The sequence below is a fragment of the Neoarius graeffei genome, chromosome 27, assembly GCF_027579695.1.
Source record: "Neoarius graeffei isolate fNeoGra1 chromosome 27, fNeoGra1.pri, whole genome shotgun sequence".
NCBI lineage: Eukaryota > Metazoa > Chordata > Actinopteri > Siluriformes > Ariidae > Neoarius > Neoarius graeffei.
This window is the reverse complement of record NC_083595.1, coordinates 37,858,901-38,435,616: the sequence shown is the minus strand read 5'-3', so window position 1 is coordinate 38,435,616 and position 576,716 is coordinate 37,858,901. Positions and strand designations below refer to the sequence as shown.

General features: G+C 41.6%; 1 protein-coding gene across 5 annotated transcripts; it reads left to right on the top strand.

The window, feature by feature from the left end:
• Positions 1-154,611: 154,611 nt before the first annotated feature.
• On the top strand, positions 154,612-381,377 carry znf536 (zinc finger protein 536). 5 transcript variants are annotated; one of them, XM_060911712.1, is made up of 7 exons: positions 154,612-154,781; positions 162,401-162,457; positions 245,658-245,767; positions 274,664-276,912; positions 310,981-311,139; positions 323,463-325,157; positions 380,665-381,377. In XM_060911712.1, exons 4-7 carry the CDS (start codon positions 274,665-274,667, stop codon positions 380,772-380,774), a joined length of 4,212 nt encoding a protein of 1,403 aa, XP_060767695.1. In that variant the 5' UTR covers positions 154,612-154,781; positions 162,401-162,457; positions 245,658-245,767; position 274,664; the 3' UTR covers positions 380,775-381,377. The 5 variants fall into 5 exon arrangements, with proteins under 5 accessions (XP_060767695.1, XP_060767697.1, XP_060767693.1 ...); XM_060911714.1 differs by lacking the exons at positions 154,612-154,781; positions 380,665-381,377 and adding exons at positions 155,174-155,549; positions 356,231-357,417; XM_060911710.1 differs by lacking the exon at positions 154,612-154,781 and adding an exon at positions 155,175-155,549.
• The last annotated feature ends 195,339 nt before the right edge of the window (positions 381,378-576,716 follow it).

Sequence of the window (576,716 nt, the reverse complement as noted above, 5' to 3'; positions counted from 1 at the left end):
CTGACCTATGATGACAAATATGAACCCACCAAAACTTAAATCACTTTCAGTAAATAATATGAGCATTTTTTTTTAACTCAGTGAGAAACGATGTAATCTGGTTTGATAAATATAATCTGACAAAGTGCATTCATTTTTCATAACTGATAAAATTAATACAATTCTTGGCAGACAGCTCATGGACTCATAGACTTTTGGACTGGTTTTGAAGCATTAAATGCATTCTGTTATACATATCATGTTACAAGTGTACTTTAGATTTGACAGCTGCTTTCCCAGTTCTGATGCAAACAGTCTCTGGCTGGTTTTCAGAGTTTTGCTTACTTCTGTGTAGGTAGGCAGTAGGGGTGGTTTTAGGAGGCAGAGATCTCTGAGAGATCACTGTCTGGTGGATTTGTGAGATCCAGAGGCAGCAATGGTAGTCAGTCCAGCTTAATTATGATTGATGAGCACGCCCAAAACACTTACTTCCTCTCTCTAGGGCTACAGAATTAGACAGGAGGTCTTCATCTAGCTGACCTCCAAAGACCCGGAGCACCACTGCAGTTTTAACATGAACAATGTGTACAGCATGCTTCTTTGTGTGTGGGTGGTTGAGTAAATTGAGAGAGTTGCATGGTATTACCTGTCATGATATTATGTTATGTTGACATTTTTGACTGAACATTACTAGCTCTATTGGATATATTCACCCCTTTCTTCTGTTCTTCTCTGTCTCTTTTTGCCCTCCATCTCCTTCTCCCTCACTTTCGAATCTGGCAGTAGTCCATAATTCCTTCTCATTTCTCCAATTTAGCCTGTCACCTGTCTATCACTCAGTTCACACTCCATATCAACTGCTTTCTTGCTTGGTTATGAGCTTTCCCAGCTTTGCCAGGTACAGAAAACTGCACTGCTGTTCTCCATCACGGCAGCACAGAAGATAAAGTCCTTGGTGCACGGTAAACCACTAAACTCCTCAGCAGAGACTCTGCTTAATGCAATCTCTTAGCTGATCCACGGGCTGCAACATTTACCATTCTGTCAACCTGCAAAGTAACATATCCGCCATGTTTGGGCAAACTTTGTCACCAAATTGCTGTTAAATTGCATCTTCAATGCTCTGTATTGCATTGGGTGTTGGTGTCATCAGCGTAGAGGGCTGTCTATCAGATGAGTGAGTCTTTATGAGGCTTAAACAGAGAAGTGGAAGGCCGTCGCGTGGGAGTAGAGACATGGGCGTGAGCGGCGAGAGCGACAGACTTGATGGGATTGCTGAGACCTACAAGGGCCATGATGAATGTCTGAAATTGGTTTGTCTGGAGCTTGATAAGCCATTTGTTTTCATTAGCCCAATGCTAGTTTAAGTCGAAGGAGTAGGACTGATTGGCGAGGCGCTTGAGGGGCCCCTGCATTGGAGACAAGGCTTCCATGGTGCCCCCTGGTCCTCCTCCGCCTCTAAAAGAATTAGCCGAGTCCGCCTAGCTCACGTCCCTGTGGCCAGCTGCTGATCAGATAGGCTGCTGACAGCAAAATATCATTCACTCGCTGTCGCCACCACGCTCTCGTTGGAGCATGTCCATTAAATATTGACGACCCGTTATCTCCAGGCACCAAGGGAACGTAAAAATAACGCAGAGGATGGAGAAAGGGTGGGTGGTGCGAGATAAGCTCGGATGTGAGAGGTTCACCTTACAGAAGCAATGCTGTTATTCTTTTCAGCAGTGGCCAGAGGAGTTGGCAATCCCTCACACAAAGGCTTTAGGATCAATCCTCCAATTCTCACATCTGCCTGAATGTACAGTGGTTATTAATTTCTTTCAATGTAGATTTCGAATGCCTTGAGTGAACTTATGGAGAGTTCTGCAAGTGGGATAAGCAAAGTGTGTGGTTTTAATAACCTTGCAGGTATCACTTGAGTGCCTGTGCATGTTAGTAAGAGGGATTGAGTTCTAAACACAGCACTATGGCCTTAGTCTTTTCAGGGGTGTTGAGCTTGACATTACCATATATGCAAGACTTATTCACTACTTTGTGTATACACACCCTGGAGTCATACCCTGGAGTCAAACCAGTGATGTAAATTCAGTGCCATCACCATACTAACATTCCTTACAGCAAGTGGAAATAATTCAACAGATAAGACACCCAAACTAAGCCTGTGGTGCTACAACAGGAACAGAAAGAACAAACACAGCTTTGGGTATGTGGGCATATGTGTAAGGTAGCATTAAATTGTGATTCCTTGTCTGTTATATATACTGTGTATAAATGCACACAAGGCAGACTAATGAGAGAAGAGAAGAGCCACATGGTGGTGTTGTTGGGGAGCCATGTGAGGCTTCCAGGCCTTGGCTAATTGGAAGCCTTCACTATTGATTAGGAGATCGGGCATGAGCACACATGGCTTCCATGTCAGAGCACACACGCAGCAGGGAAGAAAGGGTGTCGGAAATTGTGTTTATGTGCGGTGAGACATAATGGAGGTGCAATGCTATCTACTAATACACTTACGACGGTTAGCTCTTCTCTACTATACACACTTTCTGTTTGCCACCTCTTAACACACCTGCTCTGACCAATTGACCCGGTAAGATGGTTTATAATAGGGTAGAAGATAATTTGTTGTTGTCACCCGGATGTTCAGTAAGTGTTAGCGCAGAGTTAGTTAATTGGTTTACAAAGGACTTGACAAGTAGTTTTATGTGAAGCTGCTGCTTCGGCCAGGATTGAATGGGTTAACTGCTTCGGCCATAACAGAATAAAAGCAAGCAAAATCAATAGGAGGAAAAATAGGAAAATGACATGCCTCTCCAGTTGGGAGATCTAATCTCCAATATCCATTTACAACACTAGGACTGGCTTCAGCAATTACAGGCCATCTCTACTGGCAGCCTCTCCTCTGGAGCACTGTACAAATGCCTTTAAAAATGCATTCAATACAGAAACACTTTATTTTTTTTCATTAATAATATTCGACATTGTGAAATCAGTGCATCGACATGCAGCTCATTCTGCTTTGAATTTAAACTCCGCAATATTTATAATACAAGATTAAATGTCATATATACATATATATATATATATATATATATATATATATATATATATATATATATATAAACACAGTACCATCCATTATTATTATTATTATTATTATTATTATTATTATTATTGGCACCCCTTGTAAAGATTAGTAAAAAGGATGAGAAAAAAATCCAACTTTTGGTGAAGTAGCTTCATCTCACACTGAAAAAAATGAGAAAAATCCAACCTTTACTTGAAATATATTTCTTCACAGAAAAACAAATCCATCATCAATAAATAATTATTTTCAGCAGAAACACATGTTCCACAATTATTAGCACTCCTGCATTTACTACTTTGTATAACCTCCCTCTGCCAGTAAAACAGCACTGAGTCTTCTCCTATAACATTTTATAAGGTTGGAGATACAGAGCAGGGCATCTGAGACCATTCCTCTTTCACAATCTCTCCAGATCATCCAGGGTCCTTGGCCCTCTCTTGTGCTCTCTCCTCTTCAACTCACCCCACAGGTTTTCAGTGAGGTTCAGGTCAGGGGACTGGGATAGCCATGGCAGAAGCTTGATTCTGTGGTCAGCTAACCATTTTTGTGTTGATTTGGACATATGCTTCAGATTATTGTCCTGCTGGAAGATCCAAAGACAACCCAGTTTTAGTTTCCAGGCAAAGGCAGCCAGATTTTGATTTAAAATGTCCTGGTATTTCATGGAGTCCATGATTCCATGTACCCTAACAAGGTTTCCAGGGCCTTTGGAGGAAAAATAACCCCACACCATCACAGAACTTCCACCATCCTTCTCTTTACACCAAACCCACCTTGAGTGTTTACTGCCAGAAAGTTCCATTTTTTTTTTTTTTTTGTTACATCAGACCATTGAACATGGTTCCAGTTAAAGTTGTAGTCACATTTTGCAAACTTCTGGTGCGTATGTTTGTGGTTAACTAACAGAAAAAAGCATTTTTTTTTCTGGCACCTTCCAAATAACCTGTTGGCATGGAGATGGTGTCTGCTGGTGGTTTTGGAGACTTGGAAACCTCAAGATTTTACTTTATCTTGTAATTCACCAACAGTGATCCTTGGGGATTGTTTTTTGCCTCTCTTACCCTCTTCCTTACTGTACGTTGGAGCAAAATAAACTTCAGTCCTCTTTCAGGCAAGTTTGTAACAGTTCCAGTTGATGTCCACTTTTCTGTTATTGCCCTAACAGTAGAATTGCACATTTTCAGACGAGTAGCTGTTTTTTTTTTAGTTTTTTTTTTTATAGCCATTCCCTGACTTAAGAAGGTCAACACACTTCTCCTTCATTTGGTTTGTGTTCTCTTATCTTTCCCATATTGATGGATGACTAAGGGAATTTGGCCTCTGTGTCACCTCATATTTGTACCTCAGTTAATCAGGAAGTCATGGATTACAGCTTGAAAGTTTCTACACACTCCAGTCAACTCTAAAATGTACAGTTTAAATGGGAAACATGCTTCAGTTACATTTGAGTTCACTATAATTTCCAGGGGTGCCAATAATAGTGTCATGTGTTTTTGTTGAAAATAATTATTCCCTGATGAGGGATTTGTTTTTCTCTGAATTAATTAATTTCAAGGATGGATTTTTCCCATTGTTTCAGCGTGAGATGAAGCTACTTCACCAAAAGATGGAATTTTTTTCAAAGGATTTTTAATCATCTTTACAAGGGGTGCTAATAATAATGGATGGCATCATCATCACCATCATCATCATCCAGCACTGTTGCTGGGTCAGGGTCAATGTGGACCCTATTGATCCACATGCCATATTAACTGGAGCATAGTTTTTATACCGGATGCCCTTACTGCCACAGCCCTTCCATTTCTGGGCTTGGGAAGCAACCAAACAACCTATGGGTAATTTGGAGTAGCCAGTTAACCTAACTGCATGTGTTTGGACAGTGGGGGAAACCAGAGCACCCGGAGGAAACCCACACAGACACGGGAAGAACATACAAACTTCACATGGAAAGGCCCCCGTCAGCCATTGGACTCGAACCTAGACCCTTCTTGCTGTGAGGTGACAGTGTTTTATATATATTTATACAAACAAATAAATGCAAGTTAAATGATCCACTCTTTTTCCCAGATGTTAGCTCCTTTGCTGCTTGATATTAAATTCAAATATTGCTGTCTGCAAGGTTATGTGGTCACATTAATAAACATTGACATGGTGGTATTAAAGCTGTGGTGCATTTCAATATGAGAACTTGGACCCTCTTGTCTTCTTTTTCTCATCGCTCTCTCCTCTCCACATCCTCTTCTGCTTCCTCTGCCTCCTTTTTTGTTGCCTACTTAAGAAGTGCTTTTAAGCCCTGCTGTCTTTCTTATCAGGCCCGGCGTGGAGCACTTGCCTCTGTCACTGTCCTCATGTTCAGAGCGAGCTGCTGCTTTTGTGCTCTCTAATGAACTTTGACCAAAATTAGACATACACTTCAACTTTTAAAGCAGGGCCCCCCTCAATGGCTCCTTTGTTGCAGTGGCGACCCAGCACTGGGTGGATGAAGGAATGCTGAGCTTCTCTCTCTTCCTCCCCCTCTCTATCTCTGTCTCTCATTGACATGTGGAATTTGGGCCTCAGTCTGGCGAAGGGAGACAGAGAGAAAGCAAGAGAAAGGGATAGAGAGAAGGAGAAAAGGCCCAGAAGCCCCTCGGGCGCTCTGGAAAGCTGCTGAGCTCTCTCAGGCCAGAGACTGACACAAACCATTCCTTCTCTGCCTCTGTTTCTGTGACCTCGTCTACAGTCTTCTGCTCTCTGACTCACCACATTGTTCCTTTATTTTTGTGTCAATCTTCCTGTCATTTTCTTGTCTGTCTTGACTTGTCAGTCAATTTGGCTTTTTGTTCTATTGTCGGTTTCTGATGATGTCTTTTTCTTTCACTCTTTCTCTTCTATTCTTTCTTCGTGTTTCCACACTTTACACCCAGGGCATTATCAGTGTACATTTACCACCTTTGATTTTGTGTCATTCAGTTATTTTTTTATTACATTCTGACAAAAATGCATGCATTTCTGTGCTTTTTGCATCAAGTCTTATTTCACAGGATGTGAGATATTGAGTAAGGAATGTAAGAGGACGTGGCATGTTGTTATGGGAGATTAATCAATGAAGAGAAGAAGAAGAAAAAGCCTTTATTTGCCAGATGCACACTCAAGTACAGTGAAATTCGTCCTCTGCACTTAACCCATCTGAAATAGTGAACACACACACACACACATACCCAGAGCAGTGGGCAGCCATGCTACAGCGCCCGGGGAGCAGTCAGGGGTTAGGTGCATTGCTCAAGGGCACTTCAGCCCAAGGCTGCCCCATGTTAACCTAACCGCATGTCTTTGAACTGTGGGGGAAACTGGAGCACTCGGAGGAAACCCACGCAGTCATGGGGAGAACATGCAAACTCCACCCTGTCGGCCACTGGGCTCAAACCCAGAACCTTCTTGCTATGAGGCGACAGTGTTACCCACTACACCACCATGCCGAGGTGGTGTGATACACCCTGAACATGTCTTACAATGTTTTATCCCCCTTAGACCACTACACTTTGCCAACTCTAATGATATTTGTTTATTTAAGAACAGCATTTTATCGTTTTTTTTATCTGTTTAAAGTTACATTTAATGTTGTGGAACATACGTGAAACAAGTTATTTCCTGTTATCATGTACAGTATGGAGGGCGGCACGGTGGTGTAGTGGTTAGCACTGTCGCCTCACAGCAAGAAGGTCCTGGGTTCGAGCCCCGGGGCCGGCGAGGGCCTTTCTGTGTGGAGTTTGCATGTTCTCCCCGTGTCCGCGTGGGTTTCCTCCGGGTGCTCCGGTTTCCCCCACAGTCCAAAGACATGCAGGTTAGGTTAACTGGTGACTCTAAATTGACCGTAGGTGTGAATGTGAGTGTGAATGGTTGTCTGTGTCTATGTGTCAGCCCTGTGATGACCTGGCGACTTGTCCAGGGTGTACCCCGCCTTTCGCCCGTAGTCAGCTGGGATAGGCTCCAGCTTGCCTGCGACCCTGTAGAAGGATAAAGCGGCTAGGGATAATGAGATGAGACTTACAGTATGTTGTAGCATCCTTTTCCGATTAAGCTGTTCCCTTATTAGGCTCCTTTTTCTCTCTCTCGACGTTAATAAGACACAGAAATATACAGCTTATAATGGTGAAGAGAAACCATAAACTCTAATTTCCTTTGCTCTGAAGACTCTTCCATGGCGGAAAAATTATTGACACTGGAGACTCCTTCCATAAATATTAAATAAATGTGTCCTTACATAAAGCTTCAGCGTATCAGCCTTTTTTCTTTTTCTTTCTTAAATAATGCATTTTGTAATCCATTTATCATCTGACTTAGAGTAGATTATGTCGAGCATCTGCCATATAAGTCCCTGGGAATATGTTGATACTCTCTACAAATTAATACAAATGTATCCTTTTTCCTTGCAGCTGGAATTAATCTCAGAGCTGCTGTTATCGGAAATTAATCAATACCTACTGACCAGTCAGATATTAGTCAAGTCAAGTTTATTTGTATCGTGCTTTTAACAATAAACATTGTCGCAAAGCAGCTTTCCAGAATTTGAACGACTTAAAACATGAGCTAATTTTATCCCTAATCTATCCCCAATGAGCGAGCCTGTGGCGACGGTGGCAAGGAAAAACTCCCTCAGACGACATGAGGAAGAAACCTCGAGAGGAACCAGACTCAAAAGGGCAACAACAGACAACATGATTATAACATTAACAGTTTTAACTTGACTAAACAAATATGTTTCTTTATTAGAATTCTACAACCCCGATTCCAAAAAAGTTGGGACAAAGTACAAAAATTGTAAATAAAAACGGAATGCAATGATGTGGAAGTTTCAAAATTCCATATTTTATTCAGAATAGAACATAGATGACATATCAAATGTTTAAACTGAGAAAATGTATCATTTAAAGAGAAAAATTAGGTGATTTTAAATTTCATGACAACAACACATCTCAAAAAAGTTGAGACAAGGCCATGTTTACCACTGTGAGACATCCCCTTTTCTCTTTACAACAGTCTGTAAACGTCTGGGGACTGAGGAGACAAGCTGCTCAAGTTTAGGGATAGGAATGTTGACCCATTCTTGTCTAATGTAGGATTCTAGTTGCTCAACTGTCTTAGGTCTTTTTTGTCGTATCTTCCGTTTTATGATGTGCCAAATGTTTTCTATGGGTGAAAGATCTGGACTGCAGGCTGGCCCATTCAGTACCCGGACCCTTCTTCTACGCAGCCATGATGCTGTAATTGATGCAGTATGTGGTTTGGCATTGTCATGTTGGAAAATGCAAGGTCTTCCCTGGAAGAGACGTCGTCTGGATGGGAGCATATGTTGCTCTAGAACCTGGATATACCTTTCAGCATTGATGGTGTCTTTCCAGATGTGTAAGCTGCCCATGCCACACGCACTAATGCAACCCCATACCATCAGAGATGCAGGCTTCTGAACTGAGCGCTGATAACAACTTGGGTCGTCCTTCTCCTCTTTAGTCCGAATGACACGGCGTCCCTGATTTCCATAAAGAACTTCAAATTTTGATTCGTCTGACCACAGAACAGTTTTCCACTTTGCCACAGTCCATTTTAAATGAGCTTGGCCCAGAGAAGACATCTGCGCTTCTGGATCATGTTTAGATATGGCTTCTTCTTTGAACTATAGAGTTTTAGCTGGCAACGGCGGATGGCACGGTGAATTGTGTTCACAGATAATGTTCTCTGGAAATATTCCTGAGCCCATTTTGTGATTTCCAATACAGAAGCATGCCTGTATGTGATGCAGTGCCGTCTAAGGGCCTGAAGATCACGGGCACCCAGTATGGTTTTCCGGCCTTGACCCTTACGCACAGAGATTCTTCCAGATTCTCTGAATCTTTTGATGATATTAAGCACTGTAGATGATGATATTTTCAAACTCTTTGCAATTTTACACTGTCGAAACTCCTTTCTGATATTGCTCCACTATTTGTTGGCGCAGAATTAGGGGGATTGGTGATCCTCTTCCCATCTTTACTTCTGAGAGCCGCTGCCACTCCAAGATGCTCTTTTTATACCCAGTCATGTTAATGACCTATTGCCAATTGACCTAATGAGTTGCAATTTGGTCCTCCAGCTGTTCCTTTTTTGATTTGGTCCTCCAGCTGTTCCTTTTTTGTACCTTTAACTTTTCCAGCCTCTTATTGCCCCTGTCCCAACTTTTTTGAGACGTGTTGCTGTCATGAAATTTCAAATGAGCCAATATTTGGCATGAAATTTCAAAATGTCTCACTTTCGACATTTGATATGTTGTCTATGTTCTATTGTGAATACAATATCAGTTTCTGAGATTTGTAAATTATTGTATTCTGTTTTTATTTACAATTTGTACTTTGTCCTAATTTTTTTGGAATTGGGGTTGTATGGTGCTGTGGTATAAGTTGGTTCACTCAAACTTGGCCACATCCTGAACTGTGCCTTTTTTTTTTAACAAAGAATTTTGTCTGCTTCAAAATGAGCCATAATTTGCTTTGTTTTTGAACTGGTTCAGTTTCTTATTTTCCACTGATTTTAAGCTTTATGCTTTATGCACTTTCCTCTTGTTTTTGCTTTACCATTTTTCATCATTTGTTTCAAAAGCTGTAAGCTACGTAGGCACATCATCTTCTTTCCCAGTAATGTACTGGCTTCTATTCACACTAGCCCATTTCACAATGCCCCTCGTTCACACTTTACCCTTTAAAGGTTCTTTTTTAAAATTGAAACTCCCCATAAAAGTGAAACGGATGTGTTTCTTTTTTGTCCTCTCTCTCTCTCTCTCTCTCTCTCTCTCTCTCTCTCTCTTTGTGAGTGCATAGGATTATAAATAAAGGTAAACTGGGCCTGGTTAACCCCACTAAGAAGTCATCACTAGCTGTGTGCTCATGCTGTTTTACGTCGTACTCTCATTTGCCAGGCTTCATCACTATGCTGCTTTATTGCCCCTGATGCGATTCCTTCTGCCTTTGCTGTCACTGTTTCTGTTCTTCTCCCCACACAAAAGTCTACACACCTGACACAATACTGTTCTGAAAGGTGGCTAAGGAATGATGGCTTACAGCTTTCTTACACATACACACAACCAAATGTACCTTTTGGTTTCATATTTATGATAGGCCCGCCCACCAAAACCACCTGTGGGATGTCAGTAAGTGTAGCTGGCAGGGAATGATGGGTATCAGCCAACGGAATATGACACGTAGAAGAAACTTGTCCAATTTTACAACACAAACACACACATGTGACATCTAGCAGACTGGAGCAAAAGCCAGATGCACAAAGAAGCAGTCTATCCTGAAAGAGGAAAACTGTACATCCTGTGCTAAAAGTGCATCAAGATAGATGATGAATTTGGTGTGATTCATTAGTGTGATGAATGAAGGAGTGTTATCAGGCAGTGAGCAGTATCAGAACGTCTGACTGATGTGTGTGTGTGTGTGTGTGTGCGCGCGCGCGTTTGGAATGTCAGTGCAAGAACCGGGCCCTCAGGTCATTGACATTTAAAAACCCCAGACACCAGGCTGCCCTAGAGTCAGAATCTCTCACACACACACACACACACTGCTGTAATATAGAACAAAATTTACACAGCTACTGTCATATTATTGTGAGCTGTTTTTACGATGGCACCATGGTGGTACAGCAGGTGGTGGTTGGTGCCTCCCAGCTGAAATGTCCAGGGTTTGATCCTCAATGCCAGTTTCTATCTGTGCCTGTATCTGCATAGGTTTCCTCTGGGTTTTCCAGTTTCCTCCCACCTTCCAAAAAACTTCCAACAGGTTGATTGGCTGCTCTAGGTGTGAATGAGTGTATAAGTGGTTCCCCATAATGGACTGGCATCCCATCCAGGGAGTATTCCCCCCGACTCCCAGTGTTCCTGGGATAAGCTCCTGATCCACCACATCCTTAACCAAGAACATGACTAGATGAATGAGCAAATTGCAGTCCAAATCTCATACTACTGTTCCTGATAGTGTGTCAAAATAGTACACCACTTTGTATAGTGATGTGCTAATTGGAATAAATTGGATGTAGCCAGGCTTGTAGTACTCAAATCTGACTCGTGCCCTAATTGTAAGGACTCGTGACTTGATTTGGACTTGACCACTGATGACTCGGACTCGTAAATTGGAGACGAGGACTCTGATTTTTTTCTTTATTTTTTTGTAACATCTCATCTCATCTCATCTCATTATCTTTAGCCGCTTTATCCTGTTCTACAGGGTCGCAGGCAAGCTGGAGCCTATCCCAGCTGACTACAGGCGAAAGGCGGGGTACACCCTGGACAAGTCGCCAGGTCATCACAGGGCTGACACATAGACATAGACAACCATTCACACTCACATTCACACCTACAGTCAATTTAGAGTCACCAGTTAACCTAACGTGCATGTCTTTGGACTGTGGGGGAAACCGGAGCACCCGGAGGAAACCCACGCAGACACAGGGAGAACATGCAAACTCCGCACAGAAAGGCCCTCGCCGGCCACGGGGCTCGAACCCGGACCTTCTTGCTGTGAGGTGACAGTGCTAACCACTACACCACCATGCCGCCCCTAAGATATTTATATCTACATTAATTTTTATACTAATTTGTGCAAGAGGATGCATATTCACCTGTTCATATGTCATGTTCAGGAACAAACTAATGTTAATGGCGCTAAAATGCCTGGAGAGAACACCCCTAGGATTGTCCGCTTTGTTTAGACAGACTTCTCGTGAAGTGGGAAAAAGTGCACTGCTATGTGTTCCATATGTAGTAGAACTATCGAGGAGATGACTGGGACAACCTCGAACTTCAAGGTAAGACTCCACCCAGAGAAGGAAGTGATGCGCTATGTTCATTGCTCTGTTGATAGCAAGGCTTGCTTGCTGAGCGATGAACTAGCTAGTGTTAACACTCTCATGTTATTTGCCCTGTTGATAGTGGGCGGGGCTTGCTGAGCGATGAACAAGCTTTTTATCTGTAGCCTATTAACTAAAATAGTCGAGCAGTAACGTTAGTCCAACACAGCAGCAGAGACACTTTCACATAAAGGCAGCAACAGCCACCATGTGGATGGAGTCGTGTTCTCGGACTCGACTCGGACTTTTCTTTAATGACTTGGACTTGACTCGGACTTAAACACTGGGGACTTGAGACTGGACTCTGACTCAAGGATAAATGACTTGACTACAACACTGGATGTAGACTATCTAGCTGGAATTGTTCCTCTCCAGGACCATACTGTACAGTGATCTACAGTAGTAGTGTGTGATAACATTCCCATCAAGTACAATGGAAAACCTGGACAGTCAAGTCAAGTCAAGTTTATGTTTGTTTGTTTTATTTGTAACCGCTTATCCCATGTGGGGTCACGGGGGCAAGCTGGAGCCTATCCCAGCTGACCATGGGCACAAGGCAGGGTACACCCTGGACAGGTTGCCAGCTCATCGCAGGCCTGATGCACACATAGAGACACAAACAACCATTCACACTCATGGTCAATTTAGAGCCACCTACCGGTAACCTAACCTGTATATCTTTGGACTGTGGGAGGAAACCCACACAGACACGGGGAGAACATGCAAACTCCACACAGAAAGGCACTCGTCGGCCGCTGGGTTTGAACCCAGAACGTTCTTGCTGTGAGGCGACAGTGCTAACCGCTACACCACCGTGCCACCCCAAGTTTATGTGTCTTGCACTTTTAACAATAGACATCGTCGCAAAGCAGCTTTACAGAAAATTAAAGGCTTTAAACATGAGCTAATTTTATCCCTGATATAATTTTGTTTTATGTCTCTTCAGATTTGTTTTATGTATCTTCATATAAAACCAAACACAGAGTAAAAAAGTAAACCAGACATTAAAGCTTCTCTATTGTCATTGTAGTCTCATCTCATCTCCTCTAGCCGCTTTATCCTGTTCTACAGGGTCACAGGCGAGCTGGAGCCTATCCCAGCTGACTACGGGCGAAAGGCGGGGTACACCCTGGACAAGTCGCCAGGTCATCACAGGGCTGACACATAGACAAACAACCATTCACACTCACGGTCAATTTAGAGTCACCAGTTAACCTAACCTGCATGTCTTTGGACTGTGGGGGAAACCGGAGCACCCGGAGGAAACCCACATGGACACGGGGAGAACATGCAAACTCCACACAGAAAGGCACTCGTCGGCCGCTGGGTTTGAACCCAGAACGTTCTTGCTGTGAGGCGACAGTGCTAACCACTACACCACCGTGCCACCCCAAGTTTATGTGTCTTGCACTTTTAACAATAGACATCGTCGCAAAGCAGCTTTACAGAAAATTAAAGGCTATGAGCTAATTTTATCCCTGATATAATTTTGTTTTATGTCTCTTCAGATTTCTTTTATGTATCTTCATATAAAACCAAACACAGAGTAAAAAAGTAAACCAGACATTAATGCTTCTCTATTGTCATTGTAGTCGTTGGTGGAAATTATATCACCGCTGCACAATCTTCCTTGGGCGGCACGGTGGTGTAGTGGTTAGCGCTGTCGCCTCACAGCAAGAAGGTCCTGGGTTCGAGCCCCGGGGCCGGCGAGGGCCTTTCTGTGTGGAGTTTGCATGTTCTCCCCGTGTCCGCGTGGGTTTCCTCCGGGTGCTCCGGTTTCCCCCACAGTCCAAAGACATGCAGGTTAGGTTAACTGGTGACTCTAAATTGACCGTAGGTGTGAATGTGAGTGTGAATGGTTGTCTGTGTCTATGTGTCAGCCCTGTGATGACCTGGCGACTTGTCCAGGGTGTACCCCGCCTTTCACCCGTAGTCAGCTGGGATAGGCTCCAGCTTGCCTGCGACCCTGTAGAAGGATAAAGCGGCTAGAGATGATGAGATGAGATGACAATCTTCCTTTCACAGGTACTGTTATGCGATGGGAAATGGACGTTTGACGAAGGTGTGTATAGTTTAGCGTTTAGATTAGTCACTGTATTGCATTGTAATGTACTGTACCACTGCTGACTTTATGTGCTGCATTCAGGTAAAGGAATGCATTCGGCTACCATTCCAACCAAGCATTGCTGGCTGTGAAAGGAAAACACTTGTAGATGTGTGTGTGTGTGTTTTTTTTAACTTTCATTGAAAGCTGACACGCCCCCCTTCCTACACCTACAGATCAAGCTAAAAAAAAAAAAAAGTTTTGCAGTGAGGAGGCTAGATCATGACAAACAGGAAGCATTTTCCTTTTACCTCTGAAGAAAAGTTGTGTTGGGAAATACAAGGTTGTATTCTTGTGATAGCGATGTTACACAGGCACCATAGTAAAGTGCAAAAGGCTTCTGCCTACTGCACGTCAACTTTATCCCTAATTATATAGTGAGGTATGGAGATGCGCATCATTAGCATTGCTAATGATAGAGCCTCCTGAATCCGACACACCTGGTCTGGACAGAAACAGCTGTGGTTGCTATGAAACATGGACGCAGGTGCACTATTCATACGCGCGCACACACACACACACACACACACCAGTGGCAGTTTGACAAGCATATTGAGGTATATGTGTGCTTTGAACAAAGTTGCATTTCAGTTACCTCTATGTTGGTTGATGTGTGTTAAGGTCGTACGTAAAGTGTTGTATTTTGCTTTTAACATTCCATGTAGATGCGGATCAATGCCTAGTTATTTTCCAGGCCTTAAAATTTGCATAATGATACCAAACTGTGAATTTGAATCCCCTTGGGTTTCTTTTTCTTATTATTTCCTTTTAAAAAAGTGTGCTTTACCTTCATTCAAAGATGCACACATTCATTCGTTCTTAATCATGGATGAGAGGATACACAGACAGATCTCTCTCTCTCTCTCTCTCTCTCTCTCTCTCTCTCTCTCGTTTTGTGTGTAATGGCTCTTTCATGGTGGCAGAATGCTGGCTGCAGCCGCCAGGGCCAGGGGCACCACTCTCTTGCTCTCTCTTTCTTTTTCTCCTCATGATGAATGGTCCTATCGCTGGTTTAAATTATTTCCTACAGATCTCATTTAGGCCCTTGAAGAAGAGATCCAACCTGTTTATTCATTTCACATTTGCACCCGACTTCAATATCTTTGTCTATGCCTGCAAAAAAAATCCCCCCCACTCCAAACACACCCAACCCTAGCCAAAAAAAGGAGAAGAAGAAAAAAAAAGCAATTTGCACAATGTACATAAAATGATGCTCTCACAATTTTGATAACCTGCATAAATTATAAAGCGTAATTAAATATTATGCTATACCCTGTGAGTCACCAAGGAGAAAGAAGGATGAGGGGGAGAGAGAGGTAGAGAAAAGGGAAAAATAGAGAGAAGAGGAAGAATGAAACTAGCAGAGACGCAGAGCGAGTGAACCGTGTGCAATAGGTGGGCTCCTCTGGCTCTCATAATTGTTTTTATTGATTCTTTCTTAAGGTGAAATGGTTTAAAGATAACACCAGGCACGGGAGGTAAGAGCAGATATGAATGCTGGATGCCAGGCTTTTGTTTCGCTCTCATAAATCAGAGGAGCTTTTGGCATTGTGAGATTGCCAACAGGGTGGCCCATATATTTAAATGGAGTATGAAAAATTTAAATTGTTCTGCACTTGGAAGGCGTGGAAGTGTCTCTCTCGAGCGCACGATTGACCCAAAAATATATTCAAATTACCACAGCTAAACATCATCTGCTCCACCCTCAGTGTGTGTGTGGTTGGGAAAGAGAATAAGGATGTATGCAGCAGGACTATATTCAGAGCTGAGAAAAAAAAATCCTGTGATTGATTTAAAGGTGCTGTCTTGTTGGTGACATTTATTTAGGTCTGTCTGAGCTGTCTGATTTGCCATGCTGCACAGGTAAAAGCTACAACTCCTAAACTGCACCTGAAAGCTAGAATGATGAGTGACCTTGTGTTTTACACATAATCCAAATTACTCGCCATAAAGCCCACTGTTTACTCTCATAAGCATGTCATTGTAGTCCGTGGCGCATAGCGTTATAATATGTGGTGCCACACTAAAGTGCCAATACGGTGTGATACGGCACAGATTTACATCCTCACGTGTCACAACTCTTAGCACGACTCTTCTGCTAATGCTTATAAGCTGTTATGTCACGCATATGGCGACATCATTAGAAATATTAACGGGATCCGCAGCAGATGGCTCGGGCCGTGTTGTCCCTGCTCACCAGCCGCTGGGAGAAAGTGGCCATGCTGCTTTCTCACGGTTGCGAAGGGATGACGACGATGTTGCTTTCGCTCGTCTTGGCTCCATCATGGAGGTTCCTTTTCGTCCACTGGAGGTCTTCCGTCGTCAGGACTTCCCACATTTAACACTCCGCTCCCCTGCCAGGCTGTGTGGGTGTCCTGCCAGTCACTCTGTGTGTGTGTGTGTTTCAAGCCGTGACTCAACATGTGTTATGGTGTGATATATGTAATCATGCGTGTGGATGTGGGGGTGTGTGTGGACAGAAAATGTTTAGGATTTCATGTTTACAATGGAAGGACCATTTACAATTTTAATATTTAACAATTATTCGCAGAAGGTGAAGTGAATATCAGTGAATAATAACCGAGACGAACTCGAGGTTATTATTCACCGATATTCACTGAGCCTGAGGCGGATAATTGTTTTAGTATAAATACACAGGTGATTATTAAAAAAAAAATCATATTAAAAAAATCATTTATTTCAATCTTCAAAAGCAGCATGCAAATGTAATGCGTGCAGATTTGTGTCACTTATCTACGTCGAGTCACATAAAATACTTTGTTTTGAAATCGAGAACATAAATCACAATTCCACCTTATCTTTGAATAGTTTTAGACCAAACTTCGTAGCGTCTTTAGGGCTTTTAGGAACAACATTTTCTTTCATCATTTGTAATTTTTCCTCACTTACGGTGACAAAGTGATTGGCCGCCATTTTGCTGAGTCGCTCGAGGTGATTATCGAGAAATAGTCTGAATTTCTTGACCAATCAGCACATGCGATTTCCTATAATCATCTCTGTATCAATACTAAATACATTTACTGTATATTTATCATTTATATTCGGTAAAATTGGAATCGTGTCATTAGCTATATTCTAACTGATAGATTGAATGTGTGTACAAGAAGATTTAGCGTCTGGACTATTAGGTGTTTTTTTTTTTAAAATTTGGATTTTCCCCATTTGCTCCCATACACTAGCCAGTTCACCCTTATCATGTAACAGCTACCAACTGGGGAGGGTGAAGCTCCGTGAAGCTAGCCAGTCTTTTTTTATTATTATTTTCAAAATATTTTTATCTCCAATTGCCCAATTCTTGGGTTTCACGTGACGTCACATCTGTCTCATTAATTATTCAAAACTTTAGCTGGTGGTCTACCAAAGCTCAGTTGACAAAGCGTTTATATGGAGAATGTGCATCGCTCATCTGAAAAATGTCTTACACTTGTGTTGTTTTAGGTTGTTCGAATCAATCAAACTGTGAAACTGATAAAAGTTTCTTCAGGGTTCCCCGTGAACTAATAAAAAAGGTTGAACGAACACAGGATTTCACAAAAAGACGTGGAGAAAGGCGGCTTTTGAACCTCTCACTGAAATCGAAGGGAGCCGAGTTGAAGCCTGCTCGAGTTTGCAGTGATCACTTGGTGAAAGGTTTGTATTTCCCCCTCAGCTATGTCCTTAGTGTTTTCCAAGTACTTGTCTTGCTATGTGTTACTATTTTACGGTACTTTTTTTAGTCACAAAGCGCTAAAGTCCCCAGCTGTTTCTTTGTTTACTCCTCACAAAGTCCTTATGCATGAAGGTCGCGACAAAATTCTTCCCCAGCCGTACAGTTACAATGCGCCGTGATCACTTCTCCGTCTTGTTTAACTAAGATCCAGGTCTTTAAAGTGGTTTCTGATGATCTTTGTGAATGATTTACCTGAGAGATACAGTAAGAGCCAACACAAGTGAGAATCAAGCAAACTGTTGTTTGTTTACACTTCAACGTGCAGCGATTTTGTTGTAAAGACGTGAACAAAAAGCTTAAAAAAACATGCTTACAACCCCGATTCCAAAAAAGTTGAGACAAAGTACGAATTGTAAATAAAAACGGAATGCAATGATGTGGAAGTTTCAAAATTCAATATTTTATTCAGAATAGAACATAGATGACATATCAAATGTTTAAACTGAAAAAATGTATCATTTAAAGAGAAAAATTAGGTGATTTTAAATTTCATGACAATAACACATCTCAAAAAAGTTGGGCCAAGGCCATGTTTACCACTGTGAGACATCCCCTTTTCTCTTTACAACAGTCTGTAAACATCTGGGGACTGAGGAGACAAGTTGCTCAAGTTTAGGGATAGGAATGTTAACCCATTCTTGTCTAATGTAGGATTCTAGTTGCTCAACTATCTTAGGTCTTTTTTGTCGTATCTTCCATTTTATGATGCGCCAAATATTTTCTATGGGTGAAAGATCTGGACTGCAGGCTGGCGAGTTCAGTACCTGGACCCTTCTTCTACGCAGACATGATGCTGTAATTGATGCGGTATGTGGTTTGGCAATGTCACGTTGGAAAATGCAAGGTCTTCCCTGAAAGAGACGTCGTCTGGATGGGAGCATATGTTGCTCTAGAACCTGGATATACCTTTCAGCATTGATGGTGTCTTTCCAGATGTGTAAGCTGCCCATGCCACACGCACTAATGCAACCCCATACCATCAGAGATGCAGGCTTCTGAACTGAGCGCTGATAACAACTTGGGTCGTCCTTCTCCTCTTTAGTCCGAATGACACGGCGTCCCTGATTTCCATAAAGAACTTCAAATTTTGATTCGTCTGACCACAGAACAGTTTTCCACTTTGCCACAGTCCATTTTAAATGAGCCTTGTCCCAGAGAAGATGTCTGTGCTTCTGGATCATGTTTAGATACGGCTTCTTCTTTGAACTATAGAGTTTTAGCTGGCAACGGCGGATGGCACGGTGAATTGTGTTCACAGATAATGTTCTCTGGAAATATTCCTGAGCCCATTTTGTGATTTCCAATACAGAAGCATGCCTGTATGTGATGCAGTGCCGTCTAAGGGCCCGAAGATCACGGGCACCCAGTATGGTTTTCCGGCCTTGACCCTTACGCACAGAGATTCTTCCAGATTCTCTGAATCTTTTGATGATATTATGCACTGTAGATGATGATATGTTCAAACTCTTTGCAATTTTACACTGTCGAACTCCTTTCTGATATTGCTCCACTATTTGTCGGTGCAGAATTAGGGAGATTGGTGATACTCTTCCCATCTTTACTTCTGAGAGCCGCTGCCACTCCAAGATGCTCTTTTTATACCCAGTCATGTTAATGACCTATTGCTAATTGACCTAATGAGTTGCAGTTTGGTCCTCCAGCTGTTCCTTTTTTGTACCTTTAACTTTTCCAGCGGGGCGGCACGGTGGTGTAGTGGTTAGCGCTGTCGCCTCACAGCAAGAAGGTCCTGGGTTCGAGCCCCGGGGCCGGCGAGGGCCTTTCTGTGTGGAGTTTGCATGTTCTCCCCATGTCCGCGTGGGTTTCCTCCGGGTGCTCCGGTTTCCCCCACAGTCCAAAGACATGCAGGTTAGGTTAACTGGTGACTCTAAATTGACCGTAGGTGTGAATGTGAGTGTGAATGGTTGTCTGTGTCTATGTGTCAGCCCTGTGATGACCTGGCGACTTGTCCAGGGTGTACCCCGCCTTTCGCCTGTAGTCAGCTGGGATAGGCTCCAGCTTGCCTGCGACCCTGTAGAAGGATAAAGCGGCTAGAGGTAATGAATGAATGAATGAACTTTTCCAGCCTCTTATTGCCCCTGTCCCAACTTTTTTGAGATGTGTTGTGTCATGAAATTTCAAATGAGCCAATATTTGGCATGAAATTTCAAAATGTCTCACTTTTGACATTTGATATGTTGTCTATGTTCTATTGTGAATATGATATCAGTTTTTGAGATTTGTAAATTATTGCATTCTGTTTTTATTTACAATTTGTACTTTGTCCCAACTTTTTTGGAATCGGGGTTGTACATGGGCAAAAACAATACAGGATTCATTCGGCAGTGACTTGATACCAAGGTCCTTTACCCAGCCACATACAAAAAGGTTGTAAGTCTCCATACTCTTCCATGCTTTCATCTGTTTTGCGGTGTAGAAGGATGTCTGCAACACCAGATAGTTCGAGATGTCAGGGAACTTGACTGAAGAGTAGTTTTCGAGATCGTATGACAAATCTTTCTTTCCCAGACGGTAGGGGTCGATTCTATCGCACATAGCAATCTTCTGAATATATCTAAAGCAAGCAGCGGCTTTTAGATTATGAGCGTACTCTGATAAGTTAGCGCTAGTTGTTTCCATTACGGCAGCCTTTTGGTTTGCTTGACCACCAGCTGTTTTACCGAAAGTGAAATCGCTAAGAAAAGTCACATGACTGAAACCCAAGAATGGATTGTCCAGTGGGTTCACCAACTAGACACACCTTGATGCTATAACTATCATACAACCACATTGTTTTCAGATGATGTTTTCATCATCAGGAACGCACAGGTATGTGGAACTACTTCTGTTAGCACAATGTGTCACTTCACTGTTAAATGTATAAAGAGAAATGAAAGGCACTATCCAGATTCAAATATTATTACTTGTAACACAAGGAGTAATACGTCACCTTGCAGTTAAACATATCGGGAGAAAATAAAAACACTAACTCGACTTGAATAACGTTTTTACTTGTGAGACATGGAGCGAACGTCACAGCTCGTAGCCAAAAGCCAACAACCAGTTGACTTTATATTGACGTTCCAAACATGACGTGCTACATTAAAAACAATCAGGTGAGTGTAAGGCTAGTAGAAGGATTATGGATCCACAGTTGTTTCCTCCCAGGAATTAATATATTAATTTGTTTCCCTTAGTCTATATTGATACACGTAACTATAATTAGCCTATAATTAGCTGGCCATATGTTAACTGACACTTTTTAGTCAATCAGTTCCTAGGCAACTGAAACATGGGACTGGACAGCGAATAAATTTATCATTAATCTGCCACTTGCATATACACTTGGGCTGTCAGAACAATAAAAAAAATAATACCATATGAATTTTAATTAACTGGGCTAAACATTGATAGCTAGCATAATTTACTTAAAAGCCTTAACAAGCTAGTTAAGGGAAATAATATATATTAAGAAAAACGAGTGTGTTCTTGGATTGTCCTTGAAAGCATTGAGTTTAATCTCTCCACATAATGGCTCTGGGGCGGCACGGTGGTGTAGTGGTTAGCGCTATCGCCTCACAGCAAGAAGGTCCGGGTTCGAGCCCCGGGGCTGGCGAGGGCCTTTCTGTGTGGAGTTTGCATGTTCTCCCCGTGTCCGCGTGGGTTTCCTCCGGGTGCTCCGGTTTCCCCCACAGTCCAAAGACATGCAGGTTAGGTTAACTGGTGACTCTAAATTGACCGTAGGTGTGAATGTGAGTGTGAATGGTTGTCTGTGTCTATGTGTCAGCCCTGTGATGACCTGGCGACTTGTCCAGGGTGTACCCCGCCTTTCGCCCGTAGTCAGCTGGGATAGGCTCCAGCTTGCCTGCGACCCTGTAGAAGGATAAAGCGGCTAGAGATAATGAGATGAGATGAGTGTGTTCTTGGATTGTCCTTGAAAGCATTGAGTTTAATCTCTCCACATAATGGCTCTGGGGCGGCACGGTGGTGTAGTGGTTAGCGCTGTCGCCTCACAGCAAGAAGGTCCGGGTTCGAGCCCTGTGGCTGGCGAGGGCCTTTCTGTGTGGAGTTTGCATGTTCTCCCCGTGTCCGCGTGGGTTTCCTCCGGGTGCTCCGGTTTCCCCCACAGTCCAAAGACATGCAGGTTAGGTTAACTGGTGACTCTAAATTGACTGTAGGTGTGAATGGTTGTCTGTGTCTATGTGTCAACTCTGTGATAACCTGGCGACTTGTCCAGGGTGTACCCCGCCTTTCAGCTATAGTCAGCTGGGATAGGCTCCAGCTTGCCTGCGACCCTGTAGAACAGGATAAAGTGGCTAGAGATAATGAGATGAGATGAGATAATGTCTCTGATGTAGTATGTCACATTTTGTGCCATCAACAAACCCCCCCACAAATAAGCAGTAGGACTTTGATTTTATTTTAGCTATGAGCCATGGTGTTCTTAGGTAATTTAGTCATATTAGCATCTGCATTTTCGCTTGACCTGCTGTAAGTTATTCAACCGCGAGGTGGCTGTGTGCTGTACTGTATGTACTTCATTTGTACAGCCGTAATTATTAAGCGTGCATGTTATTATTAAGAATGTCTATAATTTGTGAAAATAAATTAATCCGTCTAGTAAAAATAGTTTTACTGACATTTAGATCATGCCATCCATCGATGTGTGTAGTGCCGCAGGGCTTCAGAAATGAGTAGTGATGCAAATCAAGCCACTGATAATTCTATGAATGGACTGGAAAACATTATATTTAAATGTGCATACCAAATTAAAATTGCTTTTGAAAGTAAATAGGAGCTGGCTGTAGGAAATAATTTAAAACTGGCGAGTGATTTGTTCACCCTTCCCTTGGTTTTTGGTTGGAAAAAAAAGAATGTTCCTCTTTTGTAAAGTTTAAATACAAAACAAGATTCCATGTTCATTTTTCTGTTAAGAAAAAAGAAAAACGGTTCCAACCTGACCTAAATATGACAGCAGTGGAGTCTACATCAGCACTTATCCTTTTTAGCAAGCTCAAAAGTTTGCATCCCTGTTGACTTGCTCTAATTTATTTGTATGTGCCTAATTATGGTGTGTAATGACTGAAAACAGTGGCATAATTAACTTTATTTAAGGCGTACAAAGTTGATTTTTCACAAATGCGTTCATACCAAACTCGAAAACTAGTAGTCAGACATGGGAGAAAGGGATAATCTACAAAAGAGAGTGGAAGAAAAAAATGGTCCTGCTGAAAAGATTCTTACAGGTGACTGTATAAGAAAAGTCCACATTTATTAATATAATTTGAAATAATTGTCTTGTTTTAACAAACACATTTTGGCCATTTTTGGTACTTGTGATCGAGAAGGAGCATTTCAGCTTCCATTATCTTTTATTAGTTTCAAAATAAAGGTATGCATGTACCATATGTAGGCATCAAATTCAGAATGAGGAAATATTTACAAAAAACAAAATATTTTATCAGTTTGAACATTAAATGTCTGCATTGGATTCAGTTGAATACAGGTGGAAAAGGATTTGCAAATCATTACTTTTATTTTTTTTGTATATTTTACGCAGTGGCTCAACTTTTTTGGAACTGGGGTTGTACAACTGTAGGTTTGTCCTTAAAGGAAAGTCCACATCACTGTGCCATGTACCTTTTTTTTTTTTTGGTCTCACCGTATTGAAACATGACTCAAATTTTTTTTTTCAAGGGAACTTGATATAGGAATACATACATGTCATTTATAGCATACTTTACTTTCACATGAATTTTTAAATCATGCATAACATTTTATATCATAGAAGAAGTGGTGTACAAACACGTATGGTGTACAATATTGCGTTTTGGACTACTCTGTTTGTCATGTTAGCGCCGAAACCGGCACCAGACTATGCTTTTAGATTACGCTTCGGTACTATGCTTCTGTACTACACTTTTGGACTACGCTTCTGGACTATGCTTTTGAATTACTCTTCCAGACTATGCTTCCAGACTACGCTTCCATACTACGCTTTTGGACTATGCTTCCGTACTACGCTTTTGGACTACGCTTCTAGACTATGCTTCCAGATTATGCTTTTGGACTATGCTTTTGGACTACGCTTCCGTGCTATGCTTCCAGACTACGCTTTTGGACCAGGCTTCCGGACTACGCTTTTGGACTACACTTCTAGACTACGCCTCCCAGAATACACCATGGCCTACAAACATGGCCAAAATGAAATACATTACCCATCAGTCCTTGCATGTCGCATGTCTCACATAACCAGCATCTGTGTCTTATCATACCCATTTTAGCACTATTTAAATTCAGTTTGTTTGTTTGTTTGTTTGTTTTGTGTGTTCTCTAACTTCACATAAAACTACTCTGCACTTCCATTTGCCTTCCACTCAAATTACATGACAAACAGCGAGAATTTCTGAGGAGCATAGCAGAGGAAGCCAAGCAGGGGAAACTGGACTGGACCAAGGCGAGGAGGAGGCAATTCCTCATCTGGCTCTCCATAAGGGATCTCATGGAGAAGGCTACTGATCCACTCCAGTGCTTTAAGCGGGCCGGTACGCACTGGTACACAGTACCGCCACTTCTAGAGTTTAACCCCTGGTGTACCGGGACTTTTTACAGTGTACTGGGACTTCTCACAAGCACACAGTACCCTTTTCTGTCCTCTCCATATCAGAGTGTCTCTTGGCAATTCATTATAATATTTAAACTACATTACCCAGGGTGGACTACATGACGCTCGCCTCTCTCAACACTCACGGGACTACGTGATGCTCACTTGCTTGTTCATGGAGAAGTCGGAAACAACAAACAGGAAAAACAAAGAAACAAAAACAGGACAGTAATGTTGGCATGGCTACAAAAGGGCACAAAGAGAATGAGAGTCGAAACGGAGTCAGATGATGACACAGCTCTTCGACAGTCAAATTCTACTACAGCAGAAAATACAGGTGGAGAGCAGCAAGCTAACATTAGCACATCTGCTAACAGTGAAGAGCCTGTTGCTATAGCAATGCCTGTTGCTACTGATACTCCAGCCAACTGCAACGTTAACAATAACCTCCTTCAATATGAATGGCCAGACTGTTGGTCAAAGGATCAAGTACAGTATTGTTGCTCACAGAACGACTGGCTTATTTGTAAAGACAAAAAGCTTGGGTGTAAGATATGTAGCTGCCCAACTCGTATGACAACAGGTGAATATGGGGAGTACTGGCACTTGTTTTTTTTTTTTTCACTTAAAGCACTGATCCACTCCTTCACCCTACATGCCCCACACAGGATGTCATTATGGCACACAGCCTTGCCATGGGTGTCACTCCATCTCCCTGCTCCACCTCAGATGATGCTACGCCACCTGGCTTGACTTTGGACGTTGCACCGTCTCCCTGCTCTGCTGAGGATGGTGCTCTGCCTCCTTGCTCCACCATGGACATTGCTCCACCTCCCTGCTCGGCTAAGGATTTTGCTACGTATCCTTGTGTTGCTAAGGACATCACTTTGTCTTCCTGTTTTGCTGAGGGTGTTGCTTCTCCCACTTGCTTTGCTGTGTACATCACTCCCCACTCTTGCTAAGTGGTTGATGTCATTCCCTATCTTGCTTTGCAGAGAGTGTCGTTCCCCTCTCTGACCTCATGATTGACATTGCTCTCCTTCTGACTCTGTGCAGAGTTTCGCTCCCCCTCTGGCTTCAAGGAAGATGTGGTCCTCCCTCAGGCTCTGTCTTGGGCTTCATTCCTGCCTTGAGCTGTTGTACCATTCTTACACTCCACCTTGGAGATGTCATGCCACCCCCACCACCTACATGGAGAAGATTGTTTTGCCCCACTGCAACATGGAAGATGTTGTGTCTCCTGCTGGCTGCTGGGGATATCACTCCCAGGGAGTCCTGTTGGCCCATGTGCCTGTATCAGCTGAAAGACGCCTCGCCAAGCAGTCCAGGACCCCTGTGTGACTCTGTTGTGCATGTTAAAGTGGGGTTCTGTCATGTCATCACTGAAACTGGCTCCAGACTACACTTCAGACTATGCTTTCAGACTATGCTTTCCAGAAGGTGTTTGTCTTTGCTTGTTTTGTTTTGCGTGTTTTACAACCCCGATTCCAAAAAAGTTGGGACAAGGTACAAATTGTAAATTAAAACAGAATGCAATAATTTACAAATCTCAAAAACTGATATTGTATTCACAATAGAAGATAGACAACATATCAAATGTTGAAAGTGAGACATTTTGAAATTTAATGCCAAATATTGGCTCATTTGAAATTTCATGACAGCAACACATCTCAAAAAAGTTGGGACAGGGGCAATAAGAGGCTGGAAAAGTTAAAGGTACAAAAAAGGAACAGCTGGAGGACCAAATTGCAACTCATTAGGTCAATTGGCAATAGGTCATTAACATGACTGGGTATAAAAAGAGCATCTTGGAGTGGCAGCGGCTCTCAGAAGTAAAGATGGGAAAAGGATCACCAATCCCCCTAATTCTGTGCCGACAAATAGTGGAGCAATATCAGGAGTTCGACAGTATAAAATTGCAAAGAGTTTGAACATATCATCATCTACAGTGCATAATATCATCAAAAGATTCAGAGAATCTGGAAGAATCTCTGTGCGTAAGGGTCAAGGCCGGAAAACCATACTGGGTGCCCGTGATCTTCGGGCCCTTAGATGGCACTGCATCACATACAGGCATGCTTCTGTATTGGAAATCACAAAATGGGCTCAGGAATATTTCCAGAGAACATTATCTGTGAACACAATTCACCGTGCCATCCGCCGTTGCCAACTAAAACTCTATAGTTCAAAGAAGAAGCCGTATCTAAACACGATCCAGAAGCGCAGACGTCTTCTCTGGGCCAAGGCTCATTTAAGCAACATTTAGAGCAACATATGCTCCCATCCAGACAACGTCTCTTTCAGGGAAGACCTTGCATTTTCCAACATGACAATGCCAAACCACATACTGCATCAATTACAGCACCATGGCTGTGTAGAAGAAGGGTCCGGGTACTGAACTGGCCAGCCTGCAGTCCAGATCTTTCACCCATAGAAAACATTTGGCGCATCATAAAATGGAAGATTCGACAAAAAAGACCTAAGACAGTTGAGCAACTAGAATCCTACATTAGACAAGAATGGATTAACATTCCTATCCCTAAACTTGAGCAACTTGTCTCCTCAGTCCCCAGACGTTTACAGACTGTTGTAAAGAGAAAAGGGGATGTCTCACAGTGGTAAACATGGCCTTGGCCCAACTTTTTTGAGATGTGTTGTTTTCATGAAATTTAAAATCACCTAATTTTTCTCTTTAAATGATACATTTTCTCACTTTAAACATTTGATATGTCATCTATGTTCTATTCTGAATAAAATATGTAATTCTGAAACTTCCACATCATTGCATTCCGTTTTTATTTACAATTTGTACTTTGTCCCAACTTTTTTGGAATCGGGGTTGTACAATTTCACCTTAAACTATTCTGCATTTGCATCCACCTTCACCTCTGATCTAGTGACAGTGTTGCACAGCACTCTCCATCACCATCATTAAAACACCAGCTAAACATTTAGGATGGCAGAGGTGTGTCATGTATTTACACTTCCGTTTATGTCTGTTTCACAATAATGCATACTTAAATCATCATTTCAGAAAATCACACCTAGCTAGAAAGATATATGACCTTTGCAGGCAGATGCCAAGGCAAGGTTAGGATGTGAACTATATTTCCATTTCTTCATGGTAAAATATATTAATCTTATCCTGAAGTAGCGATATCAAAGTATATATCAAGGTATATTACTGAGAGACTAACTTTAGGACTGCAGTTGTCATGAACAGTTTTGCACTCAAGTTTCCATCAATGAAGAGTTTATAACATCAACGAAACTGACTTCATGTTAAAACTGTTAATGTTATAGTCATGTTGTCTGTTATCACCCAAATGAGGATGGGTTCCCTTTTGAGTCTGATTCCTCTCGAGGTTTCTTCCTCATGTCGTCTGGGGGAGTTTTTCCTTGCCACCGTCGCCACAGGCTTGCTCATTGAGAATAGATTAGGGATAAAATTAGCTCATGTTTTAAGTTGTTCAAATTCTGTAAAGCTGCTTTGCGACAATGTTTATTGTTAAAAGCGCTATACAAATAAACTTGACTTGACTGAGAGAAAATTCAATAGAAGATTGTAAAAAGAACAGACAATGCTTGTTTGTTTGCTTTGTTTGTTTGTTTAGTCCCATTTGGTAAGCCTGTGTCCACTGTAATCTCAGATTCTGTTCTCAGCTGACAAGATTGTAACCCGATGTGGAACTGTATTCCATCTACCTCAAGGTTCGATGTGTTGTGCATTCTGAGATGCTTTTCTGCTCACTGTGGTTGTAAAGAGTGGTTCTTTAAGTTATTCCTGATAACTCAAACCAGTCTGGTTATTCTCTTCTGACCTCTCGAATCAACAACGTTTCTCTGAGCACATAACTGATGCATATATACTCTATAGCCTGAACAAAACCAAGACAATGGGACAGGGTACTGAAACCCTACCTTCCATCACCATCAACAACTACACACTGGAAGATGGAAGCAGTTTCACCTACCTTGGGTCTACCATCACCAACAATCTGTCATTCGATGCTGAAATCAGCAGCCAGAGCGGAAAAGCAGCCTCTACTTTTGGGAAACTTACATCCAGAGTATGGGACAACAGGAAACTTACCATTCATACAAAGGTACAGGTGTACAGAGCCTGTGTCATCAGCATACTCCTGTATGGCAGCGAAAGCTGGACCTCATACTCACACTAAGAGCGGAGGCTGAACTCCTTCCACCTGCGCTGCCTGAGATGCATACTGGGCATCACCTGGCGGGATAGGACCACACACACCGTAATCCTGGAGAGAGCACAGCTTCCCACCATATTATCTTTCCTGAGGCAGTGACATCTCCGCTGGCTGGGACATGTCCGCCGGATGGACAACGGTCGAATTCCAAAGGACATCCTATATGCAGGGCTATCATCTGGCATTGGCTGCCCTCTGCTCCATTATAAGGATGTCTGCAGGCAAGACCTCAAATCCTTTAACATCAATCCAGCCACCTGGGAAAATGCCACTCTAGATCGTCACTTATGGCAGCAGGCACTCTGCACTGGGCTGCAGACCTATGAAACCACCTTGGCTCAGCATCGAGAAATGAAAAGAAAGTTGAGGAAGCAGCAAGCCACCACTACCACTTCCTCAACATCACCGAATCTGGCCTACGCCTGCGACATCTGTGGCCGAGTCTGCCACTCCTAGATTGGCCTTCGCAGCCACAGAAGATGCTGTGTCAAAACCTAACTCCCAGGCACAAGAAATCTACGGTCTTATGAGACTGCACCGCCGAAGGAAGGATATAGACCAGGGGTTTTCAAAGCGTGGGAGAGTCAGCCCCCCCTCAGAGAGCAAATAAACAACATCGCCCCCCCCCCACAATTTTTGTTGTTGCTATACTTAATGTTCCATTCGTATTGAAAAAATGGTTGTTGTACATATTTTTATTTTTTTCTTTTACACATTTTAAACATCTGTGCTTTTCTTTTTAAAACGTCTTGTTTTACACATTTTAAACATCTCATAGCATCGTTAGCTAGCACCTCTTGGCAGACAACACACTGTGGCAGTGGAGCAGCTTCAGATCCAGTCCATGAAAATCCAAACTTTAAATAATCGTGGCCATACTTCCTTCTTTTTTCAGTACCCCCAGGATTTTGCGGGCCTTTTTTGTGATTGTTGCGGGCTAAAATGTCTGAAGTTGCGGGGGGTTTTCCAAAAAATTGTGATGAAAGTTGCGGTGTTTTTTAGGTTTTTGTTGTGATTACATCGCGGGAGGAAGTGAAAGTTGCGAGAAATTGTTGCGATTTTCTCTTTTTGTGATTAAAATTGAGTGATATGTTAAATATTAAGTTATTACTGAAAAACTATTGATTAAAAAAACAAAGACACTGAGAAATAGCCCTATAAACATCTTTACCAATATAAAAGATTACCAGGACTACAAAAATGCAGAAAAATAGGCTTTACTTATCCAAATGCACCTGTTGGTTCAAAAGTTAAAGTGCAGAGAACCTCACAGCACAACATGAAGTTACCTTAAAATATAATATAAATGCCTCAGCTTTCATGTAAGAAAAAAAAAAAACTATTAATACTAGTACTGTGTGCAGGCAGTCTCTCCTGAAGACTAAATTAAACAATAATTATAAACTAATAAAATAAATGGCTCAGGCTTCATAGAACAAAAAAAACAAAACAATTTGAACAGAATCTCACAGTATGATGCTGAAGCTGCCTAAACAATGGAAAATAAAATACCATTTTGGCAAAAATGTTGGCATCCATTAATTTCTTGTATTAAGTAAAAAAATAATGTAAAGTGCACACAGTCCTTCACTGTAAACATACACTTTCAGTAACAGAATTTAAGCCTACATAAACACTGACTCGCACATGCAGTGTTGCCAGATACTGCTGACGTTTTCCAGTCCAAAATATGTTCAAAACCCGCCAAAATGCACTTGAAACCGCCCAATCTGGCAACACTGCGCGCATGCTGCTTCTCTTGAACATATACACGGAAGTAAGGTGGAAGGTAGTTTGTCGACGTCACCTCAAGACGACACCAACGATTGGTCAAATTTGCGGGAAGGTTGCGGTGATTGGATATAATTGCAGCACCGCCCTGAATTCGCGGGGATTGGTTGAATTTGCGTTGAAGTTGCAAATCGCAACATCGCGAAATCCTGGAGGGTCTGTTTTTTGCTTGGCCCAGACTCTGTCTCCTCACTCACTGTAGCTTTAGGTACTAAAAATCGGTCCATTTTGTCTCTGGCAAAGGCTAGCTGAAGTTCGCTAAATGTCCGCAATAGTAACTTATTCTGGTTTATTTTTCCTCACGTTGCGCCCCCCCCGAAGAAGTCTGGCGCCCCCTAGGGGAGGCGCGCCCCACACTTTGAAAAGCCCTGATATAGACTATTGTGTGTAAAAATCAATACTCTGACACCAATCACCATGACACAAATCAAGAAGATCACATTTTTATCCATTCTGATGTTTGATGTGAACATTAAAGGGGACACGCTTGTGCATATGTATTTGGGTATCTGGAGTGCTTACCACCCCACAAACTCTGAAATAAGACACCCCATTCAGTTTCTTTTAGGCTGCCTATTTCAGAAAATATGTGTTTAACCAAGCTCTTCAGATTCAGCTCCTCTTTCTATGTCACAAGGGGAGCTCATTAGATTTAGACCGCCCCCTCATCTGAGTATCTCCACTCATGGCTAGAGCGGAGTAGCTTTGTATATAAATATTCATAAGGAAAGTGCTACCTGATTGGCCGGTGGTAGAAAGGGGTGGGGTGAGCAGTAGCTCATTATCATTTAAAGGAACAGGCACACAAATAGGCTGTTTCGAACAGCTGATTAGACAGGGTGAGAAGGTGCTGTGATGCTTTATCTCTGTGGTATTTTGATCAAAGTATGTCACAGACCTGTCACTAAGACCTCAGGGAACTGTGTCAACTTGTGGAAAAGGAGTATAATATGTCACCTTTAACTGTCCTGTATTTGCATGATTTTATGCATTGTGCTGCTGACACGTGATTGACTGATGAATGAGCAGGTGTACAAGTGTATATATACTTCTAATATGACGTGAAGACACCGGGTTGTTATATGGATTCTGGGTATATACACTTTCAGAGAGAGGAAGTGTCCAACAGAAAGAAGAATTGTGATCGAAGGAGAAATATGATGTCCTTGAAGTGCCAAGCCTGGGCTGTGGCTCATAAAATCTCAGCCACTAAGCTACTGCTGAAAACATACAAATTAGCTATTGGTGAGAAATAGTAGGACAAAACAGAGATGATTGATGGCTGATTATATTTAATGCCCTCGTCTGTATTTGAGCTCATGGCTTTCAGTCACACTCCTTTAAGATTGTTGTGCGTTCAAATCCATGGTTCTTGATTACTCTGAAGCTACAGCGCTGTTCGCTGGTGCTACTTTCTAGTCCACAGCTCTAACTGAATACGTTTCAGTCTGAGACATTACAGAATTGTCTGGAGAGAAAGACTGATGAATCAGTGGAAGCGTTTCATTAACAAGCGGCACCATCTCGTCTTTTCTGCCACAACAAACCCTACTGGAGCCGATGATATTCTCCTGTCTTCTGCTCGTGTTTATTCAAATTTTACAGACGGAGGACTTTTTCCAGTTCAGCACCTCAAAACACTGCAGCGCAAGAAAATGCATTATGCTGGTGTTATTATGCAATTCATCACCAATAATAGATTTGTTTATGGGGCCCCGACACACTGCGCTCTCAGCGCTGCTTTTCCAAAATAATAATAATAATAATAATAATAATAATAATAATCCTAATAATAATCCTGATGTTGAAGAGAGGCCTGGGAGTGGATGAGAGCATTGGGGGCTGATTGAAGAAAAGTTTTTTTTTTAGTGTGTGTGTGTGTGTGTGTGTGTGTGTGTAGATGGCTTGTGTGTGGGTGTTTGCATGTGTAGGTGGGTAGAAATTCTAGTATAGGAACAGCCAATGAGAAGGAGTGCTTAAAATACTGGTGGGTGTTTAGATCAATTGAAAAAAAAACCCACACACAATTGCTTATGTATAAAGCTCATTTGTCTTTAAGACTGTTCACATTGTGCACACTTTTTGCAAACACATCTTCCCCTAGAATATGTACTATATGCACAAAACATTCACACAATATATGCCTTAACCTCTCTCTCTCTCACACACATATGCACAGTCGTGCACGCGCGCACACACAGCTTTGCACACAGAGACTTTGCTGCTGATATGAATCTCTTCAAACCATCCACTACTCTTTTGTCTCCTCTGAATAAATCAGTGCATTAGCCTGACTTTAGCAGTTTAGTGATTGGCTAATTTCTGCATGTCTTTTCTCCTCCTGTGGTCCTCCGAGGCCTTAAACGAGTTCTCAAGCTGCCGTTGAACATAGCAAAGCGTGTTTAAGAGATCACAGGGCGATTAGCTTCTCTGCACTGCTTATTTCATTTAAACAGCCCCTGTTCATCCTTCAAATCCTGAAACAGAGTGCTGGCTGTGCACGAGTTGGCCCGAGCTTTTCTTCTTTGCAACGAAAACCCAGAATTTTCAGCGAGTTTCATTGTGTGTGTATGTGTGTGAGAGGTGGGTGGGGGGTGGGGGGGTGTAATCAACAAAAGTGGATGGCTCCTTTACCGCTCCTGTCACAAAGCTAGCTCTGGCGTGACATAATCAGGTATGACAAACTCATCAGTTCAGAGCTCCACCTGCCGCATACACACACATGCGCACGCACACACACGCGCACACATTCACAAAGGTACACGTGGATAGGCCATCAGTCTCGCCATGTGTGAAGTGCAGATATATAATTACACCCCCCCCCCCCCCCAAAAAAAAAGCTTTGCTTTGAGGTGAGAGTGGTTTGTGAATGCAAAGGAATTTTAGACTGAGTCGCTTTTTTTTTTCTCTTTTTCTTTTTCAAAAAAGGAAAAATATCCAACAAAAATCAGAAAATGAGAGCTCAGAATGACCTGGCTGTATTTTGTAAATAGCCCACAACAGCATGACCCAAAGTGTGTTATTTTGCTTATAGCACAGGAATTTGCCAACAACGACACATTTTAATTTATTAATGAACATCACATCGCACTTTTTATTAGCTGTTTACAGTTAATGTTGTAAAATGTCACTTATGTTGTTTAAAAACAAAAACAAAAAACAGCCCAAAGGTTGCCCTGTGACAGAGAAACCAGAAAATGCAAACTCCTTTTTCATGAAGACTTTCCTGTTTTGGAAACTTACTGACTATTACAAACCTCTGAAACTGGATAAAAAAAAAATCATCAAAGTTCTTCTCATGCCACGTGGTGCATAGGGCGGCGCTGATCTCCGTTTCCCTTGGCCTTTCGCCTAGTCTGGTTAACACCAGACCATATCACACCAGACCATATCACAAGTGAAATATGGTCTGGAATCCGCCTATTGAATTTCTCGTAGGGGAGGTGTGGTTTACGATTGTCAACGGCCGTTTATTGGACGTTGCGAATGTCTATCATTTGGTGCATACGTAGCCCATGGCCAATCATGGCAGTTGTACCCGGTGACGTAGTTAGAGTGACATGTCCTCCCACTTAGCGCTTAGCCAGGCCTCGGGACTGCTGAACAGAAGCTGGTACCGGCAACTCTTGATAGCATTTTCCTGCTCTGGACCAAGCTGTGCCGCAGAAATCCCGAGATCGCCTGCCTCCTTTACCTGGTCTTCCACCAAGGCAGTCAGTGGCGAGACTACTGCAACAACCAGGGTTTGGCTAAACCCCATCTGCTTAGCCACTAAGGGGGCTAGTTGGTAAATGAGACTTTTACCAAACCCTGTCGGGAGCAAGGCAAAGGCATCTGTCTTCGTGTCAACGAAAGACTGTAATGCCAAACGCTGTTCTTTTTTTAAAACAAACTTTCGCTCTAAACTATTCAGAACAGTGTCTAAAGCTTGATCGAAAGTTTGGTTCGTATCGCTCGCCGCCATGTTAAATGTAATCCGTAAACAGTCCCAAATAAACTACAAGCTTCCGTTTGTCGAGTAGTACGCGTCACCGTCTTTCCACCCCTCCCCACTCTCTGATTGGCTCCCTAACTCAGGCGAGCCTTTAGACCATAGTTTCCATGCTGTCTTTTCAGATCGGAACGATTGTGCAAAGCAGCATGGGATTTCCCAGGCTACCTTTCGCCTATTACATAGCTAGGGTTACAGTGGAGGGCTAGTCCTCTGGTAACCGCAAGAGTTTGACTCCCCACTCGCATCTGTATTGCAGCGTGCCTTGCCAGATGGTACCATTTTTATGATGGTCTTTGGTATGACCCGACCGCAAGTAGAATTCGCGATCTCCCGATCGAGAGGCGGACACGCTAACCACTAGGCCAACTCACGGTATTCTGACACTGGATACTCCTTCCAAAATTTTTGATTAAACTCCTTCTTACAGAAAACTTCACAACTTCAATGAATATACATCTTTTTTTTGTTAAACAACACATTTTTAATTCATTTATTATTAGCCATAGGATATGTAGAGTGTTCTCTGTATACTGTAAGTTACTGTGAATAAATGACCAGATTAATATACTGTATTATTCTAATGTAATCATTTATGTTAGTCAGAACTGCTGTCAGAGATGCTGTTACTGAAAATTAATTCACACCTTCTGATTCAAGTATTTATCCACACTCTGGTATAAACTTCTGACTGGGTCATTGCTGATTCACAGCTCCAGGGTCTTGGGTTTGATCCTGAAATTGGATTACTGTCTGTGCAGAGTTATTGTCTGGACTGTGCATGTAAATGATCATGTACAGTTGTGGCAAGAAATTTACATACACTCATCATGGATATGAATGTCATGGCAATATTGGGCTTTCAATGATTTCTTTGAACTGTTCTTTTTCTGTGCAGAATGACTGTACAACATACATCTTTAATAGAAAGAAACAACAGTTTGGTTATTTGGTTCTAAAAAAAAGTTTAAAGTCCTTGCCATGCTATGCCCTGGTCTTCCTAGGCAGTCTCCCGTCCCAGTACTAACCAGGGGTGGGGTTCCCAAAAGCCTCTTAACGCTAAGAGCATCTTAACTAGGAGAGAGAGTGTTCATTGTGATGCTCGGTCTACCATTTAACGATGATCTTTGTGCTATGATGCTTTTGGGAAACCCACCCCAGACTGTTAAGGCACATTGGGTGGCGCTGATCTCCATTTCCATAGCCCTCGGCCTCTCGCTTATAGAGGGTTCCTGCATGACATCACCGTGCCGCGAGATTTCGGTAGTCGCCATATTGGAAGACCAAGTACACATCTATGCAAGTACATACATACATAAAACAAACTACACCTGAAATGTAGCCAGGGCCGGTTCTGCCCTAATCTGGACCCGGGTGCAACATCGCGCAAACCCCCCCCCCCAAAAAAACCCCCACACCAGTCTAAATCAGGACAACCAGTGTTCGAACTACGGGGTACTCGGGGGATCCGAGATCCCTTGAAACAGACATGAGATCCCTTGAAAACATGATTTGGGAAATGCTGGATGGTCTCTAAAATATTGGCAAAATGATGTTTATTGACATAGCAATCGTGTGTAACGGGAAGCATTTGCATATCCGAAGTGTTGTGTTTACATCAAAGATAAAATAAACCGATATGACAACGACTGCTGCTGCCAGGTTGGTTGTTGAGTAGCCTGACTGTTTTTTTTTCTTGCGTGTGGTATCATTGTTGACGCGAGGTTGTTTTTTGAACATGCCAATGCGGACACGATTTCCCCTGATGAGTTATGACTTCAGACGCGATGCGTGTGTGGAGGTGTGGAGTCCGCGTGATATGTGCGTAAGATAGGCTTCTCATGTGTTTGGAGATCCGCGCTCCGAGACAAGCACAAGCACCCCCTCCCCCCCAAGGGAAAAAAAGGGACCTCCGAAAATATCGGCATAGTTCGAACACTGAGGACAACCATCACATAACTATAACTATAAACATTTTATATCAACTATTTTAACTAAATGGGCTATAATAAATAAGCCTGCAGGCAGCCACGGCGGGCTGCCTCAGAAAAGTAACCATTTGTCCTACCTTAACTCGTTTTGCATTTTCTGACTCCTTTTTTGTATTTTCGACCCTCCGTTTATTTTCTTTCCTTTTCTGAAAACCCGATTTGTGTCCAGTCATTTTGTTCTGCTACCAACGAACTAACTCGTCAGGTCTCTCGAGTCCGCGATGAAGGGCAACAATTGATACATTTTTACAAACAACCAATAAACAGCCAATAGGGAGGTTGCAACGTTCAGGCTCTCCTTTGCTCACAGACACTCAGTAATGCACTTATTCTCTGTCTCCTGGCAGAAAGCTCCTTGGTTTGCTTGTGTCTCAATCACAGCTGGTATTCTGTAGAAAGACTTCTTTTCTCCTTTCCCATCAGCTTTGTTGGAACACCCTAACACAGCACAAAAGTTTACCATTGTAGGTTTATGATGAATCAAGTGCCTCGTGGGTTTAAATTCCGCGTGCTGCCGTTATTTCCCCCAATCACGAGTTTGTTGGTCTTCCAATATGGCGCAGGGTCTGTTTACTTCTGGTTTCCGGTGACGTCAGTGGGAAGGGTCTATAGAGAGCGTGCACGTGATGTCACGAGGTCACGTGATATTTGTTTATCTGCCATCTTGGACGGCATGGCCGCGCATAGAACTTAGATGAACCCATTCTAATTATCAAGTGTGTGGGAGTAGATCTTTCGAGAATGGTTATATCTTGTTCAGCATTCGGTTGTACCAATAGACATGGCCAAAAGGAGGGCCTGTCATTTTATAGATTCCCCGCAGACGAGGAGAGACGCGCAAAATGGGTGTCCGCTGTGCAAAGAGAAAACTGGAACCCCAGCTCTACCAGCCGAATTTGTAGTGAACACTTCATATCAGGTAGGTGTAATCTTCTAATTCAATACTCCTAGTACATCTGTTAAGTTGATTTTCGGATTGAATGATAACTGCATACTTAGAAACTAGACAGAACAGTGTTTGTGGCCGTCAGTCCGCTTGATCTCTAACGTTTAAAATGGCTATGCCTAGGCCTACTACCCTGGCCTAGTCTATGACAATGTTTTATCTTTTTGGCTCTTATGCCTTTGAAAGGCCAATCCATAGTAGGGATAGCGAAAACTAAAAAAAATCTTGACCGACCACCGAGCCTCATTAGCCAGTTAAAGTCGGTTAACCTATGAGTTTAAACAGGAATGCAAACAGCGCGCCTTTTGGCTGATGCCGACTTTTTCACGGCTGAATTGTGCAGATCCGATTTTTTTTTAGGGGGGGCATTGGAGTGTCTGAATAATTTCATCAGAGTAAATTCTGTATTAAAATTACTAAATAAGCAAATGCCGTTACAGTCCATGAAACAGGAAGTATGAGAAGAAAACAGTAAATCAGAAAGCTGCACACGTTTTCGCGGAAGCTGCGCAAATGTGCGCAGCTTTCTGATTTACTGTTTTCTTCTCATATCTGGAACTGAGTTTCGATTTCGAACATTCTTACGATAAAACGTCCTGCATAGTCTCTTTATGATAAACATCTTAATGCCACTTACCCGTGAGGTTATCAAGTAGACATTCTTCTTCGGAACCTTCCAGAGGTATAGTTGGGATACCCATCCCACAACAAAATATTTATAAGCTTCCAGGCTCTTGTAAGCTTTGAGGGGCTTGCCAGTGTAACACAATTCACGATTAACAAGAAAATTGTAAATGTCGTGGTAGGCCAGATCGGGCAAATCGCCGGCACCGCAGCTCCGAATTTCCCTGAACAAGGATTGTTACAAGTTGTACGGATCTGCAATCCCCAACCTGGAACACTTTTCCATGTAACGCTGCCTCACGTCGCCTTCAAGATGCTGAACAAACTTAGACAAGTTATTGCGCGATGTAGATGGGGTATTTTCCGAATTTTCTTGGGGATTACTCCCTGGATCCATTACGCTCGTGCAAGGTAAACAATCCTGATGCCATCCAATATGGCGGAGTACACACGTGCGGGTCACGTGACTGTACATCCTCTATACAGCTAAGGTTACAGTGGGGGGCTAGTCCTCTGGTAACAGTGAGAGTTTAACTCCCCACTCTCATCTGTATTGCAGCGTGCCTTGCCAGACAGCAGTACGTACCATTTTTATGATGATCTTTGGTATGACCCAACTGCAAGTAGAACTCACAATCTCCTGATCGAGAGGCGGACATGCTAAACACTAGGCCAGTTCATTGGTGTTATTCGGTTTACAAGTTTTAATTTATTTTGGGGTTTCTGAACTCAACATATGGTCAAAATTATACATACAGGGTCGAAAATATGCATATAGTACACCTAATATTTGATTAAATGTCCCTTAGCAAGTCTGATCACCTTGACCAGACATTTTTGGTAGCCATCAAGAGGAGTATTTGACCAATCCTTTTGCCAGAATTGGTCGAGTTCAATGAATTTTGTTGGTTTCCTGGGACAGACCTGACTTTTAAGCACAGTTCATGCATTTTCAATAGGGTTCAGGTCCAAGAGCTTAATATTAGCTTGCTTTATTCATGCCACAACCAGCTTTGATGTGTTTGGTGTCATTGTCCTGTTGGAACACCCGATTGTGTCCAGGTTTCAGCCAGTTAACTGATGGGTTGAGGTTATACTGAGGAATTCTGTGGTAGTCCTCCTTCTTCATTATTCTAGCCACTTTGTTTAATCATGTTTCACTGTTTCTTAACAGTTGGTACAGCGTTCTTGGGGATGAATGCCTCACCTTTACTCCTCCAAACATACCTCTGGTCATTGTGGTCAAATAAGCCAATCTTTGTCTTATCTGACCTAAACTTTCCTCCAGCAGGCTTTTTCTTTGTCCATGTGGTCAGCTGTAAACTTTAGTCGAGTTTGAAGGTGTTGATTTTGGAGAAGGGGCTTCTTTCTTGAATGGCAACATCTCCGTCCATGGTGATGTAAAACTTGAGTGTTGTCAGTGACACTGGTGTTCCATCAGCTTCCAGTTCATGGCAGGCCTATGCCTTGGTGGTTCCTGGGTTGTTCCTGATCATCTGAACCAATTTCCTGAGGGTGACAGTTTGGGTCTTCTGGTGTTCCATCAGCTTCCAGTTCATGGCAGGCCTGTGCCTTGGTGGTTTCTGGGTTGTTCCTGATCATCCGAACCAATTTCCTGAGGGTGACAGTTTGGGTCTTCTTCCAGACCTTGGCTATACCTCCCAATAACTTGTTCTTGTCAAACAAACCCTTTTTATATTGGTACAGAGAAGTTCCCAGTTGTAGTTAACCATGATCACTAACAGGAAGTTAAGAGATAAAGTGTTTTGGAACTTTCAGCACCTTCTTCTTTTTCCCCATGCTATAAGGGCACCACTGATGACATTTTAACAGTCCATCACTGATGTGTCTAGGTCATTTAAACTTGGCGGAGCCCATCCCTCTCCAAGCTTGATCAATGGACGATTTAGAGTAGCCAGTTAGCCTAACTACATGTCTTTGGACTGTGGGGGAAAACCGAAGCACCTGGAAGAAACCCACGCAGACATGGGGAGAACATGCAGACTCCACACAGAAAGGGCCCCATCAGCTGTGAGGTTCAAACCCGGAACCTTCTTGCTGTGAGGCAACAGTGCTAACCACTGCAGCACCATGCCATCCACTTTCAGCACCACCGAATTAATAATCTAAGTGGGTGTATGTATATATTTGACAGTGCATGTATAATTTTGATCCTGTATTGATTTCAGAAACCCCAAAATAAGTTAAAACTGGTGCACCAAATTCTTTTTTTTCTATTAAAGATGTACAGTACCAGTCAAAAATTTGGACACACCTTCTAATTCAGTGGTTTTTCTTTATTTTTATTAACTAAGTCACTTCGTGTCTTAAAGTAATGATGGATGTTATTTCTCTTTACTTAGTTGAGCGGTTCTTGATATAATATGGATTACTACAGTTGTGGAATATGGCTGTTTACTGTATTTTTATTATTTACTGTTTGGTCTCAAATGCGTTAAGAAGGCAAGATATTCCACTAATTAACTTTTGACGAGGCACAGCTGTTAATTGAAAAGCACATAGTCCACAATTGTTCACAAGACAAGTCTATTAGTTAACTTGCTAATATGCTCAGTGTTTTTGATACATCGATCTTTACGTAGTGGAACCTGGACAGTACACCTGTAATCATGACTGCTGTGGAATGCAGTAAACAACACCTGGATGTCGCTATGATATGTAGAGCAATGCTTCTTGCAGAGATGCATACGGGATTCATCTAAAACTACGTTTCTTACAAAATACACAGTGGTGCCCCCCGTCTTTCAAAGGTAAAAGAAAAATCAAAATAAGGTTTTATATTTTGGGCTTTCACTGCATCTTATCTGCATTTAACAAGCATTTTAAAGAGGATTATTTGTGATTTTTCTTTGAAAGTGGAATAACAGCATGACTAGTGGTCTCACACACACACACACACACACACAAAAAGAAATAAAATAAACAAACAAACAAAAAAATATATATATATATGCGCGCGGCACGGTGGTGTAGTGGTTAGCGCTGTCGCCTCACAGCAAGAAGGTCCTGGGTTCGAGCCCCGGGGCCGGCGAGGGCCTTTCTGTGCGGAGTTTGCATGTTCTCCCCGTGGGTTTCCTCCGGGTGCTCCGGTTTCCCCCACAGTCCAAAGACATGCAGGTTAGGTTAACTGGTGACTCTAAATTGACCGTAGGTGTGAATGTGAGTGTGAATGGTTGTCTGTGTCTATGTGTCAGCCCTGTGATGACCTGGCGACTTGTCCAGGGTGTACCCCACCTTTCGCCCGTAGTCAGCTGGGATAGGCTCCAGCTTGCCTGCGACCCTGTAGAAGGATAAAGCGGCTAGAGATAATGAGATGAGATATATATATATATATATATATGGGCGGCACGGTGGTGTAGTGGTTAGCACTGGCGCCTCACAGCAAGAAGGTCCTGGGTTCGAGCCCCGTGGCTGGCGAGGGCCTTTCTGTGTGGAGTTTGCATGTTCTCCCCGTGTCCGCGTGGGTTTCCTCCAGGTGCTCTGGTTTCCCCCACAGTCCAAAGACATGCAGGTTAGGTTAACTGGTGACTCTAAATTGACCGTAGGTGTTAATGTGAGTGTGAATGGTTGTCTGTGTCTATGTGTCAGCCCTGTGATGACCTGGCGACTTGTCCAGGGTGTACCCCGCCTTTCGCCCGTAGTCAGCTGGGATAGGCTCCAGCTTGCCTGCGACCCTGTAGAACAGGATAAAGCAGCTAGAGATAATGAGATGAGATATATATATATATATATATATATAAGAATGATATAAAGCGTAAGGCTGTGGGCTAACTGAAACAAGCCCAGTGCTGTAGGTTCATGCAGCCAATCAGTGGCAGCTGTGTCATGTGACTACTAGTGTGACACACCCACCTAGTTTTCAGCTCCACTGGGATAATATTTTCTAGACAACTATGGTGATGTTTCCATAATCCATCACCAGTAGGCATGTTACAGACTCAGTCACAGGTGTAAGGAATGTGAACGAAGTGGACTATTTACTTTGTCATTTTTTTTTCCCCATGAAAATATGTTTGGAGGAGGAACTGAATGTTGATAGACAGAGCAAATAATATTTAATCAAAGTACAAATTACATAAAAGGACAGATGACAAAACCATAAGTTTAGTGGGGTTTTTTTTTAAAACAAAACTATTCTGTATACTCTGTTATTGAGATGAAACGCAGTTCAGATTCAAATGCCAAAAGTTATATACAAACTTCCATATTATATATTAGTGATGTACAGTACTGTGCAAGTCTTAGGTACCCTATTTTTTCATACAAACTTTGTTATAGATTTCTATTTTATGACTTCTACATTATTGAGTTGGTACAAAAACAATTTCTGAGTCCAAACGTTCGTTTTCCAGCACAAAATTAAATGTTACAGAAAAAAAAATTGTATCTGAGCAGTATATTCCATAAGAGAGCACTTTTCAGATTAAAAAAGAAAACATAATGAAGGCTACTGGATTTTGGTGCAAAATTAAGACGCAAGTGTGACAATCAAAGTGTCCAGAAGAACTGTGGCTGGTTCTGTAAGATGCTCAGTAAAACCTACAGCTCATTTCCTTATAAAATGGCACTCACTGTACCTCAGACTACTATTTTTTTAACCAAAGGGTCGTCTCACATCAAATATTGATTTTGTTTTATTTATTATGGCTTACTGCTGTTTATAGTATTTATTTTAATGTTGAACTGTTTCATTTCATTATTTTTAAGCCATTTTTGGTCTACAGCATTTCTTTACATGTGCCTAAGATTTTTGGACAGCACTGTTTATTATTCATTGTGCCCGCCAGCCGCCACTGCCGATACGTTTTATATGAAACTTTTGTATGTAATGCATTACATTAGAAATCCTGTCACACTGACTTCCTTTTTAATATGAGTGCAGCTTGGTATTGCTTTTTACTTCCAGGTCTTACTGGTATGGCTTTGAAGTAGGAGGGGTTTCCCTGTAGATTCCTCTATCAATACTGTACCACTTTCAAAATGTGAAAAGGGTCATTTGGAAAGTTTATCTCCTGCACATACAAATCAAACAAACTCAAATCCAAGCTCAAACTGCAATGCATGTGTGCACAAGAAATACATGTACACTGCAAAAAACTGAAAACTGAATTTGAGGAGAAAATTCCTTAACCCCTTCAATGCCCTTGGATGAGTCACGTACGTCATGAAATCTTTTACCGCTGTGCCTTATGACGTATGCTACTTGTCATAAACACCGCCTTTTATGTAGCTTACATGGCACACTACTTTTTCTTCACAGCAGCACATTACTGTGAGTTGGCCTAGTGGTTAGCGTGTCTGCCTCTCAATTAGGAAATCATGAGTTCTAGTCACAGTTGGGTCATACCAGGGCTTTTCAAAGTGTGGGGTGTGCCTCCCCTAGGGTGTGCCAGAGTTCTTCGGGGGGTGCAAAGTGAAGAAAAATAAATCAGAATAAGTTACTATTGTGGACATTTAGTGAACTTCAGCTAGCCTTTGCCAGAGACAAAATGGATTGATTTTTAGTACCTAAAGCTACAGTGAGTGAGGAGACAGAGTCTGGGCCAAGCAAAAAAAGAAGGAAGTATGACCACGATTATTTAAAGTTTGGATTTTCATGGACTGGATCTGAAGATGCTCCACTGCCACAGTGTGTTGTCTGCCAAGAGGTGCTAGCTAACAATGCTATGAGATGTTTTTTTAATCTTTATTGGATAGGACAGTGTAGAGACAGGAAATGAGTGAGAGAGAGGGAGGGATCGGGAAATGACCTCGGGTTGGAATCGAACCCAGGTCCCCAGATTTATGGTATGGCACCTTATCCACCTGAGCCACAACGCCCCCAAAGCAAGATGTTTTAAAAAAAAAAACAACAACACAGATGTTTAAAACATGTAAAAGAAAAAAAGGGGTTTCAAAAAGCACAGATGTTTAAAATGTGTAAAAAAAGATGTTTTCAAAAAGCACAGATGTTTAAAATGTGTAAAAGAAAAAAAAAATGTGTACAACAACCATTTTTTTAAATACGAATGGAACATTGTATGGAAAATTGTAAGGGGGGGGGCGCTGTTGTTTATTTGCTCTCTGGGGGGGGGCTGATTCTCCCACACTTTGAAAACCCCTGGGTCATACCAAAGACCATCATAAAAATGGTACCTACTTGGAATACATGGACATGGTGTACTTTGTGTTTTCAAGTACTAGTAATTCATGTTTATGGACAGGTTCTCATTGACAAGACCCAATGTTTTTGATTACTAAAGTTTTTTTTTACTCTAAAACAGTGTTTTTTTGTGATTTTTCTATACAAATTTTAAAAATATAAAGTTCTGAACAAGTTAGAGAAAGATTATCAAAATAACCCAATTTTGGCCTATTTTTGTTCTATATGCCCAGCACATTACAATTAATTATGGGTGGCAGCCAAGGGGTTAATGCTCGTGAAATTGTCTTGCTGCATGGACAGATAATTTTACTTGACAAGACATCTTAGAATAAGTTGGTTACAATCTAGAACTAGTTTTAATAATCTCAGATTTGGTGTCTTGTATTCTTCTACACTGCAAAAATGATATCTTAATAAGTTAGAATGTCTTGAATATAGTTGAAACGATCTAGCATTTCCTATTAGAAGAACACAAGACACCAACTCTGAGATTATTAAAACTAGTTCTAGATTGTAACCAATTTATTCCAAGATGTCTTGTCAAGTAAAATTATCTGTCCATGCAGCAAGATAATTTCAAGAGTATTCAGGAATTTTCTCCTCAAATTCAGTTTTCATTTTTTTGCAGTGCAAGGACAAGGAATCTTGCTCAGATTAAAGTATAGTTTTTAGGATGTTTTGCAGTAAAGTAACACCATAACTACAACCACGATTCCAAAAAAGTTGGGACAAAGTATAAATTGTCAATAAAAACGGAATGCAATAATTTACAAATCTCAAAAACTGATATTGTATTCACAATAGAACATAGACAACATATCAAATGTCAAAAGTGAGACATTTTGAAATTTCATGCCAAATATTGGCTTATTTGAAATTTCATGACAGCAACACATCTCAAAAAAGTTGGGACAGGGGCAATAAGAGGCTGGAAAAGTTAAAGGTACAAAAAAGGAACAGCTGGAGGACCAAATTGCAACTCATTAGGTCAATTGGCAATAGGTCATTAACATGACTGGGTATAAAAAGAGCATCTTGGAGTGGCAGCAGCTCTCAGAAGTAAAGATGGGAAGAGGATCACCAATCCCCCTAATTCTGCGCTGACAAATAGTGGAGCAATATCAGAAAGGAGTTCGAGAGTGTAAAATTGCAAAGAGTTTGAACATATCATCATCTACAGTGCATAATATCATCAAAAGATTCAGAGAATCTGGAAGAATCTCTGTGCGTAAGGGTCAAGGCCAGAAAACCATACTGGGTGCCCGTGATCTTCAGGTCCTTAGACGGCACTGCATCACATACAGGCATGCTTCTGTATTGGAAATCACAAAATGGGCTCAGGAATATTTCCAGAGAACATTATCTGTGAACACAATTCACCGTGCCATCTGCCGTTGCCAACTAAAACTCTATAGTTCAAAGAAGAAACTGTATCTAAACATGATCCAGAAGTGCAGACGTCTTCTCTGGGCCAAGGCTCATTTAAAATGGACTGTGGCAAAGTGGAAAACTGTTCTGTGGTCAGACAAATCAAAATTTGAAGTTCTTTATGGAAATCAGGGACGCCGTGTCATTCGGACTAAAGAGGAGAAGGACGACCCAAGTTGTTATCAGCGCTCAGTTCAGAAGCCTGCATCTCTGATGGTATGGGGTTGCATTAGTGCATGTGGCATGGGCAGCTTACACATCTGGAAAGACACCATCAATGCTGAAAGGTATATCCAGGTTCTAGAGCAACATATGCTCCCATCCAGACAACGTCTCTTCAGGGAAGACCTTGCATTTTCCAACATGACAATGCCAAACCACATACTGCATCAAGTACAGCATCATGACTGTGTAGAAGAAGGGTCCGGGTACTGAACTGGCCAGCCTGCAGTCCAGATCTTTCACCCATAGAAAACATTTGGCGCATCATAAAATGGAAGATACGACAAAAAAGACCTAAGACAGTTGAGCAACTAGAATCCTACATTAGACAAGAATGGGTTAACATTCCTATCCCTAAACTTGAGCAACTTGTCTCCTCAGTCCCCAGACATTTACAGACTGTTGTAAACAGAAAAGGGGATGTCTCACAGTGGTAAACATGGCCTTGTCCCAACTTTTTTGAGATGTGTTGTTGTCATGAAATTTAAAATCACCTAATTTTTCTCTTTAAATGATACATTTTCTCAGTTTAAACATTTGATATGTCATCTATGTTCTATTCTGAATAAAATATGGAATTTTGAAACTTCCATATCATTGCATTCTGTTTTTATTTACAGTTTGTACTTTGTCCCAACTTTTTTGGAATCGGGGTTGTATTTGCTTTGTTCATATGCTCTGGTGCCAGGGATTCTGTGTGATAAGGCCTACAGGGATCTTCTCCCTGGATGAGAGAGAGAGAGAGAGAGAGAGAGAGAGAGAGAGAGAGAATGAATGTGTCTACATATTTGATAGGCTGTAATGATTGGGAAGATGGTATGAACAGGTGTGTATGTGTGTGTATGTGTGTGTGAGAGAGAGAGAGAGAGAGAGCTTACACTTCTCCATATGTGGCCAGGTGCTGTTTCTGACCCCACCTGTCCCCATGGCACTACCATAATCAATTTAACAGGACAGATTAATATTCAAATGATGATTGCTTATGGATTAAAGCTAATCTCTTAATGCCAGTGACCTCATCATGCTGCTGGAGAATCATATTTTTGCAAGGTGTTGCTGGGTGCTGTGTATGTGCATGTGTATGTGTGATTGCATCATTCGCTGTGTACCTGCTGATTTCCTGTCATTTATTAATTGTACTTTTATTTTATCAGGGATTTTGGTTGTCACATCATCTATGTGTGTGTGCGTGTGTGTGTATGCAGTACATACATGCAGATGCAGTTTTCTTAGCATACCTCTATTGCTAAATCTATAGCAGGGGCCAAGCGTGATTCATTTGGATTTTAAGAGCGTGTGTGATTGAGAGTAAAAGCTGAAGGGGTGGTGGTGGTGGTGGTGGGGGTGTTTCTCTTCGAGGCATTATCAAATGTTTCTCTTCCACAAATCCAGCCCGCCTTTCAATATGGAGTGGAAAAATGGCTGTGTTCAAAATCTCACCCTGCCTTTTGGAATTAGTCAAAAGACCATTTTTAGTAATAAATTATGCATTGAAACAAAAGGCCTCTTTTTTTGTTCTCCTTACGCCGTGGAACGCCTTTAAAAATCTTTAAAATTGTCCATTCAACTCAAACTTACTGAGTGTAGCAAAAAATGTCAAAGGCATAAAGTCGGCGAAGATTGAATAAAATAATGCGAGGAGACAGATTAGTCATGCAGAGAGCCCACACGGTCTTTCAGCGAAGCACAATACCACTTTTTATAAGCGCTCTATCTGCACAAAGGCGCCGTTCAATATATCGAGGATGATACATGGTCCGACTTGTAATCTCCCTTTGATTCCTCGCACTCATTCATCCAGGAACCTTTTCAGGACTGGAACTGATGAGCTATGGGCTCCTCGGGTGCTTCGCACACATGGCACTGCTTTTAAGAGTTCATTACAGGGGGAAATAGAGGCCAGGTGAGGTGTGTGTCCCTTAGTGTGCGTGTCCCTTAGTGTCCCTTAAACTGATTGCGGGGTCAAATGGTTTGATGTTGACCTGGAAAATGAGGATGTATAAGTGGGATTCTGGAAAAAAAAATGTAGGCGTTCAGACAATTTGAATTTCCCTGTAATCAGAGGGAAGATAAATAGAATCTATAGAACAACCGTTTATGATACAGATCCTGAAATCCATCAAAGTCAATCCTACCTACTGTAAATGTATGTATTATATTTTATCAGTGTAATAGCTTTGTGATTAAAATATGTTTAATGTTCTCATATTGTTTTCATATAGTCCTTTATATCTGAAACATTACTGTCTTTGGTGTATTCTCATGATTTAAACCTCCTTTTAAACGAACAGTGAGATTAATTAATATTTAAGAATAAAACGTCTGATAACAATAGCGTGTCTCAGTTTCAGACAGTCGGTAACGGCTCGTTAGGAGTCGTATTGTTGATTTTAACCCTTAAAGTCCTGGCTTATTACACAGTTACAGTATTCATCTTAAAGCATATTATTCAGTAATTAGTATGAATTATTTAGTATCTACAGTCAAACTCATAGGAGGGATATGTAATTAAGGGAGTAAGGACTGTTAATCTGGATGGCTCTGAGAAGTTTAAGTGATTAACTGTAAGAATGTAGGTGGATTCTGTGACGATCTTCCACGAGCAACAGCTATCATGTAAATAAGTCATGAAAAATAAGTCCTGAAAAATGGTCTGTGGGACCCTGACGGTGATGGAACATTAGGTAGCATTAGCATTATGTCGGCTTGGTATTGATGCGTTGGTACATGCGATTGTGCAGGGGATTGTGAGTAGTCTTCATAGAGATATTTTTCATGGAGACACTGCTTTTGGTTAAAGGTGGAACGACTCGACATGACACTGAGGAGCTAAAAAATCAATCAACACAGTGTGTGTAGGACACTGGAGCACAGAGGGATTTCACACATGACCAGGTCTGATGTGAACATGTCAGAGAGGAGACTGACAGACAGACATATCGATTCATTCCATATGAGATGTGTGTGTGTGTGAGGCAGAGTGTATGATCCAGCTCTGTATATGAGTGCATGGTTTATGTATAGATGTGTGTGTGTGTGTGTGTGTGTGTGTGTGTGTGTGTGTGTGTGTGTGTGTGTGTGTGTCTCATGGCTGATAGAGTTGGGGGAGGAGTGAATCAGTTTCCCTGGGAGATAGTAGGCTGCATTACTGACGCGTTTGTGCACCACTTAACCTAATCTAGCATATGATTATGAGACTCAGTCAGGGGCGCCTCCCTCACACGCCTCAATGCCAGCCTCTCTGCCTGCCGGGTGTGGCACATACAGACTCTCTCTCTCTCTCTCTCTCTCTCTCACACACACACACACACACTTTTCCTAAAAATAAACAGTGCCTCCTTGGTAACTGCCGGTGTCTGTGAGCCTACCTGAGCGCAGTGAATGATGTGCACTAAATATTATGACTTCCTCGTGTCCTGGGATAATTGATTCTCCCTTCTTACACACACACACACACACACACACACACACACACACACACACACACACACACACACACACACATGTTCACACTGCCATTTACTGTCTCCGAGCTGTTCATTTTACAAATTCTATAACCTTTTAGAATTTCTTTCTGTGGAGAAGATTGCCGCCTGGCCTCAGATTCATTATGGTGATTGAATCCTCTTCAATAGAAAACTGTTTAAAGAGAGAGAGAGAGAGAGAGAGAGAGAGAGCGGTGTGTGTGTGTGTGTGTGTGTGTTAGAGAGAGACTAAAGGCAACATGGGTTAAAAGCTTGTCTGGTGACATAATTCACTGCCACTAAGGCAAACAATCACATCACATTGTGACCTTCATATGATACAAAAAAGAAGCTGCATTTCTTTCTTTCTTTCTTTCTTTCTTTCTTTCTTTCTTTCTTTCTTTCTTTCTTTCTTTCTTTCTCTCCTTTTCTGCCTTCCTCCTTCCATCATTTCCTGACCCTCCCCTTCATCTTGCACCATTTTTTGTCAGTTTTTTGCATCACAGGCAGTTTTGAATAACGAATTAAATCTCTAATTATTAACACTGAACAGAGAGGGAAGAATTGTTGAATAAGCCCCTGCATTAATCACAAGCCAGAGTTTAAAAGCAGCTTGTTTACAATGGGTGATGATATACATATATTATTCTCTCTCTCTCTCTCTCTCTCTCTCTCTCTCCTTTTTCACACTCATAGCACCTGGACCTACACTATTCATCATGCGGATGACTCGGAACATGAATTAGTTTTCTTTTTTTTATGTAGGAGATGAGAGGGCCAGATGGTATAAAATAAAAAAGGGGCAAAAAAAGCAAAAGAAAGAATCGAGGACAGTCTGAGCTGTATGTTATCATAGAAGCACATGCTAGTGTGGGATTAGCCTGGATTTTTAACGCTGTTTCACTCTGAATTATAGCTTTTCACATGCCCTCTATTGTCATTTCTTTATACTTCAAACAAGAAATTGTCCAACTCTAATTAGTCGATATAATTGCCCGCTGGATGAAGTGGTGCCAATCGGACCCGGGCTTGTGCAAGGTGGAGTGGTTTTGTTCTCTCCCCGTCTTTTCATCGACAGCCTCTGTTTTTTTTTCCCATTTGTCCTCGTCTTTCCTGTCTTCTTAGTGTCTCTCATGCACACTCTCTTTTAGTGCATTTTTTCTTTCCGTTTTTCTTTTTTTGACAACTAATGAAAGGGCCCTCTTGAGAGGTCTGAAGGTTACTTGCATGTTATTAGAGCATCACTTGTAGACAATTACAGACCTCTTCAATATCCTGGTACCTGCTGCATGCTTCACTGTATGAGAGACAAGTGCTGGCATGACTGAGACATTTTTTTTAACCATTGTACTGCTTTTGTGATTCGACAGACTTGTATTTGTTTGCTTCTTGTTCATCTCACACACACACACACACACACACACACACACACACACACACACACACACACACACACACACACACACACACATATTTTCTTCCCAGTTTGGTCCCACCCACCAGCCAGCTCTCCCCTATAATACAACTGGGGAGGGCGAAGGCTTACACATGCTTCCTCTGAGACATCCAAAGCCAGACAAACACATCTTTTCAAACAGCTGCTTGTGCTGCGTCACAGGGCAGCATAACACACTTGGAGGAATGCGTTCCTTCTTGCTTGCCTTCTTGCACATACATGAGCTCACTATTGCCCATTATTGGCTAGTGTCACTGTGATTGACTGGCCAATTTTGCTCTCAGATCTTGAACCTTTCTGTGCTCTTCTTTTCTGATGCACCAATCAAGAGCCTTTGTTTGCTTCTTAAATCTCTCTGTTTCCTATGTGACCTCTTTGTTGCAAAGATATTTACAGCAACATCACACTGAATAAATAAGCTTGTGAAATGTCGAGAATACTTCCTGAGCCTGTACATCTTTACCTTCAGAGAATTTCTCAACATTCCCAGACTCATCTGATGTGTGATATGAAGAGTTATATATCAGAGGTTTACATCTGTGGGTCAGATGTTAGAGGGGGATTTATGGGTAGACAGGAGTGACCTTGAACATTATTGTAGATGTGGCCCCTGCCCATTAGGGTGGTCCCGAAATGTATGGGAAATTTTTTTTTTTACCAAAACATTCTGACTACCCTACCATTTTTTTTTACATAGGTTAAAAGAAGGCAACAAGCAAAATTTCAGAAAAATTGGTTAATATTTAGAGGTGCCACACGAGGTTGCAAATCGGGTTAAGCCATTAACATTAGTTGGTGTGTAGACTGTTGCAGAGAAGATCTCAAACCCCCCCAAAAGTCACAGTTCTAGAGGGAATATGCCACTTCTATAAAAAAGAAGAGGCAGGAAGAGTTTATAGACTGATAGAAGGTTAACTTTCATGCACTAAGGGGTTCTTAAACAATGAGCACTGATCGTAATATGCTGATGAAGTTGTGAATGTTTTTCTTTCTATGTTTTTCAGATGGCTAGCAACAGTAATACAAGTAGTACCGGTGGTGCAAAGCACAAAACCAGAAAGGACAATTATGTTTGGTTAATTGGTCCCACTTCCAAGGAACTGTCTGGGAGAAAGCTTCCTTCTGCTAGGGAAGTCCTTAGTGTGTTCTTTTATCTCCACAAGATACCATAATACTGAAGGGTTTAGAAAATCACAGACAAGTAATAGCTATTGCTACTTTGAACACAGGAAGTTATATTACTGTATTGTTTGTATTAATATGAAACAGTTAATAAGCCACATTATTTTATATTGTGTCTTGAGTGAAAACTTTAATGGCTTTGTGGCACCTCTAAACATTGTTCAATCTTAACCAAATTTTGCACAATAACTTCTTTTAGGCAATGTAAACAAAAGGTAAGGTGGTCGTAACAAAATCCTAAAAAAAAAAAATTGGGGACCACCCTACTGCCCATCCACAGGTTCCAATCAACTGCCAGTCTACAACTGTCACACCGTCAATCATCATTAACAATTCTGCCATGTTCCTGCTACATTAGTCTTGATTTCACTGATCTGAATTTCTCCAAAATTGTCTGTGATTTGATGCAGTTTCACTGTGTATGAGTAAAAGATTCATGTCAAACTAAGTGAGACAATGGGCACGATAAAAACCTTTGGTGATAAATGAACAATGCTTCCAATGCAAAGCAAAGATGATGAGATTACAGCAAAATGACAAGTTTTTAGCCATGTCAAAATGAGCTGTCTTTGATTATATGCCTAGTGAATATAAACTCCTGTTTATATATTCAAAAATATAGACTTCCGGCTTGCGGAGAATTATAGCTGAATTTACAAACACAAAATCATTGGCAAGCGCATAATGGCTACAATTTGGAAATTTGCATTCAGATAGGGCAGCACGGTGGTGTAGTGGTTAGCACTGTCGCCTCACAGCAAGAAGGTCCTGGGTTTGAGCCCAGTGGCCGACGAGGGCCTTTCTGTATGGAGTTTGCATGTTCTCCCCATGTCTGCGTGGGTTTCCTCCAGGTGCTTTGGTTTCCCCCACAGTCCAAAGACATGCAGGTTAGGCTTATTGGTGGCTCTAAATTGACCGTGAGTGTGAATGGTTGTTTATGTCTCTGTGTCAAGCCCTGCGATGACCTGGCGACTTGTCCAGGGTGTACCCCGCCTCTTGCCCGTAGTCAGCTGAGATAGGCTCCAGCTTGCCCACGACCCTGTAGAACAGGATAAGCAGCTATTGAGGTTTTTCACCTGACATCACAGGGTCACGTGACGCCCCGGTGTCCACCATTTTGAAGGTCAAGCTACATACTAACACTGCAGACAGAGAGGGAGAACCAGCTTGAAAAAAAAAAACGTGTTACAGACACCGGATCCAGTGCAAATAGCTGCCGGAGCGCACTCCGGCTTGCTCCCCCTCAAATTAAGCAGCGCGCTTGCTCCCCCTCAAATTAAGCAGCGCGCTCCGGCTTGCTCCCGGAGTGCTCCAGCCGAAATTCCGGAGCGCGCTCCGGCTTGCTCCCCCTCAAATTAAGCAGCGCGTTCTGGCTTGCTCCCGGAGTGCTCCGGCCGAGGTTCCGGAGCGCGCTCTGGCTTGCTCCCCCTCAAATTAAGCAGTGAGCTCCGGCTTGCTCCCGGAGTGCTCCGGCCGAGGTTCCGGAGCGCGCTCCGGCTTGCTCCCCCTCAAATTAAGCAGCACGCTCCGGCTTGCTCCCGGAGTGCTCCGGCTGAGGTTCCGGAGCGCGCTCCGGCTTGCTCCCCCTCAAATTAAGCAGCACGCTCCGGCTTGCTCCCGGAGTGCTCCGGCCGAGGTTCCGGAGCGCGCTCCGGCTTGCTCCCCCTCAAATTAAGCAGCACGCTCCGGCTTGCTCCCGGAGTGCTCCGGCCGAGGTTCCGGAGTGCGCTCCAGCTTGCTCCCCCTCAAATTAAGCAGCGCGCTCCGGCTCAAATTAAGCCAGAGCGCGCTGCTTAATTTGAGGGGGAGCAAGCCGGAGCGCGCTCTGGCAGCTATTTACACTGGATCCAGTGTAAATAGCTGCCGGATCATAATTACAGTAAACTAGTAAATACAGTAAAGGAAAAACTTGAGACTGAAAGGTTTTAACAGTCATCCAAATGACTGAACGTAAACATTGCTACAGTAACATACTAGCTACTATGTTGTTGACATTAGCTAGTGCTAACACACTGCTAGTACACTGCTACAACACAGACACCAACCCTAATAATACAGTTCTTGGTCATTGCCTGGTAACAGCAAATTTATAACGGGCCATGTCTCAACAGACTAAGAAGTTATTTCAATGACATTTAATAACATTTTGTTTATCCTGAGGACCTAAAGTAAATGAAAATGTGAACAAACCTTAGCTGTAATAAGATGGCGACCACCGGCTCCAGGGACGACCCGCTGATGTAGGCATGTTACCCAGCCTGACACAAAATATTTGTAGGCATCCAAACTCTTATACGCTTTCAGATCAATACCTGTGTATGGTGATGGGTTTTTAACGACATAGGTATACAGATCATGTGGGCCGAAGTCAGGTAAAGACGAGGGCTTCGTGTACTTCCGTACGTCAGTGAACAATCCTGGTGGAAGCAGGTAAACGTCGTTCTCTAAGCCTGCTAACCTCAATTTTTGCAAATACCTCTCCCTCTGCTCGCCCTGTAAATGCCCTACATCGCTGGATAGTGAAGGTGTTTTCTGCATCTCGCTCCTTTTTCTTTTATGTTTTTCATTTGTCGCCTTCCTCGCATTCAAACTGATTCAAGCCGTGACGTCCAAAATGGCAGCCTCACATGACTTGGTCACGTGGGTGAAAAACCTCAATAGATGATGGATGGATGGATGGATGGATGCATTCAGATACAAAGGTGTCCCAAAAGCAAGCAGCCACACATTATCTAATCCTTGTGCAGAAGTTTTGAGACGAAAGTGTTAAGTACAGATACAGTGGTGCTTGAAAGTTTGTGAACCCTTTAGAATTTTCTAGATTTCTGCATAAATATGACCTAAAATATCATCAGATTTTCACACAAGTCCTAAAAGTAGATAAAGAGAACCCAGTTAAACAAATGAGACAAGAATATTATACTTGGTCATTTATTTATTGAGGAAAATGATCCAATATTACATATCTGTGAGTAGCAAAAGTATGTGAACCTTTGCTTTCAGTATCTGGTGTGATCCCCTTGTGCAGCAATAACTACACATAAACGTTTGCGGTAACTGTTGATCAGTCCTGCACACCGGCTTGGAGGAATTTTAGCCCATTCGTCCTTACAGAACAGCTTCAACTCTGGGATGTTGGTGGGTTTCCTCACATGAACTGCTCGCTTCAGGTCCTTCCACAACATTTCGATTGGATTAAGGTCAGGACTTTGACTTGGCCATTCCAAAACATTAACTTTATTCTTCTTTAACCATTCTTTCATAGAACGACTTTTGTGCTTAGGGTTGTTGTCTTGCTGCGTGACCCACCTTCTCTTGAGATTCAGTTCATGGACAGATGTCCTGACATTTTCCTTTAGAATTCACTGGTATAATTCAGAATTCATTGTTCCATCAATGATGGCAAGCTGTCCTGACCCAGATGCAGCAAAACAGGCCCAAACCATGATACTACCACCACCATGTTCCACAGATGGGATAAGGTTCTTACGCTGGAATGCAGTGTTTTCCTTTCTCCAAACATAACGCTTCTCATTTAAAACAAAAAGTTCTATTTTGGTCTCATCCATCCACAAAACATTTTTCCAATAACCTTCTGGCTTGTCCACGTGATCTTTAGCAAACTGCAGATGAACAACAATGTTCTTTTCGGAGAGCAGTGGCTTTCTCCTTGCAACCCTGCCATGCACACCATTGTTGTTCAGTGTTCTCCTGATAGTGGACTCATGAACATGAACATTAGCCAATGTGAGAGAGGCCTTCAGTTGCTTAGAAGTTACCCTGGGGTCCTTTGTGACCTCGCTGACTATTACATGCCTTGCTCTTAGAGTGATCTTTGTTGGTCGACCACTCCTGAGGAGGGTAACAATGGTCTTGAATTTCCTCCATTTGTACACAATCTGTCTGACTGTGGATTAGTGGAGTCCAAACTCTTTAGAGATGGTTTTGTAACCTTTTCCCGCCTGATGAGCATCAACAACGCTTTTTCTGAGGTCCTCAGAAATCTTCTTTGTTCATGCCATGATACACTTCCACAAACATGTGTTGTGAAGATCAGACTTTGATAGATCCCTGTTCTTTAAATAAAACAGGGTGCCCACTCACACCTGATTGTCATCCCATTGATTGAACACACCTGACTCTAATTTCACCTTCAAATTAACTGCTAATCCTAGAGGTTCACATACTTTTGCCACTCACAGATATGTAATATTGGATCCTTTTCCTCAATAAATAAATGACCAAGTATAATATTTTTGCCTCATCTGTTTAACTGGGTTCTCTTTATCTACTTTTAGGGCTTGTGTGAAAATCTGATGATGTTTTAGGTCATATTTATGCAGAAATATAGGCAATTCTAAAGGGTTCACAAACTTTCAAGCACCATTGTTCATGTCATGGCCTGGTATATGTGGCTGAGTTTGTAGATGTTTTCTGTCTGTCCTTCCATGGCATGCGAGCTTGCACTGATGATCATTCTTTTGCTGTGTGGGTTTTTTATATTGTTTACTTTTTAAAATGAATACATTGTTTGAAAACGTCCACTTTGCATATGGTTCAGATGTACAGACCAACATCCAGCTGTCAGTCAGCTCTTGACAATAACCCGCTTTTAGGTTTGGACCAGATGCAAATGACGACATTGGGATTTAAAGAAACACAGCTTCTTTCGCACTGATTACAAGCTAGAGGAAGTTAACTTTGGCACAGAAGGGGGTTAAAGCAGGGATTGGCAGGGAAAGAAAGGGCCAACAGAGACATGCAGTTCCAAATAAGAAAAGTTTTTGAAGCATTGTTTTTGAGGCTTAACAGAGGCTGAGACATGGAAAAATAATTAGCCCCCCCCCCTTTTTTTTTGCTTCCTGTATTACTAAGCACATAAATAGCTATTTTAACACTTGACGTTATTTTGAAAAGCGCTTGGTCCCTGAAGAGTTTCACTGAACGAGGCAATTTACTTATGAACAGGTGGATTTTAATGCTTTCATACAATTACAAAAGATTTCTGCCTTCAGACAGAGGCATTTTGCCTTTTCCTTTTTTGATTGCCCTCTTCCTTTTATGCTTATTTAGGACTGATGTAACTTTTCTAATTAAACTTGGAAGAAAATGTTAATTACCTAACAAGGTCACCTCCTTCTATCATCAAATTTACTATTGCTCCCCTATACTGTTTTCTCCCCTCTTTTCCACACTTTAAAGGAGAGTTGAAGAGCGGTGTTAATTGCCTACCCTCGATCCCATTTTAACTTTAACATCTTATTCTTCATGTCCCATATTTAGCTTGCAAGGCGGGATTATGGTGGCATTATGCTATTTTCAACTTCTCTGTCTCACACATGTCCAGTCATCTGGAAAAAAAAAAGCCCTTTGCTGAAAAGAGTGAGAAAGGGTAGAAAATTAAAAGCAGTGGAGCAGCCGGAGGAGTCTGTACTTTAAAGTGGAAAATAAAAAATGTATTTATGCATTTTCCTTTAGAGTGCACAACTGAACCTGTGTTCAGGGTCATGATCATGTTTCAAGTACATCTTAACTAATCAGTTGTTTTTCGAAAGGTTTAATATGATGAACCCAAACTTGTTTATACTTATCAGTATTCATAATTATACTGATTTTGACTGATGATGAACATCACATTTTGAAAATCCACTTTGGTGCTCTGGCAATATCTTTGTTAAACAAAACTGTTTGTATTGCAATAATTCATTCATGCATTCATATTCTGTAACCATTTTATATTAAGTCAGGGTCACATTGCCTCCAATAATACTAGGTTTGTTAAGCAGTGAAGTCAAATCTGGTGCTGGCGAACCACTGAGAATGGACAGTAAGTAAAATAAATGTGGATATGTCATGATACTAGTACTTCCTGACGAACCTTTAGGTTTAAGAACAGAGAAAATAGCCTTTACTATGCTGTTACAGTTTAATGGTTGTCAGGATCAAAACCTTCACTATGTAACAGCATTATACAGCAAGTTTCCATTCAGGAGGCACTACAGAACACCTTTTGGAAAAACTCAACTCGAACACTTTTTAAATCACTTCACTTGACAAGCTATGTCACAACATGACCATTATATTGTACAACTACGTGCCAGAAGTCAACTAAGCTGGGAAGTTGTCATAATGTTCTAATGTACAGTAAGTCAGCCCACGAAGTGTCATAAAAAAACCTGAGATCAACAAAAATCTTTCACCTGACTCAGGTTTTTGATTTAACACTTGATTTAACACTTCTATTTAAAGTAAATCCCTTGTCATGTGTTTTTTTCATGTTGTACTAACATCCTTCAGTGGGTTTTTAGCTTGATGGAGTTCTCAGCCTCTGAACTAACATGAAGATATGTTTTCGACAAAGCCTAAAAAGCACTTTTGTAAGTCACTCTGCATAAATGTGGCTGATAAATTCTCATCTCATCTCATTATCTCTAGCCGCTTTATCCTTCTACAGGGTCGCAGGCAAGCTGGAGCCTAACCCAGCTGACTACAGGCGAAAGGCGGGGCACACCCTGGACAAGTCGCCAGGTCATCACAGGGCTGACACATAGACACAGACAACCATTCACACCTACGGTCAATTTAGAGTCACCAGTTAACCTAACCTGCATGTCTTTGGACTGTGGGGGAAACCGGAGCACCCGGAGGAAACCCACGCGGACACGGGGAGAACATGCAAACTCCACACAGAAAGGCCCTCGCCGGCCCCGGGGCTCGAACCCAGGACCTTCTTGCTGTGAGGCGACAGCGCTAACCACTACACCACCGTGCCGCCCCTGATAAATTCTGTAAATTTAAATAACACTTGGCATCTAGAATTAGAGGTTGCATAGACTCATCAACATTCACCAGTCAGTGAGAAAGATGGTAAGGAAATTCCGGCAGGTAGTAAAGAAATCTGGATAAATGTAATGAAAGAGCACTTCGGAGCACCATATTACATGATCCAGTTTAAAATCTAATCCCACTCAGCTAGTTTTAAAGTCAGATCAGTCGTGCTTGCCAGCTCAAAGAGACCAATCCAGACTCGTTTTCAGATGCTATGAAGGTTAGAGTTTACAATTGTCCATCCATCCATTATCCGTAACCGCTTATCCTGTGCAAGGTTGCGGGCAAGCTGGAGCCTATCCCAGCTGACTATGGGCGAGAGGCGGGGTACACCCTGGACAAGTCGCCAGGTCATCGCAGGGCTGACACATAGAGACACACAACCATGCACACTTGCATTCACAATTTAGAGCCACCAATCAACCAAACCTGCATGTCTTTGGACTGTGAGGGAAACCGGAGCAACCGGAGGAAACCCACGCAGACACGGGGAGAACATGCAAACTCCACACAGAAAGGCTCCAGTCAGCCACTGGGCTCAAACCCAGAACCTTCTTGCTGTGAGGCGACAGTGCCTGACACTAGACCACTGTGCTGCCGTTTACAATTGTCAATTCCTTAAATAATAAAAAAAATGAGATATTGATTTATTACATTTATTGCACCAGTTTATTCACTTTGTTCTTTAACAACATAGTTGAAAAAAAAAAGAATTGAAACTGGAAATTTAACTTAGTGGCCATAGTAGTGCATATGGCTATTAATCAAAATGTAGTTAAAAACAGATTTAAAAAAAAAAAGTAAAATTAGAGCTGTCATGACAGTTTTGCCTTAATTACTGGAAAGTACAACCCCAATTCCCAAAAAGATGGGACACTGTGTAAACTGTAAATAAAAACAGAATATGATAATTTGCAAATCATGGCAACCCAATATTTCATTGAAAATAGTACAAAGACAACATATCAAATGTGGAAACTGAGATATTTTATGGTTTGTTTTTTAATATATGCTCATTTTGAAGTTGATGTCAGCAACGTTTCAAAAAAGTTGGGACGGGCATGTTTACCACTGTGTTGCATCACCTCTACTTTAAAAAACACTCTTTCAGTGTTTGGGAACTGAGGAGACCAAGTGCTGTAGTTTTGAAAGAGAAATGTTGTCCTATTCTTGCCTGATATACAATTTCAATTGCTCAACAGTTTGGGGTCTCCTTTGTTGTAATTTTTGTTTCATAATGCGCCAGATGTTTTCAACAGGTGACTGGTCTGTACTGCAGGCAGACCAGTTTAGCACCCAGACTCTTTTACTGCGGAGCCATGCAGTTTTAGTCTGTGCAGAAAGTGTTTTGGCATTGTCTTGCTGAAAGAAAGAAGGCCTTCCCTGAAAAAGGTTTTGTCTGGATGGCAGCATATTGCTCTGAAATATGTTTATATCATTCAGCATTAATGATGCCTTCCCAGATGTACAAGCTACCTATGTCATGTGCACTAATGCCCCCTCATACCATCACAGATGCTGGCTTTTGAACTGTGCATTGATAGCAAGCCAGATGGTCCCTCTCCTCTTTAGCCTGGAGGACATGGTGTCCATGATTTCTAAAAAGAATTTCTACTTTGGATTCGTCAGACCTCAGGACAATTTTCCCCTTCGCCTCAGTCCATTGTTAAAGAGCTCAGACCCAGAGAAGGCAGTGGTGTTTCTGGATATAGTGTATATACAGTGGTGCTTGAAAGTTTGTGAACCCTTTAGAATTTTCTATATTTCTGCATAAATATGACCTAAAACATCATCAGATTTTCACACAAGTCCTAAAAGTAGATAAAGAGAACCAAGTTAAACAAATGAGACAAAAATATTATACTTGGTCATTTATTTATTGAGGAAAATGATCCAATATTACATATCTGTGAGTGGCAAAAGTATATGAGCTTTCAGTATCTGGTGTGACCCCCTTGTGCAGCAACAACTGCAACTAAACATTTCCGGTAACTGTTGATCAGTCCTGCACACCGGCCTGGAGGAATTTTAGCCCATTCCTCCATACAGAACAGCTTCAGCTCTGGGATGTTGGTGGGTTTCTTCACATGAACTGATCGCTTCAGGTCCTTCCACAACATTTCGATTGGATTAAGGTCAGGACATTGACTTGGCCATTCCAAAACTTTAACTTTATTCTTCTTTAAACATTCTTTGGTAGAACGACTTGTGTGCTTAGGGTCGCTGTCTTGCTGCATGACCCACCTTCTCTTGAGATTCAGTTCATGGACAGATGTCCTGACATTTTCCTTTAGAATTCGCTGGTATAATTCAGAATTCATTGTTCCATCAATGATGGCAAGCCATCCTGACCCAGATGCAGCAAAACAGGCCCAAACTATGATACTACCACCACCATGTTTCACAGACGAGATAAGGTTCTTATGCTGGAATGCAGTGTTTTCCTTTCTCCAAACATAACACTTCTCATTTAAACCAAAAATTTCTACTTTGGTCTCATCCATCCACAAAACATTTTTCCAATAGTCTTCTGGCTTGTCCATGTGATCTTTAGCAAACTGCAGACGAGCAACAATGTTCTTTTTGGAGAGCAGTGGCTTTCTCCTTGCAACCCTGCCATGCACACCATTGTTGTTCAGTGTTCTCCTGATGGTGGACTCATGAACATTAACATTAGCCAATTTGAGAGAGGCCTTCAGTTGCTTAGAAGTTACCCTGGGGTCCTTTGTGACCTCGCCGACTATTACACGCCTTGCTCTTGGAGTGATCTTTGTTGGTCAACCACTCCTGGGGAGGGTAACAATAGTCTTGAATTTCCTCCATTTGTACACAATCTGTCTGACTGTGGATTGGTGGAGTCCAAACTCTTTAGAGATGGTTTTGTAACCTTTTCCAGCCTGACGAGCATCAACAACACTTTTTCTGAGGTCCTCAGAAATCTCCTTTGTTCATGCCATGATACACTTCCACAAACATGTGTTGTGAAGATCAGACTTTGATAGATCCCTGTTCTTTAAATAAAACAGGGTGCCCACTCACACCTGATTGTCATCCCATTGATTGAAAACACCTGACTCTAATTTCACCTTCAAATTAACTGCTAATCCTAAAGGTTCATGTACTTTTGCCACTCACAGATATGTAATATTGGATCATTTTCCTCAATAAATAAATGACCAAGTATAATATTTTTGTCTCATTTGTTTAACTGGGTTCTCTTTATCTACTTTTAGGACTTGTGTGAAAATCTGATGATGTTTTAGGTCATATTTATGCAGAAATATAGAAAATTCTAAAACTTTCAAGCACCACTGTATGTGTTTTTAACTTGCATTTGTGGATGCAGGAATGAACTGTTTTCACAGACAATGGTTTTCTGAAGTCTTCCTGAGCCCATACAGTGATTTCCATGACCGACACATGTCTGCTTTTAATGCAGGGTCTCCTGAGGGCCTGAAGATCAAAAGCATCCAGTGTCAGTTTTCAGCCTTGTCTCTTGCGTACAGAAATTTTTCCCAATTCTCTGAATCTTTTAATGATATTATGTACCATAGATGATGTGATCAACAAATTCTTTGCAGTTTTACATTGAGGAACGTTATTCTTACATTTTTGCACTGTTTGCCCACACAGTCTTTCACAGAGCGGTGAACCCCTCGCCATCTTTACTTCTGAGAGCCTCCGCCTCTCTGGAATGCTCTTTTTATACGCAATCATGTTTCTGACCTGTTGCCAATTAACCAAATTAGTTTTTTTTTAGCATTACACAACTTTTTCAGTCTTTTGTTGCCCCGTCCCAACTTTTCTGAAATGTGTTGCTGACATCAAGTTCAAAATGAGCATATATTTTTCAAAAAACCAATAACATTTCTCAGTTTCAACATCTCATTATCTCTAGCCACTTTATCCTGTTCTACAGGGTCACAGGCAAGCTGGAGCCTATCCCAGCTGACTACGGGCGAAAGGCGGGGTACACCCTGGACAAGTCGCCAGGTCATCACAGGGCTGACACATAGACACAGACAACCATTCACACTCACATTCACACCTACGGTCAATTTAGAGTCACCAGTTAACCTAACCTGCATGTCTTTGGACTGTGGGGGAAACCGGAGCACCCGGAGGAAACCCACGCGGACACGGGGAGAACATGCAAACTCCGCACAGAAAGGCCCTCGCCGGCCACGGGGCTCGAACCCGGACCTTCTTGCTGTGAGGCGACAGCGCTAACCACTACACCACCGTGCCGCCCCCAGTTTCAACATTTGATATGTTATCTTTGTACTATTTTCAGTGAAATATAGGGTTTCTATGATTTGCAGATCTTCACATTCTGTTTTTGTTCATGTTTTACACAGTGTCCCAACTTTTTTGGAATTGGGGTTGTCATTAAAATGACTAGTTTCGTAGGAGTGGTCATGAAACTCCTAATTGTAATTTAAGACTTTATAAATGTTTATGTAAGTTTATGTGAGTTGCTAAAATGAGGAATGGCTCATGTAGATCTCATGTAGCCATATGCTATTACACATATTACACATCTGAAGTATACTTTAGTATATACACTCACACACTCAGCTACCATGTAGGTGATAAAATACCAATGAATGTATATGGCTACTGACTGAAGCCCATCTGTTGATATACACAGTTTGTGAACTCCATGACTTCTCATCCCCCAGTCCTCAGGATCCACATAAGCATATCCAGATTAAGAAAAGCAGAATTGTTTATTTCCCAAATATCGGTGTACAAAGTACAAGTTGGATAAACATTCTGCACTATACAAGATGAATATATACAAAAAAATAGAGTATAATACACAGATACTGTATAAATCGACAAATAAAATAAAGACAGGCGATGAGTGCTCTGCACAGTTATTTCTTCGGATTTCTAACTTATTTCTAAGTAATCTTGTGCCATTAAAAGAGGTGTGTAATAAATTTGCATTGTAAATGAAAGACTGCATCCAGCCGCTTGTTAAAGAACTTTATTAGCATGTAATGTAACTCATGGAACTGTTTCCAGATTGACAGCTGGCTTTATTTCTTTTGTTCATAGTCTTTTTAGATGCTACAAATAGCTCAAGTGCACAGACCAAACAGAGCTAGTAAGCATAATTAGCGCACAGCAGCCTAGTATGTTATTTCTGTCCTTTCTCCCAATTAGGATATCCACAAAGCCAGCCTAATGTAACCAAAGCAAATTACATAACAGTCACTGACCTCATAGCTCAGATGACTCAGAAGATGTTTTTTTTCTTAAACATTATTGCAAATCTCAGCCCATTATATAGGTTTTGTCAGTATATTAGTCTAGTGCTATTGGAAGTAAAATATTCCTTTGAAAGAAGTTAAATTTGTATTATCAGCAACAATGACCAACATTAAGTTGCAGAGCTTATGTATGTGAAGCTTTGTAATGCAAAGTTGAGTGGAATACAGTGTCATTGTAAAAAGTATGACCTTCCCACTTACCTATATCTATATGCTTCTTGGACCTGCATTTGACTCTGTACACAATATCCAAGACAATTTGATTTGCATCAGAAAGGATTTTTTTTTTAAGGCAGTGGCCCATGTCAGACATCCGCATTGAATAGCAATATGCCTAATGCTATTGTGAGATGGACCTGGAGCCTAATAACGCCATTGATCGTTGTTGTCCAGACTGTAGCCATGATGTTTCCAGATGCGTGCTCTGACCTGTCTCCTGGACATGCCTGCTCCAGTGAGGCATGTTGGCATGAAGAATCCTGCCAGCATGAGCAGACGAGACTAGGGAGGTGAAATTAGGTGTGTAATGTGAAGCTGAGGTGATGAGATTATGTGGTGACCTTTTTCTTCAGGTTTTCTTTCTTCTAGTCATTTGGACCTTTGCTTCAAAACAGTCTATTTAAGCAGTTGCTCCCCCCCACCTCTCTCTCTTTCTCTCTGTTTCATGCACACATACTAACACTCATATTGTTCCTTCAATCTGTCTCTCGGCTCCCCACAAGCCTCCCTGCCCCCCTGGCTAAAGAGATGCAGAATGACAATTATTGAAAACACAATTAAAATCTGTTAATCAGATTATTTGTACTGGATAAAGCCTTTAGAATGACATTGAAAGCTTTTTCCCTCATGCTCTCATCACTGCAAAGATTAAAAATATGTTGAATATGATATATGGCCATACTAATACTCAGCTTTCAGTATTTAATCAAGATTATCTTCAAGAAAATACCAAAGAAAAGAACATCGAGAGAAATTGCATTTAATAGGACTTAGTATTGAACCTTGAGGTACAACTGCCATTAGCCAGGCTGCAATGTGATGTTGAAGGACCCTAGTGACCTCACCATGGCTATATTTCCTGCTTATATTTTTGAGCTTAAAGTACCTAAAGGGTTTTCTGATTTATTTAACCCTGGCATTCACTAAATCACCGACTTTTATTGTCATACACCAAGATGACAAAATGACTTATTCTACAGTTAGTTATGTATGTAGTGCCCTAGTACCTGCATGGTGTCAGTCATTTTCAGAGGAAGTGGAGAGAGAGAGAGAGAGAGAGAGAGAAAGAGAGAGAAAAAAATCCTAGACCGTAGCTGGATACTATTTGGGTTTAAATCCATGCTTTATTTGGAGCAGCTGGTAATTGCATATTATGGAACAATTAAGTTATTTAGCATCAGCGAGAATAAGCCAGGTCAGGTACACTCGCCCTCTCTCCTATTGCCATCAAATCAGCGCTCTCTCTCTCTCTCTCTCTCTCTCTCTCCTTTTGTATATTTATTGCTATATACATATTTCTGCTGAAAAGCCAGCCTAGTTCATTTGCTAGTCAGTTGGGCAGAAAGGTTGGCTTCCCTTATGCTTTTTATTAACATCATGGTCTGCACAACAACAGCCACTGAATCTATTATTCATTAAGTGTAACCAATATAAAATTTAAAACAGTGTGGGTTTTTTTTTCTGTCAAATTATGTACGATCAGCATAATTTTTTGCTTATTACTAATATCTATATCATCTTTGCCTTAGTCAGCTCTATTTAAATTTGCAATCATTTACAGCTTTTGACTATATGTGTGTGTGTGTGTGCACGCGCGCGCGTGCACCCAATTTCCAATATTCCTCTACCACACTTTTTATGCTGACATCAATGGCAAGCTATTAAAGACAGTATTTCATTATTGGTTCCTCGTCCCCAGTGGTTATTTACAATCCTATATATACTAAGCACTGATATTAAAGGAGACCATTTTAATGAGGTGCTATCTGCCTTAGCAATATGTCTTTCTCCGAATGAGATTGTGTTTAAAGATTTTATCAAGAAATGGCTGTTCGCTGGGGTTATGTTTTGTCCATGAAATATGCATTTCATATCTCTTTCATTTCATTAACATAATTTAATTTGTGCTTTGCATTCTGTGCATAATACATATTTGATTTACAAAACAAATATTTCCATTAGAAAATGAATTTCATGCAGGCAAAAGGCAGAACTGAATGATGTATTGTAAGGAAATAAGAAAAAAGGAATTGTATTATCCTCTGACGAGGAAAAAAGTGCCTTGGCAAGAAAAAAAAATACTCAGTAGACTTTTACTGTGTGTGAATGTGTGCATGCTGGGTGTGTGCATTCATGTTTGTGTGTTTAAGTGTGACTCTGTGTTTATAGATGTGTGTATGTCTAGGGATATGTAGTTATGCATGTGCAAGTGTGTGTCTATGTCCCCAATATGCAAATGAACATTAGAATGGCTATGGAGGCGCCTGGAACATTGCATTAAGTTTAAAGCAATATAACTCAGATTGATTTACTCGGCTTGCCGTGGCTGCCTGTTCTCTGTGTTAGCTAAGTGTTCCAGTGGAAATGTGGTGGGGTCTGCTTTTTATTATCGATAAAATATAGAGGATATTATAAAGATATATCTCTATGTTCAATAGCACAAAAGAAGAGTACACATCCATTTTAATTTGGTGTCACTTTTTAAGAGGAAGCTTGGTCACATCGGAAAATATGCTTTGATAAAAAAAAATACAGGATATAATATTTCACAGCTTAGTGCAAGCCATATATCACAGGGCATCGTCATCCAAATGATCCAGTGTTATTCTCCAGGCACATTTGGAAATGCTTCTCAAGCATCATTTTAAGGCGTATTAGTTTTAGTTGCTCAAATCTTTCCCCCTTTTCCTGTTTAATGCATACATGATAAATTACGCAGTCCGTCCCTCTCCATTTCCTTTCCTCATCTCCGAAGGGACTGCTACTAGTTTTAATTAAAGGACTGCACCTTGGTAGTTTAAAGGCTATCAGTGGCTGCTTGATAAGTTGCGAGAGCTCAGGGCTTTGGATAACAAGAAGCATTTAAACTGGCCCTAGTGAATTCGTATTAATTTGGCTTATCGCTCGTATTAAAAGAAAAAAAAATGTCAGGTACTGTTAAGACCGATCCCCGGCATTAATAAGCTCATAACGTAAAGTTGGTGTCAGAACACTCTGATTTTTTTTTTTTATTTCAAAGAGAGTGGGAAATAACTTGTCTGAGCTAAAAGCCAAACAGTAAGATCTATGTTTCAGAGGTAACTAGTATTAGAAGGGATTTGGGGCTTGTCTGACATGCCGTGTGCAAAGGAAGGCTTAAAATAGAAGCCCCAGGTATGTGGAAATGGGGCTTATACCTGCATTTAGAGTTTTGCTGCCTTACTTCACTGAAAGGAAAAAAAACGATGAGAGGATCTCAGAGCTTTCAAAAAAAATTCTTTTCTCCTTCCTCTTCCTATACTTCTGCCAAAGAAGTGATCGTTCGTCTGGCTACCAGCTCAGCATCAGCTTTGAATCCCTGACAGGTGTTTTTAAAGTTTGTGCTCTGAGACAGAGAGAGAGAGAGAGAGAGAGATGGAGATCTCGGCTCGGTGCTAAGGAGGTGATGAGAGTCTTAGGATGACTCTCTGTAAACTTAAGCCTCCTCTCATCTCCATTCTCACAGTTGTTCAAACTCTCGTCACACCAAATCCTGTTGGGATATTCAGATGAGCTAGATGTATTAAGTGAAGTCATTCCAGCAGGGCCATTTGGGTTCTGTTAAGTAGAAAGTTTAGTGGTTACTCAATTGAGTCAAACCGTACACAGTAGACATCATTTCCTGTTTGCATACTATAAGCCTTCCTCTGTTAGGGCGAGCGCCCATGAAGATGTTTAATAAGTACATGAATAAAACAGTTTTACATTGCATGCAGTTATATTTCTCAGTGACTTTTTTTTTAATCCATTATGGCATTGTACAAAAAAAGAAAAAACATCTGACCTCTTCCCCAGCAAAAGTATCATTGGTACAGTCGTTTCGAAACAGCACTGACTCTTGTGCTTTTTCAGGAGACATTGAGGGAGGTAACAAGCCTTGTTTGTTAACAATTGGAGGAAGGGAAAGAAAGCAAGGGGAGAGGAGAGAGAAAAATCAATCTAATACTGCAGAACTATCAGATCATATGAGATGATGGATTCTTAGTCGCAGCATTCAGCCCCTGTCTGCCGAGCTGTGCAAATCAATTCAAACAGACACAAAGAATAAACACACGTCGCGCCATACAATAGGAAATTGAAGCAGAGCCTCCTTTTTTTTTTTAAATGTGCTGCTATATATTTGTTTTGTAGATTACCATGCCGAAATGAAATTTGAACAGTTACTTAAAATAATATGCAAAAGATATTTCCTGTTTTTGCTACCCCTGCACCCCTCCTGCTCGCGTGTTTGTCAGAGACAGGGGCCAGTGCGGGCATTGGAGTCAGTGTAAACACTGCATGCATGTGTTGTCCCGGTGATTATTTTTTATAAACATTTTTGGGGGGCTTATCCTCATTGCAGGAGGTTTAGATTTCATATTCTATTTGCTTTCTCTCTGTCAAAATATATTTTTAGAAAATCGACGCTGTGTGGATGCTGTGCCAGTGACTGCTGTGTGGAAGGGAACAGATTTATGAGTGTTGATTTGCAGTGTGGTCATGCTTTAAAAATAATATTTAAACTTGAACAGCCATATGCTTTTGTTTAGCTAAATGACACTTTAAATACATACTGTACTAAAATACAAGTAATGTTGAATTTTTGTATAGATAATACATAGTCCATTATCAGTTATCCATGGATAATGGATGGATAGTACATCGTCCATACAGTATACGTGTTACAAAAGCAGTATAAAATGTGGCACGGCATAACTAACTATAGTGTACACTAGATCCTGAGTGTGCATTTGTCACTGGCAGGTCATTGATGTTTCCCAAGCTGATGGTGTCAGCAGCAGCAGCAGCAGGAGCAGCAGGGCTTTCTACAATCTGCAGCCCTCATAAAGCCTGTTTAGTGTGGCACATTCATTTTTGCCAGCCACTCCACCGGTCCTTCGTCTTCTGTGTAATTGAAGAGATTCTTATACTTGAGTGTGAAGGACAGGGAACAAAAACAGATGGGCGTTTTTGTCTTTTTGCTGTGAGCCTGAGGCCAGTGCTGACTCCGCGAGCCAGGCAGAGCAGGAGAGAAGCACTGGCCCTGTGTTTAGGTTGTGGAGGGCATGCAGGTGTTGGGGCTTAGGGCCTAATGAGCCTTAATTAGCCCATTGAGGTAATCAGAGGCTTGATTGGTCCTGTGTGCTTAAGTAAACCACCACATACTTAGAGTACTAGCAGGATTGGGGCGTTTCAAGAGCAGCAACTGACTGAATGTGATGTAGATTTATGGAAATTAAGGTCAAAAGAGGGCCTTGATTTAGTTCACAAAATATCTCAACAATGGCATTTCCTACAGGTGTTATTTATGTCATAATTATGCATTTGTCTAAAGCTCGTCACTTAGAATTTCTGACCTCCAATTATGAAAAATTAAAGAAAACACCCACTCAGCTCAGATTTCCTACTCAGAATATCAGGAAGGTCTCTTCAATCCCAAGTTCATATGTGATATCATATCAACATGGCTTTAAAGTGGCACTTCTTTACTTTTAAATGTATAAAAGCATGTTGCTGGCAATACAATAGTGTAGTGGTTAGTACTGTCGCCTCACGGCAAGAAGGGCCTGGGTTCGAGCCCAGTGGTCAATGGGGGCTTTTCTGTGTGGAGTTCGCATGTTCTACCCATGGGTTTCCTCCAGGTGCTCTGGTTTCCCCCCACAGTTCAAAGACATGCAGTTAGGTTAACTGGCTACTCTAAATTGTCCATAGGTGTGAATGTGTGCATGAATGGTTGTTTCCCAAGCCCAGAAATGGGAGGGTTGTGGCAGGAAGGGCATCTGGCATAAAACTATGTGCCAATTAATATGACATGGATCAATAGGGTTCACGTGGACCCCGACCTGGCAATAGTGCTGGACGAAGGAGAAGACGATGATGATGTATAAAAGCATGCTGCTATAATAGCTTGTTAAATCTATAAACCTACACAGTTTGGCGTTTTGAGGTGGTAGATATATCACTCATGATTATTGTTAGCTGGCTAGATGAACATTGAGGTGCCTGAGGTTTTTTCCCACTTTATAACTTCAGTGCATTGAGGTAAAAAATGCACTGAAGTTCCAATTTCTGAGTCCAATTTTTGAGTTCCAATTTCCCACTTCTGAGGTAAGTGAAACTTGGCATACGTGTACTGATTTTAATATTTGATTCTTAATTCTATGTCTCAATGACCCAATATTTACATTCATGCCATGCTTATGCCCATAGTTTACTCTAATTAGTCAGTTTCGCTTCTTTGTTGTGAAAGAACTTTGTTGCTACTTCTTCCTTTTACGTTACTAACAAGATGCCCATGTCCACCTCTTCTGTCCCCCTCGACACTCTGTTCTTCATTCAAGCACCACTTGTCAGCCCACAAACTTCACAATCCTGCATGACAGACATCACTAGGGATGGACACTCTGGACTTCATCCCCCATCGACACACGACAAAGACATCTGGACGATTGTCACAGACGTCACGGTCCTTGATAGTTGACGGCTCCCATGAGGCATCGGCAGAAAGAAAGTCAGTGTTGCGTGATTTTGAACATTAGGTGATAATCGACATGCATGATGTAGTTCTTTGAACGACTTCAGATTAATAGTGAAGTGGAAATATCCTTACTGTTCCTTTTTAAAGAATGCTGCTGCTGTTTTATTCAGGTGTTCCTCTCCTGCATTACACATATCAGATCACATCATGTTCTAACAGTATGGAAAGAGAAAGTTTACATGCACAGCTTCTTGATTGCCTTTGTGTAGCTCATACACTAAATATAATAAATCAATGAGCTAAAGGTTTGTAAAATAAGATTTACCATTATAGCCTTCTTTCAGTTAATGTAATTTTATGCTTATACACAAGAGCATGCACGACTTCTCGACCATATTTCAGTCTAATGGTACAGTATAGGGAACAGTCATTACACTCTTAAGCAGTGATTCATTCAACTGTGTGGTAATCATATTGCTATAATGACCTTTATTTGGGACTCCAGTTTATAGTTTTCCCAAAAAATCATTAGCCAATTTACTCATGAAATCAACTTTGAGTATGCACGTACACATTCTCACACTCACAGTGGTGTTACGGTGTATTATCTGAAGCCCCAGCTGGTTGAGATGGTGGTGGCTGTGGCAGGAGGACTCTTGTGAGAGCCATGGGTAAACAGTGAAGATCCTGGCTTGGCTCTTCTGGCTCTGGGCATTGCCCTGTTTGCCAGAGCCATGATAAAGCTGCTGGACTCAAGAATTACTGCTGTTATGAATCTAGTGATGCAGTCGTGTGTTTGTACTCAGGTCTGTAAAGTTTGCTTTCGAATGTCCTGCATAGCAGACTATGGCTAGAAGTGAGATGCCATTGTGATGGTTAAGTGAATTGAAATCAACTACTGGCTAGTAATTTTATTGCAGTTCTTTCTGCTCCTTTTGCCTTTCTGGCAATTCACTTCTTTAATCGTCATCTCTAACTGCTTTATCCTAGTCAGGGTTGTGGTGGAGCTGAAGCCTATCCCAGGAACATTGGACATGATATGGGAATAGATTGTGAATGGGATGCCAGTCTTTTGCAGGGCATCATGCACGTACACAGTCACACACCAATTCACACCTACAGGCAGTTTAGAATAGCCGGTCCACCATGTTTTTCAAGGTAGGTAGGAGGAAACCCATGCGAAGAACCTGAGCTCAGGATTGTCCCGGGGACCTTAGAGCAATGAGGTGGAAACACTACTCACTATGCAAATATGTCACTTTTGGTAAGTTAAAGGAGAACTGAAGTCATTTTTAAACTTGCTTTATTTTTTAATTAACATGTTATTCAATTACGTTTTCAGTTTTAGTAACTTTATATTGTGACTCGTACTGGCAACTAATTGCAATTAAATATTACACTTATCGGCCTATTCGGTTTTTAGCCATGTCGAATTTAGTTCATTTGGTCCACGGCAGGCGTCACTTATCCGCGCGATCTTCACGAGACTCGTGCGAGACTTCAAAACATGAAGTGTCGGCACCGCCATTCTGAAAACTGTTTTCCAAAAGAAATATTGCACAAAAACGAATTTAAATGACCATTACTGCCTACTTTTTTTCAAACTTTCCTGATTGCTATCAAAACAAACAAAACTTCCAGCTTGATTACATCAGCATTCGAAAGAGTGCGCGCGCATCTTTTGACAACGTTGGCAGATGTTGGTCACTTTGATTTCCGCTGTACGTTTTACTTCTGTCCTACAATGTCTCGCACAGGTCTCAACGAATCTCGTTTACAGACATTGCTTTGACATATGGACTGATGTATTACATAGCATATTTCAAACACTCATAACTTGCTATAGCAGTGACAAAATAGCTATCATAAATGCATTCCTATATTTAATAAAATGAGATAAATAGAATTTTGATAATAAAAAATTTGCCTTCAGTTCTCCTTTAATATTTATTTTTCTGTATTCCAGTTTACCTTTATTGGGTGGGGGATTTTTCTCCATTTTCTCCCAAATTTGATCATGTGCACCTTCCCACTCAATATCTAGCTGTCCAATATCACATGACGACTACCAATCCGGGAGGGGGAAGGCTAAAACGTACCGCCTCCAAGACATGAAGCCAGCTCCTCCATCTTTTCAAACTGTTGCTCATGCTGCATCACAGGGCAGCATAACAGTCTCAGTGGAAAAATGCTGTCTACCCTCTTCTGCATACATGAGTTCACAGACTCCCACCATTGGCTAATGTCGCTGTGATTGACAGGGGAGAGAGAGTATGGCACTCCCTCCTCCCATCCAGAGAGCACAGCCAGTTTTGTTCTTTAGGCTCTCAGCCATGGGTGGCTGTTGGGATCATGGGGAGAGTTTGAATATGGCAAAGTTTAAGTGCAGGGTAACTTTAAAGGTTCAAAGGTACAGATCTAAATTTAGATGCACATGACTCTCATAATGGCATATTTGTAAGAATTCACACAAGTTGTCTTGTATAAAAAGTTATGAATGGTTATGGTCAGGCTGAGTGAAGGAGCTTTTCTTATTCTGTCTTTATGAAATCCAACAAATTCGTTCTTCCTTCCTTACTGTGTGCTTTAACTCTACTTTTCTTATTCATCTGGTGGGAAAGCTCCTTAGGCATGGCTCATCCTTGTGCTTTCTTAAGAGCCTCTATGTACAGTTGAAGCTGCGAGACTGCTATCGCTCCAGGCTGTGTGGCATCCACTTAGGCGTCGACAGCTCCAGATAAAGCCGAGCTCCAGGGGATGTGCCACAGACCTGATCTAACGGGTCTGCAACAGCTCAGGGCTGGAGGACAAGCATCGGAGTGTGTCATGCTGTGTCTGAGTCTCTTTACACCAGTCTTCAGAGTGGCACTGCTGTGAGAAAGCTGGGGCTTTGCTGTGCATGGAATGGTGTGGAGTCTGTGTGCACATAAAAGAGGGACTCTGTGTGTGTGTAGGGGGGGTTGACTTTCTTTCTTTTTTTTTCCTTTTGATCCGAAGCTAGTGTCTGGATGAGGGTGACCATGGTGCCAGTGCTATGGGAGCTCCTGATTTCAGATTGTACTTCTCATGCTTGCTGATCAAGGGTCTCCGATCACTCAGATTGTTTAGTCCATGTCCTTTTTGGTGCTGATTGCTGTTCTCTTCACTGGGTGGGCTGCTACTTCCAGAGAAGTGTCTATAGTAGCCAGCTGGTGCTCATCCTGTACATGTGGCCGAATCCTCACGACCTTAATCTCTGGATTTCCTCCTCAATCACGGGTCTTAGACTGATGATCTTCTTTCAGAGACAATTGTGGAGGAACACCAAGATTTGTAATAGAATTTGGAAGACCACAAGCTTGTTTATGTCTGATTTAGGCAGTGTTCACATTTCTGATCCGTACAGCAGTACTGGCACAATTAGGTTTCAGAAGAGGTGCATCTTGATCTTCATGTATATGTTTGTTTTCTTCCTTGATGGTTATATGTGCAACTGACCGGATGACTGGGCAAATAAGAACTCTTGTATGATGTGTTCAGTGTAGAGGAAGGCTTCATGAGTCTTGTCTCTTCCATATGTAAAAGGTTAAATATGCAGAATGTTTATTTTTCATAAACATGCTCGTGCAAATTAATGTAACTGAAGAAAACACAAAGATCTAGAGTTCAAGTTTGGTTCAGTTTTGAGTTTCATTCCTTCACTCCTACAGTATGTCTGTTACTTCAACAGCATACAGTATATACACAACATTGTTCTCAAGGAAAAAAAAAAAGGGGAAGCTTCACACCTCTGGGATGGTGTATATGGCTGCTTCACTCTCTCTGCCTGATAGCCAGGCTTTAATGGAAAAGATACAGCTCAGCCAAAGAGCTGGAATCATTCTTCTGATAAAGTTATATGTTCAGCCTAGAACAACTGGGGGATAATGTTTGGTCTCATTATAATTCCCTGTGTGTTCAAACAGGCAGCCCAGAATGCAAACAAAAGCAGATGAAATTTGAAAACTATTATCAATATTGCAGATAGCAGATGCCCTTTCCAATCAGAAAAACCCTATCTCTCACAGCAATATTTATGGTTGACTAGTTCATTCGTTTCTATTAGCTGGTTGTATGTTTCTCTTTTTCTCATATGTATTTATGGAATTTATGGAAAGGCCAAACAGTGCGCCATTAGATACTGACTTAATTCACTAACATGGTCTGCAAAAGGTAGCCAGGTACATTTAAAAAGCATTACTTTCCTCTGATTGATCTTTTTCTGTGCTCTTTCCAAAAAGGATGATTTGTCACGTGCCCTCATTGAGCCGAAACACATTTGTTGTGCTGAGTTTTGTGCATGCGTGTGTATCTGAGTGAGTCTGTTTGCATGCAGTCCTCACAGTGCACTATAGTGGCCCCTCCACACACGTATACTCAACGTATTCTTCTGGTCTTTTAATAGCAAGCTGCTGGAGCAAAATAATTGTCATTTTCCAGCCAGTGGGTCTAAAGTCATACAACATAATGAAATGTCTAAAAAAGGAGAAGGGGAGGAGGTTGGGGTGTAGATGGTGGGGTGGTGGTGGTGGTTCGGTAGACAGGCAGCATGCTAAATCAAATACTGTGCCATCTGAATAATTTAGTGCAGGGGGGTGTGAGAACGCCAGCGAAGTGAAATGTTTAAGTGTCGTTTATGTCCGTGCCAATGTGCGTTTGTGCACGCCGAGGCATCTATCCAATTCCCCCTAATACGATAATCAATAAAAATCCAGCTGGACAGATTGGGCTGCGAGCAGAGGCTGCAGCCTGAGGTCTGTGCCCCTGCACTAAGTGTTCAGGGATGGAGTGAAAGGTTGATTTAAGCTCGGGTAGCTACAAGTAGAGATAAATGTCAGTGATGCTTCTCTCTCTTCCTACCACTCCTCTATTTTCTCTTTCCCTTACCTCTCCAGCAGATCCATCACTCGCTATTGAGGATAATGAGCAAGGCGTGGAGGTGAACACATTACAAAGGGTTGACCTTGCCCAGAGACAGTGAGAGAGAGAGAAAGAGAGTGTGAGAGAGAGAGAGAGAGAGCAGTGAATGAGAGTTGAGGTTCAGAGGCCGCATAGCCTAGAGGAATCCAGAAGTTGCTTACCTGTAGACAACAAAGGGCTTGTGAGGTATGGAGTTAAAAGAGCCCAATAAAAATGTTTTGGATCAAGAATGCTTACTCACACCATGCCATCTGTGCACTCTGTCACACATTCTCCACTGGGTATGAAAAGGGTTTGCACTATCATACAGCACAGACAGTACAGTGGGACCGCCATATCCCCTGACTCGGGAGCCATGGCTTCAGTTATTCATGGTTTACCCAGGGCCGAAAATATGAAGGGGAAATGTCAGAATGCTTGTTCATTTGAGAGAGAGAAAGAGAGAGAGAGAGAGAGACCATGTTAACATAACTTTTATTACTATATATTGTTATAATTGTATTATTTTATTATTAATTATTGCTGTTGATGCCATAATGTGTACTTTTTATAAATGAAAATTTTCATAGGTACAGTTGTGGTCAGACGTTTATATACAGTGGCATGAATGTCATCTTGGATATGAATGTCATGGCAATATTTGGGCAGTCAGTAATTTCTTTGAACTGTTCTTTTTCTGTGGCAGAATGTACAGCATACATGGGTCCGTCTCAGAAACTGCTCTCTCATTTGGGACATTATGGTCAAAAATTTTTTTCTAATTTTACTTTTTTTTTGCATTTACCTAACACTCAATGTTTCTTTTGTCATGTTTAATAAGAATAAAGATAGCATCTTGCTTTATCTGGCCTCCACTGTGGACATTTTTTTTTATTACAATTCAAATGCTTTTGTAAAATTGATTTACATATAAAATAATTCCATCATGAAGAATTAAAGCCCCTCCTTCACAGATGAGTGAAAATATTGAATAAATTTCCTCTTTTTGATTGCTTGGGTTAAAAATGCCAAGTTATGATGACTGAATTGATTATTCACTTAAATATGAATAATATGATACATTTTGGGTATTTGATATGGCGAAATAGGACACAATCGAAAAATCAAGAACACACCAGAAAGATGAGAATAACGGCGCTGGTAAAAGAACAGCGACTGTACCGGTTGAAGGTCGCGTGGGTCTCTGCTGCGGCTCGCGAGCAAAGGGATATCACTACCGTACTGGACGGCGCGTGAGGTGGGCGCGGGGCAAAATGACTGGCCGTAGATTCTATCAAAAGTTTGATTTAAATTGACCATGGCTGCAAAATATTGGCCAAAAACACGCAATCAGTACAAAATATGAAAGTAAGATGAAAAAGAAACATTCTATTGCCTTATACTGCAAGACTAAAACAAAATAAAACTGTCAAAACTCACCTTTTCAGTGATAACGTCCGAACAGATCACCCGCGTAACAGAAAGAGTGCAAATGGAAGCACGATCAACTTCTAACTGCTGGAGTGGAAAATTCCATTCTACACATGCAAATTGTTAACGTGTATCCTTCCCCACACACAAATAACACGCTACGGTAAAAAATAGACCACAACTCACTTTATAGCTCAGAAATTCATACAAGACCAGCTACCACCGTAACATATTCTGTAAGAAACATATTCTATACCTAATTTTCAGCTTTCGTTTTAAAAAACTAAATCGCAGATTTATAACTAAATTTTTATATGGTGTAGTGATTTTAACTTGCTACTTTTGGTGAGGTAGTGACCTCGACCCTGAGGCTTTCCGTTCAGATCAAAACACACGATCGTATTGGTTTTGGGTATGCGGAAAATGGAGTTACAATGGTGATCAAATATTTTGCATGATGTTTGTGGCAGCGGGGGCGTGGTCAAGCGCTGGTCTGTGACAGGAGGGCGGAGTCAGGGAAGGTAAGTGGCAGAATCACTACACCTGAGAGCAATTAACCTGTGTTTGTGTGTCTTCCCAGTGACCGCGCCCTATATCAGGAGGAGAGCGAGAGCGGAAGGAGCTCAGCCCTGAACAAGACGCCAGTTGTGTGTGTGTGTCTGTTTGAGTGAGTGAAGTTGTTAAACTGAAAAGTCTAGCAATAAACGCTATTTTGAACCTGATCTCTGTCCTGCCGTCCTCTGTGCTCCACCCACCAATACTGAACCGCTACAGTGGTGCCGAAACCCGGGAAAGTGGAGCACCAACCCAGCAGCCCCATGGAATCCTCCCCGTTTGCCGACCTGGTCCACGCCCTCGCCACGGCTCAGCAAAGCCAGCACCAGGCGCTCGTCACACTCCGAAAGGAACAAGAGCGGCGCTTTGAAGCCCTGGTGCTGGCCCAGCAGGAAGATCGCGAGGCGTTCCGGCATCTCCTCACGTCGGTGGGGTCCACCAGCGCTCCGGCCGCGGGCCCGTCTCCCCTCACTGTCACCAAGATGGGCCCGCAGGATGACCCCGAGGCGTTCCTCACGTTGTTTGAACAGGTCGCCGAAGCCTCGGGGTGGCCGATGGAGCAGCGCGCGGCGAGCCTCCTCCCCCTGCTAACAGGAGAGACACAGCTGGCCGCGCTACAGCTCCCCGCCGACCGCCGGCTGGCCTATGCGGACCTCCGCCGGGCCGTCCTCCAGTGCGTGGGGCGCACACCGGAACAACAGCGCCAGCGCTTCCGTGCGCTGCGATTAGAGGAAGTCGGCCGGCCGTTCGCGTTCGGCCAGCAGCTCCGGGACGCCTGCTGGCGGTGGTTGAGGGCCAACGATCGCGACGCCGAGGGAATCGTCGACCAGGTGGTACTGGAACAGTTCATTTCCCGCTTACCAGCAGGAACCGCGGAGTGGGTCCAGTGCCACCGCCCGACGTCGCTGGATCAGGCAGTCGAGCTGGCGGAGGATCATCTGGCGGCTGTCCCGGCGGCAGGACAGCAGATGGCATCATCTCTTCTCTCCTCTTCTCTCTCTCTCTCTCTCCCCCTCCTCCTGTGTCCCGTCCTCGCCCCATTCCCCCACTGCGGAGGCGGGGGCCGGCACCACCCCAGTTGGCCCGCCGCACCCGCGGTGCCCTCCCGTTTCTCCCTTCTGTGTCTGTCTCTCCCCCACCTCAGGTGAGTGAGCCCCAGATCACCGGTGCAGAGGGAAAGCCCGGGCCGGTTTGCTGGCGCTGCGGGGAGCCGGGCCACCTTCAACAGCAGTGCACAGCAATGGAAGTGGGCGCGGTGGTTCGGATCCCCGACGCGCCAGAGGCCGCCCTCGATCGGGCCGGAGCGTATCGCATACCGGTGAGTATCCAAGGGGCTACATATCAGGCGTTGGTGGATTCTGGTTGTAATCAGACCTCAGTTCGCCAAAGCCTGGTTCAAAACGAGACATTGGGGGGAGCACAAGGGGTGAAGGTGTTGTGTGTGCACGGGGATGTTCACCGCTACCCTTTGGTGTCAGTTCACATTATTTTCAGAGGGGAAAAATTTATAGTGAAGGCGGAAGTTAATCCTTGCCTTACCCACTCTTTTTAATTTTGGGGACTGATTGGCCAGGATTTCGGGGTTTAATGACGCGCCTAGTAGAGAGTGGGTCCTGCCATTTGACAGGGGGAGGTCCCGGTGTCGCTTTGGCGGGAGCAGCTGTCACAGAGCCGTCTACGTCATCTCCGCATCAGAGTGAGGAGCCGCCGGCTCCTCCTTTCTCTATTGGGGAATCCCTCGCGGATTTCCCATTAGAGCAGTCGCGAGACGAGACTCTGCGGCATGCGTTTGACCAAGTGAGAGTAATTGATGGTCAAACGCTCCCGCCGAACGCTACCCCGTCCTTCCCCTACTTCGCGATTATGAAGGATAGATTATACTGAGTGACGCAGGACACTCAAACTAAAGAGCAAATCATGCAGCTTTTAATTCCGAAGAGCTGCCGGGAATTGGTATTCCAGGCGGCTCACTTTAATCCCATGACTGGACACTTGGGGCAGGATAAAACACTAGCCCGAATAATGGCCCGATTCTATTGGCCGGGGATTCGCGGCGATGTCCGTAGGTGGTGTACGGCATGCCGCGAATGCCAGTTAGTAAACCCAACGGCCATTCCAAAAGCGCCTTTGCGCCCTCTACCGTTAATCGAGACCCCGTTTGAGAGAATTGGGATGGATCTCGTCGGGCCATTAGATCGGTCAGCACGAGGGTACCGCTTTATATTAGTTCTGGTGGACTATGCAACGCGATACCCGGAAGCAGTGCCTCTGCGCAATATCTCAGCATGCAGTATTGCAGAGGCACTCTTCCGCGTCATCTCCCGAGTTGGAATCCTGAAAGAGATTCTGACTGATCAAGGCACTACGTTTATGTCACGAACACTGCGCGAACTGTATGGGTTATTGGGGATTAAGCCGATCCGCACCAGCGTGTATCACCCACAAACGGACGGTTTAGTGGAACGGTTCAACCGCACCCTCAAAAATATTATTAAGAAATTCGTAAGTGAGGACGCACGTAATTGGGATAAGTGGCTCGAACCCTTGCTGTTCTCAGTGCGAGAGGTCCCCCAAGCCTCCACGGGGTTCTCCCCGTTCGAATTATTATATGGGCGTAAGCCGCGCGGCATCCTGGACGTGCTGCGGGAAAATTGGGAGGAGGGACCTTCACAAAGTAAGAACGAAATTCAGTACGTTATGGACCTGCACGCAAAACTCCACACGCTCACCCACCTAACTCAGGAGAATTTGCAGCAGGCCCAGGAACAGCAAGCCCGCCTGTACAACAAGGGTACGCGCCTTAGAGAGTTCACACCGGGAGATAAGGTACTCGTACTGTTGCCCACGTCGAGCTCCAAATTGATCGCCAAGTGGCAAGGACCCTTTGAGGTCACACGGCGAGTCGGGGATGTCGACTATGAGGTGAGGCGAACGGACAGGGGTGGGGCGCTACAGATTTACCACCTCAATCTGCTTAAACTCTGGAACGAGGAGGTCCCCGTGGCGTTGGTGTCGGTGGTTCCGGAGAAGGCGGAGCTGGGGCCGGAGGTTCAAAAAGGGACATTGGCATCACGTACCTCTCCGGTCCCCTGTGGAGACCACCTCTCCCTGACCCAACTCACGGAGGTCGCCCAGTTGCAGACCGAGTTTTCGGATGTGTTCTCGCCCCTGCCCGGTTGCACTAACCTCATAGAGCACCACATAGAGATGCCCCCGGGGATGGTAGTGCATAGCCGCCCTTACAGGCTACCCGAACACAAAAAAAAGGTGGTTCGGGAAGAACTTCAGACCATGCTTGAAATGGGCATCGTCGAGGAGTCCCACAGTGACTGGAGCAGCCCGGTGGTCTTGGTACCCAAGGCCAACGGGTCGGTCCGGTTCTGTGTGGACTATAGAAAAGTCAACGCGGTGTCTAAATTCGATGCGTACCCAATGCCTCGTATTGATGAGTTGCTCGATCGACTCGGCACTGCTCGCTTTTATTCGATGCTGGATTTGACGAAGGGATATTGGCAGATCCCCTTGACTCCACTATCCCGAGAAAAAATGACCTTTTCCACACCGTTTGGTTTACACCAATTCGTCACCCTTCCGTTTGGGCTGTTTGGGGCGCCCGCTACGTTTCAGCGGCTGATGGACAGAGTCCTCCGCCCTCACGCCACTTATGCGGCCGCGTATTTAGATGGCATCATCATCTATAGTAATGACTGGCAGCGGCACCTCGAACATCTGAGGGCCGTCCTTAGGTCGCTGAGGCGAGCGGGGCTCACAGCCAACCCAAAGAAGTGTGCGATTGGGCGGGTGGAAGTACGGTATCTGGGCTTCCACTTGGGCAACAGGCAGGTGTGTCCCCAAATTAATAAGACGGCAGCAATTGCGGCCTGCCCGAGGCCCAAGACCAAAAAGGGGGTGAGACAGTTCCTGGGGCTGGCTGGCTATTATCGTAGGTTTATACCTAATTATTCGGACGTCACCAGCCCGCTGACTGATCTCACTAAAAAGGGGGCACCAGATCCGGTCCAGTGGACGGAGCAGTGCCAGCGGGCTTTCTCAGAGGTAAAGGCTGCACTGTGTGGGGGGCCACTTCTACAATCCCCTGACTTTTCTCTCCCCTTTATGTTGCAGACCGATGCATCGGACAGAGGGCTGGGGGCGGTTTTGTCCCAGGAGGTGGAGGGGGAGGACCGCCCTGTCCTGTATATCAGCAGGAAGCTGTCGGTGCATGAGGGGCACTACAGCACCATAGAGAAAGAGTGTTTGGCCATCAAGTGGGTGGTTCTCGCCCTCCGGTACTACCTGCTGGGGCGCCCTTTCACCCTCTGTTCGGACCACGCGCCCCTCCAGTGGCTCCACCGCATGAAAGATGCCAACGCGCGGATCACCCGTTGGTATCTGGCGCTCCAACCCTTTAATTTCAAAGTGGTCCACAGGCCGGGGGCGCAGATGGTCGTGGCGGACTTCCTCTCCCGTCAAGGGGGGGGGGGGGGAGTCGGCTGCAGGCCGGATGGCCGCCCGGACTGAGTCGGGCGGTGGGGGTATGTGGCAGCGGGGGCGTGGTCAAGCGCCGGTCTGTGACAGGAGGGTGGAGTCAGGGAAGGTAAGTGGCAGAATCACTACACCTGAGAGCAATTAACCTGTGTTTGTGTGTCTTCCCAGTGACTGCGCCCTATATCAGGAGGGAGAGCGGAAGGAGCTCAGCCCTGAACAAGACGCCAGTTGTGTGTGTGTGTCTGTTTGAGTGAGTGAAGTTGTTAAACTGAAAAGTCTAGCAATAAACGCTATTTTGAACCTGATCTCTGTCCTGCCGTCCTCTGTGCTCCACCCACCAATACTGAACCGCTACAATGTTTTATTACGGTTATGATTATTCTGTGAGCGCACCAATCCGAAGGTGTATAAAGTTACAACTTAAAAATACAATTAGTGATAACTGTAGACTTTTCAGTGAACTACAACCTTTTTAAGGGAATGCGATGTAGTCGACCATTTATCATGTCCCAGATCAAGCCGCCATTTTTCCACAAATTTGCAGAATTTTTTGCCAGATTCTGAAAAGAGTATTCACGTCAAAGATTTAGTTTTATCTGTATTATTTCTTTCATCATTTTATTTCAAATTAAAACCAACATCACCATTCAAAACCGTATAGTTTATTGACTGTGAGTATATTTAGTGGGCAAGGCAAGGCAAGTTTATTTATATAGCACATTTCATACACAGTGGCAGTTCAATGTGCTTTACAGAAGTAAAAGCAGAACAGTAAACAATAGAAAATAAAATTACATAAAATAATTGGGGAAGAAAAATAATAAGAATTAAACAATAGTAGAAATAAAATAATAAAATGAAATAAAGTTAATCAGCCTCGAGATTAATTATTATTATTATGGGTTTAACTCATAAAGCGCTCTCTTCCCGTGGCTCTTCCACGAGGATCACCAAAAATCGTCCCGCAGACAAAATCTACGAGGATCACAAATATCACATAAAGCGCGCTCTTCCCGTGGCTCTTCCATGAGGATCACCAAAAATCATCCCGCAGACACAATCTACGAGGATCACCAAATAAAATCGTCCTGCAGACAAAATCTACGAGGATCACCAAAAATCATCCCGCAGACAAAAACTACGAGGATCACCAAAAATCATCCCACAGACAAAATCTACGAGGATCACCAAAAATCATCCCGCAGACAAAATCTACGAGGATCACCAAAAATCATCCCGCAGACACAATCTACGAGGATCACCAAATAAAATCGTCCCGCAGACAAAATCTACGAGGATCACCAAAAATCATCCCGCAGACAAAAACTACGAGGATCACCAAAAATCATCCCACAGACAAAATCTACGAGGATCACCAAAAATCATCCCGCAGACAAAATCTACGAGGATCACAATAACAAAGAATTAAAGTAAAAGTAAAATCATTAAAATCCAAGATTAAAAAGAAATTAAAATAAAGAAAGTAAAATCATTAAAGTCAAAATTAAAAGAAATTATGTTAAAAGAAATTAATCTCATCTCATTATCTCTAGCCGCTTTATCCTGTTCTACAGGGTCGCAGGCAAGCTGGAGCCTATCCCAGCTGACTACAGGCGAAAGGCGGGGTACACCCTGGACAAGTCGCCAGGTCATCACAGGGCTGACACATAGACGCAGACAACCATTCACACTCACATTCACACCTACGGTCAATTTAGAGTCACCAGTTAACCTAACCTGCATGTCTTTGGACTGTGGGGGAAACCGGAGCACCCGGAGGAAACCCACGCGGACACGGGGAGAACATGCAAACTCCGCACAGAAAGGCCCTCGCCGGCCACGGGGCTCGAACCCGGACCTTCTTGCTGTGAGGCGACAGCGCTAACCACTACACCACCGTGCCGCCCCAGGAAATTAATTACTTAGGTAAAAATTAATCAAGTGAAAGCATCTGAAAACAGCTTTGTCTTGAGCCTGGATTTAAAACTAACAACAGTAGGAGCATTTTTGATATCATCTGGAAGTTGGTTCCAAAGCTTAGCAGCATAGCAACTAAAGGCTGCTTCACCACACTTCGTTTTGACAGCTGGTATTACTTGCAAGTTTTTCTCTTGTGATCTTAGAGACCTAGTTGGTGCATATAATTGAAACATATCCAGTAGGTAGCTGGGTCCCATCCCATTTAATGTTTTAAATAGAAGAAGTAGTGCTTTAAAGTCAATTCTATAGCTCACTGGGAGCCAGCCCAGATAGCAGAGGGACATTGAAACGGCGCCGATTCTTGGTCAGAATGGTTGGTTTCCGTCGTAAGTCAGAAAATCAACGCTGAAACGGCGCCATGAAACGTCGATTTCTCCGCCGTCGGAGAAGGTCGATTTATCACTGTTGAATCACCGTGGGTAAAGGTTGATCTGTCGACCGTCAGAGAAGGTCGAATATACGATGTTGAACCATCGTCACTTTTGCCGGCCAGTTTTCAACATTGGTAGGGGATGTCCCACGCTGTCCCATAATGCAGTGCGATTACCACTGCTGTTTACTGGATGCACGTCATTTTCGTTATATACCTGGGTGCACGTGAAACTCCCACACCACTCGGTTGGATCGCGACTCTCTTGTGGATCGGCCTGCTGTTATGCTTGGACCATTGAAACAACATTGAGAAAAACACTGGACCATGCGACATTTTCATTCATCCCTGGACATCTGGTACGTACCATTATTCAGTCACTATTAATAAAGGGAATTTCGAATACAATTTCAAGCAGTTTAAGAAGTTATGATGAACTTCAGTCATATCACGCATTGGAGAAATTTCCCTCAACTAGTATCCATTTGAAACAACAACAATGCAGATGCATTATTCAATCGAAAAACGAGTCGAAGTACTTGTCTTGTTGGAGTGAAAACTTAGCGTTGGAGTGAAAACTTAGCGTTTAAATCGAGCATCTAGGTTGCATGTTGTTTTGAGCTGACCTGTTCTTTTGTGTAGCCATGGGTCGCGCCTCGCGGCCATGAACTTTAAAGATTATCATTTAGAATAGGCATTTAGAAACCCATAGCCTACTGCTGACTTTCTTTATCAATGCTGCATCAAATTAATTTTGGTTATGTTTTTCTGTTTCCATGTACAGGTCTGCACCGCAGGAGGAATAGGCCACAATTATAAATTATAAATAAATCATAAAATGTTTCTAAGAACTTGTTCAAGTGTGTTCTGTTCCTTATAAATGTTAAAAGTTATGCCTCATTAGATAGCTTGACAAACATTAGGAGAGGTGCATTGTTGCATGCATTTTTATATCCTGTTGTACATAAAACAGGACGTAGCCTACGCACATTGATATAAATTAAGTTTCACTTTCATGGTTGAAGTATGCACGTGTGTGTTCATCCTAGGCAAGAGCCCCGATGCTTTATTGTTAGCTAGTTTAATTTAGCCTGTTTTGCTTAATTTGTAGCCTTCCTGTTGTACATAAAACAGGAAGTAAAGTTGGATGAATCATCGCCGAAAATTAAACTATAAATCAACCGAAATCCGTAGTTGAATAAAGGGTGAAAGGGGGTCTATTCTCTGTCGGCCACCATCCACTTTTCAACGTCGTTTCAACGCAAACTCGTATGAGCAAAGCGGTGTTGAATCAACGCCGGTGATCCACGATGATTCGACGGCGTATGGTCGAAGAACATGCTGATGATTCCCCGTCGAATCAACGCCCTTTTGCTATCTGGGAGTGCAGAGACCTTAGGATTGGAGTGATATGGACTACCCTTTTTGTTCTTGTAAGAACCCTTGCTGCTGCATTTTGGATTAGTTGAAGCTCTTTGATGGTCTTTCTTGGAAGACCTGTGAAAAGGCTATTGCAGTAATCAACCCTACTGGAGATGAAAGCATGAATAAGTTTTTCTAGATCATGTTTTGACATGAGACCCCTGAGTTTAGAAATGTTTTTTAGGTGATAGAATGCAGACTTTTTTACCACTTTCATATGACTGTTGAAGTTAAGTTTGCTGTCAATAAGGACACCAAGGTTTTTGACAGTATCCTTTGCTTTAAGCCCCTTAGTTTCAAGAACAGTGGCATTCCTAAGCCTTTCCTCCTTTTTGCCAAATATAATTGCTTCAGTTTTATCTGCGTTCAGCTGAAGAAAATTGTGAGACATCCATTTGTTAATTTGGTCAATGCATCTATGAAGAGACTCAAGAGGGGCATAGTCATTAGGTGACATAGCTAAGTAAAGCTGAGTATCATCTGCATAGCTATGGAAGTTTATTGAGTTATTCTTAATAATTTGTCCAAGTGGGAGCATATAAAGGTTGAATAGTAATGGTCCCAGGATTGAGCCCTGGGGTACCCCCACAGGACCCAGTTTCTGAGACAGACCCACATCTTTAATTTAAAAAACCCACACACACTAGAATTTGGTGCACAAGTTTTAATTTTCTTTGGGTTTTCTGAAATCAACACGTGGTCAAAATTATACATACAGGGTCAAAAATTTACATACGCTCACTTAGATTATTAATTCATAGGTGCTGAAACTTCCAAAATGTCTTTTATCTTGCCACAGCCGAGGTCTCTTAACTTCCTGTTAGTGATCATGATTGACTACAGCTGGTAGCTTCTCTGTGCCTTCATTAAACGGGTGTGTTTACAGCACTCATTGGATTGACCAACAAACAATAAAATGGGAAAGTCCAAGGAGCTCAGTGCAGATCTGAGAAAGAGAATCGCAGATATACACAACTCCAGAATGTCTCTTGGAGCCATTTGTAAACAACTGCAAATGCCAAGATCAGTTCAAACAATTGTATCCAAGCTATTGTGACGTGTAGTCTCTTTGCCAAACCACTTTGCTTCAAGAAAACCCAAACTGTCACCCTCAGCTGAAAGGAAATTGGTTTGGATGGTCAGGAACAGCCTGGGAACCACCATGACATACCCCTGCCATGAACTGGAAGCTGATGGATCACTGTCTACAGTTCAGATCACCATGGACTAAGAGGCTGCTATCCAAGAAATAACCCCCTGCTCCAAAATTGACACCTTCAAGCTTAACTAAAGTTTGAAGCTGATCACATGGACAAAGAAAAAGCCTTCTGGAGGATAGCTGTATGGTCAGATGAGACAAAGATTGAGTTGTTTGGCCATAATGACCACCATGTACAGAGAAACACTGTACCAGCTGGTGGTGGTGGTAGGACCATCATGCTCTGGGGCTGTTTTGCTGCCAGTGGAACTGGTTCATTGCACAAACTGGATGGAATAATGAAGAAGGAGGACTACCTCAGAATTCTTCAGCATAAACCATTGGAAACTTGAACACGACTTGGGAGTTACAACAGGACAATGAACCCAAACACGCATCAGAGCTGGTTGTGGAGGATAAAGCAGGCTAACATTAAGCTTAAAACAAGTCCCGACTTCAACCCTATTGAAAATATATGGACCGTGCTTATAAGTCGAGTCCATGCCAAGAAAAAAACAAATTTAATTGAACTCTACCATGAAGACTTGTGAAATATCCAACCAGAATTCTGCCAGAAGCTTGTTCATGGTAAACAAAAATGTTTGGTCAAGGTGAATCTTGTGAAGAGACATTTTACCCAAATATTAGGTGTGCTGTATGCATATTTTTGACCCTGTGTTGATTTCAGAAAACCCAAAGAAAATTAAAACTTGTGCACCAAATTCTAGTGTTTCTTTTTTTATTAAAGATGTATGCTGTACATTCTGCCACAGAAAAAGAACAGTTCAAAGAAATTACTGAAAGCTCAAATATTGCCATGACATTCATATCCAAGATGACATTCATGCCACTGTATGTAAACTTCTGACCACAATTGTATGTATGTACACAAAAAACAAGCTTTATATATGGTTTGCTATCTGTGGTTTCATATATCCACGTTAGATCTTGGAACGTATCCCCAGTGAATACAGTGGTCCCAATGTGTTGAACATTAAACATATCATATACCTGTGTGAAAACGAATCATTCATTCATCTTCACTAACTGCTTTATCCTGGTCAGGGATGCGGAGGATCCGGAGCATATTTTAGGAACATTGGCTGCCAGTTAGGAATGCTCCCTGAATGGGACACCAGTCATTCACAGAGCATTATGCACACACCCATTCACATTTAGAGGCAGTTTAGAGGGTGGCACGGTGGTGTAGTGGTTAGCATGGTCGCCTCACAGCAAGAAGGTACCGAGTTCGAACCCAGCAGCTGGTGAGGACCTTTCTGTGTGGAGTTTGCATGTTCTCCCTGTGTCTGTGTGGTTTTCCTCTGGGTACTCTGGTTTCCCCCACAATCCAAAGACATGCAGTTAGGTTGACGTGGGGCGGCCTTGGGCTGAGGTGCCCTTGAGCAAGGTACCTGACCCCTGACTGCTCCCCGGGTGCTCTGGTGTGGCTGCCCACTGCTCTGAGTGTGTGTGCGTGTTCACTGCTTCAGATGGGTTAAATGCAGAGGATGAATTTCACTATGCTTGAAGTGTGCATGTGACGAATAAAGGTTTCTTCTTAGTTTAGACTCTCCAGTCTACCTTCTTATTCTTTAGTATTCTGCCTGATGGCAGGCCCACTTTGATGGCTTCAGCCATCAAAGTTTCCAGGGAAGAATCAGAGTAGTGGTTTTACGTTGCCTTCTACTGGATTATTATAGAGGTTTTCTCCTCTCAACCATTCACACACATACTCACATCTACAGTATGGACAATTTTAGAGTAGCCAGTTAACTTAACCGAATGTCTTTGAACTGTGGGGGAAACCAGAGCACCTGGTAAGGTGTTGATCCACAGACACAGGGAGCACATGCAAACTCCACACAGAAAGGCCTCCATCAACCACTGGGCTCAAACCGAGAACCTTCTTGCTGTGAGGCGACAATGCTAACATGCACCAAAACTCCACACAGACAGTAACTTGAACTCAGATTTGAACTGGGGACTCTGGAGCTTATGTTGACTTAAATATGTCACCAATAGAATGAAGACTGTTAACTAGGAAACAATCTAGTTACTATAACAACACAACATATAATGAGTTTTTTTGTTTTATACAGTTTATAATAATTGTGTTAGAAAACAGAATCCAGGGACACATGTCCGCCCGGGGGCATTTTGAGTTATTGACAGATTCAGAAGGTACAGTTTCTAAGCTTTCCAATGATGCCTTCCATGTGGAGATCTGACAATATTTGAAGAATGTGTGGCCTTTTGAAAGTGTATACCTCTTAAAACAGAAAAAGGAGAAAATCGCCCTCACGGCCGGTCTACATGCAAAAAACGCAAGAAACACATGGAGAGCGCGCATGAAACACACAAAAGCGCGCATGAAACGCACGAGAGCGCGCATGTGATGTGCTGATTTTCGAGCCGCAGACCAGCCGCAGAGGTTCTTTGTCATGTCAAACAAACTCTACGGGCGCTTATGTTTTTTTCAGGTTGCAAGACAAACTTACAGCCAACGCGCGTCTTTCTCCGTGAACAACAAAAAAAACCGCAGCGATTTGGGAAACGCCAAAAATCACATGGCCAAAAAATCGTACGTCTGGTTGTGACCTAGGCTTAACCAAACCACAACACTCTCCGTTACATGCAAAAATAACCGCACAGCCTTAGATTAATAAACTTACCCCATCAGAAAGAGAAACGGCGCCTTGCACACACCAATGCCTCCGATGGAATGTAATCCTAGAACAGTCCGTGTATCATCCGATCATTCAAGTATTCCATTCAATCTGGAAAACGAGGTTGCGTTTTTTTTTTGCTAGAAATGGTTATCTCCGATGTAACTACCGTGTGTCTGTTTGCTTCGCGGTGTTTCAGCTCCTCTGCGCTCTGTTTAGTAACTCATTCCATAGTGAAATTACATGCCTGTATGCAGGTTAAGTAGCCATGCGCTCAGCTCCTATCATACAGCTGATTCGCGAAAAAAACCCCCAAAAGACTTAAATCATCATGTGAATGGCCCATATGATAATTTACCCACACCCCCCAGCAGGCTACAGTCCTGACAAAAACGAGACAATTTGCAACAAAAAATGTATGCTTTTCCAACAAAACAATCTATTATCTGAAATACTGATTGCATTCTTCAAGATCTCAACTTGCACATGATGGAAAAAAACAAAAATCACAAATTTTGAAAAAAAAATGCTTCTTTTGCGATTATCTCTGATTCGTTTCGGCCGACATGTGTCCCTGGATTCGGTGAGGGGTCACAATTCTTAAATTAGTACAGCTAAATGTTTACCTTCTAAGGATTGTTTTACAATTCAGATGGGTGACCAATTTAAGGAAAAAAAAAACTACAAGCCAGCAGAGCAGCTTCAGCACACCTTAGTGTTGATTCTCCACTCATTAGAAATGCAGTGGAGGAAAGATCACCTTTCTTTCAAAAGAAATACGTAATGATTTAATATATTGGCCCCAAATCTCCCATAGCTGTTCAGTCGGGTTGAGTTCTGGTGATTGCAAAAGCCATAGCATTTAACTGACATCAGTTTTATCCTCATCAAACCATCTAGTGACCTATTTAAAGGACATCGTTTTTGTTTTTGACCCATATGCAGAAGCAAACGCATATACGTATATTTTGGTAAAAGGTGTTACCGGTTGATTGACCATTTAAATCAAGGTATCCTGTGAGAAACTTGTGAGAGGCTCATGCCCTAATGGCGACAGGTTTGTCTGGAATAAAATTGTTTCGGTGCAGCTGCAGTGAGCTGCCTGCTCAGGGTGATATACTGAAGCCAGTGCCTTGTCAAGGCTGACTTATACCATCCAGTGCTGACAGGAACAGAGAGAGAGAGAGAGAAAAGGAAGGAAGGACGGGGGGAGGAGGCGGGGGCAGTGGCCTGATGGTTTTGAACAGATCAATCCCGTTCATAATATCATCACTTCCAAAGTGAGTAATGGAAAATTCCATGTATGAAATAGTTTTTATAAAGTCTGTCTTTCAGTTTTAAAACACATCTGTCTACAATGCAGTATAATCTAAAATTAGCTAAAGCATAAAACCATAAACCATAATTAGTATCAGAAAAGGTAAAATGTGGTTATGATCAGGTCCGTGTACATATGGGTAGACTATGCACTGTGGATAAAGTTTATGCATTTTTTATTTTATTTTATACACACACATCTTAGCTTGCTATTTATATTGCTGCTGCCCACAGTAACAGTCATTAAAGTGCATATCACGGGTAAATTCAGGAGCAAGATCAATATAATTCTCCTATTTTATATTCAACTTTGGTCAAATATCTGTCACAGTTTGCATTTTGTGCAATTTTTTTTACCTTGCGCAATATCAGAAAAATTCAGTTGAAATCAAGCCATTTGAGGCGAATCGGTCCGCCTCTGAAAAAACTTGGCATTTGGATTTCCCGGGAAACATTGATTTTCATGACGTCACGTGTGGGACGCCTCCCTCTGAATCCTACGTCAGCGCTGGTTTGTTTATGAGAAAATGACCTGGTGGTTTTCTGCAAATTTCTTCAACGTTATCGCGTAATCATTAAAATGGTTAACAGATGTATCGTAGGAGGGTGTAGCAACACCAATCTTGATGGGATTAGTACTCATCGTTTCCCACATTCCGCTATGGTGACAATTCCATATTTCAATGCAAAATCGCGAGCTGCTAAACTTGGTCTACACAGGCTGTGCACTGAAACTGTGCAAAGCTCGCGCAGCCTGCTGGCGCTTCTGCAGGTGACATCACGAATCTGGCTCCAGACTCCCTTGGGATTTTTCCAGACGCGTTTTGTTATTTTATTTTTTTCTGCTGTAGACAGATGGCCTTGTGCAAAATTACCCTTCTGGATGAGCGTGTAAAGGGACATACTTTCATATAAAAAAAAATAATAATTGGTCCAGGATATGCACTTTAAATCAGACACAACAATTATACTTTCAAGTGCCTCATGACATGGCAGGGTCTGGCTAAGATAGCTCTGTTATAGTGGACTGTGTCTCTCAGAGCACTAATCTTTGGGCCTCACTTGATATTAATGTTTTAAGTGACTATGTGTATGTTTTTTAAGTTACCTTCGCGTTAGTTGAATGTAATTCTGACTTATTGAACAAGCTAAACTGTAACTACCTCCTGTATGTTAGACAGATGTCTGGGTTGTCAATAAACATTCTTATGTCATTATTTTCATTAATTCTTAAACCAAAGTTATTCATAAATCAATTTCTCAATCTGAATGATGTATTTTTCACAGTGAATAATTTGTGGTTTTGCTTTAACAAACTTGCCTGATTGTCCGTGTTTACCACATAACCTCAGGGAAAGTGGAGCCAGCCAGAATGGCTTTCTAGTGTATTGCTCCATTGTTCTCAAGTTAGCTGAAATGATCTAAGAACATGCTTGGTGAGGCATTTTTGCCTGTCTGTACCATTGGTTGTTATTGTTAGCCCACTAATTTCTCTATTTGTGAGCATAAACTATAGCAACTGCACTTAAATTTCCATTATAAGTGGGTTTTGTAAGTAAACAGGTTTCTTTTTTCAGTACAGGGCACCATTTTGAAACTAATATAGGAAAGTTTAAAACATGGTTTGAGTAATCTTTAAGGATTCATAACTCTTGGCACTAAATTTGGGGCTCATTCATTAACAGGATGGAAACTATGCAAACTATGTGAAGTATAGTGAGTACATTAACCCAAGGAGGTAATTGTTTATGGATAAAATAATGAACGAGACTGTCAATGACGGCGTAGCTCACTCTGGCCCCATCTAGTCCAGAAGGAACGATCTAAAGTGGGCCACCTTGCGCAATAAATGTTGCAAGCTATATACAAGCTATATACATAAGCTATATACACCCTAGGAATGCCAACCTATTTGCCAGAAAGAATCCAAAATGGCGAGGAATTGACCAAGAAGAAGCAATTTTTGTTGAACTGCTCATTAAGGCTTAATTAGTCCATAACTTCATTAATAATTGTAATTAAGCAACTCTGGGTAGAAGTTATATGCACCCTAGGTACCCCTACCTTCATGCCAGAAAGAATCAAAATCGGTGAAGAATTGGGGGAGAAGAAGCGATTTGTGTGGAAACTGCTCGTTAGGGCTTAATTACTCCATATCTTCATTATTAATTGCAATTATGAAAATTTGGGTAGAAGCTATATGCACCCCAGGCAGACCTACCTTCCTGCCAAAAAGAATAAAAATTGGTGAAGAATTGAGAGAGAAGAAGTGATTTTTGTGAAATGTGGACGACACCCAACGGATGACAGACGACAAACAGACGGCGGATAACACATGATGGCATAAGCTCATCGCCTGTCGACCAGATGAGCTAACAAGTAGTAGATAAGTGGTTGGCCAGTTTATCCTTCAAACTGTGTGGACATTTTTGTAAAGGAAAGCACAATAAATTGGTAAAAACAATTTGTCAAATCTAACTGTCTTTTTGGTATCTACATAAAGGTAAAAATGTAAATCTAATGCAGGTAGTTAACATGTCTGTGATCCCTCAGAACCATAATGATTTATTCCTGATATTACATTACTGGCATTTAGCCGACACTGTTATCCAAAGTGACGTACAACGTACACAGAGCAGCCCAGAGAGCAGTTGTGGGTTAGGTGCCTTACTCAAGGGCACTTCAACCATTCCTGCTGGTCCAGGGAATTGAACCAGCAACCTTTTGGTCCCAAAGCTGTTTTTCTAACCGTTAGGCCATGACTATTAAGATGTCCTTACTATTTCCTTTTCTACTTGCTAGCTATAGAAACAGTTCTGTCCATCTTATGGCTTCATGTTCATCCTGTGTTCCTTCTCTGTGCATTCTCTTTCCTAAATTAAAGAGGAAAGAAGTGCTTGCAAGAAGAATAAAGAACTACTTCCAAGAAGTATTAGTTCCTTTTTTTTTTACTTGAGCAATCCGAGGAAACTGGAATTTAAATGAAAGAATCGGTTTTCACCCAGCTAATGGTAATCCATAATCCAGTCAACGTGTCTTAACCACAATGTGGTTGGTCTGATTAACTTTAATGCTCTCCCCTCTCAATTTATTGGAACGTTGGGATGGGTTCAGCACCAAAAGGCCGTGTCCCTTTCACAGCGAGAGGAGGAGAAAGAAAGAGAGAGATGGGGAAAGTGGGGAAAAAGAAAAAGGATGGGTAGAGACTAGAGGGAGCTTTAGAGGAAGGAAAAAAAGTTTCAAGAGAAAGAGGGTGATTAATAAATGTTTTATTCCCCTTTGACAACAGGGGGTATATTGGCCTATTAAAGGATGTGTTTTAAGGATAGTGTGTGTGTGTGCGTGTGTGAAGGATAAAGGAGGGGGCTTTAATATTTTGACTGATTTGAAAGCCACTAGCAGAAAAAAGGGCAAAGAAAATAATTAAATGGGCGAGTTTCATTTTCTGCCACACTTCAAATGAATTTCTGCAACAATTCCAAAACCTTGCAAAGGCAAATCCAATCAAACAATATCTAGTGGGCCTCATTTTCTTCCTGCTCAGCAATGACCTCCTTTGTCAAAGGGTGAGTTGAGGAGACTGTGGGTCGCCATAGTCATACAAATCAAGGGGACAATTTAGTGTAGTTAAAGCTATTATCGTGTGTGTGTGTGTGTGTAGATGCTGTAGCTTTAACACTCCACAGCTATGATATGAGTCATTGTAAATGATGCCACAGAAGGTCAATTGCAGAGTTCCAAATGGCCGTTGATGGAGGCGGGCCGAGAATAATCACCTTGTTCAGATGTGCGGTGGTGTTTATTTCAAACCATATCCTGCGGCATTTTCCGTTTTGACTGGCAGAATCAAAATAAATCTCCACTCTCTTTATATCATAAGGATGCCGAGCCGTTGCTTTTTTACATGCCTTACCTTTAACCATTTGGGAAGTAATCATGCACGAGGAATGGGAATAAAGCATGACTGAATGAGCAGAGATGCTCCGCTGACCTTTTCTTGCACATTATTGGACATCTGGGGGAAAAAAAGACTCCCAAATCTTTAGGGAATCTTGACTCGGTGTGTGCAGTGACCATGAGCTTCTTTGATTTCCTTGAGCATCTCTTTCTTTTTTTCTAGAGACACACGCTGTAGTCATATGTATTATGTATAGCACAGAGAGGTGGAGAGCGGGTGCCATGTGTCCGGTGGAGGTTTGGCTCTCACAGGGAGGCCGTCTGCTGCGTTTGGCCTTTAGGCCTGCAGGTGTGCAGTCCTGTCCTCTCTGTTTCTCTTAACATGTGCGCGCACACACACACACACACACACACACACACTGAACAAGGTGTTGGGAAAGCTCCTCTGATATACGCACTCGAGCTCCTCTAACTAGATGATGACTACCTGATGACTAGACATGTCCACACACACACAACATGAAGCTACTTAAATCTGACATGTACACACACACACACACACACACCAAAATGTGCCAAACAAGCAGTACTCTAATCACTACTTTGAAACAGGGAGGCTATTTATATATTATGCATTATGTGCGATGTGCAGATCCTGGGAGAAAAGACAAAAGAAAAATGATCATTCGGTAGGAAAAAAAAAAGCACGAACACTTGCTAAACCACTTTAAGTGTGTTAGACTTCACGACTGCCAAGTGGGACACCCCTGTGGCAACTAAAATGGTCTCTTCCACAATTAATGTGGCGCACCTGTGATGCTTGATAAAGACCGCAGCACTGTGCACAGGTGTGGAACATTAATTCTGGGGGTGTTCCTTGAAAAGATGAACCCCGCAACCCCCCTCCGCCCTCCTCTCTCGTTCCAGCATCCCTTCCACCACTGGCATCATCATCACACCGCCATCTCCTCTTATCCTCCCCCCACCTTTGGAAGGTATGAAATAGGTGGAGGAATAAATCCACTGCCTTTCATTCACAGTGATCTGTGTGCAAAAGTATGCAAATGAATATGCAGCATGCTAATCAATCCTGTCCTTCACACAGATTGAAGGAAAGGCAGGAGAGCCATGCTGGAAGGAGAAGGAGAGCGAGTGTTGTGCAGGGGAAAGTGGGACAGGGAAACTTAGCGGGGCCCCTTATTTTTGCCTGCTGTCAAAGAGAGAGAAAGAAAGTGCGAGAGAGCGAGTAAATGAATGATGTGGGTGTGATTAGAGACAAAACGATGCACAGATATGGGAGGTGAGTGGGTAGATGGAAGAAAGAGAAGGAAAAGTGTGGGGTTGCATGTCAGAGGGTTTTTGTGCTCGGGCCAGTAGGTGTCCCCTTATATCAGGACACGGTAGCTTAAAACCTATCATAAAGGCCACAGCAGTCTGCTATCAGGCACACAGCAACAGGAACGTTTAGGCTTTTGCACTTGAGAAATATTGACTTTCTTTCATTTGATTGACGGAGAAAAAAATGTCTATTATTTGATGTAAAAGGGTGTCCATCATCCAAACAAAAAGCATACTGTTTATCTTGGCAAAAGAACAAAACTTTTGAGTCAAGTATCCTTGAAAAATTTACAGTGACATTTACAGCATTTAGCAGACACCCTTATCCAGAGTGACTTACAGAAGTTCAGTAGGTCACGATCTAAATATAATACCACCAAGCTAAATGCTCTGAGGGAGAAGTTACTACAGCAAGAAGACATGTCAAAAGATTAAAATTTTTTTTTTTTCGGTGAACAGTACTTCTAAACATACTGCACACTGTTGGTCTTTTTTTAATATTCTCAGATCAATAGCAGAGAAAACGTTATTACTGAAACTGCTATTTGGATGCACATTCTTGTCATTTTGTAGGTTTTTTTCAGACTTGGAAAAAGTACTAAACTGTACTGTTACTTGTCACTTGGTCAGTCAGTTTTAAAACTTTTAAAAAAGGGAAACTTATGCTGTGTCTGAAATCACCAGAGGTGGACAAAGTACCCAACTTCATGACTTAAGTCAAAGTACAGATCCCACTGGTCAACTGTTACTCCGATACAAGTGAAAGTTGTCCAGTCAAAATTTTACTTAAGTTAATGTACTAAAGTACTTGCTTTTAAAAATACTTAAGTATTAAAAGTACATTTTCTGTCAACGCATCGTTGTATTTTTGCCACAACGCTTACAAAACCTAACGCCGTTACCAAAGACAGGAATGTGAATTCACAAAATGAACACATGCTGTGCCATCATGGTGGTTTAACATTATGCTAGCTAGTCAGTGAAGCTCCACCTGACATGCTAGCAAACTCTCTTTTCAAACTCAAAATCATATTGGGTAGCAAACGTGACTAGAAAAGAAAGATTTCTACATTCTGTTTATTTGGCAAGATTATGTTAAAACATTTCTGAAAGGACTTCAGATAAGTTAATGTTATTCATGTTAGTGTAACTCTGTATTTACATGCTAACCAACAGCGTCCAAGTTAACTTGCTATGTGTTAACGTTAGCCGTGGACAAGGCGATGGCAACTTGGTGAGCAAATCTATAGAAAGTCTAGCTCTAAAAGCACAGACAACTTCACTGCAAGCTTTGTCTTGGAATAAAATGTTTACATCCCTCAATATGCTTCCGCAGGTCGGACAGCGAGTTTTTGAACGCCGTGATGTGGTTTGTTTTCGGCAGACATTTTAAACCAAACTAATCTTTAATCCTTTCAGAAAACTGAAATATGGGTTCTAGGTATGGCCCTGGGTGTGTGCATTCCCCAGAAGAACCTCCTCCTTCCATTCTGCCATCAACTGATCGTGTTAAATAATGCTGCTGAGAAACCATTGAACTTGATTTTATAGTCTATGGATGTGATGTGACCCTCATGATTACTGATAGACTCTCAGTGTCACCTGTGAAAAAATCAGTCACATTTTAGAAAAGAAAAGAAAAAAACATCCACTTTCAAAGCTGCTTCATAGTAACGAGTAACGAGGAGCTTGATAGAAATGTAGTGGAATGAAAAGTATGATATTTGCCTTTCAAATGTAGTGAAGTTAAAGAAAAAATAATACTCAAGTAAAGTACAGATACTCAAAAAGTGTACTTAAGTACAACCCCGGTTCCAAAAAAGTTGAGACAAAGTACAAATTATAAATAAAAATGGAATGCAATAATTTACAAATCTCAAAAACTGATATTGTATTCACAATAGAACACAGACAACATATCAAATGTCAAAAGTGAGACATTTTGAAATTTCATGCCAAATATTGGCTCATTTGAAATTTCATGACAGCAACACATCTCAAAAAAGTTGGGACAGAGGCAATAAGAGGCTGGAAAAGTTAAAGGTACAAAAAAGGAACAGCTGGAGGACCAAATTGCAACTCATTAGGTCAATTGGCAATAGGTCATTAACATGACTGGGTATAAAAAGAGCATCTTGGAGTGGCAGCAGCTCTCAGAAGTAAAGATGGGAAGAGGATCACCAATCCCCCTAATTCTGCGCCGACAAATAGTGGAGCAATATCAGAAAGGAGTTCGACAGTGTAAAATTGCAAAGAGTTTGAACATATCATCATCTACAGTGCATAATATCATCAAAAGATTCAGAGAATCTGGAAGAATCTCTGCGCGTACGGGTCAAGGCCGGAAAACCATACTGGGTGCCCGTGATCTTTGGGCACTTAGACGGCACTGCATCACATACAGGTATGCTTCTGTATTGGAAATCACAAAATGGGCTCAGGAATATTTCCAGAGAACATTATCTGTGAACACAATTCACCGTGCCATCCGCCGTTGCCAGTTAAAACTCTATAGTTCAAAGAAGAAGCCGTATCTAAACATGATCCAGAAGCGCAGACGTCTTCTCTGGGCCAAAGCTCATTTAAAATGGACTGTGGCAAAGTGGAAAACTGTTCTGTGGTCAGACGAATCAAAATTTGAAGTTCTTTATGGAAATCAGGGACGCCGTGTCATTCGGACTAAAGAGGAGAAGGACGACCCAAGTTGTTATCAGCGCTCAGTTCAGAAGCCTGCATCTCTGATGGTATGGGGTTGCATTAGTACGTGTGGCATGGGCAGCTTACACATCTGGAAAGACACCATCAATGCTGAAAGGTATATCCAGGTTCTAGAGCAACATATGCTCCCATCCAGACGACGTCTCTTTCAGGGAAGACCTTGCATTTTCCAACATGACAATGCCAAACCACAGACTGCATCAATTACAGCATCATGGCTGTGTAGAAGAAGGGTCCGGGTACTGAACTGGCCAGCCTGCAGTCCAGATCTTTCACTCATAGAAAACATTTGGCGCATCATAAAACGGAAGATACGACAAAAAAGACCTAAGACAGTTGAGCAACTAGAATCCTACATTAGACAAGAATGGGTTAACATTCCTATCCCTAAACTTGAGCAACTTGTCTCCTCAGTCCCCAGACGTTTACAGACTGTTGTAAAGAGAAAAGGGGATGTCTCACAGTGGTAAACATGGCCTTGTCCCAACTTTTTTGAGATGTGTTATTGTCATGAAATTTAAAATCACCTAATTTTTCTCTTTAAATGATACATTTTCTCAGTTTAAACATTTGATATGTCATCTATGTTCTATTCTGAATAAAATATGGAATTTTGAAACTTCCACATCATTGCATTCTGTTTTTATTTACAATTTGTACTTTGTCCCAACTTTTTTGGAATCGGGGTTGTACCGTACAGTACTCAAGTAAATGTACTTTGTTACTGTCCACCTCTGGAAATCACTCACTCATTCACTATTCCCTACTCACTATCTAGGGAATTCTATATAGAGGACTACAGTGGTGCTTGAAAGTTTGTGAACCCTTTAGAATTTTCTATATTTCTGCATAAATATGACCTAAAACATCATCGGATTTTCACACAAGTCCTAAAAGTAGAGAAAGAGAACCCAGTTAAACAAATGAGACAGAAATATTATACTTGCTCATTTATTTATTGAAGAAAATGATCCAATATTACATATCTGTGAGTGGCAAAAGTATGTGAACCTTTGCTTTCAGTATCTGGTGTGACCCCCTTGTGCAGCGATAACTGCAACTAAATGTTTGCGGTAACTGTTGATCAGTCCTGCACACCGGCTTGGAGGAATTTTAGCCCATTCCTCCATACAGAACATCTTCAACTCTGGGATGTTGGTGGGTTTCCTCACATGAACTACTCACTTCAGGTCCTTCCACAACATTTTGATTGGATTAAAATCAGGACTTTGACTTGGCCATTCCAAAACATTAACTTTATTCTTCTTTAACCATTCTTTGGTAGAACGACTTGTGTGCTTAGGGCCGTTGTCTTGCTGCATGGCCCACCTTCTCTTGAGATTCAGTTCATGGACAGATGTCCTGACATTTTCCTTTAGAATTCGCTGGTATAATTCAGAATTCATTGTTCCATCAATGATGGCAAGCCATCCTGGCCCAGATGCAGCAAAACAGGCCCAAACCATGATACTACCACCACCATGTTTCACAGATGGGATAAGGTTCTTATGCTGGAATGCAGTTTTTTCCTTTCTCCAAACATAACGCTTCTCATTTAAACCAAAAAGTTCTATTTTGGTCTCATCCGTCCACAAAACATTTGTCCAATAGCCTTCTGGCTTGTCCACATGATCTTTAGCAGACTGTAGACAAGCAGCAATGTTCTTTTTGGAGAGCAGTGGCTTTCTCCTTGCAGCCCTGCCATGCACACCATTGTTGTTCAGTGTTTTCCTGATGGTGGACTCATGAACATTAGCCAGTGTGAGAGAGGCCTTCAGTTGCTTAGAAGTTACCCTGGGGTCCTTTGTGACCTCGCCGAGTATTACACGCCTTGCTCTTGGAGTGATCTTTGTTGGTCGCCCACTCCTGGGGAGGGTAACAATGGTCTTGAGTTTCCTCCATTTGTACACAGTCTGTCTGTCTGTGGATTGGTGGAGTCCAAACTCTTTAGAGATGGTTTTGTAATGTTTTCCAGCCTGATGAGCATCAGCAACACTTTTTCTGAGGTCCTCAGAAATCTCCTTTGTTCGTGCCATGATACACTTCCACAAACATGTGTTGTGAAGATCAGACTTTGATAGATCCCTGTTCTTTAAATAAAACAGGGTGCCCACTCACACCTGATTGTCATCCCATTGATTGAAAACACCTGACTCTAATTTCACCTTCAAATTAACTGCTAATCCTAGAGGTTCACATATTTTTGCTACTCACAGATATGTAATATTGGATCATTTTCCTCAATAAATAAATGACCAAGTATAATATTTTTGTCTCATTTGTTTAACTGGGTTCTCTTTATCTACCTTTAGGACTTGTGTGAAAATCCGATGATGTTTTAGGTCATATTTATGCAGAAATATAGAAAATTCTAAAGGGTTCACAAACTTTCAAGCACCACTGTATATAGTGAGCTCAGTGGTAAAATGAAAAAACACTTTAGGACACTACTCCACCACGCCATTATTTATGTCTATCATGCCGTTATTTAGTCCACTATATAGTGAGTAGTGAGTAATTTCAGACACAGCATTAGCTTGACTTTAATATTGACACTTTTTTTTTGCAGACCTACATTTTAGTTGCCATAGTGTAGCACATTTATGTTTAAAATGTTTGCTGTGGGCGGCATGGTGGTGTAGTGGTTAGCGCTGTCGCCTCACAGCAAGAAGGTCTGGGTTCGAGCCCCGGGGCCGGCGAGGGCCTTTCTGTGTGGAGTTTGCATGTTCTCCCCGTGTCCGCGTGGGTTTCCTCCGGGTGCTCCGGTTTCCCCCACAGTCCAAAGACATGCAGGTTAGGTTAACTGGTGACTCTAAATTGACCGTAGGTGTGAATGTGAATGGTTGTCTGTGTCTATGTGTCAGCCCTCTGATGACCTGGCGACTTGTCCAGGGTGTACCCCGCCTTTCGCCCATAGTCAGTTGGGATTGGCTCCAGCTTGCCTGCGACCCTGTCGAACAGGATAAAGCGGCTAGAGATAATGAGATGAGATGAGATGTTTGCTGTGAGAAATTGTTGAAATTTTAACACAACCTGTACGCAATGAGAATTAGAAAGAGAGCAAGATCTTCAAAAAGAGTTGCAGGTGATGGAGCTTAAGATACATAGGTTTGATCATTCTGGATGGTTAAAGTGTAAACTCTGAACCAGCAGTATGTGAATTTGATCAGATGATCAGAATCTGAGTATCGACCCAACCCCAGTACTTTCCCATTACTGTATTGACTGAATGGTGTGAAAATGGTAATAAATTACCAGAGAGAGAGAGAGAGAGAGAGGGCAAAAACCATAGGTACAACAGTGATCTCAGATGTCACAGAGCAGCTAACCACAAGCCTACATTATTGCCTCTCAACCTCTGTGTGCTCATCTGCAATATTACAAATGCTAATATAACACTAAACTGATTAATAATTAAACAATTACGGTCATGAATCAATAAATCCCGCACATATTTTTTCATTTGTAAATTGCAGCAAATAAACAAGGACAGTGAATTACCAATTCTAATTTGCAAAGAAAAAAAGAAGTCATATCCATTTTATTTATTTGTAAAATACAAAAATACATTAAAAATGCTCTTTCAAAAAGTGATATTTCTCTTCAATTAGCAGAGGAAGAAAAGACCGTGTTATGTTTTGAACATGGCTGTGCTGGCTTGTAAACATCAGCTGGAAGTTCCACAATCTCAATGCTGCACTTACTGTTTCAAAGCCATAATGTGATTTTAAATGGATTAACTTCATTGGCTAATTCTGGATATATCAGTTGGTTTGATAACCCAGGATGTTATCACTAGGTAAATATAAATGAATGAATGAATGAATGAATGAATGAATCAGTCAATCAAACCACAGGCCTTTTGAAACTACCATGCCCTTTGGATGAACAATTTTATGTCTCATAATTTATTCTACCCACATTCACTGGATATGAGCAATCGTGCTCCGATTGGCTACTCTACTACTAGGATATCAGCTCATATACTGTGTCTGTGAAGATACTCAGTCATCCAGGTACATAGTAATCTGTGGTTGGTAGAAGAGAGCAACTGGACTTGCTTGAAAAGTCTCGAAACGTCTTCAAGACTTTTCAAGCAAGTCCAGTTGCTCTCTTCTACCAACCACAGATTACTATGTACCTGGATGACTGAGTACCTTCACAGATATGTTTCTACGCACTTTGGGATGAGTTCCCTTTGACTGGTGCGGGAGTATGAGAGGACTTCCAGAAAACTGGCAGACATCTTAGCCAGAGAGGATCGTTCATTTTTGTCAACCTGGAACGACCATCACTGAACAAAGGTGGGTGTCTATGACATCTATCAGCCACCTACAATGCAGCCATCAGCATTCTGATTCGGATTCTATGATGATCCATGAGAGGATAAATACTTGATACTCCCTATTAGTCAGACAGAACTGAGGATGCCTTTCGGATGAGAGGCGAAACGTCTTCAAGACTTTTCAAGCAAGTCCAGTTGCTCTCTTCTACCAACCACTCATATACTGTGAGTAGAGAAAAACAAAATGGCGGAGCGTGTTGCTGAACCAACTGAGGATGAAATAAAAACTACTCAAAGACAAAGCCCCAAAAACTACAAAAAAGCAAAAAAAAAATGGAATAATAGTATTTGATGGTAAGAACGTACCTTTTTTATTTTTCAAGAACTATTATAGCATTTTTCACAAATTGCTACTGTCATTTTGCCGATTTGTTTACATTCTAAGCGGGAATGATTTTGTTGGATATTTTGTATAAAGTTTTTATTTATCAAATTTGCAAAAAATAAAAATGCCCTGTTTCTCAAAATCCAGTGAATGTGGATAGAATAAACCAGTTATTCCACTCAATCTCATTGCACATTTCTTATAGCCAACTTGGTGCTACGCGCCTCGCCGGTAATCAGCTCATGTACAACTCGATTTCGTGGAATAACTGTTAAATATCCCTCCATATTATTCATATATCCCTCGATTTTTGACATTTATACCATGTCTTCAAGGACAAATTGGAAATTCTTTCAGTGAAGTTAGAATTAGTGTATAACCCCGATTCCAAAAAAGTTGAGACAAAGTACAAATTGTAAATAAAAACGGAATGCAATAATTTACAAATCTCAAAAACTGATATTGTATTCACAATAGAACATAGACAACATATCAAATGTCGAAAGTGAGACATTTTGAAATTTCATGCCAAATATTGGCTCATTTGAAATTTCATGACAGCAAAACATCTCAAAAAAGTTGGGACAGGGGCAATAAGAGGCTGGAAAAGTTAAAGGTACAAAAAAGGAACAGCTGGAGGACCAAATTGCAACTCATTAGGTCAATTGGCAATAGGTCATTAACATGACTGGGTATAAAAAGAGCATCTTGGAGTGGCAGCGGCTCTCAGAAGTAAAGATGGGAAGAGGATCACCAATCCCCCTAATTCTGCGCCGACAAATAGTGGAGCAATATCAGAAAGGAGTTCGATAGTGTAAAATTGCAGAGTTTGAACATATCATCATCTACAGTGCATAATATCATCAAAAGATTCAGAGAGTCTGGAAGAATCCCTGGAAAGACACCATCAGTGCTGAAAGGTATATCCAAGTTCTAGAGCAACATATGCTCCCATCCAGATGACGTCTCTTTCAGGGAAGACCTTGCATTTTCCAACATGACAATGCCAAACCACATACTGCATCAATTACAGCATCATGGCTGTGTAGAAGAAGGGTCCGGGTACTGAACTGGCCAGCCTGCAGTCCAGATCTTTCACCCATAGAAAACATTTGGTGCATCATAAAACGGAAGATACGACAAAAAAGACCTAAGACAGTTGAGCAACTAGAATCCTACATTAGACAAGAATGGGTTAACATTCCTATCCCTAAACTTGAGCAACTTGTCTCCTCAGTCCCCAGACGTTTACAGACTGTTGTAAAGAGAAAAGGGGATGTCTCACAGTGGTAAACATGGCCTCGTCCCAACTTTTTTGAGATGTGCTGTTGTCATGAAATTTAAAATCACCTAATTTTTCTCTTTAAATGATACATTTTCTCAGTTTAAACATTTGATATGTCATCTATGTTCTATTCTGAATAAAATATGGAATTTTGAAACTTCCACATCATTGCATTCTGTTTTTATTTACAATTTGTACTTTGTCCCAATTTTTTTGGAATCGGGGTTGTAAAATAGACTTTCAGATCAGGTGGTTCTGTAAAAAAACAGGGTTGAAAGGTCAGAAAGGCCCCCGTCGGCCACTGAGCTTGAACCCAGAACCTTCTTGCTGTGAGGTGACAGTGCTAACCACTACACCACCATGCCACCCAGTTCTGAGCTTATGGACGGCAAAAAAACAAAAAAACAAAGCACCATATGACCTGTGGACATTTTATGGACTTAAAGTTAATTATTGGCGGCACGGTGGTGTCGTGGTTAGCACTGTTGCCTCACAGCAAGAAGGTTCTGGGTTCGAGCCCAGTGGCCAGCGGAGGCCTTTCTGTGTGGAGTTTGCATGTTCTCCCCGTGTCTGCGTGGGTTTCCTCCGGGTGCTCCGGTTTCCCCCACAGTTCAAAGACATGCAGTAGGTTAACGTGGGGCGGCCTTGGGCTGAAGTGCCCTTGAGCAAGGTACCAAACCCCTGACTGCTCCCCGGGCACTCTAGTGTGGCTGCCCACTGCTCTGTGTGTGTGTGTGTGTGTTCACTGCTTCAGATGGGTTAAATGCAGAGGATGAATTTCACTGTGCTTGAAGTGTGCATATGACAAATAAAGGTTTCTTCTTCTTAATTAGTAAAAAAAAAAACAACAGTACATTTAAATGTTCAGTTACTCAGTGTCTGCATTCAGAATCTACCGTGTATCTTACTGTGACAAGTGCACCACAAAATGTGATCTCATCAAAGATATCTTGAATATGTAGGGGAATTTATCTAGTAATTCTCATTATGGAGTGGCAATAAACAAGTAAAAGAGTATTAAACCTGTTTATAGATGTCTGTTTTTTAATTTTCAAATAACTAAAATTATCTGGCAATAGAACAAAACAAATTCAAGCTTGAACAGGTTTAATGATATAATAATAATAATAATAATAATAATAATAATAATAATAATTATTATTATTATTATTATTATTATTATTCTACCATTGAAAACATATTCACTGATTTTCAACATGTATTAATTGGTTTTTAATATATTTTTATTTTATTTCTAGTTTTCCTTTTTCTTTATCATTGTTATTAGTGGGTACCTATTTGGGATGGCAGGAAGAGTTCCTGGAAAAGGTCCTCTGTTCCTCTTTAGTGGTTCCTTGAACGTTAAAAACATCTGGTATGACATGTTGAGACGATTATCAGACTGGACTAATTCCTTAACATTCTGTGAGTCATCACAGAGTGCTCATCATTTAATATGTCATGTGTATTCGAGACTTTGTGGATTATAGATGCGAATATTCATTTAACTTTCTGCACGACCTCTGATATTAAAGTTTACAGCGTTGCAAATGAGAGCAAGTTTGATATTACTGTGTAGGCTACTGAGTGTCGATAGGAATTATTATTATTAGATTATTAAACCAGTTTGGAGATAAAGCCCATAATCATGTATGAGCTTTCTGATGTGTTTACAGACTTCTTTCTTTATCTCGGCCCCTTTTTCTCTCTCCCACTTTGCTGCGCCGTCTCTCATTTGCCATCGCTGTAAGTGCACACACTGAGGACAAGGATAAAAGCATAAACAAATCTCTGATAAGAAATACGACATGGATATCAGCATGCGGGATAAGCTGAAACCTGGGAGTGCGGGCAGGCAGATTAATGATAAATTATGAGGACGGGGCTGTGTTTATTGCAGTAATCTTCCCTCAGCGCACCTGCTTGCTTGCTCCTGGCCTGAAGATGACACTCCTCTCCTCTCCTCTCTTCCTTTGCAGTTTCTGTCCCTCTATCACAACCGGTGACATCAAGTCGAAGTGGCACATGAGAAAACCTGGCTCGAAGACGGATAATTGAGGTAATCTCAAAATGTCTGAATCGCTACACACATCTCCGAACGAGCTAGCGAGTGAGGGAAGGAGCATGGCAGAGATTGCGAGTGTGTTTAAGCAGGCACATGTGAGCGCATGCACAAAGTCCTGTAATCTGTAAGCAATGCTTATAATAATAAACCACTAAGCATCAGTGAAATGCTTCATTTTAATACTAATTACATGTAGCTCGGTGCAACGTGCAAATAATGTGAACAATCACTTTGGCCTGGAGTACTGTATTAAATGCAAAGTGGGGCTAAGGGCAAGAGCAGTCAAAATGAAGTACCAGAGTCCAAACCCCCACACCTCATTATGCCAATTGTGAATGTTAATTCTAGTGGGTTTATTAGTTAGAATTAGAGAGAGAGAGAGAGAGAGAGAGAGAGAGAGGAGGGGTTTGTGCATTTCCATTGTTCATTACTATGGTTGGTTGTACCTGGTGACTCTCAGCCATGGAGTTTCACAAAGTGGAGAACAGAAGAGAAACAGGAGGAAAGCGGTCTCAGAGTGGCTATTGTCAAATTCACAATTATATTTTTATTATAAGTGAGCTCTAGGCCCTGCACCTTGTACAAAGCAATTTCCAGTAAAGAGCGCTACAAGGGGAAAGTGTTTACATACAAAATGGTAAGAATGCACTAACAGCGTTTGGTGTTAATAAGCTATAATCACTCAGCTAATTTAATCTGGTTGCCATGGAAAACAAATGCCACTTGAGGTCTAAAGAGTAGGTGGAAGAGGAGCGTAGGTGTGCCCCGGGCTTAAAACAACATGATGATGAAGAAGAATGAAAGAAAAGCGGCGCCTCGTGTTAACTTATGACTCCGAGACACCTGCCTCATCTTTCCCCTGTGTGTACGTGCATGTGCGTGTGTGTGTTTGTGTGTAAGAGAGAGAGAGAGAGAGAGAGAGAGAGTTGTATGTGTGTCCAGGACAGCCGCATGTGTAGTCAGCATGGCCGTGCTCCTCAGAAAGCAGAAAATTGAGCAGAAATTGGCCTAATTGTACGGAATGATTGATGTCAGTGGAAACCACATTAAAAACACAAAATGCACTTCCTGTTAGCCGCGCACGCTATTCTTGGAAACAAATTTACTCCCAAGAAGACAAGAGTCTCTGCTTTTAAGTACATAGAAGGGGGCAGGAGGGCGCTGTGTCCTACCACAGGCTTCCGCCTTTGAATAATAACACAAGAAAAGCTCTGGCCATGTTAGGATGGGTGCCCAGCTGTGTGTGTGTTTTTGTGTGTGTGTATGTCGGTGTCTGCGCGTGTATGCTTTCTTTTTTGATCATGTGATTGACAGGTGCAGGCAATAGTGGATGTCCATCCTTGTATCTGAGAGCAAAGAGCGTGGTGAAAGGTGTGGGATGATAATAAGAATCAAGTACACACACACACACACACACACACCACACACACACACAAAACAGCTTCTAATAAGCAGTGCTTTATTCCTAGCCCACAACACATGCAAAAGAGAATTAACTTACGAATTGAGGACACGTCCTGAGCATCTGTACATACACGCTGATGCTGTCCTCTTCTGTCGTGCAGTAAATATAGACTTTAATATTATTTTTATTGCTAAATGCCTTTGTCACTTTCTTCTACGCTACATTAACTCAGACGATATTATCTACGTCACCATGGTGGATGTGATTATTAGAAAGAGACCCCCCATGAACCTGAGTTTCTGACAGCGGTTAGTGCCAGTGTGCCTTCTCCCTGAGGGATCACTGTCTACATACCGTACAGTTAACGTTCAATATATATTTTGCTCAGGTATTGCAATAACTCCCCAGATCAATAGGATCAAGCGCACATATCTACCATATGTCGTCCGGCAATACATTGACTCTGGTTTTAGCTCCTTCTCTTTGGTGAAAACAACAAAGAGCAGCGTCAGGTTAATCCAATTCCTCTATTCATATCTGCATCTAGAGAGAGATATTAGATTCTCTAAGAAAAAAAATAGAGGAGAGGATGTGGGTGAAGAAAAAAAAGGTGAAGAAAAACATCAGCAGGCCTTTTGACCGCCATTTCGGTTCACTTCTTTCACCTTCCTCCCTCCTGATGCCTATCAGTACTGACGCTAATTCCTTACACGCTGTCTGCTGGCTATGCAATATACACTATGAGCATTTTCACATTTTCATAATTATTACTTCCACAAGAGACACCGGGCTCTTCTACAGGGAAATGTAAGTGATGGGCATTTAAAATGACTTCTAAATCATATGGGAGAGCAGGCCTCTTTCAGAAATAATTGTGTCAAACTGCTTTTCACCTTTTGCCAATCAATATGCACACTTATTCATAAACTGATGGCTATCCATCATAAAGCAGTGCTGCTTTTTAATATACATGCTTGCATTTTAATGGGCTATTTTAGCAACAATGCGACGGACAATAATATGACACCGTATTATTTTGTGCTCAAAATGATGATCGGGAACCTTTCGCAGGCCTGCATGTTTAGACTAGCAGCTCCTCATCTCTATTTGTCCTGCTTTTCTACTCTAGACACACACACACACACTTGCACAGTCATATACACACACTTATTTATCCTTCAGTCTGTCGGTAAGTGACTGTCTTATTGGGTGTGATCGCAGTCACACTGTTACATCTTTAACAAATGAATAAACTAGATTTCATGCATGCTTTCATACTAATTCAATCTTAAATACACAACCTCAGAGATTTACGTCTTTCTGCAATTAAGGCTTTAAACACGACCAAAGCACTTCACATCTAGTCTTTTCCTATTTTGATTAAAAACATAGCCACACATGTGGGATGTTGGGGTTTATATTAAATAATGCATTGTTTTATAATTATATAGAATATATAGATTTTAAATAGGATACTAGGCAAAATGGTGACTTTAATTAGATTGCCATGTAAAATATCTCCAGGGTATGATAAATCTCACAAAAGATGTAATATATGTTCAAACAGATAATGACACAAATAGGTTCTTATTTCATCAGGACCTTTTCTTCTCCTCTGGAAATGTTTCTTTTTATTTCTGATTGAATTTCGCAATTTATAAGTGAATCTCTGGGAGACCATATTCAAATGCTTTACAGCGCTAATACTTTTTAAAAAAATGTGTTTATTATTATTATTTTTTACACTTTATAACTATTAATTCTGTATAGCAAATCCTATTATCCACTTATTTTTGCAGCATCTGTGTTTGCTTAAGCTAACATGAAAGCTCATCTTAGCAGCATTGCATAACATATACAATGGCACAATTGCTGAATTAGAGGAAAGGATTTTAAATACAATACCGCTTAGAGTATGAACTCTACCAAATTTTATTCATAAGACTTTTACATTAATAAAGTTGACCTGATAATAAAGCTCTGGCATGCATACATACATACATACATACATACATACATACATACATACATACATACATACATACATACATACAGTATGATTTATGTATCTATGGAACAAATCGAAAAAGGTCCAAATCTCAAATCCATAGCACTGTGTTCATAAATAACACACACGCACACACACACACACACACACACACACACACACACACACACACACACACACACACACACACACGAAGCACAATTTCACTTAATAAACAGTGTAAGCAGATCATTGAGAGCTTGATATTCAGGCAGAGATGAGCTCAGAGCTAAGATTATTCACTAGCGTTTAAGAGCACTTGGCACGGCTGAAAACAGTGAAGGAGAGACGCTGCGTCTCCGGCAAGCGCAATAATAGGAGAATTAAAAATGCTCCAAAACACATGACTTTGCCAAGCAAACAATGCCTGCAGTCTTCTTGAAAATTACAGCGGCTAATTTGAAATGAAACACAAACAGTTGCATGTTTGTTTCGGCGCTCTATTATGATTCCGTGCATAGATCCGAACCCCCCCACCCTTTGCTATATATAAAGTATGTAAATGCTAGCTGCAGCAGTCAGATACATCAATGAAAGTTGACAGCTGAATTATTAGCATAGCTGAAAGCATCAGTCTTTTGTTTTAACCCAAGAATGGAGCATTTTTAAAACTCACAATGGCTCTAATCAAATTCTCAAGGTTGTTCAGTTTAGCATTGTATTAATTTAATAGTTTCTGGTTCGCCGTTGACGTTAATGACACATTCCTATGTAAATATAATGTGCCTCTGAAAAGCCATCAAAACATTTTAAGGTCCAATGAATGCAGTTTCATTTCAGTGTTCTTTTTTCCCCCCCTTCCCTTGAACGAGAAATCTCTTTTTATTTAGCAATCTCAGCTGCATTTACAGAAATAATAAGAAGACCGGATTGATTAATGAGGAGTTTTAAAGAGTGATGCAGTGCATTCGAACAAATAACTTGGGGAAAATGGCAGGCTGGTTGGGGGGAAAAGGTTGCTCTCTCTCTCTCTCTCTCTCTCTCTCTCTCTCTCTCGCTCTCTCTCTTTCCTCCATTGGCACTGATTGACTCCCTCCAACAAACCCCCCACCACCACCCACCCACCCACCCCTTCCCCTGTATGGCTTTGGAGGCCTTTGGCAAAGACCCAGCCTCCATTATGGAGAGATGATAAAATGGCACATATTCTCACTTTTCAAAGACTGATGAAACCATTTAGAGTAATATACTAGAATACATTAAGGAATCCTTCATTTTGGGGAGCCTGCTAGCACGGCTGTGTATAAAAAGAGCACTATATGGGGCAAAGACATTTAGAATCTGTGGTATCTCCAATGCTGACATCCTGTCTGAAATATCACACGGCTCGTTTTTGATCACTTGTTTCGTACAGTGTCATGCAGTAATGTTTCACAGTGACAGAGCGCCTCAGCTATAAAAATGTAAGTTTTTCTCCCAGTATAAATAATTCTCACCTTGCAGCGAGGCTTCCTGTGCAATCCCACTAAGGCTACAGAGAGTTAATAGTGAATTTCTCCTTCAGTGCAAGAGAAGGAGCGAGGGGAAAAAAAAATCTTTAGACAAGTCAATGAGGCGTCCCTTTATTTATCTTAAAGAATACAAAGATGTCTGTCGGCACAATGGTGCTCGATCTAGGAAGGCGGCTTTTAATGTTCACCTATGCAAAATATCAATTATGAATTACAGCAGGGGAAAATGACGCGTCAGATATTTGCTTTTCGGATTGTTTTGTACTCAACAGTGCAATATATGCAGCTTGAGTAGGACAGGATTGGGTTTAAAAAAAAAAAAGCCTGGATTCAGTGTAGAAATCTGCATTTGAACAACAGTTTCAGCTTTTCTTATACTGCTGTGTTGTCTCGCTGAGGGATGCTGGTTTGTGTGCAACCAAGTTGCATCTCTGGCATAATTTACTGTGCATGTAATTCAGCCCTCAAATCAAAGTGAGGGCTGAGGGTCGAATACATTCAGCATGCAGTCATTTATTCATATGAGAATCATTATTGATTTATTTTATTAGTTTCCTGACGTATGCTGATGGGGAGGGGAAGGAATGGGGACGGAATATGGATGTGACTTTAAGCAGGCGCGTTCACAATGAGCGAATCAAAGGTGTGACTCTTTAGAAAGAATGTTGATTAGATGATCTGACCTGATTTTGGTGCTTGCTGGCTCACCCTAAATGAGATGGTTGATTTTGAATGCACAATCACTGACTTCTCTTATTGGTCTGATACTTCTGATGTGAACCTGCTCAACTACAATTTACCATGCGCTTCTAGTTGAGATGCAGTTCAAGCCCCTGTAGACCCACAAATCCTATACGTTTACCCAAAGCATGCATGATGTGATGACCCTGTGATCCTGCATGTTAAACTTTAATAGGTCTGCTCTAATTCCTGTCTATTCTGTCCATCACTGGATCTTAACGTTACATGTTTACAAAAACTTCCTCTGAACTTTGACATTTCCTCTGATATCTTTTTAATGTCTGAACTATGCTTGCATTAATAGGAACAGATTGTACATCTACTCATTCATGCAATTATGCATTCGGAGAATCACATGAATCATGTTTGTTTACATCAAACATCAGGATGAGAAAAAGTGGAATCTCAGTGACTTTGTGGCATGCTTGTTGATGCGAAACAAGCTGGTTTGAGTGTCTTGTGGGATTTTCACACGCACAGTCTCCAGAGTTTATAGAGAGTGGTGTGAAAAGCAAAAAAACAACAACAACAAGCAAACAAAAATCATCTTGTAAGTGTCACTTCTGTGGACGGAAATGTCTTGCTGATGAGAGAGGTCAGAAGAGAATAACTAGAGTGGTATGAGCTGACAGGAATATCAGCTAACTCAAATAACAGGAACTCAAAAAAACAAACAAAAAAACAACAACAACCCAACACTCTTTACAACCATGGTGTGCAGAAAAGCATCTCAAAACACACAATACACCATACATTAGGGCAGAAGACAGTAGATTACATTGGGTTTCACTCCTTTAGCCAAAACTAGGAAACTGAGGCTACAGTTGGCAAATACTCAAAACTCAACTTGCATCGAAATTATTTTATACATTGCTCTGCTGTAGCGTGATTGGCGTATATCCTACTGTATATGGCGCTGTCATGTGTTGACCCTGAATTCCTTCACATCATAATATTCCCTTTTGGCATCCCAAACCTTTTTATATCATGCTGCATAGAGGATAACTTTTGTTTGGGTTTTTTTTCCCATTTTTTTTCTTATTTTGAGATTTCATTTTTTCTTGATGTTATCATTGTTGCGTTGCTCGCATTAAATTTCCTCTATGACAGTTTACTGTTTACTGTGCAAAGAATTATACATATAAAATTAAACTAAACAAAATACGCTATTGTTGAAATAAGACTCCTCGGTGTATGTGATTCCTATTAACAGACCCCAAGTTGTCTGTATATTTGTATCTGAAGCCATTTTTATCTTATCGTCGTCCTTCCTGCACTGAAAGCGTCACACTCCCTTGCGCAGAGAACAATCTGATTTGCGGGAACGGAGAGGAAGAAAATAATAAAACAATAATAATAAAACATGAAATAATACAAACAATACAATAAGATCAATTTCAACCATTTCAATTTATATACAAAGTATAAAACAAACAGTGAGGACTTAATTTAGTGTGCTTTTCAGGCGGAACACCTAATCCCCTCCTGTACTCGCCCAGTGCTCGGGGATGGGGATTTTCCACAGGGAAGCTGTGGCATCGTCTTGGGAGAGATAGGTGGGCAGAATGGAGGACCATTTTTACGCTGAGCATATCACCCCGAGGCCTCTCGGGAACCTGGGAAAAGCACACATACATACACACACACACACACAGGCAGCTCAGCACACACAGCAGCAGCAGCCACGCACTAATCGCCCAAACAAGCAGGCAGCACAAGTGCTTGGAGCAGTGGAAAAACAAGCAACTTAAGAGGCACAGCAAAGACAAAAACAAAGAAAAGAGTTTGTTAGACACGGATTGGGGTGTAGAAAAAGAACTTAAGGAACAAAGAAGGACATGAATAGGTGAGGAAGTAAACTGGGATGCTGTCGCTACCTTGCCCTGAAGTGATTTAGAGAGACTTAACCCCTTTTTTTTTTGCAAGACATGCCACTCCAATGATGTTAAAAGACTCTGCATAATGTTCCTTTCTCTCAAATGGCCTCCATAGTTTTAAATCAAGAGTGTAATCGGGTGACTATTCTGTTTATATTCACCTGTAAGTGGTTCAGACATCCTCTGAGGAGTCTTTGTTTACATTATGAGAACTAGAATTGAACTATATCCTTCATTTTGCATGTGTCGCAGAAGCAAGAAAGATAGAGAAGCGACGTTTGAGTACAGAAATATATAGATATGAGTACAATATACGGTATAATAACAGTTACAAAAAAAATTCAGGTCATAAAAAAAAAAAATTCCCACACTCACACCTGTCGGTTGATTTACTTCTAAAATAAACCCCATGTCCTCATATTTAATGTAGTTCAGCAGCAGTGGAGTTCTGGTAGCAGCCTCGAGCCCCATTCACTCACTGTTTAACATCCGCAGTCTCCTCGTTGTGGTGGATTTCAGCGCTGACATTTAAAGAACAAATACAGAGCTCAAGTAGGTGGCATACTTGCACATTGTTCTTCTTAGGTTCTTTTTAAGATAAAACTTCTGTTTGCATGGAAGTTAGGTAGCCTTTCTTTTCTGTGCATCTACACAAGCCACATTCCCAGAGCTGACACTTTAAGCACACTGCAACCAATTTGGTCCAGTTTGGTAGGTTGTACCTTGGAGAGCAGCCATTATGAGAACTCCACCAGTGTGGAGAATTAACACATATCTGTGGCCTGTACCCTTATCTGACAAGCCAGTGTGGTAAGCCAGGATTAGCATCTAGATCTTGCTAAATGGACTTCTGCATGGGCGCAATAACAAACGGCAGGCCTAACATACAGTATAAAAATATGAGTGGGTGTTTGGCAGAAATTACATATTGCAGATATTTAAATCTAGTCTTGATCAGATATTGCCATTCTTAATGCTCTTATTTCTCCAGCATGTTGCTTTTCCCCATTTCTTCTGGCTAGACACACCAAAGTGCATAGTGGCAATATGCTGCCTACTTGGATGAGCACTTTTTTTGGTGGTCTGTCATGTGTACGCCACTCCAGATCGTTGCTCCATCATGCTCATGGCCTGGTCTAAGTGGCCTTGTTTTTTTTTTTTTGAAGACTTTCTTTGAAATAAATGAGGCAATCCACATTGGCCCAGGGATCATATTCTATTTACGTTCTCTTTGCCAACGACATAGGCGATGCTGGCCAAATTCACAAAAGAAGATCCACATTGGAAAATCCGGCTAATCCCTGATTGAAAGTTCATGCGTTGGCTTGGATGTATAAGCTCTGGCAGATTTTCCCAGGAAAGAGGAATAAAGGGAAAAAAAGAGCATCTCTACATGAAAAACTAGGGATCTTTTTTGGTAAAAGGAAGCCACCCTTCGAGGCACACACAGGCTACGTCAGTGTCAGACAGCATGTCTGTGTTTCAAGTGCTTCCTTTCATGCACCAAAAAAAGAGAAAATGACAGAGAGACACTCCATTCTGCTTCATCATCTCGCCAAAAGCTAACAGAAGGGGAGGTCATCATCTTCAGTTTCACTGCCAAGAGGTCGCAGGGTGTTGAGATTCACATCAACAGGGAAGGTGTTTGACAATTTCAGGAGCATGTTTCTACCTTGTACCTAAGCGTCCACAAGTCTACCTTTCTTTCTTCCTTCCTTTCCTTATCATCACCCCGTCACTTCTAGTCATTTATCCTCCACCCTTTCCACCAGTTGTTCTCAGGGTTGAGGCCATGGCTGGAGAGACAATCTTCACAGATGGTGTGCCTGCTTGTCTTTAGGGGAGGCAGCTAAACAAGCTTAAACTTTCTCATTTTCCTTTTGCTCTTCTTTGGGTGAAAACTTTGGCCTCCAACTTTCGAGGCCTGGCACATTCTTTATCGCGGCCCACATGCAGGGGATATATGAGGGTCCTCTGAGGATCTCCATTTGGATGCTGGCTCTGTGTGTTCTCTCGGTCAGGCATCAAGCAGAGCATCAGTGATACATGAGCACTGCCCAAACCTCGCTGTCTCACGGAGTACAGCTGGTTGTCCTTGTGCTTTAGCCAGAAAAAGAAGACGCATGGTCTGGGATTTGATAAGGAAGTGTTCAGCTTGCTCCCGTTTTTTTCCCTCAACAGCCAGCCTATTGGATAGATGGATAAGGAGCTGTGTTACTAGAAGTGATGGATTGTGGCTGGTGCACTGAGCCTCTAAGAAGCTTCGGAGAAGTTAAGCGTGGGCTCTAATGGTGTAGACTTGTCAGAACCTCAGCATTTCCACCATCTCTCTTCACGCTGAGAATGAAGCATGTGTGAGATTTGGGGAGAAATGAAGCCATCCTTGTTTGACTCGTGGCCATTATGGACTGCTTTATAACTCTCCCCAAACGTTCAGAGAAAGATGACTGGCTTCAGTCAGCAATTGAGGAGGGAGACAGAAATATATTGCACAAAGTGAGGAGGCGTGCTATCTGTTTGCGTTAGGGAAAAGGTGGCAGAAAAGGCAACAGAGCAGGTTAACAGAGATGTATATGTGAGTAAGTGGTGTGTGTGTGTGTTTAAGTGATGACACTAAAAGAGAGATAAGAGACATCTACCTAGCGAGTGAGGTGGATGTATGAGTGGCCTCCGGCTCTTATATTATTATCCTCCTCTCTGCCGCTCTGTGGTGACCTGCTAATAGAGCTCTATTACCACTTACCCCAGTGTCTGTGTGCTGTTATTCAGCACTGTGTCAGCACTCGTTTCGAGTGGCTCATTGTACCGACTGCTATCCACTCCAGATTCGCCTGCCTCACCGACACCCTTCGCACTTTGGGGTCAGAGGGCGAGCAAGTTCGATTGCACCACCTGATACTCACCACCAGGCATTTTACAGCCATGTCTAGCTTCAGATTTACAGTGACACACACATCTCATTCTTTTTCTCACTCTTAAAAATTATATATATATATATATATCGCTGCATCAGAGAGTGAAAATCTACACATTTTCTGAAGGCGATCAATGTTTGTGCTTTTAAATGCCATTGCCTTCAGCATGGATAGCAATGCCTACAATAATATCTGTAGTTTTTAGACTTGACGGTTAGGTTAGATCTTTTACTGTACATCTTGAGTGCTTTCTTCCTATATTGTGCCAGTTGATTTGATCATTCAGTGCAGGCATGGCCAAAAATAGAAAATAGGCTGGTGAGTGAATTTTGTGGAGTGAGTCCCATTATGTTTTGTAATAGATATAGTGGTTTCGAGAGCTTTTATTATAGATTTACCATGCTGTCTGTCTTCAGGGTTATGTTCTTTGGGAATTAAGTTCACCTTCACCTCTGACACTCAAACGCAATTACTCACAGAATTGTAATTATATGGAGAGATTACGGTGTTTTTTTTTTTTTAATGACTGCAATATTTAATACACTTTAAAAGTTGTATGTGGTCGCGCAGGGCACAATTTTATAACATTATAATTAAGCTTAGTAAGGATTTATCGGCAGTGTGCTTCAAGCATAACCTAATTCTCATTTTCATAAAAACATGTTTAAAATAGTCTACATTAAAGTCATTTATCGGTCAGCTAGAGAGAGAGAAAGAGAGAGAGAGAGAGAGCGCATGTGTGTGTTTTTCTCTGTAGACACACTCATGCAGTGAACCTTTACTAACAGCTCAGCAAGAGTCAAGCAACCTTTTAAAATGTCCTTTGAAAAACTTGGAAATTATTTAACTGACTTTGTCACTTGAATCAATTCAGAACGTATCGACATCGGCTGCAAATTGGGCACCAGTGATAAGGCTCGACATCCTTTTTCTCTGTAACGAAGTGCAGCCGAGCATGAGCTGCCCCTCGGTAAATAATAGAGCCATCTCCTTTCTCTCTTTTTTCTTTCTTACATTTATGTCTTATTCTTCTGACTATATGTCTGCTTTGCTTCTCTTTTACTCAAATCATGTCGTTTATTAACTTTCTTTTCAATTCTCTATCTTTTTCTCCGAGTTCATTCCTTGCAAACGTACATGATTAAAAAGCAAACTTTCAAGGACGAAGCTGTGTAAGGTAAGTATGGACTTGTATAACTATAAAAGGAACAGTACTGTTGTGAGGAAGGCAGCAGACAACGAAGCACTGTCTGACTGGACTTGGAGGTGTTTTTGCAGGTGCTGTCGAAAAGGACCCTTCTGCAGCAGTGTGTCTTGGACAGATCCTGACAAAGCCTCCTCTTCGGGTGCCAGATGGACCCATGCTTTCCTCATACTCTTGCGCAGCTAAGACCTAGGCTTTTCTCTTCCTTTTTTTTCGCCACAAAAGAAAAGCGCTTTGGCTGAAAGAAAACCACAGCTGAATTTTATGGTGCCGCTTCTTTTGCCAAGCTGATTTTAGCAATTCAAAGGACGAAGCGCATGGAATGGCAGTTTTCGGCCGCATGGTCGATACGCTTTTGATGGAAGTTTGAATTGGCAGATATGTCTGCCATACCAATATTTCGCCACTCGGCGGGAAATCTTGATAAAATCCAGAACACGCGAGGTGTTATAAAGCGCATCTCAGAGTGCTGTCGATGTACGGCTTTCGCAATCGAATTTGAACGAGGCCAGAATTAGGTGATGTCAGTGTGCTTGTGTGGTGATCCAAATGATCACAAATATGCACGTTTAGTGGGCAAGGAGCAGCAATATGCACACACATGTACACATACACACAATACACATGCACATATGCACATACGGGAATACAGATTGTACGAACAATTGGACTGCTTTTTTCTGGGAATACAATCAAAGAAATCAGAGCACAACAGATCTTCTGGGAAAAAAAAAAGGAAACACATTAGATACATGTATTTGCAATTAGTGCATGATATTCATTATATTAAGGTTTGTAAGACAATAATTTGTACAGTTCCTCCTTCCATATGCCTTATCCATCTGTGATCATAAGTTTTAGTGGCACCTAGTAATGTTGCGTTTGCATTTGAGCTTGTGTCGCAGTGACAGGATAATGCCCATCCTGGTCAGCGCTCCTCTCTGCTGCCGGTCAGTGTGATGAGACTTATTGCATGTTTGAAAGGGCCACGGTGAATATTGATGCATATAAATGTTTTAGCTAAACTGGCTCCACATCGCTCACCTGCCTGCCACATTCATCACAGCTAATCCACTTTAGCCTGACGTGTGGAGACCAGCTAGCTGACAGGCTGGCTCGGATGCACACCGGAGCTTCAGACAGCACCCAGAGCTTGTATTCTGTTTGAGTGGGTTAGTTTTGGGAAAATAATTCCTCAGATAAAAAAGTGTGAATGGTTACTGTAATTTGGCCTTGAGCTACAAAAGGAGTGTGTAGAGATACGTTCGAGCTGAGATAAGGTCAGTGGAACGTCGTAATCTTTACAAGCTAAAAATTAAAGCCTCTCTTCTTACCATGAGGTGGCAGATATCTGATTAACACAGCAGTATTACCATTTTCAGAGTTGGAAGAAACAGTCATATAACTGTTATATAATTATAAACTATAATAAACTGTCATATAATTTGACTGAGTAATTCAAGACTTTGCAACTCAGGCATAAAAGGCAGCTTAAATTACACCATACAAACTCTCATTAATATTACAGGGACCATTCTTTGACTTCATTTCATTTCTCCATTTGAGCAAAGTCAATCATCATAAGAGTAAGGAATTATAAGGTGTGAAAATCATATTTTAAGGTTCAGTGTTCTGGGAGGCTTTTAGAAATCATATTAACACCCCCCCCCCCCCCCCCCTTTTTAATCAATGTCATCCTCAAATATTTGATTTAAGGAATTCCTCCACATCTATATCCAAACTGACAGTATCTGTCTAATACCAAGCTTTAATATCTACACAAGTCTATATTTTTAACACCCAAACTATAATATTGACTTTCTTTTAAAAATGAATACATATGAAGCATTATGAAAACTTTTTGATGTGTTAGCTCTGTCTTTAACAACACTGCCTCAAAAGCCCCTGAAGTAGTCCCGGATTGACTGTTATAAACGGTAAATACTGAATATTACCATTATGACTTAGTATAAAAATGCTCCTTCTGCTGGTGACTGTAAGTTATGCGATAAGCTAGCAATGATTTCACATTTGGTGTTGGGAAGTCGCTGGAGGAGATACTTTAGTGGCGCAGATCAACATAATGGAGATCTTAAGTGCACAAGGGCCAAGTGTTTTCGAGCTAATGCTGTCGACCTTGTTATTTTTCAAAGACAATCTCCACATAGTAGAAGGTCCTCTTTACGGTGCTCCATTATGCACAGAGAGATGACTAATGTGTGAGTGAAAGTGCAGAAACAAAGGAAGAAGAGAGAGAGAGAGAGAGAAATAAAGGGAGCAAGCAGATAACCCAGACAAAAGATTATCACAGTTAAAGTGCTGAATTTGTTCTTGTGTCAGAAAGCGAGAGAGAATGAGTGAGAGAGATAGTGCGAGACAGGAAATATAGGAGAGTAGGAGGCTGCAATAAGGTGAAATGACCTGTATATTGTGTTGTCTAATTGTTTAGTAAATGGAACTAATGGCTTCAGCTCTACCTGCCCTTCAGCTACTCTGCTTTTTCTCCTCCGATTTTTTTTTTCCCCATCGAGGGAAGCAAAGTGTCACAGTTAACAAATGCAAGAGCATCACTGTTATTGTGATGTTATACAGGTAGGCGTCTATGTTCATGTGTGTGTGCTGTGTGTGCACTTGTAAGTGAGAGAGAATATGTGTGTGTGCACAAAATTAATCAAAGTGGGGGGCGATGATGAACCGTTTCTGTAGGATTCTGTCAGAGGTTAAGAGCTAGTTATTTTTAAGAATGACATGAATCTGGGAGAGACAGTGATTGCCTAAATGACCACTGTAATTACCAATTACTTCTTGAAGCAGAGAATATATTCACGGCATGTAGCCTGCTAAATACAGACAGGCATTAGCCCATTTACGTACTAATGCACATAATTTAGATCCTGAAAAGGGCAGATGGGAACACAATGGAAGATATAATAGATACCGTCTAATATCATTCCAAAAAGAATATTGGATTCATTGGAGATGAATATTACTTTGTGTCAGATTGTTTTTCCATAAAACAGTCAAAATATATTTCATCTCTCTCTCTGCCTTTCTTCCTTTGTTAGCCACTCGGCCATTTAAGCCATCAACGAAGGGCAGGAAAAGACAGACAGTGAGGGAGATAGAGAAAGAGGCAGATAAAGAAAGATGGGTGGAAGGCTGTTGACTGGCTTTAGCCTGTCCACAACTATGAAAAATGAAGAGTATTTTGTATGACAGGAGAGTCATAATACTGTGTTACAGCCTTACATCCTTCACCATACACTGTGATAAGATGACTTTTCATATCTGAGAGAAGGGCATTTGGATCTAAATATCTTTATTTTGTGCCCCTTTTCCAACTAATGGCACGTAATAAACCGAACACAGCGGTGGAGGTGAAGAGTTGAGACGTTGACAGGCCCGGGATATTTACTAAATTAGACATAAACTGTTTTATGCTGTATATTCACTCTTCCTTTTCACGAATAAGTTAGTGAAAAAGCCAAAAAGGTGGCACATGTGGGGAAAAAAAAAGATAGGATAATGCATGACTTTAGCCTCTCCTTGCTCTTCTCGCCATCTCTTTCTGCATGTCTTTCCTTCTGTCTGTCATCTTCTCATGGATAATAATAAGGTTACATACATTTGCTCAGTGTAATCTCACCGTTCTGCCATGTGATAAATACTTTTAAAGGAAACTGCTTATTGTAATTGGCTTCAGCTTCAAAGAAAAAGGTCACAAAAATTCTAAGGGAGACCACAAAGTGGATGGAAGTGTGTTTAGAGTCCAAACTTTGAATAGGTGACATCATTTTAACACCCCCCACCCGTTACAAAGTCATGTCCGACTCATCTCGGTTAGAAGGGATTAGTTTATTCCACGTGGGGTTTTTCTGCCGCTAGAGCTGGCACAGTGCATAAAGCAAATCCACAGAGGCTAAGAGATTCATTTTTTAATATAGTAATAGTTTTTTTTAAAAGTATGCAATAGAGAGAGAAAGCAAGAATGCGCGTTTATGAAAACCCCCTCTTTCCATCCTGCAGCCCAGTTATCGAATGCTTTCGAATTGAACCAAAACAGGATATTTTTAAGTAGCAGAGACACACTGTGGAGTGTTTATTTCTTTGGAATGTGCCTGTCATCTTCTGCCAAAGCAGTTTAGCAGTACTGTCACTCCTCACTGTGCCACCAGCTTCCAAGTGACATCTTTTTCTTAAAATAATACCTGCACTTTTACAATGGAAGCACTTTTTTAAGGCTCTTACGTCAACAGCACTTTCTTTTTTTCCCCTCCACTTCTGGCTTTTTCATGTGATGGCAGGTTTTTTTTTTATGCTTAATACTTCAGTAAAACGAGGTGACTAAGAACTAATCCCACAGTAGAGAATTCCCCCTCTCTCTGAGATTTCTCTGAGGTCATGACCTGGTTTGTGAGAAAGAGCGCTCAAGGTTAATTCTGATAGAGACCATTAACCCCTGATAAGCTGAAGCAGAAATAACAACTGAAATAAGGATTTGTCTGTGATAAAAAAAAAAAAAAGTGTGAAAGATTATTATGGAGATGGGAGTAGTTCTGAAGATTGGGCCATCATGTGACACATCAGTGGCCATCATTTGAGTTGGAATGCCAAGAGTCCAGAAGATGGAACCAGTTTGGTTCAGCACGGGCCAAGAGCATAGCAGGGAGTCTGCAAACTGCTCAAAACTGACATTTGTGTCTCCAGGAGGTAGGAGAACAGGGGATCGGCCCACGTTCAGCTCTCCCTTCTCATCCTTAGATCCATCGATTGGATTTAATTGTCTTAATGTTGGTGATGTTGAAGCGCATACATTATTATCTTGTCTGTTCTAAGCAAAACATGTCTTCCCTCATGAAGCCCTTTCGAAAAGTGCTGATGTGCACTGCTGTTTTTGCACTGATGACTTTAGAGTTTATTTAATGGGAACAGATTCTTGTTAAGTCACAGCAACTGATTACTTTTTCATGTCCCACTGCTTCATTCTATTTCACCTTATATAAATAAAAAAGTGCTTAAATAAGCATCTGCTACAGAGAGGAAAGTTAATGATGACAGACAATTTTTATTCTAAGGGAAGTAACAGAATAATGATTTTGTTTCCCTTCTTCTAAGATACAGTGTGTGATATATATATATATATATATATATATATATATATATATATATATATATATATATATATATATGTGTGTGTATATGTATGTGTCTATGTGTCAGCCCTGTGATGACCTGGCAACTTGCCCAGGGTGTACCCCGCCTTTCGCCCGTAGTCAGCTGGGATAGGCTCCAGCTTGCCTGCGACCCTGTAGAACAGGATAAAGCGGCTAGAGATAATGAGATGAGATTATATATATATATATATATATATATATATATATATATATATATATATATATATATATATATATAAATGTATGTGTGTGTGTCTGTGTCTACGTGTCAGCCCTATGATGACCTGGCGACTTGTCCAGGGTGTACCCTGCCTTTCGCCCGTAGTCAGCTGGGATAGGCTCCAGCTTGCCTGCGACCCTGTAGAACAGGATAAAGCGGCTAGAGATAATGAGATGATATATATAAAATTGGCCAGTTTATTAGGAATACCAATAAATTGGGCATTTGAAGATTGGAAAAAGACCAAGCAATATTTTTCTGTGTAGTTTTGGTGAGCCTGTGCCCACTGTAGCATCAGATTTCTATTATTGGCTGATTAGCGAAGAAACCAACGTGATCGTTTGCTGTTGTAGCGCATCTGCCTCAAGATCCGGCATATTGTGTGTTGAGATGTTGTTAGTGTGGCTATCTGAGCTATCGTAGTCTTCCTGTAGCCTTCCAGCTTGAACTAATCTGGCTATTCTCCTCTGAACTCTTTCACAATCTGTGTACACTTTGTGTAGGGTACTGTTGTGTGTGAAAATCCCAGGAGATCAGCAGTTTTTAAAATATTCAAATCGGCTCATTTAGCACCAACAACCAAGCCACGGTCAAAGTATCACATTTTTTCCTCTCCTTTTTAATGTTTGATTAATGTTTTTAATGATGAACGTTGACTGACACTCTTGACCTATATCTGCTTGATTTTATGGTTGGTGACTGTATATGTGAAATATTTTCCACCATTTGAAAGAACGTCCTTGATTAAAGCCATATTTTGTATGTAATGAACGAGACCTAGAAAAATAGATTCAGTTCCATAACAGCAATACTTAGCAATCAGACATATGAAGCTAATGGACATTTTTGAAATACCATTTATTGCTATTACATAGCTTATTATTCTGCGAACAAAACTTCAGAAATATTTAACAGTTTCCTTCTCCTTGCACAATCCATGAGGAATATTCTCATCGCAAATTATGCAACACACCATGAATGTAATATGCACTTAACATGAAGTCTCTCTCTTTTTTTACTGGCACACTATCTCATATCATTGCCTTTAATACCCTATCAATCTAGTAAAATCATCAAAATCTGATATTACCCTGGCATGTAGAATAGTTTTAATGCCAGAATTATTGCTCTTTGTTATAAAAATTGACATAAAAAAGAGATTCTGCCAGAAATACGGCTTCTCTCACTCATTTTACACTAGGCTCCTTTTGTTTCGATGGCATACTGTGCATATGAGAGGCATGCAGCGCTTGGAATAATTGGTCTTTTCATACTAAGAAAGGGCATATCAATTAAAAATAAATAGTCTCTGTAGATATTATGCCACCACACAGTGGTTGGCCTGCCATTAAAGAGTCCTGTAAACCCCCCCCCCATACACACATTACCACTTTCTCTGTATTCTCATACAGGAAGTATGAAGCTATTTAGCACCCAACAATGTCTTTAGCATTAACTTTCACCAGAGTATGTAATAATTCATGAGTTCTTATGTAAAAGCAAAGGAGGCAAACAAAAAGTGAGTGGGGCAGCGGGTGAAAGGCGAGCTTCAAGCTTAAGCAATCTTTTATTTCCTTATTGTGTAGTGGTTACAGTTATGAAGTAAAAGCTGTTTTTCCCCCCCCTTCTTTGCTAGAGAGGAACAAAGGCCTGAAGCTGTATAAGAAGCTAAAGCCTTTTATAAATCTGTGTTAATAGAGCAGTTGGAGGATAGATGCGGTTGAAATCTTTAAGCGACATAACATTCCAATGCTTTGGCACTGAATATGAAGCAGCTGGCCGGCTTATAGAGCAACACAGGCCACACACAGATACAAGATCAGATACACTCGCTCCTACACTGATCTTTCTGTAGAGGCTATTTGTCACTATACAGCTCGGGTTATACGTACGTGTGTGTTGTTCCCAGAATGTAGACTTGCCATTCCATTTTTTCTTTCATATTTCTTCCATTTGGATTCAAGATATTCATGAATATTGCACTCATCCCCATTGCATTTATCCATTATCCTCATGGTATTATTCATCATTGTGATGTGCCCCTGTGGTATAGAGAGATCAGTGCCTGATCATTTAGAGCCAAGCATGTTCCTCATCATGTTTGCCGGCTCTTAGCTTGGCCAGACACACACACACACACACACATAGACACGTACCCTCCTCACCTCTGAGTGTGGATGCCTATGAAGATGAGTGAAGATGAGGCTGATCTCAGACAGTGGGTGGAGAGAGAGCAGGGAGATGGATAGATGGGGACTAAACAATGGACTCCTCTCCTTTCTGGGTGTTTGTGTATGTGGATATGTTTCTATATCTTGGTGGGGACCAAACATCTGCACAAAGAATAGGAATATCAAACAGTTTTGACCTTGTAGGAACATTTGGCTGGTCCCAATTTTTACAAAAAAACTGCAGCTTTTATTTCAAGCCTTCATTTAAAGCTCAAAAGGTTTCCCTTTTGTCACTGAGGTTAATGTTTAGGTTAGGTTTGAGTGATTGTGTGAATGTGTATATCACATTTACAGTGGTGCTTGAAAGTTTGTGAACCCTTTAGAATTTTCGATATTTCTGCATAAATATGACTTAAAACATCATCAGATTTTCACACAAGTCCTAAAAGTAGATAAAGAAAACCCAGTTCAACAAATGAGACAAAAATATTATACTTGGTCATTTATTTTTTGAGGGCGGCACGGTGGTGTAGTGGTTAGCGCTGTCGCCTTACAGCAAGAAGGTCCTGGGTTCGAGCCCCGGGGCCGGCGAGGGCCTTTCTGTGCGGAGTTTGCATATTCTCCCTGTGTCCGTGTGGGTTTCCTCCGGGTGCTCCGGTTTCCCCCACAGTCCAAAGACATGCAGGTTAGGTTAACTGGTGACTCTAAATTGACCGTGAGTGTGAATGGTTGTCTGTGTCTATGTGTCAGCCCTGTGATGACCTGGCGACTTGTCCAGGGTGTACCCTGCCTTTCGCCCGTAGTCAGCTGGGATAGGCTCCAGCTTGCCTGTGACCCTGTAGAAGGATAAAGCGGCTAGAGATAATGAGATGAGATTTATTTTTTGAGGAAAAGGATCCAATATTACATATCTGTGAGTTGGAAAAGTATGTGAACCTTTGCTTTCAGTATCTGGTGTGACCCCCTTGTGCAGCAATAACTGCAACTAAACATTTCCGGTAACTGTTGATCAGTCCTGCACACCGGCTTGGAGGAATTTTAGCCCATTCCTCCGTACAGAACAGCTTCAACTCTGGGATGTTGGTGGGTTTCCTCACATGAGTCTCAGCGTTTAAGTCTAGGCTGAAAACATATCTGTTTAGTCAAGTCTTTTGTTAATGGTGTTTATGAGATAAAGGAGTAGATCTGGAGGGTCCTCAGACATAGAGTGTTTTGGTAAACTGGGATGTACGGATGCTGTCAGTCCCCCACTCGCTTGCTCACTCGAGTTTGTTGACCATGTAGTGGCTGGCTGCTTTATGTCCCAGGGCTCTCTCATGCCTGTGTTACCTTCTGGCTCTCCCCTTTTAGTTATGCTGTCATGGTTAGTTTTGCCGGAGTCCCTGCTTGTACTCAGTGCAATATGTATACTGTTCCTACTTATTCAGGTGACATTGGGCATACCTAACAACCTGTGTTTTCTCCCCCCCAATCTGTCCCTCTGATTTACAGTACATGTCGGTCCTGGGATCGAGATGCTGATCTCTTCTGCTCCTCGGACCTGCCTGATCCATCCTGGTGCCCTGTGTCTGGTTGGAGTCTCATCACATCACTCCTGTGGAGGATGGCCCCATATGGACAGTTGAAAGTCACACTTGGAAGACGCTATGGACACTTACAGTAATGCTTTTATGGCTGAGGATTGCAGTTGACTTGCTAACTTTAGGACTGCGGTTGTCATGAACAGTTTTGCACTCAAGTTTCCATCAATGAAGAGTTTATAACATCAATGAAACTGACTTCATGTTAAAATTGTTAATGTTATAGTCATGTTGTCTGTTGTTGCCCAAATGAGGATGAGTTCCCTTTTGAGTCTGGTTCCTCTCGAGGTTTCTTCCTCATGTCGTCTGAGGGAGTTTTTCCTTGCCACCATCGCCACAGGCTTGCTCATAGGGGATAGGTTAGGGATAAAATTAGCTCATGTTTTAAGTCGTTCAAATTCTGTAAAGCTGCTTTGCAACAATGTTTATTGTTAAAAGCGCGATACAAATAAACTTGACTTGACTTGACATGAACTGCTCGCTTCAGGTCCTTCCACAACATTTTGATTGGCTTAAGGTCAGGACTTTGACTTGGCCATTCCAAAACACTATTCTTCTTTAACCATTCTTTAGTAGAACGACTTGTGTGCTTAGGGTCTTTGTCTTGCTGCATGACCCACCTTCTCTTGAGATTCAGTTCATGGACAGATATCCTGACATTTTCCTTTAGAATTTGCTGGTATAATTCAGAATTCATTGTTCCATCAATGATGGCAAGCCATCCTGGCCCAGATGCAGCAAAACAGGCCCAAACCATGATACTACCACCACCATGTTTCACAGATGGGATAAGGTTCTTATGCTGGAATGCAGTGTTTTCCTTTCTCCAAACATAGCACTTCTCATTTAAACAAAGTTTTATTTTGGTCTCATCCATCCACAAAACATTTTTCCAGTAGCCTTCTGGCTTGTCCATGTGATCTGTAACAAACTGCAGACAAGCAGCAATGTTCTTTTTGGAGAGCAGTGGCTTTCTCCTTGCAACCCTGCCATGCACTCCATTGTTGTTCAGTGTTCTTCTGATGGTGGACTCATGAACATTAGCCAATGTGAGAGAGGCCTTCAGTTACTTAGAAGTTACCCTGCGGTCCTTTGTGACCATGTTGACTATTACACACCTTGCTCTTGGAGTGATTTTTGTTGGTCAACCACTCCTGGGGAGGGTAAAAATGGTCTTGAATTTCCTCCATTTGTACACAATCTGTCTGACTGTGGATTGGTGGAGTCCAAACTCTTTAGAGATGGTTTTGTAACCTTTTCCAGCCTGATGAGCATCAACAATGCTTTTTCTTTGGTCCTCAGAAATCTCCTTTGTTCGTGCCATGATACACTTCCACAAACGTGTTGTGAAGATCAGACTTTGATAGATCCCTGTTCTTTAAATAAAACAGGGTGCCCACTCACACCTGATTGTCATCCCACTGATTGAAAACACCTGACTCTAATTTCACCTTCAAATTAACTGCTAATCCTAGAGGTTCACATACTTTTCCAACTCACAGATATATAATATTGGATCATTTTCCTCAATAAATAAATGACCAAGTATCATATTTTTGTCTCATTTGTTTAACTGGGTTCTCTTTATCTACTTTTAGGACTTGTGTGAAAATCTGATGATATTTTAGGTCATATTGATGCAGAAATATGGAAAATTCTAAAGGGTTCACAAACTTTCAAGCACCACTATACATGTGGGATCAAAACCCTTCTACCTCCCAAAATTAACGGCAACAACAAACCATGTTTGGTAATATTTGGTGGAGGTTGGTCTCAATAAAATATCTACAAAGCGACAAACTCCAGTCATTGTTTTGCCCCATGTTGTAAATAATTAAATAATATTGGCTGGCGTTGAGTGGTATATCAGATATATTCCATTCAGCTAGCATGATATTGAATGAGTCGAAGATGAGTTTAATGTCATGCTATTTGAAGGGAGTATATCTGATATACCATGAAAAAAAGCCAGCCAATATTATTATTATACATGCACATACGCGAAGCAAACCTGGTGGCCATGTTTGCTTACAAATTGTCACAGTCACTCGGTAACACGGACGTTTTACGTGTAATACATATCTTATGGCATTTTCAATTCACTGTGACAGTTTACTGTGGGTGCCGCTGGCGAACAAAGAAATGCTTCTGCACATGTGCAGCACAAAATTTTCTCATAAGGACATTCACATCTGCTCCGATGTGTGACGTCATGTTCTCTTGACAACCATGCAATATCATAAACCATATTCAATGCTCATTGGGTAGAGTGATGTAATACATGTAGGATAAGCGGTATGCTAACAATATTGCATGCTATCAAACCAAATGAATGAAACCCGCTGGAAGGGAATAGAAAACGTTTTTATTCCATTGAGAAAGTGTCCTGTATGTATAATAATGTGGATAATTAACAATGAACCAATTAGTACAAGAACACGGATTGATACTTCCTTGTTCATCATGTGGCCTGACAGTTCAGACATTTTACCCTCAAATTTGTAGATTTGCTTTGGGGGCATGGCTTTGGAAGGAATGTGTAGAGAGGTTGTATGTTTTCTAATTTTCAGTTGATTTTCTGTACAACCATGACCAAACCAGAATAGCTGAGGTTCATTATATACATATAGTTACGTATGCCACAGTGCTGTTGAATTCTCATATCTGGTCAGAATTTGTTGATTAATTTTCTATAACAGCACTCTTACAGGCTGCAATTCAAATCACAGGTTTATATTGATATATTGTCTTTTCTATAGTAACACCTTTAGGGTGGGCAAGGTACCTAAGCAGAGGTTGATAATAAACAGATAAAAAATGCATTATTATTTCATCAAAAATATACAAGACCTGTCAAGACTTGAAAGGAATGAGCGGGCTATGTTGAGGTGGATGTGTGGCCTGAACCCCAATGATGAAACCAGCCTAAGTATCTGGGACAAACTTGAAATTGTCCCCCTTGAAGCCGCACTTCGCCGTGGACGGCTTCGGTGGTTTGGCCACACCAACAGAGCATCTGGCCCAATATCAGCCATTGAGAAGTTGGAGGTCGCTGGCACCAGGAGAAGAGGCAGACCCAGGAAGACGTGGGCCAAGGTGGTCGCTGACGACCTGAAGACATTCCATCTGTTCCCGGAAGTGGCCACTGACTGGGTTGCCTGGAAGAAGGCTGTGAATACTCACATGCAACGTCATACCCGCCCCCAGGTGGAACATAATGACATAAACGGATAGTGAGTGAGTGAGTGAGTGAGTGAGTGAATCATTGACAGTGGAAAGGTTTTCTGTAACGATCCATTTATTTTACATTTATGGAAGGAGTCTCCAGTGTCAGTACTTTGTAACAGGGGTTTTTGGTTACTTGGTAACATGACAAGCTGCAATTCTTTTGTCTTATTTTATTTTATTTAAGAGAGGCTGGTGAGAAAACAATTGTTTATACACTATATGTCCAAAAGTTTATGGACACCTGACCACAAAGTTGAAAGCACATAATTGGCCAGAATTTCTTTCTGTGCTATAATATTACAAGTTCCCTTCCCTGGATCAAAGGGACCCAAACCTGTCCCAGCATAACAATGAGTCTGTGTCCAAAACAAACTCCATAAAACATTGTTTGCCAAGTTTGGAGTGGAAGAACTTGAGAGGTCTGCACCTCAACACCTTTGGGATGAACTGGACTGCACCCCAGGCCTCCTCACCCAACATCAGTGCCTGACCTGCCGAATGATATTTTGACTGAATGGGCACAAATTCCTACAGACACACTCCAAAATCTAGCAGAAAGTCTTTCCAGAAGAGCGGAGGCTGTTTCTTCTTCTTCGTCCAGCACTGTTGTCAGGTCAGGCTTCCATGTGGACACTACTGATCCGCACGTCATATTAATTGAAGCATAGTATTATTAATTGGAGCATTATGCCAGATGCCCTTCCTGCTGCAACCCTTCCATTTCTGTGCTTGGGAAACAACCATTCACACCTATGGGCAATTTTGAGTAGCCAATTAGCCTAACTGCATGTCTTTGGACTGTAGGGGAAACCAGAGCACCTGGAGGAAACCCACACAGACACGGGGAGAATATGCAAACTCCACACAGAAAGGCCCCCGTTGGCCACTGTGCTCGAACCCAGAATCTTCTTGCTGTGACGAGACAGTGCTAACCACTACACCACTGTGCCGCCCAAGAGTGAAGGCTGTTTAAACAGTGAAAAGAGGACAGTTTCTATATTAATGCCCATGGTTTTGGAATCAGATGTTCAACAATTACATAGGTGTCCACATTCTTTTGGTGCGATCAAAAAGTTCTGAAACTGTTCCTGTTGTGAACAAACAGAGCGCAGCACTTTCATGCATGTGCAGCAGGAGCAAGCAGTAACTTTCCTGAGTCAGTATGTCGTGTGACATCACACCGTCAACAACGGAACCTGTGTTACATGCGCTTTTGTGATTTTACTATGGACCACAAACTTGAGCAGAGAGCAAACGTTAAATTTTGTGTCAAACTCAGGAAATTGGTAACAGAGACCCGTGAAACGCTTCAGCAAGCCTAAGGTAATGAAACAATGAGCCAGGTGAGGTGTTTTGAGCAGCATTTGTGCTTCAAGAGTCTCGGAAAGTCAGAGCGATCTGACGATCCTGACGCACAGCGCGCTCAATTTCTTAGATGTTTTTGAGGGTTCTGCTTATGGAGCATTTCAAGGGTCTCCATTGCCGATTTCTTGAGTTTGATACAGAATTGAATGTTTGCTGTCTGTATAAATGTGAGGTCCATAGTAAAATCACAAAAACGCACATACACATTGTCACAAAAACGCATGTAACACAGGTCTTGGTGTTGACAGTGTGACATCACACAGTATACTGATGCATGAAAGTTATTGCTCGCTCTTGCTGCACATGCATGCCTGTGCCACACTCTGTTCATTGGCAACAGGAACAGTCTGGAAACTTTTCGATTGCACTTCGTAGTGCAGCTCTTAACGTAAGTGATAACAAGAATTAGCTTTTTCTTACAGACATTCCACAACATTTAAGCATAACTATAAATAGTTAAAAAGCACAATGTGCCATTCATTACTGAAAAGATTGCTGTGGTGTCGATAAACGATAACACCATAACATAAAGATGTAGCATTACAGTGGTGCTTGAAAGTTTGTGAAATCTTTAGAATTTTCTATATTTCTGCATAAATATGACCTAAAACATCATCAGATTTCCACACAAGTCCTAAAAGTAGATAAAGAGAACCCAGTTAAACAAATGAGACAAAAATAGTATACTTGGTCATTTATTTATTGAGGAAAATGATCCAATATTACATATCTGTGAGTGGCAAAAGTATGTGAACCTTTGCTTTCAGTATCTGGTGTGACCCCATTGTGCAGCAATAACTGCAACTAAACGTTTCCGGTAACTGTTGATCAGTCCTGCACACCGGCTTGGAGGAATTTTAGTCCATTCATCCGTACAGAACAGCTTCAACTCTGGGATGTTGGTGGGTTTCCTCACATGAACTGCTCGCTTCAGGTCCTTCCACAACATTTCGATTGGATTAAGGTCAGGACTTTGACTTGGCCATTCCAAAACATTAACTTTATTCTTCTTTAACTATTCTTTGTTAGAATGACTTGTGTGCTTAGGGTCATTGTCTTGCTGCATGACTCACCTTCTCTTGAGATTCAGTTCATGGACAGATGTCCGGACATTTTCCTTTAGAATTCACTGATATAATTCAGAATTCATTGTTCCATCAATGATGGCAAGCCGTCCTGACCCAGATGCAGCAAAACAGGCCCAAACCATGATACTACCACTGCCATGTTTCACAGATGGGATAAGGTTCTTATGCTGGAATGCAGTGTTTTCCTTTCTCCAAATATAATGCTTTACATTTAAACCAAAAATTTCTATTTTGGTCTCATCCGTCCACAAAACATTTTTCCAATAGCCTTCTGGCTTGTCCACGTGATCTTTAGCAAACTGCAGACAAGCAGCAATGTTCTTTTGGAGAGCAGGGGCTTTCTCTTTGCAACCCTGCCATGCACACCATTGTTATTAAGTGTTCTCGTGATGGTGGACTCATGAACATTAACATTAGCCAATGTGAGAGAGGCCTTCAGTTGCTTAGAAGTTACCCTGGGGTCCTTTGTGACCTCGCCAACTATTACGGTACACGCCTTGCTCTTGGAGTGATCTTTGTTGGTCGATCACTCCTGGAGAGGGTAACAACGGTCTTGCATTTCCTCCATTTGTACACAATCTGTCTGACTGTGGATTGGTGGAGTCCAAACTCTTTAGAGATGGTTTTGTAACCTTTTCCAGCCTGATGAGCATCAACAACGCTTTTTCTGAGGTCCTCAGAAATCTCCTTTGTTCATGCCATGATACACTTCCACAAACATGTGTTGTGAAGATCAGATTTTGATAGATCCCTGTTCTTTAAATAAAACAGGGTGCCCACTCACACCTGATTGTCATCCCATTGATTGAAAACACCTGACTCTAATTTCACCTTCAAATTAACTGCTAATCCTAAAGGTTCATGTACTTTTGCCACTCACAGATATGTAATATTGGATCATTTTCCTCAATAAATAAATGAGCAAGTATAATATTTTAGTCTCATTTGTTTAACTGGGCTCTCTTTATCTACTTTTAGGACTTGTGTGAAAATCTGATGATGTTTTAGGTCATATTTATACAGAAATATAGAAAATTCTAAAGGGTTCACAAACTTTCAAGCACCACTGTATGGGAAAAGTATCATCTTTGTGATAATAACAGTAATTCCACTTTTGCATTGGGCTGCATCATTCTACCTGTCGTGGATTATTTTCCCATAACTGCATACCTTGTCTTGTTTTATTCCTTACAGAATTATCCTTAACAGTCTCTTAATGTGATTTATTTCTAGACAAACTGTCAGGATGGTTATTATGGATCTGCTGCGCTGTACTAATCTCACTATTTGCTTGATAATCTAACTATCTGCCTAGCTATTTTACATTATTATGACATACGTAAAGAACACAAACGGAATTATATCTTCTTATTAAAAGCATCGGGTCTAGTTTGACTTCAGCATCTTGATGCTTTTGTTCAAGTTCAGTAGTAAGGCTAAGAGGTGTGTGATCCAAGAGCACCCTGGCAGTTAAGTTGAACATTATCTCACTGCCCAGCCTGTGCTGTGTGTCAGTCACCGTTCTCTCTTCAGCCTGACAACATCTCCAACAAACACTCTCATATTCACCTTCAAACATGGCATCATTCTCGTCTGATCACGAGAGGATGCTCCTTGCTCCAAAAGCATTTTAATTTCATCTGCACATGACAGGTATTTACAGATTCATGAGAATTCAAATATTCCAAATAAAATGTAGCAAACAGGGAGGGGGGCAGGCAGAACCATGAAAACACATCAGATTTATTCTCCCTGTCTTGTTTACTGGGCCACGGAACACTGGATGCAAACAGAATGCAAATTTATTTGATTGAATCAGGTGATGCAGAGGTAATTGTATTTGAAGAAATGTCCAAGACTTTTTTTTTCCCTGCTTTATCATTATCAGTGGGGGGTTTTCTTTATGAAATCTGTTTTAAACAAAAGCTATCATCGCTCGCAAGCCTTCTGATCCTCCTTTGTCATTTGCGGATGTGGATGCGTCTTTAATTTCCTTTCAATTAAAAGTAAATATGCGGTTTTCTTTTGTTTTCCCCCACTGTGAAATCTAAACAAGAGGAGTCAACACAAGCAGGCAGGTGAAGAATATTCATTTTGTTGCTGCCTGATTCAACAGGCTCTGATGTTCTTCGCCTTTTCCCCTGCCCATCACAGTAGGTGGCCTCAGACTGGAAGCTTCTTTTGAGCTATGAGAGAACCACTGTTTATGTTGAAAAAAAAAAAAGTCTGTCAGTGGGACAGATCTCATCTCATCTCATTATCTCTAGCCGCTTTATCCTTCTACAGGGTCGCAGGCAAGCTGGAGCCTATCCCAGCTGACTACGGGCGAAAGGCGGGGTACACCCTGGACAAGTCGCCAGGTCATCACAGGGCTGACACATAGACACAGACAACCATTCACACTCACATTCACACCTACGGTCAATTTAGAGTCACCAGTTAACCTAACCTGCATGTCTTTGGACTGTGGGGGAAACCGGAGCACCCGGAGGAAACCCACGCGGACACGGGGAGAACATGCAAACTCCGCACAGAAAGGCCCTCGCCGGCCCCGGGGCTCGAACCCAGGACCTTCTTGCTGTGAGGCGACAGCGCTAACCACTACACCACCGTGCCGAGTGGGACAGATATTAATCTAAATTGTGTATCTCACACTTCATAATTGTGTCCTCACCAACAAACATTCGGCCAAGTTTAACTTGAAAGTGAGTGATGAGTCTAGTCTTAGGGCCCGGTCCCACAACGCTAATAACTATAACTATATCTATAACTACAACTATGACTATACCTATACCTGAATTTAGTTCCATTCTGGAGCAGTCACACCACAACTATAATTCCGACTATAATATCAGTTGGTCCTGCCACTCAGGTAAATACTGTAAATGCATGCAAGTCAGGAATAGTCATGGAAGTTTTTTCCAAGTAGTAGCACATTATTCCGCGTCTTACTGTACAGCTTAGACTCCAAAACAACCCATGTACATACTCTGGTGGTTGACAAAATACGGATAGGTCACAGACTACGGAAATATCATAAAAAAGGATACAAAATACAGAGTGGTTACGGATTTTACTATGAATGCATCACGGATGCTAATAATTTACGGACGGCACGGTGGTGTAGTGGTTAGCGCTGTCGCCTCACAGCAAGAAGGTCCAGGTTCAAGCCCCGTGGCCGGCGAGGGCCTTTCTGTGCGGAGTTTGCATGTTCTCCCCGTGTCTGTGTGGGTTTCCTCCGGGTGCTCCGGTTTCCCCCACAGTCCAAAGACATGCAGGTTAGGTTAACTGGTGACTCTAAATTGACCGTCGGTGTGAATGTGAGTGTGAATGGTTGTCTGTGTCTATTAACCCTTTTCCACCAAATCAGTTCCAGGGCTGGTTCGGGGCCAGTGCTGGTACTGGTTCACAACTCGTTCAACTTGCGAGCCAGCTGAGAACCAGTTTGCTTTTCCATCGCTCGCGGTGCTAAGCGGAGCCACGTCATTACGTCGCTGTATACATCAGTTACGTCGCTGTATACGGAAGTTACGGCGCTACGTTTACATAAACCTTGGCGCGAATATCAAAGCAAAAACAACACAGAAGAAGCAGCAGCAGCAACAACAACAACAATAATAATAATGGATGACTTCGCGTTTGTACAGCTGCTGCTTCTCGTCGCTTAAAAATGGCGATCTTTCGCGGTCTTGTTATTGTTGTTGGTCTTAACAACTCTGCCCCCCCGCTGACATAAGTGGTTCTTTCCTCTGGCCCAGCAGAGAGTTGGTGCTAGCCTGGAACCAGTTTTTCTGGCCCCAGAGCCAGTTCTTTGTCAGTGGAAACAGAAAACCCGGTTCCAAACTAAGCACTGGCCCCAAACCAGCCCTGGAACTGCTTTGGTGGAAACGGGGCATATGTATCGGCCCTGTGATGACCTGGCGACTTGTCCAGGGTGTACCCCGCCTTTCGCCCGTAGTCAGCTGGGATAGGCTCCAGCTTGCCTGCGACCCTGTAGAACAGGATAAAGCGGCTAGAGATAATGAGATGAGATGAGATTATGAATCCATATTCTGTGACTTCATGATGCAGCAAGGATGTACAAAAATGCCCAGGGAACATAGCATATACTCAGACGACATCACATGTAAACAGTTATCTGATTGGTCAGATGTTTTATCAGATCAGGTCCAGGCCTGGAAAAATCGCTCCAGAAGCAATCTCACCACTCACTCACTCACTCACTATCCGTTTTGAGTCAGCTGACATGTCAGATGTGTGTATGACTAGCAGTCTTCAGCAGAGCTCTCCATTCAGCACGGCCTTGAGTTGCCTCCTCTGCGATATTCCATAGCCTCAAGTCAGCACAGACAGATTCTTTCCATCTTTTTCGAGGTTGGCCACGGTTGTTCACTCCTTCAACTTCCAAGGTAGTACATCTGTTGATCCAAGAATTACTGCGTTGGACGTGTCCAAACCAACAGAGACGATACCTATAATAACCCAGGCCTGGGTTATAGGTATCGTTATCGGTCTGGTGTGACCACCAACCACATAAACTGCAGGGGACTGACTGATTTATTCATAGTTATCATTATAGTTGTAGTTATAGTCATTGTTATTGTGGGACCAGACCTTTTATCGTAAACTTCCAGTTACAAATGTGTTTCTTTTCTTCACCTTGCCTAGTTGATGTTAAAGCACCCAGGACTGTTGAGTGTGTTGTTTCTGACTTTAGTGCTGGAGCAGATCACTCAAGTACGTAATAGAGGAATTATGAACGTGTCAATCATCCTCTGAGCCAGCATCTTTAAAGCCCTCTCAGTGTCAACAGCACAACAACTTCAGCGACAGCCTTCATACTCCCCTCCCCACTCCCTCAATGGCTTTTAAAAGTGCTTATTAGCTTAGTTGCTATATGATATCAGACACTTATGTTTGAATAGACACAAATATGAATAAATAATTCTTATGTAAACCTCGATCACTGTTGCTTTGCTCTAAAAGTACGCACTTTTCATGTTTCCAAATATATGTCCCATTCTAAATCCGGCTGCATCTTCGGTCCTCTCCAACCAAAACAGCAGCCGTATTCAATTTTCTAATTTTGCAGGAGGAAGGATACTAGTTCAACTTAAGTAATACCGAATCAAGGGCTTGATTAAATTTCAGTGATGTCATTACAGGGTCACATTTCAATGTGTAATATAATATAAATTCAGTTACAGCCTCTCCCCTCCTGTGCAGGGTCGTCTCTGCCTCTGCTTTTATGTTTCTATGTTTGCCCACACGAACTTGATGATGGATAGCCTCAGATCAGCCTGATGCTTCACTGCCCGTTTAACATAACCCTGTTGGCACTGTGATAAGAGGACAGCTAGCTAAATGGACCAGGTCTTTCTATACATACACCCTAAAAATAAGTGATACAGATATTGGGGCTGATTTGTCTTTTAGTAAAGTGGCATTCAGTATATTCTCATAGGCCCAAAAAAAAATAGGTACCCTTTGGGTACATGTGGCTACTGCTTATAAATAAAATTGTTTTCTGATCCCATGTCCATACAGTAAATATAGCATATATACTGTACATGTTATCAATTCTACTGACTTCATCTCTTGCAAGCATCACCAAGCTGTGAGCAGCATCAGGGCTTGGAGCATTTTGGTTACCAATTTTGTTTACTGTGTTTTGTTCAAAATACAGTGCTGTGAACTAGATCTATCTTCAAAATAGTAAGAAAGCACTTGTTGATGAATTGTCTTAGAAGCATTATTTAGTACGAATGAGCACATTTGGTTTCGCAAATGTAGTATAAAGACTCTAAAATGAAAAAATTTAAGCGAATAGCAGAAGTTTGACCAATTATACTTTTAAAGTGCCATTCCACCATTGGATGTATTCTTTGGCATAAAATACAATATATTTTATGACAACATGACTAGACAGAGAAATCTTTTAGCTTCAAAATGATATATCAAACATAATTTTTTGACAACGACAAGTATATTAATTTTGCGACCAAAGTCACCTACCCTTTTAATTTCCGCGCGGTAGTGAAACGTGATGTCATCGGCAGGTTCCCCTTCTTGTGTACCATGTGTCGGTCTATTTTTAGACCAGGAAACCCCCAAAGTGAGAGAGTCATTTCTCCTCGTATATGGGGGCCAAAAAAATTGCGAAAAATTTTGAGTTAATCTTTCAGTTAGCTAGATTTATTGGTATTAGCTAGATTTATTGGTATTATTTTTATCGCGTTCTATCTGCCATTGCTGATAATATGTGCCACATCACACGTCACGTGGTACACAAGAAGGGGAACCTGCCGATGACATCACGCGCGGAAATTAAAAGGGTAGGTGACTTTGGTCGCAAAATTAATATACTTGTCGTTGTCAAAAAATTATGTTTGATATATCATTTTGAAGCTAAAAGATTTCTCTATCTAGTGATACCATTTATATATGTTGTCAAAATATATTGTATTTTATGCCAAAGAATACATCCAATGGTGGAATGGCACTTTAACTTTTACTCTAAGTTTTCACAAAGGAGCTGATTTATTCCCACATGGGACTTTTATAATCGCAAACCGAGCGGATCGCTCAAAAGATTCTAATGTTGTCTTCGCTGCCTTCTCGAGTTTCTGTTGAATGGCTGGAATTCTTGGCATAAATATCTGCCAAAATGCTCAAAAAACCTGACAAAACCTTTCATTTGACCTTTCAAAAGCTGTGATAATCAAAAGGTAAATTTCCTTAAAATAAACACCACTTACTTGATCTCGAATCAGTAGCCTTGGTGAACCACAAGGTGAATTTCGTTTATCTTTTTATCTGGCTATTATCTTCCAATACTATGAAGTTATAACGAGGTTTCTCTTATTTCGTTTCTGGTTCTGATTGGTTCTGAAGTTTATCAAGAAGTAGAACAGGTAATCGAACTTGATCAGGATAAGTGCTGATCGGTTACGAAGTTTCACCATCGTTCCACTCATTCTTACATTCTTACAACATGATGACATCGTGGCTTCACCACTCGTTCTTGTGTACCTTTGATAACGCGAGATCAACTGTTTGATCTGTGACTGGTGATTGTAATGCACGTGTGCAGCGCATTATTGTTACACTCATTCTTACATTCTTACAACACGTTGACATAGTGGTTCCACCTCTATGAGGCAGTAACCACAAAAAGTGCTAAATTTCCACTGATTTTCTTTGTAATCGTGTACATATGTTGGTAAATCATCCATAAATTGCGACGTGTTAATGACAGCTAATTTCCCAGCAATGCAGCTCAGCCACAGTGCATCAGCAACCACACACCCATATGAACTCTTCCTCCTTTTATTTCCTTTGTCCTAATTGAATATCTAGTTATTTGTCTTAAATCTCACAGGTTTTTGCCTTTTTTTTGGCCATTTTTTTCTTCTATTTATTTATTTTTTTAAAAATGGCCCGTTTCATGTAAATATGTAGGGTTTTGTATGATTTTTAAGCACAGGGTGAAGACACACACAAACCTGCCGCTGAATGATATATGAGCGGTGTATGGTACAGATTCCCAGCCCTAATCCTAGAGACCCTCCTACCTGTCCTCCACATTTTACTGCTTGCCCTACTCTAACACCAGATTCAACTAATCAGCTTCCTGAGTTGAAGTAGTTTTGTTAGAGCAGGAGAAATAAAAATGATTTTGAGTGTCAAAGGGTCTTGTTTACAAGCTGTAGGCCTGCTGTGTTAGACCTTTGTGATAGAAAACCATTTTATTGCTAAACTGTGAATCTGCAAGTGGACTTGCAATAGAATGAGTTTTTCCCCTGCAAGTTTCTGCAACAAGAAACAACCTAAAGTAAGTCTGTATGCCAAGAAAACGGGTGGCAGGGTGGTGTAGTGGTTAGCACTGTCGTCTCACAGCAAGAAGGTCCTGGGTTCGAGCCCAGCGGCCGACGAGGGCCTTTCTGTGTGGAGTTTGCATGTTCTCCCCATGTCTGTGTGGGTTTCCTCCGGGTGCTCCGGTTTTCCCCACAGTCCAAAGACATGCAGGTTGGTGGCTCTAAATTGACCGTAGATGTGAATGGTTGTTTGTCTCTGTGTCAGCCCTGCAATGACCTGGCGACTTGTCCAGGGTGTACCCTGCCTCTCACCCATAGTCAGTTCCAGCTTGCCTGTGACCCTGTAGAACAGGATAAGCGGCTACAGATAATGGATGGATGGATGGATGGATGGAGGCAGCCATGGCCTGAAGGTTGGGCTGAAGTGCCCTTGAGCAAGGCACCTAACCTACAACTGCTCCCTGGGCACTGTACTGCTCTGGGTATATGTGTGTGCTCATTGCTCACTTGTGTGTACATGTGTGTGTTCACTGCTTCAGATGGGTTAAATGCAGAGGATGAATTTTACTCTGCTTGCGTGTGCATGTGACAAAGACTTCTTCTTCATTTCCATGAAACGACCCAGTTTCCCAAAGTTTTCCTTAAATCCATATGCACCAATTGAAATCTCATCTCATTATCTCTAGCCGCTTTATCCTGTTCTACAGGGTCGCAGGCAAGCTGGAGCCTATCCCAGCTGACTACGGGCGAAAGGCGGGGTACACCCTGGACAAGTCGCCAGGTCATCACAGGGCTGACACATAGACACAGACAACCATTCACCCTCACACCTACGGTCAATTTAGAGTCACCAGTTAACCTAACCTGCATGTCTTTGGTCTGTGGGGGAAACCGGAGCACCCGGAGGAAACCCACGCGGACACGGGGAGAACATGCAAACTCCGCACAGAAAGGCCCTCGCCGGCCACGGGGCTCGAACCCGGACCTTCTTGCTGTGAGGCGACAGCGCTAACCACTACACCACCGTGCCGCCCCACCAATTGAAATAAATAAACTATTTAACTTGACAGTGTATTCGTTAGTAAAACTCATGCCAATTATATGATTTCAAGCCTAACATTCGAGGTTTACATTACAGACTTTCCTTCAACATAAATGTACACACACTCACAAGCTCTCATGGTATACAAACATTTTTCCAAACACCTGGATTATTATGCATGTCACATTTCTTGTGTAAATGATTTACGAATAAATTTGTTTGTATCCAGTTTGATTACTGAGGTCCAGAATGCAGATTTTCTGTTCTGTCATGTTGATTGCTTACGGACTTTGCTCAAAGACAGTGATTTGAAACTCTGATCTGAGGTCAAAGGACAAACCTGAACTACTTTTTCCATCTATAACTTCTTCACCTCTGCATTCTGCCTCTGCCTCCCCCCACACACACACCTTCCATCTTTCGTAGCCCAAGCGTAGTGAAGTTCCTCCCTCTTGTGTGGTGTGGTTTTGTTTTTCTGACCCTGTGCTCTCGGAAGAATTTTAAACAACACACTCCTGAATCGGGCTTGTTTTCAGCTCGGCCTCATGTAAAATGGATAGAGGTGGCACATTTATTGAAGTTTGATTTAAAGCGAGGGGCAAAAAAAGGAGATCTTGTCATAAATTATTTTGCTCATACCCAGCCTTGCCAATGTATGTAGGATTGTTAAATAATGCATCAGCCATCTCGTAATTAGGACAACAATGGTCTTTTACCGCTTCAAGAAAACTCGGCTCGTGTTGTCTCCCCCCCCCCTTCTTTTTAAATGAATGCCAAAGACACCTGAGTGATCTTCACAACACATTTCCCCTTCTCTGTAAATGGTAGACAGTGTTTTAAATTCATATTTCAGTCTAAATGATATAGGTTATCATTCCAGTGCTCATTATCATTTAGATGCAAAATAAGCAACAGTAATGTGTCCTGGAATGCAAACCACCAGCCTAATGTTACTCCCAATAATGTACACGCATATTTGTCTCAGGCAGTGATTACTGTGGGCCATGTAGCACGCAGAGTGATTCTAATGCAATGTGACAAAGTATAAGGGCACAGTTAAAGAGAGGAAAAGAGAGCGAGTGAATTAATTATATATCAGTTCATTTTTTTGCCACAGATAACACCTTTAGAGGAAGTGCCCAGGTGCATTAATAACCTGACAGGACGAATGGGTGGTCTCCCGCATCGACCCATTATGGCACATTTATCAGCGACCCGCGCACTTCGTGTGACTAGAGCTAAAAGTCCAGGAAAGTGTGTTTAGACAAAGACAAAGGCATCTCCTGCCTACGGAAACCCCTCGTGCTGTCGAAAGCTACCAATGTGAACTGGATATTAAATATCCTTTATCTTAAATTTCCCTTTCAGCCCCGAGTAAGCTGATATCTCCCCGTGCCTCTCCTTCATATTGCTCTATTGCTGTAATAAATACATTGATATCAAGGAGCTAAGATTGTTCCAGCCTGGCAAGATCACACACACACCCGTTAATAATGTACAATCTTATATTTGTGTACGATATAAAGCAAGAGATGTGGAAGACGTTTGCCATTCATGGTCATTGTTGCAGCGAAGCAATGAAGTGCACGAGTCCAGAGGGTTGTGCAGGCCATCTGGTGTTCCCAAGAGAGTTGGATCACCTGTATTTGGTCTCTCTCTGTCTCTAGTCTCGCCACAGAGCTCTCATTTTTTCATAGGAGGCATAGTAAGAGCAAGATAGGAGCTCCCTTTGGCTTTAGAGCTCTCCTGGGTCCAGAGGCTTGAGTTGATGAATTTAGCCTGTGTGGAGTATGTTCATATTCCCTTCTTGCTTTTACACTGCTCTTCACATTTATAAGAAGGAGAAGAAGCAGAAACCTCAAAAACGTTACACCTTGTTTAAACACTTAGGGTCCACTGGGACAACAGATCTGTCTTCTTCCTTCAACTCATCATTCCTCATTACCCTGGAGTTTTCCCTTGTTATTGCTTGCTTGTTGGATTTTGCACTCCTTACAAGCTTGACTGGTGGTATAAAATATCAAGTTCTACCATTCCACCATCTTATTACCACACACTCTGTGATTAGTGTCAGTGTGAGGTCAGATGAGGTCATGTTAAAGGTCATCTTCAGCATTCAATTTGCTCCTAAACCGCATGAGACTCTGCTTCTGTTGCTAAAATGCCTTCTTATAGACTCAAAGCTTGGAAAGTTGTACAGACACTTACATAAGAATGAGACATTTTTAGTGCACCTGCCTAAACTGCATGGGAAAGAGAAGCATGGATGTACAGTATGTGATGACAGTCGCACCGGGTTTTTAACCACTCTAAGATAAAGGATGCAAATGCTACAGGATCCATAACAAAATGGCGGGGCGGGCTGGCTGGCGGAAATATGAGAAGCCAGCTCATAACTCTCTTATTATGAATAGCCCCAAACGAAAGGTCATGGCCATGACAACCGCATGATGGATGTCAGTGGTGCCCAATTAAATCTCTCTAAAAAAGGAGCCTCCTAGCGCTCCATTCCCTTATTAAATATGAAAGAGCTAAATCAAAAGTCAGGAGCATGGGTGTTGCTTCCTCATCTGCTTTTGGACAACCACCAAGCCAACAGTGAATTATTCATAATGTTGATAAAAGGGTCAGTAACAAAACAAATCCTCATTATTAATGTCCGTAGCTGAGCTCAAAGGTCACTGACCAACTTTGGCCGAAGTACCAACTTCTGACAGACACAGAAGCCAAGGCTACTGAGCGACTATACACTGAGCATCTGATTCGAGATATTTTTATTTCCTCCATGACAGTAAATCGGCAAAAGGATGAGGACCAAAGATTATTGGTCTTGTTTTAATGATGCCTTAAAAACATTGACACTTTAATACTGCAAACATGAAATATTAATTTCTGAGGCTTTTTGGAGTATTCGTCTGGTGGAATGCTGGAGCTGACATGACTTCAGGAGTGGACCTGGCTGTCTCACTTTAAGCTTGAGGGGACAGAAGAGCTTGTTAGTCTGGCAGCTTGACCACATTAAACTAAGATAAATGTTCGTCATCAGAGACTCTCTCTCTTTTTTTTTTTTAAGTCTACCTCTCGCTGAACTTATGCCGCTCTTTTTTTGCCTTGTATATGCAGTCTGAAATTATGGATGGTGATAATAATAATAATGTCATTTTGCACCGGAATCTCTGTCATTATCTGCTGTAGAGTGCTTCTAATTGATATCTCTGCAGAGATAATGATTACAATGCCCTCCAGGAAGGTATTATTGCAATATTAACCTTTGTATATACTTTTATGCAGAAGACTGTGGCACATTAAATGATCTGTAAATCTTACTTCTGCACTAATGCCATCACAAAAGAATGGCGTTTTGGAGGCGTTGCCCTTTAGCTGATTAAGTGCAGCCAGTGGTTTTGGTCAGCGGTGAGAAATTGATGATTGGACGATGCAATTTCTGAGGCTTCTTCCTTTTACTTGGGGGAAAGATCGCTAGTGAAAAGCGGCTGACTGGTTTTATCTTCAGTCGCTTTACAGAAGTGGACATCACATAGACAGGGCAGTCTGTTCTGGAAAAAAAAAGAGAAAGTTGCTATTTTCGGGTCGCAACATTGTCTAGGAGATAATTGGGGCCTGCCACGGTTACCATCCCCACGCCTTGGCACTGGAGGCTTGACATTGTTGTGACACTGGCTGGCAACGTTTGGACGATGCAGGACAAACGCCGGGGGATGTTGTGGACCGACCTACTGTGCAGAGGGAAGGCATGACACATGCAGCTGAGATGAAAGAGAAAGAGATGCAATGGTCTATTTATGTAGTTTAGTGTTATCTGTCTTGATATTTACTGTAAAAAAAACTGAGGAGAGCACGCAGATTCAACGATTAAGAGGTAGAAACAGACTTGCGCCCCAGAGATCTCAGTGCACAGCCAGTAAGAACAAGTACATATCTTCTGCTGACATACGGCAAATGAAAACAAATTAATTCAGGGAAGAATGCTGTGAATGTGTTTGAAAGCAAGAGAGATAGGGAGGGGGAAGAATGGGGATTGTGTTTCCATGTGCAGACAGAGAGAAAGGGAGTAGTGGCATGGTTAGTGACACAGAAAGCACATACAAGATTCAGGCTCAGGACTCGGGAAATGATAGTGACCTCAGAATGAATCACCTCTGCTCCTCTGGACAAGTCTCCTTTGATTACTATCGTGCAGTTCTCACTGCGGCCTCTATGTAGCGTCGTCCTAAACCCGAGCACACGATGCATGTTTTGGCCTTGCTCCTTTTCCTTGCCTATACAATAGGGGACATGCGTTCGTTTACCTTTCATATTCATGTGCAATTCTGAGATTTCTTTTTCTGTAAGAACTTTGTGATGTACAAAAAGAAAAACTCTCAAAAGAAGACTGAAGACTTACCTCTTCTCTAAATGCTTAAACGAATACTATATCCAGACAGCTTATTAGATTCTTTCACTTATTTGCGATTCATCTTGAGTAACTGCTTGGTCAGGACCATGGTAGATCTGGAGCCTATCCTGGGACCACTGGGAATGAGGCAGGATCGAACGCCGGGCCATCCCAGGGCTCCATGCACACACGTTCACACACTCAATCACACCAAGGGGCATTTTAATGTAACCAGTCCACTTGCTGGCTACTGGAATCCCATGTGAACAAGATGCACTAAGAAGATGGGTTGCAAAAGCATCTTGCCTCTACAGGGGAAAGGTGCAGAGCCGAACTGACACAGATCCTTGTATGCAAGGCAAACTCTGTACCGGCTCCTCCACGTGGAAATGACCGGGTTTCACTATGTGGAGCTGGAGCAACCTGGGCAACAGCACGGAGCTGGCCAACGCCTGACAGGACCATGGCTGGCGGTTATATAAATCCCACACAGTCCTGGCGCACAAGTGCCTAGCAAGTGGGCAGTCCACTTCTCTCTCTCTGGGAAACCATCATACGGGATGCAACCATCTCCACTCTTTTGTGTAGCCATGGAATAAGATCCTCCCAGGCCAAGCAGTGTGAATCAGTGTCGTGAACTGATCACCACTCTAAACAAATTGTTAGAGAAAGGCTCCAAGGTCATGGGCCATGTGCTTCTTCTGTCATCTCCGCTACAAGCACCCTGCACCTTGATCTTGGAATGGATACTCGACCTTGAGCTACGCCAACGACGATGACGACGACTAAGAAGATGCACAGAAAGTACCCCAAGCTCAGGATCAAATCAGGCACCCTCAAGATCTGAACAACCAACAATATCTGCTGTGCAGGACAGTGTCACTGCAATTGTTACAAAACATACTGTATATACAGGCTCCCCAAAAAGTGGACAGGTTTCCAATCTTCTATCTCATTTCAGTGAACCTGTGCCCACTGTAGCCTCAGGTTCCTGTTCTTGCTGGACAGAAGTGCACTCTGATGTGGGCTTCTGCTGTTGTAGCCCATCTTCCTCAAGGTTCAACAGTTTGTACATTCTGGGATGCTTTTTTTGTCCACCACGGTTATAAAGAGTGCTTATTTGAGTTCCTATAGACCCTTTTCAGTCACATGACCTTCGTAAATGCGACCGCCATTTTGGACATGTAGTGGACTTCGGCTCGAATCAGTTTGAATGCGAGGAAGGCGACAAACATAAAAGAAAAAGGAGCGAGATGCAGAAAACTCTATTTACTAGTTTACTGTAATTATGATCTGGCAGCTATTTACACCGGATCCAGTGTAAATAGCTGCCGGAGCCAAAGTCCGAGCTTGCCGGAGTGCGCTCCGGCCGGCCGCGAGCTAGCGCGCTCCGGAACCTCGGACGTTGGCTCCGGCAGCTATTTACACTGGATCCGGTGTAAATAGCTGCCAGATCATCTCATCTCATCTCATCTCATTATCTCTAGCCGCTTTATCCTTCTACAGGGTCGCAGGCAAGCTGGAGCCTATCCCAGCTGACTACGGGCGAAAGGCGGGGTACACCCTGGACAAGTCGCCAGGTCATCACAGGGCTGACACATAGACACAGACAACCATTCACACTCACATTCACACCTACGGTCAATTTAGAGTCACCAGTTAACCTAACCTGCATGTCTTTGGACTGTGGGGGAAACCGGAGCACCCGGAGGAAACCCACGCGGACACGGGGAGAACATGCAAACTCCACACAGAAAGGCCCTCGCCGGCCCCGGGGCTCGAACCCAGGACCTTCTTGCTGTGAGGCGACAGTGCTAACCACTACACCACCGTGCCGCCGCTGCCAGATCATAATTACAGTAAACTAGAATGGAATGTTAACAGCAATGTAATGCCTTTTCTGGCTAATTTTATTCGTCTTACCTCCAACAAAGTGGTCACTACACAAGCGTTGGTATGCCGCTATGCATCTTCTCCGTCGGTCAGCATCTACCGGGATCCGATAAAATGATAACCCTTGCCTTGTTTGTTGATGGTTACTACATCCAGGTGCACAACAATATAGTGGCATGATGGAAGTCTTGCTGAAAATAAACACTTTCTTTGCTGCCGTTCCTCAATGTTGGCTGTGGTAAACTACTGGTAGTACATGTCCAAAATGGCGGCCGCGTTTGTCGTGACGTCACGTGAAAAGGGTCCATAGCCTTCCTGTCAGCTTGAAACAGTCTGGCCATTCTCCTCTGCCCTCTCTCATCAACAAGGCATTTCCACACACAGATCTGCCACTCAATTGATGTCTTTTTTTCTTTTAACACCATTTTGTATAAACTCTAAAGACCACTGTGCATGAAAATCCCAGCAGATTAGCCATTTAAACCAACAAGCATTCCACTAACTCCTATGTAATGGAGTTTTAGCCTTATGGTATTCTTAGAGCATAGACTGTTTGCATTAGCATGAGGAAATATTTTTGGTCGAGACTTCAAATCACTTTAATTCTGTGCCTGAGTGTCTGTTAAATGTAAACGATCTGGGTTTATTTCTCCCTTCACACCAACATGGCTTCTTTTTTACAAAATTCCATTGTTTGTCCAAGGATGGGTGATGACCTAGAAAGATTCCTGCATGCACTTTGTATTAGTTGTTTCATACTTCTGCCACAAGGTCATAGTTTTGCTCAGATAACATACATAATTCTAAGGTGAGGGAAGACAGTGCTGCAAAAACTTAAAGCGCCGACACCATCTGCAGATGTACTGTGTTACATTTTCATCGCAAAACAAGACATTCTTCTTTTCATTCCTCTTCACGCATTGTTCGACGCAACTCCTGAGCTGACATTAACCTACTAAAGCAGGCCTTTGTTCTGGGTAACTGGAGAGCATTACTAAGTGTACACAGAGGTTAGTGTGACTGAGGAGCTTGTGCGGTGTGGCCGTGCCTTGCACTTTATGCGCTGCCTGATCCACAATAGAACATAACACTTAAAGTGGCTGTGACACATTGGCCTTTTGATTCATGTTGATTCACTCTTGGGATAGATCCCAGCTGGCTAAGCAAAAAGGCATTATTTATTATTTATCTTTTATTTTTTAAATGAATGTTAAAAAGCAGTCAGAATTTTTTTTTTTTTTTTCCAGATGTGTACTGATGTAATTGTTACTCTAGCAGTGAAGGGAAACTGAAACTGTGGTTGCTTAAATGCTTCTAAATGTGTTAGACACAATGCACAGGATACAGGAAGCCACAAATAACTTAATGCAGTGACTGAAGTCCTGCTCTGGTGTGTAAGTGTAGTTTGACCATTAAATAAAGATGGAGGGAGAGGCACGCATGTCCAGTGGAAGTCATCGATGGTCTGCAAGGTTCTAATTATGTGCTAATAGCCACTGAGGAGGTCATTTGGAGCCATTAGCAAGCGCCTGTAGGTAGTTAACGGCCCACAGCATAACCCAGGCTCCTTAATGCTCCCACAGAGGCCGTTAGCTCTCTGTCACCAAACGACAGACGCCTCATTACCGCGATTAGAAACCAATTGATAGGTAATAGTAAAATATGATGGCTCAGAAATAAGAACGGATATGGACACCACGTTGGTGTTTCAGAGAGTGTTTCGACAAGGCTTTTCGGTGGCTTTTGTGTCCCCTGAAAGTGGGTGTCAAGGAGACGAGGGAGAGTTGGAGTTTTAATGGATTGGGAGTGAGGGCCTTGTGTCAAAATGTACTATTTTTGAGTTCGGAGACAGATCAAGAGAAGCCAAAGTTCTAATGAAGCATACGAGACTCTGATTAGGCAGCAGAAGCCTTCCCATGCTAATTGTGGTGTTTGGTTTGTTTTTGTTTGTTTGCTCTCTTCTCGCTCATGTGGAGAGCATTTCCTTTAGTCACACACACACACACACACACACACACACACACACACACACACACACACACACACACACACACAGTGGCTTCTTTTACTAAGAGATATAAGCTTGATGGGCTTTTCAAAAAAGCCCGGATATTTTAAGCATGCAGTAATCGTTATTAAATGCCTTATGCTGAATGTTGTAAGTAATCAATTTGAGTCAGATGTTTTACATTTACGTTTTTTTCTCCCCCCCCCCCCCCCAAGCCAGACATTGATTCAGATGATTTAAATTAGCATTAGTCCAGTTATCAGTCATAGACATTATACAGTACACCTCCTTCCGTTCATCAAGGGTAGACACAGATGTGGTCTGAAGAATAAACTGAGAAACCGACTCTGACTCGTACGGTCACATCGCACCGAAATGATGAAAACCGAGAACCCGACTCTAAATATTTGCCTCTGCAGTATTTTGTTGAATCATCATTAGGCTGTTGTCCAAACATGTATCCATTCATAATCAGAAGTGAAGGATATTGGGGTTCGGATAACTTTATGGAAGGCATGCGTACGTAAGGGGCCGATGTATCAAATACTGATGAGAGTGTATGGAATAAATAGAGTGCGCCTTGTGTTTGTTATGGTAGTGCTCCTATTTAGTTGATGTCACACTTGAAAGGGTAATTGATGCAATTTTTAAGTGCAATTTTAAAAGTTTAGAGTCACATAGGGTTCAGAAAATCACATTGTTTGAAATTGTGCTCACGCCCTTCTCATTAAATCAGTCACTGTGATACTTTGAGAACATTTCTTCATCAAAGACCTGGAACAGATTATATGCAGAGCAACTCCATTTAAAAACGAATACATTTTTCTTTTTCTTTCTTTTATTTATGAGAAAGCCATTCTGGTGTGTTTGTATGAAGATATAAACTATGAGGATGGTTTTGAGCTGAAATGCTTATGCAGGAAGAAACAGACTCTAACACACACACACACACACACACACACACACACACACACACACACACACACACACACACACGTGTGCATGCACACAGTCTCTTCCTTTGAGAAGATATAAAAGGACTTGTTGCTTTGTTGGAAATGACATTTCTTTGAACGTGTAGTGTAAAAAAAAATATTTCTAAATGGCTGTATTGAAGGTGCCAAGTCCACAGAGAGAGGTCTGAAGTAATACCATCTTCATTTCTTTGAGAATTGAACAGTGGTGTGTCTGTTTTTGAGGCTTGCCATCTTGGACTTGTCCCAAGCACGTTGGAGAGATGAGCCCGTCATGACAGAGTTTTGAGGCTTTATGACAACCATGACCATTTTGTTAGACCCACAGTATGCCATCCTTCAATCAGTGTCATTAGCCTCAGTCAAAGCCAAAGAAGAGCGTGTTATTGCAATAGATATATGACAAAGTTAAGAGATAAAGTTTATGGCCATGTACATGAGGCATTACTGTGGACATAAAGAAGTGAAACTGATTTTCAAAATTTAGACTAAAAAATAACGTTAAATGTTGGAATGCTGTGCTTATTATGAGATGGTTTTGTGTAAAATTAGTCCACATTTTGACTGTGTTTGATTGTGCATGCAGATTAACTTTTCTTTTCACTTAGTCTATTTTCCTTCGTTGAATTTAATACTATATTTAGAAATAGACAAATTATAGTTTTTGAAGTTGTTTCTGATTAAAAAAGCATCTACTTCAAGTAATTTCTGAATGAATAGATGATAAAAATCAGTAGGCTGAAGAATCCCTTTCCCTCCTGCACCTGTTGCAGACGAGGAGGAATCATGTGTGCTGAACGCTTCTGCACACCCTTTTGATTCTTCATTCGTCCTGATATTTGCAGAGGCAAAAAGTGATCAATCTGAAATGCTGACCTTCCAAACACATGGGTCAACGTGACAAGTTTGCATTTATTTTTTATGTCTTTTTTTTTTTAAATATCTAAAATCTATAAGGCTGGCATTAGCTGAGCAAAGGCAATAAATCCAGATTTGTTTGTCTGCATGAACAAGACACAAAAGGAAACATGTTGCATATAACTGAATTAACAAACGTTACAGTAAGGGATTATTTTATTTCATTTGAGTGTTTTATAAAATTACAAAATACAAACAAAAACCTTGGTTAGCCCCCCCCCCCCCCCCCCCCCCTTTTATAGGACATATACCATGTCCTATATGGTTATAAATTTGCATGTTGAAGTCCATATGGCAACTTCCTTTTTGACCTGCTTTCCCATCGCAGGCGCTTTGTCTGGCCTGTCACCGATAAAGAATCACTTGACTTTGCTCTAACAAGTTCAAAAGAAGCCGAGAACGCGCTGCTGATCCATGGAGAATGGAGCAAAGGAGCACCCCTACTGCTCAAACTATCACTCCCATAGAGATAGTGATATTATTGATGGGATGGTTATGCTAATTTCTTTAGAGACAAACTTTTATTTTGGAATTTGTTCAAAAAAAGGAATTTCATACACATCAAACTGGAAAATGCAGGCAGGATTCTTAACCATTTAAGGGGGCAGCATGAGAATCTGATTTCATAGTGAATAATTAATGTGCTATCTTTTTTTTAAAAAAAGTATGTTTTGTGTGTAAAGAAACACAAGAATCAGCTTCTCCGGACTGCAGAAGCTGATTCCTCACTCAGGGGTGTTAATAATTATTAATGCTCCTTTTGAGAGAACTAGAGGTGTATATCCTGAGTTGCCAGTTTATTCATAATTGGATAAGTGTACTTAATAAACTGGCAATTTAGGATATAAATGGAGTATACAGTGTATGTGTACACAGTGAGTTACTTATTACAGGCATATAAGTGTGTGTGTGTGTGTGTGTGTGTGTGTGTGTGTGTGTGTGTGTGAGAGAGAGAGAGAGAGAGAAGATAAAATAAAACAGTCACTTAAAACAAATTTAAAACCCTGCAAATATATAAAAAAGCCCATAGATAATATAATTATTCATATGTGTAAAAAAAATCTCTGTAAGATGAGTGATAGGCCTCAGCAGATATAATGTGCTCCTTTTATATAAAATAGCCAGTTTGTCAGCAGGTTCATAATCAGTTCCATTGTTTTACCATGACATGATCAGTTGTGTAAGCACTGGATTTGAAACATCATACATACATAGACCAGGATATAAAGCGAAGGCTAAATTATAATGGAAAGTTAGTCCATGGGAGTGCATTGTGTGGGTGTTTTGGGGGCACTGAGGACAAGGAGGCCTCTATCTACATGCACGAATTATAAAGTTTTTCAGACTGAGTGTCTGTAGAAGTCAACTGTTTGCCCCCTTCCTCCTCCATAACCTATTCACCTCCTAAGCCTTTCCGATTGCAAGATATTTTGAATAATTAATCAATCACTGGCTGAAAATCGCCCATCACTATCCTTTTCCCCCCCATTGTCCTGCAGGTTTCTTTGTGCCCATGTCTGCTATCACCCTCACCAAGTCACATGCACTACAAAACCACCAGTCCACTGTAGCATGATACTTAAAAAAAAAAAAAAGCTATTCTTTTTTTTTTTCAAAACCTTTTCCCATAATTACACCATCATGATTATATAATCTTACAACAAAGACCCTGTTGATACAACAGCAGCTTTTGTCAACTCAGGGACACTGGACTGGATGTATTATTGTATGCCTTATAGAAGCACGATCTATTCTCATCCTCATCCCCATCCTCATCCTCATCCCCATCCTCATCCTCATCCTCCTGAGCGCTGCGTCTGAAGTTCAAGCCCCAAAAACTTTTCTGCTCTCATCCAAGTCCGTTTTCATGAAGTCAGTTTCCCTTCTCTGGTTGTACCTTTGGTCTGCGTGGAGCGTTTCGTTATTGTTAAAGCGCAGATGAGGCTTTGGTGCTTCTGCGCCCCGCCGAGTGCCAATTTCATATAACATTTACGCACAGACGCGCTTTTGATCCGTCTGGTTTTAAAACGCGCTCCTTAGCACCGTGTCAGAATATTAATTCTCATCGGGGAGGGGGGGAAAAGAGGGGGGGAACAAAAAAAAAAAAATCACATCACAACCCGCGCTGTGCGTCCGTAATGCTGCGACTGGCAACATAACTGCCTTATTTACATTAAACACGCCGCAAGGTTACAGTGCAGCCGAGCGCCGCGCTTTATCACTCCGGACTTCTCTGACTGATGCTCGCCTTTCCACTCCTTTACTCTCCTCTGGACTTTTTTCCTTTTGGACTTGGGACACTTCTCCGGAAAGGTAAAACAAACAAATAAACAAACAAACAAACCCATCTCTCTCTCTCCATCTATGCCTATATATGTATGCATATATATATATATTTTAATCGAGCTGATAATTTCCAGTCCAGGCTGGACGCACAATCTTATTTCTAACACGATGGAACCAATTAAGCGGTGTGTGAACAAACCAGAGCGCCGATGTGACGCGGGTTTAATCAGAGTCTTTCCAGCAGGACAGTCGGGGGCTGCGATCTAGCGAAGGTTCTGCTTCACGTTGGAGGGGATTAGATATTATTAGATATATTTATTATTATTATTATTATCCAGCGCACTGGTGTCGGGTTTGTCCGCAGGTTCGCCTTTTTTTTTTTAGAGCCGTCGGAGTCGAGAGAAGCGAATTACACGACAATGGAGAGCTGCTCTTGAACGGCACAGCGCGTTTCACCTTCCAGACAGGGGGAGCGCAAGGCGAGGGATGGAAATGTCTTGCGATGCCGGCTGACTGATAGGCTATCAATGATTAGAATAGCTCAAATAAAGGCTGATTAGTGGAGGGGGGAAAAAAACAACAACAACCCAAAAACAAAACCCCAACCGTGTGTGCTGGAGGAGAGGGATCCCAGAGGCGGACGCTCCTAACAGGTCCGGAGCGCACTTTTCTTTTCTGCCCCTGTCTTCGGCTCAGCAGAAGCGATCGCAGGTCAATCATGTGGGCTGGAGCGCATCAACATATTCACACAAGAGCGGCTTGATGCGGTGCACGAGTTTGTTTCAGATCTCAAAGGTAAGAAGTGAAGGAAATGTCGGGATGCGTTTTACGCATGTATGGATGAATGTACGGTACGTGTGGTGCAAAGTGTGCGTCCATGTCGCGGCTGTACCGTTATGTTTCTATACTCGTCTTGTTTATATGATGAAATAAGGCGCAGTAGGCTATAATTAAATAGCCTAATAGCAGGAGGCTTTAGTGCGCGGTGGTCACTCAGATCGAAAGCGAAAAGAAAAGAAGCAGGTCCGGACTTTTTCATGCTCATGAACTTGAACATGATCAAAGTGGTGTGTTTGTTGATTTTGTTTTTCGAGCCCGTAAGGTCTGATGCGCAATGGTGATGGAAAGCAGGCTGTGCGTAAAAGTAACGCGCCATGCACTTTACAAGCTCCTGCTGAAAGGCTGAGGAAAAGAAGAAGGAGGGGGGGAAAAAAACTTTTCTGTCCGAGTCTCTGCTCTAAACTTTCTCCTTGCTTCCCGTTTCCGTGTGGAGTTTGGGCGAAGCCTTGGACAGATCTCAGGGGAACTGGGGCTTGAAGTTGCCGTGTGTTCAAACTTTGTGCGCTGGATTTGCCGGTGAGACCTGCCATTTTGTGCTCAGATCGAGCCGCTCAGGAACATTATGCTCACAGGGACGTGATGATGATGATGGCATTCAACAACCGAGGGGTAAATGTCATAGGAGGCTTTAACAATCCCTTTTCTATCTAAAGAAAACCTGCACGTATTGGCATAAAATGGAGATTTTAACGACTGTCGAGGGCGTAGTCGCTTTGGGAAATAAGGCCTTTTTTTTACGAGAAAAACAGAAAATTACGAGGCTTGTGTGTGTGTGTGTGTGTGTGTGAGAGAGAGAGAGAGAGAGAGAGAGAGAGAGAGAGAGAGAGAGAGAGAGAGAGTACTGCCATGTGAACAGCATGAAATATGACATTTAAGTATACAGGGGCTGTAAAGGTTTTCTCACATCATAAATTTTCTAGACATTATTATATATTTAGAATAAGTTCTCTCCATGCTTTATTGAATTAACTTTTTAACTCCTAATTTTTTCCCCCAAAGGTTAAACTGTATTAGAATTAAGACAAGTAGAATAAAGTACATAACATGGGCTTGTTGTTTGATCAAATGCACAGCTTTAGGATTTTTTTCCCCCCAAACACAGCAAAGTCTTGACAAATTCCTAGAAAAGCAGCACTGGCCCATGTGATAGGGCCATCACTTGAACTGCAGGTGTCTCCTTCTGTCCTCACACTGTGACTTTTAAAGGAGACAGCAGACCATTGAAAAAGATACACAGAAAGGGATGTGACCCAAACAAGTGGAGAGCTTGAGTACATCAGAAATCATTTATAAACACCATTTCAGCACTTGTCACTGTGGACGACGATCATTTTCCTTCCCTTTATTTTTGCATTTGAAATTTGACGTTTGATTTTCTTACGGCATACCCCGATAAGTTGAAACAGGGTAACATATCGTCTTCCCCTCCAAACCAACCAACATTCTTTATTAAAGCTAAGGGTCAGGAACAGGTTGTACAGATCCACAGTGTAATTAAGAAACCATCATTGTTAAACTGTATTTGGGAAAGATATTATGTGTGTAACAGTGTCTGGGCGTAGACATTTTTTCTCAGCTCAGCTTTTCATTTTTTGATTTGACATGCAGTCTGCTCACACGCCTCGAACCTCTAGTATTACACCCTATACATATGTGGGGTCAGCTTTAATGTGCCCCTGAAATGTGTTGTTTTGGACTAAACATATTAATTAAAATTAGGAAAATTATACACTGTGTGTTATGATCATTTAGGTTGAGTTGCATAAAGGGAAAAAATATTCAAGAGAGCCGTGTGTGTGTGTGTGTGTGTGTGTGTGTAAGTCGATATGAATTGAATTATAGGCTGTAATTTGTGCAATTATTATAATTATTATAATGTATTCCTTAGCGAATAGTTAAGTTTTTAAAACTCAGAGATAAATTATATTTTAATGCATTTGTTCTCTTATCATTAAACTTTTTTAGAGAAAGCTATACGCTGTGATTAAAAATGCATACGTCTAATTAGAAAAAAATGTTTCAAAATATAGTTGACTAATTGACTTAAAAAAATATGAACATATTATTCACGAGCAACAACTGTATATTTTTTACTCAAATTTCACTAAGTTTATTGTCGATCATCCTGTCATCCTTCAAATAAGAGCTACATTGTTTTGAAAAAAAGAAATACTCAAGTCATTGAAATTCAGTGAAGGAGGAAGCGTTATGAAGACTCTTGTGAAAATGCTCTGCCAATAGATCCGATAGCAGTTCGACAGGGCTAAACAGCCCAAGCCAATCCTGTCAAAATGTCTCCTCCCTGGTGTCTCCGCTCTCATTTACATATGCGTCTTGTGCTCGTTCGGCAGGCAGAGTGCATGTTGCATGGTGGAACTTGGCAGCAGCCGGGAAAGCCAGTGTGTCCCCCGGTTTGCTCGGTATGTGGAGGTGTGCGCTCGTCTCTGCTTGGTGCCATGGTTCGTGGCTGAGCAGGGGGCAAGAGCAAGGCCGAATGACCTGCTCTCATCTCTCCCCCCACCTCTCTCTCTCTCTTCCCCTCTCTCTCTCGTTCTCTCCAGGGCTGTCAGTCTCCGGCTCAGCCGACTGGATCCAGGCTGGAGCCTTGGAGACGTGATCAAACAGCCATTCCACACTTAAATGCTTCTCTGCTCCTTTTAATTGGAGGAAATTGTCTTCCAGATGCCCGGGCCTTACTCAGGCTGCTCTGGGGTGGTGGTGGTGGTGGTAGTGGTGGTGTGGCAGCAAGGCCGGGACGATTAGGTATTAATTGATATGTGCTGTGGAGACCCCCCCCCTTCTGTGGCTCGGAACACTAAGGCCTTTCCCCTGAGTGGCAGCAGAATCCCTACACACCCGGAGAGCCGTGTTTATTTATTTGGGGTGCTTGCACGGTGCTCGCGGGCTAACAGGCTGGCATTAATGTTTGCTGAAGCTTGTTAATAACCTTGATGAGCAAGGTTAAGTTAAATATAGGGGAAAAGGGTAATATATTATCCTTAATCACAATAACAGTGTGAAATCAGCGTGGATAGGACAGTTTAATGGTAAGACTATTTAAACTTTATGGAGATAATGCTTGACATAAGTGCTCAAATTGATTGATTTTTGTAAACTGATTTTTACAGATAGATAGGTGGGTTGTTTATTATTATTATTATTATTATTATTATTATTGTGTTCAGTCAGGTTTTTTTTTTTTACTCACTGAATATTTGTCCTCTTCAAAGTTTCTTCTACTGCTGTCATGTTATAAGTCAGGGTGTGGCAACACAATAATCTGTACCAGAAATACTTGTAGCATTGTCCCACCATCACACATTTAAACTGCAGTGCCTTACTTTACTCTTTAGGCCCGTCTTTTTGAATTGATTAAGCTTGTAAGACCCATCATTCAATATCTGTCATGTGGTGCAGAAGACGCAGTTCATCATGTCATCGCACGCAACATACAAATGGGAGTTAGTTTGTGACTACTGACAGTTGTCAACTTTTGTCTTTAGCAAATAATTATAGATGAAAGAAGAACATTTAATGCTCTGCATGTCATTTATTGTCATTTATAGTTGAGTGCTGATTTGTTAGACATTCTGTATGTGAGAGAGAGAGAGAGAGAGAGAGAGAGAGAGAGAGAGAGAGAGAGTGTGTGTGTGTGTGTGTGTGTGTGTGTGTGTGTGTGTGTGTGTGTGTGTGTGTGTGAGAGAGAGAGAGAGAGGGCTAAAGAGTGGAAGTTTTTTTTTTGAACAGGCTAATCACAGACATCAGTGTGTGATCTAAGAATAAAGAGTGCCCTGACAGATGAGGTGGTGACGAACGAGCTTGTCTCTACTGCCTCGTGCCAGGGTGCCACCAGAAGGAGCGTCTGTCTGTCTGCCGGGGTAGAAAGAGAGAGAGAGGGAGAAAAAGAGAGAGATTCAAGGGGTCCAAGATAATACAGTGTTCTCTACCCCACCCTGAGGCACTTTCCATGAGAAAAATCTATCAAGTAATGCTGCATGAGAAGTGCAGAATAAGCAGGCATCACAGTAAAACCTAACATGAGTGCAGATGATAGAGCTGAACAGATGTGTGCAGATGCTTTTTATTCCACCAGTTTTTTTCCCCTCTCCTCTGGGACTTTTGTAGAGAGAATGATTGGGCATAAGTTTCTTGCTTTCTTTCTGTCTTTCTTTGAGATTCTCAGGAATAGGTTTATCCTAAAGACAATGCACATGTAATGCAGGTAAATAATGACCCTGCATACCATCTGAACCTCGTCTCTCAGTGAAGAACTCAGCAACTGGTTGTTGCTATGCTTGATTCTTTTTAAGTGCCACTTCTTGGGAGGGGAAAAAAAATCCAAGCATATAACACCCTTTGATCAAGCAATATTTTGAGGAATGTGAGCATTACGTTGAAAAGTCTTATGAACTCCATGAGAGGGGAATTCTTAAAGCGTGACCTATTGCTGTTTTTGGGGTGTGTGGGTGTGACTTTTATTTGATCTGGGAAAGTGACTTAAAATTAATGAAGTTCAATTGAAGCACTTCTGTATCTGGCCTGTTTATGAGGAGGTGTGGTTTGGAGGTGCGTCCTCATGGCCTGAGTGCAAACGCTCGGCCCCTCGGCTCAATAGTAGACTGTGTTGAGTTGCTCGGGTTTACACAGCCTTGAGAGAGACCGTCGGCGAGCCTCAGCTTTGGCCTTGCCCTTTAAGCCAATGATAGCCTTCTCATCACGCTACCATCTCTCTTTTTCTATCTGATTATTTATTTATTTATTTATTTTTGCTTTTATAATACGTGTGCTGATATCTGCTCTTAAATGTACACGACATTGTTGGGATGGTGAATAAAAATGTTGCTCTGTGTCAAGTGCAGGGTGAGGGGATGAGCTGCTGCTGAGCTGTCGAACAGTGCAAAATTACAGCCATGTCATCTCACCAGACAAGGGCTTTGTGCAACCAGGCAACTGTCTGTCAATCACAGGGTCTAAGCACATAGCGTCATCCTCGTTTGAATTCTTTTCAGAGCTTTTACAAAGCCGAGAAATACCAGCAAGGCCACAGATAGTGCTACATTCCTCCGATGGCTCAGTGGGATAGTTGAGACAAACAGATATCTATGGTACGAAGTGTCCCAAGATAATTAGAGGGTTTAATGATGCCTGTTCTCAAGCTGTTTCCGGGTCATGACCTTAGAGGGTCGGCCACTAGAGAGGAGTCCCCCTTGAGGGATCTGGGCAAGATGGCTGCCGGCAGAGAGTAAAGAGGGCCCCTGCACCTTTAATTATGATCAAGAGGTTTCCTCCAAAGGACGGCAGGGGTGCAGTTATGTTGCCTCGTAAATCTGCCCCTGATGCCGTATATTGTGTTGAACTATTACTGTACACTATTATACTGCATATTCAACTGGCTCTTCAGGACCTGATTTGCATAATTGGATCTTTAATGAAACTTGCCTTGTGGAACAAAAAAAAAAAGGAGAGGAGGGAAAGAAAAAAATGCATTTTGGAATGATAGACAAACCCTAGTGAGTATTTACCGGGAAGAAGTTTCCCACTGGTGTGAAAAAAAAACGAAAAAAAAAACAACAACAGCAGCAACACGAAGGAATACGGTGACCTGCTGTACCGATGCTCTTTTTTCACAGATGCGCACGCGCGCACACACACACACACACACACACACACACACACACACACACACACACACACATCAATGGCCGTGCTACAAATGGGATGAGAAGTGCTTCTGAAAGCTGTACATTCCCAGCCAGGTCTCGCGGGTTATTACTACAATAGCTGGATTTCTTTCGCCTGGGGGATTTTAGGTTTGCTGTCTCCACTCATTCTCTCGACTTGTTACTCGAGGAAGATGGGCCCTTTGTAGGGGAACACGTGTCGCTCGCCTGTTGGAATTCCACTGCCGCAAATATTTTGACAATTCCTAATCGTGAGCAGTCAGATTTTAAACGGGGCACCGACTGGATCTGGCCTGTTTGAATTAAATGTGTTAAGTCCAGCCTTTTTGATCTGACTTTGTTTCTCTCTGTACTCTTGTGTGTATATGTACATATATCTGCTTTAGCTATATTTTATTTATATTTCTCATATATGTATCCGGATGTATTTAAAGGTCAGTCGTTGCCTTGGGCTCACGTGTTCCATATGTTTCGTGTTCCATCACCTCTGATTTACTCTCCTTGCTGTTTAGAGCATGGGAGGGGAAATCTTTTATTAGTTCATTAAAAAGCATGCATTTTATTTATTTATGTTCTTTTTTTCCCTTGACTCATGCAGGTGAAGGTTAAAATGCTGATAGCAGCACTTTGAAACTGACGTGACAGCCATGGTTAATGAAATATTATTTGGGTTGCTGTTAAAGTACCTATCATTTAAAAGCGATGGCAAGGGGAAAAAGCGATATAAAAAACAGAGGAACGCTATTTAGCGGCAATGTAGCATGAGGAATTTGGATGAGGGGGTGCGGTGCTGTTAATCAGGGAGCAAGGTTATAAATGGATATTAGCAAAACGATGATGATTTATCCTTGAGGGAGGAGCAGGCCAGAGACTCAGGGGTGACACTGCTCCAGAAGACTGAGAGTGGATCATGTGGTCATGGAGGTTCACAGGTGGCTATTAGAGTGATATTATGAAGGGGCGAGAGAGTGAGTGAGCAGGAGGGATGGAAAAAGAAACTAAGAAAGTCCACAAGCATTGTCGCTGTCATTAACCCTGAATGGGAAAACAGCTCTATAATCCTCTTTATCCCCCCCCCCCCCCTCTCTCTCTCTCTCTCTCTCTCTCTCTCTCTCACTCTCTCAGGTTCGACATTTGGGAAACCTCCTCTGACAACCTTCTACATCTCTTGCTATCTCACAGGTAGGGCCCTGTTATTGTTCCACCCCCCCACCCCCAATTATATTTTATGTTGGCACACACACACACACACACACACACACACACACACACACACACACACACACACACACACATGGTCAGAGTGCTTGTGCTGTTGATTCTCCCGGTAATGATGTCACAGCGATAGTGGAGGAGAGCAAATGTCTCCTGATTCCACCATTTAACGGCTGGCTGAATTGGCTGATAATGATAGCATTGGCGTCTCCAGCCGCACAGACAGACCAGACCCTGTGAATTAGTGAAAGAGAGAGAGAGAGAGAGAGACAGAGAGAGAAAGGGGAGGAGAGATCGAGTGAGAAGTCTATAAAGGCAGAGAGAGAGAGATAGAGCGAGAAGGCTAGAGAGGCAGAGAGAGAGAGAGAGAGAGAGAGAGAGAAATGGTTTATAAAGGAAGAGAAGCCAGTGATGCCAGAAAGTGAAAGATAGAGATGTTGTCATAAAGAGAGGGTGATGTACTTAACATATCGGCGCCATGCACTTGAACAAGTCGCTAGAGATGTGTGTGTGTGTGTGTGTGTGTGTGTGTGTGTGGCAGTGGTGATAGCGAAATGACTGGCTATCTGGAGAGCCCTTTAGTGCTTCACCACATTTCTTCCTGAGCTTTGAAGTGAAAGATGAGGTCCATATCTTATCTCAAAATAGAACAGAGTAGAACATTTATTGAAGAAAATTCAATTAAATAGTATACCGTATGTATAGCAGTTTTAACAGTGGACATTGTCACAAAGCAGCTTTACAGAAATCCGGATGTAGATTGAGATCCTTAATGAACAAGCCAGAGGCGAGAGTGGCAAGGAAAAACTCCCTGAGAAATCATGAGGACGAAATCATTATTCTTTCCATAAGTGTATTTGGTAAAGTTAAAAACACTACTAAGTTTGTTGAGTGGATGATGAGTCTTGGGGTGAACATCAAGATAGTCTTCATGATCGCAGCAGCTCTTAGCTACAAGTATACACTATCCAGGTGAAATTATCCACTAAAGCATGTCAGAGTGGGATTTTTAAAAATAACTTAGCTGAAATCACACTCTCATGACTCAATATTATTAATAAAGTTATTTTATTGGTTATTGAGGTCTTATAATTATTATCCAGTTTGGTTTAATCCAAATGTGTCAACGTGGACCTATGGAATGTGTTCTGGGTGGAAAGTTCAGGAAAAAAAAAACAAGTTATATGGGCTGAATAAATAGACAAAATATTACTGTACATATTTAAATACCGGTCATGAAATAAATATGAATTGGGTGGTATGTGGAATTCTATTTATTTATTAATTATAGTTTAAGAGGTCTCTGGCGGAAAAAAAAAATTCTTGAGACCCTGTGCACTAAAGTAAGTGTTATGTAATTATACACAGAATTATGGGATTTAGAATTTTGGGTCTATGTAGGACAGAGAAGCATACATTCGATTCAGACATGGGTTGATACATAACTGCCTAAGTTTTTTTTTTTTGACAAATTCCAGACACACCTGTAGTAATATTTAGTGAAGGCTCACATACATGTCAACTTTTAGTTACCCATGTCCTTACAAAATCTGTACTTTTCCCTTACATACACCCATGAGCCTTTATACACGAGAAAAAATTCCAATATATAATCCAAAGCACCGATTGTTTTATTCCACATTATACACTCCTATTGTAATCGGCATATTTATCACACTGCATCAAGTTAAAGGGATCAAATAAGCATGTACTGAATAAAAAGAAATTTTAGATCTCAGAGAAAACAACTGAATTAAAAAGGACTACATGTAGTCAAGTAAACAATTATCTCATCTCATCTCATTATCTCTAGCCGCTTTATCCTGTTCTACAGGGTCGCAGGCAAGCTGGAGCCTATCCCAGCTGACTACGGGCGAAAGGCGGGGTACACCCTGGACAAGTCGCCAGGTCATCACAGGGCCGACACATAGACACAGACAACCATTCACACTCACATTCACACCTACGGTCAATTTAGAGTCACCAGTTAACCTAACCTGCATGTCTTTGGACTGTGGGGGAAACCGGAGCACCCGGAGGAAACCCACGCAGACACGAGGAGAACATGCAAACTCCGCACAGAAAGGCCCTCGCCGGCCACGGGGCTCGAACCCGGACCTTCTTGCTGTGAGGCGACAGCGCTAACCACTACACCACCGTGCCGCCCTGATGTAAATTTTGCAAATAAAATGTATTAATATTAAATAGGTCATACAAATTACACAAAGTTCTATTTGACAAGTGTTGGCATCACCTACAATATTACATTCCACCAAAGAAAATTACTTGAACTATAACAGCAGTACTAAGTAGGTCTGTTAATTAAAATAGTAAGTTACATGTAATAAATTATATATAATCATGTCAAACAGTAAATGAAGGTTAGTAAAAGTTCCATTTGAGAAAAAAGTGTTGACACCACAAGCAGTGTTCGATCCAACTAAAGATGACTGAACCACATCAAGTATATTATGTAAACAAGGATAAGTGAAAATATTAATACATTATGAAGTTAAACTGAAAATCTTCCCAGTAATTTATAACAAGAATTTAAATCTTATTCCTTTTCGGAGTGTTCTTTGTTGTACAAAGATGTTGCAGATTTGGCACTAGCTATAATATCACTGTTTGGGTCGCAGTTGTAGCTCCTCATGACAGTTCATTTTAATTTGCAGATATGCAGTTCATGTGTCTGCAGCCATATTTTTTCTGTCCTCAGTATGAATTTTCCTAACCAATGAAAAAGCCCTCTCACTATCTGCATTGCTCTGTGGGAGGCACAGCAAAGCAGTAAAAAGTTGTTTCAGCATTGGAAACCTGGCAACAGCCAGAGCAGTTTTTACATCAATGACCTTTCCCCAATATACGTTTATTATTTTCCTGGTCAATAAAAGAAAATCAGAGCACTGCAAACATGTAGATGGTGTTAAATTGCTTCCATCCCCTACTACACATTTTAGAGACAGGTTACCAATGGTCGTTACCACCATTACTCTTCATTCAATACTTTTCCAGTTTACTGACAACTGATGGTAGTAACGAGTATTGGTCATCTATGTCTACATATAATGTCTATCAGCAATTAAAATGTTTAGGGAAGCGAAACCAGAAATCGCCGGGTAACTACAGTTGCCGTTGTATAAACGGCGACTCCCAGTATCGCCTCCCTAAATTATCATCATAATGGAGGAAGCTTTCCTACATGCAAACAGTAAAAACTTTAAAAACAAAAAAACCCTAAATGCTTACCTGTGCAGTCTTTGAATCGAGAAACTTTTTTTTTTTTCGCTGGTTGCGAAAAATGGTCTGCCACAGTCGGGGGGATGTTGTGTTCCATGAGAAATTGGCAGAACATAACTTCTGCAACCATCACAGAAGTCTGGGCAGTCCGAGCCGATTTACTTAAATGACCGAGAAAACCCCGTGCAACTATAAAACCACATAAATCGAAAATAGTTCCGTTTCATTGGGCATGCATGCTAAGAAAATTTTCTCAGAGTAACGGAAAAAATCTCGGATACAAAACGTAATTTTCCTGTATGAAAATCAGTGTATGCCGTATTAGCCAAAAAATTGCATTTTCCCGTACAAAATACGGGGAAACCGTATAACTTGACATGTATGGGCTCACATTCTGTCAGCTGTCAAATTATGAACCTGTCTGATATAAAAGACTGGTCTCTGAGTACCCGTTGTATAAACGGTGACTCCCAGTATCGCCTCCCTAAATTATCATCATAATGGAGGAAGCTTTCCTACATGCAAACAGTAAAAACTTTAAAAACAAAAAAAAACCCCAAATGCTTACCTGTGCAGTCTTTGAATCAAGAAATATTTTTTTTCGCTGGTTGCGAAAAATGGTCTGCCACAGTCGGGGGGATGTTCTGTTCCACGAGAAATTGGCAGAACATAACTTCTGCAGCCGTCACAGAAGTCTGGGCAGTCCGAGCCGATTTACTTAAATGACCGAGAAACCATGTGCAACTATAAAACCACATAAATCGAAAATAGTTCCGTTTCATTGGGCACGCATGCTCAGAAAAATTTCTCAGAGTAATGGAAAAAATCTCGGATACAAAACGTAATTTTCCTGTATGAAAATCAGTGTATGCCGTATTAACCAAAAAATTGCATTTTCCCGTACAAAATACGGGGAAACCGTATAACTTGACATGTATGGGCTCACATTCTGTCAGCTGTCAAAAATTATGAACCTGTCTGATATAAAAGACTGGTCTCTGAGTACCCGTTGTATAAACGGTGACTCCCAGTATTGCCTCCCTAAATTATCATCATAATGGAGGAAGCTTTCCTACATGCAAACAGTAAAAACTTTAAAAACAAAAAAACCCAAATACTTACCTGTGCAGTCTTTGAATCGAGAAATATTTTTTTTCGCTGGTTGCGAAAAATGGTCTGCCACAGTCGGGGGGATGTTGTGTTCCACGAGAAATTGGCAGAACATAACTTCTGCAGCCGTCACAGAAGTCTGGGCAGTCCGAGCCGATTTACTTAAAGGATACGGGACATGGATTTTTTTCTGGGCATAATTATGTATAAAGGACATAAGAAATGCCATCTAAATCACTGCAGGGCGTCAAAAATGTGAAAATCATCGCATTATTCAAGTTTTTTTTATACATCAGCGTAAAACAAGGATTCGTTAATGAGCTAGGTGGTCACGTGACCCGTGACGTAACAAAAACTTTCCAAGGAGCCAGCGCTTGGGAATCTAATGTAAACAGGTTACCGAAATGGACACCATCGACAGTGATATTCCCGATGTTTCACAGAGATGTGAAGTTAGACCCTATCAATTCGAACCGATAGCTGGAAATTCACATGAACATGGATCTTGTCTTTACTCTGACGGGTCAGATGATTCTGAGAGTGAGAGTTCATTCAATCCCCATGAAACTGAAAGCGGTCGACTCGATAACACTTCCTGGCAAGTTAAAAACAATTCTGCTCAAAGGCTAATGATCTGTTGAAAGAAGTATTATTTTTGTATCATACATTGAAAGTTCATCATAGATCTAGCTAAAGTCTGTTGCAAGCTAGTTTTTTTTTGCTGATATTTTTCGAGATTGATTGAGATACAATGCTTCCAGAGTCCGAGATGAAAACATTCAAAATGGCGAAATGAGTCAGAATTATGATAATCAATAATTGATACACCCAAAATTATAATACTAATCCTTACCTCGGCTTTCAGTCGCTTAGCGAATGCACCTCGTAGTGGCCGTAGCACTCCGCCGTCTTGTTCCTGAATTGGGACGTTGGGAACGGCTCCATCTTTAAGTAGCCTCTTAAATTTGGCTTGGCAATTAATATCGCTCAGTACCTGAGTATTAATGTTGAAAGAATCCTCAGTGAAATGGTCCGAACACAGTTTGTGGGAAACAGTAGGTGCAAAGTTTTTTCAACAGGTGTTCTGTAAAGTTATCCTACCTCTTGGATTTGTCCTACCAAGCCTACTGCGCATGCGCGAAGCCTACTGCGCATGCGCAGGTGAGCCCACACTTTCCTCAGCTTCGGGTCCTTGGGGAATGCAAAAAAACTTACTCCAGGGCATTTCCCATTGGAATTATTGCAACCATAAGCAGCACAATACACCATGATGTTCAATGTACGTTAAAGACTATAAAAACAATTTTCTTGTCATCCACTTCTCCATTCATCTACCCGCTTGTGCTGTGCCCGAAAGTTTTTATGACGTATGATCACGTGACAGCGGCTCTTCCGGTTGTAGAAAATGCATATCGGAAGTCGAGCAGAAATGCCATATAATCATCACGAATATAACGATTTTGCTGAATTTAATAGATGATTTTGTATTTGTTGATGCAATTAATTCATATTTTTAATGGAAAGAAACTGATATAGCGTGCATTTATGTTTCATGTCCCATATCCTTTAAATGACCGAGAAACCATGTGCAACTATAAAACCACATAAATCGAAAATAGTTCCGTTTCATTAGGCATGCACGCTCAGAAAAATTTCTCAGAGTAACGGAAAAAATCTCGGATACAAAACGTAATTTTCCTGTATGAAAATCAGTGTATGCCGTATTAGCCAAAAAATTGTATTTTCCCGTACAAAATACGGGGAAACCGTATAACTTGACATGTATGGGCTCACATTCTGTCGGCTGTCAAAATATGAACCTGTCTCATATAAAAGACTGGTCTCTGAGTACCCCAGGAGAAAAAAAATATGGACCACCAACGTCAAACCAATCAGGACTGTCTAGCTGTCAATCACATCGCATGCCAGTTCAGCTATCTCTCCTTGTTATGCTAACATCCAAGCATTTTATAACATGACTGTTTGTTTGGGGGTGTGGTTTTGTAGAGAAAAAAAAACACACCCCCAAGGAACTGGATTTGTTTGAGTTTGAATTCTTAAAATGACGACCTTCAGGCAAAACACTTTAACACCTTTTCTGATTTATGTACTTTGTGTTCATGAAGATGAAGCGTTTTTTTATTCAAATATAAATGCGTCTTTATTTTTTATTTTTTTTCAAACTGACAGTCTTTTTTTTTCTCCCTAAAGGCAACATTTAACCATGCATCTTAAAACACGATTTTTGGCCCACTGATATTGCTGTTTTTCCTGGCAAAGCAAAAGTAAATAAGTAGATGTGAATGTTAAAGAATGTTCCAAGCTTTGAACACATACCCTTCTGTGAGCAGCTCTCTCCTCACACCACATTTCCAGGCTTGCAGCGTCGCTCAAGTACACCGAGACAACCGTTAAGTATATATGTACTGTATGTGTATCTTTGAGCTGCTTTAGCCATGGAGGTTTCAGCAAATGTGTTTTAGCATGGTGAAGGATATTGAGGAGGTTCAGTGCACGGAGACAGTTATCTACAGGACACTGTCACACAATCTCACTTTATGCATGTTACATTACACCCTGATTGATGTCTGAATGTTTTAAAACGTCTTTTTAACATCCTATTGTTAATGAATTAAATACGTTTTGAGTTTGTGTGAAAAGCTAAATTTTCAAATGAGAAATTGTATCAACATCTCATCATCTCATTATCTCTAGCCGCTTTATCCTGTTCTACAGGGTCGCAGGCAAGCTGGAGCCTATCCCAGCTGACTACGGGCAAAAGGCGGTGTACACCCTGGACAAGTCGCCAGGTCATCACAGGGCTGACACATAGACACAGACAACCATTCACACTCACATTCACACCTAAGGTCAATTTAGGCCAAGTTTACATTAGACCGTATCTGTCTCGTTTTCTTCGCGGATGCACTGTCCGTTTACATTAAAATGCCTGGAAACACCAGGAAATGGGAATCCGCCAGCGTCCACGTATTCAATCCAGATCGTGTCTGGTCCGGTGCTGTGTAAACATTGAGAATACGCGGATACGCGGATACGCTCTGCTGAGCTCGAGCTGGCGTCGTCATTGGACAACGTCACTGTGACATCCACCTTCCTGATTCGCTGGCGTTGGTCATGTGACGTGACTGCTGAAAAACGGCGCGGACTTCCGCCTTGTATCACCTTTCATTAAAGAGTATAAAAGTATGAAAATACTGCAAATACTGATGCAAATACTGCCCATTGTGTAGTTATGATTGTCTTTAGGCTTGCCATCCTTTCACTTGCAAGTGGTAAGTGATATGCGCTGGGATCACACACACAGCGGCTCAGTCCCGAATCACTGCTTGTGCACTCCACTCGCGCGCTCTGTGAGCTGCGCAGGGCCGGAGTGCGCAGCCTCCAGAGGGCACTCGCTGTTCAGGGCAGAGCGATTTGGAGCGCAGGATGCCTGCGGAGCCGAGCGTAACTGTGTATGGGTGTTGCTGTGTGCACGCGAATCGTGTATTGGTGTTGCTGTGTGCACACTAATCGTTTTAAAAACGTTAATCTGATGATCCGCTGATACGGTCTAATGTAAACCCCACCTTAGAGTCACCAGTTAACCTAACCTGCATGTCTTTGGACTGTGGGGGAAACCGGAGCACCCGGAGGAAACCCACGCGGACACGGGGAGAACATGCAAACTCCGCACAGAAAGGCCCTCGTCGGCCACGGGGCTCAAACCCGGACCTTCTTGCTGTGAGGCGACAGTGCTAACCACTACACCACCGTACCGCCGTGTATCATCATATTTTCAACAAATATGATCGTGAGCATAATAGTGATCATATTATATATATATATAAAAAGACTGCCTCACTATTTTCTTTCTCTCTTACACACGTTCTCTCCCCCACCTCACGCACACTCAGACACATTTAAACATTTGCACATCTCACCTGCCATCAGTATACGGTAGCAGTGCTTTTGTTTGTGGAGAGCTGTCATTCCTGTGAAGACTGTTTTAAAGTAACTGCTGCTGAAGGTGAGAGTTAAACAGTATTTACTTTAGGGAATTTGCCTTTATCTGCGTTATTGCCGAAGTGAATTTTAAAAGGCCTCTTGGAGAGAATTCCCTTGACGTGCGGCTTCCTTTACACCTTTTAAGTCTTAAGATGCTTCCTCCTCCTCCTCCTCCTCCTCCTCCTCCTCCTCCTCCTCCTCCTCACACTATACTGCAGCATTTACTCTTAATATATTTTATGCATTTTGAGAGCAATTTTCTCAAATTAGCCACCTCAATTTTTTTTTGATCACTTGACGTTGTTTGCTGTCTCTTTGCCCGTTTTGTCTGTTTTTTAAAGCTGTTGTGTCAATCAGTATAGCTGAGAGAAAGTGAAGTGAGGCCTGTTTGAGAAAATAAGTCTGTCAGTATGGATCAGCAAAGATGCACATGGACGATCCAGTCACCTCACTCTCGGCCTGGAGAGCAGGACATGGATGAAAGAAATCCGAGCCAGTTCAAGCTGAGAACTCGGGTTTCTCTTATACTTATAAATCCACTCAAAGTGTCAGAAAATGTGTCAAAAATAGACACGAAGCTAACCAAGGTCAAGTGGTTTTGTACAGGACGTATCAGTTCTCGTCCCTGCCCTCTCTGTGGGATACTGTACTTTGAAAAGTGCACTGAGCTTGAAGAAAGAGCACCAGGTTCAAGATGGTCTAATGGAATTACAGAATTACAGCGGTAGGTCATTCTGACTACAGGTCATGTCATATGACAGGGCACATTTTTATTAAATGAGAACTTAAATGAATGATCAGATCAAACACAAATAATATTCTCCAATTTGTGCAAATGGGAAATGGTGCAGGGACATGAAATAGAAATTAATTTGTAGTAAGAGTTAATTTTTCTTTGTGAGTACACCCAGAGAAGGTTCTGGCTTTGAGCCCAGTGGAGTTTGTATGTTCTCCCCGTTTCTGCGTGGGTTTCGTCCGGGTACTCCGGTTTCCCCCACAGTCCAAAGGCATGCAGGTTAGGCTAATTGGTGGCTCTAAATTGACCGTAGATGTGAATGTGAGTGTGAATGGTTGTTTGTCTCTATGTGTCAGCCCTGCGATAATCTGGTGACTTGTCCAGGGTGTACCCCGCCTCTCACCCATAGTCAGCTGGGATACAGTAGGATCCAGCTTTCCTGCGACCCTGTACAGGATAAGCAGTTATGGATAATGGATGAATATATAATAGAATAGAATGCCTTTATTGTCACTGCACAAATGCATAACGAAATTTTAGTTCATCATAGGAGAGCAAAGCCGCTGCGTATGTGCACGCCGCCACTCTTGGGCACTTCAGTCCAAGCCCGTCCCATGTTAACCTAACCTAACTGCATGTCTTTGGACTGTGGGGGAAACCGGAGCAAACCTATGCAGACACGGGGAGAACATGCAAACTCCACACAGAAAGGCCCTCGTCAGCCACTGGGCTCGAACCCAGAACCTTCTTGCTGTGAGGCAACATTGCTAACCAATGCTTATTTTCTCAACACCACCGTGCTGCCTTTTTTTTTTAAGAATAGAATTTTTTAAAGAATATATATAATATAAAAAACAGTTATTCCACGAAATTGAGTCGTACATGAGCTGATAGCCAATGAGGTGTGTAGCACTGAGTTGGCTATAAGCCATGTACGAGGAGATTGAGTGGAATAACTGTTTTGTTACACATTCACTGGATTTTGAGAAACAGAGCATTTTTATTTTCATTTTTTTGCAAATTTAGTAAATAAAAACTTTATACAAAACATCTGACAAAATCATTTCCACTTAGAGTGTAAACACACCGGCGAAATGACAGTAGCAATTTGTGAAAAATGCTATAATAATAATTCTTGAAAAAAAAGTTTTTACCATCAAATACTTTTATTCCATATTTTGTTGCTTTTTTGCTGTTTTTTGGGGTTTTGTTTTTGAGTAGAGTTTTTATTTTGTCCTCGATTGTTTCAGCAACACACTCCACCATTTTGTTTTTCTCCACTCATAGTATATGAGCTGATAGCCTAGTAGTAGAGTAGCCAATCAGAGCACGCGATTGCTCATATCCAGTGAATGTGGATAGGAAAAAAAAAAAAAATAAAAAAAAATTATATATATATATATATATATATATATATATATATATATATATATATTAGTGCTGTCAAAAATGTTGCGTTATTATCGCATTAACTTGACTCAATTTTAACGGTGATAATTTTTTTATCGCGAGATTAACGCTCTGTGACATGATGTAGGTTTTTCATAAGCTTTTGAAACTGCCAGGAACTTGGAACAGAACAGAGACTTTGCTTAGAAAAACGATAACAGCTAGACTGTAATGCCACGCCCCGCACAGCCAGAGTCCTCTGCCCTCCCCCCAAAGAACCAGCGCGGGCAGCTCGCGCTGCCGCGCCTCGGGACGAAGAGCCACGGTGCTCGGCTTAGGTTTCGTTTTCCCATCGGCGGCTCCAGCCCGACTTTGCAGTGGCTGTGACAAGACGTGTTATACGGAGCCGTAGTAACTCGTCCCCTCACTTTTAATTACCCGAGCGCACGCCTTAACGCAAAGCTTGCGCACGGGTTATAACTCATGCGTGCGCATTAATATCTCGTGCACACGCCTTATAAGTCGTTCCCATGCTTTGTTATTTTTTTATTCACCATGTCCCCTCTACGGCTCCGTAGTGTTATGCTCTGCAATAAAAAAAAAAACATTGGTACAAAGCAAGCCCATTCACTTTTTTATGCTGATAAGAGAATTACAATGGTTTTTCATGTGACAAAAATGTGCGATTAAATTGCGATTAATCACGAGTTAACTAAGACAGTTGCGACATTAATTGCGATTAAATATTTTAATCGCTTGACAGCACTAATATATATATATATATATATATATATATATATATATATATATATATATATATATTTTTTTTTTTTCAAACAGACACTCGTGCAGTGTAACAAATTTGGCAGAAAATGCTATCTGCTCTCTTCTGCATACATGACCATGATTTGCTAGTGTTATTGGCTTGAAAGCGGAGAGAAAATATACTGTCGTTCCCAGCCATAGAGCATGGATGGCTGTGACATCATTGGGGTTCAAATGCATGATCTCCTGATGATTGGGTGAACGCTTTTCCTTCTTGCCACTCAGGAGGAATTTTGAAACTTTAGAAACTAGTGCAAGTTCAAACTAGTGCAAACCTAATTGCATTACATTACATTAATAGCATTTAGCAGACGTTCTTATCCAGAGTGACGTACAGCATACCCAGAGCAGCCTGGGGAGCAGTTGGGGGTTAGGTGCCTTGCTCAAGGGCACTTCAGCCATTCCTGCTGGTCCAGGGAATCAAACCAGTGACCTTTTGCACACTGCATTGCCTAGCTAGCACACTACATTCTGCTCAATAATTGCTTGATTTCTGCTCTTCCCCACAGAGAAAAATTAGCAATGTGCTACTGTACATATTTTTTTTTCATATCAAAAACATGACCAATGACACTTCCGACACTTCTAACACTTCTGCTAACAGCAATGAATTTTTGTTAAAACTCCTTTCTTCACATCCATGAATCTGAATGTCATGTGTTTGTATTATATATGCAATTATAAAGAGACATTTATAACAAGTTTAGCTGGTGACTAGTGCGTGCGTATGTAGGGGGCTGCTCTGGTGTTGATAATTAACACTTTCCACTGTTCGTGTGGGCCGTCATTACGAGGGTAAAAGATTGTCTCTGTTTAAATTTGCATGATGATGGTACTGTGACCAGTCATCGCTAGATCAACCAGCTAGAAAAGGCCTAAGGTTGGGAAGGAAGATTCATGATCTTATCTCTCCCTCTCTCCGACTCTGTCTTTTCTTCATGGGAGGTCTCAGCACCCCCCAAACACACAAACCCAAACCCACACACACCCACGTCCTGCCGCTCGCCTCTCTCAGGACCGATGATCTGCTGTGATCTTGTTTCAGTGCGGCCCGAGCTGAGGAAGCTCTGGGAGACTTTTCTTTCGTTTATGTATTTATTTCTCTCTTGCCACTCCCTCCCTCTCTCCCTCCACGTCTTTCTTCCTCTCTCTCTCTCTCTCTCTCTCTCGCTCTCTCTCTGTGCCCTACTGATTGCCATAGCCTCAGGGCTCTCCGCCGCACGCTACATCCCTGTGATTATATTAATGGCCTCCTGCGCTGGGTCTGGAGGCAGATCAGGGTCTGGGTAATGCATAGCATGGTGATGGTGGTGGTGGTGTGGCTCCGCAGACTGACCTGTAACCTCAGAGGTTGCAGGCTCTCGGCCCAGGTGGACTGACGCCTCTCCGTGGGCTCCCTCTGGGCCAGCTACTTAATCCGCAATGCCTCACTGAGCACCCAGACAGAGGAGCAGCGCAGACAGAAAGAAAAAAAAGAGCAAAAGATATGGTGTTTCCTTGAGTCTCCTCTGAACTAGAGGAAGTTTATGAGAAAGACAGGCAAATCAGAGCTACAGGCTGTTGGCTAAAACTCACAAAGCTGGCTAATAATTCTCCCCTGAACAGTATTGATCTTTATTTGTTATTATGGCACTTCTAGCGTTCTTGCACGTTTATTTGTCTTCATTAGAGTCCCACAGCACCTGCAGCAGACTTGCATATGTAGTGTAGTGTGTGTGTGTGTGTGTGTGATATTGCAAACAAAAGCTTTATTGAGGACTATTATGCTGATCATCTATCTTTGTGCTTCTTTTTGTCTTGTTTGAAAAGTATACATACACGTGTGTTTGGTAAGTTGATGCATCACTGTCTTTATTGATTAATTCACTATTTGTGTACCTAAGTGTGTACGAGTGGATGACGGAGTTGTGAGTTATCGGAGTGGCCAATATGATGATATGATATCAATATTGTGATAAATTACATCATGAGACACTTATCTCGGAGTACGGTTCAGTCCACTGTTACATAGAATTTAAAATGCATTCTATATTTACGTTTTTCCTTGCCATATGCAATATGTTTTGTATTTTGTAAATGTTGAACACACTTTGGGACTTATTAAACCTTCAGAAAAGACTATCAAAGAAAGTATTGTATATGTAGTGCACTTCTCTGAGACACTGTGAGGCTCTGTGACTCTACTAAACCTAAGTGTGTGCAGAAGAGATGTCAAACTCGTCCACGCTCTCTTTTTCTCTCGCACTCATCTTCACTGTGCTTGCGCTCCTTCCTTTTCAGCTTCTGTTGTCAGGGGTAATCTTGAGAGTGATCTTAATTATGGAGGTTCAATATGATTTTTTTTTCTTAACACGCTCTTAATCAAACAGCGCAGTTAGTTAGTAATGAGAGGGAGGGGCTATGAGCTTGCTCACACGCGCGCGCGCACACACACACACTGCTGGCCTTCACAGGAGGAATGAGAGAGAGAGAGAGAGAGAGAGAGAGAGAGAGAGTGTATGACAGGAGGAGAGATGTAGGGACTGATTACGGTAATGTTATTTGTGTGTGATGGAATATGATGTGAAAATATGAATAATTTTTAAGGGTGGTTTTATTAGTATCAGCATTGAAAGATTTTTTTTTTTTATTTGGAAAGTTTATATGATTTTTCCCTGAATATACTTAATCATCCAATATATGTTTAGTGTCCAAAGTTTGCTTCAAGGAAAGAAAGGGGGGGGGGGGGAAGGGGGTATCTATCTATCTGTTTATTTTACCTTTCCTTTGTCACTAGTCTGATCCTAATTGTACCGTTCTCATTTCTGTATCCCTTTTTTTTCCTGGAAATATTAACATAGTGTACCTTTGAAATAATTTCAGGAACATGATTAAGCCTTAAGGATCACTGTTGTAGTTGAAATGAGATTTTCGAGTAAAGCTTCAAAGGCACGGTACATCTGGGGCTCAGGATTGAAGACTTTATTGTCATCGTTTTGGACAATGAAATGACTTTACTGCTCCAAACAGTGCCACCTTAAAATATGCATAAAATATGAACACGTGCGCTCACGTATAGAATAAGAAACATCTCATCTCATTATCTCTAGCCGCTTTATCCTGTTCTACAGGGTCGCAGGCAAGCTGGAGCCTATCCCAGCTGACTACGGGCGAAAGGCGGGGTACACCCTGGACAAGTCGCCAGATCATCACAGGGCTGACACATAGACACAGAGAACCATTCACACTCACATTCACACCTACGGTCAATTTAGAGTCACCAGTTAACCTAACCTGCATGTCTTTGGACTGTGGGGGAAACTGGAGCACCCGGAGGAAACCCATGCGGACAACATGCAAACTCCGCACAGAAAGGCCCTCGCCGGCCACGGGGCTCGAACCCAGACCTTCTTGCTGTGAGGCAACAGCGCTAACCACTACACCACCGTGCCGCCAATAATAAACATATATAGCATATAACGTATAGAAGAATAAACAAACCCAGTTTTTACTGATGTAATAAGGAGGATATCACCAACATCCTCAAAAAAAAAAAAAGAAAGAAAGGCAAATGTGACTTGGACTTGGTTGATCTGCTACATTTGGAAAAAGTGAAAAATATATCAAGGAAGGGCGGCACGGTGGTGTAGTGGTTAGCGCTGTCGCCTCACAGCAAGAAGGTCCTGGGTTCGAGCCCCGGGGCCGGCGAGGGCCTTTCTGTGTGGAGTTTGCATGTTCTCCTCGTGTCCGCGTGGGTTTCCTCCGGGTGCTCCGGTTTCCCCCACAGTCCAAAGACATGCAGGTTAGGTTAACTGGTGACTCTAAATTGACCGTAGGTGTGAATGTGAGTGTGAATGGTTGTCTGTGTCTATGTGTCAGCCCTGTGATGACCTGGCGACTTGTCCAGGGTGTACCCCGCCTTTCGCCCGTAGTCAGCTGGGATAGGCTCCAGCTTGCCTGCGACCCTGTAGAAGGATAAAGCGGCTAGAGATAATGAGATGAGATATATCAAGGAACAGGTCTGGAGGAATTTTAATGATTAAATCTTAAATCTTCCAGTTGCATTAAATATATTCACTCATACAAAACGTTGCACTGGAGTTATGAGGCGAGTTTACATCACAGATATAATCCACTCAGTAATCTGTTTTTTTGTCTCGCAGTCTTTGCTATATATATATATATATATATATATGGTTCTGTACATCATAGACAACACAATGCCTTTACTTACACTGTCCCTTTGTTTACCATTGCCTATGTTTGCAGAAATTGATTAGATTTATTTTCGCTTTAAAACAAGATCTTGATGATCGTGAACTGTTTTTAAAGTAGCTCATGCACCAAAGACTTTCAACTCACAATCTTGTTCCAAAACGAGCCCAATTTGGAGTAAAAAAAAACGACCTTGGCAACCCTGCATGCCAAACATGTCTTGGTGGATTGACGAGATTTGGGGTGAGTGGAAAATTTGTTTGCAATCGTTTAAAGTATTTTAATAGTAAAGCAAATTAAAGAAAATAATCTAGTTTCCACAATCATCCAGTTAGCTTAAATGTATACCTCAGTCACTCAAAACATTTCTTGTCAGATATTTGCTTTTTTAGTTTTGCATTGGAGCTGGAGTGATATTGGGTGAGATATTATTATTTATTAGTAACTGAATAATCTAGTACCAGATGCCTCACATTCTTTGGGTTAAATTTGGCTTGTCAAAAAAATAAAAAGTCAATATATCTCAATTAACTTTTTGCCAAATTATTCTTTTAAACAATTGTGATAATTAACCTAATTACACTACACATCATGCTCAATCCTGAAAACACAAGAGCTGAGTGTAGTGTAAAAAGGTGGCTCTGATTGATGGAACAGCGTAAGAAAAGTGAAACGCATTAATAATCAGTATGTGCGTGTGTGTTTGGGGGGGGGTGACAAGAGGAAGATGGAATCCATTACACGTAAACACCATTTAAGCAGTGATGGGATGATCCAGTGGGATTAAGTGGGAAATCCTGATGGACGTTGAAAAGGTGACCACACGCAAGAAGGGTGGCATAACACACACCCTGTTGCAAGCAGCACACTCTCTCAGACACACACATATTCACACATACTGATATAAACACATAGACAGAAAACTACAAGAGTTATATACACTCCATGCACAGACTCACAGATATAAGGTCTGTGAGGTTAATAAGAGAGGTCAAGGTAAAGGCCAAAGGGCAACTCAGAGGGTCAAGCTTTGTAGTTTTAGTGTGGATTAGGAAGCAAAGCAATTTTTATGTTGTTGGAATTTGTCATATGAAAAAAAGTATGAACCCTGACCCTTACTGTAACCTTGTTACTGTAGCTTTCATAACTGTTGATAACAAGTGAGTCATGCAAATTGATTAACACCATGTTTATTCAATTCATATATATATATAGTGGTGCTTGAAAGTTTGTGAACCCTTTAGAATGTTCTATATTTCTGCATAAATATGACCTAAAACATCATCAGATTTTCACACAGGTCCTAAAAGTAGATAAAGAGAACTCAGTTAAACAAATGAGGCAAAAATATTATACTTGGTCATTTATTTATTGAGGAAAATGATCCAATATTACATATCTGTGAGTGGCAAAAGTATGTGAACCTTTGCTTTCAGTATCTGGTGTGACCCCCTTGTGCAGCAATAACTGCAACTAAACATTTCCGGTAACTGTTGATCAGTCCTGCACACTGGCTTGGAGGAATTTTAGCCCATTCCTCCGTACAGAACAGCTTCAACTCTGGGATGTTGGTGGGTTTCCTCACATGAACTGATCGCTTCAGGTCCTTCCACAACATTTCCATTGGATTAAGGTCAGGACTTTGACTTGGCCATTCCAAAACATTAACTTTATTCTTCTTTAACCATTCTTTGGTAGAAGGACTTGTGTGCTTAGGGTCGTTGTCTTGCTACATGACCCACCTTCTCTTGAGATTCAGTTCATGGACAGACATCCTGACATTTTCCTTTAGAATTCGCTGGTATAATTCAGAATTCATTGTTTCATCAATGATGGCAAGCCGTCCTGGCCCAGATGCAGCAAAACAGGCCCAAACCATGATACTACCACCACCATGTTTCACAGATGGGATAAGGTTCTTATGCTGGAATGCAGTGTCTTCCTTTCTCCAAACATAACGCTTCTCATTTAAACCAAAAAGTTCTATTTTGGTCTCATCCGTAAACAAAACATTTTTCCAATAGCCTTTTGGCTTGTCCACATGATCTTTAGCAAACTCCAGATGAGCAGCAATGTTCTTTTTGGAGAGCAGCGGTTTTCTACTTGCAACCCTGCCATGCACACCATTTGTTGTTCGGTGTTCTCCTGATGGTGGACTCATGAACATTAACATTAGCCAATGTGAGAGAGACCTTCAGTTGCTTAGAAGTTACCCTAGGGCCTTTTGTGACCTTGCCAACTATTACACGCCTTGCTCTTGGAGTGATCTTTGTTGGTCGACCACTCCTGGGGAGGGAAACAATGGTCTTGAATTTCCTCCATTTGTACTCAATCTGTCTGACTGTGGATTGGTGGAGTCCAAACTCTTTATAGATGGTTTTGTAACCTTTTCCAGCCTGATGAGCATCAACAACACTTTTTCTGAGCTCCTCAGAAATCTCCTTTGTTCATGCCATGATACACTTCCACAAACATGTATTGTGAAGATCAGACTTTGATAGATCCCTGTTCTTTAAATAAAACAGGGTGCCCACTCACACCTGATTGTCATCCTATTGATTGAAAACACCTGACTCTAATTTCACCTTCAAATTAACTTCTAATCCCAGAGGTTCACATACTTTTGCCACTCACAGATATGTCATATTGGATCATTTTCCTCAGTAAATAAATGACCAAGTATCATATTTTTGTCTCATTTGTTTAAATGGGTTCTCTTTATCTACTTTTAGTACTTGTGTGAAAATCTATATTTACGCAGAAATACAGAAAATTCTAAAGGGTTCACAAACTTTCAAGCACCACTGTGTATATATATATATATATATATATATATATATATATATATATATATATATATATATACACACACACACCAGAGGTGGACAGTAATGAAGTACATTTACTTGAGTACTGTACTTAAGTACACTTTTTGAGTATCTGTACTTTACTTGAGTATTATTTTCTTTGGAACCTTATGACTTTAACTTCACTACATTTGAAAGACAAATGTCATACTTTTTATTCCACTACATTTCTATCAAGGTCCTCGTTACTCGTTACTATGAAGCAGCTTTGAAAGTGGATGTTTTCGCAGTTGATGGCAGAATGGAAGGAGGAGGTTCTTCTGGGGAATGCACGCACCCAGGATCATACCTAGAACCCATGTTTCAGTTTTCTGAAAGGATTAAAGAGTGGTTTTTTTTAATCATTTGCTTTGTTTGCCGAAAATGAACCACATCACGGCATTCAAAAACTTGCTGTCCGACCTGCGGAAGCATATTGAGAGATGTAAAAGTTTTATTCCAAGAGAAAGCTTGCAGTGAAGTTGTCTGTGCTTTTAGAGCTAGCGATAATGTTGCAATAGCTATGCAGTCTAGTTAGTCAAATGACTTTCTATGGATTTGCCCACCAAGTTGCCGTAGCCTTGTCCATGGCTAACGTTTACACATAGCTAGTTAACTTGGACACTGTTAGTTAGCATGCAAAAACAGAGTGACGCTAACATGAATAATGTTAACTTATCTGAAGTCCTCTCAGAAATATGTTTTAGCATAATCTTGCCAAATAAACAGAATACAGAAATCTTTCTTTTGTAATAACATTAGCTATCCAATATGATTTTGAGTTTGAAAAGAGTTTGCTAGCATGTCAGGTGGAGCTTCACTGACTAGCTAGCTTAAAGTTAAACCACCATGATGGTAGCCTAGTAAACTAGACCCACCCGCCTAGCGGCCAAAAATATTTTTGCCTATGAGTGGGTCTAGCCTCGCACCATATCAACAACACACCCCGGGCATCAAATCGTGCCCGCCAATCACAACGTAAGGTTTTTGTTTGGATTCTTTGGGCGGGCTTTTGCAGGAGTGACGACAAGGCTGCGCGACGCTGGAGAAAGCACAACAGGAAAGATGGCTATGGCTATTGAACAGCGCGCGTTTGACTCCGCTTTGGAATCAGTTTTAGAAGAATTAGACTTGGAGTTTTCGTTGAAACATGAGCAGGAAGAGGCTCTCCGCTCATTCCTTTTCAAGAAGGACGTTTTCGCTGTTTTGCCGACCGGCTATGGCAAAAGTCTGATCTACCAGCTGGCTCCCCCACTGCTTTCTGTCGCTCTGACTACGTCACAGTCACTGTTGCGCTGATTGGTCAGAGCGTTGGCCTATACGCACAGAGACAGTTTGAAAGACAACGGGTTGTTCCTACCCACACCCTTCGGAAATGTCTACGACCGAGACCAGACTAAATATTCACATTTAGTCTGGCTTGCCAGGCTACCATGATGGCACAACATGCATTCATTTTGTAAATTCACATTTCTGTCTTTGGTCACGGCATTAGGTTTTGTAAGTGTTGTGGCAATAATACAACGATGCATTGACAGAAAATGTACTTTTAATACTTAAAAAAAGTATTAAAAATTATTTTTAAAAGCAAGTACTTTAGTACTTTAACTTAAGTAAAAATTTGAAAGTAAAACTTTCACTTATATCGGAGTAACATTTGACCAGTGGGATCTGTACTCTGACTTAAATAATAACGTTGGGTACTTTGTCCACCTCTGACACACACACACACACACACACACACACACACACACACACACACACACACAGGCCACTTTAATAGGAACTTGTTCTTGATGCTAAGATTCCTGTTCTTGGCTGGCAGGAGTGGAATCCAATGTGCTCTTCTGCTCTTGAATGCTGAGATGCTTTTCTGCTCACGACATTTGTCAGGAGTTACTATGAGTTGCTATATCCTTCCTGGCAGCTTGAACCAATCTAGCCATTTTCCTCTGACCGCTCAAATCAACATGGCGTTTGTTTCCACCCACAGAACTGTCGCTCATCTCATCAGAACTTGAGCTTGTTCGCAGCCCAGCCCACACAATCCAATGTGGCAACAGAGGGTACAATGGATGGTCTATCACGCCATGTGAGCAGACCAGAACTGTCGCTCACTCGATGTTTTTTTTTTCCGCACCATTCTGTGTAAACCCTAGAGACTGTTGTGTGTGAAAACCCCAGGAGAGCAGAAGTTTCTGAAATACTCAAACCAGTCTATCTGCATCAAACCAACACCCATGCCACAATGAAAGTCAAAGGGATCACAATTTTTTCCCATTCTGATGTTTGAAGTGAACATGAATTGAAGCTCTTGATTTGTATCTGGGGGCGGCACGGTGGTGTAGTGGTTAGCGCTGTTGCCTCACAGCAAGAAGGTCCGGGTTCGAGCCCCGTGGCCGGCGAGGGCCTTTCTGTGTGGAGTTTGCATGTTCTCCCCGTGTCTGCGTGGGTTTCCTCCGGGTGCTCCGGTTTCCCCCACAGTCCAAAGACATGCAGGTTAGGTTAACTGGTGACTCTAAATTGGCCGTAGGTGTGAATGTGAGTGTGAATGGTTGTCTGTATCTGTGTGTCAGCCCTGTGATGACCTGGCGACTTGTCCAGGGTGTACCCCGCCTTTCGCCCGTAGTCAGCTGGGATAGGCTCCAGCTTGCCTGCGACCCTGTAGAAGGATAAAGCGGCTAGAGATAATGAGATGAGATGAGATGAGATGATTTAGAGAACTGCATAAAACAGCAGGTGTAGGGGTGTTCCTAATAAAGTGGCCAGTGAGTGTCTCATCTCATTATCTCTAGCTGCTTCATCCTGTTCTACAGGGTCGCAGGCAAGCTGGAGCCTATCCCAGCTGACTACGGGCGAAAGGCGGGGTACACCCTGGACAAGTCGCCAGGTCATCACAGGGCTGACACATAGACACAGACAACCATTCACACTCACATTCACACCTACGGTCAATTTAGAGTCACCAGTTAACCTAACCTGCATGTCTTTGGACTGTGGGGGAAACCGGAGCACCCGGAGGAAACCCATGCGAACACGGGGAGAACATGCAAACTCCGCACAGAAAGGCCCTCACCGGCCACGGGGCTCGAACCCGGACCTTCTTGCTCTGAGGCGACAGCGCTAACCAGTACACCACCATGCCGCCCTTTTTTAAGTGTATAATAATAATAATAATAATAATAGGCAAAATTTACAGCCATTAAATAGTTTGTCTTGGCACCTGCATAAACTAAAGACACAAAACTGCCATAGAACTTTGAAGAGTTTATGACATGGCTTTCAGGCAGTGTGTTTGCCTTTTTTTTTTTTTGAGTGGTGGTGGTGGGGGGTTACTTTATTAGAAAGCGGCAATCAGGGTGAGTTCCATATTCCCTGCATTAGGTATGCATGATGGCGTCTCCACATCTTGTCTCTATATTATTAAAAGTAGTTTGCCCATAGGCTGCTTCTGTGCTGAAGGAAGTTGGACAGATGGCCATGTTTTTTTAATAGATCACAGTCATAAGTAAAGCAAGGCAGCGGATGAGGTAGAGTGATAGCAGCAGCTTTCCTCGCTGTATTAAACGTGGCCGCACCGAGTGCAAACACACCACTCAGCCTGCACGCCGGGATAATTAGATGAAATACTTACTGAAATGCTTACATACTTTCCGCTTGCCGTCAAGTTAAACGCCGATGCTTGTTTGCCCTCTGTCTCGTGTGCGTCTCTCTGATTGGAGGTAAGACCAGCGTATGGAAAGTGCATTATTAAGCTTATGAAACATGAGTGCTCAAGTATTCTGAGTCACCTCAGGCCGCTTCTTCCTTTGCTGCGCACATCTTGTTTTCTGTGCTCCACTGAAAGTTGTTCATAACAGAATGTTAAATAAAAATCTCAGAGAGAGAGAGAGAGAAGAGAGAGATTATGTGTGCGTGGTTGCACTGTTCCTCTGTTCCTTGATGTATGCATCATGTCAGGCAGCCATTGTCTCCTGGGTAAAGAATGATAGTTCAAATACCTACCATCTCTCCCCTGGTGCTCCAAATGCTCGCCTTTGAAGTTTTTATAATCCATCTGTCATCTTCGAGTGGGGAGGGCACATGTTCTGTACTGCTCAATTACTGAATTTTCTTTTTGCCAGCTACAATGAGACAGGAAACGAATAATATGGGCAGAGAGAGACGGTGGAACATATGAGCTGGGCAACAAAATTCCCAGAATTCTCATGCACTTGATCACTTGTTCACCCCCCCTTCATTCTCTCTCTGTTTGTCAGCCTTCAAACGGTGTGTGTGCGAGCGTGCGAGAGAGAGAGAGAGAGAGAGAGAGAGAGTGTTGTGAGTGGAAATTGTAAAATGCTTCCTACTGTTACAATTATAAGGAATCTGATTGTATGTTTATTGTTTCAAGAATCTTGATCAAGAGGATGAAACTGTCTCTACCTCTCTGAGGGTGATCATATTTCAGACTAATCACGCAGTTTTATTCCCCCTAAATGTTTATTTGATCTAAGTATGTCATGGTATGAAATTAGGATTAGTATGCAGCAGAATTATATGCATTTAAATTTAATATTCTCTTTCCTCTTAAGGATGCGTGCAAAATGGAGCCCTTTTGATGTAGATGACGTATGTTGCAATACTTAGAGGTAAAAAAAAAATGTTTTAGTTCGAAAATGAGGCACAGCGTTATTTTAGAACTGAGAGAGAGAGAGAGAGAGAGAGAGAGAGAGAGAGGAACCTCAGTTGCTGAAAAAAAAATACTGGGAATGAAAAATGAAAGGCACAGCTCAGTTAAAGAGAAGAAAAAAGCAACTAATATCTTTACCTTTAATTTTTTAGATTCTTTTGTCTCATGTCTTATCTATAGTGACAAGCTACAAGAAGAAAAAGCAGACACTCATAGAAGATGATAGATTGCAGCAGGCAATGATGAAAAGAAATTTGACATTCTTTTGTTCCCTTTGAAACTTCAATATTTGGGGTGTAATTGTTTCATAGGCATTATATATCTTCATTTATGCCGGAATAACATGTTGGCTTTTTTTCTTCTTCTCCTTCTTCTTCTCCTCGTCTAAATAAAAGCAGCACCCATCTGCTTCTGGAGCCAGCCCGAGCCTCCTGCTCATCGCAAAAATAATACGCGTCCTAATGACTTCCACATATTTGGAAATCTCCCTTTTGAAATTGGTCTTGGCAGATTATTTGCAGGTACTTGAGTTGCATCTGTTTGCAATTTTGCAAATGTGGAAGACTTTAATGCGGCACTCTTGGTCTAGGGCGCGGGGGCTATTCTGATCTCTGCTGTCAAATAATAATCATAAATAAAACTAATAATCTGCAGGTTTTTTTTTTTTTGACCATCGAAGGTGGACGCATGCATGTGGAGCATTGAAAAAGGTCAGTCAATAATGAACTAAAGTAATAAATTAATTAATTGATAGATGGAATGCTATAGAAGATATTTGAATCCACTGCAAGAAATAAGAAATGTGCACTGGTCAGTTTCAAATCCGTGTTCAGACTTTGCATTTCTGGGATAAGACTTAGAGAGGAGGTGCATAACTGAGCATGTGGCTAGCAGCTGACCAACCTAAGCCATCGTCTCTCTCTCTCTCTCTCTCTCTCTCCTTCTTCATATAACCTGCTGTGGCTCTTCCGCTGTCCCAGGCAGAGTATCCAGCACACACTGTCTCTCACCCAGTACAGTGTAATTGTATAAGTGGTTACAATTACAGTCATTACAGATTCCATCAAGTCTGTTTAATCAGTTTGGAGAAAAAAAGGAAGAAAAAAAAACCCAACCGAACATAAAAAGATGAACTTTTAACTCTTTTGTTTTCTTTCTTTCTTTTTTTTTTTTGGAACGGTTGTGTTTTATTAGGACTGGAAACTGAGGGGAGGCGAGCTGATGCCAGGGAAGGCATTATATTAAAAAGTGTATGCCTTGCAACTTTCTCCCTGTTGGAAATGTTTATTTGAACAGTAAGCTCATGATTTGAATATTTGTAATCCATGCTTAAATTTACAGGCCAGATGAACTTTTTGGCACGCAATCGCAGCCATAAGTAGGATTTTCTCAAAAGCTTTAAAAAATTTAAGCCATTTGCATCGCTAATCTAATTTGGAAGGGGGTGGCTGAGCATGCTTCCCCTCCCCTCCTTTGTTATCTATGTACTTTTTGAAAAGAGGCATTGTTTGATTTTTAATGTATATGCATACCTTAGGTGGTTTTGTGTAGTTCCCAACACTGAACTTACTTAGAGGGGCAGAAAGGGAAAAAAAGTGGGAGTAAAAAAAAAACCCGAATGCATGAGTACATATGGGGGGGGGGGATGTGCGCCGGGGCCGTGGTACTGGAGTGGTTTTGCTCCATGTTCAATTCAAATGAGTTTACTGGGTATTGACTCGTAATGTGGCGAGAGGCCACCCAACTCGGAGGCCGGGCTCGGTGCTGTTCTGCACACTGCGCTTTCTTAAATGATGCTAATCAGTCCGAAGGGGCCTGGCCTCTATCGCTCATCTGGCTTTTCTGGAATTCAGATGTGCTGAGAACCTGAAACGAAACATGTCTCCGTGTACGGCATGGCTGCACCCGGGGCTGTGTGTGGACATGTCTTTGGGGGGGTTAAGTGGAAATTAGTAGGGAGAAAGGGAGAAGACAACATGATTTAACTGCTGTCTTGTTTCACAAAATGTTTTCATGTATCTGGATTGTGTGTGTGTGTGTTAAGATAGCAGTTGGCTAGACAGCTGATGGTGTCCTCTGGCCCTGTCTGAGCTCAACTCTGGTGTGAAAAAGCCCCCAGTTTGAGGGCATTATATAGATTATTGGTGTGGGCTTAAGGCTCCAGGGAGGCCGAGCACAGAGCCTGGGACTCGCCAGGGACGTGGGGGGCATCGAGGGAGTCGAGTTGGGGCCTGCTGAAAGCAAACACAGGCTTCTGCTCTGGATCTGGAGGGATGGAACGAGGGCTCTGGCTGCTCACACACGAGCATCATCTGGTCCAAACTGCTCATTATACCAGCACGACCGTGCTCTCCTCAGCCAACTGAGACAGTCCGCGCTAAACACCCACTGACACACAAGTTAGCACGCACACATGAGTGCACAGTACAGGCACACAAACACAATCTACACACACACTCACACACACACACACACACACACACACACACACACACTTAGTCACTCGTCAACATACGCAATCTACTAGCATATTTACACATATGCTGCTCAGACTTTAATATGTAGGCAGCTGTACGCACGCACACGCGCGCACACACACACACACACACACACACACACACACACACACACACACACACACACACAATGTAACATTAATATGCACTCTCATTTGCTCAGAACAAAGCTTGTCTGTCTAAACCTGCCTAGAGAATAGGTCACTCTGATATGTAATATCCAATGGAAATATCATTCAGGAGGAGGTGGAAGTATTAAGCATATTTTATTATAATTTTTTTTTTCACAAAGCAGTGTTGCGGATTCCTTTTAACTCCCTTCTGGGAAATAAGAACATGATGCAGTAGGTAAGAAAGCACACACACACACACACACACACACACACACACACACACACACACACACACACACACGTTTGTCTCACTATCCTTGTGAGGACCTTCCATTGACATCATTATTATTGCAGTTAATTAATGCTGTGCCTGCACCTCAACCTAACCTTAACCTCAGTTATGGAAAGGAAACTTTTTGGCTCGTTTGTTTGTTTGTTTGTTTGTTTGTTTGTTTGTTTGTTTAAAAACAACAGCAATTTCCTTGTGGAGATCATCCAAATGTCCCCACAAGGTTGAAATTGTCAGATTTTACTATCCTTGTGGGGACGTTTGGTCCTCAGTAGTATATAAACACACACACACACACACACACACACACACACACACACACATGCACACACACACACACACTAGTGGTAAGGTTTAAGGAGGTCAGATAATAAATGGAGAACAAGTAAAGCTAAAATAAAACCTCAGTGTGCTTGTGTTGCATATTATCACACAACTGCTGAATAGGAATAAATCACATAAGTTTAGCTTCAGTGTCCTGTCCTAGACAAGTTAGCAGTTAGTGAAGGACGGACAGGGACATTATATTCACGTTTGAAACAATGCACGCTGTTTATATTTGTATTTGTGGCCACGTGTAGTAAATCAGTCCTAAATATAAATATATGTCTTCTCCGGCATGTTCAGATGGTGTACCTGGCTACCTGTGCTGTTTGTCTGCCCGTGTGCACGTGTGTGCATTGTTAAAGTGAGGAGCGCTGCTTAAATAACCTACTTTTGTCTGACAACGGCATCAGTTGTAGAGGTGCACATATGCAGAAAGCTATTTGGAAAGGCATCCTCGTGCCTGTCAGCTTTTATTATGCGGGAAGGTGTCATGTTTGTAACGAAGCTGAGTGCAGATGGCAGAGTGGAAGAAATGGATCACTAATTTTAACAATGATTAATGAACAGAGATGGAAAATGAATTACGCTCCACTATTGGAGGGAAGGAATATTCTCTGTGAAAATGTTAACTTCGCCTGCCAGCCTGCTGGAAAGCCGGGCGAGAGTGGTGGAGGGAGGGGGGATGGTGGGGGGTGTTAGGAGAGAGGGAGGGTGTATCCCCCCCCCCCCCCACATCCTTTGTAAAGTCAACACTTCACTTCTTTCGCCTATTACTTTTAGAAATTTGCCTGGCAGACGCCTATTGTTGTATAATAGGACCTGTCTGCTCTGGGTTCTGCCCCTGTCTCCTAAAAAAGTGCAGGTCTTCAGAAGACAAATATTGGGAGCAGTTTACTTCTCACTTACTTTTCGGTTAAGGAACTGCAGAGCGTTTCATTAAAGTATTTCAGGCAGATGGACTGCCACGACGTTGAACATGAAATTTCACTAAACATCCCTGCTCGTAATAAAAGAATAACTGTGCTGTAGGTTGCGTCCTGAGAAAGATGTACTTCCAGTAAAACACACACACACACACACACACACCACACACACACACAAGAACAAAAATGAAACGAAAGAGCTATGAACCTTTTATCTGTCACTCATCAAGTTTAAAACAAAATGGCAGAGGAACTCATTTTAGGTAAACTCTTGGGAAAGTGGTGAAGCAAAAAAAAAAAAAATTAAATAAACACCTTCTTTTTTCTTTCTTTTTTTCTTTTTTTTAACAGACACCCCCTCCTCATGTCCTGTCTCTCAGCTTCCCTTGTTCTTGTTCCTGAAGTTCTGTGAAATTTCACAAATGTGTGTGTGTGTGTGTTGTTGTTTCCCTCCAAGTAGCAACATTATAGATATATGTGCAGTGTATTGAATCTAATTAAGCTCCTGATGGGAAATACCTTTAAAAAATAATAAAACACAGCAAGTTCTGGAAACAATGTAGGAGTGTGTGTGCCGTAAGAGAAGAGTGCTCAGGTTACCTGGCATATGCTAAGCAGTGAGAGAACATGCACAATGCCTTTGGTGAACAAGGTGGGGAAAATGCTCCTGGGATCTAATTTAGAATGTGACTTAAGGCAAGCATGCCTTTATGTGTGTGTGTGTGTGAGTGTGTGTGAGAGAGAGAGAGAGAGAGAGAGCATGTGCTCGTCATGGTGTTCTATTGAAATAGTACAGGGTGATTAGAATTCCCCTTGCAGGCTCTGGGGGTGGCCTGCTTAGAGCCCCACATCTGTGCCCCCGCCCCTACTCAGATGCCCCGTCTCTCTCTCTCTCTCTCTCTCTGGGAGGCCTGCCCTCTTAGGGTTACAAGCTACTTTAAAGCGAGGTTAAGCCATGTAGTTCACATAGTTTATGCCGACCAGATTATTTGTCTAGCGTTAAGCGGGAGCTTTTTAAAGCAGGATCGTGTAACACATAGCTTTCTGAGGCAGTGTGCGCGTTTGCTCTAGACTCCTCCCTCCATTTATCTTCTTTCTGTTTCAGTCTGTTAAAAGAAAAAAAAAAACAAGCCAGTGATTATTTAGTGTGTAAGTGTGTGTGAGTGAGTGAGTGAGCATGCTGTCTATAGTCGGCCATGTTATGTGTCTGTGCGAGTGCGTGTTGACATGCGTGTGTGTTGTATGTTATACGAGGAGATTGAGGAGTAAAAAACAAAACAATGACACCAATGTCAGAGCCATATACGCTGATGGAGCAGATGAAGGAAGAAAAGTGGTTTTGTTCCCAGGAATGTGGCACCTGGGGCAGGAGTCATATTTTCCCCAATCATCAAAATCCCGTCCACCACAAACGGAGCCTCTGGCTACCTCAGCGCTTGTCTTTATAACACCTGAACCAGTGTGGAGCAACATTATCAGGTTCAGTTACAGCCACCATATCCATACAGGCTTTTCTCATTCACCTTGCGTTTACGTGACAGTGCATTATTAAAAAAACAAAAAACAACAACAACAAAAAAACAGAGGATCACATTAAAAATTATGGCAATTATCAGACGCTTTCTCGCTTACTTTTATTCCCATCACAGTAGGATGTGCGGAGTAGCGCTCAACTTTTTGAAGCCGTAATTACAGGTATATCAAACACATGGGTGCTGCATCTCCTCCTTGGGCTGAGTTTGTTTACAGGCGCTTGTCTACCCCCTCGTGTGAACCTGTCTGTGTTCTTCCTGTGCCGCCCAGTTGCAGGTACGACTGGCTGGCATGCCGATTGATGGCGCCAAAAGAGGAGGATATTAAAGTTGTCTGTCACGCGGCCCCTCCTCAGTGAAAAACAAGTGCATGTGAACTTTTCAGCCGCGCTCTGTCACCTCACCTAATCAGGATGTGAAATCTGTATCCCCGGCACACTCATTTAACTTTCACCGCCGCCCTCCCCGTTGGAAAAGGAAAATAAAAACTGGTGGAGGCAAAAAAGAAAGAGGGGAGGAAAAAAAACAGCAAAAAGAACAATCACGCTGGAAGTAATGCGATTTCCAAATAAACGCCCGTCTGTCAGAGGCAGGAGACGCGCTCGCTTCCCCAATGTAGCTCAAGGAGACAATTAGCAAACAGAGGTGACACGGTAAACAGGTGCAGCCATTATTCCAAGAGCTGCTGGCGATACATCCCCATCTCCCCGACTGATGGGCGATCATGTGACAGGAGGGGTGAATTATCTGTCTGCATCAGGGCTCAACTGATTGGGTCTGCTTGCCGTTTTACTCCAACATCCTCTCTGAGCGACTGAAAAAAGAAAACGACGAGTGTTTGACAGAAAGATGGGAGGACGGCTCTCTAATAGACTCTCAGCGAACAAATGTACGCTGTAGCTGTAGCTGTGCTGTTCTACCCCACACCCCGTCTCTTTCACCACTTTGTTTCGCTCACTTCCCTTTTCCGTTATTTATGTTCTTGTGCGTCAACTCCTCTTTGGAACCGCGTCTGTCCTGCTGGCAGCCATACATCTCGTTTTTTTTCTGTTCATCTTTTCTTCCTACTTTTAGATGTCCCCATGTGTCATAGTCCCCGTCCACTTTTAATCCTTTCTCCATCTTTGCGGCAGTGAGCAATTATTAACACATTCTTCTCTCGGACTGCAACTTCTTAATTCATAATGTGAGACTGAGGTCAGGCCGGTTTGTAAGAATTGATTTCTTGTGAAGTGCTAATCAATGAGAACCTTTTCTCCATAAGCTACTAAAGGTAGAACGATATATTAGCAGTAAAGAGAAGTTGTCATAAGAGTAGATGAGGGTAAATGACAAATAGAGCAAAGTGGTAGAAACGCATATTAAAACAGAATTTTACTCAAATTATTTACTCAGTAATCTTTAAAATTAAGGCAAACTGTATTCGCTATATGTAATTCTATCTATCTATCTATCTATCTATCTATCTATCTATCTATCTATCTATCTATCTATCTATCTATCTATCTATCTATCTATCTATCTTTAACAGTTTTTCCATGAAATTGAGTTGTGCATAAGTCATGTACGACGAGACTGAGTGGACTAACTGTTTTATTCTATCCACATTCACTGGATTTTAAGAAACAGAGCATTTTTATTTTTTGCAAATTCGATAAATGAAAACGTTATGCAAAACGTCCGACAAGATCATTTCCGCTTAGAATGTAAACAAACCGGCGAAATAACAGGAGCAATTTGTGAAAAATGCGATAATAATTATTCTTGAAAAATAAAAAAAGACACATTCTTTTCATCAAATACTTTTATTTCATATTTTGTTGCTTTTTTTTGTATTTTTGGGGGTTTTGTTTTCGAGTAAAGTTTTTATTTCATCCTCGGTTGGTTCAGCAACATGCGCCGCCATTTTGTTTTTCTCTACTCACGGTATATGAGCTGATAGCCTAGTAGTAGAGTAGCCAATCAGAGCATGCGATTGCTCATATCCAGTGAATGTGGATAGAATAAAACTGAATACACCATTTACTTCATTTTTTTCACTGAAAAACTGTTGATTCATATGGTAACACACACTCTCTCCTATCACACTCTTAAATGCAGTTGAAGCTAAGAGAGCAGAGAAATATAATTTGATGAATTTGTATAGGACTCGATAAAGACCTTCGTATATGATCATGTGATATACAGCGCTGTATACTTCATCTGTTTATACTGTCGTTGTCCTTGGCTAATTTATGGGCACTCCAAAACAGCAAATTACTTCTTTTTGTATGCATTCCTCACAAAATATTCATCATATTCATCATTTGTTCATTGTATAATCCAAAGGAATCTCGAAAAATCTTCCCATTTGAGTGTAATCTCCAGTTGAGGCACATGTTATCCATCAGGGCTCCATCTCCATGGTGAGGCATTGTACAAGTCTTATGATTGACATGAAACACAGCCTCTCTGCCACTGACAGTTTAGACGGCATTAGTTGGAGTGGCAGCCGTCTTGCTAGGAGTTAATGATAATAATTATTTAGCATTTTTTATTGCAGGATAATTATTTAAGAGGTTCATGTAGTCAGCAGTGTAATCAGTAAAGAGCGATTACAGAAAATCCACAGGCAGGCAGATGGTAGCTGTTGTGTCCCCCCTCCCTCCATTCTCAAACTAGTACACATTATAGCAGCGGAAGGACGGGGACAATGGAAAGGGCAAATGATAAAATTAAAACCTTTTTCGCCATTAAAAAGTTATTTATATATAATCTCGATTGAACAGAATTATTTCCAATCAGCCAAATCTATGCAATAGAAATAAAACACACACACACACACACACATCTTCATTAGGCCTGACCCTTACAATTTTTGTACAATTGCTTCAGATTATGTCGTCGAGGCTGTTTGCATGTAATTAACATGAATCCGGTTAGAGTTTGTTTCCCGTTACTGTACCAACTCTCCAGTCTTACAGTAGACCCAAACATGGTCCTGTTTTTATCATACACAACTAGCGAGGAAGAAAACGTCTCGCTTTCCAGGGTCGTCGCTATCGGTACGCCAAGGCTCCTGCCCTACATTCCTGACTAATTGTATAATTGGAAAAAGCTCTTCAAATGAGCGGCCCCGTTTAGCAAGCCTGATCTTCCCAGAGTTGTCCCCCTGCCACCCTTCAAAGTAAATCACAAAAGAGCATTTTGGGAATAATAATAATTTCAAACAACGTCCATTATTAAACCAGGGCAGCACAACATCCCTGGCACCACCACTAAACATGACATTGTTTTTGATGCCTTATATACAGAGCAGACTTGATCTAACACCATTACCTTTACTACAGCAATCTACAGTACGCAGACTAATCAGACGAAAAATCTCCTGGTGAAAATGTCAGTTCATTAAAATGGGAAAGAACAAAAGATGCTTACAGTGTTTGCTTTCAGAACCATTAGCCAATAGAAAAGATGTTGATCATCATCATATTTTGCTTTTATCTTGATGAACCTCAGAAACTATGAATCTCAGAACTGTGAGCCAATAAAAAAATGGACTAAAAACTGGAGTATTAAAAAACAAACAAACCCAAAACTAAATAGAGAAATAACTTACTATGAGGAGCAGTCATACTTAAGGCAGATCTACAATTAATCAAGAATACATTCGTATGGAAATCGATGAGGCTCCTTCGGTGTGAGTGTTGATCTTTAATCCCGATGAAGTATGGTCCTGCTCTCTGCTTTACGAAAAGTTTGGATTGGATGAAACTTCAGAAACTGCTACATCTCTGACACAGCTCTGATGTACCTGAGTCCTGTCTGGCCGTTCATATTTTACATTTACGCCTGTGCTCATGGCCGAATTGGATTTCCAGATTTATTGCCCCATGCACGCTCTGCTGTTCCTTTCCACAGCTATGGCGGGTCGATGATTTCTAGGGTCGACGCCTCTAAAGGTGTTGCGGAGTGCGGTTAAAACGAATCTGTTAATTAACCCTATCGATCGCTTCAAAAATAGAGGCAAATGCGATTTGCATACAGCAGGCCTGATCAATGCATTAACTGATTTCTTTTTTCCCACCCAAATCTGATTTCCTCTGTTTTGAAGTGAAGGAGAGGGAGGGAGACCTGATGCCCATCGATCTGCCGCTGTGCAGACAAGAATGCAAAGCGTTTTATTATGCACTGAAGGGTAGAGCATTTTAGGAACACTTAGATCTCAAAGTTCATTATGTGTTTGGCTTGAATATGGCTCAATTTTGTCTGTCAGAAGCATTGTAGTCAGGTTTCCGGTGCATACTATGCGTTTCTATTTGTACTGTCCTTTAAAACAACAATAATTAAAATGCATTCACAGTTTTGCTCAGTGAACGTTGTACTTGGGCATTAAATAGTACTCTAATTGGTAGCTGAGTGGAACACGTAGCATTAATAAGGTGATATTTCTTCAGGCGAAACAAAATCTGTTCCCTTTTCCCTGATTGAGGCACAAACACCAAACACGAAAAACAACCACCTCTAAAGAAAAAAAAATGGGAGGGGGGAGAAAAAAACAATAGGTGTTAAAAAAGCAATATGCTGCGTTTTCTCAAGAGCGGCTTATTATAGAGTATTGATTTATAAGGCTTTAAACGTGATCCACCATGCGCCCATCAAGGGCAGAAAAAGAAAAAAGAGAGAGAGAGAGAGAGAGAGAGAGAGAGAGAAAGAAAGACAGAGCTACATAGGGGCTCGGTGGCAGCCGGCGGGTGCTGTAGAAAGCCCTGCTCTGAATAGTTTGGGAACACAAAAGGGTAATTGTTTTAGCCCAGATGTTGCTTTCGCACAACAAGCAGGATACAATGTTCCTACTGAGCTGATGAGCCCAATCAGTGAAATGATTAAAAATTGATTTTGTCCCTGTAATTACAGTATGTAAACTACTTAGCCAGGATTGCAAAGGAAGTGATTTTCTAATTACGTATATACTCTGGTGTCTAATGATTGGTTTTTTGAAGTAATGAAGAGAGGGTCCTAACGACTCCTCTGTGTTCTGTTGTTTAAGGAGAGGGGGAAAAAAGACAGAGGCAGAGAAAGAGACCATCGTTAGGGCGAAGGCAGCAGGCAGACAAAGAGCCTGAATTGAATTCTCGTGACAAGGCGCAGGGATTGTGTTTGTTAACATGTGAGCCGGACGCTAATGGTGGCCGTGACTTGTGCGGGGTCACCAGTCCGACAATCTGGACCCTCCAATTAAATCCCTCTGGAGTCATGATTACCGCAGGCACACACAAACACACACGGCACACATACACAATTCATTTTTTAATTAGATTTTAACAGAATTAGCAGCTTGCATAGCATAGCATATACTCCATATCCATATCAATACAGGAAACCATTTGTCTATGAAATGATCAGAACTCTATATTCAATCCGTTAAAGTTAGTTGGCAAGGACTTGTTTTCGTAAACTCGAGTTTTATACTTGTAATATTGCCTTCCAGTCCAGATTTCCAGATTTCTCCCTGATTGCATACAGTAGATATTGTATTTTAGAAAAATGACAGAAACAGTCCCATCTGAGAGTGTTGTTTATCAGCATTAGGTTCTGAAAATGGGACGGGTTCAGGTTTGCAGAACTCCAGGCAGAAGTACATCTCTCAGCGGTTGAAACCATATTACAAAGTCAGCCCTGCTTTTAAGTTCGTTACCAACAAATTAGAGTAATCTGATAACAGTTTGCATTCTGTGAAGCGAACAGGATGGAAAAAAGAAAGCAAACAAAACGAAATTCCACACAATCGGAAGCCATGCTCACGCAGCTTTGCATTGTGGGAGGATTTAGGATGAAGGGGAGTCGGTGAGGGTTAACATGAATCCAGATCTATTATGAGGGAGAAAAACTTTATTAAAAATGGAAAAAAGTAGTGTGTGTGTATGTGAGAGAGAGATAGATAGATAGATAGATAGATAGAGAGAGAGAGAGAGAGAGAGAGAGAATTTGTCACTGTAGCTTTGAAATGCTGCCAGTATCAAACTGTACTTTTCAGCCACAGTTGATTGGGAGAGAAGAAGTCTAGCCATGTTAATAATTCATTTAGTTAGGCTATGATCTATCATTTTGTACCTTTTGACATGTGATACTGAAATTTAATATTGCATCAATACAAATGATGCATTGCTACTCAGTGCAGGGGCTGTGGATGAAAAGAGATCTTTGGATATGTCTTTATGTCTTCGTTTTTTTCCCCCCGTCGTTCTCTTTTCAGAGCCACATTGTGCTCAAACACACAGGCTTTTTGCCAACTTCCTCACCACTTTGATATGTACTGTATGTTTAAAAATGATGTCTTTCAAAGCTCCTTTGCTGTGTGCGAAGGGTTTGGTGGCTAAAAGAAAGTATCAGAAACTGGGTGTGTTGTAGAGAAAAGCTGACAGGCTCCATTATGGCACATTTTGACATCTTTGCTGTCCCTTGAGATACCCGCGACACACAGCTCACTTAATTCTGCTGCACTTGAAGCCGTTTTTTCATGGCCAACTTTCACAAACACACACACACACACACACACACACACACACACACACACACACACACACACACACACACACACACACACACTACTTAACTAGGTGCTCAGATGCATAGCACGCCATATGTCCAGTGTATCATTTATCCTGACCGTGTGGACTCATTGCCCCCACTTTATCGAGCTTCAGTCTCAACATCTCCATCTAGTTGGTCTGATATTGATTGACTCTTTTAGAGAAGATACCTGACAGTGTACTGAACACTTTTTTAATGTGTAGGAGGAAGTTCAGCCTTACAGGCCAAGAACCTTGTTTTGTCGTCGTGTGCATGAGCTGTGATTCACAGTGCGTCACGCTCGCGCTAATGATATCCGATCTTTGCGATACCTCCCGTGCTCCTCTCTGAGGCGGTTATTAATGCGCCACTCGCCTCCGTTTCCCTCTCTCTCATGGCACACAGTGATTGGCGGATGTCAGTCAGGCTCCCTTTGGGGCTGCGCGGCAGGTGAGGCAGCAGGGAGACACTCAGCTTGCTACAGCAGATGGGTGAAAAGAAAATGAGGCAGGATGTAATCCAAAAGTCACCTTTAAGATGGAATAATTCTTTATAACGTGCTTTCTGAGGTCATCGTGTACGTATTAGTGGTCCGGGGTATCCTGAGATGCACAAATTAAAAAAAAAAACAACTTATTGACCAAAGTGCAAAGTGATGTTTTTGACGTTAAATGTTGCTTGTTGCAAAACTACGCTCAAAAATGATCAAAGTTCGAAGGCGCTAAAAATTTTTGTCCGCACTAGTGGCAGCTACAGCATCATAAAACAGAGCAGCTGTTGCTCCCTTAAATCCACGTGACGAATAAAATGAAGACGAAGGGCTGGTTAGGAAATAATTGGTTTGGAGTGATTTATAAGCATCTTTTAATAGGATATTAAGAACGTTAGCTATTTTTACACCGCCGCCGTACTGGTTTGCACCATCTTAATTGAAAGTCTTGTTTGGAAAATTCTAAATTCGCCATGTGTGATGTCTTAAATATGATTAAGAAAAGTTAAAAGTCAAAATAGTCTTTAATCCAGTGGATAATGTGTATCGTGTGATGCATAGTGACCAGAATTTTACTGATAATCATGATTACATTTTGGGCTGTATCAATCACGTATAATAGGTTTTTGGGGTTTTTTTTTTTGGTAGTGCCACCTCAGACTTGTGTGTGCACGTGTCAGTGTGTGTGTTTATTTGTCTAACTACAGGTGCCTGGCGTTGTTTTTGAAATATACCTGCAGAGGACAGCTTAGCGGGTGGGGGCATCTGTTCTTACAGACTTCATTAAATATTGCTATTGAATGATGGGTGATATAGTCTATGTGAAGAACAATTAGCCAACCTTATATCTCCTGAATAAGTGCGATAAGAATCTTATCTCGAGGTGCATATTGTTAACAGATGGGACTCTCAGTTCCGTGCCGTTGTATGTGCATGTGTGTGTGTGTGTGTGTGCTGTCACTCGGTGGATGGACTGCTAGAACACTTCATCTTTCATTTTAGATCAGAAGCTGCAAATGAAGATTGATTCAGTGCGAATGCTGAAAAAGCGGCTTATATACTGACATATATTATAATCTACTACCATGTGACACGTTTGCACGCACATATGCATAGGCATTATCAAGTATCGCCACATATTCATGGGGGGGCCATGTGTTATTAAAGCCATATGATATAATTGCATTTGATGTGAAATAACCACAGATTCGGTGTCGCTCCCATGCGAGGATGCCAGCGGAGATGGACGAGCGCATTAGCGGCAGGGACAACATTAGATTTGCTCAAAATTATTGATCTTTTGTTTGCCAGCCAAGTCGGCAATAAATAACCGAATAAGAGAGACGTGACTCATTATCACCGTGCCAGTTGACAGACCTCTATCAAAACAAGTCTCTTGCCTTCTGCCCTCTGTCGCTCTTTCCCCCCTTTCTCTTTCCTCTGTCTATTTCTCCACCTCTCTCTTACTACTCATCTCACACAGGCCCCGATTTAATCAGCTTTTAATTCCTATACTCTCACAGCCTCCTCTTTTAACTTAAGGCCTCTCTGTGTCACTATCTGATTCCCTTAAAATTTTAATCCGCCTGAGATAACCTGCATTAGTCCATATTTTAACACATGCACATTTGGGAGCTCTGTGTTTTATTCCTACCTTCTTAGTGGAAAAAATCCTTTTATCACACAATGGGTAATTTATATCCATTACCAACGTTTTCAATCCCTTTCAGGGCTGCTGTCAGTGCCTTTGGCACCCTCATGATTAATGTGATCTAATAATAGTGTGCCATTATATTTCCTTTAGTAAAACATGTACCAACATCCTATTCAGCTCCAACCAAATTCATAGCCTCTTAGAACGGCTCTCGCCTTTTCCTCGACTGAAAGACAAGATTGCTATTTTCGCGCAGGAGATGATTGTGGAGAGGGTTCTGTAAATACGGTTTCATATTTTGCATCATTTTGGAAGTGAGATGAGATGATGCGTTTTTGTGCTGGGCGCATACGTGTGTGTGTGTGTGTGTGTGTGTGTGTGTGTGTGTGCGCGTGCATACATGTGAGGTTGTGTGCGATGAGAGATTGGGAGGTGTGTCTGAGAATGAATTAGTGTCTGTATGTGTTAATGTTGACGCCTGTGGCTCAGGATGCTTCAGGATGTTCTGTGCGTAGCGTATGGAGGGGTGTGTGTTTGTCAGCGATGGTGCAACATATCAAGAACTATTATAGATTCCTTTCTTTGTAGATTATATCTATTTTTTTATCACACAGTCGGTGAATTTAGTGATAGACAGATACAGAAAGCATCGACATTGTGCTCCTGTGTGGGTTTAGACCTGTGATGGTGTGTGTGTGTGTGTACGAGGCATGGTTTTGTTTATTACCCATGTGGCTGGTGGTAAGGACCAGCTTGTGGAGGGTCCCACCGCTGTGTGAAATCGACATCAGATGGTCATGATAACTAGGACAATATCACATCCAGTCTTCATTTAGCAAGGGGCAGCTGACCAACAAGTCAGACCACACTGTGACCCTCGTACACACAGCAGTGATCACATCACTATAAAAATCACCTCACCCCTCCTTCCCTCTCACTCTTTCTCTCTCTCTCTCTCTCTCTCTCTCTCTCTCAGTATCTCTTTATCTCTTTCCGATTTCCTTGTTTCTCGATAACACAGTTCACAGTGTAAGTTTTTTTCCCCTCTATTTTGGGTCTGTAAAGGGAATCACATTTGTACAGGGAAGCAAACAACTCGACCCTGAGATATTGTGTTTCTGCACTATACACTGAACGCACGTGCCAGACCACTCATTTTCTGGTTATGATAGCTGTGCTCAGCCAGACCAAGACGAGATCAAACACATAGCGTGGAAGGAGACAAGGCGTGGATGAGGGGAATCTTACACTGAGGGGAAACTCGCTGAATAAACAGCGAAGAAACATATAAACAGGCACTGGAGGACTGTTTCCTTTCAGTCAGCAGAAAATAATTTTCATTCCATGTCAAAGAGGAAAGAAGGAGCAAAGAAAAAAAGGTATCGATGTGACACATGTGGAGCTGAACTTGTAACTTACTGCACTGGAGAAAAGTACGTAGAAGCTGAAGGTCAAAGCATGAATGCTATAGGGTTCGAATATATATATATATATATATATATATAAAATATATATATATATAAAATATATTTTTTTCAAAGGGTGAAAGGTGCACTGAGTTGTTAGACAGGTGAGTTATTTTCTCCACTTCTTTCTCCTTTTCTTCCTCTCTCTCTCTTAGCGTAACTGAGGGAAACCCTTTTGTAGTGAGGGGTATTTGTGCACTCAGCATTTTTCTTCCAATGCCCAGGCCACAGCGAGAGAGAGAGAGAGAGAGAGAGAGAGAGAGAGAGGTTGTGTGAAGGAGGGATGTTCCTGCTGAATAAGCCATGACTGTGTGTGAACTCGCCTGGTGGCACAAGCTTCATCTTGCTATTCCTCAGGTGCAATCTGTACAGGGTGATGATGATGGCCGTAATGATGAAGATGATTATGATGACTACCCGTGCAGCGCAGAGCACGATGACTACCTCTATTCTGAGTATCTGCGTCGAAGCTAATTCCCTTTTAATCTCATAAGTGCTCCACAGTGGCAAAGGACAGTCTGGTGCCTGTCGGCAGCTGCTTAAATAAGACTTTAAGAGTATGACAAAGGAGACGTATCCACGTGTATCTAACAAATATACTACACCTAGAGGGTGAATTATACAGTGTTTAAGGGGAAGGAGGTTGACTTTATTTCCTCACAGTGATTATGCAGGGATTTTAAATACATTATGTTACATAGAAATGTGTATTTTAGTGAACTAGCTTACACTCATGAGAGTCCTTACTTTTTTACTGTAGCATTGCTGAGTAGAGAATATGTTAACTAGCTAACATTTAACAATTATTCCATGAAATCGAGTCGTACATGAGCTGATAGCCGACAAGGCATGTCAGGCTGAGTTTGCTATAAGCCATGTACGATGAGATTGAGTGGAATAACTGTTTTATTCTATCCACATTCACTGGATTTTGAGAAACAGAGCATTTTTATTTTTTGCACATTCCATAAATAAAAACTTTATACATAACGTCCGACAAAATCATTTCCGCTGAGAATGTGGGTTCGAGTCCAGCGGCCGACGAGGGCTTTTCTGTGTGGAGTTTGCATGTTCTCCCCGTGTCTGTGTGGGTTTCCTCTGGGTGCTCCGGTTTCCCCCACAGTCCAAAGACATGCGGTTAGGTTAACATGGGGCAGCCTTGGGCTGAAGTGCCCTTGAGCAAGGTACCTAACTCCTGACTGCTCCCCGGGTGCTGTAGTATGGCTGCCTACTGCTCTGGGTGTGTGTTCGTGTGTTCACTGCTTCAGATGAGTTAAATGCAGAGGATGAATTTCACTGTGCTTGAGTGTGCATGTGACAAATAAAGGCTTCTTCTACCCCTTTTCCACCAAATCAGTTCCAGGGCTGGTTCGGGGCCAGTGCTGGTGCTGGTTCACAACTCGTTCAACTTGCGAGCCACCTGAGAACCAGTTTGCTTTTCCATAGCTCGCGGTGCTAAGCGGAGCCACGTCATTACGTCGCTGTATACGTCAGTTACGTCGTTACGTCGCTGTATATGTCAGTTACGTCGCTACGTTTGCATAAACCTTGGCGCGAATATCGAAGCAAAAACAACACGGAAGAAGTAGCAGCAGCAACAACAACAATAATAATAATGGATGACTTCGCGTTTGTACAGGTGCTGCCTCTCGTCGCTTAAAAATGGAGATCTTTCGCGGTCTTGTTATTGTTGTTGGTCTTAACAACTCCGCCCCTCGCTGACGTAAGCGGTTCTTTCCTCTGGCCCAGCAGAGAGTTGGTGCTAGCCTGGAACCGGTTTTTCTGGCCCCAGAGCCAGTTCTTTGTCAGTGGAAACAGAAAACCCGGTTCCAAACTAAGCACTGGCCCCGAACCAGCCCTGGAACTGCTTTGGTGGAAAAGGGGCATTCTTCTTCTTCTTCTAAGAGAATGTAAACAAACCGGTGAAATCACAGACGCAATTTGTGAAAAATGCTATAATAATAATTCTTTAAAAATAAAAAAAGATACGTTCTTAACATCAAATACTTTCATTCCATTTTTTGTTGCTTTTTTGTATTTTTTGGTGTTTTGTTTTCGAGTAGAGTTTTTATTTCATCCTTGGCTGATTCAGCAAAATGCTCCGCCATTTTGTTTTTCTCTACTCACAGTATATAAACTGATAGCCTAGTAGTAGACTAGCCAATCAGAGCACGCGACTGCTCATATCCAGTGAATGTGGATAGAATAATAGTAGATAACCAGCATTGGTCCAATCATGAAATATAAAAAGCTGGCACTATATTGTATTTTACATGTTTTCTGATCTGACCCACTGACATATTTTATGCTAGCTTGTAAATACAGGTCAGAGATTATACTTAGGGCGGCACAGTGGTGTAATGGTTAGCACTGTCGCCTCACAGCAACAAGGTTCTGGGTTCGAGCCCAGTGGCTGACGGGGGCCTTTCTGTGTGGAGTTTGCATGTTCTCCCTGTCTATGTGGGTTTCCACTGGGTGCTCCGGTTTCCCCCACAGTCTAAAGACATGCAGGTTAGGCTAATTGGTGGCTCTAAATTGACCATAGGTGTGAATGTGAGCGTGAATGGTTGTTTGTCTCTGTGTCAGCCCTGCGATGATCTGGCAACTTGTCCAGGGTGTACCCCGCCTCTCACCCATAGTCAGCTGGGATAGGCTCCAGCTTGCCCGCGGCCCTGCTCAGGATAAGCGGTTACAGATAATGGATGGATGGATCATACGGTACTTAGACATGTCATCATTTCAGCGAACACAGGCTATAATATTCAGTACAACAGATTCCTGACTGTAACATTTCCACAATAATGTTCAGGCAATGTTTCAAAAACATCAGCTATAATCATGATTTGCTTCACAATGTTATTTCCCTCAGAAGTTCCCTCACATGATGGTGTCTTTGACACAAAATAACATTATGGGAATGTTAGAAAGGAATTTCATGCATCTACAAATGTTGCAGTAATGTTGTAGGAATGTTTCTAAACGTTAAGTATTCGCAGAATACCCAGACAAATCAACTGATTATACCTTTTTAGAACCAAACATCCAGGAACTGTTATGTTCATAATATAATCTGTACTTATTAACATCACCAAGCAGCAGAAACTTGTAGCGGATTGCTTGGCTGCTTAGAGGAGATCAGTGTTGCATAGTAAATATTGGGCATTGATTGGTAACTCGAGCTCTGATATCAGTATCATAAAGAAAAAAGTGAAAGCAGTGCATCTAAACAAGCAACAGTTTATGTTTGTGACTGTTGTGGGAAATTAATTTTAGAAAATGGCAGTTAAACTAAATAACTTTTAATTACAGAACTGAGATAACTAAAAAAAAAGGGGGAAAAAAGTCCTACATACACCGATCAGCCATAACATTATAACCACTGTGAAGTGGTGAAGTGAATAACATTGCTTATCTCATTACAGTGACACCTGTCAAGGGGTGGGATACATTAGGCAGCAAGAGAACAGTCAGTTCTTGAAGTTGATGTGTCGGCAGTAGGAAAAATGGGCAAGTGTAAGGATCTGAGTGACTTTGGGAAGGGCCAAATTGTGATGCTAGATGACTGGGTCTAAGCATGTCCAAAATGGCACATCTTGTGGGGTGTTCCCAGTATGCAGTGGTTAATACCAACCAAAAGTTGTTCAAGGAAGGACAACCGGTGATCCGGAGACAGGGTCATGGGTGTCGAAGGCTCATTGAATGGCATGGGGCACGAAGGCTTGCCCATATGGTCCAATCCTACAGAAAAGCTACTGTAGCACAAACTGCTGAACAAGTTAATGCTGACACCTTTCTGTTTTAGCCACCATTAACTTTTCCATCAGTTTGTTCTACAGTAACTCTTCTGTGAGATTGGACCATATGGGCTAGCCTTCGTGCCCCATGCCATTCAGTGAGCCTTTGACGCCCATGAACCTGTCCCCGGTTCACCAGTTGTCCTTCCTTGGACCACTTTTGGTTGGTACCATGGGCGTTGCCACCATTGAATGTGAAGGGGACATGTCCCCTTCACATTTCATAATTCTTCGTTTGGACCCCCCCACATTTAACATAAAATATTAGTTCACCCAGCGCCGTTTCTATTGCTTCATGAAAGAATCCATTCCACTTGATCGATAAGAGAATACACATACGTACCACTGAAAATCCACTCCAGGTTTTCTGGGCATTACCTACAACAACTCACCACACGCGAGTGAAATGAATCTCAGCGCGAGCAGAGAAATGTTGGTGTAGCTGCTCGAAAGTTGAGGAGGTGACGTCAGCCCCATTGCCACCTCACAATGTGTAGCTTTTGCTAAAACCTTATTCTTTTGTTATATGCCCTCAAAATTAACCCTAGGCCACATTAAATTAATATTCAACTAAACAATGAAATAAGCTTAGCCTAATGGGGTATTCTTGGTTGATGATGAATTGTTTGCAGTATTTGCTCCCTCCCCAGACACAATGGACATAAGGAAATTCTTTACAAAGAAGTGGAAAGTCAGTCAGTCAAAATTTCCCACAGGACAGGTTTTTTTTTTTTTGTCCCAATGGAAATGTTAGTGCAGTTAGCTGGCTAGTCAATGTTAGATGTATCAGCTAGCTTAATGTTAGCTATCATTTAATTCAAACCCAGTAGGCCTGCCTTACTGTAATGCCAAGAATGAGGTCAAGTCTGCTCTGATGATATTTATTGATTCCCTGTTGTGATTTGAAGAACTTGTTTTGTCTGGTCTTTGCCAGTTTTCTGGAAAGTAACATGGGAAATCAGTGTATGGGGAAGGAATAGTAGAAAGGAAAGCAGTGGAGAGAGATGGATGTTATTCCAGGTGGATTGTGAAGGAAAGGGGGATAAAAGTTATGAAGTGGTAGAAATTGTGGTGGCACCAATGTAAGAAGGAGTTATATCTATAAATCTATTTTGTTATACTAATCTGTAAATGTTACTGTAGTACCACCATTGCATGTAGGTTGACAAAACTTCACTTGTTCATTGTGTGAAGTTCTCTTTTATGTGTCGTTGCTTGACACAGTGTGATTTTGTGTTATGAAGACTGCATGATGCCACGTCATTTTTGTTATGAGTATCACTAAATCGGAAAAAAGTAAAATGCACCCACTAAAGTCACTGCTGGTGGTTAACAAAATTGCACCTGTTCATTGTGTGAAGTTGTTTTTTATGTGACACTGTTGCTTGACACAGTGTGATTTTGTGTTATGAAGTTTGCATGATGCCATGTCATGCCTGTTCATTGTGTGAAATTATGAATATTCTTATTTTTAAACATACAGTTGAGTGTCACTGTTGCTTGGCACAGTGGCATGTTGTGTTACATCTAAAACTAAATAAAAAAGGAAACGCAAAATAAAAAGTAAAATGCACCTATAAAATCATTGTTGGTGATAAATTGTGTCACATTCATCTCATTATCTTAGGCGTAGCAGTGGGTTTAAAAACAGGCTGATGAATATATGGACTAGTTGAATGAGGACTTGTTGTTGAGTCTCTAAAATAGTCATTGAATTAAGTGACTTTTGTAGGTAAAATTAGGTGTTTAACAACCTGTTAAAAATGCACCAGAATGCAGGAAATGGCATCTAATTAATTAAAATTTTTCTGGGGGAGGACCCCCAGACCCCCCACCAGTGTGCCCCCCCCCCACACATTAAAAATGCTTCTGACACCCCTGGTTGGTACTAACCACTGCATACTGGGAACACCCCACAAAGATGTGCCATTTTGGAGATGCTCAGACCCAGTTATCTAGCCATCACGATTTGGCTCTTGCCAAAGTCGCTTGGCCATTTTTCCTGCTTCCAACACATCAACTTCAAGAACTGACTGTTCTCTTGCTGCCTAATGTATCCCACCCCTTGAAAGGTGTCACTGTGAGATAATGTTATTCACTTCACCTCTCAGTGGTCATAATGTTACAGCTGATTGGTGTATGTATAAACTCATCTCATCTGATTATCTGTAGCCACTTTGTTCTACAGGGTCGCAAGCAAGCTGGAGCCTATCCCAGCTGACTACAGGCGAAAGGCGGGGTACACCCTGGACAAGTCGCCAGGTCATCACAGGGCTGACAGATAGACACAGACAATCATTCACACTCTCCTTCACACCTACGGTCAATTTAGAGTCACCAGTTAACCTAACCTGCATGTCTTTGGACTGTGGGGGAAACCGGAGCACCCGAAGGAAACCCACGCGGACACGGGGAGAACATGCAAACTCCACACAGAAAGGCCCTCGCTGGCCACGGGGCTCGAACCCGGACCTTCTTGCTGTGAGGCGACAGAGCTAACAACTACACCACCGTGCCGCCCGTATGTATAAACTGATTAAGTCAAACTTGAGCCAGTGTTAGCAGTAAAGAACTTGTATGGTCCATTGTAGGGGTGTTCATTCATTCATGTAGTCATCTTCAGTAACCATTCTGATCATGGTCATGATGGATCCACAGCCAATCCTGGGGAATGCACTCTGGATGAGAAACCAGTCCATCGCAAGGCCTTGTAGATTTGTATTAAATGCAGTTTATACATCTTATGTGTGTTTACTCTAACCTTTTGTGTCTTTCGTTTTATTTGAGGGGTTATATGCATAATTAGAGCCCCCATAACAAACCCCTCCACCCCAATGCACACAAACTCATACTCACACCTTGACTACACTTGCCCATATTAATTATTGCTCATTATATCAATATCATAGCTAATAATTATAATTTCCATCCTAAGACAGGAATTCAGTAAGGCTTGGAGGAGGTGAGGTCTGGTGGAAGTGTGTTCTTACAAAGGTTAGTTCACCTAGCAGCTATTTGTAACACAGTCAGTGAAATGGGCTGCACAGCTCAGCGTGAATATGCTGAAGAGGTGTGGGTGAAAATGTAGCGCTTGTCTGTTGATAGCATGCTAAAAAAAAAGCAGCATGTTGATTTATATCTATTTATATTAAAGTCAAGATGGCCCGTTAGCTTGACACCTAAATCCAGTGGTGTGATTGTGTGGCCCCCCCCCCCCATCTCCCGCCAAACTCAGAAAGATGACGTGAAATGAATATGTGTCATAATTCTGGCAAGAGTGGGAAGATATTCAGATATTATTAAGAGAGAAAGTGTGTGTGCGTATATATGTGTGTGTGTGTGAGGGAGAGAGAAAGAGGGCTATGTGGTTATGAACTGGAGCATTATGGCACAGTAAAGCTTTGAATAATTGAGAGGCCACATTATTTTGAAATGCCATTCTCTGCAGTTGAGTCAGTGGCTTTATTTAAGGAGACATTTGAAACACTGAAATGTTAAGGAGCAATGCAAACAGGGACCTCCATCCCTCATCAGACGTTTGGCCACTCGCTGTCTGACATGAGGGCTGGAATTCTGTCGCTCACCTGCCACTGACGGAGAGGACAACCTGAGCGACGGCTTTTCCGCTCTTCCGTCTGTGCCTCGTGCACCCAAAGCACCGTCTTGCCAAAACAGCCCATTTTTTATTCATCCTTCAGAAATGTACTAGCCTGAAGTGTGCTCGCCACAGATCAATCTTGAGGCTGGTGAGAGGCGGGCGGTTAGCAGAGAGGGTGGCCTTATCGATTTATCAAAGAAATATAGCCGGGTGTTCATCTTAAACGGCCACACCAGAGCAAGCTGTCAGCGCCTGGACATGCTGACATTTACACACACATTCAGATACGTAAACACACACACACACACACAACCACGCACATATGCAGACACATACAGACCAGGCAGAAGGATTTACCTCTGCACACACACACACACACACACACACACACACACATATGCGCTGAGAAAGGCTTTTAAAAAGCTATCATATTGCTTTATTGTGAGAAGATGGCTGAGTCTCACTTATGGAAGGTATTTTTCAATTTTTAACCACATTGAGTTGTGCACTTTCTACACACACACACACACACACACACACACACACACACACACACACACACACACACCTGGCAGGCAGACAGGGAAAGATGGGGTGGTGGGGTCGTCGCACAGAGAAACGCAGCATCGCAGGCCATAAAAAGGATAGTTTAACAATTGATCGGAGGAGCAATGGTGGGAATGGCAGCTGTAAATCAATTTTATCTCCCAGCCTCTAAAGAGTGTTTTCTAATGAGGTTAATGCCACATAATGACCAAATTCTGCCATTTAAGAGATGCCCTCAAGGTGTGCGGCAGAGATAGATGTGGCCCCGTCGCACATTAATGCATCGTGACCCGGCACACTGTACGCGCAGGGAAAGGTTCCAGCATGAGTTGCTACAGCAATGAAAATGGAAAAGAAGAAAGAGAGAGAGAGAGAGAGAGAGAGAGAGAGAGATGGGTTTGCATAGCAGAACTGAGACAGGATGTGAATGGCAGCATGACCCAGCACTAATGTGCACTGAATCAGGCCTGGCCTGCGGGATGAGACATTGCATGTTATGAAATCACAAACTTCTGCCTTGAGAGGATATGGTCAGGGATAGTGCAAAGAATGCTGATGAGTATAGATTTGAATTGTATTGAGATTTCAATTATAATTACCTAAAAAAAAAAGTACTGGAAATCATTCCAGTTTTGATGAGTCAATAATTTCACACAGCAGAACAAAGACTAAACTATTCAGTGAATTGCATCAAACATAAGCAAAGGACGTCATCAGAATGATTTATTTTATTTATTCAAGGTCATTAAAGATACAGTTATACTGAATTCCAAATAACTTTCCTTTCACCATCGAAGCTAACTACATAGTGTATAGCATAATACACTCTTTGTCCAGGTTGAACTCAGCTGCATTTTCAGATTCAGCCACAGATAGTGATACGAATTTAGTAATATGATTATATATTTGTAATTTATATCGATATCTATTTATTCTATCCACATTCACTGGATATGAGCAACCGTGCGCTCTGATTGGCTACTCTACTACTACGATATCAGCTCATATACTGTGAGTAGAGAAAAGCAAAATGGCAGAACGTTTTGCTGAACCAGCCGAGGGTGAAATAAAAACTAGACTCAAAAACAAAACCCAAACTAAAAAAGCACTCGGAGAGCGCAGACCTCCGCCAAGAATCCTTTAAAAAAATCCGGGATCCAGAAGGTGATCCGGATCACCGCGAAAATTTAATGGATTGTTACTTGTGCCCAGACACACCTCTGGAAAAAATTTCAGAGCAATCCATTCATAACTTTTTCCGTAATGTTGCTAACAGACAAACCAACCAACAAACAAACCAATGCTACCGAAAACATAACCTCCTTGGCGGAGGTAAAAATACAAAAAAAGCAACAAATTATGGAATGAAAGTATCTGATGGTAAGAACTTATCTTTTTTATTTTTCAAGAATAAAGAATAATATTAAGAAGAAGAGTATTATAGCAATATAATTATAATATTCTAATATTATATTAGAATTATATAAAAATATAATAATAATAATAATAATAATAATAATAGGGCGGCACGGTGGTGTAGTGGTTAGCGCTGTCGCCTCACAGCAAGAAGGTCCTGGGTTCGAGCCCCGGGGCCGGCGAGGGCCTTTCTGTGTGGAGTTTGCATGTCCTCCCCGTGTCCGCGTGGGTTTCCTCCGGGTGCTCCGGTTTCCCCCACAGTCCAAAGACATGCAGGTTAGGTTAACTGGTGACTCTAAATTGACCGTAGGTGTGAATGTGAGTGTGAATGGTTGTCTGTGTCTATGTGTCAGCCCTGTGATGACCTGGCGACTTGTCCAGGGTGTACCCCGCCTTTCGCCCGTAGTCAGCTGGGATAGGCTCCAGCTTGCCTGCGACCCTGTAGAAGGATAAAGCGGTTTGAGATAATGAGATGAGATAATAATAATAGAATATTATAATAAGAAAAATATTATAGCATTTTTCACAAATTGCTACTGTCATTTCGCCATTTTGTTTACATTCTTCATCTTTAACCCTCTGGGGTCTGAGGGTATTTTCTGGCACTCTAATGATTTTGGCATGCTCTGATTTAGTTGTCAATTTCAACAAATCTAAGCAGTATTTTCAAAGTCATATGACTTTTTGTCTTCAGCAGAAGTTCAGCTACAGTAATATCTCTGTAGTATGTATGTCATGATTGTATTAAAAAAACAGATAAATGAATATATTGTAAAAAGCAGTTTGAGAACTGTGTTGGAATGTGTGGAAAAAAAACCCCATGACCTTACCCATTGTGTCGAACCGTTTTGGTCACTTGAGGTGATTCTGTTCAGTCTTAGGAATGGATCAGGCACAAAAACTTAAATCTGTGCCATTGATTTGGACAATTAACTGGCCATCAAAAAAATTTATGTCCTAATGTTTTGGGGTAAAGGGTTGACAGTGGGAGGAGTATTCAATGAGAAGGGTAAAAAATTCCATTTCATTCAATGAGAAGAGTGAAAACTCCTCCCACTGCCAACTATTAATCCCATCAGGTCAAGTGATCAAAATGGCTCGTCACAATGGGTAAGGTCATGTTTTTTCCACATGCTCTAACACAGCTCTAAAACTGCTTTCTACAACAGCTTCATTTATCTGGTATTTGACTTTATTTTGGTATTTGACTCTATTCAGTTTGTCTTGAAATTAACTCTTGTACTGTTTTACTCAGTTCAGAACCACAATGTACTCTGTTACTCTGTTATGCAATTACTCTGTCATTTTGCTCCAACTCCAAATTTTACTCTCTAAACTCAAAATAGAGCAAAATTAACCATTTTTGAGGAAAATACTTTTAACTCTGGAAAAATTGCTCAGTCACTACAGCACACACATATCAACCGATCTGCTCATAATAAATAGGAGAAATATTTACACTTACTCGAGTTGATCTTTGGCTGGATCGAGTGGAAGTAAAAAAAAAAAAAGCACCACTCATCATCAGCGCCGCAGTTCTCAAGATTGAATGGAATCGCTGTCCTGAATCATGAATTGAATCATGAATTGATTCGCTGTCCTGAATAATCCGAAGCGAATACAATCTGTGTGCCAGCTCGCAACAAGTTTTACCTCCAAATAACCTGAACTATGTCTGACAGATTTTATCCTGTTTATGGTGGGCATTCCCACTGCGAAAGAAAAACCAAAACCAAAAGAGTGAAAGTGATTATCATGCCGTTACCTTGTGAATAGTCTTTTATGAATGCGTAAGTGAGAACTCACTGCTCCGACTCCGGTGTGACTGAGTAAGGTGACAAGTTTTATGTTTCATCTAATTCAAGCAATTTAAAAAATATAATAATATTTGGCAGTAGGCACATAGGAAAGTGTAAAGTATAAAGTTTGTCTGTCAATATGTTTATCATGCTTGTTTGATGAAAAACTCATGAAGATATTTATCTAAATACATGACCTACTCATTCTAAACCTGCTGAGCTTCGCCAGCAAAGCTCTCGACTCCAAAGGGTTAAGTATTAAAATTTGTTGAATTTTTTTAGACTGGTTAAAAAGCTCAAAGAAGTTTGAAAATTACATATCTTAAATGTCCAAGGAAGAATTAAATAAATGTCTAAAGCTATTCTATACCTCGGCACGACAGCAAGATGACACTTTCTACAAAAATACAACACTCAAGTCAATTCGTGCAGCCATCGATAGGTTTTTAAGAAGTCTGCCTAAGCAGAAATGGTTTTGTTGGACATTTTGTATAAAGTTTTTATTTATCAAATTTGTAAAATATAAAAATAAAATGCTCTGTTTCTCAAAATCCAGTGAATATGGATAGAATAAAACGGTTATTCCACTCAATCTCATCGTACATGGTTTATAGCCAACTCGACACTACACACCTCATTGGCTATCAGCTCATGTACGACTCAATTTCATGGAATAATTGTTATATACTGTATACAATGAACAGAAATGAGTATTTGGACCCTTTTGTTTTTGTTATGTTATATACTGACATTGATTATATCCACTTCCAATTGACACCCATTTCAAATTTCGATACACAGCATCTTTTCAATACAGGAGTTTATTGTGTAATTATGGTTCATGCTGCTTTCAGATTGTCCTGCAACTCTTCAAGTGATGGCTGGCTTGTCTCTTACTTTAGAGTCTGAATCATTGGTCTGAGAGCATGCTGTGCAATCGTGCATGGCACACATGTCCAGGGATGATTAATTGGGGTTCTATGAACTTTCCACCTTTGTATTATCAAACCAACTGTACTGACAGGGATGTTTAAGGTCTGTGCTTTGTAGCTTTTTCCACTTGGGCATTGTTTAATAATGTTTGTTCCTGAGAGCTTTAGGAAGCTCCTTCAGCATGATTGCTACCGGTTACATGAAAGCTTTCCAACCAATAGCAGTGCCTTTTATAATATTGCACAAGAAAAACCAACTCTAACACACACACACACACACACACACACACACACACACACACACACACACACACACACTCGTGAATATACACACTAATCTCTCATGAGCATGCTGTAGGTCTGTAATAAACACACTGAATGCTTTTGCACAATAGTTGCACAACACGACACTTATGATTGCATTCCATGGTATACGTATGTGTTCTCTCTTTCCCCTCACACAGTTCATGTATCTTCCTTTGCCCTTCCCTTCTTAGGAGTGTCGAGGTCTTGTGTCACTTCCACAGGCTCATGTAAAAAGATGAATTTGCGCTCTGCACACAAGCTGAAATATTAAGAAAATGTACACTAAGGTCCAGAGGCTAGCATCTATCATAGGGGCCCTAAAGCTATTACTATGATCTAATTAGGTTTAATATAATACCCTATCAAAGCCCTGTCTAAAGAAGCCTTGCCCCAATTCTACAACTACATCTACTGCGGAAATGATGAGGCAGGTTACATAACAATTCTCTCTCTCTCTCTCTCTCTCTCTCTCTCTCTCATATGTGTGTGCAGTAACACTAAAAGAAAATTTGTTATTGTGCAATATATTTAGTATATTTAGTATAGTTGGTATATTCTATACCTATAGAGTATTATTTTATTTTGGGTTTTTTTAGGATTTACTTGTAAATTTGGTATTTTTGGTTACTGGATTATGTGCAATAATTATATGCGGCAGTTATATTGATGTAAGACAGTGGAAGGAAATTTTGCTCAAATGTGCATTTTGAATGTACAGGTGAATGGCCGTAAAGTTTATCTATCTATCTATCTATCTATCTATCTATCTATCTATCTATCTATCTATCTATCTATCTATCTATCTATCTATCTATCTATCAAGGTTACTGCACTATTGGTATTTGTTATTGACATAACATAGTATTTGGGAGGGGCTTTTCACAATGATTTGTCTTTTGATTTTCAGCCAAGCCAAGAAGCCTTTATTTGTCACATGTACACTCAGACAGACTTAAGCACACAGTGAAATTTAACCTCTGCATTTAACCCATCTGAAGCAGTGAACACACGCATGCACACACACTAGTGAGCAATGAGCACAAACACATACCCAGAGCAGTGGGCAGCTATGCTACAGCGCCTGAGGAGCAGTTGGGGGAAGGTGCCTTGCTCAAGGGCACTTCAGCCCAATCTTCAGGCCACGGCTGCCCCATGTTAACCTAACCGCATGTCTTTGGACTATGGGGGGAAACCCGAGCACCCAGAGGAAACCCACGCAGACACAGGGAGAACATGCAAACTCCATACTGTACAGAAAGGCCCCTGTCGGCTGCTGGGCTCGAACCCAGAACCTTCTTGCTGTGAGGCGACAGTGCTAACCACTACACTACCGTGCCGCCCAAAACTTGACACTGTGCATAAGGAAGGAAGACTGAACAACTAATCAGAAAATTAGAGAAAAGTCAGTAGGTAGGAATGCCATGCTTATTCCATCATTGCGTATTTATTCTGAAATTCACTCTGCTTTTGTCTTTTTCTTCCTCCTCCTCCTCCTTATATTTTGTTCTTTCTATCCCTTTTTCTCCTTCCATCTCTCTGTCTGCAGTATAATGAATAGAGCAGTAGATGAGATGATTTTTGGGGTATTAGACAGACCCGTGCAGCCACTGACCTATAAAGGAGGCCTTTCAGGAGCCTCATTAATCCACCTGTCTAAGAACACTATATTTATATGTGTCTCTCTCACTCTCTGATTCAGCCTGAGATGGTCAAATGCAATCTGGAATTACTGCCTTTCATACCCAATTCATCTCCAGTTTGATTAGCGATGGGGTGCTGGGTGGTATGACGCTGATGAACCTGTATGGGTATGCAGGTTGAGTGTGTGAGTGCAGTGCATTTAAGTGTGAAGCTGAAATTGAGTGGCATACTTTCTGGGTATTTTTTATTTTTTTTTTACTCTTTGAAATCAGAGCGGAACCTATGATCTGCTTCATGACATTCTTTTTCAGCTTTTAGACCTCTTTATATGCGCACACACACACACACACACACACACACACACACACACACACACACACACACACACACACACACACACTCAAGTACAGTCTATCAGATATGTGACGTTCTCATCTCAACCCAGATTAAATCACTCTTTTCATGCGCAGAAATCGTTCTTTCTTGCTCCATCTCTCTGCTCAAAACACCACTGAATGGCCCCTATAAACGCAGCATATACTCAGTTTTGATCTGTTCACTTCTTGAAGGACCACTTGCACTAGATGAGGGTCTTTCTTTTTTTTTTGCTCTTCTCTCACTCGTTTTTTTTCCCTTCTTTGATTGATATGTGAAATAAGTCCCTCTCCTGCAGTCTAAAGACAGTCCGTGTGTAGGGCCTGAAAGGTGCCCATTGTCAAGGCAGGAGCACTTTGTCAGGAAACAATTCTGTTCCCAAGGCCCTGAGGACATGTTAAAAAAGATACAGCCCCCATTGTGTACTTTAGGAACTTTAATTTTGCTTGTGAGGTCATTTTAATCCTGATGAATTTTTATAGTCGCTGTGCCGCTGAATGGGGAGCACAGCTAATGCTTGATTAAAAAAAAAAAAAAAAAAGAAAAGTTTGAGTGAGAAAAAAAAAAATCCACCACCCACAGACCACCTAAACTTAAAGCATTAAAAAAGCCTAGGAGAAAGGAAAGGGGGACGCTTTTGTTGAGGGACACATTGGGGTGTATTTAAATGTACAAAAGAGCTCTCCTCTATGGAGACTGGTTCCTACATGGAAGCTTAAAATTGTTAGGAGCTTAAAATTAGGAGTACCGTGAAGCAGCGGTCATCAGCAAAGCTTCCTGGGAAGGAATGAAAAGCGAGAGAAATTTTGAGTCTCCTCTTTACCTCAGTTCTTCTCTGTATGAGGATTTTTTTTTCAAATGTGCTGCTGCTGCTGTCTATGTACTAGAGGCAAGCGAAGAAGAGAGGGAAACCCAAGAGTGTCCGTAATTGAATTAACAGAATGAAGACGCGTGGAGAACTGCGATGCAGCAAATTTCATGCCTTTTCTACCTTGTTTTTATTTCCTCCCACATTAAGATTCAAAGTTGCTCAAACGTCGACAAAAGCAGCCTTGTTGAGGATCATACCTTTGCCCGAGAGAGTTCTATAACTTTAGGTTTACCCTCAGATTTAACTTAATCCTCTTTCACATAGCATGGGTTGAGACGTCTTTCTTTCTTTCTTTCTTTTCCCATTGTAGCTTGTGTTTCTTCTTTCTTTCGTTGTTTCATCTGTTTTTGTTGTCAGCTCAACTCTCCCTTGTTTGAAGCACATTCATGCAAATGAAGAAGACACCTACAACCAGTCGAACATGTGACAGCTGTAGATGAAAATTCAATTAAGCCACCCATGAGGTGTGGTAATTGATCCACAATTGATTTTGTTCTTATTTTTGTTCTTTTGCGCATTTTTTTTTCTGATGTTTTTTGATTTAAAAACAAAAAAATCCTGGTTTCGGAATAGCGGCCTGTGACTGCATGTCTGACTCATCTGTAGTTATTTATATAGTCTCTAGTCTTTCCAAACAGGAGCATGCTTTGCCTTCATGCTAAACGCATCATTCCCATCGCTCAGTGCTACATTTGAACTTTGCCTTGAGTACACTTGTCTTCTCTCAAAATCTACTAAATAGATATTATATTCTGAAGATTTTGCACTGAGGATCTTATTTGAAACGGAGTGCTTCATTATGTACAGTATATGTATATAAAAAAAAAAAGTGAAGTAATCGCACGTGGGCGTCATTGTTTGGAGAGATCCAAAAGCGAGGACATCTGTTGAAGTGAGTCATCCTAATGGAAAGTTATGATGTGGTGATACCCTGCCATCCTGGTAGCTTGTTTTCTTTTTAACCTAATCGAGGCACTTTTTCTCCCCCTGTTTTCTATCCAGCGTTGAAGGCATTCAAGAGTAACATTAATATGGACAACTGCTTTGTTTCCGGTGGCCTCTGATCCGTCGTGCTCACTTCCTTTCATCATCTTCTTGTTGCCTGTCTGTAAAGGACGAGCTGACGTTTCACTCCTCCTGTTAATCTTCAAGGGACAAGCTGCGTGTTCGGTGTCAGCAAGATCTTTACCTCCTTCCAAGTTGGTGTGGTGACAGTGATGGAGCTCAATAAACTCTCAATATTGTTGCTTTTCCCATTTGGGCTGTAATGGACACCTTTCCGTCGGCCACACTTTACGCGCTTTGTCTTGGCGGTGGAAATCAAATACAAAATCAAACTTCAATTCACTGTTTAATTAAATGCGACTGAACCTAAAAGAAAAGAGAGTGAAAAGAGAGAGAGGCAAAACAGAGGAGGGCACAATATGTTCTGTTACATTATACTTTCTTAGCTGGCCGAGAGGCAAAAGGGCAGTGGAAAGGAATACTTGCTATTTAATTACTGTCAGCTGAATGAGCTGTGTGCTCTGTGCTGTTCTCCTCGCCCCCTCCCTGATGTAAAAAAAAAAAAAAGAAAAAAAAATCTTATTCACTTAGTATGTAGGTCACATTACAGTGGTGTCGGGTTATTGGACATGGGCTTAGATAACTGTTTGTTGAGTATTAAATGCTTTTGCTGCCTCAGCACCCTTTTCCGACTGGTATTTTTCACACAGCTGTGCTACTGAAAGGAGGCAATGCTGCAGCAAAAATCATGTCACCCCCTCAAAACAAGACCCCATCCAAATTTGGTGCCATGCTATAAAAGAGCCTCAGCTCAGTGTGCACTATTTATCCTCGTATTTAGAGTATATGTTTATATTTAACAGCACACCCAGGAGTATAAGGGAAAGCGTTTTTTTTTGTATGTACTTGTAGAGTAAACCCGATGACCTGCTCAGTTTCATGGTGTTAGCCAAGCAGACAAATCGCTGCTTTCTTTTCTCTTATCTCTGTTTGCTTAGTGTGACCTTGCTGCGGCTAATGCGAGTCATTCTCACAACGCCTAATGGCCGACTGTGCGGACGGATGGACTTGTCGTACTACCATGACTCTGCCAAAGCACAGCTGCTTGGTTCTGCCCATCCACTGAGCCATTCCCTCCATTCCCCCCCCTCTCTCTCTTTCTTTCCTGGGAATAGAGGAGGCCAGATGGTGATTGATTTTTCGAGTGCTGACATCCCTGCTTGAGAAGGGATGCTCCCTCTGTGTTGCCTTTGTGCAGAGGAAGTCAGGCACACTAACATCATGATGCGATGAGCGGCTCTGGAGCGCCAACACCACCAACCAGCTCGACTGATTGACACGTCACGCGTTTGCACCAACAGGCTGGTGAACACCTTTAAACCAAAGTCAATTCCTAAATCATAAATCAGAAGAGTGACAAGAGGTGGGGTCACTTGGGAGAGCCGAGAGTCTGTCGGGTTCTGAGGGAACATCATAAAGCTGAGGCGTGCTGGTAGAACAACAGACGGAGCCCCAGCAAAACGCGACGCATGCTGATGTTGGAGCGAATACAGGCGGATCTGCTTGCTTAGCTGTGAAGGATGGATGTTTTGCAGTGGCGCAAATTTGCAGCGGGGCTATTGAGTCAACTCGGCAGCTCAAATGATGTCATTCACTAACTAGCCATTCTCAGGCCATTGCCTCTGTTTGCGTGACTAAATACATACAATTAAGGGCCCGGCACTTCTCAATCTCTATGAACTCATTGTTAGCTCGGGTTCAAGTGCACAGATAATGGGGGCCGGGGGAAAACAGGCGTATCATCGCGGTGCTGCACACACACAGGGCTGGTGGGTAAAAGAAATGTCTCATTATCCAACGCATTCTCGTTCACCCAACAGCTCACTCTCTCTCTCTGTGTCTGTCTCTGTCTCCCTCTGTCTCTCTCACTGTCTGTGTCTCTGTCACTCTGTATCTCTCTTCTTCTTCTGTCACTTGCCCTTTTGTTTACCGAGGGTAGTCCATTTTCATGGAGGTATGACGTAGCGTTAATGCAGCCACTCTCCTGCAGTCTCTCTCTCTCTCTCTCTGTCTTTCCCTCTATCTCTCCTTCGTTAATTCTCCAGTTAAATGCATCATTAGTCATTTAGGGTGGTGTGAAAGTGGCTGGACAGTGGACAAGAAGACCCAAATTTGCAACTTGATGAGGAAAAATAAAAGCCTCTTAGATCGATGATAATGAAAGTAATCAGGCCTGAATATGGATGCGGTGTGAAACTGTTCAGAGCTAATTCTGCGCTCATTATATTCCATGCAGATAGAATCTAACTCCCTGTACCAACAGCATCAGGACAGTCTGGAAACCTGCCGTAATGGATTTTAGGAGAGAAACACAGCACTGCAAATTTATCCCAAGCCTAATCCAAAAGGTCACGTTTTCTTACCTTGATAGCACCCCATCATGGCCACGGCCATCATTAGCCTACGATTTAAGTGCCGGCCATCCTTCATTCCTCCGAGATCCTCCCACAGAGAGAGAAAGAGAGAGAGAGAGAGAGAGAGAGAGAGAGAGAGGCTGCCACCAGAGATGGAGGGAGGACTAAGAGGATGGAGTAGGCTGCCTTCACCTGCGAGCTCAGTGGGGGTGTTTGAGGGGCACGGCAACAGGCGGAACGCCACGCAGAAGGTAAATGGATCTTATTTTGCGGAGCGTCAACACGTGTAAAGGGGTGCATGGCTCATTACTCGGCCCCGATCCCTCTGCAGATACACTGATGGATGAGGAGCAGGGTCCTTACCCTGGCCAGCGCTCTCCCTCTCTCTGTCTTTCTCACTCGCTCAATCTATATTCATCTTTCTGTTACTCTAAGAGTGCCTTCCTTCCCTCTACTCACTTCTCACCTTTTCACTTTGTTATGCTCTCTCTCCTTCCTTCCTTCCTTCCTTCCTTCCTTTTTAAATTCACTCTTTCAGTTTCTGTCTTGGGCGGCACGGTGGTGTAGTGGTTAGCGCTGTCGCCTCACAGCAAGAAGGTCCGGGTTCGAGCCCCGTGGCCGGCGAGGGCCTTTCTGTGCGGAGTTTGCATGTTCTCCCCGTGTCCGCGTGGGTTTCCTCCGGGTGCTCCGGTTTCTCCCACAGTCCAAAGACATGCAGGTTAGGTTAACTGGTGACTCTAAATTGACCGTAGGTGTGAATGTGAGTGTGAATGGTTGTCTGTGTCTATGTGTCAGCCCTGTGATGACCTGGCGACTTGTCCAGGGTGTACCCCGCCTTTCGCCCGTAGTCAGCTGGGATAGGCTCCAGCTTGCCTGCGACCCTGTAGAACAGCATAAAGCGGCTAGAGATGATGAGATGAGATGAGTTTCTGTCGCAAAAGTTTCATCTCATCTCATTATCTCTAGCCGCTTTATCCTTCTACAGGGTCACAGGCAAACTGGAGCCTATCCCAGCTGACTACGGGCGAAAGGCGGGGTACACCCTGGACAAGTCGCCAGGTCATCACAGGGCTGACACATAGACACAGACAACCATTCACACTCACATTCACACCTACGGTCAATTTAGAGTCACCAGTTAACCTAACCTGCATGTCTTTGGACTGTGGGGGAAACCGGAGCACCCGGAGGAAACCCACGCGGACACGGGGAGAACATGCAAACTCCGCACAGAAAGGCCCTCGCCGGCCATGGGGCTCGAACCCGGACCTTCTTGCTGTGAGGCGACAGCGCTAACCACTACACCACCGTGCCGCCACATCGCAAAAGTCCATTACCAAAAAAAAAAAAAAGTAGATTTTGCTAAATATTAGCATGAAAACTGACACATTTGTAGTACTTATTTGCATAGGAAATAAAAATGTTTGTAGTATATACAGTACTGTGCAAAAGTCTTAGGCACATGTAAAGAAATGTTGTAGACCAAAAATGCCTTAAAAAATAGTGAAATGAAATGTTTCAACATTTAAAAAAAATACTGTAGACAGCAGGAAGCCATAAGAAATGAAACAAAGTCAATATTTGGTGTGAGACGACCCTTTGCTTAAAAAAAAAAATCATTGTCTCAGATACAGTGAGTGCAGTTTTATGCGGAAATGAGCTGTAGGTTTTACTGAGCGTCTTACAGAACCAGCCCCAGTTCTTCTGGACACTTTGACTGTCACAGTCGCTTCTTAATTTTGCACCAAAACCCAGTAGCCTTCATTAGGTTTTCTTTTTTTAATCTGAAAAGTGCTCTCTTATGTAATATCCTGCTCAGATACAAACTTTTTTTTCTGTAGCATTTAATTTTATGCTGGAAAACGAACGTTTGGACTCTAAAATGTTTTTGAACCGACTCGATAACGTAGAAGTCATAAAATAGAAATCTATAAAGTTTGTATGGAAAAAAATAGGGTGCCTAAGACTTGCACAGTACTGTATATTAAATTATACAGCATTTTCACATTTTTCTCTAGACAGCTTGAAATAAATATCCTCTTTCTAGACAGTTTGTTTGATTCATTTCAAATTGTCATGATGCCGTGCCTTTTACTTAAATGCTAACACATGGTGTTCCTAAAAAACATCGTGCTAATTGTTGTTGACTAGCGACTCACACTTGATGTTGTCTTAATTAGCATGCATGCATGTGTTATCACCATTATCAGTCGATAAAACGTTAAATCTATTTTTGTGAACATCGGTGTAACCCTTTAAGGAATGCAGTTTCATTTTTTATCTGATGAAATGGGTGGAGTTTCAGGTCCAGGACTCAGTTTAAACTCTGCCGTAGTCATTGGAGTGTGGAAAAGAAAGATGTTCATGTTGTCTAGACCAGATCTGGTAATCATTATCTCTGGACCACACCAGGACGCCTGTGAGCAGCTCTGATGTTTGATGCCTCTGTGAGCAGGTTCTGCGGTCAAGACCTTACTAACCCTGGATCTAACCAGAGGAAGCCTGAATTTCCACCTGCCAAAAACACCCACCCTCCTCTCTGCCTGCATTCCCTCCGTTCAGGACGCAGCCTCGGCAGTCAAACGGCTAATTGGTTACAGATTGCTCTTTAACCCTGGGGTTACACACCCCCTCACAGCCCGTTAAAGTCTTATGGGAAATGGAGTGCGGTTTACCACGCAGTCGGGAGGGGAAAGGTCACCAGAGTTGTAACACCAGGGTGCTCCGTGTCTGCGTCTGTGCGTGTGGCTGGGGGTTTGGGGACAGCTGCTTTGTAGCTTTGGAAAATTCATGTAGACAATTCAGGAAAATGTGAAAATGTGATAATGTACAGCGTGTGGTATCAGACCACTATAGCCTCCTTCAATTACTCTTTCCTTCCCACACACATTGCTATAAACACTAGAAAGAGTTCACTCTGTGCTCTCTAGCAGTATATCACGTCCAAGTATCTGGTTCTTTTTTTACATTTTATTTCCTCTTAGTTTTTCTTTTCTCTGTTATTTTTCCCCCTAAATCAACATGGCAGCTGAGGCTGAAGCTTTTGGATATTGTACACATGCTACTTCTCTACATTAACCTCCTGTATTAAAACAACAACAACAACAAAAACAAAGGCAAAGACGGGACGCAGCACGTCGTCACACACCAAACGCCCCTGATGGTTTGTTGTTATGGCATGTCACACCCTTTTTTCTCCCTCTTGTTCTCACACTCATTCTCTCACTCTCTCGCTCTTGTCACCTTTTCTCTCCTCATGTCTCTCCGGTGTCAGTTTCTACGGTTTGGCTTCTGCGATACGTCTTTCTCGATAATGCGTTCACATTACAGGGCGAGGCTGAAATCAGAACAGGAACTTTATACAAGATTATATCAATGCACAGAATGGTTACAGCTTTTTGTTTGTCGAGTGCATGTTTAATGATATGTTTGAGCAATAACGTGTGTGTGTGTGCGTGTGCGTGTGTGTGTGTGTGTGTGTGTGTGTGTGTGTGTGTGCGTACAATCACAACTAATTCTGTGGAGGATTCTTTGATTTTCTGAATGCAGTAAAGCATGAATTAAAAAATACTTAGCTAGCTGTCAGGATATGTTAATGATAAATGCAACATTGGGTTACCATCGGACTGAAGGGGATCTTTTTTTTTGCTCACTTAAAAAAAAAAAATCCAATGATTGCAAATGCATGATGAGTCCTTTCACTGTAAACTAGTAGGGCTGTAAAAAAAAAAAAAAAAAATCCTCTAAAATTCCATTCAAATCTTAATTACTTAAAAAGATTCTTACGAGTTTTCAAATGCATTTAAATATAAATGAGCTAATAATTTTATATCGCCACACACTACACTGTATGTTTGTATCAAACAAACCATAGAAGGTGAAAATCATTTCTTTCCTGCGCAAAGGAAATCACAAAGAGGCAATATCTTAATTTGACAAGAAACTTTAATGTTTCACATTCATTTCCATTTATGTTGCTACAGGAATCATTTTGTGAAGATGATATTTCGTTTATGCTTAGGTTTTTTTATGTCATATTAAAGAGACGCATTAAAAAAAATCCAGCATTCTAGCACACAGTAAAGTCGAATCTCGTATATACGGTAAAATCGTTATATTCAATACATAACAATGCTTAAGATTCAGCACAGAAAAAAAAAAAGATCATTTTTCTTCCCCACTAATTTCATGTGATACTTTCAGGACATAAAGTTTACTTGCTTGTTATATTTAATTGGAAAATGGATCTGAAACGGAAAAAGAAAATATGTGAAAATAAAAAGCATGCTGTAAATTACAGACTTTTATTCTGTACCATTTCAATAAATCAAGGGACACTAAAACTTTTAGGAAACATGTTTCGATAGATATAAAAGCTGAATATTGTGTATTTTCTGGCCTTTGAATACGCGAACCCTCTGAACATTTGAGTCGCGTCTGAGCAGTGAAACATTTCGTTCCGACAGTCGCAGGAACTCGAGGGTCTGTAGTGAGATTACAGTATGTCCATGTAGCACATTCATGTGTGATGAGTGCTAGAAGGAGTTATGAGTGCAGAGTTTTACTGTTCTTTCACATGTGCTTTCAAAACTCTCACATATTGAATCTGATGAACATGAACCTCACTGTGACTCACATATTCCTGTTTGCTTTGTTTAGACCATGTGTGAGAGTGAGAGAGAGAGAGAGAGAGAGAGAGAGAGAGAGACATAAATTATCAGTTCGGCCATAAATGAAATCTGCAGTTCTGTGCTAATTAATCATTTAGTAACATGAAATAAATAATAACATGGATAACAATTGCACATCACCATTACTCAGGGAGTAACTGAAAGATGTATTAGTGTTTCCAAATCTGGATTAGATGAATTGAATTGTGGCTAATTCACAGAGTGGGTGATGAATCTTCCGAGTTTTTGTGTGTTTTTTGTTTGTATTGGTCCATATGCAGTTTGTTGACAGTTAATATCAGCCCTCGGTTTTGTAGGTCTCCTGTTTTACTACTCCTGGCCAGGAAGGCAATGTGACTGGCTTTGTTCAATCTTGCTGGCAGTCGAAATGCTGACATCTGTTCCATCCAGCCCGTCGAACCAATCTCAATCAGGAGATACACACACGTCTGAATTTGCTCTCTCTCTCTCTCTCTCTCTCTCTCTTTTGCACCCCCCCAACACACACACACACACACACACACACACACACACACACACACACACACAGAGTATTCACACAGGCATAGGCAGTATAATTTATTCAATACTCAACGACAGCTAATAAGAGCATATGCGCATGCACACACACACACACACAAACATGCACCAAACAAGTACACGCAGGTGCTGTTTAATATTTCAGTACAGAGCAGATTTCATATCACCCACCTCTAGTTTCACACATTACTAAGAGACTCTATGACAAGTGGTTAGTTAGTTGACATATTATTATAAGATCAAAGATTCTTATAAAGAAAGGCACAAGATCATACAGGCCTTCATATCATATCATATATCATATCATATCATATCATATCATATCATATCATATCATATATCATATCATACTGTTCTTCTTATTCAATTCTGTCTTCATATGTTGGCTATGTGTCTTCGATGTGTGGAATGTGAAGCATGTATACTGAAAAACGTGTCCCTCCTGAGCAAACAGCCCACCTGAATCCCTGCACTGCTCCCAGCAGAAGAGCGAGCGCATCCGTCCCAAGGCCTGTTTCAAATTAAACTCCGCTACGGCAAGAGAAATGAATGTGACGCGGCCAGTTCTGGTATTTTCGTTGCAATTACCCCAAAACTCGGAATTAATTCTTTGCAGACAGCACGTGAGTGTGAGCAGGTGGTTACCATATTTGAGCAGGACAGCTCGAGCCACTCCTCATGCCTCATCTGATAAAGGTCTCTTACAATGAAGCCCACATGACACCCTGTCCCCTTTCCCCAGAGTCCCGTCCTCTCACTTTCTTCCTTTCTTCACATTCTTCTCTTCTTCTTTCATTCGCTCGCCTCTAAATGATGTGATATGACATCATTTATCCCTGGCGCATACATATTCATGGCTCGCTCATGAGCAATGGGGAACGGCGGAGCAACATGCACTTCAGTGTACAGCCTACAATCAAAGTGACTCCATGCATATTGCAGTTCTGCTACCTTGAGGGGATTCAGAGTGCGAAGAGGCACGGGAGAGTTGAAGTGATCTAATGTTATTAACTGATCAAACTGACTTGAGGAGGAACAGGAAATTCCCCCAGCCAAGTGAACATTTACGGCCACACTGTCTGTAGCTGAAGCTTTATCACACTAAATAGGCTCTGATTTTCTTACCAACACACTCGTCTGATCTTTTACTTTGATATTGAATCACAGCTGAGGGTATTCTGCAGATGTGTTTTTTCCCCCCACACGCTTTTTAAAGCAAAGTTGTGCTTATGAATATTTTTTTCTTACTCTGATGCCTGTATTCCTCTCTGTTATTATAGTCTACACACACACACACACACACACACACACACACACACATATATATATATATATATATATATATATATATATATATATATATATATATATATATATATATATATACACTATATACAGTTAGGTCCATATATATTTGGACACTGACACAAATTTAATTTTTTTACCTGTTTACTGAAACATATTCAAGTTATAGTTATATAATGGGCATGGACAAAAAGTCCAGACTTGCAGCTTTCATTTGAGGGTATCCACATTAAAATTGGATGAAGCGTTTAGGAGTTTCAGCTCCTTAACATGTGTCACCCTGTTTTTAAAGGGACCAAAAGTAATTGGACAGTTGACTCAAAGGCTATTTCATGGGCAGGTGTGGGCAATTCCTTCGTTATGTCATTCTCAATTAAGCAGATAAAAGGCCTGGAGTTGATCTGAGGTGTGGTGCTTGCATTTGGAAGATTTTGCTGTGAAGAAAACATGAGGTCAAAGGAGCTCTCCATGCAGGTGAAACAAGCCATCCTTAAGCTGCGAAAACAAAAAAAAAAACATCCGAGAAATTGCTACAACATTAGGAGTGGCAAAATCTACAGTTTGGTACATCCTGAGAAAGAAAGAAAGCACTGGTGAACTCATCAATGCAAAAAGACCTGGACGCTCACAGAAGACAACAGTAGTGGATGATCGCAGAATAATTTCCATGGTGAAGAGAAACCCCTTCACAACAGCCAACCAAGTGAACAACACTCTCCAGGAGGTAGGCGTATCAATATCCAAATCTACTATAAAGAGAAGACTGCATGAAAGTAAATACAGAGGGTTCACAGCACGGTGCAAGCCACTCATAAGCCTCAAGAATAAAAAGGCTAGATTGGACCTTGCTAAAAAACATCTAAAAAAGCCAGCACAGTTCTGGAAGAACATTCTTTGGACAGATGAAACCAAGATCAACCTCTACCAGAATGATGGAAAGAAAAAAGTATGGCGAAGGCGTGGTACAGCTCATGATCCAAAGCATACCACATCATCTGTAAAACAGGGCGGAGGCAGTGTGATGGCTTGGGCATGCATGGCTGCCAGTGGCACTGGGTCACTAGTGTTTATTGATGATGTGACACAGGACAGAAGCAGCCGGATGAATTCTGAGGTATTCAGAGACATACTGTGTGCTCAAATCCAGCCAAATGCAGCCAAATAATAATCGGCGTTTCATAATACAGATGGACAATGACCCAAAACATAAAGCCAAAGCAACCCAGGAGTTTATTAAAGCAAAGAAGTGGAATATTCTTGAATGGCCAAGTCAGTCACCTGATCTCAACCCAATTGAGCATGCATTTCACTTGTTAAAGACTAAACTTCAGACAGAAAGGCCCACAAACAAACAGCAACTGAAAACCACTGCAGTAAAGGCCTGGCAGAGCATTAAAAAGGAGGAACCACAGCGTCTGGTGATGTCCATGAGTTCAAGACTTCAGGCAGTCATTGCCAACAAAGAGTTTTCAACCAAGTATTAGAAATGAACATTTTATTTACAATTATTTAATTTGTCCAATTACTTTTGAGCCCCTGAAATGAAGGGATTGTGTTTAAAAAATGCTTTTAATTCCTCACATTTTTATGCAATCATTTTGTTCAACCCACTGAATTAAAGCTGAAAGTCTGAACTTCAACTGCATCTGAATTGTTTTGTTCAAAATTCATTGTGGTAATGTACCGAACCAAAATTAGAAAAATGTTGTCTCTGTCCAAATGTTTATGGACCTAACTGTGTGTATATATATATATATATATATATATATATATATATATATATATATATATATATATATATATATAATTATCTACACACATACACTAGCAGGTTACCTGGCATTGCCCGGGTTTTGCAAAATTCTGGGTTACCCCCAGACTCCCATGTCAAATTTCGTGAAGATCCGTCGAGAAATGGTGATCTTAACCTAAGACAAACAAAAATCCAAACATCCACCACGCAGGGACCCACTGGGGACCCCCTGGGGCCCAAATATGGAATTTCTGAGTTCTGCTAAATTGTGGCTATCTCCTGTACCTATGTGCCAAGGTTAGAAGATCTGTCGAGAGTTTGTGTTGAAAATGTAATGTGAAAGGCACTGAGGGAGGGGGTGGGTGGATGTTGTGCCCCCCCCAGGGACCTCCCTGGGGCCCGTACATGAATTTTGTTTATATCTGCAAAATTCCCTGTCATCCCCGGACCTACTTGCCAAATTTGGGGAAAATCCATCAAGAAATGGCGATGTTAGCTCAAGACAAACAAACTTTGCCGCTTAAATGTGTGTGTGTGTGTGTGTTTGCGTTAACTAGCTAACATTTAACAGTTATTCCACGAAATTCAGTCATACATGACCTGATAACCGACGAGGCACGTAGCACCGAGCCGGCTATAAGCCATGTACGACGAGATTGCGTGGAATAACTGTTTTGTTCTATCCACATTCACTGGATTTTGAGAAACAGCATATTTATTTTTATTTTTTGCAAATTTGATAAATAACATCTTTATACAAAACGTCCAACAAAATCATTTCCGCTTAGAATGTAAACAAACCGGCAAAATGACAGTAGCAATTTATGAAAAATGCGATAATAATAATTGTTGAAAAATAAAAAAGATACGTGCTTACCATCAAATACTTTTATTCCATATTTTTTGTTGCATTTTTTGGGGATTTTCTTCCTCTTCTTTTTCTTCTTCATTAAGATTTTTTGGCGGTTGGCAAACCAACTCAAAGGTGCATTACCGCCACCGACTGGGCTGGAGTGTGGAACAGGAGCTATTGGGGGGAAAAACTATTTTCTTTTAGTTATTTCTGTTTCTCGTAAATACTTGATAATTTTTCGGGTTTTGTTTTCGAGTAGAGTTTTTATTTCATCCTCAGTTGTTTCAGCAACACGCTCTGCGATTTTGTTTTTCTCTACTCATGGTATATGAGGTGATAACCTAGTAGTAGAGTAGCCAATCAGAGCGCGCGATTGCTCATAACCAGTGAATGTGGATAGTACCCAAACTTTTCAACTATAATTTTCAGGCCGAATATGATTGTCCCCTATTTCCTTCTTTCTCTCCTCCTCTCTGTTTCTAACATTAGAAGTACAGGTTATTGCATAAAATGCCATTACTTTGGATACTATGTCATGAGCATTTATAGTAAACCTAACTGTGAGTGTACATGAGCTGAGATTTGTACATGGGTAGCGTAAGAAATGTAAATCCTACATATGATACGTATCAAGAAATGTACATATCAGCTACAGGAAAACATTAATCACTGTAAATGCGTAATACAGTGGGGCAAAAAAGTATTTAGTCAGTCACCAATTGTGCAAGTTCTCCCACTTAAAAAGATGAGAGAGGCCTGTAATTTTCATCATAGGTATACCTCAACTATGAGAGACAAAATGAGAAAAAAAATCCAGAAAATCACATTGTCTGATTTTTAAAGAATTTATTTGCAAATTATGGTGGAAAATAAGTATTTGGTCAATAACAAAAGTTCATCTCAATACTTTGTTATATATCCTTTGTTGGCAATGACAGAGGTCAAACATTTTCTGTAAGTCTTCACAAGGTTTTCACACACTGTTGCTGGTATTTTGGCCCATTCCTCCATGCAGATCTCCTCTAGAGCAGTGATGTTTTGGGGCTGTCGCTGGGCAACACGGACTTTCAACTCCCTCCAAAGATTTTCTATGGGGTTGAGATCTGGAGACTGGCTAGGCCACTCCAGGACCTTGAAATGCTTCTTACGAAGCCACTCCTTCATTGCCCGGGCGGTGTGTTTGGGATCATTGTCATGCTGAAAGACCCAGCCATGTTTCATCTTCAATGCCCTTGCTGATGGAAGGAGGTTTTCACTCAAAATCTCACGATACATGGCCCCATTCATTCTTTCCTTTACACGGATCAGTCATCCTGGTCCCTTTGCAGAAAAACAGCCCCAAAGCATGATGTTTCCACCCCCATGCTTCACAGTAGGTATGGTGTTCTTTGGATGCAACTCAGCATTCTTTCTCCTCCAAACACGACAAGTTGAGTTTTTACCAAAAAGTTCTATTTTGGTTTCATCTGACCATATGACATTCTCCCAATCCTCTTCTGGATCATCCAAATGCTCTCTAGCAAACTTCAGACGGGCCTGGACATGTACTGGCTTAAGCAGGGGGACACGTCTGGCACTGCAGGATTTGAGTCCCTGGCGGTGTAGTGTGTTACTGATGGTAGCCTTTGTTACTTTGGTCCCAGCTCTCTGCAGGTCATTCACTAAGTCCCCCCGTGTGGTTCTGGGATTTTTGCTCACCGTTCTTGTGATCATTTTGACCCCATGGGGTGAGATCTTGCGTGGAGCCCCAGATCGAGGGAGATTATCAGTGGTCTTGTATGTCTTTCATTTTCTAATAATTGCTCCCACAGTTGATTTCTTCACACTAAGCTGCTTATCTATTGCAGATTCAGTCTTCCCAGCCTGGTGCAGGTCTACAATTTTGTTTCTGGTGTCCTTTGACAGCTCTTTGGTCTTGGCCATAGTGGAGTTTGGAGTGTGACTGTTTGAGGTTGTGGACAGGTGTCTTTTATACTGATAATGAGTTCAAACAGGTGCCATTAATACAGGTAACGAGTGGAGGACAGAGGAGCCTCTTAAAGAAGAAGTTACAGGCCTGTGAGAGCCAGAAATCTTGCTTGTTTGTAGGTGACCAAATACTTATTTTACTGAGGAATTTACCAATTAATTCATTAAAAATCCTACAATGTGATTTCCTGGATTCTTTCCCCCCCCATTCTGTCTCTCATAGTTGAAGTGTACCTATGATGAAAATTACAGGCCTCTCTCATCTTTTTAAGTGGGAGAACTTGCACAGTTGGTGGCTGACTAAATACTTTTTTGCCCCACTGTACATACACATGAATCCAAATGAAATACGAATGCATAGGATAGCACTACGGCTAATGTTTGTTCCGTCTATAGCAGTATAACGTTATACACTCCTAGTTCATATTAGCAATAGGAAGATCTTACTCATGTGACCTTGCTTACTCATGTAGTTATCCAATTAGCCAGTCATGTGGCAGTAGTACAGTACAACGCATAAAACCGTGAAAATATACACATGACCTCAAGTAACCACTCGTAACAACCGTGGTAAGCAAAAAAGCATTACACGGTCAAAGTCACACTATGCATTACGCTGCTATGTGATTGGCTGATTTTATAAGAGCACAAATGAGCATGGGTTACAAGTGTCCTTTACAAACTGTGTAGATTTAAATTCATTTTAGTATTAACACCAGTGAAATTTGAATGCAGCTTTTGAATTTGACAGGCAGGACGTAACTGTGGTATCGAGTGGAGAAAAAAGTGTAGCAGTGTTCAGCTTGAGTCTGCAAACTTGAGTGAGCTCCCTGAAGGAAGAGCAGGATGGTAAGGGAGGGTGGAACGGCAGTGCGTGTGATAGTAATGCCGCACAGCAGACAACTATTTCACACAGGCTTAGTGGCTCGGCCGGATGATGTAGTCTGTCAGGGTTACACGGATCCATTCTGAACTCTGCCACAACTCTCAGATATTCGCTTGGATTATGTCCTGCAATGTGACTGAATGCTTCCGAGGAACGGAGAGAGGGGGTAATCCTTGGAGATGCTTTCACACACACTTCTGACTTGTCGTAGGTGAGGATAGCAAATGAGTACAAACACACACGCGTTGAGTTCCCTACCTGTTTTCACACCTGTTGGCTACAAGTTAACTTTAGGGCACACAAGAATAATCCAGGAACTAATACTTACTTTGACAGAAGCTGAACGGAATTTTTAAAAATGATGTGGCTTGATGAGGAGGAATGAAAACAAGACACACAGGGATCTGAAGGGACTCCAGTAATGTTCTGTTCTGCTGAGCAGAGTTCTGTGCATCGCCCATCACATGCGATGATCATCCAGGCTAAAAAAACGATTAGAGCAGCTCGTCAGAGAGGCAGCTGCTCAGAAAACACTCGCCTTACAAAATAATATCAGGCACACTGAGCAGCGTGTAGTGTGTGTGTTTGGAAGTGTGTGTTTAGGCTGCCTTCTTGTCAATTCTCATTTCTAGGGCACATTATCTTGCTCAAGCTTCAGTGCTTCATGCTTTTTTTTTTGTATAGGCTGAATTCAGCTTTACTTTTTTAAGTCTTTTTGTTAAAGAAATGTCTATTTATTCTTATACAAAAATGTCTTTATTTCAACTTTGATTTCTGATTCTTATTCAAAGATCAAGGCGAGTGATGTGCACTCAATTAGGTGTATGAATGTGGATTAAGAGGATTAATAATACAACAAAAACAAAAACAACCAACCAAAAAAAACAAACAAACCCAAAAGTAGGTGTCAGAAGTACCTCTGTGTGTGTGTGTGTGTGTGTGTGTGTGTGTGTGTGTGTGTGTGTGTACTACTGAGGACCAAACGTCCCCACAAGGATAGTAAAATCTGACAATTTCGACCTTGTGGGGACATGCGGATGGTCCCCACAAGGAAATTGCTGTTTTTTTTTTTACAAAAAAAAAGTTTCCTTTTCATTACTGAAGGTTAAGGCTAGGGTTAGGTGTAGGTGCAGGAACAGCATTAATTAACTGCAATAATACAGTGTGTTTAAAAAAATTTATATTATTTGAGATGTAAACATCCCAGAAACTACATAGTCGAGGCAAATGAAACTGAACAGGCTTAATGTTGAGCAATATATGATTTATTCCTCAAAATTTGAATGAGAAATTCAAAGGTATGTGGATTCCATGAACGATTTCACAAATTTTCAATATGCGCGCCGCCTGAGACGCAGACACATGTTAAGTCGGTAGTCCAGGTCCTGCCAAACACGCTGCAGCATATCTTTGGTAACAGAACAGTCTTTTCTGGTAACAGTGCATTTTTAGAGAATTCTTTCATAAATGCACGCTGCACAGTCTTGTTCGACTGTGTTCGAGCGCACTGTAACACACAAAACGCCTTTTCTTTTCCAGTAAATGGCATTTCGATACCTGAAAAGATAAAAACAAAAAACATTAAACATAAAATTTTGACGGGGCGGCACGGTGGTGTAGTTGTTAGTGCTGTCGCCTCACAGCAAGAAGGTCCGGGTTCAAGCCCCGTGGCCGACGAGGGCCTTTCTGTGTGGAGTTTGCATGTTCTCCTCGTGTCCGCGTGGGTTTCCTCCGGGTGCTCCGGTTTCCCCCACAGTCCAAAGACATGCAGGTTAGGTTAACTGGTGACTCTAAATTGACCGTAGGTGTGAATGTGAGTGTGAATGGTTGTCTGTGTCTATGTGTCAGCCCTGTGATGACCTGGTGACTTGTCCAGGGTGTACCCCGCCTTTTGCCCGTAGTCAGCTGGGATAGGCTCCAGCTTGCCTGCGACCCTGTAGAACAGGATAAAGCGGCTAGAGATGATGAGATGAGATACAATTTTGACCTGTTTCCAGACATGCTGTTAAAATTTGAGGTCAACTGAACGAGAATTGGCAAAGTTATTAGATTGTGAAATGATATCAAATTTTTTGAAACACCCTGTAATTATGTCAGTGGAAGGTCCTCATAAGGATAGTGAGACAAACAGTGTGTGTGTGTGCGCATGCATGTGCGCCTGTGTGTGTGTGTGTGTGTGTATACGAGTTGGTAACTGTAAGATATGTGTAATGTTCACATTCACCTGAGATGTATTTTATGTGGACACAGTCACAAGCCATGCCCTATAGAACCAAGCTCACAGGCCATTACCGGGCCCTCCATGTTGCCTCGTTCTCCTTCTTGCTGCCAGTCAAAGCCCCTTCTTGCAGGCCTGAAATGGTCTAATGTATGCTTTTCATGATGATATTACAGAAAGGGAGAGAGAGGGAGAGGGAAAAGGAGCGAGATTACCATTTATACGATAAACCCATTCCAGCCCTGCCCCAGTTTAAATTACACTGTGTTTTTCTTTTTTGATTTCCATTTTGCGCATAATGCTCTCTCTCAGCATGATTTAAGTTATATTATTAGCGTTCCTCCAGAGAATTCTCCCCCTTGCTTTTTGGGTGGGATTCCAGGCTCTGGATGCATTAGCTCGCTGTAATTGGCGAATGATCATGGGATGGTGTGTGGATTGAGAGGGAACTCATGCCACACACACACACTTTTTTGTGTAGTATGACTGTGGTACTGGAAGTCAATCAGGGTCCCTATCAGTCAAGCCTAATGCCTCTTCCTAACACACTTTAATAGCTTCCTCTGCTCGTCTCCTATTCTTCTTCCACCCTGATCTGAAATCTGGTACTCTTTCTAAAGCGAGACGGCTTTGAATATCAAATTTAGAAATTATTTCCATCACCTGCCTGCTGTCTGTGAACCAATTTGAGGCTTTTTTTCCCTCCATATTTTAAACTTGTGATGTGGCAGACAATCAGGAATCGAATACAGGCAACTAAAGGCTAGACACTTGGCCAAGCGGTGGTATTGAAGCGCAGCCCTGTTTGAGCCCAGGAGCCGACACATGAATGTGTAAAATATCCTGACGCCTGGGCAGGCTGTCGTACAAAGGGCTATCACCATATTATTCAAGAGATGCCATGGAGCCTGGCCAGAGTGGAGTGTTGGGGGGGTGGGGGCGGGTGTGGAGGAAAAAAATCGGCATGATTGTGATTTGCCATTTATAATTGGCCTACGATGCGAAATGGGCCGCAGCCAGACTTTTTTAAAAAGGCAATCTGTGGCGGTGGAGGGGCCGATGGCTCGCTAATGACAGCTAGCTTGCTATGCCCTGGGAACAGAATGGCGCTCTTGTAAGGGTAGAGCACACAAATATGTTTATCTACAGTCAGCGATGTTTGCGCAATGTAAATGGCATTGTCCATTGGTTTCTTTTTTAGGAATGGTTCTGGGTATAAATTATGGATATATACAGCACTGCCTGTTGCAATAAAAGCCATTTTAAAACCGTTTAACCTCAAAGCTTGTTCCATTGTGGTTTGAGGATATGCCGAGTTGACTGCCCGTGTTTATCAGTGTTTTAGCTAAATGATAGGAGTTTAGGGCAGATGCCTGTGCTAGCAATGATACACTGCTAGCTATTAGCGTAGATGGATAGGAGGAGGAGGAGGAGGAAGGGGGGATTTGGAATGCCTCTGCATTGTGTGCTTGACAAAAGATAGTATTTGATAAAGGCTGCCCCTCCCTACAATCCCCCATAAATAATGAAAAGTTAATGAAGAGGTAACCTAATGATGTAATGAATATGGCACAGCAAGGTCAAACAGAACCGGAGTGGGCCGGGCGAAGCCTTGCAATGCCACTCGTCGGTGTGTGTGTGTGTGTGTGTGTGTGTGTGTGTGTGTGTGTGTGTGTGTGTGTTTCAACAAACACTGTGACGTACCAACTTTAATTAGTTCCATGTTCGTATGTTTGTCATATTAACTGAATAATTTCTGTGTAGTTCTGTGTGGGTGTGTAAACATTAGTGTGTATGAGTGCACAGTGTAATTTATCCGTGTGTGTGTGTGTAGTATAAGCTTTTGTGCAGGAAGTTTTTGACATTCTGTTTGGGTGTTGTGGATGTATTTGTGTGCTGTGTGTGTGTGTGTGTGTGTGTGTGTGTGTGTGTGTGTGAGAGAGAGAGAGAGAGAGATTGAGGGATCTGGATCTGGTGTTGATGGTGATTAAAAATTGAGAGAGTTTAAATGATACCGGTGAGAGTGTGTTGGAGCCAGGTGCGATCGATAGGCTAGTCAAGCATGACATCTCTGACTCAGAGTACTTGAACGCACTGGTCCCACAAAATATTTTTCATGCCACACTGGGACTTTTATACTGGAAATATTCAAACCCTGTCTTTCCCATTAAGAATAATCACATACACATGACATCATTTCATTCGACACCATTGCAAAAATAAATAAATAAATAAATAAATAAATAGAAGAGGGTTTTCGGTAATTTATTCCACATGAATTAGTCAGATTATAGCTTTTAAAATGATGTGCTCCATATGACAGCTTAAATAAAATTACTGTTTAGCTCAGTGTCAAAAGTGCTTATTCGATAGTGGCCAGGTGAGCACTTCGATCTGTTTCCCTTGGCCTGAGGTTAAGCACTACATGAGCAGCTAAGCCACAGACAACACAAACAGAGTAAACGCCATCCACACAGCCGGTAAGAGAATTAGAGCTGTTCCAGGTCCGGTATTTTGCTCTAGCGTTATACATTCAAGTCTGATGCAATCTTATTCACTGCCAAGCCACTGATTTCTATAAGAACCTGCAAGACATAATGAGCACATGATAGGTAAATTCCCAGTAGTCTTAATGCCTACAGAGAGTGTTTAGAAAGCTCCTGTGCCCTTTCTTGGATGGCTCCTCAGTGAGGGAATTTAGTTTGGCAGTGAGTAGAGTATCCAGAGAGTACAGACCCTAGAAATATCTTGAAACAGTACCAAATTCTGTCAAACACGCGTTCTGCACCTAGCGCAGGGATATTGCAGGTTTTTATCTGCTTTTCCTGAACCATTTACAGCTCCCTCCGACACGTCCCCCTCCCGGTGCGGCCCCGGCCGTGATTTGTGGCACGTGTACAGATGTGTTGCTGAGAGATGGTTTAATGTGACAGGCGAGATGGGGCTCTGTCGGTCTCCGAGGCTTTATGGAGGAGCGGCACGTCTGCGTCTCGATCTCCTAGACCCCACAAACCCACCCTTTCTGTTCTCCCAAGCTCCTCGTCTCTCCACTTAACAAGCCCGAGGTCACAGAAAAATGGCACAGTGCTCCACTTAAGCTGAGGTCAGGTCCCAGAACAGACTCGGGCCGTGCTGCCGTCAAATTCTGGCACTCGTTTTGACTTTTTCCATAAAAACAGATGATCTCGGTTTCTTCTCTGCCTTCGAGTCTTGTCTGGTGATGCACGTTGCATGTTTCCTGTATTGAAATGCGACAGCAACAGGTAGTGCAGTGGTCCTGGGTACAGGAAAAAAAAAAATCAAGCATGGAAACAAAGGATTACAGCATGTTGAACGATTGAGAGTGACAGAGAGCAGCTGGGTGGCTGGGGCGGTCGTGAAAGGATGGGGGATGTCTTTAAAGTGAAATCATTTCCTTTTCTTAATCAAAAGATGACAAGCCTGAGACTCAGAGGTCCCATCTGCATACCACAGCAGATCATGCAGCTCTTATGAAGGGGCAAGATGATGGGATGATATCGGTCTCCGAGGTTATCAGCCTGGACAAGGCTTCTCTCAGACTAATGCCTGCAGGCTCCAGCTCTGATTTGTGCGTTCACCATAAGTAAAGCATCAAAGACAAAAAGGCTTCCACACAAACCATCGTCTCTACCACATGTAACCGACTTCTGTTACAGAGGGTAAAGAATACAGTCTGCTTGATTGGCAGGTTAAGTGAGGGCTATAGATCGTGTTTGAGTGTGGCTGGCTCACAGAGTGTCCTATCTTATCTCAGAACCCTGGAGATTCAGACATGTTGAGCATTAATCTGAAGACCGAACAGCCTCACTGGAGCAGCCTGGGGTGCACTCGCTTTCTCAGAGCTTTGTCCCTTGGCTTATTCCACTTCTGACACCTGTATAATCCTGAAAGTGAACTTTTAAAACGTGCGCAGTGGTACAAGGGAGCATCTTACAACAGAAAGCATCGTTAAAGGACATCTGCTCTCCCATCTGATCAGTCTCAAAGTCTTGCCTTCATGGACGTAATTCACTTTTACTCGTCTTTACAAGGAAACGAAGGAAAATATTTCCCAGGTGGATTCAGCAACTAGCTAAAAGCTAGCTTGCTTTAATTTAGTTCATAGATTTCTTCTGTAACAGCGTTATTCTTGTGTCTTTTCTGAAACACATTACATCAGAAATCTTCACTCTGTCTTGCAGTAAATATGCACTGACTTCGAACCCCAAAAAAGGAGAACCAGAAAAAAAGTGAAGGCCCCAAGCAGACAAGCAGAGAAATTAAACAACTCAAGCCGTTTTGACATAAATAGTTTAACCTTGGCTTCATAAATCAGGCAGTGAGCACAGACTTGGCCTAAGTTGGTCTTTCAGGTTCACACTCGGTCCTCCGTAAACATGTTTCCACCCTCCACACCCCACCCCCAAACTTGCGATTCATCCAAAAAGTCCTAATCAAAAACAATAACCAGTTGAAAGCATAAACGTTTCAAAACGTCCCAGAGAAGTATGAAATAATAATCTGTGTGTGGCCGAGCGATTGCCGAGAACGCAAACATTTCACAACATAGTTGTTTAAATAAAGGCCTTGGCATCGATGGCTGAGAGATAGGACATGCAGCGTTAATTACACTCGCCCATAAAAATAAACCAGCGTTATAAAATATGACTCTCCATGCTAGGGAGCTTAACCTATAAAATGGCAGTGAGGTGTGTTCCTCAGATGTGCAAGAGGATGTATTGTTTGGAGAAAAAACACAACAAGCTTAGAGAGAAAAGAGAGGATAAAAAACATGGGAAGGAGGGAGGGTGAAAATGCTTCGACAGTCAACAAAGAGTGCAGTGTTTACTCAGAATTTAAAGACTTGAATTTTTCCCTTCACCATTGTGTGGCATCAGCATATGAAAATAGGCCAGCTAAGCACACGTTTATTATTCTTAGAGCATGAGCAGAGTAAAGAGTAATATGCTCATGTAAAGCAAGGAGCCTCACAGATGTAGATGTACGGCCAGGGCTCTCACGTATGCAGATTTCAGTGAGTTAGGTTATTTTGTTCAGATGAAGAGAAATGGATTATCTTAATACGGGCATGATCTTCAGCTTTCATTGCTAGATGGCCCATTTTTCTAGCTGTAATAATAATAATAATAATAATAATAATAATCTACAACACAGCATTTACACTTCTGGTCTTGTTTTCTATCATCTTAACCCCAGGTCAACAATTTCCAGCCATCGAATATCAGTGATGTCACCTTTCCATGCTCTAGCCCAATCTGCCACATCACAACATGTTTCCATGAGGCGCACGTAAAACACACGTTTCCAACCCCAGTCTGTGTCCCGGAAAATCAGTCAGCCAGTCATTGCTCTGATCATGAACACCAGTCAGGTTACAGTACCTCTGCTTAACATTACACTTTGAAAAAAAGGAAAAAAGAGAAAAAGCATGGAAGTGGTTAGAGTCAAGGCAACCATGACAACCCCTTAAATATGAGTGGAGGCATGCAGTTTTGAATAAATGTTTGTATACATTTTTTTGTACATCTTGGAGTGCGCGCATGGTGGATGAACTGTGCTTAAAGACATCTGGATGCGATGAAATACCATTTGTCTAAACAAAAAGGAGCTCCACTCTCAGTGCGTGGAAAGCCACCCAAAGCGAGCGCTGTGTCTCGCTACATACTTGGGTGATGTTTTCGACTGTATGGGTAAATATACAAATATTTCACTACAACAGAGTTAAAATATATATTTTGAAAATATAATATGAGGGGGAAAAAAGCCTAAAAGGACAAGATCTTAAAGGTATGGTTTGAATATTTGTTAATTTTGTCAAAGATAGCACAAGGGCTCTTGACCCAAAATGATCATGTCATGTAACCATGGTAACCATGATGACAGTTGCAGATTCTTTCAAAACACGGGTGTGATCATGAGGTTGTAGTGAATGTAAACTTGAACATTTTATATATATGAGTGATTCCACGCTTATGGGTACTGAAATGGGGACATGAACTTCACCTAAAACCATTTCTTTTTTTACCATCAGGTCACAAAACATGTCATCTTTAATGAATGATATGTTAAAAGATAACTTTAATTTTCTGAGATGTAATAAAAACATATTTATATGCCAAAGTCAAGCCTATGAGTTCCAAAATGATGTCTGTTACATTACTTCTGTTACGATTGTCCATCTCGCGTCTGTTACAAATTAATTACAATCTAGCTATATACCATGTTAATCTTATTGAAAGAATGTGTATGTTTATTCTACTACACATGTTTATTAATTATATTTGCTAAAACATCACCTTCCTATGTTTCAAAAAGTAATTCTACATTGTTAAAATTGAGAATATATATGTCCACAACACTTCTGTTACATTCTGACTTTGGCATATAAATATGTTTTTATTACATCTCAGAAAATTAAAGTTATCTTTTAACATTTCATTCATTAAATATTACATGTTTTGTGACCTGATGGTAAAAAAAGAAATGGTTTTAGGTGAATTTTTAAAAATAAGTTCATGTCCCCATTTCAGTACCCATAAGCGTGGAATCACTCATATATATATATATATATATATATATATATATATATATATATATATATATATATATATATATATGTGTGTGTGTGTGTGTGTGTACACACACAGACAGCTGCTGGGGTTCCTCATGACTCACCCATAAGGAATAAAAAAGAAGGAAAAAATGTTGATGTTTATAGTCCTGAGATAATTGATATAATATGTTTCCCTTTTTTTGCACGGAGTTATAGTTTTAATGGTAGTGCATTTACGCACTTCCATTATTTAGCTGGCCACAGTGAATATATGTGTGTGAATAATAGACCATCTAAATGTAAACTACTTCTAGAGGCTTTATGGCATATTAATTAGCATTTTTAATCAGCAACTGTTGATGAAGGCTAGGACAAAAGGCGAAGAGGCAGAGGGAGAGACAGAATAGAGGGAGAAAGAAAAGTCTTTGTAGGAAAGAAAGAGAGATGTGGTGGGGGGGGGTTGTATGTGCATCTAAGAGACACCTATAGATTTATCAGTTTCTTAATTCCATTTAAACAAATAGTCCGGCAGCCTGAGAAAGGCGGCAAGGGGACATGACTAGGATAATAAGCATCATGGAAGATAATCAGATTTCTAAGAGGAATTGATTGTTGGTCTGGCTGAAGGAGCAGAAGAGCGGTTGACAATAAGCTGAAATTTAAGTGTTAATTTTTATGCTAATCCGCTGGCATCTCTGTGTGATGCAATTTGGTTGCCCGTGCCGCAGATATGAAATTGTCCCGCTCACAGAGAAAATGTCAGCTTGCCAGACCCTGAAAGCTTGTAATTTATTAGGTATGTTTCTATTAGTATGTGTCACAGTTGTTAGCGAAGCCACTCTTACGCTCTTTGCCTGTTGTATGCACTTGCACACGTGTATACACACACACACACACACACACACACACACACACACACACACATATGGACCCGAGAGTTTTTTTTACTGGGAAATACACCATTCGTATTTTTCATACAAACTACATCCGGGACATGGAGATCCAAAACTATGACATAAATCTCTATATGTCACTCGCTAGGAAATTGATTAATTGTTTTGATACATTTGGGTACTTTTTGTTTGTGAATGTGTCTGTATAATAAAAAGGAACATCATGTGTTGGCTTGAAATACACCACTAGCATTCTTCATCCAAAATACATCGCAGATATGAGTGAAATAATTAAATAATATTGGCTGGCATTGAGTGGTGTATCAGATATATTCCATTCAGCTAGCATGATATTGAACAAGTCGAAGACAAGTTCAGGATCATGCTAGCTGAATGGACTATATCTGATATACCATGAAAAAAAGCCAGCTAATATTATTATTATTATTATACATGCACATTCCTTTTGGGTGTTCAACGTGTCTTTCTCTTTCATAATTCTCTTAAAATCTTCTGTATTTAACAAAGCAAACCTGGCGGCTATATTTGTTTACAAATTGTCACAGTCACTTGCTAGCACGAAAGTTTTACATCTCCGACATGTCTTTTTTCCAGTTTTTCAATGTCCGTTGGTATGTTTTTCTCTTGAATATATGCGTGAAGGGTGGCACGGTGGTATAGTGGTTAGCACTGTCGCCTCACAGCAAGAAGGTCCGGGTTTGAGCCCCGTGGCCGGCGAGGGCCTTTCTGTGCTGAGTTTGCATATTCTCCCCGTGTCCGTGTGGGTTTCCTCCGGGTGCTCCGGTTTCCCCCAAAGACATGCAGGTTAGGTTAACTGGTGACTCTAAATTAACCGTAGGTGTGAATGGTTGTCTGTGTCTATGTGTCAGTCCTGTGATGACCTGGCGACTTGTCCAGGGTGTACCCCGCCTTTCGCCCGTAGTCAGCTGGGATAGGCTCCAGCTTGCCTGTGAACCTGTAGAACAGGATAAAGCGGCTAGAGATAATGAAATGAGATGAGATATGCGTGAAGAATAGCTAATGAAGTTTTGGTAGCCTTTCGGGTGTTCAACGCGTCTTTCTCTTTCCCGGCGGACAAAGAAATGCTTCTGTGCATGCACAGCAGAAAACTTTCTCATTGAATATTCGCATCAGCTCCGATGTTTGACGTCATGTTGTCTTGACAACCATGCAATATCTTAAACCATATTCAACGCTCATATATCATGCTATTTGAATGGAGTATATCTGATACACCATGAAAAAAAGCCAGCCAATATTATTATTATACACACACCTACGCGACGCAAACCTGGCGGCCATGTTTGTTTACAAATTGTCACAGTCACTCGCTAGCACGGAAGTTTTACATGTAATACGTATCTTATGGCATTTTCAATTCACTGTGAAAGTTTACTGCGGGTGGTGCCGGCGAACAAAGAAAGGCTTCTGCGCATGCGCAGCACAAAATTTTCTCATTAGGACATTCGCATCAGCTCCGATGTCTGACGTCATGTTCTCTTGACAATCATGCAATATCATAAACCGTATTCAATGCTCATTCTCCATTGGCTAGAGTGATATAATACACGTAGGATAAGCGATATGTTAACAATATTGCATGCTATCAAACCAAATGAATGAAACCTGCTAGAAGGGAATAGAACACATGTTTTTATTCCATCGAAAAAGTGTCCTGTATGTATAATAACTTCCGATATTTCACTCTGATGACATCACTCCCAGTGTTTTCCTGCTGACTTAACATGCATTGTCAATGTCGAACCGGTTCAAAATGAAAATTCTTTTGATTAACTTGTGTATTTTTTTTTTTGTGTATGGATGTGTCTAACATTACACGGCAGCACGAAGATATGAAATTTATCTTCTTGTGAAATATATCACTCAGTATGTTCACCACTCGAAGATAAACTTCATATATATATATATATATATATATATGATGTGTGTGTGTGTGCAAAGCAAACACACACATACATTTTCATATGCAATAGAATTCCTCAGCCCATGGCCTTAAAGAGCGTTTCAGCTCAGTGGCTAGAGCGCCAGGGCATTAATGCATTATCATATATCGGGCGGTCCTTGCCCTGTGGACAAAAGGCTATTTAATACAATTTAATGACATTCCCAAGCAGAAAGGGGGAAAATAATCAAGGGAGCGACAGGGGAGAAAAGAGGGCAGATTAAAATAGTGTGTGCTTGTCTTGGCTGTAGCGTGCACGCTTTGCTGTTAAAGAAGCAAGCAGTGAATAAAGTAGAAAGAGGAAGGAGGCTGAGCTATTGGGATTGAGAAAGAAGATGCAGCTGAGGCTGTGGCATGTAACCTGTCAGCGACGACCATGCTCCCTGAAGGCCATTAAGTGATCGATTTCCACTGTGACATAGTGATGTCATCCATAAGAGACGCACGGCGGGTGTCAGTGAGCAGAGGGGGGACAGGTCAGCACCATGTTTGGGTATTGCAGCGACTATGACAGACTGACACAACTATCAGCTGGAAGGTCTCTCTCTCTCTCTTTCACTGTAGCAGCTAAGAAAACCAGTGTGCCATGGCCACTGTAATAGGCGTGCATTCAGTTCACTGTGTCTAAAAGGTTTGGATGCAATTCACATATAGGTCAATTAAATGCACCAACATCTGCTCTCCTCGAACCATTTGCATATAGTATTCATATGTTAATGATGTTCCTTGTTTGGGGTGTGTGTGAGTGTGTGCTTGGGTTTGCGCGTGTACACGTTTTGTGTTTGGCACTTCCTTTCCCTCCTCCCTATCTCTTTGTATCGCAGAATATAAGAGAAAGCAAAATTTGGATTTCTTACTGCTTCTTGCGGCAACTCCAAACCGGATAGTGGCGTTCTATTTTTATTTCCTCTCGGCCGTGCGCTCTGTGTTGAGTCCTCTTCAACACGCAGGCTTGTTCAGCTGGCCCTGATTTGGACAAGAATCCTCCTACTCTAGCAGCAAAGGAAGGCCTGCCTTTGGAAAGCAGCTTAATGCCTTATAAATCAATGATGACACAGATGGACCAGCAATAATCTATTTAGAATGCCTCACAGCAAATATTGTCGTGCAGATGATTAGAGATCGAGCTATTTTAACTCAGCCTTCCTCCCTCTTAGCAAATCCTTCTGCTCCTCTGCATTTCTCAAAACTGGAGTGTCTAGTCTGTGCCTTTTTTCTTCTCCACAAACACATTGTTATTTTTGAAGGAATAAAGTGGTACAGTGTACATGGTTTACAGGGTCTTTTTTTTGGCAGACGTCGATGGTGTGGCATGAAACAAAAGGAGTGAGAGCGTGGGCCCGAGCCAACGGGCTAATGACAAAATGCACGCTTCTTTAACCCAGGCTTCAGAGGGGGGCAAGATGGCGCGTGTGGCTGTTCAAATTGGACCAAAGGCCCCTTCTATTCGCATTTACAGTCGATAGGGTCCCGGTTTAGTGTGAGGCCATGCTGGAGAGGGAGGAGGAATTGATAGAGAGCGAGGGAGGAGAGAGAGAAAGGGATGAGGAAGTGATAGAGAGAGAGAGAAAGAGGGAGGAGTGAGAAAATGAAGTGGAGGTTGTCAGATGTGGCAGCTGCTTGGAATCCTGATAAATATAAGCTCTTATTGATCGGCTGAAAATGAAAGATCCCAGAGTGGCGTGCAGTATTTAGCTTCTTGTCTGGTGCGCGCGTCAGCGGTGGCCTTGCCTTGCACGGATAGATTTTCAGCACTGCTCCGAGGCACGGCTTTGATTTCATCTTTAACCTTTTTCGACTGCTTTTCCTTGACCTCTGCGCCACTGCCGTGATTCAGTGAATTTGTTACATTTGGCTTGACATCAACCCTTCACTCTGTCTCTCTCTCTCTCTCTCTCTGTTCTCCACCTCCCTCCTCCTCCTCCTCCTCCTCTATCCTTCTCTCAGAGTAAAGACATCCCTCTGGTCTTCACACTGTACACACTCGGTGGCGTGGGGGGAGCCACGGTGTCTTCATCCTGACAGGCCCCAGACCAGTATGCAGTTAGAGTGATCAGGTAAAGGTTCACTTCATCTCACACAGTTCACCTCACCTCACCTCGCCCTCACCTCACCTCACCTCACCTCACCTCACCTCACCTCACCTCACATATTTACAGTTAACACAGAACAGCATCTCCATAACAAGACATGTCACATGATCATAGCAAGCAACGCATCTCTGAGCAGCGATCACTCCACGATGAACACTAACTCATCCCAAGCACTGATCCCTCACTCACATCACTTAGCCCATTTAGTTCGGGACATTCAGTGCTCACCAAATCATCTTTATCCATCACATGGTTACTAAAACAGTACATATAAGTGACATAAAATCTTGGAATAAATTACCAGCATCTCCATACACTCTTTAATCTTTCAACTAAGCCTTAGTGGTCCAGCTCGATCTTGCATTCGTGCGAATGTTTAACTATTATCTATTTATATATTTCTATCATTGATACACAGACATTTGTATGTAAAATAAAATGAAAGGAAGTGAAATTAGATTTAAAAATTCAATCTTTTGTTTCATTATGTCGGTGTCAAATTGTAATAAAAAAAATCCTCGAATGAAATTTCTCCCTCCTTTTTTTGGGGGGGAACAATACTCTCTTAGTCTTTTAGATGGATGATAAATTCCCAGAGAGGGAGGCTGCAACAGCTGTTGGCAGACAGGGGCAGATATGAGAATAGCAGCATAGGATGAGCGAGCATTAAAAATTAATACGCTATTTAGCCTAGGTGTATTTTAGGTATTTGACATTTTCATGTCCGGGACAGACTAAATTTATTCATAGTGAAAGGGTGGGTGAGAGAAATAAATAAATAAATAAATAAATAAATAAATAAAAATCAGGGTGGAAGATTCCAGCAGGGGTGGTGGGAGAGCAGTAACGTCGAGGCCATTCTTTTTTTATGGTCAGCCCTTCCTTCAGTAATGATACGTGTTAATGCTTGGAGACTGAAGCTCATTATGGCACGGTAATAATTAGCACTTGGCACAAAAGGATATGATTCACTGCATAAGCCTCTGGTTAATTTTTTTTTATATTTTTTCTTTTTAGTGTTTTTGTATAAGTAGGATAAAATGATGGTTTATTTCTGTGTGTGTATGTGTGTGTGTGTGCGTGTGTGTGTGGAGAGAGAGAGAGAGAGAGAGAGAGAACTACACTATGCCAGACAGTGTGAATGGAAATCCCAGCTTCTCCAGTGATTAATTACTAATGCTCCCTCAGAACATCTCCCTATCCCTCACTATCTAATCACACTGAAATCTAAGACATGTCCTGAGAGGAGACAACTCTCTCCGTCTCTCTCTCTTTTCTTCTTGAACACTTATCAACTACTTTATATATCAATCTCCTGAGCGCTCTTTCTCTTTCTCTCTGTCTTCCTTCCTTCCTCTCTCTGTCTCTCCATTCTCTGTCTCATCCTTCTCCCAGTACACCTCACACTGCCTCACTCTCCCCACCTCCCTCTCTCGACTTCTCGACTGTTATATATAAATATATATACATACACTGTTATCCCCTTGGGTAACGTTTAGCGATAGCATGTTTAACACCATAGCCTTCTAGTCACAGCTCTGCACATCATCCTTAAAGGCAGAAAGTAGAGATTCTCTAGTGAGCATGTGAGTATGCTTTACAATCTCCAAAGCAAGGGGAAAAAAGGCTTTTATTTAACAGTTACAGCTATTACCATGAAAAAAAATTACTCAAGGCATGGATAATTTCCACACATATCTCTAACTACAAAGGAAAATGGAAATCAAAGCACTATTGCCAAAAAGGCTAGAATAGAAAATAGAAAAGATGCGTCATTATTATTATTATTTTTTTTCCCATTGAGTTGCAAGGCTGAAGTTAGCAGTGCTTGTGTTTTCAACAGACAGGCAGATGGACAGAAGAAATGATGGGACTCAAAACTCTCATGAGACCTCTACAGACACGTAGGAGACCACAAGTATTCAAACACTGATAGCGTGTTTTCCATCAGCTCCCAATCACGGAGAACACTCTGTTTAGAAGCGTCGGCTTCTCATCTGGATTTGAGTGGCGAATTTGACAGCAAAGCCTCAATGTGTATGTGTATGCGTGTGTGTGTATGTACTGAGGTATGCTTGTCTGATGTGTTTTAATTCGGTATGCGTGATTACTGTCAATATGTTTGTACATGTGATAAAGTCCTCTGCTCTTTCTTTCTGCATGTGGAGGAACTTGAACATGGGATGCAGTTTCATGTTGCAGGATCGCTGAAGTGTCAGAGTGGATGTGCCTTTGAGGCCATATCTGAACATATTAACGTCTCGCCTTATCATTTAAATCAAGCCCTCACTCCCTTTGAAAAACATATTGTACACATACTCCCTCCCTCTCTCTCTCTCTCTCTCTCTCTCTTGCTCTCACTCTCATTCACATGTTTGCCTTTGAGGAGCTTCTAATGCTCCTGACAGGTACCAGGTTCGAGTGACAGAGAGAGAGCGAGAGAGAGAGAGAGAGAGAAAGAAAGAGAATGACAAAGAGATTGTTATGGGACCTAAGGGAGGACGTGTCCATCCCCAATCGTCTTCCCCATCATCTGTATGTGACAGCAGCTGTGTAATTGATATATATAAGGGCCCGGTTGTCTCTTCAGCCCATCCATGTTAAGGTCAACTTATCTACATATCACTGCCGATTTCTCCTCTCCTATTATTTTTCCTCTACAGATATTGACCAGCTAGTATGAAATAAGAATTGAGGAAAGTGAAGGGGGAAAAAAAAAACCCTGCAAAAGAAGCGCTTTTATTCCCAAGCCTAACCCTTGCCTGTTATCAAAGTAACTTCCAGCTTATTAGTGACAAAGGGCCTTTTTCTCCCACTCCCCCCTCCTTCCTCCTTTGTGCAGGCCATGTTCGCCAGCGCTTCCTGAATTAAACTGCTGGCTTCCTGTTCTTTTATATGCATGGCCACATCTGGGGGAGCTTGCTCGCAGCCCCGCTGCTTAATAACAATCACCTTCCCTTTCACTCGGCCCTGATTGTTTCTAATTCACTCTGACAGATAGTGGCTGACAAGCCGCCCGCGCCTCCTCCCTCCGTGACCCCAACTCAGTCACCGCACTTATACCGCCTGTCATTTTTAATATTTGATTTCGCTTTTAAAGTTATGTGTTTTAGCCCGATGATGAAATCAGTGCTTAAACCCAATGCAGAATGGAGCGCCACTCTGCTTTTTCGCACTCTTTCATATTCAGCCTTCTCCACTCGCTTGTGCTCTGCCTCGCCTTTCTGTTCTTTCTCCTTCACCAAGGCTTTTTCTCTGAGACAATGGAAAGCAAAGCGGTTGAAATGCCATGCACGATCATATTGTATTGTCGTTAGTATTTTTGTTTGTCCTGCTGAATTTTCTGACTGAAAACGACGTCTCTGGGGTTGCAGCAGACCCTCAACTTTGGCTCTTCCAGATGTTAGGATGCTGAGATGCAGACTGACCACAGTATGGAGCAAGCATTTTATTCAACATTTATTTAACACTGGGCCCCAGGCACACAGGTTTATGAGTTTCCACCGGTCTGCTCTTAATTGATCCTCCGTTACAGCCATGTATACGCAATATGTATATCCAGTATAGGCCCAGCACTGGATCGTTGAAGAAATGAATGGATACATCGACAGGTAGATGGATGGCATATTGCGAGAAATCCATCCACTTATTCAATAAAAGCACAACCTGAGTTTGACTGAAAATAAGCAATTTAGTTAGTCAATTCAATGACGGCTCCTCAAATGCAGTGTTAAGAGACTTGCTAATGCAATTTAATTTCTTTGTGATGTCTACAATGAATGGCAAGGAGAAACAGAGGCAGAAGAACAGAAACACAGGATAAAGAAAGTACAGTAGTAATGAATCATAAATTCTGTCTTGGCAGATTACATTTTTATTACATCTTAAGGCCTCATTTAAAAAAAATATAGCTGACATTTAATATAATGCTTAGTGTTTTCTTAACTCAATATCATGTTTTTGTCACAACAAATCTGAGGAATTTTCAAGATACGTATTGAACTTAATCTGGGATTAATTTAAACTCTCAATAAGGATAACACCATTAACATTCCCTTCACATGTAGCACTGATTATAATTGGTGCACATTCAGAAACAACAACAACAAAAAAATCAGTCTACAGTACAGAGTTGACTTTCATACCATTCTGTTTAACTCTTCAAATATACCGTCATACTCACACACACACACACACACACTAAAGGTTCATGTTGTTCAAACCCTGTCACCAAAGCAAATCAATAGAAATGTAGTTTTGACTCAGTCAAAACGCGCACACACTATGAGTTTGCAAGTGTGCCTTAGGTGTGCCTGAGTCCAATATTATTTTTCCCCTGCTTTTTTAAATGACAAAAACAGAACTAATTGGAGTACCGCTGCATGTTTTTACTAAAGGCACAATTTAATTACATTTGAACTGGGAACGAATATTTCGGGAGCATGGTATGTTCGTTCAAATAAATGGAGCGAATGAAAAGCAATATTTGTTTTGCTTTGATTAGCAAATCATCAGGCTAATTTGTTAAGAGAAGGACAGAAAATCTCTGGCCAGAACTCCAACTCCAGGTCTCCTTTAGTCCTACGAGTCCCAAAGGTACTGATGTCCCATAGCATGTTTATCCTGCCTCTTAAATCTTAATGAACTGTGGCCCGAGGGTCTGGGCCTACAGACCGTATTAGGCTGCCTGTAACCTCTTCAGGCTTTTGGTGGCACTGCTGACAAATACTTGATTAATAACTTTCTAAATAATGTAAAGAGTATTGCTGTCTCCGAGGTTGTATTAATAAACATGAATGAATTTATTTGACTTTAACAAAGCATGATTAATGCACATTAGCCTGCGTATTGCTCATTCTAGCGATCCTTTCCCCTCTTCTGCACCCTAAAAAAACAACCCATCACCATTAAATATTTATGGCATAATATTAATGGTTTTGTAAAGAAAATATCAAGTTAATAATCCTCTGATTAGCAACTGATTAACCTTTTTATTAAACACGTGATCCATGCATCGTTGACTCAGGATGTGTCGCCCAAGTGGGCTGCGGAATAATTATTTTTTGTGTATTTTCTAATTGCAAAAACTGCATGGTTGAACTGGTTTTCTGTTTTATTTCTCTTTTTATACATGCTCACATGCTCAGTCAGAGATCACATCACACAACCCCCAACCCCTTCCCCAACTACCCCCCCCCCATACACACACACACACATACATATATACATACAAACACAAGTACACAAGATTAAGATTTGTCTTAAGGGCTAAATATAGTGGCAAATTTTGAGGACAATAGGGTTTGATTCATTTTTCCATTTTTTTCTCCCCTGTGTTATTTCCACATGTAGAGAAAACATACAGAGCTGAAAGACAAGCTCTGCTCATCTCCGTGCTATTGTGTGTATTTTTAGGTTTCACCGGTGTCCGTTCAAACACAATTAAGCTTATGTTACACACATGCCAAGAATGACATCATCCTAGATAAAGACAGGAAAATATGGAGAAAAAAGATGTCATTTGTCCGACAGGTGGAAATGGTCATTGAATCAGAATATTTTATGCAGAATTTAATTATGTTTGCTTTATTGCTCATTCTTCAGATGCAATATTTAACCCTTACGGGTTGACTGTGGCATGAAAGATCATGTCTTACATATCGCTTAATAATTTAGTAGACAGAGATCCATGGCTTAACAGGAAGAAAAAAAAAATCATGATTACAAATCCATTTGTAGCTTCGCAGTTTAGAAGTTTTAAAACGTTTTGTTTAGATTGTACACCAGCAACCCATAAAGCTTGGCATTTTTATTTATTGGTTGTTCAATTGTCAAGCTAGATGTTGGTTGTGCTATAAACAACAGCCCCATAGCTTTCAAACAAGACCTTTCTACCAGTCATGCATCTTGTAATTCAGTCCCTAGACCAGTCAGATATCTGGGTTGTTCAAGAACAAGGTTTGTGCGTGTCATCAAATTTATCTACACTGGAAAGAGAAGATATCAAACACAACATTTATTTGAAATTGGGGCATAACCTTGGAATCAAATTTGGGCGATAATTGACACTCACCCCAGATGGTTTTGAAACTTAAACTCACTTTACTGCAGTACATGATGTGTACATCATCCACTTGAGGTCATTCTGACAAACTCAGGACTCAATATCTCATTATTAAAAAAGCATAATTCATAATGTATTTTATCCCATCCCCCCTGCAATGTATTGTGCTGCTTTTTCTTTAGCAAGCAGAATTTATCAAAGGCCAGAGTATTGGGAAAGACAGCAGCAACAATAGAGGCCTTTGTGAGGGGATAAGGGCGTTGTGGACACTTGTTGTTTTTTTCCACGCCTGGTCTTATGATGGATCGGTACACATTCAGTAGGGTGTCTTTGTCCTTTTCGCTGTACCTCTCTCTCTCTCCTCTCTCTCTCTCTCTTTTAAACGTTTTATTAATTTACTTTTTTAAGTCCAAAGAGTGATCTCACCTTCTCTGACTTTCTGCTCACCCCGTCTCTCAGGTCACAGTCCAGTAGAGTCTCTCTTCTTGTCTCTTTCAGCAAAACCCTTTAACTCTCTTATTCCTTTTCACTTCTTCATCTCTCTCTTTCTCTGTTTCTATACAAACTGGTCACCCTGGGAATCCTCTCATTGAAAGCACACACCCCTTCAAAAACAATTATCTTTCAACTTGCTTTTAGTGCTGTTTGTCCTAATTACAGATCATTTTCTCTGTCACATTTCTACTTTTATTGCCGTTTTGCCCTGAATGTTGATCCTATTGAGGTTCAACCTTATTTTACTTGCTGGAACACCCCTAAGACCTGGATTCATCTCATATCCCCCTGTGACTCTCTCTCTCTCTCTCTCTCTCTCTCTTGCTCAGCCTTTTCTTTCTTTCTTTCTTTCTTTCTTTCTTTCTTTCTTTCTTTCTTTCTTTCTTTCTTTCTTTCTTTCTTTCTTTAATATCATTTTTGCAATGGAATTAGACTGAAATCCCTTGTCCTAATGTTATGGTAATATAGTATGGCTTTATGTGTATGTTTGAGAAAGATAGAGAGACTACATGTTTGTGAGAGAGTGTATTCTTTCCTTTTCGCTGAGGTATGAGTTGCTTTAGGCCATGCTAACTACACAGCCACAGGGGAACGCTGATGTATTTATAGTGTGCTGCTACAGAGGTGGACTTTATGTAATTAAAACCCCATAAAGGTGCTTAATACCTTCCTTTTCCTGGCTCGGTCCAATCATAATCTACTCCACCTCTCTCTTTTAACTGTAACACAAATTTACACACACACACACACACACACACACACACACACACACACACACACACACACACACATGACAAGCATGCATGCTCCTAAGCCTCTTAGGAATCCGATTCAGCATGCACACACAACATGCGCTGGAGTTGCGAGGAGAGGTTTAGACATGGTGCAGGACTTTTTTCAATTAGAGGCAGTTTGCGTGCAGACTGATACCATCGCAGTGCAGCGGGACGGGTCACTGGCAGCCGATGGGATTAGAATCATGCACAGGTTCTGCCAGAGCAGAGACACACAAAACACCTAACCAGCCGACCCCACTCCCCGTTGTCGATCCCCACTCCCCGTCCCCTCTCCTTGTCCTCGCTCTCCTCTCCCAGTCCTCGCTCCCCTCTCCCCATCCCAGCTTCTCCTTCTCAGTACTCACTTCCCTCTCCCACTCCCCACTCCCCTCTCCTTGTCCTCGCTCTCCTCTCCCAGTCCTCGCTCCCCTCTCCCTGTCCCAGCTCCCCCCTCTCAGTACTCACTTCCCTCTCCCAGTCCCCTCTCCCTGTCCCCTCTTCCCTCTCCCTTCTTCCCTTTCCTTGTCCCCTCTTCCCTCTCCCTATCCCCACTCCCTTCTCCCGGTCCTTGCTCCCCTCTCCCAGTCCTCATTCCTCTCTCCCCGTCCCAGCTCCCCCTCTCAGTACTCACTTCCCTCTCCCAGTCCTCGCTAACCTCTCCCTGTCCCAGCTCCCCTCTCTCAGTACTCACTTCCCTCTCCCAGTCCTCACTCCCCTCTCCCTGTCCCCTCTTCCCTCTCCCTTCTTCCCTTTCCTTGTCCCCTCTTCCCTCTCCCTATCCCCACTCCCTTCTCCCGGTCCTTGCTCCCCTCTCCCAGTCCTCACTCCCCTCTCCCCGTCCCAGCTCCCCTCTCTCAGTACTCACTTCCCTCTCCCAGTCCTCGCTCCCCTCTCCCTGTCCCAGCTCCCCTCTCTCAGTACTCACTTCCCTCTCTCAGTCCTCACTCCCCTCTCTCTGTCCCAGCTCCCCTCTCTCAGTACTCACTTCTCTCTCTCAGTCCTCACTCCCCTCTCCCTGTCCCAGCTCCCCTCTCTCAGTACTCACTTCCCTCTCCCAGTCCTCGCTTCCCTCTCCCTGTCCCAGCTCCCCTCTCCCAGTCCTCACTTCCCTCTCCCAGTCCTCACTCCCCTCTCCCTGTCCCCTCTTCCCTCTCCCTTCTTCCCTCTCTCCACTCCCCTCTCCTTGTCCTTGCTCTCCTCTCCCAGTCCTTGCTCGCCTCTCCCTGTCCCAGCTCCCCTCTCTCAGTACTCACTTCCCTCTCCCAGTTCTCGCTCACCTCTCCTCGTCCTTGCTCCCCTCTCCCAGTCCTTGCTCCCCTCTCCCTGTCCCCTCTTCCCTCCCCCCTCCTCCTTCTTCCCTCTCCCTGTCCCCTCTTCCTGTCCCCACTCCCCTCTCCCTGTCCTTGCTCCCCTCTCCCAGTCCTCGCTCCCCTCTCCCAGTCCTCTCTCCCCATCCCAGCTCCCCTCTCTCAGTAGTACTCATGTCCCTCTCCCCATCCTCGCTTGCCTCTCCCCGTTCCAGCTCCCCCCCTCAGTACTCACTTCCCTCTCCCAGTCCTCGCTCCCCTCTCCCTGTTCCAGTGCCCCTCTCTCAGTACTCACTTCCCTCTCCCAGTCCTCACTCCCCTCTCCCAGTCCCAGCTCCCCTCTCTCAGTACTCACTTCCCTCTCCCAGTCCTCACCCCCTCTCCCTGTCCCAGCTCCCCTCTCTCAGTACTCACTTCCCTCTCCCAGTTCTCGCTCTCCTCTCCCAGTCCTCACTCCCCTCTCCCCGTCCCAGCTCCACCCTCTCAGTACTTGCTTCCCTCTCCCCGTCCCCACTCCCCTCTCTCCATCCCTGCTCCCCTCTCCCCTTCCCTGCTCCCCTCTCCCTGTCCCAGCTCCCCTCTCCCTGTCCCAGCTCCCCTCTCCCTGTCCCAGCTCCCCTCTCCTCACACCCATTCCCCTCTCCTGGTTCCCATTCCCCTCTCCCCATCCCAGCTCCCCTCTCCCTGTCCTCACTTCCCTTTCCCTGTCCTTGCTCCCCTCTCCCAGTCCTCACTCCCCTCTTCCCATCCCCTCTCCCAGTCCTCACTTCCCTCTCCCCATCCCTGCTCCCCTCTCCCTGTCCCCGTTTCCATCTTTCTGTCCTTGCTCCCCTCTCTCTATCCTCGCTCCCCTCTCCCAGTCCTCATTTCCCTCTCCCTGTCCCCCCTCCCTGTCCCTGCTCCCCTCTCTCCATCCCAGCTCCTCTCTCCCTGTCCCCACTCCCTGTTCCCACAGTAAACCTCACTTAGTTAGACACTGTCTTACAGCCAGCTGTACATGACCACCTGGGAAGGGATATACAGTACTGGTGGTTCAATAGTTTGTCTTTTTTTCCCCCCTGCATCTTACATTATTATTCAGTGCACTGCAGTAATACAGAGTGCCATATCGCTTGACCAAGTGTCATGCTGTTTTGAAAATGATTGACACATATTTATGAGTGCAAAATTTAGCACCCCCATTATTAGAAGATGAGAAAATTTTACAATTTCTGCCAAAATCAGTGTCAATACAACTTATACCATATGAGTCCATTATATGATATAACTGTATTTTCTTATACACTTGTAAGATGCACAGGCTGCAACCAGGCATGTGTTATTGCTTAACTGAACAAGGTAATTTAGCTCAAGTTATAAGTTAGATCATGATTATTTTACTAATATAATACATGCACTAACATTAGTTCTTTTTTAAACTCAAAGTGTTGAAATTAAACATTTACATAGATACTTACATATGAAATATCTCACTACAGTATTTGTATTGGGTTTTGTTGCAGGAAAACAAAAACGAGATGCACTTTTCATTTTTCTTGTACATGCATTTTTTGGGAATATATTAACATTTAGGATGGCACGTTGACACAACAGGTAGCGATGCCACCTTACAGCTTCAGGGTCCCTAGTTACCTCCGCCAAGGAGGTTATGTTTTCGGTAGCGTTGGTTTGTTTGTTTGTTTGTCTGTTTGTTGGTTTGTCTGTTAGTAACATTACGGAAAAAGTAATGAATGGATTGCTCTGAAATTTTTTCCAGAGGTGTGATTGGGCACAAGTAACAATCCATTAAATTTTGGCAGTGATCCGGATCACCTTCTGGATCCCAGATTTTTTAAAGGATTCTTGGTGGAGGTCTGCACTCTCCGAGTGCTTTTCTAGTTCAGTCCTGAGTCTGGGTTACTGTCTAAAGTTTTTCATGCTCTCCTTGTGTCCCTCTGGGTTTCCTATGGGTTCTTCGGTTTCCTTCCACTTCCCAGTAGCATCCCAGTGAGTGTTTATTCCTGCTTCATACCCATTGTTCCTGGGATAGACTCCAAATCCACCTCAACTCTGACCAGGATAAAATAGGTACTGAAGGCGAGTGAAATTTTATTTTCCTTCTATAGTCAATCACTCGCTTTACACACGATAGCAACCAGGTGCTTTATATCTGAGTATAATATATTAAACTGGATTTTACCATTGAAGTGACAAGAATTGACAGTGCTTCCTAGAGCACAACAAGTTCCAACTTAAACAATTGGATGATACACAGAAAAGATTTTGGATAGCAGCCCATATTTTGCAACCAAAGATGGACAAAAATAAAACATATAACAATGCATCTATTGTTGTATTCTCTGTATCTCCTCAAAAGATGAAACGCTGTTAACACACACACACAAGTATGTGACAGTCTTCCATCTATGCCCCTTCCACAGTGGCACACAGTAACGCTGATTTGACGTATGCTGTAAAAGCGGTTTGTAATACTTCAGGTGTGTTGCTTTGTTGTTTCTCTCTTTATTAGCTGAGTTGTTTGCTGACAGTCCTCAATAGGCTCTTTGTTGATACAAATCCCTGTCTTAATGAGTCATTATTGTGTATTTGCTTTCTTTCAGACCTATTTGTCAGTTTGACAGTGTGTCTTGTGATTATCCTTATGTTGATTCCAGAGATGCCTGGTTTTGCCAAGGAACTATTTGCAAAAATCAAAGTGCATGGAGTTTGGGGCAGGCAGCCCCTCGTTCCTCTTCTCCTCCTCTTCCCTGGAGCGTAGCGGCTTCTTCCTCAGCGGGGGGAAAGATGGAACGGCTGTGCAAAAAGACTAGTACCTGTCAGCAGTTACTCAAAATAATTGGTAAAGGACTGCAGCGGGATGGAGAGGCCTCTCTCTTCTCTTCCTCCATTTGATGAATATTTGAAATCACCAAGCAATCATGGAGCTGAGTGCAGAGAAACTGGACAGTCAGGGAGGAGACGAGCTCAGCGAGCAGCTTTGAGGGAACATGATCGTTTTAGTATTGTGTTGCAAGTACAGCAATAAGAAGATGAATGGATTGGGTATTGCTCATTACCAAATCTTCAGCATCTACACACGTGCCATGAGTATCCAGACATGAACAATATACAATGTACAGCTTTCTAATATATATATAAAACAAACAAAAAAACCTCTTAGCTTTCTATTTCTATCACATCCTCTGAGCAGCTTTGGGATCTTCTTACTTGTAATACACTTCCCCCAGTCTTGACATCTCTGTTCTGACTTGGCTGGACTCCTCATCCAGTCTTTTCCCATTATTTCAGAGATATCTGTTTGAACTCTGAGGTACCTTACACTTTTTTTTTCTTCACTCAGAACCCGAGGAGGATGCAAACTTTGATACACAATTTCACATCCTCATAAGTATCACCATAAACACACACTTGACACTCTTACGGATCACACTTCCATTACCACCCTTCCATTGTTCATACACATTAAGATCTCTCCGCCCTTTGTAATTTTGAAACAATGCCACGGAAAGTTCACTCAGATAATTACTCTGCGGACAAAATGTGCTTTAACTTTGGGGAATCTTCGTTTCCTGCCAATTTAAGGAGCGCCATCGGGCTCTGTTTGTCTCATAATGGATGATATTCATCTTCATCTTGCTCTTATGCTCGACTCCAACTCACTTTACACCATAGTCAATTAAACCCCTCTGGCCTCATCTGGGCATAAAGGGATATATAACTCCTCTGACATTTGGCCATAGCCATATTAGGCACACTCAGAGCACACACAGAGAGAATGGCTCCATTAGCACTTTAAAAGAGCCCAGAACTGATGTGAGTCGCAGAGGGGCTGGTGTTTTACATATGGACCCCTATTTTGTGACTAGGACCCCTGGTAATATAGGGATGTAATGGTAGCAGTGCAGTGCCAGTAGTTTTATAAATGTAGGTAGAAGGTCAATGCAACCATCTGTAGGACTTTTAGAGCTATCTTCTGTTGGTGTTTAGTAACGCTGTCCAAAATGGCAAAAGGCTCAAGTTGGTAAACTGTTCACAGACAAGTCTAAGAGGTCCTGATATTCTGAAAGCCTGGCACACTGTCTCTCTCTGTATCAGTGGTCTCTGGTGGAGAGATGGATTTACAAGGGTGAGGGAGTTTCAACTGGGCTATTTCCATCCTAATGCTGATGACTGGGGAACTCAGATAGGGAATGTGGAGTAATGAAGCATGAGAAGCACATCCTGTCCTCCCTTTCTAAAGCCACGCTCCTCCAGGACGGTGCGGATCGGACTCGCTGGGTTGCGTTTAGCCCGTGCCACCAAAGACTCAAGGTGTAAAAGTGTTCCCTCAGGCTCAGAGCAGCTTTGCACTGTAATGCTGAGTCACTAGAGGAACCGAGGAGCTCAATATGGGTGGTCAGACCCATGAACCCGAATGTCTGAACAGACTTTAGGAGAGGATCAGGAGAATATTTGGATGTTTGTTTGTTTTATCTGTAACCGCTTATCCTGTGTGGGGTCGTGGGGGGCAAGCTGGAGCCTATACCAGCTGACCATGGGCGAGAGGCAGGGTACAGCCTGGACAAGTCGCCAGCTCATCACAGGGCTGAATATTTGGATACTAGTGTAAAATTACTGTGACAGAAATTAACCTATTTAATCATGGTAAATTATTGACCTGTGTTGGTTTACAAGTACGAAATCTTTTGATTCATTCTGTTTAGTTTCTGTCTAGCTCTAAAGTCAATACCGGCTTTTTATAATATTCACACAAGTTTTTCACTGACACCATTTTGGAAAACTTTGAGGTCGGTTTTTATTGACACACACCTTTCCAGAAGGATTTTGCATAGATTTCCTTTCAAATGAGACACTCTGTGAGTTTTATGTGGACATTATTATCGCAATATTTGTAAAAAGCATGACTGTGGCATTCTGATTTATTTATCTCTTCCTGGGTTGTATGCGGAGATGCAGAAAAATCCTAGATCTTGTGCAGAATGGTGGATCTATAATTCATGAAAGCTAATGCATTGTTTCTGTTGCTTTATATCTCCTTTTTTCCCCGCTTCCTGCCAGCATATTACTTGGCAAAGGTTGGCAATAATACTAGTATTGAAATGAGAAGTTTGAAAGACGCATGACTCTCTTTTTATACGTGTGTGTAAACTGATTTGAATCACACATTGGGGGCTTACAGAACGGAGCTCTAAATGTTAAATGGGGGTTGAAGTCTGCCTGAACTAATTTGTAGAGCTTTGCACCATGTTGACATTTAAATGTGATAAGAATAGAAAACTGTATGTCGACCTATTTTGAAGATGCTTTCGGAATACATCCGCATCAGCCGCGGTCTATAATTAATAAAAAAAGACAGCGATTCCCCCCCTCCCCCCTCCTCTTCTTTTTGCAACCAGATTTGATTATAATATAACCCTTATACGACTCAGAAGGATGAAGGGAAAAAATAAAAGAGGAGTAAAATATGAGCGGGGAGGGAATTAAGGGGGAAGTGGATAGCGCGCACCTGGGTTTGAAGGGGGGAGAGATTGCATCGGCTGGCTGCTGTGCTATCACATTACCGCCATCCAGCCTGTGTGTTTGTGAGAGCAAGCGGCGAGGAGAGAGACCTCGCCAAATCAGCATGCAAATAACGCCACATTGTTAACTTAATCAGATGCAGGAGAGAAAATATGGGGAGGGAGGTGGGGAAGAGAGGGAGGGAAGAGAAGGAGAGAGAGAAAGATGGAGAGAAAGGAGGAGGGGTGCACAAACAAGAATCAGGGTCTTCTGAAATGGCGGAGGGTGAGACAGATTAAGCCTCTCTATGTACGTGGATGATGTAGGTAGGGTGGCAGTGTCAGCCCCTTGGGCTTGTAAATCGTGTGTGTGTGTGTGAGAGAGAGAGAGGTTTTCCTGCTTTTGTCAGAAGCTGGAGCTGATGAAGTCTCTTTTCAGAGATTCCTGAAGTGTCTCAGGCAGCAGTTTAGCGGCAATAACACTTTAACCCAGTCGTCCTGAATACCTCAGCTCTTCTCCACCTGTGCCCTCAGCCATGGACTTATCCAATGTTGTGAAAATGCCTTAGCAATTTGCTATCCTACAAATTCTTCAACATCATGCCATGAAATTTCCTAATCACAATTGCATTTAACGATAAACATTCTCATTTTTTTCCCTACTTCTCAGTCCACACCATTAGTGGATTTATGGTGACAGTACTGTAATTAATCTCAGCGTGTGCTGTATAAACAGCCTATAAAATCCTCCCATCTGTGGAGCTTCAGACAGTGGGAGTGTACACAGAGGTCACAACCTATCCAGCATTGCTCGTGCGCGGGGTTAGCGCTGTTAAACATGCTAGCAGGCGTGTGCAGCCATGGCAACACGTGCAACACCCTAACGCAGCAGTCACAATACACAACACAACTTCATACACGTTTACAGAAGTGAGACAGGTTCCTTTCTGAATGAAGTTGTACTGATGCACTCATGTTTCTTTCTTTCTTTCTTTCTTTCTTTCTTTCTTTCTTTCTTTCTTTCTTTCTTTCTTTCTTTCTTTCTCTCTCCACGCCTTCTATCTTGTATTTCTCCTTTGTACAGCAGCTGTGACAGTGGCCTTTGAAAGAGGATGAGTAAGTGATCATGTTCAAGGTCAAACAGGGCAGCAAGCAATGATAAAAATGTGGAGAGAGAATGCGCGAGAGAGAGAGAGAGAGGATGGAGTGAGGACAGATGTCTGGATTTCAAACCTGGCTGTTTCTCCCTGATCTCTCTCTTTCTCTCTCTCTCTCACACTCTCTCTCTCTGTATTGAGTGCAGACAATCTAAAGGCCAGTGCAGTGGGCATCGTGCGGCAGGATGGTATTTCTAGGTCAAACCGACTCCTGCTTTATCTGTCAGAAATGTTAGATACACTGAGTCTGAGCCAGAAACGTATCCATTTTTGAATGTTTATAGATCTTTGTGAAGCACCTGCTCACAGATAAAACTTCTGGAGTAGATTTCACATAACCATTCTCGACCAGCTCTATTTTAGACGTCAAACACTTACCTGTTTCTCAATACATAATGTAGTACAATATAGGACTGTCTCTTTTTCTTTCCCTTTCTTTCTTTTCACTTGTCCTGGAATAAGCAGCCACACCAAAGAGATGGCAAAGAGCGATAAATAAACATGGACCTTTCAAACCCTGCTCTCCCTTAGGTCCTCCACCCTCTTGGTTTCTCCAGAGACTCTTGGTTAGCTTACACTAAAACACAATTTACTCTTAACAAGAAGAGCACTTTCTTTGCATCCTCCACTCTTCTCTTTAACTGTTCAGTGGTGACCGACGGATATGAACATTATAACTAATGTTGAATTATACGGAGAGGAGAAAAACACTGCATTATCATTTGGCCTTAAGTGCAACTCGCAGCTGCAAACAATAGCGGTACAAAAATATAGTAACATATGCAAAGAATTGCTAGCATTTCCACTGAAGTCTGACTTCCTGATGGTTTTGATAAGATTACTGGCTTTTCTTAAACAGGATGTGCCTTTTAAAAAGCATGCTTTATGGACATACCCAGAACAGTTGCATAACGGGTATGACAGAGAGCTCCTCTTCGAAACGAAACTTTCAGATATGTTGGGGGGGGGGGGGGGGGGGGGAGTTTATTAAAGTTATGGCACAAAACAGATTTAACACCATGCATATTTAAAAAAAAAAAATTTTTTTAAAGTATGCAGCGGTTCAATATTTAAAAAGCACATTTGCCATGACAGAAGTGCTTTTTCAGTCAAGAGCATATGGCTCCTCTACCTGCTTATGGTCTTGTCTTTTCTTATTGTCTTTCATGTAAGGGGGAAAAAAGAACAAGACAAAAAAGAAGAGATTTTCAAAAGACACTGAAGAATCATTCAATTAATGGCGGCATGATGTAAAATAATTACTCGACTTGCCTTCCATAATGAGTACCTCTAATTAGCCATACATTTGTTTTGTTTTGTGACTTGACTTATGAAGAGCTAGTGAGTACATGGAAGTAGCAGCAGATCTTTTTTCTCTCTCTCTAACTTGCTCTCTTTCTTTTCTCTGTTTCAGTTGTGCATACATCTAACTGCCTGAAGACACAATTTAGAGCCCATGTATGCACACAAGCAGTGGTAAATAGTGTAGCGTGTTAAGGAGATTTGTTCTCTCTCTCTCTCTCTCTCTCTCTCTCTCTCTCTCTCTCTTTCCCACATGCTTTTATTTTAATTAGCCATGCAACAATTAAAAGATTCACAAACTAAATTGAACCTTGTCTCCCTCTCCTCCCGACTTGATTTCACCACCTGTCAAAACAACACCCCTTGTTGAAGTCATTATGCAAAACTCATACGAACAGAACCAGCATGGGCAAAAAGAAAGCAGCAATTATTTCTGATATTCAATAATTCAGGGGTTATACTGACATTTGAAGGTTTCGGGAAAGGTAAGCTATGTTTGCCACTACCTCCAAGGGAACACACATGCTACAAACAGGCTTGGAAAACAATAAAAAGGAATCAAATCCTTAGATTGTAATGGAACAAATATTGCAAAGGTAACAATTTAAGAGTTACACTTGTCCAAAATATTTCAGAATTTTGTTGAATATTAATTCTTACAACTGTATTTTAAAAAAAAAACGCAAGAAACCCACATTGATACCACATACAGTGTCTTGCAAAAAAGTATTCATCCCCCTTCATGTTTGTCCTGTTTAGTCGCATTACAAACTGGAATTAAAATGGATTTTTTTTTTTGGGGGGGGTTAGCACCATTTGATTTACACAACATGCCTACCACTTTAAAGGTGAAAATTGTTGTTTTATTGTGGAACAAACAATAATTAAGATGAAAAAAACAGAAATCTGGAGTGTGCATTGGTATTCATCCCATCCCAAAGTCAATACTTTGTAGAGCCACCTTTTGCTGCAATTACAGCTGCAAGTCTCTTGGGGTATGTCTCTATTAGCTTAGCACATCTAGCCACTGGGATTTTTGCCCATTCCTCAAGGCAAAACTGCTCCAACTCCTTCAAGTTAGATGGGTTGCGTTGGTGTACAGCAATCTTCAAGTTATGCCACAGGTTCTCAGTTGGATTGAGGTCTGGGCTTTGATGAGGCTATTCCAAGATATTTAAATGCTTCCCTTTAAACCACTCCAGTGTAGCTTTAGCAGTATGTTTAGGGTCATTGTCCTGCCAGAATGTGAACCTTTGTCCCAGTCTCAAACCTATGGCTGACTCAAACAGGTTTTCCTCCAGAATTGCCCTGTATTTAGTGCCATCCATCTTTCCTTCAGTCCTGACCAGCTTTCCTGTTCTTGCAGATGAAAAACATCCCCACAGTATGATGCTGCCACCACCATGCTTCACTGTAGGAATGGTGTTCTCAGGGTGTCAGGTTTGCGCCACACATGGCATTTCCCACGATGGCCAAAAAAATCAGTTTAAGTCTCATTTGACCAGAGAATCTTCCTCCATGTGTTTGGGGAGTCTGCCACATGCTGTTGGACAAACTCCAAATGTGTTTTCTGAAGCAGTGGCTTTTTTCTGACCACTCTTCCATAAAGCCCTGCTCTGCGGAGTGTATGGCTTAAAGTGGTCCTATGGACAGATACTCCCATCTCCACTGTGGATCTTTGCAGCTCCTTCAGTGTTTTCATTGGTGTCTTTGTTGCATCTCTGATTAATGCCCTGCTTACCGGGTCTGTGAGTTTTGGTGGGTGGCCTTCTCTTGCCAGGTTTGTAGTGGTGCCATATTCTTTCCATTTTGCTATAATGGATTTAATGGTGCTCCATGGGATATTCAAAGTTTGGGATATTTTTTATAACCCAACCCTGATCTACCATATACTTCTTCACATCTTTGTCTCTGACCTGTTTGGAGGCTCCTTGGTTTTCATGTTGCTTGCTCAGTCATGTTGCAGAATCAGGGTCCTTCCAGAACAGGTTGATTTATACAGACATCATGTGACAGATCATGTGACACTTTGATTGCACACAGGTGGATCTTAATCAACTAATTATGTGACTTATGAAGTGAATTGGTTGGACCAGCTCTTATTTAGGGGTTTCATACGAAAGGGGGTGAATACCTACGCACACTCTAGATTTCTGTTTTTTTTTCCATCTTAATTATTATTTGTGTCACAATAAAACAACAATTTGCACCTTTAAAGTGGTAGGCATGTTGTGTAAATCAAATGGTGCTAACCCTCCAAAAATCCATTTTAATTCCAGCTTGTAATGCAACAAAACAGGACAAACACCAAGGGGATGAATATTTTTGCAAGACACTGTAAATCACAAATATTTATTTTAAATGCAAATTTTTCATCAGATTTGTTTTGCTAATAGAGCCCTGCTTTTGTGGCATGTGCTAATCAGAAATTGTACATATTCGAACGATTAATTTTGATGTAGCTGTGTTTCATTTGATTTCAAACCAGCAAAGGCGATTTATACTTGACACATGACTTTGCATGCACATGCTGAAGCAGCAGCAATGCAAGCACCATTGTTCACATTATCATCTTCATACTTTATGTACATCTGGTGGACTAAAACCATCATCCACTCGGTGGTGTGTCAGAGCCAAAACATTCCTGCCCATTTGGTTTTTAGTCAAACTGTAAAATGCATTTCAGTGTGAAATATGCTAATGAGCTCTGTTAAATCTTGTCATGAACTCCATCTCAAATTGAAAACTATGACCTTATATTCAAAAGTATATATAATCTAGAAAATTCAGAAGACTGGTATGCAAATCAGGTATGCAGGTCTTTAGGTAGGTTTGAAAACTATGTGAGAGGTTTTTTTTTTCAGAATTAAAAAAGTAAGTTGTGGAAACGGGCGGCACGGTGGTGTAGTGGTTAGCATTGTCGCCTCACAGCAAGAAGGTCCAGGTTCGAGCCCCGTGGCCGACGAGGGCCTTTCTGTGCGGAGTTTGCATGTTCTCCCCGTGTCCACGTGGGTTTCCTCCGGGTGCTCCGGTTTCCCCCACAGTCCAAAGACATGCAGGTTAGGTTAACTGGTGACTCTAAATTGACCGTAGGTGTGAATGTGAGTGTGAATGGTTGTCTGTGTCTATGTGTCAGCCCTGTGATGACCTGGCGACTTGTCCAGGGTGTACCCCGCCTTTCACCCGTAGTCAGCTGGGATAGACTCCAGCTTGCCTGCAACCCTGTAGAACAGGATAAAGCGGCTAGAGATGATGAGATGAGATATATAATCTAGAAAATTCAGAAGACTGGTATGCAAATCAGGTATGCAGGTCTTTAGGTAGGTTTGAAAACTATGTGAGGTTTTTTTTTTTCAGAATTAAAAAAGTAAGTTGTGGAAACGGGCGGCACGGTGGTGTAGTGGTTAGCATTGTCGCCTCACAGCAAGAAGGTCCGGGTTCGAGCCCCATCGCCGACGAGGGCCTTTCTGTGTGGAGTTTGCATGTTCTCCCCGTGTCCGCATGGGTTTCCTCCGGGTGCTCCGGTTTCCCCCACAGTCCAAAGACATGCAGGTTAGGTTAACTGGTGACTCTAAATTGACCGTAGGTGTGAATGTGAGTGTGAATGGTTGTCTGTGTCTATGTGTCAGCCCTGTGATGACCTGGCGACTTGTCCAGGGTGTACCCCGCTTTTCACCCGTAGTCAGCTGGGATAGGCTCCAGCTTGCCTGCGACCCTGTAGAACAGGAAAAAGCGGCTAGAGATAATGAGATGAGATGAGATGAGATGAATGAAGTTGTGGAAACAGAGTCACATGGGGCGATACTGCCCTCACTGTTTACTCTGGTATTGCATGATGCCGATGCGTAGTAGTAATAATTTCTGATGACCTGCACAAGCGATGTTCCAAATGGGCCATCTTGTATACGCATAGGTATAATCCAGCGTGGTAGTCATAAGTAATTTGGCAAATACTAACCTGACTTCTAACCTTAACCTTTTATAACTTCTTATACAATTTTATCTGAGTGTATGGTTATGCATTTGTGAAACCATGTTTTATTTGCTATATCTGGTTTTACTGAGATAACTGAACGCAGCTTTAAGGACGAATGACCCCTGAGCTCAGTGTTCACAGGTTTTCCTATGCTTTCGGTGCATTACATCAGATTTGACTCGATATACCATAATTCTGAGAAAAAAAGCAGAGTAATATGATTTGCATCTTCCAAGCTTATTTAAATTTTCTGTTTCTGATCCTCTTAGCATCTAAAAGTATGCCTTATTAATGTTCAACAGGGTTAAGTTGCTTTTTTCCCCATTTTTGGACAAGAAAACTTGCAATCAAGCCCACTGTGTAACTATGACTCGTCTATTAATCAGAGAAAACAGAAAACACGTGTATTCATTACATGTTTGTATGTGAGATGAACACCTTTTGGAAGCACCCCACACGTCTTCATTTCAAGACCCCCACCAACACTTCTCTCCAGCCTGCTGTCTGCTTAACAAATGCTCAAAGTTATTAATCTTCCTCCCTACACACAGCGTAAAATCTACAGGCAGGAGTCCCCACACACTGCTGTGAATACCACTGCACAACACACACACACACACACACACACACGCACGCACGGACGCTCACGCACACACAGTACATCTGCTGTACTTCAGGATAACACTGTGAATAGATAGCATAAAGGGATGCTTTGAGCTTTTGACCAGCATAAGATGATGATGATGGTGATGATGCTGCGAAGCAGCACAATGAACTGTGGGAATTCTCTGGTCTCCCATTGATCTCGCCTCCCCTGGCATCCCAACAAGCCTGTCTGACATAGGGATGAAAAGAGCAGCATTTTTCTCTCTTTTCTTCCTCCTCTCCTTTTTTCATAGCCTCATACTGATCTGTAGAGATGAGCTGAAAGCTGAACTACCTGTTGAAAAGTTCTCTTAAGACCTCCTCAATGATATATTGTGTAAGAGAGAGAGAGAGAGAGTTATGAGAAATAAGGAGGGAGGGGGAAAACAAAAAGAGTAAGGTTACCCAAGCCAAATATATTCATGACTGTTACATAGTGCTTGTTGTAGAGTCTGCGATCGTACTCCTATAATTAGGCTGTACAAACTGTTTTCTGTTTTGACCACAAATACATGAACACCACCTCCATTTTGTGACGAGCTACAATGAAAATGGCTTTGTTCTCTCAGCCTGTGTGTCTTTGCGTTTGATTCAGTTTAGTTCTTGTGCTGGGAACCTTGCCTTAATGCCTCATTACAGCCACTAATAATCCAGTTCAGTCAAAGAGCATCGAGAGGAAGAAAAACAAGGCACGTTTTATTGGATTAATTAGATGCATTCTGAAGACCACCTGCAATAGACTAAACAGAGGGGGGAGAGAGAGAGAGAGAGAGAGAGAGAGTCAGGCCTGAGACACTAATATGCAGAAAGTGGGATTCGAGCCATGATCTGCTCATGATTTATCTATTCTGCATTTCTGCCCATACATCCATAAATACATAGCGTGCACATTGTATCCTCACATTAGATATGCACCATATGGTGACCGCTTTTGAATTCTTCACTTCATTTTTTATATCAAAGTCATTAATGACCATGTGGAACTTGGGCTGACTTTTAAACTGAGTAAATAATGATTGATTTATTAATGATGATGACCTCCATTATAATTAATTATTGTGGTACCTCATACTAATTAGTCAATGAATTTTGATCAATATAGACCCATGATTACAAAGTAACTAATCATGATCTGCATTACACTAATGATTGTTTCTTATTTCTTTTCTTTACATGAATATAGGTTTAAAAAAAAAACTGGAGCATGCATATAATTAAAATCTTGAAGTCAGTTTAGTGCACTACATCATGTTGTGCGTGTAGAAAAGATGTGTTTTATATCCTCAATGAGGTGAGACATACTTTAAAAGTTGCCTTTTACAGAGCCAGTTCAAGGCTCAGTTGTAGCGGTGTGTTTTATAGAGCTGTACTTACACACTTCAGCCTGATTTGTGAGATCCAGCAGGGGATCAGCTCAAGGACATGAGCACATAAAGTCATTGGATCACGATGCTCCATTTTTATTTTGCTGTTTTTAAACCAAGTCAGACGTGTTCTCTAAGACATATACATAAATAAAGCTATATTGTTGAAAAAAAAATTACTGAACGATACCTCTGTATTTATAACCTTATCTACTTATGGACAAACATCATGCAGAATTTTAAAGAATTATGACGACCTGACCGTAACTGTAGTACTTTCTATGAGTATGCGAGCAAGTAATAAGGACACAATTCGGGTGTACTTTACTGCCATCTTACCTGTCCTCTGAGCCAGATGTTAACAGTTATGACAAATATCCATGTATGGCGCAAAATAATAATAATTAAAAAAAAATCTGCAATGGCAGAAATATTTAAAACAATTCCTGATACATTTGTACATCGCTGCAACAACTGGCTTTGCTTCAGACAGCCATCTTCTTTCTATTTTTCCTGGGGAAATTCTTCTTCTTAGTGGTTAGTGCTGTCGCCTCACAGCAAGAAGATCCAGGTTCGAGCCCCGTGGCCGGCGAGGGCCTTTCTGTGTGGAGTTTGCATGTTCTCCCCGTGTCCGCGTGGGTTTCCTCTGGGTGCTCCGGTTTCCCCCACAGTCCAAAGACATGCAGGTTAGGTTAACTGGTGACTCTAAATTGACCGTAGGTGTGAATGTGAGTGTGAATGGTTGTCTGTGTCTATGTGTCAGCCCTGTGATGACCTGGCGACTTGTCCAGGGTGTACCCCGCCTTTCGCCTGTAGTCAGCTGGGATAGGCTCCAGCTTGCCTGCGACCCTGTAGAAGGATAAAGCGGCTAGAGATGATGAGATGAGATGAATTATTCTTCTTCGGTCATTCGAATTTTCCAGCTGAATTATGGGATCTCGTAGTGTAGCATAGAGTGGTACTTTTGCATTCTACGGATGTAGTAGATTATCCAGGTACCATTTAACTACTACTAAATACCTACTAACTATTTGTACACCCTGCATACTGTTTTTTTGTACACTAATAGTATAGAAGTATGCATATTCACATGGAGCCTCTGTTTCCTCACTTGAGGTCAAAGTCACTCTCAGCATTTAAACATGAGCCTCATTGTTGTCTCTTCACTTGACTGATCTCTGTTCACACCAACATAGATGATTAATTAAGGCAGTTTTGTCCTTCTGGCTAAATATCTTCTTATTAATGGCATTAGGTCATTGAAACCATTTAAACCTTAACTACTGTTATCTGTACAGTGTGTATGTGCTCCTCTGTGTTTTGATGATGATGGCACAGGAACATTGCAAACATTTTGATAACCACAATCTGATTGCAAACCAAAATGATCAGTTTTGTGTCTGTCGCTCTATGCAATATTGATAAGCAAAAACTAATGATAAAATTTAGACTTTCACTGTTTGACGATATCAGAAATACTTAGCTACTAATCTTTAAGACATCTTTTAGACCATTTGTTAAACTGGCTCCTTACCCAATATGAGCTTTGCAGATCTCATCTCATCTCATTATCTCTAGCTGCTTTATCCTGTTCTACAGGGTCGCAGGCGAGCTGGAGCCTATCCCAGCTGACTATAGGCGAAAGGCGGGGTACACCCTGGACAAGTCGCCAGGTCATCACAGGGCTGACACAGACAACCACTCACATTCACACCTACGGTCAATTTAGAGTCGCCAGTTAACCTAACCTGCATGTCTTTGGATTGTGGGGGAAACTGGAGCACCCGGAGGAAACCCACGCGGACACGGGGAGAACATGCAAACTCTGCACAGAAAAGCCCTCGCCGGCCACGGGGCTCGAACCCGGACCTTCTTGCTGTGAGGCGACAGCGCTAACCACTACACCACCGTGCCGCCCAGCTTTGCAGATCTTCAGTGAAATATGTTTACATTTTCTTAAAGTAGAGATGTCAAAGTAACCTAATGTCAAAACCCAATTTTTCCAGGTGTTTTTGTATTTGGCTGTTTCCAAGAATTTACCTGCAGTGAAATCTGGTTGGCTTTCCCATCAGAAGGATCCTCAGATGTGGGCAGTTGGGTATTACTATTTTCCCTGACTTAACACTATTTGAAGATCAATTTATCTAGTTATCAGGTGCTAATAAACAGAAATGGTGAGGAGAATGTGCACAACAGTTTCGTTTGCATTTAAAAGGTTAAAGCTGAAGTAACAAATATTCCTGCAGTTTTGTAAATGCAACCTGCTCATTTTGTGCAAAACCACAATCAGATCACAGATAGTTCGCACAATCCTCTTCATCAAGACAAAGGTAAAAGTTTAGGCGAGAGTGCCATCTAACTGAACGAAGATTGTACCCGAAAGTCTAATGTAAACAAACGACACCCATGATGCATAATCCACAAAAGTAATGGTATAGTTTAAGCACAGTAAGCGCAGATGCTGGCAGTCACTGGATGAGATAATATACGGTACAAACGACAAAATTCAGCCCTACAAGTATACACAGTATCAGGTTTTTACTTTCTAATTAAGGTGTGTGGTGCAGAGCAATTTGCAGTGCAAGACAGAAACTTAAGCATAAGATAAGACACAAATCCGGTTGTTTTGCCGTGTTGCTTGAAAGGCTGTGTATTAACCACAGACATGCATGCCACTGGCTCCTGTGTGAGAACGCACCAACAGAGGAAGTCTCGGTGGCTTTTAAAAAGCTTGGTGAGAAAGTTAGCATTAATTGGAGCGTGCGGCTGCTCTTAGACTATGTGTGGCAGGTACTAAAAAAAAAAAAAAAAAACCACACACACACACACACACACACACACACACACAGACCTTGTCTCAGCCTCACAGCTGCCGAGCGGCTGTCCCAGACCTGAACAGGGAAATTAAGGGTCCACAAGAAGGAAGGGCTAGGAAGTATGTCTGCTGTGGACCACCAACCAATGACACTCATGCAAATAGGTGAGGCGAGGCTAACAGCTGTAAGAGTCATAGATGTAGATACGCTTGAGTTATTTTAAAGATTAAAGCTCTGATATATGCTTATTCAAATTGTATCTGGGTCATATTGCATAGATATATAATGGAAGAAACCACTAGAAGTGCTATAGAGTTAAGACATCAAATCTGCCAAGCTGATGATATTATACATTTTCTTTTTTTTTGTTATAAATGAGATTTCAAAAGAGGCTAAATTAAATGGGTTAAAACACTAAGAATAAATGTAAGGATATCTGCAGTATTTTGAAAAACTGACCCTGATCCTGCAAATTCAGTCTGGGGCTGTTATTGTATATGGATTAACTACGCCAGTATTGTAGAATTTAAGAGCACTAATATGAAGTAGGTTTTAATTTCTATGTTTCTTTAGAGATAAGGCTCTTGGCATAGAGCTTTTAATGATTATACTGTGGAAAATATGCATGTTGTAGATAATTGCACCATAGTGATGCCTCTCACTGAGTATTCCCACAGAGATTTTTTTTTTTGGATGGCCTTTTAAAAGATTGCATAGTGTGTGTGTACATGGACGTGTGTGTGTGTGTGTGTGTGTGTGTGTGTGTGTGTGTGTGTGTGTGTGTGTGTGTGTTTATACGAGTGTAAAAGAAACAGTTTTTATGTCTCCGTGAGTATGTGTCACATTTTTAACCATACCAAATGCCCTTTTTTAATCAAAAAAAAAAAAAAAACTGGAATGACTTGGGAGCAAGAAAAGCATATTAATGCACTTCATTTGCATACACTCGTCAGTGAGGGTATGTTCAAAAACAAACTGGATTCGTCAGTTCATTTCACAATGTTCCTTTGTCTATCTGCCTTTGTTATATGGTAAAGATAAAGGAGGAAATCAAATTGAAGAAAAGGGCAAGCTGCTATCTCTCCAAATGAGCAACAGCTCATCAGGCCCTGCTGAAATCATACATTTCTATTGCGGAAAGCAGTGTGCATGGCAGCCACTTTCAAAGAGCCTTCATCTAATATCTGCAGGGACAGCAAAAAGCGAGTCAAACTAATTTTAACATCAATTTTAGCACTTCTCTGGCTGAAGAAACTCCAGGATCATGAGCACTGGCATAAAACTAAATATCAGCCTGGCATTATTGGCTTTGGCTGAATTTTTTGAATTTAGTTGATCAGCTAAATATGGACAAATTCATCCATCAGTAATTTATGTTTTTCTTAACCTCGTTCCCTAAATGATGTTTTGCTGAATATGAGAATACAGAAATGCTTAGCACCGTTGATTTGTGCAGCATTGCATGCCTACGTGTGTGAGTATGTTCATAACCAGTCATTAAATCCATAATACACCTACAGAGCATTGTTCCAATCCAATGCTTGTTTTTCTTTACATTCCTCAAAGATGTAGCAGGGGGACACAGTGAAATGGCATCCATCAGCAGCCCACAATACATTCAGCACAAACTGGAAGTGACCACAGTGTTTTATTCATGTCAGAGAGATAAGAGTTCACAACCAACACAGCGTAGGAAGAGTAAATAGCTAACAAACAGGCAGTCCTTATTAGAGCCCTTAAAGTCCGAGTGTCAGCGAATATGTGCTCTACACCCACTGCCTAACACAACGCCGACTGTGTGCAACTGATTTTTTAATGATCTGCTACTGTTTGTGCATAAATGTGGATAACGTCATTTCAAATATTGTAAAATAGTGCGCACTATAAAAATAATATGCTTGCAGAAAATGTGGGATTCTGAAGAGTCGGAGGACTCTCGCTGAGGAGACAGGATGCTGAGTCATTAGCTCTCCTTTGGAGAAAACTGGGTCAATCAGCTACATTTAAAAGGTTTATTAATGACCAAGATGTACAAATTCCCTGCCCTATCAGACTTGTGTATGTGTGTGTGTGTGTCGGAGTGCATCAATGAAATGCATTGTGTTTTAACTGAAGGTGCTTTATTTCCATCGCTGGTAATTGTTCCTGCCTTTGACTTTTAAAAAGGAATGTCTCTCCTGCTAAAACTTAGCAGTCAGCCTTGAAATTATTTTTTTAAAATTATAGTCATGTGTTGTTATAGCACATGGCCACTGTTACTAATCCGCATACTAATCAGCTTAATGAGATATTATACAATATTTTGTTGACCAAAGCAAATCTCACTTTATTGTTTTTGAAGCTTGACCCTGTTTGTCACAGGGGAATGTTGCAAAACCATTATCCCTCCTTAAGACAGTGCACAGCATCCTAAATTTGCACAACCATGCCAGATGACAACAGACTCTGCTTGTGTATTCATTTCATCCTGATGGTGCACTGAGCTACTCTGTGGCCATTTTAAATGCCTGGGAAGCCTCTGATACATTGGGAACCCTTTCAATAATGCCAACTGTTGTTTTCTACTCATCGGAAGCCATACAAGAGTGAGAGTGGAGCAAGAGGGAAAAAAAAACGAAGGCGAGAGCAAAGTGATTCGCATCAAACGTAATGTGCTTCTTAATGAAAAATTACGCCAAGACAAGTGTCGCAGCAGTGAGATAAGGGTGTGTTTACTGGAGTAACCCCTTGGTTTTAAGTGCTATTGTTAATATCATAATTGTAGTATTGCGACGGCTTCATGACAATGGCACTGCTCTGTTTCATTAAGGCGTGTAATTGGAGGAATTCTGATAGGATGGGCACAAGTAGTTTAATTATGCAGTGCCTTGCCATGTTTACTGGGTAATTATTGCCTCAAAAATTGTAACTGTTTGAGAAAAAGTTCTGAGAGTTACAGCTTTTCCCCCAAGTGTGAGTACATGTAGTACTTCATAAATCAGAAGGAGATAAACTCACTTTTTTTCTTCACACTCGTCACTGTAGTGCAGTCATCATTAATAACTATTCCCCCCCCACACACAGACTGCATAAAGCACCAATGAAATGTATGAGAAGAATTTGTTTTCTTGCTTTCAAATTCACATTTCAATTGTACCTCATCACTAAAGTGTTTTCCACTCCTACACGTTCTTTAGAGATCGATGAAATGGGCTTGTCTTTGTGCCAAAACCTGTTTGGCATATTGTTTACTTGGGAAACATGAGCCTTAGCACACCTCCCAGGATACTGTTCTTCAAATGAAGCACCTTTTTTTGTGGAATAAGTCTTCACAACTACATTAATTTTTTTTCATTTCAAATGGGAGTCCTAACTCCCATTTATAGCTTTCTGTTGATTGCAAACAATAGGCTTTGCCTAAAAGCTATCTAAAGGTGTGCACTGACTTCATGCCATCTCTCTTTCCTGTTTACAATTGCAGGATGGACGACTCTAGTTTGTGCCTTGGTGTGTCCTCAGCAGTCCCAGATGCTGACACCCATATCACCAGTGCCATGCTTAATGGCCGCTACCCAATCAGTCAGAAGCTGCATCAGCTAACTGCCCAACTTGGTCACGCCTTTCCTGATCTTCCAAGCCGCCAACAAATCCCAGAGGAAAAAGCTGCCACCCCATTGGATGAGAAAACACATGCTGCACTGGCAAGTCAGCCGATTAGCAGCCAGATGGCTCTGCTAGCCAATCAACTCAACCGTAACATGGATGCAGGTGCCCTAGGTGGTCTCAATGGCCGTGTTGACCTGCAGCAATTCCTCAATGGGCAAAATTTGGGAATCATGTCTCAGATGAATGATATAGAAGATGATGCCCGCAAGAATCGCAAGTATCCATGCCCACTGTGTGGAAAACGATTCCGCTTCAACAGCATCCTTTCCCTGCATATGCGCACCCACACTGGTGAGAAGCCCTTCAAGTGTCCCTACTGTGATCACCGAGCAGCCCAGAAAGGCAACCTCAAGATTCACCTCCGTACCCACAAGTTGGGTAGTCTGGGGAAGGGTCGTGGTCGTGTACGCGAAGAAAACCGACTTCTTCATGAGCTTGAAGAGCGTGCCATTCTTCGTGATAAGCAAATGAGAAACAGCTTGTTGCAGCCTTCACAATCGCTTCCACCCCACCTGGGTCTGCAGAACCAAAACCAGCAGCAGCCCAGCTCTGCATGTGGCCTCCTAACACCTACAAGTCTGGGAGGCATATCGGATGGGCTTGCACAGTCATCTGCCTCACCTAAGCCAGCAGGCACTAACCAACAAGATGAGCAAGCACTTAACCCAGCCATAGGCTTCCGCTGTACCTTTTGCAAAGGCAAGTTCAAAAAGCGTGAGGAGCTGGACCGTCATATCCGCATCCTTCATAAACCCTACAAGTGCACACTCTGTGAGTTTGCTGCTTCCCAAGAAGAAGACCTCATCAGCCACGTGGAGAAGGCACACATCACCGCTGAGTCATGCCAAGGGCAGGGTGCAGGAGCTGGCAGTGGAGAGAAGCCTGCCAATGAGTTTCGATGTGATGTCTGTGGCCAGATCTTCAGCCAGGCTTGGTTCCTGAAGGGTCACATGCGCAAGCACAAGGACTCCTTTGAGCACTGTTGTCAGATCTGTGGGCGTCGCTTCAAGGAGCCCTGGTTCCTAAAAAATCATATGAAAGTGCATCTCAACAAGCTTGCCATTAAGAGTAAGCCTCCAATTGGAGGTGGAGCTGAGCAAGATGGGCCCTCTGTCAACAGTATAAGCAGCTTAGCACAAGAAGCTCATGCCAACCTGTATTCCCGTTACATCTCCTGTCTGCAAGGTGGTTTCCTCAGTCCTGAAAAGCAGAGTTTGGCTGAACATCAACACCAAATGTTGGCCAAAGCTGGCATAGCTATGAAAGAGAAAGAAATGCTGGGAAAGCTGCTGGGACCAATGGCCGGCATGAGTCATGGTCTGGGGGAGAATGAGAAGCGCTCACTGTTAGGTTGCTTGAACCTGGTGCCTCCTCTAAAGTCAAGTTGTATGGAGCGCTTACAGGCAGCAGCAAAGGTGGCAGAAATGGATCCGCTTAATAGTTACCAGGCATGGCAGATCATGGCACGCAGCATGGCTATGGAGCGTTCTTTTATGCCAAAAGATCAGCACCATGGAGCTCCTGTGCAAGAGGAAGAAATGGCTAGTGCCGCTGGGATAGTGGCCTTTGGGAAGGACAAGCATGAGCACTCTACTCTTGATTCCAGTGATGGCCCCAAGCAGAAGAACCACCTTGATACCCTCCATGGGGTAAGGACTGGTGGAAGCATAATGTCCATGAAAGAAGAAGCTGGGAACTTTGATGGTCACCGTGAGTTCCTGTCTCATCACAGTGGTCTTGGCCTTGGCCAGGGGCTTGAGTATAGCCTGGCCAGCATGAAAGAGAAGCCCAGTGAGTGCCCTGACTGTGGTAGAGTATTCAGAACCTACCACCAAATGGTGGTCCACTCTCGGGTGCATAACAGGGACCGGCGCCCAGAAGAGGGTCTGCAGCATGGCCTAGATGAGAGGCGTGGCTCCGCCAGTGACCCTGAGTCTCAGTCCATTAGCCGTTCCACTACCCCAGGCTCATCTAATGTGACAGAGGAGAGTGGGGCCGGAGGAGGCCACTCCCAGACCGGAAGTGTGCAGGATGACAGCCCTCATCCTTCTTCCCCTTCCTCAGGTAAAACCATTTTATTCAGTCTATTTAATAATTGATAACATAGACTAAAGTGCAAATAGTTATCATATCGCGCCATTTTACACTACTTAAGCATGTTTTTGGAGTTGATTTTGCATGTGGTTTCCATATCTCCTGTGAGAAACAAAAGAAAAAAAACATTACAAACAAACAAACAAAAACATTACAAATCTTAGCTCCACATTTCACTCATGACCTGAAGACTTGATCTGTCTCTTCAAATACTCATCACTCATTTTACTTTAGACTAGATGCTTAGCTAAAGACACAAATTGACATGACACATTGCATCCAGTTCTCAGATATCACTGTACAAACTCATGAAAGCACTTTGAGGACATGACCAATTACTAGTGATTAAATCATTTCCATGTGAGAGAAGGAGACAGTGAATCTACCACCGTTGAGCGACACAAAGCTTGTTTTTTTTAGATAAAGTGTGTGTTTAGTGGGATTAAGAGAAGCTGCAGCTAATGATTACAGAAGTTTTAAAGGTAACTTTCTCATTCCTTGCGGTAGAATGTGGCAGCTAAGCAGCCTGTCTGATAATTAGGTCATGACTAAGAGATAATCAGTTGGTTTAAGCTAAACACGACACTAATTAAAGATATACATATAAAACAGGTCAAAAAATGTGAACTTGATTTGCATGGGAAAATGTGCTTTTAAGTTGTGGAGAAAAAAAGCAGGCTGTAGCTTAGCTTAAGGCTCTAAGCAACTTAATTTCGATAGTACAGGAGAAATTGTTTATTTATTCCCTTATCACACTCGTGTAGTGAGATGGGTTTGAACATGCAATGGGCTATGCTTATTTTAATCTAAGTAATAATAACAGACAACCCCAACCCCAATTAGGAATTAATGAAAATGAGAGGAAGATAAAGCCTTTTTTTTTTATAGAGATGGTTTAACCTAAACACATTTCACCAGAGAGGGGATGATATGAAAGTAATTATGCTATGAATTTTAATGCAGAAAGTTTGATGTCTTTTGCATCTCTTTTACAAGTACTTTAAAACAGTGATGTTTAACTCATGCCATTTTATAAACTCTTGTGAAATCTTTCTTTATTGTCAAACTGTCAGGATGAGCTACATTATCTGGTTGTAAGCAGAAACTATATACTTATACTAATTTTTTTCTGCATCAGGTTTTATGTTTTCCTGTAGTAAAACATAGTAATATATTTAATAATTCAACTCTCATAAAAACCCTCTTATAACATTTCTAAAAGCATGACTGATTAATTCAGAGATCATATGAGTAACGGTTGTTTTATGACAAGCTCTATTTCATTAAGGTATAAACAGTCCTCAAGCACTTTCCTTTTTTTTTCTGTCTTTCTCTCTTTGTCCTTGATAGTGTTAAAGTGTGATCACCATTTGAAATCCCCATGTTGGTACCCAGCTTAGGTGCTGAGGGCGTGATGCCAGTAACCTCCCCAGTCCCCATGCTTACACAGCTGTGCCTTAAGATTGACCTTGAGATCTCTGTGTAGGTGTGACAGATCAGAGAAGCTGATTATTTTCAGATGTGTAAATTCAAACATGTATAGTTGTGATGCACAAACATAATGCTGCTTCTGGGTGTAGCATATACTTTTCTAACCCACAACAAAGTTCCAGGTGAGAGATGCAAGGAAGGAAATGAAGCAGCGTTAGACTCACTGGCCGAGTTTATATAAAATTATATTAGCTTTATTAGTTGCATAAACCCAAAACAGCTGTATTTTTTTGTAATGTAAATAAAACAACCTTGTTTAATAGATAGAAGTGTGTCTTCATTTATATGGAAATAGAGAACATACTGTAATTTTACTGTATGCACTTGCCTGCAAACATAAGTGTTTGCACATTAGGCAACAGGATGTGGCATGCTATACCTCTGTTTTACTTTTAATATCTCACTTGTTGCTGTCACCCTTTGAGAACAGACTTCCTCTCTCAACCGTAGGTTTTTATATATTTTTTTAATTCTCTTCAATGCACAGCAGCTTCATCTGCCAGCCTCCATTCGACAAGCTCTGCCAACCTCTAAACCACCTACCCACTGCAATTTTGAGTTAAACTTGAATTACAGTAATCAACAATAACATCTCAACTGTGAAAGAAGGTCGACACAATTGCTTTTGTCTTTAACACTACACTTGTTTAGAGATAGGGAGAGAGAGTTGCCTCAGAAACGTCCTTTAAGGACCTTTCTCCTCTCCCTCTCAATAATCAACCCTAAATGTATGCTTCTCATTCAATGGAATCTCTAGCCCTTTTTACGTCTGCTCTATCTTTTCCTTTATTACATTTTTTTTCTCCCATCCCCTCTTTTATTTCTTATTACTATTACAAGATTGGCTTGACTGAGGAAGGAATCCATTGTTATTTCAGATTCTTCACTCGGAATTGGGCTCTATAAACAAGGGGGGGCTCCACTTTTGATAGTGTTTCTGAATTCATTATGATAGGCCTTTGAGCGACAGCATGGAGAGACAGAAGGAGCGAGGGGAAGATTGCCTTAAACAGCAGTTTATTCTGAATGCCCCAACAGGCACTATTGAAACCTGAAGTAATGCGATGTAAGGCAGGGGCATAAAAGCAGGATCTGCAAATGCATTCATACCATTTGAATGCACACAAAGGTTAAAAGGAAGAGGTCAGTGTTGGGAGGTGGGGTCAAGGGTCAACAAGACCTTCGTCTTTGATGACAAGCTGACATCCATCTGTACGTTTTAAAGTTTTATCAAAACTTCATCAGACACAATGATCTAAATTAAAAAGCTAATCACGCTGACAAAGGTCATTCAGTATTATTTGTATGTTTAATCCAGCGTCCCATTTTTACCTCTCCTTATCTTTTTTTTTAATAGCCATAAACCTCCCCTTACCATTTTTTTTCCTCCTGCTGAAAATCCCCCATGTCTAAATATTTTCAAGAGGAACACCATTTTAACATGGCAAGGATTACACACATATCCCTAAGTCCTCGACGCTGTCCAACATGTCGGTGAAACGCTCACTCCATACAAATCGAAATTGGATTTGCCAACTGATGCCTTAGGTTACAAAGCATGGATATTCATCTAATTACGCAGTTACAATGGGGGTAATTACACATGCAGAATTACTGTTACAATGTAATTGCTGTATAATTAATATCAAAATAAACCCAAACTGTTCTGGCTTTACTTTGTTCCGACTTTTACAGCAAATGTTTCATGCATTTTTGTGTGTGTGTTAATATGGAGAGTTTCATGTTTCCTGATTATTTGTATTGTAATTATAATTTACTGTTAATGATGTTATGAGTATAAATAAAGAAAGGTATACACACACACACACACACACACACACACACACACACACACAATTATAAGTGTTATAAGAGTTATTTCATATTATAGTTAAACAAACTGGTGGATAATTACTATATTTAACAGTTATTCCACGAAATCGAGTCATACATGAGCTGATAGCGGACGAGGCGCGTAGCACCGAGTCGGCTATAAGCCATGTATGACCAGATTGAGTGGAATAACTGTTTTATTCTATCCACATTCACTGGATTTTGAGAAACAGAGCATTTTTATTTTTTGCAAATTCGATGAATAAAACTTTGTACAAAATGTCCGACAAAATCATTTCCACTTAGAATGTAAACAAACCGGCGAAATGACGGTAGCAATTTATGAAAAATGATATAATAATAATAATGAGATGAGATAATAATAATTCTTGAAAAAAAGAGATGTTCTTACCATCAAATACTTTCATTACATATTTTGTTGCTTTTTTGTATTTTTTGGGGTTTTTGTTTTCGAGTAGAGTTTTTATTTCATCCTCGGTTGGTTCAGCAACATGCTCTGCCATTTTGTTCTTCTTTTGGGTTTTTTGGTGGTTGGCAAACCAACTTAAAGGTGCATTATGGCCACTGACTGGGCTGAAGTGTACAACAGGAGATAGTGGAGGGGGAAGAAAAACTATATTCTTTTAGCTATTTCTGTTTCTTTTAAATACTTGATAACAGTGATATGTCTGACTTGATGTGCTCTGCCATTTTGTTTTTCTCTACTCATGGTATATGAGCTGATAGACTAGTAGTAGAGTAGCCCATCAGAATGCACGATTGCCCATATCCAGTGAATGTGGATAAAACAATATGTGATATTACCGCACACTATTTATTTATTTATTTATTAAGTATTTAACCATTTACAGTATTTAACCAGGCAAGTCACTAAGAAAAAGATTTGTATTTACAGTGGTGGTCTGGCAAAATTATACTGTATTTTGTAATATTGTACCATATATTGATTGTAAAGGTATATAAAGGGAAATAAATTTATTATCACACATTAAAACCTGGCACTTTTTCTATTGCTTCCTATATATTTCTTTTTTTTACTGTTTATATTTAATATCTGCATTTTACTCTGTTGTGGTCTGCTCTTATTCTTCGTTTTATTTATTTATTTATCCCCCCCACCCACCCCAACACTTGAATTTGACTCTGTCTCTCAATCACACATTTTCTTTACCTGCTTAAATCTGTCTCATGGATGATGCCATTTCCCCCCTTTTTCCTTCTTTCTTTTTTCTTTCCTTTTTTTTTGATGGTGTGTTACAAAAAAGTGAAAAGATGTCATAATGTGTGAGGCGAGTTCATTATGCTGCTGTATTTCAGTACAGTAGGTCAGGGCTCTGGTGTCCTTAAATGATAAAAGCTCCATTCAGCGCATTAATTGTCTGAATGCTTGCCTGATTGACACGCCTTGGATAAATGTAGGCTTAGTATTTTTGTGCATGCTTGAACAATATAAAAGGCCAATTTATTTCCCCCTCAGTAGCTCATTTGGTTTCTATCTCTCATATCCCCGCTTTCCACTCGATATTTCTTTCTTATCCTTCCTTCTTCTCTTTTTTAGACTCAATTTGTAAATATTACCCGTAGTGGAAATTAGCATTCTTTTTTCCCCCAATATATTTAAATTTCCAATTGTATTCCAAAGTGTATATGAAAGCAAGGCTGAGAGTGTTGTCTCTCTGTACTGCCCGTACTCCTTTGAGGCTGTCACCGGGCAGTCCTTATGAAACATTTATCAGTCTGTTTTATGTCTTAATGATCCTGTTAGGATTCCCTGCTTGGTTATGGAGACAACACAGAGCAATGTAGTGGAGAGAGAGAGAAGAACAGGTTGGAGAAAGTAAACTGCATGTAGTATACCAACCAGATTTTAATTCCATGTCTTTGCCAAAACATTGCTTACCTTTCTCCCGTACAAGCCTCCTTGGCAAGGACAGGCTTTTTTCATCACTCTCTCCATTTCTGTTTTATGTTTTTATAATTAAAACATAATATTTATCTTTCCGTAACAGAAGGATGCTGTGCTGGGGTAGGCAGCCTGTTTGAATATTAATATTTTAAATGCATCAGTATGACATCTCTTCAGCAGGCTTGGAAGGTGTCATTGCTTTAATTGGGAAATTGTGTGTTGTGTGTTAACCCTGTGTGTTACAGGGAGCGGTGCTTGGCTCGGTCAAAGGGTTTATCCAAATCTTTTGGTCACTCAGTCCACTGTAGCACCAAAGCCTTGTTGTTGACACTGAGTTTCCTTTCACGAAAGTTGAAACTATTTGCCGAATGGCAGGATGGCATGCTGTTTTTTGTGCCTGTGATGGGAATGTTGACTGGAGAGCGGGAGGGTGACAGCTGTCTGACTCCATCAGAGCTGAATTCCTCTGGAATGAGTCTCTCTCTCTCTCTCCCTCTCTCTCTCTCTGCCTGTCGTTTTCCTCTCTCATAAAAACTAACGCATACAAATGGTGGATCCGGTAGGAGGGTGCTTTGTTTGAACAAGTTAACTTGGGCATGATTGGGGTGTCTTTCGTGTGAAAGAGCAAGTGAATACATTGACCTTTGCCTCATTAAAAATGGAGGACCAGGCATATGATACCATGACAGAAGAATCCTCCTTTAGCCTTTTCCCCTTCTCTTCACCCCCTCCTCTGGCTAAGTCTTTCCAAGTCTCTTCGTCTCTCTCACTTTCTCTCTGTATTTTCTGCGCATTAAAATAAATAAATAAATTAATAAAAAGACGAACGTCATAAGGATTAGTATTTAGAGAAAGATACACTTGTCACAGATTGCCTTTTCTCCCACAGCCATGCTGTGTTGGATAGGACAGGACAGGGTTTTGAGGGTGGGGGTTGGAGGGCATTCATCATGCACTGATGAGTATCTCTCTCCTTTTCCACCCTCTCATTCCCTCTCTCTGTCTTTCTCTCTCTCCTAACACCATTGACAGGCCACATAAAAAAGCCTTTTGTGTCAACATCACAACACTGACATGAGGCAGATAATGACATGAAAAGTTTGCCTCTTCTTTTTATTCCAGATTTTTAGTGATATTTATCTTTGAATCCAAGGCAAAATAAGAGAGATGGAGAGGGCTAAAGTGGTCAGAACAGGAGGGGAAAAAGAGTCCACGGATTAAGATCTTCATTTTTTGCGCCCGTGCATTCCAATTGTTCTTAAAATATTTGGCAATGTCAATTAGTAAGAGAGCAGAGCTAGCTGATGAACACAATTTTCCACTAGACTGAGCACCCTATTGTTGTGGAGCGAGGAGCAGATTTCTGAGGTCATTATCATTCCCCGTTAGCCTGGCCCAGCTGCTCCTCTCGACTCTAGCCAAACTCGACACCACGGCTCAGGGTAGCAGGCAGCAACAGGGGGCCTGGAGAGAGAGAGAGAGAGAGAGAGAGACGGAGGAAAGGAGGGAGGGAGGACTGGCAGCAGGGAGAGAGTGAGCGAGAGAGCAGAACTGTGCATGATAGAGTGAGATGGAAATTCAGGGATGGTTGGAGAGGGCATGATGGGTGATGATGAGTGAACGAGGGTCAGATCTCACAAACCACGGCCTAGGTGCTGCTTTGAAATGTGAGAGAAATGGCTGGTTGGGGGGGGGGGGGGGGGGGGGGGGGGCGATGGGCAGTGGAGAGAAGGGAAGGAGCATGGGGAGACAGAAGGAGACAAGTGCTGTGAAACAGAGTGCTGGGAGAGAATTAAAAAATCATTCATACGGTTCTTGGAGCCGAACGCTTAGATTATGAAGGCGAAAACTTTGGATGGTAATGTGACTGGGGGAAATAAAGAGCTAGGATGCCATAGCACTTTGCTTGGGCAAATTTTTCCCCCTGTAGATCCCTCCTCTGGCAGACGGGGGTAAGGCAGGGCAAACTCAGCACAGACACAAAGAGATAGATGAACACATGGTGGACGGGTGAAAATATATTCAGTTTTAATCACGAAACATGATACATGCTGAAGCAAGGAAGCTGACTGACAGTCGATCAGTGGGTGAAGCCTGTGTCTAGGGCAGAAACAATAGACACACTGGTGTACAGTAATTATCTGAGAAGTTAGAAAGCAATACTATTTTGCTTTTACTTTTGTTTTTTAAGTCATTATAATGTCTTCCTATTATTGTTAATGTATAAGGTGTAGTCGTGGAAATGATACAGAAAAGGATCTTCTACTTTCTGCTCACCTTCTCGAGCCTGCTGTGGCTGTTACAAGTGTTATCATGTGCGAGGATGTCACTTTATGACTGACTCATGAGAAAGAAGGAGTAAGTTCAATGTGCCAGGGGACGGCATAGAACCCAATTCCACTATCTGTATCTGTTTAGGGTCCCAAATATCTGTATCTGCATTTAAATTTTAGCATGATGTGGCTATGGTCTAAATCATGTTTCACTTTGCCCCATGAAACACTTTACACGGGGACGGCCTGAAACAAAAACGCAAAAGTCCGTTTTCGTTCTCACTTTTTTCCGCGTCTACACGACTGTTTTCAAGGAGGAAATCTGCGTCTATACGGTGACGCATAAATGTGTGGAATTCAATTGGATGTGCATGCCAGGCGGTTAGGTGGTGCTGTGAAAGACCTCCGCTATGTCTGCACGCATGCGCAACGTCTTCCGTCTTGTCTGATCTGCACATCTGCGCCGCGAAAACTTTGACTACTCTGGCTATGGTAAGTAAGAAAGTAAGTAAAAAAGTAAGAGCATACTATATCCGCCTCTGTTCATTAACGGTATATGTGCAGATTCAGTATAGATGTTCGAAGGACTCCTGGACGTTTATTAAAGCTGCCAGAGCAGCTTGAAGGTCCATTGGATCGACGTAATCAGACATGCTCTTACTTTTTTACTTACTTTCTTACTTCCCGGGCTGGCATGTACAGTATATGACATATGTATGACGTAAACGCGTACCCGACGTGAGCAGATCCGAGCAGAGTTTCGCGTATTGGGTAGTTTAGACGGATATGCAACGGGGGCTGTTTTTAACTTATCCACTCTGGAAGGCGTTTTCAATTTTTTCCGTTTTTCAGCCTCGGAAACGCCGTCGAAAGGCACTTCCGATAAAATACTTAGTCGTTTTTACCCGACAGCGTCCTCGTGTAAACGGGCCCTAGGATGCACCACCAGAGGTAGAAATGGCATCACTGTCTGCTGCCTGGTCTGTGTATTCTGGCTCTGACAGTTCCTCATCCTCAGCTACATCACTCAAGTTCATGATCAGTCCCAAATAGAGATACAGAACTGTTCCCCCCTGCTCACAATATTTTCCACTGTTACTCGGACCAGGCAATCACTAAGAATGAATGAATGAATGGTTTGCATTCTTGTTAACGAATGTCCCAAAAGCTTCATACCTGCTTGCTTGCTTTCACATGAAAGTAATAAACTTTTGCTTGTGCGAATTTTTGTGGGATTCCGGTCCCAGTGCACACCTTTAGCCCCATGAGGATAAACAAAGACATATAGAGAGCTTCCTATTTATGTATTTACTTGTAATCCTTTAGAACACATTGTCTTTTCATTCAAAATAATGTATTCATATTTGGTTACATCACTTCTGTGTACGCGTGAAAGAAAACAAATGTTACAGAAAGACGTACTCTGCGTTATGTAACCTTTAGCTCCCTGTCTTCTATCTCCTTCACCCTCCTTGATCTTTACCAGTCAGTTAGGAAGTTGCTTTACTCGTTATGTGTACTTTTGGCATTTATCATTTCCAAGGCAGACATTTTGGTTTGTGTAAAGCTCCAATAAGGATCTCTTGCCCTTTTCAGCAACTCAGGCGTACAGCAGCGTTGTTTACTGTTGCTGACAGTGATAGGAAGTGGCCATGTGAACATTACTACCTCCTGCGCTTTTGAGTGGCTGGTTTTTGATTAATAAGAGGTGAATTATTTGATCTGGAGTGTAGGACACTACAGTGTCTCTGGGCTTCTCCTCCTCCTCTCGCACAGAGGAGGGCTGATAAGCTGCCCCAATGGAAAGCAGTGGAGCTCATCAGCAGATGAGTTATTTACTCCCTATGCACAAGGCCACTTAAATCCAACAGGCAGTTTTTTTTCCCTTCTTTTTTCTACCTTTAAACTAAGTTTTTGAGATTTCTTTCTATGGCTCTATTGCCATGTGAAATGCCATATTCTGCCAGCTGCTGTCTCTTTTCTACACTGATTAAAACAACCAAAAAAGTGAGATGCACTGTTTTATTCACGCTCTACAAAACATCATCATACTTGCATCATTGTATCCAAAAGGAAGTTGTTTTTTTTTAGATGATGAAACGTTCTTTTGACTCAAAGAAAAAAATCGGAGAAGAAAAAAAAGCCCCCTCACTTTTGTACTCGCCAGCTGTATGTTTTAATGTGCTCCCAGAAGCATTTTCTCTCCTCCCCATTCTCTCCCTGTTCTTCTTCCCACTCACACCTTTCCCTGTTCACTGGCTATACGTCTCACCCTCCCCTTACCTACCTGTAGAAAGTTTGCATTGCTTCAAAGCTATGCTCTCAGCTCGCAGCTGCCAAGCTCCTCGTCCCCTGTTAGCAGGCATCCAGCTGTCAGGCTCAGATAGGAGGAAGAGAGGGAGGAAATCTCTCACCAGCCATATGGTACCGAGTTCTGCCGGAGCATCACCGCTCTGTGGGCAAATGGCAAACTCATATATCTCATCAACACTGTTAATATCCAGCTCAGAGATGGAGAATTTTAGCCTTTTCACCCTCCTCCATCCAAGGCTGGGATGTGGAAGACTGGGAGCCCAGCTGGATACAGATCACATGCTGTTTTGCCATGCTCTCAAGCTGCTTCAAATGGGCGAGTGTATTTCGTTTTGGGGTAAGGAGCTGCTCTGTGATTTCCAGGATCCTCTGTGATTCCATGGATACCTGCCATGTAGTACTAGGTACCATGTCCGTTTCCTCACCACAGCTGAATGTAAATCCCAGAACAGGTTGCAATGCTTAAAATATGGCGAGAAAAGCAGACACATTGAAGATTTGATATACCCAGCCCTTGAGAGTGAGGCTTCCATGTTTCGTCTATTAACAGGATGCTATTTTTCCCGAGCTAATCCTACCAGGCCTGTGCTATCAGCCTCTACTGCCTGACTGTAAGTGCTGCCTTATGGCATCACAAGCCTCGGTGAAGCAGTGGTATTATGGGTACATTACCATGTAATGCTGAAAACACTGTCAAACCCAGCGTGCGTGAATCCTCCTTCTTTTTTTTTTTCCATTACACCATCAGTGAGCATAGCCCTGAGCAGGAGGTATACTGGGTAATTGGTGAGAGAGAAAGAAATGAATGTATACCTCGCTATTCTATGTAAAAATGACTCGAAAAAAAATTCTGAACCCACAAATCTTTTTTTTTTTCTCAACCCAACCTGAAGCAGTAGCCATTAGAAGTAGGAGCTTGGGAGATTAATATGGTGGTTGCAGTGTTTTGGAGGGACGGTAGCGTTAATGGCCCCACTGGGTTTTTAATGAGTGTTGTGCCCCAAACAAAATGAGCTAATTAGTGTTATCATCCATATATCAGGACATACACATACACACTGATCCTTACTCTCTTCCTCTCTCACACAGAGACAGAAATCCTCAGCACCAGTGCCGCTCCGTCTGCACCCAGGCTTTTGATCCTCAGGGTGATTTGCTGTGAGTGAGAGAGAGAGAGAGAGAGAGAAAGAGAGAGGTCGCTCACCTGATATTTTTCACTCGTTTTGTTGATCAAATCAAAGATGACTGATGGTGAAATTGAGTCATTAATTGAAGAGATGGGGGATCATTTGAATATGTTCTACTTAATTTGAATTGTAGCTGATAGCAATGCAGATCTATGAATAAATGTGAAGTATAAATGTGAAATTTTGACTCTGCTCATGCTGGTAGAGCAGGTTAACAGCAACGTGATGACATACTGACCAGTTCAGTAGCTTTTACTCCCTTATTTTAAAACATTATGTCACAAAAGCACCACGTCAAATAGTGAGCAAACAACACAAACTGTATAGTGAATACATGAATGAGTAAGTAAGTAAATCTCATCTCATTATCTCTAGCCGCTTTATCCTTCTACAGGGTCGCAGGCAAGCTGGAGCCTATCCCAGCTGACTACGGGCGAAAGGCGGGGTACACCCTGGACAAGTCGCCAGGTCATCACAGGGCTGACACATAGACACAGACAACCATTCACACTCACATTCACACCTACGGTCAATTTAGAGTCACCAGTTAACCTAACCTGCATGTCTTTGGACTGTGGGGGAAACCGGAGCACCCGGAGGAAACCCACGCGGACACGGGGAGAACATGCAAACTCCACACAGAAAGGCCCTCGCCGGCCACGGGGCTCGAACCCGGACCTTCTTGCTGTGAGGCGACAGCGCTAACCACTACACCACCGTGCCGCCCCTAAGTAAGTAAATCTCATCTCATCTCATTATCTCTAGCCGCTTTATCCTTCTACAGGGTCGCAGGCAAGCTGGAGCCTATCCCAGCTGACTACGGGCGAAAGGCGGGGTACACCCTGGACAAGTCGCCAGGTTATCACAGGGCTGACACATAGACACAGACAACCATTCACACTCACATTCACACCTACGGTCAATTTAGAGTCACCGGTTAACCTAACCTGCATGTCTTTGGACTGTGGGGGAAACCGGAGCACCCGGAGGAAACCCACGCGGACACGGGGAGAACATGCAAACTCCACACAGAAAGGCCCTCGCCGGCCCTGGGGCTCGAACCCAGGACCTTCTTGCTGTGAGGCGACAGCGCTAACCACTACACCACCGTGCCGCCCCTAAGTAAGTAAATAAATAAATAAATATATTTGACTATAATATATAATATGCAGTACTGTGCAAAAGTCTTAGGCACACGTAAAGAAATGCTGAAATGCTGGAGACCGAAAACAGCTTTGAAATAATGAAATGAAATGTTTCAACATAAAAAAAAAAAATTTAAAAAAAAAGCAGCAGTAAGCCATAATGAATGAAACAAAGTCAATATTTGGTGTGAGTCGATCCTTTGCTTTAATAAAAAAATAAATAAATAGTAGTCTCATCTCGTAGAACCAGCCACAGTTCTTCTGGGCACTTTGACTGTCACACTCGCTTCTTAATTTTGCAGCAAACCCAGTAGCCTTAATTATGTTTTCTTTTGTAATCTAAAAAGTGGACTCTTATGTAATGTGCTGTTCAGATACAAACTTTTTTTCCCCTGTAACATTTAATTTTGTGCTGGAAAACGAACGTTTGGACTCTAAAATGTTTTTGTACCGACTCGATAATGTAGAAGTCATAAAATAGAAATCTATAACAAAGTTTATATGGAAAAAAACAGAGTGCCTAAGACTTTTGCACTGTATTGTATGCAACAACAACAACAACAATAATAATAATGGGTGGCACAGTGGTGTAGTGGTTAGCACTGTCACCTCACATTATCTCATCTCTAGCCGCTTTATCCTGTTCTACAGGGTCACAGGCAAGCTGGAGCCTATCCCAGCTGACTACGGGCGAAAGGCGGGGTACACCCTGGACAAGTCGCCAGGTCATCACAGGGCTGACACATAGACACAGACAACCATTCACACTCACATTCACACCTACGGTCAATTTAGAGACATCAGTTAACCTAACCTGCATGTCTTTGGACTGTGGGGGAAACCGGAGCACCCGGAGGAAACCCACGTGGACACGGGGAGAACATGCAAACTCCGCACAGAAAGGCCCTCGCCGGCCACGGGGCTCGAACCTGGACCTTCTTGCTGTGAGGCAACAGCGCTAACCACTACACCACCGTGCCACCCATCTCATATTATTATTATTATTATTAGGGCCCGAGCACCTTTTGGTGCGAAGACCCTATTGTTTTTCAAAGTATTATTATTATTATTATTTTTATTATTTTTTTTCTGTCGCATTTGGCTTATTTTGAGGCATTTCCCATGCACAAAAACTCATGAAATTTGATACACACATCAGTCATTGTAACCACTTCTCAGCCACAGACGTTTGGCCCCGGGCATGGCCCAGGGACTTCATAACGCCCCCTAATTGAAACAAAACTCTTTAGAACTTATGGCTAGAATTTTACTCAGAACCCTTAGATCAGTACAAAAATGACATGAATCATGATAGTTGTCCTAGCAACAGACACACGCACGCACGCACACACACACACACACACAAAATAATAGTGACCTACCATCATTGTGCATTTTGTTGCAGACATATGAAAACTCTGCATGTACACACACACACACACACACACACACACACACACTGCAGACACAGGAAAGCTAAAATGACTTAAGATTACAGCTTGAGATAGAGATAAGGAGGAAACACATGTATACTTTTGTACATATATAAATGTACATTTTCACACCACGGAAACACACACACACACACACACACACACACACACACACACACACACACTTACAGTCTTTGTCTGTCTATCTCAAATCCGTCAAGCAGTCATGGCATTTGCAACATGCACATCACCTTTGAACATTTGATGAATATATGACAGTGACTGTTTTGTTGGGTGGCGGAATGTCCTGGGTTGCAGAACCACACGTGCGAGGGCCTGTCAAGGCCGCTAGCGGCTTTAATTATTATTATTGTTGTTGTTGTTGTTTATGAATACATTAATGGCATACATAAATAATATACTGTATTACTATACAACAGCAGCAGCAGCAACAACAACAATAATTAAGTGAACAAAAAACAAATAAATAAATAAATAAATAAACATAAATAAATAATATTTAATATACTGTGGTACTGTACAGCAGCCACAACAAAAGCACCAGCAACAACTTTCATCATCATCATCATCATCATTATTATTATTATTATTATAACCCCTTTTGGCGGCACGGTGGTGTAGTGGTTAGCGCTGTCGCCTCACAGCAAAAAGGTCCTGGGTTCGAGCCCCGGGGCCGGCGAAGGCCTTTCTGTGTGGAGTTTGCATGTTCTCCCCGTGTCCGCGTGGGTTTCCTCCGGGTGCTCCGGTTTCCCCCACAGTCCAAAGACATGCAGGTTAGGTTCACTGGTGACTCTAAATTGACCATAGGTGTGAATGCGAGTGTGAATGGTTGTCTGTGTCTATGTGTCAGCCCTGTGATGACCTGGCGACTTGTCCAGGGTGTACCCCGCCTTTCGCCCGTAGTCAGCTGGGATAGGCTCCAGCTTGCCTGCGACCCTGTAGAACAGGATAAAGCGGCTAGAGATAATGAGATGAGATGAGATCATCTATGGTGCATAATATTCTTAAAACATTCCGAGAATCTGGAGAAATCTCTGTATGCAAGAGACAAGGCTGAAAACTGACACTGGATGCCTGTGACCTTCACGCCCTCAGGAGACACTGCATTAAAAACAGACATGTGTCTGTTGTGGAAATCACTGTATGGACTCAGGAGCACTTCAGAAAACCATCATCTGTGTAAACAGTTCATTACTGCATCCACAAATGCAAGTTAAAACCAGATATCCAGAATCACCGAGCTCTTTTATGATGGACTGAGGCAAAGTGGAAAATTGTCCCGAGGTCTGACGAATCAAAAGTAGAAATTATTTTTAGAAATCATGGACACCACGTCCTCCAGGCTAAAGAGGAGAGGGACCATCTGGCTTCTTATCAGTAGCACAGTCCAAAAGCCAGCAGCTGTGATGGTTTGAGGGGGCATTAGTGCACATGACATGGGTAGCTTGTACATCTGGGAAGGCATCAATGTTGAATGATATATACATGTTTCAGAACAATATGCTGTCATCCAGATGATGTCTTTTTCAGGGAAGGCCCTGCTTATTTCAGCAAGACAATGACAAACTGCATTTTGCATGTCTTACTACTGCATTGCTCCATAGTAAAAGAGTCCAGGTGCTAAACTGGCCTGCCCGCAGTCCAGACCTGTCTCCCATTTAAAACATGCGGTGCATTATGAAGTGCAAAATATGACAAAGGAGACCCTGAACTGTTGAGCAACTGAAATCCTATCATCAGGCAAGAATGGGACAACATTTCTCTTTCAAAACTACAGCAATTGGTCTCCTCAGTTCCCAAACGTTTACAGAGGGTTTGGTACGCAACACAGTTGTAAACATGCAAACAAACAAACAAGAAAAAAAAACTTTTTTGAAACATGTTACTGGAATCAAATTCAAAATGAGTATATATTTTTCAAACAACAATAAAAATTTCTCAGTTTCAACATTTGATATGTTGTCTTTGTACTATTTTCAATTAAATATAGAGTTTCCATGATTTGCAAATCTTCACATCCTGTTTCTGTTTATATTTCACACAGCATCCAAACTTTTTGGATATGGGTTAATAATAATAATAATAATAATATTAACTTCTTTGGTGTATCGTCCTGTCCTGTAAACTGCCTTGTTTCAAACAGAAAGTATGAAATGATTACTGTACATGGATGTAGCCAGTTAAACAGAATGAAACAGCAACTGCTTTTGTTCCATTTTGTGGTTTATAGTGGAGACAAGGCTCTTGTAATCTCAGCATTCTAACACTTGGCCTTGTTACCTGCATGTAAGCTCGTGTTTGTCACGCCATTGCTTCATGCTGGGGCTTGCTTGCTGACCTCCTCTTTATTTCCCTGGCACTAAGCCTATTATAAAATCAATAAACAATTGTGCTTTTTTTCTCCTCTAAATCTTTTTTCTCCTCTGTACATCCTCTCTCTCTCTCTCTCTCTCTCTCTCTCTCTCTCAGGTAGCAGTACTGTGGCCTGTCTGTGATTGCAGACTTAATTTAAATAAGAAGCCGTTGCCTTGTTATGTCCTGTGTCAGTCATAATGCACATTCACAGAGTTTCGTAGAGACCTGAGGCCATGCCTGAGACCTGTTGTTTTAATAATCATAATACATCACTTATGGTATCCTCAAAAACTAATTTTTTAAAGCACAGAGTGTCTTTTTTTACCCATCTCTATTTAGGATAATACAGTTTAAAGCCTAGTTTAGTTGCCAGGATATTGGAAATCAGTGCAGAGCTGTTGAACATGACTATGCATGACTGTTGCTCGCTCTCTAACAGACTGTACGTATGCTCTTTGTCTTCCCATTTCACATCCCATCATGCCGCATGGGCACCCTGAGGCAAAGTTATGGAATGATCGAGGGCTTTTGAATTGTCACTTTCTCAAAATGTAATAACCTGTCTGATAAAAATCAACAAGCACTGACTTTGACAGCTGATTCGTACTTTGTGTATAAAAAATAATAATAAAAAAACCTGTTACGGATTTTAATTCCCGCTGTCAGTTTCAACTAAAGTCCCAAGTGCAGATGTAGTCATGACGGTGTTAACCTCTTTCATTTCTACATCTTGAAAGAACTTGAACAATAAAGAATAAATGAAAAAAAAAACCTGTGATATATTACAGTTGTGTTAATTTTCAGTGTCTCTTCCCCTGTCTCTTTTTTCTCTTTTTTATTTTTGTTTCCTCTCCTTCCTCTTATGTTCTTTTTTCCCTCTTCTTAGGTCTCGTTCGAGTGCTGGTAATTATGGGTAATCATAAACAGCGGCGCTCTTGCTAATGAGACTGTGTGGTATGTTGGGTTCATACGGAGCCTCCACTTAGTGTGGGTAGAAGAGAGGCTCTTTGTTCTGTTTGTGGTGGTCTCGCTTTTTTGCCAATTTGAAACGCTGCCTTTACAGTATGTTCTGTCTTTTTTTCTTTTACCCCCGGTTTATGCTACTGTACATAGCGATAGATGGCAGATTTCTCCAAGCTGTTGAGTCGGCTTTGCCACACTCACCCTTCATACGCCTGTTGCCTGCCATTTGGAGTTTGAAATCTCATTGGCTGGCCTCGCTTTGTAGGAGGTCACCGATTCTTGGTTATTTCCTTGATCGTTCCCTCAGGCTTTGGTGAAGCCTCCAAGGGTCATCTAGCTCATCTCTCATCCATTGGCAAGGCTACACATGCAGCAGCGCAGCTACAGAGTGGGCTTGAGTGTGTTGTGTTAGAAAGATGACAAATCTATCACTGTCATCAATGTGTCACACCAGAGTTCTTAGCATCCAAGTTGTAGAAATCTGCCCTAGTGACGATTACCGTGGAAACAAGGATTCTGACAGGGGAGGTTACAAAGGTCTGTTCGTTGAGCAGTAACACTCATCCTTCATACCATTCTCTCTTTTCAGGTTCTCTTCCTAGTTCATGGTCCAGAGACTTGTTTCTCACTCCAGAGCAAAAAAAGTGGAGCAGATGTGAGCCAGCTCTACACCTTTAGCTCTATTTGCTTGTCCCGTGTCAACCTCTCCACCAGAAGTCCCACTGTATTCAAGAGGAAAATCTCTCTCTCCCTCTCTCTCTCTCTGTCCGTCTCTCAGTTGCACTGCTGTTCCCATATTTCCACTGGGAGAAACACTGACCTCATTTGTGAGGACAATAACCCCCTTGACTTTGGGGATTAAGACATGAAACCTTTGTGGATTAATTAGGTTTGGAGTTGAATTCATTTTGCTACACTGGAATGTAACAAGAACGAAAGAGAGAGAGAAAGAAAGAAAAAAATATGGGTGAGCTGAAAGTTCACTCATTCCCAGTTCATAGTAAAATATTTTGATTTTACTTGGGATTTTTTTTTTTTTTTTTTAATTTCAATGTACTACATCACTGTAGCAGCAATGAATTTTTGTTTTAAATCTCACACCATGCCTGTTATAGTTCTTCACACATCGGCGGCAAGAAGTGGCAGCGCCGACAGCGCCACGGGAATCGCATTGTTTCAGTTGTCTTGGTAACAAAGCTTGGTGTTTGTTTGTATAAGATCTAGCGCAATTGCAATTTAGTCGGTTAACACCTATTGTTGTTGTTAATAGCATATGTTATTTGACTTAAACTTTCATGTGAAAAGAGCTGTTAGCGAGTGTGTTTACAAAATAGCAAACAGACTTAATTCACAGCAGAACAACGAACAACAGTGCAAAATCTTACAGCTGTGCTCTGTCTTCCTCTTTACATGCCCTAACTGAACGTGTGGGCATCATTAAGCTAACACTTTCGTAATTATTTAAGCACGCTGTATGAACTGTGCCTCCTATGATCATTCTATGTGTTTTCCCCTTATTTATTCAAATACACAGGAAAAAATAGTTAGCGTACTTACCGCTACTAAGTAGTATAATAATCTCAAATCAAATGTGGATAAAAACAGCCAGCTTTAAGAGTGAGTCGTAATCGTTCTCTATTATGATCAGGAAACATCACTTTTTCCTATTTTTGATGCGATGAGCAGTAAACCAGAAACAGCGATACAGGAGCTGAGGTGACGAGGTTAACCTCTCCCTAGCTCTTTAAATGTCACACGTGTCTCATATGGGAGCAAGTCGTATAGGGTTGCCATGTGAGGAAAGAGGGTTGCAATACTGATTTATAATAACTCTGTTTTTCTAACCATCTCTTATTCTCATGTCCATTTGAAATGAACCTAACCCTCTTTATGTTACTCTGATATTCTCTTATGGTATCCTGCATGACCCTGAGCATCTATTTTATAGCAATAGTGTTGTGTACAACTTTATATAGTATATAACTAGTATATATGGCTTGAAAAATAATGAAATGGAATGTTTCAACGTTAAAAAATACTATAAACAGTAGCAGTAAGCCATAATAAATGAAACAAAGTCAGTATTTGGTGTGCGATGACCCTTTGCTTTAAAATAAAATAAAAAAAAAGGTAGTCTCAGATACAGTGAGTGCAGTTTTATGCGGAAATGAGCTGTAGGTTTTATTGAGCGTCTTACAGAACCAGCCCAAGTTCTTCTGGACACTTTGACTGTCACACTCGCTTCTTAATTTTGCACCAAAACCCAGTAGCCTTCATTATGTTTTCTTTTTCAATCGGAAAAGTCCTCTCTTGTGTAATATGTTGCTCAGATACAAACTTTTTTTTCTGTAACATTTAATTTTGTGCTGGAAAAACAATGAACGTTTGGAACTCTAAAATGTTTTTGTACCGACCCGTTAATGCAGAAGTCAGAAAATAGAAATCTATAACAAAGTTTGTATGAAAAAAATAGGGGGCCTAAGACTTTTGCACAGTATGTACAGTGGTGCTTGAAAGTTAGTGAACCCTTTAGAATTTTCTATATTTCTGCATAAATATGACCTAAAACATCATCAGATTTTCACACAAGTCCTAAAAGTAGATATAGATATCCCAGTTAAACAAATGAGACAAAAATATTCTACTTCATCATTTATTTATTGAGGAAAATGACCCAATATTACATAACTGTGAGTGGCAAAAGTATATGAACCTTTGCTTTCAGTATCTGGTGTGACCCCCTTGTGCAGCAATAACTGCAACTAAATGTTTCTGGTAACTGTTGATCAGTCCTGCACACTGGCTTGGAAGAATTTTAGCCCATTCCTCCGTACAGAACAGCTTCAACTCTGGGATGTTGGTGAGTTTCCTCACATGAACTGCTTGCTTCAGGTCCTTCCACAACATTTCCATTGGATTAAGGTCAGGACTTTGACTTGGCCATTCCAAAACATTAACTTTATTCTTCTTTAACCATTCTTTGGTAGAACGACTTGTGTGCTGAGGGTCGTTGTCTTGCTGCATGACCCACCTTCTTTTGAGATTCGGTTCATGGACAGATGTCCTGATATTTTCCTTTAGAATTCGCTGGTATAATTCAGAATACATTGTTCCATCAATGATGGCAAGCCATCCTGGCCCAGATGCAGCAAAACAGGCCCAAACCATGATACTACCACCACCATGTTTCACAGATGGGATAAGGTTCTTATGCTGGAATGCAGTGTTTTCCTTTCTCCAAACATAGCGCTTATCATTTAAGCCAAAAAGTTCTATTTTGGTCTCATTCATCCACAAAGCATTTCTCCAATAGCCTTCTGGCTTGTCCACATGATCTTTAGCAAACTGCAGACGAGCAGCAATGTTCTTTTTGGAGAGCAGTGGCTTTCTCCTTGCAACCCTGCCATGCACACCATTGTTGTTCAGTGTTCTGCTGATGGTGGACTCATGAACATTAACATTAGACAATGTGAGAGAGGCCTTCAGTTGCTTAGAAGTTACCCTGGGGTCCTTTGTGACCTCGCTGACTATTACACGCCTTGCTCTTGGAGTGATCTTTGTTGGTCGACCACTCCTGGGGAGGGTAACAATGGTCTTGAATTTCCTCCATTTGTACACAATCTGTCTGACTGTGGATTGGTGGAGTCCAAACTCTTTAGAGATTGTTTTGTAACCTTTTCCAGCCTGATGAGCATCATCAACGCTTTTTCTGAGGTCCTCAGAAATCTCCTTTGTTCGTGCCATGATACACTTCCACAAACATGTGTTGTGAAGATCAGACTTTGATAGATCCCTGTTCTTTAAATAAAACAGGGTGCCCACTCACACCTGATTGTCATCCCATTGATTGAACACACCTGACTCTAATTTCACCTTCAAATTAACTGCTAATCCTAGAGGTTCACATACTTTTGCCACTCACAGATATGTAATATTGGCTCATTTTCCTCAATAAATAAATGACCAAGTATAATATTTTTGTCTCATTTTTTTAACTGGGTTCTCTTTATCTACTTTTAGGACTTGTGTGAAAATCTGATGATGTTTTAGGTCATATTTATGCAGAAATATAGAAAATTCTAAAGGGTTCACAAACTTTCAAGCACCACTGTATGTGTGTGTGTGTGTGTGTGTGTGTGTGTGTGTGTGTGTGTGTGTGTGTGTGTGTGTGTGTTTGTGTGTGAGAATATATCTCAGTCACTAACAATACAACTATATTGAAACAAATTGAACAAAAGAAATATGACCGGGACTAAAACAATTCATTTTTTACCAAGGCTTGTCAAGAACATTTTCATTTGTCAAATGATAAGGGCCATGTTTCCAAATAGTATTATAAAGTTATGATTGTAACTGAGAGAGAGATTTACCATTAAACAGTCATATTTGTGCTACAGGTACAGTGCTTTTGAGAAATGCAGCCCTGAATAAAACAAATACAAATTTTATTAAAGGTTATAAAAGAAATCAGAAATTCAGACATATTTTAAATTTGGAAACTCATAATTAGTATTGTTTCAAATAAAAAAAATGGGTCATTTTAATCCTAATAAAGTATTAGGTTTAACTTATTAAATTATTCTCCCTAAGGCCTGTTGTACTTTAAGATATTACTGAGAGAAAAAAAAAATCAGATGCAACTTTTTTTCTGAAGGCCCTGACATTTTGTTGATTATACCCAAGGGCCGTTATTGTAGAGATTTGGGTGTTTTAGCAGCAGGTCTATGAGAAGTTTTTGCTCTCTTCCCTGGAGGCATTAGATTTAGTGGGGGTTTAGTACTGCGGCTCAGCCCGCTCCCTTAACGTGGTTAAAACCATGGCTGAGCTCTGTGAGCCCCTCACTGGGGACAGAGTGCCTAAATGCCACCTCTCTCCTGGCTCTGGCTGCAGGTGAGGTGTAATCATGCTGCTGAAGCACTTCCCCCTGCCAGGAACAGGTATTTCCCATTAGACACAGGGTTGAGGATTCATGAAAGATCATCAGAGCTGCTTTCCTCATGGACCTCGATATAGCCCTTGCTTCACAAAAGAATTGGTTGGGATTTTACTTTTATAGTTCTGGGACTTGTCTTTTTTTTTTTTCCTCATACTTGTCATAAAGAATGCAGGAGAAGTGGGGATGAAAAAGGAACAACTTGAACTTTCAAGAGAGGAGAAAAAAGTTTGGAGGACGTTTCTGAATTATGTTTATGAGACACAAGCTGCTCACAGCCTGAACATGGCACCATGTCAATGAGGATCTATTTCGATAAAGTTTATTTTTACTCCCCACAAGGCTCGGCATGGTTAGGCATGAGAAAAAAAAAAAGTTGGTGTAGGCACAGATCTTAAGTCAACACATCCTGATTCCAAATGTCTTTGACAGATCTTGAACTGAAATCCTGTTACAGTACATGAATGATGTAGAATAGGACAGTGCACATCTCATCACGGTAATCCAACACAAGACACAGTAATGATTCATTGGCAAAAGGTTACCATGTGTCTTCTGAAACATTGAAACATTCGCTGTGGTGACGGAAACGTGCGCTAACAGTCAGATTTTTCTTATCTCATGCTTACTGTAGCGGTAAGTGGAGCATCTGACGGCTCACTGTGACGCTGCCTGGTGGACAGGTGAGATGGGCGAGCAAGCGACACTTTGGAGACGTGTGTTCACACCATGGCATCGTTCTCCATCTGCAAGCTTTCAGAAAATCCTCCTTCAGCTTGTCTCTGACACACACAAACACCACACACACACCACACACACACACGAGCAGCAGCACAGGAGAGTATTCATTGGTTACTGTTTCCAACTTTGAAAAATTAAGCAAAGATTCTTACTTATGTACTTTCAACCAAGTCCTGTAGCTAAATCTGCATTCAAGATGCTTGCTTCCTACGTTTATGATTCGAGTGTGCATTTTGGAAAAGGTTCTCCTTCCTGCCTTGCAGTGTCCTCGTTCTCAACTCGAGGTGATGTTGGTTAAACAGAGAGCAGCACTTTGAGTCAGCCTTAGGGAGTTTCTTTATTTTTTAATTTTTTTTTATTCCTCTTTAAATGCTTGGCATGCTTGGTGGGCTTTTTGGAGGGGCTTTGCCTAAACAGACGGTCTCCCACTGCAGTGAGTGGGTCGAGGTCCAGGGAGCCGCATGAGTTTCTCGAGACGCATCGCTGTCTCTCTGGAAACCAGTGCACTAGAAAGCGGCATCTTCCCCCCCCATGGCTCTTCCAGAGAATCTCGAAGCAATCTTTTCCTCCAACTCCCAAGTGTTGGTCCAACCCTGCCCAAGTCCCTGATAGAAATCGTCCATAAAGTCCTCAGTCAGCCCTCACACACACACACACACACACACACACACACACACACACACATATCAAATCCTAACGCATCACATTTATTTTATTTATTTCTCTAAATTCATTTCATTTAAATTAAAAGAACAGCAGAACATGATCTGCAAATCATCACTTTTATTACTGCCTTTGGATTTCTGTAGCTGTATGTAGCATATTTGCAATCTCATCAATATAACACACTTTAGTTTGTTATCTGGTCTGAGCAGATTACATTGTGCTTTTTGTCACCTTTCCATTTGACACCTTTTGTACTTGCTCACTTCTTACGGATGCATCGGAAACTGTCACAGATTTGTTTTTTCTACAAACCCCTCCCCATGCTCTCTCGCTTTCTACCCTTCGTAAATTAAATCCACATAACAGAGATCGATGGCTGCCTCCTAATCGTGTTAGACGTATTGTTTTAAAATACCAGCGCCCAGCTGGTGAATCCTGGTGCTCTTCTGTTTGTCTCTGTTTAAGAAATCAGACCTCTTTGGCTCCTACCTTCCTCTCTCTCTCTCTCTCTCTCTCTCTCTCTCTCTCTCTCTCTCTCTCTCTGTTTGGCCCCACACCCCACATCTTCCTCTCTTCCCCAATCTCTCTGTTTTCTAAGCCCAAGGTGTTGGCTTAAATACTAGGTGTCACATATCTGACCATATTTCAAGCAGGGAATGAAGCATGTATAAACCCCTTTCCCTTTAAAGGTCAGACATTAGCGCTGGTAAAAATTGATCTGTGGGTTTTATGAATTTAGCCCCTGTATTGGAGCTGCTTTGTAATGGGAAGATTCAGCGGGGGAAGCTTAACACAGCATTGTTTTGCTTTGACAACGCAGCCACGAGAGCCACTGCAGCTGTTCCCTCTGCTCACAATGGCAGATTAATTAACACAATCATGCGCTTCTGGCTGGCGCTCAACACGCAGGTCTGCTCTGGGATAGATAGGTAAATCCTATACATGCGTTTCCAGACAGAGCGTATTCTTGATGGGGTTCACAACTAGATATATATTTGCAATGTGACTGGTCAGCCTTTTGGAAAAAAAAAGAAAAAAAAAGACAAAAAAACATATAAATGGGTAAAGAACAGAGAGAGGGAGGAAAAAGAACTACAAATGAGGAGGAGAGGCCTAAGCTAATTGGTCCAAAGTATTTCTGGGAAGTGTTGTGTATTTCAGAAGAGCACTTCCTTTCTCTAACCACTCTTTTTTTCCCTTTCTCTATCTCACTCTCTCTTTCCTCCCTCTTGAGCTGCCAGGACCATTAGCTGGCTTTCCTAATTAAGATTCTGCTGGCCGATCCGTCTCTCTTTCTTAGTTAGTTCCCTGACATTTTAAACTGTCTATTATTCCAGCCAGCTTTCAGGTGCAATGCTGTGTAAATGGCAAGTCAAAAATTATGTATCTTTTTCATACAGTTATCCATCAAGGACTATTAGAGGGAGCGGTCTGAGCGCTTAAATCATTACCGAATGCTGTGATCTTTCCTGATTGATCTTATCTCTCACTTCCACTGTCATTCTATTACCACATTATACACCCATTTTTCCCTTTCCTTCCTTCTTTTTAAGTCTTCCTTCTCCCTTTGATTCAGCGCTACAAATCCTGAGTTGCGTTTTGAGCACATGTCGATATTGTAACCTTGCTACCTTTGCTTCTTGATATAATGATCACTTAACAGTCAAGAGTAAGGGAAGGAGGAAATTAGGGTGTCGGTGGAGGTAACAACAACAGCCAAGCAATTATGTTTCCCTCAGCCCAAACGTTCTGCCGTTAATGAAATCCCTTATCATGGTGGTGAGGAAAGGATGCAAGGACAGGTGTGAGAATCGCACACGGTTCATTTATCACTCCTGAAAATGAAAAAGAAAGGAGGAATATACAGACACGGAGGCAACAAGTGTGAGCGAGTTTCCACGTCTGTGATAATGTGTTTCTCCGGTACATGTTTTGCGCTTTGATTGGCAGCAAGGACTCATTCTATTTTCAGTTGTATAAATATAGGGCCTCGTCAGAAAGCCTTGCCACACACACACACACACTTCCAAGAAGACTTTGTGTGTGGAAAGGTGAAGTAGGGAAAGAAGACTGATAGACAGTCTGAGAGAGAGAGAGAGAGATGAAGGACTGTCAAGTGAGTGTCTATCTGACAAGCCATGGTAACTCTTTGCCATGGACGGAATTTTTCTGAAGTATTTACCTTGATGAAAGATGCCTGCACTTTTCCTCCCCGCATCAAAAACTCCATCATTGCGATTCACAGTGCAACTTGCATTAGCAGGGGCAGCGGCCGGGAGACAGACAGAGAGAGAGAGAGAGAGAGAGAGAGAAGAGAGAGAGCATGTAGGGCCCTTTAATGACGCTAATGCTGTGTGAGACTTTGGCTCCTGCTAAAGGAAGCTATCTGATTGGAAACAGCTCTGGGAGTCTGGGAGGTTGGCCCTGGCTCGTTTCATTTAATGACCCATTTCCTTTGCTCGTGCCACAAGCAGTTAACAGCAGTCAAGGTGCCCAGAGGTTCACCGCAGTGTAAGAGCACGCCAGGCCCTGGGCGAAGCAGGGGGGTCGGAGACAGCAGACATGTACGGGCGATGGGGTATCACAGGTGCATGATCAGCTGACCTGGGAAAATAATTTCTTTTTTTTGAGTGTAGATGCCAGTTTGATCTGTGTTGCGGTGAATTAAATTTGCAGCGGCTACATTTATATTTTCAATCAAATAGAAAAGTCCACTAGACAGCTCTACTACTACAATTTACTACCGCTAGAGTAAGACTCTTGATTAAAAATCATGTCCATGATTACAGCTTTTAAAATTATTCTTAGATAATGTAAGTTATCCAGTGACCGAAGAGAGAAAGATAGAGAGTTGGTTATGACACATGTGACCTTCGCCTGCTGCTCCTCAGCCCTCAGGATCAGCCGTAATGGAATCAGCCAAAACTTGAGCTCACACACACTTATCGAGCTAATGATCAGTTATTAATATTCACAATCTCTGGCCTTGATGTCCCTGCATGGGTATAGACGAGAGGCAATTATGTCACGATCATCCCTTCCAATGCCGCCTAGTGAGGATATTTATAAATATATAAGAGATAGATCTTAGCGTGCTGAGCTATTGCCCTCTTAGTGTAGATATACAGATTCAGATTAATTTGTAATTAGTCTTGAGATGTTGAGGCTGTGTAGATAAAGGATTCAACTTGCGTGCTCTGTTCCATAAATGCTGATCATTTAGAATGAACAAATGCTGGGTGTCTGATAAAAATAGCTTCGGCCAGAATTATTTTGTTCGCCCGACAAATTCCGACACATATGTCTGTATGCGCTGGCAACAGCAAGGCCGGTGGTAAATGAGTTTTGAAATAAACTGTTATTGTTTAGTTGTAAACATTTCGCCGCATCGGATCCATATAATGGAATCTCGGATCGTGCTTAAGTGTCAGCATGTTGGTGGTATTGTACAAACACAGTCCTTTACAGAGCGACAGAGGGAGAGGAGGAGAGAAGGAGAGAAAGAGAGCAAGGAAGGGAGGGAGTAAAGAAAGGGAAAAAAAATGAGACAATAGGGCAGAAGTCAGACCCTTCTCTATGTAAAAATGTGATTTAATTTTCAATATCCTGTTATACAATGCTTTTCACCAGGCTTAGGTTCACGTTAATTTGCTCCAAATGTCAGATATCTCCACTCAGATAAAATAGACGATGAGAAATAAAGACACAAGGCTGCCTTTTCTGGCCTGTGGAATCATCAGAATAGTTTTTAGTCATATTAAGATTGGGGGGGGGGTGGTCTATTAATAGTTGAGTCATCTGTGCTGCAATGTTCAGAAATGGCAAATTGTTAGATCCCCAATGGTGATTATTACTCTCTGTCAATGACCTTCATAACAAATTAACATTCTGGCTGTGGAGGAAATACGGTAGGAGCGGGCTCTCTTCACAGACATGTGTTAGGGGTGACGCACGGCAAACTGGAAGGAATGGAAGCTGTGGGAGGAGGAGTGGTGGAAAGAGAAAGGTTGCGATAGAGAGGGGTTGAGCTACAACACACATAAATCATCACACTGATCTATTTTTTAGCTACGAGTGAGAAAGAGTGATCATGTATAAATGTGACATACACTATAGATGTGTTTTGTTTCAGTAGCAAAATTGAATGAACCTGCATTTCACACATACACAAACACACACGTGCTTGCTTTCACACGCGTGATTATGTAGCTGTTATCAGCTTTCGCACCGTGCGCTTCATTTTATTATCAATCATCACCGTTTTCAGAAATCCGCCTACCAGGCTGTTCTTAGCTACTTTACTCCTCGTCTACATTTCGCAAAACTTTCATTAGACACTTCACTCAGATTAATGTGGGTTAAATAAATGATGTCTAATATAGAGGATAAGGAAAAGAGGCAGTGTCGAGACAGGCTTATATCCCAGCCTGACTCTGAGCTGCTCATACCGCTGTGTTTGGCATGATAAATCGTTTTATTTCATTTTCTGAGGCACTGGACAAGCGCATATATGAGTAAAACAGCGGACGTCCTTGGCTGTAAAATTTATGGGCCCCATGGCTCAAGGGGAAAAAAAAAACCAGACACATACTAGATTTGCTGTAAGAAAAGCGATTTTAAGGCCACATATTAAAGGCTTGGAGGTTGTTACATTTTTTAAGGTGTTCATCAGATCAGTGTTACAGAAACAGTCTGTCTTGGTGTCTGGTTTTATAATTCTATTGTGCATCAGGTCATAACCCTTATGGTAATTTTCTCCAAGTACCACTGCATTCTTTTAATTCGCATTAAAGCAATGAAAGGAGAGGAGTGATGCTTTTTGAAAGCTAATGGCTTTACAGTGAAGGTAATGGATTCAGAAGGGTGCTGTAGCTGTGCCTTGGACATGGATCTGTAAGTCAGCTTTATGATTGCCTGTTGTACTTGTTGATTTGGCCAGCTAGAAAAATGAATAGGAAATCAATGTCAGGCGAGAATGTGTGTTTTTTTTTTTTGTCGACTCTTTAAAGAGTTTTAAAGGCACAGTAGCAGATGAGTCTGCTGTTCTATTTGTGTCATTTTAATGTTTATTAATATCGCTGTGGCCACGGATATGTACATAAGAAATGTAGCTTCTAATTTAGTAGAATTAAATCAGGAAGCCGATTTGCACGACTGATCCATAGAAATCATGTCGTCTCTATGCAGACCGAATCTATTCAGGCTTCACTAATGATAAACACTTCCTTCCTGCCAAAACCGTCAACACTCAATGAATATTTACCACTATTAAGAGCAGCCGGCCCTAGTGAAGCACAGCTCCTTATGAGATGCCCGCCCTCAGGGCCCGCTTGTGCCCACTCGTACCTAGGACGGTTCCTGATCTTGCGAAGCCCCTGGGTTCCTGCATTGGGCCAGAGGTAGTCTCCTGTTCCTCCCCTCTGTGCTTCATGCTTTGATCACCTTGCAGAATAATACAGTTAGTGAGACCTGACTGCCTCCTCAGCTTTTCACTTTTTTTTCCCCAGGACTTGTTTATTACTTTATTTTTTCTTTCCTTTTTCTTTTTTTTCCGTAAATTTGCTGCTCTTTGAAGCCTGAAAGCAACTCGAGAGGAGAAAACAAAGATGGGCGCGTGCCAGCCGGAAAGTTATGGCACCATTCCTGTTCCCCCAGCTCGGCAGAGGCTTCGCCTTTAAAGAGGGAGAGGCGCACCTTCTGTCACTAGCAGAGGGAGGGAGGGTGCACAGGAGAGAGAGAGAGAGAGAGAGAGAGAGAAGGAGAGAGAGGAAAGGAGGGGGTCCTCCATGGTCAGGAGCACTGTCAATGTGGCTCATTTGCACGGTTCTGCTACTTTCACCTCGCTGACCTCCTGAGACAATGTCATGTTGTTGTGCTGGTGTGTGGCTCATGCTGCTTGGACGGGGTGTGTTATGAAGACCTTGAGACATAGTGGTCAGGTTTTCAGCATAAGCAAGTAATTTCTGACTGCAGCGCAAAAGAGATAACAATTCATATCGAAGCATGGTGTTTTATGTGTCCTATTAAACTGCATCGAAAGCAGTGTTATTGATAGAGTGAATTCAGTCAAGCTTGTAAAGGCATGAATGATTTCTAATTCCTAGCAATCGAAGGCAGAATGCTTGAAGCTTAATTTCACCTGACCCCCTCCACTAGCAGGCAGAACAAATGTGCTCTAAAAAAGAGAAATGTGCTGTTCTGTTCAGCGAGCAGAAAAAGGACAGTCTTCCCTCCTCCTTTTATAATCCCACTTTCGCTCAGCCCGTCGCTAATAAATATAAATGTTTGTGATTAGCATCGCGGCGGCACAGGTGCATGTTTGTTGCGAGGGGAGGCATGTTCATTAATTTTCGGCGATGAAAAGTGCACTGCGCCATAAACGCACAGTCCAAAAAACGCATCGGCTGATAAATGAATGCACAGATTGTTAATGTACCATTGTATGGTTGAGCCTCACCGAGCTTTAAAAAAAAAAAATTGGCCTTCTTGCCAAATCAGTGCTAGCTGCAAGTAGCATGTGCAGCAGAGCCCTTATTTAAAGTCAGATTATATGTTGTAGAGCATTACAACTTTCTCTCTCTCTCTCTCTGTCTGTGTGTTAATGTCTATGTTTCTATTTAGACATAGGATAAGAATTATATAGACAGCTGAGCGTTTCCCTGCTGTGACCCCACTACCATGTGTTGAGTAATTAGTTTTTTAGGCTGATGTGCCATAGAGCAGTGTGCATGGTCCATGTGTATGGCATTTGGTGCCCGGATCATGCCGATTTGGCCATGAGTGTTATATTATACCCTAGAATTAAGCTGTCAAAATGATGTTGCACATACCCATGAGATTTAATCTGCAGTGAACACAAATAAACATCCTGATTTGATATTCTCCATAATTTCTGCCCATCAGGTCTATTTTTTTTTTTTTAAGAATCATCACATCATGTGAATCGGTGTTTAATGGCATACCTAGCACATAAAAACATGTCTGTTTTTTCAGGGCAAAACTGTTCATGACTAAAATGAAGCATTTTTTAAAATATGCTTGTGCTTGGAGCAAGAAAACACGACTCTCCTGCAGACAAAGAAAAGAAAATCTGCTGAAAATGGGTTGTTTTTCAGTCGCTGCGAAAATGTTTTATTAGGGGACCGCTGAACACCTGCCTTAAAATGTCGTTTCAACATCTCCCGAATGCCATTTTGCTTAATTGACTTGGAAATGGCCCAAATGTATTGCTGAATGCAGTCTAATTAATATTAATAATAAATGCCATTATTAACATCAAAGAACATCTGGTGCCCCTGTTTACCCACATGCCTTATATGTAACACATTTTGCGGCTGTTTCATCTCACAAACAGAGCAGGGATAAACACTTTTTTGAATTTAGGCTGTTTTTTATGATTTAAATTCTCATTATGTTTTATGAATTTATTTCCTCATTGACACTCTGGTCAGGGTTTGGTTTGCTCCTTTCACGGCCAGTGCTGGCAATGCGACTGCAGTGCTTTTTCTGGGCAAAAGACTTCGTTGTTGTGATACCAATGAAACATTTGCTGGCATACATCTAAAAAAATAAAATCTGCCTAAGCTGGGATCCATGCCGTGAGACTGCATTAGGAACTTCGGCCACCATAAATCAGCGAGCGAAATAACTTTAATCTAAAATTTCATTAAGTAGTCCTTGTCAGGTAGTAAAAGTAAGAGATAATGCAGTGGTATTTAATGATAATTGGTGTTTGGTTAATAAATTCTGCGAATTCCGATTACTTTTCAAGCAGCAGCTAGATTGCTAGCCTCAGCAGTGTAACTAAACCTCAAATTGATTAACTCGCCTGAACCAGCCCGTTCACAAAGATGGCACCGGTCCAAATCAAAAAAGAGCGTGTAGTGCGCGCATCAGCCGGATGGTGTTGTGTTGCTCCGGCGTAAGGAAATCAACTCCCCCCGGGTGCATTTTTAAAAGCCTAATGCCTTTCAAATGATGTCATCACATTTACCTCTCTCTCTCTCTCTCTCTCTCTCTCTCTCTGTGTATCTGTCTCTGTCTTAATTTTTTTTTTCTGTAACATTTTCTCTTCCTGCCTTACATAGGCTGCTGTAAGAGAGGGGTCAATGACTTTGACTGAGACACGTGACACATTATTGTAATGGAGATAAGAGACATCTTGTGTTTTTATGATTGCGTTTTTTTTTTATTTCCGGAAAGTGATATGAGAGCAATCAAAACCACATGACAACCTGATTCGGTGTGGCGAGTGTGATTGGGAAAGTACCATTAAGAGAGAGAGGGGGGCCTTTTGTTTTTGTTGTCTTTCTTTTCATTAATGGGAACAGGGTGTGGTCCATCTGGAGGGACTCCAGAGGATGCACACACACACACACACACACACACACACACACACACACACACACACACACACATACACACACACACACACACTGATGCAAATCCACATACAGCCCATATCCTCTCTTACAGTAAACACATACACACCCTGGTGGTAGCTGATGAGTAGCTTGAGTGTGTATGTGTGTGAGACATGAGACAGACAGCAGGGTGAGTGACTGATACTCCTCCTCCTCCCAGATGGCTCATGCCACTGGCCCTTGGTCTGATCCCAGCTCTTTGTTTCAGTTTGCTGTAGTGCATTAATGCAGGCCCAGTACTGAGCTGAATACACACTTCACACCTCATCACTGTCCAGATATCCCATTTGTAAAGAACAATACCACTTCTATAAGGCTAAACAGTTACTTATCAACTCCACCAAAGTTAGCAGCACATACCGGTATCATAACCACTCAGTTCTATTTCATTCTCATCAAGTTTCACGCAAACAACTTAATCATATATTATAAATCATTCATTTACATTTCCCCCAAGTACAATTGATTACATTGACAGTAAACGTCTCTAAAGCACAGTGCAAAATAAGCTTCTTGTGGTTCAGCATCTACAAAACCCACCCTTGAGACTTATTGTTTGTACATATTAGCAATTTAAAATATGAAGCCTATACTTGGCTTGTGACAATCATTTTAATATTGTGTGTCTCTTACCGATTTTTTCCCCTTTTGCATAAAAAGAGGATGTGAAATGGAAAATCAATACAGAGAAAATAGTTATAGGTGGGGGGTTATCGGGAAGCTGTGTGTTCCAGACACCCTGGGCAGAAAGATGGAGCGTAATATATGGGGTGACCTTCAAATGTCATAAATGTGTTGTGCAATAAACTGTCAATATTTGTGGTTATACGGCGCAGGATGAATTTTACAGTAATTGGAACGGCCATATTAAAAGCTGGGAAGCAGTCAGCTGATTAAAGACACCGCTGTTGGGCCGCTTGGATGTGTGTGTGTGTGTGTGTGTGTGTGCCTGTGTGTGTTGTGCAGTTTCTTTTAAGCCCATTTTAAATGAGTAAGGGAAAGTTTTTACTCAATTGTAGGGTTTTTAGTATATTTGTATGTTTGTGAATTGTCCTCCCTTCCTGTATCTTCCCAAAAAAGGCCTGTCACTAAAGCTAATTTATCAGGATACAAACTCAAACTAGGTCAGCGTAGGTGTTTGTATCATTGTGTGTATGTTTGGGTCAAAAAATGGGGCACGCAGTACAATGTAATGTGTGTAGGCAAAGCGAGGGAAGCAAATCACCGGCACGTGATCAGTCACAAGAGTGGAAGAGAATGCTGACTTCACCCTTTCTCTTTTAACTTCTTAAATCTACTTTGATTTTTAAAAAGGGATGGAAAGAATATAAAGAAATGGAAAGATTACTGGAAAAAGAAAAAAAGATTTCATGGAACGGTTGCCTAAGTGGGTTGCTCCATTTAGACCGTTTCCTTCCTCACATATATATCATATCAGGTAGCGCAGCGTAAAACTGGCCTTTTAAACTTTACTTTACTTCCATTAGTACTTTTGTAGTTCAAGTTACAACATGAAAACTGCAGCAGAAACACAAGTTTATGATTAGGAGTTATGCTACATTGTTTTATGTGGCTGGTCAGCTACAAAATCTGCCCTTTGCATGGATGGAGATGTCACAAGAGCATGAACTTGTGATCTAATGCTGCATAATAATTAAAGCATATGTGCAAATATATGTGCTAATACCTCAGCATAATGTACCATTCCAACATCCATGTCTCTTGTAATAACTCACTTCAGTATGGTTAATTATCTCCGAACTGGGGCTTGTTGGTCTTGACACGTTTAGAGTATTGTAGTGACAGCAGCTCAATCAGAATGAGGCCTTCGTTATCACCCTCTCCTATCAGCCACACCGCCAACGTCACCTGTCAAAACCAGGGCGCAACACGAAGGCACAGACCAACTGCTGACATAGCTGTTTCCTTTCCTGTATTGTTCGTTTTGACACAATCCGCCATATGCTACCCAGTAAAGATGATGATAGGAGGGATAAAATGGAAGAATTGGAGTGTGTACGTGGGGAGGGCGTCAGGACGACGTCTCTAAAGCAACCTGAAAAGCTTCTGAACTGTCAGCGTTCTGTCAGACCGAGGAGAGTGCGGCAGGGAAAAAAGAGTGGCGCGCGTGAACCCATTGATGTGTTTGACTTTGTGTGGTGTTAGCAGATTTGTGTGGTAAAAAGGCTGAAAGGAGAACGAAAGAGGGGAAAAAAATGAACAAGTGGAAGAAAAGCAGAGTGGCATGTGGCTGGTTTGAAGTGAAACTGAATACTCACTGAATTACATCTCTCTCGGTGTTTTTCTCTCTCTTTCTCGCTCTGACTCTCTCAGATGTTGGGGATGAGATGGCGAAGGCACCAGGAGCAGTTCCTCCTCCTGCTACCCCGCACCGAGAGAGGAGTGTGGGATCCGCCATGAAAGACTGCCCCTACTGTGGCAAGTCCTTCCGCACTTCCCATCATCTGAAGGTCCACCTGAGAATACATACGGGTAAGAAAAGACAGAGTCTAAATACTGAACAAATACTGAACCCTTCAGTGCGCCAAGTTCTTGTATTGTAGAACTCAGGGGTGGAAAATACTTTAGTAATTGTACTTAATTACTGTATTTAAGTATTTTTGGAGTTACACACTGTAAACTTTACTTGAGTGTTATGGAAACTGAACATTCATGCTTAATTACATTTCCAAGGGGGGAAAAACAACTTTGGACTCCTTACATTTTTATTTAAAGCTTTAAAATACTCATTATAAATGTCAATGGCCTCTTTTTCCATCATCCAGCCAATGACTGTGCGCTATACTATACTATACTATACTATACTATACTATACTATACTATACTATACTATACTATACAGTGCCTTGAAAAAGTATTCATACCCCTTGAACTTTTTCACATTTTTCCACCTTACAACCACAAACTTAAAAGTTTTTTATTGAGATTTTATGTGATAGACCAACACAGAGTAGCACATAATTGTGAAGTGAAACCAAAATGATAAATGGTCTTCAAAATTTTAAACAAATAAAAATCTAAAAAATGTGATGTGCATTAGTATTCAGCCCACCTGCGTCAATACTTTGTAGAGACACCTTCTGCTGCAATTACAGCTGCAAGTCTTTTGTGGTATGTCTCTACCAGCTTTGCACATCTAGACACTGAAATTTTTGCCTATTCTTCTTTGCAAAATAGCTCAAGCTCAGCCAGATTGGATGGAGAGACGTCTGTGAACAGCAATTTTCAAGTCTTGCCACAGATGCTCAATGGGATTTAGGTCTAGACTTTGACTGGCCCATTCTAACACATGACTATTCTTTGATCTAAACCATTCCATTGTAGCTCTGGCTGTATGTTTAGGGTCATTGTCTTGCTGGAAGGTGAATCTCCTTCCCAGTCTCAAGTCTCTTGCAGCCTCCAACAGGTTTTCTTCCAGGATTGCCCTGTATTTAGCTCCATCCATCTTCCCATCAACTCTGACCAGCTTCCCTGTCCCTGCTGAAGAAAAGCATCCCCATAGCATGATGCTGCCACCACCATGTTTCACAGTGGGGATGGTGTGTGCAGGGTGATGAGCAGTGTTAGTTTTCCGCCACACATAGCGCTTTGCATTTAGGCCAAAAAGTTCAACTTTGGTCTCATCTGACCAAAGCATCTTCTTCCACATGTTTGCTGTGTCCCCTACATGGCTTCTTATGCCTATCTTTCAACAATGGCTTTCTTCTTGCCACTCTTCCAAAAAGGCCAGATTTGTGGAGTGTACGACTTATAGTAGTCCTGTGCACAGATTCTCCCACCTGAGCTGTGGATTTCTGCAGCTCCTCCAGAGTGATCATGGGCCTCTTGGCTGCTTCTCTGACCAGTGCTCTCCTTGCTTGCTCTGTCAGTTTAGGTGGACAGCCATGTCTTGGTAGGTTTACAGTTGTGCCATACTTTTTCCATTTTTGAATGATGGATTGAACCATGCTTCTTGAGATGTTCAGAGCTTGGGATATTTTTTATAACCTAACCCTGCTTTAAACTTCTCCAGAACTTTATTCCCGACCTGTTTGGTGAGTTCTTTGGTCTTCATGATGCTGTTTGTTCTTCAGTGTTCTCTAACAAACCACTGAGGCCTTCACAGAACAAGTGTATTTATGATGAGAATAAATTACACACAGTAGGACTCTATTAACTAATTAGATGACTTCTGAAGGCAATTGATTGCACTGGATTGTATTTAGAGGTATCAGAGTACAGGGGGCTGAATACTAATGCACACCACATTTTTCAGATTTTTATTTGTTTAAAATTTTGAAGACCATTTATCATTTTCATTTCACTTCACAATTATGTGCTACTCTGTGTTGGTCTATCACATAAAATCTCAATAAAAAACTTTTAAGTTTGTGGTTGTAAGGTGGAAAAATGTGAAAAAGTTCAAGGGGTATGAATACTTTTGCAAGGCACTGTACTATACTATACTATACTATACTATACTATACTATACTATACTATACTATACTATGGTGGTGCTTGAAAGTTTGTGAATGTTCTATATTTCTGTATAAATATGACCTAAAACATTATCAGATTTTCACACAAGTCCTAAAAGTAGATACAGTAAAGAGAACCCAGCTAAACAGATGAGACAAACATATTATACTTGGTCATTTATTTATTGAGGAAAATGATCAAATATTACATATCTGTGAGTGGCAAAAATATGTGAACCTTTGCTTTCAGTATCTGGCATGACCCCCTTGTGCAGCAATAACTGCAACTAAACGTTTCCGGTAACTGTTGATCAGTTCTGCACACCAAATGGAGGAATTTTAGCCCATTCCTCTGTACACAACAGCTTCAACTCTGGAATGTTGGTGGGTTTCCTCACATGAACTGCTCGCTTCAGGTCCTTCCACAACATTTCCATTGGATTAAGGTCAGGACTTTGACTTGGCCATTCCAAAATGTTAACTTTATTCTTCTTTAACCATTCTTTGGTAGAACGACTTGTGTGCTTCGGGTCATTGTCTTGCTGCATGACCCACCTTCTCTTGAGATTCAGTTCATGGACAGATGTCCTGACATTTTCCTTTAGAATTCACTGGTATAATTCAGAATTCATCGTTCCATCAATGATGGCAAGCCATCCTGGCCCAAATGCAGCAAAACAGGCCCAAACCATGACACTACCACCACCATGTTTCACAGATGGGATAAGGTTCTTATGCTGGAATGCAGTGTTTTCCTTTCTCCAAACATAGCGCTTATCATTTAAGCCAAAAAGTTCTATTTTGGTCTAATTCATCCACAAAACATTTTTCCAGTAGCCTTCTGGCTTGTCCACATGATCTTTAGCAAACTGCAGACGAGCAGCAATGTTCTTTTTGGAGAGCAGTGGCTTTCTCCTTGCAACCGTGACATGCACACCATTATTGTTCAGTGTTCTTCTGATGGTGGACTCATGAACATTAACATTAGCCAATGTGAGAGAGGCCTTCAGTTGCTTAGAAGTTACCCTAGGGTCCTTTGTGACCTTGCCAACTATTACACGCCTTGCTTTTGGAGTGATCTTTGTTGGTCGACCACTCCTGGGGAGGGTAACAATGGTCTTGAATTTCCTCCATTTGTACACAATCTGTCTGACTGTGGATTGGTGGAGTCCAAACTCTTTAGAGATGGTTTTGTAACCTTTTCCAGCCTGATGAGCATCAACAACGCTTTTTCTGAAGTTCTCAGAAATCTCCTTTGTTCATGCCATGATACACTTCCATAAACATGGATTGTGAAGATCAGACTTTGATGGATCCCTGTTCTTTAAATAAAACAGGGTGTCCACTCACACCTGATTGTCATCCCACTGATTGAAAACACCTGACTCTAATTTCACTTTCAAATTAACTGCTAATCCTAGAGGTTCACATACTTTTGCCACTCACAGATATGTAATATTGGATCATTTTCCTCAATAAATAAATGACCAAATATAATATTTTTGTCTCGTTTGCTTAGCTGGGTTCTCTTTATCTACTTTTAGGACTTGTGTGAAAATCTGATGATGTTTTAGGTCATATTTATGCAGAAATATAAAGGGTTCACAAACTTTCAAGCACCACTGTATACTATACTATACTATACTATACTATACTATACTATACTATACTATATGACACTATACGATACTATACTATACTATACGATACTGTAGATCACTATACTACACTATACTATACGATACTATAATATACAATGCTGCACAGGGCGGCACGGTGGTGTAGTGGTTAGCGCTGTTGCCTCACAGCAAGAAGGTCCAGGTTCGAGCCCCATGGCCAGCGAGGGCCATTCTGTGCGGAGTTTGCATGTTCTCCCCGTGTCTGTGTGGGTTTCCTCCGGGTGCTCCGGTTTCCCCCACAGTCCAAAGACATGCAGGTTAGGTTAACTGGTGACTCTAAATTGACCGTAGGTGTGAATGTGAGTGTGAATGGTTGTCTGTGTCTATGTGTCAGCCCTGTGATGACCTGGCGACTTGTCCAGGGTGTACCCCGCCTTTCGCCCGTAGTCAGCTGGGATAGGCTCCAGCTTGCCTGCGACCCTGTAGAACAGGATAAAGTGGCTAGAGATAATGAGATGAGATGAGATTATACTATACCATGCTACATGATCTACTGTACATAACACATTTTATTTGCATTTTATTTCCATTTCATTTTAAAGCAAAACAATCAAATTTAGCAGTGTAGGAAAAAAAGCCCAATAATACTATTATACTTAAAGCTAGACAGCCTTTCGATTTCATAACATCGGTGAAATTTAGTTCCCTCAGAAATGTGGTCATTGTGATACATGTTTATTTCTGTAATATCTCAGAAAATATCAGGACATTCTGTGGCTGGGAAGTTCTTTACATGTAATTTGAGGGGATTCCATAGCAAATAATATGCATGAAATCACGCGCTTCACACTGTCAAGCAGACAGAGGAAGTCCGTGTGCGCATGGGCAGGTTTACCTTTGACCGTGCACTGACAGGTACATCATTCTCTCACTAAACGAGCAGCTGATCACATCGAGGTAAACAACATTTGTATCAAAGCTTCCATTCACAATTTTAAGACAGAAAATCTAACTTCTTTTCTTCTCACGCTCTATTACTGTAGTCGGTCTTCGATGTTTCTTTTGCACACTTGCGTCCTCCATTTTGCTCTTCTGTTTCAGATTTCTATCCCACAATGCTTTGCACAAAACGGGAAAAGCCCATCATGTGAGATATCTCATCTCATTATCTCTAGCCGCTTTATCCTGTTCTACAGGGTCGCAGGCAAGCTGGAGCCTATCCCAGCTGACTACGGGCGAAAGGCGGGGTACACCCTGGACAAGTCACCAGGTCATCACAGGGCTGACACATAGACACAGACAACCATTCACACTCACATTCACACCTACGGTCAATTTAGAGTCACCAGTGAACCTAACCTGCATGTCTTTGGACTGTGGGGGAAACCGGAGCACCCGGAGGAAACCCACGCGGACATGGGGAGAACATGCAAACTCCATACAGAAAGGCCCTTGCTGGCCCCGGGGTTCGAACCCGGACCTTCTTGCTGTGAGGCGACAGCGCTAACCACTACACCACTGTGCAGCCCCACGTGATTATGACATAGTTTTTTTAAATGGGTCATGTCGAAGCAGACAGGAATGGTGGAGAATTTAAGAGGCACGTGCCCCTAAATTCATTAATTGTTATTAAAAACAAAAAAGGGGCGGCACGGTGGTGTAGTGGTTAGCGCTGTCGCCTCACAGCAAGAAGGTCCGGGTTCAAGCCCCGTGGCCGGTGAGGGCCTTTCTGTGCGGAGTTTGCATGTTCTCCCCATGTCCGCGTGGGTTTCCTCCAGGTGCTCCGGTTTCCCCCACAGTCCAAAGACATGCAGGTTAGGTTAACTGGTGACTCTAAATTGACCGTAGGTGTGAATGTGAGTGTGAATGGTTGTCTGTGTCTATGTGTCAGCCCTGTGATGACCTGGCGACTTGTCCAGGGTGTACCCCGCCTTTCGCCCGTAGTCAGCTGGGATAGGCTCCAGCTTGCCTGCGACCCTGTAGAACAGGATAAAGCGGCTAGAGATAATGAGATGAGATGAGATGATCTATACTTTCACTTAAGTATAATTTCTCAAGGGGTGGCATGGTGGTGTAGTGGTTAGCGCTGTTGCCTCACAGCAAGAAGGTCCGGGTTCGAGCCCCGTGGCCGGCAAGGGCCTTTCTGTGTGGAGTTTGCATGTTCTCCCCGTGTCCGCGTGGGTTTCCTCCGGGTGCTCCGCTTTCCCCCACAGTCCAAAGACATGCAGGTTAGGTTAACTGGTGACTCTAAATTGACCGTAGGTGTGAATGTGAGTGTGAATGGTTGTCTGTATCTATGTGTCAGCCCTGTGATGACCTGGCAACTTGTCCAGGGTGTACCCCGCCTTTCGCCCGTAGTCAGCTGGGATAGGCCCCAGCTTGCCTGCGACCCTGTAGAACAGGATAAAGCGGCTAGAGATAATGAGATGAGATGATCTATACTTTCACTTAAGTATAATTTCTCAAGGGGTGGCATGGTGGTGTAGTGGTTAGCGCTGTTGCCTCACAGGAAGAAGGTCCGGGTTCGAGCCCCGGGGCCGGCAAGGGCCTTTCTGTGTGGAGTTTGCATGTTCTCCCTGTGTCCGCGTGGGTTTCCTCCGGGTGCTCCGGTTTCCCCCACAGTCCAAAGACATGCAGGTTAGGTTAACTGGTGACTCTAAAATTGACTGTAGGTGTGAATGTGAGTGTGAATGATTGTCTGTATCTATGTGTCAGCCCTGTGATGACCTGGCGACTTGTCCAGGGTGTACCCCGCCTTTCGCCCGTAGTCAGCTGGGATAGGCTCCAGCTTGCCTGCGACCCTGTAGAAGGATAAAGCGGCTAGAGATAATGAGATGAGATGAGATAATTTCTCACAAAAAAAAGTGCACCACCAAGATCCAGCCAATCAGGCCAAGGAGGTGTCTCTTGTTACCAGTCTATCATATTACCTATAAATCTTCAAGCTTCCTATTTTTGACTGGTATTCAAGCAAGACATGTGTTTTGTCTGAACAAACACACAGGATTTTATAGTTCAAATAACAATAAACGTGTTTAAAAAAAGTGAAACAAATAGTCTAAATGTATTTTTATCTCTCATCACATCGACATCAACTGAATACCATTTTTTTTTCCCCCTCAAAAGCACCACACCACAGCCATTTGCTTTCTTTCACTGCTGGCTCTCCATGACCTTTCCAATTTTGTTCTAATCCTGCTTGTCATAATACTCAGACTTGTAGCACAGCTCACACACACTGGAGTTCCTGCATGTGGCCCGGAGTTTCCCACTCGTACAGTAACGATGGCGAGAGTTCAGGTTGAATAGCTGCAGTGAAATTCTGCTGTGTAGCCCATAGCGAAGCTGAGGCTCACTCTCATGCACAGCTTGTCCTAGTTAGCACAGGGAAGCACTGCGAGGTCACTGCAAGTGTGAGTGTGTGTGATATAGCGAGATCATGAAACAGTGTAAATTGAAACTCTGTGAAACTATAGCATGACCACAATAAATGCCTTTTTCTTTCAGTGCAAGATAATCAACCATCTGGAGTCTCATAACTCATATATTCAGATTTTTCCCCTTTTAAATACTTTTTTAGTTATCTCATTACTTTGGCTTGCCTCACTACCTTTAAAACATCATCTGGAGAGGGACATATGAAAATAAAAGAGAAAACTATTCAACAAGTGCTTTGAGGGCAGCTTGCACTCTCGCTCTAACTTAAAATGGAAATCGCTCTCAGTTCAGGAAATTGATGGTTGTTATTTTTTTGGTATGCGCTTACAAGGAAGAAGGGAGACCACCCAAATAGTATTCGTCCCACTTAATAAGAAGCACATAGCTCTGCTGTTCTGAGGGAATTAAAGCCTGATTGTATGGCTCGTCTAGCCGTGGAGCTGATGATTACGCCTCAAAGCTTAAACATACACACACAGAGACCAAGGCCAGCCAACGTCGTACCGTTTCTTTGTACCCCTTTTTAAACCCGTCAGAAAGCCGTCAGCATGCAGCTGTGGACACATTGTTTAGTATAAAATATAAGAAAGTTTATAACAGAACCTCGGGCTAGTCTCAAATATCAAAAAGTAGCACTAGAACAGAGTCACGGAGAGAAATTGTATACTGATGAATTAGTCGTGTGAAGAAATGAGGAAACAGGCATCAGGCAGGTCCGTTGACAGGCAGGTCTGAGGAAAGTGTTAGAGTCAGCTGCTCCTGGGCTTGTGGAGACTGATTGCTTTAAGCCTTGGTGCAGCACAGTTATGTCCCCATAAGCAGGGGAGCAAGGGCACGGAGCTGGGAAATATGGTTCTAGCTCAGGGAGGTTGAGTTATGCATGCTTTGAGAAGAGGGTAAGGGTCCCCAGTAGGGCCATATTTCTCCAAAGAGGAAGCAGAGGCCCTCGTCCCGCAGCTCCGTTAACTCACTCACTCACTCACTCACTCACTCAACTCACTGGGCAGCCTGTTGCGTGTGTGTGTGTGCTTATACTGCTGAAGTCCTTACAGTCTGTCGATGCTGCAGTTTACACCAGCCTTGATTTGTTTGCAAGATGTGTGAGTCACGTTGGATATAAAATCGTCATAAAAGGTTTCACCCTTATGGTCCAAGTTTAGAATGAATCAATACCACAAAAAAGTTTTTTTTTTTAATTTAAATAGCTGCACATGTGATCTGATTAATGACATGCCACCCAAATGACATACTGTGAACTGAAGATCAAAATCATCCAATCTCTTGGTTATACAGCAACAGCTGAAATCTTTTAGAATGAACAAATCAGCAATGCCCGAACTTACACCATAAATCTGCTGGAAAAGCCTCAAAAAGAATTGATTCCCAAAACATCCTGACTTTAGGTTTAAATCATTTTCACTGCTTGGATAAGTGATGAATCTGATCTTTCGATCAGCAGGTAATAACCACCCTGCATCCTCCCGCAGCCCGAAATCCTCCCTCCTAATCAGGGTTGGGAACAAAGCTGCTGACATTAAACGAACATCCATCCTTGATTTAAAAGAATCAGACATGCAGATGACACAAAACGCAATGCAGATGACCCTCAATCCGCATGCTGTTTGCCCATCATAATGGCATTGCTTACTAAGAGGACCAGGGCATTGTGCAACACAATGTTAGATTAATGACTCTCTAACACTGGCTTGAAAGGAATGAAGTGAATTTAAATTTCTCCAAAAGTTAAAGAGCTAATGTTACAGTATTAATTTCCTCTCCAACAGTGAGTGGGAAAATATCCATTAGTGAAATTAAGCACAGTTTGCTAGGTAGCTAACATTGTGCGGCATACAGTGTGGGGCCACAGCTAATGAACACTGCAGTGGGTGATATTTCATTATACAAATTAATGCTCACATTTTAATGGGAAAGTCACATAATGAATCTAGGCTTCAGTGACAGCAATTAGAGACACAGATTGTCCCCTTCTGGACAAGGCACTATTTAGCAGTAAGCAGCTGTGGGTAAAAAATAAAAAGGTCCTCGCTCCTGACAACGGCTCCACATAACTTGAGGGCACAGGAGAACTCGTGCATCGACCAAATTACCTTTATTTAAAAAGGGACGGTGAAGTGACGGCCGTCGCCTGTGTCGAGTCACCTTGTCCTAGCTTGTACAAGACTCTGCAAGTCTTTTCAGAGAGTCAGAAAGAGGCAAAAAAGACTTGGCTCACACCCGTGGATGCAGTTTTGGAGTTTTATGGTCGTATCAAGTAGTATTTTGAAAGTTTACTCAGGAGAATGAGAGTGATTAAGTACTGGTATGTGGTCAGCTGCTACCGTTCCAAACCATAAGCACTGTAAATTACAAAGGTCAGACAGTCCAGAGATCCAAAGCAATGTCAAAGCAAGTTTATTTAGGGGTACACATCATCATAATCATAATTGCCATTATTATTATTATTATTATTATTATTATTATTATTATTATTATAATACTATATTTTTTCTTTTATGCTTTTGTTATACTGATTTATTTTTGCTTCCCTGGAGAATCTTTCTTTCTTTCTTTCTTTCTTTCTTTCTTTCTTTCTTTCTTTCTTTCTTTCTCCTCCAAAAGGCTTTAAAATGAATGCATGGACTACAGTAATGGCCCTTACAGTAAAGGACAATTTAGAAACCAAACAACACTTACTGACAGAGAACATGAGCACCTTGATATTTTTGGCTGCACGTCTTTAACTTAGATAAACAACCTGAACATAAAAGACAGTTATTTTTCCAGACCAGTCAATCTCTCCGTCTCTCCACTATACAGGCTGCTTTTCACCATTCTATAAAGCCATATGGAAATCCATCTTAAAGTATGTAATATCTATTAACTATTTTAATTGCCTTTCTGTAGAGGCTCTGGGTGTTTATTTGCGTGGTTACTATGGAGTCATGACAAATCGCCACAAATCCAGATGAAATCGGTTCGAGCCGGACTCCTTCAAGTGGAAAGAGCAAGCAGCAAAATGAACTTCTGAAATGATATGTACCACTCTCAGCAAGAGGCTTCTGTAATTTATATCAAGTCTGTCATACAGTACCAGATGGCAATTTGATGTGTGTTTTCCCCTATTTTTATTAAGACAGTCCATCAACAGTGAATGAAAGCCCTGGAAAGAAAACTTTAAATTTTTTTTTCATTTTTTTGCCTTTTTTCATCTTAAATGATGAAAAATAATCGTTCTGCTACCTCTGGGCCTTGGCGATCCATTATGTTTCTCAGAGGTTGTGCTGTTTGTGCGGATATCAATTAAAAGTGGATTAACGGGTACATAATGACCTTTAGCAGTAAATTGTGTGTAATGTTGCAAGGCAGGATACAGTATATTCCCCAGATGTCACACATGCCCCTGACGTATGATGGAGCAGATGTCTTACTGAGTCCAAATGGTGCACAAAGAACACGCCATGCGTGTGCACACACACATACACAGAGAGAGAGAGAGAGAGAGAGAGAGCATTTGCGTATTGTCTATATCAATGCTGATTATTTATCTAGTGTTCTTAATTGTAACATTGCATAAAAATATTCACATCTTTCTATTTTTCTCCCTTTATAATGCTGTTTAACAAGTGACAGCCTCAGCGCTGTCATGAATTAAAACACAAGCTTGGGGTGGAAGGAATAAAAGGGGAAAAGCAGATCACCCTAATTTGCCTCTAATTTTGGGCACAGAATATCATTTTGTCCAGTTAAAAGAATTGAAAATGATCATTTGCATCAGGGACATTTCCTTATTGAATCAGGCCAAGTCCCTGTTATCCTGCTCAGAGGATAAGCTCTTATTGGGTTAAAAGCTCATCTTGTATGGTTTATTTTAAATTTAAGCCTCACACGCACTCCAGTGTAAAGCAATAAATGAGTCTCTCTCTATCCCGTTCTTCTTCTTCTCCTCCTCCTCTCTCTCTCTCTCTCTCTCTCTCTCTCTCTCTTAACTCTTCTATCAATGAAGTATTGAGGTGGTATTTTGTGACCCTTTTTGGTAAGCTGTGTTCTGTAGGTCTGCAGATCTTTGAGTCTTTCTTTTTTTCTGGAATGGTGCCCTCCAAATAATGATAAATTACTTGAGCAGTATGCCATTTGCTAATTATATCCATGATTTACTACAGAGCCAGACTTAAATCATTCAGTTCAGTCTTGCGTAACAATGCAACATTTTTTCTCAGATAAAAATTGTTTCCATGTGTATAATCTAAACCTTTTATAGTTATATATACACACAGAGACATATGAACACAGTACTTGACAAACATCTTTTTATATTTGCCTTTTTTTCCATGGCTCTATATTCCTTTTCTTAACTGCAACACTGCAGCATGTCAATAAATAAATAAATAAATAAATAATAATCAAGCCCTGTATTCTGGGGTTTATTGCTTATTCAGTGAGAATATGGCTTTATTTTGGACTTTTTATACTGTAACTGCTGCCAGGATGTCAGGATGTATGTGACATTAAGATACTGAAGTAATTATCCCATTTTGAAATGTTCTATTGCATATTCTATTGTGTTTTGTACATACTTTATTTTACGGCACATCCCACCATCCACTTTCCTCAAATCTTGATCTAAAACCTTTTTAAGAGGGAGGTTCATATGCTACACATATGACTTTTGACTTCAGTTCAATTGCAGATGAAGGCAGTTTATAATATGCCCATGACATTTTGGTGCTAAACAGTCAAGCTTATACACCGTAGAAAATTGAGAGCTTCTGTAGAGCTTGATTTATCTGTATGATAAATTCCAAAAAGAAAATGTACACGGAATCACCACCTCACCCCCAAGGTTGCTGTCTGACAACGACCAAGGCCAAGTGAGATGTAGGAAACAAAAAAGAATAGTCACAAGCAGACCCCACTCACTTGTACTCGCCTATATGAACAGAGATAACATCCAGACAGTTGTGTTGTCACTTGAAAATATGATCTCTGTAGTGGACTGAAGGCACCATATGGTGAAATGTTTTTATGTTGCTGATATGAGTGATAGCTCACTCAGTGGAGCTGGATCGACCTGTATGAAAAAAAAGAAAAAAAAACCCTCTCTTCTTCCTTCTTCCTCCCAGAGAGAATGATTGGCTGGTGGCAACTGAGTGGCAGCTGGGATATGGGACACTTATGAGACATAATCTGTACTCTCTTTTTGGTGTTCACAACACTGATATTTCCTTCAGATTTGACTCTGTGCTACTCTTACTTGATCTCTGACCTGTCTTGTTATCTCTAGGTGAGAAGCCTTACAGATGCCCTCATTGTGACTATGCTGGCACTCAGTCTGCTTCCCTGAAGTACCACCTTGAGCGTCACCACCGTGAGCGTCAGAATGGCAATGCCTCCTCTGCCAACCACCCTCCATCCTCCGAGCACAAAGATGACCACAGCAAGACCAACAGTGGCAGCGGCATCTTTGCACGGCCTGATGTTCTACGTGGGGTCTTCAAAGGGATGATGCCCTCCAGCCTTGATTTTAGAGGAGGCCAGATGCTTACACAGTGGGCCACTCCTGCTATGGTCTCTCCCAGAGAGAGAGATCGTGAGAGAGAACGAGACCGCCATGGACTAGGGGCAGAGCCCAGCTCTGAGAGCATGAAGACCCCTGAAGGTCCAGCCACTGGGGGGGAAAGCCCAGCCAGTTTTTCAGACCTGGGAAGGGCTTACCAGAGTATGATGGGGAATGGAGTCAATTTTCAGGGCTCTCTCCAGGCCTTCATGGATAGTTTTGTGCCGAACTCCATGAAGAAGGAGAAGGAAATACGAGAGAACCAGGTACATGGGCAGCACTTTGGCTTGGAGGGCACAGAGCACAAGATCAAGAGGGCCAGTGATGCCAACCAGGAAGAAAACCCTTCTGAGACCAAGCCAACTGAAGGCATCCGCTCCCAGTATGAGCCTCTGGATCTGTCAGTTAGGCCTGATGCAGGAACTCTACCTGGGGCATCTATCACCATCCATGACAATGTAGCCTGGCATGGATGTCTGTTCTGTTCTTTTACCACTGCCTCTGTGGAGTTGATGGCTCTTCACCTGCAAGCCAACCACATGGGTAAAACCAAATCAGGCCAAGGCAAAGAAGTTAAAGAACACCTACTGGGTGAATCTTCCCACACTGGCAGCTCTGGTCTGGCACCTCCTCCAGGCCTTCTCCACCTGCATGAGGGCCTGAAAGAGCGAGAGGCTGAATCTGGAGACTTGAAGAACCAAGTTGGATGGTCCAACCACCTAGAGCCAAGCCCTCATGGAGCCTCTATGGGAACATTCGCAAGCGACTTTTACAAGCCCTTTAGCCCCATGTATGATGGCTCATCCAGGGGTCCTGCTGGATTCTTGGACCAGCAAGAAAATCCAGCCGGTCAAGTGGGTGGTCAGGATGAGCTCTCTGACAAGGCATCCTGTGTTGAAATGGAGGCATGTGAGGAGCGGGAAGGTCAGTCAGAAGATGATGAAGCAGGTAATGAAGACCAGTCATCCAATCCTGCTTCTGCAGAGCACCAGCTGCGCTCTGATGATGAAGAGCCAGAAGCAGAGGAGGAAGAAGATATGGAGGTGAGAGACATGGAAGATGAAGATCATGGGACCATTAGAATGCATCCTGACTCCCCCTTATCTAGGAAGGATGCTCAGAGAGCAAAGATACCCATGAGTGCCCAGGCACGTGGTCCATCTCCACCCCAGCCACCCACCCTCGAAAAGCAATGGCAGCAACAGCAGCAGCAGCCAGGTCTGAGTCTCATTTCTCCAGCCAATGGTCCCCCAGGCCTGCTGAAGCCTGAGCAGGCTCACCTGGAGCACCAGATGAACATGCTGTCAGTCCTACGGGCCTACAGTTCTGAGAGTCTAGCAGCATTCAACGGAGGCCTGTCCAGCAGCTCCAATGGAGGAGGTGGTGGAAGCAGCTCCAGCATGAAGAGAACTGACCCCTCTGGTAAGTGAGCCACCAGTTTTTATCGCCTTAGACCATTTTTTATTTTGACATGGACCACAGAAGTAAAAAGCACTACACATTCATTTGTCTCCTCGCAGTTGTTTTTAGCACAATTGAGCCTGAAAGCCACATTGCATTAATATGCTTTCACACTGTACAATTTCACAAACAGAATTCATGTGCAATAATACTTCTCTAACCCCAACACACCAATATATATCCTCTCAGTAGGAACACACAATTTGCTTTTGAGTGAATTCAACCTAATTTCAAGCACGTTTAGAGACCATCTAGTCGACAACCAGCAACAGATTAATCTTTATTACTATTTTATATTACCCAGTCCACAGCCCTTCTCTTTCCCTCCATACCTCTCATAACTGGGATTAAGGGTGTCTGTGTTAGAGCAGAGCAGGACCTCCGTTCCCTGTGTCATCCCTGGCACACAGCACTTAACTATCTTAGCTTTCATAAGACCTCTCCCCAAAGCCCATTACTTTATAAGAGCCAAAGATCTATGGCCCTGTGAAAAATGAACTGTCAGCTTTCATGACTCCGTGAACGTTACTAGAGCTCTTTGAGACTACCCTGTTTCACTGTGCCTCTTTTAGACATTTCAGTGATATAAAACTGCAAATGAAAAAAAAAAATATACTCAGAGAATTGAACTTGTAGTGCAGGTCAGTATGAAGTATTTTAAGGCAAGTGAGTGCTACACCTTGTTGAATTTTGCTTCTGGGTATTTCTTTTCCCTCTCAAATATCAGGAACATATTTCTAGCAGTTAATGCTATTCATTTTTCTGAAATAAAACTGTCTGCCAATATAATGTATGTATATTCCATTTTGCTCTCTGTCTTAATATATTATTTATCAAGAGCAGAGTCTAATTTTCAAACTGAGTGTTGAGACACATGCTTTTAGTTTAGAAGCTTTACATTAGTGTTATTGCCTCCAGTCTACAAACACAGAGGAGCAAGGCAGACATTTTATTTTTGCTCCAAGGAAAACAATCTTACTGCAAATAGATGTAAGATTAAGGAGAGGAAAAGAAAGCCAATCGCATTTTTAACAGACTTGTTTGATTAAGCGGCTTTATTTGAACAAATATGTCTTAATACTTTCTGTTCTTTTAATTCTGAACACTCGCATGGCTTGTTTAAGATACTGCACTTTGCTCAGGCATTGTGTATTATGCTTGATTAGTAAACAGGAATTAATCAACAGTGAGTATGATATAAGGCGGAACCAGAGTGATTATCCTGGTATTGTTCTTTATTAGCTGTGTTCTGATAGAGGGAATATATGTAAGTGAAGACCATACGTAGTTTGATTCTGCGACATTTGGGCCACTGTTTACCATTCATATCAAGCAAAAGTGAGTCACTCACTCTTACATCAGTGGAAGTGTCAGGAATTCTGAGTCAATAATAGAACTACATACAGGGCTAAAACGTCATTTTATACAAAAACACAGAAAAAAAAACGGTGATTGCAGAGATGTCATCTCTTCATTCATTCATAAAAGGGAAAGGAACTCTTTATTCAGCACAAGTTGCAGAATGTGGAAAGTATTGAGCCTCGGTAGGTCAGTATTGTCTCTCATGGCAAATGAGTCCCGTCAAAAGGGAAGCAGTGGCATGGAGTGGAGTGGTGTACGTTTCATTTTCTTCCGCCTAAACAGTTTACATTAACAATTAATGCTCCATTTGACCTTTCAATTGTGGAAAATATGTCTGTCATGAAGGAACCTGTTGCATTTTTAATATTCACAGGAGGTCATTCACTGGCCTGAAAATGAATGCTAGTTTTTTGTTTTGTTTTTTTGTCCGCATGGTGAATGTCTCATGTTGTAATATCCTTCTTTAATCAAAAGACATTTAAAAAACGCCCTCGTGACGCACTCTTCTCCTGCTGCAATGGCAAGAGACTGACCTTTCAAGATAAGGCTTTGTCTCTAAGACAAAAGTTTTTTTGTTAGGCGTTTTTCAAGCTTGACTCACCCTACTTGGTGCTTGTGGTTGGAAGCACGTGTGGTGGTGACGTGCAGTGAGATCCAGCGTAGGCATATGTGAGGGATATATACAGTATAAGCTTTGAAAGACAGGGAAAAAAAATAAACAACGCACTTTATTCAGTTCTAAAAGGCATGGAATTTTGTTAGCAATTGTGAAAGGAAGGAATAAAGAGGGAGTGTGCCATATCCACCTTCAGAAAGACTCACTTTTCTTACTATACTCTTTCATTCAGCTAACAAAACCCCTGACATAATTCTCTCCAGACCACAACAGTGTAAGTGTAGGCAATGCACTCAATAGCCATTTAATACTGACCAACAACCATTGCACTTACACAATCCACAAGCAGTAAAATAAATCAATATAAAGAGTAAGTATATATTTAATAAAGAGTACAAAAAAAGGAAAATGAACACGTCGGTTCTTTAGAGTGTATATTAATGGACTGCGTTCAGATACTATATATTGTAGACAAGATGTGCTACGAATACTGACCCATCTTTCCCCTGTCCAAAATTCAATTAAAATCAGCCAAAATGTGATTAGCTGAAGTGGGTTTGCATTACGTTTGCATGCAAATCAAGCAGAAACCATTAATATTGGAAATTCAGCATGTTTATTTTTGAACTCGATGGGACCCTGATAAAGGTTTTATTTATATTACTACATTTAAGAGCTGGTTACATTTTTATTAATGCATATGATGAACATTTGATTGCATTTTGTGACTCACGCATCCACACTGATACAGACACTGACACTGCTCTCTAATCCCCACACCAAATAGATTAGGTTACCTATTCTTCCATACGTCTTCAACAAAGCATAGTGTGTACTACACATCCAATAATCCACATAGATTTTATGTAAGTTGCTATTCAGATGATAGTATTTGTTAACACCATCTCGTATATACGTAGCATGAGGCACATTAATCAAAAGAATGTCTGCAGCTTGGCGCTGACTTCTCTCTGATCTTGGCCTATTTGTGGTCTAGTCGATTAGACATGTATTGTTGAGATCTCTTAATGGCTGTGTTCCATTGTGCTGGGGTGCTTGTGTAAGCCTATCATATAATCAATACCCAATTGTGTCAGTGCTATATCGTTATGTATACATTGTATATTGTACAGCTCCAAATGCGGAGACTAAAATAAGACACAGTGCATATTTGACATCAGCAATCTCAGATGGTACAGTATTTTCAAATGGTTTTCATATAGAGCCTTATTTATGATACAGCATATTATATGGTTGACATTGTAGGGGTAGCGTTAATGACACCATATTTGTCATATTTCCCAAACCAATAAATAGAGCTTTAGTGACGTCAAGTGTTAAATTAATTTGTAAAGGTGATGCAGAATCACAATATTTACGTTCCAACATAAAAAAAAATCTATCTATCTATCTATCTATCTATCTATCTATCTATCTATCTATCTATGATTATTACTCTTGTTTATGTTAATACATGATTTTATCTTGTATGCAATTTAAAACAAAATATAATGCATACCAGTAGTATGGAATTTATTATATATTTGTTTCTATTTACTAATTACTTCAACATATTTTAAGCATTAAACTTGGAGGCACATGTTACTATTCATAGTTATGGAATCGGTCTATTCATTAGAGTGCAACATTTTACACATTCAGTGTCATACTCTATGTGCTATCTGAAATATTCACAGTACATTTGATTAAATCAAGATTAAAAATATAAGTTCTAATTCCTTTCCGAACACTTGTCAAGCTGTTACACATCCCACACTGGCTATAGCAGGATAGAGCTCAGATTTAGCCCAGCTCTTTACTTAAACAGATTTCTAATGGGAACTCCATTGACTGTGAAATTTAGTCCGGGCCTAGGCTTAATTTGCGTTCGGAAAAAACCAACCCACGGTGGCTAAGAGAAAGGATCTCTTATAGTTATGGTGAAGTGGCACTCAGGGGCAAAGCAGAGTGGGAGTGAGAGAGGTAGAGATGAGATCATTGGTGTTCTCTCGTGTTTCTGTTTACTCTCTGTCACTCCATCCCTCTTGTGTCTCGAAGCTCTCCAGGCCACTCTGTCCTCAGGCCGCAACCGCTGTTGTTGTTGTCGTCGTTGTCATTGCTGCTGTTGATGTTGATTGCTAGGTAAATGGTTATCTCGATTCGCCCTCTGCGGCTCCATTAGGCATGGTGAAAAATGCCTCCACTTTGAGAGAGAGAGAGAGAGAGAGAGAGAGAGAGTGTAAAGCATATCGATACACAGGCTGTACATCAGGGCTAAGTGGAGGTGATAGGGCAGGAGGCTCACTGGGTTTTTAGGGTATTTACAGTGGCATAAGCACTGGCTACTTTTACAGAGTGTGATCTCTCCGTTCGTGCATCAGAGGGCCGCTTTCAGATGTTTACTGCTAGGAGCTGTGAGGCTGCCACCCTTCAGCCACTTTTACCACCCAGTCAAGACATTCCTCGAGCTTTAGCAGAAACAGAGAAAGACAGATAAAGAGGGCTCAGGTTGTGTCTGTGAGCCTTTCTTCTCCCATGTCATCCTAGTTCATAAGGCCATGACACCCCCTGGTGGAAAGGCGGTGAACCCTGTCCTCATTCTCTCCAGCTCGCTCAAGTAGAATGACAGATGAGCAGTGAACGCTCGAGAAAGATAGAGATGGAAGCAGAGGCAGCAAGTCATAAGAGAGGAAATAAGTCATGTAAAAAGAGAAAGGGTTAGCAGAGATGTAAGAGAAGACAGACATGCAGGAAGTGAGGGACACAGAGTAGGATACATTAATATACAGCAGGGAGAGCAGGAGAATGACAGAACGAGTTTAGAGGCGACACAAAGGATCCTTTTCTTTTCACTTGCCTTCTTTTTTTAAGGCAATAACCTCCCCACGGGTTGATCAATCTTCAGTGGCCTCTGAACACATCATTGCACACTTAGTAAGTTCAAGTGCAAAGCTCAAGCACTAGAAATGAGACAATAAATCCACAGCATTTGTCAAACCGACAAACGACTCTGAAGAGAAAAAAAAATAAAAAGGAAAAGCAGAAAACCACAGAAGCGTAAATGTACTGAAGGAATTTGTGGCATTTTGTTGCTTCCCAAATCTGCCAGTCTGCTTGCCAGGGCATTGTGTGTGTGTGTGTGTGTGTGTGTGTGTGTGTGTGTGTGTGTGTGTGTAGCAGAGGGGGTCGGTGGTTAGTTGTCTCCTTACTTGTAAGTGGTGTTCATGTCACTAGTGGCCAATTATCACTGTCAGGAGGCTGTAAGATCCAGGTCTCTCCCTGGGAGGGTCACGACCCCAGTCTGGTTCAGGTCAGAGACGGCGCTCTGTTTTCTGCATTCTGTCAGCCACCAACCCCCCCCTCTCTTTACACTATCCAGTTCACAGTACTAAGAGACTCGTGTGTGTGTGTGTGTGTGTGTGTGTGTGTGTGTGTGTGTGTGTGTGTCCCTCTGAACAGGTTCTTTAAAGTCATTATGATAATTAAAAACATATGGTGCCTGCACAGGCCTGAGTGTGTTCACGTATGCAAAGGATCAGAGGAGGCATTCGATTCTCCTGTATTCTGTCCTTGCACCTAGAAGTGAGAATAAAGAGGCACGTGGTGTGTACACACGTGGATGTACCCCCAACCCCCCATATACATGCAAACACATCCATAAGAGATACTAAATATCCCCATGTGCAGTTCACTAGAACAAATGTGCTGACTAGCTAAAGACACTCCTAAGACCATTTGAGAAATGCATGCATCATAATCACCTTATCCTATGTCACATGTTCATAAATTCAGTACATTTCCAGTATCTCAGTTCCAAATATCACATACCGCCCTATACAGCAAGTGTGTAAAGGGAAGAACCCCACAGGTATACAAATAGAGTTATACACACAAATACACAATTGCATTATTGCCTCTTGTCATCTTAATGGCTTTCTCAATTTGCTACCAAGTAATTACTACCATCTCCTAATTCACAGACTAGTAAAGCTGTTAGTGCGAGAGAAAGCAGAGTCAAAACAGATATCTTTTGATCCCTTTGTCGTTGTTGTTTTTATTTTCCTTTCGCTACTCGCTGTCATGTTCGCTCGCGGTGAAAAGAAATACGACGACTTTAAGCGCAGAGCTAGGATACAACTTGGTAATTGCTAGTAATAGTTTCCTCATCAGGTGGCTAATTAGCTGTAATATGGCTTGTGTTAGCATGCTAGCATCCGCACAGCCACTTCTCGGCCTACTGCAGAGACGCGGGACAGCCTGGCGCACACTGATGATGCGTGCAGCCTGAGGGCCAGTCAGTGTACAGCCACATAAATTGCTTTGTGTGTGTGTGTGCTATGAAGAGATGCCATGTTTATTTCTTTAAATCTTTTCCTATTAGAGGTCAGTACTGGGTCTGGGACAGAGAAATTGTAAAAGTGTTGTGTTGGCTGTGTTTGGGTGTAACGGAGGACAGTTGAAACATGGTGAACATCTTCAGAAGTGGGAGCTGCACGTACATTTCCACTCTGTCTAATAAAATATGACATTTTATTTTATGTAACTTCAGGATGCTGGATGAATATCCAAGGAGCAGACTTGTATACCTCACTCAGTACATTTACATGCACACTAATATTCCACTATTATGCTAAATATGACAGTATTCTGAATTTTGCATTTTCCGATCAAAACATATGGGATATGCTGTTATTATTCAGGGAAGCCAATTGTTAGAGATGCAGCTTTGGGACCAAAAGGTTGCTGGTTCAATTCCCTGAACCAACAGGAATGGCTGAAGTGCCCTTGAGCAAGGCACCTAACCCTGAGGCTGCTCTGGGTATGTTGTATGTATAAGAGCACCTGCTAAACATAAAGTGTTTTATGAACATTCTTTGGACATGCCTCATCTCATTATCTCTAGCCGCTTTATCTTGTTCTACAGGGTCGCAGGCAAGCTGGAGCCTATCCCAGCTGACTACGGGCGAAAGGCGGGGTACACCCTGGACAAGTCGCCAGGTCATCACAGGGCTGACACATAGACACAGACAACCATTCACACTCACATTCACACCTACAGTCAATTTAGAGTCACCAGTTAACCTAACCTGCATGTCTTTGGACTGTGGGGGAAACCGGAGTACCCGGAGGAAACCCACACGGACAACATGCAAACTCCGTACAAAAAGGCCCTCGCCAGCCACGGGGCTCAAACCTGGACCTTCTTGCTGTGAGGCGACAGCGCTAACCACTACACCACCGTGCCACCCTCTTTGGACATGTATACAACTCATTCAGAATATGTCTCAATTGGGTTTGTATTTTGAGGTAAAATTATGCATTATCGAGAAACTAACATGCTATTTATTTATTTATTTATTTTTGATCACAGCTCAGAAATGGTAACATGGATCATTACTCGTAGTCCATCCTATCCATGTTTATGTGAGCAGACTTTTGTGCTCCATACATCCATCCATTATCTGTAGGCGCTTATCCTGTTCTACAGAGTCGCAGGCAAACTGGATCTTATCCCAGTTAACTATGAGTGAGAGGTGGGGTACACCCTGGACAAGCCACCAGGTCATCACAGGGCTGACACATAGACACAGACAACCATTCACACTCACATTCACACCTACGGTCAATTTAGAGTCACCAGTTAACCTAACCTGCATGTCTTTGGACTGTGGGGGAAAACGGAGCACCCGGAGGAAACCCACGTGGACACGGAGAGAACATGCAAACTCCACACAGAAAGGCCCTCGCCAGCCACGGGGCTCGAACCTGGACCTTCTTGCTGTGAGGCGACAGCGCTAACCACTACACCACCGTGCCACCCTCTTTGGACATGTATACAACTCATTCAGAATATGTCTCAATTGGGTTTTTACAGCAGTTTGTGAAACACGGCCACTTGCCTGTTTACACTCAGCTCTGTGCGTAATACACAAACCAACAAGACACTCCAAGTATACATGCCTGCATGTAAACGGGATTATTAGTGGAATAATATGGAGTCATTTTCATTCGCCATGTAAACAGCTTAGTAGGAATATTGTGGGGGTTTTTTTTGAATAAGGGCAAAAATGGAGTATTTTGTGCATGTAAATATATAATGAGTGTTACAGTTGTTCCCAGGATAAAACTCAACCTTAATATGCATTTCATTTAACTTTTATATTTAATTAATAGACAGTTGACCTGGGCGGCACGGTGGTGTAGTGGTTAGCGCTGTCGCCTCACAGCAAGAAGGTCCTGGGTTCGAGCCCCGTGGCCGGCGAGGGCCTTTCTGTGCGGAGTTTGCATGTTCTCCCCGTGTCCGCATGGGTTTCCTCTGGGTGCTCCGGTTTCCCCCACAGTCCAAAGACATGCAGGTTAGGTTAACTGGTGACTCTAAATTGACCGTAGGTGTGAATGTGAGTGTGAATGGTTGTCTGTGTCTATGTGTCAGCCCTGTGATGACCTGGCGACTTGTCCAGGGTGTACCCTGCCTTTCGCCCGTAGTCAGCTGGGATAGGCTCCAGCTTGCCTGCGACCCCGTAGAAGGATAAAGCGGCTAGAGATAATGAGATGAGATGAGACAGTTGACCTTCTTTAATTCATGGAAATGTATAATATAGCTACAGAAATGTGACGAACAAAAGTGGAGAGCATTATATTCATTTGAATGTTTTTATTTCTTTTTTTTCCCTCCAAGGAATCTTTAGGTAAAAATCATTGAATAAAATAAAGTAAAATATGTATTGATAGAGGGCAGCATGGTGGCGTAGTGGTTAGCGCTGTCGCCTCACAGCAAGAAGGTCTGGGTTTGAGCCCCGTGGCTGGCGAGGGCCTTTTTGTACAGAGTTTGCATGTTGTCCGTGTGGGTTTCCTCCGGGTACCCCGGTTTCCCCCACAGTCCAAAGACATGCAGGTTAGTTTAGCTGGTGACTCTAAATTGACCGTGAGTGTGAATGGTTGTCTGTGTCTATGTGTCAACCCTGTGATGACCTGGCGACTTGTCCAGGGTGTACCCCGCCTTTCGCCCGTAGTCAGCTGGGATAGGCTCCAGCTTGCCTGCGACCCTGTAGAACAGGATAAATCGGCTAGAGATAATGAGATGAGATGTATTGATAGATAAAAACAAGTAAAAAAAAACGATTTATCTGCATTATACTGTACTAGTAAAATTGTGAGAGGGTATTTTGAGGAGGCAGCATTGGTGTAGTGGTTAGCGCTGTCACCTCACAGCAAGAAAGTCCTGGGTTCAAGCCCAGCTGCCGGCAAGGGCCTTTCTGTGTGGATGTTCTCCACGTGTCTGCGTGGGTTTCCTCCGGGTGCTCTGGTTTCCCCCACAGTCCAAAGACATGCAGGTTAGGCTAATTGGTGGCTCTAAATTGACCATAGATGTGAATGGTTGTATGTGTCAGCCCTGCGATAACCTGGCGACTTGTCCAGGGTGTAACCTGGCTCTCGCCCATAGTCAGCTGGGATAGGCTCCAGCTTGCCAGTAGAACAGGATAAGTGGCTACAGATAATGGATGGATGGATGGTATTTTGAGGTAAAATTATGCATTATCGAGAAACTAACATGCTATTTATTTATTTATTTATTTATTTTTGATCACAGCTCAGAAATGGTAACATGGATCATTACTCGTAGTCCATCCTATCCATGTTTATGTGAGCAGACTTTTGTGCTCCATACGTCCATCCATTATCTGTAGGCGCTTATCCTGTTCTACAGAGTCGCAGGCAAACTGGATCTTATCCCAGTTAACTATGAGTGAGAGGTGGGGTACACCCTGGACAAGTCGCCAGATCATCACAGGGCTGGCACAGAGAGACAAATAACCATTCACACTCACATTCACACCTACGGTCAATTTAGAACCACCAGTTAGCCTAACCTGCATGTCTTTGGATTGTGGGGGAAACCGGAGTAACCGGAGGAAACCCACGCAGACACGGGGAGAACATACCGTACAAACTCCACACAGAAAGACCCTCGCCGGCCGCTGGGCTCAAACCCAGAACCTTCTTGCTGTGAGGTGACAGCAAGACACTACACCATCGTGCCACCTGTGTGCTGTACGAAACTTGTCAGTTGTAGTCCAAAGCCAACGTGACAAGGCACATCAGGCTCCTCTCTGCATATCTCATGCCTCTACTTTCATACAGTGCTCTGCCAGAGGAAACACATATCCCCCCCCACACACACACTGGTTCTCCGACAGATAGTGTTTGGACCGTTCCTCTCCTCACTTTCTGCAGGATTGTTGGGTGAAGGCAAGGCGCTATTTCACATGTTCAATATTACTACTTTCACTAGCACCAAGGTGAATTAACACCTTGTCACTCAGTCGAGCAAATACTACTTCCAAAGAGCAATTAATTGTAATCGCTGTTGTCAAGCCCACTGGATGGTACCTGTTGCTCTCCCTGTGCAGCTGTGCAAGCTCTAAAAATATTTTCCCTTGCTAATTTCCCCTGATATCAGCTTCTGCTGGGGCGGTGAAAGCCTTTGAAAAGGCCTCATAATCTTCATCTCTCTCTCTCTCTCTCTCTCTCTCTCTCTCGCACACACACACACACACACACACACACACACACACACACACACACACACTGTATAATACCTTGATGATGTTGGCTTCATCATTTCTGTCAGGGACAAAAAAAGGGGATGAATAAAGTATCAGGTTCCACCCTGAAAAGAAAGGAAAAGGGGTATTCAGTGCTAATGACAGCAAAACAATTATGCTATTCATGATATTAGAGGAGAAAAAAAAAAGACATAGCTTTTCGGAAGCCTTGGGAGGTGGGAATGGAAAATTCACTGTGACTCTCATCATAGTATGCTGTGCATGTACTGTACAGTATGTATACAGTATACTTCAGTCTGAATGCATTAGAGCTAGTATTTACTAGACTGGCCTTCTGACCTAGCATGGTTTTGATTGTAAATTAGCTGCTCATATTTCCGAGTTTGTTTTTCCCCCACAGCTGGAACTGTACTTTTTTTTTTTCCGGTTTGAAATCTTCCTTTTTAGCTCTGCAGCTCCCTCCCCAGGCACCCTCAGATCTAAGGAAGCAGTCTCAGAGGGCTTGTTCTGATAAAATAACACTCGTTGGTGCACAGGTACACCTCGAACAAACACACACGATCATCATACTTGCACACCCCACATGCCAAACAGTAATGAGCGAATATGCCCCAACTTCAATGTGCAGAGGTGGCACGAGTGCAGGAGCATCGTCAAAAATAAATAAATAAATAAATAAATAAACAACACAACTACGTCAACTTTTATTTTGTCTTTTATTCCACATCAATGGCACACAACGCCGCAAAGTTAATAAAACAAAACAAACAGCGCGCTGAAGACACGGTAGCAGTGGCAGGGGTGTGTTTCGAGAGGTAGTGCAGCAATTACAGACAAATATGTCTTACGCTTCCATGTACAGGCTGCTGTGAAAAGGAAGAGCTGGTCCAATAAGCTGTGTTTGATTTAAACATCAAACGGAAAAGAGGGAATAAAAGTTCCTCCACAGAAACCGAATGGGGGAAAATGCATATAGAAATAAGCCAAAAAACATTATACCATTAGCTGTTAAAAATGCACTTAATTCCTCTGTAGAGATGGCAATAAATAGTACACACTCGCACATTGTTCCGTGCAAATCCTGTCGACTGGATTTAGAACGGTGCATTGTTTATTAGGGAAATATGCAGGGAGGTGGGGGAGCTCTCGTTCTAATTGCAGTAATTTAATCAGGATTAGAAAAGGTTACCTGGATGAGGCGACACTGCAAGGACACAGATGCTTTAAGATCCACACACGCATACATCATTTCTTGTAGAAATGATCAGATTTTTCATCAACGCTGTTCCTTCGGCTCCTTTCGTAAACAAAATGTTCTTGTTTCTCTCCTCTCTCTGTGCTCTTTCTCAATCTTTCTCTCAGGGCTTGTAAATAGGAAGCAAAGAAGATCCATTTTAATCTGATTAATAACTTAGTTGATCGCATATAACCTAATTTTCATTCAGCACTGCCCTTGTCCGTCGAGTCATGTACAAAATGACCTTTGAGTCGCCACGGCGACCATAAAAAACAATAAGCGCCATTGTGCTGTCAAAAAAGCTGAAGATGTTTTACATCATTGCAAAAATTTAATGTGCCTCTTTTTTTTTTTGATGTGATATGACAAAAGGCCACCTTCTAATTGAGGGCCATTAGGGCAAGAGTCGAGTTTCCTAAAGCTTCCTAGAGATGGGAACAACTTTCTCCTTGCTTTCACAGTAATATGAATCGTCCTTTTAAAACAGATATGGTTACATATTAGTTTTGAAAGGTACAGTAACTGCCTCCGCTTTAGCTGTCTCCAACAGTAGCCCTTTTGTATCCGCTCAAACCCAATAACTGGCTCGAAATTCAAAATCCCATTTTACTTCACACACACACACACACACACACACACACACACACACACACACACACACACACACACACACACACACAGAGAGAGAGAGAGAGAGAGAGAGAGAGAGATTCACAAACAAACACAACAAATCCAAACTTGCAGTGTAACTGAACACCGGCTCCTAAACACACACCGACTTCTGATCAATTTGAGTCTAAAAGATTGCTGATCTTGTTAATGGTTGTTAATGCTGAAATTTCTCCTTTTACCACTTTCACTTTACCACGCTTTTGAGTCCAGAGCTATTTTCTTATGTTATTTTTGCTTTTACTGGAAAAGACAAATCTGAGAGCAATTTACTGGTATGATTATCAGATTCATAGGAAATCTAATGAGATTTAATTATGAAGAGAAAACGGGAGAAAAACAGTGGACACACACACACACGCGCGCACACACATTCACAGCTCCACTCACACAAACAGGAAATATGAATGAAATATTTATGAAGAAATCTGACGACTGCATTTAGCCATATGTTTCATCACTGCTGCAATTTACAGGCAATGCTACTATGAAGAGCTGCCATTACAAATATAATAATAATAATGATGATAATAATAATAATAATAATAATAATAATAATAATAGTAATAATAATAAAGAACAAATGATTCCAGCTTGTTATTTGTCACATCCTTGTTCCATTTTGCTTGGAAAACTCCTCGCTATTTAATTATGTCTCCTGGAAAAGTGAGCTGCTGAGTGATGATGAATTTTCTGCAGGATTCAGTGGGCAGCACTTCTTGTAAAATCAGCCATACCACCCTACACTTTCCAGGGCTCTCTGGAACTTTATAGTTTATGGTGTTTATTGGACCTGGTTCGATTGAATAAAGGTTTGTGGGCTTCCAGGCAGTGGATTAACACTATAATTTCAGAGTAATCATTTTTAAGACACATCCACAGATACATTCTGTAAGGTCTGAAATAAACACATTAATCCTTTGGTAAATACAGAAATCCATCCACCGATCCTGTACCAAAATCCAAAGGAAAGACAAGGAAGCTGACAAAGTGTCTTCTGTCCATCAGTAGACAAACTGCGTCCTCAGCTGCCAGTCCCTAATTGACTGCACAAGGATTGGTCACACTTTTGACGTAGCTGCCTGTAATGGATTTCCATGTTTGTTGCACTTTTTAACTGGAAGGCAAATGGAAAGCAAAATGTCTCTTTATTAGTAAAAACAACAGCACTCTCTTTTCCCTCTTCCTAACCGTGAAGACGAGAAGCTGCCACCATGCTCCCTGTTTGTTTTTTGCAAGGTCAACCCAGGCTGACAGTTGACAAACGATCTCAAGATGGCCACATCATCTGTCCTGCATTTTTTTCCCCTTTTTTCATTGAGAGGAGGGGGATAAGATGAATGCCATGAATATTTGCCATGTATCTTTTTCAAGCCTGATTTTCTGCTTGAAGCTTTTATCTGTTTGGAAAGGGCTATGTGTGGGCAGGTAGCAGAACTGATTTGGCGTGGAAGAAAGTGGTGATCTCTTGCTCGCAGGCCTGAGACTGCCATCAGATCTTTCCGATCTGGACTTATCCTGTTCTCGCATCTTGGCACGGTGAAGGGATTCAGTATTATAGACAAGCTGGTCATCAGATGGGAGTTTGGTTTATTTCTGTCTTTCCCCACCACATTCCCCTCCCCTCTCATCAGCATCTCATCCAAGTTATGTCTCTCTCTTTTTTTTTTCCCTCTGCTGGACAGTTCCAGCAGTATGCCGAGAACTTGATGTCCTTGAGAACAGAATAACTTCTCGTTTCAATAATTTGATTGATTTTTCTTCCCTCATTGTTGTTTAGTTGGCTTTTTTTTCTCTTCCACAATCATTATTTGTATTCACGGTGAGGGAGGATGAAGAAAAAAGGGCAGAGACTTCAACAATTATGACCACTTTGACAAAACATGGAGTGCGTTTTTAATTACCTGACTTATTCCTTAACGGCATTGTCATCTCCTAGACAATGCTGCTCTGTTCTAATGCTCTTATTATGGTTTCATTTGGATGCCTGTACACTGCAGGTAGCGCCCACCCCCACCCCATCACTACCACCTTAGTCAAACAACGCCCACCCTTTCAACACTCTACCATGTCTTGTTTTTCATAATGTTTAATTGCATTAGGAGAGGTGTCATGGAGGGAAGAAGAAGAGAGAAAGGGAAGAGAGAAAGAGAGAAAGACGAGGTGTCGTCATTTTTTAAAACACAATTAGGTAACACCTCGTCAGGGCTTCTGTCTACTTGGGCTTGACAAGTGCGTGAATGTTAGTGGTAAAGCGTTGATGATGCGCAGGATGTTGCAGGTGCTTGACGAGACACTTGTTAAGCCAAGTGACAGGTGATTCTTGGGGAGAACCCTCACTTGTCCACACCATGTCTCGACCGGCTGAAATACACATCTCATTCAAATCGACAAGCTTTTGTGGTTATGCTCTGCGTGCGTGTGTGTGTGTATACAGTAGGTGTGTATCTATATCTAGGTGTAGGAGGGTGTCTCTGACGCTAATGAAGCATTTTTCACGTGAGTGCTTTTTTTCCCTATCATTCATGTCTTCTTCATGTGACAGAAAGCATCTCATTAATTTGGAAGAAAAATAAGATTCAGCAACTTTTTTATGAAGAGTGAGTGCACGGAGAGATGAAGGAGAAAAACAGCGGGTTGGGAGTTGCGCTTCTGTAGCTGTTTTTTGATGGAGACAATTTAACAAACTCTTATCTCCAAAACCACTGTCACTTCATCAATGAGGAGGATGACGATGACGGTGATGATGATGATGATGATGATGATGGTGATTGTCCTTATGCTGCTGCTGCTGATGAGGATGATGATGATGATGATGGTGATGAGACAGTGCAGGAGACACATTTTAGCTGCCCATCTGCCTGATTAAAATGCTCTTATCAGTATATTCACTTACACACCCGTCTAGACGGAAATAGACGAAATAGAAAAAAAGGGAGAAGTTAGATATTTGCTACGCCTTGATTTGGTTAGCGCAACATGATAATGTCCAAATAGACACTTTATGAAAAATGATGAGCTTGGCTCATTAAAAATCTGTCCAACCTAATGCCATAGATCGGCCTGTGGGACTGAGAGACTGGGGATTGGTGAAGGGGGGGCGGTGGAGGAGGGGGGCATCATAAGATTTTTTTTTTTTTAATGCAGAGACAGCAGTATTGGATAATATACCTTGGAGCTAATGCAAGGAGACAAAGCATGTAGAGGAAAAATACTGATCGTATACAAATATCGATATGAAAGCGGGTCAGTGCTAAAGAAGATGTATGGCTATTGATGTTTGAATAACAGCAAAGAGTGAGGCAGGATGAAATACACTGCATTCTCTTCTACAGAAGAGTTGCTTAATGAAAACGCCCAAGAGGCAACCACATCAAGTGGAGGGTAAGACAAAAAAAAACATAAGCACTCCTCATGCCTTGTGAACAAACCTGCAAATAAATATATAATCATTTAGCATTAAGCAGGTTTGCTTTGAGAGGCGTTATCTTCCCGCTATTGGCTTTCCAACGAAAAGAGCGTTTGACAGTGCAACTCCCCGCTGCAAAAACCTGAGCGAAAGTTATGACTTCAAAAGTGTTTACTCGCCCGGTTTTTTTTTTTTTAATTTGTCTGGGCATATGCAGTTTATTTGCATTTCAAATATGTGTATTTGAAGCAGGTGGTTTAAATGCCAAGATGCGAATTGATGACAATCACCTCTACCATAAGCGTCAAGGGAGCTGTACTTGCGGCTGACATTAAAACTAAACGAACAGCAGCTAAACAAACACATGGAAATAGAACTCTTTTAGCAATCACCCCTCCTCCTCTTCTGCACTTCCTCCTTCGTCTGCATTTTTCACTTTAATATTCATGTACGTTTAAATATCAGCAGATATCTGGAGTTGGAGAGACAGCTGTGTGTTTAAACAGAATTACACTTTGGCGGGGAAAGAAAAAGTCAAGGAAAATAAACTCCTCATGTTTGGGTGGTGATAAATCCATTCGGCCGTGAACGACGTTAAATACCCCCCCACACACACTACACACACGCACACGCACACATCCAACCCAGCTTGTTCCATCACTTCCATATTCATTTCTGTAATTTACAGTAAATCCAATAGCTGTCAATCATGAATTAAAAACTCCAAATTTACAACGGGAGGAAACAGCTGCTTCTACATTTACAGCAAGACCACTCTAAAATATTAAAGACATGTCACCAGGCTCGGCGCGGCCCTACATCTGTGGCCATCTGTTTTCTATTAAAGCATCACACACACACACACACACACACACACACACACACACACACACACACACACACACACACACACATACAAAAATCACTGCTATTTCCAGGCTTTTAGATCAGCCCAGGAAAGCAAGACTGACAGTGTAAAGCTTCATGACTAACTGTCATTAGCTCTTTTTCACGACCCCTCCCAAAGTGTTGGCACCAGAGGAAAAACGATAGATGTATTTACACAAGATGGCGAAAAAGAGAGAGGGTCACGTTTTAAGTGACCCAGTGTCTCGTCTGATGGAGGGAGAATAGGGAGAGGAGTGGGTGACCGTGTGTGTGACAGGCAAGCGGTGGGCGTCAAGATGGAACACATTCAGGCTTGACGACATTTCAGGCCTTGATGTGTTTGGGGGGGGGGGGGGGGGGGGAGAGAGAGAGAGAGAGAGAGAGAGAGGGATGTTGAAATATTCTGTTACAGAGAAGAATTATGGCCGATGTCAAAGGTAAACAATTACAACATCGTGAGTCACGTTCTGGACTGAGGGCAAAGAAAGATCATTTCTCCTTCTCTAATAGGTAATTTCCTTTGTCTTCTGAGCTCTATTTCACATGTTCCCCTTCTCAGGGTGGTCTCATTTTTTTCAGGAAAAGAAAAAAAAAAGAAAGAGGGAGGAAGAATAGAGTTGGCCTTGTGCTCAAAATCCAATGTTTTCCACGAACCGTGTTGTTCGTGTGTTTGAACTGCCAGCACAGCACACTTTGTTGCTGGTGTGTGAACGGAAACGTGTGTTTTGACAGATTTCTGAAAGGCAAAAAGTGACTTTCAGGACCGTCAGGCTGAAGAGCCGCTGTGTGTTGTAATAAAGTGCAAGGCTGTTGCGTTTGGAGTGGATGGTGCAGCGAGGCTCGTGCTCATCAGTAGACTCCGACGCAGGAGCCGCTGTGCGAATCATTAGGATATCAGTGTACTGCCAGTGACAGAGACGATCTGATTAACAAGCTCTCTGTTTTTTAATCTCTCTGATTCCTTTTTTTTTAAACGAGAACTCCCGCTGCTCCAGATGAGATCTATCCTTTTCCCTCTCTCTCTGTCACTCACACACACACACACACACACACACACACACACACGGTCGCTTCCTAACTACCCCCCACTCCCAATCCCCCTCCCACTACCTCCTTTCCCTCTGCCGAAGATGGCGGGAGTCACAGGTGTGTGACAATAATTACACATACACTCAGAAAAATAATGTCATTTCTCTCCATTTAATAAGTTAGCAGTAAAATGCAAAGGGAGGAGGGAGGCACGCAGGGAGCGCGGGCTTAAATCTTATCTGATACCGCGGCCCCCTAACTCAATCATATGGCTCTTAAGAACAGGACACTGGCAGCTGGGGCTCGCTAATATGCATGCAATATGTGTGTAAAATGATATGCTTTAATTTTGAGCCCACTTTAAGCAGCAACAAAATCTGTTTATACGGAAGACATTTAAAAAGAGGGAGAAAAATAAAGCCTGTTAACTCCCTCACTCCCGCCAAACTGCGACATCTGTTTACTCTTTCTCTCATCCTGTCACTCTAAAGCGTAGTCCTGCTCCTGCTTATTTACTCGTGTAGATAAAAAAACATCTTAATATGTTTTGCCTGATTCTCGATCTTACGTGGGAGTTTGTGATCGCCGACTTAGTTTGCTGTGAAAGAATTGAAGATGAAGCTCAACTGCTGGAATGTCACTGGTTTCTTGGACCAGCAGCATGTAGTGAAGTGTGTGTGTCGCCAATGGGTTCTCCTATTGAGCAGGAAAGAGGGAGAAGGCCTTTGGGGTAGGAACTAGGGAGGGGATGATGAGGAGGAGGGGGTGGTTTGAACTTCAAAAAGCCTCCGACACAAGCTGCCGCTGGCCCTGACCACTCCACAGATGCTTTTGTTCATCTCTCTCTCACTCGATCACTTGCCTCACTCCTTTTCTCTGACTCAGTGCTTACTTATAGTCACTCATCTCTCTCTCTCTCTCTCTCTCTCTCTCTCTCTCTCTCGCTCGCTCTGTTCCTTTGGTGATACACAGCCCTAGCAGATATCAAAGTTGTTCTGTCTGTTAAGACTTCAAACCGCCAGCTTCATCCGTCAGCCCCAATCATATCGGCACCCCCTGAACGGAAGGCACGCTCTCCGGCTGGAGTGGAATATTTGATCTGTCCTCTTCAGGAGGATCAACAGACAGAAAGCAGTGGGCAGAGAAACGTAGAGTTGGGGGAGGGTAACACTTGGGAGGGGGGGAGCATGAAAACACTCCGCTCTGCTTCAATCGCGCCACAAAAGCCTGGGCGACGGAGCCAGAAAGGAAGCTCTGCTCTTCGCTCTTCAGGAACTCACACAGCATGGGATTCATCAGCATTTGACTTTACACCCTCTCTGGTTATGGGAGCAGATACTGAAAAAATAACGCCTGGATGAAAATCTTGGCTTCTGGGCTATAAACATGTAAAGCTACAGCAACAGTGCTTTCTGAATGCAGCATGTGTGAACCTGTAGGGCTTCATTTATTAATATTGTGAAGAAAACACTCGAAATTTGGTCTTTCATCGTACATTATTTTTTGAATTGCCGTGGGTGAAGTAAAATCGGGTTTCATCAAATGTCCACCACTAGTCCGGGAGCCATGGGGTCGGACCCGGAATTTTTGGTTAAAGTTTTTTTTTTTTGCTTTATCTTATAGATTTGAGGTAGCTCTTCAAGATTTAAGAGGGTGCCCGGTGATATCCCTTGGGCAATTTAATATATTAACCCTTTAATGCCCTATATGCCCAAATAATGGAAGAAAATACAAAAAAAATAATATCAGTGTAAATACTGATATTAAATGCACCAAGTTGGCTGTATCTGATAGGTATTCACATTTTTCTCTATATTTGTCATTCAAATACATCAAATGTGGATTAATTAACCCTTTCATAACTTTTCCAAATTAGCGATTTTTATACAAGTATTACATAAACTCTACAGTTAATACAAAATAATGATCAATATCTATGTAAGAACTATACAGCATGCAAAAGAACTATATACAGCATGCACACACACACACACACTAATGACCAATAACTATGTAAAAGAACTATATACAGCATGCATACACTCACACCAGTGATCCACTATGTAAACGAACTATATACAGCATGTATACACTCACACCAGTGATCCACTATGTAAAAGAACTACAGCATGCAATAGAACTATATACAGCATGCATACACTCACACCAGTGATCCACTATGTAAAAGAACTACTGTATATACAGCATGAAATAGAAATATATACAGCATGCATATACATACACACCAGTGATCCACTATGTAAAAGAACTATATACAGCATGCAGTAGAACTATATACAGCATGCATATACACTCACACCAGTGATCCACTATGTAAAACTACAGTATGCAATATATCAAGCATGCAAAATGGCATATACAGCATGCGCGCACACACACAAGAATAGCAAAAGATACTGATTTTCAATTAACCAAATTGGCTGTACAGTATTCACGCTTTACTGTCATTCAAATTAGTCAAACGTGTAATTGACCCTTTCATAAATTTGCAAAATTAACAATTTTGATACAAGAACTACAGTACATAAAGCATGTACGTGCATGCATGCATGCACACGCACACACATACACATGCACACACACTAATGAGCATTAATTATGTAAAATAATTACATACAGTATGCAAACACACACACAAAACACAAAAACTATTTAAGGAAAGAACTAAGAGTTCAGATGAAAAAAAAAAACCTCTAAACCCTTTGGCATTTGCTTAGTGTCTGTAAAAATATGCTTATGTACTGGATGCCAGCTAGTACAGAGGAGAATGTTAAGTAAACCTTACTCCCCAACGTTTTAAAAGTCGTGCTAGTCAGTGGAAGAGCAGTGTGGTTTGGAGTGGGGGTGAATCGGGGACTAGTGCCCTGAATTTTACTAGGGAACCAGGAACATTACTATTTCAACAGTCAATATCGTAAAAATAAGCAATCTATTAGCTTAATGTATTAGCTTAAGGAAACCTTACTGCCCAACGTTTTAAAAGTCGTGCTAGTCAGTGGACTGGCTAGTGCACATGACTCTCAGTCCACAAGCAGTGTGGTTTGGAGTGGGGGTGAGGGTAAGGTTAACAGACTTTTGAGATGATAATCGGGGACAATGCCCTGAATTTTACTAGGGAACCAGGGACATTACTATTTCAACAGTCAATATCGTTAAAATAAGCAATCTATTAGCTTAATGTATTAGCTTAAAAAAATCAGTGACTAGCATTTACTAGGTGAGAGTTGGGTGTGCTAGCCAGTGTTGTGAAACTATGGGTCTAGTTCACTGGTGAGCAGTGAGTACATGTCACTGCTCTTTCATGATTACAGTCAAATAGTTTCTCTGCTTAGCTTATGCGTGCTGTGATCTTTTGGGGGCAGTGTGATTGACAGAGTTAGCAAGATAGCTACACAAGTTGGCTTGAATTAGCTAATTGTGTCCCTCATATGCCCCTGCAGAAGTAAACACAAGGATGACAATGGAGTGTATGCCTAATAATTTAAGGCTCGCATTAACAACCAAAGTAATAGAGTAATAAAGGGCTTTTTGGTATAAGCCCCGCCCCCAATTGCATGGCCACACCCCCAACCATGGCTGGAACCCCACCCCCAGGCCTTAAACTCATCCTATTATGTTAACAAACACAAAAATAAGTATGATATATAGACTTTGGGGGCGGCACGGTGGTGTAGTGGTTAGCGCTGTCGCCTCACAGCAAGAAGGTCCTGGGTTCGAGCCCCGGGGCCGGCGAGGGCCTTTCTGTGCGGAGTTTGCATGTTCTCCCCGTGTCCGCGTGGGTTTCCTCCGGGTGCTCCGGTTTCCCCCACAGTCCAAAGACATGCAGGTTAGGTTAACTGGTGACTCTAAATTGACCGTAGGTGTGAATGTGAGTGTGAATGGTTGTCTGTGTCTATGTGTCAGCCCTGTGATGACCTGGCGACTTGTCCAGGGTGTACCCCGCCTTTCGCCCGTAGTCAGCTGGGATAGGCTCCAGCTTGCCTGCGACCCTGTAGAAGGATAAAGCGGCTAGAGATAATGTGATGTGATGTGTGATATAGACTTTGGTGAACAGAAAGTGAAGAATGTCAAAATGTCAGAATTTAGGCTATGACTGCAGCACATCCAACAATAAAGGGCCAATATCCGGAATTGCCCAAGGGATATCACCGGGCACCCTCTCTTATCTTAATGAGTAGACCTTGGACAACAACAAACAGCAAAAAAAAAAAAACTTTAACCGACGAAGCCAGGTTCAGCCAAATTTGTGCCTTTGGCTCCCGGACTACACGATGCATGGCATGCATGTTCTTGAAATAAGTGCATGACCACAATTAACTGTATAGGATATGTCAAAATAATATCCCTTTAAAGGAGAACCGAAGGCAAATTTTTTATTATCAAAATTCTGTTTCTCTCATTTTATTAAATATAGGAATGCATTTTTGATCGCTATTTTGTCACTGCTATAGCAAGTCATGAGTGTTTGAAATACACTATGTAATATATCAGTCCATATGTCAAAGCAATGGCCGTAAATGAGATTCGTCGAGACCTGTGCGAGACATCGTAGGACGGAAGTAAAACGTACAGCGGAAATCAAAGTGACCAACATCTGCCAACGTTGTCAAAAGACGCACGCGTCCTCTTTCGGATGCTGATGTAATCAAGCCGGAAGTTTTGTTTGTTTTGATAGCAATCAGGAAAGTTTGAAAAAAGTAGGCAGTAATCGTCATTTAAACTCGTTTTTGTGCAATATTTCATTTGGAAAACAGTTTTCAAAATGGCGGCACTGACACCTGGCTGACACTTGACGTTTCGAAGTCTTGCACAAGTCTTGTGAAGATCGCGTGGATAAGTGACGCCTACTGTGGACCGAACTAACTAAATTCAACATGGCTAAAAACCAAACATGCTGATAAGTAGAATATTTAATTTGAATTAGTTGCCAATACGAGTCACGATATAAGGTTACTAAAACCGAAAACGTAATTGAATAACACGTTAATTAAGAAATAAAGCAAGTTTAAAAATGACTTCCGTTCTCCTTTAAAGTGTTTCTTATTGATTTATTTATTTTTTATTTATTTAGCTGACAGTACCATGCATTCATTAACATTGCTAGCTTTTTTTTTGTGTAACTACAAACAAAGAAAAAAAAAGCCATCATGGAGGTAATTCATTCGAATCTCAGACCGTTTTCCCCCCCGTTCTCTTAAGTCAGTTTATTCCACTTGCGACTTTATTGTCCACTGCACTGCTACTGCATATGCGTGACCGTATTTGTACTTTAATATACACACACTTTCATACAAATTGACTCACATATAATGACTCATACAGTAATGTCACACATCTTTGCATGCTGAATTGTATGTACATTGAACACGAGTGTGTACATGGCAGGTAAACGAAATCAAAACACTTTGCTCGTGTCAGAGAAGTAGGCCTCGAGTCTCATGAGCAGGTTGTTGTAGTAATTCTGCCATCTTCCCCTATAACAGCCTCACCTTAGTGTTTCATACTTATCTGTCCATCTGTTTGCTCATCACTCTTGGCTATTATTAGGTCCAGACATGTGTCACATCGTGAGGGCTATTACAGTATACTTAGCTCTTAAATCCCTCATCTGTGAGATCAGACTACATAATTACCTACCGCATTAAGCACAAATACGCATGCACATGCATACACACACACACACACACACACACACACACACACACACACACACACACACACCAGCATGCAGCAGCTGTGGGCATTAGTGCAATGCATAAAGTGCCAAGGGCAAGATGACCCAAACCCTCTTTGAGTGCATGAGTGTGTGTGTGTGTGTGTGTGCGCGCGTGCACATCTTCATGTGTGACACTGCCCAATCCTGAAGGCCGACATGGATGGACTCTACACAAGTGTGTATTTAATGATTCAAAAGCTTGAATCCCAACCTCAGTTCACAGATCTCTGAAATACAGTCCCTTTAAAGCCAATCGTGCCAAAGCCATCAGCCTGCCCACATTCTCTATGCATGAAGAGCAGGATCAAGGCGCTGCCGGGCCCTGAAGCACTGCCCAACGTCCTGGCATGACATGAGCGGGTGTATACTGCCTGGCCTTCACTGGCTCTTCACTGTTGTGTCGTCCAATGAAGGCATGAGGAAGTCGACACTAACTCTTTCATTGTAAATAACTCATGTTTACAGCCAGTGGTGTGAAGGCACAGGGTCACATCCACACTCATCCATGAAGAATCATTAAGTGCACTATGTGTTTTAGGATTTTTTTTAATGTATATTAGTGTGTTGGATGTGTTTTTGTTAGAGATAGAAAAACGGAAGACTTTGAGAATAATCAAAAGGCAGCCTTGGCCTTCGAAAGACTTATTATATTATTATATCATCCATTATTTACTGTATTCACATTACTAGTCATAAAGTTTGTTTGGACACACCTGCCCTTATGACGAGTTTCTTTATTGTTACTATTTTCTACCGTTTTTAGAATAATAATGAACACATTAAAGCTAGGCGGCCTTTTGATTTCATAAAATCAGTGAAATTTAATTCCCTCTGAAATTTAGTCATTGTGATGCATGTTTATTTCTGGAATATCTCACAAAATATCAGGCCATTCTGTGGCTGGGAAGTTATTTAATTTGAGGGGATTCCCGAGCAAATAATGTGCATGAAATTGCTCGCTTCGCGCAGTCAAGCAGACAGAGGAAGTCCGTGTGCGCATGCGCAGGTTTACCTTTGACCGTGCACTGAGAATTACATCATTTTGTCGCTAAACGAACAGCTGATCACACCGAGGTGCTCGCTAACCGCCGATATTTATTAGTTTGGTCCTGCGTTTCCTTTCCTTTGCAACATAACGTCTTCATGCTTTCCGTTACTGTAGTTGGTCTTTCACGTTTCATTCGCACACTCACGTCCTTCATTTTTCTTTCCTGTTTCAAATTTGTATCCCACAATGCCTTGCGTGAACGGAGAAAGCCCACCACGTGATGCTGGACGTATAACCCCGATTCCAAAAAAGTTGGGACAAAGTATAAATTGTAAATAAAAACGGAATACAATGATGTGGAAGTTTCAAAATTCCATATTTTATTCAGAATAGAACATAGATGACATATCAAATGTTTAAACTGAGAAAATGTATCATTTAAAGAGAAAAATTAGGTGATTTTAAATTTCATGACAACAGCACATCTCAAAAAAGTTGGGACAAGGCCATGTTTACCACTGTGAGACATCCCCTTTTCTCTTTACAACAGTCTGTAAACGTCTGGGGACTGAGGAGACAAGCTGCTCAAGTTTAGGGATAGGAATGTTAACCCATTTTTGTCTAATGTAGGATTCTAGTTGCTCAACTGTCTTAGGTCTTTTTTGTCGTATCTTCCGTTTTATGATGCACCAAATGTTTTCTATGGGTGAAAGATCTGGACTGCAGGCTGGCCAGTTCTAGCCTGGGCCCGCCCATCCTAAGTGTGACGCAACACGAGGACCTGTTGCGAACTTAGTCTGGCAAGGCAAGCTATCTACAGCTTTTCCAAGCTCCCGAAAAATCGGGAGCCAATCAACTTTGAGCATCTCCAACGGCCCTGGGTAGAGGCGTGTTCAAGGCACTGACGTAGTAGAACTGCGACCGGAAGCCATAGATTGTTTACAGAATCTATGCCGGAAGCGCTTCATTCAGGAATGCTGTATTGAAAGCATTCAACGGGAAGTTCTCATTGAAAATGGAGCAAAGAGCAGCCCTGGAGGTATTTATTGAAAGGAAGGACGTTTTCGCCTTGCTCCTGACCGGCTTCGGTAAGAGTTTAATAATAGGATGTCTATGGTTTAATCTACCAGTTAGCCCCGTCGCGTCACATACGTCAGAGGAAAGAGTGATGTGATTGGTTTAAGCTTCGTCACAGCCTTTTCTGGCTTCGACCAGTAGCAAACTGAGGCATTTCAGGGAGGCGGGTCAACCACACACTTTGGGAAACGGTTGGGCTTAATAGCTTTGCCAGACCAAATGCTCGCAGAGCTTTGAAGTCGCGTTAGCCAGACTAGGCCAGTTCAGTACCCGGACCCTTCTTCTACGCAGCCATGATGCTGGACTTGATGCAGTATGTGGTTTGGCATTGTCATGTTGGAAAATGCAAGGTCTTCCCTGAAAGAGACGCCGTCTGGAAAGGAGCATATGTTGCTCTTGAACCTGGATATACCTTTCAGCATTGATGCTGTCTTTCCAGATGTGTAAGCTGCCCATGCCACACGCACTAATGCAACCCCATACCATCAGAGATGCAGGCTTCTGAACTGAGCGCTGATAACAACTTGGGTCGTCCTTCTCCTCTTTAGTCCGAATGACATGGCGTCCCTGATTTCCATAAAGAACTTCAAATTTTGATTCGTCTGACCACAGAACAGTTTTCCACTTTGCCACAGTCCATTTTAAATGAGCCTTGGCCCAGAGAAGACGTCTGTGCTTCTGGATCATGTTTAGATATGGCTTCTTCTTTGAACTATAGAGTTTTAGTTGGCAATGGCGGAAGGCACGGTGAATTGTGTTCACAGATAATGTTCTCTGGAAATATTCCTGAGCCCATTTTGTGATTTCCAATACAGAAGCATGCCTGTATGTGATGCAGTGCCGTCTAAGGGCCCAAAGATCACGGGCACCCAGTATGGTTTTCCGGCCTTGACCCTTACACGCAGAGATTCTTCCACATTCTCTGAATCTTTTGATGATATTATGCACTGTAGATGATGATATGTTCAAACTCTTTGCAATTTTACACTGTCGAACTCCTTTCTGATATTGCTCCACTATTTGTCGGTGCAGAATTAGGGGGATTGGTGATCCTCTTCCCATCTTTACTTCTGAGAGCCGCTGCCACTCCAAGATGCTCTTTTTATACCCAGTCATGTTAATGACCTATTGCCAATTGACCTAATGAGTTGCAATTTGGTCCTCCAGCTGTTCCTTTTTTGTACCTTTAACTTTTCCAGCCTCTTATTGCCCCTGTCCCAACTTTTTTGAGATGTGTTGCTGTCATGAAATTTCAAATGAGCCAATATTTGGCATAAAATTTCGACATTTGATATGTTGTCTATGTTCTATTGTGAATACAATATCAGTTTTTGAGATTTGTAAATTATTGCATTCTGTTTTTATTTACAATTTGTACTTTGTCCCAACTTTTTTGGAATCGGGGTTGTAGTATCTTGAATTGGGTCATGGTGAAGCAGGAAAAAATAGTGGAGAGTTTAGGGCCACATGGCCCTAAATTCATTAATTGTTCTATTTAAAAAAAACCCCTCATAAAATTGGAAGTCTGTGATTTGAATTCAGTAGCTTTCGGTCCACTAAACAAAAAATAACTGGGTGTCGGGAAAATTCTTTTTTTAGGACCTAGACTTGAAAAATCTGAAAGGCAGTCTACCTTTACCACTTTGAAATGACACATATGGAATTGTTCAGTGACCAAGAGCAATGTTAACCCTTTCAATGCCCTTGGATGAGTCACGTGCGTCGTGAAACCTTTTACCGCTGTACCTTATGACGTACACTACTCGTCATAAACACCTTTTATGTACCTTACATGGCACATTACTTTTACTTCACAGCAGCACATATGAATTACAGTCAATGCCTAAAACATTCTTCCATCATAAGGTACAGCGGTAAAAGATTTCATGACGTACGTGACTCATCCAAGGGCATTGAAGGGGTTGAACAAATCAAAAGCAGTTTATTTTTAACTTTAACAGAAACACTGTTCCTGGTAAAAACTCTTTGCTATTCTCAGCATCTTCACAACCAGCTTCACCATGGAGGCTTTTCCTAAAATTCCCAAATAGGCCAAGCTCCTGCTCAATCTCAGTGAAAACATAGTTCTTAAAAAAACTAGCTGGTGATTCAGGAAAAACTGTATACATAATCTTCATAATTTATTTGTCTTAGAAACAAATTTCAACCATAAATAAGCCTGTATCAAAATGTCTTTAAGACAATACTATATTATTCTATCCACAGTCACTGGATATGAGCAATCACACGCTCTGATTGGCTACTCTACTACTAGGCTATCAGCTCATATACCATGAGTAGAGAAAAACAAAATGGCGGGGCATGTTGATGAACCGACTAAGCATGAAATAAAAATTTTACTCGAAAACAAAACCCCCGGGCGGCACGGTGGTGTAGTGGTTAGCGCTGTCGCCTCAGAGCAAGAAGGTCCGGGTTTGAGCCCTGTGGCCGGCGAGGGCCTTTCTGTGCGGAGTTTGCATGTTCTCCCCGTGTCCGCGTGGGTTTCCTCCGGGTGCTCCGGTTTCCCCCACAGTCCAAAGACATGCAGGTTAGGTTAACTGGTGACTCTAAATTGACCGTAGGTGTGAATGTGAGTGTGAATGGTTGTCTGTGTCTATGTGTCAGCCCTGTGATGACCTGGTGACTTGTCCAGGGTGTACCCCGCCTTTCGCCCGTAGTCAGCTGGGATAGGCTCCAGCTTGCCTGCGACCCTGTAGAACAGGATAAAGTGGCTACAGATAATGAGATGAGACAAAAAAAACCCCAAAAATACAAAAAAAAAAAAACAACAAAATGTGGAATACAAATCTTTTTTTAATTTTTCAAGAACTATTATTATAGCATTTTTTACAAATTGCTCCTGTCATTTCGCCGGTTTGTTTACATTCTAAGCAGGCATGATTTTGTCGGACGTTTTGTATAAAGTTTTTATTTATTTCTCAAATTTGCAAAAAATAAAAATGCTCTGTTTCTCAATATCCAGTGAATGTGGATAGAATAAAACAGTTATTCCACTCAATCTCATCATACACGGCTTATAACCGACTCAGTGCTACACGCCTCGTCGACTGTCAGCTCATGTACGACTTGATTTCGTGGAATAACTGTTAAATGTAATCTAGGAAATATAGTCTAATATAGTATATATTATGTGTGTAATTTTTAAGACATTTTTAAGAGTAAAAATACAGACACATTGGTGAGTCATTGTTTATAATGATAAAATTATACCATTTTTAATTTCTCATATAATATTTATACTGGCGGCACAGTGGTGTAGTGGTTAGTGCTGTCGCCTCACAGCAAGAAGGTCCGGGTTTGAGCCCTGTGGCTGGCGAGGGCCTTTCTGTGCGGAGTTTGGATGTTCTCCTCGTGTCCGCGTGGGTTTCCTCCGGGTGCTCCGGTTTCCCCCACAGTCCAAAGACATGCAGGTTAGGTTAACTGGTGGCTCTAAATTGACCGTAGGTGTGAATGTGAGTATGAATGGTTGTCTGTGTCTATGTGTCAGCCCTGTGATGACCTGGCGACTTGTCCAGGGTGTACCCCGCCTTTCGCCCGTAGTCAGCTGGGATAGGCTCCAGCTTGCCTGCGACCCTGTAGAACAGGATAAAGCGGCATGAGATGAGATGAGATGAGATATTTATGGTTTTTGTGTCGACAGCAAGAGTGTTACAGAATATTAAAGATGTCACCACGTCATATCATATCGATTCATATTAATACATGTCTACAAACCGGAACAGGTTTTGGATGAAAATAAGACAGAATGTTTGTTTCTATAACATGCGTTGATTTTACTGTTTCATATTTATGTGTGTGAGGTGATGTGGGTTGTAAGAGTATTTCTCTGGACCTGCTTACAGTAATGGAACAGCAAACAATAAAAGCAATAGAAACTTCAACAGAAATTGTTCATTCTCGTGTACAGACTTGTCTTTCCATCACTATATCAGTGCTGTCACTGAATAATCATTTAAATGAAGGCTGTGTGTGTGTGTGTGTGTGTGTGTGTGTGTGTGTGTGTGTGTGTGTGTGTGTGTGTGTGTGTGCGTGCTTCTAGCAACTATTGACACAAACAAAAACAAAGTAATTAAATTTCTTTTTGGGGCTTCGGTGGATAGGATTTGTATTTGAAACAGAGCTTTATACACTAAGTGACAGTGATGGACCACAGGCAGGGCGTTTAATAATTCACTATTTCCGAATCTTTTTTTTTTTTTTTTTTTGTACGAGGGGTGATCAGAGCATGCTCTGATTGCACAAAAAACTATTTTGCTAAGTGTGTACATTTAATCATTAGAACTGGATCACTAACCAAGTGATGGAGACATTCAGAAGCACGGTCAGGGAGGAAAAAAAGAACAGGATAAAAAATGAAATCAGAGACAGGAATTAAAGTGGCTCAAGCACACCCTGCTCATGCACATCTCATTTCGGAGTTGTTCTTCGCCTCGTCTTATTTTGGCTAAAATAACACTCTGAGTGCAAAGCTAGCATGAGGAAGGAGAAGGAGAAAGTAGGCCCTGTCATCTTCTCCATTTCTCCTCCAGCTCGGCGACGCGATGCGGCTAAGTGAGCCTCAACTGACCAGAAATGATTTGCCTCTGTCTGTTAGACACGTAATGGAGTCGTTTAACTAGTCAAATTAGGAGCTGCAGAGATGCAGCATGCTTCATTACTGGGTTCCAATGGGCACCATTTTACATTTACGTCAGGAGTGATTTCAGGGCAAATTAATGTTTTTATTGTCTCGCGCAAATACAAAACCCCTCAACATGTTAAAGAGCAGCTCCCCCTTCAGGTCACTGACCATAACTGACAGGGCAGGAGGGGAAATGGGACACTTGTGTGAGCCTTTATTAGCTCTCCACCAACCTCTCCGCTCTTTATTCATTATTTACTTGCAGCTCTTATAATCCCATGGCATCAAATCACAACTGCCTCTGTTCATCATGTGAATCAACTGTGATACAAATCTATACAGCACATGATCTTCCACACGGAGAGCCGCTGTGAAAGCGTATGTACTGTACTGTACAGCATACACATGCAACCGAAACATGCTTGGTGTGATCTGGAGCTCGTCAATGCAGCTCTGGGTACGTTTGATTACAGACGAGACGCAGGCCTGCTCAGTTCTACTACCCAGAGGCTAGGGAGCCTGTCATTAGGGATATGTGTTCCCCTGTGTGGGGGGCGACTGGTAGGAGTAACCACAGTCTCATTTATACACTGCTGACTCACTGTTTAGAGTCAGCTTTGAGAATTTGACTTTTCTTTAATGTTTTGATCTGGTTTCAATATCCGCTGTTGCAAAAACATAACCAATATACAACTTTTTTCCTAACATACTGCCTGACGTTTGAGGGATATTTTTCATCTGGTATGCTGGTATTTTTGCTAAATCTGTGTCCTTGTAGAAAGCTTTTTAATTTTATTCTCCCTCTCTACACAGATATTGAGACATGTAGTTGGGCGCCTTGACTGTCACTTTGAAAGAGAGAGGAAGAGAAAGAGAGAAAGCCCCTCCTTTTCAGGTCCGTGTTGTACTTGACATTCTGTCGAAGCGGTTTCACCCAAACGCCGACTGCGTTTGATCCTCTCTTTAGGCTGCCAGGCTTTGAGCAGAGAGCCGCTGTTTGCTCAGGAATGCACGGCCCTACAGAAGCTGTGTTTCTCCTTCTGTGCTCAAATGCGTGGCTGCATGCATGTGTGTGTGTGTGTGTGTGTGTGAGAGAGAGAGAAGACCTGAGCCCAGTTCCCCAGTTCTTGCTCCTGCCCGTCTGTTCTAACCTCACCATGAACCAGATGCTCCATCCTAACCCTTTTCACACTGATACAAAGCCTACACGTGAGACTGAACCTCATTTAACAGCTTATTTATAAGCCTGCAATTCATTTTTAAGCCATATATATTGTTTTATGCACTTAATATTGAAAAAGATGACGGCTGCAACATGGAAAATTTATTTCAGAGCTTTTCTCACCGAACTTCATCAAACATTTTTGAAAGGTTAAGTACATATCATGGGCTTTTAAAAAAAACTAAGGGTTTTCTCTCACTTTTGTAAAAAAGATGAAACCACAGGAGTCAAACAGTTGTCCTTCCATCTCCATTCTCTCCTCTTTGTCCCCTCCTCTTTTCTCTTTTTTATTCCTGCTGTTCGCTATTAATTTATCGATCATCAGGCTGCCTGGTTATCTTTGCATGCCGGGCAGTTATAGATGAATGCACAAAGCCCTTCCATCTGAACAAGAGATCATTGTGTACGACGGATCCTCCCACGTTCATTGGCAGAAGGGGGAGGTGAATGTGGGGATTCAGACAAACTCTGCCATTTCCTGTCATCCCTAAGCTCAGACCTTCAAGTAGATATGAAAACAAATGTGGGAGTGTTACCGATAACATAAAAATATTAGCCCGCTGCTGTTGTTGACCACGCTAGTACCTTGGAGAATAGCTATTACTGTGAGAGGAAGGCAGCATGATCGAGTGGGTTTCACTCCAGAGAAAATGATGCTGGGAAATAGAGAACGGAGTTAAGGCTGTACTGAGGCATCAAACCACATCATTGGGTCATGGCATAAAACTTTTTAGGTTTATGAAATGTAATTGCTGAGTAAATGTTTTCGCTCTGATGTTCTGCCACTTTGACATTTTTACTCAATGTGAAATAAAGTGATTTCACAATTTCTCTAATTTCTCTCGTCTTCTATTTCAATGAAATCATCTTGACCTGACGTGAACATTGTGATATGAATAAAGCTTGGTGGTAAAAGTGTTGCACATATGAAACACCAATGTTGAGCTTACTTCCTGTCACATGACCTCTGTCTTTAATTTGTATTCACACTTTTTTATGCCTGCACACACTTTATGAGGGGTTGAGGTTTCTTAACTTAAGAAAAAAAGTCTTCTGATTGGAAACGTCTGTGTCTCAGGCTTGCGCATAGAACACTTTAACGGCCTCTTCTTCTCTCACAGTGCAGATCAGACAGCTCAAACTGCATGACTGTAAGAAGTGCCCTTTGAATGTCTATTTCTATGGATATTGTTAGAAAAAAATATTTTTACATTCAAATATAACAGTCATAAATTGCGTCACATCCCTTCTTTTGGGTTGAATTGATCATGAAGTGTTCAACCCAGCGAGGTATACCACATATCACATGAAAGAGCATGACCTGACCTTTCCAATGATACTAGTTACTTGTCTATGCAATAAAGTGTTGGTGCAAAAAATAATGTTGAATTTACATCAAATTTAATCATAGTTACAATCTGCGTAATGTTCTGCGTCCATCTCCACACCCATTAGTCTTTTTCTTAATTACTCATGAACTCATCATTGCATATAAATGTTACAGATGATTTTTGAAATCAGGTGAATCTGGATTCACCTCAGTGATTCTAGATTTAATTCAGTGAATTAGGATTTTGGGTTAGGGTTAGGTGATCTAGTGGAATGTTTAATTTCTTTATTGGGACTGAATCTTATGTGGTAAAGTGGTGGACTTGAAAGCAGAAGGTCCTGAGTTTGATTCTCAGCAAGGATTGTAATAAGTTAAAAAAAAAAAAAAAAAGCAAATTAAATTAGACAGGTATACAAGTTTAATTCTGGGTAGAGAGGTATAAGAGGATAGAAGATATAAAGAAGGTGGGATGAGTGAGAAACAAGGGGGAAATATGGCTGCTGAAATGATCTCACCCTGTGTCCGAAATCGCTCACTCGTTCACTACTCCCTACTCACTATATAGGGAATTACTATATAGAGGACTATATAGTGAGCTCATTGGTAAAATGAAAAAACGCTTTCGGACACTACTCCGTCACACTGGTATTTATGTCATTACTGTCGCACAATTAAAACGTGCCAGATCAATCGGCTGATGGGTTTTCAAAATAATAAACACATGCATGTATTTTTGTGATAAATACATATTATATCAAATCAAATCAAGTTTATTTGTATAGCGCTTTTAACAATAAACATTGTCGCAAAGCAGCTTTACAGAATTTGAACGACTTAAAACATGAGCTAATTTTATCCCTAATCTATCCCCAATGATTTTTTATCCCTAATCTATCCCCAATGATATTATCCTAAGCGCATTTCCCACATTAATCAATACAAAGTACCTGCATCTTTCAGTTCTTTTAAATCAAGGCTGAATACTTTCTTCTTTGCCGCTGCCTTTTAGTCAATCAAATTTGAGACTTTTAATTTGATTTCTTTCAGTGCGACCACAATGCATGATGGGATATATTGCTTGGATAGTGACCATTGGTTGTACACTACTTTTCATGATGCATTGTGGGATACTTTGAGTGCACTATATAGGGTGTAATAATCCTCACTATCGTTCCGGATAGCACTACAAAATGCCGTCCTCACTATATAGTGCCCTATGTAGTGAGCAGGGGGCGATTTCGGACCCCCCCCCCAAAAAAAAAAAAAAAAAAAAGAAAAAAAACTCCAAAAAAACCTTTTGAGAGTGTCAACCTAATTCACCTAGGTAAATCTAGAATTCTGTGGTATAGAAAATGGTAATATATTAAAGAACAAAACCAAAAACATACAAATCATTTAATTTGCATTTTTGAAAATCTGCCTCTTCTCTTGGTTCATTGCTTGTGCACTGATGTCTTTGTCTATTGTCTTTGTTTTGTTTTGTTGTACTGTATAGCTTTTGTGTTGGTATAATAAAAAAAAAAAATAGAATCACCTAGGTGAATCCAGAGTCACCTGATTTCAAAAATCACCTGACACACACACAGACACACAAATATATAATGAAACACATATCGCAAGAACAAGCAGAACTAGAGCTTTGTAATGATAACAGTCCCATTTGTACAGTATTTGCACATACTGATGAATCACATTATGAAGACAGATCAAACTTCTGCAAAGTAATATCTTTACCAATTTCTACACCTTTTTTCACACTCCTGAAAAAGGTTGAATAAGTCACGAAATGCCTATCGCTTCACAGTGTACCACATATCAATCTTTCTGATTATCTTTGTTATTGCTCTTTGCAATAAAGCATTTTCAAGTAATCTGGTTTTGAAATCACAGCAAATAAAACTATGACATTTTTTTTCCTGTTAAGCACTAAGCACATATTTTGCAAACTGCTAAGTCACAGAGTATCTATCTCAGTGTCATCGTTCTGATATTGCCAGATTTCAGAAAATCTCCACGACAGAAATATGAAAAAATATCTGTACTGCCAGCATTAAGGTGCATCAGTTGCCCTCACTTTCATAAAATCTGATGCATTTTTGTTTGGGTGTTCCTTTTCACCAATAAAGACATCCTGTGAAATTTTTTGACCATATTCAAAAGTCTAATGGTGGCACCATGAGGTTCATTTTTTGCCAAAAAAACGCTTATTTTATGTTTTCGCGTAAGGTTTGAAACACAATGTTGGACTCCATTTATTGATTTCTTGTGACCCAGAGATCATGTTAAGAACCTTTGCAAGGGATTGAGAAGCATTAATGTGATTCATAATACATTTGTATTGTTTAAAAGTAGTTGAACAATGATTCAATGAACAGCTAAAACTCAAACTGTGCTTGATAATATATTTAGAATATGTACTAAAAATGTGGATCTAAGATATTCGGTATACTCTATAAGGTGCCATAATGTTTCATGAAAAGTGATCGAAATTTTGTCATAAAAGTCATAAAATAGCAGCTTTTTCCATAACTTTGAGCTCCTGGTGCCGCCATTAAACTTTTGAATTTTGTCAAAATATTTCACCCAGTGTGTTTTCTTACCAAAAGGAACATAAAAACAAAAATTCATCATGATCGGAGGAACTTTTCATTTTTAGGGGGCAACTGATGCACCCTAGCCAGCATTGTACGGTGAGGTACATGTAAAAACATAACAATTTCATATGACGCAACCTTTTTTTGTCCTTGACATATCAAAAGATGGAAGATATGGGTAGCCTAGACTCTTCTAAACAAACAAACAAACAAACAAACAAACAAACAAACAAACAAACAAACAAACAAGAACCCAATATACAGCATGTATGACTAGCCCTTATAATGACCAAGATAAATAACCCTGAAAATAGCCTCGGGTTCACACGGTTAAAAGTTTTAGGGCTCATACCAATATTTAGTGAAAAGCACACAATATGTTCCTTGCATTAATAATCCTAGTAGTGTCCTAGTATTGAATCCTCCACAATTTCTCTTATCACACACATTGACATACATATGTGACACACATTGGGCAGTATGAACTGATTCAAATACTCCATGTCTTTTTCAAGGATCTTATATTTAAGCATGGTTCAGGCTTAGGCAGGGATTTGGGTAGGTTCCCCAGCGTGAAGTGGTGTTAAGGTGCGGTCCCTGACAGATTGCGTGGCAGAGTTAGCGACGTCAGTGGCTAGGGTTATGGCCTGGACTCGCCGTCACTTCCAGAAGGTTCACTGTGGGGCTCCGACAGTGCTGAGAATGCTGGGATAGCTTTCCAGGGTTCCAACAGACCTCTGAGATCAAACGGAGCAGCAGGCGCGTGTGTGTGTGTGTGTGTGTGTGTGTGCATGCAAGAGAAAATAAAAAAAAGAGAGAAAGAACAACGACATTTCGGTGACAGGCTTGTAGATTGACATCCTGGGTTTTCTTCTGTCGTTCATTTGAGGGGATCTCACGATCCGGCTTTCTAAAATCATTCATAATTACTCTTAAGAAGGTAATAGTGTCAAATGAGCGCCCAGAGGAACAAAGGATCTTTATAAGATTTGCCTGTCAGTGTGTGTGTGTGTGTGTGTTCACTGATGTTCAATCATCTCTTTCAGCAGGATGAATTGCAAACAGTAGACAGAGGAGGGAAATAAAGAAAATAATGTTTGGAAGGTTTCATTTTCAGCCATCAGAAAAATCTCTCACACTATTTAGGTCATCTGTAATGTGGATGTGAATTTTGGGTTCACACTCATTGTGTTAGACACACACATGCACGCACACACACGCACGCACACACACACTCACAGAGACACACTCTTTCTTGTTGGAGAGTAGAGATACTCTTATTGGAAAATCTTTCAATAAATCAATGTGACTTTAAACACATTTCCCCGGCGACACTGCTGACCTGATAAGAACTCCGCTAATCTCTTTTGAGGCTGTCAGAGAGCTTTGAACAAAATCTAGTTCGCATCTATCAGCAAGGTTATTTGTCAATGACTTATAATCCCAGGTAAATTTCACTGATTTTATATTAGACTCCACTAATGGTTCTCATGTCTGAAGTTTCTCAGGCTTGGGAAAAAGGAGTAGAGTGAAGTGGAAAAAAAAAAAACCATTATGGATTTGCTTGTCTGAAATGGTGGGAGCTGAGAGACGACATGAAGCAACATAATACTGGGGTAGTTTCAAAATCTAAAAGTAGATAATAATCTCAAAAAGGAGAAATGTGATTTATTATTATTATTATTATTATTATTATTATTGTCATCCACACACAGCTAGTCTTTTAGAAGACTAATGAAGATACAATTTTTATTCCCTGTTCAATTAATTGTTGGTAATTAGGCAGTTTTTCGCTGGAGTGTAGTGACTCTCTTTGTGCCCCCCGTCTCATCTCTGTGTATTAAAAGAAAAAAAAAATCTCTCACTGCTCTGGAAAACACTCATGGTTCGTGTCTCTCAACCAAGGGCACAATGTGGGCCAAGACAGAGAGCAATCAGCAACCAGACCAAGCCTTCTGGGTAATTTATGAAGCCTCAATTAGAGGAGCACACAAAGTAATGATTCTCAGAAAAAAAAAAAAAGTAACAACGTTGGCCATCTCATGCCATATTCCACTCCATCCATGCTTATTAGGATCACGTCCCAAATGAACTGCGTCCCAAACACTCATAAACAGTGCTCTGAGATAAATTATTAATAAAGTACATTTGAGATAATAACTTCTCTTCTCTTTGACAACTGGTTCTGGTTGATACCGGGCTTGAACAGTTGATGAAACAGCTGATACTCATAAAGCTGTTGCGTTTAACAAGTTTCACTTTTTGGAAATTTGAAATGAAACGTGTTTTGCATTTGCATGGGAAAAACCAGTCATATCCGTCATCTCTTCACGGAGGATGGTCATAGTCAGAGAGGTTTGATCTTGCACTGTTTATGCTTGTGTCAAACCAAAAGAGTCGTAGCCCTAAGTGCTTATGCCGACGTGTAAATAGTTTGACGTTTCATATTCTAACAATGTCTTACCTCTCGCTGCGTAAATACAAAAAAGTAAACAGGTTCCGTGGGTGATGGGATATAAATCTCCTCGCTCTCTTTTAAGTTTGCACTTTTCGTTTCCTTACTTTTTTTTTCCCCTTTGAATCCAGATGTTTATTCTGTTTCTAGAAATCACAGGCCTCCTTTGTTGTGCTTTTTCTTTTGGTGTTGTTTGTGCAGACATGTGTTGGTGAGCCCACGAGTGCATAAGCGTGCTAACTGCTTACAAGAGGCACACGTGGACTATTAAATAAAACCCTGCCACATTCTGCGCACTTCATATGCTCGCATGTAGGTGTGTGTGGAGATACAAAGCTCTCCCTGTATCTAGCCGAGTGCATATTTTCACCACTGAGTAATGGTTGATACAATTCCATATGTATTTGCTTTCCCACTTTGAGCCTGTAAATTACACCGGACCTGAAGGAAGGAGGGAGGGAAGGTGGGTGTGTTGTGTCACTATGAAAGCTAGCTTTAAGTGTCCTGTACGGGTCTGTGGTTAGGACAGGCCCAAAGTTCAGCAAGCAAGAATCAAGAATGAAGAATCAAGTCTAAAGCCAAGCTGATTATTTATTTGATTATCGGCATACAGTGCAATCATTATCCTTCATATCAGTGATGCTCAGCTGGAAAATCAATACTTTCCTACACTGTCATGCTCTTTGGCAGACATCTCACCATATAAAGCTGAGACTGACCGTATAAAATCCATATATTAGAGACAATATGTCCATGTCAGGCTTTAGCTCGACTTTAAGAAGAGTATCATTTCCCCCCAGTGAACAGATGAATGGTAAAGCTATCTGTGTGCCTGGAAAGCACCATACAGATGTTTGAGTTAGAGAAGAAAAAAATTCCCAGTCAATTAAAACCGACCCCTTAAATCAGTTACTCTGACCTTATCCAGAGATCAGGAATCTGCTTTCGCCATTCCAGCAATCAGCCTGGCCACCCATCTCCTCCAGAAACTCAGGAGATCTGCAAATCTCCTTCTAACCTTAAATCACTCCCTCTTTAAGTTCTCCTGCAGCATCACGGCATGCACTCACCCTTTGGAGCTCCACTCTGGAAACATCTGTGAGACGGGTATGCAGGGGGAGCCTGTTTTTTTGGCTTCCTCTCCTGGCACATACGTACAAAAAATAAATAAAATCGAAACGTAAATAAGGAATGGGGGATGTTCATAAATAGTGGTGTCTTAATTGAGACCCAGTAAGAGTAAGTAGCAGATGTTGAAGCAGGAAATCTTGAATCATCAGAGAGCAGCAGGGGAACGGGCAAAGTTGCATTGAAAGAAACTCAGCCAAGTGCTTGTGATTTTCCATCATGGCAGCCTGCGCTGACGACGGCAGGCGTTTGGTATGGCTCAGAGTGCGACAACATGAACTGAAGGTTTTACAGGTAAGCACCAACAGGCATACAAACGTTTCTCTATAGGAGCTTTAAGAGCCGCCGGGGAAACCGCGATCTCTACACAAGACATGTCACTCACTCAATCACTCACTCTCACACAAATCTGTCCAAATGTTTAAAAAAGAAAACCATGAAGCTTTTTATTTTTCTTCTCAGCCTGTCAGAGTGTCAAAGCAAAAAGTCTACAAAGGCCAACCTACTTTTTTGGCATTTAAACATCTCTTGCGTTTTATTTCTCTGTCGCTTCTGTAGGTTGTGATCTTAGGGTTGTTGTGTAGTAGCTGCTCTCCTGTGCAGGGCTGCTCTGCTCTGCTCCTCTCTCATGATTCCTCCCTCCTGGAAATGAAGAACACGGATATCAGGTTGCCTGTGATAGCTGCTGTGTTCGTGCTAGTGGGAGACCTGTGAGAAGGTGGCATTGACAGGTCCCACCGTGCAGGATAAAAGGCACTCCTCCGTTCCCTGTCTGTCTGTCTGTCTGTCTGCCTGTCTCGCTGTGTATCAGTGCAGTGAATGACGGTGTCACTCTAAGGGGAACTCGCTAACTCGAGAGCAAGTGGATGCCGTGCAGAATTAGTGAGTGAGAGCTGCATGCAGTGTGATGCTCCTGCAAAACATTAACAGCTCTGACTCCTGGGACTTTGAGTCTTCTAGATTAGAGCTCCCAAATACCACGATATATACTAGAGACGGAGAGACCAACTAAATGTGACCTTTGTTGCTATGGGAACACGTTTGACACAGGCTGTCTATTTACGATATTTCTTAAAAGCTTAGATTGGTGATTTCCTTTACGTTCGTGCTCACTCCAGATGTAACAGGTTGTTTTGTTTTTTTAAATTTATGTTTTCTATCAAACACAGGACACGCTTATTTTTCCTAAAGTATGACATATTGTTACCATCACAGCCATCTGTGTGTGTGTGTGTGTGTGTGTGTGTGTGTTTGGCCTATTTAAGCAGAGCCCAGCTCACCCCATGTCAAGTCCTGCAAAACAGCATGATTCATACTCAAATGAGTCCTGATGAATAAAAGTGATCTCATCCCTTCCTGTTGTCAAACAAAAGGTTCTTTAAAAAAAAAAAAAACACCGAGAGGTGACAAGCGGACATGAGAAGAAGAATCTGGTGCACTGTACGGACCAAATCTCATCAGGGTGAAATCTAAAGCGTCAGCGTTTAAGCAAAAACAGACAATAGCAACTTTTACCATGAACCCTGCTCTGACCTTGTTAGCAGTGGGGCACTCTGATAATCTGCGCTTAATGATTTTTCTCCTCCCTCACGCTTTTTTTTTCTTTTACATTAGACCACAGAGTGTCACAGTCATTTAAGATGTGGCCTCTCTGCGCCTCCGCACCCTCCACCCCAACCCGCACATTCCGACGCCATTATGTTACATTGTTGAAGAATAAAGCCTGGTATTATGTTCCCTCGGTAAAGGGCACAAGTGGACTGAGTTTTTATCTGCTGAACGAATCAATCAGGATTATGTCAGTTGAAAAGAATCACAGACAGCAGTCGCCAGCAGACCAAGAGGCCTGTGTGTGTGTGTGTGTGTGTGTGTGTGTGTGTGTGTGTGTGTGTGTGTGTGTGTGTGTGTGTGTGAGTGCATGAGAGTGCGAGAGAGAAAAGGAAAGAGAAGCCCAGTATTTATCTGTGCGATATGTATTTGTTGTCCAGGATTATGGCATGTTGACGGACGTGTACAGATCTAGAAAGATCAGTTTTATTTTACACCGTTGTCTCTCGCTGGGAGGATTCGGAGGATGGTAATTATCGTTTCAGTAGAAATTATTAGGAGATAAAATGGAGATCGAGTGCCATTTCCTTCCATTAATGTCAGGGGTTTAGAGCGTCTGTCATGCACCGGTCATCACCAGGCCTGTGGGAAACACAGAGTGAATAGAGCAGGGTGGAGCTTGGGCTGGGGCTCTGACATAACCTCATGTCAGAACAAGAGAAAAACAAAGAACAAGACAGAGAAAGGGGGAAATGCCATGACTTTTGAAGACACTTCACGAAAACTCCTTAGAAATAATATAACTTGATAGCCAAGACAATTTAATTTGAATCTCACTTTTAACGATATATATTGTTGAAAAGTAGCTTTACAGAAAAAATATTGATTTTAAATGTATGGATTTATCAATTTTTCCCTAATGAGCAAGCAGGAGGTGAAGTTTGTGAGGAAAAAAAATCCCTGAGATGACATGAGGAAGAACCAGACTCAAAAGGGAACCCATCCTCATCTGGGTGATAACAGATAGTGTAATTATATATAACTCGCGTCTATGTGTCCTATATGGTCAAATAGAGCAATTGTGTAACCAGGAAATTCATTAATGGGAGAAGCCATGGCCAAATAGTTAGAGAAACAGCTTTGGGACCAAACGGTCACTGGTTTGATTCCCTGAACCAGCAGGGCTGGCTGAAGTGCCCCTGAGCAAGGCACCTAACTCCCAACTGCTCCAGCAAGTGTGGTGGTGTACCTTGTGTCTGGTTAGCCAAAGAAAAACTGATGATGCTATTATCAGGCCTGAGTTTCCCGAAAGCATCGTAACACAAAGATCATCGTTAGATGGTAGAGCGAACAGCACGATGAAGACTCTCTCTCCTAGTTAAGATGCTCTTCGTGTTAAGAGGCTTTTGGGAAGCCCACCACAGTTCAGTCAAGAGCACGGCCATAAAAAAAGAAATTCATTACAGCTTTGACTTGAGGTCTATTTTATTGGTTATCAGCTGTTCATTGATGGATACTTGAGTACAAGACTGTTGATAATAAACGCAGTGCTAAAGTTATCGTGACAACTATCGTCCTAAACCATCATAGCAAAACTGTTTGTAGTAACTGTCCAAAGCCAAATAGTCCAAATAGATAATTGACGAGTGAATCTGGCTTGATGTCTGTATTGAATCCATCCAGTAAGCATTATATGATCAGGATTATCCAAAAGGCATGCAAATTTCCTAAGAAATCATCCATCACTAGTTTTTAAAGGAGAACTGAAGTCATTTTTAAACTTACTTTATTTCTTAATTAACGTGTTATTCAATTACGTTTTCGGTTTTAGTAACCTTATATCGTGACGCGTATTGGCAACTAATTGAAATTAAATATTATATTTATCTATCGGCCTATTGGGTTTTTAGCCATGTTGAATTTAGTTCGTTTGGTCCACGGCAGGCGTCACTTATCCGCGTGATCTTCACGAGACTTGTGCGAGACTTTGAAACATCAAGTGTCAGCCAGGTGTCAGTGCCACCATTTTGAAAACTGTTCTTCAAATGAAGTATTGCACAAAAACGAGTTTAAATGACGATTACTGCCTACTTTTTTCAAACTTTCCTGATTGCTATCAAAACAAACAAAACTTCCGGCTTGATTACATCAGCATTCGAAACAGGAGGCGGCCGTCTTTTGACAACATTGGCAGATGCTGGTCACTTTGATTTCTGCTGTACGTTTTACTTCCGTCCTACGATGTCTCGCACAGGTCTTGGCGAATCTCGTTTACAGCCATTGCTTTGACATATGGACTGACATATTACATAGCATATTTCAAACACTTATAACTTGCTATAGCAGTGACAAAATCCCATCTCATCTCATTATTTCTAGCCGCTTTATCCTTCTACAGGGTCACAGGCAAGCTGGAGCCTATCCCAGCTGACTACGGGCGAAAGGCGGGGTACACCCTGGACAAGTCGCCAGGTCATCACAGGGCTGACACATAGACACAGACAACCATTCACACTCACATTCACACCTACGGTCAATTTAGAGTCACCAGTTAACCTAACCTGCATGTCTTTGGACTGTGGGGGAAACCGGAGCACCCGGAGGAAACCCACGCGGACACGGGGAGAACATGCAAACTCCGCACAGAAAGGCCCTCGCCGGCCACGGGGCTCGAACCCAGGACCTTCTTGCTGTGAGGCGACAGCGCTAACCACTACACCACCGTGCCACCCGGTGACAAAATAGCAATCAAAAATGCATTCCTATATTTAATAAAATGAGATAAATGGAATTTTGATAATAAAAAATTTGCCTTCAGCTCCCCATTAAGGTTCATATGTCAGGGTTAAGGTCATGCCCATGTAGGTCAGCTCAACCCCATGTGAAGCTTCTCAACATTATTAAAGTCAGAGATCTTTGCACTTAAAAATCCTCTCATTATCATAATCTATCATTTCATTTCAGCATTGTTTATAACGCAGATATTTATGTTATAATAGCACATTTCTGAGATGAGCTACCCTCCGCTCCTCTACTTCCCCTGAACTGTAAAGAAAAAAAAAAAACCCTCCAAATGCTGCAATGCCATTTGTATTGTATTTATGTGTGGCAAAAAAAGGTAATAGATCAAGCACATTCCATTATTCCCTTATAAGATCATTAGCAAATATAATTAGATATGAAAGAAAGTAATTTGGGCGAGAGAGGGGAGAAAGCGCTATCAGGCACAGAAGACAGATAGCAGCGTCAGTGTTTGGGCTTAAATTGCTCTGTGGAGGTATTATCAGGATGACGATCTCTGCCCCAGAAATGGAGGAAAAGTCAGACGCATCCGGACTCTTTTTTTTTTCCTTCCTCCATTTCGTTTTTCTCTGTAGGCCACATCAACCTGCCAGCCACAGCTCCAACACACACTGTTTCACCCAAGTTTCACTCAAGTGTGGTTTAGTGACAGGAACCGAAGGTGTTTGGGATCTAGGTGTGATCTATGTGTTATCCACCAAGATCTTTGGACGGGATTTAAGTGTTGGATTGCCAGTTGGAACGGAGAATAAAATAAATTGTTTCACATTATAATTATTCCATGTTGTTTTCTCTAATTCTGATTCTTTATACCTTTCGTAAGTTTATCTTATTTTTCTTTATTTTCATCACACGTCCTCAGGTTTTATTATATTGTATTGTGCGCTAAACCTGTCATCTGCTGTGGCTTATGGTTGCTCTGGATCAGGAGAATAACAAATGTGCTATTTGTTTTACCTGTGCGTATTTCCTTTACAAAAACGAAACACAAATCTCTCAGTTAAAGCAGCAAGCAGAAGCCCTTTTTAAGTGCCACATGTACTGGTTTTGTCTGTTCCTTTTGTGTTGTTCGGAACTGCAGCATGCTTATCTGAGGGCAATCTCAACCCACACAACCGCCAAGGCACAACAGTGCTGTTTCCCTCCAGAAACACTGGATTTCTTTGACGCTGTGAGGGAGGGGTGGCGGTGGCGCAGGCTGATCCCTCTACTCTTTGTGAATCACTGCAAATGGTATTCATAAACATCCTGTGTTCATTAAAACCTTCTAAAAATATGATTTGGGTGCACTTCCTAGTGCTCAGCTTGCTCTTCTGTGTGTGTGTGTGTGTGTGTGTGTGTGTGTGTGTGCGCACTCATATTTACATATTTATAAATAATGGTCTGTACAATGAGGTGTACCTTTGCCAAAAACAACACTTTTCCAACAGTGCCGGATGCCTGCGAGAGAACAAAGACGCCCTTCGTTACCGTATGTGTGGAGTGTGTTCAATATGGCCAGTGTGTGTTCAGTGTTTAGCAGGAGACTTAAAACCACATGTAGTCCCCATTTGGATGGGGCAGGAAGCTTTCAAATGAAGACGAGTCAAATATGTATTCAAATGAAAACAGGTCAAAGTATTTGATCAGGACAAATACAAGCGAAGATATACGACCATTAATAATACACAGTCGTGCATAAAGAAGCCATATTATGTTATTAGGAGCGTTCTAAATATATATTACGAGAGAAATGTGTTTAGTAGCCAGATTATATGGTGCATGTTGCAGCACTGTAGCTGTGTCTCATCAAAGAGCTACATCTCTGTCAGAAATAATGGTATTACTGTATACAGGTACATTTTGGCTCTCAAGAGCATGTGTCCTCAGGGGTGCAACAGTCATTCTGTAGGTCCTTATTGTGTAACTAAATAATGTTCCTCTACAATTATATTTCTTAGACTAAAATCGCAAATCAGCACGCATTTGAAATGTAACTCATAACTATTCCCAGTTACGAGAGTGGATTAGAGTGCATTTTACATGGACTACAATGGACAATGGACAGTGTGTCTGTTCCAAATCGGTAAAGAATATAATTAAAAAAAAAAAAAAAAAAATATATATATATATATATATATATATATATATATATATATATATATATATATATATATATATATATATATATATATATATATATACACACACAAACTTTGTTATACACTTTTATTGTCAGACCTCTACATTATAGAGTCTGTGCAAAAAACGTTTTAGATTTTCATTAGTTTTTCCAGCACAAAATTAAATGTCACAGAAAAATGTTTGGATTTCATAAAGAAAGCAGCATATTACTGTATGTAAGAGACACTTTTCAGACAATAACATATCGAAGGCTGCTGGGTTTTGCTGAAAAATTAAGAAGCAAGTGTGACAGTCCAAGTGTCCAGAAGAACTGTGGCTGGTTCTGTAAGATGCTCAGAAAAACCTACAGCTCATTTCCTTATCAAACTGCACTCACTGTATCTGAGACTTATTTACTTGAAGCAATGGGCCCTAACACCAACTACTGACTTTGTTTCATTTATTACTGTTTACTGCTGTTTATAGTATTTTTTTATGTAGAAACATTTAATTTAATTTAATTATTTTAAGCTAATACTTCAATAACAGCTTTAAATTTTTTTTTTATTATTATTTGTGCAATACGGATATAACAGTGAATCTTGTATTTAAGATGAGATGCTGGGTTTCCCATAAGTTATTAGATGTTAGATATGAGTTATAAACATGTATCAGTGCGGTCTTAAAATATCCATCAAGACCAAATACATGTACCAAATACAGTACAGTATTATATTATATTATATTATATTATATTATATTATATTATATTATATTATATTATATTATATTATATTATATTATATTATATTAATAGAACTTGCTTACTTCCTTTTATAAAGCTCAGGGATGTAGGTTAGGGTGCATCAGTTGCCCTCACTTTCATAAAATCTGATGCATTTTTGTTTGGGTGTTCCTTTTCACCAATAAAGACATCCTGTAAAATTTTTTGACCATATTCAAAAGTCTAATGGTGGCACCATGAGGTTCATTTTTTGCCAAAAAACGCTTATTTTATGTTTTCGCGTAAGGTTTGAAACACAATGTTGGACTCCATTTATTGATTTCTTGTGAGCCAGAGATCATGTTAAGAACCTTTGCAAGGGATTGAGAAGCATTAATGTGATTCATAATACATTTGTATTGTTTAAAAGTAGTTGAACAATGATTCAATGAACAGCTAAAACTCAAACTGTGCTTGATAATATATTTAGAATATGTACTAAAAATGTGTATCTAAGATATTTGGTATACTCTATAAGGTGCCATAATCTTTCATGAAAAGTGATCAAAATTTTGTCATAAAAGTCATAAAATAGCAGCCTTTTCCATAACTTTGAGCTCCTGGTGCCACCATTAAACTTTTGAATTTTGTCAAAATATTTCACCCAGTGTGTTTTCTTACCAAAAGGAACATAGAAACAAAAATGCATCATGCTCGGAGGAACTTTTCATTTTTAGGGGGCAACTGATGCACCCTAATGTAGGTATGTCTTACAGTAGGTGCATGCTAAAAGGAAATGTGACACTACCTACATGAAAATGTTCATATAAAATCAACACAAGCTATACTTCAACTTGAAATAATTATATTATATTTGTATACTATTATAATAATTAATTTAATTTGTATAGCTGATATATACTCACAGTTGTAACTTTTTTAAATGATTAAATGGATTAAACCCCCAGTACTCTTTTTCAGAGTGATGTTTGTGGTTCACTTGTGAATCTGAATAATAATGTTAAGTAATGTTACCAAAAAAATGTTGTAAGATTAGATTTTTTTTTTTTACAGTTTTTAATATATATATATATATATATATATATATATATATATATATATATATATATATATATATGCACACACACACACACACACACACCAAGCACCAGCACATAAAGCAAGGTTAGGTATGACCTTGAGGTGGTTTTGCCATAGATGTGAGTGAAGGTGTGATTCTTTTTTTTTTCTTCGTTGTAGTTGTGTGGTGTGGTGATAAGAAGAGGCAGTTGTGAAATGTCAGGTCTCAGAGCTGCGACAGCAGGGACGGCTCCCTGAGCGGCCTGGCCCTTGTTAACAGAGCTCGCTCCCAGCCTTGTGCTCGGCTATTGTTCCATCCGCCTCTTCATTTAGCCATTCTGTTAAGCATGACACATGTATTAACATAAGATGGATCCTGGAGCTATGAGTCCTCTTACCATATGTCTTGTATTACTTTCCAGGGCCCCCGATCTGCCTCACGCGCACCCGAGATGTGTTAATGTAGCGAAACAGAAGAGGGTGCTAGATTGCACACGTTCATACAGAAAGAACATGAAAGAGACCAAGTCTAAAGTCTGATAATAGATCATAAATAATCTGGCCTAAAAAATTATATTATATATTCACATGTATGAATTTGAACCCAGACTTTGACAGGTTTATAAATGTGTGAAAAAAAATGTATTATTAGCCTGCTGTATCGTTGTATGATGTTAACGAACACACAAACACTTTACCAGACTGAAAAGTTGTGTGTAACTATAAAGTTGATGTGTGGGTCTCCAGGTCACAGTGGCAGTTGTTTGGGGAGAAAGAATGGCGTCCTTAAATAATACCATTCCAGGTGGCTTAGTTAATGAAGAGTGAAAATCAAATATGGGGCCCTAATCTGTAACTCATTACTGAAACTTTCTTTAAAGGGAAGTCACAGAGAGCAGGTGCCCTTGGGAGAGCAGGCATTTAAAAAAAAGGGAGAAAGAGAGAGCTGGAAAATATGATTTATTATCACTGCATTTATGACTATCTTAATTTCCTCTCTGACCTAAAAGCGTGTGTTCAGACAGCTGTGAAAACATGACTGCGGTATTTTCTTTAAAGCGCTGCCAAATCAATTCATGTTCTTAAAATCACAACCACGTCATCTCCACTGTGGAAATGTGTGCAAGCTGGAAGAAGATGACATTGAAGATCATGATCTGGTTATGATGAACTTGAGGGTTCGAATGACGCTCAGTCTCATACCGCCATCTAGTGGATAAAATGCTGTATTGCAATGAGATAAGCTTCATGTATTCAGAGAGCTTTCTTGCCAGTTTGATGCAACATTAGAGATCAGAAAGAAAATAGAAATACTACTCTTAATAACTACTAAGAATGAGCTCCAGAACTTTTTTAATGTCGAAGATGTTTCTTTGATTTTGAGAAGTTCATTTCGAGCATGAAGCATTGACATGAGGTTTTCTTTAATTATAAAGCATTTTGCATTCTCTCAGACTCTAATATTATCTCATCTCTAGCCGCTTTATCCTGTTCTACAGGGTCGCAGGCAAGCTGGAGCCTATCCCAGCTGACTACGGGCGAAAGGCGGGGTACACCCTGGACAAGTCGCCAGGTCATCACAGGGCTGACACATAGACACAGACAACCATTCACACTCACATGCACACCTACGGTCAATTTAGAGTCACCAGTTAACCTAACCTGCATGTCTTTGGACTGTCGGGGAAACCGGAGCACCCGGAGGAAACCCATGCGGACACGGGGAGAACATGCAAACTCCGCACAGAAAGGCCCTCGCCGGCCACGGGGCTTGAACCCGGACCTTATTGCTGTGAGGCGACAGCGCTAACCACTACACCACCGTGCCGCCCCCTTATATTATAATATAATATAATATAATATTAGAGTGGGGCGGCACGGTGGTGTAGTGGTTAGCGCTGTCGCCTCACAGCAAGAAGGTCCTGGGTTCGAGCCCCGGGGCCGGCGAGGGCCTTTCTGTGCGGAGTTTGCATGTTCTCCCCGTGTCCGCGTGGGTTTCCTCCGGGTGCTCCGGTTTCCCCCACAGTCCAAAGACATGCAGGTTAGGTTAACTGGTGACTCTAAATTGACCGTAGGTGTGAGTGTGAGTGTGAATGGTTGTCTGTGTCTATGTGTCAGCCCTGTGATGACCTGGCGACTTGTCCAGGGTGTACCCCGCCTTTCGCCCGTAGTCAGCTGGGATAGGCTCCAGCTTGCCTGCGACCCTGTAGAACAGGATAAAGTGGCTACAGATAATGAGATGAGATGAGATATTATAAGGGTGGCACGATGGTGTAGTGGTTAGCACTGTCGCCTCACAGCAAGAAGGTTCTGGGTTCGAGCCCAGCAGCCGGCGAGGAAGGGCCTTTCTGTGCGGAGTTTGCATGTTCTTCCCGTGTCTGCATGGGTTTCCTCCAGGTGCTCCGGTTTCCCCCACAGCCTAAAGACATGCGGTTAGGCTAACTGGTGGCTCTAAATTGACCGTAGGTGTGAATGGTTGTCTGTCTATGTGTCAGCCCTGTGATGACCTGGAGACTTGTCCAGGGTGTATCCTGCCTTTCGCCCGTAGTCAGCTGGGATAGGCTCCAGCTTGCCTGCGACCCTGTAGAACAGGATAAGCGTCTACAGATAATGGATGGATGGATATTATATATAATATAAGAACAACAATTAAAGCTATGCTTGTTCTATGTACATATGTAAACTATTATTTTATTTACATTATAGTTATACTGTGTGTTGATAAGTTCATCAAACTCTATTAAACAAAGTCGCAATTTCTGATTTATATGAACTAATGGACCAAATTTCTGCTAAATGTATTATTTACTTGATGTCCATTATTTAGTCAATGTACAGCACAAACTGAGTCAAAGAATATGTTTTCAGTACTGTTTGTGCATAATCACTGTACATTATGCTAAATCTGTGTAACAACAACAAAAAGTGTCAAAAAAGCTTGTTTGTTTCACATTAAAACAACAACAACAACAAAGAATGCAACTGACATCTATTTTATTAGCTCAGGCCGATTCATTTAGTGCCGATGATTTAACTATTTAATTGTTTAATCAAAAAATGGACAATGATTTAAGAAATAATTGAGATTAAACTAAAAATAAGAGACATATTCATGTAGCTCACATTTTGGAGGAGGAACCAGTGAAAACATGAAAGTTTAGCGTTGTTAGTGTTATGCACATGTACAAATTACATGTACATACAATACCAGTCAAAAGTTTGGACACCCCTACTCATTCATAGGTTTTTCTGTATTTTGACTACATTGTAGAACAACACTGAAGACATCAGAGCTATGAAATAACATCTCATCTCATTATCTCTAGCCGCTTTATCCTGTTCTACAGGGTCGCAGGCAAGCTGGAGCCTATCCCAGCTGACTACGGGCGAAAGGCGGGGTACACCCTGGACAAGTTGCCGGGTCATCACAGGGCAGTAGCCAGTGTTTACCTTCTTAATGAGTTTGAGATCAAACAATAAATAATAAAAATACAGTAAATAGTCCTATTCCACAACTGTAGTAATCCATATTACGTCAAGAACCACTCAACTAAGTAAAGAGAAATGACATCCATCATTACTTTAAGACATGAAGTTGATTTTAATTAATAAAAATAAAGAAAAAAACCCCCTTTGAATTAGAAGGTGTGTCTAACTTTTGACTGGTACTGTGTGTGCACATGGACATGGCTTATATGTTATAGCTTAGACTCTTATAAGCAGTAGACACCCCCCCCCACACACACACACTATATATATATATATATATATATATATATATATATATATATATATATATATATATCAGACAAACATGAATATTCCTGTTTATGTGACAGGGTTGACAACCATCATGGCTCTCACAACCACCTCCATAAGGGCAGGAATCATGCTAAAATAAACTTGAGCAAAGTGGAAAAGACATAGTGATACTCTGCCATTTTTTTTGTGGTTTCAGCTTACAGTAATTTCACTTTAATAACATGAAGAAAAAAATCCTAATTTAAATATTTAAATTTATTTAAATAATCAACAGATTTTTTTTTTTTTTTTTGCTGCTTAGATCAAATCTGGCGGCATGGTGGTGTAGTGGTTAGCGCTGTCGCCTCACAGCAAGAAGGTCCTGGGTTCGAGCCCAGCGGCCAGCAGGGGCCTTTCTATGTGGAGTTTGCATGTTCTCCCCATGTCCGTGTGGGTTTCCTCCGGGTGCTCCGGTTTTCCCCACAGTCCAAAGACATGCAGGTTAGGTTAACTGGTGACTCTAAATTGACCGTAGGTGTGAATGTGAGTGTGAATGGTTGTCTGTGTCTATGTGTCAGCCCTGTGATGACCTGGCGACTTGTCCAGGGTGTACCCCGCCTCTCGCCCATAGTCAGCTGGGATAGGCTCCAGCTTGCCTGCGACCCTGTAGGACAGGATAAGCGGCTACAGATAATGGATGGACGGATAGATCAAATCCTGCTCAACACTTTTGTAAGAACTGTTTTCAGCGCCCCCTGGTGTACAGTGCTGTTAGTGCTGTGATACCCCCAGGCATCCTAATTCTGCTATTGATATTGAAAGAGTGTTCTTATTGCCCTTCATTTTAACAACAGAAATATTTTACTTGACTGCTTATCTATCTATCAAATGGCCGAAAGTGATTGGACACAAAATTCCTAACAAACAGAGCCAAAGCGAGATCCATAAATATATAACTTCCCAAAGTTGAAGTGAAATAACTCGAGTGAACTGCACAAAGCCCTGACTTCAACCCCACCAAACACATTTGGACAGAATTGAAAACCTGACTACAGCCCAGGCTCCCTCACCCGACATCAGTGCCTGACCTCACTAATGCTGTTATGGCTGAATGAGCAAATCCCCACAACCACATTCAGAACTGTTGTGGAAAACCTACCTTGAAGTTTGGAGGTTGTTACTGTAGCAAAGCACCCTATTAATCTCCATTGTTTTTGGAAAGCACATTGTGTTTGATGTTCAGGGGCCCACATACTTTTGGCACATAGTATACCTACAGTATACTGTATGGCCAATAGTTTGTGGACACTTGACTATCACACCCATATATGCTTGTTGAACTTCCCATTCCAGCCCTTTGCTGTTATAATATCTTCCACACTTCTGGGAAGATGTTGGAGTGTAGTTGTGGGGATTAATTCATCCGTTCAGCTATAAGAGAATTAGTGATGTCATGTAAGGAGGCCTGGGACACAATCTGTGTTCCAATTCATCCCAAAGATGTTCAGTGGGTTTGAGGTTAGTGTTCTGTGCAGGTTCCTTGAGATCTTCCATTCCAACCCTGGCGAACCACATCTTCATGGTCGGCGCTGGCTGTGTGTCCAGGATCTTGGTGAGACATATTTGGGCCTCTTAATTCCAGTGAAGGGAAATTGTAATCCTGAAGCATACAGTTGATAATAATAATAATAATAATAATAATAATAATAAGTTATATTTATATAGTGCCTTTCTCTAACTCAAGGTCACTTTACATAGGTCAAGAAAACAAAACAAAGAAAACAGAACACACACACACACACAAAAGGTTGGTAAAGATTGGTAAGTTTATGCAGTGGTGGAGGAGGAGAAGTGTTCCTGAAACAGAAAGGTTTTGAGATGAGATTTGAAGAAAGGAAGAGAAGAGCAGTCACGGAGGGGTTGAGGGAGGGAATTCCAGAGCTGGGGGGGGGGGGGGGGGGGGTGCATGGTGCTGAAGAACCTGCCACCCAGGGTAGAGAGTCTGGTGCGGGGGCCAGCAAGGAGATTATGGCTAGAGGATCTGAGAGAGCAAGCTGGTGTGTAAGGGGTCAGAAGGTCATACACGTAAGGAGGAGCAAGGTTATAGAGAGCTTTGAAGGTGAGTAGGAGGATTTTATATTTAATTCTGGAAAGAACAGGTAGCCAGTGAAGCTGAGAAAGAATGGGGGATGATATGAGCAGATGGTTTGGTATGGGTGATGAGTCTCACTGCAGAGTTCTGAATGTATTGTAGTCTTTGAAGGGATTTACTAGGGAGGCCAATGAAAAGGGAGTTGCAATCATGTAGGTGGGACATAATGAAGGAGTGGACCAATGTTTGAGCATCACTAGTGGAAAGAAAGGGGCAAAGGCGGGCAATGTTCCGGAGGTGGAAGAAAGCAGTCTTGGTGAGGGATTTAATGTGGGGATTAAAGCTGAGTGAGGGATTGAGTAATATTCCAAGGTTTCTAACAACAGGTGAAGATTTAACAAATGCACCGTCCATGTTAAGACTGAAACTGGAGGATTTGGACAATGGAGATTTGGGGCCGATAAGCATGATTTCTGTTTTATCTGTGTATACATTTGCATGAGTTGAATATTTGTAGTAACAGTTGGGGAAAGGGCGACACGGTGGTGTAGTGGTTAGCACTGTTGCCTCACAGCAAGAAGGTTCTGGGTTCGAGCCCAGTGGCTGACGGGGGCCTTTCTGTGTGGAGTTTGCATGTTCTCGCCATATTTGCGTGGGTTTCCTCCGGGTGCTCCGGTTTCCCCAACAGTCCAAAGGCATGCAGGTTAGGCTAATTGGTGGCTCTAAATGGACCGTAGGTGTGAATGGTTGTTTGTCTCTATGTGTCAGCCCTGTGATGACCTGGCGACTTGTCCAGGGTGTACCCCACCTCTCGCCCATAGTCAGCTGGGATAGGCTCCAGCTTGCCCGTGACCCTGCACAGGATAAGCGGCTACAGATAATGGATGGATGGAAGTCAGGGAAGGCCCACATATGAGTGTAATGGTCAGGTATCCACAAACATTTAGCCATATAGTATATTTATGCTTGGCATTCACATAGAACCACTTGACTTACGGCAAAGCTGTTAGTGAGGATGGAGGGGAAAGGACTTTACTCCTCTCTTAATCTCCATCATCTTTTCCTGGGTGTTAAAGTGCAGATTGTATAAGACACAGTCTGATAAGTTGCTGGTGAGCGGTAAGGGCTGAGTGAGCTCGCGCTGCAGAATGAGTAGGTGTGTCGCCGTTATTGCTCTAATGGGCGGCTCTAAATGGCGTGCGCGCTCGCGGTTATTAAAGCCGTGCGCTGACTCCTTTACTGGTTTCAATTCCCATTAATGTCGCCGCTTATTGCACGAACACCCGCAAAACAGACGCATGTTTTAATTCCGTTTTGTCATTTTCGCAGAGGCATCTTAGAAGAACACGACACGCCGGCGCTCTTTTATTGGCAAATCATTTTCTCCGGGCTTGTACAGAGAATGAAATCGCATATTATTCATATTATTTACTTGGCACTGACTGCAACGGCAAATAATTAGAAATACGGTGTGCATTTTTTTTTTTAACAGGGATTCAGACTTCAGCAATAACTGCATCCCTGAAAGTTATTATCCTGCACATGCACTTGGACAGAAAAAAGAGCCTGAAAAAAAAGAATGGAAAAGAAGAAATGTTCAAATAACTCAATTTGTAATCTTAAAGTCACATTTATCGAAGTAAAAATCTCATAAGCTGTTATCAATTGTTTCCTTAATATTAATACATTTAATTAGCCTATGCATGTCCTCATGCAGGTGTCTGAATGATACTTAAGCGTTCTTTTTTTTTGTTTTTATTGTAAATGATAATATTCGTATAGGTTATTTTGTATGAGAAGTTCATTCTGACCTGCATTAATAGGAGCAGGAAGGTACGGTAAATAATAGTTCATTATGAGAGTCATGATGGCAGACTTGTGTTATGTCATGTTATAGTCACAACCATGTTATAGTCTGCATCAAGAGTATATATACATTTTGGTAACACTTCAGCGATGTGTGTTTTAGGCTTCAACGTGTAAAGATTTATGCCAGTTTGTTATAAACGGCATACACAGCTTTGATACTGAAGATTTCTCGAGCTGACATGCTAAAGTTGTGGCAGTGGGTTTTAAAGCTGCAGCTAAACCAAACCTGGGTCAGCTGTGACTCTCATTTTTATTTTTTTTTTCAATCCCCACTTTGAGACTTTTTTTTCTGGATTATAGGTATAATGTGTCAGTAATAGTAATTTAATGCTTGTGTAGCATTTGAGAACGGTGTTACCAAAATGTCTGATTTTCAATAAAGCAAAATAATTGCAGCTGCTTTTTGTCTTTTTGTCTTTTTTTTGTCCTTTTTTTTCTTGTCAATTGTGTTGAGTCTGTGAATATCCTCAGTCATCATTGTGTGCATCAGTGTATCAGTGTGTGAGTCTCTAGTGAGCGGCCCGTGGGTGTTAATCTTCATTTGTTCTCTCAACCATAGTTCATCTGTGGGCGGATGAAGAAGCTTCCAGAAGGTTTGGACCCGCTCTTGCCTCCGAGCCTAAGCTAACTGACTCTGAGATGCAGGACGCACCACTAATCAGAGAATAACTCACGAGCAAGAGCAAGGGGAGGAGGAGGAGATGGAGGATGGCGAGGATGATGAGGAAGAGGAGGAGGTGGAGGACAGACATGAAGATGCTGATCATGACACTGACAGGCAATGTGATGTTTATGACTCTACATTTGAGTTATGGAAAGAGAACGCAAACTGATGCTCCCTGAAGGACCAAGTGAAGAAAAAAAAGAGATGTTGATGTTTAACAAGATGGATAAAGTAACTTTGGTTCCTGTGTGTTTTGTCTGTTCAATTCTGCCGTGTGTAGCTGATATACATACATACATACATACAATACTCTATTTTTTCTTTTCTAGTTATTTCATTTGCTTACTCACACATTCCTTGCACCAAATGTCAGCCTGACAGAATTTCCACTTTCACCTGAGAGATTTTCTCTCTTTTTTGGGGGACAAACTGAGCTCTCCATATTTCTCACTGCTACTGAAACAATGCTCCATGAGTGTGACTCGTACCTGGCTCATCTCTCTAAGCTTTCGGACGGTGTATTTGGAGACCAAGCACACTTGCAGCAGTTCTTTTTAAAAACCTCTTATACAAACAGCCAGTGTGGGGATGTGTGGAACAGCATGTGCTTTCTGAAGCAGGAAAAAGACTACACAGATGTACAGTATCCCCTTCCAAAATAAGGGACGCATTGAAGGACTGTGGAGTTTTTTTTTTCCTTGTTTTTTTTTTTTCTTGGACCTTGGACCTTTTTAGCTATGTTTTCTTTCGTGATGTGTTTCAGAGCATATCCAGGACATGTGTTCAGAGCTGCTCTCTGGGAAAACAGAGCGAGCTTAGGCACAAACGTCTGAGACATTCCCGAAACCCCAGCAGTGGTGATAGCTGGACTAGTTGGCACAGATCTTTAAAAAAAAAAAAAGAAAAAAAAAGAGAGAGCGAGGGAAAAAAATGACCTAGAATCTTGAACTCTGTAAAAGGAGAACACAATCCAGGTGGACTTTCATCTCAGTCATTGAGAATCTATTTGTAATATACTGCCACCAATCAGTGTTGCAAAGTGTTACTGACTACTGAAATGGTTTGATGTATTTACTTGTTAAAAATGATTTAAAAAGAAGAAAAAGCAAACATACAAGCGAGAAACACAAATATTGTCTAGCCTTAGATACAGTCATGCGTTGTTGCATCTACAAAGCTATCTGTTTTTTGATTGTAGGCCTTAGATTGGGACTTTTTTCTTTTCTAGTACTGTACTTTTTGCCTTCAACATTGTAAAGATAACATTACAAAAGAAAAAAAAAGACTGACAATCTTCTCATGTTGCTGCAAGTGTATGTCCATACAGTATATAACCCACGTCTCTCAGAGGCATAGAGAGGCTATCGACCTTTCCCCCCCCCACACATATTTTTCACTGTGATAGTATCTAAGAATCCAGTCTATACGGTACACAGCTAACTAAACTAAAATGAAGGTGTGTATGTGTGTGTCTGTGTGTCCCTTGACATTGTGAAATTTTTTCTCTCCGTCACTTTGTGAACTCCGGTGACCTTATTCGGTCCCTTCAGGCACACTGATCTCATTAGTGAAGGTCATCTCAAGTTCCATATTGCTCTGAGCAAAATGTATTTTTTACCACAACTAACCGACTAACCGTGTACAGACATGATAAAAGTGGCACAGCGAGGAGAACAGATCGAGTTCAGTTCAGTTCATTCAAATATCGATATGGTGTCTTTATTTCTTAGATAAATATCAGTGCAAAAGAAAAAAAAAACTTGATTAGTTTTTGGGCTCCATAAATTTTGGAAACAAATGTCTAGTGTATAACGAGTGGCGGAAACTAGTAAATGGTCGTTTAAGATTGGATCTATCTATCTATATATAAATATATAAATATATATAAATGACAGGTTCAGTGGTCAGTGGGATTAGACAGATATTGACCAAACAGAGATCCATATGTATGTAAACTGTTAGTAGGAGATCTGGGCTCCTATGTGTGGTACTATATAGAGCTAAAGCACAGCGTGTTTTCAATCTGGGTCTTACTGAACTGAGCATTCCACCTCTGAACTGTCTTGTGAGCTGTATAATTTTCTTTGTTTGCTGTACCTTCATGGCAGATGCTTTGTTTTGTAACTACTGATCTGTACTTATAATAAAAAAAAAATAAAATTGTATTCCAACTATTATACAATGATCTGTTCAGCATCATGCATTAAATACGCCTGGTATAATGGATACATGAGCAACTACCTGTCAGCTATCAAGCCTACTACAGTAATGAATTAGCCTAATTACAGTGGCTTGCAAAGTATTTATCCATCCCCCCTTGGTGTTTGTCCTGTTTTGTCGCATCAAAAAGCTGGAATTAAAATGGATTTTTGGAGGGTTAGCACCATTGATTTAAGCAACATGCCTACCACTTTCAAGGTGAAAATTGTTGTTTTTATTGTGACACAAACAATAATTAAGATGAAAAAAAAAAACAGAAATATGGAGTGTGCATAGGTATTCACCCCCCAAGTCAATACTTTGTAGAGCCACCTTTTGCTGCCATTACAGCTGCAAATCTCTTGGGGTATGTCTCTATTAGCTTAGCACACTGGGATTTTTGCCCATTTCTTAAGGCAAACTGCTCCAACTCCCTTCAAGTTAGATGGGTTGCGTTGTGTACAGCAATCTTCATGTTATGCCACAGATTCTCAATTGGATCGAGGTCTGGGCTTTGATCAGGCCATTCCAAGACATTTAAATGTTTCCCTTTAAACCACTCCAGTGTAGCTTTAGCAGTTATGTTTAGGGTCATTGTCCTGCTGGAACGTGAACCTTTGTCCCAGTCTCAAACCTCTGGCTGACTCAAACAGGTTTTCCTCTGGAATTGCCCTGTATTTAGTGCCATCCATCTTTCCTTCAATCCTGACCAGCTTTCCTGTCCCTGCAGATGAAAAACATCCCCACAGCATGATGCTGCCACCGCCATGCTTCACTGTAGGAATGGTGTTCTCAGGGGTGTTGGATTTGCATGACATATGGCATTTCCCATGATGGCAAAAAGTTCAATGTGGTCTCATTTGACCAGAGAATCTTCCTCCATGTGTTTGGGGGAGTCTGCCACATGCTGTTGGGCAAACTCCAAACATGTTTTCTGAAGTAATGGCTTTTTTCCTGGGCCACTCTTCCATAAAGCCCTGCTCTGTGGAGTGTATGGCTTAAAAGTGGTCCCTATGGACAGATACTCCCATCTCCACTGTGGATCTTTGCGGCTCCTTCAGTGTTATCTTTGGTGTCTTTGTTGCATCTCTGATTAATGCCCCTCTCCCTTCCCGGTCTGTGAGTTTTGGTCCCGTGGCCTTCTCTTGTCAGGTTTGTAGTGGTGACATCTTTCCATTTTGCTATAATGGATTTAATGGTGCTCCGTGGGATATTCAAAGTTTGGGATATTTTTATAACCCGACCCTGATCCATACTTATCCACAACTTTGTCTCTGACCTGTTTGGAGGCTCTTTGGTTTTCAGGTTACTTGCTTAGTAGTGTTGCAGAATCAGGGTCCTTCCAGAACAGGTTGATTTATACAGACATTTTGTGACAGATCATGTGACACTTTGATTGCACACAAGTGGATCTTAATCAACTAAATATGTGACTTATGAAGTGAATTGGTTGGACCAGCTCTTATTTAGGGGTTTCATACGAAAAGGGGGGGAATACCTATGTACATTCCAGATTTCTGGTTTTTCATCTTATTATTGTTTGTGTCACAATAAAACAACAATTTTCACCTTTAACGTGGTCGGCATGTTGTGTAAATCAAATGGTGCTAACCCTCCAAAAATCCATTTTAATTCCACCCTTGTAATGCGACAAAACAGGACAAACACGAAGGGGGATGAATACTTTTGCAAGACACTGTATGTGACACAGTATACTTAAATATAAAATGCTGTAATTCCTCCTTCTCTGTGATGGACTGGTGCATTCCCATTTCAGTGTTCCCGTGATCGGATCCAGATCCACTGCGATCCTGACCAGGATAACCATCCATCCATCCATCCATCCATTATCTCTAGCCGCTTATCCTGTGCAGGGTCGTGGGCCAAACTGGAGCCTATCCAGCTGACTATGGGTGAGAGGCGGGGTACACCCTGGACAAGTCGCCAGATCATCACAGGGGCTGACACCATAGAGACAAACAACAATTCACACTCACATTCACACCTACGGTCAATTTAGAGCCACCAATTAGCCTAACCTGCATGTCTTTGGACTGTGGGGGAAACCAGAGCACCCGAAGGAAACCCACGCAGACACGGGGAGAACATGCAAACTCCACACAGAAAGGCCTTCATCGGGTGCTGGGCTCGAACCCAGAACCTTCTTGCTGTGAGGCGACATCTTTCACTGGATGAATGTTGGTTAATGTTGTTCATCATATATGTTAATAACATTGCTTATATATCTGCCTACAGCAAATCTCAACATCGATGAAACTTTATGCACTTTATTCGGAACACTTGTACTCATGTTCATACATGGCATACAGGTCCGAAAACACAATAATAATAATAATTAAAAAAAAATCTAATTCTGGAAATTCCGTGTTGATGAGAGAGGACAGAATGCCTGACCATGTGTACAGGTGTTCCTAATAAATTGGACAGCAAGCGTATATAATTATAAGGCAACAGCAGACCTAAACATACAGTCGTGTGTGTGTGTGTGTGTGTGTGAGAGAGAGAGAGTGGGAGGCACAAAAGCAGTGTGGCCCATGACAGCTCATATTACCATTAGTGCCCCAGGCCTGCTGTAGTGTTAATTCTTAGACCTGTGAAAGGCAGACAGGCAGCATGGCTTTTCTCCTGCTGTGAGCAAATACGGTATGCAGTGCTCACACTCCTGTCCTCCTACTACGCTTCTAAACTTGCATCTCTGTTATTCTGTAGTCAAACGTGTGTGTGTGCGCAAGTGTGTGACTCAGCATTCCATGAAAAGTCAATTACTGCTATTTGTTTGCTTATTTATTTGCAATTCGATATCTCTAACTCAAATGTCACAGAAGAGTGATGCTGTCAGGTTTAATACTATTCATACAGGAGGAACACAATATACACTGTTTGTTAATACTGTGGATTTATATCTATGGTGGACAGAAGACACCCAAAATAATAATCTTAATGCCTTTATTTGGTAAGAAATCCTGTGTTCTACTGTGTGCTTGTTCTAACCGAGGTGTACACTACAGATAAGGAATATGGCTAACTAACTGACCCGATATCAGAAAATACTGGACAAGGTCCATGAATAGATAACAGAAGTCTGTTTATTTATTTAGCTAACTTTCCATTTGCTCCCCCGCCCATAGTACCGTCTATCAGGATTCTTTAGCACTAGCGTTAGTGCCATTACTTAAACAGTTTTTGAGCTTAAACCATTTAAATCCAATGTTAAAGCTCTACTGCCTTTCCTGATTTTTTAAGTGTAGGTCATAAAAAGAACTTTCCTTCACACCCAATTATTTTTGTTTAGTGGACCAAAAGCCACTGAATTCGAATCACAGATTTCCAATTTTATTTATTTTAATAGAACAAATAATGGGGCGGCACGGTGGGTGTAGTGGTTAGTGCTGTCGCCTCACAGCAAGGAAGGTCCTGGGTTCGAGCCCTGGGGCCGGCGAGGGCCTTTCTGTGTGGAGTTTGCATGTTCTGTCCGTGTGGGCACCCTCCGGGTGCTCCGGTTTCCCCCACAGTCCAAAGACATGCAGGTTAGGTTAACTGGTGACTCTAAAGTGAGTGTGAATGGTTGTCTGTGTCTATGTGTCAGCCCTGTGATGACCTGGCGACTTGTCCCAGGGTGTACCCCGCCTTTTGCCCATAGTCAGCTGGGATAGGCTCCAGCTTGCCTGCGACCCTGGTAGAAGGATAAAGCGGCTAGAGATAATGAGATGAGATGAGAACAAATAATGAATTTAGGGCCACATGGCCCTAACTTTTCTGCTATGTTTTCTTGTTTCACCATGACCCAATTCAAGATGCTACATCATGCATCACGTGGTGGGCTTTCCCCGTTCGCGCAGGCATTGTGGGATACAAATTTGAAACAGGAGAGGAAAAATGGAGGATGTGAGTGTGTGAATGACCATCTCAGACCCCTTTCAGAAGAACCTTTATTTGTCACATGCAAACGTCAAGCACAGTGAGATTCATTCTCTGCAACTTAAGCCATCTGAAGCAGTGAACACACCGCACACACACCCCAGAGCAGTGGGCAGCCATACTACAGGCACCTGGGGAGCAGTTAGGAGTTAGGTACCTTGCTCAAGGGCACTTCAGCCCAAGGCTGCCCCATGTTAACCTAACTGTATGTCTTTGGACTGTGAGGGAAACCCACGCAGACATGGAAGAACATGCAAATTCCACACAGAAGGGCCCCGCCAGCCACTGGGCTCGAACCTAGAACCTTCTTGCTGTGAGGCCGACAGTGCTAACCACTACAGAACCATGCTGCCCATGCAATGAAACGTGAAAGAGCTGACTACAGTAATGGAAAACAAAGAAGAAAAAGATGTTATGTTGCGAAGGAAAGGAAATGCAGGACCAAGCTAATAAATATCAGCAGTCAGCGAGCACCTCGGTGTGATCAGCTGTTCGTTTAGCGACAGAATGATGTAACTGTCAGTGCCACGGTCAAAGGTAAACCTGTAGATGGCAGTAATGCAACACTGGATGCCAGCTGCCGTAAAGCCCAAAAGAAGAAGAAAAAGAAGGTAAACCTGCGCATGTGCACACCGGACTTCCTCTGTCTGCTTGACTGCACCAAGCGAGTGATTTCATGCACATTACTTGCTATAATCCCCTCAAATTAAATAACTTCCCAGCCAGATATTCCAGGAATAAACATATATCACAATGACCAAAATTTCAGAGGGAACTAAATTTCACTGATTTTATGAAATCAAAAGGCCGTATAGCTTTAACATCCACTGAAATCTTTTTTTTTTACCAAAACAATAGCTTGTGCCATAGTATAGCATGAATGTAGCCCTTGCCGAATCAATATTTATACTGGTTATGTTAAAAACATAGGGGCGGCACGTTGGTGTAGTGGTTAGCGCTGTCCACCTTACAGCAAGATGGTCCGGGTTCGAGCCCCGTGGCCGGCGAGGGCCTTTCTGTGCGGAGTTTGCATGTTCTCCCCGTGTCCGCATGGGTTTCCTCCGGTGCTCCGGTTTCCCCCACAGTCCAAAGACATGCAGGTTAGGTTAACTGGTGACTCTAAATTGACCGTAGGTGTGAGTGTGAATGGTTGTCTGTGTCTATTGCCGCTTTTCCACTACAAATGCGGCTGAGCCGTGCCGTGCCGAGTCGAGCTGAGTCGAGCTGAGCGGGGCTGTTGGAGTTGCATTTCGACTACAACCGCGCTGAACCGTGCTGGCTGGAAGTGGGTGGACACATTGGGTGGAGTTAGCGAAAGTGGGTGGACGTCACGTGATGTCGTTAAGCAGCGCAAACAGTGACATCAGTGACAGTGGCGGAACAAGTCAGAGCCGGGCCGGGGGCGGGGCAAATGACCGGGCCCTTTATTAAAGCTTATCATAACATCATTTTAGGCTACAAAATGTCCGCAACTGCGGTGTTTACCAATTTCAACACTACCGGGTGCAACTATGTTATTTAGTACATCAAGTCCTTCAAACGAACATGTAACTCAGAAACAAAAAACATTAGGATACTGTACATGGCTCATAATAAAACATCAATAGCCTATACTGCGCACATTATTTGAAGGGCATACGAATGAGCGCTCAGAGGTTGCAACGGTGACAGGAAGAGTCAGAAATAAAAGGAGGGCGGTGCAAACCCCACTGAATGCACTGTGTTTACCAATTTCAACACTACGGGGTGCAACTATGTTATTTTGTACATTAAGTCCTTCAAACGAACATGTAACTCAGAAACAAAAAAACATTAGGCGACATACTGTACATGGCTCATAATAAAACATCAATAGCCTACTGCGCACATTATTTGAAGGGCATACGACGAGCCTTGCGCTCCGCGAACTCGTCCACGATGCTCTGTATGTCACTGATTCAGTGAGCTTTTAAGCGGTAGTCTCACGACCCGGATAGTAAACAATAAACATGGAGGACATGGAGTCGTTAGTGTTGCTGGTCTTGGTTCTGTGGCTTGTTGTCACCGACAACGCGAACAGATACTGGCAAGAGCGTATAGATGAGGCGAGGCACATAAGGCTTCAGAAATTCTCGTAATTCGTAATTCTTCTCCTTCCGGGTTTGCGGTGTTTACAGATCCCAGCGCGCTCGCGGGGCGTGTGTGGGCATGTGAGGACACGCCTCCTCACCAATCAGTGCACAGGGGAGTGTCTGCTCACGCCCCCAACCTCACTCGGCACGGCTTGGCTCGCTTCAGCCCCACTCCAAAACGGTGCGAGTTTTAGGGGCTAAGCAGGGCTGAAGCGAGCTGAGTCGTGCTGGTTTTTGGTAGTCGAAACGCGAGCCGTGTCGGACTGAAGTGAGCTGAAGCGAGCTGAAGTGAGCTGAAGCGAGCTGAAGTGAGCTGAAAAAGGGTAGTGGAAAAGGGCCATATGTGTCAGCCCTGTGATGACCTGGCGACTTGTCCAGGGTGTACTCTGCCTTTCGCCCGTAGTCAGCTGGGATAGGCTCCAGCTTGCCTGTGACCCTGTAGAACAGGATAAAGCGGCTAGAGATGATATGTTAAAACATGCTTACATCAAGTCAAGTCAAGTCAACTTTATTGTCAAATATGCTATACATGCTCGACATACAGCACAGATGAAATATCAGTCCTCTCTGACCCACGGTGCAAACTGGCAATGCAATAAATAAAAATAGAATAATTGAAAAAACAAACAAACAATATAAACAGTATAAACACTCTAGATAGGAACTAGACAGACTAAACACTCAAACAATATAAACAGAATAAATAAACAGTATAAACACTAGATAAGAACAAGACAGACTAAACACTCAGACAATATAAACAGTATAAAACACTCTAGATATGAACTAGACTAAACACTCAAACAATATAAACAGTATAAATAAACAGTATAAACACTAGATAACAACAAGACAGACTAAACACTCAACAGACAATATAAACACTCTAGATATTAACTAGACTAAACACTCATACACACACACACAAATCGGTACAAATAACCAAGCAGTCAAGGGCACTTGAGGTATAGCAGGTAAACATGAAATAAGCAGAATAAACAAACTAGCAGCTGTTAAGGTGAGGTAGTGCAGAATAGTGCAAATGGGTGAGGTAAAGTGAGATGTGCGGACCCTGAGTTCAGTGTGTTAATGAATGATGAGATATATGTATATGTGTGTGTGTGTGTGTGTGTGTGTTGGGGGGGGGCTGTGAGGATGACATGTCAGATGCTGAAGGGGGGTGTGCGAGCAGAATCTGTGGCAGGGGGCAGAGGGGGGAGGAGGGGCAGAACAGGGAGGGAGTTGAGCCTCCTGACCGCCTGGTGAAAGAAACTGTTCTTGAGCCTGCTGGTTTTGGCCCAGAGACTCCACAGTCTCCTCCCCGACGGCAGCAGGCTGAAGAGGCTGTGAGATGGGTGGGTGGGGTCACCTGCAATCCTGAAGGCTTTGCGGGTGAGGCGGGAGTTATAGATATCCATAAGAGAAGGGAGAGAGACACCAATGATCTTCTCAGCTGCTCTCACAATGCGCTGCAGAGTCTTGCAGCAGGACACGGTGCAGGCGCCGTACCACATGGTGATGCAGCTGGTCAGGATGTTCTCGATGGTGCCTCTGTAGAATGTGTGCATGATGGGGGCCGGGACTCTTGCTCTTCTCAGTTTGCGGAGGAAGTACAGACGCTGTTGGGCTTTTCTGGCCAGTGATGCGGTGTTGTTGTTCCAGGACAGGTCTTCAGAGATGTGCACACCCAGAAACTTGGTGCTGCTCACCCTCTCCACTGCAGCACCGTCGATAGATAGTGGAGCATGCTGGGTGTGCTCTCTCCTGAAGTCCACAACAATCTCCTTCGTCTTCTCCATGTTCAGACGGAGATTGTTGTCCTTGCACCACATGGCCAAGTGGCTCACCTCACTCCTGTAGATTGTCTCATAGCCGTTGTTGATGAGACCCACCACAGTCGTGTCATCCGCAAACTTAATGAAGATATTTGAGCTGGATGTTGGTGTGCAGTCGTGGGTCAGCAAAGTGAAGAGGAGGGGGCTTAACACACATCCTTGGGGGGCCCCCGTGTCTAGTGTGATGGTGCTGGAGGAGTTGCTGCCGACCTGTACAGTCTGTGGTCTTCCCGCCAGGAAGTCCAGCAGCCAGTTGTACAGGGAGGTGTTGAGATGATGTATAGAAGCAGGGTCATGGTTATAGTGTTTAAAAGATTCCGACTAAACAGTGAACTCTTCTCAGTTCATCCTCATGAGCTGTGATTGTTGATGTTTCCCAGTCCGAAGAATCCATGGCAGCTCAGTTAGTAGGCTATGCTAAGAGTAAAAACAGTGCAATTTTGTTTGAGTAAACTCATTTTGTAATAGTCTACTAGCAAATCTGAGGGAAATATTGTTATTCCTGACAGTTCTGTCTTGTTTCCATGGCATCTATGCCTTTATATTGTTGTATGAAAGACTCAACGGCTATGTGCTGCTGATCTAAATTGTTAGCCTGAGTGATTAAATAGTTTTCATGCTCTGTGTCCATATTTCTCTAAGATTTTTATAATTTAAACAGTGAAACCTCAGTTTGGGGGTGTGCACATGGACAGCTGCTGACACCACAGATGCGTATTTGTTCCTACAGTATTATTCTACCTTCTAGTCTGCTTGGAGGATACACTCATGAATTATTGCACATTTTATTGTCTTTATATTGTTTTAAAGATGAATTGAACAGATGTGAGTAGCAACAGACCCTGCAGTGCATGCGCCCTAGTAAAGTAGTGGGAAAAAATTGGAGAGTATGTGGGCATCTGCAAGGAGCCTCAGGTACGCCACGTGATGACGATATTTACATCATGTGGACCCTAGAAGACCGTCGTGTACTCGTGGATGTGGAAAGTATAAAACACTCGTCATGTTGAAAATGCAGATTCATGAGTTCCATTTGGGTGCACCAATAGTACACTGTCAGAAACAGGGGCACAGTAGGAGTCTATGTCTATCTTCCAAGGTACAATCTACACTAATGTACCCCCAAAGGCTCATTATTGGACCTCAAGGTAACTATGTGTACTAGGGTGCGTCAGTTGCCCTCACTTTCATAAAATCTGATGCATTTTTGTTTGGGTGCTCCTTTTCACCAATAAAGACATCCTGTAAAATTTTTTTGACCATATTCAAAAGTATAATGGTGGCACCATGAGGTTCATTTTTTGCCAAAAAATGCTTATTTTATGTTTTCGCGTAAGGTTTGAATCACAATGTTGGACCCCATTTATTGATTTCTTGTAACCCAGAGATCATGTTAAGAACCTTTGCAAGGGATTGAGAAGCATTAATGTGATTCATAATACATTTGTATTGTTTAAAAGTAGTTGAAAAATGATTCAATGAACAGCTAAAATTCAAACTGTGCTTGATAATATATTTAGAATATGTACTAAAAATGTGTATTTAAGATATTTGGTATACTTTATAAGGTGCCATAATGTTTCATGAAAAGTGATCGAAATTTTGTCATAAAAGTCATAAAATAGCAGCTTTTTCCATAACTTTGAGCTCCTGGTGCCACCATTAAACTTTTGAATTTTGTCAAAAATATTTCACCCAGTGTGTTTTCTTACCAAAAGGAACATAAAAACAAAAATGCATCATGCTTGGAGGAACTTTTCATTTCTAGGGCCAAAAAGGTACATATATGTTCCCAATCAGTATATAAATGGTACAAATAAGTACCTTAGAGGGTACTGCTTCAGTGATAAGCCATTATACCCCTAAAAGTACAATAATGTACTTTGTTTTCTGAGCGTGTATCCAGAGTATTGAGTTTTGAGACTATAAGAAAATAACCAACAAAGGGATGGTGTGATATATGGTCAAATGCAAAGTGGATAATTTTGAAGTTTTTATCTGTTTATAGTTGCATTTAAGGTTGTGGGACATCCATGAAACTAGTTAGTTCCTCATATCACTTCCATTATAGATTAGATCAGGGCTTTTCAAAGTGTGGGGCGGGGCTCCTCTGGGGGGCACCAGAGTTCTTCAGGGGGGCGCAACGTGAGAAAAAATAAACCAGAATAAGTTACTATTGCGGATATTTAGCGAACTTCAGCTAGCCTTTGCCAGAGACAAAATGGACCGATTTTTAGTACCTAAAGCTACAGTGAGTGAGGAGACAGAGTGGGCCAAGCAAAAAATCGGACCCTCCAGGATTTCACGAGGTTGCGATTTGCAACTTCAACGCAAATTCAACCAATCCCCACGAATTCAGGGCGGTGTTGCAATTATATCCAATCACCGCAACTTTCCTGCAAATTTGACCAATCGTTGGCGTCGTCTTGAGGTGACGTCGACAAACTACCTTCCGCCTTACTTCCGTGTATACGTTCAAGAGAAGCAGCATACGCGCAGTGTTGCCAGATTGGGTGGTTTCAAGTGCATTTTGGCGGGTTTTGAACATATTTTGGACTGGAAAACGTCAGCAGTATCTGGCAATACTGCATGTGCGAGTCAGTGTTTATATAGGCTTAAATTCTGTTACTGAAAGTGTGTTATGTTTACAGTGAAGGACTGTGTGCACTTTACATTATTTTTTACTTAATACAAGAAATTAATGGATGCCAACATTTTTGCCAAAATGCTATTTTATTTTCCATTGTTTAGGCAGCTTCAGCATCATACTGTGAGATTCTGTTCAAATTGCTTTTTTTTTTTTTGTTCTATGAAGCCTGAGCCATTTATTTTATTAGTTTATAATTATTGTTTAATTTAGTCTTCAGGAGAGACTGCCTGCACACAGTACTAGTATTAATAGTTTTTTTTTTCTTACATGAAAGCTGAGGCATTTATATTATATTTTAAGGTAACTTCATGTTGTGCTGTGAGGTTCTCTGCACTTTAACTTTTGAACCAACAGGTGCATTTGGATAAGTAAAGCCTATTTTTCTGCATTTTTGTAGTCTTAGTAATCTTTTATATTGGTAAAGTTGTTTATAGGACCATTTCTCAGTGTCTTTGTTTTTTTTAATCAATAGTTTTTCAGTAATAACTTAATATTTAACATATCACTCAATTTTAATCACAAAAAGAGAAAATCGCAACAATTTCTCGCAACTTTCACTTCCTCCCGCAATGTAATCGCAACAAAAACCTAAAAAACACCGCAACATTCATCGCAATTTTTTGGAAAACCCCCCGCAACATCAGACATTTTAGCCCACAACAATCACAAAAAAGGCCCGTGAAATACTGGGGGGACTGAAAAAAGAAGGAAGTATGACCACGATTATTTAAAGTTTGGATTTTCATGGACTGGATCTGAAGATGCTCCACTGCCACAGTGTGTTGTCTGCCAAGAGGTGCTAGCTAATGATGCTATGAGATGTTTAAAATGTGTAAAAAAAAAAAAGATGTTTTAAAAAGCACAGATGTTTAAAATGTGTAAAAGAAAAAAATAAAAATGTGTACAACAACCATTTTTTAAAAATACGAATGGAACATTAAGTATAGCAACAACAAAAATTGTGTGTGTGTGTGGGGGGGGGGGGGGGGGGGGGCTGTTGTTTATTTGCTCTCTGAGGGGGGGCTGACTCTCCCACACTTTGAAAACCCCTGGATTAGATTAGATTAGATTAGATTAGATTAGATTAGATTAGATTAGATTCACTTTATTGATCCCACATCGGGGAAATTCACGTGTTACAGTAGCAAGAAAATGTCATACAGATAACAAAATAAAACTGAAATAAAAATTAGACAAATAAAATATTAAATACAGAGGGCTATTTGCATTATCTACCATGAAAAAGTATAGAAATATTGCCTTATTGAGAGGTTCGGAAAAAATTGCACATTACAGCTAGACTCTGTATAATATATATATATGAGTGATTCCACGCTTATGGGTACTGAAATGGGGACATGAACTTATTTTTAAAAATTCACCTAAAACCATTTCTTTTTTTACCATCAGGTCACAAAACATGTAATCTTTAATGAATGAAATGTGAAAAGATAACTTTAATTTTCTGAGATGTAATAAAAACATATTTATATGCCAAAGTCAGAACGTAACAGAAGTGTTGTGGACATATATATTCTCAATTTTAACAATGTAGAATTACTTTTTGAAACATAGGAAGGTGATGTTTTAGCAAATATAATTAATAAACATGTGTAGTAGAATAAACATACACATTCTTTCAATAAGATTAACATGGTATAGAGCTAGATTGTAATTAATTTGTAACAGACGCGAGATGGACAATCGTAACAGAAGTAATGTAACAGACATCATTTTGGAACTCATAGGCTTGACTTTGGCATATAAATATGTTTTTATTACATTTCAGAAAATTAAAGTTATCTTTTAACATATCATTCATTAAAGATTACATGTTTTGTGACCTGATGGTTCAGTACCCATAAGCGTGGAATCACTCATATATATATATATATATATATATATATATATATATATATATATATATATATATATATATAAATAGTTTCAGACCTATATTATTGCACATAATAATTGCATTGATGAGAGATGCCAGAGGTAGTAGTGGTGAAGTAGTGCAAATATAACGACAAACAGGTTATTGGTGCTACATTACAAGTTGTGGGTGTTATACAGTCTGACAGCAGTAGGTACTGTACGAATGACCTGCGGTATCATTTATAAACAGTTGCTTCGGCACCAGGTTCACTATTTATTTCTCTTGAAGTTAATTAATTATAAAATTACAGCTTGTCACATTACAGAGAAACTGCAAACCATGTCAAACACAAGTCCTGAAGGCGTTCCAAGGAAGGAAAAATTTAAAGGAGTTTTACTTCTGACTGTTACAAAGCTGGGCGGCACGGTGGTGTAGTGGTTAGCACTGTCGTCTCACAGCAAGAAGGTTCTGGGTTTGATCCCAGCAGCTGATAAGGGCCTTTCTGTGTGGAGTTTGCATGTTCTCCCTGTGTCTGTGTGGGTTTCCTCCGGGTGCTCCGATTTCCGCCACAGTCCAAAGACATGCAGGTTAGGCTAATTGGTGACTCTAAATTGACCGTAGGTGTGAATGTGAGTGTGAATGGTTGTTTGTCTCTATGTGCAGCCCTGTGAAGATCTGGCGACTTGTCCAGGGTGTACCCCGCCTCTCACCCATAGTCAGCTGGCATAGGCTCCAGCTTGCCTGTGACCCTGTAGAACAGGATAAGCAGCTACAGATAATGGATGGATGTTACAAAGATGGGTGGCACGGTGGTGTAGTGGTTAGCACTGTCGTCTCACAGCAAGAAGGTTCTGGGTTTGAGCCCAGCAGCCAGCGAGGGCCTTTCTGTGTGGAGTTTGCATGTTCTCCTTGTGTCTGCATGGGTTTCCTCCGGGTGCTCCGGTTTCCCCCACAGTACAAAGACATGCAGGTTAGGCTAATTGGTGACTCTAAATTGACTGTAGGTGTGAATGTGAGCGTGAATGGTTGTTTGTCTCTATGTGAAGCCCTGCGATGATCTGGCGACTTGTCCATGGTGTACCCTGCCTGTCGTCCATAGTCAGCTGGGATAGGCTCCAGCTTGCCTGCGATCCTGCACAAGATAAGTGATTACAGATAATGGATAAATGGATGTTACAAAGCCCACTGTTGACAGTGGAGACCCCATCCAAAAATGCCAAAGAAAAAACTGCTTACAGAAAAGTTCACCTTGTGAATTACAATTACACATATTTATGTATAGCATCAGCCATACAAGTCGGTGTGTAATCTGGTAATATAACAATAATGTGAGAGAACAAGCACAATGATATCAACCTGTGATATAATTAAAAGTCAGAGCTGCTGTTCTAGAAAATTATAGAAAATTAAAATTAATCGCCACGCTCTGATCAAACAGATTCCACAATTCAGCTGCACTGTGATATAATTTAATGCTTATAATTATTTAAAACAGGTAGCTTTGTTATACATGAGATGTGATTTCTAGCCACAGTGATGAGTTGTTACAGCTGTGTAGCAGCATGTGATAAAGTGTTCAATCTTTGCCCTTGTCAAGTTATTTTCTATCACACAAGACTAATATTTCTATGATGTCATTTACTGTATGTAGGTGAGAAGGCACTTCTCAAGGACAGTGCACCTCGTTCCATCTGTTTCACAGGCATGGATTTACACACTCATCCTGTTACATACTTGTGACAGACTATTGTGTCAATAAGTCTGAGACATACAGTACACTAACATACTGTCTGCTGTCTTACTGTAATGCGAGGAAGCAATTCTCTACACACAGCGGTGTAGCATGTAGCAGCATTTCCCTAACGCAGGGCCCTGTTTTACTGTTTTCATCCGCTCTGAGTTACTGAGGTCTCAGAGGTAGGAAACCCGATCTCCTTTAGTCTGATGGGATCCATATTTGAGTTAACCCTACATCAGGACCCTCACGAGGGGAGCCGTCCAAGGTCAATGCCTGACTAATTTTTAAACGGATGAACTACATTAGACCAGATGTAGAGGGGTCTGGTCCCAATAAAACTCACATCCTGCAGAAAAAAAAAAAGTAACCGTTTCACTCTCCGCTCTTGTTTTGGCCCCCTTACCTTAGCCTTTTTTTTTTACAGAACAACTCTTATGAATGTGATGTACTGTCATTGAGTATGGAGCTAAAACTCCACTGAAATAACATGGGCATTGGATCTGTCTCCACGAGACGGTGAGAAATGGACAGAGAGAGTGTCAGTATGTGCATCTCTTCTATAGAAGTCACATATGGAAGCAGTTACCGAGTGTTTAGGAGACACTAAAGGCATTTGGTACTCATTGAACCTCTAATGGTTCTCATTGGCCAGGTGGAGTGTATGAATCTCAGTCGTCGGTGTGTGTGCAGTTTAGCACATTCCCGTCAGCATTTCATTTCTTTGTACTTTCCCTGTCTTTATTCTTCATTCAGCAACTCCGGCCCATCTTTCACCTCACCTCATTCTCCATTTCGTCCTCTTGCACTGGCGCCATATTGTGCAGCTGTGTGCGCGGGTGTGCGCATGCGACTGATGTGTTTAAGATGACTGCGCGGCTGGGTTGCAGTGTGCCAGCACTTGTAGGCAGGCAGATGGTGACCTACGCTTGAACCTGTCTTCATGCTCATTTGTTCAGCTGGCGTTCATTTCGCTCACATTTTCAAGGGGCAGCATCCTGCAACACTGCTTTGCATTACACAGGTCGTGCCAGCAGAGGGAGAGAGAGACCAGCTTATTGTGTCCAGAAATTTGTTTTATACCCAGGGCTTTGTTTTTCCATTATACTCTCAGTAACAGAATAAGGTGACTGTTTAAGAAGAGATTGTATGTTTGTACCAACAGCTGTGCATCCTGTTAGAGCATTAAATCAGATTACATCTGAACATTACCAACCCCCAAAACATCTTAAACCTTTCATATCAGTATTACTGAACATTTCCAAAAAGATTGTATTTCTTAACTAGAAATCTAAAATGAAATTATCCATAAAGCTTTGGCTTATTGTCACAGAATGGATTATGAAAAAAAAAAAAACCCTTACAAAAACAACAACAGCATTTACACCCAAGAACAAATCTGGTCTTGCCTGTTTTATTATTATTATTATTATTATTATTATTATTATTATTAAATAATGACAATACAACCCCAATTCCAAAAATGTTGGGACACTGTGTAAACGGTAAATAAAAACAGAATACAATAATTTGCAAATCATGACAACCCTATAGTTCATTGAAAATAGTACAAAGACGACATATCAAGTGTTGAAACTGAGAAATGTTATTGTTTTTTGAAAAATATATGCTCATTTTGAATTTGATGTCAGCAACACATTTCAGAAAAGTTGGGACAGGGGTGTGTTTACCACTGTGTTGCATCACCTCTACTTTTAACAACACTCTGTAAACGTTTGGGAACTGAGGAGACCAATTGCTGTAGATCTGAAAGGGAAATGTTGTCCCGTTCTTTTCTGATACACAATTTCAGCTGCTCAACAGTTCGGGGTCTCCTTTGTTGTATTTTGCACTTCATAATGCGCCAAATGTTTTAAATGGGAGACAGGTCTGGGCTGCAGCAGGCCAGTTTAGCACCCAGACTCTTTTACTACGGAGCCATGAAGTTGTATTATGTGCAGAAAGCGGTTTGTCGTTATCTTGTTGAAAGAAGGAAGGCCTTGCCTGAAAAAGATTTAGTCTGGATGGCAGCATATTGCTCTGAAACGTGTATATATCATTCAGCATTAATGATGCCTTCCCAGATGTACAAGCTACCCATGTCATGTGCACTAATGCACCCTCGTACCATCACAGATGCTGCTTTTGAACTGTACACTTATAACAAGCCGGATGGTCCCTCTCCTCTTTAGCCTGGAGGATGTGGTGTCCGTGATTTCTAAAAAGAATTTCTACTTTTGATTCGTCAGACCTCGGGACAGTTTTCCACTTCGCCTCAGTCCATCATAAAAGAGCTCTGGCACAGAGGCGGTGGCACTGTTTCTGGATATTGTTTATATCTGGTTTTAACTTGCATTTGTGGATGCAGTAATGAAGTGTTTTCACAGACGATAGTTTTCTGAAGTGTTCCTGAGCCCATACAGTGATTTCCACTACAGATACGTGTCTGTTTTTAATGCAGTGTCTCCTGAGGGCCTGAAGATCACAGGCATCTAGTGTCAGTTTTCAGCCTTGTCTCTTGCATACAGAGATTTCTCCAAATTCTCTGAATTTTTTCATGATATTATGGACCATAGATGATGTAATCCACAAATTCTTTGTGGTTTTACATTGAGGAACGTTATTCTTAAATTGTTGTGCTGTTTGTCCATGCAGTTTTTCACAGAGCGGTAAACCCCACCCCATCTTTACTTCTGAGAGACTCCGCCTCTCTGGGATGCTCTTCTTATGCCCAATCATTTTACTGACCTGTTGCCAATTAACCAAATTATTATTATTATTATTATTATTATTATTAATTAATTAATTTATTTTTACTATTATGCAACTTTTTCAGTCTTTTGTTGCCCCTGTCCCAACTTTTTTGAAACTTGTTGCTGACATCAAATTCAAAATGAGCATATATTTTTTTCAAAAAACAATAAAATTTCTCAGTTTCAACATTTGATATGTTGTCTTTGTACTATTTTCAAAGAAATATCGAGTTTCCATGATTTGCAGATGATCTCATTCTGTTTTTATTTATGCTTTACACAGCGTCCCAACTTTTTTGGAATTGGGGTTGTATATATTGTCGACAAAAAACAATTATTTTATTCTCCTTTTGTTGGAATAATTTTGTGTGTGTGTACACACACACACAGAGCATTAATGTCCTATATATATATATATATATATATATATATATATATATATATATATATATATATAAAATTAACACACAATAAAATGGTTTCTCTGCAGGAAGACATTTCATCTGTAGAATTGCTCTCTCATCTCTTTTCATTTGAAATCAGCATTCGATCTTTTCAGACTGCACAGTATTACACACACACACACACACACACACACACACACACACACACACACACACACACACACACAACTGGTCATCCATCACCACACTGGAGAGCTCTTGGTGAAGACCCTGGAATCTTGTGTAACCACATGCATTATGAAGGCATGCACATGACCATCCACAGGAGTAGCACAAGTCTTCCTCTCCCTTATTGTGTGTGTGTATGTGTGTGTTAAATCGAGAGAGAGAGTGCGTGTTTGCTTTCAGGCAGGGGCTTATGAATCGATGATCATGTGGTGTAAGGGAGATAGATGGTGGCGAGCTCCGTCTTGTCTCCTCTAATTGTAAAATATTAGTTACATTAGAGTGAGTGCAGTGATTAATGGAACTTATTTGGAGGTGGCCCTCTCCTCGTCTGCCTCTTCCAAAGTCCTCTCCTCTGACTTCTCCTCTGAATTGAGTGATTTCACTTACAGCAGACAAATAGGACTCAGCCGGGAAGAAGGAGGAAGAGGAGAAATGGAGGAGAAAAGGAAAGTGAAGAAAGAGGAATAAAAGAGTGAGGAAAGGGTTGTGGAGAAGAAGGAAAGGAGAACACATGAGGTTTATTAGAACTCACCAGTCAAATTGTTTTGTTTTAGCATTTGCATTTTTTTAGCTGTTTGTTTTTACAGATATGACATTGTTTTCTGTGCATGTACCATATATGCCCTTTCACTCACTCACTCACTCACTCACTCACTCACTCACTCACTCACGCACACACACACACACACACACACACACACACACACACACACACACACACACACATAACTGTTTCCAGTTTCCGGTTGAGAGTACGTCGTGCGCATTCTGGCTGCCGCTTCTCACTGGAGCTTTTTTATTTTATTTTCTCTCCTTTTTTTATTTCAATTTTTATTTTCTGTGTTTGATGTTTGTTTGAGTGTTTTTGTCCGCCGGTTGTGGTGTGGCTCCGGACCCAGTTTTGAGCGTCGGTTTCCTCCAGGCCTTGGATCGCTGTGGGTGATGCCTGTGCTCCCAGCTATGAACTGCAGTGAGCTCGTTGCTCATTTTAACATCGTGGTTGTCCAGCGCTCTGTGCTCTAATGCTTGGCGTGATGTTCCGAGCAATGTTGCTCGGTGGCGTCGTGCCAGCTGTGCAGGCGGTTTGGGACATATCAGCTCTCTGCATGGCGGTGCTTCTGTGCTCGCTTTGTGGATCCATGGTGTGGTGTTCGAGCGATGTTGCTGGCGGCATCACAGCGGCTGTGCTGGAGATGTGGGACTTGTTTTCGTGCGCCTTTTGGTGGGACTGTGGCTGCTACACCACTGGAATGATATCCTGACCTCTATTTGGTGGACTTTTTTTTCTTTCTTTTTTCTGCCAATTATTGTAAAGCGACCTTGGGTTTTGAGAAAGGCGCTATATAAATTGAACATATTATTATTTTATATATATATATATATATATATATATATATATATATATATATATATATATATATATATAATATTCTACCCACATTCACTGGATATGAGCAATCATGCGCTCTGATTGGCTACTCTACTACTAGGCTATCAGCTCACATACCGTGAGTAGAGAAAAACAAAATGGCGGAGCATGTTGCTGAACCAACTGAGGACGAAATAAAAACTCTACTCGAAAACAAAACCCTGAAAAATACAAAAAAACCCAACACAATATGGAATAAAAGTATATGATGGTAAAACGTTTCTTTTTTATTTTTCAAGAATTATTATTATAGCATTTTTCACAAATTGCTCCTATCATTTTGCTGGTTTGTTTACATTCTAAGCAGGAATGATTTTGTTGGACATTTTGTATAAAGTTTTTATTTATCACATTTGCAAAAAATAAAAATGCTTTGTTTCTCAACATCCAGTGAATGTGGATAGAATAAAACTGTTATTCCACTCAATATCGCCATACGTGGCTTACAGTTGACTCGGTGCTACGTGTCTCATTGGCTATCAGCTCATGTACGACTTGATTTTGTGGGATAACTGTTAAATAAATATATATGTGTAAGCCATCTGAAAGAAAATGAGAAATATTGCCACCAGAAATTACTTAAAATAAATATATTTTACATCACACAATCTACAGCACTTGTTATGCGTTGTGTCTGTCTAAAGATCAGAAAAACTACGGTATATAAAGAAACATTTGTATTAAAAGACAACACTTTTTTAAAATTGAGTTTTTAATAGTTTACTCAACTGAAGCTCCACTGAAGTGACTTTCATTTCATTTAAAGATGAATAGAACATAAAAACAACCTAATTAACAGAAAATGAGTAAATTAGAAATTAAAACAAAGCTTTATTAACACTAATAAAGGAGAGTGTGAGCAGAGCATAGGCTGTGTGTGTGTGTGTGTGTGTGTGTTGCCAGTGAGAACAGAGCCTCTGATCATATTATAGCAACACAAGCAGTTCATGCTGACCTGACTAGAAATGTGAGCACACACACATGCGCGCGCGCATACACACACACACACACACACACACACACACACACACACACACACACACACTCCTCTCACGCTCTCTGATCTGTGTTTACATCTTCATATCATCCTCCTGTGCCCATTGGAAGGGAGGCTGTGTGGACTGGCGGGTTTTAATTGGCCTGGAGACCTTGAGGAGCACCTGGTATCTATAGAGGGTCACACTGACTCTCTCTCTCACTCTCTCTCTCTCTCGCTCTCTCTCTCAACTGTGAAGGGTAGCATTTGCAAATTTCTTCTTTTATGTCTTGGCATATTTGTTTAGAATTTTCACTTTCCGTAGCCATGACCTCTTTTTTTTTGCCTCTTGTGCTTTTCTTTCTACTCATTGTCGAGGGCAAGGTTGTGTCCTTCACTATTTCCCAGTACACACACACACACACACACACACACACACACACACACACACACACACACACACACAGACATGCGGACACCCATCATGCATCTGCAGTGATAGGTCAGCAGTAGAATGTGCAGCTCTGAGCTCTGTTGGGATCGGACAAGGGAGGAAAGTAGGGCTGAAGATGAGTGCTCATGAACTCTGCATCCCCAGGCCACACACACACACACACACACACACACACACACACACACACACACACAGAGTCTGACATCCTACGCTCATCAAATGATGAATATACTGCCCTTTACCCATGAGCCTGAGTAACTCTCAGCCAATCACAGTGGTGAATTCAGGTTCACTATGGAGAAACTTGTTTGTGTGCATGTGTGTGTGTGTGTGTGTGTGTGTGTGTGTGTGTGTGTGTGTGTGTGTGTGTGTGTGAGAAGCTGGTCCTGCTGTAATAGTGAAAGAGCTGATTTGAAAAAAAAATCACTTTGATGACGACTTCAACAAACTTCACCAAACTTTAAATAAATGAATGAATAAATAAATGAATACTGTACATAAACACATTGTTGGTGTATACTCTATAGATTCTACTTTTCTATATCAAAGATTCTGTTATATCTGTATTACAAAAACCTGCGCAAGTGTTTCAAAAATAGAAGAAGAGCACGTCAAGCAGGAAAAAAAAAAAAAAAACAGGCAAAAAAACCCAGAGAAAATACAGAGACTATTTCCGAGCTCTTGTTAACAGGTCCTTCTGGTGCAGCAATTAATGATCTAGTTCAGTGTTTAGCATGGGAGCCGATTCCCCAGTGAGGCTTTTGGAGATTTCTTTTGATACAACCGTTACTCCCCCTCCCTCCCTGTGTGTATTCCTATGAGTTATTTGCGTGTTGGTTTTCTAGTTAAGCAGCGTGCAAGACCAGTTCGCCAATTCCCCGATCCGCAGGGCCGCTTTCCCTCTGAGCGGTGTTCGGCACAACAGCTCCTAATAATGAAATGAAATCCGAATAAAAGGAAATCAATTCCCAAAGGAGTCTGGAATGCTCAGTGAGGATTTTTCAGAAAACACCATGTCCCTTTGCGGGGAATTTATGATATGTTTGTAAATAAAGAGGCAATGAAATAATTCCTTATATAATGAACCCATGAAACAAACAAACAAACAAACAAAACCCATTAAACAATAAGTATATAATATGCATAAATATTATATATTTTTTTGTAAAATTGGTTAACAAAAAACCTATCAGTAATTCTTTAGCAAGGTTCCCCTTTAATTGTAAAAATAAATAAATAAATAAATAAATAATATTAAATAAAAAAAAAAATCAGATGACTTCAGTCTTCAGTACAGATTTATTTTATGAAATCTATTTAAATATTAGATACATTATTTAAATGTGATCAATAATATTTATCAGCACCACAGTGCTTTTATTCCTTGGCTTTTACTCACAGAACATTTTTATGAAAAATTCTTATGAGATTCAAGCTGACATTATTTATATTTGACTTTTTTTTTTTTTGAGTTATCAAGCTTTGGCTTAAACCCATTCATTCCTAAGTGACCAGTCACACCAGCTAATAAGTCTAATATCTCAATAATAAATATAATATCATATCATATAATGTAATATGATAACTCTGATAAAGACAGGTTGTGTTTTTCATCACTTGAACAAAATGTAATACATCGTCAACCCTCTTACTTTGAGAACAGAAAAGAACATTTCTACAATCCAACGTGTAATTTATTCTAATCACGACAGCACACGGATTACTGACAGATATTAGACTGAACATCAGATTGAATCTTACTGTAAGTTTCCCTGTAAAATGAGCCTTTGGGTCCAAAACTAGATCCAGATATTAAATATAAAGCACATAATTGGCAAAATAAAGTGACAAAACTTCTGCCTCTTAAAATATACATTTAGATTTTAATTTGTATCTGAGTATATACCTCTCATACTGTAAATAGGCTAAATTCTACATACTTTATATAAAATAGAATTACTGTATACTATACAGAATTATACTACTTCTGAAATAACTGTGTGTCTATTTTTTTCTCTAAGTATTTCTTCAAGTGTAAATCTATGCACTTAATGAGCATTAGCGGTTGAGCCGTGTTTAGCCATGTGTGTGTGTGTGTGTTACAGCATATACACTGACACACAGCGAGGTCAGACTTAAAGGAGTGTAATGCAGGGTTTTAACGCAGCCCCTTATTCGGCCTGCTTCTGCGAGCAGGTGGGAAGAGATAGTGCGTGGAGCGCTAGCGTTGCAGGGGGATTTGGATGTTTGTGAGCGTGCTTTGCTGAGTAATCTCCCAGCCTTTATAACATACAGGTTATTATTGGCCGACAGATGGTGCATCACATTTTACTGCTCACACCTTCTGTGGCTCATGCTCTCCCCAGACAGCCTCTCGCTCACAGTTTTTCTCTCTCTTTTCACTCACTTCAGAGAGAGGAGCCTGACACACACACACACACACACACACACACACATACAGAGAGAGAGAGCGAGAGAGAGAGAGGAGAAGCATGCACTTACAAACAGGATAAATCCTCACAAAGAAAAAAAAACCTTCTTTTACAGGGTCTTTTAGATTGAGTCTGAAAGTTTGAAGCACAGTAACTGGCGCACACACACACACACACACACACACACACACACACACACACACACACACACACTTTATTAGCACAAACAAATAAATCCTCTGCTGTATAAGTTAATTATGGAGTACTTGAAATGCAGTGGCTTAACTCTAGTTTCTCGGTCCTGGAAACGTTCCTAGTGCTAACGGAATCCATGTACCTGCCATTTAAATTGCACAATCGTACAGAGTTGCCAGGTTACACTTTTATTTTTTAAATTTTTTTATTTATTTATTTTAGATTTGTGTACAAATAAAATAACAAACTGATAAATCACTGTATGTATACATGTATGTACATGCACAAAGTGCTTTTCCAACATATACTATATTAGTCTATCCACATTCACTGGATATGAGCAATTGCATGCTCTGATTGGCTACTCTACTACTAGAATATGAGCTCATATACTGTGAGTAGAGAAAAACAAAATGGCGGAACGTGTTGCTGAACCAACCGAGGATGAAATAAAAACTCTACTCAAAAACAAAATCCCCTCAAAATAAAAAAGCAACAAAATATGTAATAAAAGTATTTGATGGTAAGAACATATCTTTTTTTATTTTTCAAGAGTTATTATTATTATTATCATCATCAGATTTTTCACAAATTGCTCCTGTCATTTTACCAGTTTGTTTACATTCTAAGACCCACTTTACACGGGGACGGTCTGAAACAAAAACGCAAAAGTCCGTTTTCGTTCTCACTTTTTTCCGCGTCTACACGACCGTTTTCAAGGAGGAAATCTGCGTCTATACGGTGACGCATAAATGTGTGGAATTCAATTGGATGTGCATGCCGGGCGGCTAGGTGGTGCTGTGAAAGACCTCCGCTATGTCTGCACGCATGCGCAACGTCTTCCGTCTTGTCTGATCTGCACATTTGCGTCGCGAAAACTTTGACTACTCTGGCTATGGTAAGTAAAAAAGTAAGAGCATACTATACCCGCCTCTGTTCATTAACGGTATATGTGCAGATTCGGTATAGATGTTCGAAGGACTCCTGGACGTTTATTAAAGCTGCCAGAGCAGCTTGAAGGTCCGTTGGATCGATGTAATCAGACATTCTCATTCTCATTATCTCTAGCCGCTTTATCCTGTTCTACAGGGTCGCAGGCAAGCTGGAGCCTATCCCAGCTGACTACGGGCGAAAGGCGGGGTACACCCTGGACAAGTCGCCAGGTCATCACAGGGCTGACACATAGACACAGACAACCATTCACACTCACATCTACGGTCAATTTAGAGTCACCGGTTAACCTAACCTGCATGTCTTTGGACTGTGGGAGAAACCGGAGCACCCAGAAGAAACCCACGCGGACACGGGGAGAACATGCAAACTCCGCACAGAAAAGCCCTCGCCGGCCCCAGGGCTCGAACCCAGGACCTTCTTGCTGTGAGGCGACAGCGCTAACCACTACACCATCGTGCCGCCCGTAATCAGACATGCTCTTACTTTTTTACTTACTTTCTTACTTCCCGGGCTGGCATGTACAGTATATGACATATGTATGACGTAAACGCGTACCCGACGTGAGCAGATCCGAGCAGAGTTTCGCGTATTGGGTAGTTTCGGATATGCAACGGGGGCTGTTTTTAACTTATCCACTCTGGAAGGCGTTTTCAATTTTTTCCGTTTTTCAGCCTCGGAAACGCTGTCCCCGTGTAGACGAAAGGCACTTCCGATAAAATATTTAGTCGTTTTTACCCGACAGCGTCCTCGTGTAAACGGGCCCTAAGTGGAAATGATTTTGTTGGACATTTTGTATAAAGTCCGCGTGGGTTTCCTCCGGGTGCTCCGGTTTCCCCCACAGTCCAAAGACATGCAGGTTAGGTTAACTGGTGACTCTAAATTGACCGTAGGTGTGAATGTGAATGGTTGTCTGTGTCTATGTGTCAGCCCTGTGATGACCTGGCGACTTGTCCAGGGTGTACCCCACCTTTCGCCCGTAGTCAGCTGGGATAGGCTCCAGCTTGCCTGCGACCCTGTAGAACAGGATAAAGCGGCTAGAGATAATGAGATGAGATGAGATTTTGTATAAAGTTTTTATCGAATTTGCAAAAAATAAAAATGCTCGGTTTCTCAAAATCCAGTGAATGTGGATAGAATAAAACAGTTATTCCACTCAATCATGTTGTACATGGCTTATAGCTCAACTCATGTACTGTATGACTCGAGTTCGTGGAATAACTTAAATAGATGACAGTTCTCATCTCATCTCATTATCTCTAGCCGCTTTATCCTTCTACAGGGTCGCAGGCAAGCTGGAGCCTATCCCAGCTGACTACGGGCGAAAGGCGGGGTACACCCTGGACAAGTCGCCAGGTCATCACAGGGCTGACACATAGACACAGACAACCATTCATACTCACATTCACACCTACGGTCAATTTAGAGTCACCAGTTAACCTAACCTGCATGTCTTTGGACTGTGGGGGAAACCGGAGCACCCGGAGGAAACCCACGCGGACACGGGGAGAACATGCAAACTCCACACAGAAAGGCCCTCGCCGGCCCCGGGGCTCGAACCCAGGACCTTCTTGCTGTGAGGCGACAGCGCTAACCACTACACCACCGTGCCGCCCTAGATGACAGTTATATATCAGAATTCAGAAAAGGTCTCGAGAGCAGTGAGGTCTAGCATCCCCAGGGATCTGTGAAACATAGCAAGTGGGTCTGTGATTTTTTTTTTTTTTTTTAATTTTGTTGCAGTGGTGGAAATCACAACCCGCATTTTGAAAGTTATTATATTTGGGGCCCAAGCACCGAATGTGGTCTATCTGTGGAAAGTTCAGGAACAGAAAGCTCCATGGCTCCAAAAATTATATGAACAATGTAAATAATGTTCATCAAAAACTGAGTCTGTCTGTGTCATTTATTTTATAAATATGTCCCCAGCTACAGGAAGTAAAGCTACAGAGAGCCACTGTTCCATAGGTTGTGAAATGGTCACTACCATTTTGAAAACAAGACTTGGGCTGTGTTCTAAATCACACTCTAATGTACTCAATATTAGCTCAAGACAGTGCACACTGATTTGTTAGTTCATATAGTAGAGAGTTTATGGAGCCCAAGTTATTGTCTTTATGGATGTTTCATGTTCTTCCAGTGTCTGTGTGGGTTTCTTCTGGGTTCTCCGGTTTCCTTCAACCTCCCAAAAACATGCAGAAGTGGATTGGCTCCTCTAAATTGCCCCGAGATGGGAATGTGTGTGTGTGTTTTGTGCCCTGCAATGTACTGGACTCCCATTCCTGTCTTGTTCACAGGATGAGCTCTGGATCCAGCGTGACTCTGAGCAGGATAAAGCTGTTATTGAGAACTCCCCCTACTTTTACGAGCAGTGTTACACAATAGGAAATGGACACACAATTCTGAGAAGAGTTCGAATAGTCTCTGATAGTGATTAGTACCATGTTGTAGTGAAAATGAGTTGTATTATTACATATTCTAATGTAGTAACTGAATCAAATTTGCACTCTCACAGGACTCGTTCTTCAGATTCAAGGTTTCCTCCAACTAAAGCATGTAAATGGTGATTACATTTGATCCCTTGCTTAAGAGCGATGAGAAAATTATTTGGCACAGCGTGTGCTGCGACGGGAATACACACACACACGCACACACAAACACAGCTAACGGAAGTCTCACTTTTTCTTTCCTTCGGCTTTTTCATTCAATCTCAAGCTAGAGTTACTGTTTCTGAGCATGTGAAAGTCATTAGAGGTTCTGCAGTCTGTCAGGTGCCAGTTTATGCGTACACACACACACACACACACACACACACACACACACAAACACACACAGGCCCACCTTTAGAAAGCCACACTGCAGAATTACAGACACGCTTGACATGCTCATATGCTATTATTTTTCAAACAGAGGTATCATACAGAGCTCAAATGTGCACACACACACACACACACACACACACACACACACACACACACACACACACACACAGTAAAAGTGCTGAAGCCCTGCAGGTTCTTTCTGCTGCGCAGGGCTGGGGATTCGTCATGTGCTGATGAGCTGCTATAATAATGTATGAGCAAATCACAAGCATTCTGCAAATTAATCATTTTTCTTCCCCCATCTTTCTCTATCTGTCTCTCATTCTCTCTCACTCCTCTGTCAGTCTCTCTCTCTCCACACACACACACACACACACACACACACATACACAGAGCCTTTGTTGCGCAGCTCGTGGAGGGAGGTTTCTTGCAGGCAGGCAGGCGGAGGTGAGAGTCTCTCTCTCTCTCTCTCTCTCTCTCTCTCACAGATGGTAACTCTGGCATCAGATGGAATTTATATAAGAGTGGTTCTGATTACATGCCAAACCACCACCGTGTGTGCCTGCGTGCATATGTGTGTGTGTGTGTGTGTGTGTGTGTGTGTGCGCATGCCTGCACGCTGGCATGCATACCACTAGATACAGTAAATCCCTACCTCTGTGATGCATCATATTTATCATGTGCATCATGTTTACATGTTTGTGTGTTGTCTCATTATCAATGTGTGTGTGTGTGTGTGTGTGTGTTTACAAGACTGAGCAAAAGACTAGACTGCAGTCATCACAATGACCACAAGAGGGAGCATTAGAGGGTTGGACCAAAAAAATGGAGTTTGGATGGATACGAGTTTAACTTCTAAGAAAGGTTAAGATACCGTAATGATCACAACTCAGTCATTTATAAATAACAAGAAGGAGTGAAGGAGTGGGGGAGGGAGAAATGAAGTGATATGGAGGAAGTGGGTGTTATCGTTCATTTCCCCTCCTCCTCCTCCCCCCTCTTCCTCCTCCTGCGTCTGATCTCCCCACACAAGGCCTTCAGGGGTTAATTAGGCAATCTCGATAATAGCACACTCATGAAAACGAGAGCACACTGCTTCTCTTTCCTTCTCACTCTCATCTTATTCAGTAACTTATTTTTCAATAAATAAATAAATAAATAAAGAAAGAAAGAAAGAAAGAAAGAAAGAAAGAAAGAAAGAAAGAAAGAAAGAAAAAGGCAGGCAGTGAAATCCAGTTCTTGATTTGTGTTTGTAACTTGTTTAGTTTTTGTGAACACGTGCTACTGGAGAAAGTGTGTCATATTTGAGAGTCCTGATGGTGATGGTGTGGAATTTGCCATTCTGCTTCATGTCACTTAGCACCTCATAATACACTCAGGAAAAAAAAACAAAACAAATAGTACCAAATTGTAAAGTTGAGTGCAAAAGTTTGTACACCCCATAACAAAATAAAGTAGATGAAAGCCTTTAGAGTTTTCCACAAGGGTAGGCAGACATATTGCTAAAGCTAGCAAAGCAAGCTAGTTGACAGCTGTGAGTCCTAACAATAGCCATGTTCTTTGTTTACACTAGTATTTTGATAATCTCATCTCATTATCTCTAGCCGCTTTATCCTGTTCTACAGGGTCGCAGGCAAGCTGGAGCCTATCCCAGCTGACTACGGGCGAAAGGCAGGGTACACCCTGGACAAGTCGCCAGGTCATCACAGGGCTGACACATAGACACAGACAACCATTCACACTCACATTTCACACCTACGGTCAATTTAGAGTCACCAGTTAACCTAACCTGCATGTCTTTGGACTGTGGGGGAAACCGGAGCACCCGGAGGAAACCCACGCGGACACGGGGAGAACATGCAAACTCCGCACAGAAAGGCCCTCGCCGGCCACAGGGCTCGAACCCGGACCTTCTTGCTGTGAGGCGACAGCGCTAACCACTACACCACCGTGCTGCCCCTATTTTGATAATATTACGTCTTTTTTACATGTGAATGTGACATGAAGTAGTTGGATATGAAAATGATGCGCTATGCTCCACCTCCTAATGGTCTCTCTCTCTCTCTCTCTCTCTCTCTCTCTCTCATGGACTCATCCTCCAGCAGTAATCAGGCAGTGTGCATTCATATGTTTTGGAGGAATGGCTTTGGAGAGAGGGCTGAAGGGAGGGGGTGGGATTTTTGGGTGGATATTTTCAAAATCTAGCTTACAGACGTAGAGAAATTTGTTGGTACCCTTACAGCTCATTGAAACAATGCTTTATTCCTCCTGAAAAGGAGTGACATTAAACCCAGCTTTCTCATGTGCATGCCTTTGGCATGTCATAGAGTAAAGCAAAAAAAAAAAGGTGTGAAAAGAAACAAAGATATTCTATAATAGCCTGGACAGATTTGTTTGTACCCCGAGAAAAGATTATAAATAACTGGATTATAGTGATATTTCAAACCTTGATTAGTATCACAGGTGTCTTCAATCTTGCAATCATTCATTCGGTCTCTTTAAATGGAGAAAAGTTGTCACTCTGCCATTTGGTATCGCCGTCGTGTGCACTACATTGAACATGGACCAGAGAAAGCAAAGGAGAGGGTTGTTTGCGGAGATCAGAAAGAAAATTATAGACAAGCATGTTAAAGGCAAAGACTATAAGACCATCTCCAAGCAGCTTGATGTTCCTGTGACGACAGTTGCAAATATAATTAAGGAGTTTAAGTTCTATGGGACTGTAGCCAACCTTCCTGGATGTGACTGTAAGAGGAAAATCAACCACAGATTGGACAGAAGTATAGTGCCAATGGTAGAAAAAGAGCCAAGGACAACTTCCAAAGATATAAAAGTTGAATTCCAAGGTCAAGGTACATCAATGTCTGGTCGCACCATCCATCACTTTTTGAATGACAGTGGGCTCAATGGAGGAAGACCTAGGAGGACTCCATTGTTGAAAGAAAGACCAAAGGCTTGGTTATGATTTGGGGCTGCTTTGCTGCGTCTGGCACAGGGTGTCTTGAACCTGTGCAGGGCACAATGAAATCTCAAATCTATCAAGGCATTCTGGAGAAAAAATGTACTACCCAGTGTCAGAAAGCTCTGTTTCAGTAGCCAGGGCATGGGTCCTCCAACAGGATAAAGACCCAAAACACAGCGCTGAAAGCACCCAACAATGGCGAAGAACAAAACATTGGACTATTCTGAAGTGGCCTTCGATGAGCCCTGATCTGAATTCTATCAAATAAGATCGTGGAGGCAACCCCAGCAAGTCTTCTGTCCACTGCTCCTCCCCCAAGCATGGGGCAGCATGAGTCTTGCCCCACTAGGCTTCTACTGGCAGTTCCCTTTTTTGATCAATAGGTGCTAAATGGGGTAGTGTGCACACTGTACTGTGATTGAGCATGGTAACCAAATCAAATAACAAACAGACTTACATCTGTCAATTTTTTTTTTTTAATTGTTGGTCACTCAAAAGTGGTAACTGGTATTTCAGTGGAATTTAAAATGCATGAAGTTGTGAATGAGGACTTTATGAAGATTGGATCCTCTCAGTTAACATATCCTGGATTATTCATCTCATCTCATTATCTCTAGCCGCTTTATCCTGTTCTACAGGGTCACAAGCAAGCTGGAGCCTATCCCAGCTGACTACAGGCAAGAGGCGGGGTACACCCTGGACAAGTCTCCAGGTCATCACAGGGCTGACACATAGACACAGACAACCATTCACACTCACATTCACACCTACAGTCAATTTAGAGTCACCAGTTAACCTAACCTGCATGTCTTTGGGGGAAACCGGAGCACCCGGAGGAAACCCACACAGACATGGGGAGAACATGCAAACTCTGCACAGAAAGGCCCTCACTGGCCACGGGGCTCGAACCCTGACCTTCTTGCTGTGAGGCGACAGCGCTATCCACTACACCACCGTGCCGCCCCCTCCTGGATTATTATTATTATTACGACATAATATGTATTATCTGCACCTGTAGCATACATGTAATGAATACAATGGAATTAATGTAATATAATGGAAGTCTGAGGGCAGTTGTTGGGGCAGTTAGAATGTGTTTGTTGGTCAAATGTATCTGTAAATTAAGCTCTAAATCTATTTAATTTGTCCCTTTTGGGAACTATTGAGGGTTACTGAGGAAGACACTTAAACATGAGCGGACGTGACTCAATTTCCACCAGATCATACATAGATACATAAATTTCATTCATTCATTCATTCATTCATTCATTCATTCATACATTGTTGCAGTGTTGAAACGTTAGATTCAGGTTAGAGAACAGTTTCATTAAAACTTTGTCTTTATATCTGTCTCATCATATTTGTTAGAGCATAATGGATGTAATTTTGAATTTGCATTTCTGACAGTGCATTGGTGTGTGAGGGTGTGTGTGTGTGTGTGTGTAACCCAGCTGTTTGTGCAGAAGTAGAATTTGACCTTTACATAATAATAATAATAATAATAATAATAATTATTATTATTATTATTATTATTAATACAAACTACACACACACACACACACACACACACACACACACACACACACACACACAGCCAGAGAGAGAGAGAGAGAGAGAGAGAGAAGAAAGCCTACAGTGTGTGGATCTTTTATTCATACAAGATTAAAAATGGATGCGCCCTTTACCTTAGACGGACCCTGCTTTGACAATAACAGAGAGCTCAATCGGTGTTTTGCCAGCACGTCGGCAGAGGAGGGAAGAGATGAACTGGGGGGGTCAGGGTGTGTAGAGAGGATGGAGGGGGGAACTTGTTGGGCCAACATTGGCTTTTTCTTTAAGTGTAAAATCGGATGAGGAAATTCTGCCTCTCGGACTTGGCGTAATGTAAGGGAGTGTGAAATTAAAGGGCGCATGAATAAGAGTGGGCCAGCATTGTGTGGCGCCAGCTCTCTTATCGAAAAATTCAGACAACTGGAACATCGAAAGCCCCAAAACTTGTAGCAATCCCCTTTGTGCTGCAGCCTGAGCAGACATTGTAGTATTTGAAAGCCGCTGAGACTCCAAAGCCAAATTCAAAACGCTTATAAATCCTGTCTATTTCAGCCACACACAGTGAAAGTGTGTGTGTGTGTGTGTGTGTGTGTGTGTGTAGATGGCTGATATCCACAATGCATTCCTGCCACACCTTTAATGCAGCCTCTTTACATGCAGCGGATCTCGCCGGCTGCTATTTTAAACCCCATGTTAATTTGATTTAGTGCTTTTCAAATTGAATTGAGAAAAATGGAGAGCAAATGTACTGTTATTAATGTCCTAAAGTAGTGCGCAGCTGAGAGTGTCTGGCTTTGCTTTAAGTGGACAGAGCCGATAAGAGTGCACCGATATGATAGGCACGTAATCTGCATCTCTCATACGAGCTCGTGTGGCCTAATAGCGGCCTTTGTGTACAACTCAGCGGTGATCGGATCCAATATGCAGTGCAGTAAAGAACTTCTGGACTGTGAGACAAATTAAATATCTTTATTTGAATGTCTGAGAATGTTTCCTTTAAAAATGAATATCCAAAATGAATCCAAAAACTGGGACTAGATCTGCTGCATTAGGGATCACTAACACAGATCCAGTGTGCCACTGTCCTAGCGTTAACTTATAATTTCATAACTGATTTGCATTCATCTGTCTGCATTTGGATTTTTAAAATCTGTAAACCCAGTGATTCATGGGCAAAGCAGTTGCAAAAAACAACAGTAAAAAGACAGCAACTGAGAAGCTTACTGTTCCCTGAGTTTCTTTCTGGAAAGTTTGGCATCTCAGACCTCACAAAGCTCTAAAAGTTAGACTTCCAGGTCACTTAGCTGCTTTTCTCAGTCAGATGAGAAACAAGTCAGATGTTTTTGACAGTAACTTCCTGCGAAAGTACTGTAAATTTACAATCCTGCATTATAAGACGTTCATTGTACAACCCCGATTCCAAAAAAAGTTGGGACAAAGTACAAATTGTAAATAAAAACGGAATGCAATGATGTGGAAGTTTCAAAATTCCATATTTTATTCAGAATAGAACATAGATGACATATCAAATGTTTAAACTGAGAAAATGTATCATTTAAAGAGAAAAATTAGGTGATTTTAAATTTCATGACAACAACACATCTCAAAAAAGTTGGGACAAGGCCATGTTTACCACTGTGAGACATCCCCTTTTCTCTTTACAACAGTCTGTAAACATCTGGGGACTGAGGAGACAAGTTGCTCAAGTTTAGGGATAGGAATGTTAACCCATTCTTGTCTAATGTAGGATTCCAGTTGGTCAACTGTCTTAGGTCTTTTTTGTCATATCTTCCGTTTTATGATGCGCCAAATGTTTTCTATGGGTGAAAGATCTGGACTGCAGGCTGGCCAGTTCAGTACCCGGACCCTTCTTCTACGCAGCCATGATGCTGTAATTGATGCAGTATGTGGTTTGGCATTGTCATGTTGGAAAATGCAAGGTCTTCCCTGAAAGAGACGTCATCTGGATGGGAGCATATGTTGCTCTAGAACCTGGATATACCTTTCAGCATTGATGGTGTCTTTCCAGATGTGTAAGCTGCCCGTGCCACATGCACTAATGCAACCCCATACCATCAGAGATGCAGGCTTCTGAACTGAGCGCTGATAACAACTTGGGTCATCCTTCTCCTCTTTAGTCCGAATGACACAGCGTCCCTGATTTCCATAAAGAACTTCAAATTTTGATTCGTCTGACCACAGAACAGTTTTCCACTTTGCCACAGTCCATTTTAAATGAGCCTTGGCCCAGAGAAGACGTCTGCGCTTCTGGATCATGTTTAGATACGGCTTCTTCTTTGAACTATAGAGTTTTAGCTGGCAGCGGCGGATGGCACGGTGAATTGTGTTCACAGATAATGTTCTCTGGAAATATTCCTGAGCCCATTTTGTGATTTCCAAGACAGAAGCATGCCTGTATGTGATGCAGTGCCATCTAAGGGCCCAAAGATCACGGGCACCCAGTATGGTTTTCCGGCCTTGACCCTTGCGCGCAGAGATTCTTCCAGATTCTCTGAATCTTTTGATGATATTATTCACTGTAGATGATATGTTCAAACTCTTTGCAATTTTACACTGTTGAACTCCTTTCTGATATTGCTCCACTATTTGTCGGCACAGAATTAGGGGGATTGGTGATCCTCTTCCCATCTTTACTTCTGAGAGCCGCTGCCACGCCAAGGTGCTCTTTTAATACCCAGTCATGTTAATGACCTATTGCCAGTTGACCTAATGAGTTGCAATTTGGTCCTCCAGCTGTTCCTTTTTTGTACCTTTAAGTTTTCCAGCCTCTTATTGCCCTTGTCCCAACTTTTTGAGATGTGTTGCTGTCATGAAATTTCAAATGAGCCAATATTTGGCATAAAATTTCAAAATGTCTCACTTTCGACATTTGATATGTTGTCTATGTTCTATTGTGAATACAATATCAGTTTTTGAGATTTGTAAATTATTGCATTCCGTTTTTATTGACAATTTGTACTTTGTCCCAACTTTTTTGGAATCGGGGTTGTATTTTACTGTATTTTTGCTGTTGTAAAATATTATTTAAGCAACATCACACTCAAGGTCATGCTGTTGAACTGAATATCAGCACAGCTGTAATTCGGCCATAGACACGAGGCTGTAGCTAATCACAGCTGTGCTGATATTCAGTACAACAGCACAATCTCATCTCATCTCATCGTCTCTAGCCGCTTTATCCTTCTACAGGGTCGCAGGCAAGCTGGAGCCTATCCCAGCTGACTACGGGCGAAAGGCGGGGTACACCCTGGACAAGTCGCCAGGTCATCACAGGGCTGACACATAGACACAGACAACCATTCACATTCACACCCACGGTCAATTTAGAGTCACCAGTTAACCTAACCTGCATGTCTTTGGACTGTGGGGGAAAGCGGAGCACCCGGAGGAAACCCACGCGGACACGGGGAGTACATGCAAACTCCACACAGAAAGGCCCTCGCCGGCCCCGGGGCTCGAACCCAGGACCTTCTTGCTGTGAGGCGACAGCGCTAACCACTACACCACCGTGCCGCCCCAGCACAATCTCAAGTGTGATATTGCTTTTATGTAACAGTTCTATAAACAAGAAATTAATATTGAGTAAGTGACATTTTGGACACAGTATGGCCAAATGTTCTGTTTATTTTTGCTCCGCTAGCAGAAATAAATCCTGAAGAAGGCACATTCACTTTTCAGTGTGTTCACTGCTTCAGATGGGTTAAATGCAGAGGATGAATTTACTGTGCTTGAAGTGTGCATGTGACAAATAAAGGTTTCTTCTTCTTCTTTTTAGCATGTCAGTTAGCTGGCTAGCTACCTCACACTGATTTCTACAGTCCCATTAAATGTGTTTGGTGTAAAATTGGCATCCCTACTTCTTTTCATCTTCACTGCTGAGCTTTCAGATTGTAAGTCAAAAGCAATATTCTTGAAAAGTGAAAAGTATCATTTGCCATGTCTCCTGACGATATCACTAACACTACTCTAGTACAGTGGTGCTTGAAAGTTTGTGAACCCTTTAGAATTTTCTATATTTCTGCATAAATATGACCTAAAACATCATCAGATTTTCACACAAGTCCTAAAAGTAGATAAAGAGAACCCAGTTAAACAAATGAGACAAAAATATTATACTTGGTCATTTATTTATTGAGGAAAATGATCCAGTATTACATATTTGTGAGTGGCAAAAGTATGTGAACCTTTGCTTTCAGTATCTGGTGTGACCCCCTTGTGCAGCAATAACTGCAACTAAACGTTTGCGGTAACTGTTGATCAGTCCTGCACACCGGCTTGGGGGAATTTTAGCCCATTCCTCCGTACAGAACAGCTTCAACTCTGGGATGTTGGCGGGTTTCCTCACATGAACTGCTTGCTTCAGGTCCTTCCACAACATTTCGATTGGATTAAGGTCAGGACTTTGACTTGGCCATTCCAAAATATTAACTTTATTCTTCTTTAACCATTCTTTGGTTGAATGACTTGTGTGCTTAGGGTCGTTGTCTTGCTGCCTGACCCACCTTCTCTTGAGATTCAGTTCATGGACAGATGTCCTGGCATTTTCCTTTAGAATTCGCTGGTATAATTCAGAATTCATTGTTCCATCAATGATGGCAAGCCATCCTGGCCCAGATGCAGCAAAATAGGCCCAAACCATGATACTACCACCACCACGTTTCACAGATGGGATAAGGTTCTTATGCTGAGATGCAGCGTTTTCCTTTCTCCAAACAGAATGCTTCTCATTTAAATCAAAAAGTTCTATTTTGGTCTCATCTTTCCACAAAACATTTTTCCAACAGTCTTCTGGCTTGTCCACATGATCTTTAGCAAACTGCGGACAAGCAGCAATGTTCTTTTTAGAGAGCAGTGGCTTTCTCTTTGCAACCCTGCCATGCACACCATTGTTGTTCAGTGTTTTCCTGATGGTGGACTCATGAACATTAACATTAGCCAGTGTGAGAGAGGCCTTCAGTCGCTCAGGAGTTACCCTGGGGTCCTTTGTGACCTCACCGACTATTACACACCTTGCTCTTGGAGTGATCTTTGTTGGTCGACCACTCCTGGGGAGGGTAACAATGGTCTTGAATTTCCTCCATTTGTACACAATCTGTCTGACTGTGGATTGGTGGAGTCCAAACTCTTTAGTGATGGTTTTGTAACCTTTTCCAACCTGATAAGCATCAACTACTCTTTTTCTGAGGTCCTCAGAAATCTCCTTTGTTCATGCCATGATACACTTCCACAAACATGCGTTGTGAAGATCAGACTTTGATAGATCCCTGTTCTTTAAATAAAACAGGGTGCCCACTCACACCTGATTGTCATCCCATTGATTGAAAACACCTGACTCTAATTTCACCTTCAAATTAACTGCTAATCCTAGAGGTTCACATACTTTTGCCACTCACAGATATGTAATATTGGATCATTTTCCTCAATAAATAAATGACCAAGTAGAATATTTTTGTCTCATTTGTTTAACTGGGTTCTCTTTATCTACTTTTAGGACTTGTGTGAAAATCTGATGATGTTTTAGGTCATATTTATGCAGAAATATAGAAAATTCTAAAGGGTTCACAAACTTTCAAGCACCACTGTAACTAGTTAGAACTAGGAAGTGAAGTTTTATTTGACAAGCAAAGTGATACACACACTGCAACGTCCCAGTGTTGTTTTCGAGAAATATCAGCACTCTTGGAACACCACTCAACTATCCAAATTAGTGGACTGGAACTAACTGTTGTATAATTTGCTTTATTCTATCCACATTCACTGGATATGAGCAATCGCATGCTCTGATTCGCTACTCTACTACTAGGCTATCAGTGGTGTTTGAAAGTTTATAACCCCTTTAGAATTGTCTATATTTCTGCATAAACATGACCTAAAACATCATCAGATTTTCACACAAGTCCTAAAAGTAGATAAAGAGAACCCAGTTAAAAAAAATGAGGCAAAATATTCTATTTGGTCATTTATTTATTGAGGAAAATGATCCAATATTACATATCCATGAGTGGCAAAAGTATGTGAACCTTTGCTTTCAGTATCTGGTGTGACCCCCTTGTGCAGCAATAACTGCAACTAAATGTTTCCGGTAACTGTTGATCAGTCCTGCACACCGGCTTGGAGGAATTTTAGCCCATTCCTCCATACAGAACGACTTCAACTCTGGGATGTTGGTGGGTTTCCTCACATGAACTGCTCGCTTCAGGTCCTTCCACAACATTCCGATTGGATTAAGGTCAGGACTTTGACTTGGCCATTCTAAAACATTAACTTTATTCTTCTTTAACCTTTCTTTGGTAGAACGACTTGTGTGCTTAGGGTCGTTGTCTTGCTGTATGACCCACCTTCTCTCGAGATTCAGTTCATGGACAGGTATCCTGACATTTTCCTTTAGAATTCGCTGGTATATTTCAGAATTCATTGTTCCATGAATGATGGCAAGCCATCCTGGCCCAGATGCAGCAAAACAGGCCCAAACCATGATACTACCACCACCATGTTTCACAGATGGGATAAGGTTCTTATGCCGGAATGCAGTGTTTTCCTTTCTCCAAACATAACACTTCTCATTTAAACCAAAAAGTTCTATTTTGGTCTCATCCGTCCACAAAACATTTTTCCAATAGCCTTCAGGCTTGTCCACCTGATCTTTAGCAAACTGCAGACGAGCAACAATGTTCTTTTTGGAGAGCAGTGGCTTTCTCCTTGCAATGCTGCCATGCACACCATTGTTGTTCAGTGTTCTCCTGAGGGTGGACTCATGAACATTACCATTAGCCAATGTGAGGGAGGCCTTCAGTTGCTTAAAAGTTACCCTGGGGTCCTTTGTGACCTTGCCGACTATTATACGCCTTGCTCTTGGGGTGATCTTTGTTGGTCGACCACTCCTGGGGAGGGTAACAATGGTCATAAATTTCCTCCATTTATACACAGTCTGTCTGACTGTGGATTGGTGGAGTCCAAACTCTTTAGAGATGGTTTTGTAACCTTTTCCAGCCTGATGAACATCAACAACGCTTTTTCTGAGGTCCTCAGAAATCTCCTTTGTTCGTGCCATGATACACTTCCACAAACATGTGTTGTGAAGATCAGACTTTGATAGATCCCTGTTCTTTAAATAAAACAGGGTGCCCACTCACACCTGATTGTCATCCCATTGATTGAAAACACCTGACTCTAATTTCTCCTTCAAATTAACTGCTAATCCTAGAGGTTCACATAGTTTTGCCACTCACAGATATGTAATATTGGATCATTTTCCTCAATAAATAAATGACCAAGTATAATATTTTTGTCTTGTTTGTTTAACTGGGTTCTCTTTATCTACTTTTAGGACTTGTGTGAAAATCTGATGATGTTTTAGGTCATATTTATGCAGAAATATAGAAAATTCTAAAGGGTTCACAAACTTTCAAGCACCACTGTATACCATAAGTAGGAAAAACAAAATGGCGGAGCATGTTGCTGAATCAACTGAGGATGAAATAAAAACTCTACTCGAAAACAAAACCCCAAAAATACAAAAAAGCAACAAAATATGGAATAAAACTATTTGATGGTAAGAACATATCTTTTTCATTTTTCAAGAATTATTATTATAGCGGGCGGCACGGTGGCGTAGTGGTTAGCGCTGTCGCCTCACAGCAAGAAGGTCCTGGGTTCGAGCCCCGGGGCCGGCGAGGGCCTTTCTGTGTGGAGTTTGCATGTTCTCCCCGTGTCCGCGTGGGTTTCCTCCGGGTGCTCCGGTTATCCCCTCAGTCCAAAGACATGCAGGTTAGGTTAACTGGTGACTCTAAATTGACCGTAGGTGTGAATGTGAGTGTGAATGGTTGTCTGTGTCTATGTGTCAGCCCTGCGATGACCTGGTGACTTGTCCAGGGTGTACCCCGCCTTTCGCCCGTAGTCAGCTGGGATAGGCTCCAGCTTGCCTGCGACCCTGTAGAACAGGATAAAGCGGCTACAGATAATGAGATGAGATGAGATTATTATAGCATTTTTTACAAATTGCTACTTTTATTTCACCAGTTTGTTAACGTTCTAAGTAGAAATTATTTTGTTGGACATTTTGTATAAAGTTTTTGTTTATTGGATTTGCAAAAAATAAAAATAAAAATAAAAATGCTCTGTTTCTCAAAATCCAATGAATGTGGGTAGAATAAAACAGTTATTCCACTCAGTCTTGTTGTACACGGCTTATAGCCAACTCGGTGCTCTGTGCATCGTTGGCTATCAGCTCATGTACAACTCAATTTCATGGAATAACTGTTCATTAATTTTATTGTAACTTTTCTGTAATGTTAAGCCTTTACATTGTTCCTGTAATTTTACAGTTTTCAAATATTTTAATATGCAAATTAGCCACTAACTTGCTGTATACTTTACAGTAAGTTATTTACAGCTTATCCACCTGAATTTGACTTTGGCACAGTTGATAAATTGATTAAAAAAAGCAAGCAATATACATCCATCCATTACCTGCAGCCACTTATCCTGTGCAGGGTCACGGGCAAGCTGGAGCCTATCCCAGCTGACTATGGATGAGAGCCAGGGTACACCACTGACAAGTCACCAGATCATCACAGGGCAGATACATAGAGACAAACAACCATTCATACTCACATTCACATCTACGGTCAATTTAGAGCCACCAGTTAACCTAACCTGCATGTCTTTGGACTGTGGGGGAAACCGGAGCACCCGGAGGAAACCCACACAGACACGGGGAGAACATGCAAACTCCACACAGAAAGGCCCTCACCTGCTGCTGGGCTCAAACCCAGAACCTTCTTGCTGTGAGGCGACAGTGCTAACCACTACACCACCGTGCCACCAGCAATATACATAAATCAATAGATTAAAGAATGATATTATCAGTGCATTTGATCAAGCTCTTGGTTGGAATGATGCCAAACAATATTTTCAGTTGCCTTGCGAGTCCATATAAAGTATTTTTTAAAAATCTTTCATTATTTTAGGGAATTATAATGAATTAATATATCTATTGATTTGTCTATTTATCTTCTGATGTATATATTGATTATTGATTTGCGAGTTGATTAGCAGTTGATAATGAGTTGATTACTGAATGGCACAAACAGACCTCGGTAGCCTGAATACTCAGCTGTGAATATTACAGCAACTTGGCAACTTTACAAGTATTTTGATAAACTCTGTCTCTCTCTCTCTCCTGCAGGTCAAAGGCCGTTCCAGTGTCAGTACTGCCCATATAGCGCCTCACAGAAGGGTAACCTCAAGACCCATGTACTGTGTGTCCACCGCATGCCCTTTGACAACAGCCAGTATCCAGATCGACGCTTCAAACGCTCACGGATCGAGTCTGATTCATCTGGCAACCCTGAGGATGGAAATTCTGCCTTGTCTGGCCAGGGAGGTACAGGAGAAGGACTTGCTTTTGCGTGTGACACGGTCTAAACTTCATCCAGGGATTCTGAGAAGCTGTCGGGCCTGATCACGTCATTATTACCCATCGAGTAGCATCAGTCGGTGAACAGTTATTTCTTTTTCACAATGGAGAGAGAAGCAGAAAGGTGGACTGCTACAAATCTACTGACTAAACCTGATTTCAGCCACAGCAGGCATTGTAGTGATCAGGTGTGCTATGAATATGAAGCATGCTCATAAAGAGTGAACAGGCTGTCTTACGAAGATTATAAATCATAGAAATCATTACCTGATCAGTGTGAAACACAATCTGTAGCATTACTGTCGTTACCTGAAATGATATTTCAAGGAATTAGTCAAGAAGAAGAAAAAAAGGAGTCACTGAATCCAGTCACTTAAAATGACTTTTGTCCCAAAAATAATGCTTTTATCAGAAAAATGATCCGTGTGAACGATTTGGTGATAGTCAAAGAGGGAGGAGAGAGGGAAGAGGGCTGCTGCACACACCCTTCATGAACATGACACCACCGGTGGCCATTTGCCCAGTGCCACTGACGAGGGCGGATGGAGGCAGTGGACGGAAAGAGCAGGGGGTGGATGAGGAGATGAGGGGAGGAGATGACGGGAGGTGGGGGCCTTGGTGCCAGTCTGACTGGAGCTGTCATTGCAGAGGAAATCAATTCACCTCCTCCACTATTGCCCCAACACACACACACACACACACACACACACACACACACACACACACACACACACACACACTGTACTCGTCATTTAGGGTCGGCCCCCAGAACTGCCCAGCAACCCTCCCTGCTCCCTCCCTCCGTCCGTCTCTCCCTCCTTCACACTAAAATCAAGATGACCACCAACAGGAGAAAAAAAAAATCAATGAAATGTATTTACAGGCCCCATTAGAGTCAGAGGTGTGTTATTTGTGCAGTTACAGTGTGTCATTTGTTCAAGTATCACTTTTGAGTCAAGGGCAAAATGTTGAATGTGCTTTTCTTAACTTTGTTCTTTGTTCGATGACAAAATGCATCAGTTTAATCAGCTTCACTACAGAAGCGATGAAGTGCATATCGAAAGTGAAGCAGCCTTCACATAACACACTCGGTGTAGTGTAGCTTTAGCCAGAAGTTGGATGTCACTTAATTTTTTTATCCTGTATTTTGAGTTTGACTCAGAAATCTGATGGAGTGATCCCACTCTAAAACATCTGAAGACTTCCTAGCTTGTGAAGCAGTCAGGAGGAAGTGATAATGTAGATATGAAGGTGTATAAATATTGATATTTCCTTGTTTAAGTGATCGAGGTTTTTTTTTCTTCATTTTTCAAAAATGAATGTTTTGTACATTTTCGAAGATCAATTTCTGTCCCTCCGAAAACAAAACAGGCCAGTTTTCTTCATGTTTTTGTGCATTTTATGTTTTGAATGTTCCTCTGTGAAAAAAAAGATTAATGATATATGGACGGAGTAAAATAAAGTGGATCAACTCTCATCTTTCTTTTGTTCGAGCCAAGTCGGGGTAAGGAGGTAAATAGAACGTGGGGCGTTTTTTATTGCTTGGGCACAAACTGGCAGGATGGAAGGGAGGGATATTAATGTTTTGTGATAAAGAGAAATGATCCCGACTTTAAGAAAGTCGATATCTTCCCGCTCTGAGAGGGAACTCTCGACACTTAAACCCCTGGGTCTTAAGGCTGCTTCACATCTGCTGAAAGGAGTTTACTAAACTCGCAAATACCCAACACACTCTGTGCTAATCAGCAGACAAAACTGAAACCCAGACCAAACGCCAGAGGAGCTTCATCATGGGGCTATGATGGAGGGAAAAAAGCAAGAAAAAAAAGAGGGACAGTAAAGAAAAGGAAGAGTAAGCAGTTCTGTAATGACAGAGTAAAGATTGAGTGAATCTATCTGTAACTGTTCCCTGCAGAGATTCTCTAATTAACATTTTTTGGCCATTAAGGAAAACATACTTTTTTTCATTTCTTTTCTGTTTTTAGGATAGTTCTCACTGCCTTACTTAAATCAAGTTGATCAATTAAATGCAATTGTTTATATAAGCTCTATTCAGGGCAATGTGTTTTCCATAAAATAAATACTTTATCAACGTAGTGAGCTTTAGAAAGTTTAGTGCACTATTGTTTTTTTTTTTGGTGATTGTCTCTCTCTCTCTCTCTCTCTCTCTCTCTCTCTTTCTCTCTCTCTGTGTGTGTGTGTGTGTGTGTGTGTGTGTTTACATCTGTGCAATTGCCATATATTGCAGGAAAAAAAGCCGGGAAAAAAAGAAACGTAAAAACAAAGTTAAAAAAAAAAAACATTCCATTCCCAGCACCCGTTTTTCTCTGCTTTGTGTCTTCTGGATTATCATTGTCAACCTTAGAGACAGGCAATAATATTATTTGTGACACTGGAAGATCATTTTCTCTGTATAGTGTTTGTCCACTGTGTATAGTCAGGTGCTAACATTTCCCCCCATCCCCTCAGGCCTTCTTTCCCATCATCCCTGAGACTATATATAACTGGTTTTCAGCAAATCACCAATACATCCATGTGCATATTTAAAAAAAAAAAAAACTATAAAAAAATATTGTGCTTCTTGAGATGTCATTTTCTTTCTCTATACCATTCTATAGTATGTGCTTCTGGTCATTATGCTGTCCAACATTCCTCAATGAAGAATATTTCTATATCGGAGATGGACATGTAGAGTGTAGAGGATTTTGTTGCTGTTATACACTCCTAACACATAGATGAGTTTGTATTTAAGGATTATGCTTGGTTATTATTTATTATAACGGATCATGGATCTGAACGGAGAAGAAGCAAGTGATGATGAAGTACCGGGTTTTTATTTCAGCTATGACTTGTTTTCTTTCTGTTGTTCTTTAGCGGTTTTAATGTCTTTGAAGCAGTATAGTTTTATCCAGTGTTTTACGCAATAAAACCTCTACCTCTGAAAATACAGCCTCGCTTGATTTTTATATCTTGTCTTATTGGCTCTTTATGAGAAAACACACACACACACCACCACCACCACCACCACCATCACTACCACCAAGCATCCAAATAATATAGTGCTTACGGTGGAGAAAGTGAATTTGTATGTTGCTGCAATATGCAGCCATTATATGTGCCAAAACCTTTAATTATCATTCCATTCTCATACCGTGCAATTACGAAAGAACATGTGCCCATACACTTTATGAGAATAATCCGCATTCTCCTGAGTGAATTAAACATTACCTATGCACAGGAGCACACACACTTAGTAACTTTGCTCAAATACCTTTGAAACCCCAGAAGTTCTTTGGCGACTGCCACCGACGCCCATAGGGTTCACAAGCACTGAAACTGAAAAATAGTCTGGTGACGTGTGGCACCAAAGTGGGCCGTGAACACGACTAAATGAAATCAAATGACTTTCATAAACAGTAACGAGCGCCACCTGTAACACTAAGCCCTGCAAAGTCATCAGCGCACGGCTGCATGCAAAATTATGATCGTTAAACTTTAAAGCTCATATACAGCTAATACATAACCCCTCTACCACCCTACACCTCTCTCTGTCTCTCTCTCACACACACACATACACACACACACAGGCACATTCTGTCTACTCAGTTCTGTATTCCACCCTCACGGAAATCAGTAGGACAAAGAAACTGAGAGAAGGAAAAAAAAGAACAGATGGAAGAGGAGGAATAAAAAAGGCCTGAAAGTCTCCAGTGCAAGCTCTTTCTACTATTAATGGAGAAATACAGTGTGTGGCATCTTTAATGGCCTTTATTTCTATTATACAACACTGAATAATTAACTCAGAGGCAGAGTGTCACCTAGATTTATCTTTTAATTAAAATAGTGCGGTTCACACATATTTGAGTGGTGGTCCAAATAAACGCAATATCCAAATTTATGTTTTGTTTATCTTCCTGTTAATTATCAAGAGATTGTTCGCTGCATAACCCTTCATATTTTTCTCCACTCCCTTTCCAAAGTTGGGAGGTCTGCATCAGAGCTAATAAAGCCGTGCAGTCAGATTTTATTAATTTATGGGCAATTATGATAACAGGGGGAAAATAAGATCCCTATTGTGATCTCAATTCCTTTATAAACACTGAAGTATATACATTAATCATTGCATTTCCACAGGTGATGGTTTCCTCCTGTCTTTATGAATCTTTATAAAACAATTTCGTTCTGAATTCTCATTTTGTGGCTCAAACCAGCTAATAGAAAGAGACATCATTTTCAAGCCATTATTTAAAAAAGGACTTTTAAATGCTGTGAAAATGAAAACACGCTTTTCAGAGATTTTCCAGTACAGATGCTTTTTGTTCAGATACACACCATATGTGGAACTGAAAACACGCTGAAGGTCACTTGTGAAGTATAATTAAGAATAAAGCAAAAAATGCATTGAAGTACAAACATGATTACAAGCATTAATGCAACATAAAATATTAAACATGCACATCCACTTTTCACACATTTTAGCAGTGATTTTTTTATTTTGTTGAAATTATAAACAGATTCTTATTTGTTCTTTATTCGTTGTTCAATTTTCAAGACAGAAGTGAGTTGTACTGTAACTAGTACAACCCTAACTCTCATTCAAAACTCCACATATCTATTCTAAATGGGAGCATTAAAAAAACAAAACAAAAAAAACAACCTAAACAAACCCTAAAGTAGACGTGAGATTTAAAGAAAATATTGAAATTAACGTGTGCCATTCCTTCTTTTTTATTTTTACAGCACAATATTTTGTGAAAAACATGGTTTACATAATCATAATTACACTTTGCCATTATTTCAGTGCTTGATGCAGTTTCACAAAGGGATAAATCTCTTTATCAGGATTTGATTCAGGTTACTTGACTGCTCTGATTCAGACAACAGTTCAGCGTCGTCTCCTGCGGAGGCCACACACTACTAATTATGCCTATTTTGTCACGACTTGGCAAAGGCCATCATTTGAGCCTGTGGTTGCCCAATTATATTCTCTTTTTTTTTTAAAATCACAAACATAGACGGCCATTTTCTGTAGCCGTATTTCCTCGTCATTATTGAAAGTCCCTCGGCAGGAGAGGGTTCTGTTAGCACCGTGCTTAATTACCGCTAGCATTCATTAAAAACCCGAAGTCTTAAAGGTAGATTTTCAGCAGCACTGCCTTAATTAGTGCCAGTGTGGCTGTGAGTGGTATGAGGGGGTTTGTTTTAGTAACAGTAGCTCACATCACATATACAGTAAGCCTGCTGCTGGGGTAATGCTGGAGTTTGTCAAATCACGATAAAGTCATTTTGGCATTCATTAACTACAGGATTTTGAGAAAAGTGTCTGCTGAAGCATGCCAAAATCAGTGTGTGTGTGTGTGTGTGTGTGTGTGTCGGTCGAGAGGGATGCTCTGCAAATATAAGGATGCATTCAAATATTTCCATAACAGCAGGGTAAAAGAAGCCTGTTACTATTTTATTCCCACATATAACACCTGTATGTGTTTTAGAGAAATCCACAGAGACCCAGGGCTGATTTTCTGTGTGGTGAAGAGCAGAGATGAACGGCTCCTCACTAAAACATTCAGCAATATAAACACCTAGACATGTTTGCATCGCTCTCTCTCTGTCTCTCTCTCTCTGTATTTTAATGAATGGTTTGTAGGTTACAGAGCTTAAGCTGAGGAAGGATACAAGAGGATGTCATACTCCCTGATTGAAAAAAAAATGAACCATTGCCCTTTTCAGTTCTCTTTGAAATAATGGTTAATGTGATTAAAGTTAAGCTTGGGGTGCAACAACTAAGTATTACAGATAAGACAATTAGCTCGCTAGCTAAAGAACTAGTCCTCATGGGTTGGGGGAAGCCATCACTTAAATTTTAGAGAAGCAGCTTAGGGACCAAAAGGTCGCTGGTTCGATTCCCTGGACCAGCAGGAATGGCTGAAGTGCCCTTGAGCAAGGCACCTAACCCCCATCTGCTCCTCAGGCTGCTCTGGGTATGTTGTAGATCACTCTGGATAAGAGTGTCTGCTAAATGCCATTAATGGAATGTAATGTTGTATTGTAAGGAATTTGTCCTGGTGTTAGAATCAACAACAGAGAACACAGTTCACACAATATGCAACAATTTACACAATATATACCAATTTCCATCAAATATCAGTAAGTATCACATATCATTACTGTTAAATGTCAGTCCAGTTGTCAGAGAAGACAGGCAAATGCAGAATGAAGTTTATTTCACAGCACAGGCAAGGTCCAAAATCATGAAACAATGATGTGGTCAAACTCAGGCAAGGGTCAGGCGATCTGCAAACAACATGAGCTCGGGCAAAAATCCAAGAATGCAAAAACTAGGAAACAAGAACTATGGTAAAGACACTAAAGAGACTAGCAAAAGGCTTATAGTCAGGCACGCAACACTGAACAAATACGTCACAATGTGTGTGTGTGTGTGTGTGTGTGTGTGAATCAAGAGTCCTTTAATACTGTGAGCTGTGATTGTGGGAAACGTAGAACAGGTGTGCAAGATCAGGAGCCATGTGATTGTGTGCGGTGATGAACATGGTACATGAGTGGACACATAATCTTAGTAGTGCATTAGATTAGATTAGATTAGATTAGATTAGATTAGATTAGATTAGATAAAACTTTATTGATCCCTTTGGGAGGGTTCCCTCAGGGAAATTAAGATTCCAGCAGCATCATTACAGATAAACAGAGAAAAGAAATGGAGAAAAACTTCTAGATAAATTAAAATAAATTAAGTATTTACATACACAAATATAAAAGAATAAAATATGGGGAAGAGAAGAAGAGGGGAGGGGGAAAGGGGGAAGAAGTGGGGTTAGGGTAAGTGTGTGTGTGGGAGCAGGAAAGATATTGCACTTTATATTGCACATTATATTGCACATTGTCCGGTATTGCTTATTGTTAGGCTAGGCTAGGCTACTGCTCCTTCCCGTCTTCTGTCCTCCTGTTACCCCCCCCCCCCCCCCCCCCCCAAAGAGGAGTTGTACAGTCTGATGGCATGAGGGACAAAGGAGTTTTTGAGTCTGTTTGTCCTGCACTTGGGAAGGAGCATTATGTCACTGAACAGGCTCCTCTGGTTGCTGATGATGGTGTGCAGAGGGTGACTGGCATCGTCCAAGATGTTCAGTAGTTTGTCCATAGACCTCTTCTCTGCCACCATCACCAGAGAGTCCAGCTTCATGCCGACCACAGAGCTGGCCCGCCTGATCAGTTTGTCCAGCATGGATGCGTCCTTCTTGGATGTGCTGCCCCCCAGCACACCACGGTGTAAAACAGGACACTGGCGACCACAGACTGATAGAACATCCACAGGAGTTTCCTGCAGATGTTAAAGGACCGCAGCCTCCTAAGGAAGTATAGCCTGCTCTGTCCCTTCCTGTATAAGTGATTGGTGTTACAAGTCCAGTCCAGCTTGCTGTTCAGCCACAGCCCAAGGTACTTGTAGGAATCCACAGCCTTCACCTCGACTTCCTTGATCAGAACTGGTCATGACCTTGGTCTGGACCTCCCAAAGTCAATGACCAGCTTCTTGGTCTTTGAGGTGTTGAGCTGCAGATGGTTCCTGTTGCACCACACAGCAAAGTCCCTCACCAGGCTCCTATACTCCTCCTCTCTGTCATCACTGATACACCCAATGATGGCTGTGTCATCGGCAAACTTCTGAATGTGGCACAGCTCTGAGTTGTAGCAGAAGTCCGCGGTGTACAGGGTGAAGAGAAGAGGGGCCAGCACTGTGCCCTGGGGTGCTCCAGTGCTGCTAATTACAGTGTCAGATGTGATGTCCTTCAGCCTGACGTACTGCGGCCTGTCAGTGAGGTAGCTGGAGATCCAGTTGACCAGGCAGGGGTCCACTCGCATCCTGTTCAGTTTGTCCTGAGGCAGTAGGGGCTGGATGGTGTTGAAGGCACTCGAGAAGTCCAAGAAGAGGATCCTCACTGTGCCATTTCCCTTATCCAGATGCGAGTGGGCTCGGTGTAGCAGGTAGAGGATGGCGTCTTCCACACCAACACCTGCCCGGTACACAAACTGCAGACAGTCCTGGGCATGTTGTACCTGGGGTCTGAGGAGGCTGAGGAAGAGCCGCTCCAACGTCTTCATCAGATGTGAAGTGAGCGCCACCGGTTGGAAGTCGTTCAGCTTGCTGGGCCGATTCTTTTTGGGAACTGGAATGATACATGATGTCTTCCAGAGGGTTGGCACTCTCCCCAGCTTCAGGCTGTCCATGTATAAACATATTTATGACTCAAACAGTATTTTTATTTTACGAAGTAGTTTTTACTTAAGACAAGTCATTTTGTCCTTTTAATTAAAATGTAATTATTGTTGTAAAATTAAATTATTTCCCCAAACAAACAAGTATTATGCTTTTAGACCAGCCAGGAGCTCGACGCATTTGGGAAGTTTAAAGAAAGAAAGCTTCCTTGGTGAATAGTTTTGATTTGTTTAGCAAAAATGATCAAATAGTCTATATTGGTATCTTATTAACAGAAAAAGGAACAATAAGATCAGTTCAGACGTGCATTTCATTTGCTGAATGTCCTCTAATGTCCATGCATGTTCTCTAATCACTTGTATAAGCATTTTCACTGTTGTAGATGTTTTGGATTCTTGTCTTTTTGTACTTTGCACCCACATTTAACTTGCAACTTGATTCTGTTTAAGCATATTCCTTCCCCCCACTTTCAAATACAAGGGATGCAAACTTTTGCACTGAACCATACCTTTGGCAGAAGCCTACCATTTAAAACAAATTACCTTATAGTCTAATATAGTCTTATATTACCTGTACACATCTTTATTACTCCTGCCCAAGTGCTAAAGCAGCAGTAAAACATCAGGAGTCACTGGTGTGACAAATCTGAAGTAGGAAGTCTTTTTCTCTTCCACAGCCCATTGGCTGGTGCATATAGAGTTAAATCTGCCAGATGAAATATCAGATCCGTTTGGCCCGCAGATATCCATTAAAGTGCAGAATGCTGCTTTCTCTTGCAGCTTCGATGCCAGATGTTCCTCCCCCCATCTCTAATCATTGCAGATGTAATGGGGTAGAATGCTGCAGTTTGTGACTTTGCTGGCATGCACACTGTATATTGCACAGGGGAACAGCACAGTCTGAGCTATATAATTATACTCCATTAATACGCCAGCATTCCACGCTAGCTGAAGAAACAAAGCTCAATAAAGACAGCATCCATCCAATCCCATGTGTGTAGCTGTCCCAGCGCCGGTGACAAGCACACATCAGGGTGGATGTCTGGATTATGAACTAACTATTGTTGTCAGAATATCAAGCAGAAAGTGAAGGAAGTATGCTGATAGTGTGGCTGTATTGTTAACACTCTGCTCATTTTTTTTCTCTTCCCTCCATCGACCAGCGTGCCTGAGACTGTGCAGGTGTCCATCGTTAAGGCTCTGCTCAGTGTGTGTGGACAACGCTGAAGGGCTGCAATCACTTTAAGAGTCAACAGACAATTCCACCTGTCATCTGTCTGATGGGATATTGACCAGAGAGCGAGTGCGAGAGGGAGAACGAGAGAGAGAATTGGAAAGATGAAGGTATTTTTTCAGCCATTTGACAAACACTGGCTGATGGTTTGTATAAAGATCAATTACTCCTGTTCTGTCACGTAAGTTTGATTTCCTTTTATGTATGGATATTTTTATAGAGTATGCATTTGCATTTATTTAACCAGATGAGGACTTGGAACATATAATATTAATAAATACATTATATACGATGTCTTTAAAACCCAGACTTTGAGGATGCACACACACCTTGGTTTGATATCTTTGTTGGAAACCTCTACTGACTTAATTATTCTATGCCGACATGCAAATCTCTCTCTCTCTCTGTATATATAAGGCTAAATCCTAAGGAAAATAAAACAAGACGTGCTGTTATAGGAAAACAATCAACGCTGATGTACTGCCATGTAGCCCAACACAAAGCAGAGCAGCTCTTACTACCCCTGAAGTTGATTTTTCTCTTATAAAAACATGTCCCGAAGTGTTTCATTCCTCTTATACAACATTGGTTTGTCTGTTAATAATGAACTGAAGACAAGCGTACTTTTTTACATTTATAGTTACACTACTGGATAGTGTGGACTGTCCATGACACAAGTTGGTTCCTGTGATCACTTACATTATAGCAGTGATTCACAGTTGTTTGCTCACAGACTCTCGCTCTATCCAAAATCACTCACTACTCACTACATAGTGGACGATGTTGTAGTGCTGTCTGAATGTATAGTCAGAATTATTACACCCTATATAGTGGACTCATAGTATCCCACAATACATCGTGAAAAGGAGTGTCCAACTGATGGTCACTAACCAAACAATATATACCATCATGCATTGCGGTCATGCTGAAAGAAAAATAGCAGGTGACAGAGAGGAGCACAAATTTATAAGTTGTGGTGCGAAAATGGCAATAATATTGTAGTGTGTTGGGGTGAATGGACGGAAGAAGAAAAACATTATAAATGGACATTCAAGTACAATTAAAAATAGGAAGATCATAGAAAATAAGATAAAATATAATAAACCATAAAATACAAGAATAAAAGTTACAGTACAGAGCGAGGAATTAATCAAAAGCATCAAATTTGATTTAATAAAAGGCAGCGACAAAGAAGAAAGTATTCAGCCTTGATTTAAAAGAACTGAAAGATGCAGTAGACACAAAGTACTTTGTATTTATTAATGTGGAAAATGCACTCAGTATAATATGAATTTATCACAAAAACACATGCATCTATTTATTATTCTGAAAACCCACCAGCCGACTGATCTGGCACATTTTAATTGTGCGACAGTAATGACGTAAATAATGGTGTGGTAGAGAAGTGTCTGAAAGTGTTTTTTTTTTTCATTTTACCAATGAGCTTACTATATAGTCCTCTATATAGAATTCCCTAGATAGTGAGTAGGGAGTAGTGAATGAGTGAGTGATTTCAGACACAGAATCTATTTTTTCCCTCTATTTTGAAGTTTATTTGTTTATTTATGTATGTATTTATTTGTTTTTTATGTACAGTGGTGCTTGAAAGTTTGTGAACCCTTTAGAATTTTCTATATTTCTGCATAAATACGACCTAAAACAACATCAGATTTTCACACAAGTCTTAAAAGTAGATAAAGAGAACCCAGTTAAACAAATGAGACAAAAATATTATACTTGGTCATTTATTTATTGAGGAAAATGATTCAATATTACATATCTGTGAGTGGCAAAAGTATGTGAACCTCAAGGATTAGCAGTTAATTTGAAGGAGAAATTAGAGTCAGGTGTTTTCAATCAATGGGATGACAATCAGATGAGAGTGGGCACCCTGTTTTCTTTAAAGAACAGGGACCTACCTGTATCAAAGTCTGACCTTCACAACACATGTTTGTGGAAGTGTATCATGGCACGAACAAAGGAGATTTCTGAGGACCTCAGAAAAAGCGTTGTTGATGCTTATCAGGCTGGAAAAGGTTACAAAACCATCTCTAAAGAGTTTGGACTCCACCAATCCACAGTCAGACAGATTGTGTACAAATGGAGGAAATTCAAGACCATTGTTACCCTCCCCAGGAGCAAGGTGTGTAATAGTCGGCGAGGTCACAAAGAACCCCAGGGTAATGTCTAAGCAACTGAAGGCCTCTCTCACATTGACTAATGTTAATGTTCATGAGTCCACCATCAGGAGAACACTAAACAATAATAATGGTGTGCATAGCAGGGCTGCAAGGAGAAAGCCACTGCTCTCCAAAAAGAACATTGCTGCTCGTCTGCAGTTTGCTAAAGATCACATGGACAAGCCAGAAGGCTATTGGAAAAATGTTTTGTGGACGGATAAGACCAAATAGAACTTTTTAGTTTAAATGAGAAGCGTTATGTTTGGAGAAAGGAAAATACTGCATTCCAGCATAAAAACCTTATCCTATCTGTGAAACATGGTGGTTGTAGTATCATGGTTTGGGCCAGTTTTGATGCATCTGGGCCAGGACGGCTTGCCATCATTGATGGAACAATGAAATCTGAATTATACCAGTGAATTCTAAAGGAAAATGTCAGGACATCTGTCCATGAACTGAATCTCAAGAGAAGGTGGGTCACGCAGCAAGACAACAACCCTAAGCACACAAGTCATTCTACCAAAGAATGGTTAAAGAAGAATAAAGTTAATGTTTTGGAATGGCCAAGTCAAAGTCCTGACCTTAATCCAATCCAAATGTTGTGGAAGGACCTGAAGCGAGCACTTCATGTGAGGAAACCCACCAACATCCCAGAGTTGAAGCTGTTCTGTACAGAGGAATGGGCTAAAGTTCCTCCAAGCTGTTGTGCAGGACTGATCAACAGTTACCGGAAACATTTAGTTGCATTTATTGCTGCACAAGGGGGTCACACCAGATACTGAAAGCAAAGGTTCACATACTTTTGCCACTCACAGATATGTAATATTGGATCATTTTCCTCAATAAATAAATGACCAAGTATAATATTTTTGTCTCATTTGTTTAACTGGGTTCTCTTTATCTACTTTTAGGACTTGTGTGAAAATCTGATGATGTTTTAGGTCATATTTATGTAGAAATATAGAAAATTCTAAAGGGTTCACAAACTTTCAAGCACCACTGTAGATTTTCAGGTTACAGAGAAACCAGAAAGTGCAAAATCTTCTGTCTGAAGACTCTAGTGTGGTGGAAAACTTGCTACAAAGCACTGACACAGGATGCTCCTTTCAAAAATGTTAAATCTCCTTACAGAAAGCTCCCCATAGCAACAATTACATCTTTTTGCATGTAGCATTAAAATTATTATATATATATATATATATATATATATATATGTATATATATATATATATATATATATATATATATGTATATGTATGTTAGGACTAGGACTGTTTTGGCCTCTAGAGGCCGCTGTTATTTCCTTTTCGTGTCATGTTTGTTTTGGCCTCTAGACGCCGCCACTGTTCCTGTGTTTTGTGTTTGTGTTAATTGCCTGTTTAGTCCTGATTATTTTCACCTGTGTTCAATTTAGTTTGTGTATTTATACCCCCTTAGTTCAGTCCTCTTGTCACGGAGTCTTTGTGCTGTTATGTTTATCTCCAGTTTCCTCTGTACCGTGTTCTTTGTTTTGCACATTGCTTTTCTTTTGGACCTAGTAGTTACTGTGTTTTTGGATCTTCTGAGCTTTGGTATTTTTGCCTTTTCTTTTCTGTTTTTTTGGCTTTTGTTTTGTACTTTGGGATTTTTTATTTTTCCCCTTATATCTTCTGAGCATTTTTGGATTATTACTTTTTGGATTTTTTTTGTGTATATATTGTAAATAAACCTTTTGATACTTTTTTCTACTTCTGCCTCACACCTCTGCATTTGAGTCATCCCCCTGGTGGCCTAGTGGGGGTTTGCTGGATTATCACACCAACGAACCAGGTTCGAATCCCAGCAAAACCCTAACAGAAAGACTCCGTCATGACCGATTCAGCAGAGGCTGCTTCAACTGTCTACCCGGCCAACCTTCAGGGAATTATGGCAGCTTTGACACGCTTTGGGACGACCATGGACGCTCATGGACGTACGCTCACCAGCCAATGTGAGGCCCTTGCTTGCCACGAGGAACTGCTTCAGCAAATTGGGAAAAAACCCTGGCACAGCTGACATCTCTGCCTGCATCTCCTCATCCTGATCCAGCTCCTGCTCCAGTGCCTCCTGCCATGCTGCCTTCTTCAACTTGCGAACCCAGCCTTCCTGCACCACAGAGGTATGATGGCAAGCACAGTGAGTGCCGAGAGTTCCTTACCCAGTGTCAACTCACCTTTGAGCTTCAGCCTCCCACCTACACTACGGATCACCGCAAGATTGCCTTTGTGATAACCTTATTAGCTGGTAAGGCGCGAGCCTGGGCTACTGCTATCTGGCAGAGACAGGGACCTGAGTGCCTTGATTTCCAGCTGTTTTCTGAAGAGATGCTTCGGGTCTTCGATCAGGCAGACATCAGTACCGACGCAGCCCGAAAGCTCATGTCCATCCGGCAAGGAGGAAGCGTCGCAGATTACGCCATCTCGTTCCAGACGCTCGCAGCAGTAAGTGGATGAAACGAGACTGCCCTGGTGTCAGCCTTCCACCATGGTCTGTCTGACCCCATCAAGGACGGTCTGGCCTCTATTGGATGCCCAAGTGACCTCGAAACTCTCATCTCACATGCTATTCGTCTGGACAACAGGATTAGAGAATGCCGCCAAGTCTTGAGCCCCCCCCAGCCTCCCTACCTCTACCTGGAGCCCGTCTACCTCCTTCAGTGACTGTCCAGAACCCATGCAAGTGGGTCGTACTCGCCTCTCCGCATCTGAGAGGGAGCGCAGAAGGAGGGACAAGTGCTGCATCTACTGTGGCAAGCCTGGTCACTTCCGAGCATCATGTCCCGAACTCTCGGGAAAAGGACCGCCCCGTCCAGCCGAGGGAGGGTTGTGACGGGGCCTACCCTCTCTCCCGGACTCCCTGGCCAAGGAATCTACATCCCGGTCTCCATCTCCTGGGGTGAGTCTGTCCATTCTTGTCAAGCTTTGTTAGACTCAGGGGTGGCTGGGAACTTTATGGATATTCACTTTGCCCAAAGTATCAATGTTCCGACTGCACCTCTTGAAGTCCCACTGTCTGTGTCTGCCCTCGATGGCCAAGCGTTAGGTGATGGAAGAGTCACCCAAGTTACTTCTCCAGTCTTCCTCCAGTCTCAAGGTCACAAGAAAGAAATATCCCTGCACCTGATTCCTTCACCTGAGTTCCCAGTTATTCTAGGCCTTCCTTGGCTTACTCGCCACAACCCTCGCATAGACTGGGTAACAAGCCAGGTTGTGGAATGGGGCCCTGCATGCCATGCCTCTTGTTTGCTCTCTAGCTCTCCTGTGTCTCCTGCCGAGCCCCCTGATCTCACCGAGTTATCTCAAGTTCCCACAGAGTACTGGGATCTCAAAGAGGTCTTCAGCAAGAGCAGGGCCGCCGTTCTTCCTCCGCACCGGGCCTACGACTGTGCCATCGACTTGCTCCCTGGGACTACCCCTCCTCGTGGCAGACTGTTTTCCCTCTCTCAGCCAGAACGCAAGGCCATGGAAGAATACCTCAAAGATGCCCTGGTCTCTGGGTTCATTCGGCCCTCCACCTCACCTGCTGGTGCCAGCTTCTTCTTTGTCGGCAAGAAGGATTGGGGGCTCCGACCATGTATTGACTACAGGGGCCTGAACAAGATCACTGTGTGCAACCGATATCCCCTTCCGCTGATGTCCACAGCTTTCGACCTGCTCCAAGGCGCCATCGTCTTCATCAAGTTGGACCTACGGAACGCATACCACCTCATCCGTATCCGACAGGGAGACGAGTGGAAGACTGCCTTTAACACCCCGTCTGGGCACTACGAATACCAGGTGATGCCCTTCGGACTCACCAACGCACCAGCTGTTTTTCAGGCCCTAATCAACGACGTCTTAAGGGACATGATTAACCTGTACGTTTTTGTCTACCTCGACGACATCCTTATCTTTTCCAAGACCGTGCAGGAGCACCGCCACCATGTCCACCAGGTTCTCCAGAGGCTGCTACAGAACAATCTGTTCGCCAAGGCCCAGAAATGCGAATTTCATGTTCCCGAGGTCTCCTTTCTGGGATTTATTGTACGGACAGGCCAACTCCAAATGGACCCTGCCAAGACCCTGGCCGTCCGGGACTGGCCTACTCCCAAGTCTGTTAAGGAGGTTCAGCGGTTCTTAGGATTCGCTAACTTCTACCGCAAGTTCATCAGGAACTTCAGTTCTGTAGCAGCACCCATGTCGGACCTCACCAAAGGGACAGGTGGATCTTATGTCTGGTCTCCTCAGGTGGAAAAGGCGTTCAAAGACCTCAAGGACCGCTTCTGCACGGCACCCATTCTGGTCCTCCCGGACACCTCCCAACCATTCATTGTGGAGGTGGACGCCTCGGACAGTGGTGTCAGCGCGGTGCTCTCTCAACGTTCGGAAGGAAAGCTGCACCCCTGCGCTTACTTCTCCCACCGCCTGAGTCCTGTGGAGTCCCGGTACGATGTGGGGGATCGAGAACTGCTAGCGGTCAAACTGGCCCTTGAGGAGTGGAGGCACTGGCTAGAGGGAGTGCAACATCCATTCCTGGTTTGGACTGACCACAAGAACCTGGAGTACCTCCAGCAAGCCAAGAGACTGAACCCTCGACAGGCTAGGTGGGCCCTGTTTTTCAGTCGGTTTGACTTCACCCTCTCGTACCGCCCTGGCTCCAAGAACACCAAACCTGACGCACTGTCCAGGCTGTTCTCTGCCACTAACAGGGAGAGTGAAGTCGGGCCTATTATCCCTGTGTCCCGGATTGTGGCCCCTGTCCGCTGGGGTATTGAGGAGGCTGTCCGACGAGCCCAACGCCAGGACCCTGGTCCTGGGATGGGGCCACCGGGCCTCTTGTACGTCCCACATCAAGCCCGGGCCAAGGTTCTCCAGTGGGGTCACTCTTCCCCTCTCACCGCCCACCCAGGAGCTCGGAGGACCCTGGACTTCCTGAAAAGACGCTTCTGGTGGCCTAACATGGAGAAGGAAGTAAGGTCATTTGTCCTGTCCTGTGAGGTTTGCACCAGAACCAAGAACCCGCGACAGCGTCCCCAGGGTCTCCTGCATCCTCTGACCATTCCCCGGCATCCCTGGTCCCACGTGGCAGTCGACTTCATCACGGGTCTCCCTGAGTCACAAGGTAACATGGTCATTTTGGTCATAGTTGACAGATTCTCCAAGGCCTGCTGCTTCATACCACTGTGCAAACTCCCCTCTGCTCTTGAAACAGCTAAACTTATGTTTAATCATGTCTTCCGAGTCTTTGGTCTCCCACAGGACATCGTCTCAGACCGAGGGCCCCAGTTCTCCTCCCGAGTGTGGCACGGGTTCTGCAAGGTCATCGGAGCCACTGCCAGCCTCTCCTCTGGGTTTCACCCACAGTCCAATGGTCAGACGGAGAGGCTCAACCAGGACCTGGAAACCACCCTGTGAGGCCTGGCTATGGATAACCCGACATCGTGGAGCACCTGGCTGCCATGGGCAGAGTACGCCCACAACACCCTGCAGTCATCGGCCACCAAGCTGTCGCCATTCCAGTGCCAATTCGGGTTCCAGCCACCTCTGTTCCCGGACCAGGAGGAGGACGCGGGGGTGCCCTCGGTCAACCAATATGTGAGACGGTGTCGCAAGACCTGGAGCAAGGTCAGGAAGACCCTCATACAGACCTCCAGAACCAACCAGACTCAGGCCAACCGCCATAGAAGACCTGCACACGCTTTCCGCCCTGGGCAGCAGGTTTGGCTGTCCACTAAGGACCTTCCGCTGTGGGTGGAGAACCGCAAGCTTGCTCCTCGCTACATTGGCCCCTTCAAGGTGGTGTGCAGGGTGAACCCTGTCTCCTACTGGCTCCAGTTGCCCCGGACTCTGAGGATCAACCCCACTTTCCATGTTTCCCTGTTGCGGCCCGTACTGACGTCTACGTATGCCCCTGCTCCTAGGAACCCCCCATCTCCCCGCATCTTCCAGGGTCAGACTGTGTTCACTGTGCATCGCCTGCTTGACTCCCGCCGGGTCCGCGGCGGGTTGCAATATCTGGTGGACTGGGAGGGCTATGGTCCTGAGGAGCGCTGCTGGGTTCCTGCTCGGGATGTCCTAGATAAAGAACTGTGTCGGGACTTCCATTCGGCCCATCCGGATCACCCTGGGAACGTCAGGAGACGCTCCTGGGGGGGGTCCTGTTAGGACTAGGACTGTTTTGGCCTCTAGAGGCCGCTGTTATTTCCTTTTTGTGTCATGTTTGTTTTGGCCTCTAGAGGCCGCCACTGTTCCTGTGTTTTGTGTTTGTGTTAATTGCCTGTTTAGTCCTGATTATTTTCACCTGTGTTCAATTTAGTTTGTGTATTTATACCCCCTTAGTTCAGTCCTCTTGTCACGGAGTCTTTGTGCTGTTATGTTTATCTCCAGTTTCCTCTGTACCGTGTTCTTTGTTTTGCACATTGCTTTTCTTTTGGACCTAGTAGTTACTGTGTTTTTGGATCTTCTGAGCTTTGGTATTTTTGCCTTTTCTTTTCTGTTTTTTTGGCTTTTGTTTTGTACTTTTGGATTTTTTATTTTTCCCCTTATATCTTCTGAGCGTTTTTGGATTATTACTTTTTGGATTTTTTTTTTGTGTATATATTGTAAATAAACCTTTTGATACTTTTTTCTACTTCTGCCTCACGCCTCTGCATTTGAGTCATCCCCCTGGTGGCCTAGTGGGGGTTTGCTGGATTATCACACCAACGAACCAGGTTCGAATCCCAGCAGAACCCTAACAATATATATATATATATATATATATATATATAGTTAAGCTGAAGGTGGCTGCAGACTGCCCAGGCAAAGGCCGACCAACTCCCACCAACACCAACTGTTGGATCGGTGTGTGCTGTCAGTCCATCTTATTCTGTATTTGTTGGATGGAGTTTTTCGAGTTGGACATGTCCATTCAGGTTTGGTGGAGTTGTGGAAAGTCTGACCAATGTTCACCATTTCCCAACAAACTGCAACATTCTGAGAGTGTGTTCCTGTGACAACCGAGCCTATACTCACACGCAAAACACCAGCATGCATCATTTTCTTTCATCTCAGGTTAACTCACTGTCCATTACTCACTTTGGTCATACTGTCAGTTTTATGTTTAAAATGGTTGGTTTCTGGACCCAGGAACACAAAAAGTGCCTGATAGAGTTGTGAGAAAAGAAACCTCAAATCTACGCTATAAGGACTCAGGCATTTTCCAACCACAATAAATGTGACGAAATGTGTAAACACGGATAAATGTGGTGAAATACATTGTGGAGAAAATGGAGACAGTTCACTGCTACCTGAATATGATTTAACATTATGAATGTCTCAGGTTTAATGTTACGAATCATGAGCAACGTCAACTTAACATAACGTTTTCAATTAAGTTTCAGGAGGGGGAGGGGCCACTGTGAGATGTAATGATAGTAACTTTATCAATCCTAAGTTACTTAAATGTTTTTGGTGATGAATAACTGCCACTTTGAGAATGTTGGGGTAAGTTGGGCATTGTCTGGGCAGTGTGCAGCCACCTTTAGATTATCGATAGATATCAAGCACAATCAGCACACACATGTAAGGACACAGAGGCTTTGCATAGTGTTATCATTATCATGGTCACGTTTGTTTCTAGCCATGTTTATGGCTCTGCTTTCAGATTCATTTGTGTTTTGTTTTTGTAAATATAAAAATTGTGAAATTAAGCAGTTGTGAAATTTATTTTCGGATGTAGACTCATCTGTGTTGGTAAATGACATTATAGAGACTAAACTTTTGTTCCAACACATAAGGACTCGGACTTGCCTGAATTTTCAACTGGCTTACTCCAGTCCTTGTCAAGGAATGACCCTCTGGGTAAGTCTGAATCCTTATGTGTTGGAACAAAAGTTTAGTCTCTATAAAGTGAAATTTATTTAATTTAATTTTTTTGAATAAGGAAATGAAGTGAGCGTGCGAGTGAGTACCTGGGAGAGGTACTGAGGGGTGCTCAGACTGGGGACTCCATTGTGCTACTGGGGGACTTCAATGCTCATGTGGGCGACGACAGTGACACCTGGAGGGGCGTGGTTGGGAGGAACGGCCTCCCCGATCTGAACCCGAGTGGTGTTTTGTTATTGGACTTCTGTGCTAGTCACGGTTTGTCCATAACGAACACCATGTTCGAGCATAGGGGTGTCCATAAGTGCATGTGGCACCAGGACACCTTAGGTCGGAGGTCGATGATCGACTTTGTAGTCGTTTCATCTGATCTCCGGCCCTATGTCTTGGACACTCGGGTGAAGAGAGGGGCTGAGCTGTCAACTGATCACCACCTGGTGGTGAGTTGGATCCGCTGGCGGAGGAGGAAGCTGGACAGACCTGGCAGGCCCAAACGTATGGTGAGGGTCTGCTGGGAATGTCTGGCCGAGCACTCTGTTGGGGAGGTCTTTAACTCCCACCTCCGGGAGAGCTTTTCCCAGCTTCCGAGGGAGGCGGGGGACATTGAGTCTGAGTGGACCATGTTCTCTACCTCCATTGTGGATGTAGCTGTTCGGAGCTGTTACTCTGCCAACACTGTTTACAGTGCGGGTGGGGAGCTGTTGACCTCGACTGGGGACATTGTCGGGCGGTGGAAGGAATACTTTGAGGATCTCCTCAATCCCACCGTCATGTCTTCCACTGAGGAGACTGAGGCTGGTGGACTTGTCCATTACCCAAGCCGAAGTCACTGAGGTGGTTTGCAAGCTCCTCGGTGGCAAGGCACCGGGGGTGGATGAGATCCGCCCTGAGTATCTCAAGTCTCTGGATGTTGTGGGGCTGTCTTGGTTGACACGCCTCTGCAACATCACGTGGCAGTCGGGGACAGTGCCTCTGGAGTGGCAGACTGGGGTGGTGGTCCCTCTTTTTAAGAAAGGGGACCGGAGAGTGTGCTCCAATTATAGGGGAATCACACTTCTCAGCCTCCCAGGGAAGGTTTACTCCAGGGTACTGGAGAGGAGAATTCGGCCAATAGTCGAACCTCAGATCCAGGAGGAACAATGTGGTTTTCGTCCTGGTCGTGGAACACTGGACCAGCTCTATACCCTTCGTAGGGTGCTCGAGGGTTCATGGGAGTTTGCCCAACCAGTCCACATGTGCTTTGTGGATCTGGAGAAGGCATTCGACTGTGTCCCCCGTGGTATTCTGTGGGGGGTGCTTCGGGAGTATGGGGTTCGGGGCTCTTTGCTAAGGGCTGTCCAGTCCCTGTACGAACGGAGCAGGAGTCTGGTTCGCATTGCTGGCAGTAAGTCAGACCTGTTCCCAGTGCATGTTGGACTCCGGCAGGGCTGCCCTTTGTCACCGGTTCTGTTCATAATTTTTATGGACAGAATTTCTAGGCGCAGCCAGGGGCCGGAAGGAATCCTGTTTGGGAACCACAGGATTTCATCTCTGCTTTTTGTGGATGATGTTGTCCTGTTGGCTTCTTCAAACCAGGACCTTCAGCATGCACTGGGGCGGTTTGCAGTCGAGTGTGAAGCAGCTGGGATGAGAATCAGCACCTCCAAGTCCGAGGCCATGGTTCTTGACCGGAAAAGGGTGGCTTGCCCTCTCCAGGTTGGTGGAGAAGTCCTGCCTCAAGTGGAGGAGTTTAAGTATCTCGGGATCTTGTTCACGAGTGAGGGAAGGATGGAGCGTGAGATCGACAGGCGGATCGGTGCAGCCTCCGCAGTGATGCGGTCGCTTTACCAGTCTGTCGTGGTGAAGAAGGAGCTGAGCCAAAAGGCGAAGCTCTCAATTTACCGGTCGATCTACGTTCCGACTCTCACCTATGGTCATGAGCTTTGGGTAATGACCGAAAGAACAAGATCGCGGATACAAGCGGGCGAAATGAGTTTCCTTCGCAGGGTGGCTGGGCGCTCCCTTAGAGATAGGGTGAGAAGCACAGTCACTCAGGAGGAGCTCGGAGTAGAGCCGCTGCTCCTCCACATCGAGAGGAATCAGCTGAGGTAGCTTGGGCATCTTTTTCGGATGCCTCCTGGACGCCTCCCTGGGGAGGTGTTCCAGGCATGTCCCCCCGGGAGGAGGCCCCGGGGAAGACCCAGGACACGCTGGAGGGACTATGTCTCTCGGCTGGCCTGGGAACGCCTCGGTGTTCTTCCCGAGGAGCTGGCCGAGGTGTCTGGGGAAAGGGAAGTTTGGGCTTCCATGCTTAGACTGCTGCCTCCGCGACCCGGTCCCGGATAAGCAGCAGAAGACGAGATGAGATGAGACGAGACGAGTGAGCGTGCCATAGGGTTTTTGACTTCTCCATTTGACACAGAGTCCCGCTGAATGTTTGTTACACCCCTATTTTCTTTTCTATGTTTAGAAATTTCTCTATTTTTTCTCCCGATGATGAGTTACTTTTGGTAAATTAAAAAAAAAATCTGATGTCTTTGTTTCATTCAAAACAATTTGCACATCCAAAAACGCAGCAAAACAGTCCCAAACCGATCAATAACAACTAACTTGTCTGAATGAAGCACTATAAGCATGCCTCCTGTCATGGCGATGTCATTGCCGTTGCTATAGGAGTCAAGTGACGGTGCAAAGCCTCTATTAGAATGAGAGCATTAACCAAACTGTGATTTCAATTACAGTTGAAAATACAGTACAGTGAAAGCCTTCATCCTGTAAAATTATTGGTCAACCTTCTGACCAATCAGATCTGAGAATTCATCAGTGTTGTAGTGTAATAACCAGTAATACCAAACAGAACTCAGGTTATGAGTATGGATTGACTAAACATTTAAAAATGTGTTCAGGTTGCTCGAGCATCTCACAGTTTACTGGGCCTGTGGGTGAACACGCAGCGGCACTGATTTATACAAGGCTGACTTTAACAGTGTGGTCTTGACTTTCTCCAGCGAGACCCCACACTGCTAAGAATTTCAAATGTGCTTTTAGTACATCCTCTTTTTATTGATGTGTAGCTGCAAAGCTGTCTTTTAAGTGTACATATGGGTGTAGATGCTGGAGATTTTATTTATTTGTTTTTTTTTTTTTGCTTATATGGGAATTTTCTCATCATTTATCCAGAGCTAGAAATGTCAATGGAAATGATGTTATTTTATTTATTTATTTTTTTAGGTTCTGGTGAATTGTGAGTAAGCGTCGGTGGTGGTTAGATTGATCCAAGTCCTGCTATAGATTGTGCTAAGGGCCCGCTCTTGTCCTCTCACACTAATCCTGAATTTGATTAATGTCCCAAATGTGTAAATAAAAATATCAAACAGCCTCTTTGAGAAAGCGGGAGATGGCATTTCAGCTCAGGGAGAAAACTACATGAGTAATGAGTTTCAAACTCTTACAAACTTACAAACTGCTCTTTTCTCTAAATGTTAAATGTTTCCAAGATGACATGAGATTTCCATTTTAATTTGTACAGAGAGGAGACAAGACCAATTTATTTCTTCTTTTCAGATTTTCAGACTTTTTGTTTTATAATGAGCCAGTTTAATCTGATGATCTAAATCATTTTCACATGTATTTCTTTCAGATGTGATTTTTATACATAACTCATTTGTTTTCATTGGTGATTTTTTCCCCCAAACACGAGTTGTTTATTTTTATGTGATTCTGACAGGATTCATTTTTCTCCCTTGTATGATTTTTTTTTTTACCAGTGATTCATTTGTCAGTTTTGTACAGGATTCGTTCATTTTCACATGCGATTCTCACACACAGTTCATATGTTTTACTTTCACATGTAATTCTGGAAATTCTTATTTTTGACAGGTCATTTAAAAATTATTTATGCCATTTTTACACATTATTTCTTTCTGTGTGTTAGTTTTGGACATGATTTGCTTATATTTTCAGGTCATTTCAACACGATTTATTTGTTTTCACATGCGATTCTTACACGATCATTTTTCACGTCATTTTTGCGATGCACGATTTCGTGATGTATTTATATTTACATGCGATTTTACACATTTAATTTTTTTCACATGTATTTATTTTCAAACATGATTCATTTTCATACATGATGTAACTGATCACATAGTCATGAGGTCACATGTTTACTTGAGTTCACTTACTTCCATAATCATGGGTGAAAAACATATGATCGTATATGAAATGTATGTGTTGTTTTTTCCCCTGGAAGGAATGTGAGTGTTCGTTACTGTGCAGGGTGACAAAGCAGCGAAGAGCATTTTCAGATCTCGAGGTATGAGAGTTGAAAAATGTGCCATGGCCAGAGCAACTTCCTGTAAGACAGAGCTGGCCTCTAATTGACATGACCTTTTATGGTGTGAGATCAGCAAAACTAGAAAAAGTAGAGGGATCTGAATATGAGCAGAATGCACAAGAAAACCACAGGGAAAAAAATCAGACAACCTTTATCATGTTATGAATGAAACAACTTTGAAGTCTGTGTTGGAATTGCAGTCCTCACGCTCACAATGCTATAAGAAAAAGCAATACATGAAAATGTGTTAGTTGTGTGGATTTAAAGATTTTGCTTTGGGGTCTTGGGAGGCAGCTCGCTTTATTCTGCTGCCTTAAGACTCTCTTATAATGTTGGAAAAAACATATTGCATATGGTTGGATGTTAGCTAGGAGCAAACCACTCTGGAATGAGATTTCTTGTGAATTTCAGTTATCACAGACTCCATTTAACTTCACATTAAACACTCACTTAAAAAAAAAAAGACTCTGGTTTCCAATTTGCATACAGTGTGAAGCAAGTGCGCTATCATGTGATTACCCAGGGTAATTAAAACAGATGTAACATGAACACTTCCTTAAGTACCGATAATTAATATGTAATTATGCACTCATTTATACACAAGTTAACACATCTAGTAGAGGCAGACGTTTCCGGTTCAAATTACTGTCATTAACAGAAAAACCACTTCTCATCCGAGGTATCAAAACAAAGATTCCCAGAAAAGATAAAAGAAAAATAAATAAATAAATAAATCAAACCCAGTTGTTGTTTGGTTAGTGTTTAATGAATCTTTAAGCTAAAGCGTGCCAGAAGAACGGTTTAACAGTGCAATTTTTTACTCAAAGGACCGATTCAAAACCCTTCCTTCGTTCTAAACCTCTCATCATCCTGATTTGGTGCAATCCATGCAGGGAGATTGCACACGTCATGATGCAAGAGGAAGGGAAAAGGGAATGAGAGTTGAGGCTTACGTTGGTTTGATTTGCAGCATTCATCACTCTTTCATTAGAATGTGGTATCAAGAAGGCAATTAAACCTAAAAACCTCAGGAATTAGCAACCAATAACTCAATTAACAAATTCTAAGCACTGGTAATCTTCTTACCAATAAGCAAAGAGGCTATCCTTCACTCTCGGTACTCTTTACTCCCTCCTGCTCGTTCTGACAATACGGTCTGATTTTGCGTGGCGTAACAAGATCACCTGGGTAATCGTCTCTCTTCTCAAGAACCAAACAACTCTCCATGTGCTCCTGCTCTCCTTTTCTTTCTCTCCTTATTGCCCTCATATAGGAATGGTATTGTTAACCCAAACCCCCATGGTGCAGCTGGATACATAGAGGCTCTGATGCTAGCGCCTCAGCGGGCGTATTTCACTCATAAAACAAGAGATCACCTTGGGTAGCCGCATCAGCGTGCTCTTTCATCGTTAGCGTCAACGTGAGTGTGATCAGCAGCCGGGCTGATGTCTCCATTCAGCTGCCACCTGCTAGCTGTCAATCAGAGCCAGGCAGCTGGGCGTCCTGGGGCTATTGACAAAACTGTCGGCGCAGAGCTGAACCGTGTCCATCACATCACTGACGTGTTTCCTTTCTCCTTCTTTTCTTTCACTCTGTCTTGCTGTTTATCTGGGCTTGTGCCATCCCTCCATCATCACAGTCACCTGCCAGGGTACAAACTTCTTCAGAGCTGGAGTGGCAGCTGGGAACATTTCTTTCAGATTTTCACTGTAACCTTTTTGTGTGCATGTTTTTTTTTCTTTTTTAGAAGGCCTTATGGTTTGTGTATCAACATCCATCAATATGGCTGAATGCATACTCCCATGTCAGTCAAACAAAAAGAATGTCAATGCGAGTGAATGTTTATGACAGGTTTCCCATGAGGCAGCACTGAATAAAGAGAATGTTTGCTTTCTTGGAGGTGTACAGTAATCCATATGTCAAACTGATTTTTGATGAGTTATTTGGAGTAGTATCGCTTGAATGCTATAGAATAAACAAGATGGCTGTTTGCTCAGATACAGTTCTTCTTTTCGCATTTTGGCTTTCATTCAAAGAATTCACAAGTTAGGCAGAATACGAGCTGCTGAAAACAGTATAAGTACATGGTCAGGGAAAAAATGACTATGAAACTACAGTGTCTTGCAAAAGTATTCATCCCCCTTGGTGTTTGTCCTCTTTTGTTGCATTACAAGCTGGAATTAAAGTGAATTTTTTGGGTGGTTAGCGCCATTTGAGTGACACAACATGCCTACGACTTTAAAGGTGAAAATCGTTGTTTTATTGTGACACAAAAAATAATTTAAAAAAACAGAACTCTGGAGTGTGCATAGGTATTCACCCCCTTTTGTAAGAACCCCCTAAATAAGAGCTGGTCCAACCACTACATAAGTCACATAATTAGTTGATTAAGATCCACCTTTGTGCAATCAAAGTGTCACATGATCTGTCACATGATGTCTGTATAAATCAACCTGTTCTGGAAGGACCCTGACTCTGCAACACTACTAAGCAAGCAACATGAAAACCAAGGAGCACTCCAAACAGGTCAGAGACAAAGTTGTGAAGAAGTATGGATCAGGGTTGGGTTATAAAAAAAATCCCAAACTTTGAATATCCCATGGAGCACCATTAAATCCATTATAGCAAAATGGAAAGAATATGGCACCACTACAAATCTGACAAGAGAAGGCCGCACACCAAAACTCACAGACCGGGCAAGGAGGGCATTAATCAGAGATGCAACAAAGACACCAAGATAACACTGAAGGAGCTGCAAAGATCTGCAGCCAAGATGGGAGTATCTGTCCATAGTCAAGTCAAGTTTATTTGTATATCGCTTTTAACAATAAACATTGTCGCAAAGCAGCTTTACAGAATTTGAACGACTTAAAACATGAGCTAATTTTATCCCTAATCTATCCCCAATGAGCAAACCTGTGGCGATGGTGGCAAGGAAAAACTCCCTCAGACGACATGAGGAAGAAACCTCAGGAGGAACCAGACTCAAAAGGGAACCCATCCTCATTTGGGCAACAACAGACAACATGACTATAACATTAACAGTTTTAACATGAAGTCAGTTTTCTTGATGTTATAAACTCTTCATTGATGGAAACTTGAGTGCGAAACTGTTCATGACAACTGCAGTCCTAAAGTTAGCAAGTCAACTGTAGCCCTCAGCCATAAAAGCATTACTGTAAGTGTCCAGAGCGTCCTCCAGGTGTGACTTTCAACTGTCCACATGGGGCCGTCCTCCACAGGAGCGATGCGATGAGACTCCAACTAGCCACAGGGCACCAGGATGGATCAGGCAAGTCCGAGGAGCAGAAGAGGTCAGCATCTTGATCCCAGGACTGACATGTAACTCAGAGGGACAGATTTGGGGGGGAGAAAACACAGGTTGATAGGTATGCCCAATGTCACCTGAATAAGTAGGAACAGTATACATATTGCACTGAGTACAAGCAGGGACTCCGGCAACTAACTATGACAGCATAACTAAAAGGGGAGAGCCAGAAGGTAACACAGGCATGAGGGAGCCCCGGGACATAAAGCAGCAGCCACTACACCATCAACAAACTCGAGTGAGCAAGCAAGTGGGGGACTGACAGCATCCATACATCCAAGTTTACCAAAACACTCTATGTCTGAGGACCCTCCAGATCTACACCTTTACCTCAAACACCATTAACAAAAGGCTTGACTAAACAGATATGTTTTCAGCCTAGACTTAAACACTGAGATTGTGTCTGATTCTTGAACATTACTTGGAAGGCTGTTCCATAACTGTGGGGCTTTGTCAGAAAAGGCTTTGCCCCCTGATGTAGCCTTCACGATACGAGGTACCAGTAGATAGCCTGCACCTTTTGATCTAAGTAGGCGTGGCGGGTCATAGAGGACCAGAAGTTCACTCAGGTACTGTGGTGTGAGACCATTCAGTGCTTTAAAGGTCAATAGTAGTATTTTATAATCAATACAAAATTTGATTGGGAGCCAATGCAGTGTGGATAAGACAGGGGTGATGTGGTCATATTTTTTAGTTCTAGTAAGGACTATTGCTGCTGCATTTTGAACTAACTGGAGCTTGTTTATGCACTTATTGGAACATCCAGACAGTAAGGCATTACAATAATCCAACCTGGAGGTAACGAAAGCATGAACTAGTTTTTCCGCGTCACGTAGTGACATTAAATTTCTTATCTTAGCAATATTTCTGAGATGAAAAAAAAAACTATCCGGGTGATGTTATCAATGTGAGTTTCGAATGAAAGACTGGGGTCAATAATCACCCCGAGGTCTTTTACTGCTGCATGTGAAGAAACAGAAAGGCCATCCAGAGTTACTGTGTAATCAGAAAACTTATTTCTAGCTGCATGTGGTCCTAGTACAAATACTACTTCAGTCTTGTCAGAGTTAAGCAGAAGGAAGTTAATAATCATCCAGTGTCTAATGTCCTTCACACATTCTTCAATTCTATTAAGCTGGCTGACTGATACATTTCATGGATGTTATTCCTATGTAAATATAAGCATAACTGCTGTGCCACAGCTTTTTCAAGGACCTTGAAGATAAAGGGGAGGTTTGATATTGGCCGATAATTGGACAGCTGACAGGGATCAAGATCAGGTTTTTTATTCAGGGGGTTGATAACTGCTAGTTTAAAGGATTTGGGTACATAGCCAATCGTAAGAGAATAATTTATTATTTTTAGAAGCGGTTCAATTACTTCAGGTATTATCTGTTTGAATAGACGTGTAGGTAAGGGATCTAGTTAGTACACAACTTGAGACTTTTGATGCCGAGATTGATGAAAGTAATTCAGTTTCTCTAAGGGGAGTAAAACATTCTAATTGCTGATCTGATACAGCTATATTGTTAACTACAGGGTCACTTACATTGTCTGACCTTAAATTAGTAGTTTGAATTTTTTGTCGGATATTCTCAATTTTGTCATTAACTCTTTGATGCAAAACATATGCACACCCCTTCTAATGCACAACATGGGTCAAAAATGACCCGCATTCACTTTCCAGGTTATTTCATGCTGACTGAGTTTTTCTTTGCTCTATCTTTTAAAATCAATTTATTTTATGATTGAATATTCCAAGTATTCTTTAAATATCTTGTTTTTAATTACCACAAATCATTAATTTATTTTTTTCTTTCCTACTTTATGAACAAAAATACTTTTTATATTACTACACATGGGTCATCCAAGTGTGATTTAAAATTAAATGTCTTAATACTATAATAATAATTTGTTTCAAGTAATTACTTTAGCAGTGAATGGGGCAAGTTATTTATTTATTAACTATGTAGTTAGCTAAGCCAACTACAATAAAATTAGCTAACTAATGTAGAATGTCGACAGCTAGGCAGCTAATAGTAATTACTTGTAACTTTCTGACAAGTAATCTACTCACTCTCAAGGTAACCTAAAGATAATAATTTTTTTCCTCAGGTAATGTTAGAACAATTAAAAAACATTACTTACATGTATTAGATGAGCAAAGGGCGCTGTGCTGAGCTGTGAAATGTCTGACACAAGCACAATTCACAGTTCCCACCGAACGCTGTAGTAAATGCATGCGGGTCGTTTCTGACCCATGTGTGTAAACTTGATGTAGAATTACAAAAGCTGTGCTTGTTCATAACTTAAGAAAGGAAAAATAAAAATGATGATTTGTGCTAAACAAAAACAAGATATTTACTGCATATTTGGAAAAGTAAATGACAAAATGAATTTATTTCAAAAGTATATCATAGAAACACTCAGCCATACATGAAATAACCTGGAAAATGAATGCAGGTTGTTTTTGACCCATGTTGTGCATTAGAAGGGTAGTGATACAAAAAGGGTTTTTATTCAAAAAGTAAGAAAGGAAAAAATAAAATAAGGATGTATGATGATCAAAAACAAGTTAATTGAGGAATACCTTGAATACTGAATGATGGAATTAATTTATTGCAAAGATATAGAAGATAAAAACTCAGCCGGGTCACTTTTGACCCATGTTTTGCATCAAAGGGTTAAAAAAAATCATGAAGTCGTTGCTACTACATAATGCAGGTGTGCATGTGTCTATAGTGGATTTATTCCTAGTTAATTTTGCTATAGTATTAAATAGGAATCTAGGATTATTTTTGTTATCTTCTATTAGGGAGGAGAGATATGTTGATCTAGCAGCACTAAGAGCTTTTCTATACTTCAGGAAGCTCTCCTTCCACGCTAATTTGAACACTACCAATTTTGTTTGACACCATTTATGTTCCAATTTTTGAGTAGTCTGTTTTAAAGTGTGAATGTCATCATTATACCAGGGTGCTAATTTTTTTTGTCTCTGACCATTTTCCATTTAAGAGGAGCTACATTATCTAAAGTATGGCAGAATGTTGACTCTAAGCATTCAGTTGCCTGATCAAGTTCTGCAGGGGCTGACAGTGACCCAATCAAAGTTGATAACTCTGGGAGATCATTTATAAAGCTCTGTGCAGTAGTTGATGTGAATGTACATTTAATACAGTAGTGTGGCGAGGTGCATATATTATTACTCAGACATATTTTCAATGAGATGAGATAATGATCTGAGATAACTTCAGACTGTGGAAGTATGACTATATTTTCTATGTTTAACCCGAATGTTAGTATTAGATCATTAGTATTAGTGGACTATAGGACCACTTTAAGCCATACACTCCACAGAGCAGAGTGTACGGAAGAGTGGCCAGAAAAAAGGCATTGCTTGAGAACACACATTTGGAGTTTGCCCAACAGCATGTGGCAGACTCCCCAAACACATGGAAGAAATTTCTCTGGTCAAATGAGACTAAAATTGATCTTTTTGACCATCATGGTAAATGCCATGTGTGACATAAACCCAACACCCTGAGAACACCATTCCTTCAGTGAAGCATGGTGGTGGTAGCATCATAGCATCATGCTGTGGAGATGTTTTTCATTGCAGGGACAGGAAAGTTGGTCAGGACTGAAGGAAAGATGGATGGCACTAAATACAGGGCAGTTCCAGAGAAAAACCTGTTTGAGTCAGCCATAGGTTTGAGACTGGGACAAAGGTTAATGTTTCAGCAGGACAATAACCCTAAACATACTGCTTAAACTACACTGGAGTGGACATTTAAATGTCTTGGAATAGCCTAGTCAAAGCCCAGACCTCAATCCAGTTGAGAATCTGTGGCATAACTTGAAGATTGCTGTACACCAACGCAACCCATCTAGCTTGAAGGAGTTGGAGCAGTTTTGCCTTGAGGAATGGGCAAAAATCCCAGTGGCTAGATGCGGTAAGCTAATAGAGACATACCCCAAGAGACTTACATCTGTAACTGCAGCAAAAGGTGGCTGTACAAAGCATTGACTTTGGTGGGGTGAATACCTATGCACACTCCATATTTCTGTTTTTCCATCTTAATTATTGTTTGTATCACAATAAAACAACAATTTTCTGCTTTAATGTTGTAGGCGTGTTGTGTAAATCAAATGGTGCTAACCCCCCAAAAATCAATTTTAATTCCAGCTTGTAATGCAACAAAACAGGACAAACACCAAAGGGATGAATACTTTTGCAAGACACTGTATATTATCTTCATTGCTGCAACTTTTGCACCTTTAATATTTCACTTACAGTCTACTTTAATAGGAAAACCTGCACACATTTACATTCATGCAATTATCCATCAGAGAATTATGTGGCAGCATAAAAGTGCAGAAAATCATTCAGATATAGGTCAAGAGCTTCAGTCAATGTAAAGTTGGTAAAAAGTCAATCAATCAATCAATCAATCAATCAATCAATCAATCAATCAATCAATCAATCAATCAAAACCTCAGTAATTTTCACCATTGTACATTTCCTGGTGCCATATTGGTGTTTTGAATATTTCAGAAACTGCTAATCTGGGATTTCATTCACAACAACCTCTCGACTTTACACAGAATTGTGTGGAAAACAAAAACATCCATTTTGTGAGTGGAAACAAGTTCATCATGAGAATGGTTAGATTGATTGACCAGGAAGGCTATAGTAACTCAAATATCCACTCTTTACAACCATGGTGAGCAGAAAAGCACCTCAAAATACATAATACACCAAATCATGAGGCATGTGAGCTAAAAGAGCAGAGGACCACATCAAGTTCTGTCCTGTCAGCCATGAACAGGACTCTGAAGCTACAGTGGACGCAGGCTCACCAAAACTGCACAGCTGAAGACTGGAAACAGAATATTGTTGTTTTTCAGGTAATGCTTCTGAAAATCCCAGGAGCTCAGTAGTTATTGAAAAACTCAAACCAGTCTGGGGTGGGTTTCCCAGAAGCATCGTAGCACAAAGATCATTGACAATCGTAGAGCAAGCATCACAATTAACACTCTCTCTCCTAGTTAAGATGCTCTTAGCATTAAGAGGCTTTTGGGAAACCCACCCCTGTCTGGTACCAGCAACCATGCCATGATCAAAGTCAGCTGAGATCACATTTATGTGTCATCTGTTAACTTGGATATCATGTAGGGAAGACCAGGGATGGATGTAACACTTTTTGTCTTAGCACCTACAACTTGCAGAATTGTTGTGAGAGAGCGCTCAAATTTTGACACAAAGTCCCCTCGTTTGTCTACTACAAATAGCAATGTTTTCACCTTCTCTAATTATATTACAGAAGTCATTATTTCATATCAAATGCAAGGATTGCCATTATTACAACCTACCCCACAACTTGGGGTAAACTCATCTCATCTCATTATCTCTAGCCGCTTTATCCTTCTACAGGGTCGCAGGCAAGCTGGAGCCTATCCCAGCTGACTACAGGCGAAAGGCAGGGTACACCCTGGACAAGTCGCCAAGTCATCACAGGGCTGACACATAGACACAGACAACCATTCACACTCACATTCACACCTACGGTCAATTTAGAGTCACCAGTTAACCTAACCTGCATGTCTTTGGACTGTGGGGGAAACCGGAGCACCTGGAGGAAACCCACGCGGACACGAGGAGAACATGCAAACTCCACACAGAAAGGCCCTTGCCGGCCCCAGGGCTCGAACCCAGGACCTTCTTGCTGTGAGGCGACAGCGCTAACCACTACACCACCGTGCCGCCCTTGGGGTAAACTGTAACAGTAAAATTGAAGAATTAAAAATTGAGACCACACCACAAAATATGCATCTCTATAAGTTTATTGTGCATGTGCCAACACTTGAGCATCTTCCTGTGGTTCATTAAGAACAAAAGGAACTCATCACTGATGGCTAAATGAAGAACAGCATCAGTGGTGTGCATCCTAACATAAGAAGAACTTTCTTGAAGAACATCTGATAATACCTACTGAAAGATATGAATGGAACACATAACACACATGAACATAAACCTTCAGCAGGGGGTCAGATGTCTCATTCATCTCATCTCATTATCTCTAGCCGCTTTATCCTTCTACAGGGTCGCAGGCAAGCTGGAGCCTATCCCAGCTGACTACAGGCGAAAGGCAGGGTACACCCTGGACAAGTCGCCAAGTCATCACAGGGCTGACACATAGACACAGACAACCATTCACACTCACATTCACACCTACGGTCAATTTAGAGTCACCAGTTAACCTAACCTGCATGTCTTTGGACTGTGGGGGAAACCGGAGCACCTGGAGGAAACCCACGCGGACACGAGGAGAACATGCAAACTCCACACAGAAAGGCCCTTGCCGGCCCCAGGGCTCGAACCCAGGACCTTCTTGCTGTGAGGCGACAGCGCTAACCACTACACCACCGTGCCGCCCTTGGGGTAAACTGTAACAGTAAAATTGAAGAATTAAAAATTGAGACCACACCACAAAATATGCATCTCTATAAGTTTATTGTGCATGTGCCAACACTTGAGCATCTTCCTGTGGTTCATTAAGAACAAAAGGAACTCATCACTGATGGCTAAATGAAGAACAGCATCAGTGGTGTGCATCCTAACATAAGAAGAACTTTCTTGAAGAACATCTGATAATACCTACTGAAAGATATGAATGGAACACATAACACACATGAACATAAACCTTCAGCAGGGGGTCAGATGTAGCTCATCATAATCAATGTAAAATTCCAGGAAGACTTTTGGCAATTAATAAACCAACAAACATGCACACTGTGTGCATCTGTGTGTGTGTTGTCCATCTAATCAGAGCCGCAATGATGACAGATCTACCAGGGGTCTACCAGGGATGCAGTTTTTGTGGGCCCAGAAGTTGCAATTTACACATCTGATCCACTTTTCTTTGGGTTTGGAATTTCCAAAGGGCGCCATGCACACAATGCAAAAATCTTCTATGTGAGTCGTAATTACAGGGATGGTTGTAACACTTTCTTATGAGGTGTTATAACCATCTCCACCCCGTCAGTAATTGTTTAGCTAGCTGTACCAGCATGGTGGGTTGAAATTAGCATAGATTAAATGCCTCACATTTTACCAAAGAACCTACTCTTTAATCTAATACAAGTTACTTAATTCAACCCCTACAGTATCAGTACTAATCAAAATATAGACTTGGTCCAAAAAAATTACTTTCTAGCATGAAAATTAATATTTTGGCTGTAAAATCTGTACACTTCTTCACATAGCCATGCAAATTCACATGCAAGGTTGGGGGGGGGGGGGGGGGGGAGTGATTATAAATTAAATTGATCACATGACTCTTATGTTATCCCTGATTGGTGAAAGTGATGCTGTTACAACTATCCCTTTGTTACAACCATCCCTGGTCTTCTGTACTATTAAAATGATTTAAGGTATATAAATAGAGCATAATAAAGTTTTCGGGTAAATATTTAAAGGTACACTACATGCACCGCGAGTTGCCCTAGTGGTTAGCGTGTCTGTCTCTTGACCAAGAGATTATGAGTTCTACTCATGGTTGGGTCATACCAAAGACCATCATAAAAATGGTACCTACTACCATCTGGCAAGGCATGCTGCAATATGGATGTGAGTGGGGAACTCAAACTCTCACGGTTACCAGAGGACTAGCCCCCACTGTAACCCTAGCTGTATCAGCAAACGGAGATCGGCGCCACACCCATACGCCTTAAAGAGCTGGTTAGTACTGGGACAGGAGACTGCCTGGGAAGACCAGATTCCGGTATGAGAGGGACTTTGACTTGACTTGACACTACATGCTCCTTTCTCTTCTCATCTCATCTCATTATCTCTAGTCCCTTTATCCTGTTCTACAGGGTCGCAGGCAAGCTGGAGCCTATCCCAGCTGACTATGGGCGAAAGGCGGGGTACACCCTGGACAAGTCGCCAGGTCATCACAGGGCTGACACATAGACACAGACAACCATTCACACTCACATTCACACCTACGGTCAATTTAGAGTCACCAGTTGACCTAACCTGCATGTCTTTGGACTGTGGGGGAAACCGGAGCACCCGGAGGAAACCCACGCGGACACGGGGAGAACATGCAAACTCCGCACAGAAAGGCCCTCGTTGGCCACGGGGCTCGAACCCGGACCTTCTTGCTGTGAGGCGACAGCGCTAACCACTACACCACCGTGCCGCCCCTGCTCCTTTCTCAGGAAAAGATAAATACTAAAAGTACAAAAGATGTACTCTTGGGGGGGGTACCACTAAAGTGTGGAAAAATACAGTTTATTACCCTTTGTTTCTGAGAGTGTGCATAAAATTGAAGAAACAAGAAAGCACTGTTGGTGAAAGGAGTTGTCATTTTTGCTCACCTGCCCTTAAATCCATGTGAACTGATTGGCTCTACCTGAAAACTGTGAGGAAACAATGACAAATAACACTGATGGAGGTTGTATTATATCCTGTTTGAAATTTCTGTAAACTGGGGTGACAGAATGCCTTCTTGCTATAGAGGATGTGCAGTTACGTGACCAGTCCGTGTATACGCCGCCATATTGGACAGCTTCAGGATTGTTTACCTTGCGCGAGCGTAATGGATCCAGGGAGTAATCCCCAAGAAAATTTGGAAAATACCCCATCTACATCGCGTGATAACTTGTCTAAGTTTGTTCAGCATCTTGAAGGTGACGTGAGGCAGCATTACATGGAAAAGCGTTCCAGATTGGGGATTGCAGATCCGTACAACTTGCCGCAATCCTTGTTCAGGGAAATTCGGAGCTACGGTGCTGGCGATTTGCCCGATCTGGCCTACCACGACATTTACAATTTTCTTGTTAATCGTGAATTGTGTTACACTGGCAAAGCCCTCAAAGCTTACAAGAGCCTGGAAGCTTATAAATATTTTGTTGCGGGATGGGTATCCCAACTATACCTCTGGAAGGTTCCGAAGAAGAATGTCTACTTGATAACCTCACGGGTAAGTGGCATTAAGACGTTTATCATAAAGAGACTATGCAGGATGTTTTATCGTAGGAATGTTCGAAATCTAAAACTCAGTTCCAGATATGAGAAGAAAACAGTAAATCAGAAAGCTGCGCACATTTGCACAGCTTCCGCGAAAACGTGCGCAGCTTTCTGATTTACTGTTTTCTTCTCATACTTCCTATGTTTCATGGACTGTAACGGCATTTGCTTATTTAGTAATTTTAATACAGAATTTACTCTGATGAAATTATTCAGACACTCCAACGCCCCCCCCCCAAAAAAAATCGGATCTGCACGATTCAGCCGTGAAAAAGGCGGCATCCGCCAAAAGGCGCGCCGTTTGCATCCCTGTTTAAACTCATAGGTTAACCGACTTTAACTGGCTAATGAGGCTCAGTGGTCGGTCAAGATTTTTTTTAGTTTTCACCATCCCTACTATGGATTGGCCTTTCAAAGGCATATATGAGCCAAAAAGATAAAACATTGTCATAGACTAGGCCAGGGTAGTAGGGCTAGGCATAGCCATTTTAAACGTTAGAGATCAAGCGGACTGATGGCCACAAACACTGTTCTGTCTAATTTCTAAGTATGCAGTTATCATTCAATCCGAAAATCAACTTAACAGATGTACTAGGAGTATTGAATTAGAAGATTACACCTACCTGATATGAAGTGTTCACTACAAATTCGGCTGGTAGAACTGGGGTTCCAGTTTTCTCTTCACACAGCGGACACCCATTTTGCGCGTCTCTCCTTGTCTGCGGGGAATCTATAAAATGACAGGCCCTCCTTTTGGCCCTGTCTATTGGTACAACCAAATGCTGAACAAGATATAACCATTCTCGAAAGATCTACTCCCACACACTTGATAATTAGAACGGGTTTGTCTAAGTTCTATGCGCGGCCATGCTGTCCAAGATGGCAGATAAACAAATATCACGTGACCTCGTGACGTCACGTGCACGCTCTCTATATGGAGCACAAAGGGTATTTAAAGACAAGTGACTACATGTCATAAACACACTGAATGATATCTGTACATAAACAAACAGTCTTATGAAAGACTTCGTGGAAAGTATCAACCAGTGTTACCTGGTAACATTAATTAATTCTGTATCTTACAACCCACTACATTTACCAATACAGTGGATTAATAAATAACAACAACAAAGAGATATTCTTGTTATTTCCTCCCCAAAATATGTCCTCTCTGAAATATCCCATGTTTTGATTATTCCATTGGAACCAAGTGAAATGCTCCAGCATCAGCCCTAACAGCAAGGATTTTATTCCTCTTATACTACAGCAATTTGGCAGTAATTCTTTAATTTATTAATTGATATGTCATAAAATATATTTTTAAATAACACCTAATCGTCGTTACATGTAACAGTTATTCCATGAAATTGAGTCGTACATGAGCTGATAGCAAGTTGGCTATAAGCCATGTACGACGAGATTGAGTGGAATAACTGTTTTATTCTATGCACATTCACTGGATTTTGAGAAACAGCATTTTTATTTTTTGCACATTCGATAAATAAAAACTTTATACAAAATGTCCGACAAAACAATTTCCGCTTAGAATGTAAACAAATCGGCGAAATGACAGGAGCAATTTTGTGAAAAATGGTATAATAATAACTCTTGAAAAATAAAAAAGATACGTACTTACCATCAAATACTTTTATTCCATATTTTGTTACTATTTTTTTTTTGCATTTTTTGGGGTTTTGTTTTCGAGTGAGTTTGTATTTTATCCTTGGTTGGCTCAGCAACATGCTTTTTCTCTACTCATGGTATTGAGGTTTTTCACCCACGTGACCAAGTCATGTGAGGCTGCCATTTTGGACGTCACGGCTCGAATCAGTTTGAATGCGAGGAAGGCGACAAACGAAAAACATAAAAGAAAAAGGAGCGAGATGCAGAAAACACCTTCACTATCCAGCGACGTAGGGCATTTACAGGGCGAGCAGAGGGAGAGGTATTTGCAAAAATTGAGGTTAGCAGGCTTAGAGAACGACGTTTACCTGCTTCCACCAGGATTGTTCACTGACGTACGGAAGTACACGAAGCCCTCGTCTTTACCTGACTTCGGTCCACATGATCTGTATACCTATGTCGTTAAAAACCCATCGCCATACACAGGTATTGATCTGAAAGCATATAAGAGTTTGGATGCCTACAAATATTTTGTGTCAGGCTGGGTAACATGCCTACATCAGCGGGTCGTCCCTGGAGCCGGTGGTCGCCATCTTATTACAGCTAAGGTTTGTTCACATTTTCATTTACTTTCGGTCCTCAGGATAAACAAAATGTTATTAAATGTCATTGAAATAACTTCTTAGTCTGTTGAGACATGGCCCGTTATAAATTTGCTGTCATCAGGCAATGACCAAGATCTGTATTATTAGGGTCGGTGTCTGTGTTGTAGCAGTGTACTAGCAGCTAGCTGTTAGCACTAGCTAATGTCAACAACATCATAGCTGGTATGTTACTGTAGCAATGTTTACGTTCAGTCATTTGGATGACTGTTAAAACCTTTCAGTCTCAAGTTTTTCCTTTAGTGTATTTACTAGTTTACTGTAATTATGATCCGGCAGCTATTTACACCGGATCCAGTGTAAATAGCTGCCGGAGCGCGCTCCGGCTTGCTCCCCCTCAAATTAAGCAGCACGCTCCGGCTTGCTCCCCCTCAAATTAAGCAGAGCGCTCCGGAACCTCGGCCGGAGTGCTCCGGGAGCAAGCCGGAGCGCGCTGCTTAATTTGAGGGGGAGCAAGCCGGAGCGCGCTCCGGCAGCTATTTACACTGGATCCGGTGTAAATAGCTGCCGGATCATAATTACAGTAAACTAGTAAATACAGTAAAGGAAAAACTTGAGACTGAAAGGTTTTAACAGTCATCCAAATGACTGAATGTAAACATTGCTACAGTAACATACCAGCTACTATGTTGTTGACATTAGCTAGCTTGACCTTCAAAATGGCGGACACCAGGGCGTCACGTGACCCTGTGACGTCAGGTGAAAAACCTCAATATGAGCTGATAGCCTCGTAGTGGAGTAGCCAATCAGAGCACATGCTTGCTCATATCCAGTAAATGTGGATAGAATAATAAGTGTTATACAACATATATGAGGCAATTTCCTGTTAGTGCTTATGTTATAGCAGCTATAAACAGTTGTTCACTCACCAGTCCTCTTTTTTCCTCTCTCTTGAATGTGAAGAAGCCAAAACACACAGATTGTCATGTCATTAAGACTCTCGTGTGTTGGAAAACTCACTGACTATTTCAAAGTACCAACATAGTAGACTCATAACATGAATGTTAAATAAACGCCTACTTCCAGAAAAGTTCACCATATCAACAATTATACATTTTTATTTGTTAATTAAAAACACATTTTTGAATCTGTTTATTATTAGGCTTAGATTATATGGAGTGTCTGCCATGCAAGTTACCATGAATGTTACTACATTACTACAGAAGTTACTACAGAAGTGATTAGATATTAGGATGAGTGCATTAATATCATATACTGTAGGCGCTACTGACAGAGCTGCAGTTAGAGAAAAAAATTAATCAACACAAATTAATCAGATTCTGACCAAAACAGTTCAAGAGTTCAACATTGTTGCAGTAATAATAATAATAATAATAATAATAATAATAATAATAACTACATTTTATAGTGCCTTAATATTCCTATAAATTTCTACAACATTGAGTCTATATTGTGATGCTGCCATTGTGTTTGTATCTCTATGAGACCACTGGGATGAAGCTAAAGAAACAAAATATTTTTAAAAAATATAGCTTTTCTTGCTTTCGCCATTATGATTTGACACACAAGCAGAGACATGGCCACCTTAATCACCCACTGTTTTAATAGCCCTTTAATAATGCAGGGGCTCAAAACAGAACACCTGTTGCTAAGATGTGCTGATGCAAATATCAAGGGGATTAATTAAAAGTCAATTATATTAATTTGGCTTTTGAAGGGTGATGGTGCGAGATAACGTGTGATTCTGTGAACACTGATACCCGAGCTCTCGATTTTTAATGTGGTTTTATCAGAGTCCATTAAAACGCCTCACACGCACACCCCACACTGTTTAGATGCCATTCTATGTAAATTTTATGAGCATTTGAGTTTCATCTTTTTAATGTGCATATCTGTGTCTTATGCATAATTGAAAAAATGCAAATAACTAAATTGTTTGTGTTCTCTGGCTCCTGTTCGTGACAGGCTATTGTATAAACCTGAAACACAATTTTGTGTGTTAAAAGTCTGTTTTTTAGCCATGACTTTTATGATCTTGGGTAACTGCATACACCTCTAAGTGCTTGTTTCCTGAACACAGATTAAGTTTGGTCACATACTGTAAATAAGAACAGTTTTCATAGCATGAGGGTTGTTTCTCAGCTTTAAGCCTTTAACTTTTCGGCAATTCTTCTTCAACTGAACGCACTATCAGAATAATACTAACCATACACTAGAATCTGAAAAGATTTTTCAAAGACTAAAGTCTGTCACCCTCTTACATTTGGACAATGTATCATGAGTCACAGAGTCTTTAGTCACAGACTATGATTTTCCAAAGACTGGGAATCTTGCAGGGTCACTCTTTGCAAGAGTGCAACTAGACTCCTTTTGAGAGATGTTCCTATACCTGCTTTGCTACTTCCTGTTTAGTGCTGCAAGTGAGCTCACCTATAGAGGACTTTCACTGAAGTCACAGATTTTTGTTTATCATGTAGTGTCTGCCATATTGCTGTGCAAACAAAGAACCATAGTCACGACAGGTAAGGAAGAAAATCGACAGGACTGCAGTCAGTACAATCTCTCTGAAATGAATAAAAATCTATGTTATACCAATTGCATGACATCCAAAAGCTGAATCATACAGGCATCACAGATCCATAAAATTTACCCACAAATGTATTTGTTCTGCCCACTGTGCTCTCTCTCTCTCTCTGTGTCTCCGTGTGTGTGAGTGGGTTAAATGCAGAGGAGGAATGTGACAAAAATAAAGGCTTGTTCTTCTTAATTTACCCACAAAGGTGTTCATTCCATTTGAAAAGTGTTCAGAAAACCAGCTACCCGATTTGGGATACTACAACATCCTGAACTATTTAGTATTTGGGATTTCTAAATACACCAGAGATGCTAAAAGCTTACAAAAGTACAGATGTCTACTGATATTTTGAGGCAGGTTTCATGCATGCTGGAATGTTATTGGAACTTCCCAAGAAAGGAAAAACACCTTATTATGACAAAGGTAAGCTCAAACATAGACTTCTAAAAGTAATAAACAAGCCAGGGCTGAGATCTAGTGTATTTTATGGTGTTTAGCCAAGTCGATGTTAACAGTACATAACAAACATGCTGCTAGTCGAGCCAAGCATTAGGTCTAATAAAATATATTGCATCCAAAGCCCACATCCAGATATACCTTTTAATGTTACACAGAGCTTTCACACTAACCTGAAATAAAATGTTATTCACACACTCAGAAATGTTTTTATTATCCAGTCTTCTTGTTTAACTGCAGTTCTCCATTTTTTCTCGTCTTTCTGAGTTCACCAGGAAGTGGTGAAACATTAAACCAGGCTTATCTCCACGTCTGTTATTACATCCAAAAGCACTACAGGTGTCTGGCATTGTTCTTTTTAGATGGAACTTCTACAAGTTTATCTGTAGAGATACTGAATTGGGCTTACAATCACTCGTGTATGCTTGTGCTAGTCATTGTCAGACACAAAGCTTGCCAGGCAATATGGCCATGTAAACAAATCCACAGTTGCAATGACGTCACATGAAATTCCTCTATAGGTGTTTGGCAACGTCTACATCACTATTTCCACAAGCTAAGACTAAAACCTTATGATAATATTAAACACAGTTGATTTTATTCATTGGAAAGACAAGAAAAAGACTGACATAAGACAGCTATCCTGACCACCTTACACCAAACAATTGAGATGATGGGAGCGCACCACAACTCCAGCAAAACTCTCATGATTTCATTCTGACAGTGGAAATTTGTCTGCAACAATGAAATTGCTTGTCATTTGATGTAAGATTGGCATAAGATGACCTTAATAGGACAGGAGTTATAAAGAAAAGCTCAAGATAATAATAGAAAATCCGAGCAATGAAGTTACATGTAGACCCAATTAAAGTAGACTCAATTTTATACGTATGTAAATTCTATATAGTCATTTTGGTTCTCTAGTTCTACCCAGCATGGCTGCATAATACTATTCATGCATTTGACTGGCAGATCATAAAAAGCAATTTTCTATTTAGCAGTACCATGTACTTGTCCTTTAAATAGTCTGCTCTAATTACAGGCGCTTTTGGCAAAAATCCTGCTTGACTGAGAAAGGTAAAATTATCTATAATCTTGAAATAAATGGACATCAAAGGAGTATTTAGTCATTTCAAGTACATAATTTATATTCAGGAATCCAATTTGCTGTTCACCATGAAGTTTGAGCCAGGTATTTGCTCAAAAGGTGTACTGGTACAGAGACAGGCACTATTACAGATTGAGTTTACCAAAAATTTTGATACTGTCAAAAGTGTAAGGAACATGAAGATTTGCATCTGCACAGCTTGTATGTACTGTATGAGTAAAAGGAAAAGAGTAAATCTCAAACCATCTCACATAAAAATGTGACACTCCATTCTCCTCACAGTGTACTCTGTGGAGTCATGTCCTGCTATGTCTTGCAGAAGCTACATCCAGAACTGATGATAATTAATTTGTGCTAGCAGAGGTAGCACAAACTGTTACTCTCACTCAGGAGCTTTTTACTTTCTTCTTCTTCTTCTTGTAATGTTTTTAGGATGGTATTTCTCCCTCAGTTTTCAAGCAATCATCATCAAATTTCACATGTACAACCCCGATTCCAAAAAAGTTGGGACAAAGTACAAATTACAAATAAAAATGAAATGCAATAATTTACAAATCTCAAAAACTGATATTGTATTCACAATAGAACGCAGACAACATATCAAATGTCGAAAGTGAGACATTTTGAAATTTCATGCCAAATATTGGCTCATTTGAAATTTCATGACAGCAACACATCTCAAAAACGTTGGGACGGGGCAATAAGAGGCTGGAAAAGTTAAAGGTACAAAAAAGGAACAGCTGGAGGACCAAATTGCAACTCATTAGGTCAATTGGCAATAGGTCATTAACATGACTGGGTATAAAAAGAGCATCTTGGAGTGGCAGCAGCTCTCAGAAGTAAAGATGGGAAGAGGATCACCAATCCCCCTAATTCTGTGCCGACAAATAGTGGAGCAATATCAGAAAGGAGTTCGACAGTGTAAAATTGCAAAGAGTTTGAACATATCATCATCTACAGTGCATAATATCATTAAAAGATTCAGAGAATCTGGAAGAATCTCTGTGCGTAAGGGTCAAGGCCGGAAAACCATACTGGGTGCCCGTGATCTTTGGGCCCTTAGACGGCACTGCATCACATACAGGAATGCTTCTGTATTGGAAATCACAAAATGGGCTCAGGAATATTTCCAGAGAACATTATCTGTGAACACAATTCACCGTGCCATCCGCCGTTGCCAGCTAAAACTCTATAGTTCAAAGAAGAAGCCGTATCTAAACATGATCCAGAAGTGCAGACGTCTTCTCTGGGCCAAGGTTCATTTAAAATGGACTGTGGCAAAGTGGAAAACTGTTCTGTGGTCAGACGAATCAAAATTTGAAGTTCTTTATGGAAATCAGAGACGCTGTGTCATTCGGACTAAAGAGGAGAAGGACGACCCAAGTTGTTATCAGCGCTCAGTTCAGAAGCCTGCATCTCTGATGGTATGGGGTTGCATTAGTGCATGTGTCATGGGCAGCTTACACATCTGGAAAGACACCATCAATGCTGAAAGGTACACTATATTGCCAAAAGTATTTGCTCACCCATCCAAATTATCGGAATCAGGCGTTCCAATCACTTCCATGGCCACAGGTGTATAAAATCAAGCACCTAGGCATGCAGACTGTTTTTACAGTTTGGAGCTGGCCCCTTCCTCTTCCAACATGACTGTGCACCAGTGCACAAAGCAAGGTCCATAAAGCCATGGATGACAGAGTCTGGTGTGGATGAACTTGACTGGCCTGCACAGAGTCCTGACCTCAACCCGATAGACCACCTTTGGGATGAATTAGAGCGGAGACTGAGAGCCAGGCCTTCTTGTCCAACATCAGTGTGTGACCTCACAAATGCGCTTCTGGAAGAATGGTCAAAAATTCCCATAAATACACTCCTAAACCTTGTGGACAGCCTTCCCAGAAGAGTTGAAGCTGTTCTAGTTGCAAAGGGTGGACCGACGTCATATTGAACCCTATGGATTAGGAATGGGATGTCACTTACCCTAAGCTCATATGTGAGTCAAGGCAAGTGAGCAAATACTTTTGGCAATATAGTGTATGTTCTATTCTGAATAAAATATGGAATTTTGAAACTTCCACATCATTGCATTCTGTTTTTATTTATAATTTGTACTTTGTCCCAACTTTTTTGGAATCGGGGTTGTAGAGTACCTTTGGGCTGAATTATATTTGGGCCTGGCTCTAATGCCGCTTTTCCACTACAAACGCGGCTGAGCCGTGCCGTGCCGAGTCGAGCTGAGCGGGGCTGTTGGAGTTGCATTTCGACTACAACCGCGCTGAACCGTGCTGGCTGGAAGTGGGTGGACACATTGGGTGGAGTTAGCGAAAGTGGGTGGACGTCATGTGATGTCGTTAAGCAGCGCAAACAGTGACATCAGTGACAGTGGCGGAACAAGTCAGAGCCGGGCCGGGGGCGGGGCAAATGACCGGGCCCTTTATTAAAGCTTATCATAACATCATTTTAGGCTACAAAATGTCCGCAACTGCGGTGTTTACCAATTTCAACACTACCGGGTGCAACTATGTTATTTAGTACATCAAGTCCTTCAAACGAACATGTAACTCAGAAACAAAAAACATTAGGATACTGTACATGGCTCATAATAAAACATCAATAGCCTATACTGCGCACATTATTTGAAGGGCATACGAATGAGCGCTCAGAGTGGTGACAGGAAGAGTCAGAAATAAAAGGAGGGCGGTGCAAACCTCACTGAATGCACTGTGTTTACCAATTTCAACACTACGGGGTGCAACTATGTTATTTTGTACATTAAGTCCTTCAAACGAACATGTAACTCAGAAACAAAAAAAACATTAGGCGACATACTGTACATGGCTCATAATAAAACATCAATAGCCTACTGCGCGCATTATTTGAAGGGCATACGACGAGCCTTGCGCTCCGCGAACTCGTCCACGATGCTCTGTATGTCACTGATTCAGTGAGCTTTTAAGCGGTAGTCTCACAACCCGGATGGTAAACAATAAACATGGAGGACATGGAGTTGTTAGTGTTGCTGGTCTTGGTGCTGTGGCTTGTTGTCACCGACAACGCCAACAGATACTGGCAAGAGCGTATAGATGAGGCGAGGCGCATAAGGCTTCAGAAATTCTCGTAATTCGTAATTATTCTCCTTCCGGGTTTGCGGTGTTTACAGATCCCAGCGCGCTCGCGGGGCGTGTGTGGGCATGTGAGGACACTCCTCCTCACCAATCAGTGCACAGGGGAGTGTCTGCTCACGCCCCCAACCTCACTCGGCACGGCTTGGCTCGCTTCAGCCCCACTCCAAAACGGTGCGAGTTTTAGGGGCTAAGCAGGGCTGAAACGAGCTGAGTCGTGCTGGTTTTTGGTAGTCGAAACGCGAGCCGTGTCGGGCTGAAGTGAGCTGAAGCGAGCTGAAGTGAGCTGAAAAAGGGTAGTGGAAAAGGGCCATAAGAGGGGTAGGGGGTGGGTGGGGGATTTGGTGGTGGACCTGGCCCACCCAATCCCAAGGCAGAGAGAGAAAAGTCATATATAAAATATTGCCCCCCCCCCAAAAAAAATCTTCCTGGCCCATCCTCTTAGTGAGAGCTGGATCTGGCCCTGATTACATTTATCTGACTTTTGGTGCTGATCCGGATCACCGAACCACAATGATCCATGAAAAATGGAAAAATGGGCGCTTTTTTTTCCCAATCAGTTATAACTCTGTTAATTTTCATGATTTTTTCAATCTTTTTTTTGTCGTTGTTCAGCAAAATGACCTTCACCTTGACCTTCAATTGACAAAGGTCAGCTAGTGCAAATTACTGTGACTTTAGTCACAGTCTCTATCTAGTTAATAATATATATATATTTTTTTTTTTAATTTTTTTTTTTTTAATTAAGCTGCCTGGCAAGCAATTTGCTCTTGGAAACCTCAATATCCTCCTCCATCTTGTTTCCTACACTGCTACTCAGTAATTATTAGTTAAATTAGATAGCGGACAGGTTTGCTAGTGATTCTCCTGCCTCAATATGGACACTTTTAGAACCCTAAATAATTCCTTAGCTTCCCTTTAGGGAAGGATGTAAATAGAGGGTTCCAGGTAGAACGTTTTTAAAAAGCCGACTTGGCTAAATTTTGTCGACTGAAAACTTTTTAAAAATTGATGGTTTTAAATATGACAAGTTGATCCTGTGTGAATCAGTTTGAGAAGAGACAGCGAGACATGTGTGGATGGTGGAGCATGGTTTGGGGTGGAGTTGGAGGTAGCAGAGTCTGGCTGTGAAAGAGTATTTAAGGAGAACTTTGCCCTCTGTGAAACAGCCTCAGTGGGACGTTTGACCTCAGAACTTCCAAAGGAGAGCTGGCACATTTGCTGTTCAATCCCACAAGGCTCTGCAGCAAGCCTCCTTCTGCCAGCTCAATCCTCCATGGGCCTGGAGTCCTGCTCAGCTACAATGCTTCTCTCTCTCTCGCTCTCTCTCTCTCTCTCTCTCTCCCTCCCCCTCCTTCCCAAACTGACCTGCTTCTTCTTCCAGTGGTGACCTGCTCTCTGTAGCAGTAGTATGTCTAAGAGCTACATCTGTACATACTGTGAGCACTTCTGCTTGGATCACACTAAAACATTCGCACACATACAATAACACATCAAATCAAACTACATGAGATGAGTTTTACTGGTATATCAGAAAATCAAACTAACAAACTTAATAATAATAATAATAATAATAATAATAATAATAATAATAATAATAATAAGTGAAAGTTATACATGAATTCACATACACTTTTATAAGCAGTGACAATAATCACATGTAAAATAAAACCACATGTGCTGCATGGGACAAATCACGTGAAAATAAATGAATGAGATATAAAAAAAAAAAGAATGGGAAAATTGAGTCATGTGTAAACGCGATGCAAAAAATCAGAAGTGAAAATAAATGAATCATTTTGAAAATGTGAAAAAAAAATTACATGAACTTAAATGAATCACTGGAAATCATATGTGGGTAAACAACTCATGCTCGATATGCATATGAAAAGTCCACATGTGAAGTGTGTAAAAATCACTCGTATAAAATTCACATGCAGATCACGTGACTATTTATTTTTCTGCCTTTTCTGTAAGCATAGGCTGGAAAACTACAGGCTATTTAGCAAACTAAAGAAGACAAAATCAGGCTGGCTTCAAATAAAATTGCCTAATCAACTAGTTCCCCTTCATTTTGTTCTATGGCATTTGTGATGTCGACTGATGGGCTTTAATACCGGATACACCTGGATATTAACATCTGTGGAAGCCAGTCGTACAGCTGTGAAGCTTGTTGATTAGTGCACAGCTCCTTGCCAAACACCTCCTGTAACCTTTTGTTTGTTAGATGACAAATGATCGGATTACTGACAAAACTTCTGGTAGTAATTTCATTTCATTGTGACGTCTGATTGTTGTTTACTGTGTTGTGCTACCAGTGCTACAGGTTTAAACTCAGTCCTCAGCAGTATTACAATTAATCCCCAAAGGAATTCCAACACAGCAACATATAATCACACAAAATCTGACTATTCACCATTAATTAGTAGTTAGTACAACAGGAAACAAACTGTTATCTTTATTATTATTTATTAAACATTACACCTACAATGCTGTATGTGAGAATATTCTTAAATGCTCACTTATTTTCCTCAGAAGGGCCGAAGGCCCTTATAGCAGCATATAATCATAAATACAGTACGTACAACATGTGCTTCTTTTTATATATGCTTCACATATACTAGTGTGACTCACAAACCTTTATGTATCATTTAATATATATTTATATCACAACACTGATGAGTGCTGAAATTCTGATTGGTCAGAAGAAGAAGAAGCCTTTATTTGTCACATGTACACTCAAGCACAGTGAAATTCATCCTCTGCATTTAACCCATCTGAAGCAATGAACACACACATGCAAGCAATGAGTGCACACACACACACACACACACACACACACACACACACACACACACACACACACACACAGAGCAGTGGGCAGCTATGCTACAGTGCCTGGGGAGCAGTTGGAAGTTAGGTGCCTTGTTCAAGGGTATTTCAGGCCATAGCTGCTCCATGTTAACCTAACCGTGTGTCTTTGGGCTGTGGGGGACACTGGAGCACCCGGAGGAAACTCACGCAGATACGGGGAGAACATGCAACCTCCACACAGAAAGGCCCCCATCAGCCGCTGGGCTTGAACCCAGAACCTTCTTGCTGTGAGACAACAGTGCTAACCGCTCCACCACCATGCTGCCCTTTATTATTATTATTACAACCCCGATTCCAAAAAAGTTGGGACAAAGTACAAATTGTAAATAAAAATGGAATGCAATAATTTACAAATCTCAAAAAACTGGTATTGTATTCACAATAGAACATAGACAACATATCAAATGTCGAAAGTGAGACATTTTGAAATTTCATGCCAAATATTGGCTCATTTGAAATTTCATGACAGCAACACATCTCAGAAAAGTTGGGACAGGGGCAATAAGAGGCTGGAAAAGTTAAAGGTACAAAAAAGGAACAGCTGGAGGACCAAATTGCAACTCATTAGGTCAATTGGCAATAGGTCATTAATATGACTGGGTATAAAAAGAGCATCTTGGAGTGGCAGCGGCTCTCAGAAGTAAAGATGGGAAGAGGATCACCAGTCCCCCTAATTCTGCGCCGACAAATAGTGGAGCAATATCAGAAAGGAGTTCGACAGTGTAAAATTGCAAAGAGTTTGAACATATCATCATCTACAGTGCTTAATAGCATCAAAAGATTCAGAGAATCTGGAAGAATCTCTGTGCATAAGGGTCAAGGCCGGAAAACCATACTGGGTGCCCGTGATCTTCGGGCCCTTAGACGGCACTGCATCACATACAGGCATGCTTCTGTATTGGAAATCACAAAATGGGCTCAGGAATATTTCCAGAGAACATTATCTGTGAACACAATTCACCGTGCCATCTGCCATTGCCAGCTAAAACTCTATAGTTCAAAGAAGAAGCCATATCTAAACATGATCCAGAAGCGCAGACGTCTTCTCTGGGCCAAGGCTCATTTAAAATGGACTGTGGCAAAGTGGAAAACTGTTCTGTGGTCAGACGAATCAAAATTTGAAGTTCTTTATGGAAATCAGGGACGCCGTGTCATTCGTACTAAAGAGGAGAAGGACGACCCAAGTTGTTATCAGTGCTCAGTTCAGAAGCCTGCATCTCTGATGGTATGGGGTTGCATTAGTGCGTGTGGCATGGGCAGCTTACACATCTGGAAAGACACCATCAATGCTGAAAGGTACTGTATATCCAGGTTCTAGAGCAACATATGCTCCCATCCAGATGATGTTTCTTTCAGGGAAGACCTTGCATTTTCCAACATGACAATGCCAAACCACATACTGCATCAATTACAGCATCATGGCTGCGTAGAAGAAGGGTCCGGGTACTGAACTGGCCAGCTTGCAGTCCAGATCTTTCACCCATAGAAAACATTTGGCGCATCATAAAACGGAAGATACGACAAAAAAGACCTAAGACAGTTGAGCAACTAGAATCCTACATTAGACAAGAATGGGTTAACATTCCTATCCCTAAACTTGAGCAACTTGTCTCCTCAGTCCCCAGACGTTTACAGACTGTTGTAAAGAGAAAAGGGGATGTCTCACAGTGGTAAACATGGCCTTGTCCCAACTTTTTTGAGATGTGTTGTTGTCATGAAATTTAAAATCACCTAATTTTTCTCTTTAAATGATACATTTTCTCAGTTTAAACATTTGATATGTCATCTATGTTCTATTCTAAATAAAATATGGAATTTTGAAACTTCCACATCATTGCATTCCGTTTCTATTTACAATTTGTACTTTGTCCCAACTTTTTTGGAATCGGGGTTGTATTATTATTATTATTATTATTTATAACAGCAGCTACTGTATAAAAATGGCTATAATTCAAATTACATCTTTATATTAGCATTGTCATTATTATAGTCTCATTGTTTTCATCCACATAGTTACAACTAATTCACAAAGATTTGTATGACCAACATTGTTGCTATTTAACAAATAAAATATGAATCTTTGACAGTTAAGCTTTCTGTTAGGAGATGTTTATCTAACATTTATATAAATAGTCTCCAGTGTCAGTGCTTTGTAACCATTGGTAATTTTTTTTTTTTACCTTCTCAAAGTCTTCAGGACTTTCTGTTCTCTCTTTTTTCCGGTAAAATGTTGTTTTATTTGTGCATCTTAAGTCATTTCAAGAGAAAGAGCCCCACAGCAAAGGAATGACTGTTTATATGTAGGCGTAATTAGGAACGTTAACAACAGGAACCACTGTTTCATTATGTGGTTCATGATGTGCCTTTCATTAATGTATTAAAAACACAATCATTGGCAAATTATTGTGGTATAAAAGAAATAAAACAGATACATCTATAATCGCTTTCATCTGGTAAACAGTAACTCTGCTTGAGTTGTTTCCTATAACGGCATATTTTCATAGTTGTTTTATTCCTTTTCTATAACATAAACTCCATTTCACAAGATCCTCAGCCAGCTCACAAACTACAGAGCACCTGATTATCACATGACCAATATCCGTTTTAAAGTAACTAATTATTACTAAATTACGAATCATGCACATATGTTTCCAATCACTTTAATTAATCCAGATGTTGTCTTGTTCAGTACAGAAGGCCTGCTTTTTGCCAGTGATTCTTGTTTTGACTTAGTTCTGTACAGTTTGCAGGTTTGCTATAGCTTCATGTACTGTCTTTGCTGACCTCCTGACCTTCCCTGCTTTTCACTTTGAATTTGGTGAACTATCTGGATTGTCTGCATTTTATAGTTGCTTTTGCATCCAAACCCTGCATGATTTCTGGACAAAAAAACAAAACAAACAAACAAAAAAAAACATATGCTGATGTTGATTCTGATGCTAATATTGATTACTTCTACTACTTAATATAGACAAATCATAAAATATCAGTTTTCTTCATCCGGCCATAAAGCAGTAACAGTGCATGTCATACTGCAAGTAATGTGTTACAATGCAACACTCCAAAGTCCTACATATTTGCTGCATAGCATGTGGTGCTCTGTTCTCTCTAGCAGTGGTGGTGACCGAAATAATGGGCTGAGGGAGGGTTGTGATTATGACAGGGGAGGGGCCAGGAAAACACTTCCTCCAGCAGCGACATTATTTTTATTATCGCCGCCCATCAGAGGTCCTTGAGAAACATGTACTTTCAGCCCAGGCAATCACTCATCTGGAGTCCCTGCTCATGGATAGAGAGAGAGAGAGAGAGAGAGAGAGAGAGAGAGAGAATATCGACTGATACCCTTCAGCAGTAAGAGGGGGTTGAAGAAGGAGTGAGGCTCAGGGATTGAGACTAACATACATGCAGGGATAAAGAGAGAGAGAGAGAGAGAGAGAGAGAGAGAAAGATAAGCTGTTTAAGACAATTCCACGTCGTTTGGCCCCACCCTCCTCTTTAAAAGCAGTCAATCATCATTTTACACCAAACACTTCTATTTATTAAAATCTGTTCAAATCCACCACACGTTTGTGAAAGTAAATATACAAATATACAATATTTTAAAATATATAGAAGAAAAACATATACTAAATGAAACAGATGGCCCACAGCCTACATGATGGCTGCTCGTTTTCTTCTCAGTCATCTCAGAGACCATCTGAGAGCACTCAAGCTTCTCTGTCTCTCTTCTCTGGCCCACTCCGTCACTCCCAGCGCTTAATGAACACATTGTGGTAAAGCACACAGCTCTGGTTTTCTCGCAGGTGATCATCAGCTCAGCACTGAATCGCCACAGCAACAGACACACTCTGATTGAGAGCGATGCTATTAGCGCCACTGATTTAGCAGGTGTAGAAGTGGTCAGGTGAAGAACAGGGGAAAAAAAAGAAATAGAAGAGTATTGCATTCGTTTGACATTAGGTTTAAATGATATTTTTAGGATATACAAAGGCATCTTTTTTTTCAATCATTGCCCTGCAGTGGAATGCTTAAAATGGAGCTCTAAAATGTAATGACATAATTAACATAAAATGAGGCCTGAAGATGTGTCATTATTGCTAAGGGCCTGATGTGAACCGTGCTCTATATAATGATGTGGGTTCTCAGTGTGATGGGTATCAGTGAGCTCGGTGCCAGTTGAAGCCCTGCTGGAGGTCAGTGTGATTGTTAATCTGATCCTGATCCCAGACCTGCCTGTCTCTTTCACACCAGACAGTTTATTGTCATGATCTTGATGGCCATGACAACCCTTAACCTCCCTTCTCTCTCTCTCTCTCTCTCTCTCTCAGGATAGTCTCATCACTCTAAGGGGAGAGTCGTCTCTCACACACACCTGATGGCCGACAGGCTTGCACTTCCTGTGGGTCTGATAATCAACATGCTGTCAAGGCTGTCAATACCCAACAGACAAAGAGGGGACCAGGGATATCACACACACACACACACACACACACACACACACACACACACACACACACACATATGCTGATGGATACACACTCAGATACAAAATTAACAGACAGAGACCTCATATCACACTGGCCTGTCCATACACAGGGTGAGAATCTGTCGTAGATGTCAGGATGGGTGAGACTGAGCTCTTTGCTGGGTTTTTTTTCTTGATGAGTGCTGCAGGCTTTATTAATTAAGTTTAATGTTGATGAATGCAGGAGCTGTCATCTCCTCCAGCACGCTGAAGCTGTGTGAATGAGCGAAGGCAGCTTTAAACAAGAAGCTGAGCAATACCCCTTCACCCATCTACTGGACATATACACTGAGCACATCACAGCTCATCAGTCATTAAGGCTGAAGTTCATGTGCTAAACCAACAGAGAAATAGTTTCAGACGCAGATCCTCTGTCTGATGGATATTATGTGGAAATAGTCACAATTCGCAATCACAGATTTTTATCTTTATTTCCATTACAATACCTACATACCTATGCAAAATTCATTAAAATTTTACTTTTAATTTTAACTTGATTTGCTTTTAATTTTAGCTTAATTTCTTAACAAGTAAAATCTGTCATATTGAAGCCGAGAAGAAGAGGAAGAAGAAGTCTTTGTCACACGTACACTCAAGCGTAAGCACACAGTGAAATTTAACCTCTACATTTAACCCATCTGAAGCAGTGAACACACCCATGCACACACAAGTGAGCGATGAGCACACACACATACCCAGAGCAATGGGCAGCTATGCTACAGCACCCGGGGAGCAGTTGGGGGTTAGGTGCCTTGCCCAAGGGTACTTCAGCCCAACGTCAGGCTACGGCTGCCCCATTTTAACCTAACCGCATCTTTGAACTGTGGGGGAAACTGGAGCACCTGGAGGAAACCCATGCAGATACAGGGAGGAGAACATGCAAACTCCATACAGAAAGGCCTCCATCGGCTGCTGGGCTCGAACCCAGAACCTTCTTGCTGTGAGGCAACAGTGCTAACTGCTACACCCCCGTGCTGCCTAAAGTCAGACCAATGACATCCTATTCCCTATACGGTATAACACGCTTGGGTATTAGTACCTATTTAATGCACAATATATTCTCATAGAAAGTTATTTCAAGTTCATACAAGCATATTTTTAACTCTGCCTCACAAAGATTACACTGAGTTATAATCCTGGCACTCTTGGCTTTGTTTGGGTTGCTTTGTTCCATTCTCACAAGAAGCAATATGACATATGAAGTCACACATATGAAGCTTTTCATTATTTTCCATCTTTTATGTTCCTCACAAAAAATCTGGAGGAACTCAGATTATGGTTTTTGTGGAGTTTTGCATATCCACATGGGCTTCCTCCCAGTTCTCTGGTTTCATGGCTACTCTGGATTGCCTGTAGGTGTGAATGTGCATGTGTGTGTATGTAGACTTCAGGGTGTTTTTTTTTATTTTGTATCCAACATCTGGTCCGAGAGTCTGCTCTAAGATCCAGCAAAGGCATAATTTTACACTATGAAAACTATGAAAACTTTTCTGTATTTAGAAAATATTCTGATTCAAATCAAATTTAAATACCATTTTATATTTCAAATTGTCAGTCCTGTGCGCTGTGGCGCGTGTACCTGAAGGCGTGCCTCGGGCTGCGCGCACGCCAAGTGGACTCCAGCAAGCGTGCTATGAACAAGGCACACCTGAGCTCAATTAAGGAACTATGTGTTTACCTATTTAAGGACTGTGCTGATGCATTTGCATTGCGAAGTATTACACTATGTTAGTACGCATTACCGAGCCTTTCTTCCTGTGTTCTTAATTTCCTGTTTCTCGATTCTTGTGCCTGTTTCTCAGTCCCGTTCTAGATTTACCTCTGATATACTGTTTGTGCCTCGACTGACCCTTTTGCCTGTTATCACGTTTCTGATCTAGCCTGTCATTTTTGGATTGTTTGCCTGGGTGTATATTGCTTCATGTTGTGTTGTAACACAGCTGTGACAAACCAGACGCTCGCGGATTATAAATGAACTCAAGGTTTTAATGAGAAAAGGGGAATCCAAAATCAGAGTACAAAAGCTAGGCCAGGTCAAAACTGGGAAATCTAAAACAGTAACAAGGGCTAGACAAATCGTAGTCAGAAAAACAGGCAATAATTGAGAAACCACGAATCAAGAGAGATGGGCAATCAAAACACAAGGGCTAGGCAAAAAGGGTCATACACAGAGAAACAATCAATATAATAACGTTCAGTAGGCTTACAAGAAGTGAAGACAATACTGTGAAAAGGACAAGACAGACAAAAGGGTATAAATACAAAGAAAAACAAAAGGGTACAGGTGATTGTGATCAGAACTCAGGTGAACCACTCCTACGAAGTGGTTCCAGATTGGTTGACGGAGTGTACATGGTAGTAACTGGTGTGTGAGGGGGATTATGGGAAATGGAGTCCTGAGGGTTGAGGCAGACAGAGGGTGAGCCCGGAAGTGTGACATGTGTATTTATATTCAGCACTTTATTAAACTGATATTTCTGCACATACATCTGCCTCCCTCGCATACCTGACACAAATATGCCTTTTTGATTAGATGATTAGATGTATCAGAAATTCTGACTGGACAGGATCCAGTGATTTGGTATTTCTTTTCAAACTGGACTCATCTGCCGGATGTGAGTTGTGAATCGAAATGTCAGTTCTGCATGTTCCACAACTGTCTCACAGGATCAGCTCTCTCTGCTCCAGTCTTTCAACTCTCATTGGTGCTGACATTTGGTATGTTTCTGAGCCACCTTATAACCGCTGGCATTGCTACTGTATGTGTCTGTACTTGCTTTGATTAGTATATCAGGAGCCTCTGGGGCACGACAGAACGAAGATAGTGGCACTGCTCCCTGGTCTCATTTATCTTGGTCAGGGTTGTGGTGGACCCAAAGCCTGTCCTGGAAAGATAGAGAACAAGGCAGCGATACATCCTGAATAGGATGCCAGTCCATTGCAGACCATAGCACCATGCCATCACACATTCTCACACACACACACACACACACACATTCAAACCTAGGTGAAACTCAGAGGACTTGCTTCATGAATTAAAATGTTTTTAGGAGGTAGGAGAAAACTGAAGAACCAGGATGAAGAACCTGTAAAACTCCACACATTTCCCCTTTTGACCATTTCACTTTATGGTTCTTGAATTGGCTCATGTTTTCACTGGTTTTGAGTGGCACCATTGTAATCAAGGATGCATCATGAATGGAGAACGTTGCACAATGCACAACGTTAGTAAACAGTAGTAGCAAGACTGTGGAGCACATTGATTACCTGCAAGCTTTTGTTCTGTTATTGCAGATATTTGTTTGTTTTCCTTCCTTTTTTTCTGAAAATATATTCTTTTCCATTGTATTCTTTATTGCTGTGCTCTGCTTCCTCTCCAAACTAATGACATGCCCACTGATGTCATCACAGTTAACAAACAACAGTTAAAAACAGCTATATATCTCATCTCATCTCATTATCTCTAGCCGCTTTATCCTTCTACAGGGTCGCAGGCAAGCTGGAGCCTATCCCAGCTGACTACGGGCGAAAGGCGGGGTACACCCTGGACAGTCGACAATATATATATATATATTGTCCAGGGTGTACCCCGCCTTTCGCCTGTAGTCAGCTGGGATAGGCTCCAGTTTGCCTGCGACCCTGTAGAACAGGATAAAGCAGCTAGAGATAATGAGATGAGATGAGACAATGCAGTTGAAGTTCAGACTTTCAGCTTTAATTCAGTGGGTTGAACAAAATGATTGCATAAAAATGTGAGGAACTAAAGGATTTTTTAAACACAATCCCTTCATTTCAGGGGCTCAAAAGTAATTGGACAAATTAAATAATTGTAAATAAAATGTTCATTTCTAATACTTGGTTGAAAACCCTTTGTTGGCAATGACTGCCTGAAGTCTTGAACTCATGGACATCAGATGCTGTGTTTCCTCCTTTTTAATGCTCTGCCAGGCCTTTACTGCAGCAGTTTTCAGTTGCTGTTTGTTTGTGGGCCTTTCTGTCTGAAGTTTAGTCTTTAACAAGTGAAATGCATGCTCAATTGGGTTGAGATCAGGTGACTGACTTGGCCATTCAAGAATATTCCATTTCTTTGCTTTAATAAACTCCTGGGTTGCTTTGGCTTTATGTTTTGGGTCATTGTCCATCTGTATTATGAAACGCCGACCAATCAGTTTGGCTGGATTTGAGCACACAGTATGTCTCTGAATACCTCAGAATTCATCCGGCTGCTTCTGTCCTGTGTCACATCATCAATAAACACTAGTGACCCAGTCCCACTGGCAGCCATGCATGCCCAAGCCATCACACTGCCTCCGCCATATTTTACAGATGATGTGGTATGCTTTGGATCATGAGCTGTACCACGCCTTCACCATACTTTTTTCTTTCCATCATTCTGGTAGAGGTTGATCTTGGTTTCGTCTGTCCAAAGAATGTTCTTCCAGAACTGTGCTGGCTTTTTTTAGATGTTTTTTTAGCAAAGTCCAATCTAGCCTTTTTATTCTTGAGGCTTATGAGTGGCTTGCACCGTGCAGTGAACCCTCTGTATTTACTTTCATGCAGTCTTCTCTTTATGGTAGATTTGGATATTCATACGCCTACCTCCTGGAGAGTGTTGTTCACTTGGTTGGCTCTTGTGAAGGGGTTTCTCTTCACCATGGAAATTATTCTGCGATCATCCACTACTGTTGTCTTCTGTGGGCGTCCAGGTCTTTTTGCATTGATGAGTTCACCAGTGCTTTCTTTCTTTCTTTCTTTCTTTCTTTCTTTCTTTCTTTCTTTCTTTCTTTCTCAGGATGTACCAAACTGTAGATTTTGCCACTCCTAATATTGTAGCAATTTCTTGGATTTTTTTTTCTGTTTTCGCAGCTTAAGGATGGCTTGTTTCACCTGCATGGAGAGCTCCTTTGACCGCATGTTTTCTTCACAGCAAAATCTTCCAAATGCAAGCACCACACCTCAAATCAACTCCAGGCCTTTTATCTGCTTAATTGAGAATGACATAATGAAGGAATTGCCCACACCTGCCCATGAAATAGCCTTTGAGTCAATTGTCCAATTACTTTTGGTCCCTTTAAAAACAGGGTGGCACATGTTAAGGAGCTGAAACTCCTAAACCCTTCATCCAATTTTAATGTGGATCCCCTCAAATGAAAGCTGAAAGTCTGGACTTTATGTCCATGCCCATTATATAACTATAACTTGAATATGTTTCAGTAAACAGGTAAAAAAACAAAATTTGTGTCAGTGTCCAAATATATATGGACCTAACTGTATGTATATACAGTTATATATATACACACACACACTATATATATACATATATACTGTATATGTATATTATATTATATATAAAACAGCTGTATATTGAAAGGCTCGTACATGCTTCCATCACATCAAAACTCGATTCTTGCAACAGCCTATTTGGACTACCATTGTCTGAAATTGACAAACTCCAGCACGTGCAAAATTCTGCCACAAAATGGTCATCATCATCATCAGTCCTCTTCATCCCATGTGGGGCAAAAGGCCACCACTAATTGCTTCCATTTTTGCCTATCCTTAGCAATATGTTGTGCTTCACCCCAGGTTAGGTTTAACTCATCCAGCTCTGATATTATTGTTCTCCTCCATGTTGTTTTTGGACATCCCTTCTTTCTCTTACCGGGTGGGGTCCACCTTAGAGCAACCTTTGGAATGCGGTCCTGGTCCATTCTCAAGACATGGCCAAGCCAGTGAATGCTGCAAGAATGGCGGTTAGAGCTCAGAAGAATGATCACATTTCTTCCATTTTAAAACGTCTACACTGTTTACCTGTCAGAGTGAGAACTGATTTCAAGACCCTTCTCTTAACATACAAATGTCTCAACGATCAAGCACAAGAATACATTAAATAACTCTTGATAAGTTACAAGCCTCAATGTAACTTAAGATCATCTAACCAAGGTCTGCTCACACTACCATCATCAAACTCAAAGAGCTACAGAGACACAGCATTTATGGTTTGTGCCCCAAGACTTTGGAATTCAATTCCAATGAACATTCACTCTGCAGAGAGTTTAAACAACTTTAAATCTCTGCTCAAAACATTTCTGTTTATAAAAGATGGTTGATTTGAGTTCCTTTTATTTTCTAAGTTTGTAAGAGTGTTGAGACTTATGGTGGCACTCCTAAAGCTATAAATAATAATAATAATAATAATAATAATAATAATAATAATCCCACTGGGAACCAACTTTTCAGGTTGTGAACCAATTTATTTTCCATTGAAATGCTCTGAACAGTTCAAAATTTGGTGCATGGACCACAACGGAACCCACTCCCTGTTGGTGGAAAAGAAGAGCCCTCTGAGCCCAGTGCTCAGGCTGAAACCACACAAGCTCATATCTACAGCATCTGTAGCTCAAACACTGTTAAAAGATTTCCAACTAAATATAAATTAATTTTAGAATATTATTTAGAAATACTTTAGAACAATATCGTTTGCTGTATTTTAGTTTTCTTTAAGATTTTTACAAACAATAGTGGGCGGCACGGTGGTGTAGTGGTTAGCGCTGTCGCCTCACAGCAAGAAGGTCTGGGTTCGAGCCCCGTGGCCGGCGAGGGCCTTTCTGTGCGGAGTTTGCATGTTCTCCCCATGTCCGCGTGGGTTTCCTCCGGGTGCTCCGGTTTCCCCCACAGTCCAAAGACATGCAGTGACTCAGGTTAACTGGTGACTCTAAATTGACCGTAGGTGTGAATGTGAGTGTGAATGGTTGTCTATGTGTCAGCCCTGTGATGACCTGGCGACTTGTCCAGGGTGTACCCCGCCTTTCGCCCGTGGTCAGCTGGGATAGGCTCCAGCTTGCCTGCGACCCTGTAGAACAGGATAAAGCGGCTAGAGATAATGAGATGAGATGAGACAAACAATAGTTTGAGTTTGTAGAAGTGTAATAATAACGACATTAGGTTTGGCAGACATGCTATTGGATAAAAGTTGGGCTTATGAACAGATTAAATGCATGCATCTATCCCTGAAGATTATGATGTTAGGTAATGGCTGGAATTTTGCCATCTACATATCTTCTAGGGAAAGCATTTCCACTTACTTTTATCCCTCTGTTTCTCTTTTTTTTCCTTTGTGCAGCGTGTAGTCCACCTCCATCTCATTACCTCTACTCAGGATTATACATCTTTAACGATAGAGGCATATTGAATATTCGTGTGTGTGTGTGTGTGTGTGTGTGTGTGTGTGTGTGTGTAAAAGACAGAGAAGCTGGGCCTGTTCAGCCACTGACCCTGAATCTGTTAAGGAAACAAACTGACAGCAACTATAATGAGAATAAATGAAATAATTGGGAATCATCAACCAATACATACACCTCTCTCTCTCTCTCTCTCTCTCTCTCTATCTCTATCTCTCATTTCCTTCTCTCCTTACATGCTCACGCAGCCTCATCAATGAAAAATTAGGCATAATTAGAGCTATAGTTGAAGGGGCCCAGCATGGTGAGCTTTATGTGTAGTACTAGTGTATAAGAATTACATATTTATGAAAATACTCCAGGAAAAGCAGTTGAAATAATTGGCTATCAGGTGGGTTTTATAAAAGGCAGAAAGACTGCTGATATGTGACAGACGATTCACAAATTCCTACAAATAATGAGGGTTTTCATCTCTCTCTCTCTCTCTCTCTCTCCAAGAGTGACAGAATATTCAATCAGGGAAGTTAGTATTAAATATTACAGCAGTAAAATAGAGACTATACCTGATGCATCCTTTCTGTTTGGAACACATCCTTTCACATTTGGAACACATCCTCTGTTTATGTCTGGACACAATTGTATTATTCTTATGTGTGCTAAGTTCTCCTTTGAATGAAATGAGCAGTCGATTTCCTCAGCTTCGAGAATATACTTGTCACAAATCACATTAATAAAACTGTGACTTTCTCTACACACAAAAGCAAACAGATATAACCCAGACATGCTTCGTCACAAATCATGATATGGCTAAAGTGACTAAAGACTAGACTGAAGTTAACAGTGTAACCATGCATCTATAATTAAACCCACAAACACAAATTACTCTATGGTGATTCCATTAATACAGTGGTGCTTGAAAGTTTGTGAACCCTTTAGAATTTTCTATATTTCTACATAAATGACTTAAAACATCATCAGATTTTCACACAAGTCCTAAAAGTAGATAAAGAGAACCCAGTTAAACAAATGAGACAAAAATATTATACTTGGTCATTTATTTATTGAGGAAAATGATCCCATATTACATATCTGTGAGTGGCAAAAGTATGTGAACCTTTGCTTTCAGTATCTGGTGTGACCCCCTTGTGCAGCAATAACTGCAACTAAACATTTCCAGTAACTGTTGATCAGTCCTGCACACCGGCTCGGAGGAATTTTAGCCCATTCCTCCATACAGAACAGTTTCAACTCTGGGATGTCGGTGGGCTTCCTCACATGAACTGCTCGCTTCAGGTCCTTCCACAACATTTTGATTGGATTAAGGTCAGGACTTTGACTTGGCCATTCCAAAACATTAGGGTCGTTGTATTGCTGCATGACCCACCTTCTCTTGAGATTCAGTTCATGGACAGATGTCCTGATATTTTCCTTTAGAATTCGCTGGTATAATTCAGAATTCATTGTTCCATCAATGATGGCAAGCCGTCCTGGCCCAGATGCAGCAAAACAGGCCCAAACTATGATACTACCACCACCATGTTTCACAGATGGGATAAGGTCCTTATGCTGGAATGCAGTGTTTTCCTTTCTCCAAACATAACGCTTCTCATTTAAACCAAAATGTTCTATTTTGGTCTCATCCATCCACAAAACATTTTCCCAATAGTCTTCTGGCTTTTCCACGTGATCTTTAGCAAACTGCAGATAAGCAGCAATGTTCTTTTTGGGGAGCAGTGGCTTTCTCCTTGCAATCCTGCCATGCACACCACTGTTGTTCAGTGTTCTCCTGATGGTGGACTCATGAACATTAACATTAGCCAATGTGAGAGAGGCCTTCAGTTGGTTAGAAGTTACCCGGGGGTCCTTTGTGACCTTCCTGCCTATTACACGCCTTGCTCTTGGAGTGATCTTTGTTGGTCAACCACTCCTGGGGAGGGTAACAATGGTCTTGAATTTCCTCCATTTGTACACAATCTGTCTGACTGTGGATTGGTGGAGTCCAAACTCTTTAGAGATGATTTTGTAACCTTTTCCAGCTTGATGACCATCTACAATGCTTTTTCTGAGGTCCTCAGAAATCTCCTTTGTTCGTGCCATGATACACTTCCACAAACGTGTGTTGTGAAGATCAGACTTTGATAGATCCCTGTTCTTTAAATAAAACAGGGTGCCCACTCACACCTGATTGTCATCCCATTGATTGAAAACACCTGACTCTAATTTCACCTTCAAATTAACTGATAATCCTAGAGGTTCACATACTTTTGCCACTCACAGATATGTAATATTGGATCATTTTTCTCAATAAATAAATGACCAAGTCTCATATTTTTGTCTCATTTGTTTAACTGGGTTCTCTTTATCTACTTTTAAGGCTTGTGTGAAAATCTGATGATGTTTTAGGTCATATTTATGCAGAAACATAGAAAATTCTAAAGGTTTCACAAACTTTCAAGCACCACTGTTACTGCTTTAAACAACATGATCAAAGCTCAGAACTGAAATGATAAATTCGGATACTAACTGCAGTCCCAAGTCACACTGTGTTCCCTACTGAAAGTAAAAAAAAAAAAAAAGTCATAAAAAAGTCTGTTATACACTACACTATACGTATGACCACATGACCAATCACAATCATGTTTACCTGTTGAACATCCTATTCCATATTTTGTCCCCCTTTGCTGTTATAATAACCTCCACTTTTCTGGGAAGGCTTCCCACCAAGTTTTGAAACGTGGCTGTGGGGATTTGTCTATTCAGCCACAAAAGCATTAGTGAGGCTCAGGCACTGCTTTTGGGCAAGAACGTCTGAGGTGAATTCAACTTTCTAATTCATCCCAAAGGTGCTCAGTGGGGTTGAGGTCAGGGCTCTGATGTGACATGTGCTATCAGTCCAACCTTGCTAAACCATGTCTTTATAAACCTCACTTTGTGCACAGGGGCGTTGTCATACTGGAACAGGTTTGGGCTCCTTAGTTGCAGTGAAGGGAATCTACAGCATACAAAGACATTCTAGACAATTCTGTGTATCCAACTTTATGGTAACAATTTGGGGAGAAAAAAAAACACATGGGTGTGAAGGTCATCTGCTCACATACTTTTGGTCATAAGTGTCTCATGCACAATAGATTAACATCAACAACTTTTAGGCGTAGCATCCATTTGCCAGCATCTGTTTTCTTCCTCAGCAATGTCCGTGTCACTTTTTGGCATCTGTTGTTGTACTCCTAAAAGAAAGATCATGACAAACTGACTGGAGTCTTTAGGAAGGTAAAGCACAAAGCTCCAACCAGACAAGCTGTTGATCATACTCACATTCAACCAACATTAAATGCCAAGTACCAATGCTGGATACACAGTCTGGTGCAAAAACTATCCATCCATCCATTATCTGTAGCCACTTATCCTGTTCTACAGGGTTGCAGGCAAGCTGGAGCCTATCCCAGCTAACTATGGGTGAGAGGCGGTGTACACCCTGGACAAGTCGCCAGGTTATTGCAAAAACTATGTTATGTTAAAATTATGATTATTTCTGCATCTGTATTAAAACAGTGCTATTGTCTTCCACCAGAAAAGAGTGCAGTAGTTTCGCAGTGGTGGCTCATTGGTTAAAGCTTCGTGGTAAACTACTCATCAGAAGCTTTCATTTTTGCCATTGATATCAGATTATTTGCTGTTAACAACTGTCTTAAGTCATTCATTACACTTTTGTGGAATCAAGCACAACAGCATTTCCAGTGGTTGTAAGAACAGTACACAGAATGGTATGAAAAAGTGAGGCTGAGGCTGATTTCTTTCTAGCCCAGACTGTAGATTCAGTGAAAAACATGTCAGCTGATTATACAGAGTGAAAAATAGATTTGGTCTTCATTTGGGTTTCAGGCTGCTGAATATCTCAGCAATGAATGAGAAGGTGCATGTGAAATACAATCATGGGTTTAATGAAAGCAAATAACATGGATTATTCACTCTATCATTTGATTTTGCCCTAAATGCCTTTGGCAGGGAAACTAAAAGTAGACAGACTGAGTGTACACTGTTACCATCAGAGTGCCAATTACGCTAAAGGCCAGATGACAGAACTGTAAGACTCTCTGCTGGGTTGGTCAGTGCTGAGGGTTATGTTGGTAAAAAAAAAGAGTCAAATTAAATATTGTATACATTGGGAAACAGGCAGGACACATTCATAAACAAGACAAAACAGGCAAACCCAGAAAATATTATGAAAGCAGGTTCACACCAAGGATCTAGAGAACCAAATTAAAGTAAAGTAATGAAAGGAAAACAAGGGACAGGTATCCACAACATGGAAGTTAAGCAAGGACAGGATAAAGGATGACACCAAACCAGAAACCAAACCATGTTTCATGTAATCATTGTCTCTGTGCTGTGTGTTGATACCAAAACATGTAAAAACCTTTCACAATTATTGTAATTTATTCAATTCAGGATTAAATCCCCACATCTGATTACATAATCGTTTAGCTCCCAAATTAGTGAAAATAAGAATCACTGTTTTAAAAGATTTACTGCACAGGGACAGACACTGATCCAAGGTGATACAGATGTAATTCCCATGGCGACTAATACAAGAGCCATTGTGAAATGGTAACACATGAAGGTTTTGGGAAACTGGGCAAATTACATTTTATAAAACACAAATTATTACTTTTCCATTTTTAGGCAATGTAGAGTTTGGATGATTATGAGTGCATCTCAAACAATTAGAATGTCTTGAAAAACTTCAATATTTTCCATCGGTTATTTAAGAAAGTGAAAATATAATATATTCTAAACTAATTACTCAAACTAAAAGGTTTCATACATTTTTCTATTTTAATTCTGATCATTATTATGGCCTACAGCACACGCAACCACAATCATGGGGAAAACTGCTGACTTGATAGTTGCCCATATGATAGATGAACAGTTATAATTTTCATTTTTACATGATTGTATTCTTATTTTCCATTTTCACATCTCATCTCATCATCTCTAGCCGCTTTATCCTTCTACAGGGTCACAGGCAAGCTGGAGCCTATCCCAGCTGACTACGGGCGAAAGGCGGGGTACACCCTGGACAAGTCGCCAGGTCATCACAGGGCTGACACATAGACACAGACAACCATTCACACTCACATTCACACCTACGGTCAATTTAGAGTCACCAGTTAACCTAACCTGCATGTCTTTGGACTGTGGGGGAAACCGGAGCACCCGGAGGAAACCCACGCGGACACGGGGAGAACATGCAAACTCCACACAGAAAGGCCCTCGCCGGCCCCGGGGCTCGAACCCAGGACCTTCTTGCTGTGAGGCGACAGCGCTAACCACTACACCACCGTGCCGCCCCATTTTCATATGATTGTACATTTTATTTTGGCATAATATTGTTTATGTGTAACATTAAGAACATTGGAATAGCAAAAATTGCATACATGTCAACCTTTGGTCAATCAAACCTGTATAACCAACCTCCAAAATCCGTATTTCCCTTATAAAATCCGTATAAGATGCAAATTAAAATAATTTACCTAAAATTTGAATGATAATTAACAATGATATATCCAAGTTACTTTTTATTCAATATTAATAACAATAAACCTTCAGAATAATACAAAGCTCCAATGTTTGACAAAAACACAAAGTGTCACTCTAATGTTCTGAATTGTACTCCATGACAGCTTTTTTAGCAGTCTGCACCAATACCTCACGAGGCTGCATGTCACAGCAAGTGTCTGTGTTGATCTTGCCGGAGTGCCCATTCAGAATCCTTTCAGTCGCTAGTGAAAGTCGCTCAGGTGGAAATACACGTTTCAGACAAAATGTTACTTCCAGGTTGGCGGGATTCTCGCAATGCGGTGTGCGCATGATCAAAAGTGGAACGAAGTCTCGCTACCACAAGATAACGCGCGATTTCATAAGACTCTTTACTGGCTGTTTGTGCTGTCTGTGGTGTACAGTACGTTTGTAAATGTTATGCGCTCTTTTATCATTGTGGGAATTGATTATAGCTCTAAATTAATATTGAAGTTTTTTTAAAGAATCCATATAACTTTATTTGTACGCCCGTATACTACGTTTATTGAATCAAATCCGTATAAAATACGGACATTCCGTATAGGTTGACATGTATGAAATTGTAAAGTTACAATGTCAGTTTTATTCTCTCCTGCTTTGCCTGTGCAGAGTATGGGCCAAGGCGGAATTTAGAATTTAGAAGGAAGTTCGTCAGTAGGTCAAGAGTTCAGCCAAAGTTTAATTGAGTGTAATCAGAACTACTTGAGAATGCAGCGTCACAATTGGCCTATTCTTGATTACCCGCAAATGCTCGTGAATTGAATCACGAGAAGATTCCCGGGAGGAACATTTTCTTGCTCACTTGCTCTCCTTGGATACTTTTGGATGCATCGGAACACACGTTACCTTGTTGGATTGCTACAGAAAGCATTGGAGCACTTTGTTAAGGCGATGGACTCTCTTGGAGCTGCTGTTTGTACAAGAGTGGACTTCTACATTTGGATTTACCTCATGGACTGTGATAGGGATATTTGCCGAACCGTGTGGATCACCTTGGACACTACTACACCACGGTCGGACATTTGGGACCATGCCAAAGACACTCTCGCATGCGTGGTGCACCTGATTGCAATGCCTAAAGGACAGTAAGATGTTTTACCATGGTATTGTGAATTTTGAGTTGGTATGAATGTGAAATCTTTGTTTGGGGACCTAGGTCAAGGTGAAGTGATTGTGTAGTGAATTGTAAATGGGTTGCATTTCAAGTCAAGATAAAAGACTGAAAATTTAACCATAACTCTCTGTGTCCTGCATTTGCTGCTGCCTTAACATGTAACACCCAGAACACAATCACTGACAACCTCCACAAGGAGGGTAAGCCACAGAAGGTCATTGCTGAAAAGCCTGTCTGGAAAAGATGCACAAGCCACAGGGATGACTGCAGACTTGTGAGGATTGTCAAGAAAAGTCGATTCAAGAACTTGGGAGAGCTTCACAAGGAGTGGACTGAGGCTTGCGTCAGTGCAACAAGAGCCACCACACACAGACGTCTTCAGGAAAGGGGCTACAACTGTCTCATTCCTAATATCAAGCCACTCCTGAACCAGAGACAATGTCAGAAGTGTCTTCCCTGGGCTAAGGAGAGAAAGAACTAAACTGTTGCTCAGTCATCCAACGTCCTCTTTTCAGATGAAAGTAAAATTTGCATTTCATTTGGAAATCAAGGTCCTAGAAGCTAGAGGAAGAGTGGAGAGGCACGAAATTCAAAGTGTTTGAAGTCCAGTGTGACGTTTCTGCAGTCTGTGATGATCTGGGGTGCCATGTCATCTGCTTGTGTTGGTCCACTGTGTTTTATCAAGTCCAAAGTCAACACAGGCATCTACCAGGAGATTTTAGAGCACTTCATGTTTCCATCTGCTGATAAGCTTTATGGAGATGCCGATTTCCTTTTCCAGCAGGACTTAGCACCTGCCCACAGTGCCAAAACTACTACCAAATGGTTTGCTGACCATGCTATTACTGTGCTTGATTGGCCAGCCAGCACACCTGACCTGAACCCAATAGAGAATCTATGGGCTATTGTCAAGAGGAAGAGGAGAAACATCTGACCCAAAAACACAGATGAGCTGAAGGTCGCTATCAGAGCAACCTGGGCTTCAATAACACCTCAGCAGTGCCACAGGCTGATCGCCTCCATGCCACACCATATTGATACAGTAATTCATGGTAAAGAAGCCACAAACAAGTATTGAGTGTATAAATGAACGTACTTTTCATAAGTTGGACATGTCTGTATTGTAAATCCTTTTTTGATTGACCTTAGGAAATATTCTAATACTTTGAGATACTGGATTTCTGATTTTCATGAGCTATAAGCCTTAATCATCAAAATTAAAAGAAAAAAAAGCTTGGAATATTGCACTTTACATGTAATGAATATACAGTATATGAAAGTTTACCATTTTTAATTAAATTATGAAAAAAGAGAACTTTTCACTATATATTAATTGTTTGAGATGCACTAGTATAGTGCAAATGATAACAAGGGATTAATAAGCAGCTCTTTTCAACAGGAGAAAAGACAAATACACTCCATCTGACCCCACTGTTGTTCTGGGGAGTAATGTGGTCCATGGGAAGCAGATGCATAAACACTGTACACTCTTAGATCTCTCTCTCTCTCTCTCTCTCCGAGGGCTCCTTATCTTTGGGATACATCTTGTCTAGGCCTGCAGAATGTGTGTTGTGTAGGAGAACAAAATGAGCATTTTTGGACCCTACACCACTCCCCCCATACACACACACACACACACACACACACACACACACACACACACACACACACACCATCAGTGTTAATTAAAGCGGGAGCACGCGTGCGACTCCACTTCAGTCTGGGAGTGCAGCAGGCTAATTAACCTCGCCTGTCCCTCAGCCCCACAACTGCCATTATGGCTTTAATATGCCAAATTAGAAACTGATTTTGAACTGCCTCTGCCCTGAAGAGAGATATTGATCCCTCCTCTCTCTCTCTCTCGCTCTCTCCGTCTGGCCCGAGCCAGTCTTGGTCGCCTACTTCCCACTGGGTCTTATGGTTCAGTTCTATTGTTTGAATTAGTTATCCGATTGGTCCCTTTGATTAATGATAGGACCCCCCTGCTTCATTACACTTGACAACATGGTCGGAATAATCAGGGGGCGAGACGGCCATGATCATCTGAATGCACACCCACAAGAACACCCACACTCACACTGCAATTCTGATACACACCATCCCTCAGCCAGTAGCCCCTGAAGTTAATTTATAAAATTATTTAACATATAGCTAGTCATAATTTATGTGGATGACACGTTTCTCGATCATGAGCAGTTGTAGAGTGCCACAAACGGATAGTGAAACAAGGTAGACTAGATGTGTGGATCAATGGGTGGAACCCCAGGGAGTATCAACAGTGTAATCAAGATGCAGGACTTGACCCTGCACACATTCCCTCTTGTCATTGACAGCAGGGGGAGAAAAAAAAGTGATGATGCCTTCTTTGGAGCAGGAGAGCACTGCAACTGGGTACACACACACACACACACACACACACACACACACACTCTTGTACTTCTATCTTTGTGGGCACACTCATTGGCATTCCCTAGCCCCTTACCCTAACCCATCCATCCATCCACTATCAGTAGCCGCTTTATCCTGTCCTACAGGATCGCAGGCAAGCTGGAGCCTATCCCAGCTGAGTATGGGTGAGAGGTGGGGTACACCCTGGACAAGTCGTCAGGTCATCACAGGGCCGGCACACAGAGACAAACTCACATTCACACCTACGGTCAATTTACAGCCACCAATTAGCCTAACCTGCATGTCTTTGGACTGTGGGGGAAACCGGAGCACCCGGAGGAAACCCACAGGGAGAACATGCAAACTCCACACAGAAAGGCCCTCGTCGGCCACTGGGCTCGAACCCAGAACCTTTTTGCTGTGAGGCAATAGTGCTAACCACTACACCACCGTGCTGCCCCTAACCGTAACTATCGCAACTTAATGCCAAACCCCAACTCTAATCCGAACCTAAACCTAATTCTAACCTCAACCCTAAAACTCAGTCTTAACCCTCAAACAGTCCTTTGAAAAAGTGAGGACCAGCCAAAATGTCCTGATTTCCCAAAAATATCCCAATTCTGTTGGTGGGTAAACAAACAAACAAATAAAACAAACAAACAAATAATTTGGCAGCATCTTTCAGCAACTTTTTCTGTTTCTTTTCCTTTCATGACATTTTTCTAGATATAATTTAATTATCTGGCCTCATAGGATACCACACTTTTTTATCTGGATAGCCATGATATGCGTGTGTGTGTCTCATCTCATTATCTCTAGCCGCTTTATCCTTCTACAGGGTTGCAGGCAAGCTGGAGCCTATCCCAACTGACTACGGGCGAAAGGCAGGGTACACCCTGGACAAGTCGCCAGGTCATCACAGGGCTGACACATAGACACAGACAACCATTCACACTCACATTCACACCTACGGTCAATTTAGAGTCACCAGTTAATCTAACCTGCATACCGTATCTTTGGACTGTGGGGGAAACCGGAACACCCAGAGGAAACCCACGTGGACACGGGGAGAACATGCAAACTCCACACAGAAAGGCCCTTGCCGGCCACGGGGCTCGAACCCGGACCTTCTTGCTGTGAGGCGACAGCGCTAACCACCACACCACCGTGCCACCCGTGTGTGTGTGAAGTGTAAAGTATTAATGCAATTAATTAAACACAGCTAATTCAATCTGTACTTATTGGGTATTAAGACAGAGGTTAATTTTTATATCTCACTGTGGTGTTTCAATTTACAGACAATTAATCTTATGAAGCTTTATTGTAAGTATCATTTTAAAACCTTGATTTTCTTTCCCATTACTCTACCACTAACAGAAGCATAGCAAATACATTTATAAACATAATTAAGTTAGTATTTTAACTGGTAAACAGTAACTGAAGATTGGGAGTTGGAATACAAATGAGTTGTATTTAAAAACAAGATTTGATACTGTAGTACCTGGTACTAAATTTGGACATGTTTAATGCAACAATAAATAAAAAGTTAACAGTGTGGAAGCAAAATGAAACATCAACTGATACTTGTTTAAATGGGTTAAACTTTGGATATGACAGTGTTGATCCATTCAGTATTAGGGATCTCATCTCATCTCATTATTTCTAGCCGCTTTATCCTGTTCTACAGGGTCGCAGGCAAGCTGGAGCCTATCCCAGCTGACTACGGGCGAAAGGCGGGGTACACCCTGGACAAGTCGCCAGGTCATCACAGGGCCGACACATAGACACAGACAACCATTCACACTCACATTCACACCTACGGTCAATTTAGAGTCACCAGTTAACCGAACCTGCATGTCTTTGGACTGTGGGGGAAACCGGAGCACCCGGAGGAAACCCACAGGGAGAAAATGCAAACTCCGCAAAGAAAGGCCCTTGTCGGCCACGGGGCTCAAACCCGGACCTTCTTGCTGTGAGGCGACAGCGCTAACCACTACACCACCGTGCCACCCAGTATTAGGGATAAAATATTTATTAGGGATAAAATCAGTTCACATGTTTAAAGCCTTTATTTTTCTGTCAAGCTGGCCTCCCACAAATGATAGACAGGCTATAAAAGAACTGAGTTAGATGTATTAACATCAGAGGTGGGGAATCCTGTTCGTGGGGTCTCGTGACTCAAGTCAGGCTTGAACTTCACTTGTGACTTGGATAAAAACATGAACAAATGTAAATAAAATGTACAATTTCTAAAACTTTTTTTAATGATCTTTATTGAGGATGACAACATCACAGAGGTGATTTACAGAAGGCTCCTCAAAAAAAAAAATATATATATATCATTCTCATCTCATTATCTCTAGCCGCTTTATCCTGTTCTACAGGGTCGCAGGCAAGCTGGAGCCTATCCCAGCTGACTACGGGCGAAAGGCGGGGTACACCCTGGACAAGTCGCCAGGTCATCACAGGGCTGACACATAGACACAGACAACCATTCACACTCACATTCACACCTACGGTCAATTTAGAGTCACCAGTTAACCTAACCTGCATGTCTTTGGACTGTGGGGGAAACTGGAGCACCCGGAGGAAACCCACGTGGACACGGGGAGAACATGCAAACTCCACACAGAAAGGCCCTCGCCAGCCATGGGGCTTGAACCCGGACCTTCTTGCTGTGAGGCGACAGCGCTAACCACTACACCACCGTGCCGCCCATATATATATATATATATATATATATATATATATAAATTAAAAACTATAAAAACAATCAAGGTGAAATTGTGCAGTTATGAAATTGTGCATTTTAAATATAAAATAATTTTTCTGACTAGAAAACTACTTTGCAGAGGCAGGGCCTTTTTTTAAATTTTCTTAATAATGTCACTTCCCTCAAGGACTTATCTAACTTGTTCCAATCATCTACAGCAAAAATTGTAGATGCCCACAAGCCCCAGTTTCTATTGGCTGCTATTTTTCGAATATTACTGTTAAATCTAGTGTTATAGTTGTGATTAAGCCTTACTGAAATTAATTTCAAACTTATGAGTGAACAGCTGAGGCGGCACAGTGGTGTAGTGGTTAGCACTGTCATCTCACAGCAAAAAGGTTCTGGGTTCGAACCCAGCGGCCGGCGAGGGCCTTTCTGTGTGGAGTTTGCATGTTCTCCCCGTGTCTGCGTGGGTTTCCTCCGGGTGCTCCGGTTTCTCCCAAAGACATGCAGGTTAGGTTAACTGGTGGCTCTAAATTGACCGTAGGTGTGAATGGTTGTTTGTTTCTGTGTCAGCCCTGTGATGACCTGGCGACTTGTCCAGGGTGTACCTCGCCTCTCACCCATAGTCAGCTGGGATAGGCTCCAGCTTGCGTGCGACCCTGTAGGACAGGATAAGTGGCTACCAATAATGGATGGATGGAGTAAACAGCTGATTAAAACACTTGTAAATGAAAGTAGCTTGACGTTCAGCACTTCTGTGGCTGAGTGGCTTCCACTTAAGCTTTTTAAAGGCTTCCATTCCTAATGAAAAAAAAAGGTAAATCCAAAATTATTTGTGCTGCTTTATTGGATAAAACTTATCCACATACCATATATTGTTATAAATCTGACATTAATACAGCTTCTGAAGTATTGGTCACTATCTTTCTGGCTACATACTACAAGTTGGAACTTGTGCTGTTATATCTCCTCCTGTGACAGAGACACATGGGATAGAAATGAATAATTTCTTAATCATTAAGGCACCCCTCATATTTTATCCTTAATTTAGTTAAGGACAATTCCCACCCACTACACAGCTCTCCCCAGTCACACCACAGCTACCAACCAGGGAGGATGAAGGCCATCACGTGCTTCCTCTAAGGCATCTATTCAACTGCTTGCTCATGCAAGCATCAGGGGCAGCATCGCACACTCAGAGGAAAGCACTATCCACCCACCTCCATATGCATGAGCACACAGACGCCCATGATTATCTAGCATGACTGTAATTGACACAGGAGAGAGATCTCTCCCTGAGAGAACGACTTGAACTTGAAATCTCTGGATGATAGTTTCAACATCATGGCATTATTGACATTCACAATAAATGGTATCCATTTTAAACTATACAAAATATCTTTCACTTTAATCTGATGAAAAACTTTAAATATAAAGTAGTGCTGTCAAGCGATTAAAATATTTAATCGCGATTAATGTCGCGACTGTCATAGTTAACTCGCAATTAATCGCAATTTAATTGCACATTTTTGTCACATGAAAAACCATTGTAATTCTCTTACCAGTATAAAAAAGTGAATGGGCTTGCTCACCGTTCGAACTACGGGGGTACACGGGGGATCTGAGATCCCCTGAAACAGACATGAGATCCCTTGAAAACATGATTTGGGAAATGTTGGGGGGTCTCTAAAATATTGGCAAAATGATGTTTATTGACATAGCAATCGTGTGTAACGGGAAGCATTTGCATATCCGAAGTGAGCGCGCGATGGAGAGCCGCACTTTGAGACAAGCGCAAGCACCCCCCCAAGGGAAAAAAAGGGACCCCCCGAAAATATCGGCATGGTTCGAACACTGGTTGTACCAATGTTTTTTTTTTTTTATTGCAGAGCATAACAAGTCTTATCACAGCCACTGCAAAGTCGGGCTGGAGCCGCCGATGGGAAAACGAAACCTAAGCCGAGCACCGTGGCTCTTCGGGGGAGGGCAGAGGACTCTGGCTGTGCGGGGCGTGGCATTACAGTCTAGCTGCTATCGTTTTTCTAAGCAAAGTCTCTGTTCCAAGTTCCTGGCAGTTTCAAAAGCTTATGAAAAACCTACATCATGTCACAGAGCATTAATCTCGCAATAAAAAAATTATCGCCGTTAAAATTGAGTCAAGTTAACGCGTTAATAACACGACATTTTTGACAGCACTAATTTAAAGGGAAACAAACAATGTCCAAAATATGCCGTTTCATTAGGCAGAGTATATTCTTTTAATGGTTAATTCAACTTTGCGATCACAGAAGTTGTCCCGGATCCAGGTTTGGGGAGCCGCGAGGTTTTATGCTTCCAATACATGCATGCGAATAAGTGTAATTTTGTTACACTTCCTAGCAGTAACACATTGTAGTGCAGTATTTTGCCTAGAAATGCTATAATAGCGGGGGCGTCGTGGCTCAGGTGGTTAAGGCGCCATACCATGAATGCGGGCGACCTGGGTTCGATTCCGGCCCGAGGTCATTTCCCGATCCCTTCCCGTCTCTCTCTCCCGCTCATTTCCTGTCTCTACACTGTCCTATCCAATAAAGGTGCAAAAAGCCCAAAAAAAATCTTAAAAAAAAAGAAATGCTATAATAGCGTTTTACCTATGTGCAATAAAAACATATTGCAAGATTTTCTGAAATTTTCATTAAATAGCAAGGAAAGTCTTAATTAAAGAGTAAAGAATTCAAATTGGAACTAAATTATTATTCACAACACATCTAACATTAGCTTCATAGCTCCAGTATAAAAATGAAGACGTAAACACGTCATGTCTTGGCTGATCATTTAGAGAAAGGAGGGAATTATGTAAATTAGGATTTTTAAACAAACTATCACTTCATGCCTAAAACAGATAACTTCAGTTTTATTAGCGAATCATTATCCATCCATCCATCCATTATCTGTAGCCACTTATCCTGTACAGGGTCGCAGGCAAGCTGGAGCCTATCCCAGCTGACTATGGGTGAGAGGCGGGGTACACCCTGGACAAGTTGCCAGGTCATCACAGGGCTGACACACAGAAACAAACAACCATTCACATTCACAATTACAGTCAATTTAGAGCCATCAGTTAGCCTAACCTGCATGTCTTTGGACTGTGGGGGAAACCGGAGCACTCGGAGGAAACCCATGCAAACACGGGGAGAACATGCAAACTCCGCACAGAAAGGCCCTCACCGGCCACAGGGCTTGAATCCAGAACGTTCTTGCTGTGAGGCGACAGTGCTAACCACTACACCACCGTGCCACCCCGCAAATCGTTATGTAATTTATTACATAGTATCATTATTCCCAAGCATTAGTACATTTCATGTTTGAAACATTGGACACAATTTACCAAATATGCAACCCTTATACCGTAGTTATGTGATAATGAAACAGCATGTATATGGGACATGAGTGTATATAAATGCACCAAAAAGAGAGGTGAGAATGAGGTCATATAAATACAGAAAAAGGTGAAAGAAAAGCAAATCTAAGTGACATTGCAAAGTCCAAGAGAGGAAGGATTAAGATATTCTTTTTAATAATGTTTACAAGTGTCTCCAGGCCTTTTGGAGTGAGTGAATAATGGCAGCCTTGGACGTGTGTGGCAGCACTACTTTTCACCAGTGACGCTCTCCTCATCCTCTCTCTGATAGCAATCATTAGTTTTGGTTTTTAACCCTCTGCTCAAATGAAGACAGATGATGGAGCACAAACTATAAATGCATACTGTGGATAGGACGAGTATGGGAAAGAGCTGTGCATGCATGAGTGTGTATGTACAGTATATATATATATATATATATATATATATATATATATATATATATATATATATATATATAAAATCTCATCTCATTATCTGTAGCCGCTTTATCCTGTTCTACAGGGTCGCAGGCAAGCTGGAGCCTATCCCAGCTGACTACGGGCAAAAGGCGGGGTACACCCTGGACAAGTCGCCAGGTCATCACAGGGCTGACACATAGACACAGACAACCATTCACACTCACATTCACACCTACGGTCAATTTAGAGTCACCAGTTAACCTAACCTGCATGTCTTTGGACTGTGGGGGAAACCGGAGCACCCGGAGCACACCCACACGGACACGGGGAGAACATGCAAACTCCACACAGAAAGGCCCTCGCCGGCCATGGGGCTCAAACCCGGACCTTCTTGCTGTGAGGCAATATATATATTATATATAATTAATCTTAAAATATTTTGGGGTTAGGTGTAGGACAGTAGGGGACAGCAGGGAGACTTGGGACAGGTTTTCAGCTTTTACAGATTGTGTGAAATTCTTTGCAAGTAGCATCACATTCATATTACTGTACATTAGAGAGTATTTACTGTACCCTCTTACCACAATGTTAGTTTCTCTGGCCTTCAGACCACTTTTTCTGTCATTATTCTTTTTTTTGGAGAAGATATGATACATTGAAGGGAGACATGGGACATTATGTTGGGAGACTTGGGACATAGTGGGGAGACATGGAACAAAAATAAAACACCTTTAAGATGTTAAGTTTAAGATGTTTAATTTTTATTTATTATCAAAACTTGTAACATATGGACTGTATGAACACACAATGCTGGTACAGCGAAAGAAAAATGTCAGTTTACTCAAAACCTGACGATACAAAACAGTTTCATTCTCAAGAAGGAATGAAATAAGTTTCGTCCTCATGCAGGACCATGCCTACATTTCTAAGAAACATCTTTAAACAATTTTATATTTGTAAACTACTTGGAATAAGAAAAAAAAACTAACATCATGAACTTTCCCAACTCTCCCCATCTGGCCATTATTTATTTATTTATTTTTTTGGTGTGTGTGTGTGTGTGTGTGTGTGTGTGTAACAAAACATTCATTTAACCATACAAAAATTTAACTAGCTTCAGAACATTAAGGACATTTTAAAGATTTACTGAAAATTCATAATTTAAAAAATGATCTAATTCTTTCATTTGGGTTACATGGCTTTACTTTCTAAATGACCTCAGAATGTCATTGTAAAGAAGAAACAATGATAGGATTGACTTTTCTTTACATGATCTTCAGGAAATTTTGATGATGAGCCTTCTGTTGAACATGTGTATTGTGGAATATACCAATTATTTTGTCAGTGTCACATAACAGGGTTGAGTATGTACATTTTCATAACTCATATCTCCTCATGCCTCAAAAGTGGACCTTTCTAATTAGTCCATTTTCCCATAATTTTGATTGTTAACAAATATGCCTTATCCATCAATGTACAGACTATCATGCTCATCAGTCAAAGTCAGTGGTGTTGTTGCTGTGAGAAGTGTAAAAGAAAAGCAAGTTTAGGAGTAGTATTAGCAATGTTCAGACTGTGCAGACTGAAGCTTTCATTAATTTTGAAACAGGTACTGTACATGTCTGAAATTAGTGCAAAATCATCAGCATCACTGGATACCAATACTACCAACCTAGCTGTAATAGTTATCCCTAACCAAAACTAGTTAGCTAACTAGGTTCTATCAACATATTTAATCTGCAAGTACAGTGGTGCTTGAAAGTTTGTGAACCCTTCAGAATTTTCTATATTTCTGCATAAATATGACCTAAAAACAACATCAGATTTTCACACAAGTCCTAAAAGTAGATAAAGAGAACCCAATTAAACAAATGAGAAAAAAATATTATACTTGGTCACTTATTTACTGAGGAAAATGATCCAATATTATATACCTGTGAGTGGCAAAAGAATGTGAACCTTTGGTTTCAGTATCTGGTGTGACCCCCTTGTGTAGCAATAACTGCAACTAAACATTTCCGGTAACTGTTGATCAGTCCTGCACACCGGCTTGGAGGAATTTTAGCCCATTCCTCCATACAGAACAGCTTCAACTCTGGGATGTTGGTGGGTTTCCTCACATGAACTGTTCACTTCAGGTCCTTCCACAGCATTTCGATTGGATTAAGGTCAGGACTTTGACTTGGCCATTCCAAAACATTAACTTTATTGTTCTTTAACCATTCTTTGGTAGAATGACTTGTGTGCTTAGGGTCGTTGTCTTGCTGCATGACCCACCTTCTCTTGAAATTCAGTTCATGGACAGATGTCCTGACATTTTCCTTTAGAATTCGCTGGTATAATTCAGAATTCATTGTTCCATCAATGATGGCAAGCCGTCCTGGCTCAGATGCAGCAAAACAGGCCCAAACCATGATACTACCACTACCATGTTTCACAGATGGGATCAGGTTCTTATGCTGGAATGCAGTGGTTTCCTTTCTCCAAATATAACGCTTCTCATTTAAATCAAAAAGTTCTATTCTGGTCTCAACCGTCCACAAAAAATTTTTCCCGTAGCCTTCTGGCTTGTCCATGTGATCTTTAGCAAACTGCAGATGAGCAGCAATGTTCTTTTGGAGAGCAGTGGCTTTCTCCTTGCAACCCTGCCATGAACACCATTGTTGTTCAGTGTTCTCCTGATGGTGGACTCATGAACATTAACATTAGCCAATGTGAGAGAGGCCTTCAGTTGCTTAGAAGTTACCCTGGGGTCCTTTGTGACCTCGCCGACTATTACACGCCTTGCTCTTGGAGTGATCTTTGTTGGTCGACCACTCCTGGGGAGGGTAACAATGGTCTTGAATTTCCTCCATTTGTACACAATCTGTCTGACTGTGGATTGGTGGAGTCCAAACTCTTTAGAGATGGTTTTGTAACCTTTTCCAGCCTGATGAGCATCAACAACGCTTTTTCTGAGGTCCTCAGAAATCTCCTTCGTTCATGCCATGATACACTTCCACAAACATGTGTTGTGCAGATCAGATTTTGATAGATCCCTGTTCTTTAAATAAAACAGGGTGCCCACTCACACCTGATTGTCATCCCATTGATTGAAAACACCTGACTCTAATTTCACCTTCAAATTAACTGCTAATCCTAGAGGTTCATATACTTTTGCCACTCACAGATATGTAATATTGGATCATTTTCCTCAGTAAATAAGTGACCAAGTATAATATTTTTGTCTCATTTGCTTAACTGGGTTCTCTTTATCTACTTTTAGGACTTGTGTGAAAATCTGATGATGTTTTAGGTCATATTTATGCAGAAATATAGAAAATTATAAAGGGTTCACAAACTTTCAAGCACCACTGTACATTATGTTTGGGTGTGACCCATTCATGTAGCTAGAGATACTGGAGGAACTGAGAGAATGGGTGAATCAGTTACTTGGTTAGGGCACAGCTGAATAAGCAAGTCTGTCTGTCTATCTATTGATATATTTAGGGTTGAGAATCTCCTTTTAGCATACAATATATGGAATTATTAATCATACAGGCCACTTTTTCCATGGAATTAAAACATGTATTCTATTCCCTTCTAGTGGGTTTATTGATGGCATGCAATATTGTTATCATATCGCTTATCCTCCATGTATTACGCCACTCTCCCCAATGCAGAATGATCATGCAATATTGTTATAATATTGCACATTGTCAAGACAACATGACGTCACACGCGAAGATCCAATGACAAAACTTTTCTGTTGCGCATGTGCACAATCATTTCTTTGTTGGCCGGGAGAGAGAGAAAACAGGGTTAATTCAGTGCTCGGTTTAAGCAATAAATAAATAAACAAATGAAAAATGCACTGAACACCCAAAAGGCTACCAAAACTTCATTATATATTCTTTACACATATTTAGAAGAGAAAAACATACCAACAGACATAAAAAAACTGGAAAAGAGACACGTCAGAGATGTAAAACTTCCGTGCTAGTGAGCGACTGTGACAGTTTGTTCACAAACATGGCTGTGAGGTTTGCTTCATTAAAAGCCAAAGATTTAAAGAGAAAGACATGCTGAACACTCAAAAGGCTACCAAAACTTCCCTTGATATTCTTCACGCAGTTAATCTCATCTCATCTCATTATCTCTAGCCGCTTTATCCTTCTACAGGGTCACAGGCAAGCTGGAGCCTATCCAAGTTGACTATGGGCGAAAGGCGGGGTACACCCTGGACAAGTCGCCAGGTCATCACAGGGCTGACACATAGACACAGACAACCATTCACACTCACATTCACACCTACGGCCAATTTAGAGCCACCAGTTAACCTAACCTGCATGTCTTTGGACTGTGGGGGAAACCGGAGCACCCAGAGGAAACCCACGTGGACACGGGGAGAACATGCAAACTCCGCACAGAAAGGCCCTCGCCGGCCACGGGGCTCGAACCCGGACCTTCTTGCTGTGAAGCAACAGCGCTAAGCACTACACCACCGTACCGCCACGCAGTTAATCTTCTGCATTAAATATATGGAAAAACTGGAAAAGAGAACAATAGTGGAAATATAAAGTGGTGGAGGTGAGGAAACGTGACGGAGACTTTTACAAGAGGACTTCACTCATGGACTTCACTCAGCAAAGCGCTTTTGTTTTGAACAACTGCAATGTACCAATTAACTACAACCAAAATAACGTTGAACTTTAACTGTCAACCTGTATATAGCTTGTACATAAGTTGGGTTGTTGTTCAGGCTTTTTGGACTTGTACCATTTTTATTGTTAGAACTTTGACTTTGTACAGTACATTGGATTGACAGAAGCTTGAATTACATTCGATCAGAATCAGCATTCAATATTGGTAAGTTCTTAACTTTTTGTAAACTCTATAATTGTTCCATTGAATGTGTATGTCATCTCATTATCTCTAGCCGCTTTATCCTGTTCTACAGGGTCGCAGGCAAGCTGGAGCCTATCCCAGCTGACTATGGGCGAAAGGCGGGGTACACCCTGGACAAGTCGCCAGGTCATCACAGGGCTGACACATAGACACAGACAACCATTCACACTCACATTCACATCTACAGTCAATTTAGAGTCACCAGTTAACCTAACCTGCATGTCTTTGGACTGTGGGGGAAACCGGAGCACCCGGAGGAAACCCACGGGGATAACATGCAAACTCCACACAGAAAGGCCCTCACCGGCCACGGGGCTCGAACCCGGACCTTCTTGCTGTGAGGAGACAGTGCTAACCACTACACCACCGTGCCGCCCTGAATGTATAATAATAATAATAATAATAATAATAATAATAATAATGGCTGGCTTTGAGTGGTCTATCAGATATATTCCATTCAGCTACTCATCTTCAACTCATTCAATATCATGCTAGCTGAATGGAATATATCTGATATACCACTCAAAGCCAACCAATGTTATTTAAATATATAATATTGGTTTAAATGTTGCACCCCAGCCTTAATTGTAGTACAAATATGGTGTCTTCAACATGCCAAATTTCATCACTCACTATCATACAGCTAGCAGTTAAATAAATAAATAATGAAAGAAAAAAAAAGAAAAAAGAAAACCCTCCAATTATAGTACATTCCCATGGGTGGTGAGGAAGTTGGATTTAGCAGAGGAAATAATCTCCAAGAAAGACAGTTGGCAAATTACAAATTGGTTGCAGGTTAGAGTATCAGTGAGGTATTTGGAAAGCTTGCATCTCTCATCAAACCACAAGCATATGCATCTGGAGTTTGCTAAACACTGTTGGACCTTTCATGGTCATGAAAGTAGCTAATCCCCTTCTATGAAGTATGTGATGTGAGGGAGTTTTGCTTCCAAAAGCTTTGAGAGCTTCATTATAAAAAAAATGGGCATCACAGAGTGTCAGCTGCCGAGCTGTTTTCAAAATCTGTCTGAGTCAAGGGGACGTCACTGGGTAAATTAGCAGGAAAAATTCCAGATCCTGCTCAGATCTGATAGAGCTGCATGGTAGACTGTGTCTACAAAATTAAATGGGTGAGTGCTGATTTGAGTCATTACCTTTGTCCAGTAGCATTTGGTTAAATTTTAACACATAAAATAATCTCATGAAGTGTCTTCAAAGTAAGAAGAGGATTCTAGATGTGAGGTATACTTTTTTGAAAGGCTGATAAATAAGAAATAATATATAATGACAGGATGTGCTGTAATATATAGAGTGGGAAGCCATTATCATTCCACAGTTGATTGGAAAACAATCACAGCACATATTGCAATGTTTTATTTCAGTTCTACCCCAGCAATTTGCCGATGATGATGATGATGATTATCATCATCATCGTCATCATCAGATTTTGATGAAATTCTGAGGAAAGGTGGACCATGGGTCAAAAAACAATTGATTAGATTTTGATACAAATCTGGATATGTATGTGGATCCAGGATTTTATTTATTTTTTGTCTGTTCCCAACATAACTCAAAAAGTAGTGAACATATTTTGATGAAATTTGGTGTACAGCTTTAGTATGATCCTGGGTTCAAGTGATTTGATTTTGATAACATGTGGCTTGGCAGAAATATGTCTTCTACCGAGTGCAAGTTAGAAATGTTAGTTTCTGTTGTCATTCCAAATATACAGCTTGCCATGTCAAAGTATTGGAGTGTTTTTCCAAGCATGCTAAATAACCATTTCCTCACAGAAAACTTAAGACATCTTTGAATCAGTTTATGTGGCGTAACCACCGTATCCGATGTAAATTAGATGGTACTACAGAAACTGTAACATATTAGAACTAGCACATTAATATGAGCCCATGATTTGCCTGTAGCTGGAGCTACTGTTGCTGTCATAGAAAATTATTTAAAACCTACTGACCAATCAGATTTGAAAATTTATCAGCTTGATATAGCCATTTCATGGTTTTTCATATGAAATTAATATTACATTGCATTAATGGGGTTTAGCAAAGGGTATATTTGACATAGGTCTTAGATTTTAGTTAGGCCAATGGAAAATGGTAGTGGAGAGAAATGTACTGTTTTGACCATGCTTCTTATACCTGTTTAACAAGCTTTTGTTAGCAGTTTTTCATTGAATATAAATCTCATCTCATCTCATTATCTCTAGCCGCTTTATCCTGTTCTACAGGGTCGCGGGCAAGCTGGAGCCTATTTACAACAACTTTTTAATTCAACTTTTGTTGCTGCAAATGGACCAAATAAATTATTTTTGCAACCGGACCAAGGAGTGTGTGTTCTAATCCATCCAGGCTTTAACATTTTTCATGGCTCTTGGAATGATGGAACAAATGGTCACTACACAGCTTACCTTCTAGCTTACAAAAAGAGCCAAAACCTTAAACATTTCACAATGAATATTTCTCATCAAGTTGTCCAAACAGTAAATTATGCTCCAAAAATTGTAGCAAATAAATAAATTATACATAATATATATATATATATATATATATATATATATATATATATATATATATATATATATAAACTATTACTGTCCTCCCAAAGTAGGTGGAAATAATCACAAAATCAAGAATAAAACATGGATTAGATTTTTAGTCAGAAAATAGATTTTTTCATGACAGAGAACATTTAAGATGTCGTTAAGATTGGCTTTATTAAGAGTAAGAGAGATTGTGAGCAACTGATATTTTAATAGTACACTCTTAAAGGGAGGGGGCAAATCAAACTGTGGAAAATCTGAGACTATAGGACATTAAAAGAAAAAAAAGAACACACATGCACAATGAGACTGGAGGAAATCTGAAAGAGCCTGAAGGGCAGGATGGTGGAGACACGGTGTCTACACCCTAAAGACGGCTTAATAAAGTAGGAAATGTTTAACCGATGTGAGCTCTCTGTGAAAGGCCAGGTGCAGGAGCTCTGGCAGGACCACGCTCTCCTCCTCATTATTTTGAAAGGTTCTCAACATTCAACATTATTTATAAACCTATTAGTCTGATAAATCTCTTTTGGAAAGCACAAAAAAAGTTCAAGGAATACAGGAGGGAGAAAAATGGATAAAAATTGGATCATATCCTGTTTTTGCTCTTTCCTCACTACTTGGTTGAGTTATGTGAAAATTAAAGCAGAAGCAGACCACCAGAGACGTGTTCAGATGCTTCATGTATCGTACAAGGTGCAATAATCTGGAAATGCCCTCGTGCCACTGAGCTAGTGCCAGCAGTCTGACCTCTTGCTCTCTAGTCATGTTGCCTTTGTAGGACACAATCTCTCAATATGCGCATTTCCCTCTACATAGCCCATCCTTGAGTAATAGAGATCACTGGCTGAAGGTTGAACTGAAAGTAAAGAGTGTGTGTCTGCTTCCCTTCAGGGTTCGAGCAGCCATTGCAGCAGGAAAGGAAGACTGCCAACAAAACAAATCTGAGAGCAATAGTACCATGTCCTGATTATCTATTCAATCATTCGTAACCTATTTCCTGGGAAAACTGGAAGTGTCACCACTCAAGCTTAAATCATCCGCTCCTCTAATCAACGCCAGTGTTCTGATGCCCCTCCGCTCTGCTTTCTGTCTCTTCCATCACTCTCTCTCTCTCTCTCCCTCTCTCTCTCAGTTGATTGGAGAGCCGGTTGATTCCGTGGTGAGCCATGCCAGATGTTGTCATGGCCAGAGTTCTCAGATTTACAGCTGTGTTCTAACAGACATAATTAAAGTGAACCGTTAAGCTGAAATTGGGGCAGAGACAGGGTTGTTTTTTTCTGCTTTTCAAAGTCCTGTTCCAGAAAAGGCAAAAATATGTGCCCTCATTCAGCTGCTAACGTCTTCATTTGTGATATACGTTACTTTGACAACTTGTTATCTACTACTCCCATCTGAGTGTTAATTTTAGCATCTTGGTTCTTTAATGGTACCAAACAACTGTGTCTGAATGCACTTTAAATTTTTTTACATTATCACAGTTATGCACAATGAGCAATATGGTGGTCTGATATGGATGCTGTGATGCATCTGAAAAGTACATCTTTGTGTAAGTATTATGGGTATTATGGGTAAGGGTAAGTATTATCTCTAGCACTTACAGTATATACTTTATTAGATTGTTTTTAAACAAATATAAAAGTAATAAAAATATTTGTAGATTTATTTTCTCATTTCAAGCCTGAAATTATCTTATTCTATTATCTGCCAATATAACACTGTAAAACAAATTTAATCTTGTAAATATGTCTAGAAATAGGCTATAACAGTCTTGCATTTGTTATGTAATCATTGGATAATCATATTAGGGTAAATAAGTTTTCCTTTAATGGGTGGCACGGTGGTGTAGTGGTTAGCGCTGTCGCCTCACAGCAATAAGGTCCGGGTTCAAGCCGCCGGCGAGGGCCTTTCTGTGTGGAGTTTGCATGTTCTCCCCGTGTCCGCGTGGGGTTCCTCCGGGTGCTCCGGTTTCCCCCACAGTCCAAAGACATGCAGGTTAGGTTAACTGGTGACTCTAAATTGAGCGTAGGTGTGAATGTGAGTGTGAATGGTTGTCTGTGTCTATGTGTCAGCCCTGTGATGACCTGGCGACTTGTCCAGGGTGTACCCCGCCTTTCGCCCGTAGTCAGCTGGGATAGGCTCCAGCTTGCCTGCGACCCTGTAGAACAGGATAAAGCGGCTGGAGATAATGAGATGAGAAGTTTTCTTTTATTCAAGATATCATCAGGTGATATCTGTGAATGATATCGAATAGTTATTCCACGAAATCGAGTTGTACATGAGCTGATAGCCAACGAGGCACGTAGCACCGAGTTGGCTATAAGCCATGTACAACAAGATTGAGCAAAATAACTTTTATTCAATCGAGATTCACTGGATTTTGAGAACTGGAGCATTTTTATTTTTACAAAATGCCTGAGAAAATTATTTCCGCTTAGAATGTAAACAAACTGGTGAAATGACAGCAGCAATTTGGGAAAAATGCGACAATAATAATTCTTGAAATATATATGTTCTTACCATCAAATGCTTTCATTCCATATTTTGTTGCTTTTTTTTTTGCATTTTGGGGGGTTTTGTTGTCGAGTAGAGTTTTTATTTCGTCCTTGGTTGGTTCAGCAACACACACTGCCATTTTGTTTTTCTCTACTCGCGTTATATGAGCTGATATCCTAGTAGTAGAGTAACCAATCAGAGTGCACAATTACTCATATCCAGTGAATGTGGATAGAACAAAGTATAATGTATGAAGAGTTAAGGAAAATCCTACACAAAGTTTCTGTCCACTTTATTAGCATAATGCAAACAATAAAATAAAATATATTGGGAAACATATTTTATATATTTTTTTTTCTGCCAGCAGGTTGATTTAAATCAATAACTGTTTTGTACTAAAATGACGTCACTTCCTGCAGCAGCAAAGGTGTTGCTTTGTCAGTAAAAACATTTTACACATTTTATACTCTTAATGGGAGAGGGCAAATCAAATAGTGGGAAATCTGAGACGATAGGACATTAAAAGAATACTACATTCTTGCATTACATTAGGACATCAAAAGAAGGGATAAATAAATTTATTAGGGATAAAATTAGTTCATATGTCTAAAGTGTTTATTTTTCTGTAAAGCTGCTTTGCGACAATGTCTGTTGTAAAAATGGCTATACAAATGCACTGATTTGACTTGAATACTTGAATTGAAATGACACATGTTCACATAATAGGGCACAAATACAAAAAGTTTTGTCTTGTTGCATTACTAAAAACTAAATCTCATGGTTCATGTCATTTATTGTGAAAACGTTTGAAAGTATCATGGCATAATATTTTTCCATATTATAAAGCAATTTGGTAACACTTTATCTGGTCAAGCCTATGAGCTAATGCTAACATTGTATAACAGCTTACTGTTGTTGAAGTTAAGGCAGGTAATACTGTATATCGACTTGCCTCTTTTGCTTTCACTTTTTCTGCTGCTCTTCCATGCTAGACTGAGGGTGAGTCGTGTATAGAACAGCTGGTTGAACGCAGGTGTGGGTGCAGGGTGAGATACTAACATGCTAACACCTGTCTGCCGGACCTCCTGCCAGCTCAGCCTGACAGCTCTGTCTGCTTTGACTAATGATGTGATTGATGGACAAAATAAGACAGTCCATGAGCAGAGCACACACACATATGCTCACACTTACACTCCGATATGAGATCATGTGCTAGCTGTTCGAGTGTGTGAGTGCACACTCAGCCTCATCTTGGTGTCTGGTAAAGGGGAGAGTCAGTAAGGTGTCAGTAAGGCATCATCATGTAGCGACTGAAAGTGTATCCTCCTGCATGGCTCATTAGCCTGTAATGACAGAAAAGCCCCTTCAGTACAGCCCCAAATGAGAGAGAGGCAGGAATGATAGACATGATCCATGACACTGGACAGCAGGGTGGTGTATGGATCCACATCATGTCGCAGCCAGACTGTGATGCTCATGTGCAAGTGAGCATTTATCCACTGACCAATGGTCACTGCTTCTCATCAGAAAGTTTATCTGTGCATTTGACAATAATATGATTTTTCCTCAAATCCTAATATATAACAATTATTCCACAAAACTGAGTCATACATGAGCTGACAGCTGATAAGGCGCATAGCACGGAGTTGTCTATAAGCCGTGTACGACGAGATTGAGTGGAATAACTGTTTTATTCTATCCACATTCACCGGATTTTGAGAAATCCATTTTTATTTTTTGCAAAGTTGATAAATAAAAACTTTATACAAAACGTCAGACGAAATCATTTCCACTTACGTGGACTTCTAATAAACCTATCGAAGGCTGCATGAACTGACTTTAGTGTTGTTTTTTGTAGAAAGTGCCGTCTCGCTGTTGTGCCGAGGTATAGAACAGCTTTAGACATTTATTTAAAGGAGAACTGAAGGCAAATTTTTTTTATTATCAAAATTCTATTTATCTCATTTTATTAAATATAGGAATGCATTTTTGATCGCTATTTTGTCACTGCTATAGCAAGTTATGAGTGTTTGAAATACGCTGTGTAATATATCAGTCCATATGTCAAAGCAATGGCGTAAACGAGATTCGTTGAGACCTGTGCGAGACATCGTAGGACGGAAGTAAAACGTACAGCGGAAATCAAAGTGACCAACATCTGCCAACGTTGTCAAAAGACATGTGCGCCCTCTTTCGAATGCTGACGTAATCAAGCCGGAAGTTTTGTTTGTTTTGATAGCAATCAGGAAAGTTTGAAAAAAAGTAGGCAGTAATCGTCATTTAAACTCGTTTTTGTGCAATATTTCGTTTGGAAAATAGTTTTCAAAATAGCAGCACTGACACCTGGCTGACACTTCACGTTTCGAAGTCTCGCACAAGTCTCGTGAAGATTGCACAGATAAGTGACGCTTGCCGTGGACCAAACGAACTAAATTCAACCAAATAGACTGATAAGTAGAATATTTAATTGCAATTAGTTGCCAATACGAGTCACGATATAAGATTACTAAAACCGAAAACTTAATTGAATAACATGTTAATTAAGAAATAAAGCAAGTTTAAATATGACTTCAGTTCTCCTTTAATTCTTCCTTGAACATCTCAGTTTTGTAATTTTCAAATTTCTTTGAGCTTCTGAACCAGTCTAAAAAAATTCAATAAATTTTAATGCTTAAAGATGTAGAATGTAAACAAACCAGCAAAATGAAAGTAGCAATTTGTTAAAAATGCTATAATAATAATTCTGGAAAAAGAAAAGATACTTTCTGACCACCAAATACTTTCATCCCATATTTTGTTGCATATTTTGTAATTTTTTGGGTTTTGTTTTCAAGTAAAGTTTTTATTTCATCCTCGGTTGGTTCAGCAACATGCTCTGCCATTTTGTTTTTCTCTACTCATGGTATATGAGCTGATAGCCTAGTAGTAGAGTAGCCAATCAGAGCATGCAATTGCTCATAACCAATGATGGGAAATACCATAACTCTCACCAATGCTACATCAGATTGTATGTATGCTTTTTCTCTGAAATTTTTCCTACACGCTGTGATGTTTGGGGCACTAATCCAGAGCCTTCCAACCACTGGGTCTTGCATTGATACCAGGCTGTGGGTCATTTGTTACCGGCCTGCGGCAATGCAGCAGTGAGGGCATTAGGTTTTCTGCTGGGGAAAGAGAAAAGACTGGCATTTAACATGAAGCTGTGAAATAAAACTGAGAAATGAGCTTTGTGAACAACACTTACACACACACACACACACACACACACACACACACACACACTAACTTGTCTCAATGCTCACTTGCATAGTCTTACACACACACACACACACACACACACACACACACATTAGCTGTATACTAACTGCATGCCTTTGCTTAGACCATCACAGCCACTGCAACTTGAGATTTTTTTTTGTGTGTGTTTGAGCCAAGATCAATCAACAAATTTGAAGAGGGAAGGAACAGACACACACAAACTCCAGCTATGTTTTCAACACATGAGAAAGAGAATTAATGGGCAGGAAGCTGGATGACCAAAATACACGAACAACCCATATTTGCTAAGTAGCTGCTGCTCTAGAGGAACACCTTCAGATTGTTTATGGGGCTGGACATGAGTTTTAGAAAACGTTTGATTGGACAAAAATTAGGTACATTAAGTACAGGATGAGTCAAATGAACAAATAAAAAAATAAAATTATAATTTTTTTTATAAAATTATAAAATTTATAATGTACCATTTCCCTAGAAAATAAAATAGAATAAGAACACTTTCAAAGCATTAGTGTCATTTTTAAACAAAAATATACTATCCTGGAAATACTATACTGGTTTATTTATGCCTGCAATGTCATTGGTCCCATCATGAAATGGCAGTAGACCGATGCAATTGCTGGAAGATTGTTTATTTAAAAAACAAACATAAAAAACATGCTGGCAAACAGATGCAAACCAGTGATCAAATGCAGAGTCATTAAACAAGCAAAATCAAAATATACAAAACAAGGTCAGATCAGAATAGTAACACAATAACACAAAGGCTTGGTAATGTGAGACACAAGGTACTGTGCATAGACTTTGCAAAATCTGTGTTTAGAGAGTCCTTAGAAGTGCATGCTGTGATTGCACTCTAATCCGGAACAGGTGCATGGCATTTAGCTGTGTGCGAGTTGCAGAGTGCAACGAGTGCTCCAATCACTTTTGCACATAGACGTGACCGGTCCATGCAAATAAAAGCATATCCACTTGGTCTGTGTAAATAAAAGCATTTGATTTTTGTTTCCATTTCCAGTTGAGAGTACGCTGCACACATTTTGGCTGTCGCTTTTCACCGGAGCTTTTTATTTTTCTTTTTTCCCCCTTTGCTTTTCCTTTTGTGTTCGTATAGTTTGATGCATGTTCTTTGTTTGAATGTTTCGTCCACTGGTTGTGGTGTAGCGCCAGACCCAGTTTTGGGCGTCAGTTCTCTTCGGGCCTTGGGCCACCATGGGTGATGCCTGTTCTCCTTGTGATGGACTACAGTGAGCTCATTGCTCTTTTAACATCGGCATTGTACAGCACTCTGTGCATTGGTGCTTCTGTGCTTGGTGCAGTGTTCCAAACGATGTTGCCTGGTGGCGTCACGACGGCTGTGCAGGCGGTGTGGGACATACCTTTGTGTGCCTTTTGGTGGACTGTGGGTAGCTATGCCATTGGAATTACATCCTGGCCCTCTTTTGATGGACTTTTTTTTTTTGTAATTGTAAAGTGATCTTGGGTGTGAGAAACAGAGGTGGACAAAGTACCCAATTTCATTACTTAAGTCAGAGTACAGATCCCACTGGTCAAATGTTACGCTGATACAAGTGAAAGTTGTCAAATTTTTACTTAAATACTGAAGTACTTGCTTTTAAAAATACTTAAGTATTAACAGTACATTTTCTGTCAACACATTGTTGTATTATTGGCACAACGCTTACAATACCTCATGCCTCTGAAGCAACCTACTGGATTATTTTGTGAATTCACAAAATGAACACATGCTGTGCCATCATGGTGGTTTATTGTTAAGCTAGCTCATCAGTGAAGCTCCACCTGACATGCTAGCAAACTTTTTTAAAAGTCAAAATCATATTGGGTAGCTAACATGACTAGAAAATAAAGATTTCTACATTGTTTATTTGGCAAGATTATTCTAAAACATTTCTGAAATGACTTCAGATAAGTTAACGTTATTCATGTTAGTGTAACTCCATTTTTACATGCTAACTAACAGTGTCCAAGTTAACTAGCTATGTGTTAACGGTAGTCGTAGACAAGACTACAGCAACTTGGTGGGCAAATCCATAGAAAGTCATTTGACTAACCAGACTGCATAGCTATTGCAATGTTATTGCTAGCTCTAAAAGTGCAGACAGCTTCATTGCAAGCTTTCTCTTGGAATAAAACGTTTATATACCTCAATATGCTTCTGCAGGTTGGACGGCAAGTTTTTGTTGGTCGTGATGTGGTTCATTTTAGGCAAACAAAGCAAACATTTAAAACAAAAAGACTATTTAATCCTTTCAGAAAACTGAAACATGGGTTCTAGGTATGGCCCTGGGTGCATGCATTCCCCAGAAGAACTGCCTCCTTCCATTCTACCATCAACTGATCAAGTTCAAATAATGCTGCTGAGAAATCATTGAACTTGATTTTATACAGTCTATGGATGTAATGTGACTCTAGTGATTACTGATCAGCTGTCTCAGTGTCACCTGCAAAAAAAACAATCCACTGATTCTTGAAACTCTGGCAAAAACATGTCCCACTAAGAAAAGTGCTAAGTCTGTTGGAAATTAATAACATTTTCATAAATTAAAAAAAATTAAAGTTATAATCAGGGGGTCCTTTGCACATATGTATGGTTCTTTTATAGGATTGTGTTTATTTTTTATTAATTTAATGATTATATGCTGGTCACTGCCTACAAAATCAGTTGTCCTTGGATAGGAGCTAATCATTTCAACTTGAGATTAAAAAAACAAAAAGTAATAATTTAATTGAATAATACCTTTACTACACGAAAGAATACATTGTTATATGTATTTAAAACTGCAAACAGTGAGTTTTGAATGATGCTTACTATTATTTTGTGGTTGCTCAAAATGTGTCCCACATATTCGTCACCACCGTCAGATATTTACAAAAAGCAATAAAATCAGGCAACTACAAGGTCAACTATATTCCTGAGGACCCTCTTTTCAAACCTTCAGCTGTACTGCATGCTTCCAGATTACTCAAGCTCCTGTAAGTTTGGTATTTTCTCTTAAACTTGTTCATATTTTTGGACACTGCTACAGTCACAACCATAGCATGTCAACACCATCACTTTTGTCTAAAAAATATTAAATTAGATTATGACATAAATGTATACTTTTTAAGAAGAGGTCTGAAGTAGCTAGCAACAGAGGGAAAACAAGATGGCTAATGTGAACAACTCCTGCATATCATGTGAAAGAGTAGGTTTTTGTCACCACTGTCAGACGTCACCACCGTCAGGTTTTCTGTTTGACGGTGGTGACGCACAGTCTGACGGTGGTGACAAAAACCTCCAAATGGACCTCAACAGTGGCTAGAACATAATTGTTGATCACAATAAATACCAATAGGACATGTGATGTTTCATTAACCTCTTTTATATTTATATTTATGTAATTCCTCCTAGGCGGCACGGTGGTGTAGTGGTTAGCGCTGTCGCCTCACAGCAAGAAGGTCCTGGGTTCGAGCCCCGGGGCCGGCGAGGGCCTTTCTGTGCGGAGTTTGCATGTTCTCCCCGTGTCCGCGTGGGTTTCCTCCGGGTGCTCCGGTTTCCCCCACAGTCCAAAGACATGCAGGTTAGGTTAACTGGTGACTCTAAATTGACCGTAGGTGTGAATGTGAGTGTGAATGGTTGTCTGTGTCTATGTGTCAGCCCTGTGATGACCTGGCGACTTGTCCAGGGTGTACCCCGCCTTTCGCCCATAGTCAGCTGGGATAGGCTCCAGCTTGCCTGCGACCCTGTAGAAGGATAAAGCGGCTAGAGATAATGAATGAATGAATGAATAATTCCTCCTATATTTCTTCCCTATTGTCCAACCCTTAGGGGATGTAGTGCCTTTCCTCTCTCTCTCTCTCAATTCACTATTATGCCATGTTCATTTGGCTTATGTCTTTTGGGATGCACATAGGGCACCTACTACCTACCTATATAGCACATAGTATACAGTGTCCCTTCTCCAATGACTAAAGCCAAATGGAAATGGAATGACCTTTAACCAAATCCAACATTCATAACATCTCCCTCAATTTCATAGTTATTACACTCAACTTTGACTTTATATGTATTTTAGGAAGTTATGGCTAGGCAGCAGCTATCAGTGGAGGAGAGAAGGAGAAGAAACAGGGAATATCAAAAAAGTGCAGAGAGAAAATAAACAGTGATGCAGAGCTAAAGAAGGAATACCTCAGTACGGAAAGGCAAAGATGGAAGAAGAGAGTGGAGGAAGGGAAGATTAAAAATATCAATGACTTGAATGAAAGGGAAAAGAGAAGTCAGAGAAAGGCTTGGAAACGTAGGCACCAAGTATCAAGAGAACGTACAGTAAGAGAAAGGTCTCAGATCACCCAGAAACTCCCTCAGACAGCCCAGTGTTTTGTGGTATTTACACAGAATTTCTTATTGAATGTTTGCTCACAATAATTTAGTTATTTTTTAGTTTTTAGTTAATAACATATATAGTTTTTGTTCTTGTTTTTGTTGTTTTGTTATCTGTTCACATCCAATACAGTTTACAGTCCAGTTTACAGAAGAATCTAATGTATTATTTTATGAGTAGGGGGCACTAGATGACAGTTTAAGATGTTAGTGATGCATTGTACGTTATTCCCACTGGTAATAACATTATTTCTTACTATGATGATTTGATATTTGATGATATGGGGATGGAGTACTTTTAAAAATGATATTGCTTAATTGTACCTTAGGCCTATATTCCTTGAAAAAAAATGTTATTACATTGCTCAGGATTGTTATTTTTTTGGACCAAATAGTTAAATAAAGTTGTTAAGCAAAAAGCCATTGACTTTGGAATTGAAATTTGGAATTGTATGTTGTAATGAGGCCACTGTCACCACTGTCAGTTCTAAAGTCACCATCGTCACAGGGAGTTTTATTTGCTTTAAATGAATATGCTTACAACATGTTTCTTCAGTGCTGTTGAGTTATGAAAGTAATAGTCTCTTTTAATGCAAAAATAAGTTTGCTAAATAAAAAAACGTTACTTTGTCTCCTGAGGCTGAAAGAAAATATTGTATAATATTAGATCTTTAAAGGAGTCCACGTGAAACTATAAAAATTTAATAAAAGTGAATATTCAACTTTTAACAGTGTATATGTGTGCTAAGAATGCCAGATAATTATTTAAAAACTCTAAATACATATTAGACCAAATATATACAAAATAATTTGCTTTTTTATTGTGTCTGACGGTGTTGACAAAAACAAAGTAATAGCTGAAAAAATGCCTATTTTATGAAAAAAATACAAAATAAGGAGCTTGTACCGGTACATTGCTGAACAGCCAAGGCCTTGTCCTATAATGATATACCTTTAGATTTTGTAATTTAAGTAACTTTTTATTTTCAAAATTAAAACCTGTTTTATCCAGAATCCCAAGAATCAGTGAATCACGTTTTATAAAAGAAAAAAAAAAATCACTTCCAAAGCTGCTTCATAGTAACAAGTAATGAGGACCTTGATAGAAATGTAGTGGAATAAAAAGTACAATATTTGTCTTTCAAATGTAGTGAAGTTAAAGTCATAAAAAAAATGATACAGGTATGGTACTCAAAAAGTGTACTTAAGTACAGCACTCAAGTAAATGTACTTTGCTACTGTCCACCTCTGGTGAGAAAGGTGCTATATAAATTGAAATTATTATTATTATTATTATTATTATTATTATTAGCAGTTTTGAATTCATGGACACTTTAACTTTCTAATCCTTCTAAATAACTAGTGCATTATTAGGTTATACCTTCATGAGACATAAAAATCTGAAGCAAATAAAAAAAAACCTACATGAATTGATGAAAAATATGAGGTTAAACTGATAACAGCCAAAACCAAAACCTCCATAATGATATGTTTGCTACCAAGTGACATGACAGTAAACTGTTCACACTTTCATCAAAAGAGTGTATAGTTCGAATTGCCAGGATGGCACAGCTTTCTTTGGGCTGAAAGCAGAAAAAGTGGTTGTGCTGTTTGTGTGGGAGGGATGATGTTACTCTCTCCCCTGTCAATCAGAGCAATATTAATCAATCATGGACATCTATGAGCAGTATGTGGAAGAAGATAGTGGGCATGAGCAGCAAGTTTAGATGTATTTGTTGGCTTCCTGTGTCTGGGAGGACAGCTGTTAGTAGCTCTTGTATGATGGCAAGAGCTAGCTAGGGATGGTAATTAGCAAATGTCTAAATTGGGGGAAAAAATGGGGTAAAATTCAAAAACAATCCAACAACAGCAACATTAAAACACAATATTTTCCTCCTTGACTCAGTGTGGGAACAGTACTATTCATTTAATGTTTTATTATATGGAGTTCTCATCAACATTCAAACCATGCAAATGTAAATAAATTAAAGACTAATGAATAATATCATCAAAATAATATCAAAATATCTTCTGATTCTTTTGTGCAGTTTCCATCAGTAAAGTAAAGCTGATAAATGATCAAATTGCTTTGCTTATCAACACAGCAGTTAGCAATTGCTTTACATAAAGGAAAATATTTTTGCCATTTTTAAATGAGAGCGTTTCTTCATAAAGCAGCATGAAACTGTATTACATAATCATTATTATTATCATCATCATCATTCTGCCACATAATGATTTACATTTCCATTAATTTGTAGTACTACAGTTCAACCCCGTGCGCTGTTCATGTAAACCAAACGTGCCAGACGTCCTACAGTCATGAATAATACTGTGCTTTGCAATGAAAAATGCACAAAGAAAAACAGCCTTTCTGTCTTACAGATCATGCGTATGATTACGACTATCCTGTTACATAATGATGGATCAAGGGTCAAATATCCACAACGTTGGGGGTGTCGTGGCTCAGGTGGTTAAGGCGCCATACCATGAATGCGGGCGACCCGGGTTCGATTCCGGCCCGAGGTCATTTCCCGATCCCTTCCCGTCTCTCTCTCTCCCGCTCATTTCCTGTCTCTACACTGTCCTATCCAATAAAGGTGCAAAAAGCCCAAAAAAATATCTTTAAAAAAAAAAAAATATCCACAACGTAACCTATAACTAAATAGAGCAAATTACAAAGAAAAAAAAGTGATTGAGGCCCTGGAGTTATACAAGTGCTGTGATGACTGATATTGATGCTCAGGATGCACAGTGTTCACTTTAGGAACAGAAGAAGAAAAACAGTGCGGTAAATTCTAATCAGAAGACATTGGCAATTCAGAATTTGCAAAATATCACTCAAGAAGAAATCACTTTTGCAGGAAATGCGGGAGAAAGATTTAATTTGTGAAAGTGGTCAAATATTTTTGGACACAAAATACACACTGCTTCTTTAAAAGTCTCTGAATAGTGTTTTTCAAATACCCAAATACACACACACACACACACACACACACACACACACACACACACACACACACACATATGTTTGTCTCACTATCCTTGTGAGGACCTTCCACTGACATGATTATTAATGCAGTTAATTAATGCTGTGCCTGCACCTAAACATATATATAAGACTGTCGCCTCAGAGCAAGAAGGTTCTGGGTTCGGGCCCAGTAGCCAATGAGGGCCTTTCTCTGTGGAGTTTGCATGTTCTCCCCGTGTCCGCGTGGGTTTCCTCCGGGTGCTCCGGTTTCCCCCACAGTCCAAAGACATGCAGGTTAGGTTAACTGGTGACTCTAAATTGACCGTAGGTGTGAATGTGAGTATGAATGGTTGTTTGTCTCTATGTGTCAGCCCTGTGATGATCTGGTGACTTGTCCAGGGTGTACCCCGTCTTTCACCCATAGTCAGCTGGGATAGGCTCCAGCTTGCCCGCGACCCTGCACAGGATAAGCGGTTATGGATAATGGATGGATGGATGGATGGATGGATATATGTATAAAAGAGCAAAAAAGTTTCCTTTTTATTACTGAGGTTAGGTTTAGGTGCAAGCACATGGTCCCCACAAGAGAAAATTATATATATATATATATATACACAGTGGTGCTTGAAAGTTTGTGAACCCTTTAGAATTTTCTATATTTCTGCATAAATATGACCTAAAACATCATCAGATTTTCACACAAGTCCTAAAAGTAGATAAAGAGAACCCAGTTAAACAAATGAGACAAAAATATTCTACTTGGTCATTTATTTATTGAGGAAAATGATCCAATATTACATATCTGTGAGTGGCAAAAGTATATGAACCTCTAGGATTAGCAGTAAATTTAAAGGTGAAATTAGAGTCAGGTGTTTTCAATCAATGGGATGACAATCAGGTGTGAGTGGGCACCCTGTTTTATTTAAAGAACAGGGATCTATCAAAGTCTGATCTTCACAACACATGTTTGTGGAAGTGTATCATGGCATGAACAAAGGAGATTTCTGAGGACCTCAGAAAAAGCGTTGTTGATGCACATCAGGCTGGAAAAGGTTACAGAACCATCTTTAAAGAGTTTGGACTCCACCAATCCACAGTCAGACAGAGTGTGTACAAATGGAGGAAATACAAGACCATTGTTACCCTCCCCAGGAGTGGTCGACCAGCAAAGATCACTCCAAGAGCAAGGCGTATAACAGTCATCGAGGTCACAAAAGACCCCAGGGTAACTTCTAAGCAACTGAAGGCCTCTCTCACATTGGCTAATGTTAAGGTTCATGAGTCCACCATCAGGAGAACACTGAACAACAATGGTGTGCATGGCAGGGTTGCAAGGAGAAAGCCACTGCTCTCCAAAAAGAACATTGCTGCTCGTCTGCAGTTTGCAAAAGATCAAGTGGACAAGCCAGAAGGTTATTGGAAAAATGTTTTGTGGACGGATGAGACCAAAATAGAACTTTTTGGTTTAAATGAGAAGTGTTATGTTTGGAGAAAGGAAAGCACTGCATTCCAGCATCAGAACCTTATCCCATCTGTGAAACATGGTGGTGGCAGTATCATGGTTTGGGCCTGTTTTACTGCATCTGGGCCAGGACGGCTTGCCATCATTGATGGAACAATGAATTCTGAATTATACCAGCGAATTCTAAAGGAAAATGTCATGACATCTGTCCATGAAGTGAATCTCAAGAGAAGGTGGATCATGCAGCAAGACAGCAACCCTAAGCACACAAGTCGTTCTACCAAAGAATGGTTAAAGAGGGATAAAGTTAATGTTTTGGAATGGCCAAGTCAAAGTCCTGACCTTAATCCAATGGAAATGTTGTGGAAGGACCTGAAGCGAGCAGTTCATGTGAGGAAACCCACCAACATCCCAGAGTTGAAGCTGTTCTGTACGGAGGAATGGGCTAAAATTCCTCCAAGCCAGTGTGCAGGACTGATCAACAGTTACCGCAAACGTTTAGTTGCAGTTATTGCTGCACAAGGGGGTCACACCATATACTGAAAGCAAAGGTTCACATACTTTTGCCACTCACAGATGTGTAATATTGGATCATTTTCCTCAATAAATAAATGACCAAGTATAATATTTTTGTCTCATTTGTTTAACTGGGTTCTCTTTATCAACTTTTAGGTCTTGTGTGAAAATCTGATGTTGTTTTAGGTCATATTTATGCAGAAATATAGAAAATTCTAAAGGGTTCACAAACTTTCAAGCACCACTGTATATCTCAAGTCAAGGTCCCTCTCATGCCAGAATCTGGTCAACCCAGGCAGTCTCCTGTCCCAGTACTAACCAGCTCTTTAAGGCATATGGGTGCAGCACCAATCTTCGTTTTGATAACCCTCGGCCTATACAGCTAGGGTTACAGTGGGGGGCTAGTCCTCTGGTAACCACGAGAGTTTGACTTCCCCACTCACATCTGTATTGCAGTGTGCCTTGCCAGACAGCAGTAGGTACCATTTTTATGATGGTCTTTGGTATGACCCGACCTCAAGAGAAAATCGCGACTCGCGATCTCCCGGTCAAGAGGTAGACATGCTAACCACTAGGCCAACTCACGCCAAACATAATATATAATGTGTTTGTTTGTTACAAAAAAAAAACAATAGCAATTTTCTTGTGGGGACCATCCAAATGTCCCTACAAGGTTGAAATTGTCAGATTTTACAATCCTTGTGGGGACATTTGTTCCTCAGCAGTATATAAAAACATGCACGTGCGTGCGCACACACACACACACACACACACACACACACACACACACACACACACACACAGGATGTAGATTTTATGGAAATTCTATCATACTGAGAAGGCAGATTATATCACATTGTTTAAGATGATGTGTAATTGGACATTGTACAGTCTTTTTTTTTTCAAGAGATAGTCTGCACTTTTCACATTTGTTCTCATGTCTTTGAGGAAAAAGCATGCCAGATTAATATCATGGGCCTCATTTTCCATAAAAATCAAAGAGGCACGTCTCACTGATGACAAATGAAGGAGGGGGAGGTTGAAGGAGAGGATAGCACATCCTTGTAAGCAACCCTGATGAAGACCAACAGCACTATCATTAAGAAATCCCCAAAAGAGGAGGGGAAAAGACAAAAAAAAGAAAAAAAAAATGATGGAGCCGTAATTTGATTAAGGAGTTGTCTCTCAAAAATCTTTGGGGCAGAGCGAAAACAAGATGTTTTTCATTTGAGCTTAAGATTTATGCCTTTGAAAAATGTGGAAGTGGAAGTTGAATAATGGCTTATTGGCATGCTTTGCTTTCTTAATAGCTGTAATTGCTCATTTTTTCTTTCTTTTCTTTTTTTCTTTTCTTTTTTTTTTTGCAAAGGCCTTGCTCCTGTTTCCTTCCAGTACGATGAAGGATACGTCTGTTGTGTGTTAATACATGATTTAACAGAAAAGCTTCTCCCCCAAGATAGCAGTACACTCTGGAGAGAACATAATTTATTCTGACTGAACACAAAATGTGGTAACTTACTGTTGAGAAAGTTGGACATAACTCTTATCTACCTGCAACTATAGATAAGCTCTATCTCAGCTCAGAGTGGTTTAGACAAGCATACTGTATAGTTGTTTAATGGAATTGTCCGAGCTGAGACAGAATAAGATATAATGTAAAGGTTCAGACATAATTTAAACAGATTTAATAAGGATTTAATGCAAGTGTGAATGCATTTACCCAAATCCACTGTGATCATAAATGGACCTTATATATGTTAGTTGTGATTATGTGATTATATCTGATTATAAATGACTATGGGATGGATATCTGATTATATTTTGAAAACATGTGAAAGTGTTTTATGCCTGAAAATCACAAACATTACACATGGTATAATTCAGAATTCATTGTTCCATCAATGATGGCAAGCCATCCTGGCCCAGATGGAGCAAAACAGGCCCAAACCATGATACTACCACCACCATGTTTCACAGATGGGATAAGGTTCTTATGCTAGAATGCAGTGTTTTCCTTTCTCCAAACATAACGCTTCTCATTTAAACCAAAAACTTCTATTTTGGTCTCATCTGTCCATAAAACATTTTTCCAGTAGTCTTCTGGCTTGTCCACGTGATCTTTAGCAAACTACAGATGAGCAGCAATGTTCTTTTTGGAGAGCAGTGGCTTTCTCCTTGCAACCCTGCCATGCACACCATTGTTGTTCAGTGTTCTCCTGATGGTGGACTCATGAACATTAACATTAGCCAATGTGAGAAAGGCCTTCAGTTGCTTAGAAGTTACCCTGGGGTCCTTTGTGACCTCACCAACTATTACACGCCTTGCTCTTGGAGTGATCTTTGTTGGTCGACCACTCCTGGGGAGGGTAACAATGGTCTTGAATTTCCTCCATTTGTACACAATCTGTCTGACTGTGGATTGGTGGAGTCCAGACTCTTTAGAGATGGTTTTGTAACCTTTTCCAGCCTGATGAGCATCAACAATGCTTTTTCTGAGGTCTTCAGAAATCTCCTTTGTTCGTTCCATGATACACTTCCACAAACATGTGTTGTGAAGATCAGACTTTGATAGATCCCTGTTCTTTAAATAAAACAGGGTGCCCACTCACACCTGATTGTCATCCTATTGATTGAAAACATCTGACTCTAATTTCACCTTCAAATTAACTGCTAATCCTAGAGGTTCACATACTTTTGCCACTCACAGATATGTAATATTAGATCATTTTCCTCAATAAATAAATGACCAAGTATAATATTTTTGTCTCATTTGTTCTTTGTATCTACTTTTAGGACTTGTGTGACTATCTGATGATGTTTTAGGTCATATTTATGCAGAAATACAGAAAATTCTCAAGGGTTCGCAAACTTTCAAGCACCACTATAGACAGACCAAACATATCAGCATTTCGAATGTTATATTTTATTTCTTTCACTCTTTAATTGCTTTCATTCTTTCATAATGTCATCATAATTATTCTCTTCTAATTCTAATTTGGCCTCATTTTCTATCAAATTGCTTCAGAAATGAAAGGCTTACTGTCCTGAAAACTTTAAAATAGAGTTATCCAATGAGGGGTTTATTTATTTATTTATTTATTTTATTGTTGTCTCTAGGTTGAGAAGAGTTTAGAGCTGGCTCACTCATTGGTTAGGACTTTATTGCTGGGACAGAAGGCCATGGCACTGTATATTTATGTAGGAAGTGACAGATGAATTAACCAATCAGATTTTGAGGTATAGTGGGAGGGACCAAAAATGTATCACCCTCAGCCCTCTCGAAGGCCAACTCGAGCTTAACCACGAGTCGGCACCGTCAGCGCAGCAGTGACGTAACCTTCCAGCTGGTGTAGTGTTCATCAGTAGTGTTAGCGAATGCTAATCAAGTGGTCAAGCCAGTGCGATCGAGAGCAGGTAGCACAGGCTAACGACTGAAAAACTAAGATTTTTGTCTCCAGACTCTTCTTCCACGCACGCTCGCCACAGTATTTTTCACTCAGACTTAAGTATTCATTTCCCTGTATAATTTACTCAGTTACTTTTAAAATCAACATTGACAACTACACAAAGCAGAGCTAACTAGCACTCTGCCACTAATCCCTTGCAAAATCCTTTGCTCTGTTGCTTTTTTGGAGTGTCTGGCTAAGTTTTGGCTGAGCTGAAGTTCCAGCTCTAATAGTAATGGTTCGCCACAGGTGAAAATAAATTAATCATTTAAAAAAAAATCACGTACAAAAAGAATCATGGGAAAAAATGTGAAAACAAATGAATTATCTATCTATTATTTACATCACTTATCCGTCAGGGTCGCAGGAGAAGCTGGAGCCAATCCAAGTGGATTTTGGGTGAGAGGTGGGGTTCAACTCTGGGCAGGTTGCCAATCTACCACAGGGTAACAGAGAGTACACACTCACATTCACACCTATGGGAAATTTAGAGTAGCTAGTTGACCTAATCCACATGTCTTTGGACTGTGGGGAGAAACCAGAGCACCAGGAGGAAACCCACATAGGAACGAAGAGAACACGCAAACTCTACACAGAAACGCCTCAGTCGGTCGCAAGGCTAGAACCAAGAACCATTTTGCTGTGAGACAACAGTGCTAACCACTGCACCACCTTACTGCCCAAATTAATTATAATGTGATGACCTGGCGACTTGTCCAGGGTGTACACCGCCTTTCGCCCGTAGTCAGCTGGGATAGGCTCCAGCTTGCCTGCGACCCTGTAGAACAGGATAAAGCGGCTAGAGATAATGAGATGAGATGAGATGAAAAGCATGAAAGTAAATGAATCATTTGAAAAAATTACGTTTGAAAATTTATTACTCACTTGTAAATAATCATATATGAAATGACGGAATAACATGAATATACACCAATCACCCATAACATTAAAACCACTGACAGGTAAAGTGAATAAAATTGATTCTCTCATTACAGTGGCACCTGTCAAGGGGTGAGATACATTAGGCAGCAAATGAATGGTCAGTTCTCAAAGTTGATGTGTTGGTAGCAGGAGAAAATGGTTAAGCGTAAAAATCTGAATGACTCTGACAAGAGCCAAATCATGATGGCAAGACGACTGGATCAGAACCTCTCTAAAATGGCAGGTCTTGTGGGGTGTTCCCGGTATGCATTCCACACACTGTATCCTGGTTAGTATCCCAAAAGCAGTCCAAGGAAGGACAATACAGTAGGTGAACCAGCAACAGGGTCATGGGCTCTCAAGGCTCATTGATACACATGGGGAATGAAGGCTCGGCTGTATGTTCCAATCCCACAGAAAAGCTTCTGTAGCACAAATTGTTGAATAAATGAATGCTGGGGGCGGCACGGTGGTGTAATGGTTAGCGCTGTTGCCTCACAGCAAGAAGGTCCGGGTTCGAGCCCTGTGGCCGGCGAGGGCCTTTCTGTGTGGAATTTGCATGTTCTCCCCGTGTCCGCGTGGGTTTCCTCCGGGTGCTCCGGTTTTCCCCACAGTCCAACGACATGCAGGTTAGGTTAACTGGTGACTCTAAATTGACCATAGGTGTGAATGTGAATGGTTGTCTGTGTCTATGTGTCAGCCCTGTGATGACCTGGTGACTTGTCCAGGGTGTACCCTGCCTTTCACCCGTAGTCAGCTGGGATAGGCTCCAGCTTGCTTGCGACCCTGTAGAACAAGATAAAGTGGCTAGAGATAATGAGATGAGATGAGAAGTGAATGCTGGCTATGATAGAAAGGTGTCCGTGCACACAGTGTATTGCAGGTTTCTGTATATGGGGCTGTGTAGCTGCAGACCGGTCAGAGTGCCCATACTGTGCACCACCAAAAGTACCTACAATGAGTATCTGAGCATCAGAACTGTCCCATGGGGGCAATGGAAGAAGGTGGCCTGGTCTGATGAATCACATTTTCTTTTACATCATGTAGATGGTTGGGTGCATGTATGTCACTTACCTGGGGAAAAAATGGCACCAGGATGCACTATGGGAAAAAGACAATTTGGCAGAGTCAGTGTGATGCTCTGGGCAATATTCTGCTAGGAAACCTTGGGTCCTGGCATTCATGTGGATATTACTTTGACACATACCACCTACTTAAACATAGTTGCAGACCAAGTACACCACTTCATGGCAACAGTATTCCCTAATGGCAGTGGCCTCTTTCAGCAGGGTAATGGTCCCTGCCACACTGCACAGATTGTTCAGGAATAGGTTGAGGAACATGACAAAATTCAAGGTGTTGACTTGGCTTCTGAATTCCCCAGATCTCAATCTGATCAAGCATCTGTATGATGTACTGGAAAAAACATGTACAAACAAATGTCAATGTAAATTTTTTGTAAACAATCAAATGTAAATAATCAAATTCAATAATATGAATTTGTCAATGTATACTTTTGTTAATCAAGGGCTGTAACTCTGGTAAAATGTTACCGAATTTAACAAAATTACAATATGCGTATTGCCGACATACAGTATAACAAAGAATCCTACCAATTTTCTTGAAAGTCCTCCAAAAATTGTGAGAGGAGTTGATTTCAGAAGGTGAGTACCCTTCCCGGGACAGACAGACATACATCGCCATGACGTAATCCCCCTTCGGGCCTTTCGGCCAGTGGGGGATAAAAAAAATCAAAGGTCAAAAGTTATTGTAGTATTGCATGCAATTTAGGATAGTCACATGCTAAGCTAATGTAACCTTAAAAGTGATAACACTGATATATCTAATGCTGGGAGATGCTAATGTACAAACAACAGCTAGTCAACTAAATTAACTTTACAAACCTTGGATGCCCCTGACCTAAAATAATGCAAACTTGGGTGGCAAGCTACCCAATTTATCACTAGTGCAAGTTTGCTAACATCACCTCGAGATGTAGCTAGTAGCTAAACCTCCGTTATAAATGGACTGACTTGGCTTATGATCAAAGGCTAGTGAATCGACAACTTTGCCAACATAGCCAAAACATCAATCAAGTACAACAACATAAGACAGAACAAGACAGCTAACATAATATTTACTAGTTCAGCAGGAAAAAAAAAAAAAACTTGGTATCTGTCTTGCAGCCTTTTATCGCTCTTAGCTCTCACCAACAAGTAAAAACCAGTCCAAGATTTTCTCTTGTCCGGTCTCTTTTTTTTCTTCCTGGGTTCCTCTGACAGCATCTTCTTTGGTCTCTTCACCTTCGCCATGATGTCTGTACTGAGAATACTGAGTTGTTTATGGGTGACATGGTGCCGTAAAGTGTTACACAGTTCTTGTGGTGCTGTAAAGTGTTACACAGTTTTCACAACAGGTCTCCAGGACGTGCTACCAAAGTTACATTCTGCTCTAGCTGGCAAACCAGGTGTACACTCTGAATGGAAGACAAGCCATTCTCCCTATTATAAGTCAACGTACCTTTAAAAATGATTTTGAAGCTGATATTTTAAGGTTGGGGGAAGCCACAGCCTAATGGTTAGAGAAACAGCTTTGGGACCAAAATGTTGCTGGTTTGATTCCCTGGACCATTAGGACTGGCTGAAGTGCCCTTAAGCAAGGCACCTAACCCCCAACTGCTCTGGTAAGAGTGGTGGAATACCTTGTGTCTGATTAGCCAAAGAAAAACTGATAATGTGATTATCAGGTCAGGTGTTGCCCTGCCTAAAATAAACTATTTTAAGGTAAAATCCATACATAATTTTGCTTTAAGGCAAGGACACAAAGCAAGACTAAAACATATCTTTGATTGCTAGTGTTTACATTCTGTGGTCCTGCATTCATAGTCTCCGTTGACTGTGTTTGCTTGTGTTTCTCCCATGTTCAGCCAGTGCAGGACCTCTGGCTATACGGTTAAGGTGATCTGAGTTCTCACCCTGCGGCAGAAAGTTTGCTTGGCCCGCTGATCCAGCTCCGACAGCCTGCCTCCTCACACCACTCCCTCAGCGACTGATTTAAAACGTAGCCCAGAACATGTTCTACCACTGTCAACTCTCTCCTTCCCCTATTCCCGGCAGACTCAATGTCCCTACCACTGCCAATCCTAAAGCAGACTAAAGCAAACAATTCCTAGCACTTTCCTTCGAGAACTCAGTCATCTCTTCCTATCCTAAATACAGGATATAATAAAGTGAGAAGGAGGAACGATACAAGAGTGTAAGAGTGAACAGGAAAAGAGGAGAGACAGATGGGATGATGCTCCACATGGCAACACCATCATCGTCCTCATCAGCGCTCCAAATCCATCCAACACCACGGGGGAATGTGCACCGAGTATCGCTCCACCGAGAACTAGGCGACTGGGACTCTCTTCCCCGCCTCAGTGCTCCAATCTGCTGCCCATAAACATCTCCATTTAGCACGCATCTGGATCTGCAGCTAATACAGAGTGCTTCATATTTTATCTATGCAGCCTTTTCCCCAAGCAACTGTATGATGTGTGTGTGTCTAAAGCTACACATATATATTTGTTTGTTTTCATTAATGTGCAAAGTGCACACAAATTTCAACAAAATTTCTTTAATGCTCACACTGCTTATAATTATATATATTCTCCTGCATTTTGCACCACAGTTATTAATTACTAAATCTGTACATCTAATAAATTGACAGCTCAGTGTATGTGTAATGATGGCATGAGAATGAAAAACAATTCAAAGACAATTTGGTGCAGCTCCTTGACTTGTATGCAGTTGGAACACGAGGGACATTCGTGTATAATTTATGAAAGTTACTATCTAGACACCTCGTCCTAATGAAAAGCTACAGAAGTGTCTTCCATGTCATAAACTATGGGTGATGTTTATATATTCACAAATATCTACTTTTACCTTCCTTTTTATTTCATTGCTCTCAAAGGGACATTTTCTGATCTGGTGGCAGAATAAAATGAAATAATAAAATTAACGATCACACCGGAAGTGTAAAGCCACCTGATGGAAATCATAAAATTGGTGCAGCTGGGAAACTCTGGGAAATTTTTGCAGCATTAAGCAGACTTTAGTAGTTATAAGTAGCAGATCTGATGCTGGTAAAGTGTTTAAGTTTTAGCTTTTTCTATAATCATATACAGGTTTTTTTCTAGAAAAATTTAGTATGAGGGCGCTCACCATGGTGAGGGAGCGAAGCGGGGGGGGGGGGGGGGGGGGGGGGGGGTGCCGGTTGTCTCCCCCCGCCGTGCAAAGCCTTTGAAAAATGCTCCAATGGGACATTCTGAGGCTATCTGAGAGGGAAATTGTAACAAATTGTCTGTCAACATTGAAAAAGAAAGAAGTAATCTTCTTCTGCCCTGGACAGTCTTTGGCTTTCTTCTGCTTCGTGCCGCGGGATGACATCTTTAAATGCCCAAGTGTCAACAAAAACAACTCGCGAACTACTTGTCAAAAGCCCCCGGTGGGTGAAAGGTCATTCAGTCTCGAGAAATCTCGCTCTACAAGTCAGCTGACCTTGTATGTAACCCATGTCAAATCTCGTGAGAGCAGCCGCGACAAGTAAACAACTAAACAACATGGCGCCTCAGTCTGGAAAACGCCAATTCGGATTGTTTTTGCACCGTCTGGCGGTGTATCTACTATGATTGGAATATTTTTGGAGCAATTATAACGTATTTGATGATCAGACACATTGTCACGTAGTGTTGCTGGGATGTTTTCACGGAGTCGGTAAGGGGGCGCACGCCGAGAGTAAGAGGGCGCAGCGCCCCTGTTCCCCCGTTTAGACGAAAGCCTGATATACACAGTCACTCATCTCATTCACTGTACAATATACACTTATATAGTCAAAAGTTTGTGAATATCTAACCATCACACCCATATGTAAGCCTTCATATGGATTGCCACAAATTTGGAAGCACAAGCACACAATTGTATAAATTGTCTTTATATGCTGTAGCATTACAATGTCTCTTCACTGAAATTAAGGGGCTCAAACATGTTGCAGCATTACAATGCTGCTGTACAATAAAAACGATGTCCCTGAAAACATGATTTGCCAAGTTTGGAGTGGAAGAACTTGAGCAGCCAGTACAAAGCCCTGACCTCAACCCTTCTGAACACCTTTGGGATAAATTGGAATACTGACTGCACACCACGCCTCCTCATCTGATCTCCTCATCAGTACCTGACTTCACTAATGTTTTTGTGTCTAAATGAACAAATCCCCACTGCCATGTTCCAAAATATTGTGGAAAACCTTCCCAGAAGAGTGTAGGTTATTTCAACAGCAAAAGGGGACTAAATCTGGAATGGGATGTTCAACAAGCGCCTATGGGTGTGATGGTCAGGGGTCCACAAACTTTTGGCTATATTAATTCATTCATTCTTCAGTAACTGTTCTATACTGGTCAGGCTCACGTGAATGATGGAACACTGCATGTGAGCTGGAAATATATCTAGGATGGGATTCCAGTCCATCACAGAACACTGTGCACATGTTCACATGCTTACACACACCCAAATCTCCTAGTATGCTTTGAGAGGTGGGAGGAAACTGGAGAACCCAGAGGAACCCTACACCAATAGGGAGACCAAATGAAACTCCAGACAATAAACTGAGCTCAGGATTGATGCAAAAATAGCTAGTTCTACATAGAAAACTACATGGCACAGCAAAAAAGGGTGATTTCAGACAACGTTGAAACACATTATTGCCATCTCACAGACAATCAGAATGTTGACAGTATTACAAAGGTTAAAGCTGCCATGATGTGATATATCACAGTTTTTAACAAGTGTTGCCAGGCAAAACAAACCTTGCCCAGCAGTACTTATTTTATACCTAAATGTTGATAACGGTAATATTTCTCAATCATCAGCTGTCAAGTTATGAAAATCCATGGCCTTGAGTTTGACATTTCAAAGTCATTCAAGGTCAAAGGTCATGGTGCCAAATAAAAGCTCATATGGCACTTCCTATAAGTTGATAATGGTAAATATCGGTCTACCATCAACCATTTTCAAGTTACAGCCCTCTGAAACTTCCTGACCTTGAGTTTGACCTTTCAAGGTCACTCAAGGTCAAAGATCATGGTGCCAAATGAAAGACCATATTGGAGTTCCTATATGCTCATACTAGTAAACATTTGTCTATCGGCAACCATTTTTGAGTTATAATGGAAAATATGTTATTTTGACCGAAAGGTTGACCTTTCCAGTGACCTTGACCTTCACCTTGACCTGATTACCCCCAAAATTTAATCAGGTAATTTACGGACCATTGCCGACCTACCCTGAATATTTGAAGTCAATCAGTGCAACCGTCTAGACGCTGGATTGTTAACAAGACACACACACACACACACAAACAAACAAACTGATTACAATACCTCGCCCCACTTACTCCATCATGGATGAGGTAAAAATGTGAATTGAGACTACAAAAACCATGTTAAAAGTTCTTTAATAAATGCACTACTAAGACCCCTTTCTCCGTGTTTTTATATATATATATATATATATATATATATATATATATATATATATATATATAGGGCGGCACGGTGGTGTAGTGGTTAGTGCTGCGGCCTCACAGCAAGAAGGTCTGGGTTCGAGCCCCGTGGCCGGCGAGGGCCTTTCTGTGTGGAGTTTGCATGTTCTCCCCGTGTCCGCGTGGGTTTCCTCCGGGTGCTCCGGTTTCCCCCACAGTCCAAAGACATGCAGGTTAGGTTAACTGGTGACTCTAAATTGACCATAGGTGTGAATGTGAGTGTGGATGGTTGTCTGTGTCTATGTGTCAGCCCTGTGATGACCTGGCGACTTGTCCAGGGTGTACCCCGCCTTTCGCCCGTAGTCAGCTGGGATAGGCTCCAGCTTGCCTGCGACCCTGTAGAAGGATAAAGCGGCGAGAGATAATGAGATGAGATTATATATATATATTTTTTTTTTTTTGAACTGAACACAGCTTAAAAAAAATCCAGCTTAGTCTAACCAGGTACTAGCTGCCAAAACACAGACCAAGCTGGTAGAAAACAAAACGTTTCTAATTTCCAGATTCTAAGGCATCATCATAGACAAGTTGTTTGTAAGAAATTAACACAACAGTAATTAAGGCACTTAGAAAATCTCAAAGAATTATTGAATAATTGAGTCAAGTATTAAGGAAGCCTGGAAATAACTTATTATCTGGGAAACATGGTCTACAAATTTGATGACCAGCTGTTAACTAATCTGAGCAAACAATTTTTTTTTTTTTTTTAAGCAGGAAAGTTGGCAGTGGTGGTAAATTTCAAACAAAAGAAAAACTGTATTGTATTTTTTCTTCTATACTGTGTATCAAGTGTATGCAGGGAAACTGGTGTCTTCGTTGTGTGAACAAAATTGTTGACACTCAAAATTAAATGAATTCAGACAAGGCTTAATATTTTTTTAGCCCTCTGCCTTGTGAAAACAAACAGGATGTTACCAGGCATGTTTTGTCTGTTAAAATGCCTGGTATTAGTTTATGTGATGTAAATTCATTTTTAACAATTTAGTTTTCAGATATCCATCCATCCATTATCCACAACTGCTTATCCTGTGCAGGGTCACAGGAAAGCTGGACCTTATCCCAGCTGACTATGAATGAGAGGCGGGGTTCACCTTGGACAAGTCACCAGATCATCACAGGGCTGACACACATTAGAGACAAACAACCATTCACACCTACAGTCAATTTAGAGCCACCAATTAGCCTAACCTGCATGTCTTTGGACTGTGGGGGAAACCAGAGCACCCAGAGAAACCCATACAGACATGGGGAGAACATGCAAACTCCACACAGAAAGGCCCCTGTCAGGCACTGGGCTCGAACCCAGAACCTTCTTGCTGTGAGGCAACAGTGCTAACCATTACTTCACCATGCCGCCCTTAGTTTTCAGCTAGTATTAGCTCATATAGTACCAGCAATAAAATCGTACTCCACCATTTAAAAATACACAATTAACAGGATCCATGTTGATTATTAGTGACTCTTGAATAGCTGAGTAATGTTTCACTGTTTACCTTACTGTTCGCTCATGTGCATAGGATTGCTCCGATTTGTGGGTTTTTATACTCACTCATGATTGGTCAGTAGGGCGGCACGGTGGTGTAGTAGTTAGCGCTGTCGCCTCATAGCAAGAAGGTCCAGGTTCAAGCCCTGTGGCTGACGAGGACCTTTCTGTGCGGAGTTTGCATGTTCTCCCCGTGTCCGTGTGGATTTCCTCCGGGTGCTCCGGTTTCCCCCACAGTCCAAAGACATGCAGGTTAGGTTAACTGGTGACTCTAAATTGACCGTAGGTGTGAATGTGAGTGTGAATGGTTGTCTGTGTCTATGTGTCAGCCCTGTGATGACCTGGCGACTTGTCCAGGGTGTACCCCGCCTTTCGCCCGTAGTCAGCTGGGATAGGCTCCAGCTTGCCTGCGACCCTGTAGAACAGGATAAAGCGGCTAGAGATGATGAGATGAGATGAGATGAGATGAGATGAGATGAGATGAGATGATTGGTCAGTTTAAAAAACAAAACAAAAAACAAGACAACCCTACAATTTCCTCATTACTGTAACTCCCATCTGATTCACAGAAAGAGCTTTTCCCATTGTTTGTATTTATAAAGCTGTTAAATCATCCTTAAATTCAAGCTTAATTGAAAGTGTAAACAGTATTTAAAGCTGTTTGCGTGCAAACTGATGACAAATGGCAACCAGACAACTGCTGTTTGAAACACTCTGTTAGTAAATTACTGCTAAAAGGGTCACACTACATTTTGGCTCTTTCTAAGAGGAGTTTAAAAAAAAAGTATGTAAACATATTTAACACATCACGTTTGTAGCAGTCTCAGTCTGTGTTTGGCATAAACACCTAAAATGAGGATTCTTTGTGGTCTGCACTAATGCTTGCAGATACAGTGCTGCGCTGTACTTGCTGTTCTTCAATATGCAAAGCTCTTGTCAAACAAGCCTGGATTGAGAGGCTACCAATTACAGCGACAGGATGAGAGAGATACTTATCTGTCTTCCAGACTTAGTTCATCGCCACAGTCATGGAAGTGCTTTATTGATTGACCATCAGGAAGCTAATAACATGGGTTATCTACATGCAGCACGAGACAAGACCTTGTTCCAGTGGTCTGGCTGTATCAGGATTTGAACTTCACTTGACTGGGGAATGAGGTTGCAGAACCAGGACCAGTGATCAAGACTGGATGTTTTAAACTAGGGATGCATCAGACTTGTAAAAAAAAAAAAGTTCTGATACCAACATCCAATACCACATGATACAATGAGATCATAGTAGGTCTAGTTCCTTTCATGGTACTGAACACTAGACACAAAATGACAATCTAGACATATTATACAATTACTGGTGGCAGAGAAGACAAGAAGAGGTATGATGGCATCTTTCCATAGTACAAGTAACCTGTTAAAACATCTTATAGTACAGTAAGATACACCAGAGTGTCTTTAATACAGCATGTGAAGAAGGCTGATCTGAGTGCACAGTGAGTCTGATCATTAAAAATGAGCTCAAGGTGCCATGAATAGCTCCTACAGAAAGATATTCATTTGTAAATATGAAGCAGTGAAGCAAAACATACAAATAAGCCATTACACATCTCATTCATCTCATTATCTCTAGCCGCTTTATCCTGTTCTACAGGGTCGCAGGCAAGCTGGAGCCTATCCCAGCTGACTACGGGCGAAAGGCGGGGTACACCCTGGACAAGTCACCAGGTCATCACAGGGCTGACACATAGACACAGACAACCATTCACACTCACATTCACACCTACGGTCAATTTAGAGTCACCAGTTAACCTAACCTGCATGTCTTTGGACTGTGGGGGAAACCGGAGCACCCGGAGGAAACCCATGCGGACACGGGGAGAACATGCAAACTCCACACAGAAAGGCCCTCGCCAGCCACGGGGCTCGAACCCGGACATTCTTGCTGTGAGGCGACAGCGCTAACCACTACACCACTGTGCCGCCCTGCCATTACACATATGAGCAGTTAAATTCTGCAAGCACTGAGCACTGAGGTTTTTCTTTTCCTCTGTTCTTTGCTTGTGAGTCAGTTGCTCAGTTCAGGTTGTGCCCTCTATTAAAGATACTTTTTAAACATCTCAGAGTTTAAACATAAAACTCTGCATTGATTAATTCATTGCAGTCTGGATGTCACTGCTGCTGAATTATGGCCAATCATTTTTTTCCAGAGCTTTATAGAATAGAATATATCAAAATTTCACCACGTGAAGACTTGTCAAGCCAAGTCAAGTTTATTTTTATAGCGCTTTTAACAATAGACATTGTCGCAAAGCAGCTTTACAGAATTTTAATGACTTTAAACATGAGCTAATTTTATCCCTAATCTATCCCCAGTGAGCAAGCCTGTGGTGATGGTGGCAAGGAAAAGCTCCCTCAGACGACATGAGGAAGAAACCTCAAGAGGAACCAGACTCAAAAGGGAACCCATCCTCACTTGGGTGATAACAGATAGCGTGATTATAAATAACTCACTTCTATAACAATGTCCTACCGTATATAGTCACAAAGTATAACTGTGAAACCATGAAATTCATTATAGTTTTAACATGAAGTCTGTTTTGTTGAAGTTATAAACTGTTCATTGATGGAAACTTGAGTGCAAAATGGCAACTGCAGTTCGAAAGTTAGCAAGTCAACTGTCGTCCTCAGCCATAAAAGCAACTTGTCCCATCCTGCCACACACATTTGTTTAAACAATCACATTTAGTATAGTGTTTAAGGTGCACAAGGAGAAAACAGTACTAAACTGTAACTTTTGTTGCTGGGGCTGTACCCTCAAGGGTACATCTTTTCTATCTTTAAAATGGATCTTTTACCTGGAAATGTGGATATAGTGTAAAATGATAAAAGGTTCACTCTATCGGAGCGAATGAGTGAAATATTTTTCAAAATGAGAAGAGAAACTTTATATCTTCATACCACCGTGTATTCTTTTTATTATATAGATACATCCCCCCCCCCCCAAAAAAAAAAAACAACAACAAAAAACTACAAGTTAATCAAAAGAATTTAAAATTTTTAACTGGTTTGCCATTTTGACTCTGTGTGTCAAGTCAGCAGGAAAACACTGGGAGTGACATCTCATCTCATTATCTCTAGCCGCTTTATCCTGTTCTACAGGGTCACAGGCAAGCTGGAGCCTATCCCAGCTGACTACGGGCGAAAGGCGGGGTACACCCTGGACAAGTCACCAGGTCATCACAGGGCTGACACATAGACACAGACAACCATTCACACTCACACCTACGGTCAGTTTAGAGCCACCAGTTAACCTAACCTGCATGTCTTTGGACGGTGGGGGAAACCGGAGCAAACCCACATGGACAACATGCAAACTCCGCACAGAAAGGCCCTCGCTGCCCATGGGGCTCGAACCCGGACCTTCTTGCTGTGAGGCGACAGCACTAACCACTACACCACCATGTCACCTGGGAGTGACATCATCGGAGTGAAATATTAATAGGAAATATGTCACTCAGTTCCACGATATATTATGTATGAAAAATGCAAGCTTTTCAACATGAGAAGATAAACTTCATATCTTCAAGCCAACATGCGATCTCATCTCATCTCATTATCTGTAGCCGCTTTATCCTGTTCTACAGGGTCGCAGGCAAGCTGGAGCCTATCCCAGCTGACTACGGGCGAAAGGCGGGGTACACCCTGGACAAGTCGCCAAGTCATCACAGGGCCGACACATAGACACAGACAACCATTCACACTCACATTCACACCTATGGTCAATTTAGAGTCACCAGTTAACCTAACCTGCATGTCTTTGGACTGTGGGGGAAACCGGAGCACCCGGAGGAAACCCACGCGGACACACGGAGAACATGCAAACTCCGCACAGAAAGGCCCTCGCCGGCCATGGGGCTTGAACCCAGACCTTCTTGCTGTGAGGCGACAGTGCTAACCACTACACCACCGTGCCGCCCCAACATGTGATTTTCTTTTTATTATATAGACACATTCACAAACAAAAAGTACCCAAATTTATCAAAACAATTCATCAGTTTCCTCACAAGTGAGGATTTTGCAAAATATGTCACAGTTTTTGTTCTTGATGTCCTGGATGTAGTTCAAATAAAAAATACCAGTAGTGTATTTCCCAGTAAAACACGTACTTTGACTTAGATGCGGAAGCGTCTTGAGATGCATTGGGCAGTTACTGTACGCTTGTCCAGCACTTTCGGTCCACAGCCAGTGTTATTGTGTCTTTCCATCCTCTACCAACTAGTTGCAAGTCTCTGTCAATTGTTTTTGGCACCAGTTCATTTTTGGATGTCCCTTCCGACGTTGCCCCTGGGGATTCCATCGTAGAACTTGGTTGGCAAGTCTTGTTGGCGGGACTCTAGCAACATGTCCCAGCCAGCTCAGTCATCGTTTACAGATGATTGTAGACACTGGCTGCTGGTTGGTCCAAGATCTGACTCTCTCATTTGTGATGAAGTCGCTCCATCTGATGGCCAGGATTTTTTGGATGCACTTGCTGTCAAAGGCATCCAGTTTCTTTTCTTGACTGATCTTCATGTGCTAAGTCTCACGGCCATACAGTAGTGTAGATAACACATTGCTGTTGTAGAATTGCATCTTAGTTTTGAGTGAGAGTTTCTTACTCTTCCAGATCTTACCAAGCTGGTTGAATGCGGCTGAGGCTTTTCCCACTCGACAGTAAAAACACTCATGTCTATGTAATATAGCTGCATATAATATCCATTTCTTTACAGAGACAATGTGTGTATCTTACCACTGCTGTTTATGTCTATGGCCTTGTAATGTTTTAGAGTTAAAACCTGGTAACTGAGATATGTTCTTTCTATATGCATGTATATAAACAATTCTGATCCCGATTGTCTAAACCCTTACTTTTCATTGTAAAGTTGGTATATTGTATGATATAATCATCTACAGTGCTAAGTTTCCTATTCACTGCAGCACTGCATAGGCTATATATTGTATATCATGTATATATTTTGGCTACGATTATAAACTCAGTTGTTTTTGACCCTGAACCTTCCTGTAACCTGTAACTTGGCCCAACTTCACTCTTTTGTCATTTCCTGCTCTTGCTTAGGTCATTACAGAATAATGAAGTGGAGTGGCAAAGTCTTTTGAAAGCTACTGGCAGAATATCAACTGGACTTGATGCAATTTTAGGATCTACATTTGAGAAGCTGATGCCAGGAAGGATATAAGCACATTGATATTTAACATCATGTGTAGGCCCTATGTGTTGACTTATGCCATGCATGGTCATGAACATGTCAAGAACATGTATGCCAGTGTGGGAATGTCTGAAGCCTGTCTGTAGCATGAATGGGTCCATGGTGTCCACACATTAATCACTGTGACAGAACAACTCATGTCCTCTACCAAGCTGTAGTCTCCTGAGAAATCACTGACCCCTAATACACACCAACATACATTCTTATACTCTTTCCCCACGAACATATTGCTCCACTAAATTTCTCAGCCTCATTTCTTTTCCTTTTACAAAGAGTATTTCCTAATCAGTGGATGCCTGATGATGGACCATTGGTGTTAAGCAACAAATCCTTAGCTGGTCATTCTTTTCAGGCAAAATGGGAGTTGGTGATAAAAAAAAAGAAGATTACTGAACCGAAGTCCAAGGTTTCTGCAATACTCTTGGGAAGAACTAAGATTACATTTCAGTCCAGGCTCACGTCAAACTGCGCCAGACGGGACAGGAAATTGTGTCCCTGTCACTGGGATGCTGGAGAAAAATGTAAATACCCTTCCCCAGAAAGGACACCTCATATGCACCCTGGGGTCCCTGGCGTAGCCCCCCCAGCTCAGAATGTCCATCTTGTCAGATCTGCCTTTTTAATACCACATTCATATTGTCTTTTTTTTTTCCATGGCAGCCATCATGTTCACTTAACTAGAGGGATCTGCTGCTGCCTGGCTAGTGCAGTTTAGAGAGGCACAGTAGAAGGAGAGAAGGAAAGAGAGACACACTGAGATAGAGGGAGAGATGTGGAACGTAGAGGGAGCACTGACATGAAGGCATGCGTTTAAAACCTGGGGAGAGTAAATACACAGAGCAATTACCATGTTAAAACAGAGAAAACGGGAGCTGCCTATGAGTGGGCTGCACTGAGGAAATGTCACTTTCTTAACGTGCCTCTCTTTGTCAGCTGCATTTAAACGATTGGCAGAAGCTAAAATAAACAGCATGGCCTGTAAAGGAAACTCTGTCTACTGTGGATTTCCCTGAACATGGCCTGAAACTCCAAAGCTTAAAAAAATGTCTACCTGTCCTCCAGAGAAATATCAAAACACAATAGCTAGATATTAGATACTGCAAACAAAGTCCTTGAACCAAATTGTTATTTTTAAAGACTGTTGATTGATGGATTGCCAATGAGCCCTGCTTCTTATGCCATGATGAAAATTGTATTTTCTTATCCTTTTTTGCGTGTTAGCCTGATGTGACAGATGTACACAAATTTTCTTGTATAAAATGAAAGCACGTTTCCATTCTTTAATCCCGCTAAAGGGCAAAAGTTCTCAAATATGAAAGTAAAAGAAAGGGTTACAAATCAGGGTTCTCCAAAAAATCTGAAGTACCCAGCTAAAAAAAATAGTAGTAGGCGGCTATTGCGCTAATGCTAGGGGGGATCTGGGGGCATGCCCCCTCCCTGAAAATTTTGAAAATGTACATGCCTTCTGGTGGGTTCTGGTGCACTCTCAGCTAATAAATTACTAACCATTTCCCTGGGCAGCACGGTGGTGTAAGTGGTTAGCATGGTTGCCTCGTAGCAAGAAGGTTCTGGGTTCAAGCCCAATGGCCAGCTGGAGCCTTTCTGTATGGAGTTTGCATGTTCCCTCCATGTCTGTGCAGGTTTCATCTGGGTGCTTCAGTTTCCCCCACAGTTCAAAGACATGCGGTTAGGTTAATACGGGATGGCCTTGAGCGAGGCACCTAATTCCCAACTGCTCCCTGGGTGCTGTTAGCATGGCTGCCCACTACTCTAGGTATGCGTGTGTGCTCATTGCTCACGTGTGTGCATGCTTCAGATGGGTTAAATGCAGAGAGGATGATGAATAAAGTTGTTGTTCTTCTTCTAAAATACTTGCAAAACATGAAATTTCCCTCCAGATGTATGTGTGCTTGGCTTTCTCAATTACCCTCTGTAGTACGCTGCTTGGCTCTATAACATAACTACATATGCTACGGTGTAGTCACATGATCCAGCTCAGCCAATCAGAACGCGAGAAATGATCAACAAATATAGTGTCACTTCCAGTCATGACCCAAATTCAAGACAATTTTGTGGTGAAATAATTGGATTTGCAACAAATAATGGGCAGCGGAGATTATATAAACCGCTTGAACATTGAAAGGCAAGGGTTTTTTTTTTCAGGGATCGAGTAGCTGGCGCAGACCGTCTGTGTAGGCAGAGAAAACTGCCAGTCGCCAGTGCTTGTGGACAGCTCTGCAAATGCGGAAGACATCTGCACTTCATATAGTCACACAATGAGTTTTCTTACTGGTGCTAATTAGTTGCCTTTTGCCAAGGAATAAAAAACAGGCAAACATTAAACAAAGTGAACTACCAGCAGTCACAAACTATCCAAAATCTTGACAATGTTAGTTCGATTGATAACAGATCTGTCAACTACTGCAACTAGCATGCTAATAGGTAACTGATAGGTAGCAATATGTATTAGCTAATCTGTGAAGATACTTTGACCTGATCAGCAGGTCTGAAAAAATACACAGATTTCTGAAAAGGTGAACCTTGAAAAATACAGTAACAAAGTAATTGTACTTTGTGACTTCCCACTTCTGGGGTCAGCCTCAAAGAAATCAACCATGCAGAATTATATTTGGTGCACAGCTGTATGTAGCATGCATTTTAGCCTGTGATGGTGATTGTTATGTGGACATACGGGATGATATCAGGAGTGATGGATGCTCCCAACTTTGCCAACACTGTGTCCTAGGTGCAAATCTTTCCATCCTTATCAGCATCAGCACAAATGGCTGCCGTTTAAGTAACATCCAGAAGCATGTGTGAGAATGAGCTTCCACACCTGATTTAGCCATCCCAGTCAGCAAGTCCCCAGGTGTGTCCAGTCTCATGTCCTCCTCTTTTGGCTGTGGCATTTACAATGTTGGAATGCGGTACGATTTATCAATGCAAACTTAATAACATCTATTTGAATCTAACTAAAAATCAATATTTCATTACCAAATTGTTAGCAGGAATGAAGAAGGATGGCGGAAGTCAGGGCGGGCGAGTTGGAAAGAAGGTGTCAGAAGGTTCGATGGGAAGACGGGATGATTCATGGGACCATCAGAAGAGTAAGAGAAGGGGAGGCAGAGAGGAACTGGGGGGGGTGGAGGGTAGGGTTGGGGTAGATGTGTGTTGTGGTGGGGTGCTTAGAGAGGCCCTACTCCCCCATGACCTTGGCAAGGAGGGGGAAAATATATATAAGAAAATGAAAGCAACTGTCAACTCCCTCCAGGGCAGGATCAGCCCATAAATCATAACCAGAGAGACAGAGGGAGGAGGGGGAGTTAACTCTCACACCTACACACTTTCCTATACAGTACATACACAACCTGCAGACCATCTAGAGATCAGTCATAAGCTGCCCCCTAGATACTGAAGTCTGAGATTTAAGGGAATAGGTTGTTTGGGTGGTTGAGATAATTTATTGGGTCGAGATGTGTTGAAGTGTATTTGTCTGCATGTGAAAGTTCATCAGTTTCACCCATTTTCCTGGTGGTATGCAATAGTGCAAGTGAAGTTTGGAAGAAAGACATGTCCTGAAACTACTGCCTTGGTGTTAATATATCTTCACCATCAAGAAGATAAAATGAATACCAAAGTAGGCAAGAAAAAAAAAACTTTCAGCATATTACATGCAACTGCATCAAAGGGTGCATTTTGTGTTTCTATTCTGGTAGGAATGCATCACACTTCTAGAAAATACAAAAAGGTTAAATTTGAAATTCAAAGAGTTGCTCATTTAGGGGAACATGTAAGACTTCTATGCAGAACCCCACAGTATGCTTTCTTTGTGCCAGCTAAGAGTACTGGAGGCAGATGCAGTGCAGAATCCCTTTTAATAAATAAATCATGAAGATAACAATACCTATGAGAATGCAGATCATGAACAGAAACAAACCAATCAACTAGAAATGAGAAGCATGAACAAGACAAAACACTAAGTGAAATAACAGTGACAGAAGTTTGACTTAAATAATGTGACTAATCTGTTGAACGAGGTGCAGGTGCTCATGATCAGGGGCATGTGACTAGGTGCAGTGGCTGATGGGTAGTGTAGTCCAGAAGTTTGGCATTGCTTTTGGCATCAACATCCCACTTAGTAGAGTAGTTTTCAAGTAGAACTTGTTTATGAAACAAAGAAGCTTTATCTATCCAAAGAACCCATGTTGAAAATTTTTGAAAAAAGATTTTAGTGTTCAGGACCTCAGTCAGACCTCAGTGGAAAGACCTCAGGTCCCTGGGTTGATCCTGACCTTACTGTTTGTATGGAATTTCTGTGCATGCTCTCCCTGTGTGGGTTTGCTCCAGGTTCTCTCGTTTCCTCACACCTCCCCAAAATATGCTGGTACATAGATTGGTTAAGATAATTAGCCTAGTTTTTCGTGTAATACGGTAAATGCATATACACTCGTCATCCACTTTATTAGGAATACCTGTAAACCTGCATATTCATGGAGTTATCTAATCAGCCAATCAAAAGCTTCAGTTAATGTTCCCATCAAACATCAGAATAAAGAAATAGTTTATCTCTGGACTTTGATCATGGCATGGATGTTGATAACAGGTGGACTGGTTTCAGTATTCCAGAAACTGATGATATTCTGGGATTTTCAGACATAATAGTCTCTAGAGTTTACACAGAATGGTGCGAAAAAACACTGAGTGAGTGACAGTTGTGTGGGTGGAACCAGCCTGTTGATATGAGAGGTCAGAGGAAAATGGCCGGATTGGTTTGAGCTGCCAGGAAAGATATGGAAACTCAGATCTCTATTTACAACCGTGGTGAGGAGAAAAGCATCTCAGCATGCACAAAACATCAAACCTTTAGGTGGACGGGCTACAACAGCAGATGACCACACTGTGTTCCACTCCTGCCAGCCAAGAACAGGAATCTGAGCCTATCATAGGCACAGGCTTATTGAAACTTGACAGTTGAAGATTAGAAAAAAAAATCATGTGGTCTTTTTTCCCCATTCTTAACTGTGCAGTTTCAGTGGCTCTATGCTCATGATAGCCTCAGATTCCTGTTCTTAGCTGACAGTAATGGGATCTGATGTGGTCTTCGGCTTTTGTAGTGCATCCACATTCTGAGACGCTTGTTGTAAAGAGTGCATATTTGACTTATTATAAACCAGTCTGGTCAATCTTCTCTCTCATCATCAACAAGGTGTTCAGCCTGCAGACCCACTCTTTCTTTCTCTCTCTCTCTCTCTCTCTCTCTATATATATATATATATATATATATATATAGAGAGAGAGAGAGAGAGAGAGAGAGAGTGGGTCTGCAGAATGTAAATGAACCAGCGAAATGACAGTCACAATTTGTGAAAAATGCAAAAATAATAATTCTTGAAAAATTAAAAAAAAGATACATTATTACCATCAAATATTTTTATTCCATATTCTGTTGCTTTTTTGTTTTTGTTTTTTTTTGGGGGGAGGGGAAGTTGTGTTTTCGAATAGAGTTTTTATGTCATCCTTGGTTGGTTCAGGGGCGGCACGGTGGTGTAGTGGTTAGCACTTTTGTTTCACAGCAAGAACCCAGCAGCCGGTGAGGGCCTTTCTGTGTGGAGTTTGCATGTTCTCCCCATGTCTGCGTGGGTTTCCTCCGGGTGCTCCGGTTTCCCCGACAGTCCAAAGACATGCAGGTTAGGTTAATTGGTGGCTCTAAATTGACTGTAGGTGTGAATGTGAGTGTGAATGGTTGTTTGTCTCTGTGTCGGCCCTGCGATAACCTGGCGACTTGTCCAGGGTGTACCCCACCTCTCACCCATAGTCAGCTGGGATAGACTCCAGCTTGCCTACAACCCTGTAGAACAGGATAAGCAGCTATAGATAATGGATGGATGGTTGGTTCAGCAACACACTCTGCCATTTTCTTTGGGTGCTGAGTGTATATGTTACAGTGGTGCTTGAAAGTTTGTGAACCCTTTAGAATTTTCTATATTTCTGCATAAATATGACCTAAAACATCATCAGAATTTCACACAAGTCTTAAAAGTAGATAAAGAGAACCCAGTTAAACAAATGAGACAAAAATATTATACTTGGTCATTTAGTAATTGAGGAAAATGATCCAATATTACATATCTGTGAGTGGCAAAAGTATGTGAACATTTGCTTTCAGTATCTGGTGTGACCCCCTTGTGCAGCAATTACTGCAACTAAACGTTTCCGGTAACTGTTGATCAGTCCTGCACACCGTCTTGGAGGAATTTTAGCCCATTCCTCCGTACAGAATAGCTTCAACTCTGGGATGTTGGTGGGTTTCTTCACATGAACTGCTCGCTTCAGGTCCTTCCACAACATTTCGATTGGATTAAGGTCAGGACTTTGACTTGGCCATTCCAAAACATTTAACTTTATTTTTCTTTAACCTTTCTTTGGTAGAACAACTTGTGTACTTAGGGTTGTTGTCTTGCTGCATGACCCACCTTCTCTTGAGATTCAGTTCATGGACAGATGTCCTGATATTTTCCTTTATAATTCACTGGTAGGGGCGGCACGGTGGTGTAGTGGTTAGCGCTGTCGCCTCACAGCAAGAAGGTCCGGGTTCGAGCCCCGTGGCCGGCGAGGGCCTTTCTGTGCGGAGTTTGCATGTTCTCCCCATGTCCGTGTGGGTTTCCTCCGGGTGCTCCGGTTTCCCCCACAGTCCAAAGACATGCAGGTTAGGTTAACTGGTGACTCTAAATTGACCGTAGGTGTGAGTGTGAATGGTTGTCTGTGTCTATGTGTCAGCCCTGTGATGACCTGGCGACTTGTCCAGGGTGTACCCCACCTTTCGCCCGTAGACAGCTGGGATAGGCTCCAGCTTGCCTGCGACCCTGTAGAACAGGATAAAGCGGCTAGAGATAATGAGATGAGATGAATTCACTGGTATAATTCAGAATTCATTGTTCCATCAATGATGGCAAGCTGTCCTGGCCCAGATGCAGCAAAACAGGCCCAAACCATGATACTACCACTACCATGTTTCACAGATGGGATAATGTTCTTATGCTGGAATGCCGTGTTTTCCTTTCTCCAAACATAACGCTTCTCATTTAAACCAAAATGTTCTATTTTGGTCTCATCCATCCACAAAACATTTTTCCAATAGTCTTCTGGCTTGTCCACATGATCTTTAGCAAACTACAGACAAGCAGCAATGTTCTTTTTGGAGAGCAGCAACTTTCTCCTTGCAACCCTGCCATGCACATCATTGTTGTTCAGTGAGCTCCTGATGGTGGACTCATGAACATTAACATTAGCCAATGTGAGAGAGGCCTTCGGTTGCTTAGAAGTTACCCTGGGGTCGGTTGTGACCTCGCCGACTATTACACGCCTTGCTCTTGGGGTGATCTTTGTTGGTTGACCACTCCTGGGAGGGCAACAATGGTCTTGAATTTCCTCCATTTGTATACAATCTGTCTGACTGTGGATTGGTGGAGTCCAAACTCTTTAGAGGTGGTTTTGTAACATTTTCCAGCATGATGAGCATCAACAAGCTTTTTCTGAGGTCCTCAGAAATCTCCTTTGTTCGTGCCATGATACACTTCCACAAACATGTGTTGTGAAGATCAGACTTTGATAGATCCCTGCTCTTTAAATAAAACAGGGGTGCCCACTCTCACCTGATTGTCATCCCATTGATTGAAAACACCTGACTCTAATTTCACCTGCAAATTAACTGCTAATCCTAGAGGTTCACATACTTTTGCCACTCACAGACATATAATATTGGATCATTTTCCTCAATAAATAAATGACCAAGTATAATATTTTTGTCTCATTTGTTTAGCTGGATTCTCTTTATCTACTTTTAGGACTTGTTTCAAAATCTGATGATGTTTTAGGTCATATTTATGCAGAAATATAGACAATTCTAAAGGGTTCACAAACTTTCAAGTGCCACTGTATTTCCAAACTCACAGAAAACCTTGATTTTATAAGGTTCCAACTGCTAGCCAATCATCATCCAAGATGAACATAGGATGTGTCTCACATGTGGCCATGTCCAAACAATATTCACATTCTGTTTACACCGTTTTACTTTACTATGCTCTACATATGCTTCATGAGAGTAATAATAATAAAAAAGTAAATTTACAAAACATGTACAGTACACGTCTGCTGTACTTGCTGGTTTTACAATGTATAAACATTCAGTCAAAAGTACTTAATGCAGCAGAAAGCAAACATCAGATTGCATTAATATTAAATATTACTGACAGTAACAATCCACTGTATATGCAATGTGTGTAATAATGTTTCCAGTGTAACCGGAGACTGAAGTTCTACAGTATATATCGTGAAGTGTCTTGTAATTTAGATCTTAGAAGCTATTTTTCAGGAAAAATTTATCAAAAACCATATATGATTACATCATGGTTATAATAGGCTTGAAATATCTTCTCTGCTGAGTTCCCTACCATTTATTAGTTATTTAATAAGATTAAGAGCTTGCCTAATAGGAAAGAGCCAGAGAGAACCTTACAAAACCAATCAGTATTTGATCTTACAGAATAATATGGTTCTGTGTTTGGCTGCTGTTCAAAATTTTACTTTCTAATTGGCTCTGAATTACAATATTAGTTGTATAAACTTGAAGTAACATCAAGTCAGAGGGAATCTTCAAAATGATTAAAGGAAACATCATTGAGCTTTTTTTGTCTTGTTGGAAAGTCAAAATTCGTCCCATATCTCAAAACAGCTCCTCACCCATATAGAACCTTATACAGTATTACTAAAGTCACGTATTCCCTGTGGCATTCATCTATAGTGCCTGCCCCATCCTTGCCATAACTCCTACACCTCAATTTTGCATCTTCACATTGTATCAGCACAAATCAGACATTATCCAGAACTTTTGCCCCAGTTCTGAGATTTTTCCCCATTTCTAAAGTTCTTTCCTTGAACTACAATTGATTATCGAAGGTGTGTGTGTGCATGTGTGTGTGTGTGTGTGTGTGTGTGGCATTTGCCAAAATTGGTGTGCATTGTCAAGGTGTTGGTGTGTATGTCTAGGTGCATGTGTGTAAGATCATTAACCTATAGGCCATTGGACTGAGAGAGACAGGATCGAGGATTGTGGAGTACAGACACAGTGAGATCACTTCTCTGCTGCCTAATCAATGGGTCATTGGAAACATTGATTCCAGCCTGCAAATGTACTCAAAGCTGTATATGGACTGTGTTGCAGAAACTTGCATCACATTCTCTTCCAATTTCCCCTAATCTTCTAAGATTACACTTTATAGAGATGGATTTGAGAGCCTAAGCCATTGTGTCCGACGTGTTCCATTTGTGTTGTGGCCGTCTCCATAACCATTTTAGATAAGGCTATGAGCTAATAGGCATTTCCCCCAATCCAATGAGAGTGTTTAGGAGAACAAATGGTATTGTTGCACCTCCATTTTATTTGAATTACTCTTAGAAGATGGAGTGGCTTAAATATTTTGTTGCACAGATATATTTTGATGGGAATATTTGTTTTTCTACAGCTGAAACCAACAGAAAGCTAATGTCTGCAGAATGTGCAAGTCATGTACAGCCTTTAAATGCAAAACTATTAAAGAGGTCATTTCCTAATTGAACAATCATATCAATAGATTCTCATTGTTAACTACCATTGCTACAGTATATATTCCCCTCTATAAGGTTTTTGAGGAGACAGAATAGGACTAGAAGATAATCAATAATCATGGCCTCACAGTTGCATATTTAATTTGGATGAAATGCTTAAGACGAAGCGTAGTGGATGGATTAGAGTTTATTAATTTGCGCTAGCAGCAGTAGTGCAAATTGTTACTCTCACTCAGGATCTTTCTGCTTTATTATTCTTATTATTATTCTCCTAACTTTTTTTTAGGATGCTATTTCTCCCTCAATTTTTAACCAATCATCACCAAATTTCACATGAACAATACCTCTGGGCTGAATTAAGTTGCTCTGACTTTTGTTGCTGATCCGGATCACTAAACCAGAATGATCCATGCAAAACAGACTTTTATCCTCACTAAGCATCATTCTCTATCTCTTACCATTCTGGATCTACCGTATAGGGTATGGTGACCAGACGTCCTGGTTTGTAAGAGCTAGCACAAATCACTGTAACTTTCTGTGGCAGTTCCTGATATGGGTGGAGCACAGAAGCACAGCAGGAGAGTTGATGGTCACACACAAACTCTTTATTCCACTTTACTACTAGCTTTTCAGCTTTCACTCACTCACTCACTCACTCACTCTACACACACACATGCGTTGTGGTTGGGAGGGAGCCCTTTTCTCTGCTCTCTCCCTCCTCTTATGCTCTGTCCCTTTAATAAACACACACTCCCACACACATTAATTGACAGCAGGTGGAATGACTTAGCCACTTACCTTCCCTGACCCCACCCTCCATTCACAGACTGCTGCTTGGCCACGCCCCCACTGCCACATACCCCCACCACCCGACTCAGGCCAGAGAGCTGTCCGGCCTGAAGCTGACTCCCCCCCCGACTGGACAGGAAGTCCACCACCACCATCTGTGCCCCCGGCCTGTGGATCACCTCGAACTTAAATGGCTGGAGGGCGAGATACCAACAGGTGATCCACGCATTGGCATCCTTCATGCGGTGGAGCCACAGGAGGGGCGCGTGGTCCAAACAGAGAGTGAAAGGGCGCCCCAGCAGGTAGTATCGGAGGGCGAGGACCGCCCACTTGATGGCGAGACACTCCTTCTCAATTGTGCTGTACTTGTTTTCACACATCGACAGTTTCCAGCTGATGTACAGCATGGGGCGCTCCTCACCCTCCACCTCCTGGGACAAAACAGCCCCCAGCCCTCTGTCCCATGCATCAGTCTGCAAAATAAAGGGGAGAGAGAAGTCAGGGGAGTGTAAAAGTGGCCCCCCACACAGTGCAGCTTTTACCTCAGAGAAGGCCTGTTGGCACTGCTCCATCCACTGGACCGGATCTGGAGCCCCCTTTTTAGTGAGATCGGTTAGTGGGCTGGTGATGTCCGAATAATTAGGTATAAACCTACGATAATATCCAGCCAGCCCCAGGAACCATCTCACCTCCTTTTTGGTCTTGGGCCTTGGGCAGGCCACAATCATTGCAGTCTTGTTAATTTGGGGAGGCACCTGCCCATGACCCAAGTGGAACCCCAGATACCATACTTCCACCTGCCCAATTGCACACTTTTTCAGGTTAGCTGTGAGACCCGCTTGCCTCAGCGACTTTAGAATGGCCCTCAGGTGTTCCAAGTGCCGTGGGCAATCATAGCTGTAGATTATTATATCATCCAGATAGGTAGCTGCGTAGGCAGCGTGAGGGCGGAGGACCCTGTCCATCAGCCGCTGGAACATAGCGGGCGCCCCAAACAACCCAAAAGGGAGCATGACAAATTGGTGTAAACCAAATGGTGTGGAAAAGGCCATTTTCTCTCGGGATAGAGGAGTCAAGGGGATCTGCCAATATCCCTTTGTTAGATCCAGTGTTGAATAAAAGCAAGCAGCGCCTAACCAGTCAAGCAACTCATCAATGCGAGGCATTGGGTATGCATCAAATTTAGAGACCGCGTTGACCTTTCTAGAGTCCACACAGAATCGGACCGACCCATTGGTCTTGGGAACCAGGACCGCTGGACTGCTCCAGTCACTGTGGGACTCCTTGATTATGCCCATTTCGAGCATGGCCTTGAGTTTGTCCTGAGCCACCTTTTTCTTGTGTTCGGGCAAGAGGTAAGGGCGGCTATGCACTACCACCCCTGGGGGCGTTTTGATGTGGTGTTCTATGACGTGGGTACAACCAGGAAGGGGCGAGAACACATTGGAAAATTCCTTTTGCAACTTGGCCACCTCCGTTAGTTGGGCCGGTGAGAGGTGGTCTCCACAAGGGACCAGAATGGTCTGAGATGTTATCTTTTTCACCTCCGGCCCCAGCTCCGCCTTCTCCGGGACTACCGACGCCAACGCCACAGGGACCCACTCATTCCAGCATTTTAAAAGGTTGAGGTGGTAGATTTGCAATGCCCCACCCCTATCCGTTTGCCTCACCTTATAGTCGACATCCCTGATTTGCCGTGTGACCTCAAAGGGCCCTTGCCACTTGGCGATTAATTTGGAGCTCAATGTGGGCAATAATATGAGCACTTTGTCTCCTGGTGTGAACTCTCTAAGGTGCATGCCCCTGTCATACAGCCGGATTTGACGTTCTTGTGCCTGCCACAAATTCTCCTGGGTTAGGTACGTGAGGGTGTGGAGTTTTGCACACAGGTCAAGAATGTACTGGATTTCATTTTTGCTAGGTGAAGGTCCGTCCTCCCAATTTTCCCATAGCACGTCCAGAATGCCACATGGCTTATGCCCATAGAATAATTCAAATGGAGAAAACCCTGTGGAGGCTTGCGGGACCTCTCGTACTCCAAATAACAGGGGCTCGAGCCACTTATCCCAATTACGTGCATCTTCATTTATGAATTTCCAGATTATGTTCTTGAGTATTTGGTTAAATCACTCTACTAAGCCATCCCTTTGTGGGTGATAGACACTGGTGCAGATAGACTTAATTCCTAATAACCTATACAGTTCGTGCAGTGTGCGTGACATAAATGAAGTGCCTTGGTCTGTCAAGATTTCTTTCAGAATCCCAACCCAGGAGATAAAGCGGAAGAGCACTTCTGCAATACTGCTTCCTGAGATATTGCGGAGAGGCACTGCTTCCAGATATCGCATTGCATAGTCCATAAAGCAATATCCCTGTGCTGACTAATCTAATGGCCTGACGAGATCCATCCCAATTCGCTCAAATGGGGTCTTGGTTAGAGGAAGAGGGTGCAAAGGCACTTTTGGAGTGGCCGCGGGATTGACTAATTGGCATTCACGGCATGCCGCACACCACCGACAGACATCCCCGCAAATCCCTGGCCAATAGAACCGGGCCATTATTTGGGCTAGTGTTTTATCTTGCCCTAAGTGTCCAACCATGGGATTAAAGTGAGCTGCATGGAATACAAGTTCCCTATGGCTCTTTGGGATTAACAATTTGGTTATTCGTTCACTAGTTTGAGTGTCCTGCATCACTCGGTACAATCTATCTTTAATAATAGCAAAATACGGGAAGGTCAGTGCTGCGCTTGGCTGAAGAGTTTGACCATCGATTACTCTCACTTGGCCAAACGCATGCCACAGAGTCTCGTCTCGTGACTGCTCTAATGGGAAATCACCAAGGGAATCCCCGAGAGAGGGAGAAGGAGCGGGCTGCTCCTCACTCTGACGCGGTGTTGACATAGACGGCTCTGTGACAGCTTCTCCAGTCAACACCACACCGGGATCTTCCCGTGACCTACTAGTGCAGGACCCACTACGTGTTAAATATTCCATCAGCTTTTTAAACCCTGGCCAATCAGTACCCAAAATCAACGAGTGGGTGAGATGAGGACTAACCACTGCCTTTACTCTATGCATTTGGCCCCGTGAATAGAATACGGACGGACACTAAGGGATAATTGTGAACATCCCCGTGCACACACAACACTTTCACTGCTTGTGCTCTCCCCAATGCCTCACCTTGCACCAGGCATTGGTGAATTGAGGTCTGATTACAACCGGAATCCACCAAAGTGTGATATGTATCCCCTTGAACACTTACCGGTACGTGATACATTCTGGCCCGATCTGGGGCAGTTTCTGGCATGTCAGGGATCCGGATCACAGCTCCCACCTCCCTTGTGGAGCTCCGACTCTGGAGATGCTCTAACTCCCCGCCGTGCCAGCACACCGGCCCAGGAGACCATGAGGAGGAGACAACACAGACATGGAAGAGGGAGATGGGAGGACACCACGGGTGCAATTGGCCGGCTGGGGAGGAGCCAGCCACTGCCTCCGCTGCAGGGGAACAGGGTGGGGAGGGGAACGAGAGACGGGGGAAGAGAGAGAGAGAAGAGAAGTGAGGGGAGATGCCTTGTCTGCCTGCCGTCGGAGCCGCCTCCAGATGGTCCTCCGCCAGCTGGATGGCTCGTTCCAGCGACGCCGGGCAATGACACTGGACCCATTCTGCCGTTCCTTCCGGAAGTCAAGAGATGAACTGTTCTAGTGCCACCAGATCAATGATCTTGTCGGCGTCATGGTCTTCCGCCCTCAGCCACTGCCGGCAGGCATCCCAGAGTGGCTGGCCAAATGCAAATGGCCAGCCGACCTCCTCCAATGCCAGCGTCCGGAAGCACTGGCGATGTTGTTCCGAGGATTGGTTGACCCGCTGCAGGATGGCTTTCCTCAGGTCAGCATACACCAGTCAGCTGTCAACAGGGAGCTGCTGTGCTGCGAGCTGCGCCTCGCCAGTCAGGAGTGGGAGGAGGCATGCCGCACGCTGCTCCAGCAGCCACCCCCATGCCTCGGCTGCTTGCTCGAAGAGGGCGAGGAACGCTTCTGGATTGTCCTGCGGGCCCATCTTCATGGGGGTGCCAGCTGCGGTGATGGTCGACACTCCTGCTGATGTGAGCAGGTGCCAGAACGCCTGGTGATCTTCCTGCTGGGCCAGCATCAATGCTTCGAAGCGTTGCTCTTGTTCCTTTCGGAGGACGGTCAGTGCTTGATGATGGTTCTGCTGGGCGGTAGTGAGGGCAAGGATAAGCTCTTTGAATGGGGAGGACTCCATGGGGTGGTTCCCTTCTGTGCATCCCGAGTTTCTGCACCACTGTGGCAGTTCCTGATGTGGGTGGAGCACAGAAGCACGGCAGGTGAGTTGATGGTCACACACAAACTCTTTATTCCACTTTACTGTTAGCTTTTCAGCTTTCACTCACTCACTCACTCACTCACTCACTCACTCACACATTCTACACACACACGCATGCGTTGTGGTCGGGAGGGAGCCCCTTTTCTCTGCTCTCTCCCTCCTTTTATGCTCTATCCCTGTAACAAACACACCCACCCACACACATTAATTGACAGCAGGTGGAATGACTTAGCCACTTACCTTCCCCGACCCTGCCCTCCATTCACAGACTGCTGCTTGGCCATGCCCCCGCTGCCACACTTTCATCACAGTATCTATCTAGTTCTTATTAGTCTTATTATTATTCTCCTAAAGGTTTTTTTTATGATGCTATTTCTCCCTCAGTTTTCAACCAATCATCACCAAATTTCACATGAAGAATACGTCTGGGCTGAATTACATTGCTATGAGTTTTGATGCTGATCCGGATCACCAAACTGGAATGAACCATGAAAAATGAGCTTTTTTCCACACTAAGCGTCCTTTTCTATCTCTTACTGTTCCGGATGTAAAGGGTACGGTGACCAGACATCCCAGTTTGTAAGAGCTAGCACAAATCACTGTAACTTTAGTCAGAGTGTCTAACTAGTTCTTATTATTATTCTCCTAAAAGTTTTTTTTTTTACGACACTATTTCTCCCTCAGTTTTCAACCAATCATCATCAAATTTCACGTGAAGAATACCTCTGGGCTGAATTATGTTGCTATGACTTTTGATGCTGATCCGGATCACCAAACTGGAATGAGTCATGAAAAACGGGCTTTTTTCCTCACTCAGCATCATTCTCTATCTCTTACTGTTCTGGATCTATAGGGTACGGTGACCAGACGTCCTGGTTTGTAAGAGCTAGCTGAAATCACTACAGTATCTATCTAGTTCTTATTAGTCTTATTATTATTCTCCTAAAGTATATATATATATATATATATATATATATATATATATATATATATATATATATATATATATATATAATTTTTTTTAACGACTCTATTTCTCACCAAATTTCACATGAAGAATACCTCTGGGCTGAATTACATTGCTATGAGTTTTGGTGCTGATCCGGATCACCAAACTGGAATGAACCATGAAAAATGGGCTTTTTTCCTCACTAAGCATCCTTTTCTATCTCTTACTGTTCCGGATGTATAGGGTACGGTGAGCAGACATCCCGGTTTGTAAGAGCTAGCACAAATCACTGTGACTTTAGTCACAGTATCTATCTACTTCCTTTTTCTTTGGACTTCATCCATATGAAATCTAACCAAAGCCATTCATATCACTTTCATTTGTTTGAGTATCTCATGAGCTCATGTTGACATAATTCTAAATTTCTTTACAAGTATAATGCATTGTAAGAGCATTTCTTGGGGAAATTGCATCTTAACTCTTAAGGTTTTGTACTAGTTACTGGAAGGCTGTGAGCTCATATCCTCGGGTTATGAGCAAAACTCTTAACCTTCAACTGCTTAGCTCCATATTTGGATTGGATTCTGTCAAATTTGTAGGTTGGTTTGATTAAAATCATTCAAAGAACTATGCAGTGGTAGTTTCGCAGTGGTAATTTAACTATTAAAGTGAGTAGCTAAGAAAATATTAAGGTGTACTTGATACTTGAAAATAAGACCTTTGAGGTACTATGATTTAAGAATGCACAAATATATTTCTTGCTTCTTCTGTTTCTTGTCACTCCAGGAGACCTATCTAAGAAAAAATACCTATCTAATATCATATAAATATTCAAACAAGCGCAGTGAATTTAAACCCCAGAGCAGTTCAAATGCTATGCACACAGTTTTGACTTCTTTGAAATCTGCACACATTTCATTCGATGTCCAATAAGCTGGAAACTAAAGCGTAATATATCTGAGCCCCATGCCCCCAGCCCTCCAGTCTCTGTCTCACACATGCTGGAAAGCTGATCCACTTTTTCGACAGGGCTCCAGATTGTGAGCGCATCAGGTGACAATTAAGACGTAACAAAATAAATTGTTTGCTGTCACTTTTGTTTACCCCTGCCGTCTCACAGCTCTCCTGCAGCCCCACAACAAAGCAATGGCATCACATGTGCTACCACTGAAAGGGGTACACAAATACAAACACTTATGAAATCTAAAAAAAAGGGGATATGTATTTATCGGTGAAATCCATCTGCAGAAGTTGCATAACTTGTTTTTCATTCTTTTCAAATGAGATCGTAACTTTCGTCACCTTCTTATCATGTCTTGTTTCAAATAGCACAAATATGGCGTGCACACACTAAATAATTCATCGGCTGCTAACATTAAACAACTGTTAACACGCTCAAATAATTAGTTATGCTTGCTTGACATGTTTGCATCTTTAATAATTAATGCATTTGTCTTAATTACCAACAACAGTATTTTGGCCTTGTTATTCCTTTTTCCATGAAAAAAAGGAAAAAGCAATTATACCATAAATATTAATTAGATACCCTTATTATGGTCTAGACAGAAAGGCAGAGGGAGTCTTAACTATTTTCTTTGGGTTTAAACAGAGTTATAAATCTTTCTTTTTCTCCTCCTGGACAGGTATCTACAGAGAGACATCTTTATTGGTGGCTTTGAATAAAATATCGTTGCACTTTAATATCTGCTTGAGCATGATCACATTTGGAGAAACATTAATGCTGTCAATGGTCTGTGATGATTAATGTAATAATTATAGTAATGTTATTAAGCAGAATTATAAATGCAATAGCATTAATCATGGATCTTCTTCTTTCAGCAGCCGCATATGTATTCTCTCTCAACTCAACAATTCAGTCAAGACAGAGCACAAAGAAGCAGTCGACAATTAACATGAGGAGAACATTCTGAACTGTGCAAACTACATTTATCACCCACTGCCAATCAAAATAATCCAAAACTTTAAACGAACAAACATCCGTAGGCCTCGAATAGGCATCCATTTTGTTTTCTGAAGGATACCTGAGTAGTTGAAATGTTAAATATTTGTTTGTGATGTTTCATAAGAATGCCTGGAATCATGTTGGTGTCGCTTTTGAGATGTGTTTAGACTCTCAGCCTGGCTAACTAGGATCGACATGCAAGTCCATCTTCTCTAAGATGCCCTATAGTACAGCTGTCAATGAGAAAGTGAATGACTTTGGGAGGTCTTTGACGCTAAGAAAGTGGGCGAGCGAGCCGTTTTCATTTTTCTGCCAGTAGATTAAAAGGCAAATGAATGACGCTCCTCAACACCCCAAATCGCCCCTTGCCATTAATATTTCACACTGATGGCAGCTGTTTATCACAACAGGGCAGAATTAAAGATGGAGAGGAAGCTTGGGAGGAGAAAAAACGAAGGATGTTATGGCCCGGGGTAGTCATGAAATATGCTAACAATCTGCAAACCATGAAATCCAGCACTGATTCAGTTCTCTGAAAAGTTATGATGCAAATGAAGAAGATTTGAAGCGGAGAAACAACCTCCATATTTTTCTAAATAATATACATTTACGTGAAAGAGGTCTTCATTATGCCGAGCATTATGCATAGATATATAAGTGATTAACAGCAGCTGCATCAGGGCTATAAGGCAGATCAGAATTAAATTAAAAATGATTTGGAGTCGAAGCGAGTGAGGCTTAAGGTCAGGAATTAACTTCATTGCTCTTATCTGTGTATTGTGCAGTATAATAGCCATGAAACATGTGGGCTATCAGTGACACCCTCGATTGGAAATGTCCGTATTAGGCAGTATGCAAATGCAGCTGATGGGGTATAAATTCCAGGACGCGACAGTGAGCCAACATGGGGCAATGATTAAAACACGAATGCTGAAGATGAAGGGGCGGTGAATAGGAAGAGGAGAGAAAGCCGGTTAGGCCTGATATTATAATGGGTGAATATAGTAAGTGATAACCATCGACTGAACCGAAACCAGTCAATGGAGAAGAAACAAGTGCATCCTTCCTCAGGACGTGTTAACAGTGTTCTGCAGCTCCTTAGACGAGCAAGCACCATCGATAGCTGTCAGTCTCAAATGACTCCCTCTGTTAGTATGTGCTCACCGCAGCACATTCTAGAAATAGAATGCATTGACTTTTCAATCTCCTAATGTTCCAAATCACCTATCACAGTGTGCTATCATCACATTGTTATAAACTCTCAAAATGCAGCCTGTGGCTATATCAGGAAGATAGTTTATTTATTTATTTATTTATTTGCTGGCTGCAAGTTGGCACAAAGCAGATAAGTGATTGGTGATAAATACGTAAGTAAAAATGTGAGACGTTTGAAGGGAGCTAACCACACACACATCATGTGTCAGGCTCTGAAATGCCACAAAAAAAAAAAAAAAAACAGATTTATGGCTTGCTTTCGAAAGACATTATTTGAGCTTGACAGTCTTAATCATTCACGCTTTTCCCCTCCGTCTTCCTTCTCTTTTCCCACTGCCCGTCATGGATTATTGAAATAGAAAAATAACAAATGGGGGAAAAGGGCCCAGGAGCGGTATCAAAATGTCAGGTTTGTACTTACAGCTGTATGCGGTGAGACAGGGTCAAGGGCTTCAATTATTTGTATACGGTGCAGGCAGGCTCTACAAGAAAGGTTATGTCACCCACTAGCTATTTACCCCCCGATTTGAATGGGTCTGATATTCAACCGCAGGCCCAGTGGCACTGATACGGAACAGATCTAGCATTTGAGTGGAATGGAAAGAGCAGCAGGGAGAGGGGAGATTGACAGAGAGAGCAAGGGGAGAGGGGAGGCGGGGGGGCTTTGAGAGAGTATCGCTGGGCTTTATGTCACTGCTCGCGCATGTGAACAAGATGATGGCACGGTAATGTGCAGCTGATCCGTGCAAGATTGTGCCATGTTTTGAGATTCCTTTGGGATGCAGCTCTGGCAATTCAGACCAGGCATGCTTGTCACAGAAAGGACAGGTTAAAACCTGAACACTACTAGAGCTCTTATATGGTCAAGCGTTGCCTTGCAAAGTTGTAAAAAAGTGCACACACCATTTCATGGAGAGAAAAAAAATAGTTAGGGATGATTTAGAAAAGTTTACAATGAAAGGCAGGGGTAATGCATGAAACTTTTTTCCCAACTTAATTTGCATTGATAATAATATCTCAGTAATATCTCAAATTTCTACAAATTTTGCTTTTGGTTGTATGGAATGCTTCACAGGTTTTAGGCTCCAAAATGAAGACACTCCTTCATTTCTAATAAGCATTTTCACACCCGGATTCCAGCGACTCTAACAATCTACAGGATGACTGAGAGGGTCAACGACCCATGTGACCTCAACAACTCTCCTTAGGGTTACTTTTAGTCCATTAGAGGATAAATACCTGGAACTCCCCATTAGTCAGACAGAACTGAAGAAGCCTTTCGGATGAGAGGTGAAATGTCTTCAAGAATTTCAAGCAAGTCCAGTTGCCTTCTTTAGCACTTATGGTTTACTATGACCTAGATGACTGAGAACCTTCACAGACATAAGCATTTTGTGTGTGTGTGTGTGTGTGTGTGTGTGTGTGTGTGTGTTTTAAACTCAAATTAAATGTTAACCTAACGGACAATATGATTTAAATTGGAAAACTGTGATAAGGAATTTATCACCCTATGGCAATCAAGACGATCAGTTAGATTTAATGCCGACCTGAAATGATTGCATGGCAGAGGGTGACATTAATGGCTCCCGTCTTACCTCATGAAAGTTGCTCTGCCTGGAATGAGCACCCAGCCCACCCCTTTAAAAATTGCAGAGTTATTGAAAGTAATATGAAATTTCTAAATGTCATTAATTGACACCTTTTCCTCTCTGAGGTGTCAGCCAGGAGACAGAAAGGTCACAGCTTGGAGGTGGAATATTTATATATATATATATATTTCCCAGTCATGTGAATTATGGCTGTCATTAACGAGAGGGAATGGATGGCGAGGCTGACTGAAAGCCTCCATCGATCCAGCTAGGCCAGGCTGGAACAGGGTCACCAAAACACCCCTACAGAGGTGAAGGGTGCTTAGTTAAAGAGGGAAGAGTGCCGGACATGTTCTGAGGTAAGCTTTCATTACGCACAAAGGTTATAAAGGAATGCTGTTAATCACGATTACAAATTAGCCATCATTCAGGAGCATTACATACTGTTATATCATGCAGTAGCTTTAACTACCATACACAAAGGCAAATCCTGAGATCATTCAATAGCACCCAGATGCTACAAACTGTAAATAAAGAAGTACTGCTGTAACCAGTGGAACTCTATGATCTTCTCATGATAATTATGTTGTAAGCATGCTTGGACGATTTAAGAGCATAGCCTAGAACTGCAAACCAGTTTTAGCAACATTGGCTACGCTCGATGACCCCACATTCTCATGGCCTCTTTGTTGTTTGACAGCAATGGGGTGAGTGGCGCTTCATTTTGAAGCGAATGGCATACTACATAGCCACATGGCATTTAACTTGAGAAATGGTTTTCTGCTTCAGCCGTCACCATTTGTGTGTTCATCTCCAGGGCGATGGGGAGGGGCAGGATGGGGGGTGGGGTGGGGTGGGGTAGGGGGGTTGTTGAGGGGAGAGGAAATGGCTTGTTTTTTTTGCCTTCCTGACGCTATTAGACATCAGCATGAAGCGGGTGCATGCGTTTTATTGGTATGCGTGTAGCGTGTGAGAAAGCATGCTGTTGCTACCACACCAGGACTGAGTGAGAGAGAGGTGGGCTCACCAAGATCTTTATCTATGGACAAGATAAATGTTTAATTAAGCAAGGTGATAATTGAAAGGTCTGCTTACTAAACCTACTTCTAAAGTCAACTCATAAAACACAATGGTGAGGTAAACACCTCTGAATGTTAGGTCCTAGTTTGATTCTTCCTTTTCATTTAATTCATTAATAGGTGTGCAAACACTCCTACACTGTACTTGACTTAGTGCCGTACAATATGTTGAGGGTGATTTCATGTTTCGGATGCCATTTGTAAATCCGTTTAACATATTGAGCTTGAAATATCCTTTTCCAGAAGTCCTCCAGTATAGGTTATAAAAACGTACGTTAGTTCTACTACATTCAGAGTTCAACAGAAAATTGGATCACATCACATGTTCAACATTAATTATTATTATTATACATTCCTTTCGGGGTGGCATGGTGGTGTAGTGGTTAGCGCTGTCGCCTCACAGCAAGAAGGTCCAGGTTCGAGCCCCGTGGCCGGCGAGGACCTTTCTGTGCAGAGTTTGGATGTTCTCCCCGTGGCTGTGTGGGTTTTCTCCAGGTGCTCCGGTTTCCCCCACAGTCCAAAGACATGCAGGTTAGGTTAACTGGTGACTCTAAATTGACCGTGAGTGTGAATGGTTGTCTGTGTCTATGTGTCAGCCCTGTGATGACCTGGCGACTTGTCCAGGGTGTACCCCGCCTTTTGCCCGTAGTCAGCTGGGGATACATTCAGAGTTCAACAGAAAATTGGATCACATCACATGTTCAACATTAATTATTATTATTATACATTCCTTTTGGGGCGGCACGGTCGTGTAGTGGTTAGTGCTGTTGCCTCACAGCAAGAAGGTCTGGGTTCGAGCCCCGTGGCCGGAGAGGGCCTTTCTGTGCGGAGTTTGCATGTTCTCCCCGTGTCCGTGTGGGTTTCCTTCGGGTGCTCCGGTTTCCCCCACAGTCCAAAAGACATGCAGGTTAGGTTAACTGGTGACTCTAAATTGACTGTAGGTGTGAGTGTGAATGGTTGTCTATGTATCAGCCCTGCGATGACCTGGCGACTTGTCCAGGGTGTACCCCGCCTTTTGCCCGTAGTCAGTTGGGGATACATTCAGAGTTAAACAGAAAATTGGATCACATCACATGTTCAACATTAATAATTATTATTATACATTCCTTTTGGGGCGGCACGGTGGTGTAGTGGTTAGCGCTGTCGCTTCACACCAAGAAGGTCCGGGTTTGGGCCCCGTGGCCGGCGAGGGCCTTTCTGTGTGGAGTTTGCATGTTCTCCCCGTGTCCATGTGGGCTTCCTCCAGGTGCTCTGGTTTCCCCCACAGTCCAAAGACATGCAGGTTAGGTTAACTGGGGACTCTAAATTGACCGTAGGTGTGAATGTGAGTGTGAATAGTTGTCTGTGTCTATGTGTCAGCCCTGTGATGACCTGGCGACTTGTCCAGGGTGTACCCCGCCTTTCGGCCATAGTCAGCTGGGATAGGCTCCAGCTTGCCTGCGACCCTGTAGAACAGGATAAAGCAGCTAGAGATAATGAGATGAGATGAGATGAGACATTCCTTTTGGGTGTTCAACGCTTCTTTCTCTTTCAAAATTCTCTCAAAATCGTCCATATTTAACGAAGCAAACCTGGCAGCCATGTTTGTTTACAAATTGTCACAGTTGCTCGTTAGTGCAGAAATTTTATGTCTCCGATGTGTGACATCATGTTATCTTGACAACCATATTCAACACTCATTCTCCATTGGGTAGAGTGATGTAATGCATGTAGGATAAGCAATATGCTAACAATATTGCATGCTATCACACCAAATGAATGAAATCTGCTAGAAGGGAATAGAACATGTTTTTATTCCATCAAAAAAGTGTCCTGTATGTACAGTATAATTATTTATGATATTGTCTGAGGTCACTTTAAAAGTACAACAATGTTACCGTACTGTAATTATAACTTGAAAGCAATATGTTAATTTAAAAATTGATTGTAAATATTTAGCATATCCTTAATATAGAATATAGAATATATTCTTAATGTCCTCATGCTAATAACATGGATGCTACTGAAGCGCAGTTTGTGTATTTCCAAATTCTATAACTCTTACTTTCAAATATGTTCCTTACTTAAATGTGAAATACTAACCATGACATGCACCATAATTAATGCATGTTTATTAGAGTCAATGTTGAAAATGATTTCAAGAACAATGTTTATTTTTTACAAGTTACAAGGGCTAAAGCATTACAATTGTGAAATCGCCTTTAAAGGTACACGATAGCATGACTTCCATTTGCTTTCAGTCACCATTAACCATTCCTGCACTCTGTATTTCAATTTTTATTGAAAAACCTAGAAGCTAGTCCTTATTCGAAATGCTGTCATAACATTTCTTTAATATCGAGCTGCTCTGGTTTACGTCAGTAATTTATGCCATTTTGTATCAAATGGAATTACGATTTGACAAAAAGCAGCCACATTGTACAAATCCCTGAGAGCAAGGCAATGGAAGACGTCTCGATGTGCAAAGCTGCCGATGTCCCATAAGCAGATAGGTAATAGGTTCATGATGTGGAGAAATAACTAATTACAGGCCTACATTAGACATACAGAGGGGTCGCCGACAAAGTCCATCATCTTTTTTTTTCTCTCCCCACTCTTTCAAAGCTTTGCCAAATGGAGGGAAACCAATCTAAACAACAGTTTATACAAAGCTCTAAATCTCATTAAGGCCAGGCAGAAGGAGGAAGAAAAAGTTTGACAAGGGAAAATATTAAATCACTTCCTGTACAGAAACAAAGTGACTTTCATGTGGTGCAGAGCCTAATTAAGGGGAACATTTTTGGAGGGTTAGCAGCAGCATTAAAATGCCCAGACACACTATAAGTCATAGGGCAGGATCTGAGGCATTAGGCAGTAAAGCGGCCTCGGCAGTGTGCCCACCATTGGGACAGCAGCAGAACATAGCCGACATCACCCTACATTTGCCTTGACAGAAATATGGCCAACGAACATGCACCCCATCACTAAGATTTAGGAGTCTTGTTTAGTGGTGGCAGCTTTTGAGCCTCTTCCAAACGGACATGTTTTCAATGAGTTTCAACATACCTGTTCCCCCACTTTTCAAACAACTCATTCTCCGCAATGTACTGTATATCCATCATATGTTGCACATCTGTTCTTTTTGCATTTCAACTGAGAATGTTGACACTTGAATTATTGATTTATGTACATCAGTGTATTGTATGTCCAGGTATGTATTTATCACTAATTAATGTTCTGCTATCCAGTGACAATTCATTGTATTTATATTTTAAAGGAGAGCTGAAGTAATTTTTAAACTTGCTTTATTCCTTAATTAACGTGTTATTCAATTACTTTTTCAATTTTAGTAACCTTATATCGTGACTCATATTGGCAACAAATTGCAATTAAATATTATACTTATCGGCCTATTCGTTTTTTAGCCATGTTGAATTTAGTTCGTTTGGTCCACGGCAGGTGTCGCTTATCGAGACTTGTGCGAGACTTCAAAACGCGAAGTGTCAGCCAGGTGTCAGTGCCGCCATTTTGAAAACTGTTTTCCAAACGAAATATTGCACAAAAATGAGTTTAAATGACGATTACTGCCTACTTTTTTCAAACTTTCCTGATTGCTATCAAAACAAACAAAACTTCCGGCTTGATTACGTCAGCATTCGAAAGAGGACGCGTGCGTCTTTTGACAACGTTAGCAGATGTTGGTCGCTTTGATTTCCGCTGTACATTTTACTTCCATCGATGTGTCACACAGGTCTCAACGAATCTCATTTACGGCCATTGCTTTGACATATGGACTGATATATTACATAGTGTATTTCAAACACTCATAACTTGCTATAGCAGTGACAAAATAGTGATCAAAAATGCATTCTTAGATTTAATAAAATGAGATAAATAGAATTTTGATCATAAAAAATTGCCTTCAGTTCTCCTTTAATGCCAGGTACCACACCTTAAGAAACCCTAGGATTTTTTTTTTCCCTACACTGCTTTCATATCCAAATGAAACTTATAGAAGCATTCAATTGGATTACTTTTTTCTTCTGTTCTTTTCTTTATTAAAAATATGCTAATTAACCACACCCTTTGCCTATTGTACTGCCAGTGGCTGGACCTAAGGGTTTATGAAATATCGTTTCAGGAAATTACTTAAAAAAAAAAGTCAGGAAAAAGTTTGAAGTTTAATTTGGCTCCAAGACCCATGAAGCAGTGTGTCACATTATGGTGATGATCAGTGGAAAATAACTTCTTCTTCTTCTTCTTCTTCTTCTTCTTCTTCTTCTTCTTCGTCTTCTTCTTCTTATTATTATTATTATTATTATTATTATTATTATTAAGTTTCGATTTTTATTTTTTTTATACTTACATATTTACATATTCAGATTTTTTTTCTGAACACAATTTCATATTTCTATATAGTTTTAGATAGATAGATAGATAGATAGATAGATAGATAGATAGATAGATAGATAGATAGATAGATAGATAGCCAAATTTTTGATTATTAATGTACCTATGTACACAAGTCTGAACTGCATCTTTATTACATTTGCATGCTGCTTCTGAAGTTTGAAATAAATTATTTAAAAATTATTATTATTATTATTATTATTATTATTATTATCAGTAGTAGTAGTAGTAGTATTGTTTTTGTTGTTGTTGTTCAGGAAATCAAAGATAAACATAATGAAACAATACAATTCTAGATAACGGTTAATTTTTCAGTATTAAATACAGTATACAGTCCCATATAAGGAAATATCTACACTGTACATGGATATGTAAAATATTCTATAAAATAAAGTTTACATTGATATACATGGTAATTTTCATATACATGTTAAGTTTGCACACAATGATTTTAATATACTTGTTGAATTTTAAAAATGAAAATTACAAAAATGACACTTTTGCACATTTAATTAATTGGGTTAAAAGTAAAAATAGAGTATTGATGTCAGTAGTTATCATTTTGTAAATACTGTGGAAATATGAAAGCTATAAAGGGGAACTGAAAAAAAATAAGACGAATCTGAAAATTGCTAGTCAAATTACAATTTTTGCCCCTGAGGCCCAGCATTAAGGACACGTTTACACTTGCACCAGGTTGCATTTACACTTTCAAGTCATTACTCTTGTCAATCTCATTACTGTTGTCATCAAATGTCAAAAATCCTATAAATCGTCATGACTATTTGATTAATAGATCCACTTCCATCTATAAACAAGGTCCAGGAGTCCAAAAAGGGCATTCTCTTGAACACAAGATCCATTCTGTAACATTATACACACTAGGGCTGTTCAGTAACAAATGCCTCCTTGCTCCAAATAGTCTCTTGCCAAACAACTAACATTTTGCCAATCACCTGCCAATGTCTGATAAACAGCATCATCAAATCCACGAAACCCGATCTGGCTTTGAGAAATAACTATGTCCATTTGCAGGTGATAAATGAGACTGTGTGTGTCATTAGGTCACTGGGTTTAGCTTGCTTCAGTCTCGAGCTCATGCATGATGAGGTTTTTTAGACTTTGGCAAATAGCTGAGCACAAAATTAGTAGAGTAATTCCTGAGCCAGTCCTGGACTGTGAATGTGCTAATCAATTGAGTGCCCTTGTTACAAGGGAAGATTTGGACTGCTTGACCACTGATGAGGAAAGGGGTTTGTGTGTGTGTGTGTGTGTGTGTGTGTGTGTGTAGGTTGGGGTGGTTGAGCATGGTTGGTAAATGGTGTAGGGGTCAGGAGGGTGGGTTTTCAGAGAGTGACAGTTTTAACTCTTTTCAAATGTACAGAGTGATTAATGAGGGTCTTTTATGGCAAGCGGGTGCGGTGGTTTGGGTGAGTCACGGACCTGGGAGTATTGACATCTCCATTATTTACAGAGTGATCGGAGCGGCCGAAGGGCCCCTGATTAGAAAACAATAAATGCTGTTATTGGTGATCTGGCCCTAAGCAGAACACTGCAAATGTATGTCCAAGCTTTTCTAATTACTGTGGCCAACTGCACACTGGACAGTGATAAACCAAGAGCAATAGAGCAGTCCCATAGGGGTGTGTGTGTGTGTGTGTGTGTGTGTGTGTGTGTGTGTGTGTGTGTGTGTGTGTGTGTGTGTGTGTGCGCAAATAAAGATGCAGTCTGAGTTCTTGAAACACTTACAATGCTATCAATATCACTGGTGCCTTATTTGATATATTAATAAATGACTTCAACTTCAACTATGGATGTTGCCATCACTCATTATTGTTCTGCCTCCATAAAAAATAAAGAATGCATATGATCACATATCCACCCTGAAGCATACAGTACATTAACAATCTTTCCATTTATAAATTCCCTATATGACAGACTGTTAGACGCTTGGCTGTGGTGTATATAGAAATTGTGGAATAGTTCTAGAGCAAACAGAAGTGCATTCACACTTTTCTGCAGCTGACATTTGGAGCCTGAGAAAAAGCCCACGGTGTTTAATGAGAATAAACTTTCCAATGCGATGAAATATTAAAGTCTAATTTTAAACATTATGATGGCAGCCTCTCTGCATGAATACAATGGAACATTTTGGCACTTACAAGAGGCAATTTTATCCATATTATAGCTAAACGGGTTACATTATTTACATGTACTATTTATATGACACCTTTTATAAGACTGCCAGGTTTAATTTATTGTTTTGAGACAATTAAGTCTTTAGCATTTTCTCCTATTTTTCCAAATCATATTTGTTCTCAATTTGAAAATTCCAATATGTAGAAAATAGATGACTGGTCTTATGATCTCTTATTTTATTAAAACAGCTTGATTAACATTTGTATATTGAATGTAGACCAGGGCTGGCCTGATTGCTGGGTTTGCATCAGGTAATTGAATAATTCATTCACCAGGCACTGTTTTTTTTCTCTCTCTTCATGTCAATATGACAAAAAAAAACATCCTCCACTTTGAAGACTTTCCTATGACGGAGAACATACTGACCATCACCAAAGCACTGAACCCAGAGACTCCTTCCATTAAATGGCAAGATTCACCACATCAATGCTTAGACATTTTTTCTTTGTTAATATTCCATAGTTTTTGTGGAGTCTCTACCTCAGTCTCTCTTTTTTTCTATAGTTGTTAATATAGAAACAGTAATGCATTGTTTAATATAAACCCATGAATTCCATTACACCCACCCCTATTGTCAGAGCTGCTGTACTGGAAAATTAATCAACACTTTCTGACCAGTCCAGCTTAAAAATTCAGCATTTCTGTTATAATATTGTCTATACAAGTCTACTGGGTATACAGCAGGAAAGAAACAGTGGGTTGCTAGCGGGCTTCGGTGTGGTAAGTATGCTTGAAAACACAAGAATGTCAGTGAATATTGTAGGTGACATCACAGATGGTGAGACACACAGTTCTCGCATCATCAGTTGGTGATGTGGTGCTCCAAAGTGACGGCTAAGTCAAGAATCCGTCTCAGTCTATTCAACTGAAAACCCAATCTAAACATTCAACTTTCAGCATATGTTGAATCTGTAGATTCAGTAAAGACTAGCTTTAGGAGTAATGACCGATATAATAATGCTATTTATCATATAAATCATTTACCATTTATCATTTACCAAGTTACTGTATACCAAATGGAGTTCTATAGTCAGAAAGGAGTTTGGGAGTTTTGGGAGTTTCAGATGGAAACATAAAGAAATACTTTATCAAAGTAATATCAGTCATGTCTGTCATAGGTGGTTGATTACTATTTGACAGCTTTCAGTAAATTCTCTTGCACCTAGAAAAGATACAGAATACGTGTTCATCTGAAAATGAAACTCAAGTAAAATGGAAGTATATGGGCAGCTCGGGGAAACCAATAACTGTTTGCATGAAATATACAGGGTGTTTCAAAAAAATTGATATCATTTGAGATGTAAATATCCCAGAAACTACTTTGTCTAGGCAAATGAAAATGAACAGGCTTAATGCTGAGCAATATACGATTTATTCCTCAAAATTTGAATGAGAAATTCAAAGGTATGTGGATTCCATGAACGATTTCACAAATTTTCAATATTCACGAGCCCGCTTGACCATCTTTTCCAGTCCTGGTGGTTGTCCAGATCTTTTGCCGTGCACAGACAGCCTTCCTCTTTGAACTTTTTGTGCCATGTCCAAATCTGTATTGCAGTTGGTGCATTTTTAGAGAATTCTCTCATAAATGCATGCTGAACAGTATTGTTCAACTGTGTTTGAGCGTCCTCTAACACACAAAACACCTTTTCTTTTCCAGTGAATGGCATTTCTATACCTGAAAAGATAAAAACAAACAACATTAAACATAAAATTTTGACCTGTTTCCAAGCATGCTGTTAAAATTTGAGATCGATTGAATGAGAATTGGCAAAATTATCTCATTCTCATTATCTGTAGCCGCTTTATCCTGTTCTACAGGGTCGCAGGCAAGCTGGAGCCTATCCCAGCTGACTACGGGCGAAAGGCGGGGTACACCCTGGACAAGTCACCAGGTCATCCCATCAAAGTTATTAGATTGTGAAATTATATAAAATTTTTTGAAACACCCTGTATATTTTATTCATGAATCTTTCAGTGAAAGGTTGTAAATTCAGCTCGAATCCTCCCAAATTTGGAAATGAAACAACCTTTTCAGAGGGAAGAATTTTTCATGCATTGCCAATTCTGCTTAGTCATGTATGATTACAACAAAAGCTTATGAAATGTGGAATAGCCAGAATTTTTACTAGGACCCCTTTTCCCCATAATCCTCTTCGCCCCGAGTGGGGCATAAGGCCAATAACAAGCGCCTCCACTTTTGACGGTCTTTAGCAAGATGTTGTGCCTCGCCCCATGATAGATTTAACTCGGATAGCTCAGAGGTGATGGTTCTTCTCCAAGTGGTCTTAGGTTTTCCAGGCTTCCGCCTTCCAGGGGGTGTCCACATTAGGGCAACTTTGGGGATCCGCTGTTGGTCCATACGTAAGACATGCCGGAGCCATCTCATGCCTCGGTGTTTGATTTCATCAACCATGCTGTGGTTTCTGGTCTTTTTGTATAGCTCCTGGTTAGATATTACTGCTGGCCAGAAGATACCACAAATCCTTCTCAAACATCTATTGTGAAAAACATCCAGCTTCCTCATGTCACTCTGTACCACTCTCCAACATTCTGAGGACCCCTTTTACTAGGGGTGTAAACTTCAGGCTTCCTCAAGATATGATGATATTCTGATTCACAGTGATTTGTTATTTGGTGATTTAGTAGTTTATGAAATGTTTTGATATGTGACCAACTTTGTTCAGAATTTGGGGTTGGCTTACCATTAATTCGACCATGGGTTGGCCTAGTGGTTTGTATGTTTGCGTCTCGCCCAGGAGATAGCAAATTCTACTTGTGGTCAGGTCATACCAAAGACAACCATAAAAATGGTACCGACTGCCATCTGGCGAGGCACTCTGCAATACAGATGTGAGTAGGAAGTCAAACTCTCGTGGTTACCACATGACCGGCCTCCCACTGTAACCCTAGCTATGTAATAGGCGAGAGGCCGAGGGCTATAGAAACGGAGACTGGTGCCGCCCAATGCACCTTAAGATCTTGGTTAGTAATGGGACTGGAGACTGCCTGGGAAGACTAAGTCCTGGCACAAGAGGGACTGTGACTTTTCCCATTAATTCACCAATGATGATGACAGAAATGGACTGAAGTGGTTGATTCAATCAGATGGCTGAATCGATTATCAGTCCAAATAATCAGAAAACTCCAAATCCAAATCACCAGAAAACCTTGTAGATTGTTGGAGTTTTTAATGTTTACTGGTGGATGTCAAGGTCAAAGTCAAAGTCTGCCCTTTCACTTGCACTGTAAGTGAAATTCAAATCAGGGAAGAATACAGGGAAATATCCTGAGACGCTTGTCTGTGCTTTTCACATAAGCTACAGATGTGTTGAATGGAGAATAGTTTGAAAATGCTGTAGTATCTCTTTAAGAAATATCCCACATTATTACTCTAATTTTTGGTGTCCTTGTGTTTGTATGAATTCCTGGTGTATCATGTGACACATTTCCGTGCACTCTGTGTGGCCTGCTCTTTGAGTCAGGCATCATAGAGGATTTGTGCTTGACGGGAAAGAAGGCAGAAGATGGAGGCTTTTCCACACAGGATTTATGTCAGACCCGAGCCCTCTGAAATAGCAGTTCTCCACCTGCCCAGGATTTACGTGTCACTTAATGGGAAGAGACATGCACGTCCTTGACAAGTACACCTGTCAGTGGGCCGTGAGCGACAGGGCCGAACTAGCATCCCATTCTCAAATCTCTCCTCGTCAAAAAAAAAAAAGGCAAATCAGACCTGAGCACTGAAAGCAGGCACTAATCAACTCCTGTACATCACTCACACACAGCCAAGAGCGAGACACAGAGCGAAAGAGACGGCAGGTGAAAGTTATTTCATCACTATGTAGGCGTATTTATATTTAGTAACGACTCTGGAAGTGTAACTGTTAATTTGTTCCTGCAGCAGTTAAAATTATTGTTAAAAAAATAATCATGAATATGCTGCAGTATTATATAGCATATGGTATAGTATTGTAATAATGGGAGCAGATAGAATGTGTAATGAGCAGCTGATGTCACTGTTGTGTTTAAAAAGAAGTAGTTGGCAGCGAACTGGCACGTCTCCTTGTAGTTTATAAAGAACCCAGTCCACTCTGTAAAACCCGTCTCTACGGCACACACCAAACTTATCACATCCTGACAGCAACAGCCAGGAGTGTCTTCTCTCTTTTGACTCCTTAAACAAAATATTGCTGTGCTCTAAAATTGATGACCGTCTCGTGTTCACTTTCTTCTAATATCTTCAAAGGAGCTCCACTTCAGAGAACAAGGCATGAGGAAAATATTTGGTGTGTGTGTGTGTGTGTGTGTGTGTGTGTGTGTGTGTGTGTGTGTGTGTGTGTGTGTGTACATGTATGCGGTGGGAAAAGCAAACTAATTGCTTTCTAAAAGATGCTTAAATAAAGGTATAATTCAGACAACAGAGACATAATGCGACAGATGAACTTTCTCCCACTGATTGTAAAGGAAGTCTGGACCGGAGATGAATGGTGCTCACGCTGTCATAAAGCAGCATCTCTCATTGAGGAGATTTATTCCAGATTTCAGCGTGAGATCGGTGGCAGATAGGAGTTAGCCTCCGCCGCTCCCCCATCAGATACTTTCCTGCTACTCTCCCATCAGAAGTACACTCACTATCAGCTCAACATGGTGAATCCATCACTGCCCTGCTCCTATCTCTTCCCTTCAGCATCCTTGATGTCAGCATGACGCATCCTTATGGCCTGCCCATTAGAACAACAGGCTAGGAAGAAATAGGCAGCAGTACCCACAGGTTAGACGATATGAGCACGTGAGTAAGAGAAAGTGACGCAGGAATGAAGGAAGGAAGGCAGGAGAGAGCGCCTGTCATAGAGAGTGTGTTTGTGCCGGCGTGTGACATCCTCTCTGAGCCTGACACACTGATTTGGCCCAGGGACGGCAGCCTGTGTGTGACACCCGGCACTCTATAAAAAGCCTGCATATGCTCCTCTCTGAGTGTAGTGTGTATGTGTGAGAGAACGGGTGTGAAAGACGGAAGGGAGAGTGTGAGTGAGGCCATGTATCTAACAGCCCCAGCTTCGGCAGTCCCTCCATATGGGCGGGCGGAGTCTCATGCAGTTGACGGACAGGCAGGCCGAGATGGCCCATCTGCGCCTTTTGCAGGTGTTTCGAATGATTATATTATTAGCTCTATCCGCTCATCTTTGAGTTTTATGGGCTTTTTAGTATCCCAGCCTCAATCTGTTGGGGGAGAGGAGAGGTAAAATATATCCGTGCACAACACCATCTGTCTGAGAGAAGATACACACCCCATCTCCAAGGCAGGAGGGGGTTTATCCCATTTTTACGAGGGCATAGCTTTAGGTTTCATTTCTTTCTCCCTGCTCTGTCTATGTGTGTGTGTGTGTCCATGTGAGCGTATGTTGAACAGAAATGTGGGGATGTGCTGAGGAGTTGTTTTGACTACGCAGTGAAAGCATTTGCATAATGCTCAAAATAATCACAAAATAATTAGCGCGGTTCTGCTGGGGCTTTTTTGAAGTAGGCTGGTCTCGGTGTCAGAAAGCAGCACGAAGAGTGAAGGAGTGCTTTCGCAAGCACTTCACTCGACACCAGTCACCTGACATTCAAATGGCGTCTCAAATGTTTCATTTTTGTTTTTTGTTTTTTTTTCCCCCCCTCTGTGAAATCATTCTTCGAAAGGCCATGACAAGGTTTTTGCCACGCGTGACTGTGTGAGACTGACAAACAGATTTGTGACATTGCTCGTGAGTCAAACTCAATAAGGATGGGTCAGTTGTCTCATTTTTCAACCTGCGCTATATTTATGGAGTTCTTCAATGGAATGCATGTTTTATATATATATATATATATATATATATATATATATATATATATATATATATATGCACAAATTTGTCATTTTGTTGCAGTTGCCTTTCTCTCACTCATACAGAGCAGCTGTTTATTTTGTATTCCTCTTTGTCACGCTTGCTTCTCCATGCCGCAGTGGCGGATGTTTGGTAATGGCCATTTAGAGTAATCAATCGGAGGCTTTGAAGTTGGAAGATGAAAGAAGAGTTTGACAGCTAATGTGTGTCTGTCCTGTGCCGTGAACTGCATGCCAATGCCAGTGCTTTGAAGGCAAAAGGACGGGCACATCAGGTTGAATTTATCCCCCTTAGAAAATCCGAACCTCTGCTCAGTGCTGCTGCAATAACAAGTGGCATCTCTCTCTCTCTCTCTCTCTCTCTCTCTCTCTCTGTCTTTCCTTCCTTCTCACTTATTCTCCTTTGCACACATGCACTCTCTCTCTCTGTTTTATATATCTGTCACATACCTATACCTCCAATGCAGCCCGTGCCATCTCCGATTCCACGCTCACCCTCAGAAATGTGTTCAAGTAAACATTTCACGCTTGCTTATGCTAAGGAGAAGTGGCAGATGCAGGTAAGTGACAGCCCGAGATCTGAAGCAGGTTTACACAGATATTGATGAATAAAGTAGACTCTCTCTCTCTCTCTCTCTCTCTCTCTCTCTCTCTCTCTCTCTCTCACCCCTCTCCAGTTCCTGCACATCAAAAGGCATCTGTGGTTAAACAGATGCTAACCAACTCTTTTATACTCTTTTATGGAATTTGTTGTCACTCTGTATGCTTATGAAGAAAATTAGTAAACATATTAATTCACAGCATGTGCAAGATATGCAGCTGATGCAGTGGGTATGCAATAAATACTGATAGGTTGTAGAGACAAACCAATTCTCTACTCAGAAATGATAATATTAATTAGTAATAATATTTTTTTTGGATTGACTTGCTAATCTTGAGCTTATATACATGAATGTAACATAAAACACTACTAGGACACATCATTGAGACATGGAACCATACATCGAGCCTGAAAGTCCAAGGCTACTCAAGCGATAGCAACCAGCAGGATGTGTTCAAACACAGGAAGCATATTTACACAGGAATACAGGGAAAAGCTAATGCTTAAATACATGTATGGTGTCAAAATAAGGCCTAATGTTTGAACAGCCAGAAAGCAGAATCTGCAAACAAAGATATCAAACTTTAGAAATGAGAATTTTCCAGAAGTGTGGCCATTTAGCCATTTGCCCTTTTAATATGTATTATAATGTAAATATCTATTTTGATGGCACAACAGGTTGCATTGCCACCTCACAGCTTCCGGTTCCCAGGTTCGATCCTGACTGTTAATTACTGTATGTGTGGAGTTGATGTTCTCCCAATATCCACTTGGGTTTCCTCTGGGTTCTATGGTTTTCTCTCACCTCTGAAAAAAACATGCTAGTAGGTGGACTATCTATTCTAAATTGCCTCGAAATGAAATTGCCGTTCACTCTAAGTATGAACGGCTGTGAGCATGTGAGTGGGGGCTTCATGCCCTACATCAACGTATACAGTACTAGCATCATCCCATCAAGAGTAATGCCCCTTCCTGCCTCATGCTAGTGTTCTTGGGACAGACTTCAGATACATCGTAATCCTGACCAGGACAAAATGCTTCCTGACGATGAAATATTGAAAGAAGTATCTACTTTAGTCCTGCGTAACATAACATCCTTCTTAGAAATACGGGGTATGTGGATTTATGAGCTTTGTTGTGTCAGTCACTTGTGTAATACCCAATGACAATAGATCCTGCCATTATGTCATATTGAGGCCAATAATGAAATTTTATATATACAGTTCCCTTAGCTAGCATTATTTCTAACATTTTAGTTATCAGATACAAGGACTGTACTTAAGCATTAATGCACCATACAGTACTGTAAATGCAAAAGTCTGAGGGACATGTAAAGAAATACTGTAGAACAAAAATGGCTTAAAAATCATGAAATTAAATGTTTCAACATTAAAAAAAATACTATAAACAGTAGCAGTAAGCCATAATAAATAAAACAAAGTCAATATTTGGTGTGAGACGACCCTTTGCTTAAAAAAAAAAAAGTAGTCTCAGGTACAGTGAGTGACGTTTTATAAGGAAATGAGCTGTAGGATTTAATGAGCGTCTTACAGAACCAGCCACAGTTCTTCTGGACACTTTGACTGTCACACTTGCGTCTTAATTTTGCACCAAAACCCAGTAGCCTTCATTATGTTTTCTTTTTTAAACTGAAAAGTGCTCTCTTATGGAATATGCTGCTAAGATACAACATTTTTTTTTCTGTAACATTTAATTTTGCCTCATCTTATAATCTCTAGCCGCTTTATCCTGTTCTACAGGGTCGCAGGCAAGCTGGAGCCTATCCCAGCTGACTACAGGCGAAAGGCAGGGTACACCCTGGACAAGTCGCCAGGCCATCACAGGGCTGACACATAGACACAGACAACCATTCACACTCACATTCACACCTACGGTCAATTTTTTTGAGTTGCCAGTTAACCTAACCTGCATGTCTTTGGACTGTGGGGGAAACCGGAGCACCCGGAGGGAACCCACGCGAGCACGGGGAGAACATGCAAACTCCATACAGAAAGGCCCTCGTCGGCCACGGGGCTCGAACCCGGACCTTCTTGCTGTGAGGCGACAGCGCTAACCACTACACCACCGTGCTGCCCCCATTTAATTTTGTGCTGGGAAAAAAAAAAAGTCGGGAACTCCAGAATGGTTTTATACCAACTCAATTATGTAGAAGTCATAAAATAGAAATTTATAACAAAGCTTGTATGAAAAAATAGGGTGCCTTAGACTTTTGCACTGTATTGTACATAACACAGTGACGAGCAGTCAGTAATACTAAAAGACTTTATTATTATTAGTAGT

Excerpts from the sequence above, each read along its gene's own strand:
- znf536 (XM_060911712.1), top strand. The coding sequence starts at position 274,665 with ATGGACGACTCTAGTTTGTGCCTTGGTGTGTCCTCAGCAGTCCCAGAT. Across the intron at positions 276,913-310,980 it reads TCCTTCTTCCCCTTCCTCAG|ATGTTGGGGATGAGATGGCG; the intron begins GTAAAACCATTT and ends TGACTCTCTCAG. Across the intron at positions 325,158-380,664 it reads GAAGAGAACTGACCCCTCTG|TTCATCTGTGGGCGGATGAA; the intron begins GTAAGTGAGCCA and ends TCTCAACCATAG.